Here is a 519,595-nt window from a genome sequence, read left to right as displayed (position 1 = left end):
TGGATTCGACAGCATATAAATATTAAATAACAACGACTGCATTGGTCTCCTATTGCTGCTATAACAAATTACCAAATAAATCAAACAAGTGGTTTAAAACACAATTTTATTCTCTTACAGTTCTACAGGTCAGAAGTCAAGAAAAGAGTCTCACAAGGCTCAAGTCAAGGTGTCATGGGGCTACGTTCCCTCTGGAGGCTCCAGGGGAGAATCTGGCGCCTGTCCTTTTCCAGCTTCTAGAGACTGTCTGCATTCCCTGGCTAGTGGCCCCTTTCTTCATCCTCAAAGCCAGAGGCCACAGCAAGCAGCCAGCCTCTGCCTCCATCATCACGTCTGCCTCTGCCTCTCCTGATTCTCTCTTTCACTTAGAACTCTTGTGAACAAAAGTGTTTTTAAAGTAAGCATGTATGTAAAAAATTCCCCTAATTGTGTCTAACTTGTGATTTCCTATTTCATAACATGAGAATGAAAAATGAACAGAGAACAACTGAAAAAAAAAAAAAAAAAAAGAAGAACTTTTGTGAGAACATTGAGCCAAACCGGATAATCCAGGAAAATCTCCCCATCTCAAGATCCTTAATCACACCAGCAAAGTCCCTTTTGCCACGTCAAGTAGCGTTCACATGTTCCAAGAATTAGGACGGAACATATTTGGAGGGCCGTTGCTCAGCCCATAACAATAATAACAGCAACCACAACAATAATAATCAAAACAATTCAACCTGTAACATTGCTTTTGTGGAGACTATAGCCTAGGAAGGAGCTGTACAGTAAATGTATCATAAATTAAATATGAAAATACCGTTTGTGGTAAATGTGATAATGGTAACAAGAAGAATAAGAAATTCTAACAGGAGAAGCTAAGCTAAGGTTGAAGGAGGTGGTCAGGACATGTTTCTGAGGAAGGAGCACTTAAACTGAGGCCTGAACTTAAACCCTTCTGGCTGGAGCCCTCCTGGGCAAGGGAATGACAGACAGGGAGCCCCAGGCTGAGGAGAAATTCGACAAGAGGCCCATGAAAGACCCTCCACAAAGGCTGGTGAGAGAAAATCTGAGAAGAAGGAGTCTCTCTGGTGTTACTTCCGTCATCTGAATGGTGTGCGAGTAGGAAATCCAGTTACTCCGCTCAGTCTCTGAAAGAAGGAAGGCCTGTCTTACCATCAGGTTCTCCTACTGTTGAAGCAGTTGTTTTGTGCAGTCCTCTCAAGGACCACGTCGAGTGAGCCAAATTCCATTTATGGATTGTTCCCCCTGGGATCGGCAGAGGCCGCTGGGTGTTGTGTCTGACTTGGCGGGTGTGACAGAGTCACTTCCAGTTTGAAAAACTTGAGAAAAACACGTTGTATTGACGAGATTTCTGGATTCATGGAAATTGATTCAGGTGTATGATTTCAGTCAGCGCTGCTGGTGAGTTTTCAGCATGATGCTGCTGAGTGAGCCGACCTCTGAAAGTATGCTTTTATACTTTCCGCCCGCCCCCCAGAAGTCTCCAGAACCCAGCTATGCTGAAGGGAGTTAAGACTTCCTGAGTCAGTAGACAAAGAATTGAGTGTTAGCTGCTCAGCCAGGTTCAGGTTACCTCAGAAAGGGACTGGGCCAGTCTGTGGCCTGTATTTTCAGAGCTACGTGGAGAGAAGAGACGGCGGGTTGGCCCTGGAAAGGCTGTGCTGGGCCCGGGTGTGGTGGGAAGTCCCCCTCCCTCTCCCGGGATGGAGAGTCCCACCCTGAGCCGGATAGTAGCATATCACAGCTCGGCCTCCCAATTTCACCCACTGGCCTCCGTTTCCCATATCATCTGAGGTCAGAGAGACCCAAGCCAACAGACGTTGACTCCACAGCCTCACAGGAAGCGAAAGCTGTGAGAATAAGGTTGTGCTGCCCCCGTGCACGTCCCGGAGGAGCTGTCTGTGCCCCTGGCCGGGGCTGCTTCCGGGCCAGCGTCCAGGTCTGCTCCTGAGCCCCAGGTGCTGGTGGAGTTGGCCCACCACCCCTCCTCCATCACACTTTTCCAGGAAGGGGTGGGTAGGGACAGGCGGTAGGTGGGGACATTGTCGGCAATGAATGTTGGTGTTTTTTGAGCCGGAGCCAAAGCATTGTGTGCTTCAGGGGGTCTGGCCCACTGCCTCCACCGAGGGAGACGTCCACGACAAGCCCGCCACCCCGGCTGGGAGCAGATCTGTTTGAACCTGCAGGAGAGGATGGGCACAGTGTAAGTTCCACCATGAGGGCCAAGCCTTTTTTCCCCTCACTCCTTCCATCTTCGAGCAAAGGAAGCTACATGCCTGAATGATGGGCTTGATGAACACTCTTTATCACCAGCCTTGCCAACCATTTGCAGGGGTTAGAAGTCAACAGATATTTCTTTTCTTCCCATTGTCCAGTACTGGGGTCGAGGGCTGAGCTGAGAAAAGCCCACCTTCGTCATGGTTGTCCAACTTGCAATCAGCAGAGCATCAGCAGTTTCTAACAATTTACACATCCTTTCCACTGTGATTAGACTTCCTCCTCACCTAACTCAGCCTTCATGGCCTTGAGAATAACGTGGGGGAACAAAAGCAGGAGGAGAGCATCAAAATCCAGAACGGCTAACTTGCAGCAAGTCTCTGGGAACTTTTCCACCAGAAGTGGGTCCTGCCAGCACAGGGCACTTCTTATGGAGCTGGGTTGCTGCTTCGAAGTGGGTTGAGCTCGGCCCCTTCCACATTCCATCTGACCCCAGCTTGTTTCCATCTGGAAGGTTTGATGCTGCAGGCAGTGTCCACCTGGTATAAATCGTAGGTGCTGTTGCTGCCACCAGCAGGGTAGCAACAAACATAACCAGCCACCGGCTATTACAAATCTGTGGCTTGTGGGACTTGAAGCCGCACAATCACGGGGGAGTCAAGAGTGTCCACAGAGGAGAAAGCTGACGGGGGTTGTGCATGTCCCAGAGGAGATTGTTCGTTCTCTGGACTCGAAACGTAGGTAGTCTGTAATCCTATGAATTGGATTTAGCAGATTTAGCAAATAAAAATACAGAACACCCCACTACATTTGAATTTCAAATAAACAATGAATACATTTTTAGTATAGTCATGTCCCCAACACTGCACTGGAGACACTTAGGCTTGAAAAGTATTTTTTCTTTATCTGAAATTCAAATTTGATGGGCATCCTGTATGTTCTCTGACAACTCTAACCCAGGTGCAGGATGCCTCCAGAAGCTTCTACTGGAGGCAGACTTGGAAGGCAACCTTCTGTGAATGCTGCCTTCTTTATTTGATTAATTACCCTTTAAACTCTTCCAGGGGCTGGTTCTCAGACTCCAGAAGTGTTTGTTTATGGGACAAATGATTTAATGTAGGGAACAAGAGTGGCCGGTTGTCGCCAATCCAGCCAAAGGGACTCTTCACAGAAAAGAAATGTTGTTGTCATTGCATAATAATTAAACCTTCAGTGTAAATCAGTATGCCTCAGTAAAAAATATTTTTATAATAATAATAATAATAATAATAATAATAATAATAATAATAGTAATAGTAATAGTAATAATAATAAAAAAAACCTTCAGGTAGCTTTTTCACAATAGGAAGCTGGCGCCTTAGTGAGGAAACGCCACCCCCGGCCCCCAGCCGGCCTGTCTACACCACAGGAACGTGAATCCCAGCAGGCAGCCGGGCGTGTTTTCTTTCCTTGCCCTCTCAGCCTCTGCCTTGGAGCTGTGAGAAGGGCAAGCCCCACTCACTCCCCCGGGGAAATTACAGTATTTCTCTGAACCGGAATCTGAGCCAGTCTTTGGTGGGAAAAGAGATTTAATATTTTTAGTGAGGTGAAATTCGTGTAACATAAAATTTGCCACTTGAAAGTACACAATTCAGTGGCGTTTAGTCTATTCACAATACTGTGCAACCGCCACCTCTATCCAGTTCCAAGGCATTTTCATTACCCCCCAAAAGAAAACCTCAAGCGCATGAAGCAACCTGGGCAACTTACTTTTGGTCTCTTCACAGATGGTGCCCCCCACCCCGCCGTGAGGCTGGAGTGAGGGGAATGAGAGAAATGCCAAGAGCACTCTCACTCAGGTGGAGCCCACAGGCAGGACTGGCTTACAAGCCTAGTTGCCCGCCTTTCATTGGCCTGTGAAATGGAAGGTTTCACAATTAAAGGGCTCTAGAAAGACAGGTGTGAGAATGAACAGGTCTCCAGGTGCAGTTAGGGCAGGGCTTGCCAGGAAGGGTGGCAGGAGCTGCCAGGCTGTGAATCAATGGGAATCGGAGTCGCCAGGCACGAAAGGGTGTCTTGTGAAAGGTGTAAACCTGCTTCTTGAGGAGAAGGGTAAGGGAAGGGTTCCCAGGAAGGTGCCCAACTGGGCTTGAGCTTCCGGGTTCAGCAGGAGCAAATGAATCACTCTGGGTAGATGCCGGGCCTCCCCTTGGCCAGTGACTGCTTTGAGGTTTCCTGATTTACAGAGGGAATTAATTCCTTCTCAGAGGAACCCTTCACTCTCTCCTCTCTAGAGGGACCGACCCTCCTTATTATTTAGAAAATCTGGTACAACTGCATTTTTGGAGACAACTGCTACTTCCTGCAGTGACTTGCAGCAGTTTTATTATCTAGCTAGTTCCACCTTCCTTTATTCTCTTGCTGCCAACAGGGGCCCCCAGCTCACCACAAAGCCAGAAGCTTCCCAGCTTCCAACATAGCTGTCCCTTTTGTTCAAGATCTGGGGGTCAGATGTTGAGCTAATGCCCCTTTTTGTAAAGCATGCAAGAAAAGGAACAAACCAAGAGGAAGATCGTCCTGAGACTGTTGGAGATGCTAGGGTGGCACAGAGTTTGAGTCACTCACTTAACAAACATGCACTGAGCACGTGTTTGTATGAGGCCCTGGACCAGAAACCAAGTTGCAACGGCTGAGCTTTGGGTATTGCATCCTACGTACTGGGCACTGTTCTAAGTGCCTCACTTAGAGTAACTCACTGAAGCACAACAGTCCTGTAATTATTTATGTGAAAATGAGCTTGCCTCGGGATGGGCTTGTCTACAATGTGGTCCTCCTGGGTCCAGGCCCCATCCACCTCCCCAGTTGAAACCCAGTCCCCCCAAATCTGAGTTCCTTGCTGATTAATGATTAATCTCTTGATCCCAAACTTTATTCTTTTTCTTGTCCAGATCTGTTCCCCTCAGGATCGAGAAATATCAAAGAGGGGATTGAAACCGAACAGGACCCTGTGGAGCCTTTCTGGGCACAAAAGCCCCTCAGTGTTCCCCCTTTCTTGTTGTTATGGAAAACTAAAGGTCTCTTAGGCCTTCCCTGAGTTCCAAAGTGCAGACTCAAGCAGTTAATGATTAGGACAATGGAGCCACAGGACTCCTAGTTCCTTCTGAGGGGACAGAGAGAACAATCTGATGCATATCTTTGAGTTGTTCTGCAGAAACCAAGACACCCCCCACACACACACACACACACAATGGTGACTACACACTGACCACAAGCACTAGACCCCAGACTGGCTGGAACCAAAAGGCTGACGATTGAAATTCCCCAACCTTCACCCTTACCTCACCAACAACCCATCAGAAGGTCCAGAGCTGATCATGCACCCTGTGACCCTCTCCCTCACACTGTCTTTAAAAACCTTTGCCTGAGAGTCATCGGGAAGCTCTGGTCTTTTGAGCATGAGCTGCCCGATCTCCTTGCTTAGCACCCTGCAAATAAACCCTTACTTTGTTGCAAACACCCGCTGTTAGAGTTCAGCTTTCTGTGTCTCAGGCACACGAATCCTTGCTCCATAATACAACCATCAAGAGGAATCCAATCTCCTCCCTCCACCCAACCCCGCAGACAGTAATCAAAGGATGCAAAGAAGTTGTGGTAACCACAGCAGAGAAGTGAGGAACACAAATCCATTTTTCCCTCCGTGCACAGAGCCTGCCCCACAGAAATCTTCACCCTCCAAACATCTCTTCATGGTTCCCATGGTCCATGGAGTTGGAGCATCTGTCCACTCTGTCCAGCCTATGGCCATTGTGCTCAGGTATCAGAGAAGATACGACATTCAAATGAATATGCCTTTGGCCATCAGGCAGAAATGTTTAAAGGTGAAAACCCTAGTACAAATCACAAGGTTGTGTTTCCATGAATCAAACTGGCCTACCCTGGAAGGTAACCATTCATCCTGGGTTTGGGGGATAAGGTAGCCCACAATGTAATTATATATCTTTCTAATAAAGATAATTTTTAAATGTATAACTTAACACAATCTGATACTCATGAGACTTCTTTTATACTAACAGATCCATAAATTAGAAAAAAGTCTTTATTGTGCCCTGCAGTGAGGATTGGGAAACACAGGCACTGTGCTTTTCCTTCCATGTTGAACTTAGAGTTGTGATCCCTATAAGTTACATCCCCCCTGACATTGCGTCTCACTTTTAAACGCATTCTTGAATCCTGCATCCTCTCGTCTTGTTTCCTCTCTCTGATCACGTTGTAGATGGTGTGTGTGTGTGTGTGTGTGTGTGTGTGTGTGTGTGTGTGTGTGTGTGTGTAATAGAAGTCTTTCAAGGAAGGGTTAGAGTCATGTGCAAGGTAATTTCTCCCTCGTGGCGGGTACTTAGAATCACAGAGTTTAGAAGGAGTGGGATAATGAGGGGGTTGCTAGTTGTGATATCGCTTCCCTGAAAAGCTTCAGGAAGGGTGAAGAGACTAATTGGCTGGTTTGGCAAACAATTCGAGATGAGTCCAAAAGGAGGAGCCAGCAGCTGGCAGGAAATGAATGGAACTTCACCTCTGCACTTGCCCTTCAGTGGCTGGTGCACAGATGGTGAAAAGCAGAACCCCTGGGGGGGACAGAGCAGAGGCCTTTCTCTAAATCAGCTGCCTAGAGAGGAGCAAAGAGGACTTGCCATTACCGCCTCTGCTCTCATTTCAAGATCATCTAAGGAGTTTGCCCACAAGGCAAACCTGTTAGTATGAGCTTAGTGGCTTTGGACAGTGTCCAGGCAGCACGAGGAAAGCGCCATGGGTGAGACTTTAAGGCAGCAAAGTAGATGGAAATAATCGGTTTTAGACACTGGCTGTGGGCATCCTCTAATCTGGGATGACCTCCTGTGGTTGTGCAGGCCGTGGACAACCAAACGGTAGGGGGCACCACTGACATTCAAATGACATTCCCTAGACCCCTGCAGAGCACAGCCTGCACAATTCTCAGGGCAGTCCTGCTCCTGACTTCTTGGAAACTGAGCATCCCACTCAACTTTATTCTACCTGCTCAATGTGTCTTTTCTAAGCAGGAAGCATTATGGGGCCAGTGGTTGCTGCCCTGAACCCTATTTCCACAAGGAATGGGTAGTGTATATTTTTCCAAAATGCTCACCTCAGGTACAGAAACCTCATGGATTCAGATTAACTTATCGGGGGGTAGGAAATAGGGAAGAAGGCAGTATATGTGAGTAAAAAAAAAAGTCTGCGCATACGTGACATGTAATATCTTTATGCTTGAGTACGTAGAGAGAATCAGGATAGGGCCATGATTTTTGGAAAAAAACCTTCAAAATGGCTTAAAAGCTATGGAAAATTTACTATCTGGCTTAACAAGAAGTCCTGAGGTAGGGAAGAAGTAAAGTTAGCTAATTTAATGGCTCAACAATGTTAAAGAGATTCAGGACTTTTATAATGATCCCATGCCATTCTCACTTAGCAGGTTAGCTTTGACTATCTGGCTACCATACCTCATAGTCACAAGATGGCAGCCATAGTTCCAGACTTTCCACACAAATCCCACAGCATCCTTTGGACAAACAGTCCTTTCCTATGTGTGTACACAGGCATATGTGTTTTTGTTTTATCTGAGAAACCTTAGTCAGAGGCACTCCATATTTGAATATAAGTTAAGATGCTAAAACAAAAAGACTCAAAAATATGATGTTTCAAAGAAGAAGGAAGTCTGTTTTCCTCTCCTATACCAGTCCCAGTGTAAGTCTTGTTGCTCTGCCATTCCCTGGAGTCATACTCTTATACTAAGGGGGATCACCAATACCACCTCCCAGTCTGCAGAAAGGGGAAAAGAGAGAAAGTGAAGACAGCCATCTGTTGATTAAAAACACGATCTGGAAATTGGAGTCATCGTTTTTTCTCACATCTCATTGGCCAAAACTTAGTCATGCAGCAAGGGAGGCTAGAAGTGTAGTCTGTAGTTGCATGAGTGCCTAGCCAACACTGGGGGAGTATTACTACTGAAAAGAAAGGGAAAACGAATGGGGACGGGTAGTTAACCATCTCTGCCACACTCTCCTAGTAGAGTTCTGCTTGTGTCTCATTGGCCAGAATTACTTTGCATGAGCAGGCTGAGACCACTCACTTTCATAAGAAATGGGACTACCGTGAATGGCTTAGAATAGGGTTTCTCAACCTCAGCACCACCAGTGTTTTGAACTGGATAATTCTTTGTTACAGTCAGCTATCCTGTGCATTGTGGACTACCGAACAGCATCCCTGAGCTCTACCCACCAGACATCAGTGGCACAGCCCTTCCTCTGGTTGTGACACCCAAAAATGTCTCCAGATATTTCCAGATCACATTTACTTGAGAATCACTGGCTGAGACCAATCAGGATTTTACCCTGGAGCAGGAATAGGATGCCTCTTCCTTGACTCATATTTGAACAAGATGGACACAAAATCAGCACTATTCCAACTGGAGTGATGGAAATAGCAACCACTGGTGTCTGCTGTTGTCAATAACAGAACAAATGTTAAACAACATGTTACCAAATAGAGGTGCAGTCAGATCACCTTTAACAAAATAATTCATTTATTCCACATGCATGTCTTAACCTGGTACCAAAGCATTCCAGGTATTCTAAGCTTTGAAAATATAGTAGTAACCAAGCAAAGTACAAAATTTCTGCCTTTAAGGACCTTGCATTTTGGCAGATGGATACCTAACAGTTAAGAGCCAGTTATTGGGGGAGGGTATAGCTCAGAGGTAGAGGGCATGCCTAGTAGGCGCAAGGTCCTGGGTTCAATCCCTAGTGCCTCCGTGAAAACAAATAAATAAACCTAATACCTCCCCCACTACCAAAATAAATAAATAAATAGAAATAAAATGATGTAACTTAAAAAAAAAAGATGGTATAGGGTAGCACTAAAGCACAGGCATCAGAATTAAACCCTCCTGCACCCAAATTCTGGTTCTGCCACTCATTGGGTATGTGACCCTGGGCAATTTACTTTCAACCCTCTGAGCTTCATTTTTTTAATTTATCAAGTGAAGCTAATAATACCATCCACCTCTTAGGGTTATTTTGAGGAATAAATGAGATATTCCTTAGCCCAGCACCAAACACATAATTGTCTCTAAATAAATGTTAGCTTTGTTACAGCAAAAAGGCACTAGGCTGGGAGTCAGAAACTTTTCATTCAACAAACATTCATTGAGCATATATGGCGTGCCAAGCTCAGTTCTAGACACTGTCATTCTGGAAAGTCAGATAACTAAGACAAACACTCTGTCCTTAAACAGACAAGTTCAGTATCTAGTTGGGTGGTTCTAGGATGGGAGTTGGGGGGTGAGAAGATAAATTAAATCTGGGTACAGGTCCTGGTTTAAGCCTACAGTTTTCTTTCTAGCTTTTGGATCAATACCTGGCACACAGTAGATTCTCAATAAGATACTTATTGAATGAATGTCTCTATATAATGAGAATAAAAATTCTGACTCACAAAAATGTTTTAAACTACAAACTCCTGTGTAAATGTTAATGAAGTCAGAAACACTGCTAATCATTTGTCATCAAAATAATTGATTTATATGTAAACTGAAAATATCAAAGCTTTTTCCAGTGCTTGAAAGCCAACTTTCCCCCATGGACTGGAAAAGTAAACTTTAAGCCAGTTTGTATTCAAATCATGGCCAATATGGGTAGGATCCAAATGAACAGGACTCTACCAGGTAATTTTTCTGGGTTTTAAATTTCTTTAAAGTTACATTAAATTCATTGATTTCATCTATAAAACAGTTAAATTTGTTCAAACTTGTTTTGGCTGAAGAAATGGAAACAGAGTAATAGCAAATGACAATCTAACAAATTCTAAAAATTATTGGTGACAAAATTGAGACTGTTCTTTCAATTTGCTTGTAATTATCCTAGTCTTTTACTATATATGCCTTTTTTTTTAAAGAATCAAGCTGTTTCCACTTAGATTACCTCTAAATCTTCAAATGTAGCTGTATTTAATATAAATCAGGGGGCAATTGAAAGTTTGAGAGGAAACAGAGGCCCTAATTAATGTCATGCTCTAGGGGAGAGCTGTGCGGACGATTATCACATGCCTTGTTCCTCTAAAATGTTTCATTTCAATCTGGACAAATAAAAAAGTAAAGTGTTTGTTGAATGCCTGAGGCCAGACATGGAAAAAGCAAAGGTAAGCTATACAGAGAACTAAAGTTGGCAGGAAATTGCAAGATGAGATTTGGCTTGAAAATATAAGTTTATTTACTGAGAAGGAAACTATGAAAAAGATCAAAGTCCCCATTCCCCCTTGCACATTCTCCCAGTTGATTCTGGGTATGATTTGTGAGATTAGGGTAACCACTACTATATTAAAACTAGAGGAACTTTAAATTTTCCCCTTGCTACTTTGCCTGAAATATGGGTCACTGCCCAGAGGTGTGTGGCAGGGCTCAGTTTATAGCTTCTGCCAATTAGATGGGTTTTTTGCATGCATGGATAACTGCATTTCTTTTTATACCCTATGCTCCATTTATATGTTTTTTCCATTAGAAAGATCTGTTGAAATAAGAAGCATAAATCAGAATCACTAAGAGCATTTTTACATATTCAAAACAAAGTGAAAGTTAGAGCCAGAGTTAGTCACACAAACCAGCAGGTCTAATGGAGTTCCTTTCTCACTAAGTCAACTGTTAATATTATCTGGTTTGGTCTCAGAGAATGAGTAAGGTATTCATCGTGAGTCTTTGGGACAAAAGTCTTTTATGAAGAATTTTTCACTGTTGGAGCTTACTGTACATAACTGACACTTTTGGGGGAACTGACACCTGAATCCTGCCCTTGTGGCCACAGTTCTGTTGAGTGGCCTCTTCGTGACCCTAGCTCTCACTGTCCTTCAGGCCTTAGGATGGTACCAGCTTCCTATTGTTGTTAACCCATTAAAGCTTCCTCATCCCTTTTTTTATGCTCTTAACCCTGCCCATACCTCCATAAAAAAAAAAAAAAATCTCTCTATTAAACTTTAGTCATTTAAATCCTATACGTATGCCACTTGTTTCCCTTAGGGCCTTGGACAACCAGACTCCTGGAAGTAGATCCTATTGCTGTTCTAACAACTGCCCACTCTTTTGGGTTCCTGGACCAATTTCCATGTGTATATGTCGTAGGGGGTGGTTTCCCCACACCAACAAGCAATCCTCCAGACACCAGCTGGGTGTCCAACAATTCAACTCAGTTCTGACACTACCCAGAAGTAGAATCAAGTCCTACAGGTTAAGGGCTTGGTCCCACAAGACTGACCAACCCCCTTCAGATGCCAGTCACAAGCCAAGGTTATCACCTGTGCGTCTGACCCACTGGCTACACATCGGAGGTTCTCATGACCCCCTCCTTGGGTTAAATTAATTTATTAGAGGCTCACAGAACTAAGAGAATCATTTTTCTTACTACATCACGGGTTTAAGATATAAGTCAGGAACAGTCACATGGAAGAGATGCAAAGGGCAAGGCACAGGGTGCCGAGTGTCTGCAGGTGACCACCTTCCCCAGTCTCGTGGTCACCAACCCAGTGACCTCCGAATCCCATCCTTTTGTATTTTGTGGAGGCTTCATTACATAGTCATGATTGATTAAGCCATTGGTCAATGGTGACTGATTCACCCTCTGGCCCCTCTCGTCTCCCAAGAGATAGGGATGGGGCTGAAAGTTCCCATCCTATAAACACAAGGTTGGCTCCACTGGCAACCATGCCTATCCTTGGGTACTTTCCAAAAGTCACTCAGTAACATAACAAAAGACACCTTTATTGTCACATTCAGGAAATTCTTAGGGTTTGGGGAGCTATGAGCCAGGAACCATGAAGGAAGACCAAATATATATGAGAAATATATTTTTGTGATCTGAATGAGTAAATATGTATATTTCTTGTAAATTACAGTATCACAACCCCAAAGTTGGTGGTATTTATTATCTTTGGAGGTCACAAATCCAAAATGGGTTTACTGAGTTAAAATCAAGGTGTGGGCAGAGCTTCATTCCTCTGGAGGATCTAAGGAAGAATCCACTTCCTTGCCTTTTCCAGCATCCAGAGACTCCCACATTCCTTGGCTCATGGCCCCTTCCTTTCTTTTGGAAGCCAGCAGTGTAGCATCTTCAAATCTCTCTGACCTCTGCTTCTGCCGTCACATCGCCTTCTCTGGCTCACTCTCCTGCCTCTCTCTTTCCCTTGTAAGGCTCCCTGAGATAAGACTGCATCTGTCCAAATAATCCATAATAATCACCTCATTTTAAGGTCCTTAATCTGCAAGGTCTCTTTTGTCATGTAAAGTAACCTATTCACAGTTCCGGGGATTAGAACATGGACATCTTTGGAGTGGGAAGGACATTATTTTACTTACTACACCTTCCTTCAAGGCAAAGGACCTCTGTTTCCTTTCCCAATACTCTGTCCCCACCCCCATACTCTATTTTACCTCCCTCCCTCACAGCATTCCGCTATATTTTATCTGTCCCATGTCCTATTCTATCTCAACTCCAAGACAGAGTACCAAGGTCCAAAGGAGATAACAGCTTTTTGTGCTGCTGCTCCCATCTTGTGTTTACATTTCAACTAGATCTCTAATGTCTCACAGAAGGGAAGAGTAATGCGCTTTCAGGTGCACAGTGAGGAGATTATACAAATGCTATTTAAGAGCCTGCTTGACTGTCCTTCAAAGTCCAACACAGGATGTTGTGTTCCTGGAGATTATAAACTTTTGGAGGAAAAAGATATTATTGTCCAGTTAGTGATTAGGAGTTTGGGCTCTGGATTCACATCCTGCCGGTTAAATCCTTTTGTTGTTATTTATTAGCTGTGTGATCTCGGGCATGTTACTTAACCTCTCTGTGTTAGTTGCAATACAGGCTAAGATGCTATGACAAAGACGCTCCAAAATATATTGATTCAAACAAGACTCCCCTTCCTCAAGACACATACTGCCATCTGTCTCAATGTTGTCATAGTACACAAATGCATGCTGAGTATGATATGAATGGTGCCTACCAGAGTTGCTCAGTTTACAACCTGCACAACCAGTCCTACAAAAGTCATACAAAGGCTGAGGGATGCAGGGATAAGAAAGAAAAGTCACATTGGTAAGAAATATGAGAATAGAGATTAGAAATAAAAGTGATGTGTTGCCCCCCAAAATCCATATGTTGAAGTCCTAACCCTCAATGTGACTGTATTTGGAGACAGGGCCCTTAGAGAGGTAATTAAGGTTAAATCAGGTCACAGGGGCAGGGCCCAAATCTGATATGTCTGGTGACTTTACAAGAAGGAGAAGCGATACCAAAGATCTGTGTGTGTGCATACTCAGAGAAGAGGCCACGTGAGGACACAGTGAGAAGGTGGCCATCTACAAGCCACGAGGGAGACCCCACCAGAAACCAACCCTGTAGACACCTTGATCTTGAACTTCTAGCCTCTAGAACTGTGGGAAAACTGACATCTGTCACTTAAGCCATCCAGTCTTTTGTTATGGTAGCCCAAGCAGAGTAATTCAGTAGGGATGAGAAGAAGTTAATCACAGTAGAGAGAGGGCAGAGACTACAGAAAAAGGTAGGGCAGGAGAGAGGAGAGGTTTAGTTCTTTTCTTCCTACTGCGCATCTGGGACTTCAGGAGGGAGTTTCAATGGTTCTCTGATAAAGTACAATCCCAGGGTTTTGGTTTGGTCTTTGTAAGTGAGGCACTACTGCCATCTGGTGGCAACACAGTTAATGCAGTCATTCGTTCATCCAGCAGACGTCTACTGAGCGCCTGCCCTGTGCAAGGAAGGGCGCTAAGCAAAGGGTATAGTATTAGTAAACACACGTTAACACTTACTATGGGCCAAGTGCTGTCTCACATGCTTTACACAGAAGAATGAGTTAAGCTTCACCACAACCCTCTGGGTATTATTACCTCTGTTTTACAGAGGAGGAAACTGAAATACTGAGAAATTCAGTAACTTGCCCAAGAGCCGACAGAGCTACTAAGTGAGACAAACATCCTGAACCAGGGAATCTGGCTCCAGAATTCTTTACAGGCATGTTCTCTGCCCTTACAGTTTCCTCTTAGTAAGACGTAAGTAACCAGTTTAATGGAGTTGTGTAAAATACTAATCATTTAACATGTTGGTTTTATTTTTTTTTTATGGATTCTAGTTTTGATTCACTATCAAGAATCTTTCTCTTCACTACAAGAGGCCACATTCAACTGACTCACTGTGCATCCACTGGGTTAGGGCACTGGGCCCAGAATGGAAAGGTTTTAAAAAATAGAAAGTCCACATTCCACAGGAGCTATTTTAGCAAGAGGGAGAGGGATGAGCCGGGAGATAAGTAGAAGGCAGAGCAGGAGACGGGGAGAGAGGGAGAGAAGGAAACTAGAGAGCTGTGCTAACCAACATGGAAGCCACCAGTCACTGCTTAAATTTTAACTAATTAAACTTGATTAAACATTCAGTTCCTCAAGTACGCTAGTCAAGTGCTCAACAGCCCCAGGTGGCTGATGCTACCAGAATGGATTGCATAAATACAGAACGTATCCGTCATCACAGAAAGCTCCACTGGACAGTTCTGCTGTAGATCCCTCATCCTAGAGAGCGAGTCTTCCCTGTGGCTGATCTGGGCACAGGCCACAAAGAGACCTTCTTACAGCTGGGAGGATGCAGATCAGTGACAAAGGCAGAGAGCAGCAGTGCAATAATCCCAAAGCAAAACAGACAGTGCCGCTCCTTCCTGTGGGCCAGTCCCAGGGTCCTGCTGAAAGAGACTGTCTCAGTAGGACTTGGCTCCTTTCTCAGGAGATGTGATGGAAGCGAAGAGGGGCCTTGTTCCTCTCTTCCACTGGGTCCTGGAGCTGGCTGGAGGTTGCTGTTGCTCATACCTTCCCAGGTTCTCCTTCTGGGTGTCTGCTTGGCTGGTGGATAGAGAAGGTAAGCACTTCACCTCCCAATCTCCATTTCGCTCAGGGCCTTTGCTCATAGTTGATGCTCCACGAAATTGTCCAGGAGCTGCCTGTCACCACAAACTGAGCTGTGCAGGCCTCCGAGCTCCTGGCCTTGTCCTTATGAAGACCTGAAGGGGTTTGTTTAGTCAAAAGCTCTCTTTTGTGACAATCATGTTTATGTGCTCAGACATGATCCTGATTCTCCAACATTAATTTTTCTACTTGTGATAAACTGACAGAGATGGGTGATTTAGACAGGCAATAACCAGCAGCCAATGAAATTAATTTTAATTTCGGCCAGAGAGAAGTTTACTAAAACAACACAAACACACTGAATGGGGTAGCCCCTGCGCTATTGTTCCCTCTCACTCTCTATCACTGCCTTGCTAATTAATTTCTCGTCTGGTATCTGTCCCTTTCCTTCCAATCTTACATCATCCTGACTGAGTCCCTTGATCACATTTTACACTAAGTTCATTAGCCTCCCTAAAGATGTCCCTCTGAAACACTCTTCAGCTAAATTCCTTCAACAAATACATATTTAACATCTACTGCCCTCAAAGAATCCTGGTCAGGTAGGGAGACATACTGATAGAAGGAAATAGATATAGATGTAGATATAGAGTGGAATGTATCTGCTGGTTAGTATTCCTTTCATTGCAAATGATAGAAAACTCCAACTGGCTTGAGCTGAAACAGGGAATTCCTTGGCTCATGAAGTCCAAAAGTATATCTTGGATGTAGGTGGGGTGTGATCCACAAGCTCCAACAAGTCAGCAGCAGACTCTTCCCCAGTCTCTCATTCCTTTCTCCCTCTCTTTATTCTGACTTAATTCTCAGGCACAGCATGGTGACAAGAAGGCTGCAGCAGCTCCGACTTACTGTGGGAACATGCATGTTTCTCCCCAGCAGCTCCTGTCATGTCCTCGGGTTCCCTCTGACTAGACAGACCTGGCTCACCTGGTCACCTCTGAATGGTGGCTCCCAATGCTCTGACTGGCTAGACTCAGATCACATCCTGTAACGGGGAACACGTGGGTCACAGAACTTCTAGGGCCAGAGAAGGAGCCCTAGAAGCTACGTAGACATAAAAACAGCAAATATCTCTGAAACAGGCTGGGACCTGGGACCTTTACTACAGTGCTTGCACCTGGACAAACATCTCCTCTCCTTGAACAACAGAATACAAAGAAACTATAAGAGGCTAAAAATAATTGCATACACGCACAGTTGGGGCAAGTTATGAACAAGGTACAAAAAAAACCAAAAACCTAACTACCACTTCTGAGGTGCTGGGAGCAGAAGCAGGATACTGCACGTGATCCCTGCACACAGCAATACCAAAGGGGCGAGCAGGCCACCTAAGCCACCCCTCCGGCCTGACTCCTGGACCTGCCCCTCCCCTCTCCCCATTTAAGGGACCAGCTCGAACCATTCCCCACCCCAGGCAGCAAGCAAGGGAACCTGTTACTTGTTTTCGCTCCCTTGTGCTGCAGCATGAGTCCTAGTAAAGCCTTGTCTGAGTTTCTCATCTGGCCTTTTATCAGTTTCTACTGATTAAGGAGTACAAGAACCTGGGCTGGTAATATCTCAAGAGTATGAGCAAGACAGGTGCCTAAATTCATATGCAGGTCACAGAAGGCTTGATAGCAGAGGGTAAACCTGAGTTGAGTCTTGAAAAAAGAGCAAGAGTTTGCTGGGCAAGCAGGGGAAGGGGTAAGAGCAGGAAGGAGAGGATCCCACAGTGAGAATGGCCTATTCAGTCACATAAAAGAATGAACCAGGTATCTGTATTTTTGTACCAGACAGAAAGCCTGATTACACACTAGTCTTTGAAGCCACAGTGTCTGGCTTGAATCTCAGTTCTGAAACTTACAAGCTGCAGAGTCTTGGCTGGTTACTTAACACCTTAAATAATGGTGACTTACCCAGGGGCATGCTCATACTTCAGTTCTCCCATCTGTAAAATGGGAAAAGTAAGAGTCTACCTCACAAGGTTGTGGTCAGGATTAACTGAAATGTATGAATGTATCTAACATACTTAGAATAGGGCCTGACACATAGAAAGTGCTAAAAAAAATTATAACAAATTTTAAAAATAATTTTAAATAATTTTTTAATAATTTTTTATAATTTTTTTACTGATTCATGCTGTGCTATAACCTAGGTTAAAGTAATGACCTACAATTATTTTGTGTACTGCAGCATAAATTTGGTTTAAAAAAAAAGTCACAACAAAAGAACAACCAAACTTTCTCTCTCACAAGATCATGTATACAGGTGACATTACATATGATACACAGTCCCATTCATTCTCATATACAAATTGGCCTCTATCCAGTCATACTGTTGTCAAAGCTGTTATCCCACAGTTCCGCATTTTATAAGAAATGTAGTTTCTCTTTCTGGCTTTTGTTTCCTAAGGTTGAATCTTGCAGATTTACTTTAGCAAAACGTTGCTCAATTTAGCCCACCCAGCCTCGTGAGACAACAATCTGACCCAAACAACCATGAAGAAAAGGAATTTAACAGCCTACACACAATCCACTCTACCTGTGAAGATTTTGTAAACATAAGGCTCTGAAACTGGGTCAATGGTCTGGTTATTCGTAATCTATGTGTTACATTTTCTTAGTTAATTAACAAATATGTACACATTAGGGATTTTGGCCAGATGTTCTCATTATATTTCATTCTTTGGAAACTCTCCAACCTCCAAACCTTAAGAAACAATAACTTTTGAAATGGTGTAAGCAAAAGGAAAGACACCATCTTCGCAAAGTTTGGTGCAGTGGGAGGAAGAAAGGAAGTTAGAAAAAGGTCTGTGGTGAGGCCCATGCACAGAGCCATGCTCAGAAAGGATGTGCTCTGGGGTCACACTGCCTGAGCATAGTGGGTCTGAGCTCCAACTCTGCCTGTTTGAAACTGGGTGACTTGAGCAGATTACTTATCTATCAGAGTCCCAGTTTCCTCCTCTATAAAATAGGGATGATAATCACACTGACCTCCTGGTAGTGGCCAGCTGCCAAGAAGGCACCCAACGTTTCCCACCTCCTGGAATTGGTGGCTTTGTGAAGTTCCCTCCTATTGTATCAGGGGTTTTCCATGTGACCACTCAAATACTGCAAAGTGGTGCTATGCCACTTTTCCAGGCTCAGTGATGCTAGCTTGAAGCTGGAAAGGTAGCTTTCCCATGGAGGCTAGTTCCTCCACTTCTTGGGAGAGGAAGCCTCAATGAATTCCCACCCTGACCACGAGGCCAGGGTGGAGTGGACAGTCCCAGAGCACACAGGCATCTCATGTAAAATACAATGGATTCATTCTTTGGAAATACATCTGGGGTTTAAGAAGTGTGAGTTATTTTCTGAGTTTGCCTTTGGTATCTGACTTTGCTCTTAACCACCAACATCACTGGAAGTATTTTCCTTTTCAAGAACCCATCCAAATTACACATTCCTTCAGGAGGAGTTTCCACAGTGGGATGGACACACGCACACACAGCAATCATCTGGGTGCAGGCAGAAAATATTAAATCTCTAATATTATTTGTATATCTGCTCTGCTTCACAGGCATGACTTCTGAGATATAATCATAAGCAACCAAATTCTATTCTACTGTTGCTCTAACTTTTCTCAGTGGGCTAGTGTTTCCTTGCCCCTGGTTAAAACCTCCTGCAGACTCATGACTTTTCTGGATTCTCAGGTCACTCAGAGTTCTAGGGTTATGTTTCACAAATTGCAGCCTCAATGCCAAAGTTAGAAGGTAAGCATAAGTGAACAACAAGTAAACGGCAGAACTGAAGCTTCTACTCCAAGATAAGTGGGGCACATTGATTTCACGAATGAAACAAAACAATGATCAAACCAGATCTGACAAGAATGTAGGCCCCTATGCAAATCAAAATGATTAAGATGGCAATTTAAAATAAAGACTTAAGCACAAAAGAAACCTCAACAATTTTAAGAAGACAGAAATTATCTCAAGCATCTTTACTGACCACAATGCCATGAAACTAGAAATCAACAACAGAGAAACAAAGGAGAAAAAAAGGAAAGCATGGAGATTAAACAATATGCTATTAAAAAACCAATGGCTCAATGAGGAAATCAAAGCTGAAATTAAAAAATTCCTTGAGACAAATGAAAATGAAAGCACAACCACACAAAATGTATGGGACACAGCAAAGGCAGTGCTAAAAGGGAAGTATATAGTGACACAAGCCTTCCTCAAAAAAGAAGAACAATCTCAAATAAACAATTTAACCCACCAGCTAAAAGAACTAGAAAAAGAAGAACAAAAAAACCCCAAAAGGCAGCAGAAGGAAGGAAACTATAAAGATCACGGAGAAAATAAATAAAATAGAGATTAAAAAAAACATAGAAAAAAATCAATCAAATCAAAATCTCGTTTTCTGAAAAAGTAAATAAAATCGACAAACCTCTGGCCAAACTCACAAAGAAAAAAGCACAAATTAGCAAAATAAGAAAGGAAAATGGAGAAATTACAACAAATAAAATAGAAATACAGAATATCATACAAGAATATTATGAAAAACTATATGGAACCAAACTGGATAACCTAGAGAAGATGGACAAGTTTCTGGAAACATACAGTCCACCAAGACTGAATCAAGAAGAAACTTACCACTTGAACAAACTGATCACTAGAAATGAAACTGAAACGTCTATAAAAAACCTCCCTACAAATAAAAGTCCAGGACTGGACAGCATCACTAGGGAATTCTACCAAACATACAAAGAAGAACTCATACCAGTCCTTTTCAAACTCTTCCAGAACATTGAAAAGGAGGGAATACTTCCAAACTCATTCTATGAAGCCACCATCACCCCGATACCAAAACCAGGCAAAGACACTACCAAAAAAGAGAATTATAGGCCAATATCACTGATGAACATAGATGCCAAAATCCTGACCAAAATATTAGCAAATAGAATCCAACAACACATAATAAAGATTATACATCATGACCAAGTGGGGTTCATCCCAGGGACACAAGGGTGGTTCAACCTATGCAAATCAATCAATGTAATACATCACACCAACAAGAGAAAGGACAAAAACCACATGATCATCTCAATAGATGCAGAAAAAGCATTTGATAAAATTCAACACCCGTTTATGATAAAAACTCTCACCAAAGTGGGTATAGAGGGAACATATCTCAACATAATAAAAGCTATACATGACAAACCTACAGCCAGCATAGTTCTCAATGGTGAAAAACTCAAAAGCTTCCCACTAAAATCTGGGACAAGACAAGGCTGCCCACTATCACCACTCCTATTCAACATAATCTTGGAAGTCCTAGCCAGAGCAATCAGGCAAGAGAGAGAAATAAAAGGGATCCAAATTGGAAAAGAAGGCGTAAAAGTGTCACTATATGCAGATGACATGTTACTATATAGAGAGAAAACCCTAAAAGGTTCACACAAAAACTACTAGAAATAATCGAAGAATTCAGCAAAGTAGCAGGTTACAAAATTAACGTTTAAAAATCAGTTGCATTTCTTTACACTAACAATGAATCAACACAAGAAGAAAGTAAAGAAACAATCCCCTTTAAAATAGCACCCAAAGTAACAAAATACCTAGGAGTAAATCTAACCAAGGAGGTGAAAGACTTATACACAGAAAACTATAAACCATTGATGAAGGAAATTAAAGAAGACTTTAAAAAAAATGGAAAGATATCCCACGCTCTTGGATTGGAAGAATCAATATTGTTAAAATGGTCATACTGCCCAAGGCAATCTACAGATTTAATGCAGTCCCTATCAAATTACCCAGGACATATTTCACAGAACTAGAACAAATCATAATAAAATTTATATGGAACCACAAAAGACCTAGAATTGCCAAAGCATTACTGAAGAGAAAGAAAGAGGCTGGAGGAATAACTCTCCCAGACTTCAGACAATACAATAGCGCTACAATCATCAAGACAGCATGCTATTCGTACAAAAACAGACATATAGACCAATGGAACAGAATAGAGAGCCCAGAAATGAACCCACAAACTTTTGGTCAACTCATCTTCGACAAAGGAGGCAAGAATATACAATCGAATAAAGACAGTCTCTTCAGCAAATGGTGTTGGGAAAACTGGACAGCAGCATGTAAAGCAATGAAGCTAGAACACTCCCTTACACCATACACAAAAATCAACTCAAGATGGATCAAAGACTTAAACATAAGACAAGATACAGTAAACCTCCTAGAAGAAAATATAGGTAAAAGATTATCTGACATATATCTTAAAAATGATCTCCTAGAACAGTCTACTCAAGCAATAGAAATAGAAGCAAGAATAAACAAATGGGACCTAATGAAACTTACAAGCCTCTGCACAGCAAAGGAAACCATAAGTAAAACAAAAAGACAACCTATGGAATGGGAGAAAATTTTTGCAAATGAAACTGACAAAGGCTTGATCTCCAGAATATATAAGCTGCTCATGCGACTTAATAAGAAAAAAACAAACAACCTAATCCAAAAATGGGCAGAAGACCTAAACAAGTAATTCTCCAAGGAAGACATACAAATGATCAATAGGCACATGAAAAAAGGCTCAATATCACTATATCAGAGAAATGCAAATCAAAACTACAATGAGGTATCACCTCACGCCAGTCAGAATGGCCATCGTTCAAAAGTCCACAAATGACAAATGCTGGAGAGGCTGTGGAGAAAAGGGAACACTCCCACACTGCTGGTGGGAATGCAGTTTGGTGCAGCCACTGTGGAAAACAGTGTGGAGATTCCTCAAAAGACTAGGAATAGACTTACCGTATGACCCAGGAATTCTGCTCCTGGGCATATATCCAGAAGGAACCCTACTTCAGGATGACACCTGCACCCCAATGTTCATAGCAGCACTATTTACAATAGCCAAGACATGGAAACAGCCTAAATGTCCACTGACAGATGACTGGATAAAGAAGAGGTGGTCTATTTATACAATAGAATACTATTCAGCCATAAAAACCGACAATGTAATGCCATTTGCAGCAACATGGATGCTCCTGGAGAATGTCATTCTAAGTGAAGTAAGCCAGAAAGAGAAAGAAAAATACCAGATGAGATCACTCATATGCAGAATCTAAAAAAAAACAAAAAACAAAAAACAACCCATAAATACAAAACAGAAACAGACTCATAGACATAGAATACAAAGTTGTGGTTGCCAGGGGGTGGGGGGTGGGAAGGGATAGAGTGGGATTTCAAAATTGTAGAATAGATAAACAAGATTATATGGTATAGCACAGGGAAATATATACAAGATTTTATGGTAGCTCACAGAGAAAAAAATGTGACAATGAATATATACATGTTCATGTATAACTGAAAAATTGTCCTCTACACTGGAATTTGACACTACATTGTAAAATGATTATAAATCAATAAAAAATGATTAAAAATAATAATAATAAAATAAAGACTTAAAGTCACTATCTCTGACAATGAACCTTTCCCTCAATGTCTTTTGTGCCTTTTAGTTTTATTAGCACATGTAGAGAAGTTACAAACAAGCAAACATTTATTGAGGGTGTGCCCCCAGTTTTTACTAATATTGGTTAGCAATGAAAAGAGCTAGAGACCCCCGCTTTGTGTTTCAGTGCCAGCTTCACTGCTTTCAGGAAGATGCCCACTGACCTCCCCATTGAATTCCTGCAGCATCTGCAGACCAGTCCACCTGAACACCCTTTAATTATTCCATCTCCCACACTGATCCTTAGCGGTTTCATTCTGCAGTCTCAGTAGGTTTATGAGCTTCCCAGGGACAAGCAGGCATCCACGCTGCTTGGCCCCCGTGAGAGGTGTGTGATGATGGCACTGAGTTGCAGTTGTGCCTACTGCGACTGCCCACTTTTGGCCTAAGTTCGGGAGTTCTGTGGTTGTCTCTCTCCAAGTGAGGACCAGACTGCGAGAGAGACGAAGGAAAAATGAAAAAACTCAAAAGAATCTGGAAGATTTGCTCTGTTTGATTCCTTAAAGAGAAGAGATAAAAGCCAAATCCATCACAAACTATCACTTAATTTCCAATTTTATATTATTCTAGTTTCACAATTCTGCTCAGAAGTAAAGAGGAAGCATTTGAGGATGGAGACATGGAGAAATTCTGGGGACCCAACCCATCTTAGACAGGCAATAACCTCAGCTTCCACGGTTGGGTCTTTTCTTTCTGCCATTCTTCCTTCCTTTGCTCCTCCCTCCCTCCCTTCTGTTACGCCCTTCACATCCGCTGAGGACCCCCCACCTTGCCCAGGCTGTCTGTACCAAGCTGGGTCCAGTGAGACAGTTGAGGGATCTGTAAGGTGTGCATGGAAGAAGCCTGCCCCCTTCACTCCTCCGGGAACAGAGAGAGGTTGACAGAAACAAATGCAAACTAACTGCAGGACAAGAAATACACACAGTTGATTCTCCTCATTTGCAGTGATTATGTCCCATAAAGTCACCTCAAACACTGAACTAGTGAATCCTAAACCATGGCTCTCAGGGGAAATACGGTAGAGTCCTGTTGACATTTTCATCAGCCAAGCAATACATAACCTTGTTTTATGTGTGTTTCTGTCTAAAGTTACCTTATTTAATATACGGTTGATTCATTAACATCGAACTGATGGCTGACCAAACCTCATCTAATACACGTCTGTTCCCCATGGGGCACATTGCAGCCTCTTGGACTTAGGAACCCTAGACAGCCTCCCAGTGCTAAGCTTAGAGGACATTTTAAACATCAAAATCACTGACAAAAAGCACAAAAATGTGAAAAATGTGACACTAGGAAGACCGCAAAAAGGAAACGTGTTTACAATATAAGCAGCAAAACGAGAAGGCTGAGCTCCCTTGGGCAACTCAAAATGTTCACAGCCCTGTGAGCTCACAGTCCACACATGACCACGGAAGGGCTGCAAGTATTGACTTAGGGGCAACAAATACACTTTAGCGAGTAGACAAATCCACAAAGATGAAATCTGTGAATAAAGAGGGTTGCTTGCGTGTGTGTCCAAAATTTGCATTGAGAAAAATTAAGGGCCAAAAGAAAAAGGAGAAGACATTAGGAAGACATGGAGAGAGGGGGCCGTGAACAGAGGTGGGCGATGTGGGTCTTCTGCGTGGTGACCTGGATGAGTGCGCAAGCACGGCGAGGTGTGTCTGGGAGAAAGGAAGTGGGGGCTGGCTGGAGAAGTAGCTGCGCTTGGGAGCCAAGAGGAAGCAGCTTGGACGGAGGTCTGAAACAGGTCTAGGAGGAAGCAGGAGCCTCGGCTTGAGAAACACCAAGACACGACTGCGGGCGAAGTTGAAGTGTAAGTCAACTATGTGAGCTTCTTACACGAGTTGCTCAACTCCAAATACCAAGTAAGGCCTTTTATCAGAAATGACAAAATAGTAGCTAGTTCCTCAAACACAGGTTTGTAGAGAAGAATGTTTAGCATGAAAGCCCTTTAGGTTGTTCTTTGCCAAAAACATATATCACAGGCCAGTAGTAACAACCTGCTCTTCTGGCAAAGAAGAGAAATTGGGTTCAAAGCCAACCAATGTGAGACAGAAATACTGCTTTTGAAAATGCAACCCTGGAGACACTCATTAAACCCCACACTTGATTTAGACCATCAGGACAAAAAGGTTTAAGTACCTGTTCTGATGGAACACTGGCTACTTCGTAGGAAAAATGTAAGTAGAGCCAGAATCTCTGAGTCAGGAAAAAACCGGTAGAGCTGAACCTTACAATCAGTCACACCTAGAAAAGAAACAGAAGTGACTGAGGGGAAAATAAAGTATGAGCTAAACCAGTACTTGCAAAGTTTTTTTTTTCCTTATAACTTGAAAACAGCTTCCCTCCCAGCTTGACCTACCTTCCCTTGACACAAGCTGGGGGTTGTTGGGTTTGTATCCATAACTAAGGAACCCGGTTGCCCCAGTGACTGATTCTGGCTTGGCACAGGGGTCCCCCAGGAAACTTCCTGGCATGGGTTAAAGCTGTCTGAACTTCAAAGCAGCCCATCAAAACCTGGCTACAATATGTTCATCAAAAGACTTGTTCCAGAATGTCCACAGCAGCATTATTCCCAGAACTGAAAATGACCCTTATGTCCATCCACAGTAGAGTGGATAAATAAATCATGGTCTACCCACATGTGTCATAGTATCCAGAAATAAGAATGCACAGCCCAGAACTGCACACAACAAAATGGAGGGATCACACAAACATCATGAGCTCAAGAAGTCGGGCACGAGAGTGCCTACTGTATGTTCCCATTTGCATAAAGGAAACATGACGAGCAAAACGGGTAGAATTAATATATCACTGCAAATCAGACAGCCAATACTCCAGGAGAGTGAGATTTCTGGAGATTGGAGGGGAATATGAGGGGGCATCTAGTGCGGTGGGGGCCATGTTCTGTGTCTAATCTGGCTGCAGCTTGTACCAGTGTGTTCAATCCATAAAGTTCAGAGACCTATATACTTATGGGCACTTTTATGAATGAACAGTTTACTTCAAGAAAAATGTTTTTAAAGTGTTTACCATTAACAAGACAGTGGTATAATAATCATTTGCAGCAACACGGATGGATCTGGAGAATGTCATTCTAAGCGAAGTAAGCCAGGAAGAGAAAGAAAAATACCATATGATATCACTTGTATGTGGAATCTAAAAAAAAAAAGAAAAGAAAAGAAAAAAGAAGACACTAATGAATTTATCTATAAAACAGAAACAGACTCACAGACACAGTAAACAAACCTATGGTTACTGGAGGGAAAGGGGGTGGGAAAGGATAAACTGACAGCTTGAGAACTGCTAATATTAACTAGTATATATAAAATAGATTAAAAAAACAAATTTCTTCTATATAGTACAGGGAACTATATTCAGTATCTTATAGTAACTTATAATAAAAAATATGAAAACAATTATATGTATATATATATATGACTGAAACATTATGCTGTACACCAGAAATTGACACATTGTAACTGACTATACTTCAACTAAAAAAAAAAATTTTTTTTAATTTAAAACTAAATAAATAAAACACTTTCCTAGATGCGTCAACCCTCCCCCCCCCCCCAAAACAAGAGGGTGGTAAAGGCATTCTCTGTTGCAAGCCAACATATTGCCTGGTGACATCAGAGGACAAGGAGGGGCTCAGAGGGCGGTTTTCTCTTTGTCCAAAGTCAACACAGAGTAATGCACTGAATAAAAGGATGCCTGGAACCTCATATGAAACCTCATCCATTCATTTATACATTTGTTCATTCATACTACAAACATGCACAGAGTGAGAAAATATACCGTCTAGGACTTGAGGACACTCCCTCTAGTAGGGGAGACTGACAACTAAACTGACAGTTAGGCACAGTGTGGAGGGAGCTGGTTGCTCAGGATGACTTTAGGGTATTAAGGGAGCATTGATTTGAGGGTCCAGGGCTGTGGGTTCAGGTCCTGACAAGTTTGATTAACTCTGGAACTGAATTTCCTCCAACTCCCAAAATATCCTTCGAGCCTCTAAGGCAGAGGTTTAATTTAATGTGCACCTGGCTCATCTGGGGTTCTTGTTAAAATGCAGATTCTGATGCAGTGGGCTCAGGGTGGGGGCGGAGGCTGAGATATGCATTTCTGAGATCTGCTGGTGCTGGCAGGATCCTCAGGCTCCAACCCAGGACAACATGACAATCTATCTTGTTCAGGCTGGTCTCTCCAGAGGGTGCAGGCAGAGAAACAAAAAGCAGACCTTTGTGGGAGACCAGGTAACTGGTGAGCTTCACCAGACCCTGCTTGCTGTCAAGCATGTGAGGGAGGGAGAGAGGGGGCAAGGGGAGGGGAGGTTGGTGTCACTTATGCTATTTTAGAAAATCAGAAGAACTCTGTCTCGTGCTCCTTTTGTTTCTGGCTCCCAGCTGCCTGAACCTTTTCTTGACAGGAAGAACAGGCTGGAGATATGCATATAAATCTAAAATTCTTGCACAAGGCTGCACAAGCAAAACCAGGTTTAACAGAAAATTGAAGAAATGAGTCAGGGCCACTGCAACCATTTTGTGAACTAAACATGCTAAAAGATGGCTTAATCACTTCTCCTATTTTCTCACGCATTGGAAGGATAATGTGAAGGGCATCAAATACACCTCGTTCCATTAGGGAAAGAGATTCTACGAGACTCCAGCCCAGACTGGAAGGAGTGGAGGCAGAGTCCTGAGAGGGTGGAGGAGAGACCTGCCACCAAGGAGCAGTGGAGGGTGAAGCTTCCAGCTTAAGGAAGAGCAGGAGAGAGCAGAGATCTTGGGCAAGTTGTGTTCAGCATGACTGAAGCAGGGCGTGTCAGGGTGAGACTGGTGGCATAGAGGGCCACATGGAAACAAGAATTCACAAAAGGCTGTTTTTGGTTTTGTTTGTAGTTTTTGATTCTGAAGACCCTTATTTTTTAAAATATCCATAAGTAACTTTTTTTGAATAGGTTATATATTCACATACATCAAAATTCAAAGGCTCAACAGATTCCTTGGTTGAAATATTGACTTCTCACTTGTCTTTCTTAGCCACCCTACTGCTCCTCCCCATAGACAAACCACACCATGAGTTTTTTGAGAATTGTTCCAGAACATTTTACATAGACAGAAACAAATTACATATATATATATATATATATATATATATATATATATATATATATATCCTTCTCCTCGCTTTTACACAAAAGTAGAAAGTCATCCATAATCTTATTCTGTCAGACTCCCTGACCACACACTGCCCCTTATCTTTCCAGATATGGACTCTGATTTCAAGCATCCTTTAACCCCACAGGAGCTCCAATCCATTGACACCACCTCTTCACTGTCTCTCATTCTTCTGATGACCTCTCCATCCTCAGCTTGAACACTCTCTTAGCTAAAGCACCAGGCAACCACATCTACCAACAAAGGTAGAGAATATCTAGTGGAGATATTGAGGAGACCTTGAAGGCTTTTAAGGGTAGTGAGATGATTAAATTAGAAAGAATGCTCTTGCAGAAGACACAAGATAGAGGGAAGAAAGCCTAATTGATAAAAAAACTTTTTTCAAACTTATGCAATAGTCCACAATAAAGTGGCGACAAATGGATAGACAAGGGTAAGTATCAAGGGCAAAATCGATAAACCCATCCAACTGAGACCAGGTGTCTTAATAAAGACTGAATCCCCAGTGGATGACAGAAAACCCAAAATAACACTGTATTAAACAAAGCAGAAGTTTACTTCTCTCTCAAGGAAAAGAAGTCCAGTCCACAGGGGACTCCCATGATCACCAGAGAACTGGCTACTTCCAGCTCATAGCTCCTGGGCTACTACTCCACCCTCAGTGAATGGTTCCAGCAGTTCCAACCTCATGATACAACATGACAGAGCTCTAGCTCTATATATTTATAAAAGTCCCTGTTAAGGATACTTTCTGAAAGTCATAATTGACAATTCCACTTATCTTCCAGTGGCCAACACTTAATTACATGCCCTAATTGCAAAGAAGGCTGGGAGACCATGTGTCCAGCAAAACATTGAAGGTTCTACTATTCAGAGTGAAAATAAATATAAATGTTGGGGAATAGCTAGTGGTCTCTACCATATCAGATGTATAACTTAGAGAGGAAAGAAGAAAGGCAGGATATTAAGGAGTATGTGAGGCACTGGATTAACCTGTAGGATTTGTTGCCGAACGCAAGTTCACGTGTCCAACGTCCAGTGAGGCCAAACAAACCGAAATGTTGGAGTTTGGAGTAGAGATAAAAGTTTATTGCAGGTGGCTTGTGCACAAAACCCTCAAACTCTCCAAAGGATTGTAGCAAAGCATTTTTAAAAGCCAGGTTAGGAGTTGGGAATTACAGGGTGTGCGATCAGCTCGTGCACAATTCTCTGATTGTTTGGTTGAGGTGACAGGCAGTTAACATTATCATTCCTTAGGCACCAGATGGTCTGGGGGCTACATGCTCATGATCATCAAGTAGTTAATTTCTTCTATTTGGTGGTGGTTTTAGCATCTGAAAAACTCAGGAAATATGTATCAGACACTATTATCTGGGTACTTCAGAGAGGAGCTACAGCAGAGCATATGGAAGAGGGGTCTGTCCCGGGAAAGCCTCATAGGGTCCTACTCAGTTACAGATTCTGCACTGCCAGGATTGTTCTTTCCCAAACACACCTCTGCTTCTGATCCCGTGCCTTGATTCTTGCTACCATATCCACCTGGATAGCTGCCCACCTTCCATTCCCCATGGTCAATCCCACAGCCCTTACCAGTTTTCCTATTTAAATCCTGCTCATCCTTCACACCCCATCTCAAATGCTAGATCATCCACAATGTTACTCCTGACCTTCCCTAAAGGGATGGACCCTGTCCCTCTGAACTTCATTTATAGTTCTCCTTGGCCTTCATTTCAATACTATACTATATTTGGTCATTGGTATAGCTTAGTACCAGGGTGTAATTATCCAGCAAGTAGGACAAAGCCTCCCCCAACTCTATTCTAGGTAGCATAGTGTAATAGAATGCACTTAATCAGTATCTGCAAACTGCACTGACTATTTAAAGAAAGGTAAAGTCTCTGTGAAGCAAGGGGGAAATGCAATGAGAAGTCTTATCTCCTTTTAAGGAATTGCATTTTCACCAGTTGCACCAATTGCAATTTCATGAATGTAAATGCATGTCAAAACATGATCATTGCTAATGTTGCAAACTCTTTTTAGAGGCCTAAATTCAGTGTGATCAGCTTCTCATCTCCCAGGTCTTTCTAAAACTAGGAAGAATAAGTATTAAGATGATCAAAACAGACAAAATAAAAGCCAGCCAAAATAATCATACTAGCTAACATGTAACAAATGATCACTCTAGGGCAAGCACACCTCTAAGCACTTCACATATGTTATTTTAACAACTCCCTAAGGCAGAAATATCTCAATTATGCTGAGGGGACTGAGGCCTCAAGGGATTAAGTAACTTCCAGATAGATCTATAGAGCAGTAGAGCTGAAATAGTTCCTGTTCACATGGCTCTGCACATAAATGCCCTTTTCTTTTCATAAAACTTTTTATAAATCATCTTTTTCATCCTTAATAAAATCTCCTTTTGTATATACATCCTGGTATTATCCTTATTTTATGGAAGCAATGGAAAGCTTCATTTAAAAAACTATTCTTAATCCACCACTGGATATGCATAAAACCCTATTGTTTGTGAATTGCTAATTTTGTACAGTCAATATTTGGCAGTATCTTAGAAAACAATTCCTACTGCATATCTATCTTTTAAGTAATCTAGTAATCAATCAAGGAATTCGTTTGTGGTTGTCTGTGGATATCTCTTCTTGAATACAGTGGCACAAACTCTTAAATAAGTACCCCATTCATGCATTCAGGATTAAAAATTCAGCTGTTTCAGGTCCTTTGAGACATGTATTCTCCCAGTTTTGCCCAGTTTCAACTCAGGTCCCATTTTTTAGGCAACTCATCCTTCAGTCCTTCCTCTCCTCCAGGGTGTCCCAGCTCTGCATTCTTTTTCCAACCGTACACACTCATATCTTAGAATTCTCTCGTTACAGTATATTGAGATAAACTTCCTAAATTTCTAAGATGGGAATATCACTTATTTCCGTTTTAGACCTCCAGGACTTGGAAATGTACATAATAAGCACTAAAATACCTGTTGAACTGACAGAACTGAGCTCACTTGTAATGGGTTGCTGACATGGCAAAGCAGCAACAAAACAGCTTTAAAACGTAAATTTCACAGTTAACTTGACATTGACTATTTCTTTCACATCAGCTGTTAAAATGTTTGTATGAACATTTTTATTTTTTTTGAGTGAAAGTCGGCAGAAAAATGTCCTGTGTCTCCCCGTCGGGGAATCGAACCCCGGTCTCCCGCGTGACAGGCGGGGATACTCACCACTATACTAACGAGGAACAGCACACAAGTTAGTCTTCTGGCAGATCTCTTATCCCTTTTGACCCGCCTTTACCAGCAACAGCCACCAATACCAACAGACCTGATATTCTACTACCATTGCAACTTCCACCGAAGTTGAAAGGAACCAGAATGAAAGTGTTCAGTTTGCGCTCCTGCTGCACTTATTTCCGTCGGCCCACCCTTCCTCTAACTTCTACTCCTCCTCCGGCTTCGGGAGCAAAATCGATCCACCTCAGCACCCCTAGGCACACACGCTCCCAGGGAGCAAAGCGTACGCCTTGTAGCGCTGCACCACGGGATTTGTAGTTCCACCCACACGGTGCCCTACTCTTCCCTGAGTTTAAGAAACTTCCCTTCCCGGCGGGCGCCGCGACTCCCTCCTCCTTTGCTTTACCTCCCTTCCCTCCTCCTCTCGCTCTCAGTCGAGTAGTCCCGTCTGAGTGGCAGCTAAGGCTTGGGGTGCGGATCGTGTCTGGCGGGACTTCCCAGAGCCATGCCGGAGGTAGTGGATACGTGCTCCTTAGCCTCCCCAGCGTCCGTCTGCCAGACCAGGCACCTGCATCTGCGCTGCAGTGTCGACTTTACTCGCCGGGTACTGACGGGGTCTGCCGCGCTCACCGTCCAGTCTCAGGAGGACCATCTGCGCAGCCTGGTATGGTGGGACAGTCTCCCAGTGCCCGCCTCTTCCCGGCCGCCCGCCTCGGTCTCTCACCCCGCTGCGGCCCCTTCCCAGACCCACACCCCATCCTGCTTCGCGCATCCTTCGCTGTTCCTCCGCAGCTAGCAACCCGTATTCCGCACCTCCTCTCCAGTCCCTACTCATTTCTCAGCGTCCCCTTCTTCAGACCCTGCTCACCCCGTTTAGTTCCCTCCCAACCCAATTTACGCCTCTGCATTCCTCCTTCACCACCCTTCCTCCAAAGATCCCTTCCCAGTCCCTGGGCACAACATCCTGGTGCCCATCCCCACGCCCCAGTCCTCACCCAGCGATCAGATTTCGCTTTAGTATTTCCCACTTCTCCCCATAATCTTCGTTCCCAGCGCTAATGCCCCCTGTGGTTTCCCTATTTTCTCGGCCTGCAGCCCAGAACTCCCTTCGCAAGCCCCAGATTTCTTCCACTCCCTGGCGCACCTTCCTCAGTCCACAGTCTCATCTAAGTCTCAGGCCCTGTATCCTACCAATTCTCAGTTCCACCCTTCCCTCCCAGGCCCTTTTATTTCAGCTAGCAGGTCTGCAAGATACGACTGATCACCGTCTTCCTTCAATTTCCCTGCCATTTGTTCTCAACCCCTCTAAAATTCCCAGCCCTGCTCTAACACTTCCACTTTCTTTCTGCTTTCTAACTCCAGGTGCACCTCTTTCTCTCCGGGTTCATAGTCCTTCCTACCTTTGATTCTTACCAACCTTTTCTAATAATAATTTAAGGATAGGTAGACTATTCAAGCATTCTAAGGGTGTCTCAGTACAGTTTATTAGTAGTCGGTTTCAAGAAGCAAGTAATATTGGGCTTCTTAGAAAATATGGACTTCTACAAGCTCTCTAACCACTTGAATGATGAAAACCTTGTTTAGATTTATGGAATGTTATTAAATTATTTTATCTGTACAACATAACCTGTATTCAGTGTTCTTACTCTAATTGTCTGATCGTATTGGAAAGATGGCACCTTTCACCTAAAGAATTTTCATAGATAAGCGTTTTAAAAATTAAAGGAACAAGAAAAGACTAGCCACAGTATATTTTGCATAGAGTAGTATGGTGATATCTACTAAAGCCCAGCAATAAGCAACCAGATAAAGGGTATTGTGGGCTTAATGGAGGGATATCAAGTGGGGTCAATTAATTGGGCATAAAAAGTTTGGATAAGAGTTCGTGGTATTCACGACTTTTTCCTGCTTGAGTAATAGACCTGTATTTTGAGTTCATTAATATAAACTAACGTAGCACGGAACTTTCTTCCTCTTTGTCCGGTAACATTTTTCTAGACTAATTCTTTTGAAAAATAGGCCGACCCCTCTATGTATTGATATGTAGTTTCCAGAAGTACTATAAGGAAAAAAACTAAATAAAAGCATTATAAGCAAGATGGTAACTATTTCCATGTAGGTTGTACTTTGGTCTGCTTGAAGTGCCATGCTATCTTTTATTGTAGACAGCTTTGCTCAGGCAGGACTGGCTGAAATGAAGTCCTCTTTCAAAGCAATCTCTTTTTTCTTTATTTATTTTTCTTTATTAAAAGAAAGTGAATTTTAATAGTTTATCATTGCTTAATATGACCTTGAACCCTCACCTGTTTTTAAAAAAATAAAAGCTTTACTTCTGTTCCATGAGTAAACAAGAGCCAGGATGCTTAAAATTTGGAAAAAATATCTCTTCAATATCCCAATCTAAAAATGCCCATTGTTTTTGCATTCCTGAAATCTCAAGAGAAGTAAGATTTTTAAATTATGGCTTCTAGTTGGCAGGTCTGTTTAGTAAACTAGAACCTGGAATTGTGATAATGTTAGATTTTAGAAAAGGAAGGCTAATTGTAGTATGGGAACATCTGTTTGTAATTGTTTCTTACTTAAAACAATAACCTGAGGCCAAGAGTTTGGTTTTATTTATTCAAAGTTAGCTTGTTTGTTTCCTCTACTAGATGATGGACTCTTGAAGGTAGGGAAGGTAGGGTTCTTAGTATAGCACCTGGCAGGTAGAGGACACTCAAAAGTTTAATGAATTAATGGATGAATTCAGTTAGAAAGCAGTGCCTAAGCTTACTGTGGGCTGTACTGAGGCACTGTGAACAGTGCTAACTGTATCTTGAAGGTGAGTTGGCACCATACCTCACCACCTCTGGCAGAGAGGACCCAGGGCCAGTGCTGGATGAGGACACCATGCATTCTCTCCCTCTCTGTTCTTGGAGTCCATGATGCTGGGGAATGTTGAAAGAGCTCTCACGGGATGAATCCCCAGCTTTTCTAAAAACTCCTTTTAAAGTTTTGGGTTATTTCTACTGATGTTGGTAGCTCAAAGAAGTTTTAATATCTTGGCCAATATCATATATGCTAGTAAGTGGCAGAAGGTGGAAATTAAATACATCTTTCTGACTGCAAACCCTCAGGTCTTAACTAAGTAAGTGGCTGAGCTGAGGATCAGATCAAGGTGTTGTTTCAGTTTTCATTTTGCTTTTAACACATAGCCGCATAGCTCTTTCATTATAGCACCCTGCAAATAACAGGTAGAAAATGTAACTAGAGATGTAATAATGTATGTAATAATGAGGCATAAAGCTTTTTTATTTTAACCCTGCTTTGTTGCAGAAAGAATTTGAGACTGCTTAAAATAACATATGCAGTATAATAAGATTAAATATAATTAAAGAATTTGGAGGAAGGGAGAATAAGGATAGGGGACGCAGAACACATGGCATAAAGCTGGAGACACACAAAAAGTGGACCACAGGGTTGATGGGGAACTTCCTGGCAATCTGTGCAAAAAGGGAATCAGTTACAGAGTCCATGGCAACTGGCCAGCTGCTGGTACAACTCTTTTTGAGTGTTATTCAAGGAGGGTGTTATTTACTGTGACATAAAGTAAATTATAGCCTCAGTAACTTCCTGTAGGAGGGCTGTTTCTTATAACTATGTATGGGTATCTTGGCCTTATACATACTTGGTGCTCAATAAATATTTGTTGAAAAGTACTAATTCCAAATTGTCAACTATCCAGTTTACTTTTTCTTTCTCATTACTGTTTTTGATCAATTTCTTAATAACATTTATTAGTGAAATTGGAAGGGGAATTTCCTAAGTAATTTGGGAGTGATAGCTAAGGTTAGGACTTGAGAAATACAGCTTAAACATTGCATTTTCTGTTTCCCCTTGGTCCAGGACTTGCTTCATGCATCTGCTGACACCTGCTGTTTCTCAGGCACTGTGCTGAGCCCTGGGAATGCAAGCCTAAGTAGCATTCTGTCTTTTTAAGAACCCTCAGTCTAGTGAAGAAAACAAATGATGATAATGCAGTACAGTGAGCTCTATAGGAGAGAGCTGCTGTAACAAACCCAAGAGGGTATGAAAAAGGTTTCGCAAAAAAATAGTTATAACAGTAACCTGAGTCCTGATTCTGAACAGATTTGAAAAGTTTAGGCAATACAGGAAATACAACTGGGAAATGACCCAAATAACTTTTCCTTATGGTTTTAAGAGTAGCATAAACGTAAGCAGTTTATATACGTAAGATATTCCAATCAAGTTTCTACAACAAATCAGATATTCAGAAATAGGTACTAGAATGAAGGGACAGAGGAGTAACTTTATTATTCTTAAGATATAAAATCTAGTATTTCTGAATATGCAAGTGCAGGAAGAGAAATCAGTCCTAATTTAGAGTAAGGGCAACAACTGAGATAACCCAAAAAAGAGAGTACCCTGAAAGAAATAATTGCCCACTGGGAGGGAAACAGATGATAGTCATAACAAATTTGGCTGCTCTAAAAAAAAAAAAAGAAAAATTAAATCAGGATGGAATTTTCTTCCCAACTCAAAACTGCTGACTCTAGAGACATAAGAATAAAATTGAGAAAATGTCCTGAGCTCATTACCCACAGTTAACTGACACAAAAGAGTACAAAAGAGAGGTGACTGGAAAGTGGCTGTTTCTTGGCAGTCTAACTCCCTATGCTATTCCAGGCCAGATTTTAAGGGAAAGATGCCAGCGGTAGGAAGATCAGTAGATAGTGGGCAGTTCTAATAGTCCAGGGCCTGGTCTAGGCTGGCGGTAGAAGGAAAGGAAAAGTATGAGGACAGTGTAAAAGAAAAACTTGTTAATTGGCTATGCAGGATTGGGAAGTGGGATCAATTGTGGATTATTTGAATGTTTCGAACCTTAGGTAAGTTGAGTCCCATCAACAGAAAAGAGAAATCAGGGAAGAGGGCAAACTTAGGAGGTATAATGGTGGCTTTGTTTTTAGAATTTCTAGAAGCCTATTGAATATGAGATGATATTTCTCCTGGAAATGTCAAGCAGGCAATTAGAAATAATCTGCTGAAGTCCTGGGGAGGGAGTACAACTGTGAAATCGACCAGTAGTCATCCGCACAGAGGTTTTAGGTGAAGATGTGGGTGTGAGCGAGAGCTAGGGAATGAAGACCACGGTAAGGAAACCAAAGGACCAAGGCCAGCACACAGGGACATTTCCATATTTAGGAGTCAGAAAGAAGGGGGAGAGAAAAAGCATTAGACAAGCAGGAGAACCATTTGTCTGAAAAGTTGAAGAAGCCAAGGAGAGGGCTTCAAACAGATGGTGTGGCCCACAAGGGCTGTGAATGTACAGAGGTCAAGTTACTGAACAGAAAAGACCTGTTGATCAGGAGGTCGGCCCTTTCAGTGGCAGAAGAGCTAGAAACCAGATTGAAGAGGGGGACGGGAGGAGAGGCCGATGAGGAAGTGGAAACAGCAGCTATAGATTGCCCTTGGAGTTTAAGAAAGCAGGAAGAAAAATGGTATAGTTATCCAAGTGGGCAGAAGGATTGAGAAAGTTTTAAAAATAATATGGGAGGTGTGCTTGGACTGTTTGGAAACAGTCTTGTGGCATAGGAAGGTTGAAGATTCTAGAACAAGAGATTAGTTGAGAAATAATCAGAGGCTGTGGTTTCTAGGGCTCAGATAGAGAATTAATTGGGATGGAAAATATTCAAGCACTTGTGCCACCCACTTCCTGCCCAAAACAGTTGTCCTCAATCAGCCATGGCAAGTAGATATGCTCTCCCATCCTCTGTAGGGTCATTTGGTCAGGGTTGCTGTACCAGGTTGGGCTTTTTCTAGATACACAACAGCAGCGATGTGCGGTTTGCTTATTTGCCTAACAAGTGCTAAGGTTTGTTTTAATTTTTGGATATATGAAAGTAGGCATAGCAGTTGGACTATATGAATTGTAGGAAGAAATATATGATAAGATATATTGAGTCCTGATGAAAGAAACAAGTTATAAATGAATTTTTTTCATAGCAGAGAAGTTAAGTTTTAGGAGACAGAAGCAAGGGCATTTTAATTTAGATCTGTTCCTTAAAGCCAGGAATTTGTGCAAAAGTCCCAGAATTACCTAACAATATATCTGCAAATATTAACACCCCCAAAGTTTCAGGAAGCTTAGAGTCCCATTAATTGGGATCTATACTAACTTTCAACTCCTTGAATTCCTGTAATTTCACTCTATCTTACTATCCTTAAACAACTAGTTTACTCTGTAATCATTGTAGTTAGCCTATATCTAATACTAGTTTTCTCTGCTGTATAAAACTATTTTCTTACCATGTAACAATATTAATTTAATTCTAGATTCTGGATACAAAGGACCTTACAATACAAAAAGTGGTCATCAATGGACAAGAAGTCAAATATACTCTTGGAGAAAGACAAAGTTACAAAGGATCACCAATGGAAATCTCTCTTCCTATTGCTCTGTGCAAGTACGAATGTTATCCATCTTTCTCTTTTATAGTTAAATAAAGGGGAAATATATTTTCACTTAATTTAGACATTTTTTCCCATTTCCTATTTTTAGTTTGTGTGTATGTAGTAATTGGCACACTACTCTTACCAATCTGTTCAGATTGAAGCTTATAGTGAACATTATATGTTCTTAAGACACTAAAGAAACTCATATAAATTACTCAAGAATAGGACTTCTGATAACTGTTACTTCTTTACTCATCATTTTAGTAACATCTAGAGTGATGGTGGGTCTCACCATCTTAAGGAGGCATCTCAGGATCATCTGGGAAGCTTTTACAAGCTGCACGTTTTCCACCTCGTCCCCAGAGGCCAGCCACTTTTATTCATGCAACAACAGCAGTGACAAACAGCAGAACCGTTTCTATGTACCAATCTCAGGATAAGTGCTTTAGATGTATTCTTTCATCTAAACCTTACAGTAACCCTTTGTGGTATGATCTATGTTTACAGATGAGGAAAGGGAATCTCAGAGAGAGAATTTAACTTACTCAAGAAAGTGGCTGCCAGAATTGCCATATTGGGAGTATATCCCATTCCTTGATATACTGGGCAGGGGGAAAAGGGTGGAAAGCCACTGGCCTAGAACAAGGTTGATCTACTCCCATCTACCAGTGGCCAGTGTTTCCATGCTTTCCCTTCCCATTTAAGGAAAAGAAAGGAAACACATCATTTGGGAGGTATATCATTAACTGCATTTTATAGATGAAACAGCTGTGGCATAGGGAGGTGAAATAATTTGCCCAAGTTCACAGCCAGTCAGTGGCAGAGTCAGGATTCAAACACAGGCACGGCCACTGGTCTCCAGAGCATTTGTTGTTTCCTCATTAACAGCACTGCTCAAACTACCTGGGGCGAAGGGCCAGTTTTTGTTAGTTCCAATCTGTCACAGGCTAATACTTTTGTAAAATGCAATAAAAATGAATTACTAGGAAGAAAAGATTAAATACAAGCACACATTTTTAAATTCTTAGACATAAAAAGTTACTGTCAAGTTCTTGACTTACCTTGTTCAGTAACAGCTTGCAGACTAGCTCTAGGCTCTGTTATGGTCTGGCACCCAAGCGGTGGTAGTCGAAGTTCCAAAATTATTTCTTCTACTTTCCCACTACTGTAAAAGATCACATGATATCACAGAAAAAAAAGTGGGAGAGTCAACTAATAATAGCTCCTGTTACATCTTCATTCAGGTAAGAAATAGATACCTGGCATTCAGGAAAGAAAGTGCACAGCAGATATTCTGAGAACCTACTCTCGTAAAATATTATTTATATTATTCAGTGTATGTATTATAAATTCAAATTTTAGATAGACTGAATTGTACTCTACTAATGCATTTGTTCCTTTCATATAGAAATCAAGAAGTTGTTATAGAGATTTCTTTTGAGACATCTCCAACATCTTCTGCTCTTCAGTGGCTCACACCAGAACAAACTTCTGGGAAGGAACACCCCTATCTCTTTAGTCAGTGCCAGGTAAAAAGGATTTGGAATGATTTATTATTCTCAGCTCATGTGGTTAAATGAAGTAAATGGACAGAGATCTCATGGATACATGAGTCTTACCTAAGACAGTATTTTATTTTATCTTATAAAACCTACATATATTTTCATTTATCTCTCTCACTATTAACAATTCACATATAACTTCAAAAAAGAAACTTCCTTTAATTTGAAAACGTGTTTACCTAGGTTGGACTATCAGGTCATATTGATACTCATATCCTCAGCACCTAGCATAGAACTTGGCACAGAGTACACTCAATAAATGGTCAAAAAATGAAAGGAAAACATTGATAAAACAAAGTATGTACTGGTTACGAAAATTGCTAACAATAAAGAAAAGGAAAGTGAAAGATCAGATTTCCCATCCTCTCCAGACACCATTGCCCAGAGGTAGCTGTTGAGTTGGTGTGTATCTTTTTCTGATTTTCATATACATTTACAAATGTAAATATTATGTAAATATATTGAATATCGCTTTAAAATGATCTGATTTAAACTATGTTTTCTGTATAAAAACTAAGAATAAAGGACCACATAATTAAGGATGATCTGTCACAAAGATAGTAAGTATAAAACTCCTCTGAAAGAAAAAAAACTAATTCTGTTAGTAATCAAATAGTTTACAGTTAAAGGAACTCACTTCATTAAGCATAGACTGTATTTCCAAGCACTGTGTTAGGTACTTCATATATTTAATCCTTTTAATATTCCTGTGTGATAGATATTGTGGTAGGCTCACATTTGAATGTAAGTATATCAAAAAGGAAGCAATGCTGGCATCTGATTTAGACATATTTATTTTCTTTTGCCAATTGAAACCTCTTTTTAATCTAAGAAACCTTTAGTTCACTAATCTGGAAGAGATACAATATTCTAGGCAAGAATGTACCAATTATTCACTATCTCTTACGTGATTCTCATCACTAATTCTTATGGATTGTCCATAAACTAAAGTTGGCAAGAAATGTAAGACTTGTGAGTCACAAGAATGTAAATTTTGAACACATTATTCCATTTCTTGTTGGAATCAGTTTTTGAAATGGAGGAAAGAGATTAGTTAAATTAAGAAATTATTGCAGTTGATAAGAAGCATCTGGAAATGATTTTGTTTGATGAGTTTGCTTACAGTTGTCTATGCATATTTTCCTGGATTTAGTTTTATCCAGTGCAATACATACAAAATGCTCTGGCATTGCTGAGTCACATAACCAAACCATTAAGGAACCGTAAAGGCATGGTCTTGGAACCTTGTTTTGGGAGAGAGAACTGGGTGGTTTTTCTAGTTATACCGAATCCATCTAGAGGTCATTTGGGATCCCCATATCTTTGAAGAATCTACAGATCTGAGTTGAAAAGGGCTAGAGTTTGGAGGATAGAGGATAGAAGGAAGTTTATGGAAGCATAAAGTATGTCTGGGATTTATAACAACTTCAGAGAGAGATGTTAGTATCAGTAGTCCTTTAAGCTCAGTAGACTGTCTCAAAGAGGCTAGGATTCCTTTGTTCACCAGCAATAGATACAGACTTATCTGTGAACAGACCAGGGTATAAAATCACAGGTACTCTGGCCATTCTTCTTGATGGAACTGATGTTTACGACAGATTGATGTGCAAGCAAAGAAACACTACATATTATGTGAATGAATCTGTCTAGATGGTAGTGAGAAAGATTTTTCTTTCTCCCTCCTTATCTTCCTAGTGTTTACTTTTGTAGTTTGCTGCAAGATCAAAGTCAAGACTCTAGCAACATGCCCCAAGCTGTGTTTCTCAAAACACTCATGCCCCTTTAGATGTTAATAACTAACCAGAGGAAAATGCGTTTCATGTTGAAATAAGTATAAGAATTCAAACAGGTTTCTTTATTGTAGGTATTGTCAGAGCCTTCAGGAGGCTAATGTTACCAGTGACTCTCCCAGACAGGGATGTAATATGCCATGGTTCTCAAATGTACTTCACTGAAGAGCCCTTTTTACTCAGGGTTCCCAACAGCTTCTCACTGGGCACTACTATTACTCAGGAATCACTGCTTAACCTTGCTTCAAGCTTCAGCTGAAATGTGGGGGTTGACCATACAATAAAATGGAAAATCAGGGGTTTTTTTTTTATCCACAGGTCTACTTTTGTTACTTTAAAAGAGCTGAAGAAATGTGAGGCATATTTTTATTTTTAAAATGAATATGTCTAAGGACAATGCACAATTTTAATGATCTCTTAATGACTTGATTTAGGAGACAGAGGAATAGCTGTTTCTTTTTTCCCCTCCCCCTCCCAGGCCATTCACTGCAGAGCAATTCTTCCTTGCCAGGACACTCCTTCTGTGAAATTAACCTACAGTGCAGAGGTAAATATCACTGAAACTACTAACCGAATTAAATGATCCGCTCTAGTATTTTGATAGGGATTGCATTCAATCTGTAGATTGCTTTGGGTAGTATGGACATTTTAACAATATTAATTCTGCCAATCCATGAGCATGGGATATTTTTCCAAAATGATCCATGTAAGTAAATGTGGTATAAATGATAAGCAGAGATAATAATTGAATTTTTATAGTTAGAAATATTTTACTTCATTATTGAAATACATAAAAAAGAGGCTATGGACCTTATTTGGAATTTCTATTTTAAAGGCTATTTCAAACATAAGTATGAAAAAAGGAAATGAGTGCCACTCATTTTAAAAGGAATTCAGAATTCTGGACCTAAAAACAAGAATTTGGGAACAACTCTTTTTAAATAAAAAAAATTGACATTTGTAGAATTAAAGTTCCTAAAAATGCACTTTCTAGCCATAAAAGCATCTATCCAGGTATCCTAGTGGGGGCATATACTGCAGACTTGTCTGTGTACATTTCCAAAGTATTCTTGTCTAGGGTACTACTAATCCATTTAGGAAAAGGTAGACTATAATTAATAAATAAATGCTCTCCTAGAGGCTAGACTGACTTAGACCAAGCAAATAGAATTGGGAACCAACATGTATTTACAGGGCCTTCTTGAGTCCCAGATCACCCCACAACCCTGCCCATAGAACAGTGCCGTAGAAAACTATACTTGGAGGCCAGGAATCCCAGGTTCTGGACTTAATAACTGTATGACCTTGGACAAGTCTTTTGACCTCATGACCTCCGTTTGTCTCATCTGTGTAATAGGTCACTGCCCAAGTGAAGGGAGGAAGCGGGACCAGAGTGTTTCTTGCATGCTTTTAAGCTCTGGGCCCTATAGTTCTTGCAGCACTGGTTCTGGAGCTGCTGATTCTGGGCCTGGCTCAGTGATAGCTTTGAGGACTGGGCCATGTGGGAAGAACATGAAAGTCCAGCATTACTGGGCTGGATGCTGGCTAGATCATGAATACTCAGGGGATGATCCTTTATTCCGACATTCATCAGAAGTCAAACTTTCAGAATCATGGGGGGAGGGCACACACTTAAGTGACCATACGTCTTGTCCCATGAGGATCTTTTCCCATACAAATTTCCAGAGAAACTTATTTCACATTTCTCAACAATAAGTTTGTTTCTCACATTCATGACCCTTAAAAAGTACAATTTATAACTCCAAGTTTATGTTTTAAGTATGAGACTGTTCAGAATTGTATTCTCTGTCCTGAAGTGAGTATAGCATCCTTTGGAATCTCTTCTGAGAGTGTTGAGGGGAGTAGGGGTGGTGGTTGCCATTGCCAGGCGTGGTGCTGAGCTCTTCATTCACATTATGGATTCCCTGCAACAATCTTATGAAGATTGGGGAAGTTACCAGAAGGGGGAAACTGAGGCCTAGGGAAGTTACTTGCCGAAGTCCATGCAGTTAGTAAATGGCAGAGCTAGGATTTTAATCTAGTTTCTACCAAATGCTCTTAATATGGATGGATGAATGGATAAGTAGATAGTTCAGATATTTCACATTCATTTTTAAAGAAGCCAGCTTTATATATTGCTGATTCTATTTATAAAACTGATACATACAAATGTATTGGGTTCACAGTCTATTGTATCGATAGTCAAGAAGGCGGGAAGAACAGTTATTTTACATAGAACCTTTTAATTTTAACTGACAACAACATCTTCTCAATTAGGTGTCTGTCCCTAAAGAACTGGTAGCACTGATGAGTGCCATTCGTGATGGAGAAGCACCAGACCCAGAGGACTCAAGCAGGAAAATATACAGATTCAGCCAAAAAGTAAGATCTTAGGGTCTAGATTTTTGTATTAGGTGGTGGGGAGCTACAAATAGCTTTTGCCCATCCAGAGCTTTTGCCCTCTGCTGTTTTCTTCATTTCTTTTTCTTTTGTGCTTTGAATATATTTGGTTCTGCTCCCAGTGTTGACCTGAAGAAAGAGGCTGCTCGATAGGCATAGTTGGGGGTGCCCCGATCCCATTTTCCCTCAGCTCAGTCACTAGCAGGTTCCCGGTTCCTAAATTACACTTTCACCTGCCCTGTACCAGAGCATGGGCACATGATTATGTAGCATTTACAAATGGAAGAGCTGTCTTAGACCAAAAAAGCACTCTGTTACAGTCCTTTAAGTTAAAATTCCTATGTAGCTGGTAATTTGACTTGTATCTTTGACTGTAATGAATAGTTTGTGTGTGTGTGTGCGCGCGCACGCACTTTTTAAAGTCTCTTTAACAGAACATGTAATGGAGCCACAGTGGACAATTTTGCTCCCACACAAGCTTCTGGGATTCCAACCTCCCAAACCTTCAGTATCCTCTTACTGCTAGGTTATTTTGCATGTCTCTCAAATCTACCAGGAATGGTTTTAAAAAAGAAATTTAAAAAAATGTTTTTAATTCAAGAGAAAATGACAAAAAACTGAAGAGAAAAGCCTAGATGCCTTCTTGTATGTTAATTTTTGTGAAATGCTTAAAATATACCTTGTAATACTATGTGCAATCATGTTTCTCACATTTCAGATGCTTTCCTTCCTAATGATATAAAAGGGAAATGTTTTGAAATGTTTTATGTCACAAATTTGAACTATTTGAACCCCTCAGAAATGAGAACAATTTGAGAGATACAAAAGGAAAGTAATACATATGAATGTTTGGAGATTTGAAAGGGAATTTACTTTCTCTTGAATACAAATCATCTTATTCTGAAACCTTTTTAAACACTCATTCGAGCATGTGGTTTGTGTTTTGTCTGCCCCTTAGGTTCCGATCCCCTGCTACTTGATTGCGTTAGTTGTTGGCGCTTTAGAAAGCAGGTGAGCTTTTGAACAAATTGTGGGGTTTATGAAAAGATTAAATCTTAGGCGTCTTGAACTTCTGTCAGGATTAAGTGGTAGATCAGTTGTGTATTTCTCAAGATACCAAGCTGACAGCCCTAGAAACACTCAATCTAATCATGAAATGTAAGTAACAAATTTTTTATGCTAAAAAATCTTTAACAATCACCCCTTAGATTTCCCAAGTATTATAGAATGAACATGTGCTTACCTTTAGAGATCTGGAGTCTAACATAAGTTTGAACAAGTCACTTCTCATAACTTCCATTTCCTCATCCTTGAAATTATAATATCCCCCTTTCCTACCTCATTGGGTGGTTCTGTGAAACAAATGAGATAAAATATATTAAAGCATTTGGAAACCTATAAATATTACAGAAATATCAGATAATTTGTTAAAATGTTACCAACAACTGGGGTGCCTTTCTTTCTTAATTTTTTGTTTATTCTTATTTCTAAACAACGGACAATTAAGAATGGCTGTAGTAATCACTTCCTTTAAAATGCCAGAAACATGGACATGGTGAAGTCAGGCAAACACAGATTCTGGTTCCAGCTCTAGCAGTTAACTATCTACATCCTTGGCCAACTCACCTCTTTGAGTTTTATCTCCACCTAAAAACTAGAAATAATCACATATACTTCAAAGGAGTTTTGTGAGGATTAACATACTTAACATATGTAAAGCTCCTGGCCTAGAGGAGGCACTCACTAAATGATAATTATAATAACTGTCACAGCCGCTGACAATCAGCAGGTCTGATTGCCAACTCCAATGCATCACCCCATTGAATCCTCACAACTGTGGAGTGGATACAATTATTTCTTCTCATTTACCAATAAAGAAATGGATGCTCGGTGAGTTTAGATAATCGGCTCAGAGTCACAGAGCTAGGAAATGTCAGAGCCAGGACCCATATCTCAGCCCTCTGACTTTGGAGTCCATGCAGCATGGAGGTCTGCTATCTATGGTGGCAGCCACAAACCACTGTGCCTGGAGATGTGCTGTATGTGTAAAACACACACTGGATTTCTAAAGACTTAGTATGAGAAAAAGAATGCAAGACATTTCACTAGTAATCTTTTATACTGATTACTTGTTGAAATGATAATGTTTTGGATATGTTGGGTTAAACAAAATATATTATTAAAACTAATTTCATCAGCTTCATTTGGCCTTTTTTATAAAATGTGGCCACTAGACAATTTAAAATTACATATGTGGCTCACATTTGTGGCTCTCATACATAAATTTTATGTTGGATAGCACTGGTTACCATCTCTACTCACTGTGGTCCACAGACCAATAGCTTTGGCATCACCTGGGAGTTGGTTAGAAATGTAAATTCTTGGGCCCTATCCCAGGCCTACTAAATCAAAATTTGTATTTGAACAAGCTCCACAGATAATTTGTATGCATACTGAAGTTGGAGAAGCACTGCTTTAGAATCCACTGCCTCTCTGGGGCAGAATATCAAGGCAGAGTCTTATTGTTTGGGATTTGGCATTGCATAAAATTTTTAAGATGAAATTTAGATAAAAAAATGTTTTTGCATTCTAGTCTTATATAAGTGATACTATAATTGTTTTTTTCTTCTTTTTTTATTGTGGTTTTAAAAACCCACAACATTTACTATCTTAACCATTTTAACATGTATAATTCAGTAGTCACTAGTGTTAAGTATATTCACATTGTTGAGAAACAGATCTCCAAAACTTTTTCATCTTGGAAAACTGAAACACTGTACCCTTGAAACAACAACCCCCATTTCCACCTCCCTCCAGTCCCTGGTGACCACTGTTCTTTCTGTTCTCTGAATTTGACTACTTCAGATACCCCACCAGTGGAGACATAGTGTATTTGTCCTTCTCTGCCTTATTTTACTTAGCGAAATGTCCTTAAGTTTCTTCCATGTTATAGCATGTGACAGGATTTCCTTCTTTTTCTGTTTGTTTCTTCGTATATAAAAATGTTCAGTCTTTAAGGGCATAACAAAGTTTATATCCCCCCTTGTTCTGGAACAATCTCTGATTAAGCCATGACTGCGTTTCTGTAGTTGTAAGACTGAGGGAAGAAACTAGATCCCTAAAGGTCTTACCGGAGCCAAAAAGCTAACCTTTGGAGGCACTTCATGTCTCAGTTTTCACTTGGCCCAGACTGCACCTCCGTATAGACACGTGGATTTATTGCCACATTTACAATGGGAGGTTTGTACCTCAGAGAACCCATTTAACGTCACCTCCTCCCCATAAGCACATGGTAAATCACACTCCTACTCTAAGGATTTGTATGCAATACTTTAAATCTTTCCTGGAACCAGGGGAGTAATTTGTCTTGAATTTTGTTTTTATTAAGCTTTTTCACTTTGCAGGCAAATTGGCCCAAGAACACTGGTATGGTCGGAGAAAGAGCAGGTGGAAAAGTCTGCTTATGAATTTTCTGAGGTTGGTCCTAAAGTTACCCCTTATAATAACAACTGTGGTAGACAATAGATTTAAGATTTTAAGTATGAAATGAGATGGTTTTAAGTAATGTGGTAAAAGAATCAAATAGTATATCTTATTTTATGTGGATTTGCAGTCCATGCATTTTTGTGTCATTTTCATTGTAAATAAGCATCACTATCTCATAGCCTTCATAGAAAGCAATGTACAATCTTAAGAAATTCATTATGGTAATGATTAAGACATACAAATATATGCATTAATTTTCCAGACTGAATCTATGCTTAAAATTGCAGAAGATCTGGGAGGCCCGTATGTTTGGGGGCAGTATGACCTATTGGTCTTACCGCCATCCTTCCCTTACGGTGGTATGGAAAATCCTTGCCTCACTTTTGTAACTCCTACTCTGCTGGTAAGTGTTCATCTTTCTTCATCTGAAGTTGAGTTTTCCTCAAACATAAACCTAGATATGAAGAACCTTAGACTCCTAATATTTTTAAAAGTCTTTTCTCTTATTTATGTAACCCTAGTTCTGATTTTATTGCTTATTGTGGTTATTAGCATCATCTCATTTTTCTAAAGAGAATGATTTGGTTATTTGGGAGAAAAGAATATAGGGTTCAAGGCATTTGGGGATATTGGGGGAGGAGGGCTGTGTAACAATTATCTATTGGTGAGTCACATATTCAGACAAAGAAGCTATACCATTTACACTTGGCATACATCTACTGGTTAAAAAAATAAAACAAAACAAAACTCAGTTTACCATGCCTAGGAAAGGATTAGCCCACAACATATAGCTATATTTTATATGCCTTTGTAAGCTACTTTAAATCCTTCCTAGAACCAAGTGAGTATTGGATTAGCAACTAAATAGATAAAATAAAAACACCAGAGGAGACATAGGACACTACAGACTTTTCTTAAACATACTGTGGGTAATAAGGGGAGATTGAAGGTACATAAGGGTGAATAACAGTGGATATTTAAAAAGTAGAAGAGAAGAAATATTTCCTGGAAGTTAATTACAGACAAGTATACTTATTCTCCTGGTATTGGAAAAATTCCCAGGATGGGGGAGAGAAAGAATTCTGCTATTTTTCAGTCCTGTATTTTTTATTTTCTCAGTACATGTTGCTTTTGAACTCTTTGGAGTGGCATAGTAGATACAGGGGACCATAAATGCCAGAATACTGCATCTTGACATAGGCAGTCTTTTAGATATAGTCTTGGTTTGATTGCTGAAATACTAAGGTACTTTTCTTCTCTTTTAGGCAGGTGATAAGTCACTCTCCAATGTAAGTTAAAATTTATTATCATGGTCTTACCCTCGAGAAGTATTAAGTCAACTGATTTTAAAATATCCATTGTATTGTTATATTGAAGACATGGTTCTAAAGGATAACTTGGAGATTCTCGTTGCAAGACATTATTATATTATCAATTAGATTTAAGAACATTTTATGTTTTGATCTCCATTTATCTTAATATTTTCTAAATATTTTGTTACTATTTTTTTAAACTGTGCTATACTTTTTTTAACTTTGGCTAAATTATGATTTTCTTTGCTGAACTGAGTAATTTCATGAATATCTCAGCTAATGTTAAAAAAAATTGAACAAAGTAGAATTAAAAAAACTAGAATGCCAACACCCATTTATGATAAAAACTCTTACCAAAGTGGGTATAGAGGGAACGTATCTCAACATAATAAAAGCTATATATGACAAACTTACAGCCAGCATAGTTCTCAACAGTGAAAAACTCAAAAGCTTCCCACTAAAATCTGGGACAAGACAAGGCTGCCCACTATCACCACTCCTATTCAACATAGTCTTGGAAGTCCTAGCCAGAGCAATCAGGCAAGAGAGAGAAATAAAAGGGATCCAAATTGGAAAAGAGGTAAAAGTGTCACTATATGCAGTGACATGATACTATATACAGAAAACCCTAAAAGGTTCACACAAAAACTACTAGAAATAATGGAAGAATTCAGCAAGTTAGCAGGTTACAAGATTAACATTCAAAAATCAGCTGCATTTCTTTACCCTAATGATAAATCAACAGAAAAAGAAAGTAAAGAAACAATCCCCTTTAAAATAGTACCCAAAGTAACAAAATACCTAGGAGTAAATCTAACCAAGGAGGTGAAAGACTTATACACAGAAAACTATAAACCATTGATGAAGGAAATTAAAGAAGACTTTAAAAAATGGATAGATATCCCATGCTCTTGGATTGGAAGAATCAATATTGTTAAAATGGTCATACTGCCCAAGGCAATCTACAGATTTAATGCAGTCCCTATCAAATTACCCAGGACATATTTCACAGAACTAGAACAAATCATAATAAAATTTATATGGAACCACAAAAGACCTAGAATTGCCAAAGCATTACTGAAGAGAAAGAAAGAGGCTGGAGGAATAACTCTCCCAGACTTCAGACAATACAATAGAGCTACAATCATCAAGACAGCATGGTATTCGTACAAAAACAGACATATAGACCAATGGAACAGAACAGAGAGCCCAGAAATGAACCCACAAACTTTTGGTCAACTCATCTTCGACAAAGGAGGCAAGAATATACAATCGAATAAAGACAGTCTCTTCAGCAAATGGTGTTGGGAAAACTGGACAGCAGCATGTAAAGCAATGAAGCTAGAACACTCCCTTACACCATACACAAAAATCAACTCAAGATGGATCAAAGGCTTAAACATAAGACAAGATACAATAAACCTCCTAGAAGAAAATATAGGTAAAACATTATCTGACATACATCTCAAAAATGCTCTCCTAGGGCAGTCTACTCAAGCAATAGAAATAGAAGTAAGAATAAACAAATGGGACCTAATGAAACTTACAAGCCTCTGCACAGCAAAGGAAACAATAAGTAAAACAAAAAGACAACCTATGGAATGGGAGAAAATTTTTGCAAATGAAACCAACAAAGGCTTGATCTCCAGAATATATAAGCAGGTCATACGACTTAATAAAGAAAAAACAAACAACCTAATCCAAAAATGGGCAGAAGACCTAAACAAGCAATTCTCCAAGGAAGACATACAAATGATCAATAGGCACATGAAAAAAGGCTCAATATCACTATATCAGAGAAATGCAAATCAAAACTACAATGAGATATCACCTCACGCCAGTCAGAATGGCCATCGTTCAAAAGTCCACAAATGACAAATGCTGGAGAGGCTGTGGAGAAAAGGGAACACTCCCACACTGCTGGTGGGAATGCAGTTTGGTGCAGCCACTGTGGAAAACAGTATGGAGATTCCTCAAAAGACTAGGAATAGACTTACTGTATGACCCAGGAATTCTGCTCCTGGGCATATATCCAGAAGGAACCCTACTTCAGGATGACACCTGCACCCCAATGTTCATAGCAGCACTATTTACAATAGCCAAGACATGGAAACAGCCTAAATGTCCATCAACAGATGACTGGATAAAGAAGAGGTGGTCTATTTATACAATAGAATACTATTCAGCCATAAAAACCGACAACGTAATGCCATTTGCAGCAACATGGATGCTCCTGGAGAATGTCATTCTAAGTGAAGTAAGCCAGAAAGAGAAAGAAAAATGCCACATGAGATCACTCATACGTGGAATCTAAAAAAAAGAAAAAACCAAACCCCCCCCCCAAAAACCCATAAATACAAAACAGAAACAGACTCATAGACATAGAATACAAACTTGTGGTTGCCAGGGGGTGGGGGATGGGAAGGGACAGACTGGGATTTCAAAATGTAGAACAGATAAACAAAATTGTACTGTTTAGCACAGGGAAATATATACAGGATCTTGTGGTGGCTCACAGCGAAAGAGAATGTGACAATGAATGTATGTATGTTCATGTATAACTGAAAAATTGTGCTCTACACTGGAATTTGACACAACATTGTAAAATGACTATAACTCAATAAAAAATGTTTAAAAAATAAGATTACAGACTTAAGCTACGTGAAAAAACAACTAGAATGCTTACATAATGAGTTATTTAATCAATTTTATCATTAATCACTTCCACCATTTCCTTTAGGTTATTGCACATGAAATATCTCATAGTTGGACTGGAAATCTAGTGACCAACAAAACTTGGGATCACTTTTGGTAAGATTTATTATTCTTTCTTTATTGGTTCTTGTTACTAATTTCTTTCCCTGCCTTCCACCATCCTGAATTGTTTTATGTGTTTATCTTGTTTTTCTTTGTTACCATCTCTTGAGTCGGCAGGCTTGTTTTTTGGGTTTTGTTTAATTCTGTAATACTGTCACAATGTCAGGTAGGACAGAGGTTTTCAATTGATGCTTACTGTTTAGTTCCTGGTATAGTCACATTTTAATACATGGACATGCAAAACCAGAGCCATGGCTTAGTTTTCCATACCATCTTCTGAGCTGGGCAGTCTGCTTATACTGCACTGTTCATGCCTTACTGTTGCTTTACTCTGTAGAAATGCCAAAAAGAAAATCCTTGTTGATTAAAATGCCTCTTTATCTCAGCCATGTCAATGTTTTTATTTTTAAATTTTTTCAGGTTAAATGAAGGACACACTGTATACTTGGAACGCCACATTTGTGGACGATTGTTTGGTGAAAAGTTCAGACATTTTCACGCTCTAGGAGGATGGGGAGAACTACAGAATTCGGTAAGTGAGTGATACATTTAAAAGCATTCATCCAAAATTGTGTAGGTGTTCAAAAATTCATTCCGCAGAGCAGCTTTACTAAGTAGCAAAAAGAAAGTCACTTTTACCAGTTTGGGAAATCAAGCAGATGCTGGTATAATGTTTTGTTGATACATGTGAGTCATTATCCTGTGTGAGGTTGTGTTCATGACCAACAGGACTTCACTGGGCCTTTGCAAGTAATGGAGTCAGTTAGTTACTCTGTTTGAATTTTATTTGATGCATTTATGTCATTTTTAAGTGCTCTCTTCTGAGCTGAATTTGCTAACCAGGCACTGAAACATTTTTCTAGTTTTTTGTAAGAATAAAGCCTACTATTGTGCAAGAAATATCATGAAACCTTAATGCTAGTAGCCATCCTGTTAATAGACTTCCAGAAATGTGTGCTAACATATCCTATGATTTCCAGTCCCTAAGTTTAAGTTCTAGATTCCTCTAAAGTTATGCCACCGGGTGAAGTAACACTCCCTTACTAGCTTGTTTGCATGGTGGTAACCAGTCTTCATATTTGAACATTCCTCTAATTTTGTGTCTCACAGATAAAGACTTTTGGGGAGACACATCCTTTCACCAAACTTGTGGTTGATCTGACAAACGTGGATCCTGATGTAGCGTATTCCTCCGTTCCCTATGAGAAGGGCTTTGCTTTACTCTTTTACCTTGAACAGCTTCTTGGAGGACCAGGCAAGTAGCTGGCATTTTCTGACTTTTTTTCTGAGGGTAATAGAATTTTTAACTGTTGTTTTTGCTCCACTTTTTTTTCTTTCAGTTCATTTCTTTATGTAGCTGCAGAAGAAATCTGTATCATTTTCTAATGTTACCTCTTTACTTAAGACCTTGAATAACCCGTGACTTCTAAAGTGTTCTGCTTGACTTAAAAGACAAAAACAACTGAAAGATTAGGAAAATAGTATGTACTCATTGAAAAAAAATGTTTGTGTTGCATAGAAGTTTGTAAGAGTGACAAGTGAGAGTTCCTCAGTTTGGTATGTGTGACTCCAGATCTTTCTCTAAGTGTAAATGAACAAACAAATAAATATACAGTTATTACAGAAAGTGAATCATGCTATATATTTGTTCTACATTTGTTTTTTAACTCAACCATGTTTTACATACATCCTTCCACGTCAGAACATATAAATCTATCTTATGCTTTTTGACGCTGTCATAACATTTCATTACATACATGTGTTGAGTTTATGTAACCTTCCCTGTTGATGGGTGTTTAAAAGCACTGTCTTGTCAATGGACTTTGATGGACCTACCTCATCTGGATTCATTCCATCTGTCCAAGCTTACATATTTTCTTCCTTTTTGATCATCATTGCTTTTAGAACTTGTGTTGTATATCCCTTTTCTGTGTCTTGTGTCACCCCCTTACCTCTACCTAGGATTTCTCTTCCCCCTTCCACCAAATTGCATATTCTCTTCAAGGTCCAGCTTAAGTCCTACCTCCCTTTTTTAATGTTCTTTGACTCTTAAAGCCCTCATTGGTTTCCCTGTTCTCTGAATGTTCTCTGTGGTTTGGTAGAATGTGAAGAACCAAAAAATATGTTAAATAATTACTTTTCTACTAATTGACTTTTTTCTTTTTTCTTTTCTTCTTCTTTTTAAAAAACTCTTAGAGGTTTTCCTAGGATTCTTAAAGGCTTATGTTGAGAAATTTTCCTACAAGAGCATAACCACGGATGACTGGAAAGATTTCCTGTATTCCCACTTTAAAGATAAGGTTGGAATTTAAAAGCTTTCTTATTTTTCATGCCCAATATAGCTTTATTTAATGACTGTTTATTAGGCTGATATGAACTACTTCATAGTAGTATTGCTTTAGAATTCATTTTAAGACTCAATCTTTCATTGAATGTTTTCTTATTTAAAATGTGATCTCAACAACATGAACTCATATGTGGAATTTCAGAGCAATCTGCTATAGTATGTTTCAGAGATTTATTTTTTGTGTGTACTTAATTTTTCTATTTTAATTATTTGACAGATAACTTGACAGGTATAGATGACTTGACAGGTATACTGATGAGTATGAATTTATTAGAAAAGAAACAGAAATTATCCTGACATGTCTACGTAGACAAAATTATAGATTTGAGAACCTGAAAGTCTGTTTTAGATTTTTTTTTTCAATAGAAAAGAGTGTTCTGTAGTAAACTGGGTGTTCCTTCTGTTCACAGGTTGATATTCTCAATCAAGTTGATTGGAATGCCTGGTTCTACTCTCCTGGACTGCCCCCTATAAAACCCAAGTAAGTGCTTACCCACCAGTGCTTTCCTCCCCATTCTCCTAAATCCTAGAGCTCCTCAAATAACTGAAAGGGTGTTATGCCTTCCTTAAGCTATTCCTAGTTTGTGATGAGAGGAGAGTTCTTAGGTGTTAGAACCTTAACTTCTGAGGTCAAATGAATAATTTCCATGATATTATTAATATAAATCAGTTCAACTGACTGCAAGTAATTATTGAGTGCCTCCTTTCTGCACAAGGATGGTGAGAGAGATGGAAAAGAGTAAGATATTCCCCTTTCCTTGAAAATAACATATAAGTATCGTGTTAATCATTACAACAGTGTTGTCAGTTATCGTCCCCACTCCAGAGAAGGCAGATTAGGCTCAGCTAGGTAGAGTGTCTTGCTGAAAGTTGCCCAGCAAGCAAGTAATGAGTTGAGATTCAAACCCTGGCAATCTTAAACCCTCCATTATACTATGTTTTAAATGAAACACCTTCCTAGTATCAGGGACCTGAAGCCTGGTATTCTAAGAGTCCTGTGAAGATGCTAACTGCTTTGTGTTGCAGCCAAGAACATGCCGTTCCCTCCACCCTGAGTACTCTTCACCCAGTTAATTCTAATCTCAACTCAAGAATCACTTCCCCATGGAAGCACTCCTTGACCTCTCTAACCAGGTCAACTCTCCATGTAGGGGTTTCTTGGTGCTGTGTATCTCCTCTTCACAGCTGTTGCCACAGTTGTAATTTTAGATTTATTTATGTGATTATTAGTCTTTCTCTGTCACTGCATTGAAGCACCATGAGAACAGGGCTCATACCTGGTTCATTCATTACTTTTCTTAGGACCTTGCCCTACGTAAGGGTTGCTTCCCCTCCCTGGGCTAATTCTTACCTCGTTTTTTTTCATTACAACAAGAAAAAGTTTCAGGCACCAAAAAACAGATCAGCCAAAGGTTTTTTCTACTGCCCTATTGTTCCTTATAAAATCAGTGCTAAGTCATGTTCTAGCTGAAGGTGATTTACTGCCTAAGCAGTCAAGGACCTCTGATCCCACTTGGTCTGGAGGGCAAATGAGAGGGTTTCCCTTCTGTCCACAGCCTGACTACTTCACCAAGACAAACTGGCAGCTGATTCTGTTCTTTAACAGAAACATTTCATAGCAAGCATGCTTGATTTATGGACAAAGAGGGATGTCTGACAAGAATCTTGCACACATTACATGGTCTCTTCCATTGTAATGATTTATTTTCTAAGTTGAGAACACACATCTTAGCGTAACTTGCTTTACTTAATGGTCAGAGTTTGTTAATTCTGCTTTCATCTGAAAAGAAGAACAAACTCACATGATTTTGCAGTCTCTCAAGGGTGTCCTGGGATACCATTATTTCCCCATCATCTGGAATGGCGCCTGTCACATAGCAGTTGCTCACAGATATGTTGGATGTTTAGATGGTAGGAACGACGGAATGTAAAATCCACCAGAACAAGGACTTTGTGGGGTCTGCCATGTTGTCCTGAGCGCCTGAAACTGCTCCTGCCATGCAGTCATGCTCAGTGTGCTCATCTTGGTCCCAGCTCCTTCAGCATAGACTACAGAAGCATGTGACAGTCCTTGCTGAGATGTTGTGACATTCTCTCCAAAGAATGATCTAGTGTTTCACTTGGTAATTGGGTAGCCACTTGGATTTCTGTGTCCTTAGATGATACCAGTAATATTTAAATGAGGTAGATTTCCTGCTTCCATCATTCTGGAGTTCTTTATCTTTATTTTAAAATTTACATATGTAAATTTCACAGTATTAAGTATGTAAATTATTAAGTTCTGTAACTTCAAAATGGCACTGATGCAAAAGCAAAGCATGTGCATTTTTAGAAAACTTAATCTCTGCTACTTTTCATCCTTGCAGTTATGATATGACTCTGACAAATGCTTGTATCGCCTTAAGTCAAAGATGGATTACTGTGAGTAATAATGTGATTTTTGACTCGTTTTTGAATTGTGCAAATACATCTCTACTCAATGACGTCTGAGGAGTGCTGCTTTACTTATAAACTCATGTATTTGGAAACACTATTCATAAGTCAAGTTTGTCCAAAATGATACGGTACCAGCCCACAATGTGTAAAGTTAAGTTTGAGAGGGGAAAACAAGCAGATGTTGATGGTATTAGTTCTGATTTTTCTTGCTCTTTCTACTCTCCTAGGGGAGAGTAAGTGATTTTTAGGAAAGATGAATGGGCTCTCAGAAGAACAGATAGGGAGGTATGATAGTTTGCAGTAAAGTTTGTGTGGGTGTGGAGAGTAAGAGGAGTAGAAAGTGTCAGGTCTTGGGAGAATCCAGTAAGAGCCAGAAGAAGGAAGAGGAACCAAGTCAGGAGTAAGGCAGATCAGGAAAATGGAACCAGAAACCAAGGGAAAATAGACTGTAATTTTAAATAAAATATAAACATCTTTGGGATGATTTAGAGATTCTCGTAACAAGGTTAGAGCATTACTAACTTGTTAGATCTAAGTTCAAGTTTTTTTTTTTTTTTTGGTAAGAAATTATAAAATCTAAGCGGCTTCTCAGAGAAGCAGGCGGTTGTACGCATATGTCCCTGCCTGTCAGGACTTCGCCATCTCCATCTCACCCTTCTCTCTGCCCACCTTGCCCTCCATGTAACCATGACCAGGAAGTTTGGTTTATCATCCCCTTGCTTTTTATCTTTTTACCACTAATGAATATATCCTTAGTCGATATTTTAAATGTGCATGCTTTTGAACAGAGAATGAGATCTGTAAGTTCTGATATTTAGGTGAGTTTCTAAAGAGGAAGAAGTTCTGATATTAAGAAGCATTTTGAAGGAAGAGGAGGGTGTAAAATAATATGTTTCTGTACAAGAATGTATATGCATACGTTAAATTTTCTGGAAGGAGATGCAAGGAACTACTAATGTAGGTTACTGAGGATTGGGACTTGGAGACAGGGAGTAAAAGCAAAGGAATTTTTCATTTGGTCCTATTTGATTTTTTTTTTAATGTTTGTATATATTTCTTTTAAAATTAAAAGAAACTGTAGTTTAAAAGAACTTCAAAATAGTTTTAAAAGATTTTTAAAATACTTATTTTGGTAAGCTTTATTTAGTCTTCCTTTATCATTTCCTCAAAGACAGTTGGCAACAAATCTCAGTTGAAAAGTACAGACTCACTTTTTTTCCCCTTAGATGATTTTTAAGATTAAGTGGGGAAAATAGAATGTATGGAGATGGAGGTAAACATCAGCTTGTGGCCTTATCCATTCATTAGTGTGATATTTAAAATATGCAATTTGATCCTTTACCCAAATTTTTGAAATGGCCTATAAAGTAGTGGACATGCTTTTCGTAATGTTTCTTTACTTTGGAAATCTATGTATCATGAGTGGTACAAAGGATGTCAAAAGTTTCCTCCACTCTTATTATTAATAGTCTAATTTTTCCTAAATAATAAAGGCATATCAGCTCTTTAAGTTATGGTGATGCAATCTCAGAATGATTAAAATAGCTAAGGCTTAAATTTATTTTTTTAACAATCTTATGCATACTTGTATTTCTCTCTTTCTTAATTTTTATTTTTATGTCAGAATAAGTAAGTAAGTATTATTGAATTGTACACAAATGGAAATAATCAGGTAACATTTCTTTTAGGCCAAAGAAGATGATTTAAATTCATTCAGCTCAGAAGACCTGAAAGACCTATCTTCTCATCAGTTGAATGAATTTTTAGCACAGATGCTCCAGAGAGTAAGTACTAGTTCAAAACGCTGGAAATTAAACTGGGCATAAAGGAACAGTGTTTACAGTCGAACCCAACTTGGAAAGAAAAATTAATGTGGAAACTAACATAAAAAAAAAGGTTTATAAAATCCATTTGTTTCCTTAAAAACATTTGGTGAATGCCTGCTATGTTTAATATTGTGCTGAATATAAAAACATGTAAGAAAGGAATATGCTGTGTCCTCAGAAAGTTTATAATCTAGTAGGAAAGGTTACAAATGCAAAATTTAGTGATAAAAGGAGGGATATTTTTATGTATCATTTGAGGAAAAAAAGGAAAAAGAACTCCCTTCTCACTGGCATCATCAGGAAGAATTCTGGAGGAGGAGGGCTTGGTTTGAGCAGAGCAGGGTCAGCAGCGAGGTAGGAATTCAAGTCAGGGAGCAGCAAGGGACAGCGTGCCCAGCGTTGCAGGAGTCAGTGGTAGCTCTGGGAAAGACGTGAACACAGATACTACTAAAAGGCTGCTAGAATCAGATGTGATGAGTCTTGAATACCACGCTAAGAATGTTAGATTGTATTCTCGTCAGTAGCAAAGTATTTAGCATTTTTAACAAGAGAGTCCTTTGACGGAGTGATGGATTATGAAGACTGTCCCACTGGTGCTTAGGGTTGGAGTGCTGTGAGGAACACTGGTGGTGAAAGTTAGTAGAGAGATTCTTGGAGGACAGGACATGAGGGAAGGAGGGAGGGAGCTGGTGACAAAGGAAAGAACAAGATGGGTGAGAGGGAGATCACACAGGGTGAGAGCATGGGGGTTGTGACCGACTGGATTTAGGGGTTAACAGGAAGGAGTCCAAGCAGATTTGAAGGTTTCAAAGCCAGGTAGTTAAAAGAATATGTGAAGTTGAAAGGAGGTGCTGTATTTCAAAAGGGAGACAATGACAGTGTCTCTACTATTACATGCAGGGAGCTCTTGGGTCCAAGGACCTGGAGAGGAACAGAGAAGACTTTGAACAGAATTTCCTATGGAATCGATACAAAATGAGGAGTAGGAATTTAAAGCAACAGGGGCCTTAGAGAATCCATTTTCAGTGCATGAAACCACCATCACGGTTTCACCAGTTTCTGTAGCCCTGCCTGCCGGGTAGCCTAGAAGCAAGCAGAGAGAGAGCCAGATGGGCTGGCTGGGGAGTAGGCACAGGGGACACTACAGAAGTAAGGGCACCTGGGAGGTGAACTTAACCAGCTGGCCTACCACGGTGGACTTGGAGCTTGGTTGAACTAAGCAGTTTGGGAAGGGTCTGGCAGTCAGTGAGAGCAGAGATGGTTAATGAGGGTGGAGTGAGGATTTTGTAAGATGAGGTCATGACAAGCGGAGAGCTACCATCAATCTAGTGGAACCTCAGCCTGCACCCCACAGACACCACAGACTCTCTGCCGGTCCAGACGGAACTCTCCTTTCTTTCCTTCATGCAAACCTGTTCTACTTGAACGTGGGATAACACAGGCACAGGAGTTATGAGCCCCCTGAAACTACACACACAAGTTTGTGTTTATATGGTAAATATATTCCCCTCACCCCGAGGAAGGGGTCCATAATATTGATCAGATTCTGAAAGAGGCCTGCAATATAAAAGTTTAAAAATTGCTATTTTGTAAGGATATAGATTTTGGAGGAAATATACAATGATAAAGCTGGGAGGAATTGATGAGGGAAAAAATTAAGGAACTGTGACAGAATCTGAAGAATGGAATAAATTTAAGACATAAAAGGTATAAGGATGAACCTGAAAGACTCTGGAAAGGCTGTGAAGGTTAGCATCTATATACGCCAGAAAGTCTGAGAGAGTAATTCTCATTTAGTTCTCCGTGTACCTCACAAACTAAATTAGTCCCTTGGCTCCTAGCAGAACACCCTTATCCAGAAGAAGTTTGCACAAAATTTATTTTAGTGTGCATGTTTCTTTTATTTTTATCTAACTTATTTCTATATTATAAAATACTGAGGATTTTAATCTGGCTAAGAATTTCTCTCCAGCTCCTTTCTTCCAAGGAATCCTGTTGAAATGATACGTTATACTTCTTTATTTTGCTCTTAGGCACCTCTTCCTTTGGGGCACATAAAGCGAATGCAAGAGGTGTACAACTTCAATGCCATTAACAATTCTGAAATACGATTCAGGTACATCATTTTAACTTGTCTCAGTGGAAGAAAGTAGAAAACTACTTTAAAAGGTGGAGAAAGGGAAAGCAGCGTGTGAGACATACATGAGGCTTGGGAAATCCTTGTCAAATTTATTGCGTCTATAACCATCATTATCATGGTCTTTAAGGAATAGTTTGCAGTATCTGTAAGATAATAATATTAATCTTTTTGTTAAAATTCATTCTAAGCTTCTCATAGCTTTTATAAAAAAATTAGAATTAAGGATTCAATGGTAAATAGGCATTCTTCAACGAGTAACCAATGGACTCTGACATGGGAATAGTTAGAAATCTCTGATTCTGTTCATCTTTCTTAAGTCAGATTTGTAGTGTGAGCTTAAATCAAAGTTTAATTCCTTCAGAAATTGCATATGTCAGGTTCATGAGCACTGACATGATCCAAACCTTTTAAAACATATGATCTTTTTCAAGAACAAACTCTTCTTCCTTCTCTTTTCCAATTATTAAATGGTGTATATAAGAATTTGAGATTCTCAGAATAAAGACATAATATATGGTGGTGTACAATGCAACTATAATATTGGGATTATTCATCATTACAAAAGCAATTTTCAGATAAACCTGTCATATCCTACTTTTTCCTCCTCATTTCCTACCCCAACCCCCCTAAAAATCCTCCTCTTAGATGGTTACGACTCTGCATTCAATCGAAATGGGAGGAAGCAATTCCTTTGGCTCTAAAAATGGCGACTGAACAAGGAAGAATGAAGTTTACTCGACCCTTATTCAAGTAAGAACCAAGTCAGACTATGCTTTGACTTTATAGAAGGAATGGGAAAGGAAAATCTTACACAGCTGTCTTTGTTATTGCTAAATTTAACTCTAAAGTGCAATCTAAAAATAATATTTTAAATTTGTTTAAGATTATAGATATAATTTTGGGATAGGAATGAACACTTCAAAATATTTAAAATTTGAGATGATTTCATTAGTTTTTTAAGGAGCATTATATATGGATTACCTATTATGGGCCAAATAGGGCTAGACGCTGGTGAAAAGAAAAAAAAATTGAAGACAATCTTACATACACAGAAAGATCTTTAAAAGCAAGTAGAAGATAATTGGTGAGTAGGGATGGACAAGAAAAAAAGAGTCAAATTAAATGCAAGAAGAATCGAGCAGGTAAAGTCAAATCTTTTTGATTCAGATGTTGCAAAGAAGTCTTAAGAGCAGGTTGCTTGAGAAAAGTTGTATCTTGGCCACAAGATAGAAGTTAAGAATACTTAGGGAAGTTATGTTGACTATGGATTTGGCAGAATTCTGAAAAAATATATATATATATATAACCAAGACATAAATATCTATTATTAATCTGTTTACTTTTCAGTTACTTCACAAGTATAATACAGTTTGCCAAAACAAGTCAACAAGTCATTATCTATCTTTCTTTTTTCTTTTCTTTATTATTATTTTTTTTTTTACAGGGACCTTGCTGCCTTTGACAAATCCCACGATCAAGCCATTCGTACCTTCCAAGAGCACAGGGCGAGTATGCACCCCGTGACTGCCATGCTTGTGGGGAAGGATTTAAAAGTGGATTAAGGACCTGCCCATGGCTGATTTCAGACATTTCTCTTTTTAAAAAATTAATTAATAAAGAAATACAAAACTTCAACTCACAATGTAATGAAAAATGTCATTTTAGTTTTGGCTTTTTAATGTTTTGTCAGTGATCTTTTTTTCATAAATAAAGCTGAGCTACCTCCCTTCCCCTACCCTTGGTGGCATGTTCTTTGTAAAGTGAATTTTAGCAAAGTTTAACCTTTTGATTTATAAATGTCAATTTTTAAATTAGTTTCATATTCATTTTCTCCCAGTATGGTCACAAGATACATCAACATATTATTTACCTTGTATTTTAAGCTCTTTAAATGGAATCTGCTGCACACCAAAACTTCAACATGGTTAGAGTTTTGCTTTTAAAATAACCTTAAACATGAACATTCAGTTAGATTTGCTTGTCACCCAGCTGATGGACACAGGATGAACTCTTACCAAAATGTATAAACTCTAGTGAGAACGTTCTGCTCCCCACGCCTGGATCCACCTACTGACCCACTGGACCTGTCCTGTTCTCCTGTCCGTTAGGGTCAGATGGCCACCCTGAAAACTCCTACTTCCCATCAGTCCCTCAGGTACACCTGACAGTCTATTCAGCCTGCCTCAGCTCCTTATTTTAGTGGTCAGCAACTATTCTCCACCCACATCGAATATACAACACAGAGAAAGAAATAATTGAAAACAATACAACTTGAGCCAAGTGAGAAAGTAACAAAATACCCCCATGAGTGTAATGCAGTGCCCCAGGTGCCTCAGCACACGGTTTGGGCACCCCTATCGTATTAGTTAAGATTTTTTGATTGTAAGTGACAGCAACCCCAATGACTAGAAGTCAGAAGAGGAAAAGGAGGACTATTTTAAGGCTACAGAGTTGGGGAAGGCTATCAGAATCTGAGGACAGACAGAAGGGGACAGACACTGGGACTGCAGAGCCATCAAAACTCTTGTCTCCCTTTTCTGTTTCTCTGGTCCATATTGTATAGTCTGGCTACCCCCAGCTTTACTGTTGCAGATAGCTCTTACCACATGGAGAGACTGTCTCAGTTTCAGATTCCCAGAGGGAAGACTCTAACCCAGCTTGGGCCCTGGCCAAATCAACTCTAGCAAAGAGAAATGGTGTCTTAGAGTATAAATGTGGGTGGGAGTAGATCATCAATAAATACCCGCCCAAAGTGCTAATGTAGTAAAAATAACAAAAACAACAAAGTCTTAAAATACATAGAAGCAAACACCCAGATAGTGGGGCAGATATCAAAGAGGCAGGTTTCTGGCCCTTCCTGTAATCCTGAGTCTTCTCCCCTGTTCTCACTCCCCTAAGCAATTCTCTCCTTTTGGACATGCATCTACACTGCAGTGTGATTCTGTTTCTCAAGGCTCTGCTCTCACTTGGCTCCATCCCAGGAACACCAGAAGAGACAGTTCAGCTCAAATCCCTGGTATATAATCACATTCTAAGTGATTAGATTTTAGCAAATCCATGGACCCAGATGATGCTCTTGGAGGCTTCCCCTGCCCTATAAGCTTAACTCTGACTCTAAGCTAATGTCATTTTTCAGTTATCACTAATTAGTGATACTGAAAGTGAATTGGGGTAAGGGAGGCCAGTAGGGTGGTCTTGAAGGAAACTACAGAGACGGTAGAGGGCGCTAAAGACAAACATTTGTAGGGACCTACCTGGGACCAGCTCAGTGGAGTCTACACTTAACTTCAGCTAATACGTGTATGTTGAATACCTTTGTGCCCGGCTGGATACACACATAATTTCTGGGTGAACAAAAATAAGTAATAATCTATATAATGCTAAAGAAGAAGTAAAGCAGCCCAGAGAAGGGCCACTTACCCCAACTGAAGGGTTTAGGGAATGCTTCCCAGAGAGGAAAAGGCCTGAACTCAGTCTTAAGGAATGAGAAATCTAGCTAAGCAAAGGAAGTTGGAACTGTGTTCCAACCAGGTGAAGAAAGAATAACTTCATTAAAAGTATTGACTTATGGGTTCTTTGGGTCATGAATTTGGACAGAGCCAGTGGAAATAACTTGCCTCTGCTCCACGGTGTCTAGGGCCTGAGCCTAGAATCCTCAAACAGTGCGGCATGACTCACTGGGAGATGGGGTCATCTGGCAGCTTCTCTCCTTACACGTCTGATGTCTGGCCTGTGATTACGCAGAATCTGGGCTCAGCTGGGGCTGGCAACTGGAGTACCCAGTAGTTTGAATTTTCTCACAGCACAGAGCGTAGGAGGACTTCTTATTAGGCTTCTTTACACATCTGCAATCATCAGCAGGGAGTAAGCACCATGAGGGTGGACAGTGTATCTTATTTCATTCCCAGCACCTAGCATAGTGCTTGGGACATAACAGGCATTCAAGAGTTACTTGTTGGATGAATGAATGGAGGAAGGCAGAAACATAATGTGCTTCAGGTCTAAGGGCCTCAGTTTTCTGAGATGTAGGAGGTAAGGGCTTCCTCTTAGAGGGGGTAGATATTGAGAAAGTCCTTGAGGAGCAGGGTGAATGTTCTGGGAACCCTCTAAGGGGGAGGGACACACAGCAGGAGAGCGCCATGATCCACCCATCACAGGATTTTCTGTAGCAGAGCCTGCCACTTGGGTGAACACTGACAGAAGTTTGCTGTGATGACCCAGGGGGTGGGTCTGACTCAGTGTAGGAATGGGGTTAGGGTTTTAAAGGAATTTCAAAGCAGTCCAGGTGAGTAACTAGGGGACCAGCTTCCAAGGAAAGTGAGAAAGGTGGTAGGAAATGGAGGGAAGAAAGAACTGACCCAAGGCCGGGTTCAAGGGCAAAGACGACTGAAATGAGGGGAACTGGAAGGGTAGGAGGTTGTGGTCAGAAGGTGGGGTATTGGAATTTAAGATTTGTATGTGTACAAAGTTCAGACGATGAAGAGTTCCAGGGTGTGGTCAGGAAATGGGTAGCTGAAGTGCTGACTCCAGTGAGGCCGAAGGAGAGACAGCTCTTTCTTCATACACTTCTCAGTAAGCTGTAAGAGAAGCATTCTGACTGTGGGTGTTTTCTGTGAGCAACAGTGTCTCCATTCCCAACAGCAGTCTGTTTTAGGGGAAACAGACTTCACAGGATTTTCCCATTGGAATAATCCAATCTCTAGAAACTGGTTTATTACTAAAATGCTACTTGGTTCAAACAGTGCCCACATTTCTTTGATTTCTTTTTCATGTTCTTCAGAGTTCCTTAATACTAATGGTAATGGATTGGGTGCAGGGAGCAGTGATCCCTGTTGAAGACGCTTACTTAGATTAGGGATATTCATGTACCAAGATGAAAGAACATTTATAAAGGAATAAAGGTGTACAGAGTATTAAGGTCCAAACACTAGTCACCACAAATACTTCTGCAGCATTTTCATCGTATCAGGTGCTGCTCTAAGGACTTTTGATATGTGAACTCAATCCTCCTAATAGGCCTTTGAAATAGGTACTATAATTATCTTCATTTTGTAGATGAAGAAACTGAGGTTCAGAGAAGTGAAGTAACTTGCCCAGAGGTCACATAGCTAGGAAATGACAGGGCCAGGATCTGACTGCAGGCAGATACTGCAAACACAGCAGTGAGGAAGTTAGCCCCTCCACCTTTTGGTGGGGAAACAGAGGTGAATTAATAAACTACTGCTCGAGGCTAGTAAGTGCTGGTGCTGGAGCCCCACACAAGGCCGTCTGAGCAGTTAGCTTCCAAGCCATGCTGGCCCTTTCATCCAGATGGTGACCTTCAATTGTGGAAATGATCTCCCGCCTTGTAGTCTCCCTTCGGAGAAACTTAGTGGCAGTAAGAGTAGTTACTCAACATGTATTTGGGGAATAAACAAATAAATGGACATTGCCACACTTCCTGGTGTCACAGTTGGCCAGTGGGAAGCACTGTACAGTTGAGTAATTCCAGATAAACACAGGAACGTGGTGTTTAGAAGCTGCCCATAAAGGAGGAGAAAGCAGACAGAAAGCACAGGAGGGAGAAACCAGGACCCCAGAGGAGAGTGGGCAGCAGCAGGTGCTAGCAGGCACCAGGACTCCCAGGATCCCAGAACCCAGGCCTTGCTGCCAGCAGACCTGGGTGGCAGGTGGGCAGGTAGCATCCCTGCCTGTGTCCCCCTCTCTTGCCTCTAGCTCAGCTGCAAAAACTCAAAGAGCGACCGTGGGGCCCTCAATAAATATTTGTCCAATGAGTAAAGACAAGGGATGGGGCGTGTTTTCAAAGCCTGTCCTAGTTCTCCCTGTCGACCACACCTCAGTAGTCACCGTCCAGATAAAACTGCCCCGTCCTGGTGACCGTCACCAGCGGAGGAGCCATGCCCAGGTACACGGTGCACGTGCGCGGAGAGTGGCTGGCCGTGCCCTGCCTGGACGCGCAGCTGACCGTGGGCTGGCTGGGCCGGGAAGCCGTGCGCCGGTACATCAAGAACAAGCCGGACAATGGCGGCTTCGCCTCGGTTGGCGATGTGCGCTTCCTCGTGCGCCGCTGCAAGGGCCTGGGCCTGCTGGACAACGAGGACCTGCTGGAGGTGGCCCTGGAGGACAACGAGTTCGTGGAAGTGGGTGAGTGGCCAGAGGGGAGTGGCGAATCACATGGCCGGCATCCCGGGGAGGGAATGTTCCCTTGCCCTCCCCACTCCGGGGAAAATGCGCACTGGCCGTGTCTTAAATTCTCACACACCCCTGCGAAGAAGGTAGGATTCTCATCCACCTTTTACAAGGAGGCAACAGACCCAGAAAGGAGGATACATTAACCCAGAGTCAGTCAGGCTCCTAGTAAGCAGCAGAGACCAGATTTGAACCCAAGACTGTGGGGCTGAATCCCTTTGCAGTTACAAGTCATTTTGAAAGTCCCTTTGCCCTTCAAAGGAACCTCACCAGACTGGAGGCCAGTAGCAGAGAGGAGTTCGGATTCAAAACAAAATAAAGCCAGAGATGGGGATGGAGGTGAGGTTTAGATCTGGAACTTTCATTTAACCCTCCATGTTCACACTCAGCACCTGCACCTCTGCCTTTTGCTCTCCTCTGTAAACTTGAAAGCATCTGAAGTCGTTTTAGAGCAGCCATTTCTATAGAATTCAAAGGCAATGGAAGAGCCCTTTCTTGGTTTATCAGTAACCAGTGTGGCTCTCCATTGTGATCCATAAAGGGTCTCTCTTGCACTCTGTTTCAGTTATAGAAGGGGACACCATGTCCCCTGACTTCATCCTATCGCAACCAGAAGGAGTTTACCTGTATCCTTTCCTGCAGGCTCGTTGGTCTGCTCTGGGGGCTACTCCTGCCAGTGATGGGGCTGGGGCTTTTCCACACTACCCAGTATTTTCCTTTACCTGGCTTACAGATACAGCAAATACCGGGAACCTGAAAAGGTAAGCTTCAAGCCACTTCCTTTTTTGTTAATTAAGTCCCCTTCATTTTAAGGAGTAGGGAGGGCCAGCAACATTTATGCCCAAACACCACCAATGAGGATGGGGCTTTATCCAGCTCTAGGTAGTAGGGAAAGGCATTATTACTCTTTTCCATTTTTATTTTTCCCTCCTTGGCTTCTTCTTCTGCAAGCTGTCTTTTTAACTAGCACATTCATGTTCCACAAAGAGTGATCAAAGTATCTGAGCTGTGAGGCTTTCCTACTCTCTTGTTTGAGCTACTAAGCTGTTCAAACTCACAGAGATCCCCTTCTTTTGCGCAGTACATCGCCTTGGATGGGGACAGCCTGACCACAGAGGATCTGGTCAGCTTGGGCAAGGGACACTACAAAATCAAGGTATGCTGGAGGGAGGGGAAGGCTGTCCCCTGAGCTTTCTCACTGCACGTGGAAGTCTTCCACATGCTCAGCTCTGACCAATGTTTTCCTAGCTCACCCCTACTGCTGAAAAGAAGGTGCAAAAATCCAGGGAAGTCATAGACAGCATCGTGAAGGAAAAAACTGGTACCTTTTTCTCTTTATGTTACCCAGGTCTTTTTATCGAGTTAAAAAACATGGCCTGTGTCTAATTGTATACTGTTTTTTATTCTAGTTGTTTACGGCATTACTACAGGTTTTGGGAAATTTGCCAGAACTGTAATTCCTACCAGTAAGCTAGAGTAAGTTTGATTCCTCCTCACCAAATGCACACACATTCACACACCACCCATTCACATTTTTGAGATTTCTTTCAACAAGGGAAATAATTAACATTTGCCCCAATTTACAGATGAGGAGAGTGAGGCTTGAGTTAAGTGGCATGTGAGTTGATACAGAAAACCCATACTTGCTGGTGCCTTCCATTGCACCATCTTGCCTTATTCTGCTCCTCCAAAGACTTAGCTATTTTTCCTTTATTTTCCTAGCTGAGGGAACATTTTCACTGTGAGGTATCTAAGAGGGCTTTTTTTCCTTTTCTCTTCCAGGGAGCTCCAGTTCAACCTAGTACGTTCACATTCTTCAGGTAACTCATTCCAAATGTTAAGTGCCGCCTAAATCTTGTCTGATTTGATGAGTGAAGTGCAGTCGGCCCTTGGTATCTAAGGGTTCTGCATTCGCAGATCTAATCTGCCTTGGATGTGAGTTGAATCCACAGATAAGGAACCTGAGGATGGTGAGGGCAGACTGTTCTACATCACTTTATTCAAGAGACTTGAGCATCCGAGGATTTTGATAGCCAATTTGATAGGTTGGGGAGGGGTAAGTGTCAGGCATCCTGTAACAGCCAAGAATAGGTAGGGTGTTCCAAGGAGTAGGTGCCAATTCTGCTGCTGGGCAGGGAGGCAGGAAGCATCAGACAAGATCACCTTTTGAGTGAATCTCAGAAAAAGTAATGGGCCAGGCAGAAACACAGGGTTGGGATGGAAGCATGAATACAGTCATGCCGAGAGTCATTCAGTCGGGACAAAATTAAAGCTGGAACTCCAGGGATGAGTTGATCTGGACAAGCTGAGACAGGAGAGTCTATCAAGAATCAGCTCCCATCAGACTGCAAAGGTGCTTGTGCTGAGGAGTCTGGACGCTCTTGTAAGGGTGTTGGGGAGGGCGGGGGCTCACTGAAGCATTCTAAACAGGGGAACTGGGAAGGCAAAACTGTAGTTTCACATTTGTCTGCAAGGTGAGACTTGAAGGGAGACAGTCAGGAGGGAGAGCAGTGCAACGATCTGAGTGAAGAAGTGGAGAGAAATTTGAGATGGAGGTGGCTAGGAGGTGGAAAAGACCTTGTTTTTCTTGGAGAAAAACATCAATTCTGTTTTGTAGGTGTTGGGAAACCACTAATCCCTGAGAGATGCCGGATGCTCTTGGCTTTAAGGATCAATGTCTTAGCCAAAGGATACAGTGGCATTTCCCTGGAGACTCTCAAACAAGTTATCAAAGTGTTTAATGGTAATGCCATGGATCCCCAACTGACTCTCCATTGAGGCTGGGTAGACTTGGTTGACAGGGTGGTGAGAAATAGTGAGACAAGACATAAAACAATGGAGATGAATGGCCAATGGACTTGGCAAGGAGGAGGATAGCTACATGGGGGTGGAAGGTGGGGGTGGAAGGTGGGAGTGGGGCAGAGACTCTTACTCCTGTGGGCTTTCATCCATTTTCTGTCACCCTTCACTTAGCACTTGGCATCTTTAAGACTAGAAAGAGCCCCTTAGGTTCAGGCTGGAGAAAACCTTTGATTCAGTGGTGTTTGAATGTAGTTAGAGAAGTTACATCAAATCATCTGGGAAATATAAGGATCCCTGAATGTCCATCCCAAAGACCGATTTGGTAGTTCTGGTTGGTGCCTGGGAATCTGAAATCTTAATGCCCCCCCAAGTGGTGGGATAGCCAGACTTAAATAACTGAAATTCAGCCTCTTACAAGGTAGAACAGAAATACTGAGATTAAAGACTTGCTTGTGATCATGAAGCTGTCTAGTCCCAAGATACGATGCAGTTCAACTCTTTGGAGCTTAAACTTCTTGGGATAGGAAAATTACAAAGTAGAGACAAGATCTGACATGCTTGGGAGGCCATTGTCCCTTCTCACAAGATAAGGATAAACATTCTGGGTCAGGGAAAACTTGGAGACTCCTGAAATGAAGGAGTGGGGGGGAGAAGCAGGTCTGGCAGTCACAGAGAACAAAACCCAAGCTAGAGTTCCCATGGGCACAAGTGACCCGCAGATATGATACGCCAGTCAGTGAATAGCAAGTTGAAAGAACACTCTATGGTATGTAAGGCTGTGCTGCACAGACCAGCAGTGATTCAACACCTGTTTCTACTCCCACCTGGTCTGCCCTACTATAAGCCTAAAATCCCAGAGCGTATAACTTCAGCCATGAACCCACCTATGCTTTATGGGTGAGCCTAAGGTGCCTCTGGGTCCTAGAGTTCTGAGAACTCTCAGGATGAACTATGATCTGGACACTGAGCTGTGGGTGGTACTGCTCTATCCTACTGACATTGCTTAGCAGTTGGAAAAAACACTGCTGTCAGTAGTCTGAGTTTACCTTGGAAATGCAGCCTCTTTTTTTGAGTAACTTAATGGGAATTTCCTCCAAAACAGTACATATCCATTTGTAAGTGGTGGTGAGGTGGCAGACTGGGTGACAAGGAGTCTAGCAGAAAAGAGGAGAATAAGTTGCCTGAGACTTTACCTCCCCAGAGAACCCCTGTTGACACTCTGGTACACCTCATCTTTCTAGAACAACTTGTATTACTTTTCCAATGTAGACATTTTCATATTTTCAGACATCCTCCAATAGCTTTTAATGGTGACACACACCATTCAGTCCTGTGGAAGTCTCTTAATTTCCTATTGAGATCATTTTTAAACTTTTCATTCTTAGAAATAAGGTGGCAATGAACAGGTCTGGTAGTTCCCGATCACATCTTTAAGAGACATTGCTAGAATTTCTAGAAATTTCTAGGTCAGATTAGAACACGCACAATAACAGTAAACAAAGGGGCAGAAGACCAAGGAGAAAGAAGAATTTAAGGGAAGAGATAGTCATTACAGGGATATAGGTGCCAGGTCACCTTGCTTCCATGCAGCCTGATCTTGATTCTCTTTAATTTTTATTTATTTGGGGGGTTGTGGAGGTAATTAGGTTTATTTATTTTTAGAGGAGGTACTGGGAATTGAACCCAGGACCTTGTGCATGCTAAGCATGTGCTCTACCACTTGAGCTACATCCTCCCCTCCTTGATTAGCTCTTTATGTAAAGTGTTCCCCCCACCCGCTTCACACAGTATATCCCAGTGTGTCCTGGCTGAAACGTGTAATGCTTCCCATTGTTCTTGGGATAATGTCCAAACTTAAAGTGGCTTACTGAGAAGGCCTCGCTACTTGCAGGGTCCTCCTTCCAGCCTTTCTCTCTTTCTTCCCCTCGCCTCTTTCTTTCTACAGCAGCTCAGCCAGGTCCCTTAGTGTTAGTTGTGCTTGAGGGATTGTTTTTCCCCAGGTATTTAAGCTGTAAGCAATACTACATCCTGTTGGGGGAGGTTGGCGTCAGTGTCAAAGCAAGGATGGCCAGAAGGAAGTACTCTTGAAGTAACTGGTGCCTGCTTCTCTCCCAGCCTCCTGCCTGCCCTACATTCCAGAGAAAGGAACCGTTGGTGCCAGTGGAGACCTTGCCCCACTCTCTCATCTTGCTCTTGGGCTAATTGGGGAAGGGAAGATGTGGTCTCCGAAGAGTGGCTGGGCTGATGCTAAATATGTAAGACCTTAATAACTGCTGCCATCTGTGGTCATTTCCCTAGGCTGGACGTCAGGGTACTTGCATGCTTTCCATCACTTAATCCTTACAACAGCCCAGTGAGGGGGCCACTGTTATTCCTATTCTGTGGCTGTGACAACTGAAGCTTAGAAGTGTGGACAGTCAGGAGCCCAGCCTTAGCACAGTAGGGGTGTCAGAGTAGGTAAGGCTCTTAGCTTCCATACTCAACCGTCAGCCTTCTGCACTTGGTGATCATCTTGGTAAAAAGGTATAGTGGCCAGTGTTAATTGCAGGAATTTATTTTGCATCTAAAATGCATCTAGTGCCTATCCGGGAGGTCACACATTGTTGCAACTTATTTAGTTGCTGGTCTAACAGGTACAGAGCTGTGGATCATAGCACTTACTGAATGGCTTCTGGAAAGGAGGTTCCATTCCTCCCTCTTCCCCCACAAGGTCTTATCCGATGGCCAATCAGAAAGGCTTGCCTTTGATAACGCTTTAGTATTTTCTTCACTCATCTCCAAATTCATCAGAGCAGCCCATAGAATTATTTGAAGTATCACCTAATCTCTTGCTGGGAGGTCCCCTATCAGTAAGTGAAGGGGCAGAGGACCAAGGAGGAGGAATAAGTTAAGGGAACAGATAATCATTCTGGGGGTGTGGGTTCCAGATCACCTTGCTTCCATGCAACCTGATCATGACTACTTCTCTGGGTACGATGTTTCCCCGACCCCCTTCACACAGCAAACCCAAGCATGTCCTGGCCAAAACCTATAATGCTTCCTGTTGTCCTTAGGATAGCGTCTGAACGTCAAGTGGCTTACAAGAGTCTTGTTTGTCACGTTATCTGCCTAATCCTCCCCCCACCCCCGCCAAGGGTGCACATCACAGAAGCCAGAGGTTCCCTGCAGCCCAAGTGTAATGTGTCTTAGGCAGAGGGACCAGCCACGCCCTCTTCTCTTCCCCACTCACTCTGTCCCTCCTTCTGATAAGTCCTCTGGGAAACTTCCCTTTCTGCTTTCCTGGTTCTTTTCCCATCCCTATCCCCATCCCCATCCCCAGCACCTCGCCCCCGCAACCAAGTCCCTTTTGCCCCTCCTTTGTGCTCTCCCAGGCTCTTGTGTGATTATTTTCCACCAAACACTACCCACTTCCTACCTCCTAGAGCACTTAACATACTATGACTGTAATTGCCCTGAGCTTGTCTGTCTCCATTTTTCCTACCCTCAGCCCCACATACCCAGAACAGAATTAGCATATGTTATTCTAATAAGCCTGTGAAACTGACAGAGTAAATAGTGCCACCCTGTCTTCCTTCTTCCCTACAGGGACCTTAGCCTAGTGACTACTTTCACTTTTTTTATTTCAGGGGATGATTATTCTGCCCATTTTCCCTCAGGATGCTGTATCCATCTCTTAGCTCCATAAGCCCCTCTTAATTGGTGCTCACACATTTTCTATACAAGCAAGAAGACTTGTACTGAGGCTCTGCCAGTGTTCAGATAAGTAGGATGAGGGTAGAGGATTTTTTTAGGTCAAGCTCTGGAGGCTGGGGAATGTGAACAGAGTCAGAACCCAGCCTTAGTGCACCTGCATATAAGTGTGCTAGAAACCAACATTCAGGGTTGATTCTGTAGACACTAGAGCCCCTGATTTAGGTATGCAAATTATTTGATAGCTAAGTCTGCTTGCAGACTACAGAACAGGACTAGAGACTAGACCAGCAAAGATGAACAGAGGCGATTCATGTAGGTCTCATCTTTTATAAGACAGACCTTTGGGCTTAAAAATCTTTTACTGGATTCCACGTGAAGTTTGAAATATGCTGGTATTTCATGTGATACCCATTTTTACCTTTTTAATCATTCTACAGGTCCTGGAAGCTCATGGGTTGAAACCAGTTGTTTTGAAACCAAAAGAGGTAAGGAAACAAAACGAAAATGTGTTCATTTTAACAAAATGTAACATAAATTTTAACATAAATCTTCATTTTTGTGCTATTTTCAGTCTTAATATCAGCCTCACTGGTTTCTTAAACTTAGCTTCCATGTTTGTTGTAAGTTGGTCACTGGAGAAAGGGCTCTGTCTTAAGCATTTAAAAGACTCTTCATGCCATAAATACTTAGGGCTTCTCTTACAGAAGAACTTAAACTTCAAACTGGGATCTCTAAGGATCCCTAAGAGATGCTACAAGCCAACATCCCTTAGGATGCTCTAAGCCAAGAGTCTTGGACCAGAAATTTTTCAGGGTGTCTTGTCTACAATGAGAATTCAAAGAAGAAGTGCAGCATAATTAAGAGCTAAAGATTTTATATGCAGTGTACACTGGAGCTCCATTGCTTCCTTGAGGATGGGGATACTTAACTGCTTTTCCAGATTTATACTAAGGATTTCATATATGATGGCTTCATCCTTGAGTGCTTAAGAATTACTACCACACACTTTAGAAACCATGAATCAACATCCTTCAGCTGACAGGCTAACTTTTCTCTTAGGAAAGCAAAAGATAAGAAATCAATGTGCACATACACTGGTAAACTTATCTCCCTCTCCCCCAAGGGTCTGGCGCTTATCAATGGGACGCAGATGATCACCTCCCTGGGCTGTGAAGCTGTGGAGAGAGCCAGTGCTATTGCTCGGCAGGCTGACATAGTGGCGGCCTTGACTCTCGAGGTGTTGAAGGGCACCACCAAAGCCTTTGATACCGGTCAGCCTGGTTCTTCCATTCGGTTGCCATTAATTCAGCCAGAGCTGGTGGGATGGGCTGGTTGAGATCTTCAGCCATGGGAGTGGTGGGGGCGGATGGCAGGGGAGAAGAAAATCCAAGTGCCTGTGCATACCCAGTGCTGTGTTACAGCTTCACCTAAGTCATGCCACACTTGGTCTTTGACATGAGTGTGTTTCATAGACAAATGCTGACCCTGCCCCAGATCATCCAGCTCTGACTCCCATCTAACTACGTTGTCTTAGGAATCTGTTTGCAGGATTTGAGAAGTAGGATTAAGGCCGGTCCCCATCAGAAATCAGGAGAGGAAAACTAGAAGTGGTAGCTTATCTTGAAAACAGTATCTTTGAAAGACCCCCTTCTCTTATAAGCAGTAGGACAGAAAAACCGCCTAAAAATGACTGAGTTAAATCAGGCCCTGTAGAGCCCTCTTCCATGGTAAGCCTAAATCTTTTTAGTGTCTTGAGTTGAATTCCCAGTGGGTTCAACACTTAGTCTGCACTCGGATATTTAAAGTAGAAAGGACAAAATCAATAAGGAAACTCCTGTTTTTCGAGTTAAGTTTCTATCTTAACTTGAGTGGTGGTTAAGGACCCCTGGGGCTTTTGAGGGCTCTGCCAACACTGTGTATGGTCCTGGGCTATTGGTGATAGTTCATTCTAATATAAGAATTGCTCAGACTTTTTCTCCTTCCTCAATTCTAGACATTCATGCTGTTCGCCCTCACCGTGGGCAAATTGAAGTTGCTTTTCGGTTTCGGTCCCTCTTGGATTCAGATCACCACCCATCTGAAATAGCAGGTCTGGACATGCTTATGTGAGTGAGCTTATTTGCTTTCGTGTTTTGGAGAGAAAACTGCTAATATGTCCCCTGCCACCCCTTCTACCTCTTGTACAGAAAGCCACAGGTTTTGTGATCGCGTTCAGGATGCATATACCTTGCGCTGCTGTCCACAGGTAAGCAAAAATCCAACATGTTTCTACTCTTTCCCCCAACTTAGGGGGGGAAGATAGAAGGAGAGGAAAGTATTAGAAAATCGTGTAATGGCCAATTATATCCAAATTTCTGTACTGCCCCTATTAAAATTATGTATATCATACTTCCATTTGTTCAATTATTGTAAAGTTTCCATTTTAGATGGTAAGCTACTTGTTTCCCTTTGAATTGCTTTCCTCAGCTCCCTTGCAGAGAAGTCCAACAGACAGCTTACTGTTTTGGTTTAGTGCCCTAAGTAAAAAAAAAAAAATTCTGGTTCTCCTCGTTAGACAGAACTAGAACCAGCCTGCCAGGGATGGTCCCAGGAAAATCTAATCATACTTCAAGGGGAATATCTATGGCTAGATCTTATCTGCATTTAATAGGCAGACATAGACCATTATAAATGAATCTGTGAGGCTTAATTTTAAATATAAAATGCAAAAGATCTGGGTTGGTGTGAAGCCAAGTGAATTGCAGATGTTACAACTCGTTTGCATATGGCAGTTAGTTGAATGAGGGACTGACAGATGCATCTCAGGCATGAAACAATACTTCAGCTTGTGCCAAGTTCCAATCTACACTGTAATAAAGTCTTCCCTAGAGCAAGTACCCTCATTTCCTTGTTCTCAGCAAGTTTTATTCTATAGCTAGATCGAAAACATCTATGGGTAAGAATTAGCTCTACAGTAAGAATAAATCCCAGTTTAGAAGTCCTTGCTATTCTAAGAATATCAGACTGTATGTGACAGGCACCATTATCAGTGTCTTCCATGTATTAACTCATTTGATCTTGTTTTTTAGGTCCATGGTGTGGTGAATGACACAATAGCGTTTGTGAAGAACATCATTACCACAGAACTTAACAGTGCAACAGATAATCCTGTATCTTTTAACTGTTTATTAAGCTGTAATTCTAGAACTCTAGCTGGTAATTTTAAGATCTGTGATTGTTCTGTGTAACCTCCCTGTCACTCCATTTCGTAGACTGAGTACCTGGGCTCTGAGGTTAAATGACTTGCTCTAGATCTGAGCCGGTAAGTGGGAGAGACAGGTTGGTGAACCTAGTCTCAGGTGCAGAGCCTAACGTGGTGCTTCCAAAACTGACTCAAGAAAGATTAAAAGGGGGTATTTCCATCATCGGCTGAAGACATCTGCCCTCAAACCCACTGCTGAGGTTCTTGGTAGAAGGATGAAGACCTGTGTCACAAGTGTGGTTGCAGAAACCCTGGGTAGGATGGCATTTATGTCAACCTTCTTGGGTCTAGTGATACCATGGTGCACTAAACAGAAGGCAGCCTTTTAACTTTACCTAAGTGTTGATCAGAGACCTATGGCTTTCCCCATCCTGGGTTTATTTCTGATGTGGACTTTACTCAAACTAGTGTTGCCATATTTGAACAAAAAAAGAATGCTTCCATCTCTCAAGGACGGAGCCCTTCTTTCCTTCATATTGTGGGTATCTCAGCACCATAGTGTGGGAATGTTCCGAGATGGCTTAGTTCCCCTGGAAGTTGATGTGATCAGTCAGGAGGCACACTGGCAAAGTCTTCACAGAGACAATACTACCTTTGAAGACCACCCAACCCCTTAGGAATCTATTTTTCCTATCCCACATCTGCCTCAGTTCTTAGCACTGGAGAATTAGTGCTGAATTAGCAGCCTGAGAGCAATGCACAGCCTGGGTGAGCGGACAGCAGCTGTATACAGGGCCACACAAGACCTGCTGAACATGCCTTCTCTAACAAGCCGACTTCAGGATGTGTGCCTTATGTCCTTCACACTGTTTTACAGTTAGATCAGACACTCACTAAATAACTTCCAATTCAATAACCCTACTCGACACCATTCCACCCCTGCAAATGGAGGAGTTTTCATGAACTCTATGTATTTTTGTTTCATCTATCAGTTCTTGCATTGTACAGCCAAGATATCCATTCTACACTTACTTAATTTAGACTTGAAAGGGTATCTAATAGAGTAATAAAAAACAAAACAAACAAAAACACTGTGAAATTATTGGATTGGAGAGGGGATAATTCCTTACTCAATTCTTCCCCCACCACTTGCCTCAGCAAAAATTCCAGCCAAAAGTCCTTTGTTTTCTCAAGCAAAGATTCTTAATTGTTGGTGAATTCCCAGTAGGCCAATATTTGGGATTTCTCCTGCTATACTGTTACCACTATAGTGTGACCTGAAAGAATATTTTTCTCAATTTTCTGTTGTGGCTATAGAATATCTGTTACATAGTTGCTGGATATTATGGATAGAACTTCTAATTGCTATAACCTAATAGCCGACAAAAAAATGTAGAACGTCTAGAGGACAACTGACAATGCTTAAGCTGTAAACTGGTGCAGGGATTACTTGCTATGAGGATTCAGAGAACAGAGAGAAGACCGAGGCCTGGGGCTGGGGCTGGGACCATGGGGAAGGGCAGGACATAGGCCTAAAGGCTCAGGGTTCTCTGCACAGAAGAGGGTAACTCCAAACTTGACTAAGTCAATGCAACACATGTCTCTCCAGCTCTCTGGCAGTTAGCACTTCTCTCACACAGCATGAGTTCCTAGTTAATAGGCAGTGAATATTCTTCAGTCCCATAGGTGAAAATTAGCTCTTTGGAATGTCTGTTCCTGCCTTTGTCGGGGTGCCTATTGGGTTAAGTAAAATACATGATGGAATGGGGTGGTCTGTGAGAGTACTAATGTTCAGTGAGTCCAAAGTTGCCACTGACTTCAGTGGGTTTGCCACAACTCTTGGCCACCATTGCTGGGATTGCTGGCACAGGCTCACTGAGGAGAGGGTTTGAAAGTTTTCCCAGAATTGACTGTTCCAGATAATTTGGTGGCTGCTCATCAGCCAGATCTTTCATTTAGCAGGTTCTTCTACAGAGCACAAGCTCACAGTGCCCATCAAAGAAATTTGCTTTTAAACTGGTGTCCTGGTCTCCGTTCTTAGTTTCAGGTTATAAGCGTTTTGAGGGCAAGTACTAACCACCAGATTACGACTGTTATGGTGCTTGAGAATCTCTACTCCCAAGAGAAAACATCACTTCATGCTTCATGTTTCTTTGGCCCCCAGTTGGTTAGACACAATCAGCTTTAAGGTTCTTATATTTTTTGGCTTTTGTGTCCCTGTATGTCAACACCTGCTTGTGGAGAGGCTCTCCTTCCCTCCACACTACACTGTACAAGGGCTGCCATCTCAATGTTAAAAATCAGTGATCGGTAAGTGTTATGTGAAAGCCTTAACCTGTTTTGAAAGATGGTCTTTGCCAGCAGGGGAGAGACTGTTTCCGGAGGAAATTTTCATGGTGAATACCCAGCCAAAGTAAGCCGTATAGAACTACTCCTGACCCTGAAAGCATTTTCCAGCGCAGGCCAACTGAACTGAGACACTCTTTCAGGCCCTGGACTATTTGGCTATTGGCGTCCATGAACTTGCTGCGATTAGTGAAAGAAGAATTGAAAGGCTCTGTAACCCCTCCCTCAGCGAGCTGCCTGCCTTCCTGGTGGCTGAAGGAGGTCTGAACTCTGGATTCATGATAGCCCACTGCACAGCCGCAGCCCTTGGTAAGCACTTTTCCCTGCCCTTTGCCCAGAACGCAAGCCTGTCTGTCTAAGGGCCTTTCCATTTTACCTGAAAGTGTCCCATTTTGTCTTTGAACAAGATCAAACTTTTTCACCCCCTCCATGTGCATCCTCCCTCTCTCAATACAAATGCAGCAGGTTTAGAGAAAAAAATACAAAACCTAAGCAACATTATACTGAAACATAATGATATACCAATGAGGTTGTAAATAATGAGGTTTCCACAATTTCTCTGTAGGAAGCAATGTGACATCACTTGTGAACTTCATCTTTGCAGCTTTTTCCCTAATCTCAGTTTGAAGACTACCAGAAGGAAAAAGACATAGATGTTTAGAGCTACTGCTGAAACTTGAGCTGACCCAAGTCATTAAAGTCTGGATATAGTGCATCAGACATAGCAACCACTAAAAATATAAGGATGTGATTACAACATGCAAAAATGCTTATAAGAAGCAAGATGCCCTCTATGAAAATTGAGCTTCAAGGTAACTGATTTCTGACTCAAGACTGTAAGGGGCAGAGAAGTAACATCAGAACAGGGCCTGGCACAAAGGAAGTGCAGAGGGCTTCACTTACATATACTCACTTAATCGTCACAACAATACCATGAGGCAGGTACTATTATTTCCTCCAACTCACAGATGAGTACTCGAAGATCCAACAAGTTAAGTGACCTATCCAGTACTGCACAGCCAATAAGAAGTAAAGCAGAATTCAAACCCAAGCCTTTTGGCTCCCAAACAATGCTCTCCCTTCAATTAATGATGATATCATTTTAATCAATATTTAATCCTAAAATACAGTTGCCAAATTTAACAAATAGAAATGTAGGATGCCCAGTTTGAAAGCATGTGCCTAATTTGAATTAGTTGGCTCATGATTTGGTACTAAAAAATGATTTGTTTTTTACCTGAAATTCAAATTTAACTGAGCATCTTTTTTTTTTTTTTTTTCTGGCAAACTTACCCAAGAGGCAGGACAGCCTGGCAGTTTAGTCAGAGCACAGGTTTTGGGTCCAAACCCTGACTCCGTCCGTTTACAGCAGCATGAGGTAAAGCAAGTCTCTCAATCCTGCTGACCCTCAGTTTACTCCTGCAGAAAATGGGTGGAGGTGATCAGTTTACTGAATGGGGTTGTTTGGAGGATTCAATGAATACATGGAAAGCCTCAGAACCAGCATGTCGTGAGCACTGAGTAAATACTAGTTGCTATCACTCCTCGCCCCTTCCTCAGCTCAGTTTCACACTGAGACTCAACACAACCAAAAGGCACTGAAATCCATCCTCTGTCTAGTATCTTCTGTTTGCTCATGAATCTCCTGACTGAAATATTCCTTTAAAGGACAGTGACTTCTCACATTAACATAGGGCAGTGGTAATTGATCTTTAGAGAACATTATGGACTTGGGAAGCCTCGTTTGACTGTGTTTAGCTCCCGTAGCTGCTACTGACATTGCTCAGCTTGCTTTCATTATAATAAAACTGGTGGTTTTCTTTTTTTGGCCACTTGTAAGTTACCTTTCTGAACAAACCCTAGCCAACAGAGTGATCTAGATAGCAGGTTTAGGGGCCCAGGACTTGCAGTGCTGAAACCTGAAAGTTCTGGGCAAACAAGGATGAGTGATCACCCTAGTTTACATTAGATAGTTTACACTAGATTATCTCAGGATCCCTTATAGCACAGAAAACAATTGAAGCTTCACTCCGAGCTGCTCTCAATGGTCAAAAGAAGAGGGGAAAAATCTGAGTGTGACCTTTCCTGGCTTCTGAAGCTGGGGAGAAGGAACTCTGTAATCTAGGTCCTTGCTACTTAAGGTGTGATTCTCTGGACAAAAATAAAGCCATCAACTGGGAATTTGCGTAGAACAGCAGAATCTCAGGCCCCACCTGAAACTCAACATTTGCATTTTAACAAGGTGGAGTGATTTACCTACACAATAAAGTTTGAGAGACATCCATCTAGGCTAACCCTAGGACTACCTGCACCTCCGCCAGACATGCCTGGCAGGCATCAAGCCCTTGCTTAAACCCAGTATATCCACTGATGTCATCACTTAATTGTAAATCTTCTTGCTCAGGATCTGTGGGTCCAGCCTCAATCCTCCAACGCCATGCCTGCATTCCGATCCCACCTCCTCTGGTGACACAACCAGATTGTTCTCTAGTACCTGGAAATGACCATCACTTCTTTTTCTCCTGGTCTCCCCAGCATGCTAAGTGCTTCCAGTGTTTTCAACTTCGGTTTTGTAATATTAGGGTTTTATCCCAGAATTCACTGTAGCTTTAGAGTCCTTCTCACTTTGGGGAAAAACCAACCTGCTTCCTTTTCCCAAAGTAACTTTGGACCATCTGGTACTTGGATAATGACCGAGAGCTCCTGGAGAGCGTATCCCAGGCTGAGGAGCACTTTGGGAAGCCGTGTATCATTCTGGGAGTTTTTCTATTAGGAACATACTTCACCTCTCTGACCTCTTGCAGTTTCTGAGAACAAGGCGCTGTGCCATCCCTCGTCCGTGGACTCCCTCTCCACCAGTGCTGCCACGGAGGACCATGTCTCCATGGGAGGGTGGGCAGCAAGGAAAGCCCTCCGGGTCATTGAGCACGTGGAGCAAGGTAACCCCAGCGAGGCCGGCAGGCCTCGCCAATCAACTATGCGCCCGTGATCCTCAGAGTGGGTTCCTCACCGGCAGCATCAGAAACAGCATCACCTGGGAACTCAGGGCGTGTCCCAGACCTGCTGAATCAGAACCTCTAGGAAAGAACAGAGCAATCTGGGTTTCACGAGCCCCTCAGGTGATTCTGATGCTCGCTGAAAGTTGAGAACCACACCTGCTGGCTAAGCCAATTCATCAGCTGGCTTTTTTTTTAATGAAAAATTGAGAACATATTCAAAAGTGGAAAGGTTAGTACCATGAACCTTCATATACACCTCACTCTGATTCAACAGTTAATACATTTGCTTCATTTTTTCTTTTACTTTTCTCGTTATTTTCAAGCAAATCCTTGTTAGTGTTAACTTCCTGCATACTCTTTAACTCTTAAATAGAAACACTTTCTTATCCACCGAGATGCCATTATCACATCCAACAAAAATCATCGGTAAGTCTTAGTATCATCAGAGTACACAGTCAGCACTTCCCAGTTATCTCAATGTCTTCACAGTGGGTTTGTTCAAATTAGGATTCAAGACGCACATTTTAAATTTGGTGGTCAAGGTTTTCAGCTTCTTTTCATTTAGAACAGTCCCCTCTCCCCCCTCCCCCTTTTTTGTTTTCATGCCATTGACCAGTTTAAAAACAGGTCAGTTTTCGGACAGAGGCTGACATTCTAGACTTACCTGTTAGCTTCCCCGCGGTGCTGTACTTCCAGCTTATTCTCTGTTCCATCGTTTTCTGAACGTTGCAGTTGACCCTAAAGGCTTGACAGCATTTTGTTTCAGCAAAGGTAGTTCATAGGTGGAGCTGTGTGGGGTCAGCCTCTTCCTGCCTCTTAATCACTACGTCTTTTGTTTTTTAAAGTGAAATTGCCTGCCTTTAGGCTTTGTTCTCAAAGTTCCCAAATTTTTGCAGTTGTACTGGAAGCAACTGGCTGACAAAAGAATATCATTCTTTTAAGAGAAATGTGAGAGAGTTGAGCATTTTCTTTTTTTGGTAACAGCTCTAAAGAGATATAATTCATATACCATACAATTCACCCATTTAAATGGTACAATTCAGTGTGTTTTAGTAAAGTTGTGAATATACTCAAGAGTTGTGAGTCAACACTACAATCAACCGTAAAGCATTTTCATTATTCCCGAAAGAAACCCTGTCCCCTTTACCTGTCACTCTCCCATTCACACTGTCCGGCCTGGTTGGGGTGGAAAGGCATGCATCACTTGAACACAGTGGAGTAAACAGTGAGTGAGATATTCTTTCTCTCTGCCCTCTTGGAAATTAGAGTCTAACCAGAGAGGGGAACTTTGGGTAACAACTTGGCAACACTTTGTAGCACTTAACAAAACAAAATTCTGACAAAAGAATAGAGTTCTAGGAGACTATCACTGAACTTGACCTGGTCTGAAGGGATGACAAAAGGCATTTCTGATGGAGTATTTAAGACTAAGACCTGAAGGGAGGGTATAGCTCAGTGGTAAAACGTGTGCTTAGCATGCATGAGGTCCTGGCTTCAATCCCCAGTACCTCTGTTAAAAATAAATAAACCTAATTACCCAGCCCCCAAAAAGGCCCGAACAACAAATAGGGGCAGCTAATTAAGGGGAGGGGAGGAATAGTAGATTTGTAAGGGAAGGTGGGGGGTGTGCACAAAATAAATCGTTCTGGGATGTGTTGAGATCAAGATATGAGACATCCAAGTACAGATGCCATCAGTCAGGAAAGACCTGGGGTGAATGATGAAGGGCAGTGCTCTGTGTGGAGGCTGCTGACGGCGGCTGGAGGTCAGGAGAGAATATCAGGAACAGGATCTTGACAGGTGGTTGCATGCAGGGGAAAAGAGGACATGAAACATAATAGCCCACTGGAGGAAGGAGGGAAATCTTTTCAAAGGGAGCATCTTAAAAAGCTCAGGGTAGCAGAGATCTAGAGTGAGAGGGAGACTGAAGCCCAAGAAATAAGCATGGACATCTCAAGGCCCAGGGAGGGAAGGGGATGCAAGGTCAGGAGAAGCGGTCCTTTCTTAGTAAAAGGAGCACGGGTGTAAGTTAGCCTCAGATTTCAATAACACAAATGGCATCAACTTTTAAAACCTGGAGAACATTCTTGCAATATGCCTAAGTAGAACTGTTATTTATTTATTTGCTCAGGATGGTTTTAGTTCACGTGAATCATACTCTGTTAAGGCAAAGCAGATACTCATGTGAGAGTAGCAGGTGTTTCCATGATTCTTAGGGTATTTCACGTGTGCTTAAACTTTTGGAAGGGAAGGGTGAAGGTGGTTATGAAGCCACCGAATATCAGCTTATTTCAAAATAAATGAGAATCATATTTAACAAATCCAGGTAAATCAAGATACATTGAATCCTCTGCATTTGTAACAATGAAGTGGATGATTTTTAAATCCCACTTGATGCATCAGGGAGAACCACTGCTTGTGGAAAGCAACAGAGTATTTAACAAGATGTTGTAGAGGTGGTGAGTTAAGGATTTCCTGACATGTTTCACCTTTATCTTGCAAATCTACCAAAGAAGCTGCCTGTTATATGCACTAGCAAAATCTGCCATTCCTCCTGTTCACATTCCCCAACCAGGAGGCCAGATTTGTGTTGTGTGGGTAGGGGAGGAAATCAGAATGATTACTCAACTCTGATCTTGAGCTCCAGCTCTTTTAAATAAGTGTAAGCACTTATTTAATATGATGTTTTACTTCTCAAAGTTTCCAGTTCCTTACCTGCAAAGTGAAGGGGCTGGACTAGAAGATGTGAAGTTTCTTCCAGGTCCAAAATGGATTCTATAATTTCATCTTCTCCCATTGTGACCGGTCTGTACTCACGAGGGTGAAAAATGTGCTTTACAAAATTCTAAGACAAGGAGTCATATGTTTTTAATCCTTCATTCTGGTTAACCACTTAAGTGATCTGACCAACTTCAAGGTTCTAAATTATCTTCTTGGCAAATAATGGAAGCCAAAGTGGTTTGATTTTGAATTATATTTCTATTTAAAAAATCCTTCATTAGACTATCAAATATGGAAAGATCTAGATTTCAATATTCAGAGTGGATCACAAAATATGGTACATTCTATAAGAGTTTGTAGCTAGGGATAGACAGTGTAAAGACTGTTTTATCAGGAAACTTAAAGTTGACAAGATACCAGTTTCTAGAATTTTGGTTTTAGTGGACTTGGGAGCCTTTAAGTTTGAAGGTTTGAAGCAGACATTAGAGAATTAGTCCCAGGGCAGCCAAAGACTCATCTGCTCATTCACTGGCTCCTTCAGTTCCTTTGATGAAAATCTGTGTGCCAGCTATTTCAGGCCATAGGGAACAGCAAGACTGAAAACAAACTGACATTCACACAGAGGTAAAGAGGAAACAGAGGTAGGTCATCCATCTTGATCAGCTGAGCAGGGAGGGGAGAGCTGAAACATTTACTTGGATAGCTCTCCCCTCTCACCATTAAAGATGCAGCCAAGGGGTTAGAAAAGCAGACTTTAAATGGTAACCAAATACCCAGGCAGCTTCATTCTACCAATAGACTGAGAAACAACCATCTGTTGGTTGACGGGCAATGGCTGTCAGCTTGCATGGGATTTATTTCCCACAAGCATGAAGTCAGACTCTAATCAGCCATCCCCTCCTCCTTCCCTGTTTCAGTGCTGGCCATTGAGCTGCTCGCAGCCTGCCAGGGCATCGAGTTTCTACGCCCCTTGAAAACCACCACTCCCCTGGAGAAGGTCTATGACCTGGTGCGCTCTGTTGTAAGGTAATGTCAAACAGGTCCCTGGAAGTGACACTGTTTCAGAACTGTGGACCCTGGCAGCAGTTAATGTTTGGCTGATGGTTTGACCTGCTTTCTCTGTAGGCCCTGGATAAAAGATCGCTTCATGGCCCCAGACATCGAGGCAGCACACAGGCTGCTTGTGGAGCAGAAGGTAAGCGGGCTACTTGGCTTATTTCTTAGTTTGGGGTCATTATGGGAGAGCAACTTGGAAGTGGGGAGTAGAGAAACCTTGTCTTATTCTTTTGTTTCCTGGCTATTCCAGAAGTGAACCAAAAGGTGCTCAAACAATGTTCAAGGCCACTGAGAAGCTATTTGATAAAAAATCTTTTTTTGTGTCCCGTGTTGCACCCAAACATTGAATATCTAAGGATAAGAAGCTGAAGTGAATTTTAAATGGAAACTTGGGACAAGTATTCATGGGGAGAAAATGAGATGAAAGGTTCATGGATTCCCCCCCTACCAAGAATGTTCTCTGTTATTCAGAAGTACATTCTCTTTTTGTAATGCTATCACCACCACCACCATCTGGTCCAATGACTGCACAGACCTGAAGAGAAAACAATGTTCCCAGGTTTTTATTCAAAGGGCTCTGGGTCTGTCTAGTGCACAGGTGTGTCCTGCCCCATCACCCTGGTGAGATATGGGTTCTCTTTACTGCTTCTTTCCTCTGGCTATGTTGACTACAAACTCATCTAATAGGGACAGATATTTAGCATGCTGACTCATTTTTTAAACATATTTTTTAAAAGTTCTTTAAGCCGTTTATAATAATTTGTAGGCATTATGCTCCCTAGAATTGCTTGATTTCCCCTGGAACCATTCCTCTGCTCTTGGGGAATTAAATTTTCCTTTGATCTTCATCACTGTCTTTCTAAGTGTTCCCTGTCCCCTCTGAGGGGAAGTCCCTTGCTTGCTGCCAACTCCACTGCTAGTAGAGAGTTGTATGAGGAGTCCATCTTTTTTAAAAAATTGAAATGTGATTGACATTTATCCTTATATTAGTTTCAAGTGTACAACATAATGATTTGATATTTGTATATATTGCAAAATGATCACAAGTCTAGTTAACATCCATTACCACACAGTCACAATTCTTTTCTTGTGATAAGAACTTTTAAGATCTATTCTCTTAGCAACTTTCAAATATACAATGCAGTCTTGTTAACTATAGTCACCAAGCTGTACATTACATCCCCCAGAACTTACTTTATAAGTGGAAGTTTGTACCTTCTGACCACCTTCACCCATTTCTTCACCCACCCCACCCACCCTCTGCCTCTGGCAACCACCAATCTGTTCTCTGCATCTATGAGCTTTTTTTTTTTTTAAGATTCCACATACGTGAGATCATACAATATTTGTCCTTCTCTGTACAATTTATTTCACTTAACATGATGCCCTCAAGGTCCACCTGTTGTTGCAAATGGCAAGAGTTCCTTCTTTTTATGGCTGAATAATATTCCACTGTGTGTGTATCTTATAGCTTATCTATTCATCCCTTGATGGGCATTTAGGTTGCTTCCGTGTCTTGGCTATTGTCAGTAATACCACCATAAACATGGGGGTGCATATATCTTTTTGAGGAGGTTAGCTTTGGAAAGAATACATTTTCTAAAGTAAAACAAGAGAATAGGAAATGTTCCCCCTCTGTCAGTGGCAATCAGATAAAAAGCAGCTATAAGCCAAAAACTGGGCCTTAATTTGAGATGTTTTGCTTGAAAGAGAATAGGTTGGTGGGTGGAGGTAAGCACTAAACAAGGGTCTGAAGCAGTGCTTCTCAGACTATAAAGTGCATGTGATTTTCTGGAGGGACCTTGTTAAAAAGCAGATTCAGATTCAGTAGGTCTGCAGTGGGGTTGACATTCTGCCTTGTCCCAGGCAATGCTGCTGCTGAAGCTGGTCTGAGGGCCACACTCTGAGTCACAGGGGTCCAAAGAACAGAGCAAAGAAGTCCACTGCCTCTTATCATTCAAGGCTTGCCTTAGAAAACACACAGTTGTACCCTTGAGCAACTTCCCTTAATTCCATCTGCACTGAATTCTCTAGGTTTTGTTTGTTTGCTGGCTTGTTTTGCTTTAGAAGAGTAAGCAGCTGAAAACCTTCATGGTATCTTTAGAAAACTTTTGGACTTTGTATTTTAAAAGCTGTTAATGCAACCAAAGACTAATTGACACAGGTTATGTGTCAAATGGCTTAACGATAAAAGCAAGCAAACAGCTGCTATGGATCCGGTCAGGTATAGGTAATGTTTTGACTTCAGATGAGGTTGATGTTTAACGGCATGTGAAAACAATGCTGTCAGCACTTTGACTTTGCTTTGTCCTTGCATCTCAGGTTTGGGAAGTAGCTGCACCCTACATCGAAAAGTACAGAATAGAGCATATTCCAGAATCAAGACCTGTTTCTCCAACAGCATTCTCACTGGAATTTCTGCAGAGGAAATCCACCAAAATCCCAGAGTCTGAGGATCTTTAATGGGTTTTGTCATGGATTAACAGATCAGATGGTACAGAGTTTAACAGCAAGTCACATTATGCTGAAGGAGAGACGGGAGAACTTCCCCAGGGAGACCAAACTAGTCTATAGTTCAGTTCTTTTAACACCTGCTTTGGTTAGGCTGGTGACAGTGTTACATTTGCTAAAGCTCACACTTTAGTGTTCTCACTGACCCGGGCAGAGATGCAGTGGTGTTTTCAGATTACTGGAGTTTTCTTTCTTACTGGTATCTATGGGATCCTCACTGTTAAGGGTGAGAAGAGTAACCACAATCGCATGGATCTTTGACTGTCAACATTACATGCACTCAAATCTTGAAACAGATTGATGACATTCTTTTCCAAAAACATTAGACTTCTGTGACTTTTTGTTTGTTTTGGGTGTTTTGTTTTGTTTTTGCTTTGACAAGCTCTCCACCAGTTAACTTTGGCTGATTGTACTATGTCATGATAAGATGAATGTTCTTTAATATGTCTTCATAAACAACCCTTTTTAGGTCACAATTTGTCCTTAAGCTGCTCTTTCTTTTATTAATTGAATCACAGTAAAGAACAGTCAATAGGTTAACAAGAGACTCTGTGTTCAGGAGTTTGGGAATGAATATACAGATTGCTAGTGGAGTGACTCTTACTGAACTGTGCATTTCACATTTATCAAACGTCACCACACAGATCAAAAAAAAAAAAAGGGTTCAGATGCGTAAACTGGAGTTGGAGGTTAGTATTATTGCTTCCTTACTATGCGTTAGTACTCTATTCACACTCTTATAATAACCCTGCCTTCAAAGAGAAGCCTCTTCATTTCACCTGTAAGGAATCCAATGTTCAGAAGTTAACCAACTCCCTCTCCATAATGGTAATCATTAAAGCAAGGCCCTATTGACAAAAGTTAGATGGGGCCCTAGAATATGTTATCCAATCTGCCTCCTGCCTCAAAACACACACACACATACAAAGAAGATAAAGAAGCTTCTTGAAAGGCTTAAATGTAAAAAACCAAAAAAAAAAAATTACCTGAGTTCCTTTTAAGAAACCACTTCTTAATTTTGTTTGGCTTTGAGTCTACTCTTTAGTGTCCATCTCAGTGCCCTAATCCTATTGTAAATTCCCTGAAAGAAAGGCCCAGCTTAGAATCAGAATTTCAGAGACGGAGGAAGTCCAACCTCTACAGATAAATACAGTCAGCCCTCCATATACACAGGTTTTGTATCCACAAGTTCAACCAACCTCAGAAAGGAAATATTAAAAAAAAAATTCCACAAAGTTCCAAAAAGCAAAACTCAAATTTGCTGCACACTGGCAACTGTTTACATAGCATTTACATTGTGTTAGGTATTATAAGTAACTTAGAGATGGTCTAAAGTACACGGGAGGATGTGCATAGGTTATATGCAAACACTATGCCATTTTACACAAGGGACTTGAGCATTCTTGGATTTGGGTATCTGCTGGGGTTCTTGGAACCAAGTCCCACAGGGGTCAAGGGATGGACAACTGTAAAGAGTTCAAGAATAATCAAAACCCAGATGTCAAATCCCAGATTTGGGTTCCCTTCCGCATACCATGTTGCCTGGCCTGTCTCCCACAGCATCTGATATGTGTATCCTCAACTCAGTGGGGGTGATACTGCCCCCAATGGGGTGAAAATTGGTTCTTAGTAGGCAAAAAAAAAATTTACACATTACAATGGTTTTTGGTCTTTCAAAGCTCAATCCTATCCAACAAAATCTTCTTTAGGGAGAAATTTAATTTTCTCCTGGGAGTCAGGGGGTGGCAATAATTTTTAAAGGTTGAGAACAGAAACGTTAATCTAGTCCAACGAGGAGTACGGAGTCGGGGTTTTCGCATCTCATGGCGCCATGTCAAGACCTTTCCACCCGGACTTCTAGCACCTGATACCTCCCGCTCTCTCCACCAAAGGACTTGTTAAGGCGTCTTGTCAGAGTCCACTCACACAAGTACTAGCGTGCCTACTGCCCTCACTAAAACCAGATTAATTCTTTCTAAAACAACACCCTGGTCCTGGTCCTAACCTGTTCCAGAACTTTCAGTGGCTTCCCCTGACTTGCAGAATGAAGTTCCAACTAGTGAGCTGGACATTCAGAGCCCTGTAAAACCCGACCCGACCTGATCTCGTGGTCCCAGCCCGGCGGAACCCTCTCCTCCAGGACTCAGGCCCTCCCTTCTACATACTCCATGATGTTCCATCTTGGAGCCTTTCCCTCTCCTCAAAATCCTTCCAACCTCCTAGGCAGAGAATAGCAATGCCCTTTGCACCCAATTATGGAATTGTTTCTTTGTTTGCTTCTATTTGTACCTTTTACTCCGCCATGAATATCATCCTTTGACATTCTATTAAGGAATTCACATGCTTTTTCCAATCCACCGAACAAGTATTTTCCTTAACCCTGCATTCCTGAGTTGACCTGCTTAGTGCATTTTACTAAGTAGTTTTCACTGTGACTGTCTGCATATTTGTGCAGCCATTCATTAATTCATTTATTGATCACCTGCTATGAACCAGGAACTACACTGTATACTAGATCCTAGGGACGTCAGCAGGCCCCTGCCCTCTACTAAGTCACAATCTAAAGGGAAAGACGGTTCGATGACAATGCCACAAAAAGGCTATCATAGAGGTATGGGAGCAGGTGGGGTGGGGAGAGACTAGCTCTGATTTCTCACATTGGAAAGAGAGGGAAAGCCCTCCAGGCAGAGGCAACAGTGCTGCAAGGCCTGGAGCAGCAAAAACAAATGGAGATTTTGAGACACAGTGTGAAAGTCCATATGGCTAGGGTCTACAGTGTAGCCATTCTCAGACCTGAATGGGCATAAAAATCACCCGCGGGCTTGTTAAACTCAGATCCTGATTCAGCAGGTCTGGAATGGGGCCAGGGTTCTGCATTTCTAGCAAGCACCCATGAGTTACAAGGGCTTATAGAACACCAGCCTGGGAAGACCACAGCAGTTCCCAGTGAGTACCCTCTTTTGCTTTCATTCAAAACAGACATGAAGGCTATTTGTTCCAAGTGAATGTCTCCCAGAGGGAACACAGGATGTGCTTCACCTTCTTATTCCATAGGTGTAAGGATCTACTTCTGGGTGGCTTGGGTTCCAGGACAGGCCTCTATTTAGTTTTGGCCTTTATATCTATCTTCTGCATCTCAAACTCCCACTATTGACTAGGAGATCAGTCATGGGGGGGGGGGGGGTCTTACCACAGCAACCACAAGCTTCCCACACCCCCTCAAGGCTTCTTTGCCACATGTACAAGGAGCAGAGCTCCAGAGGACCACCCCTACTAGCTCATGACAGCAACGTGCACTGTTACCCTTAATCTTCCAACAACGGGTATCTTGATTTGATTTATACTGAATACAGTAAAGCCTCATTGAGTCAGGCTCTCTTAATCTGAAATGGGTGATAATTTGGATAGTGAATATTTAATTCTCAAGTCATCTCTTCATAAATAGAACAACATTTGATCATGTAGTTGTGATTATAAGGATGATTAAAAGCATTAAAAAAGAGTTCAAGTCAACTCACATGGCTTTAGAGACACCTATTTATGTAACCATTCACTTTTTCTTTATGCAATCAATTTTCTTCCATAATTTGTTCATTTCCTAAAAAGCTCTAATAGACAACAACACTGAGCTGCTTCCAGGCCTGTAAACAAGAACAACAATAACAGTGACAGCCAATATTTATTGAGAGACATAACATTTTTAATACATTTGTAATGTGAAGAATCAAAACTTAAAAACAAATTTTAAAAAATTACAATATGAGGGGTGGTGGGCATCATAGCTCAGTGGTAGAGCACATGCTTAGTCCTGAGTTCAATCCCTAGTACCTCTGTTAAAAAATTTATTTTAATTCAAAAAAAATTAAAATTACAGTATTGGATTTGGTCAAAATACATCCATTTCAGGAAGGCCCCTGTAGTTGTGTGTAAAATGAGTCTTGAACTCTGGTGTGAAGCTCTATTGCTAGAGTTGAGAAGAAATTAGAAATAGAAGGACACCCTGCCTCAGAGTACACTAAGGCACTCGAAGAGCAACCAGAGAGGCAGACTGTGTGTGGAAAAGGAAAACTATTTGTTTATTATAGACTGCTGCCTTTTAGCTTAGTTTGGAGCATATCACCCACCATCCCCCAATCTTCACTAAATATAGTATAAGAACTAAAATTTGAAACAGAAACAAAGTGGGAATTTTAGGCCATGTCTACCTCATTGCCAATCTGCTTTTCTCACAAAGGCATTTCTGTGATACTCCGTCATAGTAATCCTCAGAATATTTATAACAAATCTTTGTGAAATAATTGAATATTTTGAGATTATCATCACAATTGGTTTGTTTACATATGTAGGTGCACATGTTAAATTAAAATAAATTAATCTCTTGGGTTCTTTCAAGGATATTAACAAAATACTGAAGTATATTCCAGTTACTTCATTCTTAAACTACTAAGGTATTTTAACTTTTAATGTAACTATATTGACTTATTTTATACAGTCAAAGAATCTGTCCTTTTCCTAGATCTATCATTTTTTGTAGATGACTTTTCCTTTAGCTATAACATATTCAATTAATTCGTGATGGCCTCCAAACTGGTAAATCAAATGCTCCCATCTAGAAAGAAATCAAATATTACTTTAATGCATACAAATCAAAATCATCATTTTGTCAGTAAATGCTAATTCCAAAATACATTCTCTAAAAATTTCTTTATACCTAGTGGTTGATATTTGGGCTTTTTAAAAAACGGTAGATTACTATGATAGTTCATCTATGATAAATCCAATATTGTTTAATGATATTAGTTAAGTCTTTGATCTTATAATATTTGATCAGTTAAGTGATGCACGAATGGTAACGTCAGCATTATCTTCAATAGAGCCAGTGGCTTACGATCATGGAGAGCAGAATTATAGAGCAGTTCTCTTCTTCTATATGAGCTCTAAAGGTTGGGGTAGGCATGCCAGGGTCCAGGCACCATAGGATTCACAACTTTAAGATTTAGAACAATGAAACTCAAATTGTTACACTAGAGACCCGGAGGCAGCAAGCAGACTGTGGGAGTGCAGGAAAACTGAAGCAAGGCTATTGGAATCCAGTAGGAATGAGTCAGAGAGGTAATAAGTCAAAACCAGGGTGACAAGCCAGAGTTGGGACCTGCGTGGTCTAGCACAAGCAGAAAAGTCCAGAACCCAAGAAGAAAAACAAAGACACGTGCCAGGGGGCACAACAAGTCCAAAGTCCAGGTAAACAGAACAGAAACCTGGAGGTCTAGGAAAGATAGAAGATAGATGAAAAGACCAGAAAAGTGGGTCTACCCTTCAGTTTAGCCCCTGTAGGGAGAATTTTTGGTTAAAAAGGTGTGACACTGAGAACACTGGGTAGCTTCCGAGCTTACACTGAGCTTGACACTAATAATCAGTGGAAAAGGGATTTAAACCAACTCTCCACATTCCAGAGGGCAGACAATAAACTGGCTCAGCTGATGGACACTCACCTGGATGAACTGATGATAATGAGATCTCCCTGTTTGCCAACTTCTAAAGATCCATGGGTGTGAGATTTTCCCAGGGCGTAAGCGGCATTGATGGTGGCAGCGGCCAAGGCCTCAGGCATGGACATCCTCATGTTTACACAGGCCAGATGCATGACCACTGGCTGAGGTGGGAAGAGAAGAAAGTTGGAGAAAAGTAAAAAATGGCAGCTGTTACCTAGGACACTTCTCGACTCGGCACAACAAACAATGACTGTTAAAGGTGTAAGTGGAGCTGGCTAAAATTAGCATGAGAAAATTTAAATTTACACATAGAGGCTCTTATGCTTTGGAAAAGATTCCTTTGTTATAGGGATTACCTACCCACTGTGTCTAGTTCATGTTTATAACTTCTTTTATCCTTTAAAAAATTTTTTTTAATTTTTATTTTTTATTGAAGTGTAGTTGATTTACAATGTTTCAGGTGTACAGCAAAGCAACTGGTATACATACACATACATATATATTTTTCTTTTCAGAATCTTTTCCATTATGTTATTACAAGAAATTGAATACAAGAAATTGAATATAGTTCCCTGTGTAATACTTACAACTTTTCAAAGCCACTTACTGTGTGAGGTGAAGCTCACCTCCACTCTTATTAAAACTTCCTAACACTTCTTTGAGCTTCTGCAATTCTGAGAGGGGACATAGGCTGTTGTAAAACCGCAGCGCCCAAGGCTGCATCAAAGCCTAACAGAACCTTCTCTCCTCTCCCTATGCCTGGAGGCATTCACCTGAGGTAGAAATAGCCAATTACACTGCTGCCTGCATACTTTTCCTTGTTTCACAGGAAAATATTTTTAGATCTTTGATATGTTTTAACAGGTAGTCAAGTATTTTTAAATTAGTTATATGCTTGGTAGAAGTTTGATAGCTCAGAAAGGCACATTAAAAATAATTACCATTGAAAAGCAATATGCATTAGGGTTGAAATCGCTGCCCAAAGCAACTATTACCCCTTCATCTAGCATCTTCCTGGCTCGAGGTTGCTTCAGTCTAAGGAGAGGGAAAAAAACGACGTCAGTCTCTAGAAGTGGAACTTTTGTAGAAGAGACATTCAGAATGGACGCAGACTTAAGATTTTAAGATATCCAACCCCTTTGTGTCCAGGAAGAAGAAACAGAAGCAGAAACTCCAGGGCTAAGGGGTTAGTGGTGAGGTCAGGCAGAACCCCAGGAATCCTGACTTTTATCATTCTGCTTTCGAAATCACTTGGCTCTAACTTCTTTACTTTGGGATTATCATGCCCATCTTTATATATATATTCAGAGATCTTGCGAAGGCAGGAAAAAAATTGTTTTCAAATGTAATAAACTTTTCTTTGACTCCCAAATATAAACAAGCAATGAGGTTTAAATAATACTTTTTAAATTAACTTTCATGTAAACATTTTTTATTCATATCTCTCCCTCTCCTTTTTTCTTGGGGTGGGGGCAGGGTCTCAAACATTTTTGTAGGTCCTTTAAAATCTTGAAGGCCCAAGAGTCTAATATGTAAACTGTTCGTGCTTCTTCCTAGATTGGGCTTCTCCCTGACGTCATTGGCCAAGTATCATTTATTCTTTGAGACATGACTCAAACGTTATGTCAAAGATAAAAAGAGCTAGACAATAGTTAAAGTGGTGAGGACAGATTTTATTCATTAATAATTATTACAAAAGGGACAAGAATCCAGTGTGAACTGAACTCAATTTTGCTTTATGCAGCGGTAACTGGAAGTTCTAAAGGGATAATGAAGGAGTCTTGAAGTGGGGCACGGAAATCACAGAAGTGGAATTTTCCAAAAACCTGGAGGGCACTCTTCAACATGATCTGGGTTAATTGGTGCTTCTGTGGAGAAGAAACAAACTTCTCTATCTTTATGACAAGAGGCAGTGGTTTAAGTTAGGCAATGTGTCCACCAGGCTGGGAACTCCTTAGAGAGTTATCTCCTAGAATGTTTGTTTTTCAAAGAGATGGCTCTCAGGTCCTTGGGAAGATCCTAGGTGGTAGAAGATTTACATCTCAAAGGAGAGAAAGGATTTATAATTTGTAAGCTTTTAAAAATAACAGCTCTAAGAGGAAGCTCAGGGGCCTATCTGCCTATCACTAGGTTTAACGGAACAAACTTAATTTTCCTGGCAGGTTGGGCTTTCTGAGACAGGCGCTTTAAGGGAGTCTGGGTTCATTCTAGGGATGTAGCCTTGAGCTGCTAGAAACTATGCTAAAAAAAAAAAAATCTCCTAACGTTGGAGGAGGTGGGTGAAAGAAATCATTTCTGCTGATTCTGCAGGTTTCATAGGCAAGACTGAGGCGTAGTGGAGAGAAGGGCTCAGAGGAACCTGAGTAAACTTTGATCAAGGAGAGACTTCCTCCGGGAAGCCGTCTCGGTCATCCCTGTTGGCCCTCACCTCCTCTGGCTCCCCTAGCACCCCACACCCCTGCATTTTAGAAACAATAGTTATTGTTTCACGACAGCGATAGTGGACTAGCACTTAGCCTCTACAAACCTGTACTGCCCAGGCGTGGTTTGAAAAAAGGCTACTGAGGGTAACCGTGGCCCCTCCTACTCTATTTCTGGCCTTATGTTCAATTTGATCGGTTGGTGCCCTTGCTCAGCCAGTGGTAAAGCACCTGCCTCTGCTGCTGGGGAAGTCCCGCAGAGGCTACGGATCCCTGAGAGGATTATTTCTCTTTCTTATTATTTGTCCCAGGACCAGCCCTGTTTCTGGCTAATTAATATTTTTACTTGAATGAGTGAATGATAATGTTAAATTCTAGGGGTGTACTGAATATGGCAAAGAATTACAGCTGTGCGCAAAAGAGTTAGATTCGGGGTGGGGGGGAGGTACAGCTCAGTGGTGGAGTGCATGTCTAGCATGCATGAGGTCCTGGGTTCAATCCCCACCCTGCACCTCCATTTAAAAAATAAATAAACACTTAGTTACCTAATTACTTTCCTGCCAAAAAAAGAGTTAGTTCTAATCATGTTTTATATGAAGTTCACCTAAGTCTGGAATCTGCAGCCTGCTACAAACTGAGCCCAACTTTCTTTCAGGGCCTCCTTTCTCGTCCCTGCCTACCCAATACTATACTCCAGCCACTGGGGTTTTCTATTTGTGCATTTCTGAGTCTGCTGTTCACCTTCTCTAGAGTACCCACCTCGCCCTGAAGTGCATGCACACTCCCACGCCCAGCTCATATCTCACCCACCCACGCTCACTTTCTCAGGTCACTCAGCGGGAAGTGACAGTACTCTGCAGAATGTCTGTAAGTCTTACTATCTATTCATCTATCATGTTTCAAATGCTTAGACTGCAAGTTCCATGAAGGACTGTGTGTGTCCTACTCACCGCTGGATCTCTAGTACCAGCACTGTACCTGGTATTAATAGCTGATTAATTAAGTTCTGTTAAAGGAATTCTTCAATTTTTACTAGTATATTTTTACTGCGCTCCTGTTTTATTTTCTTCTCAAAATACATGGATTTCTTTGCAGCCTCTATAGAAAAAAAGTATGGTATCTTACATATGGGGCTCAATAAAACTTGCCTGGTCATTAATTCAGACAGTCATTCTAAAACCATCTAATTAGTGAAAACTGTGTGCCAGGCACTAATACATTAGAGTCATGTAATCTCTCACAGTCCACATACAACCCATCAGAAAGTCTTGTTGGCTCCATCTTAAAACTATATCCTGAATTCAACTCAATTTATACCTCCCTGCTACCACCTTGGATCCAAGTCACCATCATTTCTTACAAGGATATTTGTAAGACCATCCTAACTGGTTTTCTACTTCAATCCTCAACCTCTCTAAAATATATTCTCTACCTCACAACCAGAGGGATCTTTTAGAAAAGTAAGTTAGATCATGTTACTGTTATTTTCCAAACACGCAGTGGCTTGCCATGGGCTTCCTGTCTGCACCATGAACTCAGTCCTCCAAGACCTGCTGCTCCTTCTGGCCTCGTCTCCTGCCTCTCCCTGCCTGGCTCATGCCTCTTTGGCCTCACTCTTGTTGTTGGTCAAACACATGCAGTGCATCGCTACCACCGCACATACCATCCATTCGTCCAGAACACTCTTCTAGGTCCCCCTGCTCCTTCCCCTGGTGTGCCTTGCTCCCTCACTTCCTCTAAGTCTCTGCTCAAATGTCCCCTCCTTGGAAAGGCTTCTCTGACCTCTGTGAAAACACAGCACCCTCCCTGCAAACACCCTCTCCTTTTGCCTCACTTGGATTTTTTTTTCATGGTGCCGAGCATCTCCCAACATTTTATATGTTCATTTGTTGGTCTGTGCATTGTCTGCCCTTCCCTGTTAGACTGTAAGCTCCTTGAGGACCACACTCTCTTTTATTTGTGGGTGAATCCTCAGTGCCTAGAACAGTGCCTGACCAGCAGTGGGCCCTCGGCACACAGGTTGAAGAGAGAATTAATCAATTATTGGGGGTGCAGAGGGGATTCTTGTCCTTGAAGCATTCCTGGGCTCTGACAGGCAGTTTCCAGGACCACTTATAATACTGTTTCTCTGCTAGGACAATGCGTGAGAGAAGGTGGGTGAAGCAGAGAGACCGTGAGGAAAGAGCAGAGCTGAAAATTTCCCTGCAGGTCATTCTGATGCCCCCGCTCCCTTTCCAAAATGACTTCAGGAGGAAAAAAATACATATATGAGGCAGTAAAAGTATAAAGGGAGCTCCAGATACACTAAGGTGAATGTGTCCTGAATACCTTTAAATATTGCACACCGAGATGCATAAAATAATGATTAAAGAAAGCCCTCGAGTTGCATAAAGCAGTGGTCATTCTGGAAATGAGTCAAGAGAGTTCAGGGCCCAGTAGGTTCCCCTCACCCCACAGGTTCCTCCTAGTGGAGAGATCAGAAAAATACAGGAACAGAAAAGCTAGAGGGAAGAGCGTGGCCTTCTCTTTCATTCCCCCTGTCATCCAAACAGAATGCTCAACCCATCTTGTGGTGGCATAGGGACAGAGCTCAGACTTTTAATGCTGAACTGCCCTCCAACACTGCACGTCTCAGATTTTTGCTCTGTCTTAAGAGATTCAAGGTGAGTTAAAGGAATCCTTTTTTTTTTCCTGTAAAACCTTATTCTTTGGGTGGTGGAGAATGAACCAGATTAAGTATTGATTGATGACTTCGATGACTACTCAGATCTGCAAGAAGAGCAGCTGCTTTATTCCTTTCTGTAAAAGTTACTTGAACCTGGCTTTTCAATCCCTAAGGCAGCATTCCTCAGCCTCGACACAGTTCATATCCTGGACTGGACAAGTCTTTGTTGTAGGGCGTTGTTCCGTGCACTGTGGGACGTTTAGCAGCATCCCTGGCCTCTACCCACAAGATGCCAGTGGCACGCCCTAGCTGTGACAACCAAAAATGTCTCCAGATACTGTCAAGTATCCCCTGAGAAGCAAAATCACCCCTAGGTTGAGAACCATGATCCTAAGGCCACCTCCCCCACCACCCCACCAAAAAAGAAACATGTATCCCAACCACACAGGAAAGAACCTAGTCCTAAGAGGAAATAAACAGCCTCTTGAATGCTGGTCCTTCTAACCACAAACTCGGTGGCTGTCATGGAAGTGGTACAATTAAAGGGTCAGGAGACCCCAGGTCTCATATTTGACAGCAGCTACAGAAGATGGACTATATGGGTTCAATCCATGGAAAGCACACAGCCAAATCCCTGGGGCAATGCCACAAAATACACTTGGACATCTCCTCTTTCTTCCCACTCCCGGGACTTAGGAGGATTTTGGCACCCACTTGCATTCTCTTAGGAAAGAGCATATTCGGATTCAGAATACTGTGAAATGTCCCTAACATCTTATACATATTTTTTAAGTATAAAGCCTATATCATTATTTTCTAACTATAAAAGTAATACATATTGACTTCTTAATTGGAAAATTCCAAAGAATGAGGAAAAAAAACAAAGAAAGCTCCACTCTCCCTAGTAATCCCACCACTCAAAGGCAATTTGGGTCTGATCTCCTTCCTCAGGGTAATCCATTATGAACATCATAGCAGAATTGGCATCTTATATGAGCTAAGTTTTCCTGACCTGCATTTTTAAGGGATTTGTAAGGGTGATGAAGTAATATTGAGACATCTTGGAAGTCTGTTTTCACAGCTTGTAACTGCTGCTCTTGTGGGGGGTGGTGAACAACCTTACCTCAGCATGTAGGCCGTGGTGGGCAGAAGGACAGCAGAGCATCTGGCTGTTGCCATGGCAGCGATGCCTTCATCACTCACTTCTTCCAGGTGACTGATTGCCTGGGCTCCCAGTTCTGCCCCAAGCTAAGCAGAATGGGCAGAGAGAGAGAGAGAGGTTTCACCAACAGCACCAACAAATCAATGAAGTGTCATAAAATAGTTTTTTCTACAAAAATAAATAGCACTCCATCATTAAGATTTCTTGCCAACTACCTCTCATGAGCACCAGCCCTCAAATGGGTAAAGGGTTTGTGGACATTCATTTGGAAATTAGCTAGTGCACTACTTCAAACACTATTCTTAAACCCGCACTGAGATCTTCAGATATTTGCTAAAAAAAGAAAGTTTTATGACCCTTATGAATCCAAATAAAATGTTGAGTAATACTAGTAGTATAGCATCATAAAAACATGAGAAAGAAAAGTATCCTGCAATGACACTGCACCCAGGGAAAACAGAAAACAAACTTCAGAAATGTGACATGCAGTCAAATGAAAATTATTAATGAGAAAAAAAGACATGTGGAACCGTTCATCTAATTTGAGATTATCACTTGAACTTGATTTTTCTCCAGATGAAAAGTTTGGGCTAGATTGTTGGAAGACAACCAAGAAGATGTAAGGCTATGATAATAACGCATTGAAGTGGAAACACACGTTAAACTGGATTTCTTCTTAACTTGACAAATTTTCACACACACACAAAGTACCCAAGGCTGATAGGTGATCTGTTGTGCATTCCGAGGAAAGGAAAGAAGACTGATTTTTGACATTACCCAGTGACCCAGAGAGGCTGCAATGCCCCCACCAGGCTAGGAAAGAGGGGGGCCCCTGTGGGCAGCTGGCTCAGGTGGAAGGGCATTATGACTGGGTTCTGGGGACTCCGTAGGACAGGACAGACGATGCTCACCAGTGGGGGTTTCTTTTTGATCTTAGAGTGATCCTCACTTTTCCAAATTTGATTTGCTCATCTTCAGTATTGACCTCTATTGATTTAATTCACCAATCATTCTCTATGGCCCAAAGGATATCATTGACTACCCAGCTCACATTCATTGAACAAACATTTGACAAATATTTACTTGCCACAGACCATTGGTGTGCCAGGCACTGTGCTAACCTGCAGAGAATAGGACTGTGTAAGAAGATGTGGGTGCAGCCCTCAGTGTGTTCACAGTCCAGTAGGGATCACAGAGGTAATTGTAATACAGTGGAATAAGGACCAGGAGGGACTATAACCCAGTCTTGGAGACATTTGGGGAGGATTCCAGAGAAGTGGTTGCTAAGAAGAAACATGGAGGAGGGTCAGAGTTAGCCACGCAAAGGGAAGAATTCAAATGAGAGAAGCAGCAGGTACAGACCTGTATGGGGTATTAGGTCACCAAAAGTAGTTTACTGTGAATGGTTCACAGTAAAGAGGGTGGAGGAGGGAAGAGAGAGAGGAAGGCTGAGAGGCAAGCAAGGACTAGATGCTGGTAAGCCTATGTGTACAGCGTTTAGAACCCATCCTAAGAGCAACTGTAAGCCTTCAAGTGGTTTTAAGCAATGATGAGGAAGGATGAGATGTACTGTGGGACTGGAATAGAGGAGCAGATGACAGTGGAGGCAAGCTTGGGGGCGAGGAGAAGAGGTGTGGCAGGAACCCAGGTCATAGCCAACGGTAGTCGCCATGAGGCAGTGTAGTGAAGAGAAGTGGACCTAGAGATGTTGAGGAGGAGAACTGGGAGGATTTGCTGGTTGGTTGGAATGTGGTAGGTGAGGGGGTGGGAGGAGTCAAAACCATGTCCAGGGTTTGGACGTAGGCAATAGATAGATAATGTTGTTGTTCACTGGGGCAGGAAGCCCAGGACAAGATCTGGACATGATATTAGATCACAATGGACATGTGGTTGTCGAGTCACATGTGGAGTATCTCCATCTGTATGTATGCCCCCAGGGAAGTTGTTTATTTAGCTGCAGGGCTTAGAGGAAAGACAGCCAGACTCCCAACCGTAGGAATTTCGTGCGTCTTACTCACTGCTGAATTCTCAGTGCCTAGAACAGTGCCTGGGACATGGTAGGCACTCAAGTGTTTCTAGACAGCATGAATATATGAATCTGGGAAAGACATGTAGATCTGAAAATCATCCTGTGGCTATTAATGGTGTGCTCCACTAAAATTCATCTGGACGCTGCATCAGAAAGACCCTAGAACCAGCATGTGAAATTAATAGACTGTGCTAGGGTAGCTTTGTGTGCTAATCAAAATAGGTTGTGAATTTAGTACATGAGATCACAAAGGTTCTTCCTTTTCTACTTATCACCAGGAGGTGATAGTAAAAGTAAATGATCAGCAGAAAAGTCAGGGAGTCCAAGGCTCAATTGGGCCAAACCGCACATTGTTCAAATTTTCCATTCTCTATCTTTTCAGAAGGCTTCGTCTGAACAAATGAATTAAGCTTTCCATAGCACGACTGTTGACAAAGGAAAAGCAAAAGATCAGCTGTACCTCAGCAGCCTTCATTGGGTGGAGTTCATCCCCATGGAAGTTGATCTGTAACCCTATATCTTTGCCATTTTGGAGAATCCTTCTGGTGGAATCCAGATCAAAGACGCCCTTCTCACAGAACACATCTATACTGTCAACGTGTATTTCCCCACTCCTGCCAAGTTCGTTCAGCTTTGGGAGGTGGTTACTGATGATGTCATCAGCAGCTTCGGTAGCAGTTTTTCCTCTGAGGGAAGACAATGAGATTACCATGGGCAAGTTTAAAAAAAAAGAATCAGACAAAGGGTTTTTTGACACCTGGGGAACCTGAGAAACTATGGTTAAATGACCCCGAGCCTCAGAAAGGTAAGGTAAAGAAAGAATCAAAGCTTTAACTCGGGACTCAAGAACTGGGACAAGCCTACAGAGAAGAGGTGTTGATCAGACTTCTGTAGTCATAGACCGTGTACCCGGAGACTCTGGCTCGCCCATTCTGGCACATCCATGCCAGCCAGGCCACCTGGCTGAAAAACTGAATCCTCACATCAAGGGCACTTAGAGGACATCCTGGATGCTTCCCTGACAACCCAATTGTGGGCCCCTTATCTGGGCCCCAGCTATCACCCTAACTTTTTCTTCCTCCACACTATTCCTAGAAGCACCTGCCTCAGGCTTTCTGTCTTACCATCTGGGGATAGAGGGGAAGAGGACAGTAGAAGGCCCTGAAATGCCTTCTAAGATTCTGGGCAGTTAAATACGAGAAAGGGCTGGGCCTTTGAAGTCAGACAGACACAGAGCTCTGCCACTTGCTGGCTATGTAACTTTGGACATGTGATGTAGACATCATCTGGCATATTCTAGGCCTCAGGCTTTATCACTGGGGATTGAGATCAGACCTCAGAGGCTCATTGGCAGATGGAAAAAATGTCTGTAAAACTTCAGCCTTGTATCTGGCATATGGAAGGTTCTCACTCAGCAAAAACCATCTGGGCGGGTAGATAGAAGTGGACAATGAGGAGGCAGGTACTTACACATGCTGTTTCTAATTCTTGAGACAACCGTACAGAATAAAGGTGTTATTTAGCTGATTTACAGATGAACAAGTCACATTTAGAAGAGTTAAAGGATGCCCCCAAATCACCCAGCTGGAAGTAGCTAAGCTAAATTCAAGCCCAGGTCTGGAATCCCTCCAAAGCCTGAGACTTTTCTACCATGTCACAGTCTTTCCTACTGAAAAAACAACAACAACAACAACAAAAAAAAAACCCAGACTACCACAGACAGGCAATCCCCAAAGTCTTTGTGCAGTTTCAAGCCTTAATAATTTCAGAAGTATAAATGCTAAAAACATAAAACAAACATCATTGGAAATAGTATGTAGTTGTTTCTGTTCTACTTAGTTTTGTACATTTTTCACAATAATTTTCAATGTTAATTTTGTTAATTTTTAGTTCCTCTGATTAAAGATGGTAAACAAAATATCGACATTAAAAATTTTCAAAGTTCACAAAACTAAATGTAGACAAAGTTTTAATTAATTTATTTAATTATTAATTCATTAATGTTTTAATTTATTAACTGGTTTAACTATTTGAATGATTGAATCATTTTGTAAGCTTAAAACTGCACAAAGACTTTGGAGACATCTTGTGAATTTTCAAGTCCTGGATTTCTCTTGGATCTTTTAATTCTGGAACTGCAGGTCTTCTGGTCTAGTATTTCCAGGACAGATAAGATGCAGATGCAGAAGGGGACAGAATTTTCTACAGCAAATTCATACAGGAGGAACTTTTTAGAGAAAGGGGAAAACTGAAAAAACATTTACAACAATCAAACAAAAATGTCTGCTGCTAAATAAACAGATGAATAAAAATAAAAACCATTCTGGGTCATCTTGACTTCAAGATTTGATCTACCTCCCACAGGGTGTTACTCTTAATTTCTAAAGTGCCTTTACGCTCACTATCACAGAAAACTATTTAAATTCCTATCTGTAATTTTAAAGGACTTATTAAGGGGAATATTTGTTAACCAAAAGAGGACTTTTGAACATTTCTTCTTCTTTCAACATTAAGGGACTTGCCAACAAATGAGTCTGGTGGAAACAGCCTTCTTAAAGCCATGAGTGTAAGATGACTGACCATTAGACTCAGAACACCTTTTCAAAGGCTCTCCTGGTCTCTCTGCAAGAGCTAAAGTGCTAGTGCCCCCTCACCCACTGGAGAACACAGCCTCCACTTAGATGCCACATGACCCCTTCTTGTCCTCAACACCCCGAGTTAAACCCCGGTCCCTTCCACTGAGGTTACTTTGGCACTGAGTGAGCCCCGCAGTAAGTGGCGGAGATGCCGATGTCCAGCTCCCGCCGGGCACGCTCAATCACACGCAGCATCTTAAGCTCCATGTCCAGGCTGAGACCGTATCCACTCTTGCACTCCACCAGCGTGGTCCCCGCCCTTATCATGCACTGAAGCCGCTGCTGGAGGGAAATGAACAGCTCCTCCTCTGAGGCCTGGCGCGTGTGCTCCACTGTGAAGTTGATGCCTCCTCCAGCCTGGTGGATTTCCATGTATGTGGCTCCTGCCAACTGAACACACCACTCACATTTAGGTCTGGAAAATGCAGGGAGGCTGCAGGCAGGGGTGATATTCAAAACAATTAGCAATTGATATGGCACGGGTACCAATGGATCACAAAGAATGGTAGGGCATATGGTTCTGGAAGTCCCTACTCTGCCAGGGAAGTGGGGAGTTGGGAGGCGGTGCCAGGAAGGGCACGGGGTGGCAGAGATGCGGTGGAGACTTGGGGTCTCAGGGTAGTGACAGTTTACTAACATGTACAGAAGTATTTCAGTATTTTAATGACTCAGCCAGACCCTGTGTGTACCAGCTAATCTTAGCCTACCCCTCAGCACCTATGAGAAAGCAAAGCTTAGCTGATTACGGAATCCCGCTGCAGGTATTCAAGTCTCCACTCAGAGATCAAGGTCTTTCCACCCCTCAGTATTTGGCCACTAGAGTTTCAGGCCTGACCTTTGTCACTCAAGCAAATAAAAAGGCTTCTTCTGGATGCCACCATTCCTGTTACTCCGGGCAGCAGGGAGTGTGCCGGGAAGTACGCTAACCTGGGGGCTCCCTTAGTCATACCCTTCCCTTCTGTTCTTAATTCTGTCATGTTCAACTGACTGCAAACTTGAGCTTTTAAGGAAAGTTTCAAAGGTTTTATAATACATGATCTTCAACGGTTTCGTGTTCAAAAAAAAAACTTGATGGGTCAGCCTTTTCTGCATCACTATCTGCATCATAGAATGAGAGAATTGGACAGCAAATCTCTAAGGCTGATTTTTGGCTCTGAAATTCTGTGATTTAATAAAGTCTTAAAGACAGCTCTAGTTCATTAAGAAAGGTAAACAATATCCAAAGAAACTTTTTCTTTTTCTGAAATAATCCAGTTTAGCTGTTAGGTGTACAGCTTTTTTAAAAACAATGTAAAGAAAAGATACAGAGGAAACTTAATTGTATATTACTAAGTAAAGGATATGATCTGAAAAGGCTACATACTGTATGATTCCAACTATATGACATTCTGGGAAAACTATCGGGACAGTAAAAAGATCAGTTGTTGCCAGGAGTTGGGGAAGGGAGGGATAACTAGCTGAGCACGGAGAATTTTTAGGGCAGTAAAATTACTCTGTATGATACTATAGTGGTGGATACATGTCATTATACATTTGTCCAAACGCAGAGAATGCACAACACCAAGAATGAACAGTAACAAAAACTATGGACTCGGTGATAATGATGTGTCAATGCAGGTTCATCCATGGTAACAAATGTACCCCTCTGGTCAGGGATGTTGAAAATGGAGGAGGCTGTGTTTGGGGGTTGGGGAGACATGGGGTTTGGGGAGAGGGCAGCGATATATAGGAAATCTTGTACCTTCCATTCAATTTTACTGTGAGCCTAAAACTGCTCTAAAAAATAAAGTCTACTAAAAACAAACAATGTGAAAATGGCTCCAACCAGAGATTTGAGGGTTGACTATGGCTAACTCATGGCTGACAAAGACTGCAATTTATGTTTCTTAATGTTTCACTTTTCTGGAAAAAAAAATGGGAATATAAAACTTATTTTATTTTAGGGATTAGTAATGTATTTTTTCATGTTTGACCTCAATGAATGGTGATTTTCAAACTGTTTCCTGGAGCCCCTTCAAAGGCTACCAGGGGATGTCCAGGGGGAAAGGAAAGAGGGGAGAAATTAGTGAGCAAAGCAGGTCAACTCGATTTTAAAAGGATTCTGCAGCTAAAACATTTTGATAACTATTATACTTAAAATGACTGCTAGCCTTGTGTACAGTATAAAGATTTCGTACCAAGTTATAAATTAGTTAATTTCGTTGTAATTTATTTTTCATAGTCCACGCCAGTAAAAATATCCATTAAAAAGACATCTAGAGATATGTTGTAAAGCCAAAAGCTTACAAGCTCTTTAGAAAAAACCTTGTCTGTATTTGTGCTTCATTTTGATTTGCCATCATTTATTGCAGTTACCTTCATTGCAAACTCATGAACTCTTTCACCAGCCCATACTGGGTGTGTGTGTGCATCCACTAAACCTGTAATCATAAATTAAATCATTTTAAAAGCTAAGAAATAGAAAGCACTTAGATAGCAGGCAGACTATACCATACGGCTCTTGGGAAAGCATGACGGTGGTCAGCGATCTTGGAGGAGGGTGGAGGAGGGAGCTTTGCTGCCTGGCTGGTGTAGAAGGCTGTAACGGAGGATGGTGACTCAACATGATGAAAATATCCCCTAAAGAAATACAGCTCCTTTTGCCCAATAAATCCATGCTCACCAAGCAAGCTTTTAAAACAGGGTGTCAAATCTGTAAGTTGAGCAAAATTGAGGACTATCATCAAGGAATAATATGAGTGTGAAAAAGAATAATATAATCCCTATCCTGAACTTCGAGAAAGAATAATATAATCCCTATCCTGAACTTCGAGAAATATGAAACCAGAAAGATGAGTCTTTCTGTAAGAAAGAAATATATTTTAATTAAAGAGAAGCCATAATGCAATCACTCAGAACTTCTGTTTATCCAAGTACAATTCAGTAAAGTATATCCTTCCAGAACATTCAAAATACTTTATGGATTAAATGGCTTACTAGCAGTTCTGATTGGGATAAAATCAAAAGTCTCCATTCGGACTGCTTTCTCTACTATATTCTGTTTTTTCTCATGAGGTTTCACCCTGCCCCTCTCTCCTGACACCCAAGAGCCAGAAGGTAAGACACTCTGTCAGCTGTACACAGCACACAATTTAAAAGTATAAATCCTGGCCTCTGTGTTTGCACAGAACTCAAAATTTGTGAAACTGGTTTCAGATGATCACATGAAGCCGTAAAACACAGATAATGTAGGACATAATGGTTAATAAACTGATTCTGTTGTCAATCTCTGAAGATACAAATGAACTTCAGTGAAATCTTTCAAGTTTCTTGTTTTTGTTTTTTCTGCCTAGAGATGAGTCCTTTGTTTCACACTCTCTACACATTTAGAGTATATTCTGGAATTAGAGACAGCAGGTTGCCCTGTTTGCCTCCCTTGTGCAATGGATTAACAAAGTTCTTCCAATGGCTTTTGAACTTAAACTCAACACAACTGGTTTCTCTTCAGCATGTGCGTGGGGAGAGATGGGGTGAATAAATGGGTCTGCTTTTCAGCTTGCCCTTTACCTGTTTAGCAGTCTTCGGTAAGATATTCCACCCCTAAACATCAGTGTTCTGATCTGTAATGTGCAGATAATGATACCTTCCAGGGCAATTATAAGGATTCAACATGAAAATGTATTTGTAAAGCAGCTAAACATTTAATAGTAGAGATTCAATAAATAATTCAAAAATTATTATATTTTAATATTATTGGGAGACCCTATTTAAAACAAGCTACTACTCTTCCTCTTTACCTTACTAAAACACCTTTCAGGGCTTTATTGAAAAAGAGGTTAATACCTGGCAAGATGCATTTCCCAGAACAGTCAATTCTTTCTTCAAACGTTTCTCCCGAAAACTGTTTTCGGATAGCATCAGCAGGACCAATGGCTTTTATGAGCCCGTCTCTGAAGAAAAATCAAGAAATTATCACTAAATCAGGGGGAAATATTGTGAGAAATTTGACCAATGATTTTAAAATACGTTATCAATGCCTTTTGGTGTCAGTCAATATTTACTGTATTTCCTTCTTGAGTCTGTGTCTTTGGAAAAGTGACTCTAGCTACATGCAAAGCAAGAAGACAAATCACGTGTAGCAGAGATTGTCAGTTGCTCCCCAAGATCAATGGTCCCTTTTCCCACAGTGCTGAATTCCTAAATTTTAGCTTGAGTCATGACCACTCAGAATAAAGACTACATTTCTGAGTCTCCCATCAGCCAGGCGTGGCCATGTGACTGAGTTCTAGCCAGTACAATTGCTTTCTTTTCCTACTTCCTACTGGCTGGAATATAGACACCACAATGAGAGATGGAGCAGCCACCTTGGATGATGGAGTGCCAGTGAGGAAGACGGTGGTGCTCAACAGAGCAGGATAGTAGGGTCTGGATCCTCAGAACTCCATGGAGTACAGCCATTAACCAGCCCTAGATTCCTACCTCCCTGCAATTCTGTTAACTGACTTTAACAAATGTTTGACAGTAACACTGGGAATCTTTTCTTTCTTTGCTAATTAAAAACAAATACACACACAGTCCCTTGAAGCTGGGCTCTTACACAACCTTAAGCAGTCTCAGATAAGGGGTGAGACTTGTGTAATCCTGGGGTGACAGGGCTCTCCAAATCAGATGGGCACCCAACCCCCATTCCCACTCTTTGGCTGTTCTTTTATTCTCAGAAGGTTACGTGAAAATAACAAAAAATGTCCTCTCTTCCTAGTGGCTGAATCTTAATTTACTATCTGAATATTTGGCAAACAGATGGAGAGGGTGGGAGAGGTGCTTTGTAAAAATTCAGATCTCAGAACTCCACCCACAGAGATGCTGATTCAAAAGTCCTGGGGATAGGAAGCAGGGGATGATGAGGATTGGATGAAGGTGGTCAAAAGGTACAAACTTCCAGTTATAAGATAAATAAGTACTAAGGCGCTAATGTAGAGCACGATAAATATAATTAACACTGCTGTATGTTATATATGAAAATTGTTTAGAGACTAAGTCCTAAGAGTTCTCATCACGTGGAAAAAGCTTTTTTCTATTTCTTTGACTTTGTATCTATATGAGATGATGGATGATCACTATACTTATTGTAGTAATCATTTCATGTACAAATCATGCTGTATACCTTAAACTTACACAGTGCTGTATGCCAATTATAGCTCAATAAAATTTGAAGAAAAAAGATCTGGGGATAGGGGGTCATGTTGAGGGGTGGGCGGGAAACAGATGTCTGTCTTTTCAAAAAATCTTAAGCCATCTGAGGCAGGTTACCCCGGTCTGCACTTCAAGAAGCACTGGAGAGTACCCTGACCCCTTATGATTGCTGGACAATTATCTTTTATAAGTAGAGGCAGGATCCTGATGTGTCCCGGTGGGATGTGCAGCTCGAGGACGTTTTTTTCAACTGAATGACAACCCTGAGTGCTCAAACACGTTAGCAACAGGCACCTAAAAGGCAGGCGTGCCAATCAATGTCTCCTTGGGTGTGGAAAGCCGTTACCTCTTTCCCCTGCAACAGCTCAAACGTTAGAGAAAAAGCGCCAAGCCAGGTCTTGGCTGACAGGTAACCGTCCCCCCCCTCCCCCCAACAGGACGACCCAGAGCGCCCGCAGCCCCAGAGCACGAGGCCACTTACGTGCCCACTACTAGGCTGGCGCCCTCCAACACCGCCAGGCTGCGCAGCGCGTCCCGGGCCAGGAAGCGCTCGCCACGGGCGCACACAAGCACCACTTGCCGAGCATTCTCCAGCAGGAGGCGGTGGCCGCTCGCCATGTCGCAGAGCGCCGCGGGTCTCGTCCAGGCTGCAGAGCTGGGACAGAGGGCAGGCCTGCGGAGGAGGGGGCAGGTCCGCAGGCTGCACCGCCCTGGCCTGGGAGGGCGGAGCGAGGGCGGGGGCTGAGCTTCCTGACCTCAAGGGATTCGCGCAGCTGCAATAAAAGTATCAAAGAGAATGATGATTAGTAATAAATGTTATAATGGAATTTCCTCTTTCCTGGTCGCTTTGTCACGTTCTGGGTAAATGTAGTAGAGATTACTGTCCCTACTTTAAAAATAAGGAAACTGCAGGTCGGTGGCGGGGAGAAAGGTGGGCTGTGACAATCACGTGACCAGGTGGAAGAGAGTCACCGAGGGCACCGGGAGGTGACAGTCAAGGGAAACCTGGTAGAGGCAGGTGTCAGAACCTGGGACAGAGCCCCAGGAGGGGACACAGTGGGGAGAAACCTGTCCAACAGGCGCAGGGACCGCCCCCAGCGGGAACCTAGGGAAGCGGGAGGAGAGGGATGAGGTGGGGGTGTTATCCCTGGGTCCGCGCGGCCTGCGAGCACTGTGGCGGGTGCCTCGCACTTTTCAGTTGGCCAGCTCCGCTCCCGGATGCACTACCAGATGGTCCCCGAGATGAAGGGGGACCAGAGTAGGGGAGGATAGAGCCAAGACTAGAGAATCGGTTGGCGCCTTCGGGGATCTTCCCTTATGCCTTCCTGAAGGATAAGGTGAAGGGCTCTTGGATCCAAACTCGTTAAGGTAAAATTGGTTTCAGCTCAGTATCCCCCACCCCAACTGTATCTGGTGGGAAAGACCCTCAATTAGCCACCAAGGTTGGAGACTGAATCAAACTTATTTAAGGAAGATGGTCTGTAATTCTTACCCACAATTCTTCCCACCTGTCAGTTACTGAGAATACAATGGCTGGCACCCAGTTTGGTTTTGGGTTTCTCAAATATTTTATTTGTTTATACACTTTTTATTAGAAGCTCCGTGTTAGGCCTTGTGGGACATACAAAGATAGGAAGGCATTCTTCCTGCCTAGCAAAGACTTTACAGTCAAAAGGAAGACACTTTATGGACAATAATAACAAACCATAAGAGCAGGCCAAGGCCAGCAAAACCGCAAAATATGTCAATTTTGGGTCATTTTAAAGCCATTTAGAAATGAAGAACAGAAAGCCAAAAATCCCTTTGATGAACACAATAAACAAGAATATACTTTAGCTACATATTATGGCCATAAAAAAAAGAGAGATCAGTCAGGTAGAAAAGAGAGAGGAAAGAAAAAAATTGGGAAATAATCCAATAGTGTGAGTAAAAGAGATCCTAAAGAAAAACATACAAATCCATAGATAACTCACAGCTCAGACATGCAGTCACAAACAGATGTGTGTGCCTGTGTCTATCCACAGTTTAAAAAGAAAAGTATAATATATAGGGAGAAATAAAAGAAGTAGAAACAGTGGAAAGTAGAAACATAAAGTCAGTAATTTATAGAGGAATAGCAAAACCTTATATTACAAAATTTCTCCTAAAGGGTTGAATCTGTTACATTTTGCAATTATAGGCATATTTGTAGATTTATGCACTTAAAGGTACAAAGGATGGGGTGAAATTGTAGGAAAAAAAGACATTGTTCAATAAAGTTGCCTTAATCCCACTTTTGTTACTTATGGGCTATTTGACTGTGGGAAATTTACCTAATTTTCCAACGCCTCAGTTTTCTCATCCATATTGTAGGGATTAACTGTTTCTATTTTATGAGCTTTAAATAAGACGAAATGGAAATCACTTAGCCCACTGTCTGGCTCTAAATAAGTAATAATAACAATTATTATTATCATTATTATTACTATTAATTATTATTATCATTACTATTAGTTTATTTTAATCCTGCTATTTGTTTTGCTGGGCAATTAGGTTAAAGATTAGATTTCAACCAATAGTACTAAGTTCCCTCCTGACTTCACAGAATGTACCATGTTCTTAAAGTTTATAAGCTCTTGATCAGAAAAGAAATTGTACCTTTCCTCATGGGGATTTATATTTGTGGGTGAATTGAGTGTATCCAAATATAGTCCAACATTGCCAATATAGACAACATTGCCTGAAAAACCCCTGCAAACAAGAAGTTTGCAGAAGCAAGAACGATAAGAGTGAATTTCTCTCTTCCATGGTCATTGTTAAATAATTACAGAGGGGTGAGAATAACATATCCTTCCTCAGAAATAACCAGCATCCCTGTAGCATTTCTTAGTTTACAAAGTACTTTTTCACATCACGGGACTCATGTTGGCTGATTTCTTTCCCCTACTCTTCCTTCCTTTTGACCTCCAGTTATTTTTTTCAGTTTGCAAAAGGTAAAAAATGTCAACAGAAAAGCTCACACGGAATAGCTAGCTTGACGCCAGCAGGGCCTAAAAGGTCAAGCCCAAAGTAATTTCCTCATCATCAAGGTCTGCTTCTGACCTAATCAAAAGAGGCAGATCACGGAGCAGGCCAAGGACCTAGTGGCTCCTGGCTTTTGGGTAAACAAAAAATTGCTAGCTCTGGTCTCTCCACGTTGTCCAAGGACACAGTTCACAGCCCTTTCTCCTAGTATTTGTCCAACTGGGTTGGAAAGAGGTGGGAAGAATTGGAAAGATTCTGAGAGAATCTATCTAAATCTTCATTTGCACATGGGAGACAAAGCTTTCTCTTTCGCATTGAGAGAATCTGCAAATCCAATTTCTTTGAGAGAGTTGTCAAGAAAAATCAAACGCAAACTGCTTTGAATAACATCTGCTGTATAACTGTTAGTGTGAATTTTATGTGGAGTTCACCTAGGACTTCAGGTTTGGACATTATAAAACCCCATTCCTCTTTCTCCACTTCTATGAAGATTGGAACGTTAAGAATCTGCCCTAAGGTGGGTCAAGTTCCCCAGATTTGCACCAATATTGGTGGTCGATTCCTTTCAAATGACCCAGTTTCAAGAACTTTAACTCAGGGTTTCTTATGAAAGCTATTCTTTTGAAATGCTAGTGGCTCATCACAAGACCAGAAAGAGGACAGGTCTGGATATCTACTTTGAAGAAAGTATAAGCAATTATGTCCTTATCAGCCTGTCATGAGGAGGCACACTGCATATATTACTTGTGCTTGGAAATTGCAACAAGGCTGTAAGAAAGGTACAAGTAGCAGCTGAGGTGCAGAGTTGAATTGGGTAGTACTATGAGAAAGAGCTGATAAGAGTCAGAGGCAAGATTCAAAACTACTTGCCTCCAAAGGCCAGGATCTTTTCAATAGTGCCACTCATGCTGCCCCTACAATGACAGGCATCAAAGGACCTGACTCAGTCTTTCATATAATACAGTGACCACATGTAATTGCATAATGTTAGAGGAATGCAAGCATTAATTAAACCAACCAGCAGCTGTTCACTTGGAAGAACAGTATATTTTATGCCCACGTCCCCTTAGATGTCTAATAGAGATCTCAAACTGAACATGTTCCATACTGAGCCTTTGCTCTTCCCACCACCTTCTCCCTCACAGCCTTCTCAGTCTCCATTGAAGTCAACTCCATCCTTTACTTCCTGGGCTCTTTATCTCATACCTCACATCCAGACCATCAGCCAGTCATGTAGTCTGTGCTTTCCAAATATATCTAGAGTTGGACCACTTTCATCACTTCCACTGCCTCCCAAGAGACCCCATTATCTCCTGCTTCCCAAAGGCTGTAGCCTCCCAACAGATCTCCTTAGTGGACCCTCTACCTCTTGTATAGTCTGTCCTCAGCTCAGCAGCCAGAGTGATTCATTTAATGATTTTTATTCCACTGAACACATGACCTACAGGGCTGTTGTTCTCCCTTTGACCTCAGCTACACTCTCCCCTTCTTTCACTGTGCTTAAGCTCCACTCGTCTGCCTGCTGGTCCTCTAACACACCAAGTATCTTCCCTCCTTAGATGCTTTGGTTACTGAACCAGGCTCCTTTGCCCGACGCACAGCAAGCCAAACGCTGAGGCACTGAGGTTTGCAGCAGAGAAAAGGTTTAGTCACATGGCAGCCAAGCGAGGAGGCCTGAGAACAAGCCTCTAATCCACCTCCCAGAAAGCGCAGGGCTCGGGATATTTATGGGATAAAGCTGAGATGCGGGGAATGTGGGGAAAGGTGATTGGAGATAAGAAAAAGGTGAGGTCATTGTCCTTCTGCACAGGCACAACTTCACAAATGAAGTTAATGGACTTAGATGTTGAACAGCTTGGAATTCCAGAACAAGAGTATAGCTGTGTGGTAAAGATGCCTTCTGGTGAATTTGCACGTATATGCCGAGATCTCAGTCATATTGGAGATGCTGTTCTAATTTCCTGTGCAAAAGATGGGGTGAAATTTTCTGCAAGTGGAGAACTTGGAAATGGAAATATTAAGTTGTCACAAACAAGTAATGTTGATAAGGAGGAGGAAGCTGTTACCATAGAGATGAATGAGCCAGTTCAGCTAACTTTTGCACTGAGGTACCTAAACTTCTTTACAAAAGCCACTCCACTCTCTCCTACAGTAACACTCCGTATGTCTGCAGATGTACCCCTTGTTGTAGAGTATAAAATCGCTGATATGGGACATTTAAAGTACTATTTGGCTCCCAAGATCGAGGATGAAGAAGGATCTTAGGCATTCTGAAAATCCAAGAAAATAAGACCAAGCTCTTTGAGAACTGCTCCTAAGCTGCCAGCACATACTTGACTCTCTTCTTTGTACCTCTGAGTACATATGTAGATAACATTCTCTGTAAATAACCTTGTTTTTCTTCCGTTCTCTACAGTTTGTTTAAAGAAGAAAGTCCAAAGTCAAATATGGTCTTGTTAATCTAGAAGTACTTCTGCCTTACCTAGAAATACTCTTTATGATTTTTATAAACAAAAGGATTCTGACTCTAAATGCAGTTTTGTTTTCAGTTTAAATAAAAGTTATTTGAATTTCAAGCATCATAGGACAGTGCCTTCTTTTGGACCGCGATGGTTGCAAGTATCCTAGGGAAATCACAGTTAAAGCAACTTTCATGTAAATGTTCTTATTTGCTCAGTCTAGAGCAGCTTGATACATGACATTAGATATAGCAATAAAAAGTATTCCAAATATAGCAGGTTACAAAATATTTTGGGGGGTTCATTTGCCAAACTTACTCTGGTATCCTGACAAGCTCAAGAAATGAAAAGGAGAACAAATCTTATGTATTTTACTATTTTCTTTTTTGAAATTAACACCTTACAGAAGCTTAATGTACCCAAAGTTTTGTGGGCTTTATAAGACTAGTATTGCTATAGAGCAGTGTTTTCTTTAGCCTAGAGAGCCTTGTACAGGAATCTTGGAAGTTTTAGTAGATCTGTGATAGGGCCCAAGAAATATGTGCAGATATAATTTCTCTAGTGTAAGTAGCCTTTCTTGGGACTTAATCCCTTACAGGATGAAGATGGCTTAAATTCCATGGATGTTAGATTTAACCAAGAAAGGGAAAAGGCCCAGTTGTTGTGAAAGACTTAAACGTTCCAAGTAATAGTGCTACAAGGTCACAAATTGACTAAGCTACAGGCATCTTCACGGGTCACAGCTTTTCTCTTCTGTAAGCTTTAACGTAACTTCTTTTCTCCTTTTCATCTTTATTTTTATAGTCACTGAAATAAACTCACGTGCTGATTAGTAAATATAAGCACACAAGAACTCCCACTTACTGAGTTCAGTCTATATTTCAGGCACCCCACTTGGTTGTTCATATACAACCTCATTGAAGCCTCATGAAAACCTTAAGAGGCGGACTAGGAATCTATTGATGGAATAGAAATCCGAGGCTCAGAGATGCTAAGTAATTAAAATACAGGCTCCACGGACAAAATGGCTTGTCTTTTTGTTATTCTTGTTCTTTTTTAAATCGCCCTGTCTCTAGCACCCAGAACAGTACCTGACATATAGCATGTACTCAATGGATATATATTTTTAAATTTTATTTATTTTTTTAATGGAGGCACTGGGGATTGAACCCAGGACCTCATGCATGCTAAGCACATACTCTACCCCTGAGCTATACCCTCCCCCACCACAATGGATTTTTTTTAATGTTAAATGAACTTGCTTATATACCTGAAGATGCTGAACCAAGATTCAGATTCCGGTTTATCCAACTCAAAGTCTGTGTTCTGAATCACCTGCTGCACTGCTTCAGGGATACTTAGACATGGCCCTTTGAGTTACTAAGGCTTGAATTAAAGTGGGCAGCCCAAAGAGGGATGTTTTGTCCCATTGTTCCTGTTGTGGGAACAATGTTATATAAATTCCTGAATATCCTTTTTCTCTCAGGTGAAAGCATTATGGTAATTTTTTTTCATTGTAAAAATTACATAAGCTCATCAAGAAATTTGAATGATACAAAAAAGTATAAAAATCAGGACAAGAATCAGGGTGAGGCAATTGAGGCACTTGCCTAGGGTGCAAAATTTAAGGGGGGAGGCAAAAACTCAGCAATCAAAATAAGCAACATTTTAATTCACTATTTTAAAAAATTTAAATGGATGCCAAAAATCCATGATGAACAAAATATCAAAATTTTAATTAAAGACAAGATCTGTGGGCTGGGACAAGGGGGCGGCAAGTGAGGCACAGACTCAGGGTCATACAAGTACAGAGGCAGATCCTGTCTGTGTTTAAATCTTTGATATTTTGTTCATCATGGATTTTTTTCCTGTATTAATTTTGATTTTTTAAAAATTGCATTAACATGTTATTTACTTTAATAATTGAGTTTTGGGGGGCACTTCCTTAAATTTTGCAGGAAAAGTGAGTGCCTCCTTCACCTAACCCTAATCCCAAACCTGATAAAAGTGAAAGCAGAGATTGCTCCAAACCAGAGATACCCACTAGTGATGTTTGGTGAACAAATTTTCAAACACTTCTCCAATTTTGTGTGTGTGTTTATTCATACTCTTCCTACTCTTTCGAAATATTTTGTTTTTTCACTTATATTGTGGACAGAGGTAAATGGTGACCACAGCAGCATTTTAAGGGCCCCAGGACAGTCCATTTTATAAGTACACATAGTTATTTAATCAACTCCCTATTTATGAACATATCAACAAACATTATTGTACGTTCCTTTTTGCCCATTTATCCAATTATTTCCTTGGGACAACTTCCTAGACATGGAATTGTTGGGTAAAAGAGTTTGTGTGTGCACTGCTTTTAAAAGCAATAAAGCTGATTTGGGAGTCATCAGCAGCTGAATTTAGCAGCTTTATGTACTGTTTGCAGATTTTTTTTTAAAATGTATTTCTTTTTCTTTGGACAGGGCCAGGAGACAAAATGACATCCCATTTTTTGCCAATATCACTGACTTCTGGAGGTAAAGAAGAAACCAATTGATGAGTGCTTGCTTTGTGACTCGTACAGTGGGTTGGGCAGCAGAAAAGGGAGAACGCGGCACATGAGATTAGACTTGGTCTCTGTATGTAAAGATTTGCAGATACTAATATATATAAAATTGATAAACAAGTTTATACTGTATAGCACAGGGAACTATATTCAACATTTTGTAGTAATTTATGGTGAAAAAGAATGTGAAAACGAATATATGTATGCTCCTATATAACTGAAGTATTGTGCTGCAAACCAGAAATTGACACAACATTGTAAACTGACTATACTTCAATTAAAAACAGGAAAAAAAAATTAGGAAGGTAAATAAATATAAAGGAGAGGAAATTAAATCTCTTCAGTCAAAAAAACAAAAAACAAAAAACAAAAAACACCATAGCTGCTAATAAACAGTCTTGTATACATCTCCTGGTACATTCAAGAGAGCTTCTCTTACATATACGTGTACCGAGGAATCAAATCGCTGAATCTTATGCTACGTGGATATTCAATTGTAGATGATAATATCAAAATGTTTTCCAAGATTGTTGGGCCCAATCACAGCAAACTGTCAGAGATTTAGTGGAATCCTATCCTTCCCAAACACTTGGTATTATCAGACTTTTAAATGTCTTGCCAATCAAATGGGTGAAACTGGGATATCATTCTGGTCTTTATTTGCATTTCCCTGATAACCAATGAAGTTGAACAGTTCTACATATGTTTACTGGCCACATGTGTTTCTTCTGCAAAATAGCTGTTTAATTCTTTTTTCTGCTTTTCTACTGGGTTGCTAGTGCTTTTCTTACTATTTGTACTTCGGTAAATTTGGTAGATCTCAATACTGTCAGTTATGCATTGTGCAAATACCTTCTCCTAGCTTTATTTTTTCACTTTGTTTATGGTGTCTTTTTATGAACAAAGTCCTTAACATTATCAAATATATCCAACTTTTCTTCTATAGTTAATACTTTTTGTGTTGTTTAAGAAATCCTCCCCTATCCCAAGACCTTAACAATATTAACTTGTATGTTCTACTATTAGTTTTAAAGATTTATTTTTGATAGCTTTGTCCTTATTCAACTGTAGTTAATTTTTGTATGTGATGGGAGATGAAAATCCAATTTCATCTTTTTTCTATAAGAGTAATTTTTTTCAGCTCCTCCATTGACAGCCTCTCATTTCCCCATGTGTGAATATGTTTCTGAGATTTCCATTCTATTCCGTTAATAAATCTGTCTTTCTACATTTATTACTATAGTTTCATAATGAATTTTGATGTATAGCAGGGCAATATCTCCCTCCCTGCTTTTCTTCTTTAGCAGGGTTTGACCATTCTTATCTCTTTATTCTTCTTGTAAATTTTAAGATTTACTTATCAAGTTCTATTTAAAAGAAACAAACAAACCTGGTGAGCAATCTATCTGCATTACTATGAATCCATTCAGCAATTGTGAAAAATTATGAAATCATGTCTTTCTCTCCCTGAAAGTGACTTACCTCTCCATTTATTTAGGTCTTCTTTAATATTTCTTAATATTATTTTATGCAGTTTGTTGATTCAATTCTGTAACCTTTTAGTGCCTCGTATTTGTCAGCCTATGTAGTGAGGGTTCAGAGATGAATATATCTATATGATGGAAACATTAAAAGTCATGCTTTTGAAAAAGATATCTAATATGGGTAAATATTCCAATTCAGTAGGAATTTAAACTCTGGCATTCAAGATGTTAAGCCATATGGGATGGGAAGAAGTCTAATTTTGTAGGGTTTTCCTTGAAAGAAAAGGTTAGTTGGGAAAGAGGGTCCAGCCCACCAATGACTCGCCCTCTGGAAGACATCACTGTCCGCATCTGGGATGTCTGGAGATCAGCTCTGGCCTGGGAGTGGTGGTACAGGGTGCAGGTCAACAGACTCTGGCAATGCCACTCAGCCCCAGGTCCCTTTGGATCCTTGACTTCTGGTGGCCCCTCCTGAGCCCAGCATGTTGCCTATGCATTTCCACAATCCTGCTGTTTTGAAGCCCAGCTGCCTGGACCCACTCTCAGCTGTCTCTGCTCATGTATTACAAGGCCTAAAATTTCATGTGCTGCCTTGACATCTGCTCAGAGGGCTCCAAAGGCCTAACTGGAAGTCCTCCTGCTCTTGCCAGATATAACCACTATCAAGTGGGAAGGTCCCCCCAACCCAGCCAGTTCCCCCATCAAATCGGCTGGACCAGCTACACTGCTCTTCAACCTAATGGGTTTCACTTCCCTGCCAGCTGGTGAAATTACTCCTACAAGTCAATCACATGCTCCTGTAGGAAACAGAGGGCACCCCACCCTCTTGTTACTACAAAGCTTGCCTTCCACAACCCTGTTCTGGCTCACTCTGCACCCAAGTGCACATGTGATGTGGCCCTGTGCAGCCCGAGGCATCCTCCTACCCCGGGTTGTGAGTATAAATGACTAATAAACTGCTGTCAGTCTCATCTGTCCCATGTTGGATGTCGTGTGTTCAGCCATCTCGTACTGTTTCAGGCACTGGATCCTTTCTTTACCTGTGGGAAACAGGGGAGCTGTGGCTCCTGTCCCCAAGATCTAGGTCCTATATTCCCACTTTGCTGGGGAGGTGAGGATGCCTGCAGCCTCCTCCTCAGAGACCCACAAGTCCCATCTACTTTCCCCCGGGTTGCTGAGAGCCTTGCTGTTCTGGACAACAGGTCAGATGATAGAAGTTTTCCTTTATCTATTTTTTTTTTTTAACAGAGAAAGCAAAAGATGAGTCAGGACAGGACAGGCCATATAAGATTTTTTTCAAAGATCTCTTTCTTTTCAAAGAAAATGAAATGGCAGCAAAGAAAAAGGTAAGTTTAGATTAAAATCTAAACCCCAATTAATGTTAGAACCAAACCTCTTATCTATCATTTTTTATGAACTTTGCTGGGTTGAGACACAGAATTGGAGCGGGGGGAGAGGGTATAGCTCAGTGGCAGAGCACACGCTTAGCATGCACGAGGTCCTGGGTTCAATCCCCAGTACCTCCATTAAAAAAATAAACAAATAAACCTAATTACCCTTCCCTTCGAAAAGATCGCATGGAGTCAGATGTCAGAGTGTGTGCCGCCCACTATGCTGGGAGATGGTGTAAACACTCGAGATAGGAGAGCATCCAGCCTGTGGTAGGGACCTCACCGCCTATTGGGGGAAGACAGATACCCCACTACAATCCGGTAGAACAAATACGATAAACCCTTGCTTCCTCAGTTCTAACACTCACATTCCTCACATTTTCACATTTCTGAAATTGGGATTCAGTTACACAGAATGGGACGTCATACAGCACTGGCAGTGCATAAAATAATAGTGTATCTTGTAATAAATGGCATCTCAGAGTTGATGAAATACAAAGGAATACAAAGGACATGCAGAGAAAGAGGCGCTCATATTTGTTGGTGGCCGTGATGCGGAGGGTGTGTGGGTGTGTGTGTGTGTGTGTGCGCGCGTGCAGAGACTTTACTGAGGAGATAACAGGAGCTGAACTGTTAAGAGTAAGTCAAACTTTGTCAGGCAGATACAGATAAGAGAATGTATATATGTGTACTGGGGAGGAAGATGGAATAAAAATAGAGGAGGAAGTGGTGTTTTAGAATTATCTGGTATGAAGTTAAATCAGGGATGTAGCCAACTCTCCAGCTATGCCTTGCAGTTAATTCACTGCTTATATGATCAGATCTCACATTACATGGTTCAGATTTCATGAGGTTTGCTTTCCTTATTCCTAGAAGTAAAGGCTGATTACAGGACATTTTAAAAATTCTAATTAGAATGAGGAAAATATCTAGAAATGCTTAATAACTGATTCAGCTGTGAGGTGATGGTTTTTTGCCGGGGTTCTATAGATTGAAAGTATCCAAAATTAAATTGAGAAAAGACAAGAAACGGGAAGCTTGTTTTTTTTTTTTTTTTTTTACATCTACTGAGGAGGTCAAGTTTTCAATTCCAGAGAACCAGTCCTTTCAAATCAGTGGAATCTCTTAAGTTACCTAAATTTTGAGCAAGACAGTGAAAATAAAGACAAAACTACATTTTCCAGTCTCCTGTTTATGATGTGCCCATGTTTAGTCAAGGGCAAATGTTTTTCTATTTGTGCTCAGCCTCATACGTAAAGGAACTGAAAAATAAGCACAATCCTTTTAGACATGAGGACTTGAAGATGCTTGTTCGATGAATTAGTCATGAGGAAAGGGCTTGTTGCAAACGATACTTTTATACACGATCACTCTTTAAAGACAACATGATTTTGGTCCATTAGAAAGTCTTTTTAACTTTTTCACTTGGGCAGGAAAAATTTATGAACCGCAGCATGAAAGTCTACCAAAAGTCTACTTTTTCATCCCGAATGAAGAGCCGTTCACACCTGGGCCAAATAGCAACCTACACAGACACAGCTGGTTCCTCAATTGACAAATTTGGGCTAGATCCCACTCTTATTCTCAGGTTAGACGGTAAGTCTAAACTACTGTTTGTGCAAGAATACTGTTTTCAATAATTGCTCTTAAGGTCAGGATTGAGGGGTATTTTGGAGGAGGAAAACAAAGTATGCTGTCCTATAATATGGGGGTCTTTGTAAATGGAGGTTGAGAGTTGGGAGAGAATCTACTTTAAATAAGAAAACATACTTTTTCCAAGAAACAGACTGTTAACTCATTTTCATGGTTCTACAGAAGAAAGTCACTGCCAAAATGATACAGTTATTAGAGGTACTAGCTCTGGCCATTAACACTAAATTCTAGATGTAGAAATATAGAAACTTTAGTCTAAAGAGGAGCCTTGATGGTCCAGGCCATAGAACTCACATATCCAGAATCAGGAAACTCACAGAAGTAAACAAGTTTGCCTGTTGTTGAAAAAAACATAACCTGTTTCAATGACCTCTGAAGGCAACCTGTTAAAATACGACAAGATATTCGTTCTTGCTCAATGAAAGAAGACAATCTGGTCATCAAAATGTCATCGGCGTTTCCTACTTATCAGATCAAGAAGTGCCTATAAAGAGACTGACATCAGTTTGAAGCTAACAAGGTTAAAGTGATTAAGGCTAGGATGATGGAGTCATAAAATCTTCCCCTAAATGTGTCTTGTCCAAATTTTTAAACTGAAAATTAAAAGGAAGGAAGGAAGGATGAACACACACTGAGGGCACAGGATTTGCTGTGGTAACTTAAACAAAAAAAAAACTTCTCTGTCTCCAAAAGTCCATATACTTCCCCAAATAGTGAAGAAAAAAAAAAAAAAAAAAAACTTTGGAGAGTAAGAAAGCCACTTAGGAAAGACTTTGAATTCAGTGATTAAGGAGGAAGAGGGAAGCCACATTAACATATTTAGAAGATCCCGGAGGTGCATATTCTGCACTGTAATTGTATGAAAAAGAGGCAAATGCTGGGCAACTCAGTGATCTCAGTGACTGGAGCACTGCTCTAGCATCAGCCTCAGGTTTCATAGTTCACATTGTTGAATGGTGAATCCTAAGTCATCAAGAGCATTTGAAATTACACGTGATGTGTTTTAGAAAGAGTTCTATCCAAAGTTGCTAAGTTCAAAACTCCGTGCCACTCTAACAGTTCTGAGATGACTAGGAAGCATGGCTTTTCAGATGACCCCATTCAACACCACTGCTGGTTCAAGGAGGGGTTCCTGGTCTCTTAAGAATAAATGACACATACGCCGATTATTTTTTAATAAAACTAGCGGGGGGAGGAAAGAGTATATGACATATGTTAGACTCTTAAAAAGGAAACAGTAAAATTGTTAGGTATTATCCAAGGCCATTTGAGGCCACGGAAGTCAGGCTGTAGTTTCTGCTGATTACGCAGATAAGCAATTTGGACGTTTTCATTTAAAAGAAAGAAGTCCCCCCTCAGACTTTGTTTCCAATCAAGAGTTGACTTGAGTGAAATTCTCATTCCCCAACCTCACATTTCCTGCCTGAATTCTGATTGAAGACAAGCCCACATGATAGTAAAATGAGCAAACGATCCCTACTTTGGGAGCCTAGGTTATTTTATTTGTGTGTGCAGCAGTGGCAGTCTGCTAGATTGCCAGCAAAGAGATCACACTGATAACTGGCGTGGACACGTCAGTTAGGCCACATGATAGAAGTGCTGTTTCCACCTCCACGCAGCCAGCAGCCTGACTGTGGTTTTGCAAAACCACTGGATAGGTTTTCTCTGTAGATTCAGATCCATCCCTCAGACTGGTCTTCACTTCCCTGGAGTGATGAGGTGCTTTCGTGTCGAGGAGCACTGGTGCTTTGGGGAGAGCTTTAATATACATGGTCCCTTGGTCAAAAGAGCTGCCTGACAGAACAGACAAAATGGGAAACCCAGTCTATTTCGAGTCCATTTACTGATCTATTTCGAGTTGAAGAATAAAATGGCATCAACTCAGCCAGACAGACCGTGTTTAAGCAGCCTGAAATAGTGAGTATGGTGATAATATTTAGTAAATTGACAGTATAGGATTTTTTTTGGATATTGAAACTTATTTCAATTTTTCTGACCCATCATAAGTGATCAAATGAAAGCTGCAGTAAACATGTCCATTCTTTTTTCTATAAAAAATATTTAAGTAAATTGAACCTGAACCTAATCAGGTAAATATGGGAGATTGAGGATTGTGTTAAATAACACTATGAGGATGCAATCTGCAAAATCTATTATGTGGAAAATTCTACAGGGAAATTGCCCTGGTTTCTTAAATGAATACATGGCAATGAAAAAAAAAAAAAGGTAGTGGGGGGGGTGGGTGGTAGAAGGGGAGACGGCTGTTACAGATAAAACACAGACTTTAGGAGTCATACAAAACAAACTGATCTTTGTTTAGATTTTAATTTTTTTTAATTCTAAAAAGTTATTTGTGAGACAACTGGGGAAATTTGAACCAAGACTTGGTATAAGATGATACTATGGAAGTGATCATTTTGTTTCAGATGCTAGTGGCATATGGCTATCTTTTAACTTTTTAGATCTGATAGAGTTACACACTAAAGTATTTATGGGTAAAATGATAACAATGGCTTGGATTTGCTTAAAAATATCCCAGTGATGGGAAAAATGAGGGATGGCAAAAGAGGACACAAGATTGGTAAAATGTGCTAATATTAAAGTAGGTGATAGGTTCATGGGGGCTCATTCTATGACTACTTTTATGAATATTGATTTCTACAACAAAAAAAATTTAAGTAGTAAAAAGAAAACTATGTGCTATCCAATTTCATGTATGTTATTTAATGCTCAACAAAATGCGGTTAGATGTTTTGCCTCCTCTCTTCCTCTGATGAAAATGGCTCAGTGAGGATGAGTCACATTCAACCACTAAGGTCACTAAGTGGATAAAGAATTCAAACCAATGCCCGTCTGACTCCAAAGCTTGTTGCCTGTCACCCACCATCACAGACTATTTACTAAGGATTACAATAATCATGGTGGCTATTACTATTGACTTGGAAAGCAAGCTGATTACTCATTCCAGTTGTATTTTTCAAATAACAGCAGCTAACAATCATTAAGAAATTACCATGCATTTTATAACATGTTTCTTCATTTCCTTCTCGTACCACCACCCACCACAAGGTGAAGAGAAATAGTCACGCTCCACTTCAACTAATTCATGTGGTGGTAATAAACCACGCCTCGCTTTCAGTGGCTGACAACAGGTTTATTTCTCTTTCGCTTTTGAATCTGGTGCTTTTCACTGAGTCCTGCACTGAAGGATGCAGGAATTATGGCAGAGGGAGAAAGAGACAGTTGGTGGTGGTTCTTGAAACTTCTGCTTGGAAGCAACGCAGGTTCCTTCCATGCCAAGCCGAGGAGCCTGACCAAGTCAATGGTCAAGCCTGGTATCAATGGGGGTGAGAGAGAGAAGCTTCTTACAGAGAAAGCATAAAATATTTGGGAACAGTGATATAATCTACCGCAACCACTATCCTCATTTTACAGACAAGGCGTGGAGTAGGTAAGGAATTTATTCACATTCCCACAGTGAGAAAGAGGTGGAGGCAGAACACAACCCCAAGGAGACTGTGGTTCTTCTGAGCACAGCACAGCCTCACTGGTTATTTGGGAAATACTATTTTATTTCTACTTCTGTTTACATTGTTATTAAGAGATTTTTTTTTTCTACACCACAATCTGTTGGTTTTTCAGGAAGTGAACCTTATGTATTGAAATATAGCCTATGTATAACTTCCAGAACGAAAAAAAGCTTGAAAGGAAACTTGGTCTTTTCTATGGCCAGATGGCAATGCTAGCTGTCTTCTTCTCCTTTCCTGCCAGACATTTGGTTTGTGAGCCCCAAATACTCTTTGCCTTAGGACTTCAGTTTTCTGTCTAGATCGACAAAAACGTTAGATTTAAAATAATTCACTCTTACTTAGCACAGGCTTAGGGGTCATATGCCCCTTCTGCCACTTGTTAGCTGTGTGATCTTGGACAAGAATCTTGACATCTCTGAGCTGCAGGACCTTACATTCAGGATATGGATAGTAATAAAAACCTTCCCGGGGCTATTAATAGGATTAAATTATGTATTTAAAGTGTCTAATGAAATTTCTGGAGTAAGATGGACATAAAATAAATGGCTGTAAATATTATTAAAGTAACTTTTGAGTGGCTAGGGAAAAAAAGTTACCTGAAGGTATGGTATTTTTTAAAGTCAGATACATACTGTATGCATTAATTTAATGACATAGCTTTTATTTTATACAATATCTCTAAGGGAGAATGAACTAAACCTAAGTCTGTTCTAATTTTCTTTAAAGGTGCAGATACAAAAAGGACTGTCCATGAATTTATTAATGACCAGAGAGACAGGTTTATGCTTGAGGTAGTTAAAATAATTTTTCTCCCTTTAAGCCGAGTAGAAGACTTCTTGCATAGTGCTGCCAAATTTTCACTGGACATTTTATTTTTCTGTTACATGTCCCAGATCTATCGTCCCTCCTGCCCTAAAGATCTATCCTCTTCTAAGCCCACTTCAGTTGGGTTTGTCCTCATCATTCCACCAACTCTACGTCTATTGCCAAATTCAAATGGTCAAGCAGCAGTTGGCCCATGTGATCACCCTCCCTTTCTTGAAACACTTTCTTCAGCTGGTTTCCAGGACCCACTATGTCTTGGTTCTTCCACAGCACTGGCAGCTCACTCCCTCACAGTTTTCTTGCTCCTCTTCGCCCTGATCTCCAAATGTTGGAAGGCCCCAGGGCTCACACTTCACCCTGAGCTCTATCTACCCTCCTCCAGGCCTCAGGCTTTAAATTCCACTTCTGAATTAACAACTTCCAAGTTGATCTTCTTTCCTGAACTCCAGACTCAACAAATGGAAGTGTAGTTATTAACATTTCTACTTAGATACTCTGGAGGCCTCAGACGTCGCATTTCCAAACTGCCCCGGCTACACCCTTCCTTGCCCCTACAAGTCTGAATCTCAGGCATTGCTCCCTGTCTCCATAAATAGCCATTCCATTTATTCCAGTTGCTTAGGCCAAAAATATTGACGTTATCCTCAACTCCTCCTTACCCACCACATCCAAGTATCCTTCGTGAATATATATTTTTCCAAATACACCTGTCATCTCATTACTTTTCATAACCTCCACTGTCGCCACTATAGTCCATGTTACCAATCACTCTTGCATGAATTATTGTTATAGTTTCTGAACACTGGTCTCCTGCTTCCACTTTTTTTTTTTTGGAAAAATTTTTTTTTCTTTTTAAAATAGAGGTAATGTGGATTGAACCCAGCACCTTGAGCATGCTAAGCATTTACTCTACCACTGAGCTATACACACTTCCTTACTGCTTCCACTTTTGCTTCTCTGTAGTCTGTTCCACACCTGCCCATCCTCTGCTGAAGACCCTTGGTGACTTTTCCGGTCCATGGCTTGTGCTCTCTCTGACCTCCTTCCTAACCACTCTCCACCTTGCTCACTCTGCTCCAGCCACGCTGGCCTCCTTGCTGTTTCTGGGACACACCAATCAAGCTTCTATCTCCTTTGTATAGGAGGTTTTCCCTTCCAGGAAGGACATTCCTCCCTCAGATCTCTGCATGCTTTGCTCCCTACTTCCTTCCATTCTGTTTATTTTTCATCATATCAGGGAAGCTTTCCTGGGCTGTACATAGTGACAACCCCCTGCCTACTGGACCACTTACTCCCCTTTAATTGACTCCATCCTCTACTAGAATGTATACCTCACAAAAGCAATTTTATTTTGTTCACTGCTCTATGAGCACCACTTAGACCAGGCACACAGTAGGCCCTCAGTAACTATTTGGCAATAAAGTGATGGATGAAATATTTTTGGCTATAAACTTGGAGTATCTAATCATTGATTGTTGTTTATCTAAAGTTATCTCATTTACATTATTTTAATTCATTTATATTAGAATGTATGTGCCTTTGTTTATAATTTTTTTTCATGCATGGCATTAAAAACCCAAGTGGATCCTTATATTATGTACTAAAAAATTAGAAGCTAGATGTCAAAGTTGTATTGGAGGTTCTAAAAAACAGGGCTCTTTGAGGCTGGTTGAACACCCCAACCCTTGGGCTGGCTTGGAGGATTGCATCACTGGAACCCTATTATCCCACAGCTCTTCCTGCTCGTGGACCTCTGTGGCTGCAGATGGCCCAATTTCCCAAAGCCCAGAAAGTACTAGAGGGGCACTGTGGATAATACTACTAAGTGGACCTGCTCTTTGGAGAGACATGAAACCTTTTTTTCCTTTTTCTTTTTAGGATAGAGCCTGAGGGGACACATAGCTATTTTTTATTTTGGGGCCCATTCTGCAACAATATTGAGCCTCTTCATAAAAATGAAATACAGGCATTCCTCTCCCTTCCATCCCCCAAATAAAATGCCTTCATGAAATAAAGGCCATAGCCCTAAGATTTGGCATACTATCATTTCTAATACAAATGATCACATGCTATGCAAGTTTTTTTTTTCTCTTTGTTCTGAGACTGTTGAAATGTGCTCGAAATGTTGAATAATGTTCTTGACACACTTCTGTTTATTCAATATTCCTAGTTTGCTCTGTCAACCAAAAGAAATACTATTAAAAAGTACGAAAAACACACAACAATGAAGGAAAGGCAATTCATGAAAGCAGAAAAAAAGCTCCAAGAAGATGCAATGGCCTTTGAAGAGTTCCTTCGAGAAAATGACCAGAGATCTGCAGACGCTCTTAAAATGTCCGTTTTTTTTTTTTTTTCACTCTGGCCAGATGGCTTTTTCCTTCCCTCTTTCTTCTTTTTAGTTTCTCAGAACACAACACACCGCAAAACAAACTAACAGCTCTCTGCTACTTTTCAGTGCAGCGCAAGAAACGATAAACAAACTTCAAATGACAGCAGAGCTCAAGAAAGCGAGTATGGAAATACAGTCGGTGAAAAGGTGAGACTAGGAGCCATCTTTTCCTTTATCAAGTGTCCCTGCCTCACTGGAACCTGTTTGTGCCTGGCAAGACCCAAGTGGGAATGATCCTGATCAGTTAATGACTTCATAAATCTGAACACATTTTAAAAATAAGTAACCTGTCAATCAAGGATCGTCTCCACCTGGGTACCAGGACCCAGTGACCTCTGGCGGAAAACTTTCTCTAACTTGTCGATATAGAAGCTAAGAAATTAGTTGCAAAGAAGGAAACCAGTGTTAGGGGTAAACAAATTATTTTCTAAGTGTCTTTTTTTTCCTTCATTCTAAGGCACTTTACCTCCCCCATTTTAACATCTCTGCAATAGGGATTTTTTTTTTACATTTTTACAGTCATCTTACAATTATAATTGGCAGTATTTGTTATATTTATACTTCCACTTGGTTGAAACTGACATTGATATTAAAAACTGGGATTTATAATGACAAACATTACAGGAGCAGTAGTTGAGATAAAATTATTGTAACTTGCTACTCTCTTTTTCAAATCTGTATATTTTCTTCTGTGGAGAAGTGAATGTCACGTGATCTGCTTTTAACTATCTCAAGAAGCTTCCTAATGTCAACATCCTTAGACAGTAATTTCACAATTCAGGAGACACTTAGTCTTGGTAGCAAGTCATGCTGAAACTTGTTTTTTCTTTTTGAGGACTTGATGTTTCTCTTTTCTAAAGCCAAGTCCTAGACTTACATCCTACACATTTTGAGAAGGAAGATAATAATTTGTCTAAAATGAGGCAAATGACCTGGATGGTGTTTCACTTTGAAACCAATTGCTACTAACAACATGTGTGTCTCACATTCCAGCTACAGCAGCCTTTGCTATGTCAGGAGCCTAACGCTGAAGGTGCTCCAAGAGGCGTTCCCCTTCCCTTCTTCCCTCCTTCCCTCTGAGATGTAATTAGAAGATTCTGCTCTATTTATAGAACCAGAGTAGCAGCCTCTGTGTTTGCATAAAGTACTGTAATTACGCACAGTGGCCACTCAGTTAACCCCTCCAAATAGCCTTGTGGTAGAGAACTTGCTTGTTGTCACCCCAGAAAGGTGCAAAAGGTCATTCAAAACAGGCTGGTAACAGAGCAAAGAATGCAAGCGCCTGCTATGTATTTTTCCTTCTCTCTCTTTATGGGCTTGGAATGACCTACAGAGGTCCTCTGCTACCGGCAGGGCTGGAAATCTGTTTACAGAGAGAAAGGGAACTGGTTCTGAAGCTTTTGGTTGGAAACTGCAATTCTAGTCATTTTAACCCTGTTCTTTGTAGCACATCTGAGAGGCTTTCAATCTAAAAATACAGTGGTTGTAGAACGTGGCTTTTAGTATTGCTTCTGGTACAGATCCCGCAATTTTGTATTACCTTTTGGATGGTCTTTTCATTTGTAGACCGACAATAAACGTTTGTATGCATCCCTCCCATAATGGATTCCTTGATGTAGACAAGTATTAATTCTTTCCATTAAATGCTCAGGTAGAAGCCCCAGTCCCTGTTCATTATACATTCAGCCTTGTTTGGTTGTTTGATAATGATCACCATCTAAGTGTCCAGTGTCAACATGAAATCCCCATTCCTCTGCTCTCTCTAGATTCATTGCCAAATTCTGAGGCTTAAACAGGGATAGGTTCACACTTAGAATGAATGCTAGGGCTGTAGGATTAGGGTTTTTGGTTCTGGACACCCATTTTGTGGCCTGATCAGCCAAATTATTTCCTTATCTATAGAACTATCAGTCCTCTGGTGGCTCGGGCAATGTACTATGGCTACTTCTTCTGACATAATAGCAGAGTCTAATAAGGCCAGTATCTCCTTTGCGTGTTTAATATTTTTCTTTCCTAATGTTACTAGACTTCTCTTTCATCTGGCCCCATGTGCACGTACAACAGAGAAGGCATACCTGGAATCAGTATAGGTGGTTACCTTTTTCTTAGCTCCTAGGTATAGGGCTCTAATGAGGACAGTGAGCTTTGCCTTCTGGGCAGAGGTACCTGGAGGGAGGATTTCTGCTTCTAAGACTTCCTGATGAGAGTTACCACTGTATTTATGGCCTTCGAGAATCCCCGTCCCTGAAGCTGCTCTCATTCGTAAACACTTCCATACCTAGATTTTCTGAAGGCTCATCAGTCAGGTCAGGTCTGCTAGCATAGATTTCATCAATCGTTTGTATGGTATGGGATGCCAATGGCATTCCACGGTATAGCTTAAAGGCTCATTGTTGTTTCCTTTAAAAGCTTCAGAGAGGGGTTTGGCCATGAGTCCAAAGTTAAGAATCCAAATACAACAAAACGCAGCCATTCCTAAGAACCCTCCCAACTGCCTTTTGGCAGTGGGTACAGCTATCCGAGCAAATGTTTCCCTTCCATCTAGCAGTAAGTTTCTTTGTCCTTTAGATAACTCAAATCCTAGATATTTCACAGTTGGTTGAGAAATTTGTACTTTTCCCTTGGAGATTTTATATCCCCAGTCTGCTAGAAAGTTTAAGTGAGGGTTGTATTTGGGTCTGAAGCTTCCTTAGTTTTATTAGAAGCAAAAGTATAAGGATTTGGCACCACCAAATGTATATCCTCAACATCTGCTCTTACCTTTTGTAGAATTTCCTCAGGGACTTGTCTCCCAGTTGTTAACAGTGCAGCTTGGAGGGCGCAGGCCTGATCTGAGAGTACTTTAATGTCTGGTGAGAAAGTTAATTTTGTTAGTAGATCTTGCCCCAACAAGGCAAGAGGGCAGTCAGGCCTATACAGAAAGTTGGGCTTTAAAGATCTATTTTTCCAATTATATAGATCACAGGTAGAAAAGGAGAGGTGCACATATGCAAATCCCTTGGGCTAACCCTGGTCATGTAGACATGCAGGAACTATCTTAAGGGATCTTGCCCGGCCTGAGGCAGAGGGCTCCTCAGACTGTACTGAATGCCCTGGCATGTTCTGGGAGGGGAGAGCGATCCCTTTTGACTCTCTGGTAAGGAGGGCATGAGGCTAGGGCTGGCTGCAGCTCTAGGAGGGCTGGTGGTGGGAGCCTCAGCCCTACATACAGGAATACCCCCTTCACATCTGGGGGAACTGCAGGAGGCGCCCAGGGAGCCAGATGTATTAAGTCCAGCTCATCATTAGGCTCTGACTCAGGCAAGACAGGCTTTTCCTGAGGGTCTTCCCTCTAAACCATAATTTTATATCTCTTCTGCAAGTTCTTATGCTGATACAAAGACCTGGTGTGATCTCACTGCTAAAAAAAAAAAAGTACAAAATAACTTAGAAAAACCAGTCAAGGTTAAATGCTGCAATCCCACACCTTGTACCTGCCTTCTCTCATCCTGAGGAAAGTTGAGAAGCACAGGGCAAGGCAGAGCTGATGGTAGGACAGCCGAGAGTTCTCCCCGCAGGAGTCCATCCTCTGAAGAAAAACAAGCCATCAGTGAAGTCGAAGCTCTGCTGTTGGCTGACTGGCTTTCCTCCGTTGTAGTGCTCAGAGCAGTCTACTTCCTGGCTGGCAGAAATACAGGAGGCCCTGGAACAACTGCCTTTAGGAAATGTCTGCCGCCTCTTCCCAGCCTCCATGGGTTGGGCCCAACATTGGCCTAATCAGAAACTCGAGGAATGCGGGATGCTGCAATGTTGGCTGCACCTGAAAAACCTTGTGTTCATGGGAGACGAAGGGAAGCACAAGGGGTTGCCAATCTGGGGCTCAGAGAGCACTTTGTTCCTTCATAGGAAGCACCTGGGTGCACTAGAGTCTTGCCCTCAACCACTCTTCACCTTAGTGCTAGTCCTGAGGGGTGAGCCTGCCCCTCTGAGCATGGACGTTTGGAGAGGGAGAGGGAGAGCATGCATGTGCAAGCAACTCCTGAGTCAAAGGCTTAGTCAGTACCCCTGGTTTCAAACCCAAGAGCCAAAAACAGTTTACGGATTGCAAACCTCTAGAAAGTGGCCCTCCCTCACTCCCCCAAAACAGCAGGGGGAAATCAAACAGACTCAGGAGGTATGAGAGAGAAAGCAAGAACCTTAGAATTTAGGAACCAATTCCATCTCCTAGTTTGGTTTCTCAAAAGAAGTCAGCAGTAGTGCCTATTCACAACTTGGCTGTAAGAATTCCCTGGAGAAGCCACCAAGGAGTCAAAGATGCCCAGCTTGGATGTGAGAGTTCACTTAGGGAACACTGAAAAGCTTTCTAGTAGAAGTGATTGCCAAGAACCATGGTCTAAAAGTCATGGGTGCTGCCAAGGAGTCCATCCCCACAGTTCCAAGACTAGCCAATTTGGTCAGACGCTCCTAATAGCTTCCCCCATGTGTGTTAAAAAGGAAAGCTTGCTGGGGCCTGGGGGTACAAACATTGGTGGTGATGCTAAAGACAGGGCTGTATGGAGGCCTTAGGCTGAATGTATTCTACCTGGAAATTGCCCAGGCTTCTAGGTTAACTTGTCAGCACATGGGGGAAAGCAGTTCAATGCTAACTCCCTGCTAGTTTGGCTCATACAAGAGGGGGTTAAAATTCTCAGTGGGGAAAACAAAAATGTGTCTAATTGTATAGAATTCCTTTAATCCAAGCACAGGGTGTGTTCTCCTGGTAGGGGGAAGGATTTTTCTGCTTTCCACTCCGTCATTCCACTCCAACCAGGTAGTCAGGCCTGATGACATTAGGATACACACCTGTATCAATACCGTCAGTCAATCACCTTAGGCACAGGTGAGAAAAAAATACCCACACCTCTGTAAGGTGAGGTTTCTAGTCAGGGAGTGATAGCGATGTCTTTTCTCTCCTGAGTCAGAGGACCCTCATTAATGTCTGGTTTAATAAAGTTTTGCTATAGTCATCCGTCAATCCTAACAAAACAGTCAGACAGTCAAATCCAAAGGCCTGGGACTCAAACCCAGAGTTCAGGACTCTAACCCAACAAAAAATCTCCCCAGGGTGGGCCTCTAACCTGCAATGGCGACAAGGCTATCAGACAGGCACAGGTGAGATTTAATGAGGTAACTCATCCCATAGACATCTGATCCAGGAGTGGTTCTTTTCTCAAAAGCGAAAGAAGTGCCCAGGAACCTGGAGTGCCAGGCTTGGGAAGCAGGAACCCAACAGGTGACCCCTAGATAAGTTTGGTCTATGTGGCCATTCTGGGTCTGTGGCCCATACTCCACTGGGGGCTACTGCATCTCGGGCAGGCAGTCACAAGACCTATGTCCCTTCATGGTCACCAAAATTGTTCCAGGCAAGGGCATGCTGCCTGATGCACATAGAATACAACGGCACTGGCTTTTGAGAAAAGAGCGAGCTTTATTGAGGGGCTGATGGAAAAAGAGACAAATTTGAGAGCCTTGCCTCCTGTCTCCTTGCCGGTTGACCTTGCAGTAAACCTCTTTCTTTTCTCAAAAGCCAGTACTACAATATTGGCTTCTATGCTTGTTGGGCAGCGAGCCCTTGCCCAGTGACACTAACATCAGTCTATTCTCTGGGTGCATATCCTTGGGCATGTTTTATTCAAATAACATTCCTACAGGTTTCTTGCTTCTCGTCTCACAGCTTACTGAAACTCATATTTTAACGGCCATATTTATAATAATTGTTAACCAAATTATCACTCAAATACATGCTCAAGAGAATGAATTTTGTAAAACCTTTTTAAAAAATGGACATGCTTTCACACTGATATATCTAATCCTATCTTTGTTTCTTTTGAGTAGTGAAATAGCAAAAACAGAATTCCTCCTTAGAGAGTACATGAAATATGGATTTTTTCTGCTGAAACTGTCTCCAAAACAATGGCAAATACAGCAAGCACTGAAAAAGGTGTCAAAGAATAAAGAAAATGTGAATGTCAGGCTTCCAAGTATAATGACAAGTAAGTCCCATATTGTTAATTTCAATCAAGTAAATATCCCTAATTCTAAAATAGTCTGCTTAAATGTTTGTTTTTTATTAGTCAGAATTTTCATTTTAAGCAGAACCTGAACAATCCCACTATTTCACCATCTCTGATTAAAAATTAGGAATTTTATTTATTTTGGAATTATTAAATTATTTTTGGAAACTTAAGCTTATTTCAGATATAAAGCAATAAAAATACATACATGGAGAAATAGAAAATATATTATTTTTAGATAAATATAACAGCATACCTACATACCTCCCCCAATAAAAAAACCTGAAAAATGATTTGACTTATTAAAGTGTTCTGTAGAGTAAATGGACACAAAGTCAGTTATACATTACTAACCTAATACATTAAGCTAAATAGACTAATTTTATTAATTATAAAATATACAAGGAAATTAAATCCAGGAAAGCAAAAACCTTAATTGTGTGACCTAGAGATATGACAAATGAGAACTATGTCATGTTTTTAGACAGGAAGACTGATTTTTGTAAAGCTGTCAATTTTTTCTGAAATTATTGTATAAGCTTTATGGAATTATAGTAAAAATGTTACCAAAATTTTGTCAGGGAGTTGGGTGTTGGGTTAGGGAGAACTTTGCACAATGATTCTAGAAGGTGCATCTAGTAAGAGAAATACTTTTGAAGTAAGAAGGTGATAGGAAGGTGTCACTTATCCTTTAAGATGTTACATAATGTATTATCACAGTCTCAGAAATTAAAACGAGGTGGGACTGGCATTTGGAAATCAGCTCAATGCACCAGAATTAGATCCTATTATATATAAGAATTTCGTAAGTGATGAAAGTAGGGTCACAAATCAAAGAAGACTTGCAGCAACATTGGGGTGACAAAGACCAGACTTGCCCTCTTGCCTGAAAAATCTGAAAAATGTATGAGGCAACAGTTTTCAGACATCAGACATCAAGGAGCAAAACAAAGTCATCCCTAAGAGAGGAGAAACAGATGGGATGAGCCCTGCGCTGACCTCCGCATACTGCCTGGGGAGCATTTCCAGGACGCAGTGTGCAGAAGGGTGCTCAATAGGCCCCGTGAATTGAAAAGACAGAGCTGGGGGTAGGGAGGTCATGGTGGCTGGAGTTCCCAGAGCAGAGCACTGGAGAGGAGAAAGCCACATGGAAAGAGGGTTCTGAAGATCTACAGAGACTTCAGCTGAGAGTGGATCCTGAGCCTCCAGGGTCAGAGCATTTACACCACTGAAATGGGCAAATTACAATTCAGGGGAAATCTTTTCCCCAGAGAGCCGGTGGTTAAGCATTTGTCAGCACATCAGAGGTGGCTGCCTTGCTCAGTTCCCTTGTGTCTCTCACTGTGCTGAGTATGATTAAACCAGACCATGTGTGTAAAGTTATCAAGCACAGTGATGACACTGGGTTAATAAACTCGATACATGATGTGTGACAAGAGAGAAAACACATGGGAAGGAAAACTGAGAAGTCTTACATTAACAGCTTCAGACTCAGCGCTCCTAGACTTGTCTTCTGACTAGGGGATATACAGAAAGCAGTGAGTCTCAGTCCAGAGGAGTGAATGGCTAACATTGGGACTTTAGAGATTATGACAGACTGATGTGGGAAGCAGAGACCTCCTCGGGCCCTACAGGTCAGTTCTCATCCCTCATGCCTGCTCCAGAGACCAGCCATGGTCATCTGCATAAATATATTTTCTGATTATGACATCCCCATCTTATATCTCTGTCCCTAGAATTTTTCACAACTCTACCTTCACCCTGAAACAAAGCCTTCATTCTCAGAAGTGTTCCCTCCCCCACTCCCAACTTCTTTATTTTCCATTCTAGACTTAAGTGCAAGGAGAAAAGAGGCCAGTATTGTGGAGTCCAGGACAACATCATTTGCAGAAAATGAAGACTCCTCGCTGGGAAGAGGTAGCCAAGGTAACACTAGAGATCTGGGACATTACTCACAAAAGTAAAGCCAAAGATGGTGCCCATCTCAAAAGTGTAGATCCAGGACCTATAAGCTAACCTGAAAAACAGAGGATAGTGTCCACATCACCTTAAATCCTGGCGAGCTAGGACTTCTATTTCTCTATCTCTTGACATTATTACAAAACTCAGAGAGGGGGTGAGTGGACAGAACAGGTAGAGAAGTTACGGGCAGAGGACTTGGCATGAGTTGTCCGGCTGACTAGGTCATTATTCAAGGTCCTTTCTGGCTGGACATCCTCATTCCTCTGGTTCATGCCTGCCTTCTGGTACTGATGGACCATTCCCAGGGCCCAGCAAACCAGGTCAATGGCAACCAGGTGACTGCCATTGGCCAGTGACTCAGGGAAGTAACTGGGGGAAACTCAGGAAGCTCTACTATGTCCATAATCAACTCCAAGAACTCCTTCAGTCTCAACCTGCCCCACCCTGTAGTCCAAGTTTGTGACCCCTGATGCAGGCTGACTTCTGGAGACTCCTTTTCTACTTTACCCTACTGTCAGCCATTGGAGGTATTTAATACTGGGGGCAAAGTTCAACAGTGCAATTTGTCTCCCCAGAAACAACCCTGGTATGAGTTTTATGCCTCGTGCACTTGGCCAGCTGATTGAGAAAGTAAATTCTTTCAGATTGGGAGGCTAATTTGGACCCAAATTATTTGACATATTACTTTGTCTGTTAGAGGATATGGAGTAGGATGTTGGGGAGGGGAGTGGAGGGAGTGGATGGTGGGGTCAATGTTTTCCTCTCTTTAAAATCTTGACTATAGAAGTCAGTCAGCTTAAATAACATCCTTTAACAAGAACTTTTAGTTAATTATGTATTCTGGTATCAACTTAGAAGCTAAGATGGTAATTTATGTCAGTGGTAGAATCCACCGGTTCTTCATCCATTTTCTTTCCTTCCTTCCCCCACTCACCATATATATATTGGAGGCATACAATGTATCAGGCACTTTTCAAGACTCTGAGTACACACAAAAATGAAAAGGACATAGTTCTATACAGTACAATACAATGGGACAAGTGATAACAGCAGTGATAGTGAGGGGCCTGGGGGCAAAAGCTAAAAATGTGATCTCAGCCTGAGGCATTTAGAAGTCTTTAAGATGAGGTCACATTTGAGCTGAATTCTGAAAAAGTAGGAGCTTCCCAGGTAGAGGGTGGAGAGAGTGAGGCCTGCCATGGTTTCAAGACAACAGCAGGAAGGGTGGTTGGAAGTCACCAGAGTGCGAGCATGAGAAGGCATGGCCTTGGGGGAGCTGGGGGCCAGCAGATGCAGAGATCCTAGACCAGTTTTGCCCACTTCTCAGTTTCAGACCAGGATCAGGGCCAGATACTAGTACAGGGGAACCAGGGTATGTAGGTGTCAGGGAAACAAGTGTGTGACCGACTTGAATGTGACCATGGTAGGTTTTACCTTGATTTTTAAAAATCTATGATTAGAAATACGTATAATTAGGTAAAAACAGAACTATGGTTTATATTTCACAATTTACATCTCTGGTTTGTGAGCTTTAAGAGTTGTGCCATGTTTTTTTGACAATAGGCATGCACCACCCCCAACCCCGCCATACAGAGCCTTTGATTTTATTCTTATGCTTGGAACCAAATTTCAGTAGAATAAAAGACCTCAACTTTCTATATTATCATTCTAATAATGATTTTTTTTAAAGTAATGGGTATATCAGTGCAGAAAAATGAACATCTTATGCCAAGCAACAAGGACTCATTTCTAATTACATGTTTTTTCTTTTCACCTCCACCATCACCAATGACATGGACTTCACCTGGATATTCTGAACAGCAAAATCACGCAAGAAGACCACTCTTACCCTAGAGAATAAGAAATCATCCTTAACAATGTACAGTACATACTTGATTAACTGTCTTAGAAACTGTGAATTATTTTTTTTTAGCAGATAGCTCTTTTAGCCTATCTTTACCATACATACCACATATCCACACCCATCGTAACAGATGCTGGAGGGAGGTAGTGGTTATAGTTTCTATATGTTCCTGAGGCAACCAAGCTCTCCAGGCCTCCCTGCATTCTGTGATGGCCTGCAACTGCTATTTGCAGAAACTGCCTGACCACTGCACGTTGGCTCTTTGTCTCTCAGAAACCACTGCCATATTGTTTATAGTCTACTCTGCTGACTTGTGTGTTTGCAATTTTACCATGTCATTCAAGATTGCTGCAATAGGACTATAAATCATTTTTTGTTTCTTTGTTTCTTCCCTTACTTGATTGTTGACGCATTTATACTCATTATTTCATTAATTGGTAGTTCTCTACCTTGGCTACTCCAGGGGAGCTTTAAGAAAATAATATTCATGACCAGGACAGGTACACCGGCCTCAAAGACAGGATCTGGACCAGCACCATAGTATCCACGACAAAAGTCAATACAGACACCATGCTCTGAATTCCAAGGGCCCTCGGATCACTCTGCTTCTGTGGCATTTAGAAGTCACTCTTGTTGTGTTTTTAATTAAGTTTTTATTTTCAGGTCATTGTAGATTCACATGTAGTTGTAAGGAAAACCACAAAGAGGTCCAGTTTCTCCCAATGGTAACATCTTGCAAAATTGTAGTATAATAGCACAACCAGGATATTGACATTAATACAATCAAGATACAATCAAATACAGAACATCATCAAAAGGATTCCTCATGTTGCTCCTTCATAGTCACATCCTCTTCCCTCCATCCACCTCCTCTGAACCCCTGGCAGCCACTGACCTGTTCTCCATTTCTATGATGTTTGTCATTTCAAGAATGTTATATAAATGGAATCATACAGTATGTAAACTTTTGAGATTTGTATGTTTTACAAAGCATAATTCTCTGAACATTCATCCAAGCTGTTGGGTCTATCAATAGGTGGTTCCTTTTTGTTGCTGAGTAGTATTATTAACTCTTCACTCACTGAAGAATACCTGGATTGCTTCCAACTTAGGGCTATAAGGAATAAAGTTGCTATAAATATATTTATACATACAACTTTTTGTGTGAACGTAGTTTTCACTTCTCTGGAATAAATGCCTCGAGTACAACTGCTGAGTTGGATGGTAGACGCATGTTTAGTTTTTAAAGAGACTGCCAAAGTGTTTTCCAGAGTGGTTGTACCATTTCATGTTCCCACCAGCAATGTATGAGGAATCCAGTTTCCCTGCATCCTCACCAGCATTTGGTATTTTCACTACTTTTTTTATTTTAGTTATTCTGATAGATGTGTATATCTTATTGTGTTTTTTAATTTGCATTTCTCTAAAAGCTAATGGTGTTGAACACCCTTTCGTGTGCTTGTTTACACCTTTATATCCTCTTCGGTGAAATGTCTGTTCATGTCTTTTGCTCATTTTCTAACTGGATTGTCTGCTTTTGTTTTTTACTGTTGAATTTTGAGAATTCTTCACATATTTAAATAATATTCCTTTGTGGATATCTGGTTTGCAAATATTTTCTTCCAGTTTGTACATTTTCCTTTCATTCTCTTAACAGGGTCTTTTATTGAGCAAAAGTTTTAAATTTTGATGATGTCCAATTTATCAGTTTTTTCTTTTATGAATTACACTTTTAATGTCAAGTCTAAAACTCTTTGCCCAGCCCTAGATCCAAAGATTTTTTTCATGTTTTCTTCTAAAAGTTTTATAGTTTTACATCTAAGTCTGTGGTCCATTTGGGATAAGTTTTTGTATAAGAGGTGATATTTAGATTGTGGGTTGTTGTTGTCTTGCCTTTGGATGTCAACTGTTCTAGCACCATTTGTTGAAATGGCTTTGCACTGAATTGCTTTTGCACTTGTATCAAAAATCAGTTAGGCATATTTGTTCATTTCTGGATTCTCTTTTCTGTTCCATTGGTCTGCTTGGCTATCCCTTTACCAATACCACATGGTCTTGATTACTATAGCTATTAGTCTTGAAATCAGGCTGATTTTTTGTACTTTATTCCTCTTTTTCAAAATTGTGTTAACTATTCCAGTTTCCTGGTCTTTTCATACAAATTCTAGAATAATCTTGTCTATAACTACAAAAAAATCTTGCTTGAATTATTATAGGAATTGTGTTAAACTTTGTTATGGGGTGAATTATGTCTTCCAAAAAGATTCGTTAAAGTTTTAACTCATGGTATCTATGAATGTGACCTTATGTGGAAATAGGATCTTTGTAGATACAATCAAATTAAGATGAGGTCATTAAGCTGGGTCCTTAATTCAATCTGACTGGTGTCCTTCTAAGAAAAGGAGAGAGACACAAAGATGCAAGGAGAATGCCATGTGATGACAGAAGCAAAGATTGGAGTGATGCATCTGCCAGCCAAGGAACAAGAAGGATGGCTGACAATACAAGGAACTAAGAGAAAAGCATAGAATAGAGTCTTCCCTGGAGACTTCAGAGGGAGTGTGGCCTTGCTGACACCTTGATTTTACATTTCTGTCCTCCAGAACTGTGAAAGAATACGTTTCTGTTGTTTTAAGCCATCCTGTTTGTGGCACTTTGTTACAGTAGCCCAAGGAAACTAATACAAACCTGTACATCAATTTGGGGAGCCCTTACTATGTTAATTCTTCCAATCCATAGGCATAGAATGTTCCTTTACTTACATTTTCTTTAATTTCTTTCATCAGCCTTGAATAGTTTTCAGCATATATGTCCTTTAAGTATTTTGTTAGATTTACACTTAAGTATTTCTTTTCTGTTTTTCCTTTTTGAGTAATTGTAAATTGTATCATGTATTTAATTTCAGTGTCCTTGTGTTCATGGCTAGTATATAGAAATATAATTGATTGCTGTATTTTTATCTTGTATAATCTGACCTTGCTGAGCTCACTTATTAGTTCTGGAAATCTTGTTTTTGTTCTTTTGGGGTTTTTAGATTCCTTTGGATTTTCTCTGTAGATCACCATGCTATCTGAAAACAGTTTTATTTCTTATTTTATGATCTGTATGCCTTTTATTTTCTTTTCTTGCCTTATTGCAGTGGGTAGAACTTCCTACATTGAATCAGAGTAGTGGGAAGACATCCTTGCCTTGTTCTCAGTCTGGAGAAGATTCAGGTTTTTGTCATTAAATAAAATGTCACCTGTAGGATTTTTGTAGCTGTAGATACTCTATCAAGTTAAGCAAATCCTCTCTATTCTGATTTTTTTTAGAGTTTTTTTTTTTTAATCACGACTATTGAATTTTGCCCAATGCCTTTTCTGCATCTATTGATGCATACAGTAATATGAAAACATCACATTCGCTCTCTCAGAAAGCTCACCGCTCTCAATGTTTTTCATTTACTCAGCACATATTTATTGAATGCCCTGTAGGCCCAACAATAAATAAAGGACAGTCACTGCCCTCAAAGAGCTTACCATCTCATGAGGCAGACAGACAAGGAATTAGTCAGTCACAATACAATATGATAATGCCATTGGAAGGTTTAGCACAGAGTGCCACAGGCATGCAAAGGACTCAGCCCAGACAAGGGTGATGGAGTGAGAGAGCAAGGGCAGGATCAGTGATCTCCAGATCAGGCAGATCTAAGCTGTGTCTGGTCAGAGGAGAAGGAGTCATGAGGCTACGTTCTGGAAGAGGGAAGGGTCTCCTGGCACAGGGGTGGCAGAGCTTGGCTCTGTTCAGATTGTCTGGGTCACGGGGTAAACATGGGTGAAGCTTGAGGGGTAAATCGGTATAGTATCATGAGCAGGGAAGTGGCGATGCCCTCCTACAGAGTCTGTGCTTTGTTCCAAGTGCCCCAGGGAGCCACTGAGAGTTTTAAGCCAGAGTGTGACCGAGACCCAAGCAGATGTGCATTTTTAAAAACTGGATTATGGTAGTATTTTAGAGAATAAAATGGATAGAGGTAGAGGGGCCACTTAGGAGCCTGTTGTCACAATCCGTCAGATGAGAGAGAATGGACTGCCTCAGCCAGGCAGTGGCAGTGGGAACAAAGAAGGAAAGACTGTGAGACGTCAGGGAAGTGGCACTGACAGGCTCTGCCCACACTTCAGGGGAGCTGTGAGGAAAGAGTAGTCACAACGACTCCCAAATTTCTAGTGTGGCACTGGGTGTATGATGTCATTCAATGATACAGGGAACACAGTAAGGGGACCAGGCCTGAGAGGAAAATAAGGAGTATGATTTTGGATGTGTTCATTTTAGCTCCTTGTTGGACACTCAGGTGGATACTGATGTCCAGTTGAAATTTGGACATTGAAGTCTAGAGTTCAAGAGAAAGAGAGATGTGAGAGGCATTAGTATATTAGTAGTGGTCGAATCCATGAGAGCGGATGAGATCACTCTGAAAGAATGGGTAGAATGAGAGGGGAAGAGGACTGAGCAACCTCAAATATTTCCTTAGAAAAGAAACCCAAAAGGGTAGCAAGAATATCAGAGATGGGGAAAGGTTGATTAGAAAATGTTACCACTGAACCCAAGAAGAGTGGGGTGGATGTCATACCAAGTGCTTTCTCAAGGGATGTTTCCCAAATACCACTTACTGCTATGGTCCTTTCTTAGTTTTCCCACAACTTATTTCCCATTGCTTAAATGGCAGCTCCAGGTAGTTATTTTGTCCCCTCAAACTCAACATGAATGAAGCAAATCTTAGCAAATCTTAATCTTTTTCTTAACTCACCCTTAAACCACTTTCCTGTTAGTGCCACCTCCATTATTCCAGGCTCAAAGACTACAAACGTTGGAGTCATCTTTGTCTCTTCTCTTCTGACCCCAGGAGTGCTCTTTCTACTCTTGGTTCCCATTTCCTTCTTTCATGAATCTCTAGATCCTCCTCCCTACCTCACCCCTTTAGTCACTTTTCCCATCATCACTACCCTCTACTTGAAAGTGTGACTCACCTAGATGACACCAACAGCCACCATCCTCTCTCCCTAGTCCCTGCCCTTTTAATATTGCAATCATTTTCAATTTATCCTTCTTAAAGGATTTTTCCAGAGCCACTTTGCAAGCCATGTAATTATTCTTTAAGGGTGTACCTCATCACCCACCCCACCCACCCTTCAACCAACATTTCCTCAACCTGATCAGAAGATATTTTAAAAGGTAAAATCTGTTTTAAAAAAGACAAAAAATGCATTACTCAAGGTACAAGCTTTGTTTTGAGCACTAGAGCTCATGTTTAGTTTCTCAAGAAGATTGCCTTAAAAGAGACAAAGCAGATGTAGCAATGTAGGTTGTCATGTGTTTGTTTTCTTAAAAAATGACCCTGCTTTATAGATGCAACTCAAACAATTGGTACCATGTATAGCCCTTCCTTGTGGTCTCATTTTTTGCAGAGGTCACCCTTGTCTAAGACTGAATCTGATTTTCTTTTGTATACTCATGGAATCCATGGATTCCTGTAATCAGTAGTTCCCTGAAAGGCTAAACAGGCTATTGAAAAGAACTATGTTATAGTTAGGTTCCAAAGTCAATTTAGAAATAAAAGCAAATCTGTTGACAGAAAATGGCTCAGAAATCAGGCATTTTCTTTTTCTTTTTTCTTTTACAGCCAAGCTGAAAGTATCAGTTCAGAAGACAGTTTGGAATTCTTTTTAGATGATGATATGGACTATGATCTGGTAACCAGATTATCTTTCTTGATTTAAATATTGTGTTTGGTGAAAAGTATAGATGCTCATTTCTTATTCTGAAATTAAAATGTCTTATTCTAAATATTCCATAACTTTCCAGAAGAAAATATGATTTTGATACTGTTCTCCGGTTTTATATATATATATATATATATATATATATATATATATAGTTCATCTTTGTCATCAGACATTTTATGAAAAATAAATGTCAATAAGAAGGTAATAATTTAGGAGATATACATTATCTACAATCTTCCTGTAAAAATAACCATTTTCTGATTGCTTAGCATTTTACTGGGACTTGAGATATATTGGGTAGCTGGACTGTGAGATAAACTGACCTTCAACAAAACAGCCCTTTATGGCTACAAGACTGACTTTGAGTTAACCCCACCTTAAATACACTGCAGAAACTCAAAAGGAACAAAAGACACTTAAAAAACACCACCCATTGTTATATATACATACCTTACCCAAGTCATCTTTTTTTTTTTTATTGTGGAAAAAAACCAAAATTTACCATCTTAACCATTTTCAAATGTACGGTACTGTAGTGTTAACTATAAGCACATTGTTGTGCAGTGGATCTCTAGAATGTTTTCATCTTGCAAAACTGAAACTCTACACCAAATGAATAATTCACTCTAGACCCTGGCAATCATTTTCTGCTTCTAACAGTTTGATTAATTTAGATACCTCATAAAAGTAGAATCACACAGTATTTGTCTTTTTGTGACTGGCTTACTTCACTTAGCCTCATGTTCTCCAGGTTCATCCATGTTGTGTAGCATATGACAGGATTTCCTCTTTTTTTAAGGCTGAATAGATATACCGCATTTTCTTTATCCATCCATCCATCCATCCATCCATGGACATTTAGGTTGCTTCCAGCGCCTGTCTATAGTAAATATGAACACAAGTATGCAAATATCCAAGTCATCTTTTTTAAAAATTAAATTTACTTATTGTAATAAAAGATTATACTTAAAATTTTGGAAAATGTAAAATCATTAAAATTTGGGGAGAAAATGACATTCACTTAGCTTCCTATCTTTCTCATTCTTCTATTCCTTCTCCCTTGCCCTTCCCTAGACCCACCTTTCCCTTTTCCTGTCCTGCCTCTTCTGCTCCATCCCTTATTTCTCTTTTCCTCATCTTCTTCTTCCTTTTCTCCTTTTCTCCTTTTCTAACCTTCATCTCCCTCCAACACCCAAAATGTTCTCTTCCTGAAGGCCAGCTCTCATGTGGAAATAGGTTTCTGTCACTCTCTGCCTATGTCTCCCTCATAATCAGAATGGTATTCCTTTACTCCCTATTGTTTTCTACATAAGTCACAAGTGCATGGGTAGCATAGTTTTAAGTGAATTATATTCTTCATTATTGATTGATTAGGAGCCAGAACTTTATTTCAAAGAACCAGAAGAATTACTTCAAGTCCTCACAGAGCTGGAAGAGCAGAATCTTACTTTGGTCCAATATTCCCAAGATGTAGATGAAAATCTTGAAGATGTAAATAAAAGAGAAAGACTTATACAGGATAAAATGTAAGTTGTTAACAACAAATAGACTTATTCTATTAACCAATTTCTAAACAGAGATAGAGTCCAACTCATTTATGCATGGTCCTATCTTGTGGTCTCTTTGGATTTAGGATGGGATTTTAATTAATAATAGTTTACACTGCAGAGTGTAAAAGGTAGAAGTTATATTTACACAGAATAGGCTCGCTTTAGTTTTAGTCTCTACTTCCTTTCATTTGTCAAAATATTTCCCTAGCTAGCAATAATAAGACAATTTAAAAGATTAAAAAGAACTGAAATATCACCTACTGCCTTAATTTATTCAATGTAGTTTTCACCTTATCATCTGGCTAATCAAATTATGCTTTGGATGATAATGCTAATAAATGCATTTTCCTCAGCTGTGACTCTCAGTTTTTTTGTGACTTAAATATTATATAATTTTATAATGTACATATCAATATAACAGGGCTGTTATAAAAGGGCTATCTGTTGGGAAGGAGGCTGGATTTGATAACTCACAAAATTCCTTCCAATCTAAAATTTTATATTATTACAATTTTGGAAAATAGCTTTGAGTCACAGAGAATAGGTCTTTATATCTATTCATTATAAAAATGTGTAGAACCTTTTTGGGAAGTCTTCTGGACCAAAAGATGGCAATCTATTTAAATAATAAGTCAAAATACCCTGAAGTTCAGAACAAATTAACTTATTCAGAAGTTAAAAACCTACAATCATAACCTTACAGCTACCCATTACGATTACCACATCCTTTTAATCCTTGTCTCCTCTCCCCAAATCCTCCTGACAATATGATTTGGAGGGATGGGGTGGGTATGGTTGGGCAGGAAAAGGGGATCTACATCAGACTTCATCTCTAGAAGATCTATACTAGAATCTAGGTAAGGAGTCCAGGGTCTCTACTTTTCCCACTGGCTCCGCAGATATTCTGATTATCAGCCAGGTTTGAAAACCTTGACATAATAGGTCACGTCACAACTTGGGTTCCCAACACCTCAGCTCTGCCGCTTTCTATGTGGGGGACTCAGTGGAACCACAAAAGAAGGGGAAGGGAAGAAAATGCTTCCTGATGGAAGTTTAAACACATCTGTGCATTTATTTTTCTCATTTTAACCTGAAAAGTTGCTTGGACTTTGGCAACATCTTTTGGCTTGCTAGTCATAAGATGTTGACATATGATCTGAAGAGAGTGTTGGAAGCTCCTGACTGATGGTTTATTTCACTAAACCACAAATTACCTTCAAGGGTCTCTTTCTTCTTTTGCAACAGAAATACCAACATAGAGTTTCTTTTGGAGCACAAGGAAATGCTTAAGGCTAACTGTGTAAGAGAAGAGGAAAAAGCAGCAGAACTGGAACTAAGGTCCAGGCTATTCAGTTTTGGAGAATTTAATTCAGATGCTCAGGTAATCATTCTTTGCCTGTATTTGGCTCATGACAGTAATAGTTTCCATTCCCTGTGTACTAAGCATTGGAATAGGGAAATTAAGACACCCCACAAGTCCCAGGTTGATGGTAGAGGCAGAAAACTAGCTTGGAATTACCTTGTCAGTATGTAACAGTCAACTTACACAGTAGATAGAAAGCATACAAATTGGCACTGGAGTTCCCTTAAAATGTTATAAAGTATGATGTTGAGATTTCCTCCCTATAAAAACATTTCTTTTAGTCAATATACATATTACTATACATATGAAGTAGTTCACTGCCTGTGATCATTTTGGTATTAATTTAAGGAGCAAATAATTAACAAGGGAAGCACTGAATCAACATGAATATCTGCCTAACTTGTTATCATTTGTGGCCTCTTTGGGGCCTGCAAAGATTCATCATCAGAGCACCTGTGACATACACTGTGCTTATTTCTATTTACATGTTGGTCTCACCCAGCTGGATACAAATCCCTAGAGGGCAGGGACTGTCTTACCCTTTCCTAGTTAGCTAATACAGTGTCTTCATAAAGTAGGTGCTCAATAAATGTTTGTTGAATGAATGGTTAGGTTAGTTTTAAGACCCATAACAAACTCGTTATCATTGGTTCCCTTGTGAAAACCTCAAATGAAATAAATTCAAAACTCATATGTGAAGCTAATATCACACTTACGGTTATGAACTTGATTTTCAGACAGAGGTAGATTTAGGGGAGCTCTAACAGAAGATGACTGTGCTCCTCTACCCAGAGGTGGGCAGGGTCACAGAAAGCAAAACTGTTTATGGCTCCTTCACAACACACATTTCCTAGAGTGGAAAGGACAGGGTTGTGCACTGCTAGGGCAAGAAGCATGATGACAGCCACCTTTCAGTTCTTCAATGCTTTTCTTTTTTTTTTTTAAACTGTTCTTTTTTATTGTGGTAAAACATATATAACACAAAATTTACCATTTAGCCATTTGAAGTGTACAGTTCAGTTACACTAAGTATGTTTGCAGTATTGTATACCCATCACCACTATATTTACAGTTTTTCATCATCTCAGATAGAAACTGTACCCATTAAACAGTAATTCCCCATTCCATCTTCCAGGCTCTGGTAACCTCTCTTCTACTTTATCTATAAATTTGCCTATTTTAGGTGCCTCATACATATGGAATCATATAGTATCTCGCCTTTTGTATCTGGCTTATTTCCCTTAGTATGTTTTCAGGGTCCATCCATGTTATAGCATGCTTCAGAATTTCTTTCTTTTTTATGGCTGAATAATATTCCATTGTATTTTCACACCACAATTTGTTTCTCCATCCATCTGCTGATGGACACTTGGGTTGTTTCCACCCTTGAATTCTGTTTTCAATTATTCTGAAGCTGAACAACATGAAAAATGTCAGGTAAATATCAGTGGTATCTTCTTGTGCCCCCAACCAAGTCCCTTTCATGCAAACTTAGGGTGGCTATGAAAAAAGTGGCAAAAGAGGCAACTACATCTCTAACTGGAGAAGATAGAATTGATGTGAAAATTACTTTTTAAAATACAATCAAAAATGTATGTCAGATAATCTTTGAGATGTTTTGGTTACATGTGTAATTCTGGCATTCATGTATTCCACTCTGGGAAAATAGGGCTAATAATTTATAGTGTCTCCTAGAGATGTGAAATGCTGGGACAGACAAAGGGGAGGCAGAGCAGGAAAACTGGCAGCAGAAAAGTATTCTTTTTTAGAATTTTCCTGCTTACCCACTTCCATTCTTTTATGTATTGAAATGTGCAAAACATAATCCTTTATGAGTAAATAAGCATAGCTGTGCCTAATTTTGATATTATCATAGTTACTTTGAAGCTATAACTATAAAATAAATATTTCATTCTTTTAAAACTTCCACACTCTAAACTGTACTTAATCCTCTAAAAACATTTTTCCTCTATTCAATATTTTACTTTTAAAATACAACTTTAAATTAAACTGTAATTTGAAAAGTGCACAAAGTGTTAAGCTTATCTCTCAAGGAAATCCCCCCAAAGTGAACACACCATGTACTACCCCCAGAAGCCTCCCTCAAGCCCCCTTCCAGTTTCTGCCATACACCCAAGATGACCACTATCCTCTCAGCACCAATTAGTTTACATTTTTTTAACTTTATAAAAATGGAATCATGTAATACATGTTTTTTTCTCTCAACATTACATTTGTGAGATTCACACATTTTGTGCAGCTGATGGTTCATTTTCACTGAACATGAAATGGAATGTAAGCTATTCTCTTGCTCAATTTACAGAATGTCCTCATCTCTGGATTTACTGTTCTTTGGTATGCGGAGCTAATCAAGTTCAACTGGGAGAGTTGTTTATAGTCAGCACTCAGCAGAATGTGACATGGATTAAAATTACATTGTCCTTGAGTTGGAAAGGACTTTAAATGTCATCTAAGTATCTTCCCCCATCCTCTATCCAGTTTGATACAGTTATTCCTCCTAAACTTTGCTCTGGGTAGATCACTTCCCATTCACTGTTGAAGACATCGAGCTCTTACCCAGTATTCAGAGTCTTCCACAGTCCTATCCCACTGCACATCACCAAGCAGCAGCTCCTCCTCCTTACAGCCTCTCTTGGCTGCCCCTCCTCCAAGGTGCTCTGGGCTAGGCCTGCCATCTGGTGGCAGCTCCAAGGATGGGACTGACACTTCACTGTCATCGGTAGGCCTGTGCCTTGAGCTCCTTTTTTTCTTTGTCCTTCTGCTCTGTTGGGCCAGGCCCTCAATCTCGTTTTCATACAAGGGTATTTTCTTTAACCTTACTCCCCAATCCTATTTCTTACACTGTTCTTATCTTAAGAAAGTTATGTCTCCTTATATTTTCCTCTCTTGTTTGACAGAGGGAACTTAAAAAGAAAACAAGACATCCTGAAAGGATGCTGCCCATCCATCTCTAAAGCTCGTTTTAAGTGTTCAAGAGGTCTCCTCCAAAAACATCCATCAACTACTAATCATTGTCATATGAAAGATGTCCTCTCAGAATATATATTTAAATGACTCACATTGTACTAATTTTTTTCGCATCCAATGTACAATATTTTAGCCCCATGAGTTACTTTTATTTTTTTCCTTTTATATTTTTCTGTATATGTAAAGTTTCTAAAAGGAGTGTGTTATTAATATAAACAGGGAATATAATAGGTGTTATTTAGAAAGGGAGAGGAAAAAGCAGCTTAATGGCAAATAGGGCTTTTACCTTTTTTTTTAACTTTTTCCTTTTATGTTATTTTGTACTTCTCCAAATTTCCTAAAAGAGGCATGCTTTAAATATAAATAGGAAATACAATAAGTGTTAGTTTAGGAGAGAAAAGTGGGGGCTTTATGGTAAATAGGACCATCAGAAAGCTTGTTATACTAGGAGGTGGGAGAGACAAGCTTGACTTGTAATTAAGTGCTGGTGGCTCTGGAAGGCGTCTGTGGTTTCAGAAGGGGTTCCCCATGGCTCCTGGAGCCACATCTGTAGAGTATTATTTGTCTTTGGCTTTATGGTGATTCTCATCTTCTTGAGCAGACGCAGGCATGGGGGCAGGATGCTACCTGGAGAGCAACTTACTTTGCCCAGCAGTTTATTGAGATCCTTTTATCTGCGAATGCCGGGTACACAATGGAGAAACAGGAAGAGTGTTTTTTTATGGTCCCAAAACATGTTACCTACAAGCTCGAGCAACTCTACCAACAGTTAAAAAGGCGCAGTGGCCAGGTACAGGGATTAAGCAAGGTTTGGTTTAAGCCTCTGCTGAGATTAGAATACTGCAATGGCTTCCCAATGGAGAGAGTGAAAACTCCTCAGAAGGTTTTGTAGGCCAGCCTGGGAATCTGTTTATTTGTAACTTTTTTTTCCTCTCAGAGAATGCATTCATTTATTCAGCAAACATTTATTAAGTGCACAGTTACACGCAAGGCGCTGTTCTAGATATAAGTCTAAGAAAAAGCTCCTGCCTTCCAGGTGCTTACAGTCTAGGAGGGAAAGAAAATAAGGCATGTATGCAAATAACTATCATACAGGAATTGAATTTTAGCAATTAGAGTAATAAGTGCAAAAAAAAAAAAAAAAAAAGCGGGCTCACACACTGTGCTGCAAGGAAATGCATTGGAGTGACCAAAAAAAAAAAAAAATTGAAACATGTATGTTGCTTCTACTTGAATGGACTTCTGATACACAAAAACATAAACATTCAAGCAAAAAGACAGTCGGTCCTATTAAATTACTTGTTATGTCTAGACTGAAATATTTTTAGAGAAAATAATCCAAAGTGTTACTACAGTAATGATCTGACTATAAATTATGATATAAATTCACTGTTGCATTTTCTCACTGTTCTATGTTGTATTAAAGTTTTTCTTTGAAAAAAGGAAAACAGTAGCACATAAAAGCCTTTTCACTATAGTACAGTAAAATGGAATTTTACATTTATTGAAATGAACAAGCACATAGTAATGAAATGTTTTCTGCTCCTTTCTTCTTAATCTCAGGAAAAGCTGATAGACTCTCTTAGTAAAAAAATTAATCAAGTGTATAAAGTCTGCATTGGAGATGCTGAGGTCGGCAGCCTCAACCCAGTTCAAAAGCTGGTAAAAGTCGAGTCTCGCCTGGTGGAATTGAGTGATCTCATTGAATCCATTCCCAAAGAAAATGTGGAGGCAATTGAGAGGATGAAACAGAAAGAACGACGGCAGAAGTACAGTCACTATCTTATGATATCAGTGTAGTGAAAGACTTACTAAGAAGCTGTTTTTGCTTGGATCCCACAAACATTGAGTTGGTCTCTGTTATATGGCAAGTCTCTGTTATACAGAGACACAGCAGAACCAAACCCAGCTCTGCCCTCCTCATAGAGCTATTATTTAGTGTGGAGACAAATTCATCAAGTATGCTTAAGAAATAAATATGCCGTTATCAATGGTAAAATGAGCATTGTGAAGGAAGGAGTTCGCCAGGGGCAACTGACATAGTCTGGGATGCGCGAAGGGTCCTTCTAGCCTGAAAAAGTGAATTTTCAGAATGAATATTCACTACTTACATGAAAATTTTCAAAGAACTATCACATGGAAGGAGGACAACACTTGTGGTGAACGACCTAAAGCACAAAATTAGGAGCACTTCACTGGAAAACTACAAGGAGACTCAATCTTTTAAGTCAAGAAACAACCAAAGAATTGTTTGAAAGTCAGAGCCATGTAATGAGGGTTTTCCTCAGTTCCTAACTGCCAACACTTACACACATAGCATTTACTTGTTAATTTGTTTATTCCTCAAGACAATCTCATAAAGATTATCATCTCTGGAGCACATACCACCACCCTCACCCGCCCCCCTCCAGGTCCCCACATCTTTGAGTAGCTTGGGGCCTTAGTCAGGCCACATAACCTGTCTAAAGCTTCAGTTTCCTTATCTGTAAAATGGCAGTAATAATGGTACTTATCCCATAGGATTGTTGTGAGGATTAAATTAAATAATCTATGTAAAAGTACTAAAGCATGCTTGGCATATAATTAAGCACTCAAATATTAGCCGTTAAAATTAGCCTCTTTGTTACTGCTTACTACTTTACTGGGGTGGGGGGATGGATACTGTTTCCCCCATATAAAATCAAAGTTTACAATATATTAAGGTGACCCTGATGGAATTTTATTGAATATAAAGCAAATTTTTAAAGAAATTATAAATGAAAGATCACTCCTTCCATAAGATGACCTTTGACTAATTACACTAACAGCATTTTTTTCACAGTAGTAAATATATTCTCACTGAACTGTAATTACCACTATTTCCAGTAGTGAAACAAGAATCTAATTCCAATTATTTATTATTCTTAACAAAAGGAGAATTTTTGTGGATTGTCTCATGGTTTGGAGGTACCTAACAGCTAATTTTGCATTAAAAAATGTTCAGTGAATGTTACACTGATAATTATACACATCCATTAAGTAACTATCACTTGTTGAGTGATCATTCTGCACCAGGCAGTGGACTAGGCAGTTTGTACAGGTCATCTAATTTTACCCTCACAACAATCCTAAATAGAACAAAGACAAATAGTATTTCTTGGTCTTAATTTGAGGATAACATTCAAAGAGATTTACTGGAAAGTACATTTTCATGGTAATCCATTGAACTATATACACATGTGATTTGTATACTTTTCTGCACGTTATACTTCAAAAAAAAGGTTTAAAAAGAGAGGAAACTGCTGGAAGTTAATTCAAGTGGCTGTCATACAGACTAACAGTGAAGTACTGAACTCTAAGTGGAATGACAAGAAGGCTTTGCTGAGGTGCCTGTTTTAAACCAAGATCTGGGTAGATTTTACTTCTTCCAAAATGGTGACATGCACTTTCTTTCCATTTCAACACAAACAGGATTTGTTGTTGAGATTTCACCTGAATATTCAAACTCCACAGTTACGGGTGAAGATGAAGTCTTATTTTTATTTAAACTTAAATGAGATCTTGTAATATTCAGATAATTCTTTACCAAATAGTAATGATATAAGTCTTTTTTACTTCCTGTAATTTATAGTTAGAACAATGTCTTCCTCTCGACAGATTGCGTGAAGAGAAAATGAAAGAAAAACAAAAACACCAGGAGGAAAGGCTAAAAGCTGCTCTGGAAAGAGCAGTAGCACAACCAAAGAAAAAGGTTTGTGTTTTGTTATTAATAAGTCCAGCTACATCAATGTGTGTTTCTGTGTTATTAAAACAAAATACCTAATTAATCTAATTTATCCAAGTTGAACTTCAGTAAGATTGCTGACAGCTTCAACTGACTACTCTCTGGTTCATTGATAATTTCAGAATAATTCAAATTACTGGGTCTACAGTTCTCCATTAGACTCATTTTTTTAGTAAAAGAAACCTCTCCTCTCTCCTCTTTTTCTTTACCTCCAGGTGCATGAAACTAGAGAATTAAAAAAATAATAATAACTGAATTACATATAACTGGATTTTCTAATCCTCACATTGTAAAAATGAGATTTATAGTTGAAATTTAAAATGATTTACCCAGAGTCACTTCAGATTTAACAGCAGAATCTGACCAGAAGTCAAGGTTTTTCATATTGCAAGATTACCTGTTCAATAAGTTTAGCACTGGGCAGTCATCAAATGCATGTGGTCCGTGACTCCCCCAGGGTGTGAAGGGCCTTTTGTTTCTATATGCCACTCTTCCTCCTCTGAGTTAGAGTCTGAAATATATTCCAGGGAGGCAATTTCATAATTATCTACAAAGCTAACGTGGACATTGATTCTTATCACAAGCATAGCTAACTTACAGTGAATGCTTATTGTGTGCCTTACAACCAGCCTTTGAGGTTAAGTACTTAAAGTTCTGAAGTATGGTAACTGTTAATACGTACTACATCAAAAAGTGATGATTACTTTCATTTTATTTAAACAAGCATTTCATTTTTAAAGGTCTGTACTTACCTAGTCAACTCTACCTATGAAGACCTGTCTTGTCCTCTCCTCCCAAGAGAGAATTAACTATTCATCACCTTGCTAGGTGTATATACTATTATTCACTAAACCCACCAAATTAAAGTGATTATTTTTGAATACATCCATCTTTCCTTCTAGACCATGAATGAGTTTTACGACCTTAGTATTCCCAATGTCTGGCACATTGTCGACACTTAATAAATGTGTATTGAATTAACAGACTAAAAATGAGAATGAAAACTAAATCTGGAAGAAAAACTTTTTTTTAAATGTTGATAAGTCAACAATGTATGATCTCTGACAGAAGTTTTTACCCAGTTAGGATACTTCATCACTGGCAATTTTCTTAGACAGAAATTAATGATCAAGGATATCAAAGGAAACCATTGATAGTGAAAATAAAACTGACTTAGAAAAGGAATTTAAGGATTCCAGTCCTCAAGGGACATTTTTGTTGTATAATGAAGGGGAGGATTCCTATTGTTATTTAGTTCCCTGGAGCCAGGAATACCAGTCTGCAATGCAGGGGACAGTCACACACAGGGTTGGTGCCCCTTTTGAGACACAATGGAGATGTCCCATCAAATTTTATGTCCAACTGAATATAATAGTTTTCTTATCCATTTAATTTACATAAATCAGATATAAAAGCAAAACAAAAAAAAGGGGCGGAGACTAAAAAAGAAAAATCAGAGTGATATACTTGAGTATATGCCCCAGAAAGAATAGGGGTGCATCCCTGGTGTCCCTAAGTCTCTCCTGGTGGGAACACCTCCAAAAGCCAAAAGGATTACTAGTACTTAAGAAGACAGTACGTGGTTTTCTCAAGTTTTTGTTTAACAGGATTTTTAAATGTCAGTCAACTGGTGCTCAGGAGAGGAAAAGTGATCTAACCAATGGAGGAGAAACTAGCTGTAGCAGTACTGAGAAATGAAATGTTGGCCTCAAACATGGTGTTTTTCTAGGCTTACCATATATGAAATATAAGCTATTTGATGACTTTACCTAAATCCTCCCACTTCCCCATAAAACCTAACTGCTCTGTCTTCTGCATACTACGACACTCCATTTGTTAACTCTGCCTACACTGGACATCCATTAGGTTTTCAATACCTTTGTAATTTTAATTATTTGCTATTTTAAACTATATTATTCTTTGGAGAAATTGAAGTTAATATTAGTATTTTAGTTATACTTCAATAGAAAATGGTTATGTGAAGAATATCAAATATTTTTTCTTTTGTTTCAGCTGGGAAGACGACTTATTTATCGTTCAAAACCTCCATCTGGTAACAAACATGAACTACTTTTAGTCAAGGATACGAAAACAAAATCACTGGAGGAAGAATATTTCTTCACTTGAATAGGAGCAGTAAGACATTTACCAGAATGCTTAAGGACTATTTTATAGATTTTGCTTTTTAATAATGGCATTATTCTGCCCCATATGGAAGCCTAACCAATTTAAGAAGACAGGCCCTTATTCTAAAAGGTCCTTAGGACTGGAAATAGGAGTTATTTCCTTTTGTTGAAGACATTTATTATCTATCCTAACCATTATTTTATATAGCTAAACTTTTACATCTATACTTTCTATTGTCCCAGTTGGAGATACAAATCCAAAGTTACTTTATTGATGTAACCATATGGTGAATGACCATTTAAGTGTAATAATGGCATCTCTGACTACATGAGACTTTAAAAGATCTCTTTTTCAACCAGCCCACAGGGAAGTTCATAGTGTACATTTTATTACTGTGGAGTATACATTTTAACAATGTACACCTCTAAAATACAGGTTTTGTGGAGTTTAAAACTTAGATGAAAACCAACAGATTATGTTCTCCAAACATTTGAGATTGTTTTTTAATTCATATTAGGGAGTTCTGTTCAGAAAACTTAATTCTTTTAAGTGAACAAACCATATGCCTTCACCCTAAATATCAGTTCACAATTTGTTATGTTCTATATTCAAAATCATTTTAATTTTCAGGTAATGTTTCAATTTTAGATATAATATGTACATCATTTAGCTTATAATGATACAGAATTAACATGTAATTTTTTTGACTACTAAGGAAAATAATACAATCTATATTAATTCTATGAAAATATTTAACTTTATGTATGTCAAAAGTGGCTCAAAAATAACTTTAAAAGAATGGTTGCTTTTAAGTTTCAGTTAATATGTAATTACAGATAAGGGCTTAAGTTCATCTTCATAAACATTTATAAAGCATAAAAATGTCCCTTATAGAAAAAAAAATACAGCATTGGGCTTATATGAAAACCAACTTGAATAAAGCTAGATAGCTTTTAAACCATTAGTTCTGTGAATAATCTTTCAGTTCTTTCAACATCTGAACTCTGCATGCAAATATCTGAATATGAACAGCTCACAGTCAAGATGAAAAACAAACAGATCTTTATTGTCTACAAATATATATAAAAAAATTCCCCCCAAAAGACGCTATTCTCTCATTTCCCCATCTTCTTCCTCTTCTTCAACACCCCTGATATAAAGGACATTATTACACCTGTAAACAGAAAAACAGTCCATTTTGTTGTTCCAACCAGAAACCACATATTACTATTACTAGACTTTTTCATTTCAAAAATATGAATGCTAAATTTACAACATATCATTTCTTTCTCGTTTTAAAAAAATTTACTTTTGTTAAAAAGCACATGGTACTCATTTTTCTACCATGTGGTTGTTATACAATGATATCTGTATAATCTTCCAAAGGGAATAATGACTAGAATTTGGAGGTGTGAAGCTAGTTGTAGAAAATAAATATAATACAAAAATCCCTAACAGCAGCCAGACCCACCTAAAATTTAAAAACCAAGCTCTTGTGTCTAAAACCACTGAAAAAGGTACAGTTAAGAGCTAGGAAGTTTAATTTCAACACTAGAAAAAAAATCTTAATGAATAGCTCCAAAATACTTAAATCTGCTTTGTCAAGTTTAATGATTTCAAGACTCTTAAAGTCTAGTAGTAGAATATTATATTAAATTAATAGTGATTTTTTTTAAAAGTAATTCTGAGATTGGGGCACTAATTAATTTATTTAAACAAGTATTTCTAATGCTCACCAGTAACTCCTTATATATACTATTACTGTTTTGTTACCTTATTAAAACTTCACCCAGGTGTCCAGACAATGCTCCATCTATGTATTCTTCTGTGTTTGCAAGCTTTAAATAAAAAGAAAATGTATTAATATAATCATATAGGAGGAAAATAGTATTACACACCTAATACTGGTGAGAGGACTTATTAACTGAGACCTTTTGGTACCAACACTCACATTTATCAATAATCAATAATTAGAAGATCAGCTTTCTATTATCATTGTAGTACTTTTTGGTTTCATATATTCAGTAAAGTTTTACATTGATGGATATAGAACTAATATATAATAAAGTTCATTTCAACGCAATTTTTTAAGTTTCTCAGTAACGTATTATTTCTTTCTATTAAATGGTAAACAACATGTTGAGGAAGAGTCTCCAATTTACGAATAAGCTGTGAATAACTCAGTTCTAAAGAACCAGGTATCAACTTTTCTTGGAGTAATAGCATTATATCATTTTGAGGAACCCAATGGATACAAAAGCTATGGCTAAAATACCAAACACTTTTATATTAGTCAACAACCAAACCAAAGAACTGAATAAGAATTTTTTAAAATTATGTGCTAATAAACAGGAAAGAACAAGTTCTTGAGGTTAAACAATTAAGAGTGAACTTCACAGTTATTTCAGAGAACTTTATTATTTAATTTTACATCAACATGTTTAGCTTTCTTTCTATACATAGGTAATAAACTTTACTTGCAGTTTTTAAAAATTATGATCAGCACTACTGGGACTCACAAAAGAAATCAACAGGAGAGATAGGAAAGAAGGAAGTTTCCTTCAGTAACTAGGCAAGTAGGCAAAGAGAAAGAAAAAGGGGGCTTAGAGAAGATGTGAGGTGAGGCATTTAAAACATGTTAGTGAATTAATAAATGGTACTGGACATTATTCTTTCCCCTGTAGAGAAAAGAAAGTAACCTCTTATACCCAAAGGATATGGCTTTGTCTGAAAAAACGTGGCTATTGAGATAATCAGTTTTCTATGTAACAGCTCTCAGAAATAATGTATTAACATCAACTAATTTTGTGGGTGGGTATAGCTCAGTGATAGAGCGCATGCTTAGCATGCACAAGGTCCTGGATTCAATCCCTAGTACCCCATTTAAAAAACAAACAAACACCAAAACTTGTAACATCAACTAATTTTTTTTAAAAAGTGATTATTTTCAGCAGATGTTCACCAAAATTTAACTGGTTTCTAAATCATATAATTCTCCAAAGGCCTTCATTACATTTTTAAAAATTGAACTATAGCTGATTTACAATATTGCATTAGTTTCAGATGTACAGCAAAGTGATTCAATTATATATATATACTTTTTCCGATTCTTTTCCATTATAGGTTATTACAAGATATTGAATATAGTACCCTGTACTATACAGTAAATCCTTGTTTATTTTATTTATAGTGGTGTGTATCTGTTGATCCCATACTTGTAATTTATCTTCCCCATTCCCCTTTGTTAACCATGTTTGTTTTCTACATCTATGAGTCTACTTTTGCTTTATAAATAAGTTCATCTGTATTATTTTTTAATTCCATATATAAATGATACATAATATTTGTCTTTTTCTGTCTGACTTCACTTAGTATGATAATCTCTAGGTCCATCCATATTGCTGCAAATGGCATTATTTCATTATTTTGTATGGCTGAGTAGTATTCCATAGTGTGTGTGTGTGTGTGTGTGTGTGTGTGTGTGTGTGTGTGTGTGTGTGTATAAACACACACATCTTCTTTATCCATTCATCATCTATCGATGGACACTTAGATTGCTTCCATGTCTTGCCAATTATAAACAGTGATGTTATGAACATGGGGTGCATGTACTTTTTGAGTTAAGAGTTTTCATCTTTTTTGGATCTATGTCTGGGGGGGGATTGCTAGTTCACATGGTAACTCCATTTTTAGTTTTTTAAAGAATCTCCATACTGTTCTTCATAGAGGCTGTACCAATTTACATTCCGACCAACAGTGTAGAAGGGTTTTCTTTTCCTTGCACCCTCTCCAGCATTTATTATTTGTAGACTTTTTCATGACGGCCATTCTGACTGGTGTGAGGTGATACCTCACTGTAATTTTGATTTGCATTTCTCTAAATAATTAGTGATGTTGAGCATCTTTTCATATGCCTTTCTTCTTTGGAGAAATGTCTATTTAGGTCTTCTGCTCATTTTGATTGCACTGTTTGTTTTTTGGTGGGTTGTTTTTTTTTTTTTTGAGTTATATGAGCTGTTTGTATACTACCACATTTTAAATAAAATTCAAAGTTCTTACAATCTCTTAAAAGGCATTCCCTGACTACCATTCCAACCTTTCTATCATTCATCCCTTAACTCACTCTGCCCTGGCCTTCTTGCCATGCCTTGAACAGAAAAAGCATGTATCTGCCACAAAGCCTTTGCAACTTGCTGTTCCCTCAAACTGGAATGCTCTTTTCGCAAATATCTTCAGCTGCTAATTCAATTCTGGTCTCTGCTTAACTTTGCTTTCTCAAGAGAGGCTTTCCCTGGCTATCCTATCTAATACGCATATTTTTGTCACTCCATTCTCTGTTTCTGCTTTTTCTCCAAAGCATCTATAATTACCTGATATCACATCACATTATATTACCATCTCCCACCACTAAAACATAATCTTCTTGAAGGCAGGGACTTTTGTTTTGTTTACTGGTGTATTCACAATGCCAGGCACATAATGGGCTCTCAATAAATACTGACTGAGCAAAAAAACAAACTCAAAAGCATCATAATGTTAGTTACTCTGAGATACATTTTGTAAAAATGGTAGGCTCACTAGGAAGCTACATTACTTGTAAAACCAAACATTTGATGGGTATTTGTTCTTCCTTTCTTTTAATGAGATATAATTCCTATAGCAAAAATTCTCTTTTAAAGTATACAAGTCAGTGGTTTTTAGTATACTTATAAAATTGTGTAATTATCACCAGTATCTAAGTTTGCAACATTTTCAGCAAATAGGTACAGTCTTCAGATTTTTCTATGGCCTAAGTAAAAGATTCTTGCTTAGAAAATTTTCCAGGCCAAAACCATGCTCTATAAGAACTTCAAGGATCTGAGTGTCATCTGTTCAGGTGGCAAACTCTTAACTTAAGGAAAATCTCAGCTTTGAGCCTACAAACACTACTAAAACAGAATACCTGGAATCATGACTGGACTGACCACCTATTTAGGCAAGCTTTAAAGTTCATTTATTAGCATTAATTAGTCACATAAATGCCTAAGCTTCAGCAAAATATAACCTCAAACTGTTCCCTCAAAACCTGGCTGGACACTATTATAATCAAGCAACAACAACAATAACAACAACTAAACACCCCAATTTTAAAATGGGCTGAAGACATGAACAGGTATTTTTCAAAAGATATGTAATCAATTAATAAACACAAAAAAGATCTCAAAATCACTAATCATTAAGGAAATGCAAATTGAAACAATGAGATACCACTTCACACTCATTAGGATGACTATTTATAGTTAAAAAAAGAAAATAACAAGTGTTGGTGAGCATGTTAAGAAATTGGATTCCTTGTACATGGAGTGTAAAATGGTGCAGCTGCTGTGGAAAAGTCTGGAAGTTCCTCAAAAAATTGTACAAAGAATTACTGTAAGATCTGGCAATTCCATTTCTGGATACAGATCCAAAAGAACTTAAAGCAGAGACTCTAACAGGTATTTGTACACTTATGTCCACTGCATTATTCACAACAGCCAAAAGGTGGAAACAATCCAAATATCCACCAGGAGAAGAATGGGTTAAAATGCAATATATATAGTTGACCCTCAAACAACATGGGCTTGAACTGCACTGATGCAGAACCACAGATATGGAGGGCCAACTATGGACTCGGCATCTGTGGATTTCAGTATACCACATTCCAGATAGGTCCTGCAACCAGTCCCCTAAGGATTCCAAGGGACAACTATATACAATGGAATATTATTTCAACCATAAAATTCTGATACATGCTACAACATGGATGAACCTTGAAAACACCATGCTAAATGAAACATGCCAGACACAAGAGGACAAATAAGATTCCACTTATATGAGATACCCAGAATAGACAAAAAGAATAGTGTATACCAGGGAATAGGGGGCATGGGGAGTTACTGTTTAATGTGTACAGAGTTTCACTTTGGTATAATGAAAAAGTTCTGGAAATGGGTAATTGTGATGTATGCACAACAATGTGAATGTAGTTAATGCCAGTGAGTTGCACACTTGAAAAGGTTAAAGTGATAAATTCTGTAATATATATTTTACCACAATGCTAAAAAAAAAAAAAGACCAACCTGGCTGAAACATTTACAGAAGCTAGTTTAACAGACATGTAGTCAGTTCATCAATTCCTTTGGTCAGTCTGTCTTCTCCCTCAGGAATTGCTTTCATCAAATTACTTTGATGTTGTGAATTCATCATTCATCAAAGACTTAAGAATTTCACTTAAATTCTCCCTCAGAGCTAAGTGCTAGGAAAAGTTTTGCTTTTTCCTCAAACTAAGAGCAAAAGTTCTCTTATGGCATTGTGAATCAAATGTCTCAGTTATTCTTACTTTAACCACTAAGTCAAATCTGTGACTCAACTTTGGCTTAACATGTCTTCATAAACACTTCATCACAATTATAATATCTCCCTGGCCTTGACTTTATTCCTGAATTTTGCTTTACGTTTTTCAGCTAAATTATATACTTGTAAGTCACACTAAATCTTTGAAGAATACGGTGTCAAAAAATAAATATAATTTAATAATCGTAATTTATAACTCTTCAGCTTACCTGCATGTTCATATAGCCATCTACAGATACCAGGTAGCCTTTGTACTCCATTCCCCACTTAAGTTTCACCATTACTGGCTTTCCTGTTAATCCGTTGAGGAAAGGTTTGGGGTTGAGGGGCAAACTCTGTACAAAGAACAAAGCACACACACACACACACAAAATCCAATTATTTTTTTTTAGCTTGGCTTCCATTACCTACTCTCTTCTCTACCAAATCACCAATATTTTATGGTATCCAAATGAAGCACTCTTGACTCTGACTCCCTCTAGCTTTATTACATAATTTTCACTTTTACTTGTTGAAGAGCATCAGAGAAATTTAAATACTCAATTTAATCTTCACTCCATTAAGACTCACAAAAAGTATTCACTGTTCACTTAAGAAACACTGAAAACCTACTATACATCACTCACTGTTCCAGGCTATAAAGAAACAAAGGTAAAGGCAGTTTTTAAAAAAACAAACAACCTCCCCCCAAAAAAACCCTGTCCTCAAAAAGCCCCCAGTGCAAGAGGGAGGGTCAAAACATACACAAATAGACAATTATTTTCCAATGTAGTAACAGGAGATGTGCTACAAGAGTACCAAACAATCCAGGGTTAAGAGAAAAGGAAGAGTTGCCCAAAGTAATGCCTTTGTTTTAAAGGATGAGAAGTATTTCCAGAGGGAAAAGGGCTGTTCTAGGCAGAGGAGGCTACCTACGTAAAAGCAGGAAAGAGTGAATTAACAAGGTGATCTCAGGGACACATAAGTTAGTTTTGTATGAGGTTATAGAAGGAGGAAGGGGCAGATCACGCTTGACAGTACTTCATTTTGAATTCCAGGAGTTAGGACTGAGTTTTACTTGACTTAGCAGTGTCTCTTACATATGGGCAACCATTTAATGGTTGCTTGTTCAGGAAACCGATAGTATCCCCAGTGAATTCAGACTTTTTTTCCTTCCCTCATCTGTTCACGTCATCCCAAAGAAAGGATCCAAGAACTTGGCTATTAAACCCCTCTAAGATAAGCATATTTAGAACAATCTCAAATATGTCTCTAGTTTTCACTTTTGTCTTTTTCCAACTTACTAGCCACACTGAAAGTATTATTTTATCATGCCCTATCTCTGCTTAAAATCTTTTGATGGCTTCCAATTACACTTGGAGTAGAATCCAGACCTCCTTATATGGCCTAAGAGATCTTGCCCGACCATATTTCATTACCACTATTCTTGCAAGCAGTTATGGCTTTCTCTCAATTCCTCCAACTGGCCAGTCCTTCTTTCCTTAGGCCCTATGTTCATGTTCCCTGTGTTTCTTGTACACACTCTTCTTTCTGCTCTTTAAAGGGCTATATTTCATATCGTTCACGTTTCTGGTTAAATCCCTCCTCCCAGGGATGCCACACTAACCACTCTTCTAATGTACCACGGCGCCCACTCACAACATCCTGTTTGCTTCCTTCTTAGCATTTAACATTACTGAAGTTACATATTCTTCGTTATTCGATTAATGTTTGTCTCCCACACAGATTCAGTTAACCTAGAGCAGGGTCCGCATCAGTACTTTTCACCTTATATTCCTAGCGCCTAGAACATTACCTGGCCCTAGCAGGTAGCAGGAGTTTTAATAAATATTTGCTAAACTAACAAATGAACGCTCAAAGTCTGGGCTGTGTATCCCAAAGGGCTGTGGGGCCTCCCAACATCACGGGATGAAAGCGGATTTTGGACTGTAATATGTGGGACGTGAAAAACCGCTTCATTTTTACCCTGAACCTGTGGCCCCAGGCAGCAAAAGTGCCTCAGGCTCGAGTTCAAAGAAAGAATAGGGGGAAGGGAGAGCATCGGAAGGAGGGCGCGCCTCAGAAACCCAGAAAGGGAGAAAGCGGCAGGCCGCCCGGCGCGCGGCGCCTCACGCGGATGAATGGGAAACGCGCGAACCAGGCCCGACGAGGCTGGTAACCCGCTCTCTTTCGCGCTCTCTAGCGACTCTGGCCGTTCTCTTTCTCCTTACCATCGCGATACTGATGCAGTAGTGGGCAAATGCTGCAGGCTATTCGCCGCCGACTCAGCTGTCGTTCGACCCTCCTAACTGGAGCAGCTGCCGTAGGTCGCCAGCCGCGGAGCTTCAAGAGAAATGGCCGCCAAATAGCAGCGTGACCTTTCACCTCCGACCACGGCTCTCTCGGCCTCTGTGATTGGACGGAAAGAGATGCGTGCTGATTGGAGAAGGTGGCTACGCCGTGTGTCCCGGCAACCAGCGGCGCTGCGCGCTTGCGCGCCTTCCTGTAAGCGCAAGGAGCTGTGGGAAACCTTCCGCCGCTCGGCCGCCACGGGAGGGTACCTGTTAGGCTGCTCAGGCAGTGAGGTCAGCCTGAGTTTGCTCACCTGCTTCGAGGGTTCGCTCTGTACCCTGTAGAGCGTGATTTCTCTCCAGCTTGGCTGATGGGTGTTTCCTTTGTTGTACATCTGTGAGAACGAGTTCGGAGCTCTCCAGTTTCTTCCTCACTTTCCTACAGATTCTATGCTTTGGTGGCTCCTCTGCCCAGGTCCTCTTCTATCTGACTGCTCTCTATTCTGTAATGCTCATTTTATCCCACTAAAAAGGAAGTAGGAAAAGCAAAACTAGATAGGTTAAGGGAGTTGAAACGCATCGAAGAGACTCAAGTACAGAGTATATTTCAGATGAGATCAGGTGGTGTCTAAAATACGGTGCGGTGGTCTTCCTGTACATCTTTTGCTTTTGCATTGCGAGCAGAGACCCGCTACAGTATTTATACTGTATTTATAATTCAGGACGTGAGGGATGTTTGCGCAATCACGATTAATCCTTCCAATGTAATGATATTGATCAGAATTTCACTTGTTTTTCTCGAGTACAGACTTTCACCTCAATGATCTGGAATGCTAAATGCAGTTATTGGAGAGTACACACCTTGTAGTACTGGGGTTTTTTAGTGGGCTTTTTTTGTTTGTTTGTTTTGGTTTGTTTTTGCGGCCCTAAGGAGATGAATTTGGAATTGAGATCTAAATGTTGCATGTTGAGGCATTCTGGAGTAGTGGGTAAGACTTTGGAAGGTGGAAGGTGAAAGGCCTCCAAAGCCTAAGATTTTTCCTTTACACAATGCTGGCTCTCCCTTAAATAAATAAATAAATAAATAAATAAATAAATAAAACCACAAATATAAATGCAAGAAGAGAAAGAATTTAGAAAGTTACTTTTGAAATTGATGAGCACTTCCTTTTATTTTCTTTATTCTCCTAATCTCAACATTTTTTTTCTATGATTATGGTCAGAATCAGTTATGACCAGAGTAGATTTAAGGAGTGAGGGGCAGGGAGGAAGGCAAGATTTGAGTGCCTCTGTCTGGTAGAAGTGTTATACATATTATGTCAAACCTAGGAGCTACGGTATTTTTGTCAAATGAAGAAATTAAGACTCAGAATATATTAATTTCCTCAATCATATAGCCACTACACCTAGGTTAGAATCCAAGTCTCTTTTCTACCATTGTAGAAAGAGAATCATACCTCAAAGGAAATCTGATACTGTGGTTAGGAGCCAAGTGTGCTCCAGTTCTTAAGTCGGCATTGATGAATCACTGAATTTTAAACTTAGGACAGAACCCTACAGATACCTAGACTAAACCTCTAATTTTGTAGATGATGACAGCGTGGTCATATCATGAATTAGAGATAGACCCAGAATAGTCTCTGTCTTTCTTTTGAGTTCTTTTCTCATTATATTAAGCTACACACTTTTTATCTTCTGCTTTATTCTACCATTGATTTGAAACTGTATTAAAAAAAACAGCACAAACAGAAGAAATAATGAAGTAATGAAGGATAAAAAGAAAATAATAGAACCAGGTATAAGATTAGAATTCATATCAGAAAAATGCAAATTAAAACTACAAGAGGTATTACCACACACCAGTCAGAATGACCATCATTTAAAAATCCACAAATGATAAATGCTGGAGAGGTTATGGAGAAAAGGGAACCCTCCTAAATTATTGGTGTGAATGTAGTTTGGTACAGCCTTTATGGAAAACAATATGGAGATTCCTTTAAAAATTAAAAATAGACTTACCATATGATCCAGCAATCCCACTCCTGGGCATATATCCAGAGGAACTCTAATTTGAAAAGATGCATGCACCCCAATGTTCATAGCAGCACTATTTACAATAGCCAAGACATGGAAACAACCTAAATGCCCATCGACAGACGAATGGATAAAGAAGATGTGGTGTATCTATATCTATAACTGTATCTATGTCTATATATCTATGATGGAATACTACTCAACCATTGAAGGGAGTAAAATAATGCTATCTGCAACAACACGGATGGACCTGGAGATTGTCATTCTAAGTGAAGTAAGCCAAAAAGAGAAAGAAAAATACCACATGATAATCACTTACATGTGGAATCTTTAAAAATGACACAAATGAACTTATTTACAAAATAGAAACAGACTCACGGACATAGAGAACAAGCTTGTTGTTACTGGGGTTGGGGGAAGAGGGGTGGTGGAGGGATAAATTGAGAGTTCAGATTTGCAGATACTAACTACTAAATATAAAATAGACAACAAGGTCCTACTCTATAGTACAGGGAACTATATTCAATACCTTGTAATAGCTTATAATGAAAAGAAATATGAAAAGGAATATATATATATGTATAACTGAACCACTATGCTATACACCAGAAACTAACAAAACATTGTAAACCGACTATACTTCAATTTAAAAGAAAGAAAAAAATTTAAGAAACAAGATTAGAATTCAGACATCTACACTATATTGCCTTATGCCTTGACTAGAGATGAGCTACACATTTGTATAGAGTCCTAACAAAGAGAGAAATATGATTGGTTACATGATATAGTTTCTATAATATTTTTTAAAAATCACTCAGGAAAAGCAGTTGTTTCTATTACACTGATCAAAGAGAAATTCCTCCATGGTGTCACACCCATGATCCCTGTAAAATGGACGCTGAGTAAAAATTTTCAGTGTGAATGATTTATTGGCAGGCACAATCCCAAGGCAGTAAGAGTGAAGCTACAAGGCAAGACAGGGAGGAATGAAAACAAAATGCCAGGTTTTACATTACCAAGCTGGCCACTGCCCCTTCACAGAAAACAGCCAGTTGCTTGGCCACATAGAGCATCTCTGGACAGGCTTAACTCCTTGACACCAAGGGTTGTGGCACCTGGGCGTAGCTGAGGAAATCAGGTCCCAGGCCTTACAGCTTAGCATGGTTGGAGGAGCCTCAGGTGGATGAACCTGGGACCCCATGGAGTAGTCAGTCCCAGCCGAGGCAGGACCCGGGAGACAGGTGAGACTGAGAAAATCTGAGTGGACATAACATTTATTCATATACACAAGGTCAGATAAAAATGGCAGTATGTAAGATAGCAGAAGATGTCACCGAAAACATCATTGTAGTATATTTACTAGCACATATTATAGGATTGCTAACTAATTACAAAGGGAAAAAAATAACTTTATTGTGAAGAAACCTGGCAGGCACCACCTTAATCCAATGATTATATGACCATTGTTAACAACAGAACAAATCAAAATTGTATGCTACTTAGTACGATGCAATGAGAAGATGCATTTCTGTGGTATTCTTACCAAAGGTACATAATCTGAATCTAATAATCAGGAAATACCAGTCAAACCAGATTGAGGAACTTTTTGCCAAATAACTGGCCTGTGTTCAAGAGTATCCATGTCACAGACATCTCTGAGATAAATTGCTGAGAAAATCTTGGCACAGAATAAGTTATATGACATTCTACCTCCGCATGAAAAAAAAGAGAGAGGGGATAACACTGTGTCCATTTGCATATATATCAATATATAGGAGGAGTCCTATGATACTAAGAACACTGGTTACTTATAGATGTGGTAGGAACTGAACTGAAAGCAAAGATAGGCTTTTCACTGTATACATTTTTAAAAATTTTCTTTTTATTAATGTGAAATTTGTATAACATAAAATTAACATACAACTCAGTGGCATCTAGTACTTTCACAGTGTTGTTGCAACCACCACCTCTATGTAGTTCCAAAACTTTTAAATCACACAAAAGAAAATCCTGTACTTACTAAGCAGTCACTCCTTTTTCCCCCTCCCCCTAGCCCCTGGCAACCACCAACCTGCTTTCTGCCTCTGCTTTTTTTTACCTGTTTTGGATGTTTCATGTAAATGGAATTATACAATATGTGGCCTTTGATGCCTGACTTCCTTCATTTAGCATAATATTTTGAGGTTCATCCACATTGTAGCATGTAACAGTACTTCATTCCTTTAATGGCTGAGTAATATTCATATCTATTTATCTATATATCTCACATTTTGTTTATCCATGTTTTTGTTGATGGACATTTGAGTTGTTTTCACCTTAAGCTATTGTGAATAGTGCTGCTATGAACATTCATGTACAAGTATTTGTTTGAGTATCTGTTTTCATTTCTTTGGATACATCCCTAAGAGTCGAATTGCTGGGTCATATGGTTCAACTATGTTTAACTTTTTGAGGAACTACCAAACTGTTTTCCACAATGCCTGCACCATTTTATATTCCCACTAGCAATGTATGAGAGTTCCAATTTCTCCACATTCTCACCAACACTTATTTATCATTAAAAAATATTACAGTCATCCTAGTAAACCTAATAATAATAATAAACCATCTCCTTGTGGTTTTGATTTGCATTTCCCTAATGACTAATGTTGTCGAGCATCTTTTCATGTGCTTATTGGTCACTTGAATATCTTCTTTGGAGAAATGTCTGTTCAAGTCCTGTATACCTTTTTATGTGTTCTATTTTGGGATTTCTTGAATGCATTGCCTAATTTAAAATTCAACTAATTTTTCTAAATAAAAGGAAAAGCCACTTAACTATTCTGGGTTTCATTTTCTTCATTTACACAGTGAAGGGATTGGACTAGATCAGAGTTTTCAACCTCAGTACTACTGACATTTTGGGCCAGACACTTCTTGTTGTGGGTTCTGTCCTGTGTATTGTGGGATATATGTATTAGAGCAGGATCCCTGGCCTCTCCCAACTAAATGCCAGTTGCACCTACCCCTCCAAGTTGTAACAATCAAAAATGTCTCTAGACATTGCCCAGTGTACCCCTGGAGGGCACAACTGCCCCCTGTTGAAAACCAATGGATTATAAATACAAGCCACAGACTTGGATCACTTTGCAAATTACACATGTGTCTAATGGAAACTATATAAGACTGATTAAAACCTCATGCTTCTTTTCTTTTGATTAGAATAAAATCAGCTCAAAATACAAATACTGGTTGATTATCAGGGATCAGAAGCTCTGATTGGCATTTACATATGTATCTGATTTATACAAAGGGCAAAGAAAATTGTCAATAAATGATGTTACTTAATTTCATAAATCATAAATTCAATTTTGGGGGAGGGTAGATAATAAAAGCCTTTGGCAGTAAAAAGCCTAGGAACTCCTCAAGTAGATGGTCAGTATTAAATATTGACTTTACACTCAGTTATGTTCTTTGCCGTACTTCCACAGGGTGGCAGTGGTGAATTTTGAGTAAAACTTCTAATCCACACAGGCGCTTGAAAGTTATCTGTACAAATGGGGACTTCACTGTTCTCAGAACACAAACAAAACAAAATCAAACCTCATAGAACTTCTCCCACAGTCTCCTGTGCCATACAGTCTCCTCTCTCTTCCCTCATCCTCAAATATTTCCAGTGAATTGATTTTGAAAAATAAGCTTGTTATTTTGCCGTTTCATCTGTTAACCCACCTTGTTGCCAGAGGTGTCTCTAACCTCCCCTCCTCCAAAACAAAATGAAGTTCTGACATTCTACTCTACCTTTGTTGGGTCCCATAAAATGAACTCTTTGCCAAAATTTCTTTTCAGCTTTCTCTCTTTCCATTCTGTCCCACAAACCACAAGGCTCGCCTTTGAGTCACAGGCCCTGCTTTTTTACAACTCTGTGTACTTACACATGATATTCTCTTCATCTAGAAATCCCTTCTCCTGTTTGCTTTGCTTGGAAAATTCTTATCTTCATGATCCAGTTCAAATGGGCACTTTAGATCCGAAGATTTCTCTTAAATTTCCCCACATCCTTAGTTATTCTGTCACTTGGGCTCTACACCAACTATCCTGTTTTAACACTAACTATCCTCTATTTTAGAGAAAAAAATATTTTGTTCATTTGTTCATTTTGTTCATTTGTTGCCATTACATTTCATTCACTAGCCCATAATAGACTTCCTACTACGTAATAGAAACTTTCTTGAATGAATAATTGAATAACTCAATTGATAGACTTGGACTGGAAGAATTTGCACCAATTCAAACAGTCTAAAAACATATAGTAAAACCAAAAACAAAGAGAAGCAGGGTGTCCACACGCCTCACTTAGAATAATAGAATAAACTGAAAGCAGAATATTATAACTGGAATTATTTGCTTTTATGGAGGCAAGATGGTGTGATGATGGAGTCTTTATAACGTTATCTATTACTAAATTTACTAAGTGCGTGTGTTCTGTTAATGTATCTTTTGAAACTCTTACTAGATCTGACAAATTCTATTCACAGTAATTTAAGATGACACTGACAATTTCCTTTTTAATCTGTAATCCAGCGAATCTTCTTGTTCTGAACTGGTGTCCTTCTGTGTAAGTTCTCCCCTGCCCCAGAAATGGCAAAGGGATTCCAGTTGCTTAAGTAGCACTTATTGTCTGCACCACTAATTTGGCACTTACTGCCTACAGCTTTAAAAGTTTTCTTCATTTGTGTATATCATAATTCCCTGACTTCACTGTAAAATATTTAACAGTGGTGAGCATATTTAGATGCTTTTGTATTTCTTTGGTAATCTTGCTTGTCCTACACATCTATTGTTCACTTGTTTTTCTCTCTTTTACATTCTATTACAGACCATTGCTCAATATATTAAAGATAAGTCCCTGTATCTTTATTAATAGTTTATTTTTCACTCAAGTGAGGTCCAAAACAGGTGTTACTGATCAACATGTGGCTCTTCTCCAAGTGTTGACCTAGGAACCAAAATTCCTTCCTCAACACGTGGCTTCCAAGATCTCCCTCCTCATCCTCATCAATTCAAAAAGGGAAGGAGCGGCTAAGCTACTACGGCCTTTCTGACTTGAGTTCTTCATTTGTAAAGTGGGGCCAACAATATTCCTTGCCTTCTAAGGTTTGGGGGAACTAAAATAGTTAATACATTAAAAGACATCTTTTCCTCTTTGAAATTTTCATTCATTTATTCAACAAATACGTATTGTGTCACAATGTGCCAGTCATTATTCTAGGGGCTGTGGATGCCACTGTTCCAAAATGAAGGAACAATTTGGGGGAGAAACACACCAGAAAGTAAAGAAACAATTACAACTACTAGGTGCTAAAAGGAAATGAACTGGGAAAGGAGGTAGAGTAATGGTAGGGTAGTAATTGAAACCAACTTAGGTAAGGAAGTTCTATTTTGCCTAAATTTGTCTAAAGACCAGTTTTCCAAGTGAAAAATATACTGAAAACCACCAAATACATAAAACAGGTTTTTCAGACAGCTCACTGCAATGGTTTCATTGTCAATGAGTGGCAAGGGTAGAGGCAAAGCTCCAGTTTGCAAAACAGAAGATAGTAAACCCTTTTTGATGGAAAGTCCACCCTCAAGGAGTGCTAGGTATCCTCATATGAAATACACTCAAAATTTGTAATTAACTAAGCTGAACTGATAAATTCTTGGAGGAAAACAGCTGTGGCAATATGACTTTAATGAAACTTGTATATAATGAAACTTTCAAAAGCAATCAGTAACACAGCAAATGTGTGTTTAGTGAATTGATGTCCCTCTGGAATCAGAGAAGCCTTTTCTGAGGAGATGATATTTAACCTGAGACCAAAAATATGAGAAGGCATAAAAACTCTGTTAGTAATACTGGTACTACTCATATAGCACATATTACAGATTATCCTTCACTGTAGTATTTGTGTAGATGTATTTGACATCCTACTATAAAGTCCTTGGGTGCAAGGCAAACAAAAATTCAATTATTTGGTTACTGATAAATCTTGACTGTGGTGAGACAAATAAGAGTGTCTGCAGGACCATCCCTGTGGCTCTTTCTGAGTTGCTTGGCAATAAGCTTGCTGGGTTTGGTGGGTCCCTTGCCCTCCACAGAAGTTCCAAGTGCTAGCAGAGCTGGGCATCTGGTGGTCCCAGCACTGGTGTGGAAACAGCCCTGAGCAGCTGGCTTCCAAGCTCAGACCAGTTTTCCTCCACATGCTAGGTTCTTCTCACAAGGAGGGGGCAGGCAAGGTTGCCCTTCTGGAGCACAAAGCTTGAAGCATCTAGCCACACCAAGCCCACACATGTCTGTCCATGGGATGCTAGTTATGCTGCTGACCCTTCTGCCTGTGGGCTCCACCTGCACTGTGCGGCCCGAGTCCTTCACTCAATTCGATGACACCCAAGGTAGTGTTTCAGTTTGGCAATATCAAGTGAATGAATAAACATATTGGTAAAAATGACGGTTAACTCAGCTCTGATTTGGATTACCCCACAGGCATGCTATAGTATAGAATTATAGATGAGGAAAGCAATAAAACCTTGAAACAGCAGTCTTCATGCTTGTTTCTCTTCTTCAGAGAGCTCCACTGAAGATGCCACATTTGTTAAGCATAAGGTATCACTGCTCTTTCTAGTTGTAATTTAAACTTTATTCCTTTCTGGCAAGGGGAGGTAATTAGGTTTATTTATTTAATTATTTATTCATTTATTTAAATGGAGGTACTGGGGATTGAACCCAGGACCTTGTGCATGTTAAGCACGTGCTATACCACTGAGCTATACACTACCCCCTAGTTAATTTAGATTGATACCTTCAGAGAAGGAAAACTTTGCCAATGGTGACTATGTGGCTTTTTTTTTTTTTTTTGCTTCCACCTATAATAAATGAATTGTATATGCTTTTTCTAGCCCTTAGGACATTAATTACTTTCATGGAAGGGAAGTTAACTTTTTTTTAATAATTTCAAATTTATAGAAATGTTGCAAGCATAGCATATTAACTTTATTTTTCCTGAATCAATTGCTAGTAAGTGGCCAACATGATGCTCTATCATACCTAAATGCTGTAGCATAAATTTCCTACAAACAAGGAAAGAGAAGAATATAGTTGTCTAATACATTGCAGTATATATTTTAAGGATAGTCAAGAGTTTTGCCCATTTTATCTCCTAGGGAATCAGACATTTCAGCATTCAAAATTAATTCCTATGGATTAAAGCAAGCATGGTAAAACTTTATTTAGAGCAACTAATCAACAGAAAAAAATGTAAATTTAGAGTGATACCAAGTTTAAAAAATTTAGCTTTAGAAAAAAATATTTTAAGAAAGAGAAAACATTATAAATCAATGCAGCTCTTAATATTAAGTTTGTGGAAGATAAAATAAATATTAAGGAATATACTGATCATTTGTTATAGTCAGTTATTTCCTTTTTTTTTTCTCCCATCTTTTCCTTTTCCTTTTCTTCTCTCCCCTTTGATTCATTTTCTTCAACTAATGTCTGTGTATCACTGGCTCTGTTATAAGTTCTAGGGATACAGTGATTAACAAGTAGAGGCTTGGTTCCTGCCCACTTGGACCTAGCCAGACCTAGTTACCAAGAGGAAGAAGGAAAAACACTTTGAAGACAAAAAAAGGAAGGCAGCATAGAAAAATCTTGAACTATGAGGCACTAGAGGCAATAAGAAACATCTCTTATCTATTTTTTCCTACCTCTGTCCCAGTCAAGTTTTTCCTTGCTGTGTGCTATCTTCTTTCAGCTTCTTGTAAAACCCATTTACAATAACCATCAAAGGGTTCTACTGATATTATATCAAGTCAACCATTTACTTTATAATATTTTCCAAGGTGATCCTCAAAAACTTCTAGGAAAAGAGAAAATAGTGACTTTACAATAGAGAAACTTGGCCAACACTGCCTTAACTAAGTAAATGAAGTTTAAGATGATCAGTGATGTCTTGTTAATTTGCCAAATGTGTATTATCTCCTTTGCCAGTTAATGATGAGTGAGCCAACTTTGAAATCAAAGGAAGTTTTGTGCACGAAGGGACTTCTGAAAGTCTCGGGATTCTCTTAAGTATTATTTGCTTTCTTTTTAAACCCTCCCCTCATCCATCCCTGCTCTCTGCTGAGCACATTGTCTTCTCCACTTTGATTGTTTTTATTAAAATTATAGAATATTTCAAACATATAGAAAAAGTGGAGAAAATAATATGGCAACATGAAACACACTCCATCTCTGAGTTAAAACACTTTAGCATTTTGCCATATTTGTTTCCCACCCCGCCCCATACTCTTTCACATGTAGAAGTTTCATTTCTTCGTCTCATTCTACACCTCCTGACCAAAATGCCAGTGCTCCTCCTTTGAGAGGGACTGTAGGCTACGTACCTAAACCTGAAATTGGCTATGCCCATGTTCAACTTTTCTAGAACTTGTTCATCTTCAGCTTTTCCAGATATTACCAAACTGTTCTTCAAAGTGGATTGTATTAGTTAGGGTTCTCCAGAGAAACAGAACCAAGAAGTTATATGTGTATACACACACATGCACACACACACACATACACACACACAGATCATGTCATATATATAACATAGAGAGAGAGACGGAGAAAGACAGAGATTTTATGAAATTGGTTTAAAGATTGTGGGGGCTGACAAGTCCAAAATTTGTGGGCCAGGCCAGTAGATTAGAGATTCAGGTACGAGTTGATGTTGCAGTCATGGGCCTGAAATCTACAGAGCAGTTCAGAAAATATAGACAGGGCAACACTGGAGCAAAACTGCTTATTTGAGAAACCTCAGTCTTTGTTCTTAAGTTCTTCAACTGATTGGGTGAAGCCCACCCACATTAGACAGGGTAATTTGCTTTGCTCAAAGTCTACTGATTTTAATGCTAATCACACCTAAAAATATCCTTTCACAGCAACATCTAGGCTGATTTTTGACCAAGCAACCCAATACCATAATCTAGCCAAGATGACACATCAAATTAACCATCAGAGTGTTGTACCAATTTATACTCCTATTAGCACCATTAAAGTTCTTTTTTTAAAAACATTTTTATTGATTTATAATCATTTTACAATGTTGTGTCAAATTCCAGTGTTCAGCACAATTTTTCAGTTATGCATGAACATATATATATTCATTGTCACATTTTTTTCTCTGTGAGCTACCATAAGATTTTGTGTATATCTCCCTGTGCTATACAGTATAATCTTGTTTATCTATTCTACAATTTTGAAATACCGTCTATCCCTTCCCACCCTCAGCCCCCTTGGCAACCACAAGTTTGTATTCTATGTCTGTGAGTCTATTTCTGTTTTGTATTTACAGTTTTTTTGTTGTTGTTGTTGTTGTTTTTGTTTTTTAGATTCCACATATGAGCGATCTCATATGTTATTTTTCTTTCTCTTTCTGGCTTACTTCACTTAGAATGACATTCTCCAGGAGCATCCATGTTGCTGCTAATGGCGTTATGTTGTCGGTTTTTATGGACCATGAAAGTTCTTATTGCTTCACAGCATTAGCATCCTCCTTAGTGTGAACTGGCATCTCATTTTAATTTCTATTTCCTGGACTACTAGAAAATTGAGCATCTTTTTGTATGCTTATTGGTCTGAGTTTTCTCTTTAGTTATTTGCCTGTTTAAATCCTTTGTCAAATTTCATATTGGTTTATTTATTTATTCTCATTGACTTATAAGATTCCTTTATAATTGTGGGTAAAAATATTTCATAGGTTATATGCATTGCAACTTTCCTCATCTAGACCAATGGTTCTCAACCTTGGCTGTACATTAGAGTTACTTGGGGGAACTTTTAAAACTCTAGGCACCTCAGCTGTATCGTCATTCACTTAAAATCAGAATCTCTGGGAATGGGACCTACTTTTTAAAGTTCCCCAGGTGTTGACTTATGTGCTTCTGTGAAACAGTCCCAGACTGTGGCTTGCCCTTTGATTTTGCTTATGGTATCTTCTGCCATACAGAGAATTTTGGTTTTAATGTTTTCAATTCACTAATCTTTATAGTTTCTTTATAGTTTCTGCTTTTCATTTGATTTAATTTTATCTTATATCCAATGTCATTACAATATTTTCTCCTCCCCATCCCTTTAATAGATTAAAATGTTGTGACAAGAATTTCTCTACATATATGTCTAAAACTCTAATTTTGACAGATTATCAGAACCTTTTTTTTCTAATTTGCTGTTACAGAACCAATACAGAGTAATTTTAGTAAAAGTTAGGTGAGATATTTATTTTTACGATGTGGGAATGTTATACATGAGAAAGGATTTTTGGTTCTAAGCATTGTGTTTCAGTTTTAGAGCTTCATTTTCATTTGTATTAATATCAAAACTTTTGGACCTAAACAGACATTTCTTCAAAGAAGACATACAGATGACAAATAGGCATATAAAAAGATGCTCAATATCACTAGTTATCAGAGAAATGCAAAGCAAAACCACAGTGAGGTATCACCTCACATCAGTCAGAATGGCTATCATCAAAAAATCTATAAATAATAAATGCTGGAGAGGGTGTAGAGAAAAAGGAACTCTCCTATACTTACTCTTACCTGTTGGTAAGAATATAAATTGGGCAGCCACTATGGAAAACAGTATGGAGGTTCCTTAAAAAACTAAAAATAGAGTTACCATATGATCCATCACTCCCACTTCTGGGCATATATCCAGAGAAAACTAACTCCAAAAGATACATGCACCCCAATTTTCATAGCAGCACTATTTACAACAGGTAAGATACAGAAACAACCTAAATGTCCATTGACAGATGACTGGATAACGAAGCTGTGGAATATATATATAACAGAATATTACTCAGCCATAAAAAAAGAATGAAATAATGCCATTTGCAGCAACTTGGATGTACCCAGAGATTATCATATTAAGTGAAGAAAGCCAGAAAGAGAAAGACAAATATCATATGCTATCACTTTTATGTGGAATCTAAAAAAATGATACAAATGAACTTATTTACAAAACAAAAACACAATCACAGGCATAGAAAACAAACTTATGGTTATCAAAGGGGAAAGGGATGGGGGGAGGGATAAACTAAGAGGCTGGGATTAACAAAGACATACTACCATATGTAAAATAGACAAACAAGGACCTACTATATAGCACAGGGAACGATATTCAATATCTTATAACAACCTATAATGGAAAAGAATCTGAGGAAAAAAAATATATATATGCACACGTTATTGAATCACTTTGCTACACACCTAAAACTAACACAACATTGTAAATCAACTCTACTTCAATAAAAAAAAGGTTTGAAGGGCTACGCCTTTGCTGATATGCTCTAATCCAGCTTCAGCAAGAGCTGTCAATAATACACGTTATTCCAATAAGAAATGTTTTAATTACCATTGACTAAATTGGGGAAGAGGGAGTACCAATAAAAATATTTTCAAAACTGAAATAGTATATAAGTGAAGTGACTAATTACTACTGGGTTCAACTCTGAACACAGGTGTGATATTTAAAGTAGTGGGAAGGTGAATTTCAAAAAGCTAGGTTGAGGCTGGAGTCTACACTTTGATAGACTCGTTTGATGGAACACTGTTGAGTGGATGCCTGCATTTACCTTCCTTTGTGACTAACACCAGAAAAAGAAAGAAAATAAATTTTTACTTCTATCTTTAGTGTTTTGGGAGGCATGTTGCTTCTCACTTTTGTTCTTCTTTTTTCACCGTGCAGCCTATGGACTTAATTTTTTTACTTTCTGTGTTTGTCCAAATTTCTTTGCTGCCTCTTATATTTGTTAATACTTTTGCTTGCATGTAACTGAAACCTAAGTCAAACTAGCCTAAGCCAAGGAAAAAACCCACCTAATTACAGCTTCTGCTTTCATTTTTGTTGTAGCAGTATGCATGCTGGTGAGGAAATTATTGTTTGGAATCATTCACTAGTGGATGAAAGAAATTTGGAAGCAAGTCAAGAGAGAACAAAATACGATTTGCAAGAGGAAAGTAAAGTTGTTTGCTTCATTAATGTCATTTTATCAGATGCAGAGTCTTTTGGCCTTCCTAGAAGAACTGAAATACATTCCTTGCAAAAGGACTCTCAGTGATTTAAAGCTCACAGACTCAGCATTGTTGATTTTTTTTATTGTGGCAAAATATACATAACAAAATTTACTGTGTTAACTAATTTTAAGTGTATAGTTTATTGGCATTAAGTACATTCACACTGTTGTACAACCATCATCACCATCAATCTCCAGAACTTCTTCACTACTGACATTTTGGATCAAATAATTCTTCACTGGGGTGCAGGGGTAGGGGGATCTGTCCTATATATTGTAGGACATTTAGCAGCATCCCTGGCCTCTACCCATTAGATGCCATAGCATCCCTCCTCCTCCTAGTCGTGACAATCAAAAATGTCTCTAAACATTGCCAAATGTCCCTGGGAGGCAAAGCTGCCCCTAGTTGAGAACCACTGATACAAAAAGGAAGAATTTTCATTGTAAACTGTGTCATTTTAACTGTGAAGAAATAACTTTGGAAAAATGCATTATGGGCATTCATTAATATCAGACACAGAACTATTTGTGACTTAACTATGTATCAGATCAGTCATGCTTTCAGTAGTAAACAAACAGAGCATTTAATTGCCACAACAGTGATAACATAATCACTCTGATTGGCATTGCTTCAGAATAGCTAAGACTAATCAGAAATAGTCTAGATTGGAAATGACAGCTTTACATGCATGACTGAATGTGTATGAGTGAAAAATTGTTGAAGTATAAGGTTAAGAAGTCTAGTTTTTATCATAATTACTGCATATTTTATAGAGTGACATCAACTGGCTTACAGGAAAATAGCCATTCTGTGTTATTGTCAGACGCAAAGAGTATCCTTTGTTATAAAAAGTGTTTTATTTGATCTTGTTGGCCAGTATATACTGTAGTTACAGTGAACAAAACAATATAGACAAATATTTGAGGGATATATTAATTTTATGCCAGGAAATGTGAAATTTCCCAAAGCCAAGTATGATTTTATATCCACTTCTATTTAATGCCTAAGATGATGTACTTTGAGTAGCACTTCAACTTTTGAGGCACTGAAGAACATGTCCGTGTATTACAGAAATACTGTGGGCTATTAATTGAGGAACAGTAGAAATGGTAGAAATGAGGCACTTAATGCTACTCACAATGTTCAAAATAGCTGATACTTATCCTTAGGTCTGAGAACCAGTTAAGATTTTTAAAAGTCAGGTTTATTCCATACCAAATTAGCTCTATTATTTATTTCTATCAATTATCTGGTTATATTATTTATAATTGCTGCAATTCTAAAATTCTAAAAATATTAAAAAAATTTTTAATATTACACTGGGTACCATTGATAATTGGTGAGGCCCCTTGACCTCTGTAGGCCTTGGTTTTGCATTAGTTAAATTAAGGGATTGAAATATATCATTTTAAGGACCTTTCCAGCTTTAATATACTATTAGTCTCTGCTAGTTTAAATTAATAACTTGAATAAACTGAATATTAAAATAAAGAATATCCCTTGAGTTGTAACTATGGTTTCAATTAAAGGAGAGTAACCCTTCATCTTCCCAAATAAAGGACAGAAAATCTTTTCGGTTTAAGTTACAGTAAATTGCTTACAGATTAAACCTCTCAGTTTTCTGTGTATGTTGAGGACATTGGGTGGTAAAATATAATTATTTTTAAACCATACACTGTAAAAAGATTTTTCAATGATGCTGTTTAACATTTGGGTCTTGATTCTCAAAGTATAGTAGGGCAATTAGAATTGTGATACAATTACTAAAGAACCTATTACTATTTTAGTTGTGCTGGTTCTTATCCTTTCTATCTTTCATTCAGCTTTTTATTCATCTCATAAACATTTAATGCAAACTTAAAAAAAAAAGAAATGCGATAAATTAAGAAGGGGAACTACAACTGACTCTATCCGATTACAGGTAACACATCAGATTTTATTATTGACAGTACAAAAGATTTTTATCAGCAGAAAAAAAAGGAAAAAATTTATCAGCAGAAAATATTTTTATTCAAAATATAAAATATAATTTACTTGTCCATAATTATTTAGACAAAAAAGTTTTCTTCTCCTTATAGGAATTTATTATGTTTAGAAGAAACTCTATAGACTTTTTGTGGAGCTACATGATAATAATACTTAAGCCAGCAGCAGCAGCATTATGACTGCCATTTACTGAGCACTTATGTGCCAACATTTTTCATATATTGTCTCATTTAATCCTTACAGCCATTCTGTGAAGAAGCTATTGTTATCTAGAGTTGCTAAGTAACTTGCACAAAGTCCCACAAGGAATAAGTCTCAGAGCCAGGACCTGTCTTTCTCCAAACTTTGCTCCTTAGCACTTCTAATCCAAACTGTAAGAACCTCAGGGAAAACAAACAAACGAATACAATCAATCGTAATTCTTAATTCCACACATAGTTAAAAGCCCTAAATAAGACAATGAAATTTCTATACTGCAGACTGAGTGTGAATTATTTTGACCTATGTGATTGTCGACTTAATTACCAGTATGCATGACCTTTCTGTATAGTATCAGATTCACCTATCAGTGTCCAAATTAGGTTTTTGGTAGGTGGTCAAAATTAAGATCACTCTTATATCAGAATATCTGCTATTCTTTATTTCATTCTCTGTCTGTAAGCAGATAGAAGACTCACAGAAGACTCCTGGGAGTTTACATTGGAGGAAGACTTTCTTAGCTTCTTACAAACCTACCCGCTCTTTTGAATGGTAGTCCTTCACAGGCTTGCTTAAAGAACAGACATTTTCCCATGGCCTCCTGCTGATTCTGAATGAACAGATTCTCAGCCCCCTGCTGACTAGTGAATATATTGCTTATCCTCATCTTTACTCTTTACTGACAGCCTTCATAATAACTTGTTTAGAAGACAAATGGCATGGCAGAATCTTGACAACTCATTAAGGAAGAATACAGTAGATTTCTGCCAAATATCACTACCATTTTAACATGAACTAACAGCAGGTTTTGTCACGATAGAAGCAGGACAAGATGCTGCTGAGAACTGCTGCCTTCTGTTAAAAGCAGCATAATGTCTCTTTGCATTGTTTTTAAAGAGCGATTTAATGGCAAAGTCAACATGTAGTTTATCTATAGTGTTTTGTCTCAGCACATGCTGTTCCCTCTCCAGGGAATGCCTTTCTCTCCCTTCTCTGTCGACCTTTCCAGAGCCTGGGAGCCCACATGGTACATTGACTATGATCCTTTCCTTCCCTGTCTCCCATGGCATCACTCCTTCCTCTGGGCTCCAGCAACACTTTTTTTCTCCCTCTGTTATAGCAGTTAACATGTTGCATTACAGTCTGTATAATTATTCGTCTGTCTTGACTCAACAAGAAGCTACTCGAACACAGGGACCATGGCGTATGTATTCAGCTTTGGATCCCTGGCACCCAAAACAGTGCCAAGCACATCGTAGGTGCTGGGTTACTGGTTGTTAAATGAATTCCCTGCCGAGTCTTTTCTCAATGAGGTCCAGACCTACTGAAAGTATGGTGAGTGCGATAATAGAAACCATTGACAAGTCCCAGCTCTGCTAATTCTTTGATGTGCAGCCTCTTCGTTCTGTGAAATGAGGACTGTAATGATACCTACCTCCTGGAAGAAGTTTCTGCAAGTAGTTTCAGTTTTTTTCATAGTTATAGATCTATTTCAGGTTTTCTACTGTTTATTCTTGAGTCAATTAATGTAATTTATATTTTCCTAAGAATAATTTACATCTTGTTTTTATTTATTGTCATAAATTAATAAGCATTCTGTTTGTTGACTTCACCTACACATCTGGTTATATCTCATTCCCAATTTGTATAGATACATATGTGCTCACCAGTCTTTTTCTTTTTTCCTCTTTCTAGAGAGAAATACATCAAAATGTTAATATTTGGCTTTATCTGAGTTAAGATTGAGGGTTATTTTTATATTTTTCTGTTTTTTCCCAAATATTCAGAAATCAGTTTATATGTTACATATTTGCAAAAAAAAAAAAGTTTAAAAAACTCTCTTTCAGTTCTATTTCCAAACAAGAAAACTGAGCCCAGGAATATTGCTTAGGTGGATCACAGTCTTAGATTGAAACCAGCAAAACTACTGGCTCAGCCACTGTTTTCTGAGCCATGAGGTAAGAGCCATGAAGCCATCATGATTTCTCTAGTTCTCATCTGACATAAAGAAAATGAGCCACTAGACCATCTGACTTCCTCTTGTTCTCATTCTATATTAAGATAAAGATTGTTAGAGTTGGGTAAAAGACCGCTAAAAATTAATCATTGGAGCCCAACTCGGCTTATGCGGTAGACTGAATTTTTTAGTAACTTAGTATATCATTGATAAAATAAAAGATAATTACTATAGTGATAAAGGACAACTTAGTTAATATGTGAGGATAATACATACGGCAATGAGTACAACATCTGAATGTGTAATTGGAAGGCGGATGCTATATATTTGATGTTTTAAAATTATCTGTGATTCTATAGTAGGATTTTAAAAGGAAAACTTAATGAGACAAATTTCCATGCATTCACTCCCCATTGTAAACCAGTTAATTCTGCATAAAGAAAACCTCCAATACATGACTATAGCCTGCACTTCTCATTCCAGCCATCTAGGGAGGTACTTGTTCCTTATCTCTTTGCAAATGGAAGATACATATCCATTCATATTTTCTTGATCTCTTGCTCTCTCCTCCTCTGTCTCAACCAGTTAGTCTTAGCACAAATAATCTCTTAGGTCTATTCAGGAAGCAAATGAACAGGATTCATTTTTGTCAAATGAAGCCTCCATGGGTCCAGTGGCTCTATCTGAAATATTCTAGGCTATTTGTTAACGAAAGTGAATTTTGACAAATTTTTGGAGGGAAAAAGAGGTGTTATTTGCTCTAAGACTAGGATATGTCTTCAGAGTTTAAGTTTAGGAACTATAAGATGTGGAGTTTTTGTTTCATTCTGTTGTATGCAATCCTGATGGCTAAGAAAAAATAAAGATGTTGACAAAGGTTACCTTTGGACAGAGAATGTAAGAGTGACTATTTTCTTTTTGTATTCTTCCACATTTGAAACATTTCTTTTAGGGAAAGAAGCCTAAATTTATTCTCCTCTTTGAAAAGATCAGAAACCACCTCCCTAAAGCATTTGATTATATTAATACAGTAGTTCTCAAATCTGGCTATTTATCAAATCATCTGAGAATATATTGTTTTAATGCCATGCCCAAGACTGAACACAGATTCAAATTTAATTGTTCTGAGGTAGGATCTGGGCATTATTTATTGTTTAAAAGTGCTCGCAGGTGATTCTAAGTTGTAGCCAGGAGTGAAAGTTAATGAACTAACGTACTTAGCCTTATGTAAATATCTCCCCAATCTTTTAGTAAGCTCCTTGGGAAAAGAACTAATTCTAATACTTCATTTTATTCCTTCTGGAACATTTGATTAATATTCGTAGTTTGATAGAAGATAAGAAGGAAGACAAGAAGGAAAAGGCGTGATCTATTATCTGACTTTTACACTCCAGTGATGTAATTGTGATCAACCAGAGACTCAATTGGTTTATTTTTGAGTATTACATCTCAGTGCCACATATTCGTTTTATTATCAGCCTTAAACTAAGTTTCAATGCCTATTTCTGCTATAGGAACTAGAAATTTTTCATCCATAATCTGAATAATAATAGAACATGAGCCAGGACCCTTGTCAATCTGGTCAATGAAAAGGTGATTGGCTATGTGCCAAGGGAATCTGCTGCCCTCTGGGGGAAATCCTGCTGTTACAGCAGAATTTCCCTTTGTATATTCCAAAGCACAAAAAAAGTGAGGAAACAAAACAAAAAGGTTTCATGGTCAAATCACTTGAAAGATGCTACACTGTCTCTGTGTGGGGAAGTTACAGTGCAAGTTAGCAAAATAAAGACTGAGAAAAAAAAAATTGTTTCCCAAACTAATTGGATCATTTTCTCTTCCACCTAACTCCTGCTAATATTTAGGGAACTAATATTATACAAGCAACATTTTGCATTAATAATCTACAAATAACATTTGGGATTTGGAGAAAGTGAAAGAGAAAAACTTGATGAAAGATTTCTTAAATAAGCTATAAAAAGGGAAAGACTGATAAAGTAGAGTCATTAAAATGAAAAGATCCCACATCCATGCAGTGACATTTTGACTGGAGGGATACAATCTGATGTGGCATGTGATGTGCCATGTTACAATATTCATGTTTATCTTTCTTAGTTTTTACCCCAATGAAACATTTGAGATGTTTGTACTGTTGCATAACAAATGGAATTGTGACTTTTGCTTTATAACATAAGTTGACTTCCTGTACTATCAAATGCACCAGGAATAATATTTCACTGAAAATGTATGGACAGTGAGAGGCTAGGCATAATGGGGTTCCATCCAGAAGTTCAGTTAGTACAGGTGTAGACCCTATGTATGCAATTACAGCTTTGTTTTCCTCAGGCTAGGATGAAAGTAAGTTTAGTACAAGTGAAATATTTCTAGTCTTGAGGCTTGGGTTTCACTCTTTTGTGTCACTAATTTTGTGGTCTTTGCCAGTTAAATACAATTCTCCTCCTGTAGAAAAGAAAGACATACAGAGCTGCTGTGACTATTCAATGGGATACTACTACATGTGAAAATGCTTCACACAGCCTCTGGTATAGTAGGTGCTCAACAAAAATAAGTTCAATGTGAAGATGATTGGCAAGCACAGAGATAACACTGAACTAAAGGGTCAAAGTGTCAACATTGGAGGAAGCTGAAACTGGAGGTGAGAACTAAAGTAGGCAACCATCCCCTCCTAGCTTGCCAGGGACTGTCCCAGTTTTTGCACTTAAAGTCCTGCACTGGGGAAACTCTTCAATCCTGGACAAACTGGGGTGGTTGTTCACTAACTCAGAACCCAGAATAGGAATGCAAACAAGGATATGGACTGCAAGAAGAAAAAAAAAACTAGTGGTGAGAACACAGACACAGTCTGGGAACGTTAAGAATGTTCCTGACCGATATTTCTCAGGCAGATGGCAAACCAGGCTCAGAGTACAAGCAGGGAAAAGCCCACAGGCAGAGTATATCAGTAGACACACTCAATGGAGGAAACTCAAGGTCCTATTCAAGTATCACTATACAAGAGAAATTTGCCACAACTAACTTCTACAGTGAACAATGAGGAAGAGGTATTTTCTTCAATAAATAATGCTGGGACAATTATTATCCATAAGATAAAAGAAAACAAGTTCCCCACCTCACACAATATACAAAAGTTAGCAACGTAGAAGCCTAAATATGGAAATCAAAACCTTAAACATTCTATAAGAAAATAAAGGAGAAAAGCTTAATGAAGGACCTCTTAAGCTATTAAAAGAGAGTGATAATTTGATTACATTAAAAGAAAAGATCCTATGAACACAGCGAAGAACTGAGCCATAACAATATTTGCACTGATTAAAAAAAAAAACAATACTTGCATTGAACCTACAAAGTACTTGTATCAAGAGTATGTAAAGAACCCCAACAATTCAATAAGGTAAATAAGAGCAACCCAACAGATACATAAGAGGTATAGGCAATTCACTGTAGAAACTTGAGTGGTAAAAACATATTTTTAAAGAAGCTCTGTTTTTTACTACTAACCAGGGAAATGCAAATTGAATAACAATGAAATAACATTTTACACCAAGCAGATTGTCAGAAATTACAAAGCCTAACCATAATTCTCTGATGCTGCTGGTGAGGCTGTAAATTGGTATGTCTACTGTGGAGAGCAAATTCTCAGTATCTATAGAAGTCTTAAAAGTATATGCCTGAGCACTACTTTCTCGGCATACAGCCTAGAGAAACTCTCAAACGTGTGTCACATCCAAGAGTGTTCACTGTAGCATGGTTTAAAAGAGCAAGACACTGGAAACAACCCGAATGTCCATCAACTGTAAAATAAATAAATGGTGGTATAATTCAGTCAATGGATTTCTACCATGTAGCAGTTAAAATAAATGAATAGAGCTAATGATCAATATGAATAAATCTGAAAACCATAATGTTGAACTAGAGATAGCAAGCTGAAGAGGATGCATATAGTATGTTATCATTTCTATCAAGTGTAAAAAAATGCAGTATTATAAATTTTATAGGTATATAAATATGTAATAAATATATAAAAAGTTACAGAAATAATAAACCCGATGGTGGTTACTTCTGAGGAGAAAAATATAAAAATTAAATCAGGAAAGAGTTCATAGGGCATCAAATGCATCTATTATGTATTACTTTTAAACTATCTAAAGGAAATAAAGCAAAATGCAAAAACTGAGTGAGAGATACGAGTGTTATTTTGTTCTCTCTACAATACTTCTCTCAGTGCTTTGAGATTTTTTTAATGAAAGTAAAATAAATTTTATTGACACTTAAATTCAGATTATTTTAACTTACTCTAAAAGATTAAAAAAAAATAATGAAAACAAACTATGCTTTTAAGAGTTGGCCCAGCAGTTTAACATTATTTCCAAAGAATAAGTTAAAGCTACAGGGTCCTTACACATATTTCACTGCCACTTAACCAACACTAGATGTCACTTTACTTCATTCATTTAGTTTAATATCAGCACTTCTAGTTCAAATTAGATGAACTTGAGTATGTCCTATACATTTTTTCCTTCAGTTGTTACAGAGAATGAGCAAAAATGACAGTGTTACCCATACTGGAAGGTGAGGGACATGTCTGTTTTGGTTCATAGTTTTATCCTCAACATCTACTACACATAGTACGGTTGCAAAAATATTGTTAGTTGAACAAAGGATGTAAGAGACTTTAACAGAAGAAATGTTTAATATTACCAATATGTATAACATTATACTTAAAACGGCTTTTCTTTCAAATGGTAGCTAGGTATTTGAAGAGTTTCTGAGGTAAAACTTGTGACTCTAATCTCAAAGCTCAAATTTGTGGTCAATGGGGACTGGATGTCATTTCAGATCTTTTAATACAAAATTGTATTGCATTTTATTGGAGCACTGGATCTTCCGTGAACAAGGACTCCTTAAATCAATAATGGTTATCTTTTTAGAGGGATAAGGACTTTGATAATTATGAAAATCATGGACTCTGAAAATTTTCATATAAACACATAAAAAATTTTCATACAGTTTCTGCAGATTTGCAGACCTCCTTAAAGCTCATGCATAGACCACAGATTGGGATCCCACGCTTGAGACAGGCAGAAGCACTTCCCCACGTGATTTTCCCTAGCTTCTTAAACTCTGCTTTTACTCTGGCCATAACCAGAGTGTGCAGCTGAGGCCTGCGCACATGATGAGGGCTTAACTATTTGATCGTGTGAATGAATAGCATAAAAACAAACTCTGTAAATTCAGGTATTAACCAAATGTGGGTAATACCTACTTTGGAAATATTTGGCTTATAAATACCAAAGTGTGTGTGTGTGTGTGTGTGTGTGTGTGTACATATATATATGTATAATACTATTATTACATTTTTTCTTTTCTTTAATATTCTGATAGGAATTTCATTGAGTTATAAGCGTATCTCAAGGTCTTGCAGTTTTTTCTCCTTCTTATTAACACAATAGAAGAAGACTTAAACATAAGACAAGATACAATAAACCTCCTAGAAAAAAACATAGGCAAAACATTATCTGACATACATCTCAGCTATGTTCTCCTAGGGCAGTCTACCCAAGCAATAGAAATAAAAGCAAGAATAAACAAATGGGACCTAATTAAACTTACAGGCTTCTGCACAGCAAAGGAAACCATAAACAAAACAAAACGACAACCTAAGGAATGGGAGAAAATTTTTGCAAAAGATGAAACTGACAAAGGCTTGATCTCCAGAATATATAAGCAGCTCATATGACTTAATAAGAAAATAACAAACAACCCAATCCAAAAATGGGCAGAAGACCTAAACAAGTAATTCTCTAAGGAAGACATACAAATGATCAATAGGTACATGAAAAAATGCTCAATATCACTATATCAGAGAAATGCAAATCAAAACTACTATGAGGTATCACCTCACACCAGCCAGAATGGACATCTTTCAAAAGTCCACAAATGACAAATGCTGGAGAGGCTGTGGAGAAAAGGGAACACTCCTACACTGCTGGTGGGAGTGCAGTTTGGTGCAGCCACTGTAGAAAACAGTATGGAGATTCCTCAAAAGACTAGGAATAGACTTACCATATGACCCAGGAATCCCGCTCCTGGGTGTATATCCAAAAGGAACCCTACTTCAGGATGACACCTGCACCCCAATGTTCATAGCAGCACTATTTACAATAGCCAAGACATGGAAACAGCCTAAATGTCCACTGACAGATGACTGGATAAAGAAGAGGTGGTATATTTATACAGTGGAATACTATTCAGCCATAAAAAAGACAACATAATGCCATTTGCAGCAACATGGATATCCCTGGAGAATGTCATTCTAAGTGAAGTAAGCCAGGAAGAGAAAGAAAAATACCATATGAGATTGCTCATATGTGGAACCTAAAAAAAAAAAAAAAAGAAGAACATAAACAAAAAACAGAAACAGACTCATAGACATAGAATACAAACTTGTGGTTGCCAAGGGAGGGGATGGGAAGGGACAGACTGGGAGTTCGAAATTTGTAGATACTGACAGGCATATGTAGAATAGATAAACAAGATTATACTACATAGCACAGGGAAATATATACAAGATCTTGTGGAAGCTCACAGCGAAGAAGAATGTGACAATGAATATATCTATGTTCATGTATAACTGAAAAATTGTGCTCTACACTGGAAATTGACACAACATTGTAAACTGACTATAACTCAATTTAAAAAATGTTAAAAGAAAAAAAAAAAAGAAGTAATTGGGGGTAGACGGAAATCCAATATAGTATAATTTTGACCAAACAGAAAATGTAAATTTCCTATCAGAATATTTAAGAAAAGAAAAAATGTCAACACTATATATATTTGTTAAATTAAAAATATGTAATACTATATATATTTGTAAAACTGTACTATATATATATATATACAATACTATATATAAATGTAATACTATATGTATGTAATATGATATATATTTGCTAAAATATTTATTTGGAAGCTTGTTCTTCCCTGCAGAGCAAACTAAATCCCAGGAATTGCTCTGCAAATTAAAAATATTTCCTTATGCCTATTTGTCCAACTGGTTTCATTATATACATTCTAACTGGAAAGAATTACTTTATTATTGATTTTCTTGCATCATAAATATTTCAGAAGTAATGTTTAGTCCAAACAAGGTGATAGTAGTTGATTTGATAAATGTAAGTTAATGAAATGTCACTACACAGTGTAAAGATATTCAGAATACTGTAAGCTTGAAACCTCTTTATCTTCTCTGTTCCAGATTATTTCCTTATTCAAAAGGCTTCCTCTTTCCAGGACTTTAGTTCTGTTAGTCACAATTTAACAGGTGCTGAATGACAAAAAGGACCCTCCTTTATCATGACAACCCTTTTATTTAAACTACTTAGGCCATAGGTACAATAGATAAATAAGGCCAATTTTTAAAAATTGTGGCTTTACTCAGTAGAGATTATATTAATGCCATGAGAATTGTCCCAGAGTTTATTTTTCTCCTACTATGCAACCCTACTACATGTGCAAGGCCATGAGAAAGTAAACCAAGAATATTTTAGAGTCCTGGTTTGGTGCAATGACCGTGTACAGACCTAGCCGGTTATAGCACCCACCGGGAAATTACATGTGGACGATGGAACCTGCCATAAGAGAGCAGAATCTATCTTGAATTCTAATTATTTGACCACCAAAAACTTTCACAACCTTAATAGACATAAAAGAACATGCGGCCTTTATCAGAGGTATAAACAGCTGTATGGCAGCTGTTTTATTTGGGCAATTAAATAAAAACTCAGAGTTCTGTTTCCTTAAAGCAAAAAGCCTGAATTCTGATCGTTCTTTATAATTGACAATGCCCCTAGGATGTTTTCTTAAAGAAAATGATTGGTATAAACATTTTAACTCTATGGAGAAAAACTTGTATTTTTACAACTAAATATTTAATCATTTAGCCAATAAAATATGTAAATTTTCAGTTATTGATTTAACTATTTCTCTCTAGCTTTAGAACTCAGAAACACCTGACTTATCTTTATAAAAACTATTATCATAAGTGTTTAATTGAATGACCAATATTTTCATTGGCACAAGTTATCTTATATGAGTCATAGTAGATAATCAATAGACTTGTATTTCTAGTTCTATAGCCAAAATCTTGTAGTAACATTTGATCATTCTGTCAGTTTCTGGTTCTATGATACAATATTTTGTTTTTATATGATAATACCACATACTGAATTTAAGTACTTATTTTACCATCATTATTGACACTTCAAAAATAATTAGCATGTTTTACAGTTTAGAATTTCTCAGCTTGGGGAGAAGTTCAGTGAGAACTGCTGGAAGATAACTAGTATTAGACTCAGGTGTTCCTAAAAGCTGGCTCCACTTCCTTATGCTGCTCTTTAGAAAAGTAGGCTTTCTTTCTGGCTCAAGTTGTATCTTCTTTTCATTGAGTTGTAAGCATGTCTCAAGGTCCTGCAGTCTTTTTTCCTTCTTTTTAACACAATAGAAGTAATTGGGGGTAGATGGAGATCCAATATAGTATATTTTTCGCCAAACAGAATATATGTTACACTCCTGATTAAATCCGACTTGCACCCCTCACTCCCAAAGACTGTTAAGTGTCATGAGAGCAGGAACCTGGGTGGTTTTACTTCCCACAGAATCCCCAGTTTCTGAGAGAATGCCTAGTACATTGAGAGAACTCAGTCAGTACTGACTAAATAAATGAGTGAGCAATTCCAATGTTTAGGATTACATGAATCTGGCTTTGGGATACAAAGCCTGTCTCAGTCCTTACAGTCTCCATTCCCCAAGTGGCACTGAGATTTTTAAAGATTACCAAGAAGAATTCCTAACTTTAAACATTCTTCATAATCGCATAGAAAATTCTACCTCTGAAGTGGTCCCGTGGTCTATATATTTTCTGGTATCCTGAGTCACTAGGTTGTTTAAAGACTTTCATAAGTTAATAGGTCAACTATAATGAGTCATGAGTGTCAACAACGTATACACTTACAACTCTTCTTGACCCAAACAACTTGTCTGCTTTCACTTTCAGTACAGTGTTCAATAAATTACATGAAATATTCAACACTTTATTATAAAGTAGGCTTTGTGTTAGATGATTTTGCCCAACTGTAGGCTAATGTAAGTGTTCTGAGCACATTTAAGTTAAGCTAGGCTAAGCCACTAAGTTCAGTAAGTTAATTGTATTAAGTGCATTTTGACTTCAGATATTCTCAGCTTACAAAGGGTTTATTAAAATGTAACCCCATCGTAAGTCAAGGAAGATCTATACCCGGATCCTGAGAGTTCCACAGTGTTCTCTGCATTAAATCTAAATTTTTATGAGACAAGCGTACATCACAAATAATGCTGAAATATAAGAAAAATCTTAGAAGCTTTTCAACCTCATGTCTAATCATTTGATCTGGCCAACAGTGGAAGGGAAAGGGTGAACACCTGGTGAGAACATGGACTCTGCAGCCAGACTGTCTGCATGTGGATCCTAGAACAGCCATCCTAGAACTCACCAACTGTGTGATTGGAGGCAAATTTCTTATCCTTGCCTCACTTACTCATCTGTAAAGTAGTAGGGATGATGATCATACCTCTGTCTTAGGGCTGGTATGAGACCCCTTGAGTTAATGTTTGTGGAGTCTTTGGAACAGTACCTGGAGCATAGTGTTTTGCTAACCAAACAAACAAGAAATATGTCTAACAGATGGGTTAGATGATAAATGGCTATCATCCAGAGATGCTACAAAAGAGATTTTTGTACATTTAGAAAGATGATATCTAAGCTTCCGTCCAGTGCTAAATTCTATTACTCTGTTCACCTCTGTGTACCCTGCTCCTATGACACGCCTACCCACTGTATCCCAAATATTTCTTATTCACTTTAAACCTTCACTAGTGCCTTTGGAGAATGTCTTCCCTGTCCCTCTTTAGCTTATCCAAATCTTATCATCTCCATTCAGCTTTTTTCCCTTCTTTTCCTGGGCATCCCACTCTCTGGTGTGTTTTATTGCTTTATATTATTCTCTTTTTGTTTCATGTGCAATTATTGTATTCCCAGTCAGTTGTAAACCTCTTGAGAAGCACATAAATAAATACTTACTAAATGAATAATAGGGGGAAAGTAAATCAGGAATCAATTCTAGTGATAGTTACATGCAAGTAAAGTGGATTATATATTCAGTGTTTGGACTATTAGTGATCAGTTCTTATTTATAAAAAAATTTATAAAAAAATTTCATAACTCCCCTGTTCACTTTTTGTGGTCTGATTAACTGTTGGTGAAACATTTGTAGATTAGCTGGTTCCCCTTCATTCTTTCTCTTCTAAAATGTGTGGTAAAGTAAAAATGCCTAGAGCAATAATTTGTGGATAAAAAACAGCTGCACGTGAAAAATAATTGATGTGGTTTTAAAATTACCCTGAGATGGAAATTAAAATGCCTTTTCAACCTATGCTCTAAAAAGAGTGCTGAAGCTAATTCCTTACAAATCATGAAATGGAAGCAAAGAAAGACACAAGTTTTTGAACAGTCAATTGGTTTTAGGTAAGTAGAGTTTTAAAATTTTGTACATACTATTTTAAAATATTCAGTTCTGTAAGAGGACATAGCTGTAGTTAAAGAAAATGTTATCTACACCCTTAGTAATATGAGTATAAAGTTTTCCATAATTACAAAAAAAAAAAAAGAAAGCTGATAACTTTGATTTCTCTATAGGTTAATTTTTTTAAAAAAATGCTTTTGTAGTTTTCCTTTCCTATTATACCTCTGATATTTTCCAAGGAATGACCCAAGTGGCAAATATTCTTTATTCATCTTATTTCCCAAGGAGAGGTTATCAGCGTTGTGCTGCCTTAATGCCACTTATTCCTGGTGTGCAGGTATGTAAATGATGCCAGACATTGGGACAAGACTGGAGAATTCACAAAATAATATTCTATCAACATGACCCAGACAATATGTGACTGAACTTTTTAAAACTCTAGATCTACACAGACCTATCCTTTACAAACTTATAAAGTTACTTTTTTCTATTCACTTTTTCCTTCATCTGAAAGTCATAGCCCTAGAAGATATGCTTGTTAAGAGAATTCTAATTCCTTGGTTTTCTTTATTTAGGGAACGTCTGAGTAATATTTAAAACCCAATACTTTCCTTTAGAAGGAAATTAAGCAGGAAATAGAAAAGGTTTTAGTCATTATTACTTAAATTGCTGTATCTCTTAACTAATTCATACAGGAAGCCTAAAAATTAAGCAGCATTAAAATGTGATGAGTCACTAGCATATTTCTCTGCTTGATTTGAGCCTGTTGTTAATTTCAATATTTCATAAACAGTAGTTAAACATAAAAATTAAAAATATGTATATGATTTTGTTTAATTTTTGAGCCCTAAGACTTATGATGTTTAGCAGAGTCTGTATAAAAAGAAAATATTCTAAGCATTTCTCACATTTACTATAACAGTTTGCTTTGTTAGTAAGGAAATGTGCTATAAAATTGTATGAACAAGTTTAAACCTATGCATGGGTTTTGAAGAAAGTAACAGGCTAAGGCAGTAGAAGTCAACTACTCTGAACTAAGTATTTAAGGATTAAACTAGAATTAGAGCAATGATTATACTAAAATTAGAGAGATAGTTAAAAAGGCTTGAATTTCAACCACATGCTAAATATATTCTAGGCATTTAAAGTAGGGACATTTGAATGTTTCCCTATGAACACTTTATTGTTGAATTTTAACAAATCAATTGTCAAAATATATTTTTTCAACTATATGGAAAAAGCATAAAAGAAATAGTAACTCACACAAGTGCATACTATGTGCAAGGCATAATCCTAGAACTTTACATGTAATGGTTCATTTAATCCTCATAACAAATTTATGAAGTAGATACTATCACTATCCTAATTTACAGATGAGGAAACCAAGGCACACAAAGGGTAGAGAATTTGCCCAAAGTCACTCTGCTAGTGAGTGGAAGATGTGGAATTCTTCTAGAGTTAGAGTGCCACAGTCTGGGCTCTTGCCATCTCACTAGTCTGCCTTTGCAGCATGCTCAGTAAATCTTTTAATTCACTTTTTAAAGGAATATGAATTCCTCATTAAAATAGTAAGTTATGTTGTAGTACAACATGGAGTATCCAAGTAAGTTGTACAGAGTTTTAAAAAATATGAGTACATGCTACAAATCACATTCTTGTGCTACAGGAACTGAAATACGTAGTGACACTGAAATGTTTGGTAGAAAAAATTTAGAAAAAAACAATCCACTGCTCCTGATAGGAAAAAGATAAGTAATAGTCTTTATTAAATGCTTATTATGTGCAAGCATCATTCTAAGAGCTTTAATTAATTTATTTAATCTTATGGAAACCTACAAAATACATGTTATTATTACTCTCATTTTATGAATGAGGTTAAGTGGGCAGGTAAATGCTCACCTTGTCCCCTCCCACCTTTTTCCTCCTGCATGCTAAGCATGCACTCTGCCACTGAGCTGTACCCTCCCCCCAACCACCACCACCACCACCACCTGTATTTTTTATACCTGAGAATATCTGGATCTTTGGTGTTTTCTTGTTTTATATTGTTGGGTAATTTAGAAATGTTTAGGTGGCTTTTCTGGTAAGCAAAGTTGGAATATTTGATTGAGTTGAAGGATAATTTCTGCTTAATGACAGAATAGAGGTGGAGGGGGTGGGGAGCAGAACAACTTTAAGGCATTTTGCTTTCTACCTGCCATGTAACTACTGCATAATCTAGTTTGAATGATAATAGCCAGGAGCTCTAGAGTCCAATTTTTCAAATGCTGGCTCTGTCTCTTCTTAGGTGATCTTGGGCAAGTTACCTTCAGAGATGGTGCTCTTGAATGGATTACAGGGAAACACCCCTGCCTTGTAGGGTAGGGGTAGGGTGGAAGTGGGTGAGGGGAAAAGGAGGAGAGAAGTATGTGAAAGGGAATGAAAGGCAGGAGGTTATAAAAGTATCTAAATATGTTTCCTTCTATCTTCCTTCAACATTTTCCATTACCTATTTGACATTTCCTATTAGTTTAATGATTAAATCTGTTCGATTGTTGTTAGCTTCTTAGTCATATGAGAACTTCCTAGAATGAATGTGCTTGTATGAGAACTGACCTACCAGGCCCACCCATGCTGTTTACATTGAGATCACTTTTTGCAGCTTGTTCTCAGTCTGTTTGCTGTCTTTCCTGATGTGTCACCAATGCCTGTTGTGAACCAAACCCACAAAAACTCAGAAACAGACTTTCTTTAACTACATGTGACATTGGTGAGTTGGGATATCTTAAATTAGGTCACATAGCTATCTAATTGATCATTCTTCTTCCATTTTCAACAAACATTTATTGAGAACTTATTCTGTGCCCGGCACTGATGATACAAAGATGAACTAATACAGTTAATGTCCCTGGTCACCTCACAGTAGTGAAAAGCCTAATATGCCTTGTACATTACCAGGGCAGACTGTTTTTATTTTTTAACTTAAGTTGCTTTCCAGCTCTTAACTGTTCACAGCTTTTTCTTAAAACCTGCGGCTTCTATTTTTGTCTTCTGTTTAGCTCCTAAGCTAGCATCATTATTTGCAAATGTGTCCAAGCATCCAAACTGTATCCTTTTCTAAGAAGGTCATGACTGATCTACACTCCTTTTTTGGCTCCATCTAATGCTTTTTTCTGATAGTGCAACCTACTTGCATGCACTTACTTTGCACTCAGCACATATTTTTCCCTTTTTGGCATTACCCGCTGTGAAGTCTAGAACTATGCTATCCAATACTGAACGGATGAGTGAGTGAAATTTTTCCACTCATGAATGAGTGAGTGAAATATATATACCTTGAAGCTCTAGATGTACAGCTACAAAAATGAATTGGCTATAGTCTTTGCTGTTTTTTGTGTATAACTAAAGACTTGCCTTTCTAAAGAGAACTTTATGGTTTCAATCAGATAAAATTAACTGTGACCTTGCTTGGGCATGAGATAGGAGTTCAAAAAACTGAAAATCTGGTGTCACCATATTTTTTGGCATATATCATTAGAACTGACAATTCTTAGTGAGAAGGTGGCAGCTATGCTATGTAATCCCATCTCTCTCTCAAGAATTTTTTATAGCAGAAGGTAAGCCACAATGCAGTTTAAAGTTGGAACTAAGCCAAACAGCTAGTATCCATTATTATCATTACCACCTTACCATTATCATTATCTAATCACAAATATTATTATTTAGTGAGATTTGTAATTATACTAGTTTTATGTTGATTCTTTCTCCCAAGCAATTCTTCCCAGCTCTTCTCATTTTTTTTTACTTCAACCTAATTGTGTTTCTATAAACAGAAATGACAGTTTACTTAATTACACAATACTAAAGTTTAAGAACGTTGAATTTTAATACTGATTTGGGGTAGAAAGAGGAGATTGCTCTACTAAAGCTATATTATAGTAACATGTCTCCCAGACATAATATTTTTCTGCTTATAGCCAAAGAATCTTTTTGACACACATTCAGGTTTGTTTGTTTGTTTGTTTGTTTGTTTTTATTTTAAGTTTTTTTTTTGAGGGGGGGTAAGTAGGTTTGTTTATTTATCTATTCTTAGAGGAGGTACTGGGGATTGAACCCAGGACTGCACGCATGCTAAGTGTGCACTCTACCATTTGAGCTATAACCTCCCCCCTCAGGTTTATTTTTGTAGTCAGACATTTGCAGATTTATCACTACTCGTTTGAGAGAGACCCCACAGTCCTAATTAGAAGAGTTAAATACATAGGCAAGGCCACCTCATCAGCCTTGCAAGTTGTGCACTGCACAATTCCAGGGAATGCCATTCACAGAGACAGTAATGTGAATGGTGTCTCTGATGTGCAACAAGGCAACCTGCAGGTTTGGAAGTATTGGAAACATTGTAGTAAGATATAAAGAACATTTCACTAAAAGGCTAGGTAGACTCAAAGTCATCTCATTGTCTTTGAAAGTAATTTCATTTTTTAATTAAGTTTTTCCTGGAAACCATGAATATTAAAAAATCAATTTGAATGTAAAGAGAAAGATAATTTCTTAGTAAGGTATTAATTTCACAATTAATATTCAATTTCACAAAACCATACCACTAGAAATGAGAAAAGCGAATTTAAAACATGGCCTTAAAAAGTACATAAACAGCAATTCACCTAGTAGAAAATGTAGGCAAAGATATGGGAAATGATTAAAGGTTGAATATGAACTTAGCAATAGGGCAGATTAGACAGTTTGATTTCTCTCAGTGCAAAACACCTAATGCTGAGTTTAAAAGAACCTTTTAAACACATTGCTTACTTCACAAGATAATAAGAGAAATCACCTGTCTTCCAGTATTGTGACTCTTCAAAGTGTACTAAGTGTTCTAGCTAGTATAATTAGCAAAGAAAAACAAACAAAAGTTATAAGGACTGGAAATAAACCATATGTATATGCATATGATATGACTGTTGATACAGAAAAATCCAAAAGACTAAAAATTATCAGAACTAAGAATTTAGTAAGGTTGCTAGATATAAGATCAATATACAAAAAATCAATTACGTTCCAATATACCAACAACAAAGATTTTTCTAAAATATTACTTTAAAAATATCATTTGTAAAAATAACCAATAATAGTGTCTAGGAATAAGTCTAATTAAGATTGACAAGATGTTTATGAAGAAAATTATAGAACTCTATCAAAATGTCTAAAAGAGGACCTAAATACATTGAGACTTATACCACATTCATAAAAATGTAGACTCAATTCCCTAAAGAAGTAAATACTCCTAAAATTAACTCTAAGTGTAATATGATTCCAATTTAACCCACCTCAACAAATGTGAGTAGTAGAACAGAAATGAGCTGCTGGTATTTGAAGTGAATCTGGGATTCTTTGGGGAGCCTAATATAATTAATGGTACCTCTGATTTTTAAAAAATCCCTATAAAGTCTGTTATCAAAAGGATGAATGCTCAGGTATATGTATACTGCAAACAGAAACACTATCTTATATATCAAGAACTAGAAATATTTACATCAACATTAGGAAATAAAGAATGTCATTTCTTGGCAAAGGAATTGCTATCTCAGTTGGAATATGGCATTTTTCATCTGTGACTCAGAAGGGAAATCTGGAATACCAGTCTAGTGCCTAAGATACAGACTCTAGGTTTCCAGATCTAGAGAGGAGAATGTTTTAGCAAGTGTACCCTGCCACACATGAGAGCATCCAAAGCATCCAGAGGTATCTGAATGACTATACCTCACCCAAAGGCCACTTGTTAAACTATAACAGACATGCCACCTGTTTCTTCAAAGGCCAATAAGTGATCTTTGAACAGGGCTGGAGTTAAAAAGTAAACTTATGCTTCACGTTTTTGCATTGTTATAACTAAAATACTTACAACTGACTTGATATAAGTATGCAGTCAGTGTTTGCTTCTAAGATTGGCTCAGTGTTTACATTTTAAAGGAAGAACACATTTATTATGAAAAAGGTTTTCCAAATAGTCTGATTGCTTTTGAAGGAGCTCTTAAAACTATAACATTATGTAATCAGCCAAACTTTCTGTACTACAGTTACCTTTACAACTCTATAAACGTGATTTTGTGGCATTTTACAGTGAAAACAGGGTCAGTTCAAAACAAGAGATTATAGATGCTCTTTTTAAGAGTTATAATATTACTTTTTAATTAAAAATTATGAATTCTCAAGAAGAAAAAAGGTAAAATAAGCTTTTTAAAAATATAGGCATGGAAGTATCATTTAGAATATGGAAAAATCTCAAACTAGTTACGTGATTGGTGTTTCCTTTCAACACTTTCTTCTTGGTTTCTGGTTCACCCTCTCACCCAACTTCATGAAAAGCATGCATGGAAATCTGTTTCCTACATTATAAGCTTTAAGCACAATTCAGTTTTTTATTTATTTTTCTCTTCTGTTGTTTTGTTCACTAGTTGCAAAAAGGGAGTATAATTTGAAAAGGGTGAAAACAGTAAGAGAATAGATGACATGAACAGACCAGTCAATTCGATTGCGTTAACGCTTATAGTATACTCCATCCAACAATAGCAGAATACACGTCCTTCTCAAACCCATGAGAAATATACACTAAGATAGACTATATCCTGGGCATAAAACACACGTTAACAAACTTAAAAGAACAGAAATCAAACAAAGGATGTTTTCAGACCACAATGAATTAAACAAGAAACAAATAGCAGAAAGATAACTGGAAATCTCCAAATATTTGGAAATTAAACAACATACCTCTAAATTACCCATGGGCCAAAGAAGAAATCTCAAGAGAAATTTCAAGATATTTTGAAATAAAGAAAAATAGAAGTATAATTTATCAAAATTTGTGGGGCACAGGAAAATCAGTTTCTTAGAGGAAAATTTACAGCATTAAATGCGTATGTTAGAAAAGAAGAAAGATCTAAAATCAATAATCTAAGCTTCCATCTTAGGAATCTAGTGAAAAGGGTGAAATAAAACTGATCAGCAAACAGAAAAACATTCAATTTTACATGTAATCTAATAAAAGAAATGCAAATAAAAGTGTCATTTTTTACATACTGAATTAGGAAATTTATATTTCTAAAGTATAATATACAGTGCTGGTATGGGTGAGGTGAAATAGGTACCATATTAGCAGTAGTAGTACAAATTGATAAAACCCTTTTGGAAAAGAAATTTGGCAATGTGGCCTTAAACGTATTTAATGTTTCCTTTAAATGTATGTATTTGACCTAGTATTTCCATTTTCATGATTATAAAAAAATAATTCCAGACTAAGAGAATATTTAATTCACATAGATAGCTATAAAGTATTATTTATAATTACATTATTTATATTATACGTAAAATATATTATTTATAATAGCAAAGGTCTGAAATAGCCCAAGTGTCCAAATAAGTGTGGTATTAAGTTGAACAAGGTATGTCCACTGCCTGGAATAGTTAATGGCAATGAAAATTGATACTTTGGAAGAATTTCTAATAAATAATAATAAGTGAAAGAGTATGGAACAAAACTTGTATGGATAGAAATATGATGAGAAAGAAATATACTGAAATGAAAACTGGTTTCTTGGAATGATGGGTTTGCCCTTCTTGCTGATTTTCCATGTTTCCCAAAGACTCGTGATGGACATCGTGGTTTTGTTCATGGGTTTCGGAGAACAATGGCTTGGGTTATGTTCTGAGCTCAGCTGTCAAGTCTCAGTTCTCATCTGTAAAGTGAGGATGATGATTGAAGGTCTCTCCCTAGTGTGACTGTGAGGACAGAAGGTGATAGTGTATGTAGTGTGTTTAGCACAGGGTCTGCCCTACATTAAGTCCCCAGTAAACACTAGTTATTGTAATTGACTACAATAGTGGGGGGAAAATCCTATCAAGAGTAAGCACATCAGGACAGGCTCATCCAGATTTGCATACAGGAGTTTTAATTTCCATTTATTTATTCCTTTTGATTATATGCATATTCAAGATATTTGTTTACTGATTGCAGGATATTTTGAGTCCATAAAGGGGCAGTTAAATATCCTTTTGTCTCCAGAAAAAGGTACATACTAGGAAACCATAGTGTATTTGACTCTCTTTGTATATTGAAAAGTACTATTCCCACCCAGGACCAATGAGAAAAGAATTGAAAACTATTGGCTTTAGCTATTTATTACCTCAAGGCTGCAGGTTTTGATTTTTTTTTTTAACAGAGTAAGAGATAATCTGTACCTCCTTCTTTTCACCTGCTGGGTGGGTAGGAAGCCAGAGAATCAGTAGTTTCACATACCAAATTTCCTATAGGGTCATTAGTAAACTGAGAAATCTCTTATTGTTTCAGGATTCTTTTTAATATAAATTCCAATATTGCTTCAAAAGTGTTAATATTGTTCTATATGCTTTCATTATCAAAAACAGAGTTCTGTCCATAATAGGAATATCATGTATTCTAACAATCAATCATTTCAAAAGAAGATTCCTTCTTCTCTGTTGGCAATAAGACTTGCATTCATTTAAACATTCCTAGAGGGAAGAAAGTGGGGAAATGATTCCTTTATGATGAAGGAATATCTATAGTTATGTTAGAGACTAACTGCATGCATGAAAAAGTACTTAGGCTTCACCAGAGCAATGATTATTTTTGTAATAATTTTGTATTAACTTTGGCTTTAAGGCTTCATTCCTCAAGTTTAATAGGCACTATTTCTGTGAGTAAATAGCATTTACAAGTAGAGAAAGTTTAAAGTAGAGCACTGGAGGTGATATGTTGAATTCTGCAGGAATATAAATGAAATTATTTTTATTGTAAACTTGAGTGACAATGGCCTTCCATTTCTTTTACCACCCAGTTACAGGTTTTGGAGATATATTAATACCCTGAAGCTGTTACCTTGAGCTCTGAGGATAGTGTTCCAGTTCGACATTATTCAATGAGGTTCTCTGATGTTCCTGGTAACTGAATCTCTCTTCTACAATGAGGTCTATGATACTCAATTTAGGGTTAAAGCAAATTATGGCATAGATGTGCCCTCTAAATTGCATTTTAATCTTGTGAAATTTGAAATAAAAATATTCAGAAAAGTGTTTGTGTTTGAAATTACAGTGCAAATTTAAAATTAAAAAAAATCTAGTGAAATTAAGATCTATAAGGTAAAACCAAACTAGAAGCACACTTAGCTTAATTAGTAGCTTCAATATATTGTCCTATATTATTTATCTTGAAACCCCACTTATAGACAAAGTTTTTTTTAATCAAATTGCTGCTTTAGGAGATTATGGGCTTTTAAAGTTGGCTTTCTAATTTTTTGGACAATAGTTTCTTTAAGCTAAAGAGCTAGAAAAATTGAGTAGAACTGTTGTGCTCTCAATTGCTGACTTAAGAGTTCTGGACACAGAAGGCTCAATCCCAACTCAGCCACTAATCCTAATGAGCTGTATAACCTTGAGTAGACTGCAGCTTACGGAATAACAGCTTGTAAATAGACAATCTCAGCAGACCTCAGTTTTCCCACGTCAAAAAGAGGATGGCATAATAAACTTCCAAAGTCTTTTCCTATGCTTTATCATGATTATTATGAATTAGGTAGATACGATACTGATAGAAAATGTTTCTAAAACAGTGTGCTTCTCTTAAGAGATTTCAATTTATTGTTCATTGCTTATTGTTTCAATTGTTATCTTTATGTAAATGATTCTTAACTCTGTCTGGAGACTTGACTGATCTGCTATTATCTCTAAATTAACCTGTGCAAGGCCATTGCCTATCACCCCACCTCATAAACCAACTAAACTTCCTGATTCTCCTATACCTAAAAAAGATCATCATTTTTTTCAACTAACCAGATTCAGAGCCACCAAGTCATTCTAACTTCTTCCTGTCTTCTGTCAATCCCATGATCAATTACAAAGCCTTGTCAGTTCCTTGGCTTTTTGGTTTTTTTCTTCAATTTCTCTCTCTCTTTCCACTTTCCCTATCATCATCTTGGTTTATATCCAGGTCTTCTCATAAAGTACCTCTTAACCCTCCTTCCAGGTCTTCTCTTTTCTGATCTATTATATGCCATGTCTAGATAGTAAGGGCTGTAGTCACATAATTTTCCAACACAGATCAGCTGGACTTACAGAAGCATGAAGTAGTCCTAATATACTTTTTCCTTCTCACCTCCTACTGACCCCATGAATCCCTCTCCTAATAGACTCCACTCACTCTCCTGGGAGGCACTTTATATATTCACATCTGGCCATTAAAAAGCAAGGCCCATCCACACCGGCCACCACATTCACACAAACAAATCCAATTGTTAGGACTCAATTATGTCCACATCCTCCATGTAGCTCTTCGAACCTCCTGAGCCCACAGTGTTCCACCTGCTGCAGACCACCTACTTCATATGTCACTAATCAGATAGTGCTTTATCATATTCTGCCTTAAGTTGTTATATTTTTAAAATAAAAATGTGATCATAACAGTTACATGATATTGCTGAAAGTTTAGAAGTTAGAGAAACAGTAATTTCTAATATTCTGATATATTCATGCCTTTTTCATATGTATATTTCCCATAGTTAGGTATAAATACAATTTTGCTTCCAGTTTTTCCCCCACTCAATATATAAGAAAAAACTAAAATTGAGGATAATGAAGTGACCCATGGGATGATAGAGGGGCAACTAACCCTGTTGGAAGAGAAGAAAGTAAGAGAGAAAAGTGTCACAGCTATTATTGTTACTGTCCAAACTACACTTCCGAGAACCTGCCAGAATTAGCCAGAAGGAGGTGAGAAGAGGAGGCAAAGGGACAGAGTGTGTGGAAACAAAAGGCATGAAACCCTGTTGTCATCTCAGAGATGGCAGGTAGTTCACTCTGAGTGGAGCCAGAGACCCTGTGGCAGGAACTGGTACATCATAGAAGGTTTGGGTGCCAAGGCAAGCAGCATGAACTCCATCTGTCAACGATGGGGAGCCATGGAATATGTTAATAGGTGCTTGGGCCAGATACATTAGTGAAATTACTAATTTTTGATGATATATACAGTACATCTACCTGACATTCAATCTCCTCTTCTATTAGAAGCCTGATTTTTTAAGGGTGGCAATATGTCCAGCTAAAATTCTCACCTCCTCAGACTTCCTCATGGTCTGGAAAGGCCACATAACCCAGCTCAGGACAATCAGACATAGGCAGGTGGATGAAGCTGCTGGGAAAGCTTTTTAAGACTCAGCTGGCATATATCTTTTTTCCTTCTCTCTTTCCATGTCTCTTGCCTAGAACAGGGGATTCCTGCAACTATGAGGAAGTAAACCATGCAAGTCATGATGACTTCCTTGAGCAGCTGTGCTTGTAATGGACTGTCTACCTCCTGACTTCTTGTCATGTGAAGAAAATCCATCTCAATTTGGTTAAGCTATTGAGTTGCATCCATGAAACTGAATGCAATCCTATCCAATATAATATCATGTCAATTTCTTAAAGATTTGCAATGAACTTAGTATATTAAAGATTCTGAGAAGTCGTATTTAACTTTGTTTAACCTAATACCGATACATGTGACAACAGAACTCTTTTTTTTCCTCAGAAAACTTAGTATATCTCACTGAACGTGACTATTCAGCAGAAGTTTGGAAAATACTACTTATTTTGCATTGATCCAGTAGATCCTTTACCAAGATAAGGAATATAGGAGGAGTAACATGCTAGGGAATAAAGACGGTGAGTTTAGCCTTAAATGTTTTGAACTTGAAATATCTAAGTGGAGCTATCCATTGACAGCCCTGAAGCTCACAAATGATGTCTGGGAGTAAGCAAGGTAGGTGGTGGTTAAATTCATGGCTCCCTGGGTTAAACTGTGATTGCTAAGGTAGAAAACATTCTATGAGTGTATTTACCAATGAGGAAATTGGAAAATTAGTTTTGAATCCTTTCTTTAACTGTCTTGCTATGCTACCTCTCTTGAAAGAGGAAACAGAAAGAATACTGTGCTTAAAGTCAGACACACTGGGGTTCAAATACTCACTTGTCGGTTTACTTAGCTGTGTGACCTTGGTGATATTTAACTTCCCTGAGCTTCAGTTTTCTCATCAAGGGAAACCTAGCCTCAGAGAGTTGCTGTGAGAATTATAAAGTATTCAACCTTATGCCTGGTAAATTGTAGCTGCTCCATCAGGGCCAATCTCCCTCTCCCTCTAGCTAGAAAAAAGTTGTTGCTTCATACTTTCATCTCCTGTGTAATGCCTTTTATACAGCTGAAACAGCATTTAAGATTAAGCCAGGGCAACAGTCTAGTTTCTGCTTATGAAATATCCATGTATAACTTGATGACGGAATTCTAGGATAGGTCAAAAGAGATTGTACATACTTGATGGATTTGAATTTAACTATTTTATATATTTAACAAAACTTAGAGTGCTTCCTATGTGTCTTGCTCTTTCCTACCATTTCATAAATATTAACTTATTTAATACTCATAATAACCTAATTAATTAGATACTATTATTATTCACACATGGCAGATAAGGAAAATTTTCCACCGAGAGGTTCAATACCTTGCCCACAGTCACACAGGTAGCAGTTGGCAGAGCCAGGCTTCAAACCTGGGGAGTCAGATCCCATAGTCCATGCTTCTAATTACTGCACTACTATATGAAAAATATAAATAAATTTATTTATAAATAAAAGGAATTATCTATATTGCTTACTGTTCCTTTATCCCCATGAGGCCTTTGGTAACTGTTTCTATATCTATTTCCCTGCATTTAAAAAAGTAGTTATTTGTCTCTGAGCATCTTTTCAGCAATGTCAGAAATAGCAATATGTATAGAAAGTTTTAACTAAGAGCATTTAGAAGAGAAAGTGTTTAAAATTTGTGTCAATACAGTGCTGTCCAGAGTAACTATCTCTGTAATAACAACAGAACTGTTATTGTTTGTTTGAACTTCCTAGACTCCATATAATTAATTTGAAGATAAGAGAGCATGCGTGCATTTTTTTTTTTAAAGGAAAGTACTGCTTACCTTTCTGGAAGAGCACATGTATTTTCAAAGGCGCATACTCCCTTCCTAGGAATGAGCAGCTGTAGCCAGGAAGCAGATGAAATAAGAAACACAGTGCCAGTGGCAGGAGGCTTAGATTAAAGCTTAAGGGAATTCCCAAGATGATGTTTTTAAAGGGCATTTGAAGGGCATAGACCAGGTAGCAAATAAAATATAGGATTATTTCAATGGAAACAATCTCCATTTCATTTTCTCCTAACAGTTTTCCAGTTCAAAAAGAGACAAGATTGCACTCATGGAAAAATTGGTGGCTAAGCAATGACTTTTTAAAAATCTAGAAACTCATGTACTATCCCAGTGTATATTTACTGAATGATCTAAATTTGGCATTTACATCTTTCACATCACTTTCCCTCTCTAAAAATGTGCAAAACTATTACTGTTCCTTTCTACACATTGATGCTTCCAGGATAAATGAGATAATGTTTATAGTTCCATGGATGAAAGATACTAGGCATACTAAAAATACATTATTTCAAAGTCCCTCTTTTCCTTGGAAGTGTCTAGTAATACCAATGTACACAGTGTTCTTGAAGAATCAAATTTTCCACAGAAGTAGATACTTATCCCATCCAGGACTAACAGTTTTAAAAAATTAACCATTTTTCAAATTTAACAACTTGAATTTGTTGATTTTTTCTTTAATATTTATTCAATACTCGCTGCCTATGATGTATTTTAATGGAATTCTTTCCTTCTGATTAAACAACATATATTTTACCTTTTATTAATGACTCTTTAAGACATCAGTATGTAAAAAGGGAATTTTAGTTTGCTTCAAGCATAATATCAGCCAACATCATAAAGCTTCTAATACATTTTTAGGCTATAGAAATATAAGCCCTAGACTTAAGTTAAAGGAACTACTAGTTCTATTTTATTCTACACCAATCCAGACAAACCCGGAGTTGAGTTTTAGGTGCACAGTTTAAGAGTAACATTGACAGACTATAGTATATTTGAAAAGTGATGATTAAAATGATTAAAGGTTTGGAAATTGTGCTACATACATGGGTGATTAAATAAAAACCTGGAGAAGAGAACAGTTAGGAGGAGCAATAAAATCTGACTTTAAATCTTCAAATACCTATTGGAAAAGAAATTGGACCTAGTCTGTATTGTTGTGGATAACTAAACTATAAACCTAAGTAGAATTTTAAGACGAGAGAATTCACAGTTAAACAAAACACTACCTAAAATGAAAAGGGCTGCTTCTGAGGCTTTTGTTTACTAAGACTTCTAGAACAGAAACTAGATGACCACTGGACAGAGATTTTGTGGAAGGAGTTCTGATAGGGTGAGAAGTTGGCCTCAAGGACCCCTAAGGTTCCTTTTGATGCTGAATATCCCATGATCCATTAGAAATCTCACTTATTGTACTAAGTTATAATAGAGTGACACCTTTACAGCCTCTTGGTGCTTTGCCTCTGAACTAAAAGACCTCAGATAGTCATTTGGTTTTTGGTTCTTATGGCTACTTTTTATAGTTCTACCATCCTCCTTATTAGCAAGTTACCTCAACTCATTCCTTGTTTTAACAGGATCCCGCTTCACCCTACTCTGTTACTTCTAACATGCTATGTTCTAGGATAACAGAATAAACAAACTTATTAACACTGCATGAATAATTTAAGTGAAGACCTAAAGAGCTCTCTCATGAATAAGGTCTTTGGTGCAAGGACTTTATGCCATCTATTTTAGTTCTTAAAAGCCCTTTCAGCTTTCTTTGAAGTTCTCAGAAGTATTCTAGATTTAATTCATCAATTATGTGGCTTCTGGAAACTTGTTATCAAAATCCCATGGGTATGCTAAGTTTCCTACTCTTCATAAATTTTTTAAAAATTCTGAATTCAGTGGGAAGGTATAGCTCAGCGGTAGTGTGCGCTTAGCATGTTGTTTTCTACTCTTCATAAATTTTTTTTAAAATTCTGAATTCATTGCTGAAATTTTCAAAAATGTTTAATCATAGGCATTATATGCTTATCACTGAGCAAGATTTCCCTTAGGTAGGTAAACTTTTTCTGAAGAGCTTCTTCAAATGAAAATAGAATTTATAAGTAAATTAGACTATAGAACCAAATGAAATTGATTAGAATGCTGACCACTTTTCTCTCCTGAGCTGCTTCATATATAAAATATTAGTGTAAGTGTGCACATTCCTTTAGAATATGGGGAACCATTCTGATTTCACTGTTTCTTCTTAATCCTTGTTCTTAATATATAGCAATAGTTATAACATAACTCAGAAAGAAACATTTAATGAAAATTTACTATATATCTAGCAGGTGTTCTCAGTTAAGAATAAAAGAAAACAATAATAATGTTTTGTATAGACTAAGTATAAAAAACTGCTTGATCATTAAGGAACTTACTGTCTTGTTAAAGGAAACAGGAACCAGTTATAGAGCAATCAAGGAAGTATACTATCAAGGCAGGATTGGTACAGACACTAAATGTCTTTGAAATTTGTAATGAGAAATGGAGTAGTTCTGCCTCAATACAGTAGACTCAGAAGTTAATAATAAATACACATTTTATTTCTTTTTTAAAATTTGCTTCGGTCATTGGTTCTAAAGTGCTAGGTTAATATTGGTACTAAGAGCCCTTGGTTGTTATAATTTCTATTTATATGGTAAGAAGAGTAATTTGGAGAGATGTTTGATTGACTCCATAGGGAGCATATCTATAAGATATGAAGAAAGCCCTAACATTGCCAATATTTGAAAATTCAAAGGGTATAGTTTCCTAAGTGTTACATAAATTGCTTCCTTATACCTTTTATCACTTCCCAGAGGTGGCCAGAATAATTTTAGTGTCTCCCAAATGGATGATGCTGACCTCATCCCAGTCCCTCCTAGAAGATACAAACTTTTTATATATCCACAGCTGAGTCATAAATAATGCCTACATGTGCCCCAAAGCTCTGAATTGTTGTCATCAGTAACACAACTCAACAGTATCTGTAAAGTAGTTAATTTTCTGGAAAAAATATTTAAAGGCACAAGATGAACACTGCAATAAACATTTCTTTCTAGTTAACTTTCCCCAGTTTCTCTGGTTGTGTACGTAGGATTATATTTTCATAGACCTTTCAAAAGTCTCGGACTCAAATGCTATGTAATCGTCTTCCATAAGCAGCAGCCCTGAGCAATCCTGTCCACAATTAGCTGCCTGCCTTGCTACTGAATTGTTCCCCACAAGTTATTTCACAACTTAATTGTTTCCCAGCACAACACACTCCGTATGGAATGAGAGTGCTTGGAAGGACCAAAGAGGTTCTCTTTGTCGTGCCCTTGCCCCTAGACAAAGATGTTCTTAAACTGCACACTAGCTAATCCTGTGACCCTTTTCTTTTAGCACCTTGAGTTTTAATTAGAGAACACATTTGACATCAAAATGGATACACCCCGGATAATGTAAGCATTGATTGTTTAGCCAGGATGCCCTCCCCCACCCCGAAAAGTCCGCAGAGAACTGGCGAATGCCACCTAGCAGGTAGCGCGCTCTCCCTTGCCCGTGACCCCGGGCTGGCTAAGGGGTTCCACCCCTGGGTCTTCTTTTTCCTTCAAGTTTATGCTGCTTTTATTACTTGGTGGGGGGGGGGGGTACCCCTGCATCTCGAGACGCCTGGTGAAGGGGTGGAGGGGTAAGAAGGAGGGCTTTCTTTTGCTGGGGGATGTGAGAAGTAGGCGTTAGCCTGTTTCGCGGTTTTTTAAGCCCCTTGGCAGGCCCTGACCTGATTGAGAGGGAGTCAACTGCTCTCTGGAATGTTCCGGGAGAAGGTGGGAGACTGCTTCCCAGAGGAGGCCTGTGGGTGCTGGAGGACTCCAGGGGGGTCACGCAGGGAGATGGAGGGCAAGAGCCGGGAGGGGCAAGAGGGAAGCCTTGGGCCGAGGTGACGGGCGCGATCGCGGGCTGAGGCGGGCTGGTCGCGCTGGCAGCGAGGCAGCGGGGGCCACGGATCCGGCGAGAGGATCCCTCCCTGGGCGGCGGCGGCGACCCGAACGCGCGGGCTACAGCGCCAGGGCTGTCAAGAGAGCGCTGGGGGCGGGCAGGAGGAAGGGGTGGAGGTGCGAGGGGAGGAGGGCTGGCACCGGAGCGCCGCCGTGTCGGTGCAATAAAAATGCATCCCATGGAACTGCCCATGGAGAAGGACGGGACCGAGACGCAGCAGCAGGAGGTGGTAAAAGCCGAGGAGGACGCCCAGGAGGCGGTGGCGGCGGCGGCGGCCGGGAAGTGAAAGGTCTCGCAAAGTTCAGCGGCTGCTGCGGGCGCCGAGCCCCGGGCTAGCGGCGGAGGAACCTGCAGGACCGCTCCGCTGGGTAGCGCGGCAGGGCCGGCTATGGTCCCGGGGTTCCCGCCGCCCCCGAGGTGCCCGGGCCCCTCCAGGCCGGTGCGCGAGGGTCACCCCACCGCCCGGCGCGGCCCCAGCCTGCGGCTCCCAGCCGCCGGCGCCCACTGTCCGAGCCTGGCGCCCCAGGAGGAGGAAGAAATAAAAAGCCTCGGTTCCTCTCGAGGACTGTTGGCGCTTCATCCTACAGCCGCGAGGGCTCGGCTCCCTCCAGTACCCGCCCGGCCCGGGTCCTCCCGGCTCTTCCCGGCCATGGGGAGCTGCGCGCGGCTGCTGCTGCTCTGGGGCTGCTCCGCGGTGGCCGCAGGTGGGTGGTGACGCTGCCGGGCCCCCACCTCCCTTCCCTCGCTCCTTCTGTTCCCCACCTCGGGACGCGGGGGTGCAGGGGAGTGCGGGCTGAGAACGCCGAGCTCAGCTCCCGAGGATGAAGCGAGTGGCCATGTTCCGCCTCCTTTCCCCGCGTCTCCGCAATTTAAAATACTGTTGATTATTTTTGCAACTGCGATACACATGCCCTTGGATAACCCGATATCCTGGGTGCGCCCTGCCGGAGACAGCCCGACCTTGGTTTCTTTCACGGTTTGGGTTTGTAAGAAACTGCCTTTCCACTTTGTGAGGGAACAAAGGACCAAGCTCGCCATCCCCCGGCACTTCATGGCCTGAGGAATGATGGGGAGGGGTGGCCCAGCGACCCTGGGCGCGCGTGGGCCGGGCCGCTCTCTTGTTGAGAGCGATCGCCATCGTCCCCAACCTCATGCTGGGTACTAGGGAGCCAGGTAGGGACACCTGGGGCGGGGGGAGTGTCTTCTCCCTGGGGCAGTGGCTGGAACTTAGTGAGACCCGGGGCTGGGACGATAGGTGGTGATCACCCTGGGTTGCACAGACTTGGCTTGCTGCCCCTGGGGAACTGGTACCCTGGCCGAGGCTCCGCGGGAGGTCGGAGGCGGGTCTGCTTCCTGTCTCAGTAACTGGACGACCGGCAGAGGCGTCGTCAGATGCGCTCTCCCTCCCACTCCCATCCCATCTTCCCCCGGCAGCCCTTGGTCACCCGTTCCTAGCTCGCTGTTTCTAAATTCGGGAGCCCCTTCAGCTCCTCTCCCTCCCTCTCCCGGGTCACCTGGTTTCCAGTTAGGCGAAAGTGGAGTTCAGCGTGTAAGGGGGAAAGAAAGTGAGGGGCTCTTTGGCCACTCGGTCTCTCCAACGAAACTAACTCGCTTGCTCCAGAAAGGAGAGTGGGCTGGAGGGACGGACTGGTGGAGAGAGCACTGGCGCGCTTCTCCCTTCCCTTCAGCTTCTTCCACTCTGCCTCCTGAGACGCTGGCATGAAGTAAAAACCAGTCTTTAGAATCTGCATCCCAAATCAGTCAGATTCTTAGAAGCATCCTTGCTTTACTTGAATGGTTGTCGCTTCTTTAGGGATTTCCAAGTATTGTGTCCACCAATTATTTATCTGGTTCCAATCTTTTCTTCTTACTTTAGGAGGCATCTAAAATTACTCAGTGGTTTTCCCAAGGAGCCATTAAAGGTCTAAGCTTTTACTTTAATTCTTGCTACTCATGCACCCCTGCGTGCACTTACTCATGCTCCCCCAGCAACAAAGTGAAGTTTAATAAACTTTTCCGTTTTCAAACCATGTTATGGCAAAAACATGCAAGCAATCAAAACGTAGTAAATAAATATCACAAGGCAAGTGTTTCAAGTCAAAAATACTTGTATGGGCAGTATATGATTTTCCCTGAAATGTTTTACAGATGAGTCATAGTACACTGTGTTTAGGTGATCCTGGCCACAAGCAGCTGTTGCCCCAGCTAATCAGAAAAGCTGCAGAGTCCAGGCATAAGGCACACTTGAATTTGACATTTTAAAAATATGCTTAAGGAAGCCCTTTCTTTTGGTTACAAGGCTATGGGAGGCTCGCAATAGTCACTGAGTATGTGAAACGTCTCTCTTTTAGTCTAAGCTGTCATTTGGCTTCTCCAGCAGTACAGTGATAACAGTTCAGAGGTGCTCCCTCTTAAGAAGCAGAAATGTTCCATTAGCTGGAATTTGGGGTTTGACTTCCTTTTCCTTTTCCCCTCTCTGTTTTAACTTTTAAAATAGATGATTTTGCTTAAGGTATTCATAATTAAAATGACAAGCCCAAAATAAAGGATTATATTATGTAGTCAGGATGTTAATAGGTGGATAATATTTATCATTTTAAGTAATTTTGATACATTAACATCTGTTGGACCTTTGGGTGGAAGTGCATGTTTCTTCAAGAAAGTGTTAGTTCACAGATAATGTTTAAAGGTGCTGTTAGTGGCTGCCAGACTGTAAACATTCTCCTGTTAAGCAAACAGGTAACTACTATATAACCTGTCGTAGGTAGAAGCACTCCAGAGGCAGAGAGCATGTTAAATAAGCTTGGTGTCATTTGGCAGTTTAGAGGGGTTTTTCTTTGTTATATTTACTTAATATTAAAAAAATAGATATTGCACATCTGAGCTCCAATGGTCTCTAGCTTTACTTTCCTAAATGAGATCCTATTGTATATTGGTTAAATATCTCATATTGCTTTTCTAGGAAATTTGTCTCTTCATGTTTCTGTCTTAACAATGTCGTAGAATTTTACATTTTTTCCTTAATGCATTCTCATGAACATGTTAGATAATGCTAAGGACTCAAATTATATTTGAAAGACTAACTTGAGTGATCTTAAACAACATTATTGGTTTGGGGTATTATTTAAGTCATGACTTCAAAAACAAATGAGTGTATTTCAAATATAGAGACTGTTTAGAAAGTAAAGTATTTGAAAAGGTTCAGGCCCATTATCTTTACCTCAGTGTTTCCACTTTCCTTCCTCTTGCCCTTTACCTGAAGTGATTTTCTTTTCTTTTCTGTGAATTTTATAGCTGAACATGAAACGTACATATGTGCACACACACTTGCATATACAAAGGGTATAAATGCAGAACAGTATTTATGCTCAAATTTGGTAGAATTTCCTCTTTTCTGGAAGTCTCAGGTTCTATGGGGATAACTTGACTGTTGAAGATGGGCTAGGTGGACAAAAGAGCTTTCCAAATGGGTTTGTCTTGAATTACATATGCTTTCCCTTTTCTAGGACTGAGTGGAGTGGCTGGAGTGAGTGCCCGCTGTGAAAAAGCCTGTAACCCTAGAATGGGAAATTTGGCTTTAGGGAGAAAACTCTGGGCAGACACCACCTGTGGTCAGAATGCCACTGAACTGTACTGCTTCTACAGTGAGAACACTGATCTGACTTGTCAGCAGCCCAAATGTGACAAATGCAATGCTGCCCAGCCTCACCTGGCTCATCTGCCAGCTGCCATGGCAGACTCATCCTTCAGGTTTCCTCGCACGTGGTGGCAGTCTGCTGAGGATGTGCACAGAGAAAAGATCCAGTTAGACCTGGAAACTGAATTCTACTTCACTCATCTAATTATGGTCTTCAAGTCTCCCAGGCCGGCAGCCATGGTGCTAGACCGGTCCCAGGATTTTGGGAAGACATGGAAGCCTTACAAGTACTTTGCAACTAATTGCTCAGCTACATTTGGCCTGGAGGATGATGTTGTCAAGAAGGGAGCTATGTGCACTTCCAGATACTCCAGTCCTTTACCATGCACTGGAGGAGAGGTAAGGGCACACGTTTTAACTCTATGCTGTAAATAAGGTAGAAAAATGTTACCAGCCCACATTTTTTAAAAGCATGACAGTATACTTGTAGCAACATGAATGAAATTAGAATTTTTCATGAGCTTTATTTGTCATAAATTATTTTTCACTCTTAGACATGGATGTGCAGTCATTTTCAAGTAGGTTGCCCACTGGCTGAGTTTAAGTTGGAATTCTAAGATTTTAAGTTTTTTCATTGTAAGAAAGAATAGATACTTAACATCATCATTTTACTTAGAGGTTTAAAAGGCAGCTGATTTCTACAGTCAGAAGGACTACTCACTGTGCTTCTGAAGGGGCAGGAGTTACTGAGACAGCCTGTTCCTGGAGCCCGTGCTGGTATCTTCCTGAAACTGTTAACATAAATAGGAAGTAAATAAAAACAAAGCCAAGGGAGAAAAAAATCTGTTTGTCAGAAGGATACTTTTGTATAACAGAGGAGTTTTATTGTTAAGATTACAAGGGTGCATAGCAAACAAATGAAGGTAGTTTCTTTTAAGACGCAGAAATTCTTTTTGGACTCACAGACACATTAGTTCCAGCTTAGGATCTTGGGTCTATCCTGGGCCCAACACCACCTCAATCTCATTCTGTAAAACAGCCTCCTTAGCTATTAGTCCAATTTTTGTATGGAATGTTTAATCTTTATTTCGTATTTCCCCTCCCCTAAGGGGGAAACATGTCTTTTTAACTTGTATGGACGTACCTAGAAAGCTCTCCTTACCAAGATATATGAAAACATGGAATTTAGAGAAAATTGGGTGAAAGCAGATTAAGAAAACAAAATACTTTCAACATGAGATCAAGAAATATCAATGCAGAAAAAAAAAGAGAAGAGAGAGTATAATATTTCTAATTCTGGTAGATGACAAGAACATACAGACTAGACAAGTGGTTCTCAGCTAGGGGTGATGCTGTCAACCACCACCCCCAGGGGACATTTGGTAATGTCTGGAGACATTTGGGGGGGGCGGACATTATTGGCATCTAGTGGGTGAAGGCCACGGATGCCATTATACTTCCTACAGCGTGTAAGACAGCACCCCTCCCACTCCCAACAAAGAATTATTAGCTTAAAATGTGAATAGTACCAAAATTGAGAGAGCCTGGACCAGGTGTTAGGCATCCATACAATGCATGTATTACAATGTATTCTAGCAGTCATTTATATTACTATTCACAGACTTCCCAGAGGATTATATTTGGTAAACATTTTTTGAGCCCCTATTTAGTGTCAGGCTCTGTGCTACTAGTTCTGCCTTTGGTTTGAGGGAGAGGGGAACTTGCCAGGGACTTGATGAAAAAACTGGTTTGGGAACTTCTTCTCCCTACTATTATAGACACATATGGATGTTTGCCATATTATCCAGCTTCTTCTGCAGGCACTGGAACCAAATAGGACGTGGCACAAGCAGCACACAGACTACTTTTCATTCTTTTTCTTCTTCTTTGCATTCTTCCCTAAAGTTGGCTTAATATTGTAAATCCCTGTGCACCCTGTCATGATGGACATTTTTAAAGATACCAGGACAGGAAAGAGACAGACAAGTTAGACTCATTGTTTTCTTCTGGGGAGAATACTTTGTGTTGCAAACAAATGAATGGCTTGAACTCTCAAATTGCTTTGGAATTGATCCACGGGCTTGTATCAGTTCCCTACATCTCAGTGCTACTGGGCCATGTGTATCTATGAAGTAGCAACAATACAGTTTCAGTAACCAGATGGCAGACATGCTTGCTTAGCAAATATCACATTGAATGTATTACAATGGCCAGCAATCAGAGAAGACTGAAGTAACATATATTTAACTGATAGCAGAGCAAAATCTTGTCTTCTTTAAAGCCAAACTACTTATTGTCATCAATGCTTACATCAAATTTGAAGCAGAGACTAAAATTTACGTTAGCTCTTTCAATATAGTCACCTTTTATATCTAGTTAAAAAAAACTTACCATGGTTATTATTTCAGCTGACTTAAATTTCAACAGCAAGAAAAACATCAAGTGCCATCTGGTTCTCTCTAGAGCATTGTTTGCATGTGTGCATTAAACCATCATAGAATTTCTTCCATTCAGAGATAGGTTTCGGAACGAATCTTTCTCTCCTGAGTTAGCAGAAGAGAGTCTTCCTTGAAGATAAGGACCAGAGGAAACCTTCCTGGAAATGATTACTACCTACCTCTCGTATGTCGCTTGGGAATATAAATTAGTGCTGAGCTACAAATTAATTTTGCTGTACAACTCTATGTCCTTAATCACAATCTCTGGAAATTGAGTGATCAGAAAAATAAGCCAATTAATCTAGCATATAAGTAGTCTCAGGTTTCATTTATTCTTTACTTATGATATTATAGACCTGCATCTTTCTCCATTCTATATAAGACTTCTTAGGAGTTCTCTAGCCTCTAGGTATTACCCTATTACTCAGGCTACCATAAATATGTCTGACTTAATTTGTTTCCATTTTCATTTGAAAATATTTCTTTGGACTTTCAGAGCCTTAGAGAGTGCTACTAGCTTCATGGCCAAGTAGTCAGATATGTCCATCTAACATATAAATATTCTCATTATGTGTCTTGTATCTCCCAGTGAGAAGTATATAGGATGTGACATTCCCAGATTTATTTGCCCATGCAACCCTCTTTTTGCAGAACTCCAATTACTATTTTTCAAACTTTAGAAATCCATGAATTACAACTTGAGAAATACTGGGGTAAAGGTATTAGGTGTTCCCAAAATCCTGGTAAAGGCACAGACAGGGGGAGATGTTGTTCCAGGGGTACAAAGTTTCACTTATGCAAGAGAAATAAGTTCTGGAGATCTAATGTACAACACATATGACTACAGTTTACAATACTTTATTGTATACTTGAAATTTGCTAAAAGGGTGGATCTTATGTATTCTCACCATACATGCAAAAAAGTGGTTACTATCTGAGGTGATTGGTATGTTAATTAGCTTAACTGTGGTGATTATTTCACAATATATTTGTGTATCAAATCATCAAATTGCACATCTTAAATACATACAATTCTTAATTTTCAATATACCTCAATTTAAAAAAGGCAGGCCTGGTACTTGGCATGGAAGTGGGAAAGGGGGAGATAGGAAACAAATAACTAGGTAAAGTATACAGTATGCCAGAGTGTGGTAAGTACTAAGGAGAAAATAAAACAGGGTGGGGTGAAGAATGCTGGCAGGAAAGGGCTTGCTGTTTTTAAAACAGATGGAAGGATTTGTGTTTGATGAACAGACAGTGACAAGAACTCTGAGTTCCTGGCAAGTTTTCACGAATGAACAGAATCTATAATTAAGGATCCTATGTCTTTCAATTTGCATATATGGAAAAATGAAATTGTATTAAAATGACAAACATTGGTTAAAAAAAAAACCCTTCTTGCTAGTGTTTCTTAGAATGAGGGCATTTGAAAAGGAACCTGAATGTCATCAATGGAAAAGCACATGACTGATGAGTAATCTGAAGCCTGAAGAGAGTTAAGTGACTTGTCTACAATTACTCAGCTGAAATCTGTGTTTCCTGACTTCTAGCCCAGTGCTATTTCCACTACACTAGTTCGAAATTCCTTTGTGCCAAGTCATTTAGTGTGAAAGATAAAAAACTATATACGTTCCTGTCCTTTGCAGTCCTTTCAGTCTACTTGGTAAGAGATTAAATGTGATAATTTGTGGACTGATTTATTAAATAATATGAGATAGTGCATGATTAATTCCCCAAGTATGTTGTGCAAATAATATGCCTTTCAAGATCTGAGTATTTGTTTGTCTCTTTAGGCCATTGAAAGAATTACATTTCAATACCTTGTGATGTTAATGTAGCACAAATGTGCAGAAAATGATAATTAACTAATCAGGTTTTTACAGGTATTTACATGTATAATATGCTAGGCAATATTTAGGATTTTTAAATCAAAAAGATAAAACAAAGTAATACATAAGTAGGAATGCTTCCTAAACACTACTCTTCAGTTAGCTACCTTTATTCTCCAGTCTTTGAAATCTGCTCATGCCCATTTTTCAGTAGCAATGGTCATGAGTCATGGTAGCAGCTACTATCTACTGCATTCTGTGGAGTGCTCTGCATCCCTTGTTTTCACAAGAACCCTGTTAGTTGGGTACCAATATTGACCCCATTTTACAGACAAAGTAACTGAGACTTAGTGAGTCAGAGTGACTTGGTCAGAATAAATAAGTAAAGAGCTAACCTATGCCAGAGCTGGGATGATTAGCTTGCCTTAAAATGATTTATATGATTAGGTTTTATTATAACTCCAAAATTTAAAAAAACATAAATTGCTCTGGTAATTACTAACCTGTAAAACCTATAGCTTAACTGATAAATTATAACATGGTTGTGTGAACTTTGCATAATAAGCTTAATTTTTTTATCTTAGAAATGTTATAAATAACAAGCAAAGACTCTTTGCACTTAATGTTACCCAAGATCATTTAAAATAAACTATATGGGAATGAGTATCACCATTCTTCAGTACCATTTAGCATACTTTTTATTTGATGGGTTTGTTTGCTGAGAGGAGGGGAAATAAATTTTATCTAGTTGGTAACTGCTTTAAGTAATTTTTCTAAGTTTGTCATTTAACGTATTAATGTTCTGCTTTGAAGCATATGCTCAGCTATAATTTTGTTGAACTTACTTGAAAATAAGATATTGTATATATTTGTTTAGAGTGCTTCAATTATCCACACCCTTGAGGCTACTCCCTTCTGGCTGAGGTGGGGCTAAAGACTTAGCACACACAGGCAGACAGACACACACACACACAAAGCCTTTAGTTTAAGGAAAATCCACAGAGTGGTTTTTATCAAATGAAATTATTCAAAGAAGCTACATAAAAATTACAACAAATCCAGAGATTAAATCAATAAACTTTGATTTATTGATTTCAAAGGGTCGATTTTTTTCCTCCCAAAATACCTTCTTTCTAGCTATTAAAAAAATCTGTTTAGCATCTGCTTGCTTTGCTTGTTCAATTTGATGGTTTAACTTTGCCAATATTTATTTGGTAAAAATATTCTGGAAACTTTGAGAGATCATATTGCAAAATGCCGAGTTAGTAACCGCTGTTTCATGTTGAAAAATTAAGGCTGGACAATGAGGAGCAGGCATCTGAAGGTCAGTTATATGTAGGCATACAAGGCAGCTTCCTACCAAGGAATGGAGAACACATACCAGGATGGCGGTATTAGGGGCTGGGAGCTCTAGAAGATGAGAAAAATGAATCATACTGGAGAGTATGGAAGTTATTGCTGCTGATCAGTAATCAGAAATGTCTGAAAACTCAGTGATATAATCTCTCCCTCCTCTTTACTGCCATGAACTCTGCGTCACTCACATGTAACTATAATATCATGTTCCCTATCTCTTCTACTCCTATAGTGTTCACTTCTTGAGCAACTTTGTCTCTTCTTTCATTGTATTCATTCTGTGGCTCCCAGACCCCCAACCTCTGCATCTAGTACAGATCCTCACAAGGCGTAAATTTCCAAAATACATTGTTGAATTGAATTATAGGAAAATAACTATAAAATGATAATACCGTTTATTAATTGTGTTGGATGTTACACATCTCCTAAGTATCCCTTTAAACTAGTCATGATTTGTTCATTATTCTTACAAATATTTATATAGTGTCTTCTATGTGCCAACTATTTTAGGAGCAAAAAGTCAAAAATTCCTGCCCTTTGAGCTTACATTCTAAATGTAAGGTGCTAAATACAGTAAGTAAGCAATATATATGGAATGTTAGATAGTAATAAGTATAAATAAACAAACAAAGCAGGGAAGGGGGCTAGGAATTGGGGAGGAGGTTTTAAATGTTTAGACAGCACTCCCAAGGAAAGCCTCACTGGGATCTTTGAATAAAAGACCTGAAGGGAAGCAGAATTGAGCCAAGGGCATATCTAGGGAAAGAGTAAAGGCTCTGAGGAAGTCTGCCTCATGCCATTAGGACAGTGAGGGGACTGGTGATGAAGCAGAGGGGTTGAGGTGCAGTATAACAGGTGAGGTCAGAGGTCAGAGAGATAATGGGGAGCTAGGGGAGATTATGTGGAGCCTCATAAGTGGGTGACCAGGATGGCCCAAATTTACACCTAGATCACTTACTTAGAGGCTGTTAATTATTCTTAGCATCCCCTTTCACTCTCAGAATGGTCCCAATTTGGACCATAAGTTATAAAGTCACTGGTTTTTACTCTGAATGACATTGGAAGCCATTGGAGGTTTTAAGCAGAGGGGCAATATGATCAATTTATTTTTAATAAGATTGTTCTGGTTTGTGTGTTAAGGAAAGACCAAAGTAGGAAGCAGGGAGACCAGCTAGAATGCTCTTACAATAATTCAGGCTAGATCTGATGGTTCATGGACAAAAGGTAGCAGTGGAAATGGTGAAAAGTGGTTGAGTTCTGGGTCAATTTTATGGATGGAGCCAACAGTGTTTGCTGACAGGTTGAATGCAGGGTGTGACAAAAAGGAAAAAGTAAGGTTGTTTTTAGCCTGAGCACCTGGAGGAATGGGATAGCCAATTACTGAGGTGGAAAAGACTCTAGGGGAGCAGATTTGGAGGAATGCCAGGAGCTCATATTTGGACATGTTAGGTATGAGTTGCCTGTGAGACGTCCAGGTGGAGATACTGAGTAGGCAGTTGGATCTGTGAGTTTAAAGTTCAGAGGAGGGGTCTGAACTAAATAATATAAATTTGGGAGTAATCAGTGTAGAGATGATATTTAAAGCCATGAAACTGGATGAGATCATCAAGGGAGTGGGTGTGGATGGAAAAGAGGAAAGTCCAAGAACTGAGCCCAGGGGAGGATCAAAGTTACTCCATCGAAGCTGCCATTACCAAAAACACTTTTGCAACTGCCAAGGCTTATTTGAAAACCAGTCTTACCAATCTGTTGGTCCAGTGGTTGTTTAATTAAGCAACAGCATGAATTCGAATAACATTAACTTGCCAAAATCAAAACAGTGGGTACAAGTTTTAAAATGACAAGTAAGAGGAAAGGCATGAGACAATTTTAGGTTTTCAAAAGATGAACCAAAACAAATAGGGAGAAGGGAAAGCACTAGTCAGATAAAGAATGATGACAGAAAAGGGAGAAGAAACAGTATTGAAGGAGAAAGATACCTTTGAAAATATGCTGAAAGAGAAATGTTGATTTTAGGGGCTTTCAGATTATAAGCAGCTCACATTCCATTTTATCTTGACTCATCCAACTTTTAATCCTTTTTGACTCAAAATTTCAGCTATAGGAGCAGTTTTTTTGGAGTGATTTTTAAAAAGTCATTTTTTGGTATGCCCGTGAGCTATCACAGTATTGGAAACGAAATTAAAATACAGCATCGTACACATATTTTCTGCTTAGTGTATTGTGATACTTGATTTGCAGAATGTGATGAAGAACATCTACCTTAGGCAAGGGCGCTGTGCAATTAATTCCACTTAAGTAAAAGTATTTATGTTTTCACAATCTCAAAAAAATTAATGTTTTACCTAATGTTTACTGTATTAATGTTTAATTGTTCTATTAAGGAGAAGAGAAAACCATTTTTTAGAGATTACAGTAGAATGTGCCAGTTTCTATGTTTGGCATTTTGCATACATCTCACTTTATCTCTAAGAAACAAACTCTTCCTGGATGGTTTGTCTTGTTAACAAACAAATGAAAACAAAACACCAACCTTCTTTTTATGTCATATTTCACTTCTCTTCCTATCCTTCCTGCAACTGATTGAGGAGCAGAAGTCTTCCCAGGCGTCAGCTATGTTTGCCGATGTTACTTTACACTCCATAATCACTATTCCTAAAACAAAACATAAAAATTATGAAAAACATTCAGATGCTTTCTGCATGACATCATTTTTACTAAGACTATATCTTTTCGTGGCTACTGAAAAAGGCTTCAATGTTTTGAAATTGAGGAGAGAAAATGTAATCACTCTCTTATACTGCAATCTCCATTAAGAATTTGTTTCTTTTTATTTTATTTCAACCTGACCTTTCTGAGGTCTTCGAAGTTTTCCATCAGTTCCTCCAGTAATTGATGCCTACATTTCTCTTGTATCCTATGTCTCAATGAATAGTCATCTAACCCCACCCCCACCTCCCAATAAAAAGAAAAGGGAAATGGAGGTCCTGTCAAACCAGTGCTCTATCAGAAGAACTAGGGACCTCACTCTCCAACAACCCATGTTTCCTATCCCAACAAAGGGGTTGGACACTACACTCATCCTGTTATAACAATAGCTCCCTCTCTGATGATTATTGAAGTTCAGAAGAGCATAAGCCCACTGGGGGATCCTTTCTAGGGGATGGGGTATAGTGAAGATGTGTAGTTTGCAAAAAACAAAAAAACAGGTAATTGTCAACTCCTGCTCCCCAAATCCCTAGCTCCCTTCCTTCCCACACACTCTATCAATTCCTATTTGTTACTTCTGGCCATTTTTTTCTACTTTTCATTTCTTTCCTCCAATAATCTAGTTATGTCTTATTAGAACACTTCTTTTATCTCTTCTCTGGCCCCCAAATACCTATTTGTCTGCAAAAATGGACATAATACTTCGCCTGCTCCCAGGATTTTCTCTCTGGACTCTTCTCTCAGTTCTCTCAACTCCATTGCCCCCTTGTCTTTCCATCACATCCCGATTCTAGTCCTTCTGTTTGCCTTCTTGCTCCTTCAGCTAAACAGTTGAAGTCTCATGGGAAAAATAATAACACAATTGTGCTGAGAGATGCCTCTACAAATTTATGTTTTCCACCCTGAAGTTCGCCCTCAAACACCCCTGGAAAAATTCTTTTTTCCTCAACTCTCTTTCATTCCTGTAGTGACTGTTTCAAAAGTGTCTTCTCCTCTCCCTAAAACCCCTCCACTCACCCCTTGCTTGCTCTCAGCCAAAGAGCTTGCCTCTTACCTCACTGAGAAAATAAAAACCTGAATGAATGGCATCCCTGCCTAATCCAGAAAGGCCCGTCAAGGCAAAAACTGAGATTCATTCTCAATTCCTTTCTCTCCTTCAGCCAGCCTCAGTCATTCACCACGGCTTGTCCCATTCTGATACTGGAGTCTCTCTTGAGTACATATGCTCTTCTCCATCCCTATGGCTACAAATAGTGGTGCAAAACACCATTATTTTTCATTTCTATGCATTATTGCAATATTCTCCTTAAGATTCTCTCTAGTCTGTTTTGCTTGCTCCCCAATCTATTCTCTATACCATACTCTGACAGATCTTTATAAAATTCAAAATGTCACTTCTCTGCTTAAAACCCTTCAGTGACTCTCCAGTTTCCTCATAACATAGTCCACATTCTTTCATGTGACAGGCTAGGCCCTTTCTGATTGCCTGCTTCCCCAACTCTCATGACTGCCTCTTACACCCCAGCCTCCAGCCATACCTACTGAACTACGTGTATTACCTCAAGGTGCCAGGCTCTTTCTCATCCTCTGACCTTTGCACACAAGCTTCCTTCTCCTGAGACACTCCTCTCTTCTGCTCCCTTCCCTGAGTCCTACCTCCTATCCCCTTAGCTAAGTTGTCACTCAAATATTTTTTGGTTGGATGGATGAAAGGGTAGATAATATCTACTCATCCTTAAGGACTCTTCTTAAACTTCACCTCTTCCTAAAATTCTGGGTTAGGTGCACTATGTATGTGCATCACACATTGTGTACTCTTAGCTTGTGTTCACCTCTATCATGGCATTTATCACATTGTCTCACAAGCTCGTTAAGATGGTCCATGACCACACTTGAAGAAACACTACCCAGCATATAACATATTTCCTAACATATTAAATAGCTATTTATCAAATAATGAACTCTGAGGCATTAGTGTTGTTAATATTATCAATAATAACTATTTATTGCTCTTTGTTGTTTGAAGCATTTTTATGCAAAGTACTTGGTGTGCAGACACACTAAACAGTCTGTTTGACATTGCTAAATGTTAAGTTAGCCATTTAGGATGACAGATCCTAAGGCAGATAGTTGATAGTACAATTTCTCAACAAGAACAATGTTATATCTTGCATCCCTTTGCAAACTAAAACCACAGGCTCTAAGTCTGCTAAGGCCTGGCACAAAAGATTCCAGTGTAGATGGAAAGGTTCAATATATCAACACCTCTTGGAAAACAGTGGAAGGTGCATGTAAAGGTATCTTGGTGGATTTTGTTTAGTTTTTCATCATTATCATTGGAAAAGACCTGACGGAGGGCCTGAGGCTTCTGCTCCTGCAATGCTTCCAGCTGGGCTTCTTACAATGCTGTGTCAGGAGCAAGAGTGGTTGTTTTGTGATTCTGGAAAACAATCACCTTGTGACACTGCCTCTGCACAAACTTGTGCAGATGTTTGTTTCACACAGATAAACTGCCAAGCTTCTTACTCCCTCTCCCTAAGAACTGCTCTTTCAAGTAAGCCAAATCCTACTCACCTGCATTTCTAGAGTTGGGAGGAGAAACTAAGTTCGAAGAAAGAGGTTTAAATATTCTTTCCTTTGACAGAACAAACAAAAACAACTTAAAAATGTAAAACTTGTAAACTATGTCTCCTTCCTATTACCTGAACTTCATTGTAGTATATGCCTGCCTTCAGGGAGTTCACAATCTGATTGGGACTTTTAAATTGCTCTCTTTCAAAGTATAAGTAGTAATTGAAAGGTGGAGGAGGGAATTCCATGGAGAACTGCACATATATGGAGACAGTCAACCCTCAGCATGGTTGGAGAGTATGGAGTGGTGTGGGGTGGGGAAGAGAGAGCGGTGGGGAAGATGAGGCTAACTCTGGAGGTTCAGGTTGGATTATAAAGGGCCCAGTGTGCAAAGTATTTTGGAATTGATGCTGTGGGTAGCAGAGATCAATCAATAGTTCTGGGTAGGGATAACATATTCAGAACTGTTTAAGAAAGACAACTCAGGGAGCAATGTGAAAGATTCTTAAGCAAAACTTATATGAGATTAAACTTAATAGTGATAAATTCCTCTTTTCAAAAATCAGCTGTACTACTATTAAAGAGGTGTAATTTATCAGCCATTCATGTGAAAAGGACCTGAGGGTTTCAGTTGACTGTAATCTCAACGTGAGTCAACAGTACATCATGATTGCCAAAAAAGCTAATGCAATCTTAGGCTGCATTAATAGAAGAAGAATGCCCCCAAACAAAAGAGAATAGCCCCTCTATTGTGTTCTCTAGTCAAAGCATAGCTAGAATATTATGTTCAGGTCAAGATATTCCTATTTAGAGAAAGCTGAGCAGAACTAGTGAGATCAATTAGAAACCTCATTATATAATGAACAATTTACTTGGGATATTTCACCTATGAGAGAGGATTTATGGATGTTCAGGAATTGCTAGCATTCTTCAGATGTTTGAAGAGGGATTAAATGGACTCTGATGCTTTCAGAAGGCAAGAGTTTGACCAAAGAAAGATTTTCTTAAAAACTGGATGTATCCAAAAGACAAACTGCACTCCCTTGAGTTTCTCATCCCATGCAATGTTTCAGCAAAGGCTGAATGATCCCCTTTAAGAGATGTTACTGAGAGGATTTATGTACAGATTTGGAGGTTTGTCTCAGAACTCTTTAATGTCTCATCTACCTCTGAATACATGGATTATGCTGTAGAGTGCATAATGACTTAAGAAAATTCTTTACATCCAAACTACTCCAATAGCAGAGGTCTCAGGTCGGATACTGCTTAGTCATGTCACTCTTCCTGCCAGCTAGGCAGGAGCCCTCAACTTTGGTACAATCTTTTTGGGGAGATCTCACTTCTCACAAGGTGAGTGGTCCTTCTTTTTAACCTCTAAATATAAGGAAGTCACATAACTGCCAAAGAAAGAGGTAACAGAAGAAAAAGAAATGAGTCCCTACTCTCTGAGTCTCTATTTTGTATTAATAGATGATATTTTATCTATAGCTTATATTACTAGATGCAGTGCATAAGTGTAGGAGTTGGAGTCTCACATCAGGTCCATCACCACGTTCTGGTGGCTCTGTGTCTAAGTTGGTTCTTGCCTCCACTGTCACCACTTTAATTCAAGCTCCCTCACTCACACCTGAACCTCTCAAGTAGCTTAAAAGGCTCTCTTTAATTTAGAGGTCTTAGATTCTCCATTTGTAAATTGAATCAATATGAGAAAAAGTAAAATAAGACATATATAAATGTGTTGTATAAATGGCTAACTAAGTACTGTATCAATGCTCATTATTAATAATAATATAATTCAATTACATTATTAGTGAAGGGAACTTTTGGGCCCGTTCATCAGTCATTCAAATATCTGGATGCCCACTATGTGTCTAGCACTATTCCAGGCTCTGGGGATACAGTAGTAAACAAAAATAGACATAAAATGCATTCTAAAGCCCAGGCAACTGACTCACAGATAATTTTAAGAACACGAACCACTTGTAAGTTAGGGACATCCCATACAAACATTGGTTAACTGTCAATGTTTTTGAAGAGCATTGGGGGTCTACATTTTTGCTTAGTGCTTTTGGATAGATATTTATCTAGAGAACATCAGTCTTGGCCATTTAATAGCAGAAAAGTGAATATAAAGAATTATATATATTTTTATTAAAGCAGTAGCCCAGTCACCTTCACAAACAGGCAAAAATAGACTAGAAGGAGTTAGACTTAGAGAAAAATAAACAAATTAGGATAGACAAAGAACAATTCATGTCTCTTCATTCCACATTTAGTTCTGCATACCTATTGTGACTACATCTTTTTAAAACTGTATCATGAATGTCAAGTAGAAGATAAGGAACTAGATTTTTAAAGATATTTTTAGATGGCAAAGTTATGGTAAGACACAAGTATGAGCTTAAAGTAAAATTTCTTATCAAAAACTGAAAAAAATGTATCCACCTACACCTTGTTGATATTTCAGACTCAAGGAGGAATTTCCAAGTGATTTTAGTAAGAGGTTGCTCTGTAGTGAACTCAGAGCAAGCGAGCAAAGTTTAGTTCCTGTCTCTCGTCTGGATTCCCTATTTAAACTTGCCTTTATTGCTTTGTTAAAAATAGATATTCTTCATGATTTTGTAAGGTAGGTTTGTTGTTAAAATTAATGGTCTTATAAAATAATATGCTTGAAAAAGTCTCTCTTGAAGTCCTGTTCAAGTTAGGAAGTTATAACATGTTGAAAAGATTACCAATTTGAAATACGGTATCCAGAACAGGTAGAAAGCACCTGTTTTCCAATAACTTTATAAAACATGCACCAGGCACACATGAAAATCGATGGGCCAGGACTTCGGTGATGTATTATTTCTGCTCCTTTTTAGTTCTCCTTTTTTAAAAGTCCACTTAAGAAAGGATTTAGCTCCTTCTGGATGGTCTAGCAGTTACTTTCATCCTCACAGGCCATTTTAACCTCCCAGTCAGTGTCCAACCAGTCACCTCCATCACTTCAACTGCTCATGGAGTTAGGAGGAACTGATTCTGTTCACATGTAGCTACTGAATATTTAGGCGGCTGCAGCCTTCCCCTGAGGCTCTTACCACAGCCTTACCTGCCAGTTTGCCTGTCAGTTTAGTTGGTGTATAACCAGAAATATTATTTTCTCATGAAATGAGAAATGACAGGTGCTATGGAAATATGCAGATAATATCACTACATTCTATTCAGATATAGAAGTGACTCTTTCCTCCCCTTCCCCACCTCCCAAAATAATAATATTGAAACTTGATTGTTCTGCCGTGATTGTAGATGAATGCTCAGGAGGCTACATAAATAATATTCTCATAGTGAACTCATTTCTTTTCTTATCATACACTGTCTCCACTCATCAACTCCATTTCTTCCCAAATAACTGTACTGAAATAGTATCATTCTTTTAAAATGTGGATATTCCTTAGGCTACAGAAAAACCTTTGAAATGCATTTGGATTGAAAAAGAATTGGAAAAGCAATGTTCAGCAGCAGAGGCTGGAATTTATTTGACATCTTAGAGGGGGAAGTGTCTGGAAAATAGTGTCATCAGTGGCTTGCACACACATACACAAAAATAAAACAGAAGTCATCTGCTACCTAGCCAAAGTGGTAAATGGTCTAGAAACTATGTGATATGAGACACTGTATATATTTTACCTGGAGAATGGAAGTTGATGGCTACCCTTAAATATTTGAAGGACTTCTTTATTGAAGATAAAGTAGACTTATTTTGTATAGCTCCAAGATCAGTATTGGAAGTTACAGAGGACAGATCCTAGCTTAACACAGAAAAACTTTTTGATAATTTGAACCATCAAAAAATGAAACATGCTGCCTGACAAGGGTGTGGGATCTAACTGAGAATGGATCGGTATCAGCTGTTCTAGAGGAACTTCCTGCATTGAGAAATTTGGGTTAAATGGCCTTATGTTCTCTTCTGCTTTAAAAAATGTTTTCAGCTGTTTTCTAACACTGCTTTTGACAGCACTCAGTCAATTTTCAAGAATTAAGGAACAACTGAAATCCAATGCATAATTGATTTTCTTATTCAGTTTTGTATCCAGAGTGCCTAGCATAGTGCTTGATACAAAGATTCTCCTCAATAAAAAAAAAAAGGTTGAATTAATAAATAAATGCTTCTTTTATTAAAAAGCTTAATGTCACATAGACTTGGGATTTTATCTTATTTAATCATGGCTTTGTCATCACTCAGAAACAAAAATGACACTACCGATAAGAGACACAATTAGGATTTATTTTAGCCAAGCTTGCAATCTATCCAGGTTGGAAATGTCTTTTTCTTATCTAAAGTATGAGAAAGAAACATTTTTAGAAACTAAATGAGGTTTAATTTGTTTCTCTTTGGAGGTCAGAATTTCTATTATGGGCTTTCATGCTCTATAAGCCCAATGGCTTAAACACCCTGAAAGATTCTGTACTTCCAGCTCTTCACTGTAAATCTCTACTCTGAAGCAAGAAGGAAACATAGACTAATTTTACAGTATTGATTGTTTTCTATCTCTAAGAATCATATAAATTAGGGATACCAGTCTTTCAGCTGAACTGGTTGTACTTCACTACATGTAGGTCAAAGTAGAGAAAATATTATCTACTTTTTATCCTTTAAGTTAGTTTACTGGCTTTTATTTCTGCAAATCTTTCCTTCTAATTCAGCGTTCAGTTGTCTTCCTTAATTCATCTCTTGCAACTAACCCTTATATGTTAGACTAGAACTTAATGGGAAAAGGTATATGAGAGTTATCTCTACTGAGAAAACTTTTCATGGCAATTAACACCTATCTTCAAGGTCTCCTACAAGTGAAGGACAAAGTAGCCCTATGCAACCCATTACAACAGTAATAGCAAATATTTGTCTGTGGTTTAGGGAAAGTCAGGAGGTCCCTTTGAAGTCTATTTGTTTGGTAGCTAGGATCTCTCCACTAGGGTAACATTGTTTAAAGTCTGATATACTTTTTAAACCTTAACCAGGACATTTTGGTTGCTCCTGATTAAGTCTCTTGAATGAAATGGTGAAAGCACGTTCTAGTGTAGGTTTGCGTTATGGAAATCCCCCAACAGGCACAAAAATGTTCAACAAGAAAGCTAGTTTTAAAGTCAGGCTAATGGCCAAATGTAGTTTCTTATGTTACCCAGTTAGAGAACATGTCTATTTTTAACTTATATGCATATATGCATTTTATAGGGAAGATTAATTGAGAGGATAAACAGGGGGGAATAAAATTTTAAAGCCTTTAACATGAAAAAAATAACGTGAAAATTTAGCCACAATGGATAATTTTACTGGCATTTGGTCTTGTTAGTGTTTAAGAGTCATCTTATTCTTAAAGAGAGGGATGAGAGACAAGAACTATAGAAATGTAGATGTAGTTAGGTAGATTTAGGGAATTCTTCTGGATGTTAATAACTGATTTTTCATGGTTTATCTTTTTTTAATATGGCTAGGTTTTGTAAGTAAATTGGAGATCCAAGAATGATTCTTTTAGTGTACTTCATTTAAAGGAATATCTCTATTGCTGTGCTGCAGGAAAATTCACTTTTACCAGGTGCATAATTTTACTGCATTAAAGTACCTCGATATTACAAGTAAGTGAATGAGGCATAGAAGAGTATAAACAGCTTTATTCTGATCATGTTGAATAATAGCAGGGCCAAAGCGAAACCCTAGGAACTTTTAATTCAGTAAGTGAAATAGCTACCCAGAGCTGCTGTAATTTCATCTACTCTGAAAAAAAAAAAAAAAAAGATACCTGCAACACCATAGTCTCTGCTACTTAAATAACTGAGGATGCCTCCAAATACGGCAAATTAAAGAAAGCATGTCATTTGCAACATTCATTTGCTCGAGGAGAAAATCTCAAGTAGAATCCACTACCCTTTAGGGAGGAAAGGGAGATGGGGAGGAAAGGGATAAGAAAGAAAGAATAATTACATTTACAAATTCAAACTGATCTTCTTAAAATCAGATAGGTTTTTCTTTTTGTCTCATTTCTGACACTCCAGAAGTTGCACATCTTAAAAGTCAGCAATTTGAAATAGGATTTCTGCTTCTCCTTGTGAAGGATTAACTGCTATAGGAATTACCTTCCCACGTTAAAAAATAAAAAATAAAGATAGTACACCAGAAAAAAAAAGTGATAATTATTTCTGACACTGGCCAACAGGCAGCACATGACTGATCTCTGAGAGAAGGGGAACAAACATGACAAGCCCTGTGACTGCCCAGCTTACTGATGGGGCATTTCTAAGGCATGGCAAAGGGAGAGGAATCCAAAGTACAATGGTCTCACTTAACTTGTGGAGACAGATCAATGCTCAAGGAGGCCAAGGCAGCTAGAATTTGTGGGGCAGAATACTGGAGAAGAGGAAGCTGCATAAAGAGAGAAAAGTCTACAGGTCTGTTGAAAAGTCTCCTCAAATCTTTGGCTGAATACTAAGCTGCTTACATGTGAACTAAAACTCTCCAAGAATGGGGAAGGAAGCACCAGAATATAGTAACTAGCTGAACAATTCCTAGTATTCCCACAAGGCTGAGAATAGTTCATGTTCCTACCACCCAAAGTGGAAAGACCTCATAATTCATAGGCACTGGGAAGAGTCCTTATAAGGGTTCTCAGATAGCCTTACTAGTGGGTTTAAATTAGCCCTAGAGTGAAGACTAGACGGGATTCACCCTAACAAAAAATTGAAACGACCCTCAAAAAGATTAAACTGATCCCAAGTAAATTAACTGCATATCAGAAAAAAACTTAACTCTTCTTAGAAAAATGCATCAACATCCAGCAACCAACAACATAAAATTCAGAATGTCCAATGTTCGATCAGAATTAACAACCATGAGACTATGACTCCTGACCAGAAGAAAAATCAATTAATAGAAACACCCAGAAATGACACAGCTGGTAGAATGAGCAGACAAAGGCATTAAAATAGATACTATAAATATATCCCATATGTTCAAGAAAACACAAACATGTTTAAGATAGAAATAAAAGATATTTAAAAATCCAAATTGAACTTCTAAAGATGAAAAATGCAATTTCTGAAATGAAAATATACTGCAAGGGATTAACAGCAGTTTAGATAGTGTGGAAGAAAAGACTGGTGAACCTGACAGCATAAGCAGTGGAAACTATAAATTAGTAAAGCACATAGAGAAAAGAAAATTGAATGAAAAGAGCATTAGTGAACCTAATTACCTCCCCCCACCAAAAAAAAGTTTAAAAGAGCATTTGTGAACTGTGGAACAATATTGAGTGATCTAACATTCATGTAGGTGGGGTAAAAGAAGAAGCAGAGGACCAGAATAATTTTTGTAAGGAATAACAGGCAAAATTTTTCTAAACTTGATGGAAACTATAAATCCACAGATCTAGTAAGATCAATAAACTTCAGGCAAAAGAAACATGAAGAAAACTATACCAAACAAAGCTGTCAAGGTGATTCAATGAAGAAAAAGTAGCCTTTTCAACAAACAGGGCTGGAATAATTGGACATCCATATGCAAAAAAAAAAAAAAAAAAAAGAAAGAAAGAAAAAAGAACACTTAACTTAGTTCTCAACACTTACTTCACACCATATAGAAAAGTTAATTTGAAGTGAACTGTATACCTAAATGTAAGAGCTAAAATGATAAAACTTCTATAAGAAAACATAGGAGAAAATATTTATGGCCTTGAGTTAGGCAAAAATTTCTTAGATGGGACACAAAAAGCACAAATCACAAAAAGAAAATATTGATAACTGAATTTTATAAAAATTAAAAACTTTTATCTTTAAGATACTATTAAGAAAATGAAAAGACAAACTGTAAGCTGGAAGAAAATATTTGCCAATCATATATCTGAATATATATTTATATATCAAAATTTGTAAAGAACTCTTATAATTCAACAAGAAGAAAAACAAGAATAAAAAATGGGCAAAAGATTTGAACAGATACTTCACCAAAGAAGACGTATGTCAAACATATGAAAAGATGCTCAACACCATTAGTCAACAGGGAAATGTGCATTAAAACCACAGGGAGAGATGTTCACATTCACTATCAAGGTAACGTTAAGAAGACTGACAATACCAAGTGCTGATGATAATGTGTAGCAACTAAAACTTTCATCATACATTGCTAGTGGAAATGCAAAATGGTACAATCACCTTAGGAAACAGTCTAGCAGTTCCTAGTAACGTTAAACATGCTCTTACCATACTACCTAACAACTCCTCTCCTAAGTGCCCATGAAAAATAACTTAGGTTCTCACAATGACTTCTGTGTGAATGTCTGTAGCACTTTTATTCATAATAGCCAAAATCTGTAAACAACCCAAATGTCTATCAACTGATGAATGAATAAACAAACTGCCAAAATTCTTCAATAATTTCTTTCTTGCTTCCATTTCTTTGTTCGTTATTTTCTTGAAACCTTTACAAACTGTCCCCTATTCCATCTGGGCCCCCAAAAGTCTTCTGTGAGCCAGCCAAACCCCTCATTTTTTTCTCAAATTCTTTCTTGCCTCCTGAATTGAATTTGCCATTATTAATCACATTTTCTTTCTTTGCATTCTCACTTCCTTTGGCTTCTAGGAAGATGAATTTTCCCTATTTTTCCTATATTGGTCACTGGTCCTTTTTTGGTATTATTTCTGGCTCATCTCCTTCCTTCTGACCTCTAATTATGAGTGGCCCCTAAAGCTTAGCCTTTAGTTCTTAGTTTTTGTTCTGCTATTCATTTCTTGGCCTCTCACATATGGCTGTTCTGTCCCACCCTGCCCACACTGCCTCCACCATGGTCCAGGCTCTTCTCTTTGCCAAATTTATTCTCCTGAAGAGAAGTGCCAATAATTTCTCTCTCCTGATCACCTGCTTAAGACCATCAACTATTCTATAACCAAACAAAGTTAGCTATGATATGATGGTAATAATGCTGAACTTGAACTCCAACAACCTGGGTTCAGCACTAGCTCTGCCGCTTACTAGCTAGATGAGTTTGGACAAGTTAATTAACATCTTCTCAGGGTTTCTGTATCTGAAAAATGGGAATGAATAATACCATACCACAGGTTTACTGTAAGTATGAAATTAGATAAATAAAGATAAAAGCAGTTTGCGACATGTAAATCATTATTAAGCATGAGTATGATCCTTCAACAAATATGGTTAACTCTTATACATGCCAAGCATTGGCTATATGGTGGGCAAGCCAACAAGGCACTCTGCAGTCATGGGGCTCACAGTCTAGAGACAAATATATCAATTCAAATAGACATGGTTAAGTTTTAATTCTGGAAGAAATAACAGGTACTTGAAGTAACACATTGGAAGAACATCTCATTTGGCTTGCAGTGGAGAGGAATGATGAAGAAAGCTTACCAAATAGTGACATCTAAGATGACACCTAAAAGATAGGTATCAGTTGGCCAACTAAGGGGGTCAAGCAGTGGGTGACAGTGGCAAAGAGGTGTGAAAAGTATTCCAGGCAGGGGAATTGTATGGGCAAAAGTCGGGAAGGGGAAGGGAGAGACACCATGGAGCTTTCTAGGAACAGAAAGGAGTTCAGTATAACTGGAGTATATAAAGTTGAGTACAAAGAGAGGGAGCAAGAGTTGGGAGGGATGGGCAGTGAAAGCATAGAGATCATACCTGCAATTTCCAGTCTAGACAAGCAAACAGAAAGTATTAATGATCCAAGATGAAGCAGAGGGTATTCCAAACTATGAGCCAAATATGGTGACAAGAAACAGGTGAAATACTGGGAAGTTACACAGATTGACATACAATCAGCATCTGAGGGATCCGTCAATGAATCCTAGCCACTGGGCTGCATTTACTAATAGGGCTCAGTCCCAAAGAAGGTCGATATGCCAACAAAAAAGGCAAGTCCCCAATAAAAGGCTATTCACCAATCAAGTTTATTTACAAAAAGCAGTGATTTTTCAGGTGTTTCTACATCTGATGTCTTTTTAAAAATCTTCACCACATCCCTGTAAGCCAAACAGGAGTAGGTATCATAACTTTTATGAGGGGGACAGTTAGTCACATCCATTAATAAAATAAAGGTGGTACAGTTACTGCCATCCATTATTAGGATGATAAGTGGAGGTGAGATAAATCATATATAATATTTTCTTTAATCATCCATTTAAAATTTAACTTTAATTCAGAAATGACTAGCTGGAAAACAAGTTTAAAGTGGAATATAATGAAAAAAGTCATTAGATTGGAGGTCAGGAAACTGGGTTCTAGTCATAGTTCTGTCACAAACCTATTGATTGACCTTTGGCAAATCACTTTAAGCACTCTGTGCCTCAGTTTCCTCTAGTTGGACTAGATCATAGATTGCTAAAGACTCTCTGACACTTAAATCCTATGACTCCAAGTAGTGAGGGCAAAGGAAAAGCTAGGATTCCAAATATACTGGATAATTTTAAAAAATATATTTATAGCCCCAATCTTTATTTTGGTCTTCTGTCTTGTTTCTTGTTCCTTCTTGCAGTTCTGTCATTTCTCTTCCCCCGGAGATATTTAAAAAGCTGCCTTTTCATCATTTTAAAACTGTAAATATACCCTTGAAACATGCAAAGAGGCTTTTGTGTACTTACAAATCGAGGTTATTATAGTACAAGTAAGTCACTTGAGTGCACTGCATTCCTCAGCTTGCTCCATGGAGAGCTTTATTAGGTTATATTGTCCTATCTTAGAAGGACTAGTTGCGTAGATAAGACTCTCCCACTTTAAAAAGTGGGCTATCTGATGAAACAGGGTACTTAATGCTCCAGAGTGTAAGCAGAAGGATTTTGGCGCTGCCCAAAGACAGACACACTTCTCTCAGACAAGTAGGTGCTCCACTTAAAGTGGCACAGACAAGGACAAATGTTCTAAAATTAAACCAACCAGCTGCTCCACCACAGACGCCCACCTGTTAATTATGCTATCTTCTCCTTGTCCAGCCTCCTCTCTCCATGAAACCAGAACTCCCACTTGCTGCAACCCTCTAAAAGCCTGACACTTCACATGCTTTCTCAAAGGTTACCTACTCAGGAAAGCAGAAAGCTGGTTTCAAGACCATATTGAGGTATATGTACTTGAAGAGTCTTATGTTCTTTGAGCTTTTCTTCTCAAATTCCTAAAACTTCAACTTAAACAGTGCCAGCAACTAGTTTCAGAAGTCAATTGACATATAGTCTTTCTTGTTAGTGAGGTGACAATACAAAATCAGAGTGTGTGAATCCCACTAAATATTAGGACTTTAAAAAGTATGAGAGTTTGGAGTTTTAAGATAGCTTGATAAACAATAGAAATGGAGACAAATATATCAATTTCTATGTTTAGGTCTTAGGTGTGTCATCAATCTAACAATAAACAGAACAGCTGTCAATGTATAGTAACAAGACTCAATGGAACTAACCAGATGCTATTTGTAAACAACTTGTAAACACCCCATAAAACAAATGATGACTTTATAAAATGTAACTGGAAATATTTCTCAATACAGATGTTATTCTAACCAGGCTTAAGTAGAGTAGGGAAGAAGTGTGATTATTTTTCTAATATAGAGTTAGTTTTTGCTATGGAGGTGATTTATCTTTTTATGAGGCTGTATTGACCAAAAAGTAGCAGAGATTCCTCCCTAAATGTGTTTTTCTCATTCTTGCAGTTGGTGTAAATTTATTACTGAAAATACATTATTCAAATTTGGCACTCAAAAAGTATTTTAATATGGATTAATAGTAAATCCATTTTTCCTATAAAGTAAAATTTTTAAGTAAAACCTTTAAAGTGGTAAAGAATTAGCAAACAACTAAGACATTTTTTATGATAAAGTTTCTTGTGAAGTACTATGTGCTTAGTATATTCTCTTATGAAAAAAATTTACAGTATATAAATAATATTTTATTATATTTATATTATTATTCTTATGTCAGAAAATTAAAATAAATGTCTTAACATGATTCTATATTGACTCTCTCAATATGTATTGTTGAGAATCTATCAGACACAGTATCAGATGGAATACAAAGACACATTGAAGCATAGCATAAACATAAAAGTATAAATTAGAAGATTATAATAAGTATCAAAAATTATAAAGAAAGTTATAGTGAGGATTTATCTGCCTGTTAAAATATGCAAAATACTAAAATAGAATTATTGACTAACCTTATGAAGTTTAGATGTTTGTTTTAAATTATTTTTCACATTTTTTAGTTTGACATGCCCAGCAAGAAAACTCATTTGTTTTTTAAGCCTTCTTATCTAATAAATGTAACCATACTTCTAGATTTATTATGAAACTTTCATACTTCTAGATTTATTACGAAACTTCCAGTATGTCATTTCTATAATATTTTTATGCAAAAAGAAGGGCTGAGAGGGTATAGCTCAGTGGTAGAGTGTGCGCTTAGCATGCAGGAGGTCCTGGGTTCAATCCCCAGTAACTCCCTTTAAAATAAATAAATAAATAAACAAACAAACCTAATTACCCCCCCAAAAAAAACCCAAAGTAAAGAATAAAGTAAAGTAAACAATAAGGGCTTAGTCCAGTTATAGTTCTATAAACTGTATTTCATACAATTAAGCTGTCTTGGTTTTTTCAGACTTCAGCTCTCAGCCAAAATGCAATAACAAAAACCAGACTAAACCTGCTGCCTGAAACAACTAAAAAAAAAAAAAAAATAGACAAAATACATGAAGTTTTCAGGTACAGGACATCAGGCAGCAGAGGACAGTGATCCTAAAGAGAGCAGAAACAAATGAGGTGAGCTTTGTGACTGCCCCAGCTTATTGCCTAGTTCCCAGACTGGGGTACAGGGAGGAGGAATCTAGGAGGAGCCTAATGGATTTCCTGAATTTAGGCGCTAAGAGTCAGAGAAGGCCAAGGTGGCTAGAATTTGCAGGACTGAGTACCAGAGAAGAGAGAATTGCACTGGGGGAGAGACTTCCAAAGACTGACAGATGATCCCCCTCCAGTCTTCAGCAGAGTACTTATCAACACATGTGTGTAAGAAAACTACCTGAAGCCAGAGAAAAACCATCCTAAAGAACAGAGGGAGCAAATCCTCAGAGGTCATGTAGGACCAGGACGAGTCAGCTAGAGTTGAAAACCTTGTAATTCAACTTTGTAATGCATCAGTAGAGTAATTAGAAGGGTACTGCCTCAGTAAAATGGCAGAACTAGTCCTATACCAGCCCTTCATACTAAAGGATGTAATTGGTCCCAGCTAACAAAACTTAAAAGCAAGCTTCAAAAGGATTCAGCTATTTCCAAGTACCTTAACTGCATCCCAGAAAAAAGCTCAAGAATATAAAAATATCTACCACTCAACAAGGCAAAATTTAAAATGTCCTGCAGCCAATGAAGCCATGCAAAAAAACAAAAAAACAACAACAAAAAAAAAACCAACAAAAAAACCCCCAGAAAAATACAACTCATAATGAGTAGAAAAATAAATCAATAGAAACAGATCTAGAAATGACACAAATAAATGATAGAATTAGTAGTAATGGACATTAAACAGTTAACATAACTATGTTCCTTAAGTTTAAGAATGTAAAGACTGACCACATTAAGCAGAGCATGGAAAATATAGCAAATATCCAAATTGAACTTCCACTGTTGAAAAACACAATGTCTCAGGTGAAAAATACATTGAATGTAATTAGTAGGTTAGATACTACAGAAGAGAAGATTTGTGAAGTTCAATATATAGCAATAGAAACAACCCAATATGAGACACAGGAGAAAAAAACGCAGAAAAATAAATAAATAAATCAGCAACTTAAATAAATACATCAGTGAGCTGTGGAACAACTCCAAACAATCTAATATATATGCAATTGGAGTCTACAAAGGAGAGAAGAGAGAGGAGGGGAACAGAAAAAAAATTAACAAATGGCTGAAATTTTTCTAAATTCGATTGCTATAAATCCACAGATCCAAGAAGCACAACAAAACTTAAACATAAGAAAAAAGAAGAAAACTACCCCAAGACATACCATAATCAAATAGTTTAACAATGAATACTAAAGAGAAAACTTTAAAAGCAGCCAGAAGAAAAAACTAGTAAAGCATTATGTACAGAAGAACAAATACAAGACTGGCAGCTTTTTGACAGCAACAGTGTAAGACAAAAGACAGTGGGGCAGAATCCTGAAAGCACTGACAGGAAAAAAAAAAAAAAGTCAACCTACAATTCTATACCCAGCAAAAATACCTTTCAAAAATGAAGAAGAAATAAAGACTTTTTCAGGCATAGAAAAGCAAAAAAAAAAAAAAAAGTTTTTTACTGGCAGACCTGCATTATGGCAAATGTTAAAAGAAGTCCTTCAGGTAGAAGAAAAATGAAACCAGATGGATATCTGGATCTACAAAAAATAATGAAAATCATCAAAAAGGGAAAATAGGTGGCTACCTTTAAAATATTTTTTCTTATCTTTAAAATATCTTTAAAAGATAATTGACTTTTGAGAGCAAAAATATTAACAATGTATTGTGGAATTTATCATACACATAGAAGTCAAATATATGACAACAGTAGCACAAGGTTGAAGGTAGTAAATGGGATTATACTGTTGTAAGTTTCTTATACTATATGTGAAGTGGTAAATATTACTTAAATATAGACTGTGTTAAGTCAAAGATGATTCAAGGAAATGGAAAGCTAACCCATGCTCTTGGATTGGAAAAATTAATATAGTTAAAGTGGCCATACTACCCAAAGCAGTCTACATATTTAATGCAGTCACTATCAAATTACCCATGACATTTTTCACAGAACTAGAATAAACCTAAAATTTATATGGAACCACAAAAGACCCAGAATTGCCAAAGCAACCCTGAGGGAAAAAAACAAAGCTGGAGGCATAACCCTTCCAGAATTCATACAATACTACAAAGTTACAGTAATCAAAACAGCATGGTATTGGCACAAAAACAGACATAGAGATCAATGCAACAGAATAGAGAGCCCAGAAATAAACCCACACACCTATGGTCAATTAATCTTCAACAAAGAAAGTAAGACAATATAGCAGAGAAAAGACAATCACTTTGGCAAATTATGTTGGGAAAACTGGACAGCCATATGCAAATCAATGAAGTTAAAACACTCCCTCACACCATACACAAAAATAAACTCAAAATGGCTTAAAGACTTAAATATAAGACATGACACCATAAAACTCCTAGAAGAGAACATAGAGAAAACATTCTGAGACAGAATTGTAGCAATGTTTTCTTAGGTCAGTCTCTTAAGGCAAAAGCAAAAATAGAGAGATGGGACCTAATCAAACTTATAAGCTTTTGTACAGCAAAGACAACCATAAATAAAATGAAAAGACAGTCTAAAGACTGGGAGAAAATATTTGCAAACCATGTAACCTACAAGGGCTTAATTTCTAAAATACACAAACAGCTCATATAGCTCAATATCAAAAAAAAATCAGACAACTCAATCTAACAATGGGCAGAAGACCAAAACAGACATTTCTCCAAAAAGGACATACAGATGGCCAAGAGGACATGAAAAGATGCTCAACATTGCTAATTATTAAAGAAATGCAAAACAACACTATAATAAGATATCATCTCACACTGGTCAGAATGGCCATCAACAAAAAGTCTACAAATAATAAATGCTGGAGAGGGTGTGGAGAAAAGGGAACCCTCCTACACTGTTGGTGGGAATGTATAGTGGTGCAGCCACTAAGGAGAACAGTATGGAGATTCCTTAAAAGACTAAAAATAGAGTTTCCTTATGATCCAGTAATCCCACTCCTGGGCATATATCTGGAAAAAACAAAAATGCTAATTTGAAAAGATACATGCACCCTAACATTCCTAGCAGCACTATTTACAATAGCAAGACATGGAAACAACCTAAGTGTCCATCTTCAGATGAATGGATAAAGAAGATGTGATATGTATGTATATATACAGTGGAATATTACTTAGCCATAAAAAGGATGAAATAATTCCATTTGTAGTAACGTGGATGGACCTAGAGATTAGCATACTAAGTGGAGTCATTCAGACAAAGACAAATATCATATGATATCACTTACATGTGGAACATAAAAAAATGATATAAATGAATTTATTTACAAAACAGAAAGAGACTCACAGACATAGAAAACAAACTTATAGTTACCAAAAAGGAAAGCAAGGGGAGGGATAAATTAAGAGTTTGTGATTAACAGATAAACAGTACTATATATAAAATAGATAAACAACAAGGACCTACTGTATAGCACAGGGAACTATATTCAATTCTTGTAATAAACTATAATGAAAAGAAGTGGGAAAAAATATATATATATATGTAACTAGATTGAATCACTTTCAGGTATACCTGAAATTAACACAATATTCTAAATCAACTATACTTCAATAAAAAAGATGTATACTATAAACCCTAAAGCAATCACCATTTTTAAGAGTTATAACTAATAAACAAAAATGGAAATAAAAAGGACCCTAAAATACTCAATCCAACAGAAGATAGAAAAAGAAGAGGGATAGATTTTTTTTTAAAAATCAAGATTGTAGAATAAACAGAACCATATCAATAATCACCTTAAATTTAAAAGATCTAAATACTCCAATTAAAGGCAGAGATTATCAGATTGAATAAAAATTTTTTAAAGACACAACTATGCTGCTTACAAGAAATCCACTTTAAATATTAAGACATAAATAAGTTAAAAGGAGAAGAATAGAAAAAGATATACCATGCCTACACTAATCAAAAGCTTTTGATAGTGGCTATATTATTACCAAAGATTTCAGATCAAAGAAAATTACCAGAAATAAAGAAGGACATTTCATACTGATTAAGGAAGCAATTCATTGCAAGGATATAACAACCCTAAATGTTTATGCACTTAATAATAAGGCTTCAAAATCCATGAAGCAAAAACTGCAAGAAGAAATAGATAAATGGATAATTATAGCTGGAGATTTTAACAACTTTCTCTTTGAAATTGACAGAACAAGTAGAGAAAATCAGTAAGGATATAGAAGATTTGAGTAACATTGTCAACCAGCTTGATCTGATTAACATTTATATAACAGTTCACCAACAACAGTAGCATACACAGTCTTTTCAAGAGCACAGGAACATTTATCAAGATAGGCTATAAAACAAGTACCAATAAGTGAAAAAGATTCAAATCACACAAATTATATTTTCTCACCACAAAAGAATTACTTTGAAATCAATAACAGGAATGTATCTGGGAAATCCCTAAATAATTGGAAATTAAGTAACATATTTTTGAATAACCCATGGGTCAAGAAGAAGTCAAAAGGAAAATCAGAAAGCATTTGAGCTCAACTAAAAATGAAAACATATCAAAATTTATGAGCCACAACTAAAGAAGTACTTAGGAGGAAAAAAAAAGATTTCAAATCAGTGATGTACAGTTTTATTTTAAGAAGCTAATAAAAGAAAAAAAATTTAAACCCAAAGGAAGCAGAAGAAAGTAAGAAAGACAAAAGCAAAAATGACATAGAAAAACAGAGAAAATCATTGAAACCAAAAGCTGCTTTTTTTGAGAACATGAGCATGTCTAGGATTTCAAAAACCATTAAATGACAATCACAGTTAGAATACTGAAGCTTCTATTTTTAGTAAATAAGAAAACTAGACCATAAACCATGGGAAATATCAAGTATCTGTATGTGTTTGAGTGCTTGCTTGCTCATGCCTGTCTGATTTTTTCTGGAAAACATGAAAGATCTTGTGTGCTACTGGAGAGAAGGAATCCATAAAGCCATTTAAAGTGAATTACGTATTTTTACATAAGTATATAAATGCATGTGTGTCACATACTCTCATAAGAGTTCAGAACTTGTGGTAAGACTATCTTGCATTTCTTTACTTTTCTAAACTCTATCCCCTACTTGGCTTCTCCTTTTTGAAAATGCTATTTGGAGAAATAGTTCATTCATTTATTCATTCAACATAATTATGAAATGCTACAACATGCCAAAGACTGTGGGACATGCTGCGGGACACAGCTGTTAACCAGACAAACAAGGTCCTTGCCCACTGAGCAGAGTCTAATGTGAGATACAGACAAGTAAATAGGCAATAACAATGTACTAGTGTAAAAATGCTGTCATGGAAAGAACAAGCGCCAGGGGAACCCATGAGATGGGTAATCAACTTGGACCTGAAATACTCCTCAAGCTAGCAGCTAAAAAGTTTTTTTAATATGATAACTAAGTTTTTTGAATTATTATGATTCAACACAGGCAACAAAATTTTAGGTATGAAGCAATATGTAAGCTATGAGTTCAATACTGAGAGAATTCCTTGACTATTATGTATCTAATATTTACTTCTTACTCTGTTCACACTGTGCTAGTATTCTGTTGAAATTTTCATCTCAGAACTTAAATAACACTTAGCTTAAATAACAATATAGAATGCTATTTTACTAACACTATATTATTGAGAGTTTTTTTGTAAGTATTCTAGAAAAGAAAGAACATATAGGTGATTCTAACCTGTTCAGAACTTTGAAAAGATGTCTTTGTTATGCTAAGGCATAAGAAATGGCAGAACATAAGCCAAGAATCTGGACCCTTAGGCAAAGTTTGAGGGATTCCAGGCTTAGAGAAGTGAGGCAAGACCAGAGAAATGTGAAGATTCCAAAGATTAGGTAGGAAAGGGCCTATGACTCATTTAAGAAGCTCAGATAGGTTTTAAAAGTATTCATTTCCTTTAACCCTTGATTTTCACATTTGGAAATATGTCAAGGTATTATTATAAACTTCCATATTTTAGCTACAAGAATGTACATTATAATTGGTTACACTGAAAAGTTGGAAACAACCCAGATGCCTAACAATAGCAGTCTGGCTAAATAAATTGTCATATCCACACAATAGACTTCTAACCAGGTTTTTAAATATGTACCAATGTTTCTCAAACTTTATTGTGCATCAGAATTGCCTGGAAGGCTTGTTGAAACACAGATTGCTGGGCCCCACTTCTAGAGTTTTTGATTCTGTCAATCTGATGTAGGGTCCAAGAATTTGCATTTCTAACAAGTTCCCAGGTTGATACTGGTGATGTTGGTGTGGGGGCCACATTTTGAGAACCACTGATGTAGAGGTTTTTTTTATGGTTTGGAAAAATATTCACAAGGTACTATAAGTTGAAACAAAGCTGTTTACATTATATTCTACATGTGTATATATATAGAAGTTTAGATGGAAAAATATCAAGCTGGTATCCCTGGTTGTCTTTGAGGTGGATCAAATTGCAGTTTCTTAATGTCTTCTACATTTCCAGTGACAGATTTTTCTGTAATGAGCATAGTAGTAATCACTAAACATAATCAAATTTCTTAATTTAAAAAATAAGGTCATGAATTCCTTGCCAATAGCACTAACAAGCTGGAAACATTGAAGTGGGCTTGGTCCTAGTCCCTCACTGGCTTTTTAACTACGTCTTGTTAGGAGTGTGTCTTCAGAAGCAATCACAGACAGAGGAAGAGTGATGGGCCCATAGGTACATCCTGTCCCTGATGGGGACAAAAACAAAAGAGGCTGATACTATATGGAGGGTTTCTCTACTTTTTCTTCCTTCATTTTAGTAGTGCCATACAGGCTTCTACTGGGGATGTTTGAAGAAAAACTGGGTGGAACCCAAAAGGCGACCTGCCAGAAGCTTGAAGCATCTGGATTGGCACACTCTTTGTTTCCTGATGCAGGACAGATCCATTTCCCAGGGTATCAGATTAAGGCGTCTCCTTTGTGGAAAAAAGATTTCATGGTTTAAATTCCCGTTCACTTTTGTGTCTGTGGCACTCTGCTGTCTCACTTCCAGCATGCAGCCTCAGGGATCATGATGTCCCTTCCCTGCTGATATCAGCGTGCCAACTGTGGTGTCATGCACACCAAGCACAGAGCTGCCATTCAGCTTCCACAGTCTGGGTTCAGGAAGCAAAAGAGTTTCTAAGTTCCTACAAACCTTGACAGATCTTCCTCTAGCCTTGCATGTGCTGAACAATTCTCACGGGGAGGGAGTGAGAGGGGACTAGGATAAATGTCAAGGGTAAATATGTGCCAGGAACAGAGAAAGTGACCAGTTGCCACCAATGTTCAGGAAAAGGAAGGGTGGGTGACAGTGTAGCATGCCATAGACTTCCCAGTGGAATACTTATTTAGTTAGCCCTGGTTACCCTTTTCCATGTCCTTACACTACTGTGGTTGATAAATGTGAGGTAACTACATCACTGATCTTATTTAGAGCAATAGGTCTTCATAGATGTCTAACATAATGACAGTGTTTGTGAGTCATTTGGAAAATAAACCCACGTAAGCTCACAATGGATTCAATGGTTTTTTTTTTTAATTTTTACTAATTCAAAATATAAAAACATGTTCTGATTTAGGCTGTTGTTAAAATAAAGATACATTACTTCTATATTGACTTTCCAATAGGTGACATATTATTTGTTGGAAAATTTTATTCTATGATACTTTCCACCACTTTACATGTGAATAAATGAGGCAGAATATTGTTTAAGATACAACTTTTTCTGAGTTTTGCAAGTTCAAAGTAGCTAGATAGGAAGATACCGGTTAATAATTCAGTCTTTAAAACTATTGCTTTAATACAAGTTCTTACCTGTCCCCTTTTGGTGCTATGATATAAATTCATTATGTTAATCTACTTAGGATCCTGTAAAAGGAAGTTATTTGAAATTCTTACTTATTATTTGAATACCAAGAACAATGTTATAATTAATCAATTCATTTACCAAAAATTTATTGAATACCTATTCTGTGCCAGGCACTGTCCTGGGATATATCAGTGACTCCCCTCAAGGCTGGGAAGACATAAAACATTAAACAACTACAACTATAATGTGCAGGTGGTAATAAGCACTAAGAAAAAAACCAAAGCAGGGCCATTATAAGAACTCTGTATTTTATTCTGAGAGAAATGGGAGGTCTTTGGGTGGGGGTGAATTTAAGCAAGGGAGTGACATAAGCCAACTTCTGTTTATAGAGAATCACTCTGGCTGCTAGACGGAGAATTGGCTTTAGGAGGCCTAGAGTCTGTCGAACTATCACTCTCCCCCAAAGTTATATTTCATTGAGGACAGTTCTATACGAGTAGACCTGAAGATTTGATCTGACACAGTAGATTCCTGTCTTTTCACACTTTTGATGCAAAATCTATTTGTAAAATGAAATTTTTCTATCCAAAGTATTCCTTAAAGAATTTTTTTCTGGAAAGTTACTTTTAGATACATTCTCTCTAAACGGCAGTTTATACATAGGCTATTTTGTAATAATTACTTCACTTTCATACTACAATCGGCCCTCCATGTCTGTGGGTTCCATATTAACATATACAGAGGGCCAACTGAGGGACTTGAGCATTCACGAATTTTGGTATTCATGAGGGTTCTGGAACCAGTTCCCTGGATGCCAAGGGATGATGGTATGCGGTTACCAAAATATTTCTGGTTTTTTGTAAATAGGTTTTTAACATATTTTTTAAAAAGCCAATAGATGCTTAAGAACTTTTCAGAGGGGCTTTGTGTTTCTTATTGCATAAATCAATGAGATTGAGCTTTTGTCTTTTTTTTAAACTGCGTAATGAGGTATAACTTAGTGTTGGCCTCCTTACAATACTGTTTAATGTTATAATATATTTATAGTCATTGGAGATTTCCTTTTCCACCAATCTCTACTCTTCCATAGTAACAGATCTACTAGAGAATTTTGCACCACCCCAACCGAGGGGCCTTTTTATTAGTCCCATATAATGTGTAAACATGTGCCCAAAATCTGTCCCTTCTTTTTTTGGGGGGTGGGGGTAATTAGGTTCATTTATTTATTTATTTTTAGAGGAGGTACTGGGGATTGAACCCAGGACCTTGTGCATGCTAGGCATGCACTCTATCACTTGAGCTATATCCTACCCCCCAAGTCTGTCCCTTCTGAGCATTCCTGCCTCTGGTTTCCTCCTCAGAACTAAAGCCTTAAATTGCCTATAGAGTCTGTCTATAACCTGCACAGTAAAAAGTCTCATTACTTTATTATACCTTGCATTTAACCAAAAGTGCTATCAACTAACTTGAGTTACTTAGTTAAGGCACTTCACTCACTGCATTTGGACTTGTGACTTTTGACTATTTCAGAAGTTGAATCCATCCTCAAAGGATTGTATAGTTACTACTAGTAAAGATATCCCCAGTATATGCCACAAGCTTGCAAGGCAGATACAGAAAAGGAGAACCAAAAATTTTCGTAACAAAAGTGGTCCCAATTAATAACTAATGAGTCTTTGAAAGGGTCACATTTATTTAGAAATATAAGTGCCTAGATCTTGATTTTGCAGTTGCTTCCTAACTGGTCTTCCTGCTTCTATTCTTTACTCTTTATAACCCCATTATCTTTACAGAAGTGAGAGAGACTTACCTTTTTAAAAACTGTGTATCAGATCATATCATTTCTCTGCCTGTTACCTCCCAGCGGCTTCTCACTACAAGTAGAATAACGCTATCTTGGCCTTTAAAGGGCTTTCTATTCATGGTCCGTCATACCCTGGCTCTGTCCTCCTCTCCAAACACTGACCCCTTGTCTCCTGGACTCCACTCACACTGGCCTTGTTCTTCCTTGACTAAGCCAAGCTTGATTCCACTTCAAGGCCTTTAAATTTGCTATTCTTTCTGCCTAGAATGTTCTTCCCCCAAGATCTCTTCATGGTTGCCTTCATCCCAAGAGTCAGGTCTCTGCTGGTTACTCAATTTATATTTTTCTACATCCAAACAGGCAACATAAAATCTGTTCCTTGGGATAACAGGCAGCTCTTCCCCAGGTGTGATCAAAGTCTAAAAGCCTCTTGTTATCTTATCACTTGTAGATGACAAAAGGTATAAGTCAAACCAGGACTATACAGGGCAAAGAGTTCAGAGTTTGCACATGGTCCTATATATGCATAGTATTTTCTTTTTCTTTACAGGTTATTTTCAGAGCTTTGTCACCACCATATGATGTGGAGAACCCTTACAGTGCCAAAGTACAGGAGCAGCTGAAGATCACCAATCTCCGTGTGCAGCTGCTTAAACGACAGTCTTGTCCCTGTCAGAGAAACGACCTGAACACAAAGCCTCAACATTTTACGCACTATGCAATCTATGATTTCATTGTCAAGGGCAGCTGCTTCTGTAATGGCCACGCTGATCAGTGTGTACCTGTTGATGGCTTCAGACCTGTCAAGCCCCCTGGAACGTACCACGTGGTATGTAAAACAAGTCCTCACTTACGAAAAGCAAACCATAAGTTACCTTCAGCTTTGGACATTGGTAGTCTAAGTTCCCTTAGAGTGGGTCTGTCCTTACATAGTGCTTCTTGTTTCTTCCTCTGCTGATTCACTCCTCTGTCTCCATGCTCATCCTATAAAGTACCTATTGACTTGTTTTTTAATCTTCAATTTTAGAATTATAAATAGTCAAGCATGATAACCAGATTCCTTGGAAAACATCCTTGCCAATTTTTAGTACCATGACCTTCAGATATAAAGTGTAAGGTGAGCAGTAGGAGAGGTTGGCATAATCATATTAGTGGCATTATCACACAGAAACCAGCTTTGACAGTAAATGGGTACCATTGTTGAGCAGATTTTAAAATAGAAAAAGTAAGAATCTCAACTTAATGCCTGGTATCTTTTGCTGGCCAGCCAATAGAAAGAATAATAATTCTCTGTGACGAGTGGCCTCCCACCCTAGGGCAGAGTTAAACTCTCTTTCCTCTAGGTTCACACTTCTCACTGTGCTTTCCTCTGAACTTTTACTTGTTTGCATCTCCCAGGAGATCACAAATACCTTCAGGACGGGGACTATGTGATCTTTGTATCCTCAGGACCTAGTGCATTACCTGAACTAGAAGTAGGTGTTCAGTATGTGTTTCCTTGGGTGATAGCAACATAGGATTAGGGAGATGATGAAAATTGCTGTCATTGTTTGTCCTCACCTCACCTTCTTCCAAAAAAGATACCAAGTGGCTCAGACAGAAAGTACCTTGTTGGGAAGCATCCAGATCTATGGATAGGGATTAGGCAAGAAGGAGAGCATGCCAATTCCTTAATTTTATATTTTGCTCTGATATTTCTGATCAAACCAAACCAAAAATACATAAATATAATTTAAAAGGCCTCAGAATATTCTTACTTCATTACCTGAAGAGTAGACTTCCTTCCTCATTTGTCTTCTTTCTCCCAGTCCTGATAGAGGATAGGGCCATGATGGACCATGAACCAGTAGCCAGCAGGACAGTCTGTGTTAGCTGGGCTGGGTTGCTGTGGTGCAGGGCAGTGTTGGGGTAACTAAAGTGACTAGGACAGCAGCCAGGAAGTAACAAAAATAGAAACAATGCTATTGCTTCTAGAAGTGAAGCTTGGGTTCCCAAGTTGAAGAAAGCACAGTATTCATTCAACAAACACCTATTAGTTTCTACTCATTAATGGATTTTTGAACCAATATTGTTTCAAATAAAGATTGGAATAATTTGTTATTTCTAAGTTAATTGGGTTCAGGTATTATTCAAATAGAAAATAATCCAGACATTCTAGAAACATGTCAACCAACTAGACTGTAAACAAGAAAGTTTGTATGAGGGAAGTTACTAACACATTTCTGCCATTCTATTTAAGTGAATTAGTGAAAGGAGAGCCTGCAGGCTGCAATGGACTGAATGTTTGTGTTCCCCTCACTCCCACCCCGCCCAAATTCATAGGTTGAAACCCTAATTCCATTGTGATGTTATGTGGAGATGGAGCCTTTGGGAAATAATTAGGTCATGAGAGTAGAGCCCTCATGATTGGGATTAGTGCTTTTAAGAGGTCAGAAAGCTAGCTAGCACTCTTTCTGCCATATGAGGACACAGTGAGAAGTCTGCAGTTTACAACCTGGAAGAATGCTCTCACCAGAAACTGACCATGTTCACACCCTGATCTCAGACTTCCAGCCTCCAAAACTGTGAGAAATAAATTTCTGTTGTTTATAATCCACCTGGTCTATGGTACTTTGTTCTAGCAGCCCAAATGGACCAAGAAGCTGGCCTTCTGTTTCCTCAACTCTCTCTTACAAATCAAGCCTTATAGGATCATTTCATGATAGATTCCTGAGCAAAAGGACAGACACAAGCCGAGAGGCTCCAATAACATGGCCCATTATAGGCAATATTTATGGTGTGAATGACCTATGAGGCAACCTGAACAGCTCTGATAACCAAGTTACCAGAGTTCTCAAAAGCCTTTATAAAACATTTGTGAGTATGCATTTAAAAAGCAACAGGGTTTTTTTTTTTAAGTAAATATTCTGAATGTAAACTTTCAAAGAGTTAGCAACACTTTCTAAGGCTGAAGAGAAAATTCTAGGAGTTTCTATTATATATTCTGGATGTATGTAAATATACTGTCCAGGGTGAGAGGCACTGGGAGTGGGTGTCTTGCGTCCACTTCTCACCCAGTAGCAGCGATCCTGTCTTCATCTCCTGTGCCCAGGACAAGCTGGTGAAGGTACAGAACCTGGCAAACAACAAGCTGAAGACCAACCATATTATCTACCTGGGCTACCTGAACACTGTGACTATCTCTCCAGATGGATCCCTCTGTGTTTCTAGAGGCAAGGATGGTGAGGCCATGCTGTGGCACCTCAACAAAAGTAAGCACTTTTGTATGCTAGATGATGGGGACATCAATGCCCTGTGTTCCAGCCCAACCACTGCTGGCTCTGTATCACCACAGGCCCCAATATCAAGATCTGGGACTTGGAAGGCAAGATGATTGTAGATGAACTGAAGCAAGAAATTATCAGTACCAGCAGCAAGGCAGAGCTACCCCAGTGCACCTCTCTGACCTAGTCTGCTGATGGCAAAAGTCTTAAAATACAACTATTAAAATACAGTTATTCTATACAGTCTTCTTCCAGCCTACCAAGTCTTTACCAATGGTGATGAAAACAATGATGTCTGGACTCTGTGCCACTTCATTAAAGAGAGCACTGTTTGCCTCTGGCAATCCTATGGCAAGAATATGGGCTTACATGGTAAGCATGTGGAAGCCTTCACTGTGGTCCTGCAAAGATGCTGATGAAGCCAAAAGGGTGTAGTCACATTTGAAGATCTCATGTATTCTCAGTGGAACCCTGATTGCCTCGACCATTCTGACCAGCCCAGATTTGCAAAAACAATGGTTGCAAGAAGTGAAAGGCATGGCTGACTTGTATCATTAGCGTAAGGATTCAGCTGGTCTCCAACCTCAAGAAGAAGGGCTTCTCCCTGACAAAACTGGCATGTTTTGTTTCACAGGGCAAAAGCCTGAACAGGTGTAGTGGCTGACCAAAGAGTTCTCCATCTACATGACAAAGGTCAGCCATATCTCAGTGACATCTTGGTCAACTGGGCTACCTTGTTCATGACATCCACCAGGTGTCACCAAGCGAGTTCCCTGATGAGAGTGAACAGAGACAATCGTCCTGACTTCAGCTCCGCAGTTGTGAGAGTCACATGGAGGATGAGGGAGGGTGAAAGGTGGTAAGTGAGTCATTTCTTTCAACCACAGTGCTTAACCCTTGGCAATGTGTTTCTCAGAAAAGAACATGGAGTGAAATGGGACAGAGGCCGATGATCCGTGGCTGGTGTCTGGAACTCTGTGGCTCTAAACTCTTCCCCATCCTTATATTTCCAGATTTTCTGAAAGAGTTTACATGTGCAAGAAAATCAGGCTCCCCTCCCCCAAATCTGCCAATCACTCTATTGTAATATTGCAGAAGCTTTAACTGACACACCTTATGGTGTTGGGGGTTCCTCTGTGGAACCAGCATGTGAAGTAGCCCATATTAGAGGCTTCGTGAGAAGACCTAATTTCTAATATTAATGGTCAGCCTGTTCTTCCTCCCATGATTGACCAGCCTTATCAACAGACTAAATTACAGAAATCACGTTCTATGAAAACCAGCGAGTCTGCTGCCAGTGCAGCAAGGGAAATAAAAGATGCTGTTTCCTGCCTTATATAAGAAGAAAGAAAGGAGGCTCTCCTTTTTAATACTTGAAGACATTTTAAGGTTCCTCTCTTTTCCTTTATCACTGTGGTTCTTTTCCTTAGAAAGATCTATAACTAACTTAGATTTTCATCCTGTTATACTGCTGGATTGACTATCTACCCCATCCTATTAGGATTTAGTTACTTGAAGAATGAAGAACATCATTTACTGCTCACCCTATACCGTCACCACTCTTGGCAAGGAATAGTGGAAAGTAGGTAACTGTACTTTATTTTAGCATCCTCTTCAACAATTGATTGTCTCCTGTTGAAATGTTGCCTCTGCCCAGTGGAACCTCATTTCTTTCAGCATGGTTGTGCAGTCACTCATTTCATATCACGAGTCAGGCAATGCAGGGCAGTACCAGGAAAGAGAGTGCTCTGGGCTTTGGTTTTGGTGCTGCCAGCTGGGCTCAGACTTCACTCAGGTAAGGTGAAGGTAACCTCCATCTGCTCTAATCATGTAAACTTATTGTAGCCTGGTTTCTGTGTTTCAATAAAGTTACTGTAGACACACTGCCCCCCTCCAGAAAAAAAAAAGAAAGAAAGAAAACTATCAACCTAAAAAGAGGATCTGGATAACCAAGTAAAGGGGATTATATAGTAAGTGTTTTTCCATTTCAAAAGGATGTTAGAATAAGAAGTCTCCATCCAAAAGCTCCTGTGGGATGGAAACCTCATTTCCATATTAAGCTCAGGCTCCTTTTGAATTTCTTGTTAAAATAATACTTGTCTTGTGACATCCTGCTCCCCAGATTTCATATTGATTTCAGCTTCTGCAGCAGTGGTGGTAGCCCCTAGTGCTGTAACTACAGCATATACCAAAACTAGGCAAGACCAAGTCAAACATGGAGCTTGTGCCAGGTAACGGGTAAGAAACAGATAAGTGGCCACGGCCATGCTGGCTTCCACAGATCCAGCTTAATGAGACTTCTTGCTATCTCTGTTCTCTTAAAAAAAAAAAAAAAAAAAAAAGCCGTAAGCAATTGGATGAGCAGAGGCTTACAACTGGAAATGTGTATGGTTCTGGTTTCAGACTTTTCCCATCCCTACTCTGGTGCATTTTATTTTTATGTACATTTTTTCTTGATTATAAAGAGTTGGTATTAAATTTGGATACAGATGCCTCTTCTGAATGGGATATTCTCATCCTTAGGATAGCTTAGCTGAGCAAATTGCACATTAAAAGCATAATCTTTTACCCCATCAAGATAATGGCCATAAGATCAATTTTCTTCTCATGTTTGTTTACCTGTGAACACCATTCATTATACACATGCAGCTATAGATAACTAGATTCATAAAGCTGTGCCTGCAGAACGGAAGGTAGCCTCTTAAGAAACTATTCTTTTATTTGTCAGCTTGTCATAGGTATGTGCGTATAAATCTGACTCTCTCTGGCATAGTTTTTCTTTATAGCAGTCATTCTCAAAGTGTGGTCTCTGAACCAGCAGCATCAGGGTTACCTGGGAACTTACTACAACAGCAGATTCTCAGGCCCTACCCCAGACCTACTGAATCAGAAACTTTAGAGCTGGGGCCCGGGAATCTGTGTTTAACAAGCCCTCAGGCGATTCCAGTGCTTGCTGAGGTTTGCGAGCTATTGCTTTACAGCCTGTGCCGTATCACCTGCAGCTAATGCTGTGAGGGTGAGAAATTAATTAATGAAATCTGGTTTTATGGGCTCAAATGTTTGATAGAGAACTAGGGAAGTTAATGGAAACGATAGTCTGTTTCTTAAGCTATGTAAGATTTTTAGGGCCTTTTTTTTTCCTTTGGGAGAGGGGAGTAGGAAAAGGCATGAAGTACGGTACAAGTCCACAGCCTCATTACCTTTAAACACTCGTCCTGTGTCTTTTAAAGTAGTACCACCTTTTCCATGTTTCCCCCTCCTCCCAGATCTATTCCATAAATGGATAAATCCTTCACCAGTTCAGTTTTTCCTTATTTGTTCATGTCACTGGAAGGCAGAACAGCACAGTGATTAACACCCTAGCCTTGGAGTCAAATAGATCTGGATTTGACTCACCACAGCATTTACTCAGTCTCAATGAACCTCAGTTTTCTAAGAAAATGAGAATAATATGAACATTAAATGGTTATTGTGAGGATTAAAAATATGACAGCCAGTGCCTGGCATATGGTAGCCACTATTTACATTGCTGATGTTATATTGTATTATCTCAGCCTTTACTACTACTTTCCCCACATATGCTTCTTCCCCAATAACAAGAATACATCAGGGTGTATGTGCTGTTTGACATGTTTACAAGGCTAGAGGCTTTGTGTCAAGGAAAACTGTACTTTGACTCCAGTCTTCTGGGAGCCCAGAAATTATGTGACGAGATCTTGGGCTTTATCTCTTTGCAGCTGGGGAGGACTGATTTAGTTCTCTTTCTCCCAGCAGATGGTGATTTTTACAGCCATTGGATGATGAATGGTAATAAGGAACATGGAACGTTCCATTGTTTTACTAAAATATAATCCATTGGATAACACAAAGGCCTTAGAATAGTATGGAGAATTGTTTAAAGGCCTTGAGGCACACTAAGGTTAAGGTGGATTTTTCTTTTGTAATCAGAAACTCAACATAAAAGAGTGTCAATGTTTTGACTGATGTGTTCTAAATCTAAAAGTAAACATAGAAACCTGTGGAACCATTCAGTGAGGTTTGAGGAAAATGTTCCTTAGCTACCTAGTTGTGTAAGGCAGGTTTTAGAATTACTCATATAGTTTCATTACAAAAGTTTTTCTCAGCTGAATTTGAATACCTTTATCGACGTATTTATATTTGCACATTTTATACGCCATGTTTTATAAATTCAGGACAGGTTTAAGACCATAGTTTTCATCTTCTTTTTAAAAATTCTTTATTGTACTGTGAATAAGCCAAATGTAATAATTAGAAAGTTCTTGGCTCTTCAAGGTATTAAGGAAAAGAACAGGGGGTTCAAAACAAAGGTTTTAAAGTTAAAAACAATAAATGAGACTATTAAGTCAGAATTTTAAAATATTTGTATATAGCAAACATAGATGTATGTTTGGAAAAGAACACCTGCAAATTAATGTCAGGTCTTCTCAGCATAGAAAAAAATAATTATTGTGGATTATAAATACTACTAATAATAGTTCCACTTATTAGATGCTTATGGTGAAAAAGGTCTTGTGCGTCATGCTACAAATGTTATTGAATTCAATTTTCTCAACAATTGGATGATGTCGCATCATCACTTTCTTTCTTAGACCAGGAACTGAGGCTTGGGAATGCTAACTGACTTCTCAAAAGTTAGTAAAGGGTAGAGCACAGGTTAAATTCACTGTCAGACACTGAAGCCCATTCTCTTTTTGTTGTTGTTGTGCTGTTGAAAACTTACTCTATACAGGGTTGATATTATGCCAAGAACAGAGTCAAAAAGAAAGGAGAAAGGACAGGAGGGTCAGGGGAGGTGAGGGTGGGCTTAAGCAATTAATTATCATCATGGACCATGGAATCTAAACTGAGCAAAGAGGGAAGTGAGAGAGCAAAGACTATTCCCCCCACCAAAGGTTCACCATTGTATACTGTGTAAAGCCCTTTCCCATGCATTATTACTTGATCCTTACTACAACCCTGGAAGATAAGTATTTTTATTTCTATTCTGCAGAAAAGGGAAATTGAAGTACAGAGAGATTAATTTACTTGCTTGATGTCACGGTGATAGCAATTACATTCAGAGTTCTTAATACTGTACCTCACCTCCAACCCCATTTTGCTACCAAGAAAAATACTCTCATTATAAAGACTGTTTTTATAGGATTAGGTTATCTATCCAAGTCATCTACATTTTAATGTGGAACCTGAAATTATCATTGATTTTCTCTTCTCTTCTATTCAATAATTAGTGAAATCGCCCAAAGGGAAGAAAGAAAGAGTAAAAGCAATAAGTTTGGAAAATCTACAAAGAAAATAATTTAGAAGTGACTATTTTTGGGGGGTATAAATCATCTTTGATAAGTATTTTTGGTTTTATTAGGCAGACTTATTTCTGGATGTACCATTCTTTACTTCCAACTCTAGCCCAAAATCATTTTCACTGCCAATGAAAGGCAGCAGCAGTCCCAATCATTTCATTTGTCACATTGGATCTGGAGGAATGGGTAATCCTATCACTGAAGGGGGCACAATGTTGCATTCCTAATACTAACAAAATATAAACTGCCAATGATACAGTTAGTGTGAGACTATTCTCAATTCATTTCAAGGTCTAACCTTATTTTAATGTCCCTATGTTAGTAAGGTATAGCTTTGCCAGTAGTCCTTTAACAATGAGTAACTACAGATACCACAGAAGCTGTACAGAATGTTTTTCATACTTCATTTACTGCCTTGTGTTTCCTAGTTGAAGGGCAAGCCAGTAAAATATGTTCATGGCTGGGAAATGTTCGTGTTTTGACTATAAGACTTCCAATGAATCTAACCTTATTTTCTCTCTAGACAGTAAGACACACTCTCTTTTAATGGCAAAAGTTGCCTGAGATTACTCTTTCTATTTGACAATTAGTAAAACAGAAGACTTCAGAACTAGAGGCATTAAAAGCTAATTTTTGCACCCAGGAAAAGAATTTCCTGTGGGGTTCCTTTCAAGGGTTCCTCCAGAACATTTAAGTATTTGTTTAGAGGCCTTTGACTACTTCACAAAGAGATTAAAGGATAAAAATACCTGAAAAGAAAAAAACCAAAAAATCCAAAAACCCTAAAAAATACCTGAAAAAGCTAAAATGTTGGTATGAGAGTTGACATCTCTGAAAGTAAAATATAAACCAGTAGTTAAGTAAGGTTGATTCTCCAACTAGTATAATATTTGTACATTCAACTTTTCATGAATATGCTTTGCAGAAAGTGAATCACATGTATAATTTAGCTCAAAATTGGGAAGAAATTTTGTACTCTAAATGTACAAAAAGGAGTCTCTTTAACATGTTTAAGCTGCTAGTTCTATAAACTGGGAAGCAACAACTTAAATTTGACATTTTTCTTATTATAAAATACTCCTCAGATATTCAAGGCATATCTCACTTTGCAAATTTTCTTGTGAATATTTCCTTTTCAGTTTAGTAGATTTTGGGGATCCATCCTATGGATAGCTGGGAATCTGGAGTCAGACCTGTGGGTCTGGAAAGCCTAGTCTCCCAGTTTAACTGCTAATAAAATGGAGTGAGTGGAGGGAGAAGCTACATGGAAAGAGAAAAGCTGAGGTTACAGATATCTGACTTCTGGTTCACAACCTCAAGTCTCATATCTCAATGGTATTTCATTTGTGTCCTGCCAATTTTGAAAGAGCTGGAAATATACTTCAATTTGTCTTAAAACAATTGCATTCAGTAGAAGATAAGCTGTAATTTAAGTCCTATTCCCTCTTATGAGGAGAATTTTAGTTCCTAGACCAGACTCATAAGGTTAAAATACACACACACACACACACACACACACACACGCACGCACGCACACACATCTATATATCATAATTATTCCACAAGACAGAGAAAATTCACAGCCGTTTCAAATAGTGAAGAAAACAAGATCTCAGTCTTGGCACTCAAAACCTTAATACTATAATTGGAACTATAGTCATATGATATCTTAGCAATGTAAATATTTAATGGAATAAAATAGTACATGTGCAGAATATAGAAGGGCTATATTATTTGTTAACTCATAATAAACCACAATATGTTGTATATGGAAATGGAAAAATAATTACTTTTTTCCACCATTAAATATTTTATATATAATACAAACAATTATGAAATTTGTCAAATTAAACACTGGTTAAGTGTCCTTTGCCTTTTATTTATGCATCTCTAAGGGCACCAGTACCAGGCATATTTAGCTGGCTCAGTCAACTCTCAGAATTACTGAAGGGCAGTGGTTTCATTGATTTCCAGATAAGGCCCTGGTAGCCCTTATAATGAAAGGGAACATGGGATCCTAGTGTTTCCATATGCTGAATAGAGGCTAAAGATCATAGTTGTAGCACATTTATCTTCTAATTCTCATTTGTAATTTAATTCAATTCTCATAGGTAATAAAAAGGGAATTTAACTATGTGGGATTACACTTTGCCACCTAACTTAACTAAAATGCAAAGCAAAGAATTACAGCCTATTTCATCAAACAAGTGATTAGTGGGCTTGACATAAACCCCCAACCATTCCTCAGAACTCCAAGAGTCCCCTGTACGTCTCATGATTAAAATATTTACCTCACTGTATTGTAATTATTTGCTTACATATTCAGCTTTCCCTATCTACTAAACTATCTGGTTCTTTAATGGCAAATGCTGGAATAGTCACAATATCTAATGTATAATGGGTTCAAAAAATCCTGGGTCAGTATATGAATGAATTGATCGATGGCATTTAAAGAATAAAAGATTCATTTCAAATAATAATGTTAAAAACTCAACAATAATTATTGTTCTTGATTGATTGTATCACACATTAGATACATTTTCTCTTTTACTCCTCAAATACATGGAGCCAGTACTATTGTCTTTATAGGTAAGAAACTATGTCTTGTTATTAAGGAACTTACTTACCCAAGATTATTGAGATCAGGGATTGGAAACCCCATGTATGTAATTCCAAAATTTATTCTCTTAATGTCACATTTATCCAAATAATGCTAAGAAAAGAACACAGTTTAAAAATAGGCAAAGGCTTAAATAAATATTTTTCCAAAGAAGATATGCAAATTGCCAATAAGCACATGAAAAGATGTTTGCCATCCTCAGTCATTAGAGAAATGCAAACCAAAGCCACAGTGAGATACTGCTTCACATCCACTAGGATGACTATAACCAAAAAGACAGATAATAACAAGTGTTGACAAGGAGGTGGAGAAATTAGAACCCTCATACATTGCTGGTGGGAATGTAAAACGGTATTGCTGTTGTCTGGCAGTTCCTCAAAAAGTTTAACATACAGTTATCATATGACCCAGCAATTCTACTCCTCAGTATCTCCCCAAGCGAACTGAAAACATTTATCTACACAAAACATTGTACATGAATGTTTATAGCAGCATTACTTATAGTAGCCAAAAAGTGGAAACAACCCAGTGTCCATCAACTGATGAATGAGTAAACAAAATGTGGGAAATCCATACAATGGTGTATTATCTAATCATAAAAAGGAATGCAGAACTGTCACTTGCTACATTAATGAACCTTGAAAACATTATGCTAAGTGAGAGAAACCAGACACAAAAGGCCACATATTGTATTATTCCTTTTATATGAAATGTCCAGAAAAGGCAAATCTATGAAGATAAAGCAGGTTAGTGGTTGCCAGGAGTTGAAGCTCAAGGAGGAATGGGGAGTGATTGCTTAATGGGCAAATGGAAACTCTCTGGAATTAGATGATGGCAATGACTGCATAATTTTTTGAATATACTAAAAAAGCACTGAATTGTATGCTTTAAAATTGTTAAAATGATGAATTTTATGCTATATGAATACAATCTCAATAAGAAAAAGATCAGTAGCTAAAAAACAAACAAACCAACCCATGGCTGGTTATAAAGGAATTTTACAAAACGAATATATTCTTTTTCAAATCCCATTCATTAAACTGACTGTTTTAAAAAGCAATAGCTTTGGATGGATGTGTATTGAAGAAAATCAAACCAATCCTTTCAATAGCTGTGGCAGCTGTTTCTGGACATACACACGTGATCACGGATTTGGTAATGACTCTGCATTTTGAAAAGTTGCCAAACAAGCATAAGTTTTTTAATAAATCAGTATTTCCACCTTGATCTTTCATGTGAACATACTCAATAGTGAAAACTATGTTTTATAAGATTTACCCAGAAACAATTTTCCAATATGAAAAGAAGCATCTGAATGAATTAATTCAACAACAAAAGACTGTGGAAGAAAACATGCCCTAGCAACTGGCTTCTTGTACTACAATCAGGGGCTCATTTATCTTAAACAAGTCAACTTTTGTAACACCCTCTGCACTGTATAGAATACTGAGTGACAGTTAAACAGAGCTGTCAAGAAAAAAGGAAAACAGTGGGAAATGTGAACTAGAATGAATTAAAAAAAAGAAAAAAAAACTTTGTAAGAGAATGCAAAATAGTCCATGACAAGGAATTTTCCTTTAAAATAACCAGAAGCTATGTGAACACACTGAGCAAGTGAATGTCAACGGGGTGAAAAGTACTTAATAATCCCCCAGAGCATTTCTAATAGAATTTACCTGGTCCCAACTAATTATAAAAACCCATCTAAATCCTAAAAGACGTTGAACAAAACGCCACCAGACCTTCCTTCATTCTCTTATCAAATGCTGCTTGACAGATAAGTTGCTTACAAAATGAGTTCTCCTAGCTTTCACCTTCACTTAGTTTCTCAGGTTCTTGGCTGATGGTTGTTGTGTTAATAGTTTTAACATGAGAAGTTACATATTTTTTGAGAAGTTATTTATTGTTAATTCACTTTGGCTATTTCTTCCTCAAATTATTCAAGTTAAATAGGTACTAAAAAGTTGAAATTGATATGATTCATTTCTCCCTCAAGAGATTTTATCATAAGAAGTTATTTTAGATGTTCGTGGGAAGGAAAAAAATCTTCCTGATGACATCACTGTTCTAAGACAGAGCTTGTAATATTTTCAGACTCTTGGGAATTCTGTTCCCTGTTTTGCCACTGATTTGTGTTGTGACCTTGGAAAAGTTTAAATATAAAAAGACACATGCAAAGAGAAATTATGAAAACAAGATTAAGTGAAATCAAACGAAGAGCAGAGATGGAGGGGGTCCAGTGGCTATGTAGCAACTGTCCCAGTAACTCAACACAGCAACCAGGTAGCAGTTTGTCTTGGAAGAAATTTCAAATGCCTTAGCTGTATACTAAGTTAGTTTCTTGTACAGTATTATAAGGAAAGTCAAAGTCTGTCTATGAACAAGAACTGAAGCAAGAATTTAATATTTTTCCATATTCTCTTGCTCTAAATCTTGAAGAAACTGTAGCTGTTATTGAGGAGAAAAGGAGCTAATTTGATATTATGAAGCAAGGAAGCCTTAGATACACTGAAATAAATGTCGTAAAGTCAGAGTACCTTACTTTATTGCCATTGTACATGTGCAAATCTGAAACCAGATTACACATGTAACCTAACTCTATTCACTTGTAGGATATATCCAAATAAATATATCTGTTGGAGAGACATCATTTTTAAAAGCCCAGTAGTCAGAAATAATTCTTAAAATCCACTGGAAACAAAAAGCAAATTAAAAACAGTTCTATGTAATGAAGTACTGATAAGAAAAAAAATTACGTAAGCTAGTATAGTATGATCTTATTTAAATGTAATCTTCATAAGCCCCCTGGGCATCACAATTTTTAGTTTAATGCTATTTGTGCCTTTACAGCAAAAATATTTATTACAGTCCCCATAGGAAAGATAACATGCCTGATGATACTGAAAAAAGGAAGCTAGTATAATTAATCTTGTAAAGATTTAAGACATTCAAAACCCATTTAATTTAAAGCATGTTGAAATTCCACTTTTAGAAGTATATCCTCAAGTAGTCTAGATAGAAGAACTTCAGTAACATGGAGGATAAGAAATGGCAGAAAGGATACATTTTTAAAGAGTAAAGTCATGACTCGTAAACAGATACAAAATAAACTTGTGTCAACAATTTTACTAAACTCAGTAATTAATGAGGGACCAGTAAGAAGACATTCCTTCCAAGAAAAATTTGAAGAACCATACATACATAGACAAATAAAGAAATATATTCACAGAGGTGCAAAACAGGCACTGCCATATACAACTGATTTGCATTTCTATGGGCAAGAATTATTTGCATTATTATTAATTTTCTACAACTTACAGAGTTGTAAAATAGTTCACTGATAATAAAAGGCAGAGATAACCCAGAAAAGTATACTAACCTGACACTTAGTCTTTTTTTGGCAGGGGGAGGGTAGTACATTTCAAAGTCTATCACAGTTTTACTCATCAGAAAGAATATTATTTGTTAATTAAGGAAATATGCAAAGAAAGGATATTCTGTTAATGTGGTTTCTCAAAATATGCTACATTTGAACCTTTTAAACCCACTGTTATAAATAAAAGTAGTCCCTATCCCTGGACTCACAGAAAGAGATTTTCTTTGTTCTAGGAAATCATCACTCTGAAGGACAGGAGAGAATCTTACCTAAAATTTACCAAAGAACCTAAAATTTAAACTAAAATACTCACTTATAAAAAACATTGTTGAGCTAATAATACATTTTAAAATCACGGGAATATTTTAAAACCTTTTACTTGGCTTTTTAAATTAAGTTATTTTATTAACAATATTTTTTAACTCAAGAGTGTTTTGAAATTTATTTGAAAGGCCCCAAATGCTTTTCTCTACCCTGGATCAATTTCTGCCTTCCTTTTGCAGATGGGTGGGTTTGGAGAGTTTGTTTTTGCTTTGTTTTGTTTTTTATTTTAATCAATCATCTAATTTTACAGAAGGGCCATGATGTATATTGGAAGGAAAAACACAAAACTTGATTTTAGTTGTTAGTTCCAGCTGTAATACTATAAAATAAAGGTCTGCTGAAACACATCTTTAAGCATTCTTGGAATTAATGCCCACAATATGGAGTACACAGATTTGATAACATTTGGAAATTTTGTGTATGTGTATGTATGCTTCTGAATACTCCTTCAACTACTGATTTCTTATGCTAAACAGCACGTAAAATGACACAGAAAAACTGCCATTTAGTTATATAAGTCAAAGCTTTGTACATGAGAAAATTTTGTACATGGGAAAATGAATATAAGCCAGCAACTTGAATCTAAAAATTGACCTGAATCATTAGGTTGTGCACAGTGCTCTCACCTACCATTCTTTATAGCCTAAATTAAAACTAACTGTAAGTCATCACACTATATGATATTACTATCTATCCTTACCAGATCATATCTAATAGGGAAAGCAAAAGGCAAAAGGGAGGTGCTGTCCGCAAAGAGCAACTCCTTAATTAGAATTCATTTACATTCTTCTTCGTCTTTATTATTTCCATTTACATTCCCATTACATTCCTGCTATCTCCATTTGCAAAATTATTCAGGGGAGTTTCTTGATAAGTTAAGACTTGTTAACACTTGCAATGGCCCAGAAATGCCCCTAGGAGGCATCAGAATTTTCAGTGTACAGATAGATTGTACACTGAACTAACCAATCAGAATTTAAAAGTATTATCTACCTGTAGATAGAACTTATTCATGCCAGGTGTGGGAAATGGGGGCCAATCTTCCTATATCCACCTATCTCCAAAACTGCTAGGTTTCTGCCAGAGGCAATTGGACAAATAATCTACTCAAAAACAGAGTACCCTTGAAATGGCTCACTTTGAGTCTAAACCAGCCTTTTTCCTGAAGAGCTCTTCAAGAACAAACTGGCTTTATACTTCAATTAAGAAAAAATGAAAAATTAAAGAATAAAATAAAATGAAATTAGCTCTCTTAAAAAAAAAAAAAAAAGGAAAAACAAACTGGTTTGAAACATACCAAATTTATTTAAGTAACACACTGAAGAGATTTGCCCAAAGTAGGTCCCTCAAAAATCCTATTCCCCAGGGTCTTATTTAATAGTGTAGTTTAAGGGTTAAGATGGTGACTCTGGAATCAGACTGCTAGAATTCAAATAGCTCCACCACTTGGCTTTGTGACCTTGGGTAAATTACTTAAACTCTTTTGGGCTTCAGTTTTCTTATTTGTGAAATGGCAGTAATAATTATACCTACCTTATAGAGTTTCTTGTGTAAATCCAATGAATTAATGTTTATGCAATGTCTAGAACAGTGTCTGGTACATAGTAAGTGTTAACCAGTATTAACTACTAGAATTATTATTATTTATCATCATCATCATCTTCTTCGTCTTTATTATTCCCATTTCCCTCCCTGACTAATCGATGCTCCTTGGGCTTACAGTAGCTCTCCCAGAACTATAGATGACCACTATACATAACATCTTATTTACCAATATGCTATGCCCAGAAGCACTCTGGACAAAGCTAAATGTCCTCCAATCCTACTCTACCCAAAATCCTGCTCTGTGACAAACAATTAAAAGCACACCATTCCCTGCAGTTTGGTGCAGCCATTGTGGAAAACAGTACGGAGATTCCTCAAAAGACTAAAAATAGACTTACCATATGATCCAGCAATCCCACTCCTGGGCATATATCCAGAGGAAACCTTAATTCAGAAAGACACCAGCACCCCAATGTTCATAGTAGCATTATTTACAATAGCCAAGACATAGAAACAACCTAAATGTCCATCAACAGATGACTGGATAAAGAAGGGGTATATTTATACAATGGAATACTACTCAGCCATAAAAAAATGGTAAAATAATGCCATTTGCAGCAACATGGATGGCCCTAGAGACTGTCATTTTAAGTGAAGTAAGCCAGAAAGAGAAAGACAAATATCATCTGATACCACTTATATGTAAAATCCAAAAAGACAAATGAACTTTTTACAAAACGGAAACAGACTCACAGACATAGAAAACAAATTTATGGTTACCAGGGGAGAAGTGGGTGGAAAGGGATAAACTGGGAGTTCAAGATTTGTAGATACTAATATATATAAAATAGATATACAAGTTTATACTGTTTAGCACAGGGAACTATATTCAATATCTTGTAGTAGCTTATGGTGAAAAAGAATATGAAAATGAATATATGCATATTCATATATGACTGAAGCATTGTGCTTCACAGAAATTGACACAACATTGTAAACTGAGTATACCTCAATTTGAAAAAAAAAAGTACACCATTCCCACTTCAAAAGCATAATTAGCACCCTGCCTTCTTGGGAAGTTTTAAAACTCAGTAACTAAGGTTCTCAATGCTCCATTGAATATGTATTGGCTAAGTGAAAAAATTAACACATACTGATTGAAAATCTATTATATGCCAGTTACTGGGTATTCAGAGAAATTTAAGCCACGGTTTCTTCCCTGTAAAAGCTTACAGTCTAGCTGAGAGAAGCATATAAACACATGATTACCAAACAATGTACTAAAATGCAGTTTTCTTATGAAATCTGCATTGGCTCCATGCATGGGTTTTTTTGTTTGTTTTTCGGTTTTAGTTTTGGTTTTCTTTCAGGTCTGTCAGCCAGAGCAAGGTTCTTGGCAAAATAGTGACATAGGCATAGTTTGTCTTTGGCTCCTTCCCCCTCCCCTTTAGACAGTCCCTTTCCCTCCACCAAGAAGCCTCTTCCTCCTTTAGGCAACTCTGAGTACAGTTCTAGGATTGAGAACAGATGGTTATAATCCCTGCTGATATGTTTGTTGCTAATAATTTAAGGATTTACCCCTTCTGAGCTTAAGTGCATTTTTGTAGGGAACTCTTGAACCAAAAATGCCATTCAGGAGCTAAAGAAATGAGTCCCAATAGGAAGCATTTCAGACAACAGGCTGCCTGGGAAGAGAAAAGTCTCTCATTGCTGATTTTCATTCTTTAATCATAATTGTTTCTGCTCTACACCTATCTTTATTGCCCATGCTTTCTTACAAGGCTTGTTTTCTCTAGTGTTCAAGTACAGACCAAAGAATAGATTGTAGAGCTTTTCAATTGCTTACATTCTTGCTATATATATAATTGAGCAAGGGTTTGGAATATCCAGCCTTCAACCTATTTTACCCCATTCTGACAGTATGTTTCAAGTCCCCTTTTACCAAACTCAATAATTATGCTTCATATTCACCATAGAACCCTCACTTCTTCTGTTAAATTAAACCATGCAAACTTTTAGTGGGGGTAAAGGAATATTTTATTCGTTAATGAAAAGACATGTTCTCCTCACAATGCTTTCTATTCAAAGGTTTGTGCTATAGCATTGTTGTGCATGTTTTTGTCCTGCTTAAGAGGCGCAGGTTCTAACAGGCTAGACCATTATTTGAATTTATCTCTTTTCATGCTTAAGAAGTTCATTCTTTTAGAAGTTTTCTTTTGAAAGACATACTATCTCTTTAGAAATTAATCAGTTTTTTGCCTTTACATTTTGTCTTAAGTTACTGCAAAGCATTGTTCCACCTTCTAAATCATTTGTCATAGCTAAATGGAAGTCTGTGAATTGCTGCAGCTGCCTCTAAGTGGGCATTTTACTTAGGTTCATAGAATAAGCACTGTTTGTATCCTCTTTTCACAAACATTTTTTAAAGTTCCAATGATGGTAGGAAAAAATATTCATTTTCTATTGGAAGTCAAAGTTGAATGGTAAACAATGAAAATAAAATCATGTATATGTAAATAACAATGGCACAAGAGCACAAGGAAATTACTCAATTTATGAAATTCAGGAATTTCTGAAAACTTAACTATAAAATCTTTCTTTTCCACCTACTTTCACTATAAATTTTAGTAGGACATAAACAATAGTTGTTTCTTTCTCGGAAAACAGTTGAGAGGCAAATTTTATCAGATATTCATAAAAGAATTCAGTTAATTTGAGTCCTCCAAAGCTTTAACCAACCAGATTGATTATTCACTTTGGTGATTCCACGATGATGAATGTCTGTGGTGAGTGAGCATCACTAGATGATGAAATATACCTTTCTTTTGAAGGCAGTTGCTAGAATGAGAGTCTATGATTACTTTAATCACAAGTAATGGGGAAAATGCAGTACAAAAGGAGAAAAACAGAAGAAAAATTAGAAATAATACTACTCATTTTAGTTTATGCATAGTCATTATTGACAAATACAAATCTATCTTCAAAGACTATTAACATTTATTTATTTTTTCACTTATGCCACATCAGGTAGTGCCTGCAAGAAGGAAGAGATATTCTCCTAGCTCTCCCTTGTTTGATTTTCACATCATTTGGAAACATCCTGCATTGGCGGGAACCATATCACCAACAGGACCCAGCCAGATGACATTTAAGTCTTATCTGGTAATGCAGAAAGGATTATGGGTAGTTGCCTACAACCAAGCAGTCAGTATTCAAAATACAGAAAAGCAGGCCTTAAAAATCACAGAACCTTAAGACTAGAAGGACCTTAAAAGTTGTCAAAGGCAATCTCTGTCTGATGTTCAGATAGTCTACAATATCTTGCTAAGTGATTGTCCAACCCATATACTTGACACTGCCAATGACCAGATTCTTACAACCTTCTGCCATGGCAAATTTCCTCAACGCTATGGTTGCTGACTACTAGAAGGCCTTATGCCACCAAAAAGAACAATTAAAAATCAGATTTTCTAAGCACAAGTCTTCCAATGATGGATTTGAAAGATAATAATTTTCTCATTTTGCACCCACCTAGATTCTTTTTATCTCTGTATAGCTTCAAATATGAAGAAGTGGTATTTTCTCTGCTGTGTCTATTTGCCCCTAATATATTTGTCGCCAAACTGCACAGGTATTAAAGAGCAACCTATTCCAGTAAATTCCTTAAATTACCAGTTCAATATTTGTATGATTCCCTCCCTGTAAGATAAATATGCTAAAAAATGACTTGCAAGTAGGTTAATATTAGTAACAAATAATACTATTAGCTATAGGTAGGAAAACTTTTGAGATCAACAGAGTCATACTCAGTATAATAGAGGGGTTTATGAAATTCATAGAATATCAAAAATGCGAGGTATACCTCTTGGATAATCAGGAGTTGTAGATTTGTTGTTAAAATAGATTTCTCATTTTCTAATTACACAGCTAGACACTACTCTTCTCCAACAAAGCCTTCAGTACAGAATCCCATTTTCCTGCTCTTTATCTAGCTGATGTTTGTGTACCAAAGAAGAGCTATGATTAACTTGTTACTAAAGTCTCCTCTTACTGTTGTTCTGTTTTTTTTTTTTTTCCCAATGAAGACCTAGTTTTACTTGCACATTTTTCACGAGCATCGAATAGTGGGTGATCTTTCAAGCTTGAACAGTTAACGGTTGTATCGCTGAGGAAGGATTTCTTGTTTCAAATGGTCTAGGTAATGATTTACAGCTATTTTTGGTAATTCCCAAATGACAGCTCCTTGAATTTTCCTGTGTGCAGAAATATTTGCTGGGCTAGCATCTTTCAGACCCCAGGGGGTTCATCCCAATCCACAGTATGTGGGAATGAGGGAATGCTCTGAAATCCTTACTTCAGAGGGAACTGACCTGTCCACATTATCTTGTGATACATGTGAATGTTTGATGAGGTTTCCCCAAATGTCTGTGGCCTCCTGAGGCCTGGAATTTGTGGGCCAGGACTAACCTATGAGTTGGGTAAAATTACATATAGGCCTTGGGCATTCCAAGACCAAACCTGATAAACTGACTTACGATGATAGTTTAGTTCCCCTAAAGAAAACTAACAATAATTTGCAGTATCTGTCTTTATACAGTATTCAATAAATTGTTGTTTAAAAAGGACATAGGAATATTTGAAAAGGAATATATGCATGTATATGTATGACTGAAACATTATGCTGTATACTAGAAATTGACACGTTGTAAATTCACTTCAATAAAAAAAAGTAGGAAGGATGCAAAAAGGCAATAAAGTAAGAATTAACAACCTTTTAAAATTCTGAACATTATCAGAAAATACATGTGACTGCCACTGGCTATTGGAAAGTATAGGCTAGGGTAGAAAAATATTGAAAATAAATAATACAAAAGACACAGCAGGCATTGAAACAGATTGTCTGAATCAAAAACCCTGTTTTTGTCTATTAAACAATAATGACTCAAAAAAAAAAAAAAGAACTAATAAAGGAGGAAGAGGAAGAAAGAACCTAATAGACAAGATAGGAGGTAGAAGGAGATTTTTTGAAAGAGAGGAAAATAAAGTATATTTAATGTACTTTTCAATCATTTCCTTACTTCTAAAATCTCAAATAGATCTTCAGTATCTACAGGATAAATTCAGCATCCTTAAGCTATTTAATATATTTCATGATTTAGATGGAACCTACTTATTTAACATATGCCCTCTGGTTTATTTATTGACTCTTCCCAGAATATTCCTTTGGGGTTTTTATCTCTTGAATTTGCTCCCTAAGGAAAATCCTATGTACTCGTCAAGACACAGCCTCAGGCACCACACGTAAGAGTTTTATACAGATAGCAGTTATTGACCTTGGTCTTTACTATATTTAGTTTCTTAACTTCTTAACATTGTTTCTGATGCCCTCCTCAGAGAGTATTCCATATAATCTCCTTAACAGCAGTAATGGATTAGGGATGGTTTATTCTAGGAATTTTGACTCTAATTCTATCAAATATTTGTATTCTGGGTGTTTTGTATGTGGTGGTTTGGTTTTTGGTTTTTGGCTTTTTTTTTTTAACAAGGTATAGAATTTAGACAATTACAAAACTGCTTTTTCCACTAATCTTCATTATGCTGCCAACTTCTATCAGCTACATAAGTGTGCCTTCACTTTACTAAATTCTTCAACTTTGGAAGATTTGTCCTATTCAGTTTTTCAAAAGACTCCATTTTGTTTGAAATCAGCATCTAATACAAGTAAACAAAGAGTTAGCCATCTTTTACTAAAAGCCTTTAAAGAATCTTACCCAGCATAAGTTATTTGTTAGAATTTCTGTATTTTTTTTTTCATGATGATAAGGAATGTTGAATTTAAAAGATTTAATAAAAAGCAGTTGGATTAGAGCATTTCTACCAGAATATATATCCAGATATCCAACAGCTAGAATAAAAAGGCCTCATTCTTACAGAGCAGTAGAAGTTGACTTCCTGCAGATCTCCAAATTTAAGTACAAATTTGTTTTTAGCTCTTGCTTGGACACATGAATAGCAATGCATAGTAAACTTACGACTCCATGGGACTTCACATATAAATGGCTCCTAGCAGAGACAGTCACAAAGAGAAACCCAAGAAAATGTTAACTATAACTCACCTCACTCTTGGGCATTCCAAGAGAAAAACCAATAAATTGAATCTATGTTGGTTGAGTGTCTATATAAAGAAAATGAACAAAAATTTTTGCAACATCATTGTACTCTAAGGAGCCAATTCTGCCTAAATTTAAAAAAGTTTATATCCTGACTAATCATTGAGAACTAAAAGGATAGCTATAATCAATTTTCATTAAGTACAAAAAACCTTACATCATAATACATAAAACTTAAATTTAGCAAGATGGCTCATCCAAGCCCAGAGTTATTCCTGCACTTGAAATTTTTGTGTGATAAGGTCCACAGGAGTCATATAACACACTTGGATCATACATATGCTATTTTCAGGGTGCCAATACCAGTGGAACCAAAGACGTATACACCAAGAGAATGAAAAGAGAAAGGAAGTCCTGGGTTAAGACAACACAGCTTACTCAAGTGTTAAATTAGGTCAAGCGGTAGTACATCAATGTACTGTTGCACATTGGCTATTTTCACTTTTGTTGAACTCTAAAGACTCATTTTGCTTCTGGCCACTCTAAGTACCTATTGTTTTTAGTAGTTCACTTATCACTGCAGTCAGAATATTTTAGATGTATTGAAATAAACTTTGTCCACAGATTTTCCCAAGCCTCCTAACACCACAAATTGGTTAATTTTGTTTCCTCTTCCTGGAATGTCTCTTCCCTTCTGCCTGTCAAAAATACTGCCCATCTACGAGGGAGGACCAGCTAAAAAACCCATCTTTCTCATAAAGTCCTGAACAACTGGCAGCCTATGGTGATTTCTGCATCTTTTAAATTCCAATATCATTTTGTTTCTTAGGTATTTATTCATTATCTTGTTTATCTGTTATTTTTATCTATGAAAATCTTTTTTCTCCAGCTACATTATACTTTGCTTAAAGATAGAAATCATGTTTTGTAATGCTTTTTGTACCAAGCATTGCCTAATATAGTGACTCTCTCGTAGATATTTATTAAATATTTGTTGACAGGTTGATATAATTTATTACCTTTATGCCAATTTACCTTTTATACTGTTTCTCAAGAAAAAAAAAAAATAACACCTCATAGATCCAAATTTGGGGACCTCATTCTGAGCTACTTTACAAAACTTTCATTTGTATAGTCATGACATCATGTGTCAAAAAATGCATCTTGGTACTGGTATACATGGCAATACTTAGTTATTAGGAAGTATTCCAGATGATTCCAAATATTAATTTTTAGAAATCATTGGTGAGATAATACAAAAATATTAAAATTCTTACAAAACTCCCAGATCCCAGATAATTCCACTGAAGTATTCCTCCCTGTGAGAAATACTGTTTTAAAAAACCCTCAACTTACATGTATAGCACAGGGAAATATATTCAAGATATTGTAGTAGCTCATGGTGAAAAAGAATATGAAAATGAATATATGTATATTCATGTATGACTGAAAAATTGTGCTGTACACCAGAAATTGACACAACTTTGTAAACTGACTATAGCTCAATAAAAATAATTAATTAATTAATTAATTAATTAAGGCAAACCCCCCCAAAACCCTCAACTATTCTGAACTGTGGGATTAAAAGAAAATGCCCAGTCATTAAGAAAAAATGTCTTTAAAGCCTTAAAATATACAAAAGTTGACTGTTCAGTTTTACTTCTAGAAAACACATTTCAAATAAAGATGTACACAAATAGTTAGCTACAAGGATATTCATTATAAAATTAAAATACAGCATGTAAAAATATTTAAAGCCTAAATAACAAAAATAGGTGATTGGTCAAATGAATTGTACATCATACAAAGAAGCCATTAAAATATGTGTTGTACAAGAATATTTAATGAAATGGAAAGATGATCTCAATATATTGTTACAAGAAAAAAACTTTTAAATGTAATTCTATTTTTAAAGTACTGAAATGTATGTTTCACGTGTTGATAATGATGTCAATTTATGATGGGATTACAGATTTCTAAATTCTCTGTAGTGAAGATGTATTACCTTGTGTAAAGAAAAAAAATCTTTTAAGTTTTAAAAATTTAAGTAAATGCCTGGCCAGTACCTCAGAATTGCTCATTAGGGTCATTTATCCTATAGCCAAGAAAAAATATTACATAATCTTTTGAATAAACCACAAGGCAAACAAAAAAAAGGATCTCTCAACTTGATGACTAACTTCGGAAAAGTAAATGAATGTCATATGGCTAAAGTCAACCAATGAGACAAAGTTGTGGGGAGAATGTTCTTTCCTAGCATTGTTTGTACTCATAGGTCTTACTTATTTTTGTTTGCAGGTACACGGAAAGTGTATGTGTAAGCACAACACAGCAGGCACCCACTGCCAACATTGTGCACCTTTATACAATGACCGTCCCTGGGAGGCAGCTGATGGCAAAACAGGGTCTCCAAAAGAGTGCAGAAGTAAGTACCAAGCCCACAGACTCAAAGCCTTCTTTGTAAAGTAAACATATCTGTGTACTCCTTGATGTCTCTAGAAACACAATATTAAGTGATGGGTGATAGACACTGTAACCTACACAAACATAGCCCATTACACTGCCCACTGTGACATCAGCCAGCCACTAGAAACAATTACTGCTTGCAAAATTGCCAATATGACCATTTTGCAAGGAATGTGTTGCCCATTTGGATACTTTGTGGGATCTAAGCACCCTCCTTGAGACTTTGACATAATAAAAACATGATTAGACACAAGAGCAACTGAGGATTAGGGTGTGCAGTTACCTTCATCTTTGAGATATTGAATTATAATCATGAAAATAACTATCTTGAATTCAAAACAACCCTATACAGCAGGTGGTGTTAATCCCATTTTAGAGATAAGGAAATTGAGGGTCAATAAGATTAAGTAACTTGCCAAAGTTAGTAAATAATAGAGTGAGGACTTGATCCCAAGTCTTCAGACTCCAAATTAAATGCTTTGTTCCATAATACCATAATGTCTTTCTTTTCACTTATGATACTTGAAATGACAAGTTAGATTTGAAATTAAGCCAGTTTGTCAAGAATGAGACTGCATTACCACAGCTAACTTTGGGTTTGAGGTTGGAGATTAGATAGAAGGGTGAAAAATATGGAAACCTGAGCCATTTTTTCCCTTTGCAATTCAAAATGAAATACACATGAAAATAGAAATACATATGCACAGAGAAAAACACATGCCCATAACACTGTTTACACTCACAAACTTTAATTTTACTGGGATTTAAAGGAAGTACAGTGGGTAAAATTGTGAAAAGTCACTTCCTATACATAATTTGGAGTCAGAACTGATTTATTTTAGTTTCTAGGACACTTAAAGGATTTCCTCTAAGCATAAATCTTAAATTATCTTATAAAGTGCTTTTAAAAGATTATGAATCTGGTCAAAATATCATAACACATCAAGGAAACAATGAAAAACAATAGCACAGACATTTTCAAATACAGTTGACCTCCAGAAAAAAGACCGGATTCATATTCTAAATCACTCATCAAGAGAATCTAAAGAATTTCTCCTAAATTCCTAGAGTGCCACTCTGGCCCTTTCCACAGAAACGAACTGCGTATCTAAATATATATGGAACACAGAGACTTGTCATTTGGTTCTACTGACTGATAATCTTAGAAATGCCTTTGAGAAATTGTTACATAAGAAACAGTGCAGGCCTCTTCTATAAGAAAATTAAGGCTTCTATAGGATACTACCTCGTACTCACCAGTACAACAATAACTGAGGAATAGTACTTCATGAAAGGTAACTCAATCTACCAGCCAAGTTACTAACCTCTGTCCACCAGCAGGTTCCTTCCAGGCTCAGATGAAGGAGGGAGGGAGGGAAGCAGGGAAGGAAGAATGGAAGGAAGGAAAGAAGCTGCTGCAGGCCAAAAGAAACAGGGTGAATGGGGATGGGAGACTAGGGTTCATAGTGTATACTAAAAACGTATATTGTTTGGATTCTTATACTGTGAAAATGTACACTATTCAAAAAACTAAATTTTTAAAAATTAGCAATCAGCTTGCTCTACCCTTAACTGCCTGAGTATTAGAGAACCTGTCGTTTTATTTTTAATTTTTTTCTCCCATGCTTCTTTTTTCCAGCCTGCAAGTGCAATGGGCATGCTGATGCCTGTCACTTTGACATTAATGTGTGGGAGGCATCGGGGAATCGCAGTGGTGGCGTCTGCAATGACTGTCAGCACAACACGGAAGGTCAGCATTGCCAGCGTTGTAAACCAGGCTTCTACCGGGACCTCCGGAGACCTTTCTCTGCACCAGATGCTTGCAAATGTAAGTGAACTCATGGTTACTGGGGGGGAAAAGGTTGATTTGTACAATAAAGATGACTCTCCATCCTTCATTTGCTGGCCCAAGGGAGAGAGGTCATAAAATTCTCAGCCAATCCACTCACACACATCAATTAATTTGTTCACTGAGAAGGGGCAAAAATTTTCAATCTGTTAAGTGTAAACAATATAGCATTCATACAAGCAATCTCCTTTCTCACTCTCCATGAAGTAAAATTGTTTCCTATAGCACCGTATTTTGGAAAACAAGATGACTAATAAAAGAGAAGAAAGAATAATGAAGAGGGAGGTGTATTTAAGATTATCTTACAATCAACATATATGAGTAGAACGTAGATAATAAATACACTCAAGTTGATGAAATAAGAAGTGTTTTTCTGCACTTGGATCATTCTAGTTTCCATCTCAGCAGTGAACTCGAACACCTAAGAAATGACAGGTTCTGGTTTCATTGTGAATGCATTTTGGTTGACTCTGCTCTAATATGCCACTGTATCATAAATGAATTTAGAACATAACAATAATTCCCTACTCTCCCCCAAAATACTAAACTCTTACATAATGGGTTCTGCTTTTTTGTTAGTGCAACTCCAAGAGAAAGTTTATTTGAAAAAAGAGTAGAGTTTTAAAAGATCTGCTCAGTTAATGAGACATTATCTGAAACATGTGACTATAAACATATGGGTGTATGCAGAGCTTAAGTAAAAGTCCAATGTGGATGAATAGTTCATCTAACTAGATGAGTATTTACATGTCTGTCAACTCAGAAGATTATTATTCATTTTTGTTTGTATTTTTAGTTTTTATTATTTATTTATTTTTTAATGGAGGTACTGGGGACTGAACCCAGGACCTTGTGCATACAAAGCATACATTCTACCACTGAGCTATTACACTCCCCCAGAAAATTATTAGATGACAGAAACTACTCAGGCCTGTTAATGGAGATGGAAATCATATCCTTTCTTTCCCAACCAAGGACTCCATGCTCTAGCTCAAAAACAGTGTCAGGAAATGGGAAACAATCATTTAAAATCTTGGGTTTGTTCTTAATTTGAAGGAAAAATTCTCTGGCACTTAAAAATACATAGCTTTAACATGAGGCAGGAGATAGCTACATGAAATAAGAGTGGGCTTACTTGTTACAAGCTTTCTCTCTTAGACTGTGGAAGATAGAATGTGGAAGAGCTTACTTTCAAAACTGAGCTACAAATTTGGATTTGCGTCACAATATTTCTGTAAGAATTCTGTTTAACTCCTGCTCTTGTTTATACTCAGAGTTTCATTTTAATAGGTTTCAAACAGATTTAGACTAGAAGCCTTCCCAGCCCCTTGAGGCTGTGTAATCCTATGCCAGCTCTTGAAGCTCTTTGGACTCCGATTTCTTTCTCCCCACAAGGTTGTAATGAGAGCTATGTAAGATAAAGTACGTGGAGTGTTTAGCACATTGCCCGTTATATAGTAAGCCCTCAAGAAATGAAAACTAGTATTATAATAATTGTTGTTGTCTTATAAGATAGATGGTGGGAAGCAACATTATAGAGTTTTTACTCTTTATTGACTAAAAATACCTTATGTCAAAGATAATTACTTCTTTAAAATTCGAAGTACCTTAGGGACCAGAATATAGGCTTCTTAACTCTGTGTGCTGACTGAAGGGTCTGCTTGTGAAATTGCTTCAATCTAGAACATACTCAGCTGTAACATCATTTTTGTACAGGATATATTTAAATGCATGTGTGTATTCCATACCCTCAAATCCCTGGTAGAAATGTCTAAAAATAAAAATGAACTACCAAGCCAATAAGAATGAACTATCAAGCTGATAAAACAGGAAAGGAAATTAACTTGTCATTGAGTAACTTAGATAAATTATCTTGTATGACAATAGGCAACATTTTCAAAAAGATACTGTTATATAGCAATGACTTCAAACAGTATGTTGTACAAGCACCATTACCTAACATATTCATTCCTTTGTTCATTCATTCATTCAGTGGATATATATTGAGTGCCTATTATACATATGCCAAGGGCTTATGATACACCTGGGAATAAAACAAAGACCTCTGCACTCTATATTCTAGCAGAGAAGACAGACAATAAATATAATTAATAAGTGAAGTACGGAGTATGTTAGAATGTGATAAGTGCTATTATTACCAAAGAAATAAAAATAAAACAAGCTAAGAGGCATCCAAGGTGCCAGAGATTTGGAATGAGGAGTGACAAGATGCAGCCATATTTTGGAGGGAAGGATATAGCTTAGTGGTAGAGTACATTCCTAAAATACACAAGGTCCTGGGTTCATTCCCCAGTATCTTCATTAAGAAAAGAAAGAAAGAAAATTACCTCCCTCAGCTCAAAGTTAAAAATAAATTTAAAAAAATTTTTTAAAAAGATGTAGCATTTCTTTTTCATTTTCCTCCCAGTTTTATTGAGAAATAATTGGTGTATAGCATTGTATAAATTTAAGGTGTACAACATAATCACTTGATATATGTATAATTCTGAAATGACCACCATAGTAAGTTTAGTTAGCATCTGTCACGTCACATAGTCACAATTTTTTTTTTCTTGTGATGAGGACTTTTAAGTTCTACTCTCTTAGCCACTTTCAAATATACAGTATGGCATTAATTATAGTTGTCATGTTGTACATTACATCTCCAAAACTTATTTATTGGAAGTTTACTTTTTTTACTTATCTCTACCCATTTTGCCCCAACCATCTCCCACTCCTCACCTCTGGAAACCGCCAATCTGTTCTCTATTCCTATGAGTTTGGTTTTTTTAGATTCTACACACAAATGAGATCATACACAAGATGCAGTACTGATTAGGATGATAAGGGTAGGCCTCATCACTAGGAAGGTGAGATCTGAGCAAAAATTTGAAGACAGTAAAAAAAAAAAGTTGCCCAAATATTTAACTGGAGAAGAGTATTCTAGGCAAATGGAATGCCTAGAGCAAATGTCTTAAGACAGGAAGGGGCCTAATGTGTCAAAATAAAAGCAAAGAGGTCAGAGTGGCTGCAATAGAATGTGACTTGGAGGTACCAGGAGTTGAGACTAGAGGTTTGAGGCAAATTGTATGGACTGTAGGCCACTGAAAGCACAGCAGCTTTTACTTGGAGTGAAATGATGGACCAGCACAGGTTTTTGAGCAGAAGAGTAGCATAATCTGACTTAGTTTTCAGAGGATCATTCTTGTGTTGTACAAAAGCAGCTCAAATCAAATTGAATTTGCACTATTAGCATTCAGGTTCAGTTGAAGTTAACAGGCAAACCAGTGATTCTCAAAGTGTGATGCCTGAGCTATCAGCATCAGTATCATCTGGGAAATGTGTTAGAAATGCAGATCCTCAGGCTCTAACCCAGACCCTCTGAAACAGAAATTCTGTGACCCACCCACAGAAATCTGAGTTTTATAAGCCCTCCAGGTGGTTCTGATGCAAGCTAAAGTTTGAGAAACACTGGTCTAGATTAAGGCCTCTCCAATTTTACATCGGTTAAAGCAAACCCAGTTTCTAATATTTAACTAAGCATCTACTGTGTGCTGGTGTAACAAACAGCTAGTCATTTTCATTAGAGTAACAAGTAGAAGACCTAGGGGAATAGTGAGAGAAAACTGAAACATTGATTGAAGCTAGATTTTACAGGGCCTTGTATGCTAGGCACAGGGAGCCACTGCAGTGATTTAATTAGGAAAGTTTCATATATTTCCAATATATTTTACTGATTAATGTTCACATTTGCTTGAAAGCACTGCATATTATTCAATGCATTTTACTTTACTAATCAAATTTTAAATTAAATTGCTCAGCTTTGTAAAATCGTAAGATAAGTAAATGCACAAAGGATTAGAACAGAGATTTTTTTTTTTTAATGTCTAAGTCTTACCAATAAAAAGAGAAATAGAAAAGGTTTATTGGCAGACATGGAGCCAAAATAAATACCTTATGTTTATTTTTGTTATGTTTTGGTTTTTGTTACTGTTCTATGTTCAAGCTATGGCTCATATTCTTACAAAATGTAAAAAGGTTGCCAGCTCTAGCTTTTTAAATCTTAGAGAGGTCATGGATTCAGAATTTCATAAAAAGAGCATGAAAGAAGAGATTATTTTAAAAATGACTCCACTACTTATATAGCTTTTCTAGGGACTTGTGCTGAAAAGGTTTTATAGGTTTTGGTCTCCAAACTACAGCTCTATAAAAACACAAGCAAAATGTGAGAATGTAGCTAGAACTAACAAAACACATAACTATTTGTTATTTTTTAGCCCATGAAAATATCTGAAAGTTCTTCCAAGATCAATAGACTTAAGCAAAATTAGGATGTCTTTAAAACTTATTCTTTCATTCAACAAATTTTTAATTGAACACTACTGTGTTCTAGGTGTGCTAATTCCTGGGAATTATAACTGTGAACAAGAGAGACAGTCCTTTTACAGGGCTTATATTTGTGTATGTATGAGTGTGTGTGTGTATAAATATATATATGTGTGTATTTATGTGCGTGTGTGTTAGATCACACAAGTATGACCAATATTGTGTTGGAGAATGTACAGGGGAGCTCATAGGAGGGGCAATTAACAAGAGTTGATTTTTTTTTTTTTTAACTTAAGACCTGAGACCTGGAGTTTAATAGGAATCAACATAACATGGGTAGGGATAATCTCAGCAGACAGAATAACTGGTGCTAAAAAGGAACAGAAGGAAGAAAGAATATAGCATATTCTAAGAACTCAAAAAATTTCAGAATGGCTATAGAGGCAAAAAAAAGAGGGAGAGAACAAAAAAGGAGTGTGAGGATGACAGAAGTAGAAAAGATGGGTGGTTGGCTGGAGATGTCCTCATCTTGGACATCTCAGTCTGTGAGATGGAGTAGACTGAACTATCCACAAGTAGTTGATAATCAGTCAATAAGTATCATTTACTATAATTGCGTGGGCCCTACCAAGTTGATATTTATAGGCAATACCCAAGTGTCAGAAGACCAAAGGCACCAAAAACCATTTCAAAGAAAATTCCATCAAGACAACATTAATACATTCCCAAACCCCCCAAAACACTGTAAGGTAATTGTTAACATATTTGTCTGGATTTGTTTCTCGACTCCTTGAATTGTCATGGGACTCTCCTGCACCTGGGGTATTGAAAGACTTGAAGCCAGGAACTACTACTAATAATTCATATTGCTAATAATCACTGCTAGTTAAAAATATTTATTCAATATTTAATGCACCATGTAGGGAAACTGAAAATAACTGGTACCAATTTAGTCCTTTTAGCATAATTTGTAGGAGGTGGATGGATTAGTATGGAAGATCTGTATTTCTTTTTTCCCTTCTCCAGACATGCCCTGATCCTGAGTAGACTGCCCAAGGAAGGCATATCCCCATTCACTTTATAACTGTTCCAGCATATGTCTGGGGCAGAGATGCCTGTGTCCATTTCCCTAGCATGGATTTTCGTACTAGCACCTTCTTCCAAAATATTACTCCGGTTCTTCCCTTCCCTTTTCTGAGCCATAGATAGATCCCACCACTTGTTGGAACATTCAGTTTTTCTCTCTCCCTAAATATTTTCCATAATATATTATTTGATTGGCAATATGTTTGGCAGCATTTTTATTTTTACTTAGTAGTATTTTCATTTTCATATCATTAACTCCTTCCTTAGCAGAGTTACCAAGGCCAATAATAAACTTTATAATAAATAGGTTAATGTACTTAATATTTATTAAGTACCCACAGTGCACCACATTTCACGCTAAGTGCTGATAGAGTTATTGCTATGGCTACAACTTTTCTGTCCACTGGTTCCTGCTTTACTTTTATGAGGAAGGTAGTATCAAGAAAACAAGTGGATATTTCTAAAAATTTAAACTATCTCAGTGTGTGGTTCCATCAACAACATGTAAAATGTTATTCAAAATAACAATTTTATTATATTTATTCTACTGTGCTTACTAAGGCATAAAAGTAACCTGATACTCAGTGTGTGATCCAAAAACCAGCTGCATTGGCATCATCCAGTCGCTCTTTAGCAACTGCAGAACCTCTGATCCCACCCCAGACCTACTGAATAAAAAATGCACTTTACCAAAATTCTCAGGTGACTGCATTAAAGTTTGAGAATGTTGAAGAATACTTTCAACAAGAGTTAAATGCATTTGGCACTTATTTGACAATTAATTTTTAAAAATTAGTTAGCCAGACAGACTATCCTACTATTCCCTTAGCATCCAAATTAACCAAAGTTAGCATCTCTCTTTGTACGCATATAGATTTTTGAAATGAATTACATAGAGATTTACTGAGAAAAAATGGAAATCTGGGAAAATTTGTTTCTATAGTATAGCATTTCAAATTTGATTTCATGGAACACTAACTCCATTAGATACTAATATGGATTAAATAAGGGGAAATTTTTCTACAGCCTTCAAATTCAGAAAATGGTGAATTAATCAAAGGTTTCTTTACTTAAGGATTTCTCAGAGCCTTTATTTTTTTTTCTCAGAGCCTTTAATATGCTAGTATTCATTGTAAAATACCTATAGAGCTTTGAAGTATGTCTTTCAGATTTAACCAGAGAATGCATTTCTTACAGAGTATCTTGTGGGACCAGTGTTCTGTGGGACCAGTGTTCTACGGAACACACTGGAAATACTGCTACTGTATAGTAGCCAAATCTATATGAAGAGTCACAAAGACGTATCCTAGACAATTTCTTCTGTATGTTTGTTTCTCATTTCCAAGTGCTAAAGCCTACAACTGTATATCTAGGAAATAATAAACCTTACATTTCTATCAGTGAAATAATGACAAACATAGTATTAAATAGGCCTGGGCAATCTACTCTATTGGACTGCCAGCAATGATGAATCAAAACCCTTCTTTCCCTTATTTCCTAGTTTATGTCTTCTCAGGAGTTGAAACTACTTAAAACCTGAAACAGCAGGCCAGACAAAATTTCTGGAAGTATATGAATCATAGCTCAATTTAGCTAAAATTGAGTGTCTTCTCTGTGGCAGGCATTGTGGTAAGCACTAGGTCTGTATACATGAAAAGATCTCCCCTAAAGGACCTTACATTCTAGATGGGGAGAAATTTATAGTAACAGATCATTTCAATACACTGTGGTGATTATGATGATATAATATATATATTGTATATATATATATAATATATATAAAAGCTCATTTAACTTTCACAAAAGCACTTTGAAGTAGGTAATATTATTATCCCCCATTATATGAGGAAAATGCAATGAAAGCAATACACCAAGTGCTTTAAGGGGGGGGGGTCATGTGAGGGGAATTATGGAGAGACTTCCTTGAAGAGATACCTTCAATACTTCTTTGGTGGTTGTTTTTAATTTTTCCTCTTAAAGCGATAAAAGACATAGTTTGTCCTACCTTCTAATCAGTGATTGCCTTTGTTCCCTTTAATGAGATGATTTAGAAAAGGGAATAAATTGATATTTTTCTTCCTCACAGAATCTACCATACATTTAATAGAAACTTACCTGGGCACATTAATTCATTCAACAAATATTGGTGACATTATTCTTGGAACTCTGTTCAATTAGGTAGCCAGTTCCCTGCCAAATAAGCCAAGGACTTATTGGCCCCATTGATGTTTTAGGCTATTTTTCCCTCCTGACAAGCACCATGCTAAATACCATGGTCTTTATGAATACACTTTTAGTTAATAGTCATAAATTCATCAAACCTGAATAAGCAAGGCCCTGAACCAAATCTACTAGCCGATAGATTTATCCCCGTGAGCAATGAAATCATCTCTGTTCTCACTTCCTCTTTACTTTAACCTTAACCAGAGTCAACTGTGGGACTCAAACAATCAACTACACATTTTCATAGCCAAGAAATTACTTCTGAGGATTTTAGGGATGTTGTTTGTTTTTTTTTAAGACTAGTGGAGATAGACCATTGAAACTGAATTTATTTATACCACTCAGAAAAAAAAATTTTTTAAGGACAGTGCATTTAAGGTCTGTAAACACAAGGGACAATGTGAATCTCTCCAGCTGAAACTAGGGCTGAGAGCAGAATAAATGGCTAAAATTACAATACAGAAGTAAAATGAGAAATATAATCACTGTGTACTGAGGCACTTGGAAGAATACTGTCTCTTTGTTCTAAAAGAGCAGTCTCTTCTAGAGTAACTCACTAGAAATCTTAAATTCACTTATATGCCTTTGGTACCCTGTAATCTAAGTAGATTTTCCTATAGCAGGTACATTAAAAATGTGAGAATAATCCTACTGGACAGTGGCATACTAGCTTTCTAGGTGGGGAAACACCCTGATTTGTAGCATTGGCCAATTTCAAGCTACCAGGTCTTTTTTTTTTTTTTTTTTTTTTAATCAGAAACTCAGACTCAGATAGACTCTAAACCAAAAGTGGAATGATTTCTTTGTGTGAAATCTTGCCTCCACTTTCACATTCTCCTACTCTGATCTCAAGCACTGTTACTACCTAATCATTGGTTCCCAAACCTATTATGTAGATCAGAATCACTTGGGAAAACCTGTTGAAATATGAAATCTCAGAGCCCTGCCCTAGATCTATTGAGTCAGAATCTCAAACAAGGGTGGAGACACAAACCGTATTTTTTTTTTTAAAGCATCATTGGTGATTGTGAGTCAGCCTTTTGGTCTCCAGGCTAGCATTTGAGAACCACTACACATACTATTCCTGTTTCTAGAGTGAACTCTGTTCACTTTCATTCTTGGACGAAAGACTTTGAGCTAATAATTATAAGTTAATCTACTCACTGAATTAGCCATATCTTTGATGGGAAATCCTAAAGGATTACTAAAACTCTGGCTAGACTTGTTTTTCCTGACTCAATGATAGATATAAATGCTGGTAAGCATTCATTCAGTTATCTTCTCCCAGTTAAGAATGTCTAACTCAGAACCTCTGCTTTTCACCAAGAAAATTTCTGTCAGCATTTATTATAGAATGTCTGTTTTTCATGTAACAGTTTCAAAATAAATACCTAGCAATTCCATTCAGAGAACTCCCTCTTATTTATTTAGTATACAGATTTATTTACCATAAATACCTCATACTTTAAAGTGAATTATTTTAATGAGTTTGGAATTTATAATAAAATTAGCTTACTACTACATAGACAATTTACTTTTGCTTCCATATTTACATATTCCAGAACATAGCATTAAACTACTATAAGTATGTTGTGTGTTTTAAAATTATTTAAATAATCATTTAGTCTAATTCTTCATCAAGTCCAATCCCCACTTCCCCATCCTTTTAACACCAAAGTATATGTTAAATTTCAATGGATAGGAAATTGATTAGTTTTATGGAATATTAACAGCTGTTCCATGACACTTTTCTACAGAAAATTTCCCTTACTTTAGTGGGACACTTAGTTTGAAAAAATGCTTTGTAGAACAGAATTAGCTCTTTTTTTAGGGAACAGCCAGTTAGTAACTTTACAATAAACCTATTAACTTTTATGTCAAGACATATTTTTAACTATTGCATAGTCTCTCTCCATATTTAAAGAAAATCAGCAAATGGAAAGGAAAGAAGAATTCATTCCCTGTCAGAGTAAACAACCTCTTGCAAAACTGACACGCCCTTCCTTCCTCCCTGATGGGACAAAATAAATGTAGTCAACTGCCTTTTAGCAGAGAATGAATAAAAATAAACTTGGTCCCTTTGCTCTTAAACCCAATCCAAATGTTTACCAAGATACTATCTGGTTACTTGGTTACCGTTACCCTAACCAGCCCACTATCTTTGTAAAGGAGTTCTATCATCCATTCAGATTTCTCTTTTTCCTTCTTGTTTTTTTTCTTCTTCTTTTCTTCTTTCTGGTTTAGGTGAAAACTGCTCAACTGATGGAAATACAGGTGCCTCGAGTGGGTGACTATCTTGTTGCAGACTATCTTTCCATCCTTCACATTCTACTCAGACATCACCTTCTCATCATGCTCCCAAGAAGAATACTGTCTCTCTCTGCATATGCTTGTACCTCTATTTAACAATTTTTTCATTCTTTATCTTCAAATTCTTTGAAGTAAAATTTTTAAATTAATTAAATCCAGAATACTGTATCACAGTGACACCTTCCATTTTCCGTTCTTGTGCCTGTAATTGTCCAAGTTCATTCTAGTCCATCTCAGAAAAGAACTGTTCCCTAAGGATCACTGACATTTCTTCCAGTAGTAGCTTAGTGGGATTTTCTCTTTAAAATTATAATTTTAGCAAAGCCACATGAGTTCATCTTATGTCATATAAACAACATAGACATCTTTGTTTTATTTTGGAAGCAACTGTGAATGATTTCAGCATAGAATCAATATGAAGTAACTGTTTTTGAAAAGCAAACTTTAAATAGAACCAGTGACTTGGCAATAAGAGTTGGGAAACTTTAATCTCAGTTTTTAAAAAAGCAGGATATAAAACCAGAAGATTAAGAAGTAAAAGAGATGGATAAAATACATATATCATAATGTAATATTCATATGAGGACTATCCTTTAAAAAGATTAAACATTAAAATACCTAAAAGGAGATATTTTATGAATTGATGAATAATAAAGGTTAGTCAAATTTGGGAGCAGAAGTGTAAAAAGTCATGAAATTCTCTAAAATGTCTCCAGAACAAAAAGTGTAATTCACTCAATAAACAGGTAACATGCCATTCTGCACTTAATGAGGACAAGCATTAAATAGTCAAGCAACTAATTATAAAATATCAAAACTCTCAGAAAGTCTAAACAAAATTAGGTGGGTTATAAAGGAGAGAGCTAGCATTTGTTGAGGGGCTTCTATAGGCCAGACACTGTGCTGGGCAGTTTATATAAGTTATCTCATTTAGCAATCTTTATGAGTTAGGTGGTGTCTTTGTATTTTACAAATGAGGACACCAAGGCTTAAATTGCTTATATAATTTGTCCAAGTTCATACAGCTGGTAAGAGGCTGGGATTTGAACCCAGGTTTGTCTGACCCCAAGACTTTGATCCAAAGACCTATAAAGATCCAAACAATTTGATTCCACACTGTGACCTAGTTGATGAAAACAAAATGAGTAAAAGAGCACAAATAATCAGAAATTTTATATGTATATTTTATATAAAAACAACCAAAAATAATTTTTAAAGGACCTAGACTTTTTAGATCATGGCATTTGGTTTTGAGTAATTTAAGGCATTTGCCTACTGATAACTAGCCATGTGAAGTTTGAAACTAAAGAACTGCATTTATCTTAAGGAATCGTAGTATAAGAAAAGTGGAGGTAAATGGAGAGTGTTTCAGATAGATAAACAGAACAATCAGGAAAAGAGAGAATCTAATGAATAAATATGAAAGAGGATAAATATTCTCAGATCAACTAGGAGACTGCTCAGGGAGAATACAACTTTCTACACATACTCAACAGGTATAAGGGGACATAGGGAGTGGCAAAGAATAATTTAACTTTCCTAGAACAAAGAGTCATAATTAGATATAATTGGAGGAAAGGAATTGAAAATTGATTGAGAAAAAAAATTTGCTGCCAGTGAGAGGCATTTATGGGTGGGGAATGTCCCACGGAGTTAGAATACAGAACTTTTATTACAAATAATAAATAATAATACTCAATTGAGTGAAGCATTGAAGGCAGGAAATAGTCTTGCACTCATGTAGGGAACAGTCTTGCACTAGGAAGATCCAGAATATTCTGTTCTGTTTGACCATTTCAGTTTTCTGTGCATTTGTTGTGTTTGTTTATTTGTTCTATTTGTTCCTTTTTTTTTTTTTTAGTTTAATTAGGACTTTTATTCTTTTTCTTTTAAGGAATCTGGAATTTTATTTTTATTTTTATTTATTTATTTATTATTGAGTTATAGTCATTTTACAAAGTTGTGTCAAATTCCAGTGTAGAGCACAATTTCTCAGCCACACATGAACATATACACATTCATTGTCACATTTTTCTTTTGCTGTGAGCCACAACAAGATCCTGTATATATTTCCCTGTGCTACACAGCACAATCCCGTCCATCTATTCTACATTTTGAAATCCCAGTCTGTCCCTTTCCACCCCCCGCCCCCCTATTTGTTCTATTTGTTTCTTAGTGTTGCAGTGTTGTGGTACTAGGATACTGAAATAAATAAAATGATCCTTTTAGGAGGTTCATCAAAATATAAAATCATTTCCTGGTTGTCACTCATTGAGAGGCACATTTATTCAACAGAGATTAAGTCCTGAAAATGGGTCAGGCGTGTCCTAGGTTTTGGGGATACAGTAATGAAAAGGCTCTCCTACCTTCTAAGCCTTCACAATGTGCTATAGAGACAGCAGTGAGGTGAAAAATCATAAAGAGATTACACTTGAGGCCAGAACACTATCAATCATTAAGAGATATTTATTAAGCGACTATAATTAACCCATTTTTTTTAAACTCAGCACAGATTTACTCAGTGCCTACCACGTGGTGGGCCTATCCTACTCACGATATATACAACAAAACAGAAGTCCCTAACCCCATGGGAACAGGCTATAAATAAATTTATCCAAGTAAATATGTAATTAAAAACTGTATTAAGTATTAAGAAGAAAAGGGTACCATGACAGATTATAGCAGGGTCTAGTTCATTGGTTCAATGGAGATAAAAATGGAGTCAATAGGGGTTCTTTCCCCAAAGGAAAAAGGAGCTAGAGGTTCTTCAGTTCCTGATTAAGTGCCTAGGTGGATGGTGCCTGAATGGACTGGGAACATAGAAGGCTGTCTTAAACAAAGAGATAATGGAGCATAATATCACCAAATTCTCCCAAGTAAAATACAGTGTCCAAAATTATACCAAAAAGTTTTCTCATAATAAAATTTTTCTGTACACTCAAAAGTACTTTCTTCAGTTTTAAATGAAGTGGCAACTCAGGAATATAAAATTGGCTATTTGGCTGTCTAAGATCTCTTAGATACACCCAGGACTAAATAGTAACTGGCTTAGTTACAACTAGTAAACAGGAAAGGAATGATAAAGAAATCAAATTGAGGGTCTGAGCAGTGGTCACATAGTAAAGCATTAAAAATAACAGGCATGACTTTGGTATTTATTTGCATTACTCATTTAAAACTTTATAGAAGACAGATAGGAAATACCTAATATTTATTTTTTAAAAGCATTCAATAGAGGCAGGAATGACTAGATTGCAAGCATAAATTGATCTCTTTCTTTTGTGTGGGATGTACAACTAAGAAGACATTGTATTTCAGTAACTGAAAGGCACATCTTAATTTAGATTATTTTCTTATTAAATTTATTCTAGTGTAATTTTTAAATTAACATATACTTTGAATATTGTGGAACTAGCTATATTTGAACACAATGTATATAACATTTAAAGGATGCAAAGAAAAATGCTCCTTAGGAGAGTAAAGAGGTAAGTCAAATTGTCTTTGACAGAGTAAAGTGCATTTACAATTTTTTCCTTTATTTTTTTTATAGCTATTCATCCACTAGCCAAAAAAAAAAAAAGTTGATAGTAGAAGGAAAGGATAAAACAGTACCCAAAAAAGGTAGAAGACTTCATTTTATCTAACATTTAATTTCACACTTAATATAGTAATAACAGTTCATACTGTCTCCTTTCTGTTTGAAGCTGCATCTCAAAGTCATCTCCCTTTCCTTCTAAGAAATTTGGCAGAAAACTGGGCAGCTTTCGAAATGGCTTTGATATTAAAAATTCCCCATCAGAAATTCTGTAGAGTCTCGGCCTTTTCAGGAGAAAACAATGTTGGGAGGCTGGGAGGCACTGCTGAAGGAGTGGCCACTGAGCCCTGGTGAAAGGGCTCAATAGCAGCTTCTTTCCCAGTGGAGAGCCTTGAACTTTGAGTTCTGTTTTTAGAAAAGCTAAATCAGGAACAGACACTTTCAGGATATTTTGCTCCCAGTGTAGCTTTTACTAACTAAATAGCAAATGCTAGAGCCATCAGGTGATAATAAGGAGTCCTGGCAATTTAGAAAATGTGAGACACTGAAATCAGCAGGTTGTTCCTACCCCACGCTTGGCATCGTGGATTACTCTCTGAGTGAAAGATGTGCAGACTCCTAGAGCATTAATGAAGGTAAGAATAAAGATGAAAAGACAGCAGTGGTTTCCTGTGACTCCACCACCAAAGACTTTAGCAACCCCATCAAGATAAAGGAAGCCATAACTCTTCCATTATGTTCCTGGCCATTTTGTACCCATATTCACATACCTATTATGTTCAAGTGGATTGACAGCTGTGACTCTTATCCTGCATTACATTGCAGGGTACCTCCCTATAAGCAGCAGGACCATAGATAACACCCTACTTTTTCTCAACATACTTTGATCCACAAAATGAGAGTAATAGCTGATTAATTTTCTTAACCAAATAAAGGAACAAGAGAGTAACCCAATTCTATAGGACTTAGGTTAGTCAGGAAAGCCGTTTGCCACCAAATTTCTCCCAGATGCAGAGCAAGGAATTTCATCCTATTCTGAAAGCCAGTCAGATCAATTAATTTCCCTTAAAAATAACCTACATTTGCAATGAGGCAGCTGTTATTCTTTCTTCTGTGTTTCCATGCACCTTGGACTATCTTTGTTCTAACATTTACTGCCTCGTAATTTTCATTTGCATGTCTTTCTTTCCTCCGTGAAGAGATATGACTCTGCATTTGTCTTTGTATCTTCAGCCCCTAGTATGGTTCATGTTAACCCTAGAGTTCAAGAACTCTTTGGTGAAGCTGTGATGAATGAATGAATGAATGAATGAATGAATGAATGAATGATGGACATTTAAAAACTAATATGTTTCAACCAGATAATAATAATGGTTATTATCTGAGCATTTGGTGCCACTAAATTGTGAAACATTGCTACATGCATACATTATCTCATTTAATTCTCTCACAAAAAAACCCCATGGCATAGGTATTATTGCTCTTCCTTCATTGATGAGAAAATTGAGATTTGAGAGTGTTAATTTCACAGAGTCATATAAGGAGTAAGCCTCATTATCAAGAATTTGAACTCTCCTAGTCTGACTCCTAAGTTTGTACCTTATCACCTCAGTTATATTGCCTTTGTTTTATTTTATGTCTTCCTAAGAGATATTACAGGTGATTTCCAAACAGCTGTATTTATTGTCAGCCTTTGTGATTGAAACAATTATTAGTTTCAGAACCTCACAGATACACAGGTTTATTTAAAAACATGTTCTATTGTTTCATTAACAGTTATGTTTCCTGGGAGAAAAGCAGCCTCATATCCTAAATCCTTTCTGTAAATACCTTATGGGGGGACAGTACTTCACATAATAGATATAATGCCACAAACGTGTATCTCTAAATAAAATTTTACAACATTCAGCAATTATCTAAATTTATCATTTGAAGGAAAACTGTTGTAAAATCTTTTGTAGAGTACCCATTTCCTCTATCCCATCTTTTCTGAAAGTTTTGTATTACTATGTCAGGTTTTCTTGTAACAGGACATACCGGTACAGAACATACTACTTAAAATAAGTTGTTTTAATTATTTTAAAAATCTTGTGACAATATTTAGGAATTAAAATGACAATTTTAGTAATTTTATTTTGCCAATATGGTCATGGGAGAGCAGCCTAGGGCAAATTTTCTTTTAGAGGGTAGTTCTAATAATTACTCCAGTAATGAATGATTTGCTACCCAGACAGGCCATGTAGCTTCTAAATATTTCTGGCTACCACCCAAAACACCATCTTGGCTGTCAAGAACAATCACCACAGCTGAATACACCAAAAATTATAATGAAAAAAATAATTAAGTTAAGAATAATAGTATATGATATTAGTTCAATCTTTACTATTAGGTTTTATGCTTAACAAGAGGAAGACAAAGCTGAAGTCAAGGATTTATGTCACTTCAGTTGGGTTCTAACTTTGACATTCATCATAATGAATGCATAAAAATTAAGTGCTTGGGTTGCATTTTAGAATCAACAACTAGTAAGAAACATATGTTGGAGAATCAGAACCTGAACTAGAATCTAAGAAGAACCTTTTTTCCCCCAAGTAAGAAGAAAATATATTTGCATTTTGGAAGAAAATAAGAAATGTGGATTACGTGTGTCAAATATTGCCTGCTATACAAACTTCAGAAGATAGGTATGCAAGGCAAGCCTCAGTGTGCAGTCTGAAAAAAATATGCCATGAAAGGTGTCAGGGCCTTCTGCCTGGAGCTAGTTCTGCATAGTTTCCAAATGGTATTTTTATCTTGTAATTATGTGAAAAGTCACATTGACAGAAATCCACTAGCACATGTGACAGAATTACATTCTTCTCTGGCCATTCCTGAAATTATGTGTGAGTTTTAAAATATATGACAGTACAGAGAGGTCAAATCCTAGAAAGGACTCCATTTTCTACTAGAGCAAAAGATAATGGTGGTGGTGGTGGAATACCATATAATAAAATAGATGGGAGCCTTACATTGTCTTTCTTCTGGCTCCCCTATCTGCTGTAAAAAACCAAGTTGACTTAACTGAGTGATACAGTAACTATTGGTTTAGTCACCTCAAAATGATGAAATGTTTATATTAGATTATGAGATTTAATTTAAAGTCTTCACAAAGCATTTTTTAACAAAGCATTTTGATACATATATGTTACATATTATATAATCTCTCCAAATTATTTATTAGTCAAAAACAAATGACAAATCAAAAGTGCTTTTCTATCTCAAGAGAAAATGTCTGATGTTTTCATAATGAAATCCAACCAAAAGAAAAAAATCAGAGGGATTTAATGCAATCACCATAACTCTATGAACTGAAATAAAGCTGGTCTCCTGAGAAACTCAATGGTTAGAGGCAAAATCTTTACTTCTTTCCTTGAGTTAGGTAAGTTTTTTAAAAGCTTGTAATAATTATTCTTCTAAATTATAGATCTCTTTAAGAGCCAAGACTATCTTATTAAAATTGATCCCCAGGAGTTTGCACAGTATTTAGCACATAGCAGATACACATTAAATGTCTGTTGAGTAGGTGAATGGATAAATAAATGCTGCTTAGACAAAACACCCACACCATTATCCTTTCAAACAACATCCATTATGGTGTTTTTCTCCACTGCCCTTTGTAAATAGCTTTTTCATCACTGCCTTTTAATTCAATGAAACAGTCTTTTTAGCAGCCATAATCTTCTATTTGCTAATTGCTTTTTAAGTGCTAGGGACACTGTGTGTGTCTCATTTAATACTCAATACAACCTGGTAAAGTAGAAATGTAGGACTCATAAAGGTAAAAATTTAGCTAAGAAGTCTGCCTCCATTAAACACTTCAGGGGATAGGTGAGTGAGATCCATGTACACCTTCAAGGAATTTACAGACTGGTTTCACAGAGCAAAGTAAAACATCTGAAATGCAAAGTAGAAGTGATCAGAGCTATAAGAAGAGAAACATTATTTTTAAACCACTAGAGGGTTTCAAATAAAGGATGAATCATGTTCAACTGAGTTGGAATAAGAAATGACTTATAAAAGAAGGTAAACTTGTCCCTTAGATGGGTAACTGGAATGGCTGCCTTGGGCTTCATACTTGGTGAGGTGGGAGAGGGTGGAAGAGAGAAGCATGCTGCATCTCACTCTTTCGTGAATAGCAGTACGTTTCAATGTCAGAATTTCTATCTTTACAAGAAAGATGCAAACAGATCTCCTACCTTGAGAACTTACACTACTCCAAATTGTTGAATCTCTTTGACCCTAACTCTACACCTTCCAGAGACAAACCTTAGGGCTGACACTTGAATAGATCTTAAAGGACATGTAGCATTTTGAAAGACAGATTTAGGAGGAAAGAGTTCCCTATTGAAATTAATAAAGGTACAGAAACAGGAAAGATTGGGGTTCCACTTAATTAGAATAAAGGCCATCTGCAAGAATTCATCTTACTCAATTAGAATAAGGGCTATAGGCAAGTGCAGGGTTATAGGCAACTAGAGAGGAAAGACTAAATGTAGCCTAGGGCCATACTGTAAAGGCCCTTAAATATTTGACTAAGGGGTAACTGTGTTTTGTAAACTACAAATGCTTCACAAACATTAGAGTTATTAACTAACACATATTGGTTGAGTGAACAAATAAATGAGATTCTTCCTAAAAAGATAATTCATACCTTTTGTTTAAAAAGAAAAATAAGCAACATTCCATGCTCTTATTTATTGTTGTGGTTCTCAACCAAGGAGAGCATAAGATGGGAGAGAAAGGGTGTGTGTCACAGAGATAAGATGTAAGGAACTTATGCAAATTTTTCACATTTCTCCTGGTTTGAGAACCACTGTTTTAGTGATTATAGATTTAAAAAAAGAGATACAGAGACCTAAGCAGAGTAGTACACCATCAGTACCTGCATTTCTTCAGCTCCTGTTCTCTCTCACAAGTCACCAATGTCCTCCTGTTAGACATTATTACTTGCCTGTTATCAATTAAAAAAAAACTGTATTTGTGACTCCAACCTTCCTCCTATGCTTCAGATTATTATTTCTGGTTGCCTATTATAACTTACTAGTGTATCCTTCAGGCATCTCAAACTTAATATGTCTAACCCTGAACTCATTTTCTTCTCCCTCCCTTGCCTATCTCCACCCCTACATGGATCTACCTGCCCCAAACTACTCTAGCCCTGTATTCTAAATCTTTGCGAGTAATGTCACTAGCTATTCACTTTCATAAACTAGAAATCTTAAAATCTTCCTCAATTTCTGTTTGTCCCTCAACAATGCATTCTACCTACTCACCCAGATGGTCTCCAAATCCTATCAATCCAATCTAAAAAAAAAAAAAACAAAAGTTTTTCACATCCAACTTTTTCTCCCATTCCTACATCTATTGTCTTGGTCCAATTCCTTGTTCTCTGTCGTTTCTTTGGTTTTCTTGCCATCAGTCTCTTCCTACTCTAGTCTATTTCACACACTACCACCAAAGTAACATTCAAAATTAAATTATAACCATGTCATAATTCTGTTTTTTTAATGTTTTACTTCTTATGATTCTTTATACCCATAAGATAAAATTCAACTTCTTGGTTAGGCCTGTCCACAATCAGCTCCAAACCAAACACTACAGCTTTTTTTCTACCTCATCAGCTTCAACTGGTTTCCACTCAATGTACACTCTAGACACACTAAACTTCTCATTCCCCAAATAGGCCATGCCCTTTCACATATGATCCCCACAGCCTTCAGGTCAAATCCATAAGTGCTTATTTGGGCATCTACTATGTACCAGACACTGGGAGCCTAGGAAACAAAAATAAGAAGATAAAGATCCTTCTGTCAGTGACTTCAGAGTCTAGTAATAAGAGAGACAGGCACATAAACAAATAATAATGATGTACTGTGATACACACAAAACAGAAATATATACAAAGAACAGAGGCAGCATAGAGGATAGAGTAGTTAACTGGAGGGTGTGGGACAAGGAAGCATATAAAAGTAAAGGCAATGCAGGCACAGCCAGGGGCACCGATGCATGAGAGAGCTTCACATTTTCAGGAAGCAGGAAGAGCTTCCACATATAATGCAGAAACATAAAATGCAATGGAGAGGAACTGTACACTTAAAATGGTTAAGATGTTTAAGTCTTTCAGCTATTTTGAGTTTATTTTTGTGTATGGTGTGAATTTATGGTGAAAAAGCACATGAAAACAAATACATGTATATTCATGTATGACTGAAGCATTGTGCTGTACACCAGAAATTGAAACAACATTGTAAACTGACTATACTTCAATTAAAAATATATATTTAAAAAATGGTTAAGATGGTAAATTTTATGGTATGTGTTTTTTTTACCACAATTACATTTTTTTAAAATTATTTAAAAGGAATTCAATTGGCAAATAAAGCTAAAAAAAAAAAAAGGGAGGAGGGGAGGGTATAGCTCAAGTGGTAGAGCACATACTTAGCATACACAAGGTCCTGGGTTCAATCCCCAGTACCTCCTAAAAAATTACCTCCCCCCACCAAAAATAAATAAATAAATAAAATTTAAAAAAAAAGAAATTCAATGGGGAGAGTATCTAAAGACAGGCTAGAATAAGCAAATGCATATCTTCCCCTTCTTTTCAACTTGTAAACTCCTACTCATCTTTCAGGATAAGCTCTGTGGGTGAAGAACTTTGTGAAGTACTATCGTATTCAGTATTTGTAGGATTGAGTGTTGTGACTGTGGTCTTAGCAAGAAGCATCTCACTGCATTTGACTGTGAGCATAATTAGCAGTTGGCGTTCAGTGTGGGAAGGATTTTGATTGATTTGTTGGGCTGAGTTTTAGGCATTGTGGACATGGACAACATACATCATTGAGTTCATCCATCTTGTATAGCTATTTTTATATGTACCTAATATTTCAGCAATATTAATGTCCAGTGTACATCATGGCCTCTGAATAAGTAAGAAAGCAATTCCTTGATGAAGATGAGATTTAAAGGAGGAAAAAGAATACCAGATCAAAAAAGCATTTCCTGAAGGGTCCAGGAACACTAATTCTTGGAGAAATTAGTAGGATTGGGAGCAAAAAGTGAGTAGCCAAGTGAAATAAATTTGGGAAATACAGAAATAAGGCATGTGCAGATTGTCCTTATTTTACAGCTCATCAGAATGACCCCTCCTTTGTGAATCCTATGTGATTCCATCAGCCTGTGCTCTCTTCCTCTGTGCTCTTATAAACCTCTAATAGAGTACTTATCACGGTATATGGAAATTTTTTGTTTATTTCTCTGTTTCCCTCACAAGCTATGAGTTCCTCATGAACTGACACCATAATTTATGCAAGCAGACACCTTACACCTCTACAAGAATTAGCTATTGAATTCATTAGTTAATTCACTATTAATTAACCATGTGCCAGACACTACAATAAGTGCTTTACATACATGGTCTCCTTTCATCCTTACAACAACTGTAGGAGGCTGGATATTACTCTCTTTTCCATTTTAGAAACAACAAGACTGTGATAATGAGAGGCTGGGTATCTTGCCAAATGTCACACAGTTAGTAAATGATCCGAAGCCAGACTGAAATCAAATGAAGCTTTTAATGACAAATAAAGTAATTAATAAAATCAGTTTCCAGGGGGATAAAGGAGGGAGTGGGACCTAAAATGTTAGTTGAGAAGACTCCACAGGTAGAGTCAGCTTGGTAAGTGTCAGACTCTGTGCTATGCACGTTGCTGAAATAATTTCATTTACAGTAGTTTCATCCTCATGAAGTCTTCATGAGATGTAAATACCCAAATTGAGAAACTGATGTTCAGAAAAGTTAAATTTCTTGCTCAAGATCACAGAGCTTGTGAGAGTCAAGGCCATAAACCAAGATCAAATCCAGCTTTCTCATTTGATTCTCAGAAAGAAGAATGGAAAGATAAAGATAGAGATTTTTGAGGCAGAGAAAAGATTATCCAGAGGACCTTATCAGTGAATTAGAATCTTCAGACCAAGTGGTTAGAGTGAATTAAAAAACCTGAAGAAATTTTGGGACAGCCACTGTAAGGAATTTTTTTTTAAGGCCAGGTAAAATTGAATAAATAGGGTTAATGAGTATCAGGTAGGAGACCCAGCTGAGGACCCAGCTGAAGTTAGGTTACACAAATTTGTGATATACCCAAAAAGCACTTTGTTTTTTTTACTTTGTTCAGCTATTTTTGCTATTCCAGGAACAAAGAAAGTGTTGGGGATTGTCAAACTGTGAGTGGTAGGCGACTGCAGGACCTGGGAGAGGGCTGAGGGGAAGGACTCAATTAATAGAAAAGACATGCAGAAATGGCTGACTATAGATTCTAATCTGAGCAACTGTCTTAGCCCATACAGGCTGCTCCAACAAAATACCATAGACCGGGTGACTTAAACAGCAAACACTTATTTCTCACAGTTCTGGAGGCTGGAAGTCTAAGATAAGTACCAGCATCGTTCGGGTCTGGTAGAGCTCTCTTCCGGGTTGCAGCCTGCCAACTTCTGTTGTTGCCTAACATCCTTCACAAAGAAGAGAGCTCTGCACTCTTCATCCCGTCATGATGACACCAATCTCATCTCCTCCAGACTGTATCCAAACTTCCCAAAGGACCCACCTCTAAACACCATCACATTGAGGATTAGGCTTCAACATACACATTGTGGGGGACACAAACATTCAGTCCACAGCACTATGCAAATGAAATCAAGCTTTCTTCCTGTACCAAACCTGAACTCTCTTAGTTGTACAGGACTAGAGAACCTACCAATCGTTTTATCTGGTGTCACTATCAATTCATGACTACTAACCTCAAAAGGTGGCCTCCATGTGGCCTGACGATTATACTTCTTCCACTCCCACTCTTCACCTCTCTCACCTGATGACCTCACTTTCTATTTCATCCAGAAAATATAAGCAATCAGAAGAAAAATCCCACCAGCTCCTACCACTGCTTTTATCCACTTCCCTGTGTCTCTGTCCACATGCTCTAGCTTCCATCCTGTTACTATGAACTAATCACCCTCCTACCCAAGGCCAACACCTCCTCTTCTACACCAGATCCCATCCTTTCTTCCTTACTCACGTATCCCTTTAAAAATTCTCCCATCTCTCTTTTAGTCATTAATTTTTCTCTTTCTACTGGATCATTTCCATTAACATAAAATATTGAACATGCTGTAATAGATCCCATCTTAAAACAGACAAGACAAAGACTCAAACCTTCACTTCAGGTCATCTCCCTATTCAGTTTTAGCTACCACCACACTTCTGTGCCCTTACAGAAAAGCTCCTCAACAGAGCTATCTGTTCTCATGCTCAGATCCTCTCCTCTCACTCTCTCCTGAGTTTTCTTCAGTGAGGTTCGCCACTCACTATTACACTGAAAGTATTCCTGCCAAGGACATCAATAACCTTCATGTTGTCAAGTGCAATAGTTCATCCTATTCCTCATCTTCTTGGACCTATCAGCATTTAACATAGTTGATGTTGTCCACCTCCTTGAAATTTTCGTTATTTGGCTTCCAGAACACCACACACTCATGATTTGTTTCCTTCCTCACTAACTGCTCCTTCTTTTTTTTCTTTGCTGATTCATTCTCATCACCCCAAACAAAAGCCATTCATATTTAATGCCTTTAATTTTAAAATAAAGTATGTGGTTCATTTGCAGCAGATGTGCTTTTCTAATGATATCTTCTTATCTCTAATTTAATTAGGTTTTATTCTCTGAGCATACAACTAGTGGGTACAGGAGGAGCCTCAGAGATATGCTCTGTGGTGAAGGAAAGCCAGTGTGGGATTGCTGGGCTTAATCTCCACAGATAGTCTAGTCACTCATCAGTCCTTGTGTGTCTTCTCTGTTGTAGTGTGTTCCTGTCATCCAGTTGGATCAGCTGTCCTTCCTTTCAGCTCAGTGACCTTCTGTGAGCCCAGCAATGGTGACTGCCCTTGCAAGCCTGGGGTGGCAGGGCCACACTGTGACAGGTGTATGGTGGGATACTGGGGCTTCGGAGACTACGGCTGCAGGCCCTGTGACTGTGCGGGGAGCTGCGACCCTCTCACAGGAGACTGCATTAGCAGGTGAATGTGCATGGTTCTTGCTCCTATCTATGTGTCTTTCAGATTCTTTTGAAGATCTGGTAGTGATTTGCAAAACCTTGAATGCCACTAGTGGAGCAAAGATGTATCTACACATCTCTTCAAAGAATTTTTGTCAAATTGCAGGGTCAAGTGATTTGTTCTTGCAAGATTCTAGAGATGGTCTGGCTCATTCTGCAAAATAAATGATTCTTTTTAACAGTAGGCCCTTACAACACTCTTTATTTCTGAAAAGTGAAAGAATTGGAATGTAGCTGATAAGGCTTAAATCTCTATAAGTATATTCATTTCATTCAAGTTCTAAGAAATCCTTAATAAGTTTTTTATCATTTTCTATTTTATTAGCAACACAGACATAGACTGGTATCATGAAATTCCTGACTTCCATTCCATGCACAATAAGAGTGAACCAACCTGGGAGTGGGAGGATGAGCAAGGATTTTCGGCACTTCGACATTCAGGTGAGATGATAGAACCGGGTATCGTATTTCCACTGTCTGGTCTTCAGTAATGGTGATTCACAACAAACCAGAGAACAGATTTTGGATCTTATAAGAACTCTTTAGTTCTGAGGTTAACAAAGTAGTGATTCCCCATAAGTATAAAACTGTTAAATATAGCTAAAAGAGTATTTTAATAAGCTTTTGTTTATTTTCTGATCGTTAGAGTAACATATAATTAGTATAGAAAATTTGGAAAATGCAAAACATCACAGTTAAAAATATACCCAAATCTCGTTGTTTCCACTCTTAATACTTTGGTGTGTTTCCCTGTCTCTAAAGCATAATGTTTTACACAGATGAGAGCTAACTCTATGGGAATGTACAGATCCATTTAAAGGAAAAATATTCTTACAGACCTAGTGTAACTCAATATGTACAATGCAAAATTTAGCTGTGAACACCTTATATTTAGCTTTTTTACACTAGAAAACAAAAATAATTTTACAAACTAAATATAAGTAAAAAAACTAGTAAAATTCAAATTAATAATATTAATTGAATATAAAAAATTATTTTTACTGAAGCCAAAACACTGTTTACTACATAAATATGGTTCTTTGAGGTTACCTGGTCTATAGTACAATTTCTTCTGATTCAGTTTTCCTATGATATTTCTCTGTTTCATCATTTGAGGAGAATGCTGTGATATTGGTGTGGATACATAATTTCTATGTTCAGCCTTCCTCTATTCTTCTCTCACAGAAAATCAAGTAGTTTTATTTAGCACCAGCTTACTCTTAGCATAAACACAAATGTGGGCATGAAATCTTAGTGTCAGCATTTGATTGTAAAATCCTCACCAAATCATCCAAGTTAAACTTATAGTAAATTTTAAAATATTCCTTATTATTAAACATTACAAATGCCAAAAATATGATATGGACACCCATATCATATGTTCTAATGTTATCAAATCTTATGTTTCAAATCTTGGGTTTTGCCATAATTGTCTCATATTTTCATTTAATTTATAAGATGTTACAGATACATTTGAAGCCCCTGGTATACCAGTCTACAAACTCACTAGCCTCCCTTACTCCACAGAATAACCACTAATCTGAATTTTGGTGTTCATCATTCATTTTCATATTTTTACTATTTTACTATATATATACTAAAGAGTTTATAATTTATATATTTACAGAATGTTTTAAGTTTTTTTTTAATTTTTAGTGGGGGGAGGTAATTAGGCTTTTTAGAGGAGGTACTGGGGATTGAACCCAGGACCTTGTGTATGCTGAGAATGTGCTCTACCACTTGAGCTATACCCTCCCCCTTATATAATGTTTTTAAAATCTCATGCACATGATAACTTACCTACCTTTTTAAAATTTTTTGACTTAAATATGTACTTTTTTTTACATTTATCCATTTTATTATAGAATATGAGATTTCTTATTCTCACATTGTTTGCCATTTAGGTTATTTCCAATCTCCAATTTTCCACTATTATATATAATGCTACCATGAATGTTGTCTTACATGTGACTTTGTATACCTGAGGAGTTTCACTAGAGCAGGGGCTGGCAAACTGCGGCCTCAGGCCAAATGTGGCCTGCCATCTGTTTTTCTGTAGGCTACAAACTACCTGTTCTAAGGTTTAAATGGTTACACTTTAAATGTTTATATAAATACCTACATAAAATCTTTAATTTTGCCCCTTGGCCCACAAAGCCTAAAATATTTACCATCTGTTTCTTTTAAAACAATGTTTGCTGACCCTTGTTCTAGGGCACAACCTGCTGTGACCTACTGTTGGGTCACAAGTGTTCTTACTGTCAAATTTACCACTTATTACCAAATAGCTCTCTCATGTGGTTGTAGAAATTTGCATTTCATCAGCAAAAAATGGCATCCTGTTGCTCTACATCCTCACTAATACTTTGTGTTTACTTAACAAATGTTTATATAGCACATACAAGGGGCCAAGCACTATTTTAACTTACTAACTCAGGCACAGTTTAACTTATTTACTATCTATTGGACTTCTAAAATTAATGTCATCAAACCTCGAATTTTTTGCCAATCTGATGGATATGAAATGAGATCTTGCCATTTTTAAGTTGCATTTTCCTAATTAGTAATTTTTTACGGTTTCTTGGCCATTCAGGTTTCCTTTTCTGTGAATTTCCTATTTAATTTTCTTACTAATTTGTAGGAGTTCTTTATGAATTCATTCATTTAACAAATATTTATTGAGTACCCATACTATGTGCCAGTGCTGTAAATCTAGTAATTGAACAGACAAAAATCCCAGCCTCCAAAGAGCTTACATTCATACACAGGAAGACAGTTAAGAAACAAGTGAAGTATTTAATGATGTTTAGTATAATGGAGAAATAAAGCAGAGGATAACAAGTGCTTGAGTCGGACATACTTTTAAATGGGGTGATAAGAAAAGTCCTATGAAAGGATTTTTGAGAAAAAACTCTGAAGATGGTAAGGGAGTGAGCAATACAGCTAACAGAGGAGAATTTAGGCAGAAGATACAGCAAGTGCAATAGCCCTGTGGTGAGACTAGGCCTGGCTTATTCAGGAAACAGCAAGGCCAGAGTGGCTGGAACAGAGTAAGAAACCATAATTTAATACATTCTCACCGAGAACTTATGGATCTTTCAAGAATCAAGAACTCAAATTTGAGGAACACTGGTATTGCAGTTCTGTATCATGGTTTCTTCACTTAATCTTATGATCATTTTCCTAATGGTTTCAGTTAAATTTGCAACAGGAAAAGAGGTGGGAAAGATAAGGTAATATGGAGTTGTTGTATTTATCTTTTTAGCATTTGAAAAAGAAAACTCTTTCCCATTAATTTTGTGCTTTAATGCTACAGAGTCTGAATTCTACGATGTTAACTTTTATAACCACTTTTGAAAGATTTCTTCTATTTTTCTAACACAACAGTTTTCAGAATTCTCTAACTTTGTCTGCAAAGCCAAATCGGTAAAAAAGCAAAGTTCTAGTACCATAGAACTTTCATTAAGCCAATCATCATGTTTGTAGGGAGCTGACAGCACACCAATGAAGAACATAACGTGCTGCCATCAGTCCTACTCCAGCCTCTCACATCCATGACAGCTGTTAGATCTATCGTGTCCCCAGAGAGTCTCTGAAAATCATCTGGATGAGCTCTGGACTGAGGAAGACGTTATTCAGTTTCCTGCTAAACAGCAATATTCCAATTGGGTATAGATTAGTACCCCTGGGCACTTTCTTCAACAAAAAAAGTGATAATCTGTTTTCTAAGCACTGTGGTTCATTTTCAAATCTATGTACCTACCTACCTATTTACCTGCCATAAGTTTCCATAACTAGAAAATGCACTATACCAAGACACTCTTAATTTCTACCACTTCTTGTGGGGTAGAGAACATCAGATGTAAAATTTCACTTCCTCTACAACAAAACCGGCTTCAGCTATTACCACAGAATTGTAAACAATGCTTCTCTCTCTCTTTTTTTTTTTTTTGAAATATTCTAATAACCCAGTAAAACTAAACAGATTTTCATCCCCTTCCAGATTTCTTTTAAGAAAACACATCTGGGCTGAAGCCTAATCAACAAAGATTTATTCAAAAGCAAATTTTAATGACTGATTTCTTAACATATGAAAAGGGAGTATTGGAAAGCAGCCAAGGAAAGATCTTCAAATAACAGACCTATTCATGTTCTCATAGACTGAAGGACTAAAGAGAAGAACATCATGTTGAGGAATAAGATCTGACATTTGGAGTTCCATTAAGCTTTTTTTTAATTAAAGTTTAGTCGGTTTACAATGTTGTGTTATTTTCTGGTGTACAGCATAGTGATTCGGTTACATATATATACATATATATATTCCTTTTCATATTCTTTTTCATTATAGGCTATTACAAGGTATTGAATATAATTCCCTGTACTATACAGTGGGGGACCTTGTTGTTTATCTATAATAAAATCTGCAAATTCCAAACATTAGGTTTCATACCATGGTAGTTACCATACTCTCCTGCTTTGGTGGAATCATGAAAGGCTGCGGGATATCCACTTAGGTTACTGCAATTTCCAAATGAGCAATCCTCTGCTTTGTTTAGATGGTAAGCAGTATTACTGAACAAATCACAACAGCTCACTTTAAGCACCTTTGATGTATCTTTCTCACTTTTTAATTCCTCTGGGATTTTCCACTTGCAAATCTCATTCTCTGATTTCTCAGGAAACTTTAGGTTGAGTCAATATGTCAGTAGTTTCCACATCACTATGTCCCTCTACCTGATCTCACCAGAATCATACTCATTTCCACTCAGATATTTGTTAGCATCTCTAATTCATTATATTCTCCTTGTACTAGAACTCTGTTGTTTTTTTGCCTGATCAGATCCATTTCCCCTTTTTTCCTGCTATTTCCGTGGTAGCTCAATCCAATTCTTCTTTGGGGAGCCACTCTTCCCCCACTTAATACAGTCTTGGAGACGCAATCAGATGCTCTCCCCCTGGAATTTAAACCTTGAGCTGAACGTGACAAAGTCTGAAAATGATTAGAGTTCATGACTCCAATGGCAAAATCATAAAAGAGACTCTGGAGCGCTCTTGCTTCTTGTCCTTTCAGAGTTCTGGTTCTTTGGCTTTTTCGCCTATGAGCTACTCAGTATCCTTTCAATAATTAAGTTAGACAATTACTACCTTAAAAACCTTAAATTATACACCCCTAAAATGCTCTACTTCTCCTAACTTCCCAATTTCTGTTAGTGAAACTAAAATCCTCTCTGTCACCTTGGCTTCAGGTACATTTTTATGCTTCCTCTTCCCTTGCCCTTATCCAATTCATTGACAGGATTTGTAGACCCTAACTCTGCAGCATCCCTTGATATGTCTTCCTATCTACACCCACGACCACCTCTCAGACCCACATTCCATCAGCCTTAGAAAGACAGTAGAGTGGAAAGATCAGAGGCTTCAGATTCTTTCAAACCCAGGCTTAAAATCTGGCTTTTCTACTTGTCAGCTATGCTGCCATGGATAAGCTAATTAACTTCTCTGAGCCTTCATTCTTTTCATTTATTAATAATACCTATTTGATAAGCTTATTATAAATATTAAATAAAATCACATGGATAAAATTCCTTACAAAGTTTATGGCTTATAGTTGATACTCAATTTAGTTAACTGTGTTACCAATTTCACTAGCCTCTAACGGGTCCTTGCCTCCATTTTTTTTCCAATTCCATTAGTTTTGGTACAGTAATGCCTGATTAATTTTCATATATATATGATTTCATATATATATATGATTTTTTAAATTCATGTAACTTCTTTTAGCTGATAGCTTTGAAAATTCCCCTTTATCTAACATATTAAATTCAAGCCCAAACTGCTTATCAACCAAGGTCTTCCATGATATCTTCCACTATTCTCAACTCAGTCTGTATCCAGGATAAACAGAGTGACTGAATATTCCATGAACACATCTGCCCTTTCTCTCTTACATTTCTGTGCTCATCCTTTTATCTCTGTATTCCTGTCAAATTTCTACTTGTTAAAATCTTAGAAGAGTAAATAAATGTAAAACACTTAAAACAGTGTCTGGCACATAGTGAGTGCTCCTCAGTGAAAGTTACCTACTGCTATCCCACTCAATGCTTATAAAATGCAATGTGTGAAGGCAGAAGAAGAGGGGTTAGAGAAGGACTAAAATTATATCTAATTATTAAATCAGTAAGACTGAAAATCCTATCTATTCTGGGCTCTAAGAATATAAAGATGAATAAAACATAACCATTGTCCTCAAGGATCACAGTCTGGAGAGGAAACAGATACATAAATAAGTATAAGGTTGCTGTTATAGACTATGTACAAAGGCGTTCTGAAAGTCTTCCACAAGGGTCTGGCTAATCTTTCATATGTAATAATTGTAGTACATAATTTTAACTGCTGGGAGAGAATATCCTAATTATTCAAAGTCCATTTCAATCAGCCATGAAGCCTTTTTTCCATCTTCCCAGACATGTGGCCCTCCTACCCAAGTATATTGTACCTGTCTTAGAAAACTTATCACTGTTTACACACTTGCTTTATTCACTTTACTGAATTATAAGCCTTCAGGCTAGAATTGTATCTTGCTCATCTTTATATACCCTGAAGTACATAGATAGCACCATGTCCTGCGCATAACAGGTGCTTAACAAATATTTTTAAAATTGAATAGCATTACCTTCAAAGGATTGCTCAATTATTTTATTTTATTTAACGTTTATTATGATGAACATTAATAGTAAAAAGACAATTGTCTTTCCTATAGGGTATTCATTCAGTTGTTCCTTTCCATTAGCATGGGATATTAATTCCAGACTATATTTATCATAACATCAATTATAAGCATTAAAATATATCATTGTTTCTACATTTCTGTATTTTCTTAGGTCAATACTTTATTGGATGATAACTAATTCACTTCAAAAAGGTGACTCTATTTCTTTTGAGTAACTTTCCATGGTTTCTTAGTATTTATGAATTATATTATATGAATTACTCAAGCCTTAAAGAGTTATGCCACCTGGTTTTACTTATTTCTTCTCTTTTTTTTTTCCACTTTTTTTTCTAAACAACTAACAATACTTTTCATTTACTTTCTGTAGGTAAATGTGAGTGTAAGGAACAGGTGTTAGGAAACTCCAAGGCATTCTGTGGAATGAAATATTCATATGGTGAGTTTGGAGTCCTTGAATGCTTTTAAGAATCTATTCAAACTAAGTACAAAGAGTTTTTTAGGAAATGAGTGGCCTGGTCTATGACATTCTCAATAAATCAAAGCACTAGTCTTATATAATAATAGTAAACACAGTATTCTGGTCTTGATCTAGATTTTTCTAATAGAAATGGTGTTGAATGTTCTGTTGAGAGCAAGAGGCTTTTAGAGGAAAGGCAAGGTTATCCTACTATATGGAAAAGAGGCAAACAGCAAAAAGGGGGAAAAATCATGAAACATCATCTTTCTTATGGATGCTTCTTATTTTAAGTAATCTAAAAGGGAAGTCTCTAGACACTTAAATGATTCCTGTGCCAGTTTATCCTGTAGTAACACTAAGCAGAAATCAGTTTAAAGCAGTATATTTCACAGCAATTAAAAGGTCAGGCTTTGGGCAAAGCTACAGAAACAATAAAAAGATCGTGGTTTCCAGGGGTTTGGGGAAAGGGAGGGAGGGAGGAATGAATAGCTGGAGCACAAGGGATTTTTTGGGTAATAAAATTATTCTGTATGATACTACAGTGGTCGCTACATATCATTATGCATTTGTCAAAACCCATAGAATGTACAGTATCAAGAGTGAACCCTAATGTAAACTATGGACTTCGATTAATAATAATGTGTCTATATTGGTTCATCAATTGCACCAAATATGCCACACTGATGAGGGATGTTGAGGATAGCGGAGTATATATGTGTGGGTGGGGAGGGCTATGTGCAAACTCTCTGTATTTTCTGCTTAATTCTGCTGTGAACCTGAAATGGCTCTAAAAACTAAAGTCTATTAATTTTTTAAAAACTAATAATTAATTAATTAATTTAAAAAGCTCAGGCTTTGGGCTCAGACCTACATGAGTTTTATTTCTGATTTATTGGGTGGGTAACTTAACCTCTCCAGAGGTTTCATCTTCAACTTTCTCATCTGTAAAATAGGGATGATGCCACCTTCCCCAAAAAGTGAGATTTTTTTCAAAAGCTCAGCTGCTCAGTAAGTGATAGGAGGAAAAAGAGGAAATATATTTGGGAGGCACTGAGACTAGCTCTCTGCCTGAGTCTCTTCCCTGCTCTCTCTATATACACTAGACTCCTCTACCTCTCAAATATCAGGAAAATAAAGTGTATGGACAAATGAAAATGTCAGTGCCCCAAACAGAGAGTGTTGCTATCTTCAAATTCTTTATGTTTATTATTAAGTGTATGAAAGATACCTTATCTTGCCAATGTATTATTGACTAGTGTCTGAGTCTTTTTATTATTCCATAATTTATACAGCTTGAAATATACATTACAACAAAGAGAAATTTTTAAGTCATGATTTCTGAAACCAAGTGTTTAGGTCCTTGATAATACTGTATTTAATCTCATAAAAGATAAAAAAGTAAATATTAAAAACCTCATAAATCTTATCTAAAATTATGTGCATATCTCCCTCCCTTCACCTGCCAATTTGGCTAAATAATAGAAGCAAAAAACTTGAAATGTATGGTGCCCAATAAAGAAAAATCAATTTAGAGGGAACAGTATGTACTATTAAAAGAAGAAAAAAAAAAAAAAAAGACAAGTTAGTCCAAAGTCAGGCAGTTCAGCAGAAATATCAACTGGTTTTCATTATCACATAGATTCAGTAGCTCTCTGACTGAATTTACCAACAACCACATTAGAATCTTTTAATTCAACTGCATTACTCTCTGCTTAAGAGAACTTAAATGCTTTTAATGATGTCATGAAATACCTTGGTCTTACTATGTGCAGTACACCTATAGACTTGGACAAAATGGTTTCCCCCTCCCCATTCTCTGACTTAATAGAAAAAATACTTGGTTCATTTTATTCTTTTAGCAAATATTTATTGAGCTATAGTAGTGAATAGATAAAGTCCTTGTTCTCTCTGAGCTTACAGTCTAGTAAAAAATAATAGTGAACATTTATTGAGCATTGGCCACATGCGAGGCACTATGCTATGTACCCTACATGCATTTATCTCATGGGGTTCTAGTCCAAACTCTACTTGTAACCAACTAGCCATACAAACTTGGGCAGTTCACTTAATTTCTTAAAACTTGTTTCTTCATACATAAAACAAGACTAGATGAGCTCTTAAGATCCTTTAGAAGTCAAAAATTTGGTGAATCTATAAAGACAAGGCAGCTGCCTAACAGTCATATTCTCAGGATATGGCAGTAGCCAAGATAGGGTTCTCTTATTACACACAATCCTCCACCAACATATAAATGAGCCAGTAAGAACTCTCCTAATAATATAGAACATTGCCTTCTATGTTCCTTAGGTCTATTTTCTTCCCCACCCCACTTTGTTCCATTACTTAATCCCTATCCACATCCATTTCATAGATAATAGAGCATAATAGAATCATGAGTCATATAGAAAACTGAAGCTCTGCTATCACATAAAAGGACAGCCTCCTTAACCTCAGCCAGTTTTCATTTCACACCAAGGGAAGAAAATTAAGTGATCAATAATATTAGTTAATCTCTTTAAATATGTAAAATATATTTTGGCAATAACATTGTGCTCCTTGTCATAACATCACACAAAGCTAGTTATAAGAGTGTAATATAGTAAAAATCCAGATAAAAACCAGGATAACAATTTTACTTCCTGTGCATCTTTTTTCTATTTAGGTTTGATAGCTAAATGTGTTTAAGATTTATTTGCAGTAGGCAAATGGCTGATATTTTCATAGAGTGGCATGGAAAGAAACAGCAGTTGAAAATGTATAAGAAAGAAGAGAATAGGTAATATAGATAATGAGATGAAATCAGTGCAAAAATCAATGAGCCTAATGATTTTCTTTCTTTTTATTGAGGTATATGTAGTTGATGTACAACTAATGATTCACAATTTTTAAAGGGTATATTCCATTTGTAATTATTATGATATGTTAGCTATATTCACTGTGTTATACAATATATCCTTGTAGCTTATTTATTTATACATAGTTGTTTGTACCTCTTATCTCCTAATGATTTTTAAAGCAAATTTTCACATTATAATCATTAGTTCACTATTCCACTTTACTCTGAAATGCATCTTTAAGTTGTTCAAAGTTCAAATGATAATATGAAATTCTATGCATTGTGACTTTTGGAATTGTGTTGTTACAGTGCTAAAAATAAAGATTTTATCAGCTCATGATAAAGGATCTCATGCTGAGGTCAATGTGAAGATTAAAAAAGTCTTAAAATCTACCAAATTGAAAATTTTACGAGGAAAGCGGACATTATATCCAGAATCATGGACTAACAGAGGCTGTACTTGTCCAATCCTCAATCCTGGTGAGCATTAGACTTTCCTAGCTTGATATCTACTGTGTCTCTGCTGATTTGCTCCTTATCTTACATTCTCTGAGCCACAACCTAACTAAACTCAGCAAGAGCATCTCTCCTTTTTGCCATGTGAATTCTGGGGAAAAAACCAAATGGAATTCTTTGAACTGACATCAGAACTTTTCTTCTCTTTCACATGCTTTAAAAAGTAAATTATTTAAAAATCTAGCAATATAATATTCTCTGTCCTAAAAGAGAAGATTCAGACTGATTCCAGGTGCCGGTAGCAAAGAAAGCACTTTCATAAATTTATCTGCCACTAACGTTTTATTGGAAAGCTAGGTCCTGTTACAGTGCCCTGGGTAGAACTTTCTCCCAAAGGAAGTCAAATGTAAAATCCCATGTGTGCAAATAATACTGAATTCATTTTCACTATTGCGTGAGAAGCATCTGTTTCTTCTGGATAGAAAACAACTCTCAAGTTCTCAGCATCTTGTTTTTCATCAAACAATCATTGTGGTTTCAAATTAGAAACAGCAAAGATAAACAAACAACAACAACAACAAGAACTACAGACTCTTAGAGAAACTTGGAGTGGAGGGAAATTTGCACTTTAACATGTTACAGCAAACATGGAGACAAGCAAGTAAGCATGGGATTCTGACCTGTTCACTCTACAAGTTTACTCTTCATAATGAGTCATAAGTTGCTTATCTCTCTGTCTCCCTCATTAAATTTGAGGATGGGATTTAGACTTTTGATCTTACTATCTCTAGTACCTACCATTAGTACCCAAATAATAGTAATATAGTACCCAGATAGTAAGTTCTAGTAAAACAAATAATATATTTTTAAAATCCTCTCTATGTCGCTGTTTATGTAGTTGCCATCTGTGTCTTAATGGCACTGCTGAAACAGGTGCAAAATTTGTGTTCTGGATTTAATTCTTTTCAAATTTAAGTCCAGAAAACCACAGTTACATTAAGAAGAAGTCACTTACGGTCTTTGGTTAATCAATTTGAGAGAAACAAACAGGTAACTGAGTGAGTGAGAGAAAGAGAGAAACTATCAATAAAATATCCCCCTTAACCTAAACAATCTAAACAGTGGCGTAAAACTCGACTTTTTTGACCATTGACTAATCTAATCTCTCAAACTCTTTTATACCTCTCTGTATTCTATTTAATTAATTTAAATCTTAATAAGGAAAATAAAAAGACATTTTAAATAATAAATATGTTTCCAAAGAACAAATGAAGTAATCAGAACCTTGTATTTTAAATACCAGAGACTGAGAGTCATTAATTTAAGTCTGTTTCCCAATGACCTCTGTCTAGGGGGTCTTCTTATAAGCACTTACACTATCTTGGCAAAAGGAAAAAAAAAAATAAATAAAGAACAAAATCCATCCAGTTTTTTAGTAAGACCTTAAAAACAAAAGCTTTGACCATCTGAGCCACCCTCCAGGAAGTGAACTATACTTCCTAATCAGGTTTCTGCCAAACAGAGTGAAAGAATCAACTGAGTTCATCACAAGTGAAAACATAAGCACAGTTATTCAAAGAATTCTTGAAAACATGTTTATTCACTTTGATGAAAAGACTGGAACCTGCCAAAGCAAAACCAGACACTCTTTCATTTCACTTTGTTTTTCCATTTTTACAAGTTCAATAGCTAAGGCCAAAAAAAGCTGATAAGAAAACTCTGAAACCTTACACACCAACTTGCTTCCTTTGCTACTTTTGAAAAGGAGTAATCTAGCTGGCTTCCCTGAAAATTCATTCATTCCTACATTAATACATACAGTTACTCATTCATCAATCATATATTTTAGAACATCAAGACTAGCACTAAAGTATTATATTTTCTTTTTCTATGGATACAAAGTAAACTTTGTGCCCTCAAACTTGTCATAAGGTAGATGTCAAAAGCACAGAGATAGGAAAATAAAATGTAAATGCTAATAAGTGATGGTGCAACGTAATTTTTGACATGATGCTATTCCATAATTTATAGATTTATTGAGCATTATGTTTAGTAGTTTAATTTATATTTATACTTTAAAGTAATGGCAAACTCCTATAATATTTGTTCTGTTTATAATTAGAAGTAAACTCATTTAAAATACTAGACTTAAACACTGAAATTTTCCTAAAAATTATTTATTGGATTTTCAAATGAGGACTTCATTATTTTAGATATGATATAAACAATATCAAGATCACTATGTTTTAACTAATCTGTCAATCAAATATTGGGATTCTTTTTCATGGAGAAGCTACAGTTACTCTTTAAAGAATTTAAATACTTTACAATCCATCTTACATTTGTGCTCTCCAGTGTTTGAAACCCATGTCACTATTTTCCTTTTTTTTCCCCTGTCCCTTTTTTTTGAAAACACCATCATAGCTATTTTTAAGTTTAGGACTGATATCTTTTAATAATCCTTAAAATGACCCTTTTATTATTATAGAAGAAATACATGTACATTATAGACATTTAGGGGAAATTTTTAAATTTTACACTTTTATCCTCCAGAGATCATCTCTGTTAACATCTTACTGCAAATCCTTCCAGATCTTTCTCTGTGCATATGTTTATCGTATTTTTTTAAACCAAAATGAAGTCATAGTATACGCTCCATTCCTTAACCTACTTTATTCAGTTAATGATCTTAACCTTTAATTTTAATTTATTTTCATATACTCTATTACTCAGATCATATTCCAATTTCCCAACTGATCCCAAAATGTCCTTTAGAGCTAGTTTGTCCTTGCCAGTATTCAATCCAGGATCACACACTGTATATGGTTTTTAAGTCCTTCAAATCTCTTATTTAAGCAGTTTCTTTTTAGTGTTGAAGAAATTATTGTTGTTGAAGAAACCAGACCAGGTGCTCTATAAATTATCCTACCTTCTACATTTGTCTGGTTGGTTCTTTGTGGTGTCATTTAGCTTGTCACTCTACTTCCTGTATTTCGTATAATCTTTAAAGAAAAGCTTGATAGACTCAAGATAACATTTTAGCAAGAATTCATTATATATATTGTTGTGTAATACATGCTAAATTACATCACAAGACACATAGCACCTGGATGACCCACCATAAGGGTTGTTAAACTTGACTCTTGGAATAGAGTGATGACAGTCTGATCTCCATTGGGCAGTTTCGTTTTCCCTTTTGAGACTAGAAAATGATGAGAGTGAGTTACTTAGTCACTATGCAAACATCCAGTTTCCTATTAACCATTCATTTAATGATTTTATCACCAATTGGCAATCCCTTCCTGAATGAATAATTTCACTAGAGTTTAAGAAATACTATTTTTCTAATTTTGTCAAATTCTTTTCATTTATTAGTTGACATTATTCTGTAAAGGGACTTTCTCTCCCAACTTGGGCTAGTAGGTTACCATGAAATACAGTTCCCATTATAAAAGCAGGATAAATGTTAAATTCTTTTCTTTTAATTTCCAACTTCCAAAGTAAGGAATGGTTTAAACAGCCATCTCAAGATGATAAGTTAATTTTTCTCTGTATTTCTCTTTTTTGAGTATCATTTTGGAACTTTGGATTTTTGTTGACTCAGTATGTTTCAACATACATATTTATTATAATCTTGGTGCTCAAATGATCACAACTTTGACAAGTTATAACCCTCTCCTGATGGTTCCTGTGTCCTTTTAAATGATCCCCATTAACCTTTGAAAGCTTCCTTGTTTTTTAGAACAATAAGATATTGCCCATGCTAATCTTGTATTTTCCTGCTGTGGGCCTAGAATAAGCATTTCTCTAAGAAGGCTTGTTTTGTTTTGTTTTTAGTGAGATATGTTATTAGGGACCACATTATGTTTGTTACAGGTGTTCATTCTTACTGGGATGAGATTTTTAAAACCATTTCAGTGAATGAACAAGAATATATATATTAAACCATGAGTTTAAATTTATACTTTTCAATTGAATTTTAACATAATCGTGTTTTCTCTTAATGTGAGTTTTAAAGTAAATGTTTCTTTATCTTATATGGGAAAGTTTTATTTTATAAAAATAATTACTTATTTGCTCTATCCTATAATATTACAGAAAACTGTTTCAAAATACCAATATCAATATTACTAGAAACATCAACTGAGGGATATTATCATATTTCTTTTTATTAATGTGTAGATAATGAGACTGTCCTTTCATTTTGTGTGTGTTAGCCAAAATTTTTTATTTGAAGCCTGAAAAGAATTTTGAATTATAGAATCAGCACAAGGTCTGGTCAAGCCTCATCATTTTTTTTTAAGTATATTCCTATATTCCTATATCCTATATTCCAAAATCACATTGACTTTAAATAGGAAATGTGTTATTTTGTATAATCCATAACTCTCTTCCAGTATATCTTCCCAAGTGGTTGTTTCACTTTTATAAAATCCTCCTTAATATACACTAGCACACATAGTGAGTCTCCAAGAAATACTGATTTATAGCAGCAAGTTAAGTACTCATAGAATCCTCACTTCTTTACCATAGAGGGTGGTATAGTAAAGAGTAAAAGCTCTACAATCAGACAGGCCTGAGCTTAAGTCAGAGTGCTGTTTCTTACCCGGAAACACTAAACAAGTTTCTTAATCTTGCCAAGTCTCAGTCTCTTCATTTGTAAAATAAGGAGAGGAGGAAAACAATATCTATTTCATAGGGTAATTTTCAAGATGAAATAATACATTTAAATCACTTAGCACATAATAAATATTTACTAAATATCAGCTGTTATTGCCCATGACTCCCTATTTCAACGATGAATTTAAAAAAAAAACCATAAAACATGTATATATAAAACTGCTGAAGTCACATCTCCTCCCTTTCAAATTACGATACTAATGGCCCCTGATTTTGTTCTCTTTTAGGTCTGGAGTACCTTGTAGCAGGACATGAGGATGTAAGAACAGGCAAACTAGTTGTGAATATGAAAAGTTTTGTCCAGCACTGGAAACCATCTCTTGGAAGAAAAGTCATGGATATTTTGAAAAGAGAGTGCAAGTAGCAATAAATGTGTATAACACATAACGGCACTTCTCTATGTACAAAACACAAACTTAATGGAAAGGAGACTTCAAAAATGAAACTGGAATTTTCTTTTAAGTGCCAAAATATATAGAAATGTTCCAGTGCATGGGCCTGTCTAATCTATCTCTTTTGGGCCCCTGTTTTAAATACAGTTTGTTTCATAAAGAGGAATGAAAAATCCTATACTGATACCTGTTTTCTATGGAATTGATTCTAAAAGTCATCACTATTAAGAGCATTTAAATAGCAGTATGATATTTAGCAGTAATCCATTAAGGGCAACGCATCTAACAAGGACTCCTCCCAGCTTCAGATTATGTTATTTACATTTGTGCTACTTGAAGTAATTAATGAGATTTTAAGGAATTCCCAACCCTACTGTCAGAAAAGGTGTTTCTTGAAAAGAGCCTTCTCTTGTGTGAAGTGTGTGAACTTTGGTCTGTGGAGTGTTAAATGGAACCTCTCCATATGTATATAGTATTTCATTGTAAAAAGCACTTTACTACCTACCACTTGTGTTGTGAAAGTTTAGAGATTGCTGTTGACAGAAAGAAAATAAAAGGGCACGTAAGAAAACCTGCTGAAACAGAAGCACTGCCACTACATGTGGAAAAAAGTAACCATATAAAGGAAGTTGTACTATTTAACCTTGAACACCTGGAGAAACTATGTGAAGATGCAACCTGAAAGGAGAATATGTTTGCATGAAGTCTCAGCTTCAGGTTAGAGGTTAGATTCCACATATACCGGCCATGATGAAACTTTTTATAAAAAACTAAACAAGAAGAGACTTTAAAATAAGTGAAAGAAGTTATAAGTGTCGAAATATGCTTGGATGAAGAGGAAATGGACTTTAAATATTAAAAAGCTCATTTATTTGTAATGCACTTGTATACATTTCAAAAATTATTTTAGACACAGAATTTGTTTTATTTTTATGTTTAGTATTTAAACCTGAATATTGAAACAGTTTCCTCCTTGTCTTTATTAACAGTATATGGCCATTCTATTTACTCACTTTTTGACACAGTGTATGTGATAGTTCACCAAATTACAGTTTTTCATTGTTTTTCCTCTTCTGTACCCATGCATAAATAACCACTATATATACCATTTCTTTTGTACTTGAATATACAAAACGCGAACCACAGTGCCATAAGATTAACTTCACATACAGAAAATATTTTTCCTGAGGTCCTGTGGACTTACAAAAATATATATATATTGCTGTTAATTTTTTTATATATGTAATAAAGGAATATGATCTCCTGATTTTTGCCTCAATTCCTGATCAACTCTTTCTTTGAAAAGATTACTGTCTCTTAATGAGGGAACTCAAATCTAATTCCTTAAATTAAGAAAATCAAACAAGGGCCTGGTGTTTCTACTCTATATTTCTGGGGTTTGGGGATGCAGTGGAAGCTAATTCAGATGAATTTAGTTTCTATAGCCGTTGGATGTGAACGTTTTTCATCAGATGCATTGCATGTTATATATTACATTAACTTTTCAACTAATTTAAAAAGTAATAAAAGTTCATTGTTGAAAATATAGAAATCCATAATGAGAAAAAAAACTATATTCCAACCATTCTGTGATAACAGCTGTTAGCATTTGCGTTTCAATGCTGCTAGACTATTTTCTATGCATAGACATACCTTTCACAGAATTGGAATTATACTATATGTACTCTTGTGAAATCTGCTTTTATAACCTGTAGCATGTCTCTCAGCTTCTAACCAATACCTATCTGGTAGATGAAATGCTATCTTGTAGGCACATTTACAAGCAACTTACAAGATATGTTGGTAAGTATATAATACCAAGAAAATATTTTAAATACATATAATATAGGATTTTCTTAAGCTTCAAAATTGCCAAGTTGCCTTCTTTTTCCATTTCACTTTATAAAAAATAACTATTACCCATAAAAAGAAGAATACAAATAATGTCTATTTTTTTTAAAGAATAGAAAGATGCTCATAATGTATTATTTAGGGAAAGAAAATTACAGAACAGTACATACAGTATAAGCCCCCAGCCCCAAAACATATTTACAATATATACAGCATTTCAGAAGGTCTGAAAGATCACCTTTTACATCACCATTTATTTTGCACATGTCTGCATTGCTTGACTTTCTTTCACTGATCACGTACTGCTTTTGTTATTTTTTTTAACCAATCAAAATTTAATCCATTGTTTTTAAAGCATATTCAAGCAAAATCATAACTGAAAGTTTAATTTAGCTAATTTACCAAATTGCTAGACCCCTGCATTCTTTCCAGTCCTTTTGATTAGAATCTTCCTTCAGTACTCTGTCAACACCTTTTCTGGCAACATTTCAAAAAGGTGGTCATTGTTATAATCATTTCTTGATGTCTTAATTCTGAAATCACTTACAGTTCTTCCACTGCAGTTTTAAATTCCTAAGAGCATTATTGGCTTCCAAAGTGGGGGGAAAAAAAAAAAGGAAAGAAAGGAAGAAAGGAAGGAAGAAAGGAAGAAAGGAAGGAAGAAAGGAAGAAAGGAAGGAAGAAAGGAAGAAAGGAAGGAAGAAAGAAAGGAAGGAAGAAAGAAAAGAAAAGAAAAAAAGAAAGAAAGAAAGAAAGAAAAGAAAGAAAGAAAGAAAGAGAGAGAGAAAGAAAGAAAGAGAGAGAGAAAGAAAAAGAAAGAAAGAAACCAACCCTATGTTTCCCATTTGTAAAAGTAAACAACAAAATGAAGTGAGAGCAAGCCATCCCATGCCCCATTCCCATTCCACCATTCCACCACACTTCTGTACACTTTCTCATCTTTGGCATCTTTCAAAATAACCATCATGATACCAAGGCAACAGAATATATAAAACTTCCATCTATGGCTTCAGATGAACATGAATATTTCTTTCAAGAGCTAGTGGGAAAGTCTCTGCCCTCAGAGCTTTAACTCCTTGTACTTTGGGCTTTATCAGTCGTCAGATCAGCTGCATAATCTCTACATACCTATCTGTATAATTTGCCTGAGGTCAACCCACTCTGTGCCCTCTTATTACATCACTTTCTCCATAGAGGAATGTTACTAATATTTAGTCTTTGATGCAATGGAAATTCTCAATAATAGGATAATCTTTTAATAGTGTCTACTAAATGAGGTGAAATCTGTGGGGATGTGACCATGAGTCCAAAAAGCAGTATCCATCTGGCTATGTTACACAGAGAGCAAGGCCTGTTACGGGTAAACATAGGTTTTTGGGATACTCTGGGTTATTGCAGAACAAATCCTTTTCTAAATGATTAGAGACTTATCAACTCTGAAGGGTGGGAAAAAGAACCTTGAGAATTCCTTGTGCAGGCTGTCCCTGTGCCACTCCCTTGGAATGCCTGAGAACAGGGAGCTTGAGCACTGCCTTGGCTGCTGAGAGTTTTGTCAGAGGCCCCAGGACTGAATTGCTTTTGTGTTCATTGTTTCAATGATAAGCAGTCCCCTAACCTAACTTTATCAAAGAGCCAAAGTTACTCACAACTTATTTCCCACAGCTTGGAAGGAAAATATTTATGAACAACCTCAGTTTTGCAAAGGAGATTGGTATGATAAAAATGGAACAGAAGTAAAGGGGTGTGCCTTGCATGACTGATTTTTTTTTTAAAAATCTCTCAGAGAATGACTTGTCTGAGAACACTTTTTGAAAAACGATGCCCTTGTTCCTGGCTTTCCTACACTTCCACCATAGAGATTTAAACATTTCTCTACTTTTTGAGCATTACTGACTGTGTTTAAGACCTGCAATATTTTAAATGACAAATTCTCAGCTTTAATATTAGTCAGTTCATACATGCTGAATAACGAAAAAAGAAGAATGCTAATTATGAGAGAGAAAGAAATATGCACTGAGCCAAAATAGGTATTTCCAGAATTGAGATGCATGTTCTGTTAAGAGAGGGCTTTAGTAAATGGTGAATACATTGCTACTTTCTTAATATGTAGTCATAGGTGGGTAACTTCCAAAGTGTGATCATTAGTAATGAATTAATTTATAAATCCAAGAATATCCAAGATTTATGGATGATCAAATCATAATGCACTTATCTGAATAAAGGGGATGGCAGCCAGGCAGAGAATCCTGCTTCCCAGAAAGAAAAATAACCACCATCAGCAAATTTTCATTGTGAGCAAAATAGTCTGCCCAGAAACTTCCTGGACACCTCCTCCTCAGCCAGAACACCATCAAAGATTTCAAGTTTGGTGAATTAAAAGATAAGATAATAACATCAATAGTAATCAATAATTAAGAGTTTATTACAAGAAGGCAATTTTCTATGTGCTTTACATGTGCTATTCTTATTTGATCCTCCTAAGCACCCCTATAGTGCATGCTGTTATTATCCCCATTTCCCAGATAAGGAAACTGCGGCACAGAGAGACTAAATGAATGTCCAAGAACACTCAGCTAATAAATGTGAAGTCTGGGTTTGAACCACATCTTAACTCCCAGAGTTCACATTTCAACCACTAAAAGGGACATTTAGAAAGGAATCCATGTGAGATGATGCCAACTTCACCTGTTCCTTTTCATCTGTAGTTGAGGGAACCTGAAGGTCAGCATTTCTCCCAGTTTTCCTTCTCCACACTCCAAATTATAATGTATCCCATAATTCTATCCTGCAATTACATAATTTTCTACTATCTTTCTCATTATTACGTTGACATTAGGGTAACACTGTTTACCATTATACTAAGATGAAATAATAAGAGTCTATTTTTATCATTGCTCTTTTCCTCTTGGTCTGATTTTCTGAGATCTATTTAGGCATAAGGTCCACTTTTGCATTTATCAATAATGAACCTGAATAAGCTCATATGCAATTCAATAGCATTTCAAATCAATTCTCTCAGCTCTGAATTTTGCTGCTTAGAGCAATTCTGCTTGCAAGATGAATGAGAAGGAATTACACCAGAAAGAGACAAGGAAACAGAAAAAAATAGAGAATGTAGGCACTCTGCCACCCAAGGAGAGAAAGCAAGAGCCAAGAAACAAGGGGTAAAGATATAAGAGAATAAAGGAAAGCAAGAGCTGGGAAAGGAACCAGGTTGTCTGTTCTCATAAGAATATGCAAAATATTTCAAAGGAGAACTTACTCAACCAATTCTTCCATTGCTAGATATCATGATTTATATGAGATAGTTCCTAATATTTGTTACAAAATTTATCCATCCAATTCTTTTGTTGTTAGTTATGTTTTAGGAGCCAGAAAAGCTAAAGAAGTTAAAGCAACAGAGAAACCTTAGGTAATGGTAATTAAGAAATTAGGAAACCAATTGGTTTTACCATATATTGAAATATAATTTTAAATTTATGTTTTACAAAGTACATAGTCAACAGAATATTTAATACCAGTAAGCATTGCCTTAGAGTCTTTTCCAATAAGTATACTCATCTTAATAATGGTTATCACTTTTGCCCTTATTGGCTGCAAGGTGCTGTGCTAAACTTTACATGATTTATCTCCTCAGACCTCACTTAATAACCTTGTGAAGATGGTACTGTTAGTAAGCAGAAATTGAGGACCAGAGGTTAAATACCTTGTCCATGGTCACCAAACAAGCAAGCAGCAAAGCTGCGATTTTAAACCCTGATTTACCTACATTTATAATTCATATTTTTAACCTCTGTGATCTACTGAAGCCTCCAAACCAATGATTCTCAAATAATGTGCATAAAAATCAGCAGACATGCTTGTTAAAGTACAGAGTCTCAAGCTCCTACCTCAGAATGTCTGTTTCAGAACGTCTGGGTGAGGACCAGGAAGTGACAATTTAATGAGCACCAGTGGTGACTCAGATACAGGTGGTCTATAGACAAGACTTTGAGAAACACTGTTCTAGACACTCTTACAGAATAGTCTCAACAAAGCCAGAATTATTATTAGTTCTTTTTCTGCAAATGTATCTCCCTCTGGTCATAAATCTACCTGGCCTTCATCACAAATATTATTTTATGGATAACCAAATCATGAGTCTTATGATAGTTACCCAGGAACTAAGATGGTAGAAAAGGGGAATTGAAAGGAGATTCTTCCAACTATTATGTACCCTACTTCTTAACATGGCCTGAAACCAAATTGTAAAATACCTAAATTTGTCTTTGATATTTAGGTCCTCAGTCCAAATTTTGGGCAAACCCCTCTCAGGTGCTTATTGACTTCACACTGCTCAGAGTCTACATGAAGATGCTACACAAAACTCTGAACTCCCAACTTTCCTACCAGCCTTAAACAGTATACTCACTTATCAAGATGCTACTCTTGACCAAGAGATTGCTAGATTGATAAGATAAAATAAATCATTCTAATGAGATACTTTCCCATTTCCCTCTTTCTCTGGAACATAATGTTTTATTGACTCAAATAAACCATGCATGTCTACAGAAAACTTTAAATGAGTGATTCTTATCATGGAAATTTCAGGCACTGATGGCAGGCCAGTGGAGGAGATATTTTTGGTCAGCTGTGCTTTTCAATGCCTCATAAATCAGGCCACTTAGGCAGCTTCCTAATTTCCCTTTAGGCAGTGCCAGTCCTGCTCACATGCTCAACTATAACCCATTCAGAGGCTTAACAAGTAAGGAGAAAGGTAAAAAGCAGTGACATTGGGAAAGGAAAGCATTGGGAATCTCATAATTTACCTTCTCTCAGAAATAAAGACTCAAGCCACAAATAAAATAATAATCTACACAGACTTCACATTTTTCTTTCCCATTCCTGTAAGTGAGAAATAAAATCTAGGATAACATTTTCCTTGATACATATGGAGAGAAAAATCAAGGAAATGTACACAATTTGCCTTATAGCAAACAGAATTCCTTAACCTCAGAAACACTCATTACACACATGTATATCCTCCAACCTCTTACACATGGAGATTTGCCCAGCAGTGACCTTCAGCAACCTTGAGAGCTTTTTATAACAATTGAGAATACACAACTGGATATTTTTATCAGTGTGTTCTCTGCCTTTGATAAATGTTGTACTAAGCAGTTGGAAGCAAAAACACACTGAATACATTGTTTTCAATGCAGTATTTACAAGTATAATTAATTTGCATCCTCCAAAATTTTACAAGTCTCACCAAATGTCTCAGGAAAGACTAACTTTAGGAAATATCCCTGCAAGTTTTCACTTGCCCCCAAATGTTATCCCACGAGGATTAGGTAAAAGTTATCTGACAGGTGGTGTTTAAAGCCTCTTACTGGCCACAGTTGATTTTTCAAAACTTTGATTCAATATCTTTATGAAATATGTTTTCCTTTTTGAAGCAGAAAGTAAAATTAACACATGTGTAAAAACAAAACAGTAAGTACCCTGCATCATGAAGAGTTCCTTAAAATCTATTTTTATGACAATAAATAGATGCTTGCCTAGCTTACTTTCCTATTGAGTAGGTCATCTGTTATGTAAATTCCTTACTGAAACAACATGATTTATGGAAGGTAGGGGTAGAACCAGCATTTTCAGAGTACTAAACACCATTACAATCCTTACCTTAATTAATCCTCAGCACAGCATTTTGAAGACAGATATTTCTTATGACCCTCCTATGCAGTGGGTATTGTTCTGGGTACAAGGGATATAATGGTAAACAAAACAAAATCCTTTCTCTCATAGAGTTTACATTCTAGTGGGGGAGGCCTTTCAGAAGATATAATAATCCCTGCTCTATATTCTCACTGTAGAGATTCTTTATGGAGCACTCAATGCCTTAAATGATTTAAGAGAAATATTCTTTTCTTATCACTAACAGGAAAATTCAACTCAATAGACCCCATCATCTTGATTGTATTGAATACTGTTTTCCCCTGGGTGAACTGAAAGCAATAAATTACTAAATTCTTCAGAGTGGAAAGCTGTTAAAATTGGCTAATAACTACAAAGCAGGCATTTTTTGAGTTACACTAAGTGCCTAGGGGGAAGCAGCAGAATTCTTCCTCCCACCACCCATTATGGAGCTGACAAGGTCCTGCTTTGTGCAGTTCTCATTAATTTTCCTGTTGGCTTTAAAGATTTACAACAGCTCTGCCTAACACCCATTTGCAAGAAACACAGGGACCCCGTGTGCTCAAGCCATGGCATGCTGGCCAGCTTTGCTCCCCACAAGTCTGCTGGGGGCTCATCCTCTCCAGTCATGGCAGCTTGGGAAGAGTCACTTGCCTCTGTGAGAAATAACAGTGACCATAATCGAAAAAGAAATTCTAGTCATTCTTTCAAGCCGCTGGGAAGTTCCAGCACATTCCAGCTACAAAAGAATTCAAGTTCCTCCACTTACGTCAAAGCTTCAGCACCATCCTTGTGTGCTTTATACACTTAATAGATCAAGGCCTCTAGTAGTTAACTCTACAAATTTTCTGCCTTTTTTTTTTTTTATCATGAACTACAAGCTGATCCTACAGGGAGACAGGCTTTGGGCAATGACATTTCAGGGGTTTGAAGATTCTCAACACAAAGCATTGCTATTCCAAAGCACTGAGACAATTGTTTGTGATCCGGAAATTTTTACAGAATTTTACATCTATGACTTCTTATGGCTGCTGTAAGCAGTCTTCAGTCTTTTCAGGGTCCTGAAACCAAATGCTCCTGTGTCCTTTTCTAGGCCCAACTGCATCCTCCAAGTCACCCCCGTTGGAATTTTCTCTGCAAATTTCATTCTCACTTTTGATTCTTTTTGGGAAGACTCACTTCCTGCTTATCTCTTCTTTGCCTATTTCTTTCTCTATAAAGAAAGGGAAAAGAATAAACAGAAAAATAAAAGAAGTTGCTCCAGTTTTTCTCTAGGCAAAGAAAAAATTGATCTCATCATTAAGAAGTGTCCCTAAGCAGCTTCAACTGATAAACTTAGGCTACTATTACTAGGAGTGAAAAACACTGATTTCAATAACATAACCTTATTACACTCTAGAAAGAGAAACCACTTCTTTACGGTGTCACAGACTGAGTATGCATTTCCCTCAATATAGAGTTCCTGTGCCCTTACTCCAACAACTGAGAGGTGGAAGAGGGAGAAGACTTATGCAATTCAAATACTAGCAACCAAAAATCTGATTGGGGAGACAATACAAACTAGCAATGTTTGTCACACTGGGGTAAGTGCTGTTAATGAACCACAAATAAGTAGTGCTGAGGAAGCCCTGAATGAGAGATTGTGGGAGACATTATAGAGAAGGTGATTAGAACTGGGTCTGTCAGCAATTCTCCACTTTTGAATTCAACTAGGCAGAAGGGATAGACTCTACATTGAAGTTTATGACTGGGATGACTCTGATGCCCCAACTTCCCTGAAATCCAAATACCACTGTCACTGAGATCTGCTTTATAGGCAATATCTTCACAACAGCTTGATGCTAACCTCTAAGGCAAGTGCTATTATATTCCCATTTTACGCATGAGGAAGAGGAAGCCCAAGTGAGCAACTATGCCCTTGTATCACAGGCAGTAAGTGACAGAGCAAGAGCACAAGGTCTGAGCCCCCAAGTCTGTGCTCTTAGTCATCATACCATAGCACTTCTTCCTTAACATGTGCTTCCTCAGTCTGCAGAGGCAGCCAACTGCTCTGGCTCTCCCTGAATCTTTCTCTTCCTTCTAGTCCTCTGGATCATTTGCTAGAAGGACTCAGGAATTGACTCCTGAGACAATGAACCTGGTAACTCTTCCTACAGCTAAGCACCATCATCAGTAACAGTTTCAGCATCTCCATTCTCGTCTCCCTACTAAGCCTGGGAAATGATGACTTCCCTATAGTCTTTTTTAAAAAAAAATCGCTGAGTGTAGGAAATGGCGCCATTGTGGCCCCATTATCTAACAGTACACCCTAAGGAACTGATTGCCTTAAAAGGAAACCAAACATCTTGGATAGTAACAATAATGACTCCACTACCACCTTAGAAAGAGGGGAGGTAACACATCATAATAACATACTTACTCACTTTCTCACTTAGTTAGTCTAGTCTCTACCATCAGATTGTACAAGCTCTTTTAGGGCAGGGATCATATCTGTTTTATTCATATTATATGTCCTATGCACACCAAACTGCCTGGCATACAGTCAGTACTCAGGAAATATTTGTCAAAAGAATAAATAGGTGGTATCTCCAAATTTAAAAAGCATATTCAACTACCTCCTTTTCCTTATTTATTCAGTCATTCAACATTTCTTGTACAGAAGCTACAAAGAAACCCAGCATAACGGAGTGCTTCAGTACACAGAATCTAAACCCTGATTGCCTGGATTCAAATGCTGGTTCACTTTGTTGTGTGGTCCTGGGCTAGCCAAATAACCTTTCTGTACTTTATATTCCCAATCTATAAAATGGGGGAAATATGGTACCTACCTCACAGGGTTGTTGTGAGGATGAAGTGAATTTACACAGGAAAAGTATTTAGAACAGTACCTAGAATATAATAAATACTAAATGTTTGCTATTATGATGATAACGACTGGGGATACAACAGTGAAGAAGTCAGACAGGTCTCTGTGTGCATATAAGTTACAGTCTAGTAGTTTGGTTTATTAACAAACTTACAAACCAATCAGTGAAACAATTTCAAATGGTTTTAACACTATGAAGGAAATTACACTTTTCCTGGTGTTGAGAAACCAACACTGATGTAGAATTTAACATGTAGAACATAGTTTACTAAGGAGATTTCTTGAGATCAACATCTGTGGAAGGGAGGAGACAGAACCAGAAGTGGGAGAAGGAGAAGCTGCACTACAAATCAGGCCCAATGACAGCCTCAGTCCACATCACAAGGACAGCTGGAGTAGACTGAGCCTTTGGGGTTGTCCTGAGTTGGTCTGAGGTGACCAGCCCGTTAGACACCTCTTTGGATGTGAGCTACCCTAGCAAGGGCTGTGACCTTGCTCTCTGCAGCTGAAGCAATCCCTAAAGGGCCTGACCGCTGAAGACTGTCTGCTAACAGCACTCACAGCAGCTGGGCAACAGGGCCACCACTGAAGGGTTATAGGGCAGCAAAATACAGTATGCATGCCACCTAGCAGATACGATGGTGGGGGTGGGTCACTTCCCAAAATAAAATGGTCTTGGAAGGCCTCTCTGAGGAGGTAATATTTAAATTGATAATTGAGGAAGTGTCAGCCATATAAATAAATGAGACAAAGCATTCTCATTAAAGGAAATATCCAGTATAGTGTTCCCCAGGGCATAATATGTTGAGAGAGTTCAAAGTGCAAACAGCCAGTCAGGCTAGAGACTGGTACAAAATGAGGTCTTAAGAGGCAAGCAGGGGCCAGAACATGAGACCCTTGCAAGAGTCTGAATTTTATTCCAGGTAATAATGAGTAGCAATTGGAGGGAAGAAGGAATCTGATTTACTCTTTTGAAAGATGCCTCTGGCTGATATGTGGAGGAATAGATTGACAAAGGATAAAAGTGAAAGCAGAAATACCAATTAAAAGGTTATTGAAATTTTACAACAGTATGTAGAATTCTTAAAAAACTAAAAAAAAAAAAAATACCATATGACCCAGCAATCCACTCCTGGGTACGTATCTGAAACAAAAACAAAAACACACTAACTCAAAAAGATACATGCACCCCAATGTTCATAGCAGCATTATGATAGAGAAGCAACCAAATTGTCCATCAACAGATGAATGAAGAAAGAAAATATGCTACACACACACATATATACACAATGGAATTATACTCAGCCATAAAAAAGAATGAAACTTTGCCACTTGCAGCAACATAGATGGCTTGGAGGGCCTTATGGTTAAGTGAAATAAGTCAGACAGAGAAAGACAAATACTATATGATATCACTTACATGTGGAATCTGAAAAATACAACAAACTAGTGAATATAACAAAAAAGAGGCAGACTCCCAGATATAGAGAACAAACTAGTGGTTGCCAGTGGGGAGAAAGAGGGAGAGGGGCAATATAGGGGTAGGGGAGTAAAAGGTACAAACTATTAGGTATAAAATAAGCTACAAGGATATACTGTACAACACTGGGAATATAGCAAGTATTTCATAGTAACTACAAATGGAATATAACCTTTAAAAATTGTGAATCACTATATTGTATACCTGTAATTTATATAATATTATACATCAACTATACTTCAATTAAAAAAAAAGATTATTGATTATTTCCAGTCAAGAGATGATAGGTCAATGGAGATGAGAAAAATGGCTGTATTTATATGCAATACTCTGTGGGAAACCCCACGGAGCTTGCTAATGGATTAAATGTGGAAAGTGAAGAAAAGGAGACTCAAGAATGTCTCCTGGTTGCCAAGGGGGTGGGGGGTGGGAAGGGACAGACTGGGATTTCAAAATGTAAAATAGATAAACAAGACTATACTGTATAGCACAGGGAAATATATACCAGATCTTGTGGTAGCTCACAGCGAAAAAAGAAGTGACAATGAATATATGTACGTTCATGTATAACTGAAAAATTGTGCTCTATACTGGAATTTGACACAACATGGTAAAATGACTATAACTCAATTAAAAAAAAGTTTAAAAAAAAAAGAGTGACTCTTAGTTTTTTGGCTTGAACAAGTAGAAGATGATGGTATTTACTGAGATAGGAAAAGGCAGATTTAGGGATGAAAATAAAGAGTTCCATCTTAGATTTTTTTGGTTTGAGATGCCTATTAGACATCAAGTGGAGATGCCAAGCAGTCATCTGGATATACAAATCTGGAGCACAAAAGAAGAAAAGCCACAGGCTGAAGATTTATATTTGGAAGTCATAGGTAAATAGATGTTGCTTTTGCCACATAACATTCAGGAGACTAAGTGGCATAAAACAACAATAATTTATTTTCGCTCACATCTGCAGATTGTCTGGGGCTTAATCTAGGCATCTCTGCTTCTATCTATAGGTCTGTGTGTCAGGTGGGTGGCTCTACTCTGTATGTCCCTCATCCTCCTGGGACCAGCAGGCCAGCCAGGCAAAGGCAATGGCAGAGGCTCAAGAGGACAAGAGGAAACATTTGAGGCCTTGGGAAAGTCCTAGGAAATGAAAACAGGATGTGGAAAAGATATCTGCACTCCCATGTTTACCATAGGATACTCACAGTAGCCAAGTTGCAGAAACAACCTAAGTGTCTGTCAGTGGATGAACGGATAAAGAAAGAAGATGTGGTGTGTATACATATATTTTTTTTCTACTATATATAGTGGACTATTATTCAGCCATGAGAAAGAAGGAAGTCCTACCATTTGCATAACATACATGGACCTTGAGAGCATTAGGCTTAGTGAGATAAGCTGGACAAAGACAAATATTTTATATTACTTATATGCGGAATCTAAAAAAGCTGAACTCGTAAAAACAGAGAGTAGAAGGGTGGTTAGGCTGGGTTCACAATTCCTGCTGCTATTCAGACTTGTCCTCTGGTCCCTGCTGCTCTCCTTCCCCCAGCCCATCCCTATCTGTTCTCCCAGATTACTCACAGCACACTAGAAGTTCACAGAGTTCAGAACATGGTGATAGCCCCCACCTTGCTAGCTTAGGCTCTCTTCTTTCTTCTCTAGTCCTCCTCACCTCAGGCTTGACATTTAGAGATTTTTCACTGTGTGCAAATGCTTTTCCTACTTAAAGTCCCACTTGGCCCCTCTAGGGACTCTTAGCAGAGGGTTGAGGTGGGGAGAGAGTGTGAGCAAGCAGTGACCCTGAAAAGCAGCCACTCTGTTTTCCAAGAAACCCCAAAGGCATCAATAACACAACAATGTCTCACACAGTGAAATATTATTCTTGATATTATATAGTAACTTGGCTTGGAGAATTTTTCCTACATTCTCATGCCAAGGCTTCCTACAGATCTACAGAAAGATGAGCAGGCATTGTTTTCTAGAACACAAGGATTACTTGAAATGAGCTATAGTTTAAAATGAGAAGTCATTATTGGGTATATACTAGGATTTTCCTTGTTGATTTTATGGGGCCATGATGTTGTTCCATAATACATCTTCAGTTGCTATGCATGGTATTCTCCTGTTGTCTCTTAGGTAAGTATTCTTTGGCTGACTAGTCCTAGTGGGGAATGGAGAAGATCATAAAATTGGAAATTAGGAAGTCATGACATTAGTGTTCAAATTGGAAAAGACAGTATGGAAACAAATACAGTCATCCCTTGGTATCTGCAAATAATTGTTTCCAGGGACCCATGAACATACCAATATCCACAGACATTCAAGTCCCTTACATAAAATCGTGTGGTATTTGCATAAAACCAACAGACATCCTCCATTCCTTCCATATACTTTAAATCATCTTTCGATTACTAAATGCCTGATACAATGTAAATGCTATGTAAGTAGTTATGAATACTATCTATGTTAACAGTTGCCAGTGTGCAACAAATTTAAGTTTTGCTTTTTGAAACTTTCTGGGATTAATTTTCCAAATATTTTTGATCCTCGGTTGGTCGAATCTATAGCTACAGAACCCACAGACAGGGAGAGCCGGCTGTATTCTGCTTTAATCTTGGTTCACACTGTTAACAAAGGACTGAATCTGGCAAAGTTGAAAACATCTAACTGCCTGGTCATTGCCATTTAGTAAAAATTTATTTCCCTGAACTCAACAGGACTTAACCTGGCTGTGGTGCTCACTGGGAAATTTCCAGTGACACATGAACTCTGATTTTACTACTCCTGGGTTCAGTTACATCTCCTTGCACAAAATCTTTTTGTGGTCTCTGCCTCTTTCTTCATTCTTTGCCCTGTAAATATACTCTTTGCCCTCCTACTACCTGGTGACAGAGCCACTCAGAGCTGCCTGTTCTCACATTACATTTGGCATCTTCAGAGATAGCTTTAATTCTGGTCTCTGCTCTCAAACTGTTTCATTATTTGATTCACTTCAGACTTTGGGATAATCAGACTGAATTACTCTTGTCTGGTGGGGACCACAGTCTCTTTAGTCCTAGGCTCCCTGTTGCTCCCTTCAGCCATGGCTTTCCCTAGTGGCAAAGCTCTTCTACACAGTGATGGTCTGTGTCGCCTCAGGAGTTAGTTAATACTTCTTAGGGTAACTCTGCGATAACTCTGTCAAAGAGTGGCTCATAGCATTTTCTTCACTGAATATACATATTGCTTGCATAGACCATATCTCATAGTTCTTTTCAAAAAACCTCTTTTAATTAAACTTGCAAAAGGCCCTGAAAAAAACTAAAGTAGAGAAGCTAAAGGAACATACCACAGTCACACTCAAAGCTGCCCCTTGACTCTGTCATTTGGGTCTTTGAAGCAGGACATGGACCAACTGACTCTCTTTTAGCCCATGTCTTTGAGTGTGTTCTTGGCCTTTCCTCCATGACCACCTCCCCTACTACCACCCCCAGATGAAACGGGAACACATACACAAAAGCAGCTTTTAATATTTCTTAGTTCTCCCAACAAAGACCCTCAACACCCTGGGTTATATTGGTAAAGGAATGGAGTCTGTGACTAGAGCCTGTGTCAGAGCCAAGTTACTTCAAATATTTATTAAGCGCTTTCTTCATGCCTAATACCAAGGAGTTCTTGGCACCCACTATGATCTCTAGTCCTGACAGGTTTCCCTGAAAGCATGATTACATCACATGCTTTTTCCAGCCCTCACTGCCCTCCAGTAGCTATGGTGCAATACCAGGTAACTGTGGACTGTTGACTAGAGCAAGCCTGGGCCACAGATGAACCCAAGACAGATGCAATACAGCTGACTACTCCATCCCTCCTCTACCGTCCAAAAGAGCTCAAAGTAAACAGTACCTCTATGTTACGATCATTATTTTGTACTTCCCTCCTTTGCTTCATTACCTCATATCTGCTACTTAGACTGTTAAACACACACCAAACACCAAGACAGAGATAAAGTCACCAGGAAACCCAACTCTATGTGCCAGATCCACCTTTGTGCTTTTGGACTGTTGCTATGTTTGTTCATTTACTTCCTGCTCTGTTAGGTATTAAACCCCAGAAATCTGTGCAAGGCTCAGACTCCTTTACTACAGCCAACTGACTAGAACACTAAGCCCAGCCTAATGCACAGTGTCTTCCTCTTCTCCTCTCCTCTTTTCTCCTCTTCTCTTCTTACTGCTCTTCCCAAGAGCCTGTGAGTCAAACACCATAATATAACAAGCAAGAAGTATACGTTGCAGATATTTCTCTTCTTTATGGTTCTTATAGAAAAGAAGAAGAAAAAGAACTATTGATTATCTTAACCTGCACATAACTTGTAGAACAAAAAGATTCCTGTCAAATAATCCTCCCTCAATAAATTCCCTAAACTAAGACATGACCTTCAAGCATTAATACCCAGACAATACAACATTTGTGTTATTTAATTAGCTTTTTCCTTTTGTTAACGTACATTCCTGTGGTTACACTACTTTCCACTCAAACTTGAAAAAAAATACTACATGGGGTTAAAAAATATTTTTACCAATGCATCCACACTTTTATTCCATTTTTAATTATTTTTTTACCTCCTAGCTAGGATAATTTAATGTTTTGAGGTTATCTCATAACAATGACTAATTTATTAAGTCCTAGAAAATTATAAAAATGAGTCTTTGTGCAAACTTTTGGCATGCTAGAGATTTTTAGTTTAAAAAAAAAAAAAAGACTGTGACTAATCCAGTAGAGATCACTGTCATTTTGTACCGTCTAATCCCCATTATGAAGTGATTTTTATCGAAATGGGAAGTGATCATCTGGCAGCATAAACCACCATGAAAAAGCTAATTTAATAAATCAGAGGGGTTATTTCATGTCATCTACATGCTCAAACAAAAGGGAGAGCACATTGGCTTTAATAAATCCTCAGTTTCCAGCCAAAGGCCTTTCAGAGCTTTTGGCTGCCTGATCAGAGATCGGGAATTATGAAAGCAAAGAGTTTGGGGGGGAGAGGGGTTGAGGCGGAACTTCCGATTTACCATAAAAAGAAGATTTGAACTGCACAACTTGTTGAGTAGTCTACATGTCTACATGAGTATCTAATAATCATGTAATTATCTAATAATTATTATATCATTTTACACATGAGGAAATTAGACTAAAAAGAGTTAAGAAATTTGCTCATAGTCAGGCAGCTGGGAAAAGATGGATCTGGAATACTAACCTTTCCACAATGTCCACATCATAAAACAGGACATCAGAGGGTGCTACTGGACTTTATCAGTGATTCCATTTCAGTCCCATAGATTGCCTAGCTACTGGACATGATATGTGTGACCTGGTGACTCAGATTACTGTGCTGATGAGGCTCAGAGTCATTCAGTCATAACAAATATTATTGAGCAACTACTATATGCCAGGCACTGTTCTAGATCTAAGAGATACAGCAATGAATAAATGGACAAAGTCCCTGTCCTCACTGGGTTTACACTCTAATAATGAGGAACAGACAAACAAATATGTACATAATAATGCCAGGTAGTGATAAGCTCTCTGAAGAAAAATTTTAAAAAGGGTAAAGAGGAAAAGAGAAAACTTCAGTGGGAGTGCTATTCAATTTAAATGGTCAGGGAAGTCCTCTCTGACAAGAAGACATCTGAGCAAAGACTGAAGGAAATGAGGGGAGGGGAAAAAAAGTAAACCCTTGATAACCAGGGAAAGAGCATTTCAGGCAGAGAAAACACTAAGTGAAGGGCCTAAGGAGGATGCTCTGTACATTTAAAGAAAAGCTCTGAAGATGCCAATGTGGCTGCAGCAGAATAAGTAAAAGGGAGAGTTGAAAGAGATGAGATGAAATGGGGTAGCAGGGAAGGAGATGATCAAGCAGGGCCCTGTAGATTCTATAAACATTTTGGATTTCACTCTCTGTGAGATGGGAAATCTTTGGGAGGTTTTCTGGATTATGTTTTAAGAGAATCACTCTTAGTTAGCCTATTGACCTGGCTGCCTCTAGTCAACATGACCCCAAACTACAAGCTGGATGAGAGGTAGGATGGTAGTGCAAAGAACATGAGCTTTGGAATGAGACAAATGAATCCATCAGGCTCCAACACCTGCTGCTTCATTTACCTTGTACTAGTTCTTTAAGCTCTCTGAATCTCAACTTCCTCAACTGCAAAAGGAAACCAACATAACATACTTAACAGAGTTATTAATTAAATGAGACATTTGTAAAGCACCTGAAATATAGTAGTTAGCACTAAAAAAAAAAAAATAACCAGCCATTGTAGTTATTTAACTTAGTGATTAAGTTTTGTATTATTTTATCATTATTGCAAATAATATGGGTAAGACCCAGATTGAATAATATTTCCCCTCTGCTACTAGAATAATAATAATAGTAGGAAAAATAAAGGAAGTGCTCTTTCTCTCCTTAAAAAAAAAACTTTGCATTTTGATAAATTCTCAAAATAAATTTGATAAATACACAAAATTAAAGTAAGTAATCTAATGAATCTCTATGTACACACACATTGTCAATAATCAGCATTTATATAACCTATGTATCCACAGGGAACACTAATTTGAAAAGATACATGCACCCCAATGTTCATAGCAGCACTATTTACAAGAGCCAAGACATGGAAACAACCTAATGTCCATTGACAGATGACTGGATAAAGAAGCTGTGGTATATTTATACAATGGAATACTACTCAGCCATAAAAAAGAATAAAATAATGCCATTTGCAGCTATATGGATGGACCTGGAGACTGTCATTCTAAGTGAAGTAAGCCATTTGAAAGAGAAAGAAAAATACCATATGATATCACTCATATGTGGAAACTGAAAAAAAAGTCACAAATGAACTTATTTACAAAACAGAAACAGACACACAGACAGAGAAAACAAACATGGTTACCGAAGGAAAAGGGGGTGGGAAGGGATAAACTGGGAGTTTGAGATTTGCAGATACTAAGTACTATATATAAAATAGATAAACGAGTTTCTTCTATATAGCACAGGGAACTATATTCAATATCTTGTAGTAATCTATAATGAGAAAGAATATGAAAATGATATATGTATGTATATGTATGACTGAAACATCATGCTGTACACCAGAAATTGATACAACATTGTAAACTGACTATACTTCAATTAATAAAGAAAACAAAAAAATTAGCATTTATACAACCTTATTTTATCTTATTTTTCTGGGTCATTTTAAAGCAAATCCCAAATATATTTTCATTTCACCAGTAAATACTTCAGTTTGTCTCCCTAACAGTAAACAATTTTTTTAAAAACAAAACCTGAACACAATGATCATATCTAACAAAACTAACAATCATTTCATGGTCATATTTTCCAGTTGTGTCAAAAGTATCTTTTTACAATTATTTTGCTCAAATCAGGATCTAACCCAGGCCCACAGAGTTCAGTTGGCTAATATGGCTTTCAGGTCTCCTTTCATCTGTAGTAGTACCTCCCCTTCCCCTTTCTTTTTCCCCCATGACTCTCATTTTTGAAGAAATTGTCCTTTGGAGGATTTGCTCTATTAATGGCAGGTTAATAATGTTCCTTCCATATGCAATGGATAAGAAGCCCATATATGGTACTGTAGACACATTCCAAGTGCCTTCAGGAAAAAATAAGAGGAATGTTTTCTGCTTCCAAGACAGGAGCTTAACACTATCAACTCTTGAAGAGAAAATGCCACTTAACATGGTAAGGAAAGGATCACCAAGAGCAGACTTAGACTCTTAAACCTGGACATAAAGGACTATTGTGAAAACAGACCATATTACCTGAGGGCTTTCTTCCAGTCCTAAAATTCTCTGGAACCTATCATTAGATATGTATTTAGATAATCACCATAGGATAATGACCAAAAGAATTCCTGTTTTCTGTTCAAGATCAATCAGAAATGTTTCCTTATTGGTAAGAAATGATAAGATTATTTCCTGTCCTAGTGAAAAGGAAACAGATCAGTTATTAAACCTATAATGGCCTTAGAACTGATGGCCCAATTGGGTTGGTTTAGCTAAATTCAACTCTGAAGTCATAGCTAGAACTAGTGGGTCTTCATCAGTTCTTTCATGTAATTCTTTAGAACAAGACCCAAAAGAATTAAAGGGATACTGACAAGTTCCAATTGAACATAAGTGGTTTTTTGAGATGGGAGAAAAGAAAACCAGGTACCTCCTATTGATTCCATACCATGTTATTAATAAGTTTTGCCAAAGGATCACTCATGAAAATAACTACCAAAGAGCTAAATTGTCAAGATCTTTTCCAGGAACTGACTTCTGGAAGAAGTCAAAAAGTTAAATTTAGATATTGGTTCCCATATGCTTTATTTAACCATCAAGTACAAAATTGCTTTATAGACTTAATTAAAGGTCAGAATTAGAAATGAAGTATTTGTATTCATTGCAAATTATTTTGGACTTAGGGATCCTTTAGACATGTCCATGTGAGCCATGTGGGAGTTGGAAAAAGAAAGCATGGTCTCCCACTCATAGCTAATTCTGGTGCTGGTAATCAGGGAAACACAAAAGGCAGCCAAGTATGGACTGGCAGCTCCAACTAGCTTGTTTTGTTATTTTGTCTTTCACTCAATAATCAACCTTCCTTCAGCATTCATTGGAGTGTGACCTAGCACTAGACCCACTGTGTTCCGAGTATAATAATTCTTCATCAAAACATGAAGCCAGGAGTCTGGTTTAACACTGACATTCACTCTTGATTAAGATGGATAATTCAGAAAGACATTATTGTTGGCAAACAAATCACAGAAGGAACTCTGTAGGCCACAGGACACAAGGCAAAACAGTGGGGAGAAAAGAGAATGGTAGGAGAAGAAAATAGGTGAGAGAAAGAAATAATTTTTTTTAATATCCCAAATATGTGATGACAAGGATAACAGAAGAGTAGGAAGAAAATGAGGGAAAATAAATTATAGTGATAGCTTTGGGTTCAAGATGTTTTTAAAAGGCAGCACACATAGGATAGCGAGGGGAAAACCAAGTCTCTTCTGTCCTGGGCTGGTTGTGAAGAAGAGCAGGAAGGTCTAGGGTAGCCCAGTACGTGCTTCATTAGTACTAACTAGAGAAGTGAGTGAGGCTCTGTCTTGGGTAAGGCCTCCCCTGCATAAGCAAAGGTCTGAGCTGTGCCACTGGGGCTTGATCTTTGGGGTGTGAGGAAGACACACCCAGCCTGTCCAACCTACATGTTTTTTATCTTACTGTCCATGTCTTTTAAAGCCCAGAATTGATAGAAAAAAATTTTAAGTCTTTAATTTTAAATTTCAATAGGAAGAATTTTGGTTAAATTTAATCAAGACTGTAATGAGTTGCTCTAAAAGAAAAAAGAAAAAACCCCCAAAAGCTTACAATAAATAAGGGCTGTTCCTTGGAAGAAGGCATAATGTATTGATTCTGCTTCTTTCAACTAGAATCAATAAGACCAAAAGGAAACTATAGGCAGACAAATTTCAACTTAATACAACAAGAACTTTTTAACACTTCTATTGGCCCAAACATGAAAACAAGCCACACCTTGAAAAAGTGAAATCTATGACACTAGAAACAGTCAATATTGGCTGAGTTCCCAACAGGGAAATTGAATACAAGTGGTTTCCAACTTTTGTAAGTATAGGGACCCCTTTTAGGTTTAGTTAGAATCCCTCAGGTTCTCTTTGTGCTCTTAGTAGCTATTAAGAAAACATGATGACTAATGCCATAGAACTGTCCACTTAAAAACGGTTAAAATGGTAAATTTTATATTATGAATAGCTTACTACAATTAGAAAATCATGGTGACAAAATATGAATTTAGTAATGCTTTTTAAATAAATTTGTGCTTTATATAACATTTATGCATGTTAGGAAAATCATGTTCATTATCTCCTTTATTTATTAATTTACAGAATGCATAATATGTCCTAGGCACTAAAGCAGCCACTGAAGACACAAAAGTGAGCAAAAACCAATATGGCACCCAACCACATAAGAGTTGTTATTTATTGATCTACAGACAGCACTGTCTCACATGCTGATTGGAAAACCCTGTCTCTAATTCCCCAGTTTAAGAATCCTCAGCTCACAGGTTGAGAACTATTGGTACAAAGCAATCTCCCCCTTCTTTAGCCATCAAACCTGTACTGTATGCACTATAAACAAAAACACAAGTTAGGAACAATACTTGGCTACAGGTAACATGCTAAAGTGTGAAAAGTTCATCCCATGATGATTTGGTCATAAGAAGATAGATTTAGGATCTTTTTCATGGTAATCCAATATAACCTTGATAGAAATGTGAAGATGATTGATACATGTTGATTTGTTAGTCTAGTTTAGACTTTTGGTGCTATCGTACAAAAGGGGAAAAAGAAAAGTATTTTTTTTAAGTTCTTAGGAAGGATTATTTAGGGCCATCTAAAATAGGACTATAAACAATTAGTTTAAAATAAAAAGGTTTTGCTTTAATATCACACTCAATTTTAGTGTTGTAAAAGAATAGTCAGATAGTTAACAATTTACCTGGTATCTTGGGTGCCTGCCAAGTTACTTGCTGATTTCATTCCAAAATGTGTCCTGCCAGGGGCTACAAATGAGAGGGATTCTTCTGTTTTGCATCTGTATTTGATACGTGTACTTTTAGGAGAGGAGTAAGGGGAGAAAGAGGGTCTTTTTAATTCAGCCATATACTTTGACAATGGAGAGCCTCTGAATAATCAGATTTTTTTTCCTTCCACTTGGCCCCCAGCTGAGCAGGTTGCAGTCCTTTCCTAACTAGAGCGCTGCAGGGGGTGTGACAAGTGTAGACATTACTAGACATTTGCATTTAAAGAATTAATAAAAATTCCTCATTTGTCTGAAAGCCCCATGAAGTTTATAACCTTGACACTTTACAACCCCCTACAATGGTTTCTCTCCTGGTATGGCCAAACAAACCAACATAAATCTGTATTTTAAAGAATGCAATTAGTAATGTGCTACTGGACCGCATACTGGAACTATGCAGTTCCCTGGCCACAGAATTTCACAAAAGGGAAACAAACAATACAAAACAATGAAAAGCATTCCCTGGGCTATATTAACCTTTAGGTCACCCATATTAATGGCAGCTATTCCATGTGAACATTTCTTATTTCAAGCAAATAATCTACTGAGGACAAAAGGTCAAAACTGATTTCTTTGGGGTTCACATAGAAGAACATTTTTTCACTTATTCTTGCCTGGAAATTGATATTAGTGGTGATTCCTGGGGGTGATTTTCAAGGTTTGGTTTGCAAATCTACATTAGGGTTCTCTGTGATCCACTCCTACCACAGTACCTGAGCCCAGTCTACCTCTGTGGTCCTGTATACTACTTAGGGTAACACAGAAAGAGGTAATTAGGGCTGTTGCCCAGACCTCTAGACTCCTGAGAATGGGTCTGCCAAGAGAAACTGATGGGCTCTACCATCAACACCCTGCAGTGCAGGTGTAGTGCCAGGAAGGGGGTACCTGATGGAAAATTCAAGAATGTTTCCTAAGCCAAGGGAGAGAGAAGGAACCTGGCCCTGAGCTGTTACTGAAGAAGACAGAGAGCACAGGACATCGATTAGGACTCCACAGGCCTGCCTCTCTTGTGTAACCCCAGAAAAGAAATTTCTTAGAAGATAAATGGAATCCCAAACTACTTAGGCCACTGAAGGCTTTGGAACAGACCCAGGCGCCCTCTAGAGGTGACACTGAGGTTTTTAGTCACTGGGAAGTGAGGATGTTTGGGAAGGAGTTGGGGGATAGGAACCAAACACAGAGACTGGAGAAAGTCCCCAAGACCACCTACTCAACTGGGATCTGCCAAGGAAGCCTGGCTGATAAGAATAGTTCCCAGTAGCAGCAATGTTGAGCTCTGTCTTCTTTTTCGGTTTGTCACCCTTATGGGAAATTGAAGTCTCTTTTGGCTACTTACATCTAGGGGTGGATGGGGAGGAAGAAATGGTGGTCTTTTCTTCTTTTGGAAGTCACTGTGTGATTTTGAACGCTTTTATCTCAGATTGGCTGGATGCTTGACTCCAAATTATTTCCTCTTATTTCTTCCCCTGAAAAACCCTTGCAGACGTCAACCTTGCCACTTCCCCAGAGGCCTGACTAAGGCTGCTGCTTCTCATGATGCCCCTAATGTGAGAGCCATTCTACTAAGCATAGCTTTCTTCAGATGGTCACCACCAATGCTCCCCCTGCTCTGGTCTTGGAGGTGCAGCATCACCTTCCTCTTTGCCACACCTTTTGAAGCATGCAACAGGCCCTTCTGGTAATTCATCACAGCAGACTACCCCCTACAACAAGGCTTCAACAAAGGATCAAAAGTAACCAACTGGAAGAGAGCCTAAGATTATCTGTTAAATTGTAAACTAAATGCATTTGAATTATCTGGAGTATCTGTTACAAACAAAATTAAGGGCCCCATTTTATACTTAATTAGAATTTCTAGAAGTGGGTCTCAGATGTGTCCCCAGGAGATACAGATGCACACCAATATTTGAATCACTAGCATAGGAAGTAATTTACAACTGCTATAGGATGTGGCTCCTCTCAAATCCCAGGGGCCAGAAGCCAACACAAGGAACCCTCAGAGTACAACCATGCTAGTTTTCAACTGCATTCATGTGGGAAATATTGGCTCACCCCCACCACTGACGTGTGCATGCAATAAAACCCAGAAAAAATGCCACAAGATCCAGTGAGAGAAAAGAGTTCTCTCTTCATCCTGTCTAAAGCTCACCCAAGTCCTGCTTAATTTCCAATCCCAGAAACCACTTCTTCCAAGATGACTAAGTTTCCAAAATGACAAGTTTCCACTGTCATCATGGAAATTACCACCCCCAACCCAAGAAGGTATGATCTTGCTCTGAAAGTCTCAAGAATAATCACTTCAATACATTTCTAAAAGCCTGGGTCATTCCTTTCCCAAATAACACCAGAGTTCAGGCACCCAAGCTGACTTCACCAAGTCTAATTCAGTTCTTTTTATAGTCTCTCCTCTGTTCTAAGATAAATATAGTGCCTATATCCCTTTCCTGTAGTTCTCTTGGTCCTGGCTTAGAGTATGTGGTTAATCTCACTTAATTAGAACACAACAAATCTCCCCAAGAAAAAGAAGTAACAGACAGAGGAGTCTTGATCCACACCTGGAAAAGACATTTCAAATTCTTTGATTCTAAAATGCCATAAATTCTCAAACAGAATATCAATATGATGCAGGATGTTTTTCAGTTATTTACAAACCATCATAAATATTTAAATTTAGATTCAGGACCCTCGGTGTCATTTAAAATAATTTCAAAAAGATTACACTTTAATATAGCATTGAAAGGTTACTGTGTGTTCAAAAGGGCATGAAAATAGAGCAATATACTAAATGTACACAGAAATGTTTTACTCACTGACAAATAGCATATATTTATCCATATTCTACTTCATTCTACTTCATTCTACTTCATTCTACAATATTACAAAGTTTGAGATTTTATCTATTTCAAAACTTCCAAATCACTTTTTTCTTAATGGAGGTACTGAGAATTGAACCAGGGCCTCATGCATGCTAAGCACACATATTTATCACTGAACTGTATCTCTATCCCCAAAAATACTTCTTACAAACCACATGATACGTGGTATCAAACAGTGACCTCCATTTGGCATAACACTTACTGATCCTCTTTACCACTTTTAGGATTAATAGGATAATTTCAGAGCACATTAATTAAAGAAAGCTGGGATATAGTCTGTACTCTGCATTTGTTTTTATTTTCTTAGTTAAATTACATATAACTGTAAAAGTCAGACAGCTTTCCTTGACTATTATCCAGAAAATTTTGAAATAAATTTAGTGCCTGAGTCTTTCGTGATGTGTGAATCAGTCATTCAAATCTCTCCTATATTTGGCAATTTCCACTGCCTTTAACTGCATTGTCGGGCCCATGACACATAATCTTTTGGCACATGTCAAAGTACCAAAATGAAACAATATTTGTGTGTGGCTCCCCTTCTTGGAACCAAGCATGTGAATTTTGCTAATCAAGAAAATATAGGGGGCAGGGTATAGCTCAGTGGTAGAGCATATGCTTAGCATGCACAAAGTCCTGGTTTCAATTCCCAGTACCTCCATTAAAATAACAAACAAACAAATCTAATTACCTCCTTCCCCCACCCCCAAAAAATAATTTAAAAAAAAAAGAAAACATAGACAGCAAGCCAGTCTTAGAATAACAAACTTTTATTCCCTCATCAAAAAATACGTATCTCATAGATCTATATTCATGTCCTTTTGAATACACAATAACTTTGCAGTGGTATATTAAAGTGCAATGTTTTAGAAATTATTTTAAGTTACACTGAGGGATTCAAATTTAAATTTAAATATTTATGGTACTATGCAAATATACCATAATGTATGGTACTACTCAACCAATGTGACAATCAGATGATAAGAATTTTTATACAGGGCTAAGTTTCCAAGTACACATAAATGATAACTACGTTAAAATTTCTTTTGATGGACAACTCTGTTGGCAATTGGCAATTTCAGAATCATTAAAATGTAAAAAGAGAGGAAAAACCCTGGAAAGATATGACTCTATTTGCACTGTAAAAACATGTAAGAACATGTATAAATAGTTTTATATCTAGAAAAAACTTACACCATACACACGTGTGCACACACACCAGTTACAGAAAGCTTAAAATTTTAAATATGAAAAGCAAAACTTTGAGACTGTTAGAAAAAAATATGGGATTTAGAAGAATGATCAGTAAATCTGACGAGATGTTCAATATCACTAGTAATCAGAGAAATGTAAATTTAAACAGTGAATGAGAGGCCATCAGACTGGCATAAATTAAGAAGTCTGATAATACCCAGTGATACTGAAGAGGTGGAAAAAATAGGAACTCTAATGCACTATAAGTGACATAACAGAGCAATTTGGTAATATTTAAGTTAAAGATACATCTCACTTGTTGGTTTATACCATAGAAAAGCTCTCAGACATGTACACAAAGAAACACATCAAGTATAAAACCTAAACATCCACCAAAAGAATAATAGGTAAACTGGTGTATATATAAAAAGGATGGTACACTAGACAGCAGTTTAAATAAATGTATGAGAGAAACAACTGTCAACACATATAAATATTTTATGTTAAAATATTTTATGGGATGATAAACACTAAATTTAGGACAGTGGTTATCACAGGAGAAGGACAAAGGAGGGGTACACAGGGTATTTCAACCAGTATTTCTTATAAGAGTACTTTTCGGTACTCACTTTTTAAAAATCCTGGCCAGAGGATCACTGGGTCAGTGACAACAGTAACTACATCTGTTTGGTCCTAATATACCTCTCCCTCGCTGGGCTCATCTCTGACCATATCACCTCTGATAAACTCTGACTCACAAGATTTCAATTATCCTTCTGACTTCTGCTTTAATTTGGGAGGAGAGATTATTTATGCCTACTCTTTGGTTTTAGATGGAAAAAAGACTGTCTTAGGTAACAACAGTTTTCTCAGTGGGCTGGTCCTCTATCCCTTTTAGAAAAAGTCTCCCATTGTTCCATAGTAGCAGTGCAAGCACAAAACAGCTCTTAGACTTCTGGCTTTGTTCAATGCATAAAAGTTATTTATTAAAAATTAATTTTTTCTTGCCCACTACCTTTGGGTTATATTTGAACTCAAAACACTACCATTTCTGAAATAAGTATTTTTAATAATTAATTTGATTCACATAGCTGCATTTGGGGGCATGTTGGGGAAGGGTAAACAATTGAGGAGGAATATAACCATGCAATCTGTTCCCAGGACCACTCTTAATGACTAAGCTGTATCCAATACTGGAGAAAGGTTTATCAAATGTTTGCACAAGCCATTGTATCTTGGCATATCAAGAGGAGATTTTTACTCAGCCAGCTGATTAGTATTCATTAAAGTAGATTAAAATATCTACTTTGGTTCTCAGACCCACTCTGTCCAACCTCAATTCTAACCATTTACTCAAGTCCTTCTTGCCTGACAAGGTATTAATTCCTAGTCTATCTTTGGTCTACCTCCACCCTCCAGAACCCTGCCCAAATTATGGAACTGATAATGGAAACCCTAGAGCTGCAAATGGGTTGCTATGAATGAAGCAATGGGGCACTCATGCAGGAGTGCAGGAGAGAAGGTCCAAGCCAATCTGTTCCCCAAATACATTTTGCAGTGCTTACAAAATCACATACACACAGCCACTGATCAAGTTTCGTTTGTTGGACAAGTCAAAACTATCTTTACCATTAGAAAAAAAATTACTGGGTTAGAGAATTTACTTCTCACATATAGGAACTGAAAGAAACTACTGACTTGAAAATAAGTTTTTAAATTATTTCACCCATTAATACTGAGGTAACTATAAACTTTGGACTCATTAGTCTTAAATTTAAAAAGTTATCCTAAGAAAATAACAAAGATACATCTAAAGATTTATATTCAGTGGTATGTGGCTGAATGTTTATATAAAAAAGGAAAAATTGAGCCCAGTCTAAATGTTCAACAATAGGAATTTTGATAAGTAAGTTGTAGTATGTTCACCTGATTAAGCTTTAAAATTATATTACCAAGTAATAGCTAAATAAATAGTAAAATGTATAAAATATATGGTGAGAGGAAAAGTAGATAGTAAAACATTGTTGTATTTATATAGATTTTGATACAAATTTTGTAAAAACAAAAAATTTTGTAAAAGAAAAAATGGTTGTGTGCATTTCTTTAAAAAGACTGGAAAGATATATAACAAAATATTTGTTTTTATCTCTGATAAAATTTTAGGTGAAATTCTTTCAAATTTTCGACAATAAGCATTATTTTACTTACATATAGATATACACTTGTATTTTGGTTTGTTGAAATACTGAAAAATGATTTTATTATGGAAGTATGTTTGTTCCTTAAATCACTTTAATTTGAAAATCAGTATAAATATAACAACATTTTATTATGAAAAAAACATTTTATTATGGAGACTACTGAGTGATTACATATTATTATTCATATTACTAATTTAATTATCACAAAATATTTATTTAAGCCTTGTTCTTTTGCATAGACATATAAATAATATTCCTATATTGTTTTTATCTCATCTGCTTTTCTTATTATTTGAGTATGCATGAAAATAATATAGAGGAAAATGTTACCCAACGCCCACTACTAAATAGTAACAATAAGCATTCAAAGGAGCCTGCTAATAATATTGTTTCTTCTGTTGGAAAAGATAAATTTTAAGATAGCTAATCGTAACCAATAGATGACCTTTGCTATGCAATGAAACAACTCGGGTTTCCCATGATCCTGTATTATCTGTCTTTATATTAAACAGTGTTAGCTTATATAATTTAGGGGCTATAAATTATTAACTCTAAAAATGATTAAAAGGAGAGTTACAGTTTATTCTTCAAGGTTCTTAGTCTTTTACAAACAGCAAAAAGGGAATAAAATTTTCAAACAGATATTTTTAAAGTGTTGACTTTTGGAATTCTTAATAGCCCATCTCTTCATGGGATTTATGCCACTGAAAACAGATAAATCACAGAAAGAAAACATCATCCATCTAATTATTCCAATGAGGATGAGGCAGAGAAAGGAAGGGGAAAGTTTCCACCCAACAACCTAGTTTCAAGCCTCCATGGGTTGTTGGGATATAACACCATGACCAGTTTAAACACACCCATAAAACGGTATTCCTCTGACTACTTATTTAAAAGATTAGTGCCAGATATTGAAGGGAGGGTGGGAGTGTGAAGGCTGAATTTCATTAGTGTTGATCTTTAAATTGAGCCATCAAATAACAATAATATTTTTCTCCAACTATGCAACATGGGACAAAAAGGGCAGGGAAGCTTTAAAAAGCTATTCATGAGAAAAAAATCTGAGCTCTGAGTCAGCTGTTTACACATTCTAAATGTATTTCATCCACTTTAACATAACACCACCCCTGGTGGTGATGCCTGCCAAGCTCCAGACTGTCTTAAGTTTAATGACCCAAAGAAGTTGACTATGGACTTTAAAATGTCCCCAAATACAGTGTTCTCCAAGGTAGAAAGGAAGCACCTGGCTCTTGGACTAGCCCTTCTCATAAATCTGCTACTGTAGAAACTCCCAACTTGGAATCTCTTCCTTCTACTTACACAGATGGTATCATAACTGGAAAGAGTTTCCCAGATAAAAAGTAAGCATGGTTCAAGGTTGAGACCTTATTAGCATTTCCAAAGAGCTGTGAAAAGCTGCTATTCTCTCTCCCCTGCCAAGTGAATTTTGTTTTGCTGAGCTTTGGCACTGTTCCTCTGTTGTCATGGTGGGGCATTATTGTCACAGCTGTCTCAGGGGGTGCTGCCTTGAATATGTTTAGAAAATAACACACAAATAGGGAACATGACATTCGCTATACCAAAAAAGCTTTTTTAAGGCAACCACACCTACTACAGCAAAACTTCAAACTGGTATTATAAGCATCACTTTGCACTTTTAAAACTATGGAGCCAAAAGATGAAAATAGGTAAATGAATGAATTTGCTACTTACTACAGAGATAAGAACTGAGTACATACAGATGCCTTCACTAAAAAGAGAGGGCAAATAAAAAGAATACTTTGAAGATCTTTTTAATATGAACAAATGATGCAAACTTTCTCAAAAATACTTAGAACCATTCCTGCTTCATTTAGTAAATTTTCTCTTTCAAAGTGACAAATTCTTTTGTTTTGATTAACTTGCTCTTGAGAAAACAGTGGGCTGTCAGCAACATGAAGTTACTCTCAATTTCATATTGATTATGAATAAAGAAGGTGATTAGAGAAGTTAAAAGTGAATACAAGGCCTTGAATGATGGGTAAAATGTGAATGTTATGCAACATATTGGAATTTCCTTTACAAGTATGCTGCCTTTAGGATATTATGTTTAACCAGAATTGCAGGTAAGAACCTGAACTATCGTGCATTTAATGAAATGTTATTCATTATATCCTCACTAGTAAATAAGTGGCTTAGAGGTCATTTGCCATATCCTAAGCACTTTCATAAAGATTTCAAGTTAAAAACAAAAACAAAAAACTTTATCTTTAGTTACTACTCCTAACTGGCATCTTCAGAATCAATGGAAATGGGAGCATTTCTCAGTACCATCCAGATTTGCCATGGAATTTTTGAGAAGGTTATTTTCCAAATCATTGCTCCTTTTTCTAGAAATAGATTAGTGATTAAAATAAAATAATACTTCTAGTAGATCATGATTATAAATATTTAGAGATTCCTCACAATAAGATATAGTTGCATTAAGACATGGGCTTGAACACCTTAACAGAATCCAACATAATAGTGACTTAGGAATGAAGAATTATTTCTCCTTCACATAAAAGTCTGAGCTGGGAGATGATGTGGAGTGTAGGGTGGCTTTCTTCCATAGGTCATCCAAGGACCCAGATTTCACCTATATTATTGTTTCACTAGAGCAGGGGTAGAGAAACTACAATCAGTAAGGTGGTCGCCTGTTTTTGTAAAAAAAAAAAAAAAAAAGTTGTATTAGAACAGCCATGCTCAATTATGTAAGTATTATCTATGGCTATTTTGAGCTATGATGGCAGAATTGAGTAGTGTGACAGAGACCCTATGGCCTGTAAGTCAAAATATCTCTTATCAGGCCCTTTAAGAAAAGTTGCCAACCCCAGCAAAGAACTTTACTAAACAAAGCTCTCTACTGCACAAATCTGATTCACCACCACATTGCAGCTAGTGTGAAAAGATAAAAAGAAAAGTAAAGATTTCTTAAGGACAAGGATCATCTCCTTTCATATCCCATTGGCCAGAACTTAGTTATATGGCCTACCTTCAGAGGCAACTGGAAAATGTTGTTTCTAGCTTGATAGCCATGTGCCCCACTAAAAACTGGAAGTTCTATTAATAAAAGAAAGACTGAGGGAATGGATATCAGAGGCCAATTAGCAGGCTCTTCTACAGAACACCTCTTTGGCCACCCAAGTACTGATACATACCCTTCTGATGCATAAAAACACACTCACCTCCTTCCCATGGGAAACCCATCCAACGTCCCACCCAGTTACCACATCCATCTAAGAGTTCAACATCTCTGAGTACTGAGCAGTCCTCTCCATCATGTCTGGATGTGGCTTCTTTTGGAGTAGTGACTCATAAGAGAGCCAATATGCTGTGGTACGGCAAAGACAAGATAACCACAATAAAAACTCCAAGCCAGAAAAGGAAAGAATGGGAAATATACAGTAGTCACTGGTCCACAGCAACTGTCAAATCCTAATGAGCAGAACTGCAAAGATCCCCTGCCCTGGCAGAGAGTAAGTCCCTTGGTTTGCCCTTCTGATCACCTCTGATTCTGCCATATGGGGAGGGGGGGGGGTTCTTTAAATATTATCCCCTGTGGCCACATCTGAAGTCAGTACTGGAAACTAGGTCCTTCTTGGAGATTTGAAATTTTCTCAGCATGTTTCCCGCGGTGTAGGCTCAGAGGCCCCAGGAGTTGTATCAGGGTTGAAAACTCATAGGTTTATGGTTTCTTGCAGATATTTAATAGTTTTCCGTAAGTGGTGCACCTGAAATTGTATAGTACACAATCTGCAAGGGTATTTGTGATGACTCTAACCCTGATTGAAGTCAGATTACAGAAAAGGGCAAGGAGACCCTTTAGAAGACACTCACTGTGAAGGTGGAAGGAGTGTAGACTCATGAGCCAACCTTTACAAGAAGGGTTGAAAGTCAGAGCGCTGCTTCCAAGTACTTTGCAGTTAATATCAGAATCTATCCTGAACCAGCCACATCAGGGCTATGAGTGTGCCTATGAGGGAATTAGGTGGGGACTAGTAAACTGAGTAGAGCTCTACCTTTTGGGATCTAGAGTTTTTGCCAGAGTATACCCCAGAGTGAGCATTACACACAGAGAGGGAATTTTTCTCCTCTCTATTCTACCTTCAACATAATTATATCCTAATTATATAAATGTTTTACCCTTCCTTCCAAACAAAGTAAATACACCCCTTCTATATGAGATCTTCTTATTATACCCAGGTCAGAATTAATCAATTCCTCCTTGGGGCTCCAATAGTACCTACAAATTGTGATCATTTACTGGCTGGTTACTGGTTCCTTAACTTCCCTGTGCTTTAGTTTCCTTATGAAAATAATAGTAAAGATCTCATGGAATTGTTACCAGAATTAGATCTGTTAATACATGGAAAGTATTGAGAACAATTCCTGTTATATGAGAAGCACTTGATAACATCTGGCTATGATTATTATTATGAGCCAGTGAGTTCCATTTTTGCATAAGCAGTTGGGATTGGGTGTCGGTAATTTTCAACTTAAAGTGGCCTGACTCAGTTTTACTTTTGTAAGAAATTGCTAAGAGACAAGACCCAATCCCTCTAACACAAGTTCATTTTTTTACTTCTGATTTTACTGAACTTTCTAGAAATTAGTTTTGGGGACATGTGAGATGGAAGAAAGCTAAATTTTAAATTGCACACTGAATCTGTCATGCCTCTATGTTCAACAAGCATAGTGGACACTGTTAGTCGATTACCTCATGAGATCCATTACCTTCATGACAATACACTCATAGGTTCAAGTCTGTGTTCCCATCTGCCTTACACAAAGCTGATCCAATCTCAGCTTCTGGAGTAATCCTAAATTATCTAAACCAGTGGTTTTCATTCAGGGTGATTTTGCCTCCCATGAGACATCTGGCAAAGTCTAGAGACATTCTGGTTGTCATAACTGGTTGGGGGTCAAGGCTAGGGATGCTGCTAAACAACCTGCAATGCACAGAAGAGTCCCTCACAACAAAGAATTATCCAGCCCAAAATGCCAATAGTGCCAAGGCTGAGAAACTCTAATCTAAAAGGAATCCCATCCCTCTTATGAGGGGTAATGATATGTGACTGAATTCCAAAGAAAGAAATAGGAGAAGAGGTTTTCTAGATGCTTCTGGGAAAGTTTTTCATCTCTTCTAAAAAAGAAGCTTAGGAGTGTCTCTGTCTTTCCTTCTCCCTCTCTCTCCCTCTTGCTCTCTCTCTTCCATGTCACGTGCTAAATTTGCATGCAGCCTAATTGCTCCAGTTGTCATCCTCCAACACCAAAGGGAACCGGCCTGAGGATTAGAACAGAACAGAGCAACATCAAGATCTTCTGTCTTTAATAACATATTGAAACCACTGGATCCACCCTGCCTGCCACTGGAGTTCTTCTTACGTGAACTAACACACTTCTTCATTTTTAAAGTCAGTTTGAGTTGTATATTTCATGAGTTGCATCAACATTAGCTTTTATTAAATACCTTTTGTGCCAGGAACAGTATTTGGCACTAAAAATATAAAAATGAATAAGACAGTCAATTGGCCCATTGTAAAATATTTATTCTAAAAGAGGACATGGATCCCTAAAGAAATAATTACATGTGCTGTAATAGAGATAGGTGTAATGAGAGCCCAATGGAAGAAGTATTAGTTCTTGCTTTTCTGGGAAATCAAATCTATCCCCTTACTAAATTCTTTAAGGGCAAAGAATCAAATCATTTTCATCTTCTTATTCTCAATATTTGGCATGATCTGTTGTACACAGGCATTCAATCATATTTTATTAATTTAGCTAATTATTTATCAAAAGAATCATTTTTACTAGCTTCTCTAATGTGCTTGTTAATTTTTTAGAGAATAAGATTGAGTCCAAATGCAATGCATGTTTTAGTTAATATTTCCTCCTATTTTGCCAGAAGTCTCCAGCCCTATCTAGTATGAATGTATGTGTATTTGTTGTACTTCCAAAATGTGTTTAAAATATCTTAAAATATAAAATACAAACACATCTGAAAGGACATTTTTCCAGAGAAGACATACAAATGACCAATGGGTATATGAAAAAATGATTGACATAACTAATCATCAGGGAAATTCAAATCAAAACCACAACATGGGCAATATCACCTCACATCTGTTAGAGAGGCTTCTATCCAGAAGTCAAAAGGTAGCAAGTGTTGGTGAGAATGTGTAGAAAAGGGAACACCTGTGCACTGTTGGTAGGAATATAAACTGGTACAGCCATTACAGAAAACAGTCTGGAGGTTCCTCAAAAATTAAAACTAGAACTACCACAAGATTCAGCAATCCCACTTCTGGGTACATATCCAAAGGAAATAAAACTATTATCTTGAAGAGATACCTATACTTCCATGCAGCATTATTAATAATAGATAAGGTATGGAAACAACCTAAGTGTCCTTCAACAGATGAATGGGTAAAGAAAATGTGACATAGGTATAGGCATATATATATATATATATCTGTGTATTCCATTCCAATATTGTAAAATATGAAATTCATAGAAACACATAGTAAAAAATTGATTGGTTGCCAAGGGCTGAGTGGAAGGAAATAGGGAGTGGCTGGTAAAAGGGTTCAAACTTCCAATTATTTAAAAAAAAAAACAAACAGCCTTCTTGGAAATAGAAATGACAGTTGTTAAAATTTTAGAACAAAAAAAATCTAGAACAGAATTTTCATATAATCTGGTAATTTTTCATAAGTCAAGAGTGCCAGAGCTGGAAGTGATTTCCTTAATCCAGATAGCTAGAGCCTTGTTTAACAAGATTCTCCATCCTAATCTTCTTTCAAAAAAATGTACTCTTACCAACTGGGAGGTTTCAGCTCAAGGAATATAGTTCTAGCTTCTCTTTAGCCTGAAATATTAGAAATGTAGGACCCAGAGAAATAACTAGAATTAAGGAACTCTGGCATGTACCTCTTGAGGAATGACTGGGAGATGGGTGATTTTGATTTCAAGATGTGCTGATAATGTGATGAGTCCACTGAGCATAAGCCACTTTCTGATGGGTGTGTCAGAAGTGGTGAAAGGACACTTCTAAGCATAGATGATCAGTAAACTTGATTTTAGTTCATCTCTAACTGCCAGCTGTGTAATTATATGCTTTTATCTTTACAAAGAAAACTGGCATAATCCTCCAAGATTTTCCAAGTTTAAGAATGTCTCTTCCCTTCTACTTTTTCCTTTCCCACTTCTTTTGCTTGAATTTTGTCTTTTCACTTTGATTAGTGATTTTCAGTTAAACTGTATCTGAATTTTAACTATTTATGAATGACAGATAAAAATTGTATTTACTTAAGGTGTACACCATGATGTTTTGATGTATGTATACACTGGGGAATGATTAACATGATCAAAGTCATTAACATATTCATCACCTCTCATAGTTACCTTTTGTGTGTGTAGTAAGAACAGTTGAGATCTACTCTTTTAGCAAATTCCAAGTATACAATACATTATTACCAGGTATAGTCACCATGCTGTACATTAGGTCTTCAGAACTTAACCATCTTATAACTGAAAGTTTTTACCCTTTGATCAATATCTCCCTTTTCCCCCGACTCCTTAGCCTCTGTTAACCACCACCATTCTACTCTCTGTTACTGTGAGTCTGACCTTATTTTTAAGATTCCACATATAAGTGGTACCAGGCAGTATTTGTCTTTTTCTGATTCATCTATGTGGTCCCAAATGACAGGATTTCCTTTTTTAAGGCTGAGTAATATTCCTCTGTGTGTGTGTGTGTGTGTGTGTGTGTGTGTGTGTGTGTGTGTGTGTGTGTAGAGAGAGAGAGAAAAAAAGAGAGAGAGAGATACATTTTCTTGAACCAGTCACCTGTTGATGGACATTTAGCTTATTTCCATACCATGGCTATTGTAAATAATGTTGCAACAAACATGGAAATACAGGTATTTCTTCTAGATAATGATTTCATTTCCTTTGGCTATATACCCAAAAGCAGGATTGCTGGATAAGAAAGGTATTTTTAAGGTTGCATAAATTTCCTTAAAGATTAGGTTGCTATTAATTATGATTCTTGATTGCAAATGAGACAAACTCAATTTAAATGAGTTGAAGCAAAAGAGCAAATAACCAGGCTGTCTGAAAGGTTTAAATACAACTGTATCCAGAGATCAGACCAATATTGGCACCTTTCATTTTCTGTTTCTCCACTCTGCTCCTGTGTGTTAGTTTTCTCTTAATGTAAGACAGACTCCATGAAAAGATTACCATGTGTGGCTCCATGCTATATTCTAATCTAGCAGCTTCTGTAGGAGGAATCCTCTCTACCATCATCAATCTATCAGTTCGGTGAAGGTCTCTGATTGGTCCCGCTTAGATCAATTCCCACTCCTGAACCAATCATGGTGCTTAGAAAAGGTTATTATGAATGGCCAAGCCTGGTTCATGTGCCATTACTATGGCCAAATGAATGAGCCCCTGGGAAATTTAGCCCATAATCACAGAAAGTAGAGAAGAGGCAATTTCTGTAAGGAAAGGATGCTAGATAGGAAAGAAAAATGTCCAGCAGGAGGAAAGCAGAACATCAGGTAAATCCTATTACTTCAGAGCTTTATGCATGTATTTAAGGAGCCTGTGACAATGAGTGCTCTTCCAATTTGAAAGGGCTAGTGGGGAAGGGAAACAGTGGACTTCTGCCCTGGAACTAGTCACCTTACATCATGGGAATCCGTGTTTTGTTAACCTTACAGGCTGCCTGACCCATAGATCAATTCTTCTATTTTGCTCTTGCTTCAGATAATATGTTAAACTCCTAGATATTCTGAGTATATCATCTATGAGACAGGATAAGTGGGCCCTAATGTGGCATGCAGTTCTTTCCTAAAGCACTTTGAAATCCTGGGAAGACTAGGGCTACAGCATATGCTCCATTGAGCCTGTTAAGATTACTCATGATGACTCTAGGCTATGTTTGGAACTCTTTCTGAAATGAATAAACAGATGGCCAGCAGTGGCTAAAATTGAAAGTAGTTTAAAAAATGCTGAGAATCAATTACTTTAATACTCTCCAAGCTTAAAGGTCCTTCAAAAATGACTGGACAATATTTACTAAGAAATATGTTGCTCCTGGAATGAGTTCAGCTCAAGGAGAGCAGATGTTCTGTAATATTGAGACATGATGTGAAAAAAAATTACTAGCTTCACATCCATATCACAAAAGTCTTGAGGCATAATTAACTGATGATGATTGCTTCAGAAATATTATGAGCCAAGACTCCACCAAAAAAGAGAAGTATTTTTCTCAGTAAGTTTCTAATAGCACACATTATTCACACACACACACACAAAAAAATCACAAGAATAGGCATGATACATCTTGGAAAAGTGACCCATTTAGGAGTATTCTTAAGCCAGAAACAGCAAAATGGTGGGAAAGGCAAGTTTCAGGATGCTGAATCCTAGAAACTATGCCAGGAGAATTTTCTGAGGGCCAAGAAAAGACAGTGAATCAGCCGGTCCAGCTGTGAGAATGCAGCTGTGAGACTGCTGAAGAAAATGATGAGAAAATGATGAAGTAGAAAGCAAGCTCATAAAATGGACACACCACCAAGCTGAGAGCAGTTTCAGCACACTGGAGGACAAAATCAGTATTTAGTATAACTCTGGCAAGTTAAAGACTTGGGTCTAAGAAATAGAAAAGAAAAACTTTCATCAAGACCAGTCACAAATTAGTATGAAGAGTCTATACAACCAACATAGGGCTGAAGTTGAATGGCAGTGTGTTGAACAAGGTGGACCTTCTAATGGAGGGTTTATACTATGTGGAAATTACCTTGTTCAATTAATTCATTTTACAGATGAAAAAAGTCTTGCAGAGAGAGTATGTTTTCAATTATCTCTTGCTATTTAACAAATTACCATGAAAAACAGTGGCTTTAAAAAGCTGTTTATTTGCCTACAATTCTGCAGTTTGGGCAAGGCTTGGCAAGGATAGCTTGTCATTGCTCCATGTGGCTTCAGATGGGGTGGCACAACTACGACTAGAGAATCAATCTACTTCCAAGATGGCCTCACTCACAGGCAGTCAAGTTGGTGTAGCTGGCATGGTCAGCTAGGGCTGTTGGCCAGGGATTTGGTCTCCTTCACATGGCCTCTCCATGTGGCTAGGCTGGGCTTGTGGAGAGGCCATGTGGAGGACAACTGCTCACAGCACAGCAGTCTCAGGCTAGATATATTACATGGCATTTGGCTTCATCCCAGAAAGCTGCTAGGTCTTCTTAAGACTTAAGCCTAGAATGAGCACAGTGTCACCTCCTCTGCATTCTATGGGTTAAAGTAGGTCTCAGGGCCAGCCCAGAGTCAAGAGGAAAATACCACACAGGGGCATGACTATCAGAAGTCATGGTTCAACTTACCACAGAAGAGATGTGACTTGTGCAAAGTTAATTCTATATTACTATCAATTAGAGGAAAAATTGACTCTAATATGTCAATATAGTAAAAAATAGGGGAAAAAAAAGAATTGTTTTGCATGGTCAACATAGGGGGAAAAAAGAGAAAAAGAAGAAAAAGGAAAATAGGCAGAAATAGTCAAACAATGATCCTATTATAAGAACCATGTTCAAATCTCAACTTCACAATTTAAAAGAAACCTGGAAATTTGGAGATAAGTCTGAGGAAAGCAGAATTATGACTGGAGGCTAGGAAATAAAATTTATGATGAAATTTTTAAACAATAATACAACCTGGAGAAAAGAAGATGGGAAAGTGACTTAATAATGATCCTCAAAGCCTATATATGAATATTCACCATCAATTTCTATTCTCAAGGAAGATGTCTATTTAAATTGATTATATAAGATTCAGGTTGAAATAACTTCCTGGAAGAGATGAGGGACTGAAAAAAAAAAAAAGGAAGGCATAAATTTTTCTTTCTATGTGGGAAAATTTTCTCTGTTCTGGACAAAAAGGAACCCTCTATGATGACGCCTTCATGTGAAGCTGTGAAGTTCCTTGGGGGTGATGAAGCAAGCTCTCTATAGATCAATCATCTATACCTTCCCGCCTGTGTAATTATTAACCCTTTTTATGCCCCTGTCTCTGCTTCCTGCCCTAAATCCTACCTACATCAAAGGTTTCTTGGGGAAGGATATAGTTCAAGTCGTAGAGCGTGTGCTTAGCATGCACGAGGTCCTGGGTTCAATCCCCAGTACCTCCATCAAAAAACTACATAAATAAACCTAATGACCTCCCTCTGCAAAAAAAAAAAAAAAAAAAAAAAAAAAAAAGGAAGAAGAAGGAGAAGAAGAAGAAATTTTTTAAAATAATAAATAAATAAATAAATAAATAAATAAATAAATAAATAAATAAGTAAACAAACAAACAAACAAACAATGTTTCTTGAGGGCTATACCTTGATCTTCTTTTCCCATTGACTGCAACTTGTTCTTAACAGAATATATGCAGAATATATAAAGTTTTTAGATACCTTTGCCCATGCTAACTGATTGGATGCTAAGCACGATTTAAATAACTGTCCACTTATTCAATTCAATTGATAGTCACTGCACTGACTCTGCTAGGCACTATACTATATGCAATGATATACTGTGGTCAGCAAAATATAGTTTCTATCCCTATACTATGGTAAAAATGCTGCATGTATATATCATTCTTGAAGGAAAAGTATAGGATAATATAAGAGGCTAGGGGAACTATTATAGAATAGTAAGTAAGTATGATTACAGGTTGTGGAGTTGGACTGACTGCAAGTTTCTTAATTTAAACACTTAAGTTTTTTGATTTGTAAAATGGAAATAATAGAATATATCTCATAAAATTGTTTCAAAATATAACCTTGGTATAATGTCAGTGTACATTGGACCCTTTTTTTTAAATTTCTTTTTTGAGCAGTTCTATTCGTAAGAATTAATTTTTCTTAGAGGTTTTCCTCTAAGAAGATTGACTTTTACTTTATTTCAGAGGTCTTCAAAGAAAATAAAGAGAAATTTTGCTTTTTTATTTTTTAGGCTAAAACTCATTATATCTTGCAGTTACCATACAGATCCAATGGACCCTTTAAAATCTAAGATAAACTATGAAATCTTAGAGATCTTATTTTTCTCACATTTTGAATTATTTTGCTATGTAATCATCCTCGAAATTAGTTCATTACTGATCAATTATTCTCAACTGTGAGTTTTTAAAGAATAAAATAATAAGTAATTGAAGAATTATTAAGTTACCTAGAATTATATGCAATAGTAAAATAAGTCACCACTAATATGCCATTCTTCAGTCTCCTATTGTACTGAACAAAGTACTAAATCATCTTTCAAGAAGGTATAAAGAACATAGGAAAAACTATGTCTTTTGTTAAGGATTTTTTAACACAGTTGAAGAGATTCTAGTGCACAAGTCAAATTTTAGAAACGAGAGTTCAGAGAGGGGAAAATAATACTTCATGTGGTATGCATGACAACAGAAAAAACAGTAAATAAACTATTAAGATATAGGAAACTCTCCCCTTGATTATTTTGAAATCCTTCCAATCCTGGGCTGTGCTGGGTTCACAGTATGTTTTCAGTAAGCAATTAACTGAGAGAAATGGACTCAAATCAGTTCTTCATGTTAGTAAAGTGGAATGATTAAAAGTATGAATCTTATAGTCCAGTTATCCTAGGTTCTAATTCCTATGCTAGCATTTGACTAAATGTTTGGCCATAATCAGCTTAATTTTCTCATCTTCAGTTTCATCATCTGTAAAAGAGACAATAAAAGTATCTACCTTAGAAGATTAATATGATACTTACATGAGATAACACAGGTAAACTACTTGGTAAAGTACTCAGTAAGTGTTAGTCTCTATTTTTTTCCCAGTTAACAGGTATTTTTCATCAGCATAGCGGTCAAATGTACAAAACCAAATGTCAACAGCATTAACATAATAGTCTCATGTGACTATTTTTTTCCTAGAACAGAAGTCAATTTTTCACTTATTGTTATGATTTATGATGGGATTACATTTGTCAAGGGAATGAATTTAAAATCTGGACCTAGCTTTTTTCTCAATAAACCAGGAAAGAGCGTTCCTTAGGAATCAAAGAATAACACTGAATTATAGATTATAAAATGAAAAGGAAGGAATAAAATTCCCCTTAACATGTGAAAGGGATTAGCACTCATACCAGAGGAAAACAACCTAAAATTTAAAACTTTTTCAGAATAAACTTGATATAATGTATGCTCAACAGAAATGTTATAATATTCTTTTCCACTTGTGCTAACTCTTCTTCATGCTTAAAAAAAAAACAAAGCTTGGGAAATAATGCCATGTTGTTTTCAAGACATCTGCCAACTAGGTGAAAATAATAATAAAGGTATCAATAATTATGATAATAATGACAACCATTGGTCCATATCCAATGACTAGTTGATGTGGGAGTATAAAGACTTAGCCATCTAAGGCCAACTTAGGACAACCCTGAAGGGCCATTGTAGCTAAAGAGTTCTTTGTGGAGTCGGCTGAGACTATGGTTTGTGCGCATCACAGCTGGACTTACCCTCTGCTTACTTCCCCATGTTTCAGTAAGTTTTGATCCCAAGGGAACAGCTTAATTAACATCCTACATACTAAGCTGTGTCTCACAGTCTGCTGCCTGGGGAACCCAACTTGCAATGCTGCAAGCACACTACCAATAAAAAGCCATCTTTATTCACAAAAAAATCTCTCACATCTTCAATAATTTGTGTTACTAAATTTTGTTATTGTAAAATATGGAATCTAAAACAATTACATTAGTCTTATTCCGCATACTTGCATAGCCTGCAGGTTGGAGGGAAGATAGTCATAATATAGCTGTGCTTTGACACACAGAGCATTGCATTAGTTCTAGCATACAGTTGAAGGTGAATATTGGGAAACAAAAATGTGTCAGGCTGATAACTGATCCTCTTACCCAAATTAAAATCAAAATAAAGAAAAGTAAGACCTTCCTCTGGAATAAAGGGGAAACATCAGAAATACATTCTTATTGGGAAAATTTAACTACAGACATCAAAATAAAATTAAAAGGAAAGATACACCACTTTCCTCACCTCAACCCCTGTCCCATTCCCCAGAGGTAATCACTGTTGGTTTGGTGTGCATTATTCCCAGACCTTTTTCCATGACTACTCTTTTATAGATGTGTATATGTTTGAATACAAATTTTCAATAAAAATGGAATTTACTCTGTGTGTTGCTCAGCAACCCACTTTATGGAAGGTAATCTGCTTTACTCAAACTACTGACTTAAATGTTAATCACATCTAAAAAATATCTTCATAGCAACATCTAAACTGGTACTTGACCAAACATCTGGGCACCATAGACTAGCCAAGTTGATACATAAAGTTAATCATCACACTTCCACCTCTTGTCAATTTGGCACTCTAAGCCACACTTAATATCTAAATAGAAATAATAACAAATATCTTAGTTCAGGCTGCCATAACAAAGTACCATAGATTGGGTGGCTTATAAACAACAGAAATTTACTTCTCACAGTTCTGAAGTTTAGAAGTCTGAGATCAGGGTGCCAAGCATGCTCAAGTCTGGTGAGACTGCTCTTCTGGCAACTCTTCTGGTTATAGACTGCTGATTTCTTGTATCCTCACATAGTGGGAAGTAGGGAAGGGAAGGAAGCTCTCTTATGACTCTTATAAGGACACTAATCCCATTCCTGAGGGTTCTGTCATCTTGACCCCATCTAATCCTACCTCCCAAAGGCCCCATCTCCCAATACCATCACACTGGGGAGGCAGGGTTTCAACATATGAATTTTGGGAGGACACAAACATTCAATACATAACAATAAGGTTATACTTCCACCTAACATGGTACAACTATCCTTCATTGAACTGAAAAAGCACTAACCCTTTCTCCAGAAGAAGAAGATACAAAGTCCTTCAGTGATGTTCACTCTTATTAATATTGTATAAATTGAATATTAGGATGTAAAGTCAATATATCTTATGTTATATGATAAAAGGATAAGAGAGGGAAGAAAAACAAAGATATTAACTAAGAATACACACACACATATTCCTAAAAATAAGGAAGAAATACTCGTAACAATCACAGTTCTTGTTATGCTGTGTGGTCAGAGTTGGTATTTATAACACATTCTTCGACTCCCTATTCTGTATTTCCTTTGTATTCTGCAAGTACTTCAGCTGGCCATGGTTCTTTACCAGATGAATAACTCAAACCCATTCCTAAAGGGTCTGGGTCATTACTAGTCCTGCCTGAATTGGGTTTTTGTACTTTTCCATCAACTTTGATCTCAGGACATGGTAAAATAAGAGACACTCTAAGAGATCTCCTGTATTCCACACATACCCTTCCTTACCTCCATTGTGAAGTAGTGGTCCAATTTCCCTTTGGTCATCAAGATCAATCTCCCAGTCAGTACAGTAACTCCTTTCTTTGCCTGTTTAGAGGCATGAGGAGCCCAAACAGGCTAGGTTGCAGTCTTAACTTTCAATTCAATGGATTCATTGTTGTGTCTCCTGGTAAAGGCATTCTTCCATTTAAAACTAAGACCTTTAGGCCAGCAGAATATGAGGTCACAAGGACAGGAAGAAAAAATTTTGCTAATGGCTCACTACGGGAACTAGCAAACGGTGTCACTCTCATTTCCACCCCATGAATCTTGGCTATGGGAGAACAGCAGAATGTACAGAGCATATAGAGGCTACTGGATAACCCTGTCCTAGTCCTACAAGATATTGCCACCTAGTTAGCACAATAACTGAGCCTTCAAAAGGCCATTCCACCATTCTATGAAGCCAGCTGCTTCAGGATGATGGGAAACATGATAAAACCAGTGAATTCCACAAGCATGGCCCATTGTCACACTCCATCTGTTGTAAATTGAGTTCCTTGATCAGAAGCAATGCTGTGCGGAATACCGTGACAGTGGATAAAGTATTCTATAAGTCTATGAACGATATTTTTGGCTGACGCATTGCATGCAAGGAAGGCAAATCCAAACCCAGCATGTCTATTCCACTAAGTGCAAATTACTGCCCCTTCCATGATGGAAGTGGTCCAGTATAATTAATCTGCCAGCAGGTAGTTGGCTGATCCCCCCAGGGAATGATGCCATATCAGGGACTCAGTGTAGGTCTCTACTATTATCAGATTGAGCACTCTGCAGTGGCCATAGCCAGATCAGCTGTGCTGAGTACAAGTCTATGTCACTGAGTCCAAGCATAACCTCCATCCCTGCCACTATGGCCACTTTGTTCATGAGCCCATTGGGCAATGACAAAGGTGGCTGGGGAAAGAGGCTGACTGGTCTCCACAGAATGGGTCATTCTATCTACTTGATTATTAAAAACCTCCTCTACTGAGGACATACTTTGCTAAACGGCCACATAAGACCAAATAACATCATACTTTTTCAATCATTCAGAGAAGTCTATCCACATACTTATTCCCCAAATTTCTTTGTCATCATTTTTCTAATCATGGTCCTTCCAAGTCTCTGACCATCCCATCAAGCCATTGGCCACAGCCCATGAATAGTGCATAATCATACATCTGGCCATTTTTCCTTCCAAGAAAAATGAACAAGCAGGTGTGCCGCTTAATATTCTGTCCACTGGGAGAATTTCCTTCCATCATTATCCTTCAGGGATGTCCCAATAGGGGCTATAGTACTGTAGCTGTCCATTTTTAAGTGGCACCTGCATATTGTTCAGAATCATCTATAAACCAGGCCTGAGATTTCTCTTTCCCTGTCAACTGATTAAAGGGAAATCCCCATGAGGCCATATGCATAGGCTGAGAGAAGGAAGATAAAGTAGTAGGAATGGGAATCCTTTAACATTCATCATTCATACTATAACTCTAGCTCATTAATATCCATAAAAGTTAGATAATAGGAATAGAAAATAAAATATTAACTGTGGCAACTCTGAAACAAACAAAAATGCATCAAAATACTCAAACAACAATTTTGAAATCTATTACAGGTATCCTTTACCACTCAGAAAAGGAACTAATGAAATTCAAGAGAGAAAGAGTGTGTGTGTGTGTGTGTGTGTGAATCTACATTAACACTTGAACAACCCATTGGTTAGGGGTGCTGACACTCTGTGCAGTAGAAAAGCTACATATAACTAATAGCCCTCAGTATCCAACATTCCTCTGTATCTGCAGTTCTACATCTGTGGATTCAACCAACCTCAGATTGCGAAGTACTGTAATATTTAGTTGTTGAAAAAAATCCATGTGTAAGTGGACCCACGAAGTTCAAAACTGTGTTGTTCAAGGGTCAACTGTACGTATTTTATCACTTGTTTATATTATTGAGCTAAGACTTAAACCAATGTAGGAGCAATTATTTTCACCAACAATTTTGAAGTGGATTACCAATTACTGTCATGTAATGAATTTTGAATAACCGTTAGAATAAAGTCCAACTTATTTAAAATTCTTCTGTTAGCTGCAAGCACAGCTCCACAAATTACCTACTTGATCAGTTAGGTATTTAGTATTCTCTAATGATTGTTTCCATCCAAGGAGATGATCCAATCTTGAGGATAATTATTTTTTTAAATGCACTGCAACTTCAACAGAAGTTTTATGCATAATAACACATCTTTTCTACCTTTGCCAAACTAGTGATCTTAACAATTTATACTTTATAAGTCAAAGAAACTCATTCCATTCTAGCCAAGACTATGATTTTTTCAGTTTCTTTTATGAAGGACTTCATACTTCAAATTTTATACTTCATACTTTAAGTTTCATATTTTAGCAGCTGGTTATATTTCATTTGACTGAACTGAAAATAGCCATCTCATACATGGACAACTAAAAAGTGTATCTCTATTTACAATTCATTGAGTTAGTAGAGATTTCACCTCTCACACAGCAAAAACTTCAAGCAAGGTGCTTTAAATCTTTGTCAATTTCAAAAGAAACCAAACTCCAAGCTAGACAGGGTTTCTTCTTTGGTGGGCCTTCTGCAAGCAGAGGCTGATTGTTACTCACAAAACCTTACAAGTGAACTAGCTTGTGAAAAATTGCTCCACATTTTTAAAACATAGCTTAAATTCCATTATCTGAGATTTTATTGGAGTCTTTAAATCCTTTCAGTCTTCTAAAAAAAAAAAATCTCTTAAAATACAAATTCCTGGGAGAGTTAATCCCTTAAGCCAAGAGAGCAGCTATCGTCTTTGTTAAATAATTTAGAAATGAGATGCAGGATTTGGGCAAGGAGATAAAATCAAGAGAGGAGAGGGCCAGAAAGCCAAAAATAATTTTTTGACCTATTTTACAATTGTACCAATCACCAACCCTCATAAGAATTCAGGTAATAAATGAATCATAAATATAAGCCCATACTAAATTAGACTTGAATATGAATTTATCTTCTAAAATATTTCTAAATATCAATCTGATAACTCTAGATAATACCTTATTTATAGATAGCTCTTCTCTTAGATCCACTCTCAAAAACATAAGCTCACAATATATTCCTAGGAGTAGAATTGTTATGTCATAGGATATGAGTACCATCAACTTAACTTGATAATGCAAACTAATTTACAAAGAAGCAGTTTGCCAATTTACACTGCCACTATAAGTCTATGAGAGATCCAGCTGCTCTTTATCCAGGCCAACCCTTGATATTGTCAAACGTACTAATTTTTGCAAGTCTGGTGTGTGTGTAAAGGCATCCCACTAATCTACATAGCCCTGAGGCTATGAAATGAAGTTGAGCACCTTTTTCATAAATTTTATCAACCATCTGGATATCCTTTATTGTGAAACAGTGCAATGCCCTTCACATGTTTTGCTCTTTTTCTATCGGGTTGTCTTCTTTCTTTCTTTCTTTTGCAAAAGTTTTCTTCCATTCTGTGTCTAGTCTTTTCTGTTTTTTTATGTTGTCTTTTGACATAATTTTACTGTAGTCAATTTTTCCCTTTATGTTTAGTAATTTTTGTGACTTGTTTAATGTCATTTAACCCTTGAGGTATATGTGTGACTGAACTATTATGCTGTACACCAGAAACTGACACAACATTGTAAACTGACTATACTTCAAAAATACATATATTGAATCAAAATTTGACCAATCCTTATTTTTTCCATTTACTGAACAAAATTGAACTTGGAGGGCCCTTCGAGAAGAAGCCCGATCCTTCTTCCTCCTCTTGACTTTTCTAGTTTTGCCTTCTTCAGACTAAACAACACTAAGATTCTTTCATTCTTCCTTGATGTCCTAATTTCATGTCCTCTCATCATCCTAGCTCTTGTGAAATAAGGGGCTGATATTCTGAATTATAAAATTGACCAACAGAAAGTAGAAAATACTGTCACCTTCCTTACCTCAGATATAATACCTTCATTAGTGTATTTACTTTTTTAAAAGCCACTTTCCACTGCTATTTTTGCATGTCATCTACGACTAGCCTTAATAATGACATAAAATTGAATGTTTATTTGTTAACACTATCAAATAGAACTCTATTCCTATTTAAAAAGTGATTGAGTCTAGTATTTCTATAGTTCTCTCATTCTTAAAAAATAACGTCAATTATGTTGTTTATGTACTTAGAAATTATCCCAAATGGTTCAAAACACACACACACACACAGAGTTCTTGAGAGAAAATAGAATCACTTCTAGTATAACATGTATCTAAGAGACTTTTATATTTCACCCTTTAACATGTAAAGGTAGATATTCTTTGGTCACTTTGTTTTCTTAACTAATCTTTTTTTTTAAGTGGAATAAGGAAAATTCTGTTTCTCTGTTTATTCACAGCTCTCAGCATGTGAATGGGACATTAGAAAGATTTTTTTTCTAGCATAGCCAGTTATAATTTTGAAGTCTTTATTCAATTGTAGAGGGTTTTTTCTTTTTAAGGAATTATGACTGATGATTTAAAAAACTCAGTTATTCCTAGCAAAATTCCATTATCTCATTTCCCAAGGGTTACTAGTGAGTTCTGCCCCACCAGCCAGGATATACAAGAACTCTGTTTTAAAGCAGTCCCACATGAATGCCTGTTTCTCCCTTATATTCTCCGTGACTGGGAATCACCTCTCTCAAAAACACAATGCCATGCTGAATGTGCATTTCTCATTAAAATGTGACCTGTTACCAGGCTGGTATCTGTGCTCCTCATTCAATTAACTCTTTAGCCAAATTCACAGCCACATATTTTGGACATTCTTCTAGCCTAAAGCTGCACCCAGAGCATCTGTTCTGTGCAAAAGATTAATGGAAAAAAAATATGTGTGCAGGTCAGGGCCAGCATAGTGATTGCACATCCCCCTTCTGGTGCTTTATCAGCCCACAAAATGTATGAGACAACTATCAGATAAGTGGAGTATGGCTTACTCTAAATCTTAAAATTTTTAAATTTATAGATGGGAAGGCAGTGACAAAAAAATCTTAGAGAACATTTCCTTTCTTTCTGTTTTAGCTCTTTTGATAACCTCTTAGGGTTTTTAATATTAGAGGTCATTTGATAACCTCTTAGGGTTTTTAATATTAGACTCTTAAAGAAAGTCCTTTCCTTGAGATATTCTACTATAATCAAGAATCTAAGAAAATTTTGAAGGGGCAGAGATTTCCCACAAGTAGAAAGAACAAGGAAAATACTATTTTAAATCTTAAAATTAAGGGGAAAAAAGCTTATATACATTTGCTTTTACCTGGAAATTTCTTTTTCTCTTTTCTCTATATTATCTCTAAAAAAAATAAATAAATGTAACTGATTCTGGGAAGCAGAACTTAACACATACTTTTTTAAAATGTATTTTTAAAATATAGATGTTATTGTATAGTTTATTGTGCAGGAATTATACTACAATAAGGGTGTTAAAAAATAAAATAAAATATAGATCTTGATATGGATACTTTTTTAATCAATGCCATGCATAAAGAGGACAGTAACTAGACATTATTCTCAAAATCTCCCAAGTTATACTATATAAATACTTAGCCAAATTTCCTTTTTGTGTGTAGAGAGTTAAATGGTCATAGAGATGATTAAATAAGCCTCACCTAGTTATGCCTAAGGAAATGAGTTTAGAGAATATATAGAGAGAACTATTTTTTCACTAGCAAAAGTATAATATTTCTCCCTATCACTCTACTATATACCAGGGCCATTTGCTATCCAGGCAGAAAGAAGCCAACATCTTCAGACACCATGTGGTAGAACCCAGTGAGTTCTTTTGACCAAAACAATGAGAATTCTCTGATCTGGCCACTAGATGTTGTAGCCATCTCTCTAAAAGTCCTGTTGGTGACCTTGACTAGTTAGCTGTCCTTCACAGCATTCTGTGCCTAGAATAGCTACAGTGATTGCCTCTCATTCTCCCTTCCGAACTGTAAAAACAGAATTGAGTTTCTTCCCTACACTTAGGGAGGCAAGAGTAGAACCTAAGAACTGACCAATAAATGTGGCAGAGGTGACAGTGAAACTACTGTGGAATTCTCTGTTCCTAACCTCCTGCCCTAAGGATAGGTTAATTACAGAAACACTGACAGAACTTTGTAAGAAAGCAGTGTCAACTACAATGTATTCCCACAGCATTGGCCAAAGACTGAAAGTAATGTCACAAAAAGAACTAAACTAAAAGAGCAAATGCTAATCCCTAAAAATATGACTTTCATTCCCCATCCGGCAGAATTTGGGTGCAACTTTGGCTTATTATGATTCTTATTTCTTAAAAATGAAAATAAGAGTCTACACAAACTATTCTCCAATGTTTGTCTTTTCCTTATGAGTCAGACACTGGTTATTTACATTTTAAATAGTTTTCACTATTTTTTCCCCATCTTTTTAACTTAAATTGACACCTCTGGAAGGTTAGTGTATCTGAATGAGTAGAATTAACAAGCCTATATATTTGCTTTTTTTCAGGTAGCCAAGTAGAAAAGACAGCGGCTTTGCTGAAAAGTATTATCCCAGAGCACCCTCTTATGGCAAAATGCACTAAGGAAAGTGCTTGCCTGGGAAAAGTCAAAAGTGTTTCAAACCTTTAATATAAGGGGATAAATACTGCTTTTCCACTCTTAAGACCTTTTCTCCATTTTTGCTGGGAAATTAAAAATTTCCTTGGCACTCAAAAGAATAGTCCTCAATTCACTTTATAAGTAGATTCATTTGCTACAAAAATTAATTTCTTTCATGCTAGAACAAAGAACCCTATACTTTCATTCAATCATGGTAAACCTAAATGAACCCAGTTTTCATACTCCTGGTTAGCTTAATTCCCCAGCTGGATTTCTTATACCACCAGCTGGACTTGAAGGATTTTGTGACATGTCATCTTTCATTAAACCATTCACACCACTAACCTCTGAACTCCTCTTGGCCACCAGCTTCAGAGCCTGTTCATGTTATGAGCACCATATGAACTGTTACTCACTGAACAGGATCGCTGATTCTTACTGTTAAGATCCGGAATGACTACAGCTGTAAACATGGTTCTCTGGAGGGTTTTTGCTGCAGCTAGAAAGACAAGAAATGAGAAAATTCTGACCCAAACAGGCAAATGTTTATAATAATTTAGCATGACAGGAAATTCACACATAACTTCTGTTTCCTGCTATTTTTTAACTCATATTTTAGGGTTTTCAAGTGTTTTTGTTGTATGTTAAGAATAAATCTCTATGCTCTTGTATTAAACTTCAGAAAACAGGCATTCAAATTTCAATGTATGATAGAACTTGTTTTAATGGCATCTTTAAATGCTATCAAGAAAATAACATTATACATTGAGTTTTTCTATTCCTTTGAGAAAACATTCTCATTATTAATCTACAATCATGTTATCCTGAAGGCACAATATAAATCCCATCATAGCAGGGTTCCAGAAAGGTTAGGTCTAACTAAAGAAGACTGAGCCCTGCAGAGTTAGATGAGTTTTAGGTGTTAAACATGGGGCCAAAGCCGGGGATGGTGACTTGAGAAACAGTCTCACAAGCCAAGACTAAATACCAGGTTAGAGGGGGCAAGGGCAGGAGGGATTATTATTAGAGAGAAGGCCCAAATCAAATGTCCAAACCAGCTGTTCCCCACCATGAGTGGGCCATCTGCTGCTAGGGTTTGGGTCCTCATGGACAGAGATGGGGCATCGTATCCCCAAAGCATCCAGGAGTGGGCATATCCTGAGAGGTAAGTCCAAGTAAACTCTCCTAAAGAGTTCCAAGGAGCAATCCTGGTAACCAAGATCAAGAATGTCCAGTGAGCAGGAAACATGACCGAGAGCCAGAAAGGGGGCCAGAGTGGATCCTGGGCACTGACTGTGACTGGAGCTTTCCTTGTTCTGATTGTTGAGTAGGGCTGGATAAAAGTACAGGGTGAGGGGAGAGAGACAGAAACAGATAGACAGAGACTGGGAGATTGAGAGACTGTTTAGCCATGAACTGGGACTTTTAAAATGTTTGTTTCCTTCTCTTCCTCCCACCAAAATGTCCCTGCACTCAAAATAGAACATAAAATGTGGAATACTTATTACCTTGCTTTGCCTACAAGATCCATCATGAGTTCAAATCATTCAGTTTATTAGTTCAAAGAGAAAACCTTTTTTTTTTTTTTTTTTCTAAAATCAATCCAGTGGATTGGTCATAACCTAATCTTCGGTCTTTCTCTAGAGAAATATTAGTTCCAGGGGACTCTTGAAGCCCCTTTTTAACCAGTGATTAATCTTGCCTCATCCTCCCTCACCTGCCCCAACCCTGGCCTTGAAGAGGACTGCACGTCCAACTGAACTTTAAGTACTTGGTAGCTGAATATCTGCTCTAGTTTCGGTGGTTGGTCCCTCCACTGGCAATGACAGCTCCTTATTCCAGAATTTCCCAGAAACTACAATAAAAGTCCAGTAGAGGTCACCTTAATGCTACAGGCAATGGATGAGGAATGTCAGAGTTTCATTTCTCCTAAAAAGGATATGAAATAAGTGTTGGTGTTGAAGTTTTTTAAAAAAAAAAAGTGTAATAGAAAATTAGAAATAAATTCTGTCTTTCCCATGCCATAGAACATGGTGCTCCCAGAATTTCAAACACGTGATACTGAAAATGCTCACGGAAATTATGGAAAAGTGAGAGAAAATCAGCTCATTGCTTCTCAGAAGTCACATTTACTACTTATTCCTTCATGTTAGATCAGAACCTATATGACTCCAGAAAGACACTAGGGCAGGCAGGATACCTAATTTGGAGATGGTACATTCACGGGTACTGGAAGGTCTATGAACTCGAAAACTGTGTGCATTTTTCTGAGGACAGAAAGATCTTCAAAGAGATTTAAGAGATGAGAGAGAGAGATTCAGAACCACTGTAAAAGAACTTTTTTTCCTCCACTCTTTCCTGACACCAAAGAAAATTCAAGGAGAAATCTGGATTGAGAAATCCCCTCTCTGCCTACCTCAGCCAGCCAGAGACATATCAAGCAGCTGATGTTTGAGGCCCTGTTCTTTGGAAAGAGCCTGAATGACAGAACTCAATGGCTGGTAAAGGCTTAGCATTCACCACCAACTAAAAGGTACAAAATAAATGATAATTATTGATAATTAAGGCAGAATGCAGATTGGAAACAAAAGGAAGATAAATGAGAATGGCTCACCAGGACCTGAAACACCAGGCCCTTGGGACAAATGGGGATTATTGACATAGAAAAAGGAGTGGAAACCCCCAGTGTGATGCAGATGTGTTTGAAGCTGAGTGACTGCCTCTTAGAGATGGAAGTCCCCACAGGCCATCTCACCCCTCCCCCACAGCCCAGTGTGGGCTCACAATACCAAGTCTTCTGATGGCTGCTGTCTCATAGGGATTTAAACTGATCAAAATGGAAAGCTTTGGATAAGCAGAGCCAGAGTCTGCCATCAGTGAGAAGTCTGAGAATTCAGAAAGGGCTCAAGTGTGGACAGGTGACGCTGATGGGGAAGAAAATTCGGGGAACTGTGATTTATTTCTGTTGCTTCAGGGTTTGAAGATTTGGGCTTTATGTGTAGTTAAACTATCTCTATGGAGTTTGGAGTTTAGGATGTATTAGAAAATAAAGGCTTTTGTTTTTGACTGTTATTCCTGACCATTCCCATCAACTAAATTTGATTTATTAACAATATCAAGCAAAATTCTGTCCATCTGAGGATGGAGTTAGGTATCCTTGTACCTAACTACCCTACCTAATAATTTGAGGAAATGATCATATTCTCTCATTTTTAGCACTGGATTCCATCAGAACTGGTCAGGCTTAAGAGAAGAATTGGGGTTTATACTATGTCTTAAAAGCAAGCAAACTGGAAATCCTAGAGTGGAATCACTTCCAACTGGAGGCATAATCAAGTTTTAGAGCAATTTGCCATCCATATAGTCCTAAAGAGGCTAACAAATTTAAAAAAAAAAAAATCAAAGGATTAAACAGGCATCACAGTCTGTAAGCCCTTTGGGAAAATGAGCCATACTTTCAAGCCAATAGCATCCAGTAGAATACACAAGCAAATAGAAACAAAACCAAAAGACTGCAAGACTGATTCTAGCTCCAAAACAAGTTCTGTGATCTTATCTTCTCTTTATCACAGATACTCCATTTGAAGTTATTTAACCAAGTTTCTTCCTCTGCAAAATGGAAATAATAAGATCTACCTTGTAAGGACTGGGGGTGTGTATGTATGTGTATGTGTACATGTGTGTGTACATGTGTGTGTGTAAACTATCCCAGCCTTCCTCTCAGGCGAGTGGGTAAGACAAAAATACAACGCACTGTTCAGACAGCACTTTGAAAAATAAAAATACTATAGAAAGTACTATTCACTGGGGAGGGTATAGCTCAAGCGGTACAGCGCATGCTTAGCATGCATGAAGTCCTGGGATCAATCCCCAGTACCTCCTCTAAAACTAAACAAATAAACCTAATTATATCTCCCCTGCCAAAAAAAAAAAAAATTAAAATAAAAAAGAAAGAGAGTACTATTCACAATAATGATGTAAAGCACATTGAGGGCTCTCTTCTGAATCATGAAAAACAAAAATAGATTAAGACTTGTTCTGATCTACTGAAACTGCTCTTTCAACCACTTGTAGGAACAAAAAGAAGGTACCAGAAGGCTTATTCCCACTCAACAGTAGGAAAAATTACCCACAGTGGTCCTAAGACAGAAGGGCTGCTTCCGGAAACTGAGTTATTTGTTACCAGTAGTAGGACTTTAGGAAGGAGAATAAGATGGGAGGGGAATGAGAAAGGGACTCAAGTATGTCCAGATCAACTACTGGCCTGGACTTTATAAAGTCTTTTCCAAATCTAAAAACTCTTTGCTAGAGAAGTTATAGAGGGAAATACTACATCAAAGCTACACTCTTGACCTAGATTACTACTCTTGCTTAACTTCCCAGTAAGCATCTTTCTGACACTGGTTGCACTAACTGAAGAAAAAAATGTCATTTCCTGCTTCTTTGCAAATATTCCTAAAAACACTCATAGGGACTAAAAACCTAGCTCTAGGAGACAATGGCTTAAAAAGCAAAAGCTACATTATAACATAAAAATGAATTTTGCAGTATTATTCAGATTGTTTGGTCAAAACAAAACTTTCTACGTATGTTTGAATTCAGTTCTCCAGTTTATCTTCTTAATGAAACAGTTGCTTTTTCATAAGAATTCTAAGAAAAGCAAAAATATTTCTTATAAGAGTATCTGAATGCCCATTTATGTTAAGTTTTTTAAACTTAAAATAGGCTAGAGGCCACCAAACAGATCTTGTCTGTGGTATAGGTAAAGTAGACCCAAGGCAGAGAGCCTCCTTTGTCTCAGTGTGTGTATAGACCAGGACATTGTAACTTAGTAGAAAAGTGCCTAGGAATCTCTGGAGTCAGACTTCCTGGTGTTGCCATCAGTTAGCTACATGACCTAAAATAAGTTACTTGATCTCTGTACCCCAGTGGTTTCATCTCTAAATGGGAATAACACTATACTTCATGGATTTACTGTGAGGATTAAAAGACAAAATACTAATAAAGCTGCTTGCACAGTCCCCATGCATGTGAGTGCTCACAAAATAACAGCAACTATTAACACAATGGCTTCATCTGGATGGGTGACAGGTTTTGATTGTAGACCTTTTGAAGTACTTAAAAATGAAATTTTTACTATAGAAATAACATATGCTTATTGTAAAATGTAGAAATGACTACAAAGAATTTTAAAAGAACATTAAAAACCCCTGATCCTACCAATTAGAGAAAAGGCTATTTAATATTTGTGTGTCTTCTATTTTTCCTTTTCCTTGCACACTTTTACCTAGTTGGGGATCGTATGTACCCAGTTTGATAGAATGAGGACTAGAGTTTGGAATCTAGACTGCGAGATTATTTTGCACTTCCTTCAGTGTCATAGGTGAGCTATTTCCAGATACCACCTTGAAAACCATATTTTCCTTTTCCTATTCTTCACTATCTTTTTTCTTCAGGAATTTGCTATCTACTTAGTAAGTACATGGCCCTGTGATCCTTGGCTTCTTAATGTGAATTTTCTCACTTTCAAATACATATCTTTCCTTAAGCACCTCTGGTTATATAGTTCAGAACTTCATTCTTCCCTTTCTCTCCAATACCCAAATTCCAGACTCAGTCAGGCCCTGCAGAATTCCTTCCCTGATGGCTGTGGAGAGTGATGTTTAGAGATGGCTTTTCCTCCTGCGACAGTTTCCTTCAACATGTTTTAACTGTATAAATTACATAAGGCTTCAAAGATATAATTACTCATTTATCCTCACATTAGATGTATGACAAACATAACTTCAATCTGGATAGTCAAGAAATTGATTGTTCCCTATTCTATAATAAGGCACGGTGGTTGGCAGAGTTAGGGATCTTCAACTGCTATCATCCAATCTAGTACTTTAAATTCTAGTTCACTCTTACTATAGCTATTGCTATTTTCAGCAATAAAATATGTCACCATAATAATGGGGCACTATCCCTACCATCAGCAACCACCTGCCACTTATCATGTGCCTAAATAATTGGTTATGTCTATTTTTTTTCATATATTACCCCATTCATTCCTCAAAACAACTCTGTGAGATCACCTATTTTGCAGGTGAAAAAAAGATCTGAATTAAGGTCTGTTTTAAATCCAAATCCATTGAAATTGTATTCTAATTCACACCTTGAAAGCCCTTCCTGGATCGAACCTAACTATGGAGTTTTGGCACAATAATATTTCATGATACTCTAACAAAATCTTTTAGATTTATGTTAGAATATTAGAGGTGAGACAGAAAGACATAAAAAAAACAACTGCGTCTGAGAAGGCAGTCCTCTTTGAGAGAGTATAGTTTCTGGGGGGAAAACACTAAAGTGGGGAGACACAGAGGAGTTGCCTGTCCAACCAGCCAAACTGGCTAAATCAGTCCTGGAGGCAGCTATCACATCCAGCAGAAGCACAGCCTTACAAAAACAAGCTGGTAATAAGATATTTCAGGTAAGCAAACCCCCTGGAGAAAGTGCTCCATCCACTGAACTCCAGGTCAGTGTTCCATCAAGTACTTCTGCTCTTTGGTTGACAGAACTAAAAAGAGATTCTTAGGTTAAATCTTTTTAATGTGACAATTATCCAGTCACTTGGGGAAACATTTTTCAGCCCAAACCCCATAATCTGGGGTAACAGTATAATCTCTGTATTTTCTTCTGAGAGCTAAAAACAAAGTAAAAGCTCAATTTTCCAAAATGCTCTGGGAAAGATGCTTTCCAATGCATTTCCCTGCCTCTCTGTGAAGGCTCCTTTACCTGGCTGATAGTAGTGAGACTAGCAAGAGGTTTAGGTGGAACAAGCTGCCGCCAGGCTGCAATTTTCAAGTCTCTCAAAAAGAACAGAAAACAAGTAAAAAAAGAAATTTCATATCTGTCAATCTATCTACAATGTCCATCTCTGGTTCCTCCCTGCCCCCAACACCAATTATCTGGCTTGTCTGAAGCTTCTGACTGTTCTTAGACCCTCATAAAAACAACCTCCTTGTTATTGATCTGAGTGATGATGGCTCAGAGAGCCAGGCTGGAGAGCACAGCACACGCAGCATGCACACGTACTCACATGTGTGCACACACATGCACACAAGATGGCCAGCAGGACACACATACACAAAGGATATGCAGAAACAGATGTACCACAAAATTAAAGTAGCATTATGCTAGAGCATGAGCAAAGAGTTGTACTAAGAATTAAAAGGAAATAAAAATGAACACTGATAGTCAAATGAACTTATGGAAGAATGTTTAATCTCAAGAGGCTGACTGAATGGTGGTATGATCACATAAGACCAGTTATCTATCTTTACTCAATGATCACATATAGCAAAAGTTCAAAAAGGCTGCAAGGCAGACTACAAGACATTCTACCAACAGTAATATCTTAACTTGATTGTTGTTCCATGATTTACCAAGGGCTGTCGCATCCATTCTCTCATTAGATCCTTACCACAGTTCACAGGAAGTTGAAACTAAGACATCATTTTTCTTGTTTACATTCAATTCCTTCCTTCCTTCAACAAAATACAAATTGCCTAACATGTGCCAAATAGTGTTTGAGGGGCTGAAAATTCAAGACAGATAAAAGTTGCCGATCTCATATAGTTTACATTCCAGTAGAAGGGAGAAGATACATATAAATAAACAAATTATATAGTTATTTAGAACATAATATAGAATGATGCAGTAATTTAGAAAGTACAAAATACTATGGAAAAATAAATAAATAAGGGTAACAGGAAGTGATGGGGAGGGTTGCAATTTTAAATAGCATTGTCAAGATAGGTATTATTTGAAAAACTCTATCTGGGTTAACAGTGATCTAATCAGAGGGAACAGTCTGTACAAAAGTCCAGGGGCAGGCACTTACAGAGAAAGTACACAGAAAGTACAGCAGAAAGATCACTACGATGAGAAAAATTATAAGAGATGAAGAAAGACAAGGGAGAAGGGGCAGGGCCAGACCTTTTAAGACCTTAAAGGTCTTTGTAAAGACTTTAGCTTTTACTCTGAGAGCAACGGGAAGGCATTCTGGCTGTTATGATGAGAAAAGACTGTAGGGTAGCAAGAGTGGAAGCAGGGAGACTAGTTAGAATGCTATTACAATAACCCAGGCAAGAGATGACTGCAGCTTGGTCCATGGTTAGAGTAGCGGAGGTATTGAGAAATGGAGTCTCTGTATAATTCGAAACTAGGAGAGACTCCTTGATGTGAAATGTGGGTAGTAAAGATATATGGTGCCAAGGAAGATGCAAACATTTTTGGCCTGTGCAACTAAAGGATAACAATGCTTTTTACTGAAATGAGGAAGAATAGAGCAGATTTGAAGAATCTGAGTTCAGTTTTGCAGATGTTAAGTATAGCTATCTATTTGACATCCAAGTGGAGATGTTGAATAGGCAATTAAATCTATAAGTCAGAAGTTAAGGGGAGAAGCCTGGGTTGGAGATAAAATTTGAGAATTATCTTCATTTAGATGGTATTTAAAACCAAGAGCATAGATGAAACCACTAAGAGATAAGGACAAAGAAACAAGCCTTGATGTTCTCCAATGTAAAAGGTGGGGAAAAGAAAAGGATTCAGCAAAGGAACCTGAAAAGGAAAAACCAGTGAGGGAGGAGAAAAACCAGGAGAGTTCAAATTCTTGGGAGGCAAAGGGAAGGAAATATTTCCAGGAAGAGGAAGTGATCCATTGTGTCAATGCTCCTTATAATGAAAGCTAAGAATTGACCACTGTATTTAACAAATGTGGAAGTTGCTGTTACCAGGAAGCTGACCAAGAGTTGCTTCTATGAAATGATGGAGATGAGAGCCTGATTGGAATAAGTTTAAAAGATAATGGGAAGAAAGGACCTTTTGCTATTAAGAGAATATAGGAATGGAGCAGTAGTTGCTGGAGTTAAGAGAAGCTATTTTTAAGACAGGAGAAATAACAGCATGTTTCTATGGTACTGGTAATAATCCAGCAAAGAGGAAAATTGATGATGTAGGGAAGAGAGGGGAGGATTACAGTGTGCTTGAGTAGATGACTGGGTATGCAATCTCATTCACAAACCAAGGCACATAAAAGTGACTTACCCATGATTACACAACTAATACATGATAAAGCCTGGGTCTGAACCCATGCCCCATGGTCAGCATTCTCTATCACACCATGATGCAGGAAGCCTTGATGTGACCCACTATAAAATGCTTGGCAAACGGTCATCAACCTCTGCCTAATTTCATTACTGTAGAGCATACCTGATTTCACAGGCAATTCATTTCAGCATATTAAGTGTATATCTAACATGTGTCAGATAGCAGGATGGTGAGGATATGGGAAAGAATACAAAGGTGAATGACATAATATTTTATCTAAGGAAACAAGTCTTACAACCAGCCTTTCCTCTTTACCATTACCTTACAGATACCATGGAAGTGATTACTTTTGAGGAATAGTTATTAAAACCTTTTTTTGCCCTCTCAACTTGTCTGCTTGTGAAAAAATGTATTTAAATCTCACTGCCTAAATTAGACAGAATAGTGTGTTGGAACCTCAAAACAGAATTTGTATAGGTATAATGAGAAAAGTTCGTTTAGAGAATTCCACCCACAGCTTATTTTCCCTCATAAAAGATTACTAGGATCTTTTGGCATGGTTTAGTAAAGCTGTAAAAGTTAAAATTTCCACCCCTAATATTTTTCCTTTCCTTTCTCTCTCTGCTTTTTCAGATTTTCTCCCCTGCTATGAGAAAGGGAGACTAAAACTTTGTTCTGTATGTTTCTCAGAGTACTGCAATTAATTGGAAACTTTACAGTATTTATCCTCCAACTATTACTTTAGGACAGAAGTAAAACTCAATTTAAAGGATTATAATATGAAAAAAAGTCAATTCTTTGACCTCAAGGTAATTTGCAGGGTGGTAATAGTCCTAAGAGAAATAATAATGATAAATATATTTACTTTTTTCTTTACACTTAAGGAAGGGTTTACACATGCTAAACTTCACTTGATATTTAAAACATCCTTGTAAGGAAGACAGGACAGATATCATTTTCCTGACTTTATAGAGGAGGTTGAGATAAAACATGCAACATATTTAAAGAAGTAAAAATAACTAGATAAACTCATACATTGTGATTGTAACTGGATAAACATGTTATATAGTTATGTATGTATATGTACATATGTATTGACCTTTGAACTACATGGTCCACTTAGACATGGATTTTTTTTCAATAAAGAAGTACCACAGTTCTACAGGATCCTTGGTTGGTTGAATCCACAGATATAGAGGAACTGCAGGATATGGAGCACCTACTTTAAAGTTATACTTAGATTTTTGACTGGGGAGAGGGATCGCCATTTCTAATCTCCATGTTTTTCAAGGGTCAACTTTATACACACACACACACACACACACACACACACGCCCATACGCCCATAGTTTATCTTTGGAAAGGTGTTTTGGCTTAAGAAAATGTTTATCCCACTAATCTGCTACAACGCTTAAAATTTCATTTTAGAAATTCTGTACTCTAGTGTCCACAAGAAGTTCCATTAGAACATAGATTTAAATAGAGAGAAATGCAAAAAAACATTACTAGACACTAATAATTTACAAGTGGATCAAATTTTACTAAATGACAATTGGGCTCCTTAGAAAAACAGAAGGTTAGGGTAACAACAGTCTTAGAACAAAATAGGAAAAGTTTTGATGGGAAGAAAGAGAGAAAGGTCTTGATAGACTGAGCTAAAGCCCTGGGCACAATCAGCCTGAGGATCCCTGAAAAACCTGAGTAGGGTGGAGGTGGTGAGGATGTCAAAAGAGAGACAAACTGACTAGCTTCACAATTTTGCTTTCGTTAAAGCCAAAACCCGGGCTCAGATTCAGTTTCCAATGTTGGAAATTCACCTCCAAGATACAAGTTTCCCCTTAGACCTCAATAAACACTTAATGGTCCTTTCAAATTAAATCAGCTGTGGTACCATCCACTTTTCAACTTGCCACCACCTCCCCTACCTGCCACTACCCTATCCTTTCCTAGAATTAAAAAAAAAAAAAAAAAAAAAAAGGCTAGTTCTAAAGTCATTTCTGTTCTCATTCCTATTTATTTACTAAGGCCAAAATTTGCCATCTGCTGTTCTATTTTCAATACCACTCTCTCAACTTCTTACATATTTGTCACAAATTTAAGATTCTTTGGGTCACTCATTTAATAAAAAAATTCAACTGCACTGTGTTGCTACACGCTAGTCAAACTTTAGGTCTGTGTTCTTTAGCATTCTCTCTATAACTACTTCCTCCACTCAATCCTTCATCTACTTGTAACGTTTAAATGAAGGCTATGGACATTTCAGTGCCTAGCATGGTGCCAGGCACATAGGTGCTCAAAAAATATTCGTCATAACTTTATAACTTTAATAACTTAAAAGTTACTAGATAGGCACTTTCAGTGTGCAAAACTCTGAAAATCTTTGGAAATAGTTTCTTCAAAGTGAACAAGTTCATAAATTCATTTGCCTGCAAGTAGGATTCCTAAGTTATTTCTCAGATTCATGAAAGACTAGACTAGAAAATTCTAAAAAATCAACGCAAAAGCATAAAAAGCAGCTTAGAGCTTAAACCTTAGAAGTTTACAAAATTTACGGTGTTTTGTCTTCTTTTAATTCATTTACACTCTCTTCTCAGGGTATAGAAACAAAACCAGTTTGTGTTGTTGCCACTTCAGAAGAAGTTGTATATGACCTAAGAATTGAGTATTAGGGTCGTTAAATTTTAATCTTGTTTAGAAAACTGTCTGCTTACCTTGGGAAAAGGGCAAACTGCCATTTCTCCCTATATGGGGACTGCAGAAACAAGAGAAACTCCTACACATCGTTTCCACAATCCCATATTATGCTAGGGAACTTCTAATTTTGTTAATTCATTAAACTTGTTACGAGTATTTTTGGCGAGGACTGTACTAAGAGAGGTATACAAATCCTTGCCCCTAAAGAGGTTACAATGCAAAGAGAGAGAACCATGCTCGGAACTCAGAACAAAAGCTGTGACTGCATAATATACTAGTGGAGGTGGGGGATGGGGGTCTGGATGCCCTGTTGTTACTAGGAAAGCAGTTTCCAGGAGATGAAAGTTTAGGCCAGTTCTTAAAGAGATTGACTGAAATGATTTGCTGTAGTGAACCTTGGAGGGCCTTCTACTTAGGAGATAAACATCCATCCTGATTTAAAGGTGGGAAGTGCCTGAAGTGCAGGAAAACCTAAGGAGACTGACTTCCCAGCAGTCAAAACACCACTTTGGGGAAGGACTGATTTTGAGGATGCAATAGGTAAGTCTGGGGAAGTCAGCTGAGGAAGGTGGGAAGGGACGGAGACTTTTTGTTGTTGTTGTTACATAAAAAGCTTTGATATGATGTGGTGGGCAAAAAACAAAGAGGGAAATTACATGAGAAGAAGGATTTTTTGACAGCTAAGTAGAAATGAGATTGTAATAGAGAGGTCCTGAAGCTCAGGAAACAAGCTAGACATGCTATAATTTTGGCTTAGATTGTTCAGACTGGAATAAAATGCTAGCTGAGGAACTTTTCAAAGTTGAATAAACAGTAATAACAATAAAGAAAAGGTAATAACAATAAAGAAAAGGTTATGCTACAAACTCTTCCAATACTACCATTTAATTATTAACCCAATTAACAATAATCTCCAGATAATTTATCTCCAGCTCCCCCTTTCTACCTAGCACCTCTTACTAGCTTACATCTTTAGATCCAAAACAATTTGAGGATGCCCTTTTCAGTACCCTCCACCTATGCCTTACTCAGCTTGCCTTTGCTTTGTCTTCTTCCTATTTCACCTCCTCATTTATTCAGATCATTTTACTCCTTAAAAGACCCAGAGTACCTGCCACCTTTTCTTTAAAGCCATTTATGATCTTTCTCTGAAATCTGTCTGCTAGTCACTTTGACCACATGCAACTTATATACTGATTAAAATTTTTCACTACTGATGGTCTTCACTGGATTTAATTCATTAAGTTTTTTTTTTAACTTATAATCATTGTAGAAATTTTAGAAAAATAAAAATCACTTGTAACCTCACCACCATTAAAATGTTGATCTATTCCTTTCAAATGTTTAATGTGAATAATTTACACATATTTAAAAATATAATACATATATCTTTGCATCCTGCTTTTAGTTTTTACTTTTATACAGTTATTTTAGAGGCTCCTGGAATCCAAGCAGTTCTACTTAGAATCTTAAGAACTCTTAAACTCAGCTGCTACTCCCCATATCCTCTCATTCTTCATGGCTGCTCCTCCCTTGTGGCTCTTGCTGTCTGGTATCCACTGCTTAACTACTGCCTTGAACCATTATTCAATCCACCTCAACCCCTCTCTGTCCTGGCACAGTGTTTGGACAGAGCTTTAACAAACTTCCTATGGATCTATTGCCCTTGGGTCTGGTGCTCATCCCAGTACAACAAACTGTTGCACAGAGGGAGAAGGGGTCATGTAGTACCATGAGATAATTTAAGAGGAAGGAAACTCTCAGAGGAATCAGAATGGCAGGCACAGTTGGCTTGACCTTTATTCCTTCATTTCTTACATTTTGAAAATAAGATCTTTTCGCTGACTATTCTGTCCTGTGAATATACCAGATGTACCTAACCATTCCAATAGTGCTGAACGGTTAGTGTGTTTCTGATTTTCACTATTCTAAATAACACTGAGATGAACAGCCTTCTAAGTTGCCCAAGTCTCAGGTAAAAACTCCTTGTATTTCCAAAAGTAGAATTACTAGATCGGAGGTGGCACTCTTGATAGCGTTTGCCAAAGGAACTTCCAGAAGGGTTTTATGGTATTAAAACATGAGCAAGGATTTTGACCTTTGTTATATTTTGCTTTCTAGGAACCACAGGAAAATCTATACCGTATGCCAGATATACTTAATTGGAAGAAATATTTTCTCTTAAGAGATGCTCTCAAGTAGTAAATTCAGTGCATCTTAGAAATTAAGGTGTTAGGGAAGATTACAAGGCAGCAGTCTGTGTTTTGAGTAGGAGGAATGCACGGGACAGAATTGAACTGGAAATAATTATTATGCACTTAAGTACATAGAAAAAAAGAATGAAAGGCATATTAAACTATACAAATTCATTCCTTATCTTTAACCTTTATGTACATAATTACATTTTAAGCAGTTGAACCTTCATGTACATATTTGATATTTTTTTCAAGTATTAATTGATAAGACTATTGACATTTTGTTATCTGTATAAGAATTCCCAAGGCCAATATGCCAAACGTTAATTAGCCATTTCCCTTTGGTTAGAAATTTTTTTCCCTTCAAATTTTTGTTGTTTGGATAATATGCTATGAATACCTTTGTGCGCTCATTTTTGTTTTCAGGTCGTATCACTGAAAGATATTTCCCCAAGTGGTACTGTTGATTAAAAATGTGAACAATTTTATCAAGATATTGTGCTCCATTGACACATTAACATTGCACGTTTTGTCTCCCTGGGTCTTCAAGCTCCCCTTAGGAGATAGTGGCTATTCCTTTTCAATATACCCCATGGGGTAGCGGAGTAGAACTGGCTCAGAGCTGAGAACAAAGTAAAAGTTCAACAAATTTTAACGAATCAATCTTCCCGTACCTGTAGGCTTAACTTCCCTCTTTTCCAGATTTTTCTCCCTCTGTCTCTTCCTTTCGTTTCTTTTCGGAATCTACTTCATTACCTTAAATTGGCAATTTCAGGTAAGGTAATTGCGGACATAGGTGCCTTTTCCTGTTCCTTAAATCTTATTTCTCAGGGACTTTCCCATTGTGGAAACTTATTCACCCGGCTGCCGTCCGAAGAAGCCAAATTCAAAGCAGTCACCGCCACTGGAGCTCACAACCGGATGCCTCCTCAGGAAGGAAACGTTATCTTGAAAAATTTCTACGTCAGTCAATTGGGCAGATCTTGAAGAAAACGAGATTGGCGGGCTCTTCTGTCAACCAATTTGACACTGAGTGAGTGGCAGAAATTCAATAACGGAGTAAGGAAGCCCTGGGAATAATTTGCGCCTCACAAACTCGGAGCAAACACTGAAGCCCCCTTCCCAGGGCCAGATGGCTACGACAGGTGCGAAGGCCACCTGAGTAGGAGCTTCTACTGTCCACGCAGAGGCACCAGCCGCTCTAGGAGACGCCATCCTTGGACGCTGAGTCGGAGCCCGGCCGCGGGTTTCCCCCTCAGTCTCGTCACCACAAGTCCCCAGTAGCCGTGCAGAGCGGTGCCGCCCCCTCCCGGCACCCTGAAGGCGGGGGGCGGGGTCTGCCGCAGCGTCATTGCTGACGTAGCGGCCCCACCGGGCCGCCGCCGCTGCCGCCGAACCGGGGGACTGGGGTGAGGGGGGCTGTGGGGGCTCTGGAGACGAGCGCTAAGATGGCCGCTCTGACTTGGGCGGGTGAGTGTGTGTGAGGGGTGCGCGCGGCTGTGGCGGTTGACGGAGCGAGGCTCCCTGTGGGAGCGGAGGTCCGACGGGAGCCCCCGGGGCCGGGAGGCACCTGGCAGGGTTTTCCCGCCGCGCAGGGCGCAGGGGGTCCTGAGGGAAGAAGAGGGGTCTGCGGACGGACTAAGGGGAGCGAGCTGACGGGCGCGTGGAGGAGGAGGTGGCAGCGGCGGCGGGTCCGGCGAATTTAGAATTAGCGCCTCTGGAAAGTTACGGTGGGTCGAGCGATGCACTGGCCGGCGTCCTGGGGGCGGGCCACCTCTTGAGTGCCTGGAGATGCTGCGAGGAGCTGCGTCCCCTGTGGCCAGGGGCACCGCGTAGTCGCCCAGTGATGGGCTGGTGGGGAAGGAGTTGGGAGGAGAAGGGGCGAAATTGAGGAATTTGAGGGGATGCAGAGGGGCTTAGTGCCCTAACCCGCGTTCCGGAGCGTGGAGATGTAATTGCGAATCTGATCGCGTATCTGGTGCGGGCTAGGGCGCTCTGCGGCTGGCACTGTTGTAAAACCGCATCCTACCCCCAGCTCTGACTGCGGCCAAGTGATGCTGAAAGCGCCGCTGGGATGCTTAGGAAGGGCGGTTCTAGTTCTCCGTTTAGAAGGAATGTCTTGCCTTCCCTTCATCGATCGGGTCCCAGCACTGCCAGCACCTGCTGCCACTTAGAGACACTTGGGGTTTTTGAATACCAGCTTCCTAAAACATTCCCGCTGGCCTTCGGAGAAGGAATGCTAATAGGCTAAACTTATTTGTGGGGCGTAAGAAGCGTGTCAGCATAGGGAGAAAAAAATGACTGCTCAAGGTTAAGAGATAGTAAAACTGGCCCTCCTCACATCCCCACCGGCAATAAAAAAGAAAGTGAAACTTGGTAATTGTTTCAACTTCAAGTTTGAGCCGTTGTAAATTCTACTGGTAACTGGATAATTTCTTGCAGTTTTAATTTTGGAAGTAAAAAAAGCAGCTTAGCAAATCTTGAGAGCTGCTTTATCCTCAAGCCCCCACCCCCCACTCCCCATTTTTAAGCCTTAATTGTCATATTTTGCAGGTAATGGGGTTGTGAAATTAGCATGGAAATAAGACTTTCAGGCCCTGCACTTGAATTCCTTATTATCTGTTAAGTAGATGCTTGTGGGGTAAAAGTAGGAAGGTGGTAACTTTGAGCCTGGAATTCAGTTTTGAGTTGTCTTTAAAACCAGCATTTGGTGTAAACAAGGAAAAAGAATTGGCTGTTCACTGTGGTCAAATTCGGAACGCCAAACATTAGTTAAGCACATGTTTATAGAATATTTCATAATTACAGTGAGATTCAGTTGTCTTGAAATGAAATGAAATGAAATGAAATGAAATGAAATGAAATGAAATGAAATGAAAACTTTGTATATATTGGAACCCTTATCTTTTTATCCTTAATTTAGCATCTCAGGCCTTTTGAAAGAGAATTAAAACATTTTGGTTCATTTAGCCTCTCCCCCACACTGCAGTTTCTCTAGCTTTTTGTGTACTAGCCATTAATTTTGCAATGGATAGCAGATTTTTCAATCCAGTATTTATCATTGTTGACTATATTGAAATTTAGAGACATTCTGATAATGAACAAATAGTTCAAGGTATACATTGTAGAAAGTTGAAATGTCCTGGCTCTTTTGATTGTACATCAGTCTTATCTGTCTTCTAAAATATTAATTGTCCCAGATTTTTTTCAGCTTAAAAAATTTAAGTGACCGGTGAATCTGCATTTAATATAATATAAAATGGTATACTTCTTTTGAATATTTAAAATGGAAGATTTGGGTTAAATGTTTGAAGTATATTAATTATACTCAACTGTCTTTACCCCCTCCCTTTTTTCTCACATTTATTTTTTTCACTACAAAAAGAAAGGAATAAGGTACCGTATATACTCTCTACCATGTTTTTCCTCTACACACTTGAATCTTATTGAGTATTATAGCATTGGTGGTACATAAGAGGATGTTCTGTCTTTTGGATTGAAGGCAGATTGTATTGTTTGAGGGCAGACTGTATTTTATTTGTATCTTTAGCACCTGACTTACTACTTAACATGGAGGAAAAAACTCCTGTAAATGTTTGTTGAATTGTGTTTTGAATGGTAGAGAAGTATGGAGAAAGACAACATATTGGCTTCTTAGTAGCAGAAAAAAGTGTGTTTTGAAGTTTTTCTCCTTCCTGCAATGTTAGTCAGAATGTTAGTCATATTGCCAGATTCTAATGGAGTTGTCTGGTTGAGGGAGGTTAGAGACAGGCTGGAGTACAGGTTTAGGAGTCTAATCAAGATAGGAAATGTATGCTCATTCATTTTCTGGATTCAATAATGGTGACAAGTTTTGGCATTAAACCCAACCCAAATAGGTGACAGGCAAGTAAAATATAGAAGGATTCTATAAAGACTGGCTTTCTGGCAAAGATTATTATAAGAGTACAACTAGTTTTTCACAGGACTTTGAGACATCATAAAAACTTTATTATAAAGAATTCATTTTTAATGGAGTTTTACATGCAATAGAAAAAAAGCTAATTTATTTATAGTCCAAGAATGTACTCGTTAGGCCAAGTCATAGATGTATTAGAATGATAGTCTAGGCATTTTACACAAAGTATTTGACCTCAATTTACTAGACCCATAGTGGAATGCTCAATATTTTTGTGAATGTTTCCCCCATTATTATGAAGTTAGCTGTAGTAGATTGGTGTAATGGTAAATATTTTGGAACAAAACTGCCTATGAGTGAAATTGTAAGTTGTGATGGGTGAGGAAATCAAATAAGCTGGCAGCAGAACTTGCTTTTCAGGAGGTTTTTGTTAGAACATCATCAACTAGATTCAGTGTCTGTGCTTCAGGAGAGGCATGCTGGAGACTTGAAGGCCCAGGGAAAAAGAGTATCCTTTATTGTTTAATGAGGAGTTTCAAGCGAAATCAGGGTAATTATAGATTCTAGATCCTTAGAGGAAGAAAGAATAACCAGAGCCTTTCTAAGGATAAAGGAAAAGAACCACATCATGATTGACAAGGAGAGGTGCCAAAGCACATAATAGGCATAATAGCATACCTAAGAGGGAGCAGGGAGAGTTTGAGAGCCCATTGTGTTTATTCGTTCAATAATTTGTTCATTCAAAAATATTGAACCCCTTTCTATGTACCAGGCACATGCTTGACCCTTGGCATATTACAAACATCTCTTAAGAGGACAGGGTACTGTGGTGGTTCTATGAAATAAATGGAAAATTGAAAACTGCTTTTAAGGAGTGGGTAGAGTTTGCCCTAATTACGCGAATAAAGTTATTTTCATTCTTATCCAAATGCTTGTAAAGATTGTGGTGGTTAGTAATTCCTAAGGCCTACTTCCTGTTGAAATTGCCATTTCCTCCTATCTTTTATTATGGAAAATAACAAATATTCCTACTTTTAATAGCTTTTAGAGGATCTGTTTAGGTTATTTGGTACTGTTAAAAGAAAAATAAGTTTTATTACAAAGATAACCTTTGTTAAAAAATATTAAAGATTCAGCAAATGCCTACTCTTTAATATCCAGCCCTTTGGGAAGTCTCAGGAGAATTTTCTTTAATGAGATAAAGATGCTTAGTGTGACAGTTGTATATAAATTTTATTCTACTTTATGTCCAGTGGTATGTATGGTTTTTTTCCTTCAATACGAGTAGAATGTATATAAGTATTTATATAAAATGTGCACACCCATTTCCTATGAAGCAAAAGTTTATATCCCAGTTATGAAAAGCTTAACAAATTGAACTTATTCACAATGTAGTCATTTGTATATAAAAACATTGTAACAAAAAATGTGTGGGAAAAGACTCATCACAGATGAGAGTAGAAAAGTACATATTGTTCACAATTTCAAAGCTCTTATATGCCATGTTAAGGAGTTTAGATTTATCTTGTGGTCTTTCAAGACTTTTAGACAAATTATTTAATAGTTGTAAAACTGTGCCATAAGACACTGGGAATTATATAAAATGTAAATGTTATATGATTATTTGACTAAGTTTGAGCTATGAAAGGGGATTTTCTTAATAGAACACGATGTTGTTGTTTCAGTGATTATTCACATTTTAAAATACTCTTTCTAGAAATGTATATTAACCATTTCCCACACTCTGTGTCACTTTTTAAAATAGTAATTTAGTTTGGCTGTTTGGGTGTGTGTTACTTTTCATGGTAACTTCCTGACTTTCATAAAAACATTTTTAAAGTGAAAAATCTGAAAATTGTGCTACTAATTGCACTGATTAGAAAATCTAGATTACTTTCATATAACTAATCTTTGGTATCTAACCTCTTGTAGGAACTTTCAAAGCTTCTAAGTATATTGTACCTCTCCATGCTTTCTTTCTAAGTGTCTTCTAAAGAAACTGAAGTGGAAAGTGAGTGGTCAGCTAAAAAAGATCATGTTAAAGATAACTAAAATTTACAGTGGAATATTAATTTTTGAGGTAAAAAATTAGCTATTCTTCTAATTTTTCAGTGATTCTTGTAGCTGTTAGTAATACTTATATTTGGAGCACAAATATTTATTTAAACGGTCACTACTTGTCATATCAAAATTTAAAATAATTATGGCTGGGCAAGGATGTTTCAGTTTGCTTTTGTATCAGATCTGTTTTGGGTATCTGAAAGCATGTAGCATGGAATAAGACAGATGGTAGGCTTTTGGTTAAGGACAGGGAAGGTAGGGTAATTACAGTATCACAAAATAACAGGAAACTGCCTTAGCTGGGCAAAGATGGGCACATGATTAAGAGGAGAAGGCAGTTTTGGTTACTAGTGATCAAGGACTTTATATTTTTAACCACTGATGTAAATGTCATAAAGAAAACTGAAGTAAGACTTGCAATTAATACTAGTTGATTGATTGTGCCAAGAATTTGTTAGCATGAAACAATATGGCTATTAAACCTATAGGATCTTCATAAAATCCTTACTTTTTTTATATTAAGAAGATAAAAAGATGCAAGAGAGTCCTTCCTTTACCATAGGGAACCTACCCAGCAGATAAGAGTGGCAGAGTAAGGATGTGTATACAAATAAACACAAAGATTTACATTTGGCATAATCCAAGCCTTTTAGGAAGTTAGAGAAGAACATTTTCTTAAACTAGAAATACTTTAGGAGTTGGGCCTTGAAGGATGGATAAATTTTTAAAAGATGGAGGTGAGGGAATGATGAAGATGAGTTCAGAAAATTAGCTGGAGTGGATTCTTTTTGTCTGGAGTACACATGGCAAAGGAGTAATAAGATAAGTCAAAGAAGATAGGTTGGAATCTGGAGAATTTTGAAAGCAAGAGTCGCAAATTATAATATGTTTTATTGTTGCATTTGAAAAATTGCCATTTAGTGAGTTATGACCACCATTTTTTAAAAAAATGAAGTAGAATAGGAAATATCAGAACACATTATTTTTATAAGGATTCTTTGTGAAGCTGTTGTTCCAGGTACATGTGTTACATACATACATACATTTACTGGAACCCAATGTAAAGTTTCTGAGTCTTAGTCAAAGTTAGAAATCCACTGCTTTATTTGACTATGAGGAACAGAGGATTTTGAGTTAAAAGCTCAAAGCAAACTTGAAGATTAATTTGGCAGGATAGTACTGTGAAGGAGAGCGAGAGTCTGGATGATGGGAGACCAGTTTGGAGTCTACTGCTGTGCTTCAAGAATGATTTGTTGGGGGGAGGGTATATAGCTCAGTGGCAGAGTGCATGCAGGAGGTCCTGGGTTCAATCCCCAGTACCTTCATTAAAAGATAAGTAAATAAATAACCCTAACTACCGCCCCCCCCCCCGCCAGAAAAACCCCAAAACAATATAAGGAGAATACTAGTTTGGAAATGGGAAGGAAAAAGACTTGTGGAATGATAACCCTATATATGTGACAAATTGAATGTTGGCATGGAAAAATTGGGAGGGAGATGTCAAAAAAAGAAAAAAACAACTTAAGATTTCTAGCCTGGGTACTTGAATGATAATACAGTATCTTTAATAAGAGAATATTGGAAAAGCTAGTTCTCTGAAGGCAAGACTTATATGTAAGCTGAGTTTTTAGTGTGCCTGAGACTGGTTCAAAAAGGCTGAGACCAAAAGATAGTCTTGGTAGACAGCTATCTAGATCTGATCAGTGAATCTCTGCTAGTAGGTTGAGTTCATTACAAGAAGTTTGAAGAGCTGTTAAAATAGATCAGAGAGGTATTGCTATATGCTTAAAGCCTGGTTGTATGTTATAAAGGGCTATAATTTGAGTAAATGAAAATTAATTTCAGAAAGTCCTCACTATACTTCAGAAAGTGTAAGCAATTTTATGCTGTTGAACTGTAACAAGTTAAATATTTACTTATAATCTTACTTGATGTTTGTGTGTGACATAAACCTTGGACTAAAAATACCACATCTAATAAGATCTTATGTTTTATTTCTCTTCTAGTCATTTTAGCTTTCTATTTTATAATTGCTTTAATGATACAATCTGTGTAAAATAATTAGCTTTCAGTAATTCAAATACAATTTTTTTTAAACTTTAGAGATTTGCTGAAGGGAATTTTAAAAATGAAAATGCTTGCTCAGTTATATGGCATTAAAAGTTTGAATAGCTTGAATGATTTTCTTTGAACAAATTAAAATTTTTATTGTCTTTAAGCAGTGAAAAGAAGCTTTCATAATATTTATAAATCCATCTGTCTTTAAAATAAATAAAGCATACTTGGTTTTAAAAAAGTAATTTCATAGCTGTTAGTTGGAATTTCAAGTGTGAAACTTTTTAAAGTGAATACAGATAATTTTAATCTTTATATATAGATTTCATTCAAAACATCTTGACTATTTATATGTTGCTTTTATGTATAGGTACAGGTAATATTTTATCAGAATCTACATGGAATATGCAAAAATGTTTTGTTAACTCCCTACAAAATGAATATACTGCCAAAAATCACTTACCCTACTGCTGAAGCCAGAGTTAACACTTAGCTTCTCAGCAGTGGATTAGCAAATGAAAAGAAGTGCTCTGAACCCAGTAGAGGAAAATAGGAAGTGTCAGGAAAATACTCCCATCCCCCTTTCTTCCCTCCGAGCTTTTAGATCTTTGTGTGGTGAGGCCCCTTTGGGAATACCCTAGTAACTGTCTCTGAGCTGTGGCTTCAGGCAGCGGAGCAAACTGGAGATCTCTGGTGGCAGCAGCCTGGCTCTCTCTAACTCCTGCTTTTTTCCCTGCCCTTTCCTTGGTCATCCACCCCCTACTGCTTTCTTTCATAAATACACTGGGTAAGTGGGCCCCCTACTCTAAAATATTTATCTCATGATCTGTCATTCCACCATTCTGGTTTCACTTCTTTGGATTTTTAAGACGATTTTATCTGAAAGATCCCTTTTTAAAATGCAAATACCCCTGGGAGAGGTCAGACCTTAGTCCTCTGCTAACATCTTAATTATCAGTTAGCATCTAAGTTCATCTTAGTACACATCTGGCTGAGAAGAACCCCTAGCTAAAAGTGATAAAAACTAGAGGAAAACTAGTATTTTTAAGAGGAGGAGCAGTAGTAAGTAGTAGTAATATTGTTGTTATTATTGGCAGCTAAGATGTACTGAGGGCTGTATTATTAAGAAACAGGAATTGTAAATGCTTTACAAATATAAATTTCCCTAATTCCCTCATCAACCCTACTGATGTTGTTACTGCTGTTATTTTACAGATAAACTGAGGTATGTGGGACATAATTATCTCGGTCACATAGTAAACATAGCTGAGTGTTAGACCCAGGCATTTGGATCCCAGAAGGCTCTCTGTTTTGCTGTGATACCTCTTCCCTGCTTTATTGCCTCTCAGAGAGTTGGCATCTGATCAACATTTCACACTTCACAATTTCGCATCAAATGGAATCATGGTGTTAGATTACAGGGCACTTCCTGTTGAAAGTCAGGGACCTTGCCATCATCTAAATAGATTTTTTTAGAAACAACTGTAATAAAATAGGCAAACTCCTTATAACTAAGGGAATGCATTTACAGGATATAGAGGAGGAGGAAGTAAAGAGACTACTGTATAATGTATCAAATACATAGTATTTTCTTTCCTACTTAAAACTTATGTAAGTAACACATTCATTATTTTTGGAAATTTTAAAATATGGATTAATAAAATAATTTGCAGTCCCTGCTACCCAGTGATAACTTGAAAATGAATGGATGAATATACATATGTGTGTGTGTGTATTCTTTCTAGGTTTTTTTTTCCTTTGGGGCATTATTTTTTGAATGTTCTGCAAGGTGTCAACTCATACCACTTCTTTAATATTTTAGAGTGCAATAATTTTCCTTACATGTAAATAGCATTTCCCACTTCATCTCTACCAGAAGTTGAACTGGTAATTATTGTCTATGACTTGCCAGAAACAAAGGTTTAACTAAATTATCTGTGTTCTTCATATGATCCTTCTTAAATAAAAGTAGATAGAAGAGAGCCCTAGATTCTTAATCTCTGTATTGAATCTGTTCTTTCATCCAATGTTTGGTCAGCACTAATCTACCTCTGCTGCCATCTTTGCTTCAGCACTGCTACAGCTTTAATTACCTTATAATATATGGAGCAGTAGAGTCTCCTTTAATCACTCATCCCTCCTCTAGATCTGCCATGCAGATCCCTCTGTAATCTACATAACTGATTGTGTCATTCTCCTTTATAGAATTCTTCAGTGGCTTTTTATTGTCCATAGATCCTGGAAGCAGACTTTGGGGATGATTGGGGCAGGGAATTCTTTAGGTTCCAGGTACCAGTGAATGGTTTTAAAAGGGGAGTTGGGGATGTTTGCTGGTTCCAGGTGGCCACATCCCTTGACTCTGCTGACTCCATATAATGAGATAGGGCCATGCAGGGGCCCCTAAATTGTCAGGTCTGGACCCTCATCGTCTGGGTCTAAAAGCAGAGTGTGCTGCTGCTGCATGGAGAGTAAACTTTTGGTGGCAGCAAGGATCCAAGCTGGGGGACCATTTAGGAGCCTAACTGCAGTAATCCAGGTAAGACTTGATTGTGGCTTGGTTCAGGGTGGTAGCAGTAGAGATAAGTAGTCAAATTCTAAATATATTTTGCAGGTAGAGCCAACCATTGGTGTAGGGAGTAAAAAGGAGAGGGGTCCAAGATGACTGCCTGCAAGATTATTAACCTCAGTACCTGGGAGGATTTAGGATAATGGAGCATATTAATCACTGATACCTAACTTTTGCCATTAGCAGCTATTGTTGAAAGTTAGTTCTTATAAAATACTGTATTTGATGGGATTTTGAACTTCAGGAAATTTTGAGGGAAAAGAAATGAAATCTGTACAGATGTGGATGTGAGAGCTGGAACTGGTGTCTATATTCAGCATACCTTGTACTGAAATTTAAGAAATTGGTGGGGTAAGGAGATGTCACTGATTTCTAGTACATTTTACCAAAAAAGAGGTGAGAAGGAACCTAAAACCAACTTGCCCTTTGCAGGTTTCTCAGGGGCCTGGAGGTGGCACCTGCAAGTACCATTGAAATTCATACTGTGTTGCTGTCCTAAAAAATGTAAAGCTTTGATCATGCTACATACAATGTTCTGAGTGTTCTGTAATTAGATCCCCACCTGCCACCTACAATTTGTATTCAATTTATGTTAAGTCAATGAAAAAAATATTTTATGATTCACTACTTTTTGACTAGATTTCAGTTGACTGGTTTTAGGAACATGTACCAGATGTGTTCCTTTAACTGATAAAGGAACAAGCTTCTGGGTGAAAAATCACATTTGTTTTTATTATATTGGGTTTTGGTTTTTTTTTTTTTTTTTTTTTTTTGGTGTGCAGGTTTGTTTTTTAGAATAATCTTCCAATTTCAGATAATGCTTAAGCCTGCCAGAATGTAAAAGTTCATTATATTGCCACCACCTACTTTATATTTTTCCTCTTTTCTCTTTATTTGCTTATACATCTTTGCACATTCCTGAGAGTCTATTCAAACACAAAAGCATTATCTCCTTCTGTCTCTCTCCTTAAGGCAAATTGTCAATCAAATCAGAGTATGCTACAGAGCCATTATTAAAGGTCATTATTGATTTACTAATGGAAAGCCAAATTTCAAGTCATAATTAATTAGAATATTTAATATTATTTATTTAAATAGAATACAGTATTGATTTATTCACTATAGCTATGTGTTAGATAAATACTGTTTACTGAGTGTTTACTATATACCAGACAAATATTTTGTTACCTCAGTTCTTCAGCAGTTCAGTGAAGGTGGTATGATTTTCATGGTTTTACAAAGGAAGTTTAGAGAAGTTAAAATATTTGCTCAAATCAGACATATAACAGTATGTGGAGAGGTAGCATTCAAACCTAAGTTTTCTACTTCACAACCCATGCTGTTAACTACAGTTATGCTTTAGTAAAAACTCCACATAAGGCTCTCAGAATGTAGACATTAATGAGATATATTTGGGTCTTGCCAGTCCCAATTTTTAAGAAAAGGAATATAGTTTTCTAAACTGCCCTCAGACTGTTGGGTAAAAGGAATATAAAAAGTGGTCAGTACCCATTCTTCACCAGATGGTGGCATAAAACTAAAAACAAAGTTTTTAAACGGAACCATCAGAAAAAGTAAAGTGCATGTTCTTTCAGAGGAAGGTGGATGAGAGATTAGTGAAGTCAACAGTAAATGGAAAGTGAGAGCTGCCTATGTATTATGACAGGCAGCCCAGATATTGGGAGCAGAGGGAACAAACTTATAAAATTATTCCTGAAAAAATACCTTAAAAGAAAAATATTGGCTTCTTGTTTTTCTTTTATTAAAAATTGACATTGTTCTGCTCAGTTTTCAGATGCTTCAAGTGCTGTGAACAGAGACTTGTTTGGATTATGTGTTTCTCAGCTAGACTAAATAAATGCTAACAATGGATAAATGCAAACACATTGGGCAGTTGAGGCTTGCTCAAGACCATTCCATCCTCAACCCTCAGAAATGGCATTGTGTGGACTGTAATACAAGTGAATCAATTTGGGCTTGCCTTAGCTGTTCCCATGTTGCCTGTGGAAGATATATTGAAGAACATGCACTCAGGCACTTTCAAGAAAGCAGTCATCCTGTTGCATTGGAGGTGAATGAGATGTATGTTTTTTGTTATCTTTGTGATGATTATGTTCTTAATGATAATGCAACTGGAGACCTGAAATTACTACGAAGTACATTAAGTGCAATCAAAAGTCAAAATTATCACTGCACCACTCGTAGTGGAAGGATTTTACAGTCTATGGGTACAAGTGATGATTCTTATTTCTTACATGATGGTGCCCAATCTCTGCTTCAAAATGAAGATCAAATGTATACTGCTCTTTGGCACAGGAGAAGGATACTAATGGGTAAAATCTTCCGAATTTGGTTTGAACAGTCACCCATTGGAAGAAAAAGGCATGAAGAACAGTTTCAGGAAAAAATAGCAAAAAGAGAAGTGAAGAAGAGACGGCAAGAATTAGAGCAACAAGTTAAAGCAGAATTGGAAAGTATGCCTCCGAGAAAGAGTTTACGTTTGCAAGGTCTAGCTCAGTCCACCACAATAGAAATAGTTCCTGTTCACATACCATTACAAACCTCAGAATCACCAGCAAAAGATACAGTATCTACCTCAGAAGATGTAAGATTAAAAAAAGCCAGTGACTCCTCTGTTAAAAGAAGGCCAATAGTAACTCCTGGTGTAACAGGATTGAGAAATTTGGGAAATACTTGCTATATGAATTCTGTTCTTCAAGTATTGAGTCATTTACTTATTTTTCGACAGTGTTTTTTAAAACTTGATCTGAACCGATGGCTGGCTGTGACAGCTAGTGATAAAACAAGATCATCTTACAAGCATCCTCCAGTCACAGATACAGTATATCAAATGAATGAATACCAAGAAAAAGAAACAGGCTCTGTTCGCTCCAGACATCCAAGTTTATCATCAGGACTAAGTGGTGGGGCATCAAAGAGTAGAAAGATGGAACTTATTCAGCCTAGGGAGCCAAGTTCACAATACATTTCTCTTTGTCATGAACTGCATACTTTGTTTCAAGTCATGTGGTCTGGAAAGTGGGCCTTGGTCTCACCATTTGCGATGCTACATTCAGTATGGAGACTAATTCCTGCTTTTCGTGGTTATGCCCAACAAGATGCTCAGGAATTTCTTTGTGAACTTCTGGATAAAATACAACATGAACTAGAGACAACTGGTACCAGGTTACTGGCTCTTATCCCCACTTCTCAAAGGAAACTTATCAAACAGGTTCTGAACGTTGTGAATAATATTTTTCATGGACAGCTTCTTAGTCAGGTATGGAGTTTTTCAATCTTATTTTCATCTTGGCGAATTCATAAAGTGAAGCCTAAAAATGTGATTTCATCTAGAATGATCCTGAGTGGTTTTCCTTTAATTAGAGCTGTAAAGTTTTCCTCGTGAAAATCACAAAATGAATGAATCTCTAGAATGAGTGGACTTGTTGGTGGACTGTTATTAGACACGGGCGCTCTATTTTTCCAGAGCATAGAGCTTTAAAAAAAATTTTTTTAACTGAGATAATTGGGCTATACTTCCTCCTGTCCACTTGCCTCTGTTCCTCAGTTCAACTTTCATGGTAGTAATAGTACCTTTTGTTTTTATAGTTTATTTTTCTGGAATTTAGTTTAAATATTTCAAATGTGTTTCTTAGGGAATATCTATGAAGTTTATTTCACTTGCTATTTCAGAAATATATAGATACTACATTGTGTCAGTTAGCAAATAAGAGTTGTGCTTGTGTTGAATGCAGTTTTATTTTCTACCATCTTTGTCATTTCTGAGTTTTTATGCAAAAGTTTAAAATACATGTTTATAAATAAAAGTAATATATATTCATGGAAAACCTATATGATATAGTAAATCTATGCAGAAGAAAAGAAAAATCATGTCTTAATCCCATAACTCCACACAACCCACACATTAGACTAGTAATATTTTGGTGTATTTCCACCTAGTTTTTTTTCCTCTTCGAAATATTTATACATATTTTTCTCCTAACTGTGTGATCATGTTTAATTCAGCTGCTTTTTTCATTTTTTTCATTTAATAATGTAGAGATTGTTCATAGTCATTAAAATATTTGATCATTCTTTTCACATTTCAATCTCCATCATATGTATATACCATAATTTATTTAACCATTCCCCTATTATTTTTACATTATTATAATGTCACAATCAATTAGTATATTTTTCCTAATGATTTCCTTAAGATGGAGTCCTAGAAGTAGAATTACTTTGTCAAAGGGTTGGACTTTTGATACTTAGTTACAAAATTCTTTCCAGAACATTACTATTTTATATTTTGAATAGTGTGAGAGTGGCTAAGTGCTTTTTTTTTCCTTTATGGATGAATTTTGAAATTAATAAAAATTATTAGGCAAGCTTTTTGCTCTCTTCTCTTCAAATGTGTAATAAACTCTGAGGAAACTGGTCATCTCAGAAGATTCAGAGATTGGTTTGCTGAAATGGCTTTTTTTTTTCCCCTAATTCAAGGAACTGTTCTCAAAAGGTCAAACCATGGCCTACTGAGTCCCCAAACAAAACACTAGGGATATTCCCCTTTTCTTTCTGTCAGTTTCTTAAATCTAAAACCTGTATCAGAGAAGATAGTTTTATTTTGTTGTCAGTTCCAGGAATATAGTTTATATGAAAGAGTTTAGTAATATTTCATATCATGTGTAGATTATTTGATCTGTAGAGTTTGTCTTCAAGTATGAGCAGTGTTTGTTGGCATTAAATCCTGCCAAATGCTTCACTGAAGGTATTATTGTTTCCCTTTCTAGTTACTATATTCCCTATGTAAGTTATTAGAAATGCCCCATATTCTTTGTGGTTCCTGAATTTTGATAAGGGTATTAATGTAGTGATGTTTGCTTTAAGCGGGAGCATTTTTGTTATATGTTATTTATGTTATATGTACTGTCTTTTTACATTTTCAGTTGGTAGGGCTTCAAAATCTGTATATACTAATATACTGTATATAAAAAGATACTGTATTTTAATATCTATATATAAAAAAGACTAATAATACTTTACTTGTGTCATGGTTAAGAGGTTGTAAGGATTAGGGGAGAGGAAATCTGAAAGATGAGGAAGGAAAAAGGGCAAAGAAACTTAAGTCTAATAATCTAAACACATTAAATTAAATGCACATAAATATATCACATATATCATATATGTGTATACACACATATATATACACACATAATGTATATCTAATTAAATGAATCCAGTTTGGGTTTTTGTTTTTTTTTTTTTTTTTTTACAAAATTCAGGCTTGACTAATGCCCTTGGAGCTTTTCAAATGTCAAGTAGTTAAAGCCCATCAATGCGTAACGAGCTTATGGAAGGAAAAATTATAATTTTTTAAATTCCTTGAAAATAATATAAAGCAGATCGTCCAGAATTCTGATGATGCATTTCCAGAAGAAAAGCTTATTTACTGGCACTTACTTCTAGAAAGGGGTAAATGTTTTGACAGAGGACTATAATCTAAGAAACTAATATTTTTATTTGCAGGTTACATGTCTTGCATGTGACAACAAATCAAATACCATAGAACCTTTCTGGGACTTGTCACTGGAATTTCCAGAAAGATACCAATGCAGTGGAAAAGATACTGCTTCCCAGCCATGTCTGGTTACTGAAATGTTGGCCAAATTCACAGAAACCGAAGCTTTAGAAGGAAGAATCTACATATGTGACCAGTGTAATTGTAAGTAGAGACTGTATATTCTCTTTGCTTTTCTAAGATTAGCAAAGAGAAACACAAAAGAGAGGAAGCTGGAAGAAATTCCTTAAATAGCAGTTAGAGAAATAAACTTTGTTAGTTTATCAAAAGAAACTTGGCTAGGTATTTCTACTTTTTATTGGCAATTGTGAACTACATGGTTGTTTTGCCTTATGATGACATTAAACAAATTCTGATCCTATAGTCACTTGTGGAGAGAAAGGATTCATAAAGTAAGAAGTTTAAATTTAATACATGAGGGCAGGATAAAATAGCAAAGGGGAATAGTAAAAGAAAACCATGGTATTTAGTACCAAACGAAATTTTGCTTTGAGTCTTTTTGCTACATACCAAAACATTGATTTATGGATAATACATGTATATATGTATATACATACCTGTATAATAGGAAATAATATATATATAGCTGGACTGCTGCTATGGATATTGGCTTCACAAAAACAAGGATTTATTCAAAAACCATCTACTGATTATCTCTTCTATATTAGTCATTGTTCTAGTTGCTGTGGGCAGAAGTAAGACACTTTCAAGATGCCCACATATACCTAATGGAGGAAACAGACAATTAAGATCTGCTATAATAAGCTTTCTAATAGAGGTGAGCACAGGAACCCAACACTGGGGGATAAAATGGCCATTTCAGTTACAGAGAAATGGCGTATAAAACCACATCAGATCTGCTGTGTCTTTATCTGATTTCTTTATCTCTGTCAATGTGTACATGGCATTTTAGTGTTTATACTATATGTTTGCAGGTATTCTCCTTAATTTCTATGTCTGAAAAAAATGATTCTAGAAGTACATCAATTCATCATTCTAGAACAACTTATACTAACATTGTTTTCTGAGTGCTATCTAATGTGAACTGTTATAAAGAACCTAAGATTTATAAGGTTAGAAAAAAATAAACCTTTATTAAATTTGTATGGTGAAGTTTTTTTTTCATGGACATAAATGTAACTGGTCTGAAATGCTTTCATCACCAAATCTGGGAATAGAAGGATACTATGAATAAATGCAGAATATGGTTTTAGAACACGTTTGGATGTGTCTCCTGGGTCCACCAAGTAAAGGCAGAAAAGAGCTGCTTTAATTTAATACATAAAGATAAATGTTTGGCATTTACCATTGAGGATCGTTTGTGAACACCAAGTACTCTTTGGGCCAGGGTGCAGTTTGGGTCAGTTGGCTCTGACTTGCATCTATCTTTAAGAGTCCTTTGTTTAAAATAAAGTCTGGTGGGGAGGGTATGGTAGAGGGGAGCTGTGGTGGAGTGCCTGTTTAGCATACATGAAGTCCTGAGTTCAATCCCCAGTACCTCCATTAAAAATAAATAAGTAAATAAACCTCATTGCCTCCCTCCTCTCTCCCAAAAAAACAATAAAATAAAAAGTCTAAGACGCCGAAAAAAAATGTTCAAAATTATAGTCCAAGGAGTTGACATCCTTTGTCTAGCTTCACTTGGACCATATATTCTGGGAGACAATCCAAAGGTAGGTCCCAAATGTTCAGCAGCAGCTGGATGTGTAGATTTCAGGGGCACAGACCTGGAGGAAAGGATTCTGGTGGTAAATGGAAATGGGTTAGAGGACAGCCTCATGGTGGTGATTATCCTTCCTACATGAGAAGCAGCTGCTGCTATGTCTGGAGTCGCAGTGGATGTACAAGTTGAAGGACAGCTCCTGGACATCAAAAGCAAACTTTGGTAGCCGACTGCTCAGCCAGAAGGTGCAAGACAAGGTCCAAAGGTGGACCTCTAAAGGAGTAGAGGGTAAACAAAAAGAATCTTAAGTTCCATTTGTTTAAGATCTGGCAAGACACTGAGGGAGGCCTCAGATGCAGAGCTAGTAAAGGCTTGCTTTTTCAGGTGGTAGCCAGTCCTGGGGTGGATCCCCAGAAAACGTGGAGTGGTGTTCTGCACAGTAAGGACCCATGCCCCTGGGATCCTGATTAGCCTCAATAAATGAACTGACCATGAAACTTTTAAAAATAACAGCATATTAAAGTATGTTTAGGGAGAGTGTAACTTTTCCTGTTAGTTGGCATAGCCAAATCCATTTTAAAATATTAAGGCAACAGAATGTTATAGTGCTATATTTGCAGGATTATATTAAGTCATGTACAGTATACTGGAGGGATTGGTTCCAGGAGCCCCTGCTTATACCAAAATCTGCTGATGCTCAATCCCCTAGTAGGCCCTCCATACCTGTAGGTTTCACATCTGTGGATTCAGCCAATTGCAGATAAATTTGGATCTGCAATTGGTTGAATCTGTGCAGGCAAAGCCTGTGGAAGGCCAACTGTATATTTATTGAAAAAAATCCACATGTAAGTGGACCCATGTAGTTTAAACCTGTGTTCAAGGGTCACCTGTGCTGTGTGTTTATATAATTAGAAGTGTCTTGAGGGCAAGGCCATCTTTGTCTCTAGCACAGTACAATGCCTGTAACACAGTAGATGTTTAATATATAATACATGTCTGAATTACTTTTAAGAGTTTACTGAGCTTTTCATTAAATTTGATTCTCATTCTGTCTTTGATACCACAGCAAAGCGCAGAAGGTTTTCCTCAAAACCAGTTGTACTCACAGAAGCTCAAAAACAGCTTATGATTTGCCACCTACCTCAGGTTCTCAGACTACATCTCAAACGATTCAGGTTAGTAGTAGTATAAACAACTGCCTACCACTATGCACTTCTAACTTGACATTCCTTGTGCTTATACTTCAGAACTTAACACACGTGATGAATTAAATTTTAATACTTGGCTAGTAGATGATTTGTCTACTTTTTTTTTTTAAGGAAAAATTCTGTCATTGTCTCTAGCCTTGATCAGTAGACACCATGTTCAGTAACTTTCTGATTAGCTTCCCTTGTAGAATGCATTGCTGATTAGCAGACTCCTCATATTTTGTCTACTAGGTAATACTATTCTCCTTGTAAGTTTCTGTGAATAATATTCAATATTCAGCATGTTTTAGGTATAAAATTTTTTAATTTAAATCTTTATAGAGTATTTGGCCTAATTGCTTCATCCTTGGAAAATGTTTGAACAATGGTACAGCAGTTCAATCAAAGCAGTTAAAAAACAAAAACAAAATAGTTTCCAGAGATATATTTAGGTAAATTAGTTGGCAAATCTGTTGGTTAATCAAAAGCATATGGTTTCATACTTTGTAATAACCATGTTAACCCGAGAATTTGCTCTTTTAAGGAATGAGAAGTTACTTTATATGCTATGATTTGGAAACTACTGAGACCATGTTTCTTATACACAGGAGGAGTTTCTGGTTTCTTTCCCTTTTTTTTTTTTTAACTAAAAGAATACATGTTTTAAAAAAAAAATTCAAATATTACAGAAGGTAAAGTAAAAGCCCCCAAAAAGCACCTCTTTCCAGTCCCACTTCCCAGAGATAATCACTGTTAATGGAAATAACTAAAGTTAGTTATTTAAGCTGTTACACAGTCAGCAAATATGGTGGTTTTTTTTTTTTTATGTGAGTGCTTTTTAATACAAGATGTTGTTCCATATTCTTTGTGGAATATAAAGTAGGATCCTTTTCTCAAGAAGACTACAGTAAGGCATGCACAGAAATAATGGTGAAGTAGAAATACTAAGTATCACAAACTATACAAATTGATTTATCAGAGCCTTGGCAGAGGGAGTTAGTTGATGTCTAAACATTCTGAAAGCCTCTCTAATAGCATAGGGGATTTTATGTAATTCAGGTCACCTCTTGAGAGGGGACTTACCTGACCATCCTATTTAAAAATAGCACCACTCAACTCTCAGTGTCACATTACCTACCCTGTTTTTGCTTCATGGCAAAAACCACTATCTGCAATAAGTAGTTTATTTCTCTGCCCCTGCCAGTGAAACAAAAGCTCAGGAAAGACAGGGATCTTGTCTTTTTCACTCCTACATTCCAAAGCCCAGGATGAGCTCTATACATAGTTGATGCCCCAAAATATTATTTAAGTGACTGAGGTGTATATAGGAGGAGCACTTTAGCCTAAGAGAGCTACATAAACGAAGGAACAGGGAAGGGCATATAACAAAAGGTTTAGTGAAAAATCAGGTGACACCTGTCATGGTGTTTTGATTTTTCAAGTGGAATGGAAACAGGAAGTTAGGAGGCTAATATTGTCCAGGGGCAGGGAACATGGAAAGGTGAGAATATGTATAAGATTCCATAAAGTTATCATAGAAAGGACTTAAATTTTTATTACTTAAATTGGTATTTAATTTACTATAAACTACTGAAAAATCTATTCATAATTGCTGCTTTAATCTGCTATTTGAAGCTCTAATTCAAATTTACTTGGCTCCCCTTCTGTCCAAAACATTTTTGGTGCTTCATGCCGTATTTCTGATTCAGAGACCATGTTTATGCTGCCTTTATCACATTTATCTTTCTCCTTTCTCTTTATGTCTTCAAAAAGTACTATTGCATTTGTCAGTGCATAAAATATATAGGGTATATAAAAGATAAAAGGGAGAGTGTGATGGGGGAGGGGCACACAGGAGCTTTGCAGCAGCATAAGAAAAAGGGAACATTTCTAATACCTTAAGAAGTTTCCCATGTATGCCTCCCAGTCTTACTCCTTCCCCCTCTCCTCAGAAGTAAACCATTATGAATTTTGGATATAGTGTTATCTTGTTCTTTATCATTTTACTGTATTTCTGTCAGCAGAAAAAAATGGGTATTCAGTTAATCAACAGGAATATTTTCTAATTAGATAACTTACAAGTATTTATTTAGCATAGTTAAATAATTTAAGAGTTAAATTTTATGGTACAATAAAAGGGAGATAAAGTGAGAATGGTGAAACTTGTATCAAGCAAGTCCCATTATTTTACATCCTTGGTCTTCCATCTTTAAGATAAAGGTACACAGGATGCAGGATTTTTTTTATACATTTAATAGGGAAAGACTGGGATATGACTTCTAATCAAGCAGATAACATAGTTTGCAAGTCTTATCTTTAGTTCGATACCATCTTATATTGTGCTAACAAGCAGTTTCACATTTTTTCGTTCTAAAAACTGTCTGCATGCTATTCTCCCTTCTCTACCTGCTATTGTCTTTTAATCTCATGTTTTAATACTTAAACACTACCATATTTTCATGTGTCTATCTTTTGTCTCTGCACTACACCACCCCAAATTGGACTATAATCTCTTGAAAGAACTACCATATATTACATTATTTTTGCTCCATAGCACCAACTCCTGCTATGTGTATGATAAAACCATTGCTTGCCATGCTTGGATCCAGTACTGGGAAGCATGACCAACAGATTGAGAGACAGTACAGGAGCATTATTTGAGGTCTGCCACTAATGGGTGTTATGCTGACTTACACACAGGGAAGGGTCAGTTTTTATTTTTAGTATGAAGAACTCTGAAATGTTCTGAGGAATTAGAGGTGCCTTGCTTTGTACTGCTTTTTCTCCACATCTGGCCAAGAAAGTCCAGACTATGTCTTCCAAGAATAAATTTTAGCTTCTGGGATAATCTCCTCAAGGTATTGACAAGACAGTAAAGAATTTAAAATCCATTTGGTGCCTTGAATTTATCTGTTTGAAGGGGGAATATGCCATAGGGCCATACTTTTCTGAAAGTTAATTTCCCCCCCTGTATTATCATCTAACTACAGAAGCCAAATATTTATTTTAAAATCTGACTGTACCTGTTTGGTAAATAAACCTAAATTTCTCTATTTATAGCAAACTCCAGCATTGAAAGGATTTTCTATTTACATTATTTATTATATATATACGTATGATTATATTCTATGCAATCTGAGGCCTTCTATTATTATGACTGTTTGGACGTAGTACATGGTTATCTCCCCTGGATTTTTGTTGATAATTTTACTGTGGTTTGTTCATAGGTGGTCAGGACGTAATAATCGAGAGAAGATTGGTGTTCACGTTGGCTTTGAAGAGATCTTAAACATGGAGCCCTATTGCTGCAGGGAGTACCTGAAATCCCTCAGACCAGAATGTTTTATCTATGACTTATCTGCTGTAGTAATGCACCATGGGAAAGGATTTGGCGCAGGACACTACACTGCCTACTGTTATAATTCTGAAGGAGGTATAGATGAGAGAAAGTATTTTACCTTGGGTTAGACTTGAAAGCCAGAGTTCACGATTTAGCAGTTTATAAATTGGCCACTAAATCATCTTAAGCAAAGCCACTTGACCTCGTTTTCTTTCTAGAAGAATGCTTCTGCAGTAGTATTCGTTAAAAACTAGGAGTTTTGTGCAGAAAATGAGATATTATGTTTTCTGCAGGATTGTAGTAGTTTTGATTTTTAAGGGTTGTAAGGATAGGACAATAAGGATGGTCTCATTAACTAAAAGAAAATGCCAAAGGCACATTTCCAAGAATAGGTCCTCTGTTTACTGGTTTAATTCAGTTAATTTCGTTAAAGAACAGAGCATCAATGAATTGGGGGATCACAGATATTTGGAACAAACTTTGAGTTCAAGTTTTTACATAGAACATTTTCACTTACTGCCTCATGGACCCTAGAAAAAAAGAGATGGACAAAAAGTCCAAATAACCCATGAAGGCAATTAATTTAACACTAAACTATTATGAGTTTGTTGTACACTATTCACATTATAGAATGATTTAGCAGCAAAAGCATTCATTGGTAAGATTTTACCAGGAATTAAAGATAGTGTCAAGTGAATTTATCAGATTCTATAACTTCGAATTACTTCTAGGATAAAGGTAGATAATTCCAGAGTAACATACTGCCCAAGCTACATTTTACATTAAAAGTAAATTAGCTAGACAGTTACTCCCCCTTCAAAAAAAAAAAGCTTAGCTCTCACTGAAACTAATGTCTTTAAATCCATGTTTTAATTTACACTGGAAATTTCTTAAGTTCTTTTGTAAACATTAAGGTCTATTTCTGTGCTTTACTCTAGGGTTCTGGGTACACTGCAATGATTCCAAGCTAAGCATGTGCACTATGGATGAAGTATGCAAGGCCCAAGCTTATATCTTGTTTTATACCCAGCGAGTTACTGAGAATGGACATTCTAAACTCTTGCCTCCAGAACTCCTGTCTGGTAGTCAATATCCCAATGAAGAAGCTGATACCTCTTCTAATGAAATCCTTAGCTGATCCAAAGACAGTGGGGCTTTCTTTTTGTGATTTGTACATATACTTTTTAAAAGGGCTGAGTTAACAATTTTGAGCTTCATTGTTTTTATTTTTTACTTATTAATCAGTGAACACATGTTTACACATTTTGTATCTAACTACAACAAATCTTTTATAGAGACAGTGTTAGCATAAGTATATGTATATCAGTGACAGCAGGTAAAGTTTTTCCACTTATGTGGCAGTTTTAAACTTTTAGTGTTTACCTCAAACTGGTGTTACCTCTTATATTTTAATGTCTCAATTGGCTCAGATCATGAAGTTGTGCAATCTTCTACTGAAGAAGTTCAGGTGGCATTATTTTATACATTTCTTTTTTTGGTAGCTATTTTCTGTACAAATTCTTATTAGATATGAAATTAGACTTTCTTCACCAATAGTCTTACCAAAAAAATAAAAATAAAAATAAAAAATAAAAACGTTTCTTTCGGGAAATTTATATGAAGTCACCTTTGCCCCTTGAAGGGAGTTAAACTACTACAAAGTGAAATATCAAGGTATCACCTAAATACTCACCAGTGACATTAATATTCCTGAGGCTTTGTGTGTCTTAACACAGACATTACTTTGGTTAATGGAACTTCCTTTTTTCAAAAATGTATTAAGTTTTAGTAATTGTTCTTTATTTGGCATAGTCAAACTGTATACAATGAAAATGACAGCTTTATAAACAGCATGTTTAAATTTAAACTTCAGTACTGTGGACATGAAAGCAATGATGGCTAAGACTTGTGATTTGTCTGGCAGCAAACAGGTTTGTCCAGATTCTAATAAAGCAGTCATATAAAAATTTGAATTTAGCAAACAGTATATTATGATGTAATACAAATACAGTTCAACTTGGATATGAGTTCATTTTATGTATTTAATATTAGATCTCCTAAAGCTTTGTACCATATCTTGAGATTTGTAGTTTAAAAGGATAAAAATAAGTCTAAAAGAGAAAAAAAATGCATAGGACAGAGAAGGTAATTGTTCAAAATTGGCAACTGGGCAAAATGTTCAGCATCTCATTTTTCTAAGTAACTAAAGCCTGGATTACTTAACTGTTCTAGGATTATTTGAATACTAAGAGCCTCTCAGACATTCAAACAGTGGGCCCTGACTTTTTAAAATTAAAAATTAAACTTGAATTTTATTAAAAATAGTTTGAAATACTCTTTGCTCTTCCCCACTAATCTTATTAGATCTCTTTAAAGTCCTACTGCTGCTAACTTTATTCAGGAAGAGGAGAATCCACTAACCTCTACAGATGAAAGATCTTAGCTCAGTGGTAACCACTAGATCACATCTTTTTTCTCAAGGGGGTTTGCTTGCAGGTTGAAATCTTCATGAAAGAAACATCCTGTAGAACGATGTCCTCCGCTAGTGATCAATTCTTAAGTATAAGCTTGAAAAGGAACTCTGTTAGGAAATTTTCCTTAAATTTTAGAGAACAAGTCATCTGGGAGAGCTGATGATGAAGCGCAAATGAGAATTTATCACTGAGCAGACAAATCATTCATGCCAAAAGTACACTTAAATATTAAACAGCTAAAGTTTAAAATCATCCATTTATTAAATACCTATGCAAGTTGTTACCTCAACTGTTAACATAATTATACCTCATTAAAGATTTATGTGGTCAAGATACCTGAGTCTAGCCTTTTTTAATTTCAAGGATTACTTTATATTTAGCGTCTACAACTTTTAGTACCTAATTTAGTGGGATAGTTTAAAAACACTGGAAGCTATGTTCATAATGGTACAGTTGCTTGTTTCAGTACTTATTACAATATATATATGAGAAAGAAATAGTGATTTTTTTACTTTATTTTTAATCTCTTAAAACTAAAACCTACAGGGAAAGCTGTGTGTTGCACAAGGAGGGGTATATGAAACTCTACTCTATGCTCAGTTTTGCTAAAAATCTGAAACTGATCTAAAAAAGTTAAGTCTATTGAAATAAAACTAAAAAAACTAAAACCTAGCCAATGGACAGAAACATAGGCTTCTTACAGTTCACCTCAGTGTGGACTTGTACATTCTGCTAAGATGATCTAACAAAAAACAACGTGTTTTGATTGTAAAATAATTTACTAAAGGCACTATTGTTAAACATCAAACTATGTTACCAATAAGGTACATCATTGTAAACATAACAAACTGATTTCAAGAGATACATGGCTAGTAGGTAATACAATTTTTTTCTTAAGTAACAGCTTTCCTACTTAGAAGAATATCCCTTCCAGAGGCATGCAGTGATGCCATTGTTCGCAACAGTTACTTGGGAAGCGAGCTTGGAGCTCATACTTGGTCTGAGATCACTATTGCTAAAAATGTCTTAAAAGCTCCAAAATTCTTGCCTCATGGTCAATTCTAAAATTCTTGGGTTTAGAAATCAATACACTTTACACGTCCCACCAAAGCACACCAGAAAGGTATGGACTCAAAACCCAAAAAGAGCTAGCTGGAGGGTCCAAGCCCTGTAATGTGTCCAGGCATGAATTGGTGGGCTTTGCCACTAGCACATCATCACAGGAAATGGAGAAATTATTCAAAGGTAGCTACTGACCATTAGCACCATAATAAACATGGCTCATGTAGCTAAAAACTAGTTTAACCCTACAAAATAACATTCATTTATAGCTCTAATCTGAAAGAGCAGCTTTTTAATGTATAATAAATGATTTAGTACTTAAGTCAGGTTTCTCTTCCTATGAGAGAAATGTTAAACAGACAAACTAAACAGCATCCCAAAGGCAATCTTATTGTGCTAAAGCATATACAAATTAAGGCTTTACCCTGATACATAACAATTTTGAAACTACGTGGGAACATTCCCATAAAACATTTACACAAAATTCAAGCAATCTGTTCAAGAATTGGTTGTGGGGCTCAGTTCAAAGTATTATGCATCTTACATTCAACTTAAGCACTTAGCTGCTGTAAAAAGCATCACTGTAACCTCAGGTCCTGAAAACATCATCAATGTTATGAATCCAAGTTAGTCCAGGGGCAGGGTGTTAGAGAATGTGATTCAGTAATGGAAAAGCCTATAATTCAATTTAAATTTTCTAACTAGAACAAGATCTAAACATAAGTTCTCCTGTTTTTGTAGTTTTAAATGCCCTTATGGTTTAATGAGTAAGCTGAATACATTTCTTGATAAATACTACCACTGGACAAAGGATCTAAATGTTGAGATCTTACTAAATCAAGGTTTTAAGCTGGTACAATGTTCCTACTAAGTCATATTTCGATTAGATCTTTCCAGGATCAGGGAAAAAATGAAAGGCAAGGCAAAATATTCCTAAAGCTGTATATTAGTTTATGAAGAGTATACACATGTGTAGATCTTGTTTTAGCCACTATGTCAGCAGAAAAGTTTCGGTGTGGAGGTTTACAATCCAGAAAAAAGGCTCTACTTTTCCCTACATTAAGCTAAACTATTTCTTGTGCAGAATTATAACCACAGACATTGAAGTATAGCTCTCAGATCTGAAAATGTCTTTATTTTTTTTAGAAAATGGATTCCAGGAAAGTTAAAAAGCAATACCAGAGGGTATAGGTGCAGAGTCGGATGTAGTCATTCAAAGCATTCAATTAAGAATATGGCAATATAAATATCTGAAAAGCATCTCTCAGATATTTGAAACAAAATGTGTAAGTCATCCCTAACTAACTGAAGCTTTATAGCATTTCCTAGAAAGAGGGAAAACAGTTAACATTTGAAAGTCCGGAAAGCTTTTTCCTTGGTTAATTACGTTAAATGGTTTGCCTTTGATCAAATTCCTTCCTTTTTAAACATGGATAAAAGTATTACATAGGTCCACTGTTAAACAGACAACATGTTGCAAATTAATTCTGGTATAATGTATTCCAACAAAGCTTAGAAAATGAAAGATGTTGCGGTGGCTTTGGACTAAATTTAATAGTCATCTCCTCTGCTGACAACTTCTTTACATGTTGGACGCAAAAGTATGGTATGTTCAAACTGTGCTGTATATGATCCTTTAATGTCACATAACGGTGGATATGGATCTACAATGCCCAAGTCACACAGATTCTTCAGAGCCATCAAGTATTTACTTTCTCCCAAGCGATCCAGCCATCTGCGGCAGAAGGCAAGGGTGCCAAAGTTTTCATTGATGACATTTAACAAGTGTTTCGTTCTTGGAAGCCTAAGAGGAAAAAATCCAAAATTAATAGTTGGCAAAAAGTTACCAACTCATTTCTTCCATTAAGGAAAACTCAAATGGAAGTTATGACTCAATAATTACAGTTCAAAACACTTTTTTGTTGCCTCCTTCAACATTCAAATATCAGAATGGGTTACCAACCCACACACAATTATAGATGGCAGCTGAACAGGAGACCAACTAAAGGCTATCTTATGTTTATATGTCTATGCACGTGTGTGTTTTAAATTCTAAGTACAGACTCAGTAGTAGTATAATGGTGGGAATTTCCCTTTTTGTGCATCAAAGTGAAAGACCTGCACATAAAGATGTTTCAACCATCTCCAAAAAGTTAGGGGAAAAAAAGTAAATAAAAACATAAAGTTTACCAATGGGAAAGTATTAACAACAAAAACCTAAGAATGCCAGCAAAATGATCATCTCTGAAGTTATGATTACTGGAAACTAGATATGAAGAGAATACTTATTCTCATCTCAGTTAAAATTTTTAACAGGCCAATTTTTTTTTTGATGAATTATAGAAATCCACAGAACTATTGCTGGGCTACAGAAACGTGCATTTATTAATATACCACTGTGGATACCTGTCAAATTTTTTAAAATGCTATTAACGGGGAAGAGAAACTCACCAGTTATATAAAAAAAAGTCTCTCACCTTATTGGCACATGTCCAACATCAAAATTTTTCATGTAATGTGAACATTCCATATCATCATGAACAACGCCTTTTCCTGTGCTACCAAAGGTTTCAATGGCATACACTTCTCCTTCCTAAAACATACATAAGGGTTGGAGAAGAAAAATTCAGAACTAATCAAAATTCCCATCTCTTAACTTCAGGCTGAGGTATTCCTCACTTCATGTAAAACAACAACAACAACATAAAATATCTGGCAGTCCTTTTCCACCTTCTCCTGCTTTATCTTCTTAGCACTTTCTAGTCAGTCTGTCATCCTATTAAAATTAGGCTTTACATGGGCAGGGAATTTTGTTTTGTTCACTATGACATTCCGTGCCCTACTAAAGAGACAAGAACCTAAGTAATGCTCAATATTCTCCAAGTATGGAATAAACTTTCATATACCCCACTTCCACAACTGATTGGGCCCCAGTCCAACCAGACACAGTCTGCAAATTCACACAGCTCAATTCCTGTTGGGGTAAGCATGGATGGGAAGTTAATTTTGCTCAATGTACTATATACTCAACTGCCACTAACTTTAGTTTGGAGAAAAAGTCAAAATGCTTCACAGAGGAACAGTGTTAATTAAGGGCATACACACCTCCATTCTTGTTGCCTCTCCTCCTTTCACAATGGGCACTGTCTTCCCAGCATGTATTCTATATGGCCCAATTGAATGTCCATTTAAATTACGAATTGGTTTCACTGGAATAATAGGGGAAAAAAAAGTTATTCAGGGTCTCTAAAAGCGCAGACAGATATCTTGGCCTTTTAGTACACAGTTTAAGCATTTATTTCAAAATCAGATATGGCTCTATTAATCTCACACTAAGATACTTAAATACAAATTGGAAAACTGATGGGATACCAAGATACTTATTGCAATGTTATTGACTGAAACTTAGGAGTAAGGGGAGATGATGGAAAAAGAATAAACTATGTGATGACATAATGGGGGTCTCATCTAGGGAGGTATTGTTAATAAAAATATAGTCATAAAATGTCATGTACACAATCACTACAAACATGGAAAAATGTATTTTTATATTATGGACCAAAAGTACGTGAAAATGAAGATTCTGTGTCAAAATAATAGGATTATGAAATGTTACATTATATTATTACATCAACATTTCAAATGCTAAAAAAGAAAATCTACACAACCCCAAGGTCCTGATCAATGATAGAATGAACAAATTGTGAGTATATTCTCACAATGGAACATTTACTCAACAATAAAAACAAAAAGCTAGGGATAAACTGAACTGAAATAAAACCTAAAGAAAAAAATGAGCAAAAGAAGGCACAATTATATACATACTGTGCAACACACACACACAGAGTTCAAAATAAAGTATAATTATACTATTGTTTAGGAATGCATAATTAGATGATAAAGACAAACAAAAGCAAAATACAAATACTTCAGTACTCAAGGTTGGTTTATGAGAAGACGGCGGCTGTAACTGAGAAGGGGTATATAGAACTGAGGGGCTTCTGTAATGCTGGTAATATTCTATTTCTAAAGGAGTGAGGTTACACAGCTTTTACAATTGTTTAGTTGAATTTTTTTTTGAAGTTTTATGTTGTGTGTATTTTATTATATTTCACAATAAAAGTTTAAAAAAAATCTAGTTCTACAGATTCTCAATAAGAGCTACCTTTCTTCAAGGGCAAAATTAGGTAGTAATGTTCTTTTCAAATCTGTAACAATGAAACAATGACAAGCATATTACAAATTTAGCAGGTGGCACAGCAAAATAAAACAACTAGCTCTTCAAAAAAATCTTCCTTCTTATATAAATGATAAGCTAAATTTATTTTGAAATTCAGCAATCATTATTTGTCTAAGAGCTGGCAAACTGATGGCACAGGCCAATCAAAAACAAATTTAAATTAAAAACTTTCTTAGCCATACCAACCTATCGTATATAACCAAGTTACACAGAAGAAGCAGGGCTCAGGGATAGCCATTTATGCAGTATACAGACTGTGGTCAGTGGCAGGCTAATTTTGGATCCAACAGCTTTAAAGGTAATTTTCCAATTCTATAGCTTCTTGACCAAGGTAAATAAAACCACTCCCTTGACAGCTCAGTTCTTTTATGCGGTTTTGGGGAACTGCTTCTTAAAGTTCAACCTACAGACTATTTCTTCATCTTCCCAATGTCATTATTTGTCCATACCCTCTGTTTAAACCAGTAAAAATGAATTCTGCCACCCTCAACTAAGAACCCTGATAAATACAATAATGCGTATAAAAGAATAAAACCTAAGATGTTGCACTGGCTTAGTGGAAGAGGTAAAAAGGCACATATTAAGGATTCCAACACTGCAGGCTAGAGTTGTTATGTGGTGACTAAACCTCATGTCAAACTGTCACCTAATATACCTTGAAAGGCAGACCACATGCCAACCAAAGGTGCACAATTCAGAGAAAATACAAGGGAAAGTTGACTTGAGAGGTACCTGAACAAGTATTACTTGTTGTGGCACCAATCCCAAAACTGGGAGTGGGAAACAACAAATATTTGTTAAATACTAATAAATTCCAGGCATTGTCACAAAATTTACATTTCTCAAAAACAAAACAAAACAAGATATCATGAATCCTGCTGAAGTCAAAGAAATTTAGGTTCTTAGAGGTTACAGAATTTTTCTAAGCTCAAATATAGACCTGCCTAACCCCAAAGCATGTTTTCTTCATTATCCCATAACATCTCCATCCAAGTGCGAGGGGTCTTAAGAATTTGTGATTTCTACAGATGTTCATAGATTTAAGGATCTGTAAGAGAGCAACAAGGACAGGCACTGTTAGGTGTCAGAGGAAGAACCACTGAGCAGGTGGCAGAGCACCACAGTCTGTAAGTGTCAACAGAGGAATGCAAAGTGCTGCACGATGTAAATTTACTGAGGAGCAAGGAAGCATGAGAAGTCTCCACTCAAAGGATCATAAAGGGGAGTCAGGTTCTGGTTAAAGAAATGCAGGAAATATTCTGTAAGAAAGGTTTTAAGGCAAGAGTTACAGAGAGCAACGAGGACAGATTAGGAAGGAGGACGGCAGCTAGAGAGTGATCAGACAGATCATGGGAGTTGGAGAAAGGCTGGAGTGACAGGACCAGAAAGTACAGGTGAATCTGGAGCTGCGTACCTAAGGCACTGGCTGGGAAAGACTAGGCAGCAAAAGGAATAACGACTATAGGAAAAACACACAAGGAATTAACCGGCCTCTAAATTTTAAATTCAACTTAAAAAAAAAAAAAAAAGAAAAAAGAAAAGAAAACAATGGGGAGTCATTAATGAAAAGCCTCTGGCTTCTGTTTGAGCCTAGTCACAGAAAATCCAGCCTACATTTTGGCCACTCTGGGGTAACTCCTCAGGTTGTCTTCTCAACAGTACCAGAGTAGTTTAACAACAGTTCCCAGGTAGTGACCACAGAATTCCTACCATGAACAGGTCATTTCTCCTGTTTTCTCTTTATATTCCCAATTCCCAAGAGATAAAGATGAAGCAGCTGACTCAAAAAAAAAAAACAAAAAAACAAAAAAACAAAAAAAAACACACTTTTTATACTACCTTGCAAAATTAATTTTGCCGAAGTCACACATATTTCAAAGTAAGTTGTACTTTTAGAGAACACACCTTGATAGGTCTTCCCATCTATTTCAACTTCATAGGACTCCATAACTTCTTGGATGGCCTCACCAACATCACAAAGACGGACATCAATTCCAGCACACTAAAAACAGAATCAGGTACACTCTTGTTCAAAGTGCAAAATATAACCGCAACTTAACTTCTTAATATCTTAAGGGATAAAATAAGGGATAAGCAGAAAAGCTGCTTTGCACATTATAACTTCCTCCATAAAAGCCTTTGTTATTATAATTACCTACTTAAAATCCTAAGGATGGTGAGCCAGTCTTACATAGCCCAGACTTTAAACAGGCTATAAAGTGCTCAAAATGTGTTGAATGAAATGGTGCTTACGGTTCACATACCTTTATTCCAGTGTTAGTGGCATCTTTTACAGCTTTTAATAATGTATCATATTTGGGATTAAAAGTAACAGTAAAAGCACAGTCAATAATTCTACCTGAAAGAGAAAATTCTTCTTTATTAGCTAGTCAATTTATCTAACTTTATAGCATCTACTCTATTAATTAATCTTGCTAGTTAACAGAAAAATAAAATGACAGGCTCAATTGAAGGCAGCACTGCAAATACCAAGACAACATTCACAACTGAAGGGGAAAAAACTGTAAATAACTTATACAAAGGCTCTGGAATGAAAAATTAATTCCAGGGTTAGTATACATTATTTCAAAATAGCACCAATTCATTATTTACCCAGGCAGTTACGCAAAAATAAAAACAGACACAAATCAAAGGAAGAAAAGCCTGGGGAAATAAGAAACAGCAAAGCAGGCAGAGAAAATGTATAGGTCTACAGAACACTATCAGTCAATCTAGCTTCCCCAATTTGGTAAAACTTCAGGTAAGTAGCTGAAGCTTTGATTTCTCATGTGTTAAGTGAGATTAAAAGGTACTTATCTAACAGGGTTTGGGAGAGAATTCAGAAAAGCTAACAGTTATATAAAGATTGGTAAACTCAAAGGTTCTAAGTAAATATTTGTTATTATACAAATAAAAAATGTTTGAAGCAATGATCTGCATGAAGATGTAAGATTCTATTTTTCGGGGGGAGGATATATAGCTCATTGGTAGAGTGCACGCTTAGCATGCACAAGGTTCTGTGTTCAATCACCAGTACCTCAATTAATTAATTAAATCTAGTCAACCCCTCCCCCAAAGAAAGTTAAAAAAATTTTTTTAAAAAGCAAAAAAAAAAAAAAAAAAAAATCTATTTTTCATGCCTCGATACAACAGGTAATAAACCTCAATTACCCAACAGTTTTCATTATACTCCATTCAGTAAGTATGCTTTACAGTAAACCTTAACATCTGCCTCAACAAAGCTCTACTAAAAAGTGAGGCATCAGGAAGAAAATGTTGAGAGTTAGTATCTATAGCCCCATCCAACAGAGACAAGACTAGAGATCAGGAGAGTAGAGTGGGAATTATTTCTAAAAACTTACCACTAATATGTGTTCCAAAGTCTATCTTACAGATGTCATCATATTGTAATACTGTTGTATCACCAGCATTGGGAGTATAATGGGCAGCACAATTATTCAGAGAACATCCAGTGGGAAATGCCAGGCCTGCATTTAATCCATTCTCTTTTATTAGTTTTCGTGAACAGTCTTCCAACTTTTCACTTAAAAAAAAAAATGTGTTTACTTTCACATTCTTACCCTTATTTATATACCTTACAGCTCATCAAGTCCAGAAAGTTTACTAAAACTCTTAAATTACTTTTTGGAAGTGATATAAGCACCTTGTGGATATGAATAAATAACAGTTCTGTGATGCTACAAAAACAATAGCCAGTTCATTTTTAAAAGATAAAAAAGAATTTCATTCCACTAGAAATCTGAAGAAACAGAACAACACGATCCACTTTCAAATTAGTTTACTAGGAAGTAAGATTCTTGACTAAGACTAATTGAAATGCTGATCACAATTTATTTTCTCAATGCTGCATGTTTTGAAACTTCTTGGAATCAGAGAATTAAGCTGCTTTTTATAGCTAATTATTTCTCAAGGGGAAAATTGAAGAAATAATTTCTTTTATTGGTTTCTTCACTGCATTATCAAAGTTTTGTGTCCCAGAATCATTAATTTAATATGAATTGCTGGACAGCAAAATAACAGATTTCCAGATAGAAAATAAGAATCAAGTAATGCGTACATTTGCACATTTGAGTGTACATGAGAACAAAATAGGATGGATTCGATGAGGTGTAAATGTCCTCTTATGGTTTCCTCATTACACTGAGACTACAAGAATTTAGAAGGTATTACTAAAAGCTTCACTTCAAGTTTTTTGGCAAAGTAGTAATAAAAGCCAAACATTACAACTGAAGAGTTAGCTCCAAAAAATTTTTTTCTATCATGTTCTTATAAAAACACATTCCTTTTACCAGATTTCTATCATTGTCATCCCAGGCTTGATCCAGCTCATAACATATTTTCTAACTTGTCGATGTGCTTCTGCAGCTTCTCGAAAATCATTCCAAATTTCTTCACTAGCTTGATCTAATGCTTTCTTTTCTTCACTTGTAGTTCTCCAAGCAGCTGTTCGCCTTTATAGTATGCATAGTATAGCATTAGTCACTTAAGAAACAGCAAAATAAACATAAAAGCAAAGAGATAAAAATATACTAAGATATTTTAGACAAAAATTATATGTTGCTTCTTTTATTAAAAGTCAGCAAAGATTCTGAAATACAAGTACCCACACATTTGCAGTCAAGCAAGCAATCAAGTTAAACCGTTTGTAAGACTAAGGAAAAAATATCCTCAAGTGAGATTTCGTTCATAGTCAGAGGGACTAATACCCTGCCACACAAAATAAGACAAAAGGAGAAAACCAGCAAAGTCAGAAAAGAGTCCTAGAAATGAAGCAGAAGGGAGAAAAAAGTCATCCTTCCACTTGCAGTAACATAAATTTTAAGAAACCTCAAAAAAATGCAACAAAAATTAGCAAATAATAATCCAAAGACTTGACCTGGCAATCTGCATACATCTTCCTCAAAACTAACGTGCTTTTCCAAGATTTTTCTTATTGTTTGTATACTAAAGTTTCTATATTTTAAAATTTCCAAGTGTAACAGATTTTTATATTCAGTATCTGGAAATGAGAAGATCAACTCACTCCCTTTTTATGCAGCACATTTCAAAAACAGTAACTGTTTTCAAATGAAAATCTTTTTTTTTTAAGTTATAACCTTCACAGATTCTTAAGCAATACTGAATACAGAGCTCACAAATCAGTGATCACTGCGGTATAAATCATACTTGGTATAAAAGTGATGCCTTCAATAAATTACTAACTGCCTCAAAGCTAGTGGCCAGCAAACTGGTGTGCAGGCAAATCCAGCCTAACACTTGTTTTGTAAATAAAATTTTATTGCAACAGATGCCCAATCATTTACATACTGTCTATAGCTATTTTCATGCTCCAACAGCAGAACTGAATTAACACTCAAGACCTGAAATATTTACTTTAAGGGACTTTACAGAAAAGTTTACCCAACTGCTCTAAACTACAGCTCCCTAAGTTAATGACCCAAAATGCTTTCTGAGTTTTTGTGTGTCACTGTCATCAAGTTCATGATGACTTTCTACTGCAGCAGCATCAACATCTACTACCTCCAGATTTTATAAAGTTGTTACAAAGGCCCAAAGGAGCCGTCCTATGTGAAATTGGCAGTATTAAGAGTCACAGAGGCTTCTTTGGCTTGTCTACTGTTTGCAGATGTATTTTGGATCTATCTACTGATGTTATCAGATAACTGAAATATTACAGTACCATCAATTTAAGGTCAATTTTAAACTCCTTAAATACTTAAATGTGTATCAATTACTTGTACAGGAATAGTAAAAAAACTAAGAGGCAATTTCTAATCAAAGTATTCAAACACCCTCAGAATAGAAGGCAGGAGGATAAGATCCTTTAAAAAGTATATTTTCACAATGTGACTCAACCTTTTTCAGCTGCAGTATATACTTATAGCTGCTCACTCCATGCTGGGGCAGGCAAGCCATAATCTCCTAACCTCTAGCTGTAACTCTAGCTGTCTCTCTCCTACAAATCCAAAAATCTTTCCTGGAAACCAGGAACCAAAATGCTCTAAGAGTAAATCATTTTGGGGCACAAGAGTACTGGCTTTATTCTCAGATCAATCTTTAAACAGTATATGTCACAATTCCTCATCTTTCACAGGGGCCATAACTCTGGCGCATATATCACAGCCATACCTGACAATAAAGGTTGAAGCACCCTCTACTTTAAAAGTCAAAGATCTTGTGGAAAGTAAAAATACCAGTTTTTACTCTAGAGTGGAAAGATAAAAAGACTATGTCCACAGGGAACTTGATGGATGTCATGCATTGTAGGACTGTGAAAATGGAATTGGTCAATGTTAATTTCCATTTCTTCTCCTCAAACAACCCTCAGATCCTTCAAATCCACTTCCTATATGTTAAAACGTAAGTATAATTAAATTTCAAATGCTATTTCATCGCAGAACCAGAACATAGTACAACACATCCCCAATACTGAATTCAACAGATCTCACATGAATACCTTACATTTCTGAAGGTTGCATGATTGACTGGCTGACTCTTAATAAGCAGTGGATTTTTCAAAAGATTATAGAATGTTCTGTAGTTAGTAAAGAACTATCAATCAAAAATTGGATTAAAGTAATTATTTTGCTAAGTCTTGAGTTCAAGTTGAAAGTCATTAGTAATATTCGAGAAATCTATTGCCAGAATCTATAATTATAATTCCAGGCCCAAATGAAAGACAAAGAATATATTGAAGGAATCTCTCCCTTTTCCTAAATTTGATTTTTTAGACAGTCAGTCTATTCAACAAAAACATATAAATTAATAAGGTAAGATGAAAAAACCAGTCTGGTCATAACAATTATTCCAAAAGGCAATTAATTAAACTGAGTCAAGTTAGATATGCTTTTTTAGAAAAATGTCTGTAAAACAAAATTATCAGAACAACTGCCTGAAATAGAATCTGTAAAGAAAGTTGTTTATAGAGCATGTAAATTCTTCAAACCTCTGATATTTTTTACTCCTTTTAATATTTCATTTTTACTAGTGGATATATTAAAAGCAGAAAAATATAAGTAAAATCAAAAGATACAAACAAATGTATAAGATTATTAATTTCTAACAGTCACAAACATTTGTGAACTCATTGTATGGGTAACTTAAAAGTAATTATATTTGCATTCTTAAAGCACTACATGCCACGTTAACAAAAACCATTTAAAATGCTTATCTTTAGCCCAGAAATAATTAAGAATGTATGCAGATATGGGACACTGAAACCTGGTCTTAAAGAGAAAAAGAAAGCATGTTTTAACTCTGCCAGTAAGAAAAAAACTATAGTTGATGTTCAGCCAGTAAAGGAAAATTCTTCTTATAGAATGATGTCAGCTAAAAAATGTAGAAGGAATGACAGAATAAGAAATTCACCACTTTGCTGTCCCTGTGAAATAACCAATAAAGCAAGAATCATCAATGGATATTAAAATAATTAAGTAAAAAGTTGTTGGAAAAAAGGATATTCCAACAGTACCAAAGGTACCCCACAGATCGCTTGGTAACTGCAAAAAGAACAAAGTGCCTTTAAAAAAGAAACAGCTGGCTGTCACCACATGAACCAAGTGATCAAATACAGTAAAACTAATGAAACAATCTGACATTATATCTGATTAAACAGACTGATACAATATGAAATACATAATATCACTTATGATACATCCCCATCAAATATGTTTAATCTAAATTTAATCTAAGCTTTTGTAAGTAATTTCAGTTTACAGAAAATACAGGAATAGAGAAAAAAGTCCAATGACACCACAAGGAAAACAACTGGAGAAATTCCTGAATGAGTCTTTCTAAACTACGTTGTCTCTTCTAAGTCAGTGCAATGGAAGAGAAAAAAGTGGGGATTCTAACTAAACGCAATGTATGAACTAAAAAGTGTTCCAGGGACAAAGAGGAAAAAAATTCTAAATCTAACTAGGTATTTACATGATACTGAGAAATTCTGAGGAGATGCTTGAAATTTTTAGAAGTGAGGACTCAAAATAAATAAGACATTTTTAAATGGCCCAGCTTAAAAAAAAAAAGAAGAAGAAAAAAAGAAAAGAAAATCAACAATAACAAAAACACATACATACAGAGATTGAGTATATATGGCAAAATGTTAAGAACTATTCAATTTAGGTAGTGAATTCATTATACTACTTTTCAATCTTTCTATTTGTCTGGAATTTTTCACTATAAAACTATGTTGGAAACAACAAAGATATTTATCTCAGCATTACTTATAACAGCAAACAACTAGAAATAAACAGTTGTATGTCCAATAAGACTGGACAAATAAATTATGGTATGCACACAGATGTGCAAATTATTCAGCCATTAGAAGTACTGTTGGTTTCTTTACTAACATGAAAACAAATTTAAAAAAGGATTATAAAGCTGTTTGTAGTATAGTTCTATCTTGAAAAACATTCCCAGAAATGTATAATACACATGTATAAGAGAGGCTTTAGAGACAGAAAAACAATATGTTAACAGTGGTTTTAATTCACAGGCAGAATTAAGGAAAATTTTATTTTCTCCTTTTTGTTCATCTGTATTTCCTAATTGTTCTATAATATGTATTACTTATAAAATTAACAACTGTTCCAAAAAACTCCCTACAAAATTTATAGATATCAAGAATTTCAAAATAATTCTTCATTCTACTTCTAGAGATCTAGAATAAGAGAAAAATCAGATCCAATTAACATATTAAGATGTTCATCACAATTTTTTCTAATGATAAAAAATTGAAAACACTATAAATGTTCAAAACTAGGGAAATAACTAAAAATTATGCTAGATATGAAACAGAACAGCATTACAGCCATTAAAAATTGGTTTCAGAGAATTTTAATGATACAAAAAACACATATAGAATGTTTAATTTTTTAAAGGGCAATAACCATCCTAGTAAAAACTGATTCAGACAAAGATCACGGATTTCTACACATCAGGAAGATGTTCCTAAAGAAAGATATTTACATTCTTAAGGTAATTTCCCACAAATTACTAATTACAAGAGGAAAAACAGTAATGATACACTAGAGAAACTAGATAACCTTATCCAAGTGATAAAAACTGACATACTGTGACTTCAGACATGACAACCCTGAAAAGAACACAATAGCTACTCATCTAGTATTCCATCCAAAGATGCACTATTGTCAAACAGTTCAGAAAAACAGTATGTGTACAGATACATCAATGTAACATTTTCCCACATTTGTCTTCTATCTTTCTATCTTATAAGGACAAAATGGAGTGTTATGTGTATATTATACATAATATAAATAACATATTCCATTGATTGAGAATAATAAAATGTGTGAAAAATGTTAAAGAGAATCTGAGAAAGGTATGCAGGAGTTTTCTGAACTATTTTCACATTATGGGATTACTTCTGCTAAGTATGAAATTATTTCAAAATAAAAAGTTAAAAATAATGCACTCAACCTGGGTGGTAGTTACACAGGTGAGCTCTTTGTGACAATTCATGCAATTTTCAATAAGTTTATTAAAAAGACAAGGAAAGCAAGATACAAAACTATACTTAATACTTTACCAAATCTGTAAGAATACTGACTCTATTTACAAATAGACAAAACTGATTATATGAATGTCAAAAATATATCGAGATTTATGAAAGAATAAACAATCAAAATATCTTCATTTCTTTTGTATTTCTCCAGGAGAGCACACAACACTGTTTTCAATATTTAAGAAAAGTATTACCCCAAAATTATAATACATAATTTTTTCCTCTATTGTTTCAAAAACTGAAGTTATCCTGCCTATTCAATGTTTAATTTGCAATAAAAAATGACAGAAAAAAGGGAGAAGTAGTTTCTAAGATTTATAAAATCTCAATTATTTTTTCTTATATTAAATATTACTTCAAGTATTCCACATACTCGTGTTTTTAAAAATATTAACAATCTGTTAACATGTAAAGGACATCAATGGCATTCTTTGACTTTAGCAATAAACATACAGAAATGAAAATAGGAATAAAAATATTTCATTTACATCAGTAGCAAAACCATAAAACACTTAAGAATAAATTCAACAAAAAAGGGACAGGAACTACATTAAAAAAAAAAATTAGAGTAATGGATAAGACAATGTGATACAACTGTCAGTTTTCTGAAACAAATAAATACAATGCAATTCCAATCAGAATTCTAAGGGCATTCTTCTGTGGATATGTGTTAGGACTAAAAATAGCTAAGAAAAGTAAAGAACTGTTTTCGGTTGTGTGTGTATGACAGAGGATCAAGACTTGCTTTATCTAATTATCAAAAGGTACTATAAAGTTTCTGATATCAAATCAAAGTAGTATTAGCATAGAAACAGACAAACAGACGAGTGGAACAAAATAATACAGAAACTGGTTCCATTATATAAGAGAATAGTTCCATTACATGAGAATAGTATATGGTAGAGGTGGTCATTCAATTAAACAGAATGAATTATTTAATAAACAATTCCAGCACAACTGACTATCCATTTGAAAGAAAATAAAATCAGCACCCCCAACCTTACACAAAAATTCTAGACCAATTAAAGATGTAATAAAACACAAAACAGAGTTCAAGAAAACAGAAGATACTGCTAGGAACCCAGAAGTACAAAGTATGAACATATACTGTATTTAAAATCTTTAAACTTCTGGAAGAGCTTTAAAAAAACAAAAAAGCCAACAATCAAAATATGCTCAAAATCACTAGCAATATGGGAATCATGAAGTATTAATATATTCTTTGATTCAGCAATCGTGCTCCTGAAAAACTATCACATAATAAAACTGCCAGCACATAAGGAGATATATATATCTCTATATATATACACACATATGTATGTAACACATATATGTATATACTTAGAGATGCTTATTGCAAATGATTTATATGGCAAAAGAAATTGGAGGCAAAATGAATGTTCATCAACTAGAAAATGGTGGCATAAAGTATGGTATATTCACACCATGGAATGTTACACGGCCACTCAAAAGAATAAAAGCTATTCTGATTGACTTAGAGGGATACATAGTCCTGAATGAGAAAAGCAAGGTGGAGGAAGAAAGTGTGCCTATGATTCCATTTTTGTAAAACAAATAATGACTAACACTCTCCTCATATAAACAGACATAGATGTACACATACATGAGCATAGAAAAATACGGAAGGCTACCTGCTAGGTGGTTACATGGGTCTGGAAGGGAGGGAAGGAAGAAGAAACAAGCAAAAAAAAAAAAAAAATTAAAAATATTATATTAAAAGTAAGTGTGATCACATCATATGTACTATGAAAATTTATGTAATTAATGTGAAATTACATGTCTGTGACATTCTAAAAATAGATGTTTTAAGATAGGGATAGTGACTGATGTATTCAAACTGAAAGAAAAGATGCCCAGGCCATAAAATATAACATCATGTTCCTTTCCAAACTTAAAGAAAAACAATGATGTCTTTATAGGTCAATTAAACAATGCTACAGTAGAAGCTTTCTTAACCAACTACTGCAACCACTGGATTAACCAATGCTCTTTATTCCCTCTGTAAATCATACTACTATCCACTGTATTCTGAATATCAGTGGTTAACAGGTTCCTGTTCTGAATAGTAACAGCAGCTAACACTTAATGCTTACTATGTGTGTCACTACTTTAAAACGCTTTACATATATTATTCTTCACAACAACACTATGAAGTACCCATTTTATAGATGAGGAAATGAAAGCATAGACAAGATAAATTACTTGCCCAAGTCACAAAGCTAGTAAGTGTTACAACTGGGATCCAATGTGGATAGTTTGGTCCCAGTTTCCACACTCTTTAACTAAAATCTATATGCCACTATGTCTGTCGACCAGATGAAATATATCCATTCAGAATACTTCCAAGCATCAGGTGATTTGTGTAAGTCATTTGTACTTGCTATTGTAATTATGTAATTTAATTATATATTACATAAAAAGAATTGTTTCTATGAAAACTAAACTGACTACTCAGTGAAGTCTCAACAAAGGCATGTCATCAAAAAATACTACTGTCAAACGAAACTATGAATGATCTCAGGAAAAAAAAATGTAAAGCTGTAGGGATCAGCACTCAGATTACTTAGTTCTCGCTCGTCACAGAAACTCAAAATGCAATAGACTAATAGACAATGCATTATGGATACAGTGCATGGAGGGGAAAAAAGTGGAGTCCAATGCAAATCCATGCTCAAATATCAAGAATAATGAGAAACAAACATTTGTTTCAAGTTAACTTTTATCAGTAAAGATTTTTGTGTGTGTGATACTTTAACATACTTTTTTGACGAACCAACTACTACTGGTCCCAATCATTTTGGTTTATTAATCTATTTATGTAGTGGAGGTACTGGGGCTTGAACCCAGGACTTTGTGCATGCTAGGCATACACTCTGCCACTGAGCTGTAAGTTCCCCCCCAATCATTTTGGATAAGAGGGCTTCTACTGTATTTTCTCCGTAACAAATTCACAAGCTGTTTATTAAGGTACTAGAACAAAGTTCTAAGAATAATCAAATCTGCTTTATTGCTAAACTACAACTTTCAAAAGTCAAACTGGAAGTTATCTTATTATCCTTACCCATCTTGTGTGGGTGGGTACTCGCATTCTTGTCCTTTGGGAAATACACCATTAGGATACAGGTCACATATTGGAACTGAGGGAGGGTCTGTTTGAACTTTTGCTGTGAGATACAAATAAAGCATTAGCTTCCGTAGTTAAAAATAAAATCAAGCAGTTATCATTACTATTTTTCTCAGTTCCTAATGGTTATTATATGCCCTAATTTCAAGGAACCTCCTTGCTATCACTTTACAGTTAAAAACAGAAGATACATCATCATGCTAGCCACCTCCTCTGCTTGGGAATAAAAATACTCAACTCCTCAGAACTCCATTATGTATTTAAATAGTATATGCCTTGGCAGAAAGTATACTTCTAATGTTTTTGTCTTCATTTACTATACTGGAAATGAAACAGCATGTAGAGGCTGGCTTTCACATGTAAAAATCAAAGAAGCAACAACAACAAAAATAAATTCTATAGCAATAAAGTAAAAATATAAAGCTATTATGTATTAATAAAGTAGGTTAAAAACTTATTTCAAGGGTAGATTGGATGTAAAGTTAAAGTGTATACACATCCAGTGCTAAAAGACTTTAGGTAGCCATAAACAAATTTCCAGATACTTCAAAAAAGCTATGGTGCTTAGCTTACGTTTTAAGAACATTATTTCCCTAACTATAATTTAAGACACCAGTGCTCCAAAATTTTTAAAAATATTTAGAAATCTGTTTTCCAAAAATCTGTTTAAATATGTAAGAACTAGTTATACAGTTCTTATTCTAAGAACTTTCTTTTAGTAATAAATGCTGAATCCAAGGAATGTTAGGAAGTTGCATAACAGTTAATTTATGCAATAATATATGACTTTTGATGTATACCTGTGCAGCATTTACCAAGTATTGAGTTGAAGAGTGTGATTTTTCTTTTGATTATAGCTGGTCTTATATTATGGATTTTTGTCTTAAATTTTAACACATATTTTAGGGGTTTTTTTTTTCCCTAAGAGGGGGAAAAAAGACACATATAAATAAAAATATGACCATTTACTAAGCCAAAGCATTTACCTATGGAACCATTTTTTGGTTCCCTCTTTTAATTCAAACAGTATTTCATGAGTACCAACTGTTTCCTTCTTTTAACACATTTAAAAGTGTTCTATGGGCAAATATCTTTGGGAAATACTGTTTTAGGCTCCTCCTAAGAGGGAACGTTAAAAATTTGAAATCAAAAAGGACTTCAGAGGTCATCTAATTTAGCCTCACAATGAAATCCAGGAACCCCCCACCTAGCACCCCTGACAGATAGCACTAAGTGCCTCACAATGGAAGCAGTCACTATCTCCTAAGCTAAAATCCATTCGTTTGGAGACAACTGTAACTATTAGAAAGGTCTTTCTACACTAATCTCCCTGTTACTTTCCTCTGTCAGTTCTACGTTTATTCTTTGCAGTTAAAAAAATTTTACTTTTCATTTCTACTGTTTCCTTCTTATGATGAGTAAACCACTTTAAGGGATGTGGTTCTTAACACTTTCACTCATAATCACTAACCTTGTCAGTATTTCTTTTAAGTTGGTACTATAACTGACTTCCATTAATAATCTAAATAAGGCATAATTAGTATAAGACTACACCACTGATTCTAAAACTCGTACTGTTACTGAAAGGTAAAGACTCCTAGTTTTTTGGTTCACATTGTACAAGCATTCAAAATCCTTAGGATCCTAGCACCCTATATTAAGTTTATATACATCTATTAAATTTCAGCTTGTTAATCTTAGCCAATTGTCTCAGTTTAAAATCTTTATTTTTGTCAACCAAAGTATTATGTCATCACCCTCAGCCTTATTTCATCTACAAATCTAATAAAGATACCTTTTATATTATCCACAAATTATTAAGACAAGATAATTGAAGGACTCAAAAAGATCACTAGAGAAAAATAATCTGTATTCAAAATAAGTTGAAGTCTAGCTTTTACCACTTAATAGCTGTGACTTGGACAAATGACTAAACGTGCCAAGCCTGTTTCCTCATCTACAAAATGAAGAACCAGATGAACTCTTGGATAACATTTGAAAATTATAATACACTAAGTCCAAGTTATCATCTAAAACCATGAATAATTAAATATCTGTACTGCACTTAATCATCAACTATCATTTATAATTCTCTCACTTTATAGATGAGGAAAATGAAGGCAGCAGACTGCCCATGATTACATTATTTGGCTTATTCCAGAAGTGATTTATGACAGTCTACACAAATAAGAGACATTCAAAGTAAATTAGAGAGCAAAAATCAAAACACAGAAGAATATAAAATAGAATCTGAAATAAAGCCAATACAAAACCAGATATGGCTCTAAGCTTTCTAGCAGACTATATATAAAAAAAGGGCTCGGTTATTTGCGTAGTTCATGATGTTTCTGAGATAAAGTACATTAACCACTCAGGAAAAGCCCAATTATTCTTGATACTAAGACCAGACAAATCAGTATCTGTCGAGAGCGCAGATAAAGAAATATAATGAACATATAAGTTCAACAACATCCTCATAGGAGGCACAATAAAGGCTGATGGCATCATACTAAAATATCTGTCACTGGAAGAATTCTACCAAGGCCAAATACAAAACAGCTCCTTAACACTCCTCACTGCTTATTTACCTTCATTACGGAGCAATTTTAGAGTATTTGGAGAAATAGATTTTACTCAAGCCATTCTCAGGTAATAATACCATGTCTCACAAGCACACTTTGAACAATTTCTGAATGGAAGGAATATGATATCATAATCCCTGGAGATTCCTGGAATGCAAGTAACCTGTGCTCATCAAATATAGACTATGCTAGGGGCAGAGCTGACATCCTAAGGAGAAAGGTTTAACCAGGACAGATGCCTGAACAGAAAGAAGGCTATCCCATGTCCACCTAGAGACACATCTGGGGAATGACTGGCAGAGCCAATAGCTTTCTTAAAAATAATTTAAGTATTTCCCTCAACACAGAGATAAAAATGGAAGTCAAGCCCCCAATATTCTGATTTATACAATTTTAGCCTGAGATTTTAAAGGAAGGTTTAGCCAGACACTGAATAATAGTCCCTAACAGCCCAAAGAACATCCAAGATTAGAACTTGTTCTGATTCTCAACCCAACTTTAATTCCTCAATACTATACAATCTCCCCTTTGTCTTCCTGATAGAGTTTCAGATCCCTGAAGACATTCAGCTATACCATTTATAGAAACAAAATATAAGATCACATTTTAAGTGAATTTGAAATAGCGTGACACAAATGTTATTAATAAAAATTCACTATATTCACAAATTTTAAGTAATGGGAGTCCTCATTAAATATTCTTCAAAAATCTCTTAATATCAAAGCTGGCAGATGAACTGCGAACTATGTTAATCCTATTACCACTCAGTGGCATTACTTTAGCCATCACTGACAAAATTACTTGAATTACTCAAGTTTTAAATTATAAAGTTTTTTAGGAACCTATCCCTAACTTGCAATAAAATGCAGCAAACTTATTATTAACATTACTTGGCTGAATAACTGCTGAAGAAAATACCACAACAGTTAAAGCAAAGTACCTGCCAAATAGCTGGGAGTTTCCATTAAGCCTAAATTTATTTCCCTTATATATATCAGAATTTTAAGCAACTTCAAATCTACTCTTCAAACCTGCTGGTTAATAACCATTCTAATTTGTCAAGTAAGGTCAACTTATGACACTAACGTCCTCTCTTCTTCTTCTTCTTTTTCTTCTTCTTTCCAGTTGCTCCATCTCCATCACCATCTCCATCTAAGGAAACATAGTTTCAAGATCATTTAATCCTAATCAGCAGAGAGACAAAACAAGTACAAGCAGACAAGTACACACACATACAGTACATTTTAAATAGCAAAGTCAACTCAACATTCTTAGAATTTTGTATTAAGTACGAGAATTTGACTTGTGTAATCAAAAGCACTAGTAAACTTTACTTTGACTTACTCTAATAAAAGAATTGTTGAATAAGATATTTTAAGAATAAAAAAGTATTAAATAACACATCTTTTAAAAACTAAGAAAAATTAGTGTTAAATACCAATAATAATGACTATATGACATCATCTGAAATTACATAATTATAATTTACATATGCTTTGCAGTTAAACATTTGTATTTCATGATCTCATGTAATCCTCAAAGCAACTGTGTGAGGTAAAAAGGAATGTTAAGGGACATGCCCAAGATAATTCTAACATAAATGACAGAATTAGACCAAGAATATGTCACCTGATTCCCAATCTAGTGAGAGGTGACTGGGGTCTCATATTTTAAAGTATCTTTCCAGCATAGTTGTTATTACAGAAAAAGAGGTCTCCTTCACAGTCAAATTGCGTACAAAAAAATCGTATTTTTAAGATGTGGTATATACATACAATGGAAAACTACTCAACCATAAAAAAGAATGAAATAATGCCATCTGCAGCAACGTGGATGGACCTAGAGATGATCATACTAAGTGGAATAAGTCAAAAAGACCAATATATGATATCACTTATATGTGGAATCTAAAAAAAGATACAAATTTTATTTACAAACCAGAAATAGACTCTCAGACATAGAAAACAAACTATGGTTACCAAAGGGGAAGTGGGGGAGGGATAAATTAGGAGTTTGCGATTAAAAGACACACACTACTATATATAAAATAGATAAACAAGGACCTACTTTACAGCATAGGGAACTATATTCAATTTCTTATAATAAGTGATAATGGAAAAGAATCTGAAAATATGTGTATATAAATTCATGTATAGGTATAACTGAATCACTTTGTTGTACATCTGAAATTAACACTGTAAGTCAACTACACTTCAATAAAAAGTAAAAATTTTAAAAAAATCCTATTTTTCCTAGGTTCATAGTTCTCAGATTCTCAAAAGAACCTGATGCCCCAAAATGGAGGTTAAAAACTATTCAAAAATTAGTTAGCAAAAGAGTACCCAAAATAGCCATGATCTGTCTTGTCAGTTTTGATAGGACAACAATCTTCTATGAAGCCTAACAGCCATACCCTTGAACTTTGAGAAAAAATAAACAATACAATTAAGGCCAAAATTAAACAGTGACTTAAAACATTTTTAAATAAAGTTGTCAAAAACAGAACTACATGCCTGAATTTCTAAAAATGATGCTCAATAAATCTGAACAATCATTTCTGAAGTATGCTAATCTACAGACAAATCACACTGCTATGAAATACAGATGAATAGGACAGTGTCACAAATAATTAGAAGCTCATAGTTTAATAGTATGCTCATCATATGGTATTTTTTTTTAATGTTTAACCTAGTGGTAGTAATTAATGGCTACTAGCATTAATAATTTTACACAGTAAAACCTACACCCATATAACAATGTCAAATGACTGTTTATATTTTCTGCTCAAAGAGCTTCCTTTCTACTCCCAGACTGGTAAGTAGAAGTCATAAAAGAAAATCCCTCACCATGCTACCTACTATATTCTTCTATTATAATCATTAATTTAAACTGATCCTTAATTGTCTTTAAGCTCCTTAAGGATTAGACACCATTTCTTAAATTAAGCACAGTGCCAAGCATGTGACAAATGCTCAGTCTGTTTGATGAATGAATGTTCTTTTAGTTTACCTTATCTTATTTATATTTATTTTCACCTAATTGAGAAATAGGAAACAGCAGTTTACCAAAGAGGGAGGTAACATGATCTAGGGCTTTAATGAGTGGAATGACAGGAAATCATCAATATTTGACAATTTTTGACTTACAAAGTTGCATTTCTTAATGCTCAGCCTTATAAAATTAACAGAAACAGTGGAGACACAAATATTGCTGACTTACAAATTAGTGGTTTCTATATTCAAAAGCCTAACAAAAATAACAAGAAAAATTTTTGGAAAACACAACTTTGAATTTTCTCATGTGACATATATAGCAAACTCACATATTCTGCTCTACAGGTTTAACAGTACCCTTCTTCATTTATCAAATAAATAAATGAGTTCTTAAGTGCCATGCAATAGGGACAGAACAGTATACAAGATAGTCTTTGCTCTGTATGAACATTCAATGAGCACACAGCTATATACCTTAGATTGAACCTGAAACAAATGCTTCAAGATGTATAATCAGTTTTAAATACACACTCAAAATCCTTCCAGTTGTGTGACCCTGCGGAAGTTATTTAGCCTCCCCCTATAATGGTTTCCTCATCTTTAAAGTGGAATAAGACAAAGCTCCACCTTGATACTCAGTCATCATTCTAAGGCTAATTACTTTATCCAATGTCCAAAGTCACTGTTCAGTACAGAATGGCCACCATTTATTGAACACTTGTGCTAGAATTGCAGTAGAGCCAGGATCTCAGTATTAAACTACATATGCTTATGGTTCTACTTATCATACTACGCTACAATTTATGTTTTCACATGTCTTTCTTTCACAGCATCCCAGGATATTCTTAAAAAGCAGAGACTGTTTTATTTCTATATTAGCATTATGCCCAAATCAATTAATATTTGATAAATGACAACTGGACATCTATACACAAACAAAAAAGAACTTCAATCTTTACCTTGCACTATATACAAAAATTAATTCTAAATGGACCACAGACCTAAACATAATGTATTAAAAGGACAGTTCTTCCTTTTAACATTTACAACATATAAAACTTCTTGAATACAAGAGCAAATCTTCATGACCTTAGACACCTCAATTACTTAACTTTCTGGATAGGACACAAAAAGTATGACCCATAAAGGAAAAAACTAGATAAATTGGACTTCATCAAAATTAAAATAGTTTCTGCTGCAAACAATACCAGCATGGGAGAAAGTATCTGATAAAGAACTTGCATCAAAAATATATAAAGTCATCAAAAAAATTTAAATAATAAATGCTGGGGAGGGTGTGGGGAAAGGGGAACCCTCCTACACTATTGGTAGGAATTTAAACTGGTGCAGCAACTATGGAAAATAGTATGGAGATTCCTTAAAAAACTAAAAATAGAGTTATCACATGATCCAGAAATCCCACTCTTGACATGTATCTGGAAAAGATGAAAACTCTTTTAATTCGAAAAGATACATGCACATACGTACATCACAGCAGCACTATTTACAGTAGGCAAGAACATGGAAGCAACCTAAGTTTGTCCACAGACAGATGAATGGGTAAAGATGTGGTGAATATATACAATAGAATATTACTCAGCCATAAAAAGGATGAAACATGCCATTTGCAACAACATAGATGGACTTAGAGATGATCACACTAAATGAAGTCAGAGAAAGACAAATATCATATGCTATCATTTATATGTGGAATCTAAAAAAATGACAAATGATATAAAAGGTAAATAAAAATATGAAAGGATACTCAACATCATCAGTCATTCAGGAAATGCAAATTAAAACCACAATGACATACCACTATACACCTATATTAGAAGGGCTAAAATTAAAACAAACAATATCAGTGCTTATGAGGATACAAAGGGACTGGAATTCTCAAACACTGCTGACAGGAATGCAAAATGGTACAGCCACTTTGGAAAATAGTTTGATAGTTTCTTATGAGGTTAAACATACACTTAACCACATGATCCTACATTTACACAGTAGAAACCCTACTCCTAGAAGAAATAAAAACATAAAGACCTGTATGCAAATGTTCACAGTAACTTTATCCATAATGGACAAAAACTCGAAATACCCCAAACTTTCATGGAGTAGTAAATGAATAAACAAATTTGGAATACTACTCAGCAATAAAAAGTAATGAACTACTGTACATAGGCAACAACCAGATGACTCACAAAAACATGCTAAGTAAAACAAGCCAGATACTGAAAGAGCTGCATAATGTAAAAATTCATTTATAGGAATATTGTTTAAAAAAAAACTATAGGAACAGAAAATATAACAGCAGTTGCCAGGCGTCAGGGTGTAGAGCAAGAGAACTGACTACAAAGGGACACAAGATAACTGTTTTGTGGAGATTAAAATGTTAAATGAAATGGTCCGCATTGTGGTAATGTTTATATAAATGCATACAGTTGTCAAAACTCACCAAACTATACATCTTAAAAAGGTGAATATACACAACATCAAGAGTAAACTCTAAAGTAAACTAGACTTTGGGTGATAACGATGTATCAATGTAGGTCTGTCAACTGCAACAAATGTACCACTCCGCTGAAGGATGCTGATAATGGGAGAGGCTACGCATGCATGGTAGTAGGAAGTATACAGGAAATCTCTATACTTTCTGCTCAGTTTTACCTGAAACTGCTTTAAAAAATAGTTAATTAAAAAAAAAGTAATATATTATCCTAGGCAAATTATACCTCAATAAGCCTGACTTAAAATTTATTGAATTACTTCTAACAAATTATTAAATACCCACAGGATTAACTTTTTACACCAATACTCCAGTTTCAAATTAAATATAAAATTATCACCTTCTTTGCTTGCAAACCACCCCCTCAATCTCTAAACCAGCTTTCTGTCTTACTTCACCATTTTAGTCAACAGTACCAACATTCTGTCACCCAAATTCAAACCCCTAGAGTCTACTCTTGCCTCTCCTTCCTTTTCCCCAAATTGAAAGTCTCCAAATCCTTCAAATTCTGCTTCCCCAACCACGGTTCCATCGGACACTTCCTTTCCATTCTCATTTATGCCCACCAATTCAATCCTTCATTACCACATGCCTAGGGCTATTATCAAGTGGCCTTCAAAATGATCTCCATGCCTTTCCTATATGTTTCCTCTTTTCCAACAATCCTGCATATATATGAAAACTAAACTATTTTTTTCAGAGCATTCTTATTCTAAAAATGCTCATACTCATAGGAAAATAGATCAGATTTGTGGTTAAGAGGCAAGGGACGGGGAGAGGGAGAACTAGAAGGTGGTCAAAATGTATAAACCTCTAGTTATAAAATAAGTAGTGGGGATGTAGGGTACATAATTAATGTAGTTAACACTGCTGTATGTTATATATAAAAGTTGTTAAGAGTAAATCCTAAGAGTTCTCATCACAAGAAAAGAATTTTTTTGCCTTTATTTTGTACCTATATGAGACAATGGATATTCACTAAACTTATTGTAGTAATCATTTTACCATGTATATAAGTCCAATCATGCTGTATACCTTAAACTTACACAGTGTTGTCTCCAATTATATCTCAATAAAACTAAAAGAGAAAAAGGAATGAACAAATGAAACATGGGAAAAAAAATGCTCAAAGGATTCCTCATAATCATCTCATAATGAGGCCAGTGTGCACTGTTCACTATGCTTTGAATATTTTCTCAGCACTGTCCTGCCCCAAAATGGTCTCTTCTGTTTGATTTTATTTAATTCCTTCCAATGAGCCTTCCTTCAGCATTCAGTCCACAATTCCAAACCCAAATTCCAATACATTTTATTTCAGGTACCAGTGTAGTAACATAGTACCAATATCTTATCCAGCATATCTTTTCACTTCTCTATTTTGTCTCTCCACAACCATCAGTTTTCCTTTAGAATAAAGATAGTGAAATACTACCTTCCCATCCCCTCAAAGACCTCTCACAAATTAGTAGTATTGGTTAGTCCTAATTACCAAAATGAATTTAGGAAAATGAACTCAAACTGGAAAAACTACTAATATTCCTAAAATTTTTTTTAGTACATTGAAGATTTCCAATCTGATAAGCAAAATACCCTTCTTCAATATCAAGAGATTCATACAGCTTTGCAGAGGTGCAGTGGAACAAGGCACTGTCTTCAAGATTAGCACTGTGATATTCCACACATAGTGGGCCTATAGCAACCTATTACAGTACCTTGAATTTACAGATATCTTTCTCGTTAAAGAATTCAAAATATGTTCACTATCTGAAGCATAAACCAAGGTAGAATGGACAAGGTTTGTGTAAGGAAAAGGAAAAGCTAACTATTCCCTTATTCTGTAACCAAGCAGGATCCTGTGGGGCCTTCCCAAGGACAGATCCTATTTCTTCTGACTGTATGTAAAAAGGCTTTAAACTCCTAGGCCTTTCTCAAGTTCCAAAGAGCAAATTTAATCAAAGAAATGAGAAAATACAGAAACAAAGGAAAACAAATTAAGCAAGACAAAATAATAATAGTTCAGCCATAAAAGAATGTTAAGGACCTTTAGTTTCTCCTCAAGGGCTCTAGATAATATCCTAAATCATATCCTTGAGTTGTGCTGCAGATACTAAAACCCCTACCAGGTAGAAAAAGTCAACTGTACTGACCACTAGCATACAAACTGCAGACTAGTTGAAGCCAGAAAACTGGTAACTGAGACTCTGCCCCCTCCACCCCTTCCAAAAATCACCTTGTTACCACACAACCAACCAATCAGAAGAAAGTCTATAAGCTGATCAGGAATCCTGCAACCCTCACCCCTAATGTTGCCTTTAAAAATTCTTTCCTAAAAGCCATGGGGGGGTTCAGGTCTCTTGAGCATGAGCTACCTGGTCTCCTTCCCTGGCAATTTGCAAAAAATACTGTACTTTCCTTCACCACAATGCAGCGTAAGGTTCTCTAACAAATCTTGGCACTTTTTTCACTAAATTTTTTACTGTAAGCTCCTTGAAGGCAGAGAACTTACCTTTCTAATGGAAAAACAAGTGCTCTGCATTATCGTAACATGATAATTAAAGTACAGCAGGTATTTGTTGCTAAGGGTTGGAAGGCATAAGCCCAAGATGGCAGAGCCTGAGGCAGAATGGTCACAGCAGTAGGTAATTGAGAATGGGAAAGCCCTATCTCCTCTTCCGCCAGAAGAGAGTACAGAATAATAATAGTTCTCCTAACTAATCACTTCCTCCACTGTCTCACTGACAGTATAAATTCCAAGAGTTGTCTTTAACGAAATCTATGGAGAAAGCTCCAAAATACCACAAAGATCTAGGATCAGGGAATTTATAATAGATTTTATAAGCGCTCCAAGATGCTCCTTTGAGAATAAAGAGAAGTACCTTTGGCACTTGAAAGAGAGTAAAAGGAACAGACTTGGAACCAGTTGCTGTTTGAAACTCTGGCTCTATTTTATGCATACTAGCTGTGTCACATTAGACAAATCACATAACTTTTATTTCCTGTTTGCTTGATTTTGTGAGGGTAAAATGAGAATGCATGAATGTATCCTAAGATAGTGCACAATATATATCAGTTGTTCAATAAACATTAGTTAAATAAACAGGACTTCAATTTTATTAATACTCACCCACTACTTGGCCTTTACCAAGTACATTTTCAAGAGTTGTGATCTGTGTTATTTGAGCATTCAACATATTCAACTTTTTAAAAAGTTGCTAATAAATACCTTCTCCTCTTTGTGGCATTGAGGCTTTAACATCAATTAACCAAAACATCAGAGAATACTGGACTATATGAACAAATTAATAGTTTTAGTTTAAAGAATGTCTTATTTTTTTGCTTTTCTAACCACAAAAATCAAATTAACCATTTACCTTCATCATCATCATCTCTTTCTTTCTCTTCCAACGCTTGTCTTTCCAACTGTCTTGCTACATCATCAACTGAGGTTCCTGATTCTTTATCAGGTTCCTGTTGCCCTGCTGATCAAATATAAAAACATAAATCAAATCTAATAAAGATATTTTCCCACTAGAATATATTCTAAGGATCCTAAAAAATACACAAGTCCTTTCCTGATACACGTTCAGGAAACAAAAACAGAAATATTGTAAGCAAAATAGAATTTATATGATAGAGAAGAATCTTCTATCTCTAAGTAGTACTGTCCATCCAACAAAATATTCATTATACATTCTCTGTGCTAACAGCTAAAGGACAAACAAAAGTGTGAGTTGGTCCCTATCCTTAAGTAAATTAACTTCTTAAAGTATTTAACAATTAAACTACAAAAAATATTTCATTATCCAAATGGACAACAGATGCTAAAAAACTTAATAAGAGGATTTCTGTGGGACTCTGGGGGCTTTATGAAGAAAGAAGTTGTCAAGCTGGGCCAGGAAAAGTCAAAACAAACAAAAGAGATTTCATTACTAAAAACAAAATTCTCCAACAGCTATGCACAAGACCAGGCCCTGTTGTGGAAGGTATTACAATCTAGCTAAAAGAGCAATGTATATGCATAAATAGAAATAGTATTATCAGGCAGCACATAACGAAGTGACATCCTGGCTACTGCAGAGAGTTCATACAGAGATATAACAATTAAAAATATTTTAGAGGCAGTCTGCTGAACACCTTAAAGAACAAACTGAAGAGTTTGGCTTGCATCTGAAAGCCAAGAACCAGACTATGTTCTGGGATTTAACTTTGCTCTGGAAGTGTCCCAGCACCTACAACTCTCCCTATTCAACTCCCATCTAATCAAAATTTCAGAAATATACAGATTAGCCCTCTCCAACCTCTATCAACTCCACATTCATCACCTATGGCCTCTCCATTTTTCTCTCATTTTTTCCGTGGCTGATTTTAATTAGAAATAGTATAAACTATTTTTCCTAAAATGAACGCCTTTGAGCAACAAAAACACTTGACTTCTTGAAATCAAATATAACTCATGATATAATCCAAGTGTTAACTTTCAGCTGTTTTCCTTGCCTTACTAGTGGATTTAGAGAAGTTCCATTCGGACCTACAGAATATCTAGACTGCCTACAAGTGGCATCCTAACTCAGGTCTAAAAGCCCTAAAGCTAGATGATGCTGTAGCATTAGGCAGATGAGGCACCACCATCACATACATCCTTCAATTACCACTCAGTGACAAGAGAGCGTGGGCATACACACATCCATACAGACCCCAGAAGTGCAGCTTGCCACAAAAAATCCCTCTGTAAACTGGGGTGGTGGGGAGAGGAGCAGTCGAGACACTAAGACCTGCCAACTCCACCCCCACCCTCAACGAAATTATGTCCCACGTTGTTCTAGTAAAGAGGAGGCAGTATGGGTCAGAACCAGATTCTGGAGGAGGAGGCCAAACCGTGAGGAAGGTGGGAGGGCTGGGCCCTATGCACCGCTCCAAGTCCGTTGCACGGTCTGCGTGGGAGCGGAGTTCTGGCAACACAGTGGCCCAAGAGTTACCTCTAGGGAAGCTGAGGCACCCTCTTCTCTTCCACCCCACACCCACCAGCTCCCTAGTCCCACGGGAGAAACCGCCTCTCTCCGGGACTGGGAATCTGCAGCCTGGCCTGGACACAAATTCAGTCCTGGGAACCAGCCTAGGGTTCCGAGTCCCCAGTCCCTGTCACCCACGCCGGGCCTGAGTCGAGCCGTTCCGCCATCCCGGCGTGGACTGGGAAAACATAAAACTCCTTTTACCTGTGGCAGCCCCTTTACTCTTCTTCTTCTTCCGTCTTTTTTTCTTGGCTGCCTCCTCAGCCGTAGTGGCAGCTCCCTCCTCCCTGTCGTCTGGATCCAGGTCGCCATTCAGGTGGCTCCCGGAGGACGCTACCTCCTCCACGCCCGCCATATTGCCCGAGAGAGCGCGAGGGAGTGAGACAGAACGCTGAAGGCCCGCTCCTTCTTCACACACCTACGCCGGAAGCTGCTCTCTATGGTAGGGCCGCGGGGAATGCTGGGACGGAGGAGGACTCGACGCGGAAGGTCGCGCGCAGAGTAGGCGGGGCTCACGTCGGATTGCGCGCGGCTGAGGTGGTGGCGAAAAGCCGGCCATGCCGGTTCTGTGTGTCGTCCCGCGCTTCGGGCAAACCTGCCTGCTTGTGTCAGTTTGATTTCCTGCACCTACCCTGTGGAGTGGCGCTGCCCACGAGAGAGAGGCGCGTCTCCGCTGAAACCCAAAAGTTTTATATTCATGGTTTTATACAACATACCGGAAGCGAGGAGAGGGGCGAAAAAAGTGCCTTCAGTTGCACATACTTCTTTTTTATGACTCAAAAGGACCGCGTTGTCATTCATAATTACAGCTCACGGCGAGGCTGTCCAGGCGCTTAAGGAAATGTACCTGCAAAAGGGTTTGAGGAGGCCGTCAGAGGAGAAGAGAACGTAAGACGTTTATTATTAGGGACGCCAACGGAAGGCAGCGCCTCAGGAAGGAAGGAGTGGTCAACTGCGTTGAGTGCTGCTAAGAGGTCAAGTAAGAGGACTCAAAAATATCAGATATATATTGTAATATGGAAGCCACTGGTGACCCTAGCAAGAGCTATTTTGGTAGAGAGATGGAAGCCAGACTAAAGAGAGTTGAGAAACGAGAGGAAATATAGAATCTTCTCATCCTTCAAGTTTTCAGCTTAAATGCACTCCCTCAGATAATCCGTCCTCAACAATCTAAATCAGGCCTTGCTCATACAACCTTTCATTGAACCTCTTCCTATAGTAGTTTGTAATTAATTTATTTGTGTGATTATTTGTTATATGTGTTTCTCTCCAACTGCCTTGAGCTCGAAGACAGGAGCCTTGCATGTTTTGTGCTCTTATCACCAGCACCCACCTTTAATCTAAAGCATAGTAGGAACCCAGTAAATACTCAGTGTATAAATAGCACTTAAAAAGAAGCCCAAGGGCTTGACATTCATCTCACTTAACCCACTTTCGAGTTGGGGAAATTAGAGAGTTTTGGTAAATTGCACTAAGTCATATAGGACATAAATAGGAGAGCTTGAATCCAAACCCAAGTCATTAGGCACCAGAAATTTAATAATTCTGTATTCTGCCTTCCCAACTGAAATTCAAATCAGTTCAATACAAATGTATTCATTGCAGACTAGAAATAATTTTTCTTGGTGGAAGTTAAAAAAGTGAAAAAAAAGGTATCCAAGAAAATTTAGCATTCAACATCCTTATAAGTAAGTTCAGCTATATAAAAAAATGTGTTCAAGCTTTATTGTGAATCTTCCCAATTCCTGTAAAAGTTCTGGGAACACTTGGGCGGTGGCTACCACCTCAGACCCAACCCAGGAGACACAGTGTCCTGGGAGACAGAACCTGTGGGGTTGGTAGATGAATTTTGATGAAGGGTACTTGAGGTATAAGTTGATCTACAGAGCTACTAATGTCAAAATAAAATTTGTTCACTGAAAAAATAAGATGCTAAAATCCAATAATAAAACAAAATAGAGTTTCTTGGCTGCAAAGGCATTGTACTCTACTTTTCCCCCTTCCTCTCCTGAAAAGAGGCAAGAAAATAAAACTTTAAGGTAATAGTAAAAAACAATACATATTTTGACAGTATGATAATGGATATTTGCTGGATGATAATTTTCCAGGACACTCCAGAGTTTAAGGTAACTAAACAGCCCAGGACACTCCTTATTTTTACCATTTTTCTTCATTTGGTTTTGTCTACAAGAGGAAATTGGGGAAAAGGAATGAGAAATGTTGAAGCATAAGTAAGAATCTAAGAGAACCTGTAATAAATATAACTCAATACCAGCACAGACTAAAATATTTTTTGTAGGTAATTACATGAAGTCATTTTGTCTCAGATGGTTAACTAGATAAGCAGATGAAAATAATTTTTTTTCCTTAGAGAGTGTTTCCTGTTGTAAGATCAATGTATTGTAGTAAGATATATTTGTTTTGTCCAAAAAATGTATTTTTGCTGAGAAAATCTTAATTCCAAAAAGAAACCACATGATTAGCCCCTGCATGATTTTCTTTGAAGTCCTTGCTAGTGGTATGGTTTGGGACAGGTCACTTAATCTCTTCAAATTTCAGTTTTCTTATTTGTACAATGAGGATTATAATAGTACCACATCATAAGATATGGAAATTTAATTTCAAAATGGAGAGAAAGCAGTTATGACAGCACAATATTGACACAATAGTGATAAGTGTTAGCCAACATTACTGTTAATAAGCCATGCTCTTGAAAATTTTCCCTTTGTATGGATTATATGATGGCCTAGGTATCCTAAGGCACACATGTATTATGTGATCTTTGGCAATGGGTTGACAAGAAATACAAAGAAAAAAATGAGAAAAATTGATTGCTTGACATTAAGGGAAATACTGAGGATTTTTTTCATATCTTCATGGTTAAAAATGCTATATAACTACTTTAATAGTGTATAGATGATATGGCATATATAGATATAGATAGAAATATACTGACACTTAAATATATTCACAGCTTCAATATATGAATTAGAGGGAGTACAATTCAGACCATAAGAGAGACATGCAATATGTCCCTTGGAGAAGGCAGCAGGGAATTGCTCCTGACCAAGAACCACTAGCATTAAGGCATGAAAGAATATGGCATGTGTAGGGCAAGTTCTTGCTGAGAATTAGGTGAATTGGGACCAGATTGTAAAGGTCCTTCTATGCTACCCTAAAGAGTATGGCTTTTATTGTACGTGTTTTATTTAAAAAGCCAAATATATTTAAAGAACTGTTTTCTATTCTGAGAGTATGTTACTTTCTAATTTTTGAAGTTCAACAGTCTTCTAGAATTATTGTAAAGTTACAGAGTAGATGATAATTTCTTGTGTGCTGAGAAAATTTTTTAAGAAGAGAGGCCCACACTATATCAGTTCTCAAAACCATTTTTTAAATTTTTATCACAGTGAAATCCCTAAGTCTGATGGCCTCTATTCTAAAGAAAGAATTGGAGATGGCAGAGCCTGGTAGTAGAGGATCTTAGTACTTGTTAAGATGTTATTGCTGATAATAATATTGATGAGAACTTATGTGAAGGCTATTGGGGGTGGCTAGAGAGGAAAGATTGGGTTGCAGAAACATTTCTAATTTAGAATTGAGAGTTTAATGGTCCCTTGACTGTGGAGAGGGAGTTGAGGATGACACCCAGGTTTCTGGCTTGGGTTCCTGGGTGGATAGTGGTACCACTCCCTGAGATAGGGAACAAAGGAGGAGGAGGAGGTTTTGGAGGAGGTGGAAGGGAAGATAAGGTTTGGGCATTTTAAATTTGAGATGCCTTTATAGCATCCAGACAGAGATATCTAGTAGTAAGTTAGAAATACGAATCTGGAGATATAGACGTGAGAGTTATTAGGGATTGGGTGTGATAGAAGGCTAAGAATGAAGTAGTTCAGGGAGAAGGGAAAAGTTACAAAAACCAACAAGAAGGAGAAAACACTTAGAGAATAATCACATGGAAGTGAGGAGGGGAAAAGTTTTCACAAAACAAAAATTTGGTCAGCACATCATCTGTTGAGTAAAGATCAAGTAGTACAAACTCTCAAACTAGACCATTGATATGAGCCATTAGGAGGCCACTGATGGCTTAGTGAGAGCAGTGTTGTTAGGGGGCACCCAAAAAGGATCCTCACAAAAGATTGGGATGCACTCTCCTAGACGTCAGCTCAAGGAGCAAAGGATCCTTCTATTTCAAACCCATTTCATCAATGACTCTTGCAGTGCTCTTCTCTTTTATTCTCTTTTATTCTCCTGGAGAGCACCTTTCTTGAAATTAAGTGTGGCTCTCTTACCACATTCTCTTCTGTAATTCTTTACCTATTTTAGTCTGAGAGTGATCCTGGGGATGAAACCTGAACAACAGAAGAATGGAAAGATGCTTGGCTGTTGGTGATGTTATTCAGCCTCTCAATTGGAAAGCCCTAGGCTACTCACTCATCCTTCCAATGTGTAAGATATGATGTCTCTGTACTGTTAAAACAGATTTCTAGTACTTTAAACAGTCATTTTGATACAAATTTCAGAATGTAGAGGACTTGGTACTCAGTTGGTATTCTTGATCCAGAAATTCCAAGCTTAGATTTCCAGTGAATGCAAATTACTGAGATAAAAGACATGAGTGGAATCAACTGATCTTGAGATTCTGAATGGAACACTGGTAGAAAGTTATTTTGGGGTCAGAACCAACGGATCTCTAATATTCTTTGGGCCTGAAAACTGGCAGCAGCTGGTGGGACAGAAGGTAGGTAATTTTTAAGGCACTCAGATATTTTCAAGGACCTGATTTCTGGAGGATGACATCTCGAGGTTGGTATGAGTGGAAGCTGGAATGGCTGAGGCTCTTGGGTTCTCCTTTTTAAAAATTTTGATAATCTACATGCCATAAAATTCATCATTTTTAAGTGTAAAATTCTGTGGGTTTTAGTATAAGTGTACCACTACCATCACTATCTAATTACATAACATTTTCCATTTATCAGTTAAAAGACATTTGGTAACTCTATTTTTAGTTTTTTAAGGAACCTCCATACTGTCCTCCATAGTGGCTACATCAGTTTACATTTCTACCAACATTCCCTTTTCTCCAAACTCTCTCCAGCATTTATTATTTGTAGGCGTCTTGATCTTAGCCATTCTGACTGGTATGAGGTGATACCTCATTATAGTTTTGATTTGCATTTCTCTAATATACACACTACTATATATAAAATAGATCAACAACAAGGACCTACATTATAGCACAGGGAGCTATATTCAACATCTTGTAATAACCTACAATGGAAAATAATCTGAAAAAGAATATTGATATACATATATATATATATATATAACCGAATCATTTTGCTGTACACCTGAAACCAGCACAACATAGTAAATCAACTACACTTCAGTTTAAATAAAGACATCTGGATTGTTTCTAATTTTTGACTATTATAAATAATGCTGTTATAAACATTCCTGTACCAGTTTTGGTGTGGCTATATGTTTTCATTTCTCTTAGGTATGTATCTAGGAATACAATTGTTGGGTCATATGGTAACTCTGTATTTAATCTTTTAATGAACTCCCAGACAGTTTTCAAAAGCAAGTACAGCATTTTACATTCCTCATACACTATTGGTAGGTTTAAAACTTGAGTTATTTGTCTTTATTGTTGAGTTTAATTTCTTTCAATTATGTTTTGTAGTTTTCAGTATTACAATTCTTTAGCTTAATTTATACTTAAGTATTTTATTCTTTTTGATACTACTGTAAATGGAATTTTCTTAATTTCACTTTCACATTGTTTATTACAAGTGTGTAGAAATAGAACTGACTTTTGTACATTATCTTAAACCTTGAAACCTTGCTGAATTTATTTACTTATTTATTTTTATTGAGGTATAGTCAGTTTACAATGTTGTGTCAATTTCTGGTGTACAGCACAATTCTTCAGTCATACATGAGTATACATATACTTATGTTCATATTCTTTTTCACCATAAGCTACTACAAGATATTGAATATATTTCCCTGTGCTATACAGTATAAACTTGTTTATCTATTTTATATATACCAGTTCGTATCTGCATATCGTGAACTCCCAGTTTATCCCTTCCCAGTCCCCTCCGCCCTGGCAGCCACAACTCTGTATCCTATGTCTGTGAGTCTGTTTCTGTTTTTTGTATAAGTTCATTTGTCTTTTTTGTTTTTAAGATATTTATTATCTCTAATTAATTCTTCATGGGTTCCTTAGGATTTTCTGTATACAATATCATGTGATGTAACAAATAGTTTTTCTTCATTTCCCAATAGGGGTTTTTTGGTTATTTTTTTGTTTTTAGGACATCTTGTCCTTGTCTTGTTCCTGATTTTAGGGTGAAAGCTTTTCATTAAATATATTAGCTGTGATTGTTTTTGCAGATGCCTTGTATAAACTTGAGGAAATTCCCTTCTATTTCTAGTTTGCTGAATGATTTTATCATAAAAGCCAAATGCTTTTCTGTGTCTATAAAGAAGATCATGTGGTTTCTTGTTCTATTAATATGTTGGTTATATTGATAGATTTTTGGATGTTAAACCAACCTTGTTCCCTGGGAAAAATCTCACAAGGACATAATGTAAACTTCTTTTTGTATGTTGCTGAATTTAGTTTGCTAGTATTTTGTTGAGCATATTAGAACTTATATTTATAAGGGATGTTGGTCTGTGGGTATTTTTTGAAGTATTGTTTATTTACAATATTGCATTAGTTTCAGGTGAACAGCATAGTGATTCAGGTTTTTTTGCAGATTATATTCCATTACAAGATATTGATTATAATTCCCTGCAGTTTGTGTCTGTTTATCTCATACTCCTAATTTGTCCCTCCTCCCCTTTCTTCTTCTCTTTAGTAACCTTAAGTTTGTTTTCTATGTCTGTGAGTCTGTTTGTATATAGTTTTATTTGTATTTTTTTTAGATTCCACATATAAGTGATGGCATATGATATTCATCTTTCTCTGACTTATTTCACTAAGCATGATGTTTTCTAGGTCTGTCCATGTTGCTGCAAATGGCAATATTTCATTATTCTTTATGGTTGAGTAATATTCCATTGCATATACATCCCACACCTTCTTTATCCAGTTATCTGTTGATGGGCATTTGGGTTGTTTCCATGTCTTGCCTATTGTAAATAGGGCTGCTGTGAACATTGGAGTGCATGTATCTTTTTGAAATAGAGTTTTCATTTTTTTCTGGACATATACCCAGCAGTGGGATTGCTTGATCATATGGTAGCTCTGTTTTTAGTTTTTTAAGGGACCTCTACACTGTTCTTTATATTGGCTGTACCAAAGTACATTCCCACCAACAGTGTAGGAGAGTTCCTTTTCTCCACATCCTCTCCAGCATTTATTATTTGATGATGGCCATTCTGACCTATGTGAGGTGATACCTCATTATAGTTTTTGTCTTCTTTGAACAAATGTCTATTTAGGGCTTCTGCCAATTTTTTTTTTTTTTTTGCTATACAGTATAAACTTGTTGTTTATCTATTTTATATATAGTAGTTAGTATCTGCAAATCTCAAACTCCCAATTTATCCCTTGCCACCCCTTTTCCCCTCCCCCAGTAACCAAAAGTTTATTTTCTATGTCTGTGTCTGTTTCTGTTTTGTAAATAAGTTCATTTGTCTTTTTTTTTTTAAGATTCCACATATAAGTGGTATCATATGGTATTTTTTTAACATTTTTTATTGATTTATAATCATTTTACAATGTTGTGTCAAATTCCAGTGTTCAGCACAATGTTTCAGTCATTCATGGACATATACACACTCATTGTCACATTTTTTTCTCTGTGAGTTATCATACATTTTGTGTATATCTCCCTGTGCTATACAGTATAATCTGGTTTATCTATTCTACAATTTTGAAATCCCAGTCTATCCCTTCCCACCCTCCATCCCCCTGGCAACCACAAGTCTGTATTCTCTGTCTATGAGTCTATTTCTGTCCTGTATTTATGCTTTGTTTTTGTTTGTTTGTTTTTGTTTTTGTTTTTTAGATTCCACATATGAGCAATCTCATCTGGTATTTTTCTTTCTCTTTCTGGCTTACTTCACTTAGAATGACAATCTCCAGTTCCATCCATGTTGCTACAAATGGCATTATTTTATTATCTTTTATGGCTGAGTAGTATTCCCTTGTATAAATATACTGCTTCTTCTTTATCCAGTCATTTGTCCATGGAAATTTAGGTTATTTCCACATCTTGGCTATAGTAAGTAGTGCTGCTATGAACATTGGGGTGCATGTATCTTTTCGAATTAAAATTCCCTCTAGATATATGCCTAGGAGTGGGATTGCTGGATCATATGCTAAGTCTATTTTTAGTTTTTTGAGGAATCTCTGTACTGTTTTCCATAATAGCTGCACCAAACTATTCCCATCAACAGTGTAGGAGGGTTTCCTTTTCTCCACACCCTCTTTAGGATTTACTGTTTGTGGACTTTTTAATGATGGCCATTCTGACTGGTGTGAGGTGATACTTTATTGTAGTTTTGATTTGCATTTCTCTGATAATTAGCAATATTGAGCATTTTTTATGTGGCTATTGGCCATTTGTATGCCTTCATTGGAGAATTGCTCGTTTAGGTCTTCTGCTCATTTTTGGATTGGGTTTTTTTTTATTATTATTAAGTTGTATGAGCTGTTTATATATTCTGGAAATTAAGCCCTTGTCAGTCTCATCTTTTGCAAATATTTTCTCTCATTGACTAGGTCCCATTTGTTTATTTTTGCTTTTATTTCTGATCTAAGAAAATATTCCTATGATTTATGTCAGAGAATGTTTTGCCTATATTCTCCACTAGGAGTTTTATGGTTTCATGTCTTACATTTAGCTCTTTAAGCCATTTTGAGTTTATTTTTTTTATGTGGTGTGAGAGAGTGTTCCAACTTTATTGATTTACATGTAGCTGTCCAGCCTTTTCAGCATCGCTTGTTGAAGACACTGTCTTTTCTCCATTATATATTCTTGCCTCCTTTGTCATAGATTAATTGACCGTAGGTGTGTGGGTTTATTTCTGGGTTCTCTATTCTCTAATGATCTGTATGTGTGTTTTTGTACCAAATACCATTATTGTATTTTTTATTATTTTGATTTTTGATTATTGTAGCTTTGTAGTATAGTGTGAGGTCTGGAAGGGTTAAACTGCCAGCTTTGTTCTTTTTTCTCAGGATTGCTTTGGCAATTCTGGGTCTTTTGTGATTTCACATAAATTTTGGGATTATTTGTTCTAGTTCTTTGAAAAATGTCATGAGTAATTTGATAGGGATTACATTAAATCTGTAGATTGCTTTGGGTAATGTAGCCATTTTAACAATATTAATTCTTCCCATCCAAGAGCATGGATAGCTTTCCATTTCTCTGAGTCATCTTCAGTTTCCTTTGTCACTGTTTTACAGTTCTCAGCATACAAGTCTTTCACATCCTTGGTCAAGTTATTCCTAAGTATTTTTTTAATGTGATTTTAAAAGAGTTTTTTTTTTTTTTACTTTACTTTTCTGATATTTCATTGTTAAGGTAAATAAATGCAACAGATTTCTATATGTTAATCGAGTATCCTGCTACCTTGCTGAATTTGTGTATCAGTTCTAGTAGTTTTTGTGTGGAATCTTTAGGGTTTTCTATATATAGTATTATGTCATCTGCATATGGTGACAGTTTTACCTCTTCCCTTCCAATATGGATCCCTTTTATTTATTTTTTTTTCTTGTCTAATTGCTGTGTCTATGACTTCCAATACTATGTTGAATAGAAGTGGTGACAGTAGCAGGAAGGCTTTCAGCCTTTCATCATTGAATATTAAGCTGGCTGTGGGTTTGTTGTAATGGCCTTTATTAAGTTGAGATGTGTTCTCTCTGTACTCATTTTGGTGAGTTTTTTTTTTTTTATCATGCATAGATGTTGAATTTTGTCAAATGCTTTTTCTGCATCTATTGAAATGGTCATGTGGTTTTTGTCTTTCCTTCTGTTAATGTGGTGTATCACATTGATTGATTTGCATATGTTGAACAATCCTTGTGACCCTGGAATGAATCCAACTTCATCATGGTGTATGATCCCTTTTATATATTGTTACATTTGGTTTGCTAATGTTTTGTTGAGGATTTTTGCATCTGTAGTCATCAAAGATATCGGCCTGTAATTCTCTTTTTTTTTGTAGTGTTTTTGTTTGCTTTTGTTATGAGGGTGATGGTGGCCTTATAGAATGAATTTGGGACTGCTCCCGCCTCTTCAGTTTTTTGGAATAGTTTGAGAAGGATAGATGTAAATTCTTCCTTGTATGTTTGGTTGAATTCTCCAGTGAAGCCATCTGATCCTGGACTTTTGTCTGCAGGGAGCTTTTTTTGAATTACAGATTCTGTTTCACTTCTAGTGATCTGTCTGTTCAAATTATCTTTTCTTCTTGACTCAGTTTTGGAAGGCTGCACATTTCTAAAAACTTGTCCATTTCTTCTAGGTTTTCCAATTTGTTGGCATATAATTGTTCATAGTATTGTCTTTTTTTTTTTTTTTTTTTTTGTATTTCTGGTATATCAGTTGTTATTGATCCTCTTTCATTTCTTATTTTATTTATTTGGGTCCTCTCTCTTTTCTTCGTGGTGAGCCTGGCTAGTTTCTTGATTTTGTTTATCATTTCAAAAAACAAGCTCTTGGTTTTATTGATATTTTCTATTGTTTTTATCTCTATTTTATTTATTTCCTTTCTGATCTTTATTATTTCCCTCTTTCTGCTGAGTTTGGGTTTTGTTTGTTCTTTTTCTGATCTTTTAGGTCATAAGTGAGGTTGTTTATTTGAGATTTTTCTTGTTTCTTCAGGAAGATCTATATCACTTGAACTTCCCCCTTAGAACTACTTTTGCTGCATTCCATAGATTTTATAAATGTTTGCTTTCTTTTCTGTTCATCTTGAGGTATTTTCTGATTTATTTTTTGATTTCATTGTTGACCCATTGGTTTTTTAGTGGCATGTTGTTTAGTCTCCATGTGTTTACTCTTTTCTCATTTTTCTTTACGTGGTTAAACTAGAGTTTCATGCCATGTGGTCAGAAAAGATGCTTGAAATAATTTCTATCCTCTTAAATTTGTTGAGGGTTATTTTATGACCTAGTACATGGTCTCTCCTAGAGAAAGTTCCATGTGCACATGGAGAGAATGTGTATTCTGTCTTTTGAGGATATAGTGTCCTGTAGATATCACTTAAGTCCAATTCGTCTATTGTGACATTTAAGACCTTACTGCTTTATTGATTTTCTATCTGGGTGATCTCTTCATTGATGTCAGAGTTAAAATCTCCAACTATCATTGTATTATTGTCAGTTTCTCCCCTTATATCTGTTAGTATTTGCTTTATATACTTAGGTGCTCCTGTGTTGGATTTGTATGTGTTAACGAGTATAATGTCCTCTTCTTTTATTGATCCTCTCATCATTATATAATGCCCTTCTTTGTCTTTCTTTATGGCCTTTATTTTAAAGTCTATTTTGTCTGATATGAGTATTGCTACCCTTACCCTCTTGTCATTTCTATTTGCATGAAATATCTGTTCCATCCTCTCACTTTCAGTCTGTATGTGTCTTTCATCCTGAAGTGAGTCTTTTGTAAGCAACAGGTTCTTCCATTTTTTTTTTAATCCAATCTGCCACTCTGTGTCTTATGATTGGAGTATTTAGTTCATTGACATTTGAAGTAATTATTGATTGGTATGTACTTATTGCTATTTTAATCCTTGTTTTCCAGTTGTTTTTGTAGTTCTTCTTTGTTCTTGTCTTCTTTTTGTTTTTCCTTTTGTGGTTTGATGATTTTCTTTTGTAGTATGCCTGAGTTCCTTTTTTGTTTTGTTTTGTTTTTGTGAATTTTTTGTATGTTTTTGATTTGTGGTTACCATGGAGTCCAAATATGTTGATCCATAACTATATCTATTGCTTTAAACTGATAGTCATTCAAATTGAAACACATTCTAAAAGATTTACATTTTTATACTCCCCTTCCCCATATTTTCAATTTTGATGTCCGATTTTACATCTTCATGTTTATCCTTTTACTGTTTATTGTAATTATAATTGCTTTTACAATTTTTTAATTGTTTTTAACCTATATGCTGGCTTATTTAAGTGATATTCAGGGCTTACTGTATATTTGCCTTTCATATTGTGAATTTCCCTTTCCCACAGAGTGAAGGTTTTAAATGTCTGATGCCCAGAATGTTTCATTCAATGAGTACAATTTTGTTTTTATTAGTTTTGCTAAGAAGCAGCAACAACAGCAGAGTTGATTAAGAAAAATTAAGGAAAAATGAAAAAAAGGGAACACACAAAGAAGAAGGTCGTGGCTGCTTTTTAGATACTGGTACAGAAGGCCATGCTTTTCATAACTGCCACCTTGTAGCTGCAGAAAGCCCTAGACGTAATGATGTCATTCGAATTGTGGTTTTATTTTTGTGATTTTTTTTGTTTTCATATCAGAGTAATTCTGGCCTCATAGACTAGTAGGGAAGATCTTCTATTTTTTAAGGAATGTATGGTACTCTTAGTGTCTGATTTTTGACAATTCCAGCTTTCCTCTTATTGTAGATGTAGGTTAGAACTGTTTGAAGTTCTTTGATGTTCTCAGGACCATCCTTTTACTTCCTTCTCTTGCCATACTTACCTCCCTGATTTCCTCAGGGCCTCTTCTCTATGTTTCAAGCTGGTAATGAACTCATTGAAACACTACATACTCAATTGTTTAAGCTATTTCTTCTCTCCTCCCAAGGAAACATGTAGTCTGTTTTACCCCAGTTGTGTTTCTGTAATGCAAATTAGCTAATGATTATTAGATAAGTGAATGATGTTGTATAACCTGTATGTTGTCATCCTCAATTTTTCATACTTGATTTTTCTAATGAAAAGGGGGGCCACAGAAGTAATGGAATTATAACCTTTATTAGGACAAGAAAAAGTCTTCAGCTCAGCAGCTACATAGACAAGGGCTCTTTCAACTCTTAAGAAAAAACATAATAATGAGCACCAGTACGCAGGGACCCCTTTCCAGAAAGGCATATCCCCAGACTTATGGCTCTCAGATTCTGGCAGGTTTGACATCTTTATGTGCCCACCTTAAAATCAACCCCACTGGTAAGAAACTCTAATTCATCCACATGATTTCAGTACTCATAAGTTTGTGTTCCTACTCTTTTTTTTTTTTTTTTTTTTAACTATCCCGTGAAGCAGCTTCTGGCCACAGGTGCCTGCCTGGGCTATTTATGCTTGTCATGAGGTACCAATTACTGTTACTCTTTTGTGCTGTGGTTACAAAGTGGCATAGGTTTTAAGTGGTGTGTCCTAATCCTATTTTTCCCATAAGCCTTCTTTTTAGTGCACAATGTTGCAGTGCATGAGGTTTTCTACAAATATATACATCATGTTATAGCATAAGTGCCTGTATTTATACTTTAACCAGGGATTTTGTAGATAATTGGATTTATTCAAAGTGGAATCTTTGCCCACAGTGGCAGGACAATGAGAGATGTTTAGATAAACAGGAGCTTTTGGTGTCCTTCAAGTCTCATTTGAAACATATTCTCTTACTTCTCTGTAAAACAGAGCTAGTCAAGCCTGAGCCTTTGAAAATTTTTCTCATTAATAATAATAGCTAATGATCCTCCAGCCACTGCATGTCCCAGTTCTTTGATGCTGTTGCTGTTGTCCAGTCCTCCACTGTGTACTCGTCTTCTTCAGTGCAAACCCATGAGGCCATTTAACAAGGTCTCAGGTGATACTGATGCTGCTTGTCCAGGTACCTCATTTTGAATCGTACTGCTCTAATGGTCCTGTCATCAGTAGTATCACTCATGTTCACAAGCAATCAGTTCATTCCCTGTCAAGCCATTTTTTCCTGGCCCTTACATCAGCACAGTCATTCCCAACAAGAGGCAGTTTTGATCCCCAGGAGATACTTGGCAGCATCAGGAGATACTTTTTGTTGTCATAACTGGGTAAGAGGGTATGCTACTGGCATCTGGCAGGTAGAGGCCAAAGATACTGCTAAACATTCTGCCAAGCACAAGGTAGCTCCTTACCACAAGGCATTATCTGGCCCAAAATGTCAATAGTGCTAAGGTTGAGAAAATCAGTATTGACATAAGCATGCAATCCTTTTGACTGCATCTATGTCAAGTCAATAGCCCATAAAATGAAGATAGAGGTAAAGGGATGGTTGTGCTCCTTCCTTAAAATTTGTTTATACTTAATTGAAAATAAAACATTTAAACTTTAAAACCATCAAGTGCTTTGAAATATTGCCTACAGACATGATAACTTGTCTTCAGATTTCCATTTTATCCTTCTTAGGTCTCATGGCTCAATGGAAGATTATTGAAACTAAACCTTTGGACACTGGGCCAATCTATTTCTTTGATCAGGTAATAATATAGCTCTGTCTCATCAAATTGTAGATTACTTTTTAAAAAAATAACTCACTTTTGACCAGTATTTTTCTCTCTTTTGTAATCAGAAATTTTTTTTTTCTTTTAGATGAAACCAAAAAGGAAAATATGGGATAAGAGAACGTGTAAAGACCATTTTTCCCATTTGGGATGCGCTGCAGAAGCTAACTATCGGTAAAACATTTGGAATTTACTCTCCAATTGCTGGGATCACTTTACATTCTCAAAGGGTTATAAGCTGCTCAGGACCAATATTTCCCTGTTCCCCATCCACCAAGAAACTACATCAAGGAGTTGCCATATCAAAGCTGACAATGAAGTAAATCAGAGAACTTTGTTTTAGCCAAATCAGTAGTTAATTTAAACATAAGTGGTTCCAAATCAACCAGTCATCAGTTTCCTTGCTTTTCTACAAACAAACCCTTGCCTTAGGCAGTTTGTGCTAGATGTTCCTTCTGCTTTCTACATTGCTTACTCCCTGTTCAAGGATCATCTTTGTATGAGACTTTTCTTGATTGTCCTATTTCAAATTTCTGCCCTGTCCCCATTGGCATTCTCTATTCCCCTTCCTGACTTTTCTGTTGTGCTTATCACTTTCTATCTTTGTAAATGGTATTCCTATTTATTTGTTTGCCTTCTATCTCCTCATGTGAGTATCAGGTCTATAAGCACAGGATATTTTACCTGTTTATCACTTCTCTATCCCCAGACCGAAAAACAATGTTTGGCATATCGAATGTGCTTAACAGAGATTTGTGATTAACAACCATGAAATTGTGTCAAGCCCACAGAGATGGATGAAATAATGGAATTAGTTGTTCCACAACATTTTTACCCTCTAGTTACTACAGTTTCTTAACCTGTGAAGTAAAAATTAAAATACCCCAATCTGTCTTAGAACATACATCAGAAGTCTTAAAAGTTGTCAGTTATAGCAGTGAGTTCTCAAGCAGGCATGGTTTTTCCCCCACAAGGGACATTTGGCAATGTCTGAAGACAGTTTTGATTATCATGACTAAGGTATCATATCAAATGCAAACAACTCTGGCGTAAGAGAGTGCCAGAATACTCCCTCTTGGGATAGCAATGGCCTTAGAGTTGCATGTCTTTTCCTTTTTATAGAAATTCCATATTAGGATGGATATTAGTGTGAAATACTAGTATAGATACAGCATAGCTATTTATGTCTTTAGATATCTTAATATGATAGCTCTAGTCACAGCCTAAACATAACAATGAGAGGAGGAACCTACTTACATGCTAGTGGGTAGCTGTAGTCCATTTCTACTATACGGGAATGCAGCCCCAGAGTGCACAGTTCTTTTCATTTTTTTAAGAGAAACTAGGAATGTAGATTTTTGCAGAATTCTTCTGGCCCTCAGATATTGGCAACTAATTCAAATTTTTAAAAATGCACTATACACTTCATTAGACAAGCCAAACACAGTGAATCTATGGATCTTGCCCTAGGGCTACCTACCAGTTGCTCAATTCTGGTCTAGAGCTACCCAGTTTCCAGAATTTGTAGAAACTTGTCCACTGTCACACAAAAAAAGTATTTTTAGGCTGGTATTCTTTTTGCACTATTTGGCATTCATAGTCCATTTTTCATATCTATCAAGACTCTAGAAAAATGCAAAGGAAACTGAAGGCCCAGACCAATGCCCCTCACTCAGATATTAAATTTTTTTTAATTAATTAATTAAAAAAAATTAGTTTTCTTGAAAGTGGAAAGTCCTTATCCTAGAAATAAATATAGTATTTCCTCTTCAGTAACAGGAGAATAAAAGATTTATCTTACAGGACGGTCAAAACAACTAGTACAATGTCAACCACCTATTATTAAAATTTTAAATTAATCACAGTTATTATTTAATAGGTAATGATAGTTTTGCACTTACATACATAGAATACTATGAAATGAAGTAGAGATAATGTAATACCTATCTAATAGATGGTGAAGTTTTGATAAAGTAGTGTATGTGAAAGTCCTTTATAAAGTGATAAATACATTTACAGTGTCATTATATTATAATAGATTGTTAAAATAAGATCTATCTTTTAAAAACCAGTAAGTGTATAACATTTTATGTATGTGTGTCTATATATATATACATATATAGAGAGAGATATACATATATATATACATATACACACACATCTATGTATATGTATGTGTGTATATACGTATATATATTTACAGTGTATAGGTCAAATACATATGTTTAATTTACCAAAATGATCTTCCTCCATTTTATCCTTTTGGAATTAATAGATTTTGATGATTATAAACAGATTGTATTTTGTAACCTCCCTTCTGTTCAATATTGTCTCTGTGTACTTCATTGTGGAGATTTTTTTCTGACAATCTTCCATCTAATTTTCTCTTCAGCTGTGTCTAATATGGTATTAAACCTATCTACTGAGATCTTAATTTTGATTATTATATTTTTCATCTTTATAATTTCTATTTTGTTCTTTTTCAAATATGCTGTAATATTTGAGTGTAGTTTTCATTTCTTCACAAAAATTCTCAATTTCCTTGGACATAATAAGCATAGTTATTTTAAACTCTGTATCTCCCTATGGTTCTGTTTTTATTAATTGCTATTTCTACAGGTCCTTATTTATGTTCTCTTGGTTCTTTATGAATCTGATTTTTTAAAAAAAACTTTGTGCCAGACATTGTATTTGAAAAATTGTTTTAAAAAATAATTTGAGAGCCAGGATGAAGTTATCTTCCTCTAGAGGAAATTTATATTTGTTTCTGTCAGAGGCTTGAGGCAACACTCTGGGATCACTTTAATTCAATGTCAGGAAACAAGATAATATGAAGCTGTGTTTGAATGTGCTGGTTTAGGTCTACTTTGGGATAACCCCTACTCCTAAGATGTAGCCATTTGAGTCTCATCTAATAACCTCCCATTGGAAAGCCCTGGATTCCAAATTTTGAATCCTTAGCCTCCACAAAACTACCAAAGGCCTGATCAGACTCTAAGCCTCTCCTCAGATTCTTCTAGAATTGGTAAAATTCTCTTCCCCACCCCAACCCCTCACAAGGTAGGGAAATATGGGGTTTACCTCTTTGGATTTATATCTTTTCCCAGATACTGATAGTAACTCTTTACTATCTCTATAGCCCTCTATAGCCTTTGGGAAGATGTTTTTTATATTTTTCCAGCTTCTCTAGTTGTCTTCCAAGGGAGGGTTACTTTGAATTACCTAGATGCTATTATCAAAAGGGGAAGACCACTTGAAAGTTTTTTTTTTTAACATTTTTTTAATTAAGTTATAGTCATTTTACAATGTTGTGTCAAATTCCAGTGTAGAGCACAATTTTTCAGTTTTACATGAACGTACATATATTCATTGTCACTTTTTTTTTGTGGTAGCTGTGAGCTACCACAAGATCTTGTATATATTTCCCTGTACTATACAGTATAATCTTGTTTATCTATTCTACATTTTAAAATCCCAGTCTGTCTCTTCCCACCCCCTGCCCCCTTGGCAACCACAAGTTTGTATTCTATGTCTGTGAGTCTGTTTCTGTTTTGTATTTATGTTCTTTGTTTTTGTTTTTTTTTTAGATTCCGCATATGAGTGATCTCATATGGTATTTTTCTTTCTCTTTCTGGCTTACTTCACTTAGAATGACATTCTCCAGGAACATCCATGTTGCTGCAAATGGCATTATGTTGTCATTTTTGTGGCCGAATAGTATTCCGTTGTATAAATATACCACATCTTCTTTATCCAGTCATCTGTTGATGGACATTTGGGCATTTGACCACATGGAAGTTTTAAACATAGTATGTATAGTTGTTTTATAAACTGTGGCTGAAAATTCCAATCCCTGAAATACCTAGTCTTTTTGTGAGTCTGTTTCTGTTGTCTGCTTTAGAATTTTTAGTACAGTGTAGTAACATCTGATATGGGTGTGTAGGATGGGCTATGGGAGCACAGAAAATGTAGACAAAGAAATTCAGGGAAGGCTTTCTGGAAGAAATGATCTCTGTCTTGTCTTACAATTAAACACACATATGTTGGTTTTTTTATCTTCTGTGTATAAACATAATAAATGTTCATTGTAGAAAAGTTAGAAAAGTATAAAATATAAAAGGAGAAAATAAAAATTAACTTCCATAATTCCACAGTCAGTTTGCTTTTTAGAGGACATTTGTTTAGTCTTTTTACTACCAGATATATGGTTTATATATATTATACATTTGAGATCATTCCACATATATGGTTATGTGCAATTTCATACAATATTATAACAAAAACATTTCTCCAAGTTTTTAAGAGCAATTTTCTAAACAATTTTTCATGGCTACTCATTATGTGGGTATGGTATTACCTACTTAGCTATATCTCTCCAAGCCATTAGGTTCCTTTAAATTTTTTGTAATATCAAAAATAATGCTCTAGTTAGCAATTTTATGCATAGATATTATACTTTTTATTATATTTTAAAATGACTTCTAGAAGTCAAATTGCTATGATGAAGAGTATAAAATATCCTTAAAACTTACGTATTTTTTTTTTACAGTCATACAAAGAGTGCAAGATCTAAAGAACTAGAGAAAGCAAGAATATCTACAGTAGCTGAATCTGAAGAGAAAGATGAATCCAACTCATTTGGCATCTCACAAACTCCTAGTGTTTCCAAGTTATCTACTAATCTTAAATTTTCCAAACTACACCTGCAGGAGGCTCTATTTGAAGAATACAGACTCACTGCTGCTGAAATACTGTATGAACCTGGGGAGACATTGCAGAAATATGCTGAGTATAACATAACTTTCCCTGTGGGAATCTTGTGAATTACAGTTGGCACGATCTTACTTCAGGTACTTATACCTGTACAACCAAAAATTCAACACTGAAGAAACACAATGTCTTGCAAGATGATCCCTGTACCATGACCATAGTTGACTTAAAGGGATACAAAATCAACAGCTGTTCAAAAGAAAAATGTCATAAGGAAAATCACCTGGTTAAAGGAAAAGACCACCATGTTGCAAGTAAATCTATGGAAAAAACATGTAAGTAGACGTTACTAGTTAGATTTACAAAAAATCATCCAGTTTTTAAAAATAAAAACAGCAAGTATGATATTGAAAAAATACTATGTTAGTGATATTTGGTTTGTGTTAATCATTTTAATAAGTTATTGGTGAATATCAGGAGAAAGATACAAAAACGTATAGTGTGTTCAAAGTATCTATTATGCTTCATATTTGTGTGATATGAAGTCTCTGCCTTACAGGATCTTACAAATTCTTTCAGCAGCATGGTCCAGCAGAAACATGATGCTAGCTACATACATAATTTTTTAAATTTTACTTTTTATTTTAAGATAATTGTAGACCCACATGCAGTTATAGGAAATAAAACAAAGAGATCCCATGTACCCTTTACCCATTTTCTCCATATGACAACATATTGGAAAACTATAGTACAACATCACAACCAGGATATAGACACTGATACAGTCAAGCTTCAAAACATTCCCATCATAGCAAGGATCACGTTGTCCTTCTAGAGTCACACCCACTTCCCTCCTGGCCCCACACTCTCTTTAACGCTGGCAACCACCAATGTGCTCTCCATTTCTATATTTCTGTCATTTCAAGAATGTTCTATAAATGGAATCATAAATGTGTAACGTTTGGTAATTGCCTTTTCTCATTCAGCTTAATTCTCTAGAGATTCATCCAGGTTGTATGTATCAGTAGTTTGTCCCTTTTTATTGCTCAATAGTATGTATTCCATAGTATAGATATTCTACAGTTTGTTTAACTAGTCACTCCTTGAGTGGGTAAGGTTTTTTCCCCATTTCTTGAATATTATGAAAGCTGCTAAAACATTTATGTACAACATTTTTGTAAATATAAGTTTTGATTTCTCTTTGGTAAGTGCCCAGAAGTATAATTGCTGGGCTATGTGGTATTTGCACATTTATTTTTATGTCAAACTGCCAAATTGTTTTCCAGGGAGGCTGTGCCATTTTACCTTCCCACCAGAAATGTGTGAGTGATTCCATTTCTCCACATCCTCACCAGTATTTGGATATTGTCACTGTGTTTTACTTTATCCATTCTTAGAGATGTGTAGTGGTATCTCATTGTACTTTCAATTTGCATTTCTCTAATGGCTAATGATGTTGAATATAATCAATAAAACGATGTTGAAGACAATTCCAGCTATACAATTTTTACTTTTTAAGAATAAGTGATTGCTGTTAATAAAGGGGTTGAGAATCCCTGTAGCACTGGTTCCGAAAATATTGTGCCTAAACCAGAACTAAAACATCACTGGGAACTTTTTGGAACCACCAATTTTCAGGCCTTATCCTAGACTTATTTGATTTCCTCATCTGTTATATGAGGAGGAGAGGAAGAGAGATTAATGGTAGAACTTTGTTGAGAGAATTAAATAATACAATGCTTGTAATATGCTTAGCATAGTGCCTGGCATATAGTAAGTGCTCAGTAAATATGTCATGGTTATTGTGCAAATTCTTACCTATAGCCTTATTTCTTTTACTGTTTTATCATTGTGATTTTATTTTACTTTTACTAATTTTTCAAATGGAGGTACTGGGGATTGAACACAGGACCTCATGCATACTAAGCATGCACTCTACCACTGAGCTATACCCACTCCTCCTTTTCATTTCTTTTAGTTACAGCCTATTTGTTATGGACTTACGGTCTTATGGACCTCCTAATTCACATATAAAGTTCAAGGAGTTCCCATGAGTTTTGCTTTCTTTTTGAAATATCCTTAATTTTTTTTGTTTTTAGACAGCTTTTAAAACATACATTTTTCTCTATGGGATGAATTTATTTCACTTTGTAGATTAACAAAATTTCTTACCTTAGATTTACATTTTAGCTGAAAACTTACTAATAATACGGAGAGGCCTTGGGTCCTTATAGTCTTTTTTTTTTCTTTACCAGCAATATAGGCTGCTGATTGTTGTTCAGTAGCTAAAAGAAGAAATGAATAAAACATGAATCTTTTTTCAACAGTTCTCATGTGAAAAGGCAGTTCTTAGAACAAAAGCATAAGCACAGTCCTTTAGTAAGTCAAGAAATTATGCAGAGGAACTTTCAATTTAAAAAGCTGATTCCAGAGCAAATGAAAATATTTTATGGGTCATTGTGGGTACTTATCAAAAATTTTGCTAATGCTCTGGTAAGAATATTAAAATATTAATTGGATTTTCTGTTGATGATGATCTGACAAAATGCTCTCTTTTTCTTCTTTTCCTCTCCCCACTCGTATTCCTTCTTCTTCATTTTTCCTAGCTCTTATCAACCAAAACCAGTGTTCCCAGATTTCCCAGGATAGCAGTTCACCTATTGTCACCCACTTCTCACTGACATCCAAGATCTGCTTACAAAATGGTAAGATCCCCTTACCCACCCAATGAGCAAACAGAGTGAGAATCGCTTACATCCCCTGAATTTGGAACATTTCTCCCAGCCATCCTCTTATAACCGCAGTCAGAGCAGGACATTTAAGTTCATGGATTCCAAGTCAAACTTTTCAAAGGCTTCTCCCTCTAATCCAGCCCTCCCTGGATTCCCTACTCTTATACCCTGGAAACTTTTCCTTCATTTATAGATGAGAAAACTAATGTACCATGAAGTGTGACAGTTTCCTCTGAGTCATACAGCTGGAAAAAGGCAGAGCCAGGGTGAGACCCAGCTCTCTCAGACTCCAAAGTCTACCCACTCTCCACCAGGTTCCCACTCCAGTTCCTCACCTGGCCTCTTCTGTAAAAATAGCCACTTATTGTTTTGGGGAATGTATTTTAAATGTAATACATGCTTAGTATTTAAAGTATTTAACATTTCATACACACAAAGAAAATAAATTGCAAAATGAAAAATGTTTATATCAGAAGCAAACAAGTTTTGACTTACACCATTGATAAATCCAAATTGTTAAGAGAGATCTTATAATATAATGTCAAAGGCTTTATTATTTTTTCTAAAATATTGGCACTTTCCTGCTCTGGATAAAAATTGAGCAGCTCATGCAGCGACTGGGAAAGAAGGACCTGCAGCCAAATGACTTAGTCTCTGTTAATGATGTCTCTCCCTCTAAACGCCTTTAAGGGCTGGGAGAGGCAGAGCAAGCCCCAGAGGCCAGGCCTTGGTGGTCAATTAGATGTTAAATCTTGTTCTGAAAATTCCTGATAATTTAATTGATCAAGTATAATTTCTAATGAATTTTTTAATTGAAATCAGTATTAAAATTTTAATGTAATTTAAATGAGTAAGTTTAGTATTTAAATTTATATTACATTAAAACACCAATACATAATACTTGAATTAACTTTTATTATTATACAATTATCAGTGTTTTGTTTTAAGATTTTTTTCCCCATTGTTTTTATTACTGGAAAGTTCTTTCCTCATTTTCAGATTAGATAGACCAACCCTATTTTTTGTTTCTTTATTCTAGTTTAGCTGGAAATTTTGTTGTGTGTGGTATGAAGTTATGAAAGTCTGGCTTTATTCCTCTCATGCCAATAGCTAGTATTTATTGAGCACTAATAATAATAGCTAGGGTTTACTGGGTGATCATTTTGTGTAAGGCACTACATGAAGCAATTTACATGCCTCCATGAGTAAGTCACTGTTGTTATGCCAAGGTCAGAGAACTAGTAAGTGAGTAAGCTTCTGTATAAGCTGAGGTTTATCTGATACCAAAGGCTGTGCATCTAAGCACAACCCTATCATCTCTTTGGAGTCATTTATTGAATACACTCTCTTGTCATCCACTGATTTGAGTTCTTACCTTAATCATATCTTTGGTCTCAGGTATATTAGAGTCTGCTTTTGAGCTGTCTATTCTGTTTCATTGATCTGCCATTGATTCTGTTTCATTGAGTTTTCAGCTATTTTAATTATTCAGATTATATAATATGAGACAGGCATCTATGGTGTTAAAAAGAGCCCTTGAAACCAAATTGATAGGGCTAAGATCCCAGCTCCATCAATTCATGTGACCTTGGGAAAGTCTCTTAATTTCCCTTTGCCTCCCTGTCCTCAACTGTAAAATGAGGATAATCATAGTAGCTACCTTTTATAGTTGTTATAAAGATTCCTAGCACAAATAGGCATTCAATAAATGTCAGTTATTACTATCTTAGTATCTGGTACAGCAGATCTTCTCTAGTTACTCTTTCTAATCAAAGCGTCTTAACCAGTTCACCAACTCATTCTTCCTGGTGAAATTAGAATTAGTTTTTCAAGTTTCAAAAGGCCTCAAAGGATTTGGAGCAGGCAACATACTTTAATAAAAAGGAAACCAAGCTTGTAGGGGATATCTGAGAACCTAAGACTGTTCTAAAAAATAAAATCTAAAAAAAAAAAAAATTGAAAGAAAAAAATACTTGAAATCAGAACACCCAAGTTCATTAGTCAATGGGTGTGGGCTCTTGTGTAAATCACTTGGACTCCTGAACCTCTCTTTCTTTAGTCATTTAGGGATAACAACATATCTTCTGCTTACCATAGCACGTTGTGACACGTGACACTTTTTGTTTTGTAGACACTAAAGTGCTAAGCAAGTAAAAAGCATTTTTAATAATAACCCAATATCCCAATACCATCAGAAGTGGTTTCTTGTAACAAAGAGTTTAGAACCAAGAAGAGATGGCTTGGCAGAGTAGATGGAGGCGAATTTAGCTGACACACAGCAACAGGGATGAGTAAGATGCTATTACACATAACCCACACATAATAAACTGTGTCAAGGGAGTGGTTTTGTAACAAAGAGAATTGATGGAATTTGTTCTCAAAGGAATCTGTCATATACAGAATCCAAGTTTGTAAAAAAGAACACATGTAATTTTACAATTTGTGCATTACAAAACATTTGTAAGAAAAGCAGCCAAATTTTAATATTGCCTGGTTACCAGGGTGAGAGAGAGCATGGAGATTAAATAAATGCTTGCTGATTAAAATGCAATTTTATGCAAATCAGAACTATCAGCCTTTCTACCCTACCAAATTTCTATCACATTTGCTTAACACAGAAGTTTAATACCAAGTCAGACCCAGGGAAACTAAGGGCAGGAATTAAAAATCATCTCTAACCTCATTGGTAGAGCTATACTGGGATAGATTGTGTATCACAGGAAGTCTTCTGACAAACATAGACTGAACCCTCCCATCACAGACCAGCTACCAGGGCACTTCTTTCAGCAGAGCATATTCTTCAGACCAAGTCTCCTAGAGATTCTGTCTGAGACTGAAACAGATTTCTGGGCTGTAGCTAGTGAAGCGGTCATATTCACTGTTAGAGCATGGTGGTGCAAATGCACAAGTCTGGGAATCCTGGGCTTGCTTCTAACCCTGACCCTGCCATTTCTTTGCTGTGTGGCCTAGAGTACAAAGATCAATGTCTGTAAAGGTTTAGAGCCCAAGCTTTGGAGTCCACACAACTCTTACATTCCCATTTGCCAACTATGGAATTTGGGGCACTTACTCAGCTTCTCAAGCCTTACTTTCCTCATATAAAATGAAGATCCTACTAGAATCTACCTCAGAGTTGTTGAAAGCATTAAATGAAAGAATGCAGCTAAATAATTTAGCACAATCTGCAGAATATTGTAAATTCTTGATAAACTATTATTTAGCAAAATTATTGTTCCCTTTTCTGTACTTTGGCTTCTTCATCTATAAACTGGGATTAGATATTTTCCAGCCATCCTTCAGCTCTTTACATTCAGTGAATGCCCTCCTCCACACTGAATTTAGCTTACTGTTAGATTCTTAGGCCAATTTGATTTAAGACAATTTGAATAGTTCCCTTTCTATTCCAGCCTCTGTATTTGAGTAGTCTGGATACTAGACAGCTGGGATAATTGGGTAACTTCTGACTTAGAGGACTGTTCCTTAAGTCCTGACAATGATTTCCTGGGAGTGACCAACCACCTAAAACTTTCAGGAAACCATTTTTCGCAAGGATCAGGGCTCATTTGTTGAACTAACTGACTTGATGATAATTATCACCTGCTGGACAATCCAGAGGTCAACTTCTGGGCCTCAGGCAAGAGGAGAGCAAGACCACTGCCAACACCTTGAGAAAAGGCAGAGAAGAGGCAATCTTTACTGACCTGAGAGATGGATTAGTCTTTACACAATGACTTCTGTTAAAGGGAGTAGAAAAGGAAGCACTGCTTTAAAAAGTGTAATGGGGAACTTCCAGAATTATAGCTACCTACCCTGAATATTTCAGTAATGTGGCATTTATATAAATGTAGGAGATTCTGCATTGGCGTTTTTTGCACTAGAGCTTTTATATCTTAATTTTTGGCCTTGTTGATAAGGAGGAGGACCATGCCTTTTTTGCTCCCAATGATTGTAGATATTTACACTTCAGAGGCATATTTACCTTTCTTTTAAGAGTAATCTAAAATGGTCCATTTATGGAGAGTCACAGAAAAATAGAATCATGTCTAAGAATTGAATGAAAGGGCTGAGGTATGGGCTTGAGAATGGTAATTAGACCCGGGTTTCCAGTTGGTTTATAAATGTGTGTTGTTAAGCTGACATCCTGCCAGCCTTTGATGCTCATAAATGGAGTGGCATGTGTGTGTTCTGGTGTGGGAAAGAGTGGAAATCTATAAGTGCTTTGCTTTTGTGACACTGTTCAAAAATTCTGCCCACTCACCTCATTTTTGGCAGTGGGATACACTTTCATGAGAACATGAGAAAGAAAGAAGGAACAGCAGGAGGAGGAGGAAAGCAAGAGAAAAGACAAAGGGCAAGAGAGAGAAAGCAGGTGTTTTAATCAAGCATTTCCATTTTCTAGCAGATTTGGCCCTTGCCCCCTCTCTTGACTCTGGTTTTTTCCCCACAAGACTTACTGAAAAGAACTCCCTCCTGCTTCTCTGAGAGGGGCCAGTGACCCTTTCCAATTACTAGGGACTCCTGCCCCCAGTTCCCCCTACACCAACAATAGTGTGGCTATTATGGCTCTCCCTCTTTTCATGAATCAGCTATGTTATTTCCAGTTACTTATTTTTAATCCTTTAAAATTTTCCCTTTCATCCATTGTAATCCTGGCTTTCTCTAATAAAGCCACTTAGCCCCCACAGAATTATTTTTTCCTTTCAGCATAGCTCTTCTCCCAAGGCCCTCACTCAGCCAATAAATGTATATGCATGCACACAATACACAGACCAATTCTTTCAGAAACTCCAAGATTATCCTTGAGATATGTCAGCTCAATTTTAGGAATTTTCAAATGCACTTTCAAGTGAAAAATATTGAGGATTCCTGTTTGAATCTGCTCTGAATATGAAGGGACTTGCTGAGGGCCTCCTTAAATATTCACTTACCTTGTTGCTGAGATTTGTTTGTTTATTTGTTTATTTTGAGTCCCACTTTGTGCTTAGAAATACCCAAACTCTTCTCTGAAAAAGTAGCTCCCATTTCCCTTCATTAGAGTCCTGACACTTCTGATTGTTCTCAAGTGTTGGTCGTGGGATCTGCCCAATTTCATCCCTACATTGTGTCTTAATAACCCAGAAGTCCAGCAGCCCATCTTTGGTAGCTGGGACCATGGAGTAGATGCAAGCCAGCCAGTCCATGGAGATATTAAACAGGTGGTGTTGGTCTCCAAGACAGATAAGAACGTCTTCTTTAGTATATGACTTCTACTTGGCCAGCCTGACTCAGGAGGCTTTTTCTAATGGCATGCTACCAACAGCCTCTACTTGGCATGCTTGGGTATACAAGTGTTTATGCACATGTGTGCATGTATGTGCATGTGTGTATACCTCTGTGTGTGTGTGTGTGTGTGTGTGTGTGTTTTGAGAGCAGGAAGCTGAGCAAGAACTAGGAAGGCCTGCCTCATTGGCTGACTCAGACACACAGCCCTGGTGAGTTTGCATTTTTAAACACATTTTATACAATGCCTACAGCTCCTGTAGTGCCTAACATAGGAATGTAGGGAGCAGTATCATGAAGTGGAGAGGATGGAGTAGTTTGGAGTTGATATGGATGACATTGCATCCAGTCTGTGCCACATAGCTGCAAAACTCGAGCACTCTTTTTAGAATAGGGATAGATGGCAACTTTCTCATAAGAATGTACAAGTTTTGACTGTAGAAGACATCTAGTGAATATTTGTGAATGGTTAAATGAATATTCTAAGAGGCTACCTTAATTTCAGGGTCTCTGAAACACTGAAGCTACTTTCATATTCACCTACCCTTTCCCTTGACCACTATATTATTGATGAATATATATGTGTATGTTCCCCACTAAATTGTAACAAAAACAACTAGTATTTTAGAGTGCATGCTAAACACGAGGATCCATGCCCAGAGATGTGTGCATTAATTAACCAGAGATTCCTATCTTTCTGTGAGGTATTGTTATCCCTATTTTATAGATAAAGAAACCAAAGCTCAGAGGGGGTTAGTATTTTGCCTCCTTAATACAGTCCCAAGTGGCAATGCCAGGGTCCACATCAGTTCTCGTCCAAAACCTGTGCTGTGTTGTGCTGCTTCTGTGGGGGCAGGACTACTTCCTAGTCCTGCATTTGCTGCAGCCTCTGGTATAGTGCTTCATAAACAGTAGGTGCTCAATAACTGTTTTTAAATGGTAGGTACTCAATAAACACTTAGCTAAGGATTTCAAAATTCAGCCTTCTCTCTCTAAAAGAAGCCATTATATCAGTGGTAAACATGAGGTCACAGAGACCTGAATAGCCATTGACCATCACCCAGCCCTTAATAAGAACAGGAAAATTAGCCAGCTCTTGAATTCTTTTCTTTTGAACAGAAAAATAGAAGAAGCGAAGTTAAAAAAAAAAGAGGGATTCAGCAAACAACTTGTCCTGAGCCACTATCATGATCCTACAGACAAGAAAGAAGTGAACAACAGTCGCCAAAGTTCTCAATGTTTCTGGCTGGAGCTGCTGAAGAGAAGGATCAAGTTGCCAATGGTCAAAGAGGCTGACCCAAGGATGAAAAAGTTCCATTATGCCCTGATCGATGGTTCCTCTCTGACATAATATCCTTATGAAATGACAATGGGAAGAAGGATGGTGGGTGCCAGGCATGATGGAAGGGACTGACAGATGGGGCATTTATTTTTCAGCAGAAAATCTCAGAAGCATTGGAGAAGGAGGTCTGATGCCCTGTGTTTATTCAGTCCCTTTCTTCCAAGGGTCAACATTCTCTTACTCTGGGGACAGGAGAAGTCAACCCAAGAAGGAGGTTGGGTCAGTTTCTTCAGTTTACAAACCTTTCTTCTATTTAAGGGAACCTCTGGTTGTAGTCAGTATTTTTGTTAAGTACCCAAGGGCTCATGTGTTTCTGAGAAAATGAGTATGCCTTTAGTTTCCTGATTAGTAGAGAGAGTCTAGCTTAGAGAGAAGAGGGAGCCTGTAATAAATTCCTACAAATCCAAAGTGAAAAAGACCTCGGGAGTCCATCATGGCTTGATAGAGGTTGGTACAGATAGATTTTGTGAAATTGTTTGCACATCCGTAATTGTCCCTCAGCCCTTCTTTGCCACTATCTGTCCATAGACAGCGTCAGGGAGACCTGATCCTCCTGCTGTGTTCTGGAATGGCTTCTTGGGGCCATACTGGGTAGCAGTGGGCACCTTTGATTTCCAGTGGCTCTGCCATTAATAGGACCAGTCTGACCAGACCTTCCTGTTATTATTCACAAAACTGGTTTCCAAGAATTTTCAGCTAAAGTGAGGGTGCAGGCAATGTGAACATATGGGAAGAACATGCAAATGGGAGTCTGGGAACTCATGTGCTGGCCTGGTACTATCATTATTGTGCTCAGTGAAAGTGAGTCACCCTCTCTGGACTTCTGTTGCCTTCTCTGTAAATAACTGATTTAAAAATTAAATAGGATGAAAGTGTCATTCTGTATAAGAACTATTATTAGCATTGTTGTTTTTATCAATATCAGTTCCTTAACTTGGATTTTATCTATCCTTCTGGCCACCTAGCTGTCTGCCAAAGCTATTCTGACCTCCCTTGGGGTGGTGTGTACACCAATATATTCAGCAATTTGCCAAATCAAGTTATCCTTGGAACTTTTACACCTTTTGGATGTGGCAGCATTTCTTTTCCTAATAGGTATGTGAGATTCCAGACAAACTAGAACTTGTGGGTAAGCTAAGGGGTGGAGAAAGAGCTAAATCCCAACAAAGGAAAGGATGGGAAAGCAGTCTTTTAAATCGTTAATCTAATTGGGAAAACAGATAAGGAAAATGAAACATACACATGTGTTCATGGCTGTTCCATGCACAAACTTGCTTATTAGAACAGGCCAAAAGACCGTAGATCTCAAAGAATCCGCTTGTGTCATCCATGAGGTATATGCTGTGTTTCTCAAGAGCAGAGGGATCTATAATATGAAGGCCAGGCCCCAAGAATACAGAGGCTGGGAACTGAAACCGAGAGACTTTTTTAGGTGAGCCAGGTATCAGCTGGGCCACCCTGCCCTCTTAAGAACTAGGTAACACTAGCAGCAACACCTTTCCATGCCCCATAGAAAGTCTCATATCCTCCACCAAAAGTTCTGCAAAGTTCTCATGGTCTCTGGCTTTGACAGTGTGACTCCACTGAATCTTGTTCTCCACCCTGTGTCTTGCATCTGTGGGTTTATCTTGGCTCTCTGTTAATTTGAGCCAAATGGAGAATTTGCTCCTTTCCTTGATTTTCACACATAAAAACTGCTCACCTGAATTCTCTGTGAAGGTAGTCAAATGTCTTGGTGGTTTGGCCCATAGGGAGTTTATCGCACAATAATACAAACATCTTAAATGAAGTGTAAAATGTACTAACGTGTTCTTAAAAGTGCTTTCTCCATCCTACACATTGACCAATATTTCACATATCCCTCTCTGGGATCCTCTTTTTCTCTCTCTTTTTTTAGGACTTCTACCCTTTTCCCCATTCATTCCCCACCCTCTAAATTTTTTCATTTTCTTACCGAAAAGAAATTCAGCTCTTTATAATTATATTCCCCAATCAGCTAACTTCTGCACATCCAAGCACTTAGCTAACAATTTGGGTGAGCATCCTGGAGGGTGGGGATCAAGAGGGATTGGAGGATGGGGAGAGGGATCAAAGAAGAAGGGGTAGGATTATTTTATTGCCTCACTTCCCTCAGCCATACCACTGCTGTGATATGTCTTATTCATTCACTTATGTATTTCTTCTTTCTTTCCTTCCTTTAGTACATATTTGTTGAGCACCTATTATGTGCCAAACACTCAGAATAGAGAGTAATGTAAGATATGGTTCCTGCTTGTCAGAAAATGTGTTACAGGGAACCTGAAAGGCAATACTACTGACCGTTGAACAACACAGGGTTGGTGTGCCAATCCTTCTAGCAGTAGAATATCTACATGTAACTTAAAGCCAGCCCTCCCTCTCCAGGGTTCCTCCCTGTCCACAGTTCTGCATCCTCAGATTAAACCAACCATGGATCGTGTAGTACTGTAGTATTTACTGTGGAAAAAAAATCTGCATATAAGTGGCCCTGTGTGGTTCAAACCCATGTTGTTCAAGGGTCAACTATACTTAAAAAGAGAAATAAGGGCAGAAAGTTGAAACAAAAAGGTATCTGTAGAAAATATTTATACTAATTGATTCAACAAATATTTGCAGAGGACCTAGTGTGAGCACAAGGGATAGCAGAGAACAAAACAAAGTCCTTGTCCTTGTATAGCTTTCATTTTAGTGGAGAGAGACAGAGTAAACAAATAAACAAATATATACCATATCAGGTGATGAAGAATTATTTAAGAAAAGCAGGGTAAGGGGGACTAGAAGGTAGGAATGGAGAGTTTCTGTTTTATATTGGAGGGCCAAAGACAACTTCTTTGATAAGGGGGCATTTGAGTGGAAACCTATAATAGTGAGAGGCAAACCATGCTGTTATGGGGGAAAGTGTTCTAGGCAGAGGGAAAAGCCAGAGCAAAGGCCATCAGATGGGAATGTGCTTGACAAATCCAAACTAAACCAAATCTCTAGAATGCTGGCTTCCAGAAAATATCACTGAAATGTCAACCTGCTGGTAAGACAATGCTGAGTTTATTCTAACTGAAGGAAGGGAGAGCACTACCTTGATAGAGTCTTCATAGCTTCCTATGAGTGGGCATGGCAACCTTACCTCCATTGGTTGAGAATGATTGAGTAAACTGTGAGGTACTGTTGCCATAGATATAGATCTCAGTTCACACATTCAGATGAGCAGAAAATACAACTTTTAAAAAAAATTCAGTATACTTTCTTGGTAGATTTTACCAGTGGGTGGCATACATTTACAGTCCTATTATCCATTCTCTAAGAGTTCATCTCAGTTCCAGACAGCTGATGAAATAAGGTACTGGGGGAAATGAGAAGGTTGGGGAAGTGTCATCAGGTTCTCAGGCACCTTCATTCCAAATGGTCTGTAGTGATTGGTTTCTGAAGGGCACAGCTGCACCTAACACCACCCCCTCCACACCAGCTTCAGCTGCAAGGCTTCTTGAGGCCAGGCTGTCTCTCACATTGATCTCAGCACATGGGAAACACTTATCTGGCTCCTGTCCTATGCTGAACTCAAGGACACTGAGACTATTTCACTCCCATCTGTGTAGAAACCCCACACAACCATCTGTCCTCTTACTCTTGAGTCACACTGGGCATGGGATAAACTCCAACGCTCACTACCTGTCCAGACTTTCAGATCCCTCAAATCCACCTGAGTTCTCTACTGAGTTCTTTGTGCCCTGTGACTTGGCTAAGGAGGATGACACAGAGCTTTTACTCCAGGAGTCTCTACCACTGAACTCTCTACTTACTCTCCCACATTCTTGTCCATCCCCTACTCCTTTGGGGTGGGAAAACCTGCTCCTGCAGATCATGTATTCTTCCATATCCCTTTTGCCATGCACCTAGAATCTCCGCTTTTCAACCTCAAAAGCCAAGAATTTGATACTTTTGTTCTCACAATGCTTTCCTGAAGCCATCGGTGATGACCAAAAGCTAGGTTAAGTGGGAGAAGGCTGTGGGTGAAAAAGAAAGACTGGGAAGAGAGCACAGTACGGATTTCTCCTGTGACATACATTAAGGATGACGAGTACATGAGTAGTGTAACTACTTGGAATTTATACATATGTAATAATTACATATACAATTTATATGTATATACATATGTATAAAACAATAAAGAGCATGCAGCAGTCTATGCACATTGTTTAGTTGTTTAATAAGAAGTATATATCATTGCTTTTATATAATCAGAAAAACCTAAATATTTAGAAAATGTATACATATACATTATACCTCCCTCATAGTATGGTTTGTGAGACCTGAATAAGATAAATTACCATGGAAATTTTCAGCGTTTTAAGATAAAAAGATAAAATTAGATAGAGACAGATATCTCCAAACTCTTCGAGTTCTATACATCAAATATGTAACAGCTTTTTGTATGTCAATCATTCCTCAATAAAGTGGCTTTTTAAAAATAAGTAGAGATAGATAAGAGATGGATAGATGGATGGATGGATGGACAAACAGATGAATATGGAGATAATAGACAGGTAAAGATCTAGAAAGTTCACCAGTGTAATTGCCCATTTTTAAATCAGACATAATACTGCCCAAGAATGGGAACTGACCAGGAAGACCTGTCCTGTTTTCTAAAATACCTGTGATTTCTCTTCATCCTTGGGAATTGGTCATGAGGCTCTTGACCTCCACTGCTTATCCCAGGGCCATCCCTGAACCTCACTATGCCTGATCCAAAGCTTCTCCTGATTTCCACTGTATCCTGCAGTCTCCCCCAACTCCAGTCCTTCCAATATCACACCTCAGAAGCTTAAGAAGAAGAGGGTAAGGGATGGCATTAAATGTCAGCAAGGGTTAGAGTAAGGTCAAATTTGAGCTGAAGGAGTCAGGTAAGAATGTCAAAATGTTCCCAGCCAACCAAGCCCAGGTCTCTTGAAGACCACCTGCAGTAGATGTTAATTTACTATTACTTTCCTAGGGCCACCATTACAAAGTACCAAAAACTGGGTAGTTTAATACAACAGAAATTTATTCTTTCACAGTTAAGGAGGCCAGAAGTCAGAAATCAAGATGTTAGCAGGGTTGATTCCTTCTGGAGGCTCTGAGGTAGAATCCATTCCATGCTGCTCTCTTAGCTTCTGGTGATTGCAGGCAATCCCTGATGTATGCTGGCCTATAGACTATCATTCCAGTCTCTGCCTTCATCTTCATATCACCTTCTTTTCTGTCTCTCTCTCTGACCACTCCTCTTTTTTTTTTTTTTAAGATTTTTATAGCTCACTCTTTTTTTAATTGTTTAATTATTTTTTAATTTAAAAAGTTTTAATACAATTTTAAATGTTACTTTCCATTTACAGTTATTACAAAATATTTGCTATATTCCTGTGTTGTACAATACATCCATGAGCCTATCTTACACCCAGTAGTTTTACCTGACCCATATATTGCCCCTCTCCTCCCCACTGGTAACCACTAGTTTGTTCTCTATATCTCTGAGTCTGGTTCTTTTTTGTTATAGTCACTAGTTTTGTATTTTTTAGACTCTACATAAAAATGATATCATATAGAATTTGGATTTCTCTGTCTGATTTATTTCACTTAGCATAATGCCCTCCAACTCCATCCATGTTGCTGCAAATGGCAAATTTTGTTCTTTTTTATGGCTGAATAGTATTCGTGTGTGTGTGTGTGTGTGTGTGTGTGTGTGTGTGTGTGTGTGTGTATACCACATCTGTCTCCATTTATCTGTTGATGGAAACTTAGGTAGCTTCCATATCTTGGCTATTGTAAAGCTGCTATGAACATTGGAGTGCATGTATCTTTTCAAATTAGTGGTTTTGGCTTTTTCAGATACATACCCTGGAGTGGAATTGCTGGATCATACGGTAGTTCTATTTTTAGTTTTTTGAGTAACCTCCATAATGTTTTCCACAATAGTTAAACTAGTTTACATTCCCACTAATAGTGTACAACGGTTTCTTTTTCTCCACTTCTTCTCCGACATTAGTTACTTGTGTTCTTTTTGACAATAGCCATTCTGACAGGTGTGAAGTAATACCTCATTGTAGTTTTGATTTGCATTTCCCTGTTGATTAGCGATGCTGAGCATCTTTTCATGTGTGTGTTGGCCATTTGCATTTCCTCTTTGGAAAAAATGTCTATTCAGTTCTTCTGCCCATTTTTAAATCAGGTTGTTTGTTTTTCTGATGTTGAGGTGTATGAGCTGTTTATATATGTTGGATATCAATCCCTTATCAATCATATCATTTGCAAAAATGCCTCCCATTCAGTATGATCTCTCCTCTTCTTAAAAGGACACCAGTCATTGGATTTAGGACCCACCCTAAATCCAATTTAGAATGATTTCATCTTGAGATCTTTATCTAATTACATCTGCAAAGGCCATGTTTCCAAATAAGGTGACATTCTAAAGTTCAGAGTGGACATGAATTTGGGGGAGACACTATGCAATTCATTATAATTACGATTCCTCTGTATTTGTCCTTCTTTGAGATGTTACTTACCCCCATACCTCTGCCTGATTCTCTTCCATGTGTTCAATTTCAGTTTAGTTGGTGACTCATATTTAAAGCACCTAGTTGAAAATTTTGGACAAAGGTACCTTAAATATATAAATGCAGGAAACAAAAAAGCATGAAATATGAGCTGAGAAAAACTTTTTCTGGCCCATGGAGCTTCAGAAACAGATTGACATTGTAGCTTATTCATAAGGCAGCCTTTTAGTGAACTAAGTCATCATGTTACTTCTGAATTTGCTGAATTTGAATTTTTTGAATGGGCCCCATCACATATTTTCCCATCCCTATGTTTTGACTTCCCTTGATTTCAAGATGATGGGAGTTGAGAGTTAGGTCATCCAGAGAGCAGGAATTGCCTCCCAACCCCCACCCCCTCTTTTTTAAACAAGTTAACCATAAATGTGCTTTTGTGTGTTTCAGCCATGTTCAGCATTTCATCTGTGCCACCTATGCTTCTTGTGAAGCCCCTTCTCGCTATTTCCCTTCCCTGGCTGGTTACCAAATTACCTGTCGAAATGTGTCAGCAGCTTGCCAGAAAATAGAGTACAGGTCAGCGAAAAACTAAAAGAAATAAAAGACTAATGCTTGATTCTCAAGATGCAAATAGAGAGAGATTAATGGGGCAGCATAGTGCCTCACTGAGCGGCAGGTGTGTACCTGCCACTCAGTGTGGAAGAGCCTTTCCCAACTTTGATGTTGCAATGAAAAGAAGATGACAGAATCTGGAAGCATTTCAAAGGTTAAGAAAGCATGTACTTTCAAAAAGTCTTTTCCTCTCCCAGCTCTAGTAGTTCAACAGTTTCAAAAGAAAGATTAGGAAACATCATGTAATTTTATGGCATTTTAATTGGCTAGCTCAGGCTTCTTCACATGGTGAAGCTGAAAAATACTGCAGCCATTTTTTGCATTTGATCACAAGGACATCACCTAAATCGAAGTTATTACTTTTTTCTCTGCCTCTCTTCACCCCCAATTCTATTTTGATTGATCATGCATAGTAGAATCTGAGAAGTGTAAATACATGTAAGATTAATGACTATACCAGTAGTACTCTGTTAACCACTGATCCCACCTCTCAAACGTGTTGAAACTTATAAGCTTGGTTATCTTCTTTCTCCTGGTTATCGTCTATCTCCAGATAGTCTTATGTTCTTACTTAGAATTTCATGTCATCCTCTGATTCCTTTCTACATCCTGTGATTATCCAATCTGAATTGGTCACTTCATTTTATCTCAGGTCTCAAATGTGTCACCTACAACTGCTCACAAAGTGTAGATACTATGAAGTCTGTATTTATATGACTTTAGTGAATTCTGTTCCTGTTTGGTATTCTATAAAATCTCCACATTCTGAACTTTCTGGAGATGTGAATTCTTCATGTGCTTGCTAAAGTGTCTGCAAATATCTCCTAGAAATTGATCTTTAAGACAACAGTGAGAGTAATTTAATGCACTTCCCCAGTTATAGGCTAAGTGTTGCTTTAAATATTTTCCCTTTTAAAACTTGATGATGTTTCTTTTCTTCACAATAATGTGTTTTGTAGCTATCGCATTTAGAATTAACAGCTCTGTACTTGCTGCCTTATCCATGGGTTTCACTGTTAAATATTTCATACCGCCTTCCATAAGGATTATATTGCCTGATGAGTGTGTCACAATGGAACTTGGTGGCTTTGAGAGTTTCAGAAGACCCTGCCTGCTCAGGCCTCTTTTTAACCTTATCTCCTATGACTCACCCCCTTGTTTGCTGACCTTCTGCCTCTCTTCATGGCCTTTGTACTCTTTGTTCCCTAAGACTGAAAGTTCTTGTCCCAACTCTTTGCATGACTGATTTTCTCTTATCTTTCAGATCTCTGTTTAAATGTCACCTCCTAGGAGAGATCTTTTCTTTTTTCTTTTTGGTTTAAACAGCTTTATTGAGAAAACAAATTATAATCCACAAATTCACCCGAAGTGTATAATACAATGTTTTTTTAGTATATTTGCAAGAGTTTTGTATCCATTGCCATAGTCTAACATTAGAACATTTTCATCACACTAGAAAGAAATCTTAGCAGCCACTCACCATTCCCCACCCTTCCCTCCAATCCTAGGCGACCACTAGTCAACCCTTGCCTCTATAGCTTTGTCTATTCTGAAAATTCCACATAAATGAAAGTATACAATATGTGGTCTCTTGTGACTGGCTTTTTTTCACATAGCATAACTCTTTTAAAGTTTATCTATGTTGTAGCATGTATCAGTACTTCATTCCTTTTTATGGCCATTGAATGTATATATACCACCTTTTGTTTCTCATTCATCAGTTGATGGACATTGAGGTTGTTTCTGCTTTCTGACTACTATGAATAATGCTTCTGTGAACATTCGTATACATGTTTTTGTGTGGATGTATGTTTCATTTCTCTTGTATAGATACCCACGAGTGGAATTGCTGGCTTGTATGGTAACTATTTTTAACTTTTAAGGAACTTGCTGACTGTTTTCCAAAAGAGATCTTTTCTGACCATCCATTTGAAAAAGCCCTCTTCTTCCCTTTCTGTTTCTCGAGTGATTACTTTATTTCTCCTCAGCATCAATCATAATCTGAAAGTAAATTTTCATTTACTGGGTCTGTGCAACTAGAATATGATCTCCATTATGGGAAGGAGCATATCTGTCCTGCTCACTGCTTCACCTTTAACATTTAATGTGTGCCTAGTATATAGTGACCGCTTAATAAATGTTTGTTGAATGATTGAATAGTGAGTGAACAGGACTTTGGGAAATATTTGTGTCAGACTATTGGGAGTAGGTGTTGGGAGGTGGGGAGGCAGGGTCAGGTAGGATTTTAAGAGAGCCACCCATAGAAATTATAATTGAAAGTGTTGTAGTAGTTAGAATATGTTTTACTAAAAGTAGAGTGAGGATGCTTTGCTATAGCAAGTAACAGAAAAATACCATTAAAAATGGGAGATAGGAAGGGCTCTACATGCAGTATAATTTACAGCTCAGTGATGTCATCAAGGACCCAGGTTCTTTTTATATCTCCACTTGGCCATCCTTGGCGTCCTTTCTTCCAAGGTGGTTCCCGTGCTGGCTACCAGTGATATTAGCTACATGCTCCTTTTCATGTCTAGCAGGGGAAAAACTCATCTTTTCGATAGACTGTATGGCCTTTCTTTCTGTCTGTTTAGGCAGCTTAGTCACAGGCCCACCCTGAACCAAAAGGGATGCAAGGGAAAGCCCAGCACCTATGGGCTTAGACGACTTAGGATCTGCCCCTGTAAATGGGGTTGGTCTCTTAGGGATGAAGTGCTGAAGGAATAGGAATTTTCTAGGAAGTAAGGAAGGGATAGAGAATGGATGCTGGGTAGCCAGCCTACAGTGGAGCAGATGGAACTTGATTTGGGTCAGCAGCAATCTCTAAAGGTCTGATCCAATGGGAAAAGCAGAATTTCCAAAGCTGTGGTGATATTCAGTGAAGGAAATGAGGGAGGTATACGTGGGCCAGGGGCTGGCAAACTTTTTCTATAAAGGGCCAGATAGTAAATATTTTAGGCTTTGCAGGTCTTTCAGTCTCCATTGCAACTACTCAGCTCTACCACTGTAGTGTGAAAGCAGCCATAGTCAACACATAAACAAATGGGCATGGCTGTATTCTGATAAAATTTTGTTTACAAAACCAGGTAGCAGGCCATATTTGGCCTGTAGATTGTAGTTTGCCTGTTTCTGGCCTAGACTATGGATAATATCACATAATTATCCTCACAGTTGAGAAATGGATAATATCACATAATTATCCTGAGAAATCATGCTTTCTTGAAGTTGGATTGGCATTTTCATTCTAAGATATACCCTTATACAAGGATCCTGGTTGATTCTCCTCTACACTTGAAGGTTCAGTTTTTAGATACCCAGTATTTATTGAGCACCTGCTGTGTGTCAGGCTCATCTGCATTTCATTCTTTATCTAATTGCTCTATTGCTGCTTTGAAGATTTTCTCTTTGTCATTGGTTTTGATGTATGTAAGTGTGGATCTCTTTGAAATTATCCTACTTGGAATTTGTTGAACTTCTTGGATGTGTAGATTAATATTTTTCAACAAATTTGAGACTTTTTATGCCATTATTTCTTTAAATTTTTCCATCCATTTTTCTCTACTCCTGGTACTCCCAATAGGTATATGTATGTTGGTATGGCTTAATGGTGTCCATAGGACTCACAGATTCTGTTTGTCTTCACTTTTTTTTCTTTCTGTTCTGTGGACTGGATAGTCTCTATTGAGCTATCTTCAAGTTTATTGATTCTTTATTTTGCTAGCTCAAATTAACTGTTGAGTGCCCCTAGTAAAGCTTTTATTTCCATTATTGTACTTTTCAATTCCAGAATATCCGTTTAGTTTTTTTTTCTTTAATTTCTGTTTCTTTTTGATATTCCCTATTTGAATACATCATTATCATATTTTATTTTAATTTTTAAATGTTTTCCTTTAGTTTTTTAAAACATATTTATAATAGCTGCTTTGAAACCTGTTTGTTAAGTCCAACATCTGGGCCCCATAAAGACAGCTTCTATCTCAGGTTTTGAGGGGGTTTTTTGTGTGTATAGGTCACATTTTCCTTTTTATTTACATGTTGTAATTTTTTACTGAAAACTAGACATTTTAGATAATATATTTTAATGACTTCAGTTCTGATCCCCTCCAATTCCAAAAGTATATCTTGTCTAGTTTTGTCTCTCATAAATAACCTTATTTAGTGATGTAATGTGTAGCTCACCCAGACAAAAATAATCCACTTTAAGACAGAATTCCCTTATGGGAGGTAGTTTTTCCTAGTGTTGGCACCTCAATCTTGACTCTAATAGTCTGGAAGGGTCCATCTAAAAGAGGCACCAATATGTAATGACAACTGGGACAGTGTAGAGATAAAGAATTGGTTGAGAAAGTCTAAGCCTGTAGGGTACAGTGATAAATTCCATATAATCCTCTACAATATACTGATATAAAGTAAACTGCTGGGATGTTCTGGGGCATCTGAGATCAGTGTTTGGTTTTACCTAACTAAGAAAGTGAAAGCATCTAACTGGCAGAACTGAGGGCTGAGTTCAGTGCAGGCTGGATCCTACTGTACTGGACTCTGGAGTACCAGACTCTGCTGAGGTATCCACTTCTTCTTCATGTCCTTATAAGTGGGTCTAAGTCTTTGCTGAAGTATCATTTATTAATGTTGAATTCTTATTCATTGACTCCTATGTGCGCCTTCACTTTCTACCCATTTACTGTAAACGCTGGCTCTGGTTAAGCATTGCTGAAGCTCTCTGTAATTCTACCCAGAGAATTTACTGTTTACAGATTCTCAATGAGAAAGCCATGTAGAAGTGAGGATATATTGATGTTTTTATATTTTTTAATAAGAGTAATTCCTGCACATGGCAAAAATTTTCTTGGAAAATTTTTCATCATTTCCAAGTAAAATTACAATTGTATTACAGTTTAAAATTTCCCTTTCTTTCAACCTCTTATTCCCTTCTGCCAGTATATCCACAGCAAAGAGTATTTTGTATATTCTTCAAAATATAGTGGAGTTCACATCAACATACACATTGACATATACACATTTACTTACTTTTCTCTCTTTGTATGCCAGGTAGTTAAGTTTCTCTTGAAAAAAGTACTTCTTGTCCTGAAGTCTGAGCTAAAAATAGAGTCCTCTTTTGTGAAGTCCTATTTTAATTCTATTGCCACACCATTAACACATCCTCAGAAAGGGAGCTCAGTGGACAGATAACTGATAACCAATAAATAAAATGTGGTCTATCCATACAAAACAACATGAAGTGCTGATACATGTTACAACATGGACTAACCTTGAAGGCATTATGCTAAGTGAAATCAGTCATAAAAGACTAGTATGACTTATATGATTCCATGTATATGAAATGTACAAAACAGGCAAATGTATATAGACAGAAAGTAGATAAGTGGTTGCCAGGGGGCCAAGGGGAGGGATGACTGGGAACCACTGCTAATGGGCGTGTGGTTTCTTTTGGGGGTGATGAAAATGTTCTAAAATTGATTGTGGTGATAGTTGCACAATTCTGTAAATATACTAGAAATCATTTAATTATACACTTTAAATAGTGAATAATATGACAAATGAATTAAATCTCATCAAAGCAGTTTTATAAGAAAGAGACAGTGCTCAAAATATTAATATAGAATTTACTGTCCTATATTGTATGGTTAAAGTGTATGTCATTATTTCCCTTTTGCCTACAATTGGACCTAAACCTGGTATTCTCTGTTCACAACAATTTTATGAAATAGTTTAAAAAACTCCCCTTGTCATTTAAATAATATTAAAGTAAAAATAAAACCTATAAATTAGAAATAATAGTGGTTCGATGTGGACAGTAGATGCAAAGTTGGGCCACATGATTTGTGAGATCTCTTTTAGGACTAGCTTACAGACAGACTTACAGATTTACAAATCAGCAAGATTAGAACTGAAATAAAAGTACATCCCAAATCTTCACTTTCTGGGTAGAAGCCAGAATGTTCAGTGCCCTTCTCAGACTTTAATATTGCCCAACAGTGAAGTTTATACTGGGAAATTGTCACCTTAATTATCTGTTACATGAAATGAAATGCCCAAGATTTGTTATATCTGTGAAACAAATAGGAGATGATTTCCCCCCACTTGCCCCTCTGGAGTTGTTGCTTTCCTCATCCTGTCCCTGTCTTCTTCGATAATAGTAAATAAGTAGATGAATACAACACCTCTGTTGATGATATTTTGGGAACTTCCCAGAAGCCCAAAACACTATGCCTCATGGCTAAGTCCTGCCCTTGTGTAATTTCATCCTGGGCACCACAGATCATTTTTTGGTAGAGGGTACTGTCTGCTTTCAGCAGAACTGAAGGCTCTGAAAAAGAGAAGGCAAAAAGAAACCAAAAAAGCTGCCTCCAAAGGGAATTCATTATTTAACTGTCAGTGACCATTTAAACCAATCCCGCTTTTGTGCATCTGTCATCCCACTAAAGGAGAGTCTTGGTAAGAAGGCTCAGCAACTCACACCAGCAGGAAGATGAATAAAAGAGGAGCATGGACTGGGAGCCCTGTGTAAGACATCCAGTGTGTAGGGAGATACAGTGCCAGCAGAGAGACAGCTGCTTTAGCTAGAGCTTCTCCTGCAGTGCTGATGGATGAATAGGGTCTTCCCTGAGGCTCCTCACAGGAATTAAAACAGCTCAAGGCTGCGCTGCCCAGGGTGAGTGAGAGGGTAGCCTGTTCAAGAAAGGAATATGCTCTAGGTTTCCAAGGCTTGGGGCCTCTATTTCCATTTTTCTCATTAGTTTGGCTGCTTTACTCCTCCAGCCCGTCTGTCAGACTGGGGGATCTTCAGTTAAGCCAAAATCACCCCTTTTATACTGTGAACTATTCCTATATTTTCATTAAATGGTGAGTCCCTCAATTGAACTTTATATTAGGCTGTGGATATTTTATTAACTAACATTCTTCAGCCTCTATTTTCTTACCTGGGAAATGGGGTCCATAATATTGATGGAACTGTGAGGACGTAATAATAAAAGCTATACTTTCAAAGAACTTACAAGGTGCCTGGCTCTGTTCTAGGTGTTTTATGCGTATTTACTCACTTAGTTCTCACAACAGCTCTGTGAGTTGGATGCTGCTGTTATCATTTTAAGATAAGGAAACTGAGCCAAAGAAAGATTAAGAAATAGGTCCAAGTTCACACAATTAGGATATGGAAGAGCCTGGTTCAATACCATAAACAGTCTGGCTCCTGAAGTAGGGTTCCTTCTGCATATATGCCCAGGAGTGGGATTCCTGGGTCATACAGTAAGTCTATTCCTAGTCTTTTGAGGAATCTCCATACTGTTTTCCACAGTGGCTGCACTAAACTACATTCCCACCAGCAGTGTAGGAGGGTTCCCCTTTCTCCACAGCCACTCCAGCATTTGTCATTTGTGGATTTTTCAATGATGGCCATTCTGACTGGTGTGAGGTGATACCTCATTGTAGTTTTGATCTGCATTTCTCTGATAATTAGTGATATTGAGCGTTTTTTCATGTGCCTATTGATCACTTGTATGTCTTCCTTGGAGAATTGCTTGTTTAGGTCTTTTGCCCATTTTTGGATTGGGTTGTTTGGTTGTTTCTTATTAAGTCTTACGAGCTGCTTATATATTCTGGAGATCAAGCCTTTGTCGATTTCATTTGCAAAGATTTTCTCCCATTCCATAGGTTGTCTTTTTGTTTTACTTATGGTTTCCTTTGCTGTGCAGAAGCTTGTAAGTTTCATTAGGTCCCATTTGTTTATTCTTTCTTTTATTTCCATTGCTTGAGTAGACTGTTCTCCCCAGTGTTGATAGCAGCACTATTTACAATAGCCAAGACATGGAGACAGCCTGAATGTCCATCAACAGATGTCTGGATAAAGAAGATGTGGTATACTTATACAATGGAATACTACTCAGCCATAGAAACCGACAACATAACGCCATTTGCAGCAACATGGATGCTCCTGGAGAATGTTATTCTAAGTGAAGTAAGCCAGAAAGAGAAAGAAAAATACCATATAATATTGCTCATATGTGGAATCTAAAAACAAACAAACAAACAAACAAAGCATAAATACAAAACAGAAATAGACTCATAGACATAGAATACAAACTTGTGGTTGCCAAGGGGTGGGGGGTGGGAAGGGATAGACTGGGATTTCAAAATTGTAGAATAGATAAACAAGATTATACTGTATAGCACAGAGAAATATATACAAGATCTTATGGTAGCTCATGGAGAAAAAAATGTGACAATGAATATATATATGTTCATGTATAACTGAAAAATTCTGCTCTACACTAGAATTTGATACAACATTGTAAAATGATTATAAATCAATAAAAAATGTTAAAAAAAAAAAACAGTCTGGCTCTAGAGTGTTTGTAACCATTAAGCAACACTGCCTGTTAAAAGCACGTATTTGAGGCTTGGCATGTAAGTAGGTTCCCAATGAATGTAATCTATGAAAATAATTATTATCAGAAGCCTGAAAATGTCCTGAGTGTAATGAGAGCATGTCACTCTGGGCATCCCTAGCTGCCTAAGTTTCTAAACAGTGTCTTGCATCTAATAATTATCTAGTATGGAAAGCACAACCACTCAAAACCTATGGGACACAGCAAAGGCTGTGCTAAGAGGGAAGTTTATAGCGATACAGGCCTTCCTCAAAAAAGAAGAACAATCTCAAATAAACAATTTAACCCACCACCTGAATGAATTAGAAAAAGAAGAACAAAAAGCCCCAAAAAGCAGCAGAAGGAAGGAAATAATAAAGATCAGAGAGGAATTAAATACAATAGAGATTAACAAGACCATAGAAAAAATCAACCAAACCAAAAGCTGGTTTTTTGAAAAAGTAAATAAAATCGACAAACCTCTGGCCAAACTCACAAAGAAGAAAAAAGAGAGCACAAATTAGCAAAATAAGAAAGGAAAATGGAGAAATTACAACAAACAAATTAGAAATACAGAATATCATACGAGAATATTATGAAAAACTGTATGGAACCAAACTGGATAACCTAGAGGAGATGGACAAGTTTCTGGAAACATACTGTCCACCAAGACTGAATCAAGAAGAATCTGAACACTTGAACAATCCGATCACTAGAAAGGAAATAGATATAGCAATTAAAAACCTCCCTACAAATAAAAGTCCAGGACCAGACGGCTTCACTGGGGAATTCTACCAAACATACAAAGAAGAACTCATACCAGTCCTTCTCAAACTCTTCCAGACGATTGAAAAGGAGGGAATACTCCCAAACTCATTCTATGAAGCCACCATCACCCTGATACCAAAACCAGGCAAAGACACTACAAAAAAAGAGAATTATAGGCCAATATCACTGATGAACATAGACGCCAAAATCCTCACCAACATTTTAGCAAATAGAATCCAACAACACATAAAAAAGATTATACATCATGACCAAGTGGGGTTCATCCCAGGGACACAAGGCTGGTTCAACATACGCAAATCAATCAATGTAATACATCACATCAACAAGAGAAAGGACAAAAACCACATGATCATCTCAATCGATGCAGAAAAAGCATTTGATAAAATTCAACACCCATTTATGATAAAAACTCTCGCCAAAGTGGGTATAGAGGGAACATATCTCAACATAATAAAAGCTATATATGACAAACCTACAGCCAGCATAGTACTCAACGGTGAAAAACTCAAAAGCTTCCCACTAAAATCTGGGACAAGACAAGGATGCCCACTATCACCACTCCTATTCAACATAGTCCTGGAAGTCCTAGCCACAGCAGTCAGGCAAGAGAAAGAAATAAAAGGGATCCAAATTGGAAAAGAAGAGGTAAAAGTGTCATTATATGCTGACGACATGTTACTATATATAGAAAACCCTAAAAGGTCCACACAAAAGCTACTAGAGCTGATTGAAGAATTCAGCAAGGTAGCAGGTTACAAAATTAACGTTCAAAAATCAGTTGCATTTCTTTACACTAACGATAAATCAACAGAAGAAGAAAGTAAAGAAACAATCCCCTTTAAAATAGCACCCAAAGTAATAAAATATCTGGGAATAAATCTAACCAAGGAGGTGAAAGAATTATACACAGAAAACTATAAACCATTGATGAAGGAAATTAAAGAAGACTTTAAAAAATGGAAAGATATTCCATGCTCTTGGATTGGAAGAATCAATATTGTTAAAATGGTCACACTGCCCAAGGCAATCTACAGACTTAATGCAATCCCTATCCAATTACCCAGGACATATTTCACAGAACTAGAAAAAATCATAATAAAATTCATATGGAACCATCAAAGACCTAGAATTGCCAAAGCATTACTGAAGAGAAAGAAAGAGGCTGGAGGAATAACTCTCCCAGACTTCAGACAATACTATAGAGCTACAGTCATCAAGACAGCATGGTATTGGTACCAAAACAGACATATAGACCAATGGAACAGAATAGAGAGCCCAGAAATGAACCCACAAACTTTTGGTCAACTCATCTTTGACAAAGGAGGCAAGAATATACATTGGAATAAAGACAGTCTCTTCAGCAAATGGTGTTGGGAAAACTGGACAGCAGCATGTAAAACAATGAAGCTAGAACACTCCCTTACACCATATACAAAAATCAACTCAAAATCGATTAAAGACTTAAACATAAGACAAGATACAATAAACCTCCTAGAGGAAAACATAGGCAAAACATTATCTGACATACATTTAAAAAATTTTCTCCTAGAAGAAATAAAAGCAAGAATAAACAAATGGGACCTAATGAAACTTACAAGCTTCTGCACAGCAAAGGAAACCAGAAATAAAACAAGAAGAAAACCTACGGAATGGGAGAAAATTTTTGCAAGTGAAACCGACAAAGGCTTGATCTCCAGAATATATAAGCAGCTCATACGACTCAATAAGAAAAAAATAAACAACCCAATCCAAAATGGGCAGAAGACCTAAACAAGCAATTCTCCAAGGAAGACATACAAATGATCAAAAAGCACATGAAAAAATGCTCAGTATCACTAATTATCAGAGAAATGAAAATCAAAACTACAATGAGGTATCACCTCACACCAGTCAGAATGGCCGTCATTCAAAAATCCACAAATGACAAATGCTGGAGAGGCTGTGGAGAAAGGGGAACCCTCCTACACTGCTGGTGGGAATGCAGTTTGGTGCAGCCACTGTGGAAAACAGTGTGGAGATTCCTCAAAAGACTAGGAATAGACTTACCATATGACCCAGGAATCCCACTCCTGGGCTTGTATCCAGAAGGAAATCTACTTCAGGATGACACCTGCACCCCAATGTTCATAGCAGCACTATTTACAATAGCCAAAACATGGAAACAGCCTAAATGTCCATCAACAGGTGACTGGATAAAGAAGAGGTGGTATATTTATACAATGGAATACTACTCGGCCATAAAAACCGACAACATAATGCCATTTGCAGCAACATGGATGCTCCTGGAGAATGTCATTCTAAGTGAAGTAAGCCAGAAAGAGAAAGAAAAATACCATAAGAGATCACTCATACGTGGAATCTAAAAAACAAAAACAAAAACAAACAAACAAACAAAAACAAAGCATAAATACAGGACAGAAAGAGACTCACAGACAGAGAATACAGACTTGTGGGTACCAGGGGGGTGGAGGGTGGGAAGGGATAGACTGGGATTTCAAAATTGTAGAATAGACTACACTGTATAGCACAGGGAAATATACACAAAATGTTATGATAACTCAGAGAGAAAAAAATGTGACAATGAGTGTGTATATGTCCATGAATGACTGAAAAATTGTGCTGAACACTGGAATTTGACACAACATTGTAAAATGATTATAAATCAATAAAAAATGTTAAAAAAATTATCTAGTATGTATTTGTTTAATTGAATACATTTTGTCAAAGCAATTTAGACTTTCATTAAGTTCCCTCTCTGTGCCAGGCACTGTGCTGAGAAGGGAGAAGACACTAAGATGATTTAGATGTGAACACACAGTGTGATGCTACTGATCTAGAAAAGCTAATGAAATGCTAGGTTGCATTAGTAGACATGCAAAGTATAGGGAACATAAAATCAACATCTTCCTTTACCACACAAATTCCATCTACGGAAATCTAGATGATTCTTGAATCCACACATATGTCTCTATATCTCTCACCCTTGCCTTAGTCCAAGCTGCCATATTCTCTCTTGTACTTCTCTTAACTGGTCTCCATCATTGACTTTGGTTCCTTACAGTTTGTTTGATCATGTCACCTCTTTGCTTTGTTATTACCCTCGTATGACTTTTCACTCGTAAGATAAAATTCATGATGCAGCATAGGAAGACCTGCACATCGGGCCCCTACCTGCCAATCACTCCAGCCTTATTTGCACCACTCTAGATTCTAGACACACTGCTTTCTTTCAATCCTTTGAGTGTATTATGCCCAGCACCTTCTTCATGGCATTTTGTATTTATATTTTTTTCTTTTCTTTTCTTTTTTAACATTTTTTATTGATTTATAATCATTTTACAATGTTGTGTCAAATTCCAGTGTTCAGCACAATTTTTCAGTCATTCATGGACATATACACACTCATTGTCACATTTTTTTCTCTCTGAGTTATCATAACATTTTGTGTATATTTCCCTGTGCTATACAGTGTAGTCTATTCTACAATTTTGAAATCCCAGTCTATCCCTTCCCACCCTCCACCCCCCTGGTAACCACAAGTCTGTATTCTCTGTCTGTGAGTCTCTTTCTGTCCTGTATTTATGCTTTGTTTTTGTTTGTTTGTTTGTTTGTTTTTGTTTTTGTTTTTTAGATTCCACGTATGAGTGATCTCTTATGGTATTTTTCTTTCTCTTTCTGGCTTACTTCACTTAGAATGACATTCTCCAGGAGCATCCATGTTGCTGCAAATGGCATTATGTTGTCGGTTTTTATGGCCGAGTAGTATTCCATTGTATAAATATACCACCTCTTCTTTATCCAGTCACCTGTTGATGGACATTTAGGCTGTTTCCATGTTTTGGCTATTGTAAATAGTGCTGCTATGAACATTGGGGTGCAGGTGTCATCCTGAAGTAGATTTCCTTCTGGATACAAGCCCAGGAGTGGGATTCCTGGGTCATATGGTAAGTCTATTCCTAGTCTTTTGAGGAATCTCCACACTGTTTTCCACAGTGGTTGCACCAAACTGCATTCCCACCAGCAGTGTAGGAGGGTTCCCCTTTCTCCACAGCCTCTCCAGCATTTGTCATTTGTGGATTTTTGAATGACGGCCATTCTGACTGGTGTGAGGTGATACCTCATTGTAGTTTTGATTTTCATTTCTCTGATAATTAGTGATATTGAGCATTTTTTCATGTGCTTTTTGATCATTTGTATGTCTTCCTTGGAGAATTGCTTGTTTAGGTCTTCTGCCCATTTTGGATTGGGTTGTTTATTTTTTTCTTATTGAGTCGTATGAGCTGCTTATATATTCTGGAGATCAAGCCTTTGTCGGTTTCACTTGCAAAAATTTTCTCCCATTCCGTAGGTTTTCTTCTTGTTTTATTTCTGGTTTCCTTTGCTGTGCAGAAGCTTGTAAGTTTCATTAGGTCCCATTTGTTTATTCTTGCTTTTATTTCTTCTAGGAGAAAATTTTTTAAATGTATGTCAGATAATGTTTTGCCTATGTTTTCCTCTAGGAGGTTTATTGTATCTTGTCTTATGTTTAAGTCTTTAATCGATTTTGAGTTGATTTTTGTATATGGTGTAAGGGAGTGTTCTAGCTTCATTGTTTTACATGCTGCTGTCCAGTTTTCCCAACACCATTTGCTGAAGAGACTGTCTTTATTCCAATGTATATTCTTGCCTCCTTTGTCAAAGATGAGTTGACCAAAAGTTTGTGGGTTCATTTCTGGGCTCTCTATTCTGTTCCATTGGTCTATATGTCTGTTTTGGTACCAATACCATGCTGTCTTGATGACTGTAGCTCTATAGTATTGTCTGAAGTCTGGGAGAGTTATTCCTCCAGCCTCTTTCTTTCTCTTCAGTAATGCTTTGGCAATTCTAGGTCTTTGATGGTTCCATATGAATTTTATTATGATTTTTTCTAGTTCTGTGAAATATGTCCTGGGTAATTGGATAGGGATTGCATTAAGTCTGTAGATTGCCTTGGGCAGTGTGACCATTTTAACAATATTGATTCTTCCAATCCAAGAGCATGGAATATCTTTCCATTTTTTAAAGTCTTCTTTAATTTCCTTCATCAATGGTTTATAGTTTTCTGTGTATAATTCTTTCACCTCCTTGGTTAGATTTATTCCCAGATATTTTATTACTTTGGGTGCTATTTTAAAGGGGATTGTTTCTTTACTTTCTTCTTCTGTTGATTTATCGTTAGTGTAAAGAAATGCAACTGATTTTTGAACGTTAATTTTGTAACCTGCTACCTTGCTGAATTCTTCAATCAGCTCTAGTAGCTTTTGTGTGGACCTTTTAGGGTTTTCTATATATAGTAACATGTCGTCAGCATATAATGACACTTTTACCTCTTCTTTTCCAATTTGGATCCCTTTTATTTCTTTCTCTTGCCTGACTGCTGTGGCTAGGACTTCCAGGACTATGTTGAATAGGAGTGGTGATAGTGGGCATCCTTGTCTTGTCCCAGATTTTAGTGGGAAGCTTTTGAGTTTTTCACCGTTGAGTACTATGCTGGCTGTAGGTTTGTCATATATAGCTTTTATTATGTTGAGATATGTTCCCTCTATACCCACTTTGGCGAGAGTTTTTATCATAAATGGGTGTTGAATTTTATCAAATGCTTTTTCTGCATCGATTGAGATGATCATGTGGTTTTTGTCCTTTCTCTTGTTGATGTGATGTATTACATTGATTGATTTGCGTATGTTGAACCAGCCTTGTGTCCCTGGGATGAACCCCACTTGGTCATGATGTATAATCTTTTTTATGTGTTGTTGGATTGTATATATTTTTGCATCCATTTAAAACACAGTGCTGGGTCAAATGTCCGTCCCTGATTCAATCAGCTGCAACCAGGGCAGCAGGGCCACATAGTATGATAATCATGGTTGGCAGAGCCCATTCCCATGACTCTCTAGATGGGGAGTGGTGAGTGGGGTGTGTCTCAGAGAAGGGAAATCTTGATCAGCCAAGAGGTATATACCAAACTTCCCTTCAAGGAGGATATTCAGGCTTGGAGACTATCCACCAGGAATGTGATAGAATGGAGTCCTGTCCTCTTAAAAGCCTTGGCCAAATTCATGAGTCCATGAATTTTTCTTGTTCTAAATGAGTCATGTTTCTTTCTTTTTCACAGCCAAGTAATATCAGTGATGTTTAATCAGGATGGAGGTATGGTGATCAGCAAAAAAGGAAATATTATAAGGGAATGGATGTGGCCTTCAAAGGGAAAACTTGATCCAGTCGAAATTTGGGTAATTTTTTTTTACAATTTGTTATTTTTCTGATCATTTCTTATGCTATAACAATAATTTGCTTTGAGTTTCTAAAATATACTATTGGGGGAAGGAGGATTGAGAGGACTGAACTATTCAGTTTAGCTGTCTACACTAGCCAATTGATCTGCTAAAAGTTTATTTGAGCTCTTCACTTCACTTGGCACTTCTCTTGGTCCTTTCTTGATGAATTTATCTTTGCTAAGCAGCAGTAACTTTCAACAGTAGTTTTTAAAAATTATTATCAGAAAACATTTTTTGCCTACTATCAAAACATTTTAAAAATAGGAAAGTATACAATGTTCAAAGTGAAAGTCTCCTGCTCCTTAATCTCACTCTGCAGAAATTACCTCTGTTAATCGCTCGGTGTGTACCTCTGTAGATCAAAGATCAGAAATTCAGATATGTAAGAGTGAGCCAGCCAAGTAGGAACTTCGGTGAACTGGAAAGTGTGTCCCACCTGCGGCTGCAGCCTCTATGCAGGGCAGAAGGCTGTTGCCACATGGGAATATGGGCCTAGGCTTGCTATCTTTTATAGTTTTTAAAAAAGCCATGAATTCAGGTTTTTGGTGAAATATTCTGATATTTAAAAGTTGGCAACAGTTCAAAGTCTGAGAGGACTAAACCAAACATTTCTAAGCTATCAGGCTGTAACCTCTGTGCTAGACATTCTCTATTCACATATAGTTACTTGTGTGTGTGTGTGTGTGTGTGTGTGTGTGTGTGTGTGTGTGTGTGTGTGTGTATGGACTGCCCTTAGTATCCAGGGCCATTGCATATGGCTGTACAGGTGTACAGGCAGTGCACTGCACAACCAACCTTAGGGGCACCACAGATATATAGAGCTGTACTGTCCGGTATGGCAGCCACAGCCACCCGTGGTTATGAAATCCCTGAAATATGCAGTGAGTGTAAATTACACACTAGATTTCAAAGATTTAGTACAAAAAAGAGAACATAAAATATCTTATTAATCATTTTTATATCAGCTACATGTTTAATGTTAATTTTTAGATATACTTAATTACGACATGTTATTAACACTAATTTCACCTGCCTTTTACTCTTTTTAATGCAACTACTAGAAAATTTAAAATTACTAATGTGGCTCAAATTTGTGGCTCATGTTATATTTCTACTGAACAGGCTATCTTATAGAGAGTACACACAATTGACAGAATCATCCATGGTGGCTGTACATCTTACATATACTACTTAGATGGCTATTTTAAAGAGGTACCACTTAGCTCTGCAGGGTTAGAGACATAAAGAGTACATAAAGAAACTGTACCAGGTAAGCCTGAATGTGCAATTTCCAGACACTCAGGAATAATGGTTTCCTCACCCTTTATCTAAAAAAGTCAGAGACCCTATGGGGTTGATTATACAATTCAGATTACCTCAGCTGGCAGCCTTCAGGGAGCAAAGAGTTTAACTTGTAACCAAACAAAAGTCCTCCCATGCTTAGAGCAGCTGACTTAATTAGGACACTTTATAGCAAGCCTTTTAAATATGCTCTACAAATCTGAAGATGTTCACCTTAGTTTTGAGAAGATGTTCATTTATCATTACTTTTCTATTCTCATTTATAAAATACCTTCAGCTTTAATAAGTTTCACAATAATATTAAGGCTTGTAAAATTTGTAAGCACTTGGCAGCCATAAATGACTTTTCTCAAAATCAAGGAAATCAGATGTTATCAACTATATTTTACAGGAGAGACCATCTGTGTCTCAGGGCTAGAATTAGGGCTCAGAAGTACATGTAAACTGACCCAGAATTTTCCTAATCAAAAAATGAATCTTTCTTTATAAGACATAATTACATTAATTGCAAATAGTTTCTCCCCACTCCTCTTCCTTCCCTCAATAAATCATAGCAACAAATGTATTGGCAGCACAAAACCTAAAGCCCATTCCTGACTTAATGGAATTAGACTGAAGCTGTCTGTGAACGTCAATCTGGAATTTTCTTCCATGCACCATATAAATGTCTATGATTTCCAACTGAATTATGAACATGATAATTCTGTGCAGGATGTGACAATCCTTTCTCTAACCCCCAGGTGAATAAGTTCATTACTGTGAAGATTGCTGGGCGCTTTGCCATCACCTTGGTCTACAAATGGCATCCCCAAAGTATAAGGTTATCTCTGGCACCTGTAAAATGCAAGCCTTTTCCTCCACAGCTACCTGAGGCGGTAGATCCAGCAGTTTCTTTAATCATCTTCATGCCACCACCTCAGCACAGACCAGAGCAGGAACAATGTTGACTGAATTTAGATTCTTTTAATATTGCCTGGTGATTTTCTATAATAAAGATGCTGAAGTCTTGCCTAGTTAAAAATCCTATCATGACTGTTTATTGACCTTACCTGAGAAATAACTGAAAGGTTGGAATGAGGAGAGGTTAAAAGATAAAGGTAGAGTTGGGAGAAAATTGAACACTTAGTTTCTTCTAAGGCCTTGATTCCTAAGCTTTGGAGAATTAATTTCCAGTGTCCTAATGGGCTGAATTGTTTGCATTTATATAATCTGTGATTTCTTAAAAATGGTGTGAAGTTCATATACTGTTTTTTAACTAAATTAAAATTAATCAAGGTTACTTTTTAAAAGCTTAAGTAATATTCCAAAGGAATCTGGAGATGTTAAAGCATTGTTAAAACTATAGCTCAGAATAATTTATCTTAACCACTTCACTCTTGCACAAAACCTCTGTTGAGGAATTTTAGGCTAAAGCTTTTGTTTGTCAAGAGGTGAGATGCTAAAACATTAGTATCTCTAATTTCATGTAGTTAAGCAGTGAGCTAGCTTGGTTGATTATGATCATACCCTTGAAGCTTTTAAAATTTTGAGTGCCTTTATATGAATGGTACACATATTACAGAAGGTGTTTGAACACATGTAAAAGATCTTTATATTCAGGGACAGGAATCAAAACTGTGTTACTTTTTAGAATTACCATGGATATTTCACATATGCTGAAGTTATATAATCTTTGCCATCAATAGTGCCTTTATGTCAAGCTATCTTGCCTCCCTGGGTTTTTATGAGCCATGTCACCTGAAATCTCTCTTAGCCATTCCCTGATGTCAGTCCTATACCCAGTGAAGCCAGGGAGCTGCTATTCAAGGTCTACAAAATAAAGTGCGAGCAAATGAAATGCACAACACAGGACAAAGATGTAAGTACAAAATAATCACTATGTATTTTAGTTTTCATGTTATTCTAGAGTTATTTTTCTCTTCTGACATAGACTGGACTTGTTTTAGAAAAAGAGCCAAAGAGTCAAGTCATTGAACACAGGCCCATTTATCTGGAGGAGCATATGCTGACTTTTATTTTTTTGTATTTGTCTTAAAAAAAAAATCTTACCTATTTTTAAGTGTACAGTTCAGTGACATAAGTACATTCACATTGTTGTGCAACTGTCAAAATCCATCTCCAGAACTTTTTCATTTTGCAAAACTAAAACTCGGTACCCCTAAACAACAATTCCCATTTCCCCTCTTTCCCAGCCTCTGGCAACTGCCATTCAGCTCTCAATCACCATGAACTGACTACGCTAGGTACCTAATATAAGTGGACTCATGCAGTATTTATCCTTTTATAACTGGCTAATTTCACTTAGCATAATGTCCTCAAAGTCCATCTTTGTTGTTTCATGGTCAGAATTTCCTTCCTTCTTAAGCTGAATACTATTCCACTGTATATATGTATACATATATATACACACACTATATTTTATTACTCTATTTACCTACTTGTGGATGCTTGAATTGCTTCCAAAATTTTGCTACTGTGAATAATACTACTATGAACATGGGTGTGCAAATAACTCAAGATCCTGCTTTCAGTTATTTCAGATATACTCCCAGAAGTGGAATTTCTGGGTCATATGGTAATTCTATTTTTTTTTTTTTTTTTGAGGAACCACCCTACTGTTTTCCACAGCAGCTGTATGTACCATGTTACATTGCTACCACCAGTACGCAAACATTCTTATTTCTCTATATCCTTGCCAACACTTTTTATTTTCTGTTTTTCTTAAATAGTAGCCATCCTAATGAGTGTGAAGTAGTGTATTTAACTTTTTAAAAAATCAACTTTATTGAAGTATGATTTACTTACAGTAAAATGCATCCATTTTAAGTGTATACCTGACGAGTTTTGACAAATGTATACACCTGTATAACCACCACAATTGAGATATTGATAATTTCTATCACAGCAAAAGTTTCCCATGTCCCTTCCCAGTCAGTGCTCCCTGTTCCTGGCTACAGACAGCCACTGCTTTCTGTCACTATTAATTAGATTTGTATTTCTAGTGTTTCATATAGTTAGAATCATTCACATAAGAAGAATCAGTATGCATTCTTCTCTGTCTAGCTACTTTTGCTCAGCTTATATATTTTATATATATATATATATATACACCACCTTTCGTTAAGTTTTAAGGCCATTAAAATCTATATATTCTATCAATAAACTCCACTAAAATAATAATTGTCTACTTTTTCCTTGATTAATGTTTGATTAACTCAAATTGAACTGATTAAACTTCCTTTAACAGACTCTTATATAACAATGAATAACAATCCCTTATATATTTCAAAGTGCATTTATATTTTTAGTATATTTTTCTCCACCTTAAGTAACTCAAATACATATTTATAGTCTAACAAGGAAAACATTCTCAAGTTATTAACTTTTATAAAGCAAATAAATTTGGAGAGAATCTCAAGTTCTCTTAAATATTCCAATTATATTTTTGAACTTAGTCAAATTATCTTAAGCTTTTAAACTTCATAATCATAAGTGTAAAATCAGTTGACTCAATTTAAATTGAAAGCCCAAGGGTAATCACCCAGATTCTCCAATTTAGCAGAATAGCTTTAATACTTCAAACAGAACAAATAAAGAAGATTATTCCAGATTCAAAATTAATTCATACACATTAAAATTTTATTTATTTTTTTAGTCGAGGTACTGGGGATTGAACCTAGGACCATGTGCATGATAAAGCTGTCACTCTACAACTGAGTTATACATCCACCCATACACATTAAAGTTTTAATTTATTTCATCTCCTTATTTAAATTCTAAATTTTTCTGGGGGTTATTTATCCAGCAGATTTTTGAGGCCAAGACTCGGGACCTAAGACACCATTTTTGGGTGATTTTTATTAACATCTCAGATGGGTTCTCTTAGTCCTTTTTAGAGTAATTATGACAAGGGAACTCAAGTCTATGCCCTTCAGATAGGGTTGATTTTTTCCCACGGTCAACTTTGCCTGATTTCTGTAGAGCAAATTCCTCAAAACCTTGCCACCCACTTCCCTAATCTCTTGATGGGTCACTGAATTCTGTCCCCACTTCACATCCTTCCTGAGTTCAGAACATCTCTCATATCTTCATCTGGCTCTGTCATAACACACTCAAATTATGCAAATGACACCTGGATAATGATTTCAGTATACAGTTATGCATATGTTTTATTTGTAAATACATATGTAAATGTTTATATAATTATGTATACTTAATGGATATATATAACACTGAAATGTTAACAATATTTCTACTCACATGAGCTCATCCAAACCTAAGTAACTACTCTCTATACTCAATTTATTGTGATGAGATCACACATACTACCCACTATAACTACTTTAAAATCTAATGTCCTCATTGTGTACTTCTTTGAAACTTTCTTCTGCTAAATAGAAACTCAACATTACAATGTTAAATTTTCTATTTATGCTCTGGCAACACTCTGGGCTTATAAATAATGTGTTGTATCATAGCGTTTACATGTCTAGCTCTTCCCCTAACTGTGAGCTCCTTGAGCGTAGGGAACATAGCCTTTTCTTCCCTCATTTTCTGTTGTGGTAAAACATACATAGCATAAAATTCACCCTTTTAATAATTCTTAAGTGTATAATTCAGTGGCAATAAGTACATTCACAAGGGAACATGACTTTCATATATATATATATCTTTAGTCCTAGTTTCTGGCATAGTACCTGGCCCATTAATGGCACCAGGAAAACACTTATTGGACAACCTGAATGAATGAATGAATGAATAGATGACAAAATGAATGAACTGATGTTTGATACTCATATAGTAAGTTGTCTCATACATATTTTTAATACACATATGTAAAATTTTCTGTTTTGAAGACTTCAGTTTTAACAGACTGAGTGGATACAGCTATATTTGATCCAGAAATGGACATAAGCCCTATGTCTGACCCTGTGGCTGTTATCAAATTAAGAGGACTGCAGAGAAAGGTCAAGCACATCCTACTTCACTGGCTGGATCACTACAGATCTGTGCTGGGTCAGTTATATAATCCACTGTGTCGCTCCACACAACCTGTTCCCATCATTCAGACTTCCAGCAGACCAACATTTAAATGCCTCTTCCTTCCAAGGTTCCCCCAGTGATGCGTTTGTAAATGGGAAATGCTGTACATATAAAGTCTTAACCTAGGTCCAGGTGATAGGCCATAGCAAGAAAATCAAAGGAGCCAACCTTAATTTTATTTCCTTTCTCTTTTTGGAGAAGAACCTATTGGCTACTTATGTGTTTTCATAAGGGGAGGTACTTTCAGATTCATTTTTTTGGATCAGAAAATACTCTTACTCCACAACCTCCACTGCTCAATCTCCCCAACAAAACCTCAGCCCTTGCTAATGTCTTTTGTTCATTTGCTGTGTTGAGAAAGGGTCTATGTCCTCACGTTGGGATATGCTGCTGTAATGGCAGCTCATAGTTGGTGTTTGATTGCAGCCCCCTCACAGTTTCAGCCCCTGACTGGGAATATAATGCAGCTGATTCTCATTATCCATGGTAGGTTCTGTGGAATCCCCGCCAATACTGAATAACTGACACCAAACCACCACTCTCAGAGAGATAGAGACAATATTTTCATCAACTGATCAATACATAACCTTATTTATTTCTGTCAAAAGACACCTTATCTAATACATATTGTCAATGTATTAATTGAACCCATGGCCAACAGCACTATAAATCATGCCTGAACTAAGTATATTCAGTACAAATGTTTTTTCATTAAGACACAGAGCAACCTTCTTGCATTTTGAAACACTAGACAGCAGTTCAGTACTAAGCTTGCAAGCCATTTTAAATGGTAAAATCACCACCAAAAAGCACAAAAATGCATAAAACATGGCGCAGAATAGACCATGTAAAGGATACCTTATTACAGTATGAGCGGGGAAACAAGAAGGCAGAGCATCACCTCATTCAACCTCAACTGGGAACATGCACAACGCAATTAAAATTTTTCACCACTCTCCATGTCACTGTGACCACGAAAGTGACACAAATATTGATTTGGGATTACAAATACATTTTAGTGAGTAGGCAAATTCACAAATACAGAATCTATTAATAATGAGCATCAAATGTATTCTAAATTCAAAAGGCAAGCTTCTCCATTTGAGGAGGTCATTTGCTTCCTATGATGATATAGAGCAGAACTTCCCAAAGGATGTGCTACCAGTGTATACACAGGAACTGAAAATGGAAATCCTTAGTCCCCAGAGCAGCCTTGTTGGGCTGGGGTGATTGAGCCCCTGGCATAGTTAATTCTATCTGCAAGCAGCTTAGAGAATTTACCACAATATGCCATACAAATACATCATATTTTCTTTTTTTTTTTTTTTGAAGATAATATTTCTATGATAAGAATCTATATATAGGGCTTTATAATATACAATTTTCTGTTTGATGAGGAAAGGCTGAAAAGCACTGGTCTAAAAACATGTTGTAAAAGAACAATCTTCAGAATTAATCTGCCCAAATCCTAGTTCAGCCTCTTTCTAGCTGGGTGAACTTGGAGTTATCTGTGATGTCATGAAAATAAGAGTACTCACCTCATGATGGTACTTAGTTCAATGGAATAATGTATTAAAGTACTTAGCACATTACCTAGTACAAGGTAAGCACAGACAAACTCCTATGGATTAGGTCTGTTGATAGCCTAGGGATTTTTTTTTTTTATTATATAGATGCTATGTATCCTCTGAGCAAATCAACTAGTGCATTTAAAATAAAAGAACCAACACAAAGACACTTTTGTAAATGGGTGAAATTCTTTCACCCAATCGAATACATACAGTTCCACCTACAGTGACGTAGGTCCACTAATAATGAAGTATATTCTGTTTGCATTTCAGGAATAGAAACCCTGCATATTTGCAAAATGCCCAAGTTTCCACAAAACGTGGTCAGAAAACAAAAAATCTCATCAAAATTTCCTCTGAAACAAAGTACAAAGGAACAAGATGAGAAAAAGGAATATCTCCGATACCAAAAACCTTCCTAAAACTAAAGGGTGTCTTTAAAGCCTTTGCCTCTCTGTCAAATCCAGAAGACCCCAGCCAGCAATCAGTCCGTCAGGTAACCAGACTCATTTGTCTTAATACATAGTTCAGCTTAAGTTTGAAAGAGCTTTAGATGGACATCTCATTCAGTCCACCTACAAATGCTGAGCAAGGCCTGCTGTTAAGCTGCTTCACACAAGAGTTCTCTAAGCAGGCTGAGTTAAGGTGTTGCCACTTACATGCTATCAGTGAAAAATATTCCTTAAAACTGGGACAAACATATGCCTAGATTCAAGCATTTCTGCTCTCTCCAACTTGCTTCCTAAGAGGCTGCCCTGTTAGCAGAAGGAATTGGAACCAATCAGGAATCAAGACTCAGTTTGTCTTCACCTCTTCAGTGAACACATGTTTAAAACCATTAACCCTATGCCAAAAATTCCTGACTCTGTTGTTCGGTGATGGTAAATGAGGGCCAGGAGCAAATCCCCTGAAAGAAATATATCCTTGTTTTTCTTATCAGTGTAAAAAGCCAAGTTCTCTATGCATTTATATTTCTGGGACCAGCTGCAAACAGGGAAGCTTCCTACCTCAGGCTGAGAAGGTCCTGGTGTCATCTCTGTCCAGGTCTAGATGGCAAGGCGGAGGGCGAGGTGGTTGGAAGAGTGGCTTGGTCTCTACACTGGAGTCTACACTGGGTGGTAGCATTCAGAAGCCATAGGAGATGCCTTGCCCCTTCCCACTGCACGTCATGCAGATCAGTTGACCAGGCATCTGTCACAACCCCCGGGACCTGAGAATCCCTAGAGCTCTCAATCCTAATATTGCTTCAGTAACACTGGTGAAGACAATGAATTTTAAGAAAAGTGGTAAATGCCGTGAGGGAACCATTTCATGTGTTTGAAGCATTGTCAGCAGACTTTACTGATGTTGCTAACCAAGCAGTGCTGCCAGACACCTGGCCGTGGAATGAATTCAGTCAACCAATAGCCTTCATCTGCCAACACAGGCGTGCAGGCCCAGCCAGCAGAACACAGACTCAGTCCCTGCCCTCCAACAGCTTCAAATCTACAAAGAGAGATTCAGAATGCATACTGTTAGTTAATGGAAAATAAGGAAGAAAGTGCTATTGGAGCAGAATAGATAGAATGCTGGAGAAGTTTTGAGGAGGGAGACTTTTTTTAAAGGATTTTTTTAGTGAGCCTTTGGGTAGGGTCTTGAGTGATGAGGAAAATTTGGGTATGCAGGCAGGCAGGAATGGGTGGTTCAGGTGGAGAGATGAGTAATAAGAACAGTGATGATACTAATAATGTCTGGGGTGAGCACTTACTATACACTAGGCAGCATGCCAAACACAATTCTTACAAGATTTCATTTAACATCCATGACACACTTAAGGGGTAACCATAGTTAATTCCCCTGTGCCCTCCCCACACCCAAAGACACAGCTAGTAAGCAGCAGAGCAGGGATTTGAATTTGTCAGAGTTTGTTTCTGTTGCTTGCAACTAAAAACCTTAACCTTAATAGATAATGGATTATGACATATTTATATAACATGCATGAGAATGACATACACAGAATCAGGGTAAAAAGGTGAGTGAAATCAGGCAGGAGTCCACGGGGCTCTCAGTTGTATCTGAAATCATAAAAATATATATATATATAAAACAAATGTAGTAAAATATTAAGACTTGATAAAGCTGGGTAGGGTCTACAAGGGTGTCTGCTTTATTATTTTTTATAGTTTTTGAATATGTGAACTATCCTGCTACATGAGCATGCTAACACACATATATATAAACTTTTACTATAATGAATATGGAATTGATCAGATTCTGAACATTTCAGAGCAACAATATTCAACTGAAACTATTTGCTTCTCTTTCTATAAAAGAAGATCCATTTCTAAGATGGTATGTATCTAAATTCACTAATAAACATTAAGTTGAGAAAAGGGGGAAAAAGACATTGCAAAGAGGTCTGGTGGAGCAATAAGGCAAGTAAAATTAAGTAAGATATTCTGCATTATATTTGCACGACAAGTAAATGTATAATCATTTTGTAGAAATATGTTTCTACTGAGGGGAGCCATTAAGAAATTTCAAAAAGCATGACTTCAACAAACATAACTCGGTATTTATCACATTTACTAAGTTCCTCAGGTTCAGGGCAAAGAAAATGAAGCCAATGTTGAATATTTTGATGATAATAAAAAATACTCTTCTAGCTACCCATGAATGCCAATTTTAGGCAACTTAAAATTTTTTTTAACAAATTTCAGCTACTCTTAAAAGTTCTTTAAGTGTGATTAAAATTCATGAAACTTGATCTTACAAGCCTCACAACTTCCCTAGATGTTATGTGGAAATGTGAACTTTCCCCTACATTACAGATGTTAATACTGGGGCACAAAGAAGCCAGAAAATTTATCGTCACATTGAGAGTAAGTGACAGATCCAAATTTGGCATTCTGATTTCCATTCTGGCTATTCGGTTACATGTCTTATTCCCTCTATTAACAGACATAACTCAGCTCAGAAGTGAGTTATCAGTATTTCACCTTGAGGAGTCAGTGGGACCGCAGTACTACAATGGAAAGAAATACACTTGGGTTCAAATTCCAGCTCTGTCATTTACTACTTGTGTGTTTTTGGTCAGATTACTGAATTTCTCAATCCTCAGTTTTCCCATTTGTAAACTGCAATTAACACTCTAGTATTATTCTTACTGATCAATTATTTGCCACCATTTGGATTGATTAGTCCTCTGAATACATAACTTGGTTTGTCTCAGAGCCATAGATGCCTATATACCTGAAAAGATTTACATTTAACTCTTTTAGTGTATTGACAAGTATGTTAGCATATTAGCAGATAAAATTCTGTCCAGAATTAAATTTGGGTGCTTTTCTAAAGTAGCCACTTTGGTTCTTTGGTACTTTTAAAAATAATGTTCTTTCTCTCCTTTCAGTTCTTTAAACATGATTTCCACAATTATGTTTCTAGGCTTCCTCTCCCCATTGAGAGCAAGGACGCTTGGTTTGCCTCCCAGCTGGCTTGCCCTGTGGTCCTAAGGAAGACATTGTGTGGGAAGAAAGGGGACACATGCCAGTGTAGCACATACAGCATCCCTGAAGTGACAGACCTGGAGTATGTCACCTAATAAGCAACCAGCTGTCCTCCGTGGATCAGATCATTATAGTCTATGTGTTTTCAGCTAAGGAAAACGACAAGACTGGGAAAGAAGTGACCAAAGTGTATAGGGAACTGAGTAGGTTTAGAAACATGCCTTGCATTCAGGTGAGTGTCATGTGTATAGAGGCAAATTATGGAATAATGTTTACTTACACATTACATCTTAATACATTTTCTCAACCACACAAAGAATCATGGAAGGAATTTTCCCTCCCCACACTTTTTAAAATTGAGGTATGACCTTCCTATAATAAAGGTCACAAATCTTAAGGTTATATAGCTTAATGAACTTTTACATACCCATACACCTATAAAATTACCACCCAGATCGAGAAAAAGAATATTTCCAGACCTGAAAAATCTTCCTTTTGCCCCTTCTGAGTCAATACTCCACCCACCTACCCATTCCAGGGAACCACTATTCTGACTTCTATCCTCATAAATTAGTTTTGTCTGTTCTGGATCTTCATATACATGAAATCATACAGTGGGCACATTTCAGAACACAGTACATTTTTATGTTTCCTCTGCAAGAAAATAAGAAAAGTAAGTATCAGTCATTCCAACATCCTCCCATTCTGCATCCATTGCAGACGTTACTAATGCATTATTTTCAACCGAGCAAGACTGGGTCCCAAACTCTTACCTCTGATCGCACTTCAAATAGCCACTACAAGTTGATCTGAGCAGGTACTAATGAAACCTTGTCTACATGATATACTTTACCCTCAACACATTTAAAAAGTCTCTAACTCTTACCAGTTCTCTTACTATAACAGTTTTTCCTATTTGTCCCTTCATTTCAATCCCAAAGTTTCAGCTTACTTCAGGCCTTCATCACTTCCCACTTGATTTTCTCCGATGGACTCTCTGACTAAACATCTTGCTTCTGGTCTTGACCCCTCTGATAATTCCAACACATTGCAGGGTGTTCTTTTAAAAATCCAAACATGACTGTATCATGCTCCTGCTTAAAACCCTCTAAAAACTTCTTGTAAGGTCCAGTCCAAGTTCCTTAGTGTGACGTTGAGGGTCACTGTCACTGAGGCTCTTCCCACCCTGCCTGGTCAGTTCCCTATCTCAACCCCAGTGATAGCCCCGGGGGATACTTTAACAAACTCTTGCAGAACCCAGGTCTTGTTCCTCATCAGGCAAAAGCACGTGAAAGCTGAGGGCTTGGGCCACATCATCCCTTGTGGAACTATTCTCAGTGGATTGCCTTTTAGGAGGATGCCCTGAATATACTCTGAGCTTCTTTAGAGCGATGTTACATTATTTGCTATGGGCCTCGTGTCCTCTGTATGAAGCCCAGTGTGAAAATTGTCTCTTTGAATGAGAAGCTAGAAAGCTTTACTTCCTGTGAGGATTTGATATGTTTCTTCTTCCCTGGTAATGAGATTTTTGGTGCCCAACTGGGTTTCTCTTTTCACTTTGCCTTACAGTACAGAGTAAAGTTTTTGACTTTGGTCAATTATAACAATAGGTTAAGAACTTATGGATTATTTATCTGAAATCTATTTCTTCTTTTTGGATGTAGAGCTTCTGTTTATACTGAAATCTTCTCAATGTAATTTTTATAATTTATGATTTTCTTTTACACTATACTTATTTCCTATAAACCACCTCAGATCTTTTGCTAAGAAGGCAGAATATAAACAAACAAATTTAAAATGTAAATTTGGCTAAGAAAATATTATTTTGTCCAGTAGAATTGATATCAACCTTGCATGGAGGTGACATGTCCATCTGTAACTTTGAATGGTGAAGAAAGAGAATCTGGGCATTAACTGGCTGGGTACCCTATGCTTCCAAAAAGCAGATTCTGTTTTAGCTCATGAGAAGGAAAAGAGTGATCCCATATCAGTGACCCTAAAGAAAATACAAATAAGAATGGAGATGGTTATAAAACAAAGAAAACTCACCCAAGAATCCCAGTCTCTTCCAAAAGGGTTGCCTGGCCTTCTTTCTCTTTTATGGTACCTAACCGGGGCACCCTGAGGCCTCTTGCATGCTGCTGAAATTGTTGAGCTGTACGTAGAAGCTGAATAGCAGTGGGAATTCACTGGATGCTCTGGTGCATCCAGGGTGTAGACAAAGCTCCCCAAAGGGTGGTCTGAGCCACAGAGGGTGTGTGATGGGTTTGGGGGGCACAGGTTCTAGGAAAACCAGCCCCACCCTCCTAGCCTGCCCTGAAGCTAGAGTCCTCTGCCTACAGGCTGAAAGCTTCCTGATGTCAGGATCACGTCTTTCACATTATAGCCCCCATGCCTGTCACTGGAACTAGCACATGGTAGCACTTAAAACATCTTTGTCAAATGAATCAATGAACCAATGAATGAGTGAATGATTCTTCAGCCTGAGGGCCAGATATGGGGGTGTAAGGTCACTGCTAATTCTTTCTTGGTCTCATGGGAGGTGCTTCTTGGACCATTTACTTGTGAACTGAGTTAGGTCTCCCCTGAAGAGACAGACAAGCCCAGTGGATGAGAGAGCAAGACTAGTCAGGAGTTCAGCTCCTCACTGGATCAACAACAATGTGCATCAAACCCGAAAGCTCTGATAGTCTCTGTGTAGACAGTGCTCGACCATCTTCCCAAGGCCTGGCAACTAATAAGCAGTAAATGTTTGCTGAACTGATCAGAAATGGCAAAGTCAGAATATTATCAAGAGAGCAAATATTTATTGTGTGCTTACTGTGTTGCAACCACTGTTTATCTATAGTATCACTTAATTCTCAAAAGAACTCTAAATGACTGGCTCTGTGCATAAGCATCTGTTGAGCATAGGTCAGCAGCAGAGACACAGGACATTAGTCATTTGTCCAAGGTTGCTCAGTTAGGAAGTGTTGGAGCTGAGGTTCAGACCAAGCAGTCTTACTCTAGGACCTGCACTTATTAAGCACCACACCAGGCCACATAGTGGCGTGGAGTAAGAAAACCAGCAGCTAGGGGAAGCAAGAGTGGAACTGAGTGAGGTGAATGGATGGGAGCAATGGTTCCTATTTAGCACTTCAAGAATATGTGTTTGGACATGTAGGGGCAGGAGGTGTGGAAGGGGCTTTGTATGTATGCTCAGCAGGAATTTCAGAGGCTGTTGGAGCTGATGAAAGAAGCCATGCCTGGCTGAACCCTTTTAACAATGAGGAAATAAGTCCAAACTACTAGTAATATCCGCTTGGAAATAATCAGTCCAAGAAGGATTTTTGACAGCACAGTTCTGTATAGTCATTAATTCAAATAACATTTACTGAGCTCCTACAAATGCTGGAGCATGTGATAGGAACTGGAGATAGAAAAATGAATTAGACTCTGGGCTTATCCACAAGGAAAAGACAATCCAGAGAACAGACAATCACAACATGGTGATTTGAGTTCTGGGTCAGAAGTATGAACAGAACATTCAAGCAAAAAGTGTCTTATAGGATCAGTAAGAATTAACTGGGTAGAGAACAATTCCCACAAACTGCATTTTGGAAGGCATGTTGGAAAACTGCAATTTTCAAGGAGAGTTTGAACTCTCCTTGAAAAGTAAAAGGATTCATTAAAGGATTTTAAGCAGAGAAGTAATGTGAAGAGATTTTGTATTTCAGAAGGATCATTTTGACAGAATGATCCTGAAAATGCCAGCGTGACAGAGAGGCCTGTTACTGCATTTAACCAGGTGATAAATGATCAGGCCATGACGGTAGGAATGGAAAAGGATGCTAAGTATGAGTGAGAGTTAGAAGCAAGACTCTATATAAGATTTGATATATTGAGGGGAGAGAAATAGCTCAGTGGTAAAGCACATGCTCAGCATACACAAGGTCCTAGGTTCAATCACCAGTACCTCCATTAAAATTAATAATAATCATTAAATTTTTTAAAAAAGATTTGATATGTTGAGGGGAGAGAAATAGCTCAGTGGTAAAGCACATGTTCAGCATGCACAAGGTCCTGGGTCCAATCCCCAGTACCTCCATTAAAATTAATAATAATAGTTAAATTTTTTTAAAAAGATTTGATATGTTGAGTGAAGGAAGAGTTTAATATGTCTCCCAGCTTCTCAGGAGGACAGTTAGGAGACTGGCAGTACCCCTTTTTGAGACAGGGAATTCAGAAGGAGGAGAAGAAATGTCTGTTGTCTATCACTGCATAACAAACCACCCTGAAATTTAGAATCTTAAAACAACCACGTGTTTGCTCATGACCCTGCTCAGGACTTAGCAGGGATGGCTTGACTAGGCTTCAGGTAGGACTGGCTGGACAGGCTAAGTACAGCTGAGGATTCAAGAGCAGCCCTGTTTCCATGGCTGACAGGTGCTGCTGCCATTCTAGAGCTCAGGCATGGCTGTTCCCCGGGGGTCTCTGTCCTCCTCGTGAGGGCTGCTCAGGTTTCCTCACAACATGGCGTCTGTATTTTGAGAAGGAATGTTCCCAGAGGTGAAAATGGAAGCTGGAGATCTCTTAAGTTACTCAATATGCTGTTGGTAAGAGTATGCCATAGGGCCCGCCCAGAGGAAGGGAGATAGACCCCCATTACTTGATGAGTGGTCTGGCAAAGGAATTATAGCTGTCTTTATACTAATAATATAAATAATAATACTATTTGAAGAAAAAGATGGAAAATTCAGACTGGGAATGTTGAGTTGAGGTACCTGGGTGACATCAAAATGGAGACATCAAGAAGTAGGCAACTCAGTCTACCAGTCTGGCACTCAGAAGAGAGCACTAGCTTTGGAAGCTATTTGCTGTAGACATAAATGGTAGTTGAAATTATGGGTTACCCAAGGAGCATGTGAAGAGAATGCATGGTGGGAGGCAAAGCTGGAGATTTCAGTACAGCTGACATTTAGAGGCCAGGTAGAGAAAAGTTGTGTATGACCAAGACTAGGATGGAAGACATAGAGAAATAGGAAGAAAACAGAAGAGAATAGGGCCACAGAAACTCAGGAAAGAGTTTGAGAAGAAGGGACAGTTCAATACTTTCAAATGCCATAAAGAAGTCAAGTAATAAAAGAAATATGAAAATGTCCACTGCACTTGGCAGTACAGAGGTCTTTGGTGAGCTTATGAAGGCATTTCTAATAGAGTGGTGGAGACAAAGTCTAGACTGTTTGGCTCAAAGATACAAATACTGCTGAATGGAGCAAAAGATTTGTTACTTGGGATTTCATGTCTTCACAACTTTTTCTTTTTCTTTTCCAGAGTCTCTCAGATTCCTTTTGATTGATCAAATACAGCATCATCTCTGCATCTAAATTTACTGGCAGTGCATGTCCACTTCTGGTTCAAAGACACAATGTCATCCCAGGAATTTTTTTGGTATGTGCTTTGAGATATATATGACTCTTTTAACTGACTGTTGTGTATGATGCTCGCATGACTTAGAGATCATCCAGAGAGTGCACAGAAGGCTAGTGAGAATGCAGAAATGATCAGCTTGAATCACAACCTTCTGTAGTACCCCCTTGACTGCAGGTCTTTCTGTAACAGCAGGTTATAACTGCATATCTTCTTATAACTGTTGGATTCTCCTTATTGTTATTTTTAGTGCAGTTAAAAATTGGATACTCTCACACTGAGGTGGTCAAATCATCCACCATATGAGTTATGGGATTATAAATTTAATTCTTGCATTTAAGAAATTTATAACTTACTTGAGAAGATGGGATATATAATATCCATCATTTAAGACCGAATAGAATAACAACCATAAATGAGACAGCCTAGTATGGTAGGGAAAGCACGAACTTCGAAAAAAATCAAAACTGATTCCAAACTTTGGCTCTACTACTTGCTTGCTTTGTGACCTTGGGAAAATTACTAAGCCTTTCTGAGCCTGCTTCCTCCCTTACAAAAGGGAAAAATGATAACCGATTCATAAAATTATAAAAATTCAGTAAAATAATGTGCATTAAGTGCTTGTTTAAATTCCTGGTATATCATGGGCACTTAGTAAATGTTAATTCCCTTCAAGCAATTTTTCAGCTCAACAAATGTTTGTTCAATGCTCTGTGGCAAGCACAGTATTGGCTACTGAGGATACAAAAATTAAAAAGCCACTGTCCTTCTTACTATGGAGCTCTTAGTCCAGTGGGGAGAGCTGCTGCCTGAGGCTCCCAGAGAAGTGTGATATGTGAGCTGGGCTAAAAGTGGGAGGGATTTTGATAGAGGTAAGGAGGAAGAGGATAAAGAAGTTCCAGGGAGGAGGAATACTATTAGTAAAGGTAAAGGTTTGGAGCATAAGCTACCTGTAGACCTGATTTTTAGTTCTGCATCTTCCATTATAACTTGGGTTAATTGCATCTGATAGGAGAGAGGACTGCATTAGATCAGTGGCTCACAACTCTGGCTGATGCCTTAGATGCATGGAAAAAAAAAATTTCTGGGGGCGTGGCCGGGGTCCTGGCGGACGTGGCCGTGGCGTGTGGCGGGGGGCGCGTGAGCTTGGAGGGCGCGTGAGCCTGGAGGGCGCGTGAGCCTGGAGGCCTGAGGGCCTACGGCGGGTGGGGACCGAGGCGGGGCGTCGGGCAGCCGTCGGGGGAGAGGGGGTTTACGGTTTCTGCGGGTAGCTTTTGCTTCCCTTCAGTTCCAGGTCGCCTCCAAAGGTTGAGGGTAATATCCGTCCCCTCTCGGCCGTGGCGCTTCGCGAAGCCCGGGAGATGGAGCCCGAGTCTAGCGGGGCCCCCGCAGCTTGCGGCGGTCCACATACGGAGACGTCTTTCCTTTCCTCCCTGCAAGCCTGAAAGTATGGGGTGGAGGGCAAGGCATGGGACGTTTGATAGTTCGGTGAAATTAAGAGGACTCAGATTTCGCAAAGCGATTTCCAACTTGTTGGAGTAAATGCTCAGTAATGTTCAGCTGAAATGTAGCTCAAGTTTTTAAAGCATGGCGTGGTTTTTAACGGCTGAAGGACTCGCAGTTTTTTCTCTTGAAAGTTACCCATTCGTGTTGATTAATATTTCCAAACTTACACGAAAAGCAAGGACCCACGCTCACCGCCCTCGCAAAGTTGACAGAGGGAGAAAGGCTCTCTCTTTTGCTTAGTATTTGTTACCTCTCTGCGGGTCAGAAAGGTAACTAATTTTTTGGAAAACCTGTTAGATCCTGTAATAAGTAATAAAATCCGAGCTTGATTGAGTTCTAGAATTTTTAGGGAAAACCGATGTCTCCCAAATGTTTGCTGTAGTATAATAAAGACAGCATCATTAAGGAATAGCAATACAAAAAAAAAAAAAAAAAAAGGAGAAGAAAAGAAAGAAAGGGAAAAAATGATTTCTGGGCCCCACTCTAGAACAATTAAATCAGAATTTCTAAGAGTTAGACCCAGCATCAGTATTCTCCTTACATCAACTTTATTATGATATATTTTACATACAATATAATGCACTCATTTTGTTACAGTCCCAGTGACTTGACAAACGTGTATCCTCATGTAACCACCGCATAGTAAGATAGAAAACATTGCCATCACCCCAAAAAGTTTCCTTTGGCCCTTTAGCTGTAAGTTCCTCTAGCCTCATCTCCAGGCAATCACTGATCTGCTGTAACTATAATCTAAAATCATCTTAAAGGAATCATACGGTAAGCATTCTTTTGTCTCGTTATTTGGGATAACTTTTTTTTAAAAAGCTTCCCTAGATAATTTTAATGAGAAGCAATGGACTGGATGATCTCACAGGACTCTTCCAGCTAAAAAAAAAACAAAAACAGAAACTGTGATTTCATCTGCTAGTCTAGAGGTACTTTATACAAGTTGCATTTTAGGAATAGCAGGTATGATGGCTGTTGTAATAATTATGATAATGCTAACACTACTATTTATGAAGCTTTTTCTACATGCCCAGGCACTGTGCTAAGTTATTCATATGTATTTTCTTGTCTAAATACCCACAGCAGCCAAGTGGGTAGAAACTAATGTCATCTCTAATAACAGAGGTGGAATCTGAAACTTAGATTAAGTAACCTGTCCAAGGTCAAGAAACTAGCAAGCAGTGGGGTCAGAATTCAAACCCACATTTTTCTCATGATAAACAGAGACTTTGCTTTTAATTAAAATTTTACAAGAGCTCCTACAAGGTGAAGTCTCAGCTCTGCTACTTCAGACATTCTTCAGAAGTATAAAGTGATGCCAGATGAATGCTTTCAGCTTGTTGATGAGTTCCAGCTGGGGAGAAGAAATTAATTTAAAGGCACATTTAGCAAGAAGGGCATAAGGCAAAGAGCCTCTTACCTTAATACGAAAAGTAAGCTGGTTTGTTCCAAGTGTTCAAATGACAGTTGAGACAAGAGAAGCAGACTCTGGACAAATGAGATGGGGCAGAGGCTACATCTGTCCATGTCTTTTGAGATAGATACTAAATAGAGAAAGGGTAGCCCATCCACTGATTTCACTAAAGGAAAGTAACTTCCTCAGGTTTCAACTCACATACACACACAGAAAATCTGTTTTCAGTTTTCAAAATGCACATCCCTGTCACTATGAACAATGAACAATGAGTCTTATTCTGTGGTAGGGAAGTCTTCCCACAGTACCTGGCAGGTGATCAAATATCACCCTGCTCCTGCAAGCGTATTTGATCCTGTGAGTCTTGGCAGACTGTGCGTGGTTGGTTTGTAGTCTGCTTCCTATAAATTTACTAGTGGCTTAAAAAGGCATCAGCACAATAAAAATGTATGTCCTCCTTAAATTGCACTCATCTGTGACATCCAAATCAAAGACTTAGCTCAGTTCCTTCCAGTTCCCTGTAAGAGAATATTAGCAATTATTCGTGATCACCTAAAACGAAAAGGTTCCTACTCAAACACTGGCTGTCAGTGTCTGGCTGTCAAGCCAAGAGCAGGGCTAAGGCCTCAACCTGCCTAGCTGACTGTCCACTTGGTGACAGTGTTGATCTGTCTGAAATAAATGTACTTTGTCCCTGAGTCAGCAAATGCTGGGAAAGATTGCAGCCAGATGGCATTCTGAGGGCCTTGGGGAGGCTCTGCCTTTCTTCCAGGAGCAAGGCAGAATGATTCTGTTTTCTTTATCTTACAAGGGAAAATGTGAGGTGGAGAATTGTTCTGTTACCATGTTGGGCCTGAGTTTCTTTGAGCAAAGCAGTACAGAGAATGGATGTGACTGTCCATAATAAATTAACCTGTATTTTCCTGATAATTTAATGAAGGCAGAAAGCTTGCAAAAAGCATTGTGGAAAGTCAGCTGAAAATTCATTTGAGTGGTTTACTTAGATGCATTGGGATGGAACAATTCTTTGCTGGAGGTATTCATTCTAATGCAGACGTGCTGGGGTATGGGATGTGCATTACCCAGGGCCTTGAAGAGGGACAAGACTGTCTTTGTGGAGTGTTATTTACAAATTGCCGTGTCAAGGTTTTCCATTATTCTATTTGTTCTGGACACCATCCCAGTCTTCCAAAGGAGAAATAGATAGATATTTTGGTACCTAACAGAAACAGATAGGTAATACGGTAGTAAGATTAGTATGATCAGTAGAAGTGATGGAAGTTTGTTATGAACCAGTCATATCCCCATTTTAAAAGGACAAGACAGGAAGTGAGTTGAGTGCTTACTTCAGGAGGCTTTAAGCGGGTTGGTCTGGGTAAATTTTTGTTCTCTTCTATACTCCCTCCCCAAAATGGAGAGAATGATGGTTCAAAATATTGGGATGCTTCATTATATACTGAACAATAAAGTCATGTTAATGTGGGACTCTGTCCAAATTCTTTTTTGTCAGGTTGAAGACTAAAATAGAATTGTCAATTTAAGAAATTACATCACAAAGCTTTTTCAGTTTTTAAAAATTTTTTTTCTCCTTTGGTTTACTTGATATTACTTGGTCCCATCTATTTGTACCAAGTCCGCACATTTGTATTTTATTACACTTAACAAAAGTTTGTTGGTGTTTTAAGATGTTTAAAAATATACTAAAACTGCGTTTGCATTTTCTTAGGGAGTTCTCCTTGGCTTCAGAGAACCTCAAGTGAGGGTTAGAAATACAAACAGGTTGTCTGGCTGCAGGCAGTTTGGGCTTTCGCTCCCTGGGACTCACACTGACATTGAGCAACACAGAACAAAGGGCCACGAAGGTGGAGTGGGAGGCTCTTGAGCTGAAAGAGCTTCCTTGTCTGCTTTTTGCGCACTGCAAGGCCTGACCTGCCACGCGCAGACACCCTGCACAGGACGCTCTGTAACCACAAACGTTTTGATGTTCTCTTCAATACATATTAAAGATATTTTACCTGAGTTTTGGTATTCTCTACCCAGAAGAGAATTCTCATCCATTTTATCAGCAGAAGGGGTACACAATTTATAGGAGGAGGCCCTGGGCAGGGAAAGTTGAGAACTTTCTGGGACTCACCAGAGCAGAACAGATTCTCCTGGGATGCCTCTGGTGTGTCTGCCTTCATCACCAATGAGTCACCATGAAAACAAAACTAAAAAAGAAAATGAGGCAAAGATGTGTGCACTACAGGGACTCCAGGAACACCCTTATCCGTCTATCTCGGCAGAGAGGTGCACAAGATCCATTTATCTTCCGATCTCTTCTACCTTCTTAGTTTTCCAATCACGAAAGTCTTTGGAAGCTCACATGTGCTGTTCTGTGAGAAGCACCACAGCACCACAGATTATTTGATGGGACAGTTCTATTGGTGTAATCCAATGTTTCTAAATGTAGAAAAGCATGAAGAAGGAAATAAAAATCATCCATACTCCTACTACCCAGAAATAAACACTGTTAATGTTCCTTCTAATGTTTGCATACACACACACACTGAATTCGGGTCTTAAGGCACATATAATAATAGCATTTCCCTGTATCACTAAATACTGTTTCTCCATTCTTTTATAGCAACGTTATTTATTTTTGCTGAATAATATTCCAATATATGGCTGTACCCTGATTTATTATTTAATACATCTTTTATTGCCAGTTATTAAATTATTTTAAAGAAGAACATTAAAAAAAATAGAGCTGTCTAATGTTGGAATGCATAGCCTTGCAAATCAGTGAGCTCACCATTTCGGAGGCTAGAATGTAATTTTTAGGAGATATCTCAGAAGGAGTTCCTACCCTGAGAGGGTGCCTTCCTTTTGTTCTCTGGCCCCATTTCTCTTGGCCATTATTTTTCTTCCCAGTATTTTTCCTCTTTCCCTGTGCTTCAGTCTCACCTTAACCTCATCATCCTGGTTGTCTCCTTCCCCTTCCTTAGTGCCAGATTCAGAAAGCACTGATTTTGCACCCCTGTCTCTACCACAGGGCTTTGGAACCAAGGAGGAGAGTCCCTTCCCTGGCCAATCTGATCAGATACTCTCTAGACCCAAGAACCTTTTCTGTTTAATAGTTGAGTAGCTTGATATCACAATATAAAAATTGTCTAGGTCTTTAATGTTCTTAAAAATGGGTAGTATTTAGGATGGGCACAAGAGAAAAAGTTGGCAGAAGAAGTTTAAATGTGTTTAAAACAAAAAAAATATTTAAGGGGGATGCTCTTTATGTAAGTAGCATTAGTATGTATAAATAAGAGTGAAAATAATTCTGTTCCGTCATTAGTTACAAATTTTTAGCAACTCTATATTACTCACTAGATTACCTTGAGATCCTCAATTCTGACTATAATTCCTTTAGGGCAGGGACTCTGCTCCCCTTATTTTTGTTGCATCCTTTGCAGTAGCTACAGAATTAATATTCTTATAGTTGATTTGTGCTGAAAGTAAATTTAACATTTGAGATCCAAAACCAAAGAGGTACCTCAAAATTTTTCCAAAAGCCAGCATGTAGCTTTCATTTCCTATTTAGAGTCTTCCTACTCTGCCATGTTGGCCACCTCTAAAATTTCCTATCTTGAGACTGCTGTTTAATCGATACAAGTAAAACTAAGCCTGTGATTTTAAGTTCAGACAAAGAAATCTGTTGGACATATTTCAGCAACTCTTATCATCAATCAAAGGGAATAAGCCACATTGTCCTAGGAATGCTGTGTTTACAGGGAATTATAAACACAATTCTAAATGCTTCTAATAGAACATTGACTTGCAGAGCTTCAGACTCAAATAGCAGACTGACCCACTGCTGTTTTCTTAAGTTCTTAGCGTCTTAGCTTCTCCCAAGCTGGCTGTAACTTCACACTTGCACTGAGGAACAGTGGACTTGTTTAGAGCCAAATTGCCTAGGTTTTAGGAAAAAAGACCTTTAGATTAGTCTTTGTAGGATATCAGATGTCTCTAATGAGCCCTTTCCTTCTTAATACCTCATGGTTTTCTCTTTTGACATTGAATTTGACTCACATTTAGTACAAATGACTAATAATAACTTCTGTTAAATAACATTTTAGTTTGCAAAGCAGTCTGGGTATCTCATTTTGTTGAATTCTTATAACAGTTCTGTGGGGCCAGCAAAAGTCAATGGTGGTTTTTCTCTTCCTGACTGGGGATGCTGAGTTTGAGTGGTAAAGTGGTTTACCTGAGATTGCACAGCTAATCAATCCTGGAAATGAACTGGCAACTTCCAATCCAATACTCTTTCTACTGCACATAAAAAATTAAAGAGAGAGAATGTAAAGTGATGCAGCCATTGTGGAAAACAGTATGGTGGTTTCTCAAAAAATTACACATAGAATTTTCGTATGATCCAGCAACTCCACTTCTGAGCATATAGCCAAAAGAATTGAAAACAGGGACTTGAACAGATATTTGCTTCATAACAGCATTATTCACAAAAGCTAAAAGGTGGGAACAACCAAATTTCCTTCGAGAGATGAAGGGATAAACAAAATGTGGTATATACATACAGTGCAATATTATTCAGCCTTAAAAAGAAATGAAATTTTGATATATGTTGTAACACGGATGAACCTTGAAGACATTATGCTCAATTAAATAAGTGAGACACCAAATAACAAATACTATATAATTCCACCTATATGCAGTACCTAGAATAGTCAAATATATGGAGTCAGAAAATAGAACAGTGGTTACCAGGGCCTAGGCTGAAGGGAGAGTGCAAAGTTCTTGTTTAAAAGGTATAGAGTTTCTGTTGGAATGATGAAAAGGTTCTGGAGATGGATAGTGGTGGTGGTTGCACACATTGTGAATATGCTTAATGCCACTGAATTGTACTCTTAAAAATGGCTAAAGTGGTAAAGTTTGTTACGCATATTCAACCACAATAACAAAGAAGCCAGCCGAGGTGGGGTAGGTGTGGGTACAGTCTCAGAAAAGCAGCAAACTTTGATCCCAGTCCTGGTTCTGCCTCTAACTGTTCAGGTGACCACAGATAATTAACTTTTTAGTCCTCACTTGTTTTATCTGTAAGTCATAGGGGACTGGATTAGATGATCTCTAGGTGTCCTTCCAACTCTTTAACAGTCATCAGAAAAGTGTATGTTCTGAAGGAAAGGCCATATCAGGATTTCTGTTGGGGTCCTACCTAAGGGTTGAACATTTTGTGGAAAAGACATCTCTCAGACAAGTGATAGAGAAAAACTGACATTTGCTATGCTTTTCAGAAATGAATGTGAGAGTCACCAGGCTTATTAAGATACAAGCTTGTAGGAAGAAGTCCAGATAAAAGGTCTAGGTGCTTTCTGACTAAAATCATCATCATCATCATCATCATTAATTAGAGTCTAGAGAAGCTATACAATAAAGTTGGTAAAGCTAATTATCTCAAGTTTGGTGGGTAAAAATAATCTCTTATACAAATATAGTTTATAACTTTAAATAAACAAACATCATTTTAACAAGCGCCGTTTCTGATTACAAATATTTATAATTTCAAGGGTACAAGTCAATAGTCCTCGTAACTATTGCAGCAAATCTTTGTATATCACCAGATATACAAAGCAAACAGCCTGAGAAACTTGACTTCACAATGACAAGCTGCTGAATAAGTATAAACTTTATGGTAGTTTATATGTAAATATTCATGATCTTTTTTCTATCTGTCTGTCTTTTTTTTTTCTTTTAAGAGATCTGTTTAATTTTGTTTAAATTAATTTTGTTCACATCCCCTATCATTTAGCTACTGGTTGTCCCCAGTCTTAACATTCCACAGATCTAGTGTTCCAAGTAACATGTCTTCTAGGCTTCTGCTTGATAGGCAAGCACTGCAAGTAAGAAATGAAGATGATTTTAATGGCCTTCTTCCTGTCCCAGTCCCCCTCTGCCTTTCCAGTCCTTCTGCAGTCCCGTTTCACCTTAGACACAACACTAGAGCACCACAGGCAATGACTGGAACAAATTGGGGATAAGTGCATGGGCTGTGATCATGTCATTGGTGTGGCTTAGGCTGGGGACACAGACGGGAATCACTTGAGGATCTGTGCTGTTGCCTGGTCCAAGTGACTGGGGTGTGTGTAGCCTTTTTTCTTAAATCTGTCTAAGATGTAGTGGCTTGCTGTGTATTTTGTCTTGTGAGATTCTCGGGTTTGTTGCAAAGCTGCTGGGCTTGCTTCAATAATAATTTGTAGCCAGCATTGCATTAAAGAGCATAGGCCTTATAATTTTGTCTCCTTTCTAAAAACCAGAAAGGGGAAGGATGAACTGTGAATAGGAAAACTAGTTCTTTTGATCTAGATCATGAAGGAGTGAAGATCTTGAAGAGAGCATTCCTGGTTGGGGCCACCTCTTGGAATGTTGGCCTTCCTCAGGGTTCTGCCACCAGTCCTTGTTGAATTCCACACATCACTCTTTCCCACATTTCACTGTCTCTGTAAGCTAGTGGCACTCGAATCTCCATCACCAGTCCAGATTTGTCACCTGAGGCTTGGAGCTTCTCCACTTGGAGGGGTTTTAGGTACTTCAGAGTCAACAAGTCCAAAGACAAAATTCATCAGGATCGTGAAGTGTAAGGTGAAGGCATGAGGAGAGTTGCAAAAGATGAGATTATAAATAACGCAAGGCCTTGTGAGCCATGAAAGGAAAAAGGAGGATGAAGAGAAGGAGGAGGAAGAAAAGCATGAACTTGATCCTGAAAGCAATGAAGAACACAGAAGTATTTTAAACAGGGAGTGACATGATTATATATCCACAGTTTAGGAAGATCACTATCAATCCAATACAGATAATGAATTGGAAAGAGACAAAACAGTGGGCAGGGAGACAATTTTAGGTAGCTGCTGAGACAATCTGGGTGAGAAAGGAAGCAGGCAGTGGACCCAGAGAGGGGACTATGCTTGGGCCAAAATGTTGAAGGGGGAACAGAGTGCCCTGTGGTCAGTAAGGTGATGCCAGTGACAATGCCACCGTCCAAGGAAAACTCCAGGGAAGAGAGCAGGGCTGCTCGGTCACCTGCTCTCTCCATCTAAAGACTCTCATCTCACACTAACCCTCCTTCATTCCTTCCTTCCCCCAAATATTTATTGAGTGCCTATATTTGTTTCTTAATCAAGTAAAGATCTTTGGTTCCAAGCAACAGAAACCAACTAACTTAAATGCGTGAGTGGTTTTTGAAGGATTAGAGAAATTCAGAGTCAAGGACAGACTTCATCAGCTCATTAATAAGACCCCAGGAAAGAGAGAAGCCAGGGCAGCCCCAAGGATCTCTGCAGCAGACACTTTGGACCTTCTCTCCAGTGCACAGTTGCCAGATGGAATCAGCTTCTAGTGCTGTCCATTTCATACTTCTGCACTTTGTATGCAGCCCATGAAAGATGAAGTCTGACTAGCCTAACTTGAATCACATGTCCAATCACATGCAAAATATTATCAGAAATTATATGTGTAGCCATGAGCTCTGACTTTGAAAAGCTCTTAATATCTGCGTATCTAAATTCCATAGTGTGACGTGAATGGAAAAGCATAGCTTTGGGGAGTTCAATGACTTTGAAAATTTGCTTCCTTTCTATGATGCTTCTAGTTGGGAAGACTGGGCAACCCTTCCATCAGGACTCTTACTGGGTAAAGTACTGAGAATCAAGCTGCTCTTTGTGCTTCGCCATTTTCCCCTGCCTGGTATCATAGAGATTGGCTAGGAGAATTGAGGAAGTGAGGCTGAGGAGGGAGAAGTGGTGTAAACATCATATGCTTAAAAACTAAACAGCAGCTTCAGTCTTTATACTTTAAGAGCCATAGAAGACAGGCTACAGAGGCATAACTACTTACAGCCAGTGTTAGCGGCTCCTATTTCTCCTCTAAGAGGGGTGAAATACTGCATTAGAGTTTAAGGAAAGAATTAGACAGTCTGAAGATCAACTAATAATCAGGTAATTATAAATAACTGCATTTTTCATTCTGTTTTCAAGTCTAGCACCTGCTTAAGACATGACTTTGAACTCTTTAATGTTAACTCTAAGTATGTGAATCTGGTAGAGTGAAAACCAACAGAAATACCTCGAAGCAGCAGCTGGTTTGGGCATGTCTGGTTGGGCTCTGAGGTGTTAGAATGAAGGTCCTTCCTAACCAGGAGGGTCATCTATAAAGCTGCATTCAGAAGTTCTCCCATGACTATGGCAAGTCAGAAGGGCAATGTGGTTATCAACACTAGTGATCAAACTTTCTAGTAAGAAACACGGATTTCATAATGCTGAACTTTAAGAAAAAGTCACGATGTTAGAGGGGGATGGATAATCATAGATAGGGAAATGAAACTTCTCTCAATATGGATAAAATTTACAACTTCCCGCACCAAATCCTACCAGCCTAACTTGGATGTGAGGGCCATCAATTACCCTGTTGTCTCATTTCCAGGCTCTAATTTTACAGGAATCTTTGAGGGACTTAAATATCTTCTACCTGTATCCCTAAGAAAGAACTTGTCTTATGAAAAATTCTGGGAGCAAAATCAGTACCTACCAAGGAAATGTGAAAATTTGGTTGAGATTGATGTCACAATGGTTATTTCAAAAGCAAGAATTCTCAATGCACAGCTATTTATTATCATTTCTGGGAAAACTCTTAATGGTTCTGCTTTAAAAGCTCACCTGATTTAGTAGCCATTTTTTTATTTTTTAACATTTTTTAACGAGTTATAGTTATTTTACAATGTTGTGTCAAATTCCAGTGTAGAGCACAATTTTTCAGTTATACATGAACATACATGTATTCACTGTCACATTTTTCTCGCTGTGAAGTAGCCATTTTTTTTTTAATGAAGCAGACTGGTGAGCAAATTTTTGTATTTGATGAAATGAGAGCATCAGCTTTGGGGTCAGAAACTTGAGTCTGAATCTCAAATCTACCACTTCTTTTTGTGGCTTGCCTCAGTTTCCTTGTCTGTAACTTGGGGAGAAGATCACCACTCTGACTGTTGGTATGTTGTGAGGATTAAATGAGTTAGCATACCAACAGGACCTGGATTTAATGGCTAGATTTAATACAAGTAAATGCAGTCTTTCCTGTTGCTCACAGGGTTGATGTGAGAATGTGTGTAAGTGAGAATGTGTGTTCAAATGAGAAAATGTATACAAAAACTTGGTAAATGAAAAAATATTGTATCATTATTATTTTGAGGAGTAGAAGTTACATTCACGTGTGGGTGTGGAGCTCAGTCTTTAAGACTTTGACTAGTCATGTTGATAGAGGTAGTGGTGGTAGGGGTGGGGGAGGAGTGTGTGTCTGTGGGTCTGTGTAGAAGTGAAGGGTTTAATGGGTTCTGTGTTGAGCCCCCGGTGTATTTTTTTACTCTTATCTGAACCACAACCTTTCCTGCCCTCTTTGCCTTTTTATTCCTGGGTCAATAGCCCTCAAACTTGGCTGTCCACCCATGGAACTTGTTAAGAAATACAAGCTGCACCCCTCTCTTCCTCTCCCTCTTCCCTCTACCTACTGGTAACCACTAATTTGCTTTCTATATCTGTGCGTCTCTTTCTTTTTTGTCAAATTCACTAGTTTGTTTTATTCTGAGTATTTATTTTTTAATAGACCCTGGAGTGATTTTTATATACAACCAGGGTTAAGAGTTGGCCAGACCACTTGGCCTCTAGGAAGACGTAAGTGTAGTTCATCTCAGGTCTGTTTTCTTTTCCATCGACACTTGCTCTGTATACTCTCACCCAGTCTTGTGGCTTTAAAAACCCTCACATTAATATCCCCACATGCAGTGTTTCGTCTGAATTCTAGCTCACTGTTCCTCTTAATTCCAGCTCACTGTTCAGTTTTTCCCTTAGACGTTTGATAAATGCGCATTCTGACTTAACTTTCCCAAATAGGACTCTTTGCTTCCCCCCAAATCTGCTCCTCTCCCATGTCTTCCTCATTTCAGGAAGTGGCCCTCACCCAGTTTACTCAGACCAAAAATACTGAAATAAATCTTGACTTCTCTTTCTTCATACCCTACTTGCAGTCCATCTGCCAATCCTGTACCTTCCTGCTTCCTGATATATCCTGAACCCAACTATTTGTACTATCTCACCAGCTCCAGGCATCATCTTTGATTTATCTCCCTGCTTCTGTTCTTGTCCCATCCACTCTCTGTCCTCTACAGAGTGACCAGACTAATCTTTATGAAATCTAAATCAGATTACAGCACTGTCCTACTCATCACATTTGAAATGAAATCCCAGATCCTTTGTATGGACCTCAAGATGTCATGTAATCTGGCCCCTGGCTGCCTCTCTTTGCTTGCCCACTCAGCTCCTGCCACCCTGGCCTCCTTGGTGTTCCCCTCAGAGTTCCCATTGCTGGTTGTTCTCCAGATATTTGCATGATTTATCCTTTTGCATAATCCCATCTCTAGACAAATGGCATCCCTTCAGTGACCTTCCTTTCCTGCTCTATTTCTTACCCGCTTCATTCAATTCACAGCACTCATCACTATTTGGCGTCTTTTGCATCTACTGGTTTATTATCTGATCCCCCCACTGAAGGCAGGGACTTTGTCCTTTCTGTTCATTCCTGCATCCCAGTGCCTAAAAGACTGCCTAGAGAAATAGCAGGCTTCAATAAATATTTTTTGACTGGGTGAATGAATACTCAGTGATCCTTCCAATAGGAATGGCAAACCCATTTTTACTTTGTTTTGTCCCTTTCACTTATTAACCAAGCCTTTGTCTCAGCCTTTGGCAAAGCCCTAGGCTTTTCTACAAGGCGGGAATCCACCACCCCCATAAAATTAAATAAATAAATAAATAAATAAATAAATAAATAAATAAATAAATAAATAAATAAATAAATAAATATTTGAGACCCAAAGGAAAAGATATTTGCTAAGAATCATACTTTTTCACATAACTAATTCCATGAATCCTGGCAACAATCCTATGAGATGATGTTACTATTTCCACTTACATATAAGGAAACTGAACCTTGAAGGAGATCACACAGCTAAAGGGTGGAACGAAGGTTCAAACTCAGGTATTCTGACTCATAGTTCAAAATGGGGACCATGAAGTATCTGTTGACAGTGTTGAGATATAATGCATGGGTAGCTAGTGTGGGAAGTTGTCTCCTCTTTGTTTTTCTGTAAATGAGACTTTTTAGGATTCCTGGGAGAGAGTATTTTGGAGGTCTCTACTTACTCTTCTAACACATATCCCTTTTCCAGTCTCTTCCTAACTGAAAGAGTTGCTGTCTGGAAGCATCTTGTGATATTTCATTAAGGTTCAGTGGCAAGTGCTTTAGAGGGCAGTTAGAACTCTTTGTTCTCATTTAGTCAATATTTGGTCACTACAAGGCTAATATATTTAGTTTGAGACAGCAAATCAGGGACTGTTTGCTTGGTTTGAGTGTTGGAAAAGCCTTTCAATTCCACTCAATTCAATTCCTGGAACAATGGTATATAACTGGTACGGTTTAAACATTTAACTTCTCATCATTCAGCCAAATGAAGTAGGACAGACTGTATCCCACAACTAGATAATAAGAATATCTTTTCAGTTTACAAAGTGCTCTTGCAAAAAGATCTCACATCAACTGCATGACTAATGAAGAATTTTAACATTGAGGACAGGGGTGTGGGGGAGAATGTCTGAAGAAATGAGATGAACAGTTTTATTATGTGAGTGAACAATGCACAGAAAAATTAACTGCCCATTTAATTGACTTAAGAATCCTGTGATTAAACTAAGTGCAGAGGATTATGCTGCTTGAAGTGGTAATTAGGATTCCTCTGTTTTGTGTGTGTGTGTGTGTATGTGTGTGCATGTATGTCCTTGTATATGGTGACCTATGCAGGAAAATAAGAGAAAAATGACAAAATACATAGAACAAACATCTAATTTGAAGTCAAAGAGCCTTTTTGGAGAACCTAGTCTAATACTTTTTCTTGCTAAGAAACTTGGGCTCTTGGACTAGATATTTAACTTGAGAGTCACTTTCCCCATCTGTAAAATGGGAATACTTATCTCACAGGGTGACTGTTGTGTCTAGTACAAAGAAGACCACTCAGTAAATGTGTATTGAGTTAAAAATTCTTTCCATCTGTTACCATCTTTCATTGATGAACAAAAAATTGTGAAGTCCTAGTTCATTTGGATTTCTCTGAATTCAGGTATTCTTTATGGAATGTAGAATCTTATTATATTCTGAAAATATTCATTCCTAAGGTACCTTGGGATATGTAATAAATCAAAAAGAAATATAAACTTTAAAAGAAAAATAAGCAGGAGCCATACAACAAGGTACAAACCAGACTAAATAAATATGACTTACATCCTTCCCTGAAGTTCAGCTCATAGCGTAAAAGTGATCAAGACTGGACAGTGACTCCACTGAAAACATCTTTGCTTTGGTAGCTGCAAGAACTCAGTGGGAGCCCCAAGTTTTGTTTACTGAACAGCAGATGAAATCCTTAAACAAACTTCTGCAGTGCACTCACAACTCAGTTAAGTGTATTCTCATGGCTACAACCAAAACAAAGTGAACAGAGAGATCCATGGATCTAGTCAATGATGATAGTTAAGCACTCGCTTCTTATGGCAGCAGCCAAGGATGGGTAAGTTGGTGAACACCACAGCCATGAGGAATGCAGTGGCTCAGGAAGCGGACCTGAAGACAGAAAAATCACCACAAAAAAAATCAAGCAAAAACTTTCCAACAGAATACAACAGTATCTGGAATTGTCATAAGCCTTGACATGCATTAGTCTTACCTTATTACCACTGCAAACCTCTAAGCCAAGTATTTGTAAAAAGGGAATACCCCACTTCACAAGACCTGGTACACAGGGAGAATTACTGAATGTTAGAACATTAGAACAAGAAGAGGAGTTAGAATAGAACCATTTATTATGACTAATCATTAATGACTTACCATTATGTTTACTCTTCACTTAAACCTGTCGCTGTTCTTGTAAAATAGGAATAACCATCCTCTAGGAGTGAGGGAATTGGAGCTCTGGAGGTGAAAACAGGTGTCAGGTGGTAGGAGACCAGGGTCTTTAACCTGGTTGTTCTGACTTCAAATTGAGTGTTCTCTGTGCTGTACCTCAGCAAACCCCACAGGTTCAGTCTTGTTGTGGAGCACTGTAAGGGCTGAAACAGCAGGAGGCTTGGCCCTGGAGGCCACAAAGGGCCTAGCAAATCTTTTCTGTCTGGTATAATTTGGCATTTGCCTCTGTCACACCTCTGTCTGACCTTTTAGGTGTCAAGTCTAAGTTTGCTTGATCTGATTTGACATCTCCGCGTCATTCTGCACTGCTGATCATGCTCTTCTTGAAACCATCTGTTCCTCTGGCTTCCACGTCATGTGTCCTAATTCTGTTTCTCTGACTGATGGTTTTTATACTAAACTTAGCCTGAGTAACAGCTAAGATTTATTGAATGCTTCTTATGTGGCAGTATTGTCCCAATCCCCCTACATGTATCACATGTATTAATTTACTTAATCTTCCTAATAATGCTATGATACAGGTGGCATTATTGTCTTTCTTGAAAAGATAAGGAAACATAACAACAAAGGAATACAATCATTTTTCTTCATCAAAATTAAAGATGTTTGTGTGTCAAAAGATGTTTGTTCTATCAAGAGAGTGAAAAGACAACTCACAAAAGGGGAGAAAATATCTGCAAAGCATATATCTGACAAAGGATTAATATTCAGAATATGTAAACTACAATTTAACAACAAAAAAATAAACAACCCAATTGAAAAATAGACAAAGGACTTGAAGAGACATTTCTCCAAAGAAGACATTCAAATGACCTCATCTTTCTTGATCTTTTAGCAGCATTTGATATGATAATCACTGCCTCTTATAAAATACTTCATTCAGCACCACTTCTATGATCATGATGGCCCCCTTTCAGTCTCCTTTGCAGGTTCCTCCTTATCTCCTGATTTCCAACTTTAGATTCCTCAAGGATCTCTGTGTTCTGACTCCGTCCTCTAACCTATGTTCATAACTTTGGCTAACACCCCAAATGCTGACATCTCCCAGTCTGGATCTTTCTTCTAAACTTAGCCTTATATAGCCAACTGCCTATTCAACATTTCCACCTAAAGATTATTAAGTATTTCACACTTAGCCTATCCAAACCAGCTCAGTTTCTACCCAAACCTCACTGGCTGCCCCATCTCAGTAAATGACAACTCTGTTCCTCTACTTGTTCAGGCCAAACACCTTAGAATCATCTAGACCTCTTCTTTCTTATACTGCACATTCATTATATCAGCACGTCCTGTTGGCTCCACCTTCAACTTATATCCAGAATTTGATCCCCTCTCACTGCCTTCACCACCACCACCACCCATCATCTCTCATGTAGATCATCTCAAGAGCCAACAGGTCTCCCTTACCTCCATCCCTGTTAGAGCACCACATGGAACAATGCTTTTTAAACTTAAAAACACTAAAAATCCAAGCCATGTCATGTCACTTCACTGCTTAAAAACCTCCAGTGCCTTCCTAACTCAGAGGAAAAGCCTTATTCATTACAAGGCCCTCCTTGACTGACCAGCCCCCATCTCACGGGGCTTCAGCCACACTTGCCTCTTTGCTTCTGTTCCTGCCTCAAGGCCCTTTCTTTCACTTGCTGTTTTTACAATGCTCTTCTACTTGTGGGGCCAGTTCCTTCACTCCCTTCACACCTGACCACCTTATGTGAAAAAGCTCCCTGCATCCTCCACACCCCTCCTATTTGGCTTCATTTTCTGTACAGCTGACCCACTTAATATATTGTCTGACTCTCCACCTTAGTGGTCAGTGAGGGCAGCAGCTTTGTTTTGCTCACTGCTGTCTTCAGCACTGAGAACAGTGCCTGGCATGCAGCATACACTCCTACTATATGGCCACTGTAGCTTTGGTTAGTTCGGGGGGAAAAAAAAAAAGAGGGGTCAGGGACGGCATACAACTTGGGGAGTTTTAGGGAATGTTGATTATGTGATAAAAATTCTTCAAAACATGGGTCCCAAGGGGAAAATATC

At 37.6% G+C, this 519,595-nt stretch overlaps 8 protein-coding genes, 1 non-coding gene and 1 pseudogene across 22 annotated transcripts; 6 read left to right on the top strand and 4 right to left on the bottom strand.

Moving 5' to 3' along the window:
* Positions 1-31,064: 31,064 nt before the first annotated feature.
* TRNAD-GUC (transfer RNA aspartic acid (anticodon GUC)) lies at positions 31,065-31,136 on the bottom strand. Its single transcript has one exon. It is a non-coding gene; the product is annotated as a tRNA-Asp (tRNA).
* Positions 31,137-31,471: 335 nt separating this feature from the next.
* On the top strand, positions 31,472-61,433 carry LTA4H (leukotriene A4 hydrolase). 2 transcript variants are annotated; one of them, XM_010989974.2, is made up of 19 exons: positions 31,472-31,792; positions 37,462-37,592; positions 38,990-39,110; positions 41,412-41,480; positions 43,211-43,315; positions 44,292-44,344; positions 46,738-46,810; positions 47,082-47,222; positions 48,085-48,108; positions 50,873-50,943; positions 51,370-51,481; positions 52,060-52,204; positions 53,146-53,249; positions 53,707-53,777; positions 55,663-55,717; positions 57,421-57,516; positions 59,592-59,674; positions 60,344-60,448; positions 61,143-61,433. In XM_010989974.2, the coding sequence occupies exons 1-19, from the start codon at positions 31,634-31,636 to the stop codon at positions 61,258-61,260; spliced, it is 1,836 nt and encodes a 611-aa protein (XP_010988276.1). In that variant the 5' UTR covers positions 31,472-31,633; the 3' UTR covers positions 61,261-61,433. The 2 variants fall into 2 exon arrangements, with proteins under 2 accessions (XP_010988276.1, XP_031318851.1); XM_031462991.2 differs by lacking the exon at positions 59,592-59,674.
* A 3,779-nt stretch (positions 61,434-65,212) lies between these two features.
* On the top strand, positions 65,213-87,672 carry HAL (histidine ammonia-lyase). Of its 6 annotated transcripts, XM_064491606.1 has the most exons (21): positions 65,213-65,842; positions 66,149-66,226; positions 66,453-66,513; positions 66,621-66,648; positions 66,969-67,043; positions 67,136-67,208; positions 67,297-67,363; positions 67,670-67,707; positions 68,505-68,630; positions 70,805-70,944; positions 72,820-72,867; positions 73,506-73,653; positions 74,376-74,471; positions 74,569-74,627; positions 75,451-75,531; positions 77,911-77,976; positions 78,053-78,218; positions 80,714-80,848; positions 84,547-84,655; positions 84,755-84,824; positions 87,008-87,672. In XM_064491606.1, exons 1-21 carry the CDS (start codon positions 65,596-65,598, stop codon positions 87,146-87,148), a joined length of 2,052 nt encoding a protein of 683 aa, XP_064347676.1. In that variant the 5' UTR covers positions 65,213-65,595; the 3' UTR covers positions 87,149-87,672. The 6 variants fall into 6 exon arrangements, with proteins under 6 accessions (XP_064347676.1, XP_064347678.1, XP_031318852.1 ...); XM_064491608.1 differs by lacking the exon at positions 80,714-80,848; XM_031462992.2 differs by lacking the exon at positions 66,149-66,226 and having other exon boundaries at positions 65,214-65,842.
* A 3,184-nt stretch (positions 87,673-90,856) lies between these two features.
* On the bottom strand, positions 90,857-109,453 carry AMDHD1 (amidohydrolase domain containing 1). Of its 2 annotated transcripts, XM_010989972.3 has the most exons (9): positions 109,254-109,453; positions 107,423-107,529; positions 105,956-106,020; positions 103,713-103,990; positions 101,425-101,650; positions 98,897-99,021; positions 93,630-93,723; positions 92,689-92,849; positions 90,857-91,805 (listed from the first exon to the last, which is right to left on the bottom strand). In XM_010989972.3, exons 1-9 carry the CDS (start codon positions 109,388-109,390, stop codon positions 91,718-91,720), a joined length of 1,281 nt encoding a protein of 426 aa, XP_010988274.1. In that variant the 5' UTR covers positions 109,391-109,453; the 3' UTR covers positions 90,857-91,717. The 2 variants fall into 2 exon arrangements, with proteins under 2 accessions (XP_010988274.1, XP_031318855.1); XM_031462995.2 differs by lacking the exon at positions 105,956-106,020 and having other exon boundaries at positions 109,254-109,333.
* Positions 109,454-118,588: 9,135 nt separating this feature from the next.
* On the top strand, positions 118,589-155,468 carry CCDC38 (coiled-coil domain containing 38). The gene is made up of 16 exons (XM_064491232.1): positions 118,589-118,675; positions 119,487-119,618; positions 121,097-121,259; positions 125,573-125,637; positions 127,842-128,005; positions 128,127-128,207; positions 133,914-134,071; positions 135,923-136,018; positions 137,876-137,968; positions 138,592-138,643; positions 143,575-143,644; positions 145,052-145,203; positions 146,473-146,608; positions 151,142-151,347; positions 153,215-153,308; positions 155,355-155,468. The coding sequence occupies exons 1-16, from the start codon at positions 118,589-118,591 to the stop codon at positions 155,466-155,468; spliced, it is 1,863 nt and encodes a 620-aa protein (XP_064347302.1).
* Positions 155,469-156,513: 1,045 nt separating this feature from the next.
* Positions 156,514-378,913, bottom strand: SNRPF (small nuclear ribonucleoprotein polypeptide F). 3 transcript variants are annotated; one of them, XR_010383163.1, is made up of 9 exons: positions 378,442-378,913; positions 364,128-364,281; positions 221,713-221,834; positions 214,278-214,347; positions 213,629-213,695; positions 164,425-164,635; positions 164,051-164,228; positions 162,050-162,175; positions 156,785-157,306 (listed from the first exon to the last, which is right to left on the bottom strand). XR_010383163.1 is itself a non-coding variant. In XM_010989971.3 (4 exons), the coding sequence occupies exons 1-4, from the start codon at positions 164,051-164,053 to the stop codon at positions 156,576-156,578; spliced, it is 261 nt and encodes an 86-aa protein (XP_010988273.1). In that variant the 5' UTR covers positions 164,054-164,210; the 3' UTR covers positions 156,514-156,575. The 3 variants fall into 3 exon arrangements, 1 of the variants encoding a protein (XP_010988273.1); XR_010383164.1 differs by having other exon boundaries at positions 213,629-213,692; XM_010989971.3 differs by lacking the exons at positions 164,425-164,635; positions 213,629-213,695; positions 214,278-214,347; ... (1 more) ...; positions 364,128-364,281; positions 378,442-378,913 and adding an exon at positions 156,514-156,642 and having other exon boundaries at positions 157,242-157,306; positions 164,051-164,210.
* NTN4 (netrin 4) lies at positions 210,009-314,237 on the top strand. 2 transcript variants are annotated; one of them, XM_010989970.3, is made up of 10 exons: positions 210,012-210,623; positions 213,426-213,955; positions 247,476-247,754; positions 271,780-271,906; positions 273,587-273,775; positions 297,168-297,381; positions 297,745-297,860; positions 304,517-304,585; positions 307,752-307,922; positions 312,806-314,237. In XM_010989970.3, exons 1-10 carry the CDS (start codon positions 210,308-210,310, stop codon positions 312,940-312,942), a joined length of 2,148 nt encoding a protein of 715 aa, XP_010988272.2. In that variant the 5' UTR covers positions 210,012-210,307; the 3' UTR covers positions 312,943-314,237. The 2 variants fall into 2 exon arrangements, with proteins under 2 accessions (XP_064347675.1, XP_010988272.2); XM_064491605.1 differs by lacking the exons at positions 304,517-304,585; positions 307,752-307,922; positions 312,806-314,237 and adding an exon at positions 301,423-301,633 and having other exon boundaries at positions 210,009-210,623.
* Positions 248,757-253,194, top strand: LOC135322494 (small ribosomal subunit protein RACK1-like; annotated as a pseudogene).
* Positions 378,914-379,196: 283 nt separating the features above from the next.
* USP44 (ubiquitin specific peptidase 44) lies at positions 379,197-402,088 on the top strand. 3 transcript variants are annotated; one of them, XM_031462998.2, is made up of 6 exons: positions 379,197-379,237; positions 390,136-391,627; positions 393,874-394,069; positions 396,655-396,763; positions 400,003-400,208; positions 401,054-402,088. In XM_031462998.2, the coding sequence occupies exons 2-6, from the start codon at positions 390,206-390,208 to the stop codon at positions 401,251-401,253; spliced, it is 2,133 nt and encodes a 710-aa protein (XP_031318858.2). In that variant the 5' UTR covers positions 379,197-379,237; positions 390,136-390,205; the 3' UTR covers positions 401,254-402,088. The 3 variants fall into 3 exon arrangements, with proteins under 3 accessions (XP_031318858.2, XP_031318859.2, XP_010988270.2); XM_031462999.2 differs by lacking the exon at positions 379,197-379,237 and adding an exon at positions 379,281-379,497; XM_010989968.3 differs by lacking the exon at positions 379,197-379,237 and adding an exon at positions 386,086-388,317.
* A 2,670-nt stretch (positions 402,089-404,758) lies between these two features.
* METAP2 (methionyl aminopeptidase 2) lies at positions 404,759-434,109 on the bottom strand. 2 transcript variants are annotated; one of them, XM_010989966.3, is made up of 11 exons: positions 433,881-434,109; positions 432,039-432,146; positions 424,252-424,317; positions 420,521-420,623; positions 412,202-412,363; positions 411,254-411,435; positions 410,156-410,250; positions 409,797-409,893; positions 406,757-406,860; positions 406,129-406,244; positions 404,759-405,455 (listed from the first exon to the last, which is right to left on the bottom strand). In XM_010989966.3, exons 1-11 carry the CDS (start codon positions 434,029-434,031, stop codon positions 405,203-405,205), a joined length of 1,437 nt encoding a protein of 478 aa, XP_010988268.1. In that variant the 5' UTR covers positions 434,032-434,109; the 3' UTR covers positions 404,759-405,202. The 2 variants fall into 2 exon arrangements, with proteins under 2 accessions (XP_010988268.1, XP_010988269.1); XM_010989967.3 differs by having other exon boundaries at positions 432,039-432,143; positions 433,881-434,107.
* Between the last annotated feature and the right edge of the window lie 85,486 nt (positions 434,110-519,595).

This window comes from Camelus dromedarius, chromosome 11, assembly GCF_036321535.1.
Source record: "Camelus dromedarius isolate mCamDro1 chromosome 11, mCamDro1.pat, whole genome shotgun sequence".
NCBI lineage: Eukaryota > Metazoa > Chordata > Mammalia > Artiodactyla > Camelidae > Camelus > Camelus dromedarius.
The sequence above is the reverse complement of the archived record's forward strand: the minus strand, read 5'-3'. Positions and strand labels throughout refer to the sequence as shown.

Coding starts and splice junctions, on each gene's coding strand:
- LTA4H (XM_010989974.2), top strand. CDS start 31,634: ATGCCGGAGGTAGTGGATACGTGCTCCTTAGCCTCCCCAGCGTCCGTC. Junction 46,811..47,081: donor CTGCTTATGAATTTTCTGAG/GTTGGTCCTAAA, acceptor TTAATTTTCCAG/ACTGAATCTATGCTTAAAAT. Junction 57,517..59,591: donor TAGCACAGATGCTCCAGAGA/GTAAGTACTAGT, acceptor TTTTGCTCTTAG/GCACCTCTTCCTTTGGGGCA.
- HAL (XM_064491606.1), top strand. CDS start 65,596: ATGCCCAGGTACACGGTGCACGTGCGCGGAGAGTGGCTGGCCGTGCCC. Junction 67,044..67,135: donor AGGGACACTACAAAATCAAG/GTATGCTGGAGG, acceptor ATGTTTTCCTAG/CTCACCCCTACTGCTGAAAA. Junction 67,209..67,296: donor CATCGTGAAGGAAAAAACTG/GTACCTTTTTCT, acceptor TTTTTATTCTAG/TTGTTTACGGCATTACTACA.
- METAP2 (XM_010989966.3), bottom strand. CDS start 434,031: ATGGCGGGCGTGGAGGAGGTAGCGTCCTCCGGGAGCCACCTGAATGGC. Junction 411,436..412,201: donor ATGACAATGATAGAAATCTG/GTAAAAGGAATG, acceptor TTTTTTTTTAAG/TGAAAAGTTGGAAGACTGTT. Junction 410,251..411,253: donor CTTTGGAACACATATTAGTG/GTAAGTTTTTAG, acceptor TTTCTCTTTCAG/GTAGAATTATTGACTGTGCT.
- SNRPF (XM_010989971.3), bottom strand. Junction 157,307..162,049: donor ATGGCTATATGAACATGCAG/GTAAGCTGAAGA, acceptor TTTTATTTAAAG/CTTGCAAACACAGAAGAATA. Junction 156,643..157,241: donor CTGGGTGAAGTTTTAATAAG/GTAACAAAACAG, acceptor TTCTGTTTACAG/GTGTAATAATGTCCTTTATA.
- CCDC38 (XM_064491232.1), top strand. CDS start 118,589: ATGACTCGCCCTCTGGAAGACATCACTGTCCGCATCTGGGATGTCTGG. Junction 136,019..137,875: donor GCTGGGAAGAGGTAGCCAAG/GTAACACTAGAG, acceptor TATTCTGAACAG/CAAAATCACGCAAGAAGACC. Junction 151,348..153,214: donor CAGAAAGAACGACGGCAGAA/GTACAGTCACTA, acceptor TCCTCTCGACAG/ATTGCGTGAAGAGAAAATGA.
- AMDHD1 (XM_010989972.3), bottom strand. CDS start 109,390: ATGGCGAGCGGCCACCGCCTCCTGCTGGAGAATGCTCGGCAAGTGGTG. Junction 103,991..105,955: donor TTCATGAGTTTGCAATGAAG/GTAACTGCAATA, acceptor TGGTGTGTTCAG/TTGGCAGGAGCCACATACAT. Junction 91,806..92,688: donor ATTATCATCAGTTCATCCAG/GTGAGTGTCCAT, acceptor ATTTCTTTCTAG/ATGGGAGCATTTGATTTACC.
- USP44 (XM_031462998.2), top strand. CDS start 390,206: ATGCTAACAATGGATAAATGCAAACACATTGGGCAGTTGAGGCTTGCT. Junction 396,764..400,002: donor CTACATCTCAAACGATTCAG/GTTAGTAGTAGT, acceptor GTTTGTTCATAG/GTGGTCAGGACGTAATAATC. Junction 400,209..401,053: donor CTGTTATAATTCTGAAGGAG/GTATAGATGAGA, acceptor GCTTTACTCTAG/GGTTCTGGGTACACTGCAAT.
- NTN4 (XM_010989970.3), top strand. CDS start 210,308: ATGGTCCCGGGGTTCCCGCCGCCCCCGAGGTGCCCGGGCCCCTCCAGG. Junction 213,956..247,475: donor TACCATGCACTGGAGGAGAG/GTAAGGGCACAC, acceptor TTTTCTTTACAG/GTTATTTTCAGAGCTTTGTC. Junction 297,382..297,744: donor ACAGGAGACTGCATTAGCAG/GTGAATGTGCAT, acceptor CTATTTTATTAG/CAACACAGACATAGACTGGT.